General features: G+C 33.2%; 6 protein-coding genes across 11 annotated transcripts; 3 read left to right on the top strand and 3 right to left on the bottom strand.

The window, feature by feature from the left end:
• The first annotated feature begins 60681 nt into the window (after positions 1-60681).
• LOC118203094 (uncharacterized) lies at positions 60682-228374 on the top strand. 4 transcript variants are annotated; one of them, XM_085816730.1, is made up of 9 exons: positions 91142-91260; positions 135553-135733; positions 143980-146456; positions 169798-170058; positions 181721-181936; positions 196629-196745; positions 212867-213085; positions 214421-214645; positions 221903-228374. In XM_085816730.1, the coding sequence occupies exons 3-9, from the start codon at positions 145269-145271 to the stop codon at positions 221936-221938; spliced, it is 2262 nt and encodes a 753-aa protein (XP_085672856.1). In that variant the 5' UTR covers positions 91142-91260; positions 135553-135733; positions 143980-145268; the 3' UTR covers positions 221939-228374. The 4 variants fall into 4 exon arrangements, with proteins under 4 accessions (XP_085672858.1, XP_085672855.1, XP_085672856.1 ...); XM_085816732.1 differs by lacking the exons at positions 91142-91260; positions 135553-135733 and adding an exon at positions 60682-60812; XM_085816729.1 differs by lacking the exon at positions 135553-135733 and having other exon boundaries at positions 91114-91260.
• An 18978-nt stretch (positions 228375-247352) lies between these two features.
• Positions 247353-270642, bottom strand: LOC118203095 (uncharacterized protein CG1161). Of its 3 annotated transcripts, XR_004760509.2 has the most exons (6): positions 270486-270642; positions 268584-268693; positions 261972-262086; positions 254045-254176; positions 252379-252549; positions 249906-250042 (listed from the first exon to the last, which is right to left on the bottom strand). XR_004760509.2 is itself a non-coding variant. In XM_035375332.2 (5 exons), the coding sequence occupies exons 1-5, from the start codon at positions 270552-270554 to the stop codon at positions 249902-249904; spliced, it is 570 nt and encodes a 189-aa protein (XP_035231223.1). In that variant the 5' UTR covers positions 270555-270642; the 3' UTR covers positions 247353-249901. The 3 variants fall into 3 exon arrangements, 2 of the variants coding, with proteins under 2 accessions (XP_035231223.1, XP_035231225.1); XM_035375332.2 differs by lacking the exon at positions 252379-252549 and having other exon boundaries at positions 247353-250045; XM_035375334.2 differs by lacking the exon at positions 252379-252549 and having other exon boundaries at positions 247353-250042.
• Positions 270643-270988: 346 nt separating this feature from the next.
• LOC118193040 (methylosome protein WDR77-like) lies at positions 270989-314713 on the top strand. Its single transcript, XM_085816728.1, has 9 exons — positions 270989-271156; positions 283882-284067; positions 299022-299163; positions 307811-307863; positions 309258-309328; positions 309424-309478; positions 309561-309738; positions 310112-310189; positions 314550-314713. Exons 1-9 carry the CDS (start codon positions 271096-271098, stop codon positions 314674-314676), a joined length of 951 nt encoding a protein of 316 aa, XP_085672854.1. The 5' UTR covers positions 270989-271095; the 3' UTR covers positions 314677-314713.
• Positions 314714-396973: 82260 nt separating this feature from the next.
• LOC146997123 (DNA oxidative demethylase ALKBH2-like) lies at positions 396974-397558 on the top strand. The gene has a single exon (XM_085817812.1). The coding sequence runs from the start codon at positions 396974-396976 to the stop codon at positions 397556-397558; it is 585 nt and encodes a 194-aa protein (XP_085673938.1).
• A 74252-nt stretch (positions 397559-471810) lies between these two features.
• LOC146997122 (uncharacterized) lies at positions 471811-477759 on the bottom strand. Its single transcript, XM_085816727.1, has 2 exons — positions 474281-477759; positions 471811-474018 (listed from the first exon to the last, which is right to left on the bottom strand). The coding sequence occupies exon 2, from the start codon at positions 473673-473675 to the stop codon at positions 473067-473069; it is 609 nt and encodes a 202-aa protein (XP_085672853.1). The 5' UTR covers positions 473676-474018; positions 474281-477759; the 3' UTR covers positions 471811-473066.
• Positions 477760-484272: 6513 nt separating this feature from the next.
• LOC118179370 (uncharacterized) lies at positions 484273-519568 on the bottom strand. Its single transcript, XM_085816726.1, has 6 exons — positions 519412-519568; positions 519179-519340; positions 509981-510063; positions 506961-507105; positions 500151-500300; positions 484273-488393 (listed from the first exon to the last, which is right to left on the bottom strand). The coding sequence occupies exons 1-6, from the start codon at positions 519506-519508 to the stop codon at positions 488314-488316; spliced, it is 717 nt and encodes a 238-aa protein (XP_085672852.1). The 5' UTR covers positions 519509-519568; the 3' UTR covers positions 484273-488313.
• Between the last annotated feature and the right edge of the window lie 3705 nt (positions 519569-523273).

Genomic DNA, 523273 nt, shown 5'->3' with positions numbered 1-523273 from the left:
AGTTAAATAATGCCAAACTTGATTCTGAATCTACAGTAACAGAAATCGAGTTAAAATAGTGAAAAAGGAGATAATGCTAAATAAAATACGAAATATAGCGAATAATTACTAAGAAATTATTTTATAACTATATAAATTATATATAAACTCACAAAGAATTATTTTATAACTATATAAATAATATACCGCATTAGGAATATCATTCACTAATTATAATTATATTAATGGTTCAAATCTTCATGAAAATTAGCAACTAGATTTATTATAGATTAAATCCTTGCTGAATATAAATTATAAAAAAAATTCTGTAAAATATACCTTTCTGTTTATATTAATAAACTATATTATTAACAAAGAAAATAAATATAAAATTATCAAGAGAATGTAATATATTGAATTTAAATGGATTAGCTTGTTAAGCAATACATTTGATAATTTGAAAGGTAAATTAAAGATATTTGTAGAGTAGAATAGCAATACTGCTCAGATTTAGCAGTTTTCAAAGGAAGTGTAAAGATAAATTAAATATATTTCACCACTTAAAATGGCAACACTTCTCAGAAGAAGGCCTTTCAGTCCTGTACCTTAGTAGGATAACTTAACAATGATAAAACTGGAAAACCGCGATACGAATTCACAAACGATACTTAAAACTTAAATTCAAGATATGAGACAGTTGTTCAGTTATTTTAAGTTTAAATTTAATTAGAAAAAAAGCCATTCTTTACAAGGTGACTCTTTCTTAACTGCATTTCTTATGATAACTTGATATAAAATTCTCCATCTTCAAATGGAAATTTATTTATCTGATTTAAAAAAGTATATTAATTAATTAAAAAAGTATAAAAACACGGAATAAAAAGAGAGAGAACATGTAGCCTCTTTTAATCGTAAATAAGAGCGCCATTGCTTTAGAAAAGTCTTCAATAAATTAATTGAATTAATAAATGTTTCACTCTGCTTATTTATTTAAAATATGTTTTGTTTTAATTTCTAGTAACCAAAATAGTTTTATGTTTATTCGAAGACTTCAATAAACTTAAATTAACTTAATGGGATATAACTTCATTTGCAGCAAAACATTAGAAAACTGGTATCTGAAATGCTCTGGTCTTTTTTTATATGGGTAAAGACACACTAATTTATTACACTGCTTTAAAAATTCCTACCGTGGATTACCTCATTAATTATATTAGAGTACCATATTTTAAGCAATTAATTATGAATTTCATTAGACAAACAGTTGCTCAAACTAAGCCAGAATATTTTTTCCCTTCCATTGAAATTTTTTTTTGGATGACATTAGCTATACGTATCCCTTTTACTGAATGTACCTGCGTACGTTAATGTGTTAAACTAAAGGCGTTTGATAATATCGACTATCAAAGAGTAATAGATATTGAAACGTGACATAAGTCAGTAAATTCATTTCCGAATATTTCAGTGAAGTTTACTTGCAGACTTTAACATAAGTTTAAAAGCAAATGAACGTTTTAACAATTAGATATGTTGTTCTACAGGAATAATATATAATTAGATTAATAATAAAACTCTCTTTTTTTCCCACTGATGAAACAACTTTATTCATTTTCTTAAAGAGATTCGTTGTAACCGAAATGCATATGTAGGATTAGTAGTTACAGAAATGAAGCTTGTGACCCTTATTTTCGAACGCGCTGCATAATTATTAAAAGTAAAGTACGGGGTAAAATCTTATTAAGAAATTATAACGAAAACAATAAGGTAGTACTTTTAAAAGAAATTTACTGCTTACCTATAAAGTAGCAAATGCACATAATTTCCAGGTTGTGAAACATTTAAATTACACTTTAATCGAACATAAAGCATAAGCACCAATTATTTTACAAACATGACAATCTTTTACTAAACAGATTATTACACGTCAGTAGAAATATAACACTTCAGAAAATATTTGTTGAAAGAAGTTTCTTTGATGGTCTGAAAACAGTTCCCTTGAGATTGTTGAATAAATACAGGAATTAGACAAATCGTTGGTGCAACGAAATGAATTTTTAACAGAGATAAAATTTATCATTTAACTTCGGCAGACAGAAAAATCCTTGCTACAAAGGTAGGTATAAAAATGGTCTTTTGTTGTTTCGCACTTAATTTGTTTGTATACATTATCGTTAATAATACAATATTTAAATTTCATAAATAGTACGGTTGAGTGAGCATATTTAGACGACGGAATGTGATAGAGATTGTTCGTAAATAGGAGCTAAGGTAATCCTAAGTTCAGGCTACAAGAAAGTTCCACTTAATGCTTAATATCGTTTCTAATTTCTAAAAACAAAGTCAGGAAAGTGTATGTATATGTAGAAGGCCTGAACAAGAATGTTCAAAAGCTCCGATGTCCAATGAAATTCGGTATTTGATCCCTTCAGCTACGTGCAAGTGCGCTAGTACAGCCATTCAACTGTCTTGTGAGCTCTTTGCTGCCAATAGAACCTTCATTTTCAAGAGTTTCTATTTTCCGAAATCTGGAGAGTTTTTGTTAGAAGAATCGCTATTTGCTTCCCATTCATTCTATGACATGAGATAGCGCATTAATTATGGTGAAGAGGACATCTACTTTCGAACAACTGCAGGAGGCTGAGGTTCTCTTTAAGTGATAATTCTAAACACAGATTCTCGACGTACTTTCATCTGGAGAGCGACGGAGGTGTCATAGTTGGGCAGGCATCATGCTAAATGGTGACACACCACTTCATCATGTTAAACAGAGATCTGTGACTGTTTAGAGATGTAGAAATGATATTTTAGAACACTGTGTTTCTTTACAGGAGCACAGTTGACTTTCCGTTTCTTTTCATGGGCAAAAGTGCTTGTCTGCATAAAGTTCTACTGGTGGATGAATATCTTCAAACAGAAAGTATTCGGAGCATAGATTGATCTCTAGATCTGAACCTGATTACACATACTTCTGGGATGCACTTGAGAGGGCAAATGCAATTCCCCAACTCCCTCTGAGAGCTTTTATCATCAGCTTTCCCATTAATTGTATGAATATTGGCTGCTTAACCTGATTGTCTGTTAGAGGTGACCATACGCCTGTTAACTTCATTTTGGGGGTCATCTTGCAATGCCTGATTTGGATATTCTTGCTGTTATGATCATTAATTTCAATTATGAACGGGTACTTATATTGTTGTTGATATTAATTGCTGTCTTATATTACTTAAATATTATCAAATTTCGTAAAGTTCTGCCTAGTATGTTTTTGAGGAGTTCGAAAAAGAGTGTTCATGTTCTTAATTTTGAATACAAGGTTTTTCTTAAATTAATATCAACAAGAGAAGCCCTTCGTTAGAACCGAACTGGCCTAGGCCCAGCTAAGCTTTGCCAACAATGCATATCGCCTAGGACAAGAGATTTTAAAGTTCAAGTTAATCACTTTTCCTGATTTTGGCTGAGGCTTTCAGTTTCAAGACATATTTAAAACGTAACCATGTAAAACGGAGAAATTGACATCGTGGTGGAAGCACATTCTTCTGCTTAACCGACCGTAAAGTAATTTAGAAATGCTCGAGGACATCACCTTGCATGATGATAACAACGAAGTTCAAAACATGCACAGTTCGCCACTCAGAAGTCACTCCCGCCGACACATCCTATGCACAAATCGAGTGAAAAATAGCTCAACTTTCCTGCGGTTGATTTCTTTTGTTTTCATTTTTTTCATCTTCTTCTCCGCCCCCCTTTTTTAATTTACAATTTCTGGCAGATGTTTAACGGTCATCGAATTTGTTTGCTGTTATTCCGAAGCTATGATGTTAAATGATGTCGCTTAGTTTCATTCGAAATATTTTTGATTTATAAAAAGCTCTGTTATGTGACGAAACTGATCAATTTATTATGTAAATATTAAAATGGTATTGAAATATTGGCACGGTTGGATTATTCCATCAAGGTTTCTGGTGGAAAGCCATAACACAAAAGTTGAAAGATAATACTTAAAGAATTTATTAGAAATTATAACGTAAAAAGAATGCTATCCAGAACACTTTTTTTAAAAAAAAGTTCTTTATGTGTTATACATAAGAAAAATCTCCTCTTCATCTCTTGTTTGTTATACTGCTGTGTTTTAGTAAATCCAAGTGGCCAGGAAAGAACTTTATAAAGAATATTCTGTCCAAGAAATAACTCATTGGTTGAACTTCAGTAATTCGAAAGTTTGGTTCAGCTGAACTGAAAGTTTCTTCTGATAGAACATGTTAAAATCTAATGTTTCCTTTTTTTCGAATTGTCTTTTTTTTTTTTTTTAAATTTTATTAGGCGAAATACTCGATAATTTGAACTATTTTAGAAGAATGCTGAATTTTATTCTCAAACTATGGAGATCATACAATAGACATCCTTCCGAAAAACATTAGTTTTGGGAAATTTGTTCTGCTTTTTTCTAGGTCCTTTAGTTGTCTCCAGGCAAACGTGAAGCCGCAGTTTTGCTCAGCATGTTTTTTTGATTCCTATTTAAAAATAAGCTTTATATAAAAAAGAAATATGCTTTGTTAAAGACATGCTTTATGAACAAAATCTAAATTTCCATATTGAATAAAATACAATTAGCTTTTTACCATTATGCCTTCTTATTCTAAGTTTAAAATGTTTAATATAGTCAGTCGTCTTACGCTGACCTTTTCCTAAGGTGACTACTTGTGAAACTCTGTTTATAGAATGTAATTAAATAATGACACTGAATATCATACAGTCATTAGGTTTATATCGTAGCAGGAAATACGAAAACCATCAGAGCCTTCTTCGAGATTATAATCCACACTTTCTGATTGCTGGCTGGACGTGCTTTCAATTACACCACAAAGGCACCCGCTAAGGCAGCACAAAATTCGTTACATTTTCTTCCACTTAAAAGGCGACTGAGGAAGAGGATATCCAACCTCCAAATCTAGGTGGTGACGAATTATCGTCTGTCACACTTTAATTCATTGTTTCCTGTAAATAAATTTTGAATTTTTTTGGTGGAGGGGACCAGGAAACATGAGAAATCAGCAATGCCGTCACCTGGATTCGAACTCCGATTGTAAGCCGGACGTGCTTTTAAATGTACTGCGAAGGCATGCAGTAAGGACGGAGCAAATGCCTTACGGCAGTAGTCATGTTCTTTAAAGTCGTGACTTGTGTAGATGTTCAGACTCGTCTGGTCGTTTTGGGAGGATTCAGGATATTTTCTTTTAGAGATGATGAGATAATGTCTTTAAACACTGTTTCCGCTCTTCCACACTCTCTTGAAAGACAAAAGAAAACATATTATTGATTTTTAAAATATATTAAATAATTTTATTGCATTTCCCTTTATGTTTATTTTATGATTTCTTTCTTACTACATAACAGAGCTTTATATCAATAATCAATTAATCGCATTATTTTATTAATTTTTTAAAAAAATCAAAGGGATCTTCATTATGTTATTCAATTGCCGAAGTTTATTCGGCTATTGATCTCCAATCGACACCTTGATTATCATTAACCCCTTTAAAATTTCATCGATTCTCGGGTCAATACCGACCCTGTTGAGAACCTCTACTATAAAATAACAAACAGCTGAATGATATGATAATTATAATTATCGTGACCCTTTGAACTTTCTTTACAGGTTACTGGTAATAGCATTATGACATAATCAAAGACAACATATAAAACTGGTTGACTACGAGATTAGTCGAATCGTTGGGTTGCGGGAAGGTGTTGGTCATACCACCTGGGTTGTAAATAAACGGCAGTACAAAGTGCTGGCAACTATGATTGCTACAAAGTACACATCGACAGAATAAAGACTTCAATAGGCCAAAGTTCACAAATGTTAGACAAATCAGCTAATTATAGTATAAGCCCAAATTGCTCCATCATACCATTGACCACGATACACCTTGCTGTCGCTTTTTCCATACACCACTAGTACCTTTTACCATTTCAAGATTGTCTTAATGAAGATTACCCTCATGCCGCCATATAAGACACCTTCCATTACCTCAATATTGTTTTGAACAGAGCTGTTCCTGAGCATCAGTATTGTCGTGACCAGCATCGGTCTTTAGTGAAGATCCCTCTTCAGTCTTGAAGCAGATCACCTCATCCGCGTTTCGAGGAGATAAGGCCAAGGCTTTTAAACAGACATTACTGAACAGAGGCACATGGCTAATACTCCTGGTGTTACGGTGTGGGATGATATTTTTTACGTTTTATAATACAGGTCGTTATATTTGTCATGCCTATAAGAGCACAGGGCTATATGGGTAATATACTGCGATCAGTTGTTCTATCTTTCATGCCTTGATGCATTGAGCCTATTTTTCAACAAGATAATGCTCAACACCATACTGCTCGCATATCTCTGAAGTTGTTTGAATGCTTCCTTAGGTAGCAAGATCTTCAGATCTTTCGCCAGCTGAACATCTGTGGGATACACCAGGGCTAAAGAAAGAGAAGGGCTGGGTCATCCCTTTGAGAAGAACGATGCCGACACGAACCCCTCTTGGGGAGCATACCGGCTGTTATGTGACGTCACTGGGTTCGTCCCGTCGTCGGCTGACCAGAGCATCAGTGCGAAAGATTGAATCTTTAGTTCTTGGATTCTCTTTCTTTAATTCTGTTAGTCTCAGAGAAAGAGGTTTTTTTTTTTTTTTTTACTTGAAAGTTATAACTGATGATACTTTTAAAAGGATTTTGTATTTCGAAAGTTCTTGTAATGAGAAATCATTGAAAAAACGGTATCGTGTGCCGTTGCTACCTGTAGCAATACGTATCAAAGAAAACGAAGAAACTAGCGCGGTATTTCATAGATTTCTGTACAAAAATATTCAGTTAACGAAAGAATGGTTGCATAGGTGTCGAAGAGCGGATATTGTTAACACAAAGAGCGCTCGAATATGCAGCATTCACTTCACTGAATCTGATTATGAGGATGATATGAAAAATAGGTTGCTAGGATTACCGACAAAAAAGATACTGAAGTCAACTGCTATTCCAACTGCTTGTATTCCTGACTTAGTTATTTATCAGAATACACCAAGGCAGCAAAGGCAACAAAAAAGAAAAAATTTACAAAGTGCATTTGAAAGAATTCAGAATTTAAGTCCTAAAAAGGCATGTCTGGAACTTCAAAACGATAACAGTAATAGCTATGAGGAGCTCACTGAAAATAATATTACTCAGCAATGTTGTAACTGTTCCAACCTCCAGAAAAATGTGAATGATTTAATCACAAAATTATCAGCTCTTGAGAATAAGGTTCTTTTCATGGCAGTTCTTTTCGAAAAGGTAGAGGTGTAATTCAGAATCTGTGTGAACTTGAGAAACGTTTTCCCTCCGTGAATAAGAGTGCAATTCGTTTATTTTGCCGTTTACGAACATTTATAAGGGTTCGGCACTTGAATACGAATGCAACCCTTGTATCGCCAAGAAAAGCTGACCAGAAAGCAAATAAATGGATGAAAACTAACAGAGGATTATCGAACCAAACTATATAGGAAAAAAAATCATGTAAGTTGATTCATATTATTCCTACCAAAAATAATAATTTGAATCATTACTTTGTTTATTATTCACTTAATTTGTGACCTAATTTATGCACGTTTCAGTTAATTATTTGGACTACTATATAAAATATTATATATTATTATATACTAATTTAAACTGCTAAATTTCACTATATAAAATAAACCATGAAATTCTGCATAAACATAAATTAGTATCAGAGCATATACTTTTAAAATGTAAGAATCCATGCTATTATTCCAAAATATATAAATACTATTTTAAAATATTTAATTATTTTTTGTCTTTATTACTTATCTTTTAACGCAATACTATCTTTTAACGCAATTATTACTTATCTTTTAACGCAAAAAGAATTCTTCGTAAATGTAGAAATTTACGTATGTTATCGGTGGGTTATTATTTACATATATTTAAAAAGATGATTGTGAAAAAGAATTACTACATTTAGGGTACACTCGACCTAAAAAATTAGTTATGTTTACGCATATGTGTTAATTAAAAAATAGTTATGTTTATGCATGTTTTACTTACGTTTTACGCATATTAGAGTTTAACGTAAATCATTTCTAGTTCATATATAAATGTATGTATATTGCAATTTTCATGAGCTAAAATCTCGGCTCATATTGATTATTAAACTATTTTTCAAAGCGTTTTGATTCTGAAGCAAATGCTTAAGAAACTGAATAGCAGAACTGAACAAGCGAACCCAACTACGTCATCAGTCTCTTCTTTCGGTTTCAGCCGCGAGAAGCTGATGAACTAGCCCTTTAGCCCTGGGATACACTAAACCATCAAGTGCAGATGCCATACAATATCGAAGATCTGGAAGAACAAATGAGGAACGCCTGACAAAATTTATGTCAGAATGAGATTAAGAGTCTGTATAATTCCTTACCTCACCATATAGCAGCATGCATTGCAGCCAAGAGAGGCTTTACTTCTTTGGCGTAATCCTTATTACTTTTTGTAACATTTAAGATGCAACTCCTAACCAATAAATTATCCTAGAACTTTGAAATCATTCTATTACGTACGTAGCTTATTTTGATTTTCACAATTTTATTAAAAACCAACACATTTTTAATGCTTCTTTTAATTGTAATATTTTTACGCAATATTTCTGTAGCTAGAAAAAACATCAAATGAAAAAAAAAAAAATTATCATATGCAAAGAAAGCAGCTTATTAGCTTTCATCAGCACTTTAAAGTAGATGTTTGTTTCTTAATTCTCCAATCATCACCTAGATAAGTAAGTTTCCATATTGTTTCATAGTACTTTAACAGCACTTTTTTAATGTAAGAAATAATTATTAAAAATTTAGTTTCTTGATTTCAATTATATTTCAAAACTTTTTACGTATCAAAACAATTAATATAATTTAATAAAATAATTTGACAAATGTATTATTTGTTAAACATATTTGACTAAACATCTACGTAGCATATCTGTTTTTTTAAGGTGAAGTTTGAGAAGTTTTGTTATTTTGTTTTCCCAACCTTTGCTCTCTTCAGTTCGAAGTTCGATTATATTAGCTGGAAAAGAAATATACGAAATTAAAATTTAAAACTAGACAACAAAGGCGACATTCACATAAACATTTTCTTTTTGAAAAAGATAAATTTATTTTAGGTTCCTACGGAAATCAGTAGAAGTTTATTGAAATTTTATGCCAAACTAAGGTTGCATTTTTTTCTTATTTTAAAATTGGATCGCACATTTGCAATAAACAAAAAAATTCCCTCAAACTATGTTTTATTTCCTTTTCCGGTTTACGTTGGTATCATTTTTTTGTCGATTAGAGTGCGTTTGTTTGCGAATACAAAGCATATGATGCTAGGAAAGCATGATTTTCGTGAAGAGAATATAATATCCTTTCGAGTAGTGACCAAATTTAATTCTGAAATTCAGTGGGAATTTAAATAATGATTACTAAACATCCAACTTCAAGATCTTTTACAGAGTTTAAATTTTTCTTATGCAATATTTTAGATTTACCTTTTATGTATATGCAGGATATTTATGAAATAATGTAATTCGCTGCTTTCCGTATTTTAAATTCTACACTGGCGTGCTTCTTTTACAAATAGATTTTTAGTTTAGCTGATGTCTGAAATAATTTAAGATAGAAAACAATCATCTAAAAATAACTTAAATTATTGATTTAATTAAAAGAATGGCATGTTAAATAATGAATAGACAAATAAATAGCAGAAACAACTATATTTTCTCGACTGTTTTTTATTCTGATTTAACACTGAACGTAACTTATTTCTACATAACTCTATTTGCACTTCTAATTAGCTATCCAACATAGTAGAATTAATGACATAATGACTGAAGCAGTGGCGTACCGTAGTTGGATTAGACAGATTAGGTTAGTTTTCTAATATTTTATGTAATGACACTTTCAAGTAAAAATTTACCTAACATTCAAAAGTACTAAAAGAAATATGGTTGGAAATTCATGAGAATCGGATGCCCTCGAGTTGCATTGTTTAGCTAGTTTCCACTTGTTACCTAGATAGGCCTTCTTAACTGTCACCAAAGAAAGTCGCAAGATAGGTAGTAAGAAATATAAAATTTACCATGATTCTTATAAGGGAAATTAATTTAACTTTCAGTACTATATCTTGATCGTGTATTTAGAAATATTCTTCAGATACGTGAAATAATTCGATATGAAATATGTTGACGCCGCAATTTCGATTTCAAAATTTGGTGAGAGAAAAGCTAAGAAAAGTGGTTATTTAAATAAGGCAAAACACTCAGGGTATATCTTGCTTAAGAAGAAAGATGCCTTTGTGGAGAACTAGCTAAGGGAATCTGGTTTGTATTCTTGTTACACACGTAGAAAGTCAGTCATGCAGCCATCCTGTTCACTTTGGTTCAAACCCTGAAGGAACTACGAGCATTCAGCAGTTTTGAACCGTTGGGCCACAAATGAGGCGAAAGGCTAAGAGAAATCGAGTCAAGAGAGCGTAAGCAAGCTAACTGGGAAGCCGCTTTACGATAATATGCTTACTAGATATCAGTGTCACTATTCTACTATTTTCATTACTTATCTATCATATCCTTTACGGTATTATACTTTCAAACACGGCAAATCCACGGCAGTTAATTTTTCAGGCAGAGTCCTCCTATCTTTACTTTATCTAACACAAGTTTCTGTCTATTCTAACAGCGATTCCTAACAGTCTTTTGATTGCTTCTTTGCTTAATTTTAAGTAGTTTCTAACAGGATACTCTTTCCCCATACAACAACATCGAAGCTTACATGTAGACTTTATGAGGCTCTTAGCCATCTATTCGGCTGCGTTCCCGGAGCAGAGAGTAGATGGTTTCTGCCAGGAAGATATCACACTGTGAGGCTAAGGCCAAGTCAGTGGTCTTCCTTGGTGGCGCTCACGCACTCACTCACTTTCAAACACGAAAACATCGCAAAATAGAAACTGTTTAGAATCAAGACATAATCATAAAACGTACAGCTACCACCTATGTTCTCATTTCTGCAGACATGAAACATTATGCCTATCAGTTCAAAGTGGAATGTTACAAATTTTCAAAATGATTACAGATACACAAACTGAGAACTAATCTGGTTTGCTGCCCTTGTGCTCTTTTGAGATAGAGATTTTTTTTTATTAATTAATTATTTTTACGATATCCATCACATTAAAATTTATATTTATATCTCTACCGAGAGAGAAACCTTAGTAGTCATGTTGGTCGTGTAAAAATTTCGAGTTTACTTTGGGTAGAACCGATTGCCGTATATACGAACCACGGAGCCCTTGTACGTTTGTACTCAAGGAAACATTTTTAACCCAGAGTCATAAGATGGGCTCTTAAATTACAAGAACACAGTTTAATAATTAAACATACCTCCGGGAAAACGGGTTGTAGCGGATGATTTATAATGGATTCAAATAGATGATGAGGAAAAAGAAGTGAAATGTGCCATGTTAATCTTTAAAATTTTGGATTCGTGAGAAACAGTTATCTCAGAACTGCAGGCAGACCCAGAATTTCATATGTGAAAGATCCCGATCATTGTGACCGTAATATAACGAGAATCCAAAACAAGGCTGCAAATACCGAAATTATTGATAATCTTTTCTTCTATAAAGGCAACAAATAATAATAATGAATTACGGCTAGTTAACTCAATGAGTTTAAGTATTTTACATGAATTGCATGCCAATGTCTGGTCATATCGGAACAAGAAAAATAGCCCAGATACTAAGGGAAGATATTTATTATCCGGGGCTACAGAAATTTGTAACACAATATGTCACCTTCTGTAGCATTTGTCAGATACTTAACGATATTAATTATAGCTCTGCCGGGTACCTAAGCTACATTCCCTGATGAAATAGTAAGAATTATTAGGTTCTTACCCATGTAGTAAAAAATAAAAATAGCTAATTACTTGTTATTGCGGAGCATTTCTCGAAATGGGTAAAAATAATTCCTCTCAAATGGCCGCGTTCGAAAACTGTTGCAGATTCTATTTTAAATAATTTATAAAAATAGAGAGTTACAATTAAAGTTATCTCAGACAACGTTAAGCAGTTCTTAAGTCAAAATTTTGAGGAGATGTGTAGGGTTCTTGGTATAAAAAAAATTAAATGGTCTCTTATAGCACGCAGTCGAATACTGCAGAGTGGGTAAAGAGAAATACAGTTAAAATTATCCTCAGCTATGTAAGAAATTAACATCAACGCTGGAATAATATCAAAGCTGGAACGTGTCAATGAGTTGGCAAATACGTTAAGAACGCCAAAACACAACACAGTTGTAATGATACCGGCAGAATTATTTTTTGGCAAAACGTTGATTACGCCATCGATAAACTTTTTTTTTTTTGTTGTCGTTGTTGAAAAGAATTCAAGTTGGCAGATATTCAGTAATTAGTGAATGAGGGAAATAGTAATTCAGCTATGGTCCGTGCAAAACAAAAAAAGGTTGTGATAAGAAAAAGTTGATTTTAAAGCGGAAGATCAAGTGTTAAAATGAAGCATTCTCTTTCTTGTGCATCAGAAGCAAAAGTGAGAACATTTTATAAATTTATATTTTTATTTATTTTTGGAAAAAGGTCGGAAGCATTTAAGTTGGCAGAGATTCAGAAATTAGTGGATACATGCAACTACGTGCAATTCCGAAATGGCCCGAGCAAAATAAACATTTTATTACGATAAGAGAAGGCGTGAGTCGATTTTAAAGAGGGAAATGAGGTTTTAAAAATAAAGCTTTCACTTTGAACCAGAAGAGAAAGTAGAGAAATTCTATAATATATTCGAAGATCCCTTTTTAGTCGAGAGAATCAGAGAAAGAATTTTATACATAAGAGAAAAGAATGCTGGACCGGTAAAAGCGCTCGTGGATCAGGTAAAAAATGTTATGAGCAAGCTGACATGCTGCTCGTCAAGGGGTTGGGCGCCAGATATAGGGTTATTTCTGTGCCTAGAACTTTATCTCATTGTCCTACATATTCTTTTGGATTGGAAGCGAGTTATCGCTTAAGTCTGAAACAAAGTCTTTTTATTTAACTCGGCTGAGTTAACTCTATTTAACAGAAGGCACTACGTGTGTTTCAAATGAATCTTCTCCACTTGCGGGTATTTAAAATAACATAAACTGAAACTTTAAATTGAAGTCATGTTCTTTGAGACTACTTATAAAATAGTCTACTTAAGCTATCTCAAGCAATTAATGACGCGTTTTTAAAGCCGGCTAGCAAAATGGCTGAAGCCGAAATAAACTGACAGAGCTGGCGGTAGAACGTAACTGCAAGCGAGGCTGCCAAGAACTTTAGTTCTAAAGCATTTACACCCTCAATTTAAGCACTCTACAACTAATTTGCATTCCGGGGAGGACTATCGAAAGACGTTACAGAAAAGTTTAAAATGACAATAATTGGTTAATTAATACAAAATCCTACAAGATGAATATACATTTAGACTCACATGGAAACATATATCTTCTGTAAATTTAAAGTGAAAAAATATGCAACATAATTCCATAAAAATATTTAATGTTTTTATTAAATATATCATCAATTAAATGTAATTTTGTTTAAATCAAAATTTTTGCTTAAAAAGTCAAAATAATATTAAAATCTTAAGAACTGCGTCTGTTGTTTTCAAATGGCTTAGCTTGCTAATTAATAGAAGACATATTAAATCTGAAAGATAAATATGGTACGTTTTGCCGAATGGTAACAGACTGGAATGAAAAATGAAATAATGCATTTAAAGTGAATCAAATCAACGCAAAATCGTACTCCGTAACTGACAGCCTTTTGGGCTAACCAGCGTTCTTCTCCCTGTTATTGTACGTTTTGTTTTATTTCGAAAAATGCAGTTCTATTTTGAAGCCAAATTGTATAAATATTGAAATACAAAAGAATTCTGATAGAAACAAGAAACACGAATGCTTGTATGTAGCTTAATTATTGCGGATTGCAATAATTAAGCTACATACAAGCAAAATGAAAATAACTCTTAGGTTAGTTTCGATAACTTAAAGGTTTTAACCAGGGAAGAGGGAGGCGAAATCACAGCTATGTATGCTTCAACGAGGCTTGAAAGTCTGACAGTATGAAGAAATAGGTCTGTAACGAAAAAACAAAATCTCTTTCAGCCATGTCAAATATTTTCTGTCGCCTTCGGGTTTGTTGCCAATTTGAGTGAGATGTAATGACTATTGAAGTTTCTCTTGTCAGCTTCTCTCCTGTTCCTTGAACTCTCACTTTAGAGTGAGAATTACATCATAGTTAAGAAACTTCAATGCTAACAACTGAAAGTATTTAGAAAAGAGATTCAACTTTTAGAAACTTATGGAAAGTCCTTCTCTTTTTCATAAGATACACACCAGCTGGATGATGGGCTTATCAACGTCCCATTTGTAATAAAATAAGGGAAAAGAAACACGTTCTTTTCCTTTAGGGAAATGGGCTCTTGTGAAAAGTTGTGATAACCTAAGTTGTTCAAAATAGCATTAATTCTCAAAAATTATTTTTAATGTGAGTAATTCTAAATAATTCAGAATTTCAATTAAATTTGTGCAAGTTATTAAGGTGTTTTTACCTGAATTGAACCTGAAATTTTAATTTCTTTGTTGTAGCATTTTGGAAAGTTTCGTCAATCATCTTATTCATCTTCATCCGTTAAAAACTGAATTGATAAAAGGCCCACCAGCGGCCGAGCGGTAAAGTCGCTGAACACTGGTAGTTTGGTCCGAGGTTCGAATCCCGCGAACGGGCTGGCTGCATGGGCGTTTTCGTGGTTTTCCCCATGTGTAACGTGTATACGAGCCAGTTTCCCTTAGAAAGTCCTCCACGAAGGCATCCCTCCCCTTAGGCAGATAACCCTCGAGGCTTTGCCATAATCACACACACACTGAATTGATAAAATGTTTCGAAAATGATCTTAAACGCGTTAATTGCAAAATATTTAATTCGCTCTTTTGTAGAAATTAAACTTTGTCAATTAGTTTAAAGTAAAGGTATTAAAAGCTTCAAATAGATACCCCCTTCGAATGCATTTTGAAAATGAAATGAAAAGTAAAAATCTGAATATGAAATCGTATATCTTAAATAATTGTTTCAGATACATTGACTTCGTCTAGAGGAATTGAAAAAAAAAATTCAAAAGTTAAAAATATGTAAATAAATAAATTAACAATAAAAATAAATTAAATCTTTACCAAAACTATCCTTTTTAAAAAGTAATTTCAAATTATAAACGAATTTCAATTTCATCTTAATCTAAAATATTTACTGTTTTATTATTACATTAAAAATTAAACTCATGACACGACAAGCATATTAAGAGATGTGAACTAAAGCCCTAGTTCTAAAACAATATAATGCGCTGCAGAATATGCAAAATTTTCCATATATATTTATGCGTATTTATTGCTAAAACTGATTTTTAGAAAGTTGATTATTATTATTATTATTATTATTATTATTATTATTATTATTATTATTAAACAAACGCATTATTTTCCATCATGAAATGATTATCTTGCAAGTCAAGCAGTTTGATCAGTCCTATGATAAGCACTTTAAGCAGAATTTATGGCTCTTTTTTTCAATACTTGTGTTTTGGATGTTATCTTAAATACAGATCCTAATGAGAGAAAAAATACTTCATATAGTCGTTATAACATTTTTAACGCGTTTTTGGATTCTGAATCCAAAATGAATAAATAATATAAAATAAATATATAAAGCGTCGATAAATTATTTCACAAATTCATTTTTTAAATCAATTTTCAACTAAGTGGGTTTATGCAGAGAATGTAAATGCAGAATACATTAGAAGACTTCTGTCAGATGAAAATGTCTTATCTAAGACAACTGGAGTGAAAAAAGGACTCGAAAATTTCTTTAGAAATGTAATGATTATGAATTATCTTGGAATTAATAAAGCCCTAAATAGATTATAGTTGTTATAACCACGCTGTAAAAAATTCAAAGCTTTGTTGTCATTAAATACTGTTCAACATTGTTCCCTAAACGTCTAAGCGTAGTGTGTGAAGAAAAAGACACGTCAAGGCTGAAAGAATGTTAAATCATGATGATGGAATATTTGTTACTTATGTGCTTCATCGTGAAAATGCGGAAGCTGTGCTTAAAAGGAAAAAGAAGCTAACATAGCTTTATAGGCAAATGAAAAAGGTTTACTAAATTATTTCCCATGACTAAGATTTAAATAACCAAGTTTTTTATTTTTTTTTGTAAATTAGATTTTCTTGGCTTTCTTCGATTACGTGATACCACAGATAACTCGACATTTTATTTATAATGTTGTTGCACATTTACAGCTGTCTAATGCTCAAGAAAAAAAAATGGAATGATGAAAGAAAAAAAACTGCACATATACTGGACAGAGTCATGTGCAATTTCAAGCAACTGTAGCGGTTGCTGCATCATAAATGTTTTTTTTTCTGAACTAATAACTTTAGGCTACTAAATTCAAAAGAAAACAATTTATTATTCACTTTTAACGACATTCCTTTTTAAACAACATCATTCTACAACTATTTTCGTTTCTACCGTTGCCACTCACAGTCTGCATAAAGTTGTACAAAAGAAAAGATTATATATGATTTGTAGAAGTTACACAATAACTCACAATAATATTACCCTTTCCTGTTAGAAATCTACATAGTTATGAAATATCATTTCAAATCCTTGATGTGCATTTGTGTTTATGTTCAGAATTGAATTTTGAGCTGTTCACCATGTTATATTCCGTTCCCGCTTAATGCACGTAATGTAAATTATGACAGTGTGTTCTTTAACATTCAAAAACATTTTGGGCTGATATCAGCTGCAGATGAATGAAACTATAGATGCTAATTCAATGGGTAGCGAAATATTATTGCGTATTCAGAAATTGGTTACAATATCAATGTCTTAGAGGAATGTTATGCTAGTAATTTACTTGCTGTACATTTCAATAGAAAAGTTCACAGCAGGTTTAGGGGCTAGCGGAAAATGCTGTTTTACAACAGAAAAAGATCTGTTTTAAACAATTTAATTTCGAAACTCAAATTTCTATAAAATGACTACGCATTTTCAAAGTTTTCATAATCTTTTCGCTTATTAACAATTTCCCTATCAGCAACCTATCATTAAAATTTTTATACTTAAAAATGAATCTTATGAGCGACGTTCGTTGTTAAACTTTAAACTGACTGACTTGTACCCATTTAATTTTTTTTTTTTTTGGAATATATTCTTTACAAGTATATTACTTATAAGGCAAGGTGTTTTCAATCTATGAACGGTAAAATTACACATATCTTCCCCTGAAAATTCTAAATTTCTTTAAAACAAATCAATGAATGGTGTAAGACAAACACTTAAAGAAAAATCTTCCACAGATTGATATTCTATACATTAGTAATAAATAGTACTTGCAAATTTTAAAAGAGAATTATAAACAAGTTACAATTCTTTTGCACTGCGATATTAAAAATACTTTATTGAATTCTAAAATATCGTACTTTTACCTGATTAGTTTTACCTTTTCAGTTCTTTTCAATATACACATTTTTACTACTATATTTTTGGATTTGGATTTGGTCGATAATTGTCATGTATTGTGTTAACCAAGAAAAGAAGAAGTGATGTGAATAACTGCGCTTATTTTAAGACCAATTAAAAAGCATTACACATATTATTATTATTTTATAACAAAAATTATTTTATATAAGATATCTGACATTCTTCATGATTTTAGTTTAATTGGCAACTGAAGAATATTTTGCGGAAGTTGTATGTTTTGTGTTTTGGGCTTGAATTTCTTTTATTGCAATGAAAATTTTAATCTTTGAGCGTTTTTTTTTTCAATGAAAGAAATGGAAAAAATTATTGGACTATTCTATAAAGAAATTTCAGATTTATTTCGAGAACAGATAGATATTTAATCAAAAAGATTGATTTCAGAGATTTTTGTTGCAAAGACTGAAAAATTTCAACCTGTAAAGCGACTTTTTGTCTTTTCTTCAGTGAGCACTGGCTGTATAGAGATTCTGTGCATTATGCTATGTATAATAATGATTTATGTATTATAATGATTTATTATTATGATATAATGATGATTTATTATTATGGCTGTATGAGATTCTCAATAACACATCTGTATGAGAATTCAGTAAGGTGTATCTTAAGTAAACTAAAAAAAAAAAAAAAAAAAACATAAAAAAATATGACTATGGAATAAATTTGAGTGTGTTCACGAACTTTTAAATTAAAATTTGCATCCCTTCTTCATATTGTAGAAGATTATGAATCTTCAGCATTTTACTTAGAAGTGTAATCTGCATGATTAGAAAATGGTGATGATTCATAATCGTCCAATGCATATAATTCAGTTTGGAGTAGTGAAACGACTTTCTGAAAAAAAGGGAATTATTCCTACAGCCGTATGTGTGTGTGTGTGAGGGGGGGGGGAGAGCAAAATAAAATAAAAAATAAAAAACAAATAATCTGAAAGGTTTCAGATTTAAAATTACGTCCAAAAGGGAGTTTTTTTTAACAGTTTATGTATTACCTTTACTTATTAAATATCATGCATGGCCTTCACACTTAAACCATAAAATGCACTTTATATAGCAATATCGCAAAATAATTTTCAAATGAGCATCTTTAAAGTGAGCATCATTTTAAAATCTTAATTTCCGATACACAGTCTCGCGCGCTGGACATAAAAGTATTTTTTCTATACAAATTTGCCATTTCTCGCTTTGAAATCCTTGAGTTTGCTAATCAAAAATTCGTTAAAGTTTTACAAAATAAGAAATCAATAATAAAACAAATTCCAAATTTGGGTTTCCAAATGCCTATATTCGAGAGGAAACGTTCAATATTCAAAATTTGATGGCTCTAGGTACCGTTGTTTTATTACACTGCGAGAAACATACATACATTTATGCAGATTTTTCATTATTTAATTTCTTGAAATATAATACAGGGCGATAATATTTGGTGGCAACAATTTGAAAAGTGAAACGACGCTTTTAGTGATTCTACGCAAAATGCTAAAACGAAATTAATAGTCTTTCTGGGCAAATAATCCTTTCGGACTAAAAAAAAAAGTCTGAAAGCTTTCAGGTTTTGTGATACACAACCTCGCGCGCTGGAAATGAAATTTTTTTTTTTTTTTCCTCCCCCGTTCAGTTTTGCTATTGCTCGCTTTGAAATACTTTATTTTGTTACTCAAAAATTCGTTGAAGTGTTACAACATATGAAATCGATAATAAAACAAATTTCAAATTCCAGATTAGGGCTTTCAGAGACGCTCATATTCGGTGAAGATTACGTTATTTAAAATTTGATGGTTCTAGGTACCGTTGTTTTATCCCAATACGAGAAACATACATACATTCGTTATTTAATTTCTTTAATTATAACACAGGGCGATAATATTTGGTGGCAACAATTTGAAAAGTGAACCGACATTTAAAGTTTTCAACGAAAAATGCCACAACGCCCAAAGGGTAAATGACCAAAGCTTCTGGGCTGACGCCCTTTGTGCTAAAATGTTATGCTTTTAATTTTATTTCAAACTGATTGTAACAATTTTCAGTAACAGATAATACATACTGACCACAAAAGGAGGATTTCTAGAAAAGTAGGTAATAGAGATTTTTGAGTTCCATTTTTTGACAGATGACTTTAAAATAAGTTGCAGTTTTTCTATACAACGTTTTCGTTAATTATACAGTTTTGAAAATCTGTCACTTTGGAAAATTTTATGGTGATGATACATTAAGTATTTAATAATGACCAAAGGTACGTACTGAATATATCCCTTTAGATACTATCAAGGTTGCATAAATGATCCGTATCGCCATCTATTGACAGAAATCAAAAGTAATATAGAAAAGAGAAATTATGAAATGATCTATTTAGAAATAAAGTGAAAAAGAATTTCATATATATTCTCAAAATGTAGGATATTCAGTTTGGAGTAGTTTTGTTCTAGCTTGAGAAGATTGGAATGGCATTACTAATAAATTTCAGCGCCTGCTTATGATTTTAACTAGCTCCTTTATTATATAAAACTTTCCATGCTCACTGAGAGATGATAAAAAAAAATCAGATTTCTTTAGTTGCGTTTTCAAAACAAAAATAGATTCCTTTTATGAACGTAAGCAAATAGAAAAGAAATTATATTCAGTTATTTAAGATAAAATAATTTAAAGAATATTTGTTTACAATTTTAGTAATACAGGACATTAACAGATGGCAGCACATACGAAATATGTTTGCTGTATCGTCAAATGAAATCTAAAGCTTATTATTCTCAAAATTCTTATTCTTGAAATTAAGCAGAAAACAGCCTTAAATTTAAGCTTAAATATGAGCACATAATAAGTTAAAAAGAAAAGAGGAACTGATTAATGTTTGTTTCCTTTACTTCTTAATTACTTTGGTATTTTATTAAAAATCAATGTAGAAGAAGACAAATGTAATTAGATGAGACTGCCTAAGCAGCAGACTCTGTCATCAGGAGCAGATTATCAGCAGACTGTTTATATATGCAATCTGATTGATTTTAAATACTGAGTGAAATTGAATAAAATGTTTTTCCACTTTTGAAATAGCAGGCAGCTTATATATATATTTTTTTTAATAAGCTCAGAACATATTTCGGCAGTGTGCAGAATCGCCCACTTATTTGTTTCGCGCTTTTACAAGAGTAAGAAGAATTGGATTTTTGTCAATTTTCTTTGACTTTTTAAGTGAAAATAGGTCGATGTGTACATGGATAAAGTCAAGGGAGTACACAATACCATTTTTGTGCAATTCTGGGATGTTTTTTTAAGTGAAAATAGGTCGATGTGCACATAGATACCGAGTATCTGCAATTCTTAAAAACGAGCCAAGCAGTGGGCGATTCTGCACTTTCACACATATTTCTTTGTTTTATGATTAGTCACTTTTAAATTGTGTTTCTCCAGAAGCAGAAATTATTTAAAGACATGAACAGAAAGAGGTGGCATAATGAAACTGATCAAATTATTAGCGTTACTGTAAATCGTGTAATATCAATCAATAATATCAAATAATAAACTCTTTAATGAATTTAAATACCGCTAAATTAATTTAAAATGCAATTTATATTCGAGAATAAATGACTAAAAGACGAGAAGAAATCAAGTGTATGTTGCAGAGCAGTTTTAAATAAAAAGTTTCTACATTCTTTCAAATTTCAAATTATAATTTTGGAAAAATGAATTAAATAAGAAATTTATATTATTAATTTTAAACATTTAAAAAAATATTATAACCTTTGAACGATGTTTTACAAAACAAAAATAAGTAAAGAAAAATTCTACTTAGTTTTCATGATTTTTCTTGCAATGTTTCTGGTCGGATAAGGTTTCAAATTAAAATTTGTAATTTATGTTTATATTCATCAATTGAATAGTAACAGGTTTAATTTTATACATATATGAAATGGAATTCACTAAAAAATTTTGAAGAATGGAATTATTTTAATGACGATTCTAAGAGACTGCATTCTCTACACAGCGTTTTCTCTCAGTTTGCATTTTTTTCGAGAAATCCTTTTACTCAAAGTCCCAGTGCAGGATTTACATATAAGCTACATAAGCTATAACTTAGGCCCCCACTTTCTTGGCTCTCCTCCCCCCAAAATTAAAATATGGTATTAAAATATAATATAGCAGACTTATAAAGGGCTCCATATTTCAAATAGCTTAGGGGCTTATTAAGTCTAAATCCAGTTCTGCAAAGTCCTAAAACTTTTTCACAGATATGGAATAATTTTTTTTTTACTGCATGGTTATTAAAATATTCATAATAGAAACAAGGATGGGTTTTGCAAAATATTGAAAAGAAAAATTACAGCAAATGAAAATGTAACTGAAATTATACTTTAAAAATTTGACGTATAAACAAACATGCTTATTACTTTTTTTCAGACGATAATTTATTAATTGCAAAATCGATCCTTAAAGTTATGAAGAACATTCTAATAAGGACAATAAAAAATTTGAATAAAAACATTGGAAACTGTAGAAGAAAAAATATATTTTAATAGTTAAACATTTAAAAAAATTAAATTCGAAAAATAATTGGCGGCTAAATTAGTTTTTTTCAGTTTAAAATCATTTTCTCTAACAAAACCATTTAATTAATGTTTTTTATTTTCTTGCACGAAGTAAAAGAAGTATTCTCATCGCAAAAATTTTCGGGTATCATATTTCAACGAAAATACCCATTTTGACCGCTATCGAATGCAATTTAAGGGGACTCATACACCTTAAAACCCATAACATGTTCGAATAGGTGACTGTTGCAAGAATTGAGATAACTTATTTATTTTAAAAGCAATTACTACCAACTTTGTACAGCTGACTACATAATATAGCTGCTTTCTGAAATAGTAATCAGAAAGTTTGTGTTGCCACAAATATTTTTATAATTTAATCCGCTTTGTGACAATTTTTTTTTTCATATTTCCACATTGCGCGCACAGTTTAAAACATTCTGTTGCATAATTTAATTCCATATTTAATATATAGCTTTTATAACATTTAGAAACTACTGTGAACCTAAAATTCTAAAGATTTCATGTTAAATTTTTATTTTATTTTGAGTTGAGTTTACAAAATGTATTTTATTAAAAAAATTTGTAATGTTTTCGTCCATAAAATTTTTCAATATTAAAATATTCACCAGAATGTTGGTTCAGTTAGAAAATAGTGCCCATATAAAGAATTCCATCCTATTTCAATTATGTACCATTAGCCATTTTAAAAATATCATGCGCGCAATGTGGAAACATGGCGAAATATTTTGTCACAAAGAGCATTAAATTACAAAAATATTTGTGGCAACACAAACTTTCTGGTTACTAGTTTCGAAAGCAGATATATTATGTAGTCAGCTGTAAAAGGTTGGAAGTAATTGCTTTTAAAATAAATAAAATATACCAATTCTTGCAACAGTCACATATTCGAAGATTATGAGGGCTTTAAGATGTATGAGTCCCCTTAACGATGTTTTTTGCATGATATCTGCATGTAAGGACAGAATAAAGGACTCTTTTTCCCAAAACGGGTTGCAAAAAGGATTTAAAATGGATCCAAAAGAGATTTTTTTCGTGACGTCTGTACGTACGTATGTATGTAAGTATATGTGCATGTATGTATGAATGTATCTCTTATAAAACTCAGAAACGAGTAGCCTCAGAACGTTGAAATTTTGTATACAGGACTGCTATAACATGTAATTACGCACCTCCCTTTTTGGTTGCAATCAGCAGTTACTTGGCTTCGTGAGGTGTTTTATTTTTATTTTTTTTTATTATTATTATATGTTATTAAACTGCGCATTGTTTTGCTTTAAAAATGACTGCATTATGTTGTTCTTATCTTTCGGTTAATGTTTTTATGCCTTTAATTAATCTGCATGCAATAGTTGTAGAATTATCAACAATTTAAAACTTGTTTAAGCGCGGCTAAACCTGTTTTTTCCGATAGCAGCCATATTTGTTTATATTTGAAACTTAGCAGAATAGTGAATTAAGGCTGTTTCTGCAACTTCAGTGTCTTTTTGCGAGCGCGCCCAAAAGTAAACTTTCAGTTTCGTGCGCTGAAAATCTGCCACCTTGTTTGCTGGCCGAATTGCTTGTTTTTGCGTAGAAACTCTAATTTTAATTGTATTAATTGTTGCTTTAATTGTTTTAACTATATTTTGTGTTTTATATTTTTCAATTTTTTGATTTTTGCCTTGCTGCGAAGTGAAAACTGAATTAATTGAATGAAAAATATATCTCTAATGAAATTCGAGGATAATAAGTTTAAATGAAACGTAGCATAAAATGCGTACAATTTAATATTGTACAGCGAAGTCATGTGGTGTATATATAAGATTTTTAAATTTAAGTGCTTAGTTAAATAAAGAAACATATTTCGAAGTTTCTATTTTCGCGGTATGTTGATGATCATCTAGCTATGATTAGTGCAGATGGCAACAACTGACATGGGGTTTCATGGTTCAATTATTTCAAATTTTTACTAGATTTTTCTAATGAGTAGAAGCTTTTCTAAATTTTTGCTTGCGGTGAGAACTGAGTAAATAAAAGAAGACTTTTTGATTTTTTTTAAATACTGAAAGCAATTAAATTTTAACTCCTCGCGAGAGGGTTTATTAAGTTTTTAATGTTTTCGCTGACATGGCATTTCCCAATCCGCTCTTGGACTCACTCCTGTTGGAAAGTTTTTTTGTTTAGCCTGAAGGGACTATTACTATCGAAACGGAATTTTGCGTCGGTTCAATATAAACGGGGTATCACTTTTCAAATTGCTGTCACCGGGTGTTATCGCCCTACAGTATTTAAAAAAAAAATAATCTACATGTATGTATGTTCTCCGCCTTGTGAAAAAACGACTATGCCTAAAACCATCAAATTTGGAATAATCTAGCCCTTTACCCGAACCTAGAAGACCGAATTTTCAATTTCGAATTTATTTTATTACTTGTTTAATATTTTGTAAACCTTTAACGAATTTTTGCTTAACCAACTTAACGATTTCAAAGCGAGCAGTTTCAACCCAGTTCGAAATAAAACATTTTTATCTTCATCGCTCGAGACTGTCTATCGGAAATTATAAAAGATATGCTGTTTTTAAATATTTTCTGAATTTGCTATTGTATTGAATTTTATGTGGCATATGTGCTAAAAACGGGGCATTTAATAAATAAAGTTATAAGATATTTCTCCCGTCTTCTTAGCATGCTTTCGTGGTGTAATAGTCAGCACGCTCAACGCATATTCGAGAGGTCCGAGGTTCGAGTCTCGGCGAAGGCGTTGCTCGTTTTTCATGTCTTCTGCTTCGAAATAATCTAATGTCTCTACAGTTGTGCCCGAACTAAAAAAGAAGGTGGTGGATGAGGATTCTCCACCACCAAGATTTGGCGATTGGTTTCCCTAATCCCTAGTCGCCCTTTAAAAGGGGGAAGTATATAATCAAGTACAGTGGATGGACAAAAATATGGAAACACCTTGTGAAATGCATGTTTGAAAAGAAAGATTGATTTTAATGAAATATGTAGGTGGCGCTGGCGTTTTTGACTACTGACGCCACCTATACAACTTCGTAAATGTGCTAAACAGTTCAGTTGTTATCGGAGTACTGTTATGTGAGGTTGTCATTGCATTATGTCAGAGTTAACAGACTTCGAACGTGGGCAAATTGTTGGAGCACGTATGGTAGGTGCTTCCGTAAGCAAGGTAGCCGAGGTGTTTAGTGTTTCAAGAGGTACTGTATCGAAGATTTATTCCGCATATTTGAAAAGCGGAAAAACATCATCTGCTAAATCACAGCGCGGACGAAAGTGTGTCCTGAGTGATCGTGACAGACGATCATTAAGGGCAATTGTGACGAAAAATAAGAAGACCACAGCTGCAAAAGTTACTGCTGAAATGAATGTTGTGTTACCGAACCCTGTGAGTACCAAAACAATTAGACGGGAGCTTCATAAACAGGGAATTGGTGGCCGTGCTGCAATTGAGAAGCCACTCATCAGTGATGCTGATGCCCGTAACAGGAAAAGGTGGTGTTTAAGTCATAAAGCCTGGACTATAGAGCAGTGGAAGCGAGAAATATGGTCTGACGAGTCTTCTTTCACATTGTTTCCCACTTCTGGCCGAGTTTACGTCTGGAGAACGCCATCTCAAGCCTATAATACAGACTGCTTGTTGCCAAGAGTGAAACATGGCAGGGGTTCTGTTATGGTTTGGGCAGCCATATCGTGGTTCTCTGCTAGCCCCATGATAACTGTGTCAGGGCATATGACTGCCAAGACTTATGTGAACATTTTGGCCGATCAAGTTCATCCCATGGTACAAACTTTGTTCCCCGATGGTGATGGTGTCTTCCAAGACGACAAAGCCCCTGTTCACACAGCTCACATTGTCCAGGACTGGTTTTCTGAGCACGAGGATGAGTTGTCCCATTTCCCCTGGCCACCACAGTCACCAGAACTGAATATTATCGAACCTTTGTGATCTACATTGGAACGGAAAGTGCGTTCTCGTTATCCACCGCCAACATCGTTATCTGAACTTGCCACCGTTTTGCAGGAAGAATGGTATAATATTCCCTTGGCAAACATACAGGAACTGTATTTATCCATTCCGAGAAGACTGCAAGCTGTTTTCGATGCCAACGAGTTTCCTACACCATATTAAGCAAAGAAACATGTTTTTTTAAAGGTGTTTCCATATTTTTGTCCAACCCCTGTATTTCTCTCGCCTTCTTAGCATGCCTTCGTGGTGTAATGGTCAGCACGCTCAACGCGTAATCAAGAGCTCCCCGAGGTTCCAGTCCCGACGAAGGCGTTGCTCATTTTTCCTCGTTTCTGCTTTCAAAAAATACCTAATGTCTCTGCAACGTTTATGCATAAAAAGTTAATAATAATAGTTAAAAAAACAGAGCTTTGTAAAGCCACCTTACTAAGAAAACTAAATATTAATATCAACTGAAAGATGACTGAAAAAAATGTAAAAATATGTTCCAAAACTTGACCTTGCATCGGGAATTCCAAACGTATGCTGAAAAAAAAAAAAAAAAAAAAAAAAAAAGAAAGAGTTTTTAAAAGATTTTATAATTATGCTGTTGAATTGTATACCGCGTGTAAGTGTGAAGGGAATGATGCCTAATAATAAATCTAAAAAGACAAAAAGAAATGAGTGCAACAGCAAACTTATAAGGGAGGGAGCCCTGCAAGAGCGTAAAAACCTTAACAAATCAATTTGGGAGAAAGTTAAAATTTGAAAGCTTTAAATTGTTTTTCCTATTAATTTCTCAATTAAAATCCTAAGTAAAAGCTTCCGATTTCAATAATTTTAGCAGGAGATTTGCTTCTATCGGAAAACGTGCTTACACTACGAAAACAATGAAAGGAAACTGATTGATTAGATTACTATCTTCAAATTACTGATAATTGAATTCAATATTACATGATAGACAGTAAAGAGTTTCTTTTGATATACTCCATATGTTTACTATTATCACGGAGATAGTCTCTGTTTTTTTTTTTCTTTTTTTTTTTTTTTCATTTTTATGTGGAGCAAAGAATTAAAAAATTTCTCACAATAAGATGATTTGACAGTTCCTTATAAATCTTCTGGAATTCTTAAAAGCTGAAAGTTTGAATTACTTCTTGTCGGAAGTAATTTGAGATTACTCGAGACTAAGAACCAGGGTTAACATTTTTTTATATCCGGTTTAGATCGAGTCTGAAATTGAAGCATCGACTGTGTACTGTTGTCCAAAAATTCTTATTACCTGCAATACTTTTTGCGCAGATGCATGTGTTATATCTATATATCCCTCCAGATGATTGGCACTGATTAATAGTTTATATTTTTAGATCCAGGTTAGCAATATAGAAAACAATATTTATTGCGGGACAAAATGACACGGTTCTGTGTGAAATTTAATGAAGTTGTAGGCTTTACGGTTATTGTGAAAATTTCCACAAGCAGTACTTTTCCTAGTTGCCTTGTGAGAGAAACTAACTGCTTAATTTCAATAATTCCCTACGTTTAGATTTTTCAAATTACTTTCTAAAAATATCTATACTAAAAATGCTTTGGAAGTCATAGGTAAGTTTAAGACGTAACGCAGGGGTGTGCAAAAGCCGGTCCAGTGGTCTAATGCGGCCCTTCTACAGTAGTTGCTTAATCCGGCTCTTTATAAATTCCTGTGCAACGACGTTTTCATTTCTTTCTTATCAGATTTACCAATATCAGTAGCCCAAGTGCTCATCTGTTGTTAGAGTGTATATGCGCATATATATGAGTGACTATACAAGCGATCAATCTAAACTGGGAACTCTAGATATGCTAGAAAACAGTGCATTAGCTGAAGACTATAGTCTCGTAATTTCTAGCAGTTTTAATTTTAAAATTTAGCAATGACAAATAAATATTGCTAGAGTATAATGACTGATCAGAAAAGACAGCTTAGGGTACGAATATTTCACCTCTAAATTTTTATTTGAAAATGAAACGATGTATAAATCAGTCATTTTTTGACCCATAGGAGCAGATTCCGTGTTCGCGGTATTTGTCTTTTTTTTTCTTTGTAGAGTCTCCCTTTCTTAGGTAACATAAAATGTACGAGAAGACTATAAATGAATTTTTCTATGTCTTGTACCTGCCAAAGAGACAGGGAACGAGTGTAAAAGACCCTTTAAGTAAGATAAAAATTAACAGACGACACTACTTGGGCTTACAAAAGCCAACAATTACAGTTCAACTCAAAGATAAAGGGTGAAACAAAACAAGTAATTTAGACTAACGCCTGCACAAACAGAATAATGCGCAACCTAAGTTCTGTAACCTAAGTGTAACTTCTGGTTGTGTAACCTAAGTTCGGCGTAACAAACCTATTGGCGAGAATAGCGCAATGCCGCAGAATACTTACTACTCACAAGGAAATCAAATTACCAACGTGGCCTTCAGCAAACCGAATGCGCTTTGATTTTACATTCTTAAACCTTCCTTTAAATACTCTTTTCTTTCTACTTCATTTGAATATCACGCGAGCTAGAAATTTACATTCTGGAAGGAAAATGGAAATGCCGGGAGATAGAAAAGATGATTAACATAAAATAACTTTTTAAAAACTAAACGTAAACTCTACGACTTATAATGATAATATTTTTTTAAATTTCTACCTGGGAGGGGTTCCTTCTCAATCGGGTCATGCAAATAACGCTATTTTGCGAAATTAGCCACCCATGAAATTTCTGTTGTAGCAACTGAATGGTTTTGCGTGCCGTGTGACATGTGACTCTATTCTGCTGGGAGAACATTTCAACGTCATCAAATTAAAAGGCCATGGTTTGCAACTGAAGACAAAAAAGTGCTGTTATCATTACACTATTGACAGTTACTGTAATTTGTAATGAGTTTCCACGGTAGTTATATCACTTGCATTGTGTATTCCTCCCTCATGACTACTAAACGGAATATAATTAGCACAATATACGCTTCAGATAACATTATCAGCCTAAAGCTAAAGCAATGACGCGCGACTTAAATCCTATGTTAATACTAAGAGACCCTAATTTTCTTCCCAGTTCTCAATTATGGTTTCGTTTCACGTTAAATCACTGTTTTATAACGATCCAAATGAGGGAACATTAAATTATCTTCAAAATTCAAACTTCGAGAATTCAGTTTCCCACAACATTCAAACTGAGGTGTTAATTTTTTAACGAAAGTTTCTTTGAATCAGATATACTTCGCTTTCCAAAATAATTACTGTTGCCAAATTAAAGGATTAGATATGGGTCGTCCTCGCAGTCATATATTTGACTACTAAGTACAAATAGTCTGACTACTATTTGTACTATTTTGAGAAACTGTCTTTTCGGCTTTGAATTCCCTACACTGATGATACATTATATTCGCGCATTTTGACGGTAGCAAAAATTATTTAACCAATATTTTATCTATTATGAATTGATTGACTTTTGAAACTGAACCTGATCCATAACGAATTTTATTGACATTATTTTTCAGTATTTATCTGCAGTTTCTACTTCATTCGCCAGGCCTCAAGTGAATAAATGTGATTCTGTGAATGTTATATGATGGCCTCAGAAATGCATTTTGTGCAAGGATCCGCTGTATCATTGGCGTACATTGCTAGTGTAGTGCTTGGTATTTGTGGAATGTGGTTCTCATAAATGTTAAATAACGTGGATCTAAGGAGAGATCCTTGTGAAAGACCGGCTCGAATGGTACGGTTATTTTATGTAGGAATAACATTAGAATTCCCGATAAAGTGTTAAATTTACCATACATTTTCTTTATATTCGCCGTATCATTTCTTTCAAAATAATACTTGGCTATAACATTTAGTGGTTACATCCTTTTATTTGTGTTGCCATATTTTATATCCGTTACACTATTTCTTTGAAAATAATATATTGAGATAAGATTTGATGGCAACATAACTTTATTTGTGTTTTAGGCCTTTTGCTTATTTATTATATTCTTTGGAGTTCTACTATTTGATATCGGTTTTCCATGATAGATAATTTTCTCCCACTCTCATTGACAAAGTATTTTAAAGTTTCGTCTTACCATAAAAGAAATGCATTACGGTATTAGAAATTGCAATAATAACTTTGCCCCAATAATTTCATTCGTTTAGCACACACAAAATTGCACGGATTCACCCGAAATTCTCCTTTTAGGCCATTTTCTCATCCACCGTAATTTGTTTTGAGTCTTGAAGATCTCATGTCTGATTTTGATTGTTACTAAATTCATAGCATAACTTTTCAGTGTGGTTTAACATATATTAAGCAGAACATTAAAATAGGAACAACGAGTAAGGAACACAGTTCTTACGTTTTTCAAAAAATTTAAACATACGAGTATTTAAGCATTTATCTAATTCTAAATTTTATTTATTGTATCTATTTACGTATTTATATATTTATTTCTTGATATTTAATTTTTATTATGCAATTATCAAAATTCTAAAATTTTATTGAATTTTATATATAACAACACAGTTAGTAGATGATTCCATCAGGTGAGCATAAAAGCTGAATATCTTAAAGGCGGTGCAACTGCTCATATGATGGTAAATAAATAAATAATGCAAGATTTGATATATTGGAATGAGATTTTGGTTTTTTAACTATTTGATTTTTTTTCAAGTAATATACTAACATTTTCCATTAATATTCAATGGATATGTTATTATAATTTAATGTTTGATTAGCATTCTTTTAAGAATTTCAGCTGGCGTCTCAAACAAAATTATTTCAGTTGTATGAATACCAGCTAATATAGTTCTAAATCATTGCCTTTAATTTCTAGAGCTTTATTTCAGGTACAAAGTAGGCAGATTGTCTAGAGTTATCAGGTTCAATGTTCCGTCTAACCTTCTTCGGGAACATGCAAGGACCTGACTCGGAACAGAGAGCTTACTAAAGCTATGTTCAACAATTGTGGGAAGTAGACAGGATACACAAGAAGGGTATACAAAACCCTTTATTTTTCTCTATTTACAATAACTTCCGTACTTCGGAAATACACAGACCCGCTACTTGGGGTCAAAACGTAAAAGTATAAAAATAAAACTAACTCTAATTTAACTTTAAAATAATAAACGGGGAAGATTGGCCTTATATTAACAGGAAGCCGTATGTAGTACAGAGAACTGTGAACACTACAATACGTTTTAAAAATTATCAAGAGGATTAAAACCTCTGGCCTGGACGGCAACCAGCAACTGAGTCAAACTTCTAAGGTAAGCGGCCTGCTTCCACTAACTGCTTCCTCTCTCTCGCTTGGCAAAAAGCCACAACTTAAATACTTGGCGTTCGCCAGACAAACTTTGCATAAAATACTTTAACGCTTATAGTTCTGGCCGGAAGTAGAAAATAAGAAGTGATAGTAAAGATTTAAAATAAAATAAACGTTAGTAAATCTTAAGATCCTTACGTACTTCCCGCCAGAGTTAATTAGTTTGAAACTGAGGTCTAAAACGACCTTGTTGAAAACTTTTAGCTCTAGAATCTAACGCGAGGCCAATCTTTTACAAACATTTTTCGCTAGAAACTAGAAATTTAAAAGAAAGAAATTTGTTTTTACAATAGCAGCTCCCAGGACACACAGTTTTTTTCATCTGTACTGCATCTAAACAGGAGCTTTTATTCAAATCTGGTTCCTTCCAGAGATCTGGAAGGAAAACTAGTTTAATGAAATGTTACACAATGAAATGGCAAGTAACATGTATAATTATATTTCTCTTAACATTCTTATTTCATTCATGACTATTTTAGTTATCTCTCCCCGTGCTCTCTGACATGTGTTGTAAAAGAACACCAAACACGAATGTGTTTATGTCTATGTGTTCAACACTTCCTCCTACAATCAAAACACTAAAGTGTTAAAATTCAACATACCAAGACCTCGTAACACACCCTAATTTCAACTCTAAACCCTGAGGTACTATTCTGAAAGTGTCTAACTCTGAAGTGTAGCGTCAGAGAGCCTAACTACATCATTCAACCTTTAACACATATTCACCATGATTTAGTCTTTTTACAGTCACACGAATAAAAAAAAATTTAACATTACTTTCACTTTTACCATATCACGGTATTTCTTAACATTTAAAATAACAGTTCACATTGTATATAAGAACATATTAACATGCTGTTAATTTTATACATTTGAAAACATACATTAGTAGTACATTGTTAACTTCTATTCTTTTCAAAGCAAGTGCCAATTCTTTCTACATTGAAATAATACATTTCAAAAAGTCTTTCAGACTAAAACTTCTTTCTTGCCAGAATGTTTTAAATAATATTTATACAATAACTTTTTACAATATTTAAGTCTTTACACAACGCTATTATACATCAACTTTAGTTTTACGCGCGAGTAATTGAAAAACATAATACCAAAATCGGTAACAACTCATTTCTCGCCCTTTTGGCGATAAAGGTAGACCTCGCATGAGGTAAAACTTCTTGAAATCTGCCACTTGCAGTAAGAATGAAAGATTAACTTAAGTTTGCAAAGTAACATAAAATTTTACTTATCTTTGTGATATTCGGACATTCTTTTCTGGGCCCAGTCCTTAAAGGTAGTGCAGATAGTTGTTTGATTTATCCTTCTTCTTGTACAGGCTCGCCCTTCAGTGCCTTCCTCTAGATGCTTTCTTTTTTCTCCAGTTCTGTCACCCTTGAATACCTTCTTTTTCGCTTCTGCCTGTGGTCTTGGTCGTTTGATGGCAGCTGGTCTTGGCGGAACCGGGAAACTTCTTTCGTGTTCCTGCTTGGACCTCGTTGCTGGCCGTTCAAATTTTCCTTGTAACTTTTCCTCCGCCGCTGATGGCCCTTCCGCAGTTCGGCGACATTTGCTGCGGAGAGTCCTGTCGGATGAGTAGATCTTCCGCTTTAGAGCCGGGTTATAGTTGCCGTCATTTCTCCTGGTTCTCTTTGCATACGTCGTCCTTCTCCCTTCTTCATTCTGAGGGTGTTCGTGAACTCTCTTTTCTGGACGGTGGAACGGCTTCTTTTTCTTGCTACCTTCAATTTTTCTGCGGGGAAACTTTCTTTTCACTTGCTCCTGCCTCTTAATGGCTTGCCCTTGTACTTGTCGTTTTTCCACCTCTGGAGCTTGTGCCTGCGGTGTCTGCCGTGCCGGATCCTGCAAAAGATCTGAAAATATTTGCATTTTATTACGATTATAGTAGGGTTTGATTTGATCAATGTTTGCGGAGCAGGTTTCACCATTTCTCGCTTTTAACACTACTACAGCGTGAGTTATTTTTTCTATAACATATGGTCCTTCAAATCGTGGAAAAAATTTGGCAGTTTTATCTTCTGGTGCTGAAGAAAGTGAATGCTTAATTTTTAAAACTTCATCCCCTACTTTATAAGTTACTCCCCGTCGTTTCAAGTCATAATATAATTTCTGTTTTCTCTGTGCTACTTCAGTATTCTTCTTTGCTTCCTTAATTAGTTTTTCTATATCACCCATTTTAAATTCTGGGGCTCTTTGTTGCACATAAAATAATTTATCTAACGGCGTTATAATCTTTCTGCCTAAAAATAACTCAGCAGGAGTTTTGCCCGTTGTATCATGTTTTGCGGTCCTAAGGGCGAAAGCAAATTCATTGACATAGTTATCCCAGCTTTTATGAAAATTTTTAACATAACTACGGATAATTTTCACTATATTTCTATTGACCCGTTCCGCTATATTTGATTGCGGCCGATACGGGACCATTTTTAAATGACGTATGCCCAGTTTTTGGCACATGTCTTCAAATATATTACTTACAAATTGAGGACCATTATCCGATATAACTTTTAGGGGCGCCCCGTATTTTAAAATATATTTATTTAAAATAGAATCAGTAACTAATTTCGCGGAGGCTCGTTTTAAGGGAACAATTTCGGTCCATTTACTAAAATGATCAACCATAACAAGGAGATAGCGACTTTTATTTAACTGACTTTTTGGGAAAGGGCCCAATAAATCGATGCCAATTATTTCATTTGGAAATTCGGATTTAATACTATTTAGAAACCCGGCCGGGCGGAAATTAATATAATTAACGGCTTGACATGTTGGGCAGGACTGGACATACGCCCTTGTTAACTTTTGCAGTTCAGGAAAATAAACTGCTTCGCGTACGCGTTGGATAGTTTTTCGAATACCAGCATGAGAAGCTAAAGGGCTATCGTGGAGCTCCTGCAGGACATTTAATCTAAGACTAGCTGGGATAACAGGTCGAAATTCGTTGTTGGAATTCGTAGTTTTTGTATAGAATAATAGACCATCTATTAGTTCGTAATGGGCCGCCCTATTTCTTATCGCCACAATATCTTGGTGGCTAAAATTTTCAGGATCCTTTAAATACTCATAAATGCTTCCAAACTCAGGATCCTTATCCAGTTCGGTTATTACAGTTTCTCGGGAATTTATTGTACATGCTGTGAGCATTGCCACCTTTACAGTATTACCTTGTTCATCTATTTTAATTCTTGATAGGGCATCTGCTACGATATTTTCCTTTCCGGGGGTATGTTTGATTACCAGATTATATTCTTGTAGCTTGAGTGCCCATCTTATTAACCTTGGGGATAAGTTTTTCCCTGAGTACAATCTAGTTACCGCCGCATGATCAGAGTACACTGTTATTGGCGCCTTTCCAAAATAGACTCGGAACTTTTGCACTGCTAACAGAACTGCAAGTGCCTCTCTCTCGGTCGCGGAATAGTTTCTTTGTGTTTGATTTAAAGTTCGGCTAAAAAATGCCACGGGCTGCTGATTTTGCGAAAGTACCGCTCCTACCGCATAATCCGAAGCATCCGCTGAAATTTCTAAATTCTCATCCTTTTCAGGAAATTTCAACACAGGGGCTTGCGTTAATGCTTGTTTTAATTTTTCGAAAGCGCTATTGGCTTCGGCCGTCCACGAGAATCTTGCCTTTTTCCTTTTTAATTTTAACAATGGTTCAGCGATAGCTGCAAAATCTTTTATAAAGGACCTATAATATGAACAAAGTCATAGAAAAGAAGAGAGCTTCTTTGCCGTGTTTGGAGTCGGATACTTTTGTACAGCGATTATTTTTGATTCATCTGTCTCGATCCCTTTTTGAGATATCTTGTAACCTAAATATTTTAATTCAGGGGTTGCAAATTTGCACTTTTCGACATTAACTTTTAGACCGGCCTCATTTAATAAAGAAAACACCTGTCTTAAATCCTGTACATGTTGGTCGAGATTATCACTAGTAATAATGATATCGTCTAAATAGATAAATGTGGACTTTCCAAGAACAGGTCTTAACACAATGTCGATACATCGCTGAAATGTTGCCGGCGCCCCTGAAAGGCCGAACGGCATACGCAAAAATGCATAAGTGCCAGACTTGGTTATAAAAGCAGTCTTAGGCACGTCCTCAGGCCTAACCCCTATTTGAAAATAACCAGTCGTTAAGTCTAAAGTCGTCATATATTTGGTGGATGTTATGTTCCTTAGAATTTCTTCAATTATAGGTAACGGATATACCGGATATTTAGTTATGGAGTTTAATTTACGGTAATCGATTGCGAATCTCCACCTTTTTGGATGTGTCAAAGGATAGTCATTATATTTCTTACATAAAACCACCGGGCTAGCATAACTACTTGAGATGGGCGTTATGATCTTTTTACGTAGCATATCGGTGATATGCCATTCTATAATTTTTTCCTTATTCTTATCATACCGGTATGCTTTGTGGCGAACTGGCATTGAATCTCCGGTGTCAATACTATGGTTAGTAACCTGAGTAAATCCTGGAATATCACTAAATAACGAAGCAAATTCACTTACCACTTGTCGGATTCTTCCTTGCTCGTCATTAGGCAGATGGTCAAGGTTTAACATCGGCGGTTCAGCCTTTTCTGCACGAACTGGTTTCATTGTCAGCTTAAGGGACGCTTCATTAAAATCCAGCGTTGCTTGTGCTTCTGAAAGAAAATCTATTCCTAAGATTATATGTGCTTGCAGATTCTTTACTATAAAAAACATCACATTTACTTGTTCGTCCTTGATACGGACATATAGCGGTACTTTACCTATACACTTAAATTTTTCTCCTTGCGCCGCTAACACTGTCGTATTACCCGAATTATATATGCGGTATTTCCGAAAATACTTCCTAAAAAAATCTTCTGCCACACAGGAACACTGCGCGCCTGTATCCAGGAGTGCGGTGGCTGGGATATTATTCACCAACACTTCAATCTTCGGAAGAGTCAAATTTTTCACCATTACTGTATTTAACTTGAAGGAAGAGGGGTTTTCTTGGCCTTCGGATTTCCGAACCCTCCCGTCAGCAGAAATCCGTTTTAGTTTAAATCCTTTTTCGTTTCCGTGCTTTCCTTCTTTTTCCACTGGCCTTGAGACTTTTTTCCTGGATTGCTATTGAACTGTCGACGTTCGCCGGCTATTTTTGAATGCTCGGGTTTCCTTGCCCACTGATTCGCTTTCCTTCCGTAGCCGTGTGCTTGCGTTTGCTGTAGTCTTGGCGCACCAAATTGGTTTCGCTGTTGATATTGGCATCTTCTTTCGATGTCCGCCGTTCTTCTACTTTCAAACTGGATTGCTAGCTCAAATAACTTTTCCAGTGTAGTCGGATTTCTTAATTCAATAAAGTCTTGCACTTGGGGCAGTAACCTCGGCAAAATGACTTGAATTATCTCAGGATCCGGACGGTTTCCATACAAGAGTTTGAAGACGTGAATTTTTCTTAAAATAAAGCTTGAGAGATTTTCGATTCTTTGTTGATATATGCTGAAAAGTTCCGTTTCTAATTTCGCACGATCCCTTACGACAGGGAAGGCTTTTAGTAGGGCAGTCTTGAAATTCTCGTAAGTATAGGTGGGTCTTCCTGCTTGACCCAAGAGACTTCTGCCTATACATTTGAACCAGTTAAGCGCTTGGCCCCTCAAAGCGCTGGTAGCTAAGGTAACTTTTTGAAATTCGTGCACGGGGTAGAGCATGAAGTGGTCATCCAATTTTTCCAAAAAACTGGTTACCGGTGAGTTTCCATTAAATGTTGCTTCTGGTTTCATCGAAGCGGGCATGGTCTGGACGATGTAACCAAATCCTTCCAGGGCGGCAGCTGGCATTTCTGGATTCTGAGCCGCTTCTGCAGGCAGCACAGGTTCTTCTTGAAACTCGGCCATGGTTATTCTTCTTCGTTGGGCGCCACTATCAGGTTCAATGTTCCGTCTAACCTTCTTCGGGAGCATGCAAGGACCTGACTCGGAACAGAGAGCTTACTAAAGCTATGTTCAACAATTGTGGGAAGTAGACAGGATACACAAGAAGGGTATACAAAACCCTTTATTTTTCTCTATTTACAATAACTTCCGTACTTCGGAAATACACAGACCCGCTACTTGGGGTCAAAACGTAAAAGTATAAAAATAAAACTAACTCTAATTTAACTTTAAAATAATAAACGTGGAAGATTGGCCTTATATTAACAGGAAGCCGTATGTAGTACAGAGAACTGTGAACACTACAATACGTTTTAAAAATTATCAAGAGGATTAAAACCTCTGGCCTGGACGGCAACCAGCAACTGAGTCAAACTTCTAAGGTAAGCGGCCTGCTTCGACTAACTGCTTCCTCTCTCTCGCTTGGCAAAAAGCCACAACTTAAATATTTGGCGTTCGCCAGACAAACTTTGCATAAAATACTTTAACGCTTATAATTCTGGCCGGAAGTAGAAAATAAGAAGTGATAGTAAAGATTTAAAATAAAATAAACGTTAGTAAAACTTAAGATCCTTACAGAGTTATACAGCAAACGGAAAATTTTGGAAACATTTTTGCTTAAATCGTTATATAAATGAACATGTTTTTTTACTGAGAAAACAGTTGCTCTAGATATGATATATACAAATGTAATATGATATATACAAATGTAATATGATATATACAAGTGTAATAGTTAGTATAATATGCTTCAAATGTTTATAGAAGTTTTTTCTAAAGGTATGCATTTTAACGTTTTTGTTACGTACTTACTCCTTCGTACATGAACAAAAGTTTGTAAATTCTGTACATCATAACACGAGAACTGAATGCCTTTGATAAAACATAAAACTGCATGAGAAATAAGAAAATATCGTGTGTTTCGAGGTGAAAATAATTGCTTTAAAGATTAGCTAATAAGATTTTTTTTCTTTTAAATTCCTGACAACTCCATTATAGTTATTCAGCTGCATTATAATTCGAACAGCATCACAGAAAATATTTTAAAAATATTTCACGTTATTATTTCTTTTCTCTAAACCAAATTTAATTTTGCAACGCATTAGAAAAAAGCAAATAAATAAAAATTTTCAAAACTTGCCAAATTTTTTATTATGAAGGTTGATAGGTATGCGCTTGCCATTATAAAATGCCGTTATAAGGAGACCTTGTATCAAAAGAGACAACGTATTTAATCTTCCCTTCTCCAGGCGAATGAAATCCAATTTGCTTTTATTTCATGGGGGAACAGCAGGGCAAGTTGCTGTTCTTAACGCTGAAAGAGCTCGACAGTTCTTTATCAAAGTGGATGAGTGGTGCAGGGAGAAGCGAATGCAATCTTGTAAATGAGATTAAGCTTTTGCCACTGTCGGACGTAACCAGCGAGCAGTGCTGGCACCAAGGATATATTAAGGACTAGAAGGTATTCATACATCGACAGCATATCACATTGCAGTTCATTTAGCAAAAAATTATGAAAATAATATATAGTACTAACTTGAAAAATTAATCATCGTTTCATTTAAATTAGAAAAATCAGCTCAATAAATATATTCTAAATATAGTCTGACTTTTGGGTAATTGAAGAAACATTAATATGTAATATATGCATATTTGTGACCCTTAAAATTGCTACACTCAAGCAGTTAGGCAAAGAATATTTATTTTACAAATACAGTATAAGAAAAAGATTAAATGATAAAAATGTAAAGTAATTTCCTAGTCTCTGATAATAATATCAGCCTTTATACGTTGAGCAGGGATTAGAACAGTTGTTGGATGACCTTCTGTGATACTGAGACTTAGTTCACCTGTCGTACTGATTGGCAGACAATGCGGTGCCAGTTTCTCTATAACCATTTTTCGGTTAGTAAGAGCTCTGGAAGAACGCGTCAACTAAGAAAGGAGCCGAACATAATACTGCCGAAGAAACGTAAGACAGAGTAGGACAAATAACAGTCGAGCATTGTCCTGTTAAAAGATGGGCGACAGAGGCTCCGGAGATATGGCACAGCTACTGACATTAAAAACTCTGTAATAGAATTGTGACTGGTTAAAGTACTGGACATGTAGACTAAAGGTTGAATGGGATATGCTACCCAGAGGTACCCTATACCATCAATCCAGGTGCTAGACAACATGAAGATAAACTAAGCGAGCTTCCAGTGTTTGTTCATCTTGGTGCCTCCACATATGGATAGCTGCAATCATATTCGCTTAGCATCGGATACTATTCGATGCTAAGCGGATAGTTCTAAGGCCTTGCCAGGACTTCGAATACTGGCAAAGGTATGACTGACGCTTCAAGCTTCTTCTCTTGAAAAAATTCTAATCACTGTACAAGCTACTCTGGACCTTGTTATGCTAGGCAGACGTGTTTCTAATTACACTGTAAGGATTTTAAGTTTTACTAACTTGTATTTTATTTCAAAAGTTTGCTATCCTCTCTTATTTCCCATTTCTGGCCAGAATAAGGTCGAAAGAATTGTTTATGCTAATGAGGTTGCAAACTGTGTAAGTATTTAAGATATGGCTTTTAGGCAAGAGAGAGAGAGAGACTTCTCGCTGCCTTACTACGCGCGTGCTTTTCAGTCGGTTCATGTCTGCCTTTAAGGCCAGAACTTAGTTCTCGCTGATATTTGAAGACTTATTGTAGTCTTTTGCATTTCGCTCACTACAAACGTAGTGTTAAAAGGGCAATCTTCGCGTTACTAGTCTCCGTAAGGTATAAGTTTAGTTCTTATTTAGTTAAGTTAGTTTTACTTCTTATTTTCTACGTTTTAGATCATAAGTGCTGGTTTTTGTATCCCGAAGTGTCAGAACGTCTGTACGCTGTGAGAAATAAAGGGTAAATTTAATCCTTCGTATTGGTACTGTATCTTCTACCCACACGCACGAACATAGTTTTGAGTAAACTCCTTGTTCCTACTCAGGACTCCAGTTTTGTTTTGTAAGGCAATTAGAAGGAATAACAGTTCTGACAACACGAAGACAGGCGATGAGAAAGAAAATTCACTTCCCTTACGCTAGGCGGCCCATTGTATATGGTCCCTCTTATGTCAGCCTCACGTACAAGTCAAATTTATTGTGGTGTAATGTATATTATGTACTCGAAAATGGGCAAAATACTATTTGCCGGTGAGTTAAAACACAATATTGTCGGAAGTTGGATTGAGTTACAGCTCTTATGATGCTTGTTCAAAAATAGAATTTTTCGTCTCGAAAACACTACTTCAACACCATACTGAAAAGCTGAGAATTTTAATTCCCCGTTCAAGATAATAACAAGACCACCTACAATAATAACAGAAACAACATGTATATGCATATCGCAGAAAGTAAAGACTTAAAGATTCAGCACATAAAATTCTTCGAGGCAATTTCATGAGCACCTCAACTTCCTCCCTTCCCCCCCAAAAAAATTCAACTTAGATTTTTCTTTTTAATTTAATATTACAGAGTTTTTTTTATTATTTATTTATTTATTTATTTTTTTGTGTGTGACACTTTTCTTGTATGTCTTCAGTTAAAAATCGAAATTATCACTGCGCAGTTTTAATTTCTATGATATTGCAGAAAACATTTTTATAACAAAAGTTCATTCCAATCCTGTAACACAATTTACGAAACTTTAGTAAATTCCCTTCCCCGCAAAAAAAAAAAAAAAAAAAAAAAAAAAAAAAAAAAAAAAGGTAATATCTTTCAAATCGATAATATTCTTTAGAAAGCCGTTGCTTGTACTACTGTCCGAACAGACCAAGGGTTCTCAGCCAAGGCGGAATTTCCTCCTAAGGGGGGATTTCATAATATCAAGAAGGGAATGCAGTTCTCCTTTTATGTAGCTGTTAAGTTATAAGGTATTTCTCTAATCTTAGCATACCATCGTGGTGTAGTGGTCAGCATGCTCGGCGCGTGTTCAAGAGGTCCGGGGTTCGAGTACCGGCGAGAGCGTTGCTCATTTTTCACGTCTCCTGTTTTTCAAAAATACATAATGTCTCTACAGTGGCGCCCGAACGAAAAAAAGGCGATTTATGATGATTCTCCACCATCAGGATTTGGTGTCTGGGTTCCCTAATCCTCAGTCGCCCCTTCAAGCTCATAAGATCCCTCCAAGCTTTTGCTCTTTCCTTTATGATCTTACTGCAATCGATATTATTTCATAAATCTCTTTTGATCAAAATCTACATATTCATTCACAACTGTCGTTGATCTCTCTGAAACTTTTGTTCTGTTACATGACTATCTAACTTTTATAGTTTCAATCTCATTCGAGAAGTTAGAAACGTTATTATTGTCGCACGCTTTCTTTTTCCAGAAGTAGTAAATTCAATGTTTTAATCTTCATCTGAAGTACTTCAGGGCAAAGAAAAATGTTTGGTTCTTACAGAAAAAATAAATAATAATAATAATAAAAAAGCTGAAAGCTTTCAGATTTTATATTACGCCCAAAGGGGCGTTTTTTTAACGTTTTGTGAGTTACTTTTATGTATTAAATATCATATTCTCCGCACTTCAACCATAAAATTCATTTCAACAGCAATATCGCAAAATATTTTAAAAGAGCTTATCTTTAGAATTTCCGACGCGCTGGAGATAATTTATTACCCCATACAGTAGTGCCATTGCTTGTTTTAAAATCATCGAGTTTGTTAATGAAAAATTTGTTAAAGTTTGCAAAATATGAAACAGATAATAAAACAAATTCCAAATTTGGGCTTTCAGATGCCAATATTCGAACGAAGGACTACGTTATTCAAAATTTGATGTTTCTAGGTATCGTTGTTTTTCAAGAGTGCGCGACACATACATACATTCATGCAGATTTTTTATCATTTAAGCTCTTTAAATGCGCAGAATATGGATTAACCCTTCACAAGAACTCTAATATTTGGTGGCAACAATCTGAAAAGTGAAACGATTTTTTAACGTGGACGACGCTAAATGCCAAAACGAAATGAGGGAAAGTTTAGATATGTTTGAAACATTATAGATTATAAGTTAACACTAATTCAAGTTACCCTTTAATGTTAAAATATTTTTCAAAGAGCAGATTTAAAGTTCTCGCTCTGAACAACAGGTTAAATATCGCACAAAGAGACAAGTTCGCTGGAGAAAGCTTTATTGGAAGCAAAATTTGAGCGGCTGAATATCAGTATCGAGCGCAAATGACAATACTGCTAGCGCCAGCCTTCTAAATACTTCAGAAAGCTAACATACGGAAAGTTATAAAGCTTCATTTGGAATTGAAAAATCCGATATTTTGCCAAACTGAAATGTAGAATATTAATATGTCAGCTTTGAAATAATTGTTGTAATGGTGGAAGTTCAAAAAGATTTCGGTAACCAAAGATTAAATCTAATTTATAAGAAATTTTTCTTGTTTTTATAAAAGGCAATGTTTCAACATATAAGCAGTCTAAATTAAACACAAAATAAACACTCTATTTCTTTTTCTATGTCTGAAATCAATTTGCATTACGCTAAGTAAATTGGTGGCAGAATAATAGTCAAGCGTTTATCAGTGTAAGTTTTTTTAAGCGCTGTATATAGACATTTTTTCCATTAATGGATAAACATTTTCGTTGGAAATGACGTAACTTGATGGTACCTACTTCGATGCTAAGCTGCAGACAATTAACGGAATTCTGTTTACTTCGGATGAGAAATTTTTCATTTCATTATTAACTTTTCACCTCATTTTTATTAGACTTTTCCGTCTCTTCATGTCTCTGCTTCAGCAAATAAAAATGAGCCAAATCCAATGGCTCATTTTTATCAGTGAACAATGGTTATTTTATTGGTATGAATATTTCCATGATCAGGGCTTTCATGACACAAATAGAATGCGGAAAAAGAAATGAAGTACAAATAATATAATACTGGGCACATAGAGTACATTTTTATTTCTTTCAGAGGAAATTGAGAATAAACTAACATACCCGCTTTTATTTCGTCTTTACGTATTATTTGCAGCCTGCTAGGTTAAGGTTCTGGGATACATTCTAGGAATACGCCTGGAATTATTCTCTAAGATAAAATATTAAAGCAATTTTATAAATTTCTTTATTACTTTTATCTCACAATCTTTCACAATTTAAATTATAAAAGAATAAAAATAATAAATTAATGATCGAGTGTAATTAATGAATAATGAATTGTCAAGGACAAGGGTTTAAAAGCTCTCTGTGTCAAGGACAAGGGTTTAAAGGCTCTCTGGCGAATTAAAAAGGTATTCTACTTAAACCAGCCTTTATTTAGCCATAACTTAAATAAACACTAAAAAAAAGTGCATAATTGGTTGACTTTTTCATTTTACATGGAAAGAGACACAAATAATGAGTTAGTTCTTTAATATAGCCTTTCTTTTTATTCCAGATTTAAAATTAATGAGTAATGCTGGGGAGGAAATTTGTACTAAATCAATACTAACTTTTTTAATTTCAGATTTCTTTTTTTGTTCTTTAATTTCTAATTTCTTTCATTTTTTCTTTAATTTTTTGACGATGAAATTTTTGATACTTCGGAAATAAATATTATTAACTTAAAACTTTTTAAAATAAACTAATAAATAATGTATAAAAATAAACTAATGAAATAATGTGGAGCGAATTACAAAGTATAATATCTGAATTATTGATAATTATTTATTAATTACTCATAATTAATTTTAAGGTACATTAAGTATTAACATAAGTAATCCACGAATTTGTTTTGTCTTTCACGAAGGTGATACATCCCATCAGACATTTTTATTCCCGCTGGTTTTGATATGCTTAAATATACAATTCGTGTCGCAAATGAAATTAATTGTGCTATTTCTTAACAAAAATTAACAAAAAATATTTAAAATAAATAGAGAAATATATGTATAAATAGAAATTATGAGTAGAAATATAAGAAATGTAAAAATAGAAATTATGAAGCATAAATAAACTCCATAATTTTAAGATTTATCGAGATATTTTAAGCTGTTCTTAAAGGATAAATAATTAAGAGAAGTTTGCGATATTTACTGATAGATTTCTGATACTTGCCCAATTAAATTTAAGTTTTACACTTAGAGCGAAAAGCACAGATATTATTTTATCATATTTTACTTAAATGATTTCATTTGAGAACTTTCATTTCATAGGCGAACCTCTGCTACTTACGGAGATTACGTACGATATTAACGATAACGATACGATACAATTTATTAACATACGATAACGTTAAATATAAATGTAAGTAATGCAATCGAAGACTACACATAAAATAGGCTACTAAAGTCGGTTTAAGATAAGTATCGACGCGTATTTTAAACGTGGGCTAGCAAGATGCTAAAATGCCGAAATAAAACTTAGTGAGAGAGTAGAGTTGGCGATAGAAAATAATATCAAGACCAAGCTCTCAACTTAGAATCTCTGGCTTTAAACAGTCAAACCTTTGGCTTCAAACTAGTGGTCGCAAGTGGTCAGTGGTCGGTAAATCAGTGGTCGCTAATTTAAATTGCACACGGGCCGAATGCTCGATTTAAAAACAGTTAACGAGCCATGATTTTGTTTTAACAAACTGAAATTTTTTGCCAACAAAATAAAATGTATTTTGACTAAATTTAAAATTTCACTCACCGAATAGTTATCGAAACATATGTAAGCAATAATAATAATAATGTAAAAGAAAAAAAAATCAAGTCTTAATTATTTTTTATCTGGAATCTAAAGCTTACTATATTCAAGAAATTTTTGTTATTTTGTCATTCAAACATACCGAATACAGCTAAATATTGAATTTTAAGAGTGAGATTTATTTCAAATAATTTTAATGTGTTAATCAATCGTTAAATAACTTACTTTAAACAAAAAATAAATAAATTCTGAAAACGTTTTAAGTTTTCAGAGGAAACTTTCCAAGAGGGACAAAACTTGACAGTTAATAATGATAACCTTGCCTTTTTCTGCTATTGATTAAATTTTATCCTGGCAAATAAATACATATGTTCGTATGTAAATGATCATAAACTTAATTTCTTACTAGAGCTTATAACTGAGCGTGTATTCTGATGAGAAAGAAAAAAAACTAATCGAATCTGTATCTTTAAATCTTTTAGTATTATATCACACTATAAATTAACTAGCTCCATCTGTAGACGTTTTGCTACATGATTCTGTTTCGTTTTCAATGGTAATGAAAATAATCTAGCCTCGGATTTCAAATAACTAAAATCTTGTTATCGTTACAACACTGTATTTGCAACAAATACTTAAATATATTCGCGGGCTTCACAAAATTGCTTCGGAAGCCGTATGTGGGGCACGGGCAGAAAGTTTGAGACCACTGTAAATAGTCTGCAATCTGGTCAGGACTAATTAAAGAAGAAGTTCTAGTAAAGTTTCAGTTCATAGTAACTGGTTAATAAACAAAATCTTATATCCTGGCTGAAAAACGCTGTGACATATGCTAGGCAGTAACAAAGACAATAATAAAAATAACCTCTTTTAGTGAAAATTACTAATGCGAGTGCGTATGTTATAATAATAACAATCAAAAAAATTCTGAAAGCTTTCAGATTTTATATTACACCCAAAGGGAGTTTTTCCACTTACATACACATAGTATTTGGACATTTCGGCTAATGTTACTTTGGGTTAATAATATTTAAAAACAGCCTATCTTTAGAATTTCCGATAGACAGTCTTGGGCGCTGGAGCTAAAAATATTTTTTCCCGCATAGTATTGTCATTGTTCGCTTTGAATTAGCTGAATTTGTTAGTTACAAATTCTTTAAAGTTTTACAAAATTTGAAATAGCGAATAAAATATTTAAAAACAGCATATCCTTAGAATTTCCAATAGACAGTCTCAGGAGCTGGAGATATAAATGATTTTTTTTCCATACAGTGTTACCATTACTCGCTTTGAAATCGCTGCGTTTGTTAATCAAAAGTTGTATTCGTTAAAGTTAAAAAAATATGAAATAGATAATAAAAGAAATTCGAAATTCAAAATTCGGGCGTTCACCCGAACATGGGCGAGGGTATTGCCCATGTTCGGGTGGAGGATTACGTTATTCAATGGCTGTAGGTACCGTCGTTTTTTCACAATGCGAAAAACATAGGTACATTCATTCAGATTCTTCATTATTTAATTTCTTTAAATATAATATAGGGAGATAATATTTGCTGGCAACAATTTAAAAAGTGATTCGCCGTTTATGGTGAAACTCTGCAAAATGCCGTTTTGAGACTAATAGCCCTTCTGGGCTACCTCCCTTTTGGGCTAATAATGTTACTATAAGGTATTTTCTCCCACCTTTCTGCATGCCTCGTGAAGTAACAGTTAGCACACTCGGCGCGTGATCGAGAGGTCCAGGTTCGAGTCACGGCGAGGGTATTGCTCATTTTTCACGTCTAAGGCATCAAAAATAACTTAATGTCTCTACAACTGACGTCCGAAACAGTTTAGAACCATGGAAAACTCTACAGGCAACCTGGCTCCATCCACTTCAACGCCACCAGGATTTGTCGGTTGGATCTCCTAATCCCCAGTCACGCTTTGAAAGGGGGGATATTTTCTCCCTCCTTTCTGCACGCCTTCGTTGTGTAATAGTTAGCTTCCTGAGCGCGTATTCGAGAGGCCCAGGTTCGAGTCCTGGCGAGGGCACTGCTCATTTTTCTCGTCTCCCGCATCCAAAGTAACCTAACGTCTCTACAATACTACTACTATTAATAATAATAATAAGAAGAAGAAAAAGAAGAGCAAGATAAAATAAAGTGTTAAAATAGAATTTTAAAAGTTATCCAACTCTCAAGCAGCTGAGATTATTAATCAAAATACACAAACACACACACATATATAAAACTAAACAAGCAAAAAGTTTAAAATTAGGAAATTAAAGGGGACTCATACACCTTAAAACCCATAAGATGTTCGAATAGGTGACTGTTGCAAGAATTGGGTTAACTTATTTATTTTAAAAGCAATTACTTCCACCTTTTTACAGCTGACTACATAATATAGCTGCTTTCTGAAATAGTAATCAGAAAGTTTGTGTTGCCACAAATATTTTTATAATTTAATTCGCTTAGTGACAAAATATTTCGTCATGTTTTCACCTTGCGCGCACAGTTTAAAACATTCTGTTTCATAATTTAATTCCATACTTAATATATAGCTTTTATAACATTTGGAAACTACGGTGAACCTAAAATTCTGAAAATTTCATGTTAAATTTTTATTTTATTTGGAGTTGAGTTTATAAAATGTATTTTATTAAAAAATTTGTAATGTTTTCGTCTATAAATTTTTTCAATATTAAAATATTCATCATATTGTAGGTTCAGTTAGAAAATAGTGCCCGTATAAAGAATTCCATCCAATTTAAAGTATGTACCATTAGCCATTTTTAAAATATCATGCGCGCAAGGTGGAAACATGGCGAAATATTTTACCACAAATAAGATTAAATTACAAAAATATTTGTGGCAACACAAACTTTCTGGTTACTAGTTTCCAAAGGAGCTATATTATGTAGTCAGATGTAAAAAGTTGGAAGTAATTACTTTTAAAATAAATAAAATATCCCAATTCCTGCAACAGTCACATATTCAAAGATCATGAGGGGTTTAAGGTGTATGAGTCCCCTTAAAATTTATCCAAAAGGAATAAAAAGCAAAATCCTGCACCATAAGTATATATATTATTTAAAATGTTATAGAGAATATAAAAGAAACTATCTGATAGGAAATTCGAAGCGAAATTTAGAATGCAAATGTGCACTAGTATAACAAAAATTGGCAATTTAGATAGCTAATGTGCACTATTATAGTAATAATTAATTGGAGTATATAAACAGAAGACTCAGAATGCTGTTTAGGATTCCTCTTATTAAATTAAAAATATTTTACAGCTCGATGCGCAAAATTCTTGACCACTAAGGTCTCTCTAATTCAAGTTGTATTGCTACTTTCGTATATATATAAAGTACATGGCCCCTCACAGTACGGGTATCACGATTAAAATTACATATGAGATATTCTTTCACTTTTCTACGAGTTGTGGGCGGCGTATGCAACATTTTTACAATCTGAGAGGACCTCCTGGGTACCTTGTCAGACGCAGACGTCTCTTCGAATAGAAAGGACATTATAGTCCTTTTTCTCCTAGGTTTCTTATTTTGGCACCTCTACCAACGTTCCTTCCGCGCAACTTCATTCATTGATGCCGGCTCGTCGCATGACGACATCCCCAGCTGTTCCAAGTCTTCTAATTCCTGAAGGAATGAGCTAAGTCGACGTCATTGTCGATTAAAGTGCTTGTGAATTGCTAGACTGTTCAACGTAATTTTCAAAATATTAACAAATGTTTTAGTTTGTAGTTCAATATTTCTCAAACTTGTTAGCTTCCACATGATTGCAATTTATTGCTACCCAAAATCTAGCAGTTGCTGTGAGTGAAAGAAGAAGGAATCCTAGATGAAAATAATGTGATAATTAAGTAATTATAAGTAAACATGTACATTTCTTATTTGATAGTTTTGAATAATTTGTAATTATGAGTAAATATCAGTAATTATAAGGGAAGAAAGCGTATTTTTGAAGTTTCCTGGACTTACAAAAATTATCTCTTGATTCACACTTTGAGAATCTTACTGCAAATGATCCATATTCACTGAAGGAATGAAGACAGATAAAATTTGCTTGATACGAAAAGATTTTATAGAGTTTGACTTTCTTTGGTAGCATAAACTAGTATCAGACTCCAGATGTTAACCGAATTATCGCTGTGTTAGAAATGAACTAGAGAGTTTTGAATAAGCTAAAATAGTTTTTTTATTAAAATTAGAGCTGGAACACAAATCCACGTCTTGTGCTCACAATATCAGTCACCACAGCAGATTAACTTAAAATAAATTTCAGAATTTTAACTAAGCCTAGTAGTTAAAGACTATACAATTAACTTTAATTCAAAATTGGCTCAGAACTTCTCATCTTGGTACAGTTTAAACTGACAGCAGCTGTAACGCAAAGCCGAATAATTACAATCTTATTTGAGCTGGCAAAATTAAGTAACATACCCTCAAAAGGCAGAAACATGCTCTGTTTTACAATCTTAAAAACCTCAGCTAAAATACTAACTCATTGACATTTCTAATGAGGAAACGGAAAGGAGAAGTTATATATAAAGGCTGAAATTAAAAACAACTGTTTAATTTACATAATAGTAACCTTATAATTTCATCAAAAGTTTATGAATTGCCAAAAGATAAAGCATAAGAGATTTCCAAGGAAATAAAAAAAATATTTAAAAAAAAATTTATCTATTGACTGCAATTCAGGCAAAGGAAGATTTCCGATTGAGGAAATTTTTTGTTATTTATGGCATTTAACAGGTTGAATTTAGAAAACTCATAATACATTACAAACAGCTGTAAGTTTCAGGCGCTAGAAATTTTTTTAATAACAAATACACTTCTGTAAATAATTATTTACTTAAAATCCAATGGAAATGCATTTCATGATATGTTGTTTATCTTCTGTTATGGAACACTGGTTTTGTAATTAAGAAATACTAATATTATAAAAAAAATGCGATCTGAAAACTTAAATCAGAGGCATAGAAACATATTCTGATCTTATGACGCAATTTTTAGTTTAACACATGAAACAGTTTTCAGCTAAGTAAATGTCCTAAAACCTATTAGTTTAGAAAGTAAATCTTCTGAAATTGAAGCTGTGAAATATAAAATCTTAATCAGATATATTATATATTTTATTCAGATTGAGCTGTTCAAAGGGCGAAGTAAAATGGTTGGAAAAATTACTATAATATTATTTCATTATGAATGAATGCAATACGGAATTAATTAGGTAAAATGCGTAGACTGTGAGGCACAAATTATCATCTATAAAAGGCCGCATATCATTTTCTATCTTTAAATGTATATATATAAATAACCTCTTAAAAATTACTGAGTTATTTAAAGATAACAAAATGATTTTTAAAAGAATTAAAAATAATAGCACTTATGTCATTAACAGTTATGATTTGGGAAACCTGTATACCATCCTTCCTCTGAAGAAATCAAGTCTTATTTCAAATTACGAAATCCTTAGAAATGATTAGTTATCTTAACTGTTCAGTTATGTATATTGAAGGGTACATAGTTAAAAAACATATGTGATTCACAAGAAATCATAAACACTACCATGAAAGATACTGTAAAAATTACAAGGTGCTATACAAATGCACGAAAAAATTGATCGCCTTTGTTTAAACGCTTCAAACAGAACTTGTCAAGGGAAAAGTGTTTTAGACCTCTTAGTTGATTAATGAGTTCCGAATACACGTTTCTTTCCTCTGAACCATTTTAGACTTTATAGCGTGTTTTGAAATTTATAAGCCATAAACTAAAACGATATTTCTGTTGAGTCTCATATGCGCTCAGATCTTTTTCTGCTGCATTTACAGTCTGTTACTTTAAAATAAGCGTTTAAAGTTTTTTTCCGATCCTACTTTATTTAGGATCGTAACATGAGTCATCATCAGGGCACAGCACTTCGTTTCCCTGCCTCGGCTGAGACTATAGTTCTTAGCCAACTTTCATTCACGCGCTTTCATGAAACAAAACTTGGTAAACGGAAATGAAGTAAGAAAAAACATTTAGAGTACTCGACTATCTTTTGCAGCTGTTGTTACTATGGTTACGGGAATAAATGAGCCTAAAATGCTTACACTAAAAGCAGTGGTCTTAAAACTGTGTTACGCGGAACACCGGGGTTCCGCTACTCAAACCCGAGAGTTTCGTAAGTCAAAATACAAACTCGGAAAGAACATTATATGAAAATCATGTAAATTATAAAATGCAGGCACAGTTTAATCATTAGTATATTAAAAATGTAAGGATACATTACATTTAGTTGTAAATTAGTTTAAAACTTAACATGTGTTCATGTGTTCATATCAAAGAAGATGAGGCGTCATGCTTTGCAAAACTAAACAGTTTTCCAATTGAATTTAGATGACGGTGCATAACAGACCAGCGTTTTCAACTGAAGAAACCTATAACAGAACTATTTCTATTCCCAGAGCAGGAAATTTAGTAGCTCTGGATAAAAAAATCCGTTCAAGTGGTACGAGAAATCAGCAGACGTGTCAATGAAGAAAAGGGAGCAATTTATCGACATATTAAATCGGAAGTTAAAATCCAAATTTAAGCAAAAGCAGCACCTAAATATTTTATTATAGATTTGTAGGAGGATTACGCCATTCAAAATTCGATGGCTTTATGTACCGTTGTTTTATCACGATGCGAGAAATATACATACATTTATGCAGTATTTTCATTATTTAATTTCTTCAAGTATAATGCAGGACTCTAGCATTTGGTAGCAAAAGTTTAAAAAGTGATTCGCCGTTTATATTGATTCAACGCAAAACGAAAACAATAGTCCTTCAGGTACAAAGCCCCTTTGAGCTAAAAATTATAATACTTGTCTTTAATTTTATCTTCACATAAAGTACTTATAACATAGTATTTTACTTTAAATATTATTTTAAGACATATATTTCTAAGGTCGGGATCATTTTCCCTGAAACTATTTATAGTTCTATGGGTTCCGTGAGTCGTCAAAATTTGAAGCCTAAAGCTGCCTAAAGTAATAGTTTGGGCATAAATGCTTTTATGGCAGTAAGTATTTTTAAACTGCATAATCGTAGAGTAGTTCAGCTGATCAGTAATAGTACGGTACTAATAGTACAGTATAATTGATATCGTATATAGCAGTTATTCAATAGTATAGTTGATCAGTAATGGTACAGTAGGTCCCAAAACTGCATCCGACATTAATATTGCTGTCAAATAAGAAATATTGTAAGATGAGAAGTCAAATAAAGAAGTACGAAGTTATAAATAAAATGGACTGGGAATAAAATTTTACCATACAAAGTAAAAAAAAGGGTCAGGTTGGTTTCGAAGACCGCTTCATTTTAATAAAAGAAAGCTAAACGAAAAAAAAAAGCTGCTTCTTTATTTGTTTTTAACAAGAGCATTCAATACCATTTCTTTTTAATTCTGTAAAATATATACCAACTACTAGAATAAACTTATATTTCTGCCGCTCCGGCAAGAGAAAATACTTGCCAATTACCAGAAATGTTCTTTAGGCACAATTAAGGAAATTAGGAATAAGGAAAAGAAATAGATTACTTCATATTTTTCCCTTTTCCTTTTATTCTCACTAATTTGAATTTCATTCATTTTTTTAAAAAAAAGATCTTTAAATAAAAAGAAAATCTTGCCAAATAATACCACTAATTTCCAATTAAAATTATCTATAATGTATTCAATCCCGTCTTAAACACTTATTAAGAGGTTATTTTCGACGAACTGTTTCATTCTGGTTTGCATAACGATTCATATTTTTCAGTCATTTCTTAAGTGCTGTGGGTATTTTTCAAAGGGGAAAAAATATTCGTCCTAAGTTTTGAGGAATTTATTCACTTCAAAACAAAAAAGGATTCTGATTCTGTGAATGATTCTTTCAGGAGTTCTCATTTCCACGTTCTTTGTTTTCATGAGGAAAAAACACAATTATCGGATATTATGGGATGATTGTGTTGCTCTAAAATCTCGGGTACAAAGCAAGGTCTTTGTGGGATTATTCCGCAGTTAATCCTTAGCAGCAGCTGTCAGCTATAACACGTGATGATCGATGCTTCAAAAGTGTAATTGAATGCAATATAAACGCTTTAGCTGTAATGTAAAATTATAATTGTCAACTTCATTCAATTGAATGGCCTACGCAAGTGTTAAAACTAGTTATCGCCAACACAATGAACAACTTTGAGTTACAATAACAAGCTGAGTGATTATTTTAGATGGTAAGGCAGCGAGAATCAGAGAAATATTGTGAAATTTTCAGGACTAGTTTTGAAAAGCTGATGGTAAAGACGAATTAATATTGAGCTCATTAATTAGAACTGAAAGATTTGAATAAATGTGAAACGCGTCTAGAAAGTCTAATTCGCCAACGGAAGACTTTTTTGAATAATTTTGCTTATTTTTTTGGCAAAAGATGGAGTTTATGGCAATTCTGACTGAAAACTTTCATTTTCAGTATTATATACTGTAAACCTTCGTCTGTTTGCCTTCCACCATACTTCAAATCATGTTATTCGCCTAAATACGAGTTATTTTCACTTTATCCCTTCGTTTTCCAAGCACTTCAAGCATCCTTTTCCGAGTCGGCTCTCGATCAAGAAATAAACTACGTAAAAGCAGTTGCTATCGATAGAGGTTTCTCCTCTAAAAGTACTGATCAACGGTTACAAGGTTCTCATGTCACATATGAAAAAGCATTCTCTCCTTTTGAAAGATTATAAAAATTACGTTATTATTCCTTTCTTTTCGTCGATGAGGTACAAAACTGAACGCATTTTATAAAATTTCAATTTTCAGATCGTTTTTCCTTCTGTCAATAAAATTCCCGTTTCTATACTTAAAATCAGGATTCCTTTCCAATTTAATTTGTCAAACTAAGTTAGCATTAAAATTTAGCTAAGAGAGCTGAGGATCATGAAGCGTATGTTAGGAAAACAGAGATCCCTAAATCTTCCGTTGAGGATTTTAGCACCGCTAATAAAAAAAATCCAATATTCCAATTTTATGCAACTAAAATTATTTAAAAAAATATCTATTTTTGACGAATTAGATCTTCTAGAGGCGTTTCACAGCCATAAAAATATTTAAATTCTAGTTAACCAGCCGAATTCCAATCCGTATTTACCCTCAGATTTTAAGGAAATTCTTTCATGGCTGTTTTCATTTTTCTTCCATGAATGGCTCGACTTCCTTCTTCTCATTGTTATTGCCTGAGTACACGCTTCTCTTTCGTCATTTGCTCTTCTTCAGGTGAAGAAAAAGGTTCTACATTTAAATCTTCGAAACTAGTCCTGGAAATTTATAAATATTACTCTAATTTTTGTCGCCTCAGCAATAAATTTACTAAAAAATAATTTAAATTACAATAAATTTACTAATAACTAATTAGAACGTAAAACGTGATTAACAGCCAAAACGCTAGCGGTCGCTAGCCTGCAACCGTTCCCAAAAGTTGGCCTAAAGCCATTAACAGTTTTTCATAGTCTTTATTATTTAACCGACCAGACACATGGAATCTTTTGCGTTAAATATATAGATTCTAATTTCAACATTCTCTTACCAAACGGTCAGTGAACAACGCAGAACAAATCTGAAAAGGAATGAGCATTTGATAAGAGTAATAAAGAATTTACTAGGCATAAGGCATAAAGTGAAGTTAAGAGAATGTACCATTTAAATTTTATTCTCCAGTACTGAATTTTCATAAAACTTCTGCATAGGACGAACTATTTTCGCGGAAGGCAAAAAGAATAGAAAGGCGTAAAACTAAAACTTAGCGGAAATTAATATAATTGATATAATTGTTGTATCATGAAGCGTAAAAAAAAAACAACTACCTGCGTTTGTCTTTCATTTATTTTAAAGCTTTGAGTTTGTTCTCATGATAAACAATGTACTGCTATAATTATGCGTAGAGATCGGCAACGGAAATTTACAATATTGCAATAATTATGCGTAGAGATCGGCAACGGAAATTTATAATATTGCAATAATTATGCGTAGAGATCGGCAACGGAAATTTACAATATTGCAATAATTAATTAATATTGTAAAATAGTAACATACCGTCTAGTGAAATATCCCCCTAAAGGTGTAGTATGGAAATTTCTACTATTTAAACAGCAATTTCTCTTTAGTTCATGGTGAAAAAAAGTTCACACATTTTTTCTAAAAATTAAGTAAAACTTAGCATTTTTCTGCAGTGATCATTTAAAAAAATGTTATACAAATTTACATAATAAAATATAAGCTGAAAAAATATCCAAATCAAATGCCATTTATAGTGATAAAATACGAAAGGTCGTTACTGCAGACATAGTAAATAACACACTGCATGTGGATTCTTCCCTTTATTTTCTCACCGCATTTCAATCATGAGAACCATAAATTCATCTGACCCGCATATGTTATTCTTTCAATGTTTGTATATCTGTTTATTATGCTATCTTTTTCTATGCTCTCTCTATTCATTTTAACGCAATCCTCTCGCCTCTTCACAGAGGCGAAAGGAAAGCATTGTTGTTAATGGGAGGAATCTATGCAATCGCTTGCTCTTGACGCGGTGATATTTCGGATCTCTTCAGTAAGTTCGAAGTTTTCTTTTGGAGCGAATGGGAATAAATCGGTGACCTCTGCATCCGCGGATGGGGGGCAGATTCACTCTTCCTTCGATCCGAAAGATAGAGTGACGTCAGCGCATGCGTAACGTAAATTCCTTTCTCAATCGAGCAGCCGATGCTTCACGAAGGGTTGTCGCATATTAGTTCTTTCGCGCCCTCTCTTGTCGACGCCAAAGATGCTAGGGATGGCGCCAATTCGGAAGTTTTTAGTTATTTAGCATCAGAAGCAGTTAATTCGAACAGTGGGTCACTAGTACTGCAGTTCTCGTTTTCTCAATAAAGTGGTTAAAGTTTCTCGAATTTTATTTTTCAGAATGCGGTTTTCCAACTAGGTAGTTAAATGATTAATTATGTTAAAGCATGCGTAAATTACATACCATTGGAGACTCCGCTTTCGTGAAAGGAATTATGCGGGAAAATGCCTTCCAATTTATATTGCAATAGTCGAAAATAGCAAATCTTCCTATGAAACCAACCATCATTGTGTAAATACAAGTTAGTTATAGTTTTACCTATTGGACCCAGTGTGATATAATGCAATGCGAAAGACCGTAAAACTATGCATAAGTCTTTTATGTTATACATTTATGCAATTTTAGCAAATTTTAATTATGCTTATATGTAAAGCCGAATTTAACCAGATGCAGTATTTAAGGTGTTGATTTTCGATGCTGTTCTCATAAGCGCAAATAAATAAAGATACGCAGTATTTATTTAAAATTATTAAATTAATAAAAATTATATTAATTATAAAATTAAAATTATATTAATTTAATAAATAGAAAAGGGGGTACCTTTTTTTATTAATTTTATCACCGAAAATTGAGAGGAGGCAATATGCGAGTAATTTAATTTTCAAAGGACCTGGTTGTAGAAAGAACATAGAAAATGAAAAGTATTTATGGATAAATTACCAGTAACTATAAGAATATTGTTTATCTAAGAGAAACTTACATTCCAATAAGAATACATAATAATATTAATATTACTATATCGAAATAAGGTACTATTTCTAATTCCCATGTATCCTCAATCTTATTCGTTCTTACTGTTGTCCACTGTTATTCCTTTAGTCTTAAGTCATTTAATGCTACTGAAACTGCGGTGTGTGTCGTCCGCTACAACTTACAGGTCGTCATTTTTATCTCCTTTGTCTTCGTCATCTTTCAGTCTGTCTTGCGACTCGTGGTGATCTTCAGAACATTGAAAAGCATCCCCATTTTTTTTTCTTTCTTCCCCTCCTCTTTTTTAAGCTCTTCACTGTAACTATTCTTCACTGTTATTGCTCCATAAATCAGAGCTCATTTAAATGCACCCAAAACACACGAGCAAATGAATTAATAAAACTAAACGTGTATAAATTCACTTTAGAATTTAAGGAAGCTTGCTTTATGAACGACGTGAAGTTGAAAATTACGTAAATGCTTACAAAATTTCAAAAACTGGCTTTAAAATGCTAAGGGAAAATTGTGCGAGGGAGAGGTTGCCTTACTTCGCTTTGAATAAGTTAATCTAAAAGGTGCTGTACCTGTATTAATCATCTAACATACCAAAAATGGTAGAGCCGAGCTTGCTTACAAACGCAATTAAACACACACACACACACAAAATAAATAAATAAGAAAATAAATAAAGAGTTTTTTTTAGAATTATATATACACCATGGCTATAAAATGCATTAAAGCTACATATGCTTTTTAATCATACAATCTCATAATTTTATAAAATAGCAAGCCCTTGCCGAAGGCGGACTTGTATAGCGCGATTTTGCGTATACATGTTTTCTAAATATTTTCCCCTTAACTGTCCAACGCTAGAATTCCAATTACGATATGCAATATGCTGCAGTGTCGGCTGCATTGCTACTATCCTCTTTTAATGACCGTTTTGAAAATCCATTTATTAAAGAAGTCAAATATTACTTAGAAAAGCAAAACCTGAACTTTAAATTATTGATTGATTCCAGATAATGCTCTAAGGTACTGAACTCATGGTACTCTCATGGTACTGAAGCCCTCACAAGATTGCATACAAATGTAGAGGTTTTATTCCTTCCACAGAATATCACTTATTTAATACAACCAATGAATCAAGAAATCATTCAATACCTATTGTGTTAGGCACGTTTATATCTCTGTAAATAAAGCACTAGACGAAGGAAAGCACGGCGCACTAATGACATTGTGGAAGCCATTCAACATAAGACACTGCAGAGAAATGATTAAAAGTCGGAAGGGAACAAGTGAATTCATCAATAATGAGTGCTTGTTGGCCAGAAATTACCAGTAATTTTAAAGAATCTCCGTCGACTGAAAATGAAGCCAATGAAATCGTACAAATTGCAAAAGCAATAGGTGGGGAAGGATTTTCAGATATGGAAGACGTGGATATTAAATAATTAACCGAGAATGGGTATCGTGAAATGACAAATAAACAATTAGATGATCTTATAGCATCAGCTGACAGTGAAAGCAGTGATAGTAAAGAAGATAAAGAACCTTTAACATACTAGAAGTTAAACGAATTTGTAATTCGTATAAATTATATATGCCTTCTTGATCTGAAATAACCTTAGAAGGTTAATTTTGTAGAACACGATTTGGCCGTAAGCGCAATGTGTTAATGATGCTACCCCACGCTTTCGCCAAGGGTTTACAATGCTGTGATATTTATTAGCATATCAGAGACATCTAGAGTTTTGAGAAGAACATATCCGGAATAAAAATCGCTGCTTTTTCATCGAGAATTAAAATCAGTTGTTTACATTATGATACTAATATATAAATATAATACATAACATTATTTGCTATAAAAGAAACACAAGAAATGTACTTACTTCGTGATGGTGTCAAGATAAATTAATTCAAGTGAAAGTATTTGTTATAGGAGAAACACTGTTAAAGATAGTTGTGAAGTACCCGAATCAAAATGTTTAAAATACTCTTATTTGAATACAGATTTTAATATTTAATTTGGTAAATTAGAAGTAATGAACATGAAATATATAAATATTGATGATTATGCATAAGTCTTCAGATACGTAGATACGGTCACAGACTTCAAATACGGTCTTTACGTAGCGTTATATAAAACTATAAAAAATAAAAGTAAAAAAATAATTAACTAAGATATTCTAAAATTTTCATAAACGAATTTTAATTAAAAAATTAAAAATCACGTCAGAAAAATCTTTCAAAAAATTAATTATTTTTTAAAACTCAAATATCATATAAATACACTTTTACCCTCTTAAAATATTATTCAAGGTCTTATATCTTGAGTGCTTGGTATGATCAACGAACAAGAAACAGAAGCCTCAAGCAATACCAAGAACAAAAATTCGTATGAATAAGTTTCTAACGATAATAAGCAGGTAGCTAAATGTATAATTTTGCGATAATGGAAGATCGAATTTCGCTGAAGAAAACAGTCAAACAAACAGATGCTTTAAAAAATACTAAAATTTCCCAAGATAGTACGTTTTTATGCTTTCAGTAAAAAGAGATCCATATTATTAAAGTTTCAGAAGACTTTGTGGGATAAATAAATACATAATTACTGTACCTTCGTTATAGGCTTACCAAGAATTGCAGAAAAGGTCTAGGACTTTTCGCCTTCGGACATAGGGCCTAGGACATATTTTTCTTTACATGATAGTATTATATCTCGCCATATTATGCTCGTATTAAATTTGTTTAGTTTAATTTAGTTAGTTAGAAAATTATGTCAGTATCAAAGAGAATTGGGGCTAAACATCTGATAAAACAGAAGTTATATTATCGATTTCAAAATTATGCAGGTACAATTTTTTACAGGATTCGTCAAAATTTCTTGAAATTTTAATCGGTAGTTCAGAGAAATCACTCATGCAAGCAGGAAATTCACATTTTTATGAAATCTGAATTGAAAACGGAATTATTTTGGAATCTTGTCAGCACATTACTCTCTTAAAATTAATATGTCATGTGTAACGATGTATTTGTATAAAATTGTATACAAAAACATGGTATATATTATTCAAAAGCTTTTAATGCGAGAAATTTGCTTAATATTATTAATATTGAGAAATTAAGAAAAATATCTCTTAAATATACAATAGGTAAACAGAATTATTAAATTAAATCAATATAATACGTCAGGATATAATGCAGTTACTTTAAGGAAAAGTACATATTGACGAAAAAACGTCTCGAAGGCGAAACGGCCACGGCAAATAGTCCCATTCTCTGCATAAATATTTGCGATAAACACGAAGTCCGTCTGTCAAATGTGATTAGAAAATTAGTTGCGATACCATAAAATCTGGAATCCCTAGTGGTTCCACATTAAACAGATTGAAACTGAAAGATAGGACAATAATTATTTTTATTTATAAGGATAAAAAATTGCTTCAGACGAGAAAAAACAGAGTTTATCAATTACAATAAGTTTAAGCAGAATACATTTCTTCCTTATGCATTTAATATACCAGGTTCTTGAACTGCGAGATATTTACTTATATATGAGATCAATCTTTTCAAGCACAGCTCTTTTTTATGATCATTAGTTTTGTATATACTGGAAGATGCTTTGAAATAAAGTGCTTTCCAGCGTAGTAATACGAATAACGCTGCTTTCCTGTTATCACAGAAACATGTCCAATACTGATTACAATATCTTCCAGTCAACCTCCGCCATATTTTTTTGCATCTACTTGTTAGTAAGAGTCAGCTTAGGAAACTATTCTGGCAATATTCTAGTCAGGAGCATGAACAAATTCGGTTTTAATAAATTTTAAATGTAAGTTCGAAAGGATTTTTTTGACATTTATATTTAAGTTTCAGCTTACATAATGTGATAACTCTGAATCTGATGATAGAACACTAGCCCTCACTATACGCTCCTACTCTTTAATGAGTAAACATTTACTTTCTCTTCCAGTATCAAAAATATCCACAGAAGACCTGATTGGGTCTAGAAATTCCTTAATCAAAAGGAATAAACATCAAGAAACCTTGTTAGGTCATTTTTGGGACCATTGGAGGAGGTACAGCTTTCTTTCTTTAAGGCCCATAACCAGCTACTAAAGTACTATATGGTCACTTTAAAGTTGATGATGTTGACCCTACACATGACGACCACTTTCCTAGGAATCTGCGGCCAATAGGTAAGATAATATTAACTATCCTGGTTGTTGTTAAACATCACTTTTAGGTTGTATGATTATTGTTAACTTTGATTTTGGTGTGATTAATTTATGTTTCATATTTAGTTAATTAACGTTATACGTCGCTTAAATATGTTTAAACATTATACAATTGTTATATGCATTTTGTTGTCGCTAAATAGTGTTTAAAATGTTATGGTTTATTTAGTAATGTTTATCTATCATGCATATAGTTCATGTGAGCTCAGGGGAGTTCACAGGGAGGAGTGTTGAAAAGAAAAATAGATGGCGCTGCTTCGAAGTGATATGATGGTGTTGGTGTATTTAATTACGGCAAAGCACAATAGGGCTATCTGCCTAAGAGGAGGAATGCCTTCGTGGAGGGCTTTCTAAGGGAAACTGGCTCGTATACACGTTACACATGGAGAAAACCACGAAACACCCACGCAGCCAGTCCGTTCGCGGGATTCGAACCTCGGACCGAACTACCAGTGTTCAGCAACTTTACCGCTCGGCCGCTGGTGGGCCGAAGTGATATGAATGTAAAAAAGAGTTTTGGCATGCGAACTTTATGTAATGTAGTTACAAGAAGAGAGCCTCGTATCGATTCATTATACAGTATAATATTTGTAAAGGTTGGTCCACCTTATAGTAGGGCAAATGTAAATATGTATGTAAAACGATATAATAAATGTCAGTTATAAGGAACCAGCTGATGTTGTGTGATTTGGATGGGCTGCCTTGATGGTGCTTTTATCAACTGTTTTCGTTTTGGAGATGTGAAAGCAATTAAAAGGGAAACAGTATTTACCACATATTCAGAAAATGTTTCTGTTATCGGTCAAAAGAAACACTCTTTTGTGTTTAGTACTTCTTATTCACTGACACTATTGGCACCAGAGTAGATGTCTTCACCACCTGTATCACTATCAGCGGTATCCTACAGCATATCATCTGCACATGAATGTATATTCCACACTTCAGAAATCCTGTAACGATAGTTTCATGCTTGACACAACACCAGGCTGCCAGAATCCATTAACACACACACACTGCACACTAAGATTCCTCCTTTTGGTGTAAAACCATAATTTTCTGTACTGATCCAATTATTATAAAGTCTACGGATTAAACTTTTAAAAAGAGCGATCAACAATAACATCAAGGTGTTGTAGCATAAAAGTTAGGCCTCTTAGAACCATAGATACATCACTTTTTAACTCATTAGTTTCCCTATCACTCGAGAAGTTGTGAGACGTCGGACCAAACTAACAAGTTCTTCGCTTCAGCAACCATCGGATCTTCCAAACTGATTTTATCCAACCCAATACAACATTATCTTGCGTCCAGCCTTTTCCTAAGCACGCACAACAATAGTTGGCGGTATGTCTTTTGGTACAATCTTCCGCTTTAACACAATGTACGGTGTCAGTTTCCTTCCATTTTCGAGAACAGTTAACTGTACATCGTTGCTTCTCACTATCTGCAGGCTTGATTCTTACTGCGTATGAGCCTCTTTATGAAACTGTTCGCACAAATCAATTTGAAACACTTATCACATTGAAGGATATGGAAGAACTCAAGAACGTCACTCTACCCAGGAGAAGAAATTCTTTTGTGTTTTCCTTGTTATCTCATCTTATTAACGAAGACGATCTGCTAAAGGCTCCCTTTCAAAGGGGATAGTAGTTCCCACTCTAGTTCTAGCTGAAAAGGGGTGGAAGTGCATTCCTATTCCCCGTTTTTTTAAGTGTATATTACACTGATAATCCCCTCCAGACAGAGCGTGATCAGTTATGCCATAAATATTACCTTTTTATTTTCGTCGCATTTTGGGGGTCGGGAAACGTGAAAGAACCAATCTGTCTGGAGGGGTATAACGATTCAGACAACATTTAACCCCGACGAGTATATCTTGTTGCTGACGCCTGAGGATACCTTTTAAAGCGACGAGTCTGTCTCTGGGGAAACGGTGAAGTGGTTAATTACGCACTGCTATGTTACCACATCTTTGTATGTACTTTTTTCTAATTATTCACTTGTATAAGCTGCACTCCTAATTTTGTCTGCTGTCTTCGGAAAAAAGTACAATTTATATGCGTGAAAATGGGGGTAGTAGGTTGGTATTAATGATTTCATGCTTGGTACAATCGTATTTCGACCTGAAATTAAACTTACCCAAAATGCACATAATAACAGAAGCTTGGAAATGTTCCGTCCCAAGGCATCATCAGCCCTATAACTGACTGTAAAACTCATGTCAACCTACCCCAACAAGACGACCCTTTTACGATAAGAGCATCGCCAGCCAGGAGAAAATACTCGCAACCGAGTACTACTTTGTTGGGTGTGGGTGCTTAAATACCCCACCATGCTCATACCTTCCATATTGGATGGAACCCGCAGTTTCATGGTGAGTTCGTTAGTGTTAGCCGCTCTTTGTCCGGGAAAAGTTGCCGCCCCACCACTGCTTCGATATGGACCCTCAGAGGGGAGTTTCTCAGGAACAGCATGTCTCACGAAGTGGTCAGTTGTCAGAGGAGGGCGCTGTGAATCCGTACGATGGAGGCAGGATCTTGGAAGAGCTCTTGAATTTTCAAAGGTGTTTTCCGGAAAATCTTCATTTATTTAAGAAAATATTCGCGAATATCCTCTGCATTGTCTCGTTCTCAATGCCGGGAGTTTTCCTGTACCTGGGGGTCTTGTCTTCCTTGCAATCTTTTGCAGCACCAAGACGGAGCGTTCAGATAAGTAGAACTTCTTTTCTCTAAGCTAAATCAAATATCTGTCACTAAAGTACCTTTAAATTCATTTATTTATTATGATCATTATTATTATGCTCATTTTATTATGCTCTGGCATTAAATACTTAGTAATTGCTTTAAATCATGTGGTTCTTTTTTGGTTACCATCTCGTAAGGACGCTATCCTTATCAGTAGCCCTTATCAGTTGTATAGTCTGTTAACGCTACCCATTGGGGCCCCTTTGAGGAATTTCTCGAGAGGGAAAAAACACGATCTCGGGCCTCAATGAATTTATAGAGTTGTATTTTTTGCTACTTTAATCTATATTTCCTATCTATTTAAATTAAAAGCATATATTAATACAGTGTGCCTCAAATTGATAAAATAGCACACATATAAAAATTATGACCATTAACTTAATAAATAAATAAAATGCTTATTTAAAAAAATTAATTAATATTAAAATAAAAAAAAACTCTTGTAATTTATTTACTTATTTATTTTTGCTGATATGTTCTCGCCTTGTTTTGGATTTATGATTTTATCTGATGGTGTTTTCTGAGTATATAAATATATTGTAAACCGCAATAGATGATGTTACTTAGTTAATGTATAACTTTGCATGATATTATATATATCTTGATCTTATGTGTCTTCTATTACTGTGTCTCAAGGTAGAGGCTAATATTGATTCCCATGTTAAAAAATAAAAGTTTAAATTTAAAAATTTTTAAATTTTAGTTTCCCTGTTATAGCAAAAGTTAGCTTCTAAACTAGACTTATACTGTTATGTGACTGGACCCCCAATATTTATTATTTTATTATTAATTTTTCCCCATCTTTACATCTGTTCAGCTTTACAAAATACACTCATTACACACACCTGTAAGACTCTATTTAATGTAAATGATAACAACTTTGACTACACTCATAAACACAATCGTGTTTTTTTTAAACAAAATTCTCTTACTTCCTTTCCTTTTCTCTCTACAAGCCCTTTTTTTTAATTATAAATAATAAAAAAAATTTTTTTTCCCTCTCCATTACTTTAGGGCCATTTATTTTTTTTACTTTATTTTGTCCCATCTTTTCTTCCTGGCCTTTCGAACTTGTATAAAATATAACAAGTTCCTTTTTACTCTCCTCTGAAATACGAAATTGCCCCCCTTTCTATATACCTTTCTTTCGCACCTATGCTTGATTTTTCGCCCATCGGTGCAGAAAGACTTAGCGGGTGCAACAAAAGACATCTGTCTACTTTGTCTGTCTGTCTGTCTGTCTGTCTCACGAAGTTTATCAAGAGTTCCTAACCAACTGGCATTTTTAAACATTCGTAATATTTTCAGCTGTATATAGTGGCAGCAAAGCATCAGTAAGTTTTGCAACTTCAACGAGAGTCTATTTGTCAAGAACTGCCAGAATAAATAGCAGAAATTCTTTTCAGGTGTTTCTTAGTAGCTACAGAAAAGGAGGTACACAGACTCCCTCCTCCCTACGCCCCCCCCCGAAAAAAAGAAAAGGGCGCAGTTCTACATCTATCATTCTACTCGGTCGATTGACGAAAGTCAACTTGCGTTTTTCATGTATCGAAACTTGGATATACATATATTATTTTCGCAACTTAGAATATTAGGTGTATATTGCGTCGTTTTAACTTGCGAATTTTGACACAAAATCGGACTTTTCCTGAAATGGTATTGCCAATTCATTTTCCATATTCCGATTCTAGGACTTAAATTATGCCTAAAAGTTGAATTTTATCAAATTTTCTGAGAAATCTATTGAGTTATTCATGAATATAATTGGCTCACTTTTTTCACTTCCCGCTAAGAGTAATTCACTCGGCGAACTTCTCAGATTATGCTAACTTTTTTCTTTCATTCTGAACGTGCGAAAAAAATGTCTAGTTTCTATTTTGTTTTGGAAATATTTTTATTTTATATCATATATTTTAATAGCAATTATTTTTATATTTTTTTATCATTTTAAAGAATTTTATTTTAATTATTTGAGTTGTTCGGTAGAATTGTAGATCTTCAAATAATTATTTTTAATATTTATTCATTCGCATTGTGTGCTTTAAGCATGTTTGTTCATATAAATGTTCTTTTTTTAAGTTTGATTTTATTTATTTGAATAGCATTTCTTTCTAAATAATGCTTTGTCACTCAATAATCGTCTCGATACTTTTGAAACCTGCATTCTACATTAAAAGAACCATAAAGCATGGTTAATGCGTCTTTCAACGGTCCTTTCAGAAAAGCTATGTAAATAATGTATAATATGCAATTTAATTTAGAATGATATGCATGCAACTGATTTTCCACATTAGCATTATTGTGCCTTTGCTTTAGTAATCTCCTACTATATTTAATTTGTTGAGATACTATCCACATTTTCAAATAAATTCAGATGTTTCATTTTTTAAATCGCAAGAATCGAACAGCATAACATAAAAAGACTAAATTTTATAGAAAATAAATATATTATCTTCTTAATGCATTGAATTCTTCTTAATGGCTTATTGCTTCAAGGAAACCTTAATGCTTTATTGATTTTCTTGAAGCATTCTGCAGGTATGTCCGCAATCATCCTCCCTTTCTTATTCGTTGTATACCATACTCAAATTTGAAACAGCTTGTTTTCTGTAACATTCTTATGAATAGAGATGCCGCCAGTAGAGAAAAAGGAGAGTTCTGAGCCAGGGAGCTAAGGGAGCGGGAATTGAGGGAGCTCCCGAGAAGGAAGGCTCAGCCGTGGAAGGGAGGCTTATATGAAAATGGAGACAGGGAGCCTTATCAGGAGGTGGATGGGAGATAAGGGTAGTTGCTACGTCACAGAAAAACGATGTGTGCTTAGGTTTTATTAATTTGGTGTTTTAGGCATTGAGTAGTTATATGATAATGTATACTTATTTATATTGAGTTCTTAAAAACGTATATCAAGTAGGTGTTTTGAGTGACTGATATAGTTCATTTCCTTAAACAGATATAAAATGAAATGTTTCCTTCACAGTATAATCTCTTCCGAAGATAATTATTTTCTTACTTGTATTTATCCTATGACTGAATATCTGCAAAACTGCTACATGTCATCACAATTTAATAAGAGATTATATTTTATTGATTTATCGGAGGTGATTTCCCTTCGTTAATAAACTTTTAGCCTTTGTGTTTTTTCTTTGTATTCCAACTGTTTTACTACGTATATGATGATAATCTCCTAGTTTACCCTGAATGAGGATTATTTTCGAATTTAATGATTGAGTGATCGTATACACTCAGAATTTTACCTTATTTCTTAAATCTTCTGTTCATAATATCACATATACTTTCCGTAATCTTCATTATATTACTCATTTTTATTCTTAAATTCATTTTACCCAGAGATTTTTCAGACTTGTTAGACAATACTTTTAACTTATTTGTTATATTTTACGAGTGTAATTACTAAGCACGCGTTTTTATGTGTTATATTATTTAATGTTAGATGTAATTTTTAACTTTTTTCGTTCTTTCCAACGTTAGCGATCTTCAACATATTCTGTATTTTAACTTATTTCATACATTTTCTAATCATATAGATGACTTGTATTTAATTTTAGATGTAACATTTATAGCTAGTTTTGTACATTTTAACCTTCACACTGTTTCATATACTCTAATTTTTAACCAGTTTATATTTTCACACTATATACATGACTTTTGCTTGATTTCTCTCATTCATTTTAACCTTCAAAATTTCCAATATAGTCCTAATTTTAACATAATTCCTACATTTTCACATCATATACTTGACTTTTATTTAATTTTAGGTGTAAATTTTAATTTCTTTTCTATTTTTAACGTTTTTAGTTTCCAGCATACTCTGAGTTTTAACTAATTTGCTATATTTTCACACTACGTACATGACTTTTACTTGATTTCTCTTATACATTTTAACCTTCATAATTTCCAATATAGTCCTAATTTTAACATAATTGCTATATTTTCACATCATATACCTGACTTATTTAATTTTAGGTGTAAATTTTAACTCCTTGTCTATATTTTAACGTTTTTAGTTTTCAACATACTCTGAATTTTAACTAATTTGTTATATTTTCACATGACTTTCATTTAATTTGTAACGACTTTCATACGTTTCAACCTTCCTAATTTCAAACAGGCTCTTGAATTTAGCTTAATTCCTCTATTTTCTTACCATGTATATGAGCTTTATTTCATTTTAGATATTATTTTTAACTTGTTTTGTACACTTTATACCTTCGTAATTTTTAAAGTACTCTAATTTTGAACTTGTTTATTACATTTTCCTACCATGCGCATGAAATTTAGTTAATTTTAGATGTCATTTTTATACTTTTCTGACAATGGGTTTCTTTCTAGTTTCCAACATACTCTAAAGTTTAACTGTTTTATAATTTTTGATTGTAATTGCTCTTGTGATTTTACTATTTCAGCTAAATTAACACGCTTAAATTTCTTAAACATAGAGATAGATTTCAATTAAGCATTTAATTTTACAACCTTTAACTGTTCTTCATATCCAATTCGTTGAATAGCCCTTACTTAGTCCATAGTTTATAGTACTATTTTAATTCAGCAATTCTACAATTTATCATTCTGTAGTACGTTTACCATTACTTATCCTACTATTTTATTTCATTGTTAACTTCATTCGCATTTTCAAACTTTAACATTTCCTACGTATTCTGGTATTTCCTTTTAATTCTTAATACTCTCTATATCTGAATATATGATTTTAAGCTCTTCAGTGTTACCAATGTTCAGTTTTGAATCTTGATTCTCATTAAGCTAGTTTGATGGATTCCGAATTTTTAGAATGAAATCTCAACTTTCATCCATAATTTTAGACCTATATTCATTCTTTCATGTACTCATACAAAATTCTTTCTTATTATTTTGAACGCTCAGTACCTTTTAATTCAGTAATTTGTACTAATTGAATGCATTCTACATCACTTTAAATGTCTCGGCTATGTAAATTTTCACTTTATTACCTTTCCCTACACTAAGTACGGATATTTCTACCTTCATGAACGAATTTCATGTGAAATGGACGAACTTTGACGTTACATGTATAAAAGAAATTTCTAAGATAAACATTTACAGTATTGAATAAGAGATGAATGACCATTGATTTTACCCATTGGTTACCATTTCATCTCTTGAAAGTTTGTTTTATTGATATGCATTAATTTCTAACTCATAATGTTAACACATTTTCTTAACTTAGTCCAGTTCCAATTTAATTCACTAGACAATTTCGTACATACTCTATTTCTTAGACTAAAATATTCTTTTCGCAAATGTCAGTTTGCATTAATTTATTTACCAATTTATTTTCTTATGAACGAAATCTTGTGAGGTACTTTACACAACATATATCACTACCAATATACCTATATTTACAGAAGGAACCACAGAGAGAAAGAGTAAGAGATATTTTACCCAAATCTCCACTATAATTTCGAATATTTTAACCTTCTTCATCACAAATACAGAAATTTCTTCGTACAATACTCATCATATCAGTTAAATATTCCTTACTAATACACATTTAATGAGGAATATCCCCTTTTCAATACAAAATTACACTCAAATAAGTGTTACGTTTTCTTATAATTGTAGATATATGTTTGCATTATAGAAAATTTCTATACATTTTTTAGAACTGTAATTTGCTAAATATTACCTTTTTCTGAGCGAAAACTCCAAAGACCATCTAAATCATTCACCTTTTCCTGCAGTATTCCCACAGTACACAATAACTATCTTAGAACTATTTTCTTAATATTAAGAACTAAATATGAAATAAACATTTTTCACTGTAGAATATTTAAGGTTTTACCCAAATCAAGATATAATCTTTACTGAATTTAAGTTATTTACCCAGAATTCCCAACAAATGTTTAGAAAATGTGCGATAGAAAGCAATGTATTTACCTAAAAATGAGTCTTAATACATTTTTATTGGTTCCAGATTTACTATCAGTGGGTAAAACCTGAAGTTCATTTTATATACCCTCGTCAGTATACACAGAAAAGTCATGAACCTTTCTGTAGTACAATTAGTTCATTACATACATTTAATATTAATCTAAATAATTTTAATTAACTTTCAACTAGGATTTTTAAAAGAAAAGAATATTTATGCGATACATTATTAAATTACTCCCAAGCGTTGTTAAGGAAAATGCAATTAAATATTCACGTACGCACTAAGAAAATTCCACTCGTAACCTTACCAATACTTAAACGAAAAACCTTACCAATACTTAACGAAAACCTTACCAATACTTAAACGAAATGTAAAATCGTGTAATGCATTAATATAAAACCTGAGTAACAAATCATTTCTTATAAGCAGTATACGGTTAAAAAGAATTTTCTTATAACTTATCAACTTTTAAGAAGTAAGAGTAAGGTAATGAACCAACTTTTTAGAAATGCTCTTTTATTTTCTAAATCTACCCTTTTGTAGTAATAAGAAAATTCAGTGATACCCCTATTTTATTTTTATGTAGCATGTGCATTTCTCCTAACAGATGAAAACCCAGATATCTCACTTTTCCAAAGATTTAGCTTTAGACTTACTTTCATAGGAAAAGGAAAATAATTTTACTTAAAAAACAGGATATCTTCTACTAAAAGACCTTGAAAAATCGTGATCACGTCTGTATGTAGCACTCAGTGATTTAGTTTCAAACCAAATTTTGATATTGTTTAATCCTGCAAGCAACAATTTTCACCTTCGAGTTAAATTTTATACGACTGCAACAGATTTTTCAATTACTTTCATACTCACAGTGTGTAAAAAGACTTCTAGTTTTGAATATTTTAATTTATAATATTGAGAAATACACTGATTATTTTCAGAAAAGCCATTTCAGAATCATATTTTACCACTCTGAAACTTTTGAATAACACTTTCCACCATAATGACAACCAGATACTTCATTATGTTTTACAAAAACAGGAAATTTTTTTTCTAATTCCTCTTCTAGAGATACTAATAAATTCTGCTATATAAAGAAGATTCAATTCCTATTGTAACTCTATACACTATTTGCAAAGAGAAAATACACTCTAGATGATAACATAGCATCATATCACCCATATATTTTTAAAAATTTAGAACAATTTCAGTAAGGCAAATTCTCTACAGAGTTTTCAAACACGAATATATTTCTGAAAGAAACTACTTAACATACCGCTCATTTACCTCTAAACCATTTAAATAAAACCAGACAATTAATAAAATATTTGAATTTTCGATAAAGTTTAGTACATCTATACAGTTATTCAATTCATGAAGTACCAAATTTTGAAAATAATAGGAGTAAAAACATCACTATTTTAGAATTTAGGAAGAGATCTTCAATAATGAGAGTGAACATATACCAAACTTCATGCAAGATTTTTATCGTTTCATACCAAACATTTACCTATTTCGTAGATTCTAAGAACATAGCCCAATCCTTTTCAAAGAATATATATCATTTCACATTAATTAGAGAGTGCCATACGAGTTTAATTGCAGGTGCTTACTGAATGACGCTAAACCTTTCAAGGAAAAAATCAAATATTTTTCATCTTTCATGAAAATTTGTGAATGACAATGATATTTCATAAGAGCTAGAAGACCTAGTGCAATGAAACTGTATCAAAAATAGAAAACTATTTTCCGAAATATGAATCCCCATTGGAAATTTTAGATATTCTTATGGAAAGTTATATCCGAAGTTATATCACTTCAGTCGAACTTGAAGACCAACCAGATTTATTACATGATTTGATACATTTCTCGTATTTTTTCCGAAAATAGAAGTTTATATTTTTCATACGCAAACTATTACAACGAATTACTAACATTTTATTCCCATATTACTTATTATTTTTTAATTCACAAAACTATTGTAAGTTCCATGTTCGAAGCTCAGCATCCATAAATTTCACATAATACTACAGTTACACAGTGCAAATTATAAGAAAAGCTGGATAATCTATATTACATACAGAACATAGATTACAATACTCAAGGACTTAATTAAAGAATACATTAAACCGTTAAAAACATTAATCACATTTTATATAATTCTATGCATATTTCATGTTAATATTAAGCACATTTCACGTTGTTAGAAATGTAGCATTACGTTTTCCAAGACAATGGCCAATACATCCAACCTTAAGAAAATGAATCATCTAAAATAAGAAGGGGTAGTTTCATTATCTTAAATCGGTAAACAAGCGATTAGGGGAGTGAGGCATTGTTAAACAAGTATATGTACATATCCTGGTAGTGGTAAGTTTAACAGGCTGTCACTTTCCTATATTGGAAATTATGAAGGTTAAAATGTATAAGAGAAATCAAGTAAAAGTCATGTACGTAGTGTGAAAATATAGCAAATTAGTTAAAACTCAGAGTATGCTGGAAACTAAAAACGTTAAAAATAGAAAAGAAATTAAAATTTACACCTAAAATTAAATAAAAGTCAAGTATATGATGTGAAAATGTAGGAATTATGTTAAAATTAGGACTATATTGGAAATTTTGAAGGTTAAAATGAATGAGAGAAATCAAGCAAAAGTCATGTATATAGTGTGAAAATATAAACTGGTTAAAAATTAGAGTATATGAAACAGTGTGAAGGTTAAAATGTACAAAACTAGCTATAAATGTTACATCTAAAATTAAATACAAGTCATCTATATGATTAGAAAATGTATGAAATAAGTTAAAATACAGAATATGTTGAAGATCGCTAACGTTGGAAAGAACGAAAAAAGTTAAAAATTACATCTAACATTAAATAATATAACACATAAAAACGCGTGCTTAGTAATTACACTCGTAAAATATAACAAATAAGTTAAAAGTATTGTCTAACAAGTCTGAAAAATCTCTGGGTAAAATGAATTTAAGAATAAAAATGAGTAATATAATGAAGATTACGGAAAGTATATGTGATATTATGAACAGAAGATTTAAGAAATAAGGTAAAATTCTGAGTGTATACGATCACTCAATCATTAAATTCGAAAATAATCCTCATTCAGGGTAAACTAGGAGATTATCATCATATACGTAGTAAAACAGTTGGAATACAAAGAAAAAACACAAAGGCTAAAAGTTTATTAACGAAGGGAAATCACCTCCGATAAATCAATAAAATATAATCTCTTATTAAATTGTGATGACATGTAGCAGTTTTGCAGATATTCAGTCATAGGATAAATACAAGTAAGAAAATAATTATCTTCGGAAGAGGTTATACTGTGAAGGAAACATTTCATTTTATATCTGTTTAAAGAAATGAACTATATCAGTCACTTAAAACACCTACTTGATATACGTTTTTAAGAACTTAATATAAATAAGTACACATTATCATATAACTACTCAATGCCTAAATCACCAAATTAATAAAACCTAAGCACACGTCGTTTTTCTGTGACGTAGCAACTACTCTTATCTCCCATCCACCTCCTGATAAGGCTCCCTGTCTCCATTTTCAGATAAGCCTCCCTTCCACGGCTGAGCCTTCCTTCTCGGGAGCTCCCTCAACTCCCGCTCCCTTAGCTCCCTGGCTCAGAACTCTCCTTTCCTCTACTGCCGCCTTCCGTTTCATCAGTATCTGTTGAGAGTAAAACAGTCAAGCGATTTTTTTCATAATACCGAACAGCTTTAGAGGCTAGGCATTTTGAAGGCAAGAGATGAAAGAAAGCCTAGGTTGATCAGCGACTGAAAACATTTTTAGCTGATATACCGGGTGGCCATAATTAAACTGACAGTGCTCACAGTGTTCTGTAGCGCGATCTATTTGCGAGAATGACGCCAGATTTTGTAGGAAGATTAAACAAGACGGAAGACGAAGGATTCCGCGAAAAAACAAATTAGTTCCAAAAGTCACCGCTAGGGGAATATTTGGCGCTGTGTAATAGAAAATAGAGTGTTAACAAATGCAAATTAATACGAATAAAATTACCTTTTATTATGCATATTTTCTGATTTAGTTCAAGTGCAATATGGCAACACTTTTAAAAAAGCGTAAAATCTACATAAACACCGATAAAGTCTCGTGATCTGCAGTATCACGTACGCTGAGGAGAAGAAGAAGTTCTTTATTAAAATTTCACGTTACATCCATTCACACAGTGCCAGCTGCTTGGGTTTTAAAAGGCAATGTGTTACGTTTCAAATCAATCGGATTAAAAGTTTATGTGCAATGTCTCCTTCTTTAGTCGAGCGTGCGTTACTGGTCAAATTCTTTTACCTCAAACAGTGCAACGCGTCAGGCATTCTTCGTGCTTTTAGAACGCACAAAAAAATGTGTAAAATTAACGGTCCTGTGTCAGTTAATGGGCTAAAAGCAATGGTTGCGACCTTTGAGAAAACAGGTTCTCTGAAGGTTCAGTCAGGCAGAGGACGAAAACCTGTACCACAGGATACAATCGAAGCAGTTGCCACGGCGATTGTCGACAGAGGACCAGACAATATTGCTGCCACCTCTAGTGCTCGTGCAGTAGCTCGGAATATGGATATGCCTTACAGTACGGTATGGAAAATCTTACGAAAGATTATCAACTTCTATCCGTACAAGATAAGCCGTGTACAGGAATTAATGTACCCTGACCATGATAAGCGATTGACTTTTGGTTTCACTTTTCTTGCCAGAATGGAGATGGATGATGCTTGGCCGTGGAAAATCTTATGGGGAGACAAGGCCCACTTTTACCTGAATGGAACTATGAATACCCAGAACTGCCGCATTTGGGATGACAAATCACCACATGCAGTCACAGCAATTCCCTTACATTCACCAAAGGTAACTGTTTGGTGTGGGTTCACAGCGGAATTTATCGTAGGTCCATTCTTCTATGAGAACATTACCCCGACAGGACCGGAAACCTGTTCTGTTACCGGAGAGAAATATCGCCACATGTTGAACAGCTTTGTCAATCCGGCACTTCAGCAAAGACAATGCCTGGGAGAAATCATTTTCATGCAAGATGGAGCCCCTCCACACGTTTCTGTACGGTTTCAACAGATGCTACGACAGAAATTCACAACAGAAAGAGTCATTAGCCGCTACTTTCCAACTGCATAGCCACCTCGGTCGCCTGATCTTACCCTATGCGACTTCTGGCTATAGGGTTATCTTAAGTCCAAGGTCTATCAAGGAGTGGTCCAAGACCTGGCTACGTTGAAGGATAACATATCACGGACTGTACGGGAGATTCCTGCAGAGATGTTACTTTCTGCTTCTGCTCTTGTGCATACTGTGCACAGAATGCAATATGTGGTCCACAACAACGGCAGCCACATTGAATCTCATTTGAATGCAAAATAAAAGGTAATTTTCGTATTGATTTGCATTTGTTAACACTCTATTTCCAATTACACAGCGCCAAATATTCCCCTAGCGGTGACTTTTGGAACTAATTTGTTTTTTCGCGGAATCCTTCGTCCCCCGTCTTGTTTAATCTTCCTACAAAATGTGGCGTCATTCTCGCAAATAGATCTCGCTACAGAACACTGTGAGCACTGTCAGTTTAATTATGACCACCCGGTACATAGACGTCTTTGGATAGATTCTTCAGTTTTCAACAAATTAGGTTGAGACATCTTTGGATTCTCAATTTCTGATGTTTTCACGGTGTTTTTTTTTTTTTTTTTTTTTTTTTTTCTGTCTTTTTCACTGATACAAAGCCATTCACTGAAACGTTCAACGCACTTTACTAAGTGAACAACCTCAGAAAAATTTGGTTTAAACCTCTAGATATTTCTCACTGAACACTCCTTCGAAGTGATTTTCCGCAAACAGTGTTCTTTCTTCTAATATCCTTCTTTCAGAAATATTGGTTTTTAGTGTTGACACACAAATGTTTAATTTTTTGACAATTTTATTTGCATAAATTTTGTACTTAACATCAAATTCTTTTGAAACTTTAGTTCTTTATTTCAGGGAGACAACTTATCATTTTCTAGACATTTTAACTGGAAATTAAGCTCGAATAAAAACTCGGAGAAAAAATAGTAGAGCTAAAACATGCTTACCAAATGACAGAGTAATAAAGCATCTCTCAAACCTTTTTGGTCAACAGTGTTTATTCTGTCCCACTTAGTGATCTGATATTAATACTCTAAATCATAAAATTTTGACAGTTTTCAAGACCAGTAAAAGACATATTAAAGTTCATATTTTTTTTAAATTATCAGTAATAATATGAGGAAAATTGGATGTTTGAAGACTTTTTAGTAAGAGCGTTAATATACAATTTGTATTTCATGTATTTTACTAAAAAATGAGATATCATTAAAACCGTCAAAGTCTTCTTATAATATTCTTAACATGATTCATAATTTATAATAGTCTGAACTTTTCAGGTTCTTAAAATGAATATATTTTAATAGTTAATTTGAGACTACGTGGTGCGATGTAAATAAATCGCTCATAATATTAACTCTTTTATGCAAAAAAGGTAAATAACCAGTCCAAATATAGTTAAGTTTCAATAAGCCAAAATTGAAGGAACACTCCCCTCATGAAACAAATATTAAAAAATCGACTTCACTGTCAGTTTGGAGTAGTTTGTCTCGATATTCGCTTATTTTCGAATTTTCAGTTCCGACAATTATTCTATCAAAAATTTCGACTAACGGAAGTTCGAGTAGTCGAAATTTTAGTTTACATTTAGAGTACGGTAAAGCTACAGACAAAGTGTTTTAAAACAGTTGAAACATTGCTGAGTTATATTGATGTATATTGATGCAACTTCATGTTTTAATACTGTATAGTCATTAGGTATTTTTGATACAGGAAGAAGTGAAAAAGTGACCAACGCCCTCGCCGGGAATCAAACCATGGACCTCTGGAATACGCGTCTAGCGTGCTGACCACTACACTACGAAGGCATGCTATGAAGGCGGGAGAAATACCTTATAATACAAATACTACAGGCAACTAAAGAGAAGGCTTGTAGAAGTCAGTTTTTGGGACTGCTCTTCGAGTAGGATGACTCATTCCTTTTCTCTCTTCCATGTCAGAAAAGGAACTATCTTTTGGCCGAACACTTTAGTTTTCAGGAAGCGAAAATTATTTCAAGTAGACATATCCGGGGAACACCCGGGATGTACACATACGTATTTTCAGGAGAGAGTCGCTTCGCGAAGTGGTTATGGATGGACTAGGACTTACATTATCGTGCATTCCGGCTGAATAATGTTGAGATTAAAAATCGCGTCTGGTTCTCAGCTGTTTAAGACAGTTACTCAGCTAAACGTTAAAAATTACAGCATTGTATTGACGCCTCGGCTTGTAATATAAATCTAATGTCACTTCATCAAAATATATGTTTAACCTTCACAGGGTGAATAGTTCAGGAGATAATCTTATAAGGTATTTCTCCCACTTCCCTAGCGTGCCTTCGTGGTGTAACGGTAGCACGCTGGGCCGGTATTCCAGAGGTCCGTGGTTCGATTCCCGGCGAAGGCGGTTGCATATTTTTCATCTTTTCTGCTTCCAATTAACCTAATGACTCTACAAGTGGCGCCCGAACTAAAAGGGTTGTGGATGATGATTCTATACACCCAAGATTTGGCGACTAGGTCCCCTAAAACCCTAGTCGCCCTTTAAAAAGGGGTGTATATAAGATATTTCTTCCACTTCCCTAGCGTCCCTTCGTGGTGAAACGGTAGCACGCTGGGCCGCTATTCCAGAGGTACGTGGTTCGATTCCCGGTGAAGGCGGTTGTTAATTTTTCATCTCTCCAGTTTCCAATAATTCTAATGACTCTACGATATGACATGGATAAAAGAGTTAAAATCACTCTACTATTTGTGCCTAAGACTATAATAATAGTTTAAATACTTTCAAATCAAATAGCAAATTAGAAACTAATAATCTGATTGCTAATTTAACGGTCCCACCAGTGTTCTGAACGGTAAAAATCGCTGAACACTGGTAGTTCTGAACTGGGTTTGAATCCCGGCAAACGGGCTGTCTGCATAGGCGTTTTCGTAGCTTTCCATATGTGTAACGTATGTCCTCCACGAAGGCGTTCTTTCCCTTAGGCAGATAGCCCTAGTGTGTTTTGCCATAATAAACTAAACCAAAACTAAATCCATCGAACCTGATTGTTGAATACTGGTATATTGTCCGGTAGTCCAACTCATGCGAAGGAGCTGGCTGCATAGTATCTATGATTCTTTTCATATGCAACATGAATATGAGTGAATTTCTCTTAGTAATAAGACTTTCAAAGGCAAATAGCCTCCATATGCTTTTCCATATTTAAATATAATTAACCAACCTAAGTTATGCTTGATTTCTAAACGCAGATTTTTAAAGTAAGAAAACCAGTGTCGTTATTTTATTGGAAGGAATATGATAGATACAAAGCCAGTGGTTGAATTACCAAAACTCTCTTTCTGAGCTTAGATTGTCATTCGTTATTTAAACTCACTTAATTTGCATTTTTTTGCTGGAGTTGGCGGAAAGAGTAGAAGTGCAAGTGATAAAATTTTGATTGATATAAAATCAGCAGTATATCCACAGTGAAGAGCTACATTTTAGCCCAAAGGAGCGTTAGCCCAGAAGGTCTCGAAACTGCATTTTACCTTATCACTCTAAAAATTTGAATCAGTTTTCAAATTGTTGCCACCACATATTAGAGCCCTGTACTATATCTAAATAAATTAAATAATGAAGAATCTGCATTCATATATTGTTCTCGCATTGTGAAATAGGGACTGTACCTAAACCCATCAGATTTTGAATTACGTAATCCTCCACCCGAACATGGGCACCTGAAAGCCCGAATTTTGAATTTCGAAATTGTTTTATTATCTATTTCATATTTTGCAAAACTTCAATGAATTTTTGATTAACAAACTCAGCGATTTCAAAGTGAGCAGTGGCAATATTGTACCAAAATAAAGACATTTCTTTATCCAGCACGCTAGACTGTCTATCAAAAATTCTAAAGATATGCTGTGTTTAAATATTTTGTGATATTGCTGTTGAATTCAGTTTTATTTGGTTTAAATGCGAAGAATGTAGCATTTAATTAATTTAGGTGAAACAAAACGTTAAAAAACTCCCCTTTGGGCAGTAACGCAAAATCTGAAAGTTTTTAGATTTTTCAAAAAATGTATTAAATTATTTTACAAGAAAAAAAATTAATAAATTCTACTAGAACAGGTAATGCAAGAGAAGTAATGATAATGTGAAAATAAATGTAACAGTAATAATTATGTTTTGTATTACTGATGATTAGAATTCATATGTGGGCAAATCATAAAATGATTTTTAAAAATGTATTTATTCTAAATTCAATGTTTAGATAATAATATATTTTCGTTTGAAAAAAAGGAGGGGATTATTGATATTAGTGACCTTTTCAAATATGAAAAACAGTTCTTTTAAGAACTTTACTGTACAGTTAGTACTACGAAATATCTTTGGTCATAAAACATCTTCAGAATTATTTTTAATTATTGCCTTTGTTACACACAGAAAAGAAGATAAAAATCTTACATTCTAGTAAATTTTGCCGCTGTTAAACATTTAGGTAGTAGAAGACAGTATGTTTTATTTCTAATATTTTTGGGGTATTTTTGTATTCAGAAGTATTGAATAAATATATGTTATAGAATTTTGAAATCTGCAAATAAATTTTTCTTTGAATATAAAACAAAGTTAAGTAAAAGAGCGGATGATAAAGTGGCGAAAGCAAAAATTTGCTCTTATAAAGGGGGAAAAAAGTCTGAACTCTTGGCAAATATTGTTTATAAAGTATTTTTTTCATATGTTAATAATAAATATTTATTCGGCATTATTGATAAAAATAAAAATAAAAAATTCGAATTGAATAATCCTCAGTGAAAGTTTATTTGGGAATATAAGGTTCAAAATAACTCTTGTAATTAATTGCATGATAAAGTGAGTAAACCAATTTATGGTTATTATTGCTGATAACAAATATGCTAAATTTCAGAATGCGCCAATATATAAATTCACTTATATCTTCGGAAAGTTTAAGTAAGAAACTGATTTTTCGCGGGTATGCCTGGAAAGACATCTACTTTAAGAATGACTTTAAATATTTTACAGATTATAAAACAAAATGTTTTCCAAAAATTATTTAAAAACGCAAATTTTAATATAAATCCGAAAAAGGTTGTAAAGTTGCGCGCTTCCAACCTGCACGCAACAAAGTGGTGACTGCCGAGAACTGGAAATAGACCAAAGTCTTGAGAAGGGTTTAAATCCCTTTTATTCAACTTTAGAAATTACAAATGCGTGCTCTTGACGCTCACAAACTACGCCGATCCGGCGGTAAAATAAAAATAAGAAACTGAAAAGAGATAATAACAAGTGACTAACTACGAGGCTCTCTAAACATAACTAACCTCACCGCTTTCTAAAATACCGCTGATAATTCAGCAAACTCTGAATATTACGTTGAAAGATTAACAATTTGCCGAGGCAAGCACACAAGCCGAAACGCGTGGTTCTTCAATTTCTAACTAGCCACCTCCGCGCTCGTGAAGTAAGAATATCACACCTCGAACTCATTTCCTTTCTATTTAAATCAGAATCCTTCCGCTGATAATTTGAATCCTTGCGCGTTCTTCTAAAATTTACATACTCTGGTATTGGCAGTTCCAGGGGAAAGTAAGGCTTGACAGGAAAGATAGTTTAAACTTAAAATAAATGTTAGTTAAAATAAATATAAACCCTACAAAGTTATGAATTTTATTTGGATTAAACCTAAATTTTGCATTATGTAAGAAAAATTTAGGTACGTTTAATTTGATGTTAAGTCGATGTTATTAAATATATGAGAAATTCAATTAACATTGTGGGGGTTAACTGCTGCTGACTTAACTGCTGCTGCGATTTGTTTTCAAAAACTTGGTACTTTCGCATAATTTGAGGTGTAGAATCGAAGTAGGGAAAAAACTGGCACGCCTTTTTGAAAATGTCCTATTCTATGTGAAAATTCGGAAAAACCTTACGGGAGCTATGTTGTCACAAGGCTTGTATTTAAAATTGTAATCTTATGATAGCTATGTTTAACGAGATTGGATATTGATTATTTGCCTGTTCATTTAGAGGGACTCACGATGTATCATTATTTCGAGATCGAGGTACAAGTAACAACTACAGCTACAGGTATTCAAGAATGATATTATTGAGGTAAAGGCTAGAGTGACATAGATATCGTAATTATTCTATACATTCGACAAAACAAATCCTGGCAAACGAGAGATAAAGGACTTAATAATCTTTAGCACTGTTATTTGTTTTTCGAGAATGGTCTGGATTTCATATATACAAGTCATCCTTTTCCATTAGAAAAGTTAAAGAAAGTGACTGAAACACACTTACTAGTTACGAGGCGTCAAAACTAAGTAAAAGGAGAATGAAACCTTTTACGGACGGAGAGTTTTTCTAAGAATTATTGTTAAACGCAGCTGATGTTACTTATCCACGGAAGAAAAGTAGGATTATTTATAGGGTTCTGATATGCTTAGAAGCTTCTTTCAATGCCTTGCACATCGTATAGACTAAAAGCGAGTTATCGCTTTAGTCAGGAGCAACGACATAAAGGTCAAAAGAAAGTTTTAAAGTAAACTTTTTATTTAACTCTTTAAATCAAGAGCAGGCCTCTGCTAGGCGATAGATGAACCTTCGCTACATGGGAGTATTAAAAGTAATGTCAAATAAAGTTAATTTCAAATTTACGTAAGTAATCTGAGACTACACATACAACAAACTATCAGCACTTGTATCTCTCTTAATCTGCTTGGTAAACATGACGTGCCCTGAATATGTAATCATGAATATGTATCAAACTATGTAATATGGAGTGCAGAAGTGATGACAAGATGAGAAGGGTTTAATTATTCTTTATTTTCCACGATATTACAGGCGCTCCCGCACCTCGGGATACAAAGGCCAGCCACTTGTGGTCTGAAAGTAAAAAAATTAAGAACTATTGACTAACTAAAATTTAAATAAAAGCTAATACTTTACACAAATGATTAACACTAAGACTGGCCTTTTAAATATGTATGTAGTACGCAAACTGCGGAAAACTACAATACGTCTTTAGCTTTCAAGAGGTCTCAAATCTCTGGCCTTAAAGGCGGACAGCGAATGATTGCAAGCTCGCGTGAAGTATAGTCGTAAGAACGCTCACTCTCTCCTCATCTAAAACTCTACTCTTAACAAAAAGCCACAACTTAAATACTTCAGCGTTAGCTGTATAATTTGCACAAACAAGTTAACGCGTTTATTCTGGCCGGAAGTGGAAAATAAGAGAGGATAGTAAAGTTTTAAAATAAAAACAAGCGTTAGTAAAAACTTAAGATCCTTACAAGACTACTTAAGTTAGCTCAAGATAATTGATGGCGCATATTTAAATGACAGCTAGCAAGGTGCTAAATCCGAATCCTTCCATAGAACTTGTTGGTACCGTATGAACTTGTAGTTTTGGACGCCAGACTAAAATATGAGTTGTGTCCTGGTAGGGTTTGTAAGGAAGTTGGGCGTCAGATTTAGGACTCTGCAATACCTAGAAGCTTATCTCATTGTCCTGTAGACAATAATAGACTTGAAGCAAGTTGGATTTACTCCGAAGCAAAGTGGTAAGAAGGTTAAAATAACCTTTTCTTAAAAATATTTAATGATCAGAATGTACAACTTGTGCTACACATGAACCTCCGCTACATACGGGTGTTTAAAGTAATATAAGATGAATATAATTTAAAAATTAGGTAACGTAATCTGAGACTACACGCATAGTATACTACTTAAGTAATACTCTGAATTTTTGAACGAATAGTTAATTTGAACCCCTTCTATTTGTTCACCTGAGGCAAGTGCCTCACCCTCGTCCCGTCCCTGGCAGCAAATATTAGAAGTGATTTGGAAGACATTTTGAATTATTTGTAGTATTATTCCATTGCTCTCGATGAAAGCACTAATTTGAAAGATATTTGCCAACTTGCAGTGTTTGAGAAATATAGCCATAGCATTTGATATTGTGAAAGAATTCATACAATTGATTCCTATGAACGACCTTAGAACTGGAGCATATACTTTTGAAAGCATAATGAAATGGATTACAGAAATGATTCTTGATTTGTGGAAGGTTTCCAGAATAATCACAGAAGGAGCGCTATCAATGATTGGAAAGAAAAGGGGGTTTGTTGCATTAGGCTGCGTTCAGACGGCGGAATAAGGGGCATAGAGGCGTAGTCATAAGGCCATAAAATACGTGAATTCCGTTCGCACTTGCGAGAACGGTGTGTAAGCCGTAGCCAATGGGAGAAGCTAAATTTACGCATGCGTGATTGTGTCTACAACTTTCCCGCGCTGTTCTCCTGCTCGATTGATTTCCTGCGTTCGCTCTGCTTGTTTTGTAACAGCGAAATCTTCTGTAGAAAGCCGCTTCGTTTTAGATTGGTCGACGCTTATCCCAAACTCGGCGTAAAGTTGAAAACTTTGAACCCTATGCCACGAGCCCTAAACCAGATTTTGTGACGTAGCACAGGTTGGTTGCCTTCGCAACGGAACTCGATTTTAACCACTTATGCCCTTTACGCCCTTGTCTGAACGAAGCTTTAGGGATCATTATGTCCAAAGGGCTTTAAATTTAAGAAAATCATGGCAGTGGTTGTGAAAACAATGAATTTTACACTGTTAAGAGGATTATATCACCACCAGTTCCAAGAATTTTCAAACGATTTTGAAGGAGAATAGGACAATCTTACATATTTTTCAGTTGCCCCAGAAAATGCTAAAACGAGTATATAGAGATATTTCTATGTTTTTGGAGAGCAAGGATCAAGGTACTTCATATCCAGGATTCAGATTGGACTGTCAATTTAATTTATTTAATAGATAGCCCGACTCACGTGAGCTCCTGCTCGATTGATTTCCTGCGTTCGCTCTGCTTGTTTTGTAACAGTGAAATCTTCTGTAGAAAGCCGCTTCGTTTTAGATTGGTCGACGCTTATCCCAAACTCGGCGTAAAGTTGAAAACTTTGAACCCTATGCCACGAGCCCTAAACCAGATTTTGTGACGTAGCACAGGTTGGTTGCCTTCGCAACGGAACTCGATTTTAACCACTTATGCCCTTTACGCCCTTGTCTGAACGAAGCTTTAGGGATCATTATGTCCAAAGGGCTTTAAATTTAAGAAAATCATGGCAGTGGTTGTGAAAACAATGAATTTTACACTGTTAAGAGGATTATATCACCACCAGTTCCAAGAATTTTCAAACGATTTTGAAGGAGAATAGGACAATCTTACATATTTTTCAGTTGCCCCAGAAAATGCTAAAACGAGTATATAGAGATATTTCTATGTTTTTGGAGAGCAAGGATCAAGGTACTTCATATCCAGGATTGAGATTGGACTGTCAATTTAATTTATTTAATAGATAGCCCGACTCACGTGAGCGCTTTGAGTCTCAAACTTAAAGCAAAGAATAAGTTCGAATTTGAGGTGCTTATTCGAATTACTACTTTGTTTGTAGCAAATAATTTGAAATTTTTTGCTTATGTTTATGTTTAAATAAAATTGTATCAATTTCTTTGTTTTTCTTTAAACCTCGAGAAATGTATTTGCCTTGCATACAGTAACATGGCCTTCCTCCGAGACACTGCATAGCACTTTGGCCTTTCATCTCCAAAATGTTGCCAACCGCTGTTGTAGACTATAAAAAAAAGAGTTCTAAACATTTCATTTACCCTCATTTATATCGCAGTATTCAAATCGTCTGTTTTTTGCTGCAGCCAAAACGCAACTGCTCGAAGTATTTTCCACCGTTCTGTTTTAGGTGGCACTATTATAAGTGGAAAAAACGGCAGTTTTTAGAAATATGTCTCCCTGAGTATTGAATTAAATTTTTATGCCTCTAGCTGTTTTGTATGCGATTCCTTAAAGCACATTTGCTGATTTTGAACATCTTTTTAAAGGCGTTTTATTTGCATACCCAGAAAGAAAACAAATAAAAATTGTCTGTGTTTCTTTCAGATACTCTTTCAGATATCTGACACCAGATTTTAGCCAGATTTAACATACTCTGCGGTAAAAAACTCTAATGTTGTGTAAATAATAGAAAATCGAAAAATACGTACTTTTGCTCAGGGAACGTTCTAATACATTTCTGTTTACGAAGGCTAAAACCTGTTTAATTTAATATCTTAAATTCATCGCTAACTTTTTAAATAATAGCTTTAAAATCAAGTTAAACTGGTAATGGATTTCGAAATCTTCCATAGGAATTTATAATTAATATTATATTTTTAATTTTCAAAATTGAAAATTTAAGCAAAATAATTTTTGCCAATTAAGACAATTCCCAATTAATCGAACCAGTGCTGCTGATCGCCTTCCCGCTTAACTCACGATCGTGGTTAATCCAAAGAGAATTAAGAAAACAATGGGAAAAGGACTAACCCACATCGTAATTAATAGTAGTACTGCTTGAGAATTGCTTACATTTTCAAACTTTAAGCTGCGCAATAAGTTCATATAGTTACGAACTGAACCAATATCCAAAACAAAAAGTTGCATCGTAATAAAAAATAATAAACGTAATTAGAAATGAAGAAAATAAGTAGTATTCAAGGACAATATTTTACTAGAGCATAAACAATATCACCGAGTTCAAATTCAGCAATTATAATTTGTTTTTGTTTCGTTGTGAGAATATTTTTTTCAGTTTCGCAATAAAAAAACGTTATAGCATTTTCTTCAAAACCACGTACCGGTTAAATTTTAACTCGTTTGAAGCTTTCCTGGTTAATAGCGAGAAGCTGACAGTACAATATATTTGTTCAATGAAGGATATATTGGCTTTACTAATTTCATTTTCTATCTTTTTAATTTTTTTTATCGAAATGACTACTGCTGTGCACCTTTCATTTGCTTCAATTTTTATAGCTCAAATTTTTTTTTGTCTTCCTTGAAGTTAGCCATATGCATGGGGTCGCGTAATCTAATAAGAAGTTTTAGGTGCCTAGTATCTCTTTAACAGACATTTCTTCATATGATAATTTCTGGGTCAGTTGACGTAAATGTTTTATTAAATCACTCAGACTACCCACTATGATTTGAATTGTATCATGCAACATAAAAACTTGGACTCTAGTAAACCTTTTAAGTGTCATTTATTAGTAAGAAGGCATATCGCCTATCTAGTCCCTTTTTTCAACTGAACACTTGCAAACTACAGTAGTCTCTTGAAGAAGAGTTGGGATTGATTACATTCTAAATAGCGTCCACGCCTGTCCTAATAAAAGCTCTTAGCGTTTTAATTTCTGTCACATTAGATAATAAAAGTATGAAGCTGTTCTCTTTTAGTTATTGATATTATAAGCTTGCTTTACGATATAATACATTTTTCTCTCAGACTGTTTCTCCAAAAACTTAAAATGATTTATAACTAAAAGTGTGCATAAAAAAGATTTTATTTCAATAGAACAGGATTTAGATTTCTTTTTGCTCTGAATTTAACTTTTTCTGTACCGAAGGCCCTTTTCTGATAAATACGAATGGTTGATGCCACAGATCTTAATAAGACTATCTTTTAGCTGGTTTTCGGTATTGATACTTCACAGTATAAACTGGAAAAATGTTTGCATAGTTCTTTAAAGGAGGGGGAGATTTCTTTACTTTTATGTTACCGCTTTCTTTGTTTGCTCTTCCAACTTCGCCTTCATTTTTTTGTAGAATTTTCTCCTAAGCAGAAAAACCATTTTTACCGTTTTGTTGCTTGTGATATATTAGCATCATATTGATTTTATCAATTTGTATCTTGTAACTTGCTAGTACAGTAGAACTCAATATCTAGTTAACTGAAATGATCACAACTTAGTCAACTATACAAAACATCCGGATAATGGGATGGCTGTGTTCCTACAAAGAAAATAAAAGCTTCTTGTAATGCAAAAGAAAGCATTTATTTCTTCTTTTTTTGTCGAACTATACTCCCACAACGTTTAGATACTTAAAAATAGAAAATATTTTTATTTCTCTAAAACAAAGTGCAAATATACCTTTTACGACAGAATTAAGCTATGAAATTATTATTATTTGCCTGCATCAAAAAGTAAATGAGAGGTAACTGAGAGCAGTTATAATGTGTATTGTAAAGCGAAAATTCTTTGTGTGGAGAGAGATCTGACATAGATTCTACACGTTTGTTCAAGCTATTGGGGGACTTCTTATGGCTGCGCACTGACCTAAGGATTATACAAAGAAAAATAGTCCAGTTATAGCAAACAATTGCTTTCCGTCTATGTTTATAAGCTGCACTAGTCTCCTATGATATAAAAATGATCCAAAAATAACTAAACTTTTAATAAATTAATATTAAATTTAAGCGATGAGTATGGCATTTGACGTTTTCTTGAAGCAATTTGCAAACTAACGCGTAAAATAACATGGACCTCTTTCTGAAACGATTTTTAATATGCAAATAGTTTAGTTAAAATTCTAACCTCTAGATGACGTTATACTGCAGATGACGTAATATTTTCAACTGCAAAAGAAATTTAACTGAAAATTTAACTTAAAGATTTAACTTAAAAGTTAATACATTTAATCGACCTACTGTCACAAGCTGATCAATCTCTTTTTCTGAAATTTAGAAAATATCGTTTGTATTTTGCTCCCTTTTCTTTAACCAAAGAAAAGCAACCGTTGTAAAGAATTAATAACCAATAAAGGACTGGAGTAAATGATTAAAAATTTTGAGATAACTGATTCTTTGAGACATCTTCAACGAAAATCACCGACCTACGTCCAAAGTGCCCTTGCAGTTGCAAAAGAACAAGACACTATGTTGGCGTTTTCATGCACAGAAAAGCAAGATTTTGAGGAGTTTCAAGTTAAATTATTACTCTATCTGAGATTTCCCACGACGTAGTTAAGGCTAGAGCTCCAAAAATATCCTTACAAAATTCAAACTTTTCTCATGAATTTAATTCTTTCAGTTAGTAGAGTTTGGTGTTCTTTCGTAGCATTAACCAAGTCTTCAAATTGCTTGAAAACCAGTTATACAAACATTCCAAACTTTATAACGTTCCAATTATACTAATTCCATTATTTCCTCGTGCAAACATAGAGCGAATCATCGCTATGTCTGAAAAGAACTGTAGAGTCTTAAGAAGGTTCTAAACAAACCCTTTTATTAAATCAGAGCTGGAACATAAAGTGCAGGTCTCGTGCTTAATAAAATCAGCCAACCGCTTGGAGTGAGATAATTAAAAAGTAACAGTCAAATTTCAAATTAAAACTAAATTTAGTAGTCGAAGACTGTACTATTTATCTAACATGAAATTGGATCAATCTTTCCACTGACGTAAAAATTCAAATGTCGGCAATTATAATACAAAGCCGAAGACTACTTATAATACAAAGCCGTATATAACACTTCTAATTATAATACAAAGCCGAAGACTACCGAAGACTATCTTATCTGAGCTAGGGAAACTAATGAACTCGAGAGTTAGAACAATGCACCAAAAAACTCACCATAAATGCTCTTAAACCTGATTTGCATTCTGGTAGGGAAACGGAAGAGAAAAATGACAGTTAAGACCTAAATGATAATAACTGCTTAGATTAATATAACGGAACATTATAAAGTTTTGAATATTTGTGTAACTGGTTTTCACGCAATTTGAAGAAACTGAAAATTAGATGTCAAATGTTTTTTGAAAGAATGAAGCCCATTTAACTCTTAAATCTCCACAGTTTCAGAGTGAATTATGGAAATGTACAAGCGTTATGCAGAAGCTTCATTGCAACAGTCGAAAATTAAAATTTGGCGTGGATTCCTGTTTCATTATTGAGACAAGACACTTTTTTTTTAATAGAAAATCGATGATTTTTGTTCTAAAATTGTCAATGTTCTAGAAATTCAAATTTTGCCGACTTATTACGAAACAGCACTGCCCCTGCCTGAAAATGGTACTATAGATATGTGCAAGGTGGAGTAATACCTTAATATAGCTTCTTCTACAAGCAGCACTCATTTTAAATTTTCGGAAATAATCAAGTAATAATAATCATAAATGGCCGACTAAACTTCTGGAGCCAAAACTGATACATTTGATTATGAGGCTACCTAAACTCATAATAATACAAAATGATACTATACAGAGAACAATTAATTTGATTAGCAAAGTTGAAAAACGGCATGCATCAATGATCTGTATAAAAATGCTTTTTTTATGCTTTTCATTATATCGCATTTTGGTAGGTAGCAATCAGTATCGATGATCGCTAGATTCAGTAGTAGTTGCAATGATGAATTTTATGTTGTGGCGTAAAACAGTTGTTACGAAATAGGAGATGTTGTTAAATTATTTGCACATTAAATTCTTTAAAAAAAAAAAAAAAAAAAAAAAAAAAAAAAAAAAAAAAAAAATCCGTCATTTTATTCATTTCTGCGCAAGCGCGTTAGATAACTTGAAAAATTCTTATCAGATATAAAGTTTTTAATGAGTAAATTGCTTTTGAATTACTTTGTATATTGTTTTAAATTAAGGAATTTTTAAGAATATGTACTGTGTAAGGAAGTTACTGTTATTTTTCACAAACCAGTCATTTTATCTTTTGAATCTTTATCGTAACTCCTAGTTTCCGTTTCCCTACCAGAGTGTAAATGAGGTAGAAAGACATACTATTTAGATTGTTTAGATGGAGCATTTTTCGCCTGTTAAAGGCCACGTTGCTATTTGATATTCTGAAAAAGCATTCCAGTCTACGGCGTTATTGCATTAGATTCATACTTAAAAAATTTAAGGAATTCAAAATTCAACATCATCTTTTAACACAGATAAGTTATAAATTTATTTTTACGTTTTATTTTTACTCATTATATATATGTATACAGATAAATATATCGGAAAGATATTTCCAAAGAAATTAACTAACATTCGTGTTAAAAACATTTAGTCAACTTCAAAGAAGAAGACACAGAAAGAAATACCAATGTTTAAGATTCTTACCCATTCGATAGTTGGCGAGAAATAACTTTTGTAGGACACTTTCTGTTGATATTATAATATGGTACAGAAATAGACAAATACTGAGAGGAAGCCTTATTTATGATTAATTGGGTTTCTTTATTCCTTAACTGCCTATATGTGCATCAAACCTGTAAGATACTTCCAAAATGGATCCTTAACGTACATTAAATAATTACATATTTTTTAAGAAATGATCTTCTAATTTGCATTTTAGTATTTCCCTAGTCTTGTGGAAATTATTTAATATTCAAATTTTAAGCGCATATTTGTAACTTTCAGAATACACATAACTTACAAAAAATACATTTAGCTAAAATTACAGTGTTAAATGATGGGCAGACAGCTACGGAAGAAACCAAATTAAATTTAAAAAGCCGGGGAATAAGATTATTTGTTCAGAACTGATATAAAATTTGATACTATGGTATCTGTTTTTGTTACGATTTGATTCTACACTTCATGGAACGATATTTAATGTTTATTTATTCTTGACTGTAAAGAATTACAATTAAATCGTCCAGAAATATTAATTATAATCCCATAATATTAAATTAAATTAATAGAAAAGTTAATTTAATACGTGTGTTTAATATTATCTACATTTGTTTCTTTGGTACGATGTAAAGTTATTTTGTAGCTGGGGATGTAAAGCTGTTACTTCCCCAGTTACATCCCCAGCTGTTACATCCCATGTTTGTTAGTTGGGAATGCCGTTCTACCTTCTATAAATTTGATGTTTAACATTCTTGATATACGAAATGAAAAAAAAAATCGTTCTGAAATAATTCATTTTATATTTTTACTTGACAAGAAAATACTTAGTTTATAATTAATTAAACAAGTAATAATTAAGTTCCTCAAATACCTATTAAATAAAAAATGTAAAGAAGTTTTTATTTTACAAGCTCAGTAGTCTGTTTATATCAGTTTAAATAACTAAAAATAAACTGTTATAATAATAATACGTAGTTTTCCTATCTTTACATTTTATTTGACAGAAAGCATTATAAAAATTTACACCATCCCAAGGAAACAAATGTAGATATATTAAACATACATATTAAATTAACTTTTCTATTAATTTAATTTAATATTATTATGATGTAATTAATTGTTAAGGAAAGTTAAAGAAAAAATATAAAAACGTCTCCATTAAAGCAATTTTTACAACTATTTGAAATTACCTAACTGATTATGACCAAATGAGGAGAAAACGTACAAGGTAAAGTTTTTTACCATACACTTGAAACGATTATATAAAATCATATTTTTCAAGGCAAAACTATTTAGTTTTCTTTCCCTAAAATTTTAGTAAATAATATTATAAATTAGCCGTTAGCGATATCCTAAGTTTGAAATGCTTAGCTGAAGTTTACCGCGGCATGTTCCTTTTCAGATTTCAGAAATGCTGCCAAATAAGCAATAAAGTCGCCAATTTAGCAGTTCGATCTAGTATAGTTCAGTTCGAGGCGGCTACTGTGAATAGCAAACCAGACGCTCAGCGATGCGTTTCTGTGAGGGAGATCTTTCTGTGTCATCCCGAAAAGTCCTCTCCATCCTCCGGATGTCTCCATTCATCGCAAGATGGTGGAATCTCAACGCAGAGTAGAGGTGAGTTGTTGCCTTGACTGTAGCGAAATACCTCGGCAGCAGACTGCTTCGCTAGATATGGCTTCAATAGGAATAGAATGCACTTGCAATTGGGGGGGAGAACTCCAAAACTATGAAGATCGTTTCGGTCACTTCGGTGTCATACTCCATTTTCTTTACATGCGCAAAAGGATGCAGTAAGTGGAAAAATCCGAGAAAAAAAATTTTTTTTTCATGTTTCTCAGTTATTATTCCATGAAATGCAATGTGCTAATAACGAAAAATTTGAATTACTCAGTTTTACTGAAATATCAATTTCTGTTGACCCTGAATCTAAAGAATAATATTTACAGTACGTGTATATGTATGTATGTACATTCCTACGTCCATATAAACAGAAAAGGATCCAAAAGAGGTCAAAGGTCAATAAGTATTGTCACAATATATAATAAGAAATTCTGCTAAAATTTCTTAAATTATTTGTATTTGCTAAAAGTAGATTTAAATAGTAATTTAGTTCCGTTGATGTTCACTGAATTTTCCGAAGATTCTAAACATTTGATGGGCAGAATTGTAGAAGAGAAACATCACTATCTTTTTTCTTTCTTTGCACTACATACTTAAGAAATATCAGCGCATAATGTTATGTACAGTCATAAGTATTATGATTTACATTTCCTTTATGTATTTGTATTTACATATAGAATGTTTCAAAATTAAGAAAAGCTTTGAAAATTCTAAAAATAAATTGTCGCCGTTCCTATAATGCAATAATTATACAAATCATCTGCATAATGAAATCACGTGTAATATGCCCGGAAACGTGAATGAGAAACTTTGCGTTCTAAAACCGGTGAATAATTATAAAATGAAGAAATATACAGTAAAATAGGCATTTGTAAAAGAAAGAAAAAATAACTTCTTTTAAAAAACTGATTAAAATATAAAATTAGATTTTGATATACATTAGGGACTTATTTTTCATTTATAAAGCAATCATCAGAAAAGCATTTCATTCATTATTTTACGTATAAGTTTAATGATAACGTAGTTCATTTAATTTTCTCTTCATTAAAAAATTTTAAAAACAGCTGAATTTTTTTATATGTCTTTCAACAGAAAATTTAAGAATTTTATTTGCATCTACTAGAATATTTTGTCATTAATTTATCTTTCATTTACGTTGTTTCAGATCCTGTTTAATGCAGTTTCCTTAAAATTACATTACAATGAAACTAGAGAACTATCATGTTATACAAGTTATATTTGTTTATATTCGAAATGGTGTACACCAGTGGTCTGAAACGCAAATGCGGGATAAATGCACAATATGAAAGCTGTTAATAGGAGGAAATATCTTTTCAATAAAATGAAATGTTTTTAATAAATCAAAAACCTTTTTAAACTAAATTTTGAATTTTATTTAATAAATATTTATTAAAGCATACAAACAATACTAATAATGAAGGAAAGGAAACAATGTTAAGTTTAGACTTCCTCTCTGTCTGAAACCTAGAGACTGGTGTCTTCAAGAATTTCAGTGCGTTGCACTTTGCAATTTTAGCATGTTGATTTTTAAATATTAATTTTTAAGACTGACATTTACTTAAAATAATTCTAAAACGTTAAATTAACCACTACCTTAAAAATAAACAAGTTACGAAGCACGGGAACATGAGAATAAATAATGACAAACTATTCTCATTTTTTCTATTTACTAAATTTTTCTTCGTCTTATATAAAAAAAATTAATATTTTTATTGAAATAATTATAACCGTCTTTATTTCTTACTGCAACCTACAGCTACAACTATCTCATGGTGTTTCGATTTTAATAAATTTGTAACCTTGGATAAAAATTACTAGAAACTATCTTTATCACAAGTTGTAAATTCTCATCGATCAATCTGGTTCTTTTCTTAGACTTATTAATTTTCAACTGCGGAAAAAAGGCTTTTCGTATATAAACGTATTCCCCCAAAAAGACAGGTATTTAACTGAAGGTATTTATTTTTTGAGATATACGAAAAAAGTGAATCACATTTGTATTTTCTGTTCTTTGAATAAGATTTGTATCAACGTGTAAATTTATCAGCTCCAGTTTTAGATATTCTGGAGCATTTGTTTTAAACAGTAATAAAAAATATTATAAAATTGGGCTTCAAAACAGTAAAATCTTAAATGTTTTATTCAAATTCTTGTCACAATAATTCTAATTAATTTATGAGAACTATATTCATGGACTGTGTGAAATTGCTTCAAAGGCCACATGCAGGATATGCGAGCAGCCAGTTGGAAACCACTAGCATACATACACTCGCCTGAAACTCTTATATGCTAACACATGTAGGTTCCAAAAATCTTTTGACACATGTAGGCTTTGCGTATATAAATCACATAATTTCGTAAGGGCATTGCTTGAAGAATGATGTACATATCACTTTCCTTAAAGCATATGCCAGTTACTTCAGTTTAAAAGATGCTGCATGATTCTGATAAAGTTAAGTAGAATGGCCTAGAATTTTTAGCTACGATCTTCTCAGTTTTTCCAGGATTTTCAGCAATGTGGGAAAAATGTCAATTCCTCATATTACACATTTAAATCTATGTAAGGATTTGCGCTGCAGTCAAATAAAGGGGCATTAAAAATGATTTTCAAGAATTTATTCTGTATTACTTATAATATTTTTTTAAAATAAGACATAAATCTACATAGTTGAACGCATATCAGTATTTATGCAATATTAGATGACTTCTAATATTTTGTCTCGCTGTTACGATTCAATGACAATATTTAACATTTATCGCATTTCATGCCATTTGTTATCAGTTGGTATACTAAAAATATTAATTCTTCTTCAGATGCTAAAAATATGTAACATTTTATTTGTTATTAATAATATAAAATATATTAAATTAATGAAATATTAAATAGCTGTAGGAAACTTTCGTAAGAATTCAAGCGATGTTTTACGAATTTCAAGTAATACAATTATTTATCAAATAATTAGTTATTAAAATTACTTTTACGTTTCTCACGTTAAACTGAATTATGTTAATTAATTTATTAAAATAGCACCTCATTGAATTATATTTTTTCAGAAAAGTCAACGAGTTAATAAGCTGTTAATCATATTTAAAATTTTTAATCTACAAATAACATGAAATTACACATTAATTTGTTGAAACGAAAAAGATTTACATTAATGGGGTCGTAAGGAATTGTTACCAATCATTTAATTGTAAATGTCTACTGATATACCTAATGATAATTCATAGTAAATTGAAAATTCATCTATTAATTAATTTCTTCTAACTATTTTTTGTGAATATCATCAAAAATATGAAATCTTTTAATTATTTAAATGAAGTTTAGGGCACAAATAAAAATATTTTAATATTCTTGCATATTTTTAATATTTTAAACTTGTTATTTTTGTTATAGGTAAATGTTTTGAAATATAATTAATAACACTATTTTTATATACACTTTGGCTGCCCTATTTATATTTTAAAAATTCTTATTTGTTCTATAGGACTCAAAAATAAATGTTTCCCTCTAGAGATGAAATTATTCCTTCATGTCGAGAATTTTATGACATGTCATCAAAATAAAAGTTAGGGAATTCTTTTCTCATAAAAAGTTTTCCTGGAGAAAATTTTACTTTGCCGGAGAAAGTTGATCCTTCAGAGATGCCATGATAAGTCTGGCGGGGGAAAATTTATGTCATTCAATTTTCCATAGGAAAAATATTTTGCCTCGGGAGAAAAATTCTTAAACGTTACTGTTATTTCAAAAATTGGAATTTCCTGGAGCTTAAGGTAACACATAAATAAAAATATGGTAACTAATTCTCTTAAACTCTAACTTAAAACTTATTTCAGTATTTAATTCTATATCTATTTTGCTTAAAACGAAATAAATTGCTCGTTATTATGTTTATGTAGTAATTTCACCAATTGCCAACCATTAAAGTGGCTGAAATATAAGATGATGGTTTTTCTCTTTAAAATGCCTACTTTTTAAAACAGCATTTGTCTCGTATAAGTAACCAAGCATTTATACGGTATGTAATTCATCACTTATATTATAAATTTAAAATTAGGAAAAAATGTAAGTTTTAGATTAACAGTGCTGCAAACGAAAACAACAAGCATTTTAAAGACGACTCGCTTATGATCTCTTGACATACGGAGAAAAGTTTTAGATTCAACCAACATTTTTACCACATTTTAAATGATTTAAACTTTCCTCAAGACGTTAGATTACTTAGTTATTTTCTTTCAAAATTTTTAAACTATTATAGCTTACATTTGTTATTTTTGTAAAGCCTTTCTTAATTTTTTATACAGCAGAAGTGAGATTATTCGGGCTCTGGTTTATCGCAACTTCATGTACCTCGAATTCCTGTTATCTAACAGCTTTTTACTTCTTTTGAAACAACTTGATTTTAATTTATTTTCGTATTTGCATTTTTAGTTGACTTAAATAACACAGAAAGATAAATTAATATTTTATAGAATATTTATTGTTTAAGAATGCTGAATGTGTGTGACATATTTACTAGTTTACACAACAGAAATAATTTACTGTAAGCCAACAAGTGTACGATACACTTCAATCTCATTAAGTTCAATAATATTGTTACATGTCAATAATAGGTTATCATGTGGCATTTGGTAAATATGTAATATATAAATATCAGTAGGCGTCTCCCAGACTGCGATAGCTAAGTTTCTGGGTTCGAATCGCGGAGGAGGTATGGTTGTAATTGTCCGTCCCTTCATAGGAGGCGATGATGGCCCACCTATTAGGTGCCTCCATAATAAAGAGACCACCACATCTGGCCTTGTATAGATTAATGAACTGTGTTACACTGTAACTGTTCACAATCTGCCATGGGAAAAAAATATTAGCTGGCAAACATTTGCGTAGAGTGAGTGAGTGAGTGAGTGCACCACTATGATGGCTTCCGACCACGGACATGAACCAAACGGAATTATATACCATCACGGCGGGGAAGACTCGAGAATAACAAGGTTGAATATTATATACTAATAACAGTTTTACAAATTGTTAACTGCAAGGCACTAAGCGTTATTCTGGTTATCTGTTTTAAGTTCTGAACTTTTGAAACATTATAATATTATCCACGGTTGTTTCTGCTTAGGCAGTGTCCTGAGATTTTCTCTATTTTATCAAGGGCTATTCTGTTTTTGAGTGTGTTAGTCGTTCACATTGCCCAGGCACAGTCCGCTGGTTTCTTCAAGTGCCAGGTTCTTGTATGTACACAATGGAAGTAATAATGGTCCGTCTGCTGTTGCTTTTTTATTCAACGTTTTAATTTTTATAAATACTTCTTTTCTAAAAATATTTCTATACTTTCGTCGTTACTTTTATTTATTTCTTTTTCTTTCTTATTCATTTTTCTTTATACAAATACTTCTTTTTTAAAAATGATTAAACAAATAGTTCAGTTTAATTTTAGTTAAATAGAATGAAGTTATGTGTTTTGATTTATCTAATGATTAAGACATATAGAATCCATAACATCAAAAACATAAGGACAACTCTAAATAAATATATTAAGAGCGCATATAAAAATTAACTTGTACATGATTACAAACTTCATTTCAGTTTTAAACAGATCACCAGTCCGACAGCTTTCAAATTTATCAAGTGTGTGTGCACAAGTGTTTACTTTTGACTTGCATCTGAAATTATTTGCAAAGCCTGTCAGTGACTATAAGATTGTTATCATTTGTCTCGCCATATAATTCGAAATATCTATTATTTCGATCGAGGTAAGTCTCGAGCACAGGGACTTTAGTGTTCAGTTGTTTGTATTAGAGATTTTATGAAATAAAAACAATTTCTTTGTTTAGATTTAGTGCAATAAAAATTGAAACAAGTTTATGTTTTAGGACATACGTTAATAAAAATTAGTTTTATCATTATGTTTTGCTTCAAATAAAAATAAAAGCGTTATGGCCAAAACAACACCGACAACAACAAAAATAAAAACTTCACTAAGTGAGTACTTTGCTTAGTAACATAAAAATTTCTTTTTAGGTATGTATTCATTTTTTCCCGATAAATGGGGAAAATCAGAAAAAAAATCCCTCACTTGTATTACACAATAACCACTCGTTTTAAGTATACTGAATTTTTTTTTTTTTTTTCAAGTTTTCAAATATTCTGATGACTGAGCTCAGTAGTTTGGGTCTCAGTAGTTTGGGTAATTGAAGTTCTATTGCTGATAAACAAATAAAAAGTTCTGATGACCTACAGAACCAAATTTCTGGATTATTTGGTAATGCAAGATATGTTGCGTTTCAAACTAATTCAAAATAAAAATGACAATTCTTCTATACATATATGTCCAAACAGGTATATCGACTTCTGAATGATGATATATCTATGAATATGAATGATGATATTATTTCGCGCAAGATGTATCACATCGGATTAAATTTTGTGCTTGTATTAACTGTATCAATCAGCAGATTTTTATAGCACATTTAAACAAAACATTAATATTTTCGTAGGTCCCAAGACGAAATGAATATTATTAAAGCAAATAGTTTTAACTAGTATTAAATTTGGTATTTTATTGCATTTTTATACTTAAAATAATGTAGACAAGCTGCTCTATTTTATTTCTAACAAAAAGCATTTTATGAAGTACAAGGGTCAATTAAGCCAAATGACGCTTTTAGCAACAAGAGGTTTTTACCTGCAGTATAACTTTTCTTTGAAATGAAAATTTGAACTGCCGAGATTCTAGATGTTGCATTTATGAAATTCTTTGTGTTGTGTTACCTGAAAAGCAAATTGTTTCTTTTCTTTACCTGTGCCAGAAGTCAGCGGATTCCCCATTCCTGAGGATAAAAAATAGTTTCTATTTATAGGTTTTCCTAGGACAGCAAAAGAAGAGGTAGGATTTAACTTAGTGACATTTCAGTATAAGTTTGTCATAATCCATTCTTTATTATAAATACATCGGAATACGGTGAAATCACTCTAATTTAATAACTTTTCAATCTGTAATCAAGCATTTTAAATCTCAAATATACAGAATGTTAGTTTCTGAGGGCAAGTCTGATACCGGTTAATTGTTAACTGGAATTTAACAACGTTCAGATTGCCAACCGTGTGGTGTTGAATTTTTACTTCTAAGAAGTAGTTTGAAGAAAACGATTTATACGATGAAAATGTACTGAATATTATTATAAACCTTGAATAAAAGTTAGAATATTATTTGAAAACTGAAGCAAAATTTATTATATTGTGTGAATACCATTCAAGTCCTAAGTACAATTAAAAGAGCAATAATTCAGTATATATTACGACATTACATTTTTATTTATAATTTGAATATCGTTGAAGCTAAATTAGAATTTATAATTATTAGGAATACAACGTTATTAATTATATAATATCCGAAAAAACGTTATGTTAGAATCCATTATACTACCTGACTCTACATTATTATCAAAAGCTACTGATTATCACTCAACGATACTTTTTTCTTTGTGATATGAAATAAAAAATATCTGAATCTGACAGTATTTCAGAAACTGAATTCAAATATATAATCGAAATTTTACTATCGCAAAAGGAGTGTCTGCTACACTTTCTCATAATTTCGATGAGTGCATGCAAATTTATATTCTATACATATTATATTAAGGAAACACTAATTTAAAAGATGGACGTATACCATTTTCTCATACAGTTAGGACAATACATGCGTATATACGATAGAAATGAGTAAGCATATTGAGACCCCAATAGTCTTAATGCCTTTTCTTAATACCAGAATTTTCAAAGAAAAACGCTTCTCGTATTTATCGTGAATGATCTTCAAATTAATCAGGCAAGAAATCTACATAAGACTAGATTATTTTAATTGTATCAAAACACATGAAGAGCGCACCAGCGGCCGAGCGGTAACGTCGCTGAACACTGGTAGTTCGATCCGAGTTCGAATCCCGCGAACGGGCTGGCTGCATGAGTGTTTTCGTCATTTTCCCCATGTGTAACGTGTATAGGAGCCAGTTCCCTTAGAAAGTCCTCCACGAAGGCATCCCTTCCCTTAGGCAGATAGCCCTCGTGTGCTTTGTCGTAATTAAATACACACCAACTTATTCTAATAAACCAAACCAAACCAAAACACACGAAGGCTATCTGTCTAAGCGATGCTTTCGTGGAAGATCTTTACAGGGAAATGGCTGTTATCCGTATCGTTGGAGGAAACGTTAAATGGGAAAGCAAAAAATGTGGCTTTAAAAATGTTTCGAATTTTCTTGTTGTAACTTCTGAAAATCGTCCATTAATTTTTGGCTAACTATTTTTCATCCATTTACACAGGTAAATTTTGCAGGCATTGCCATGTATTTTCTATTTTAAAGTAAGACGATTAACGATCAGATTTCCGATCTAGAAGTAATTTGCTAATTTGGGATTCCCCACGAATACTTTTTGATTTTATATTAATATTAGGGAGTTATTTCGGAAGTCGACGAATCCTAGTCCATTTGTATACATTACTTTAACGAAATATTTCATAAATTTTAGCTTAAAGTTTAACGAAGTGATGTACGTTTTTTCAGAATCTATAAGTATTACATTGATAACATTAAGGTGATACTTATTTTAACTTAATACTTATAAGGTGATACTTATTTTGGTTACTGGTTTTTGGATGCAGTAATTTTTCTCGTTTCTGTCCTACCATCTAAAAATATTGCTATAACGATACTTAATAACAATAATTGAATCATAATTTATTCTACAGAAAGTTTTTGAGTAAAGTAAACAGTACGTGCGATATGCAACTTCTTTTCTTTTTTCCTTTTCCTTTTTTTAAACGATAGTAATAATTTTAATAATTTCAATCTTTTCACTTCAATAAAAGTCAAAATTTTCAATTAAGGATTAAATTTTCACGGAGCAATTTTTAATATATTTCATAATGACACTTGCAAAGGCTTTTGGTCATATGAGAGGAAGAAAAACACGGGAAGTATCTGCCTTGATGGAGGATCTTTTATAGAAATGAGCTCATATTCAGGTTATGCATAGAGAAAACCACGAAAAACACCTATGCAGCCATTTCGTTCTCCTGAGTGCGAACATGGTCCAAACTACAAGCATTCACCGGCCTTTACTACTCGGCCACTAATGGGACAACAAACTCCTATTTCGATCCTTAGTTAGAACTATTATTTTTAGAAGCTTCTTATCGAAGGTGGCAAACCCCAAAGTCTAGATCAGATCTGCATGTGCATTTGAACATCCTTCATTTTATTTAAAAAATGAAGGAAGAAAAGATGTTAGTTCCTGGGAGAGATGGGGAAGAAGAAGATTAATGAAGGACAATTTTTGATATCTCACCTAAGCAAACACTCATGTGCACTTAAGGAATCGTGATTTATTTCTTGGTCCGCAAGAAATTTATTCAAGCTGCAACGTCGAGGAAATATAATTTTCAATGTGCAACACAGAGATAATTCAGGCACAGTAAATCCGAAATTAAGTACAGAAAAGCAGAAATTAACGCAGGTAATATTTTATAAGAAACTGCTTACATAACCTATCTATTCACAAAGCACATTTTGGCATAAAAGACAGTTTTCCTAATTTTAATTTACATAAACATGAATTAATGGCTTATTGATATAAAAATTGTTTTGTGCTTGGATTGTTGTTATACGTGCATATAATAACCAAATCTTTATTACTTTACGTCTTTTGGTATATTTTGGACCTTGACATTTACTACCGATGAGTGCTTCTGAACTAACAAAGGTGACACCAACCGAAATTATATTACGCTGGTATAGTAATGGCATCTAATCCATCACTTTGATGTTATTCGGAGCGAAACATCGGCACTAAATGGATAGAATAACAATAACCTACCGAAAAGGCATAGTGTGTATGGTGTTAAAAGCATCTGCTGATCCAAAACTCTTTTTTATAAGAAAATGTAAAAACATTTTTAACAAAACGAAACAAAAAATAAATAGATAAAGTGAATTTTAAATTTCACTTATCGAATATTTATCCAAGTGTATAGAAACAATAATAATAATAACAAGGAAAAAATTCAAATTTATGTTTATTTTCTATCTGAAGTATAAAGGTTAGTAACCCTCAAAAAATTTCTCTTGGTTTATTTTGTAATTCAAACACATTGACAGCTAAATATAAAACTGAGATAACTCCAATTGAATTTAATAGAAGACTGAAGCGCCACCAGCTGTCGACTGGCAAATTAAATTTACTGAAATGAAAAAAGAAACTTGAGAAATTCTCTCTTATTTATGCTAGTTACAGTGCCTGATGTACAAGCATACAGTAACAAAAAAAAAAAAAAAAAAAAAAAAAAAAAAAAAAAAAAAAAAAATCTGAAATTTTTCAGATTTTAAATTACGTCCAAAGGGGCGTTTTTTTAACGTTTTGAGTGTTACCTTTATTTATTAAATATCATGTTCTTTGCACTTAAACCATAAAATTCAGTTCAAGAGCAATATCGCAAAATAATGTTAAATTAAGCATATCTTTAGAATTTCCGATATACACAGTCTCGCGAGCTGGAGATAAAAGTATTTTTTTTTCTATATAACGTTGCCATTTCTCGCTTTTAAAGCATTGAGTTTGTAAATCAAAAATTCGTTAAAGTTTTACAAAATATAAAATCTATAATAAAACAAATTCCAAATTTGGGATTTCAGATGCCCATATTCGCAGTAGGATTTCGTCATTCAAAATTCGATGGCTCTATGTACCATTGTTTTATCACAATGCGAGAAATAGACAATCATTTATGCAGATTTTTCATTATTTAATTTCTTCAAATATAATGCAGGACTCTAACATTTTGTGGCAACAGTTTGAAAAGTGAACCGACGTTTATGAGTCCGACGCAAAATGCCAAAACGAAAGCAATAGTCCTTCGGGACTGAAAAGAAAAGCTTCAACCTATTAATTTTATCTATTCCTTCAACAGCAGCCACGTATATAAATTCAGTTCATATTTTTATATCTTTAAAACTATAAGCATCATATTTGCAACGCACACACGATTAAAATGTATTCGCAGGCTGCTTAAAATTTCTTCGGTCACTGCGAGTTTGCGATTACTGTTTTAGAGCTAATAGGAGAATGGCTACTAAGTTAGTAACAGTTACAAAAATAGAGACGTGATAAAATGACTAATAATATCTTGTAAAGTAAAAACTATCAAACTAACTATCAAATTTTAAGTTAATTTGACACATTCACGGCGTAGCTTGCAAATGTTTTGTTCTACCAATTTAATGTTTCGGCATCCAAATATTTATGTTGCGTTTTTGATTATTTAAACTAAATTTTATTTATAGTTAAATAATCGAGGTTAACACTAGAACAGAGTGGAGAAAACAGTAGTTAAGGTTTAAGGAGAACTATTTATAGATGCATGTAATTTATTTTTTTTAAGTTTGATCTCCTCTATTAAAGAATATATTACAGTTATTAATTTAAAGAAAACATTTTATTGCTATTTTTCTATGGACATTTTTTGATAAGTGTTTAAAGCCTTTATAATAATGAGTATTTAATTGCTATGTAATAATAGTGATGCTTCTCCAGAATAATACAATATTTCGATACTAGGCTGAAGGCTACAAGGATTTTGGGGATACACAAAATTCTGGCGGTATTAGTCACAATACGGATTTATTCATTAGCAGCGCTATCTAAGACTAAATGTCTGATTTTCAAATTTGCGACATCCACTGCAGATACCCTGTTGACTTACCATAATGATAATCTACTTCTGATACTCCAGTGTCATTCGAAACAAATAATACCTATTTGATGTTCCTCTCTCTCTATTATGTATGGAGTTCCTTAAATAATTTTTTGTATTTTCACTGGAGAATCATCACCTTAGAAATCTTTTTAACATGTTTTGAGTAGGTTGTTACTAGTAAAGAACTGTAATGTTTAATAAGCAATGGTTATAAAATATATGCATTGCTAAGGCTCACTGAAACGGATTAGAATCCCCAAGAGTCGTTAAATAATCATTTTATTAGCTTTTATTTAATTCATTTATGATGCTTCACTACGGTCGGAATTTCGTCATTAATTTTTAACTTACTTTCTGATAAGTTATCGAAATCAAATTCTGGACATACATTTGTTTCTCGATGACAATGGAACGTGATGAAGCGATTTTTCAAAATTCAACTTATATATTTTTCCTATTAAATATTTAAACGAATTTTCGCTCTAGTCTTTTTCCACGAATAAAAAAAATCAAAATTTTATTGCTTGCATCATCAAGTAGAGCAGAAGAAAAGCTTTTAAATTAAATTTGTATGAACACTGTAAATTTGTTTCTAAATTTTTGATGAATTTTCGAACACCACTCTATTTGTTTTGACTATTTTACGTCCATGATTTTACCATTTCAACATCTAAAAAATGTGTAGGACATAAAGTTAAAAAATTTTCACAGATTATAAAATAAACATATCTTTCTCTTTTAAAACAAGAATTATAAAAAAATTGGACGTTTTTCTACATCTATTTAAAAATATGTTTTAGTCTCAATCAGAAGGGAGGATTGCAATCTTAATCATAAAAGAGGGGGGAATTCAGTTATCCGGCATCACTTCAGACATATTTCTCTCTAGGTTTTGATGCCATTACGTCATATAATTCTTATCGCTTCTATACATTAATTTTTTCATTTACTATCTCAAAATAAAAAAAATGAAGTATTGATTAGCGTTTAAAATTATTTGCAAGGAAATCTATCCAGTCATTTTAAATTTTTTCTATATCGTAAGTTTATATACATTTTGATCAGCAACTCAATTTAAAAACTGATTTTCTTAATTTTATTGTGGTGTGTAATATTATATTAGTTTATGGAACTTTATAATTCTAACATGCAAAAAAATATCTGTAATAAAATTACAAACACTTCTCTGTCTTAATAAATGATAAAAAATATTATTTAACACCTTTTAACACTTTTTTTAAAACTAACTAAGATTTTATAAGCTTCTATTTTTTTAGCTCAAAGGGTCATTATCCTAGAAGGGATATTATTCTGGAAACGGCATTTTGCATCGGTTCACTATAAATGTCAATTTCACGTTTCAAATTCTTGCCACCAAATATTATCTCTCTGTATTATATTTAAAGAAATTAAATAATGAAGAATCTTCATAAATGTATATATGTTTTTCGCATTGTGAAAACACAACGGTACCTAGAGCTATTAAATTTTGAATAACGTTGTCCCCCACCCAAACGGGGGCATCTGGAAGTCGGAATTAGTTTTATTAGTTTCATATTTTCTAAACCTTCAGCGAATGTTTGATTAACAAGCTCAAAAATTTCAAAGCGAGTAGTGGCAACATTGTACGAAAAAAAAATATTTTTATTTATAGCGTGCCAGATTCTCTATCGGATATTGTAAAGATATTGCAATCTTTGGACTTCTCCTTCTTATTTTTTTAGTATGCCTATCTTGATAGTAGTTACTTCTACACGAAAATAGTGTTGCTTCATTTTGAAATTCATTTTTCATAAATGAAGAACCCGATAGCGCAATTTGTTTAAAACTTAAGCAATTTTGTCTTGCGATACTATATTAGCCCTAAAACATGTGGTATAAATTAAGTATTTCGCTAAAATATAAGAGAACTTCAGCGAAATATCATGGTTCATTCTATAGATGACGGTGGAAGGTCAACCAGTGATATTTACCGAGATTATAGCTGAAGGCTTTATAACGGAAAAGTTAATTGTGGAGCTTGGCATTTAGCAACATTCAGTTTATGTTATAATGAGAGTTTGTCATTAATTCAGAATTTTCCAACATAATGTGTTTTTGCGACACTTCTCATTAAACTGTTACATAATAAACTGATGCTGTTGCCATCAATGTATGAAATTCGATGACAATTGCGATTAATTTGGAATCCAGTAATGAAAGATATCAGTCTCTTGTTTTTAATACAGCATCGATAAACCTTTTTTTTTTCTTTAACATGTTCCTATAATTTTCAATCCTTTATTCTTCTGAATTCTTATACGTTTTAGTTATTTTTCGTCGTGTCAGAAATTGCCAAAGCCATTTTTATAACTTTATTTTCTCCCTCCTTTTCTCATGCTTTCGTGATATAATTGAAAGCATACACAAAAAGTATTCGAGCAGTCCATGGATTGAGTCCCGGCGAGGACACTGCACATATTTAACGTTTCCTAAAAATATTTAAGAACTCTACAGTGGCGCCCGAAATAAAAAGAGTGGACGATAATTCGTCACCATCAGAATTTGGTGAGTGAGTCCCCTAATCCCCAATCGTCCTTAAAAGGGGGAGTATATAAGGTAGTTTCTTTATCCTTTCCGTATGCCTTCAAGATGTAATTGTAAGTGTACTCAAAGTGTATTCGAGAGGTCCAGGGCTCAAGCCCCGGTGAGGGCATTGCATATTTTTAACGTATTCAGCATCAAACACCCTAATGACTCTACAATCACTTGCAAGAAATCGATATCCAACGCCATTTCTATTATTATTATTAATTTTTTTTCTTTTATATTCTGAAATGATTTTGCTTTTACTTGTTCAGCATGGCAGGATTTTGCTCTCTTTTCCATCCTTAATTCTGCATTATACACATTTAACCACATTTCTTTCCTCCTTTTCCCACAACTCACTAACTGATATCATACTGGAAAAATGTCTTACAAAACAGTGAGGAATAGGAGAACTAAACAACTAAATTTCCGTTTCTCAGTGTCTTCATCGCATTACCAATGAAATGAACAGTTTGTGCCGATATTCTGGATTACGGAATTCTGGCCAAATGTAAACATGGTATACACCAGACTTGATATTGATTCAGGTTCCTAGCTGAATTTCGCTTTGTTTTTTCACCTGTGTTTCCATGCTGCTGCACTGAAGTTTGTAATTCCCTTTACTATCCATTTCGTAACTGGCAAATTGTAAACATATTTCTCATAGCTTAAACGTGTAGGTTTTAATTCTGTTTGATCAGTAATAATAGAAGATATTTAGCTTGCAAATAAATAAAGCACAGCAGAAACAATCCAAAAAAACAAAATATACGGAAATAGATGGAAAATGGATACAGGTATATAACTCTAAAGATAACAGAAATATGCAAAACATTTAATATAAAATATCTCGGATTAAAATGAAATTAAAGAAATATGAGTCATTGAAGAAACAGGCAACATTCAAAATAACACTTCGACTGCCGCGTCACATGTATTCGGGTGACGACAAAAATTCTGATCAGGCTGCGTCATCCGTATTCGGATGACAATGCTTGGAGTACTTACGATGCAAAGTAGGTATTTGAAAAATGGTTTTCATCGTTGAAAGAAACGAAAATGATCGTTGCCGACAGCTAAATTCGTTCCGTTCACTAAACTGAATTGTCTTTTATTCGGTACCAACTTTTCTTTCTTCATAAACAACCAATTCTTGTAAAATACCATCAGTAGTATCTACTACATTTTTTATCACTGCATTTATCAATATTCGAATTAGAATCATAAAATGTAATTTTGTTTATAATTATCTTTCTGAAAAATCTCTACTGTTTCTCATCGCTACTAATATCCAAATTTTTGTAAGCCTCGCAGCAGGTTTCTTCTTCACTTTTATGCTATTTACTTAAAAATTGCTCTTTCATTTTTCTTTTAGACACTGCAAAAAGTTGGGGAAACAATTTTAACATAAAAAATTTCAACCATTTGTCACTACAGAAAAAAATATTTGGGAAAGGAAAAAAAAAAAAAAAAATCGAATCTCGCAACCTTTTTTAGATATTTCGTTCTTGAGTAAAGATTTTAAAATGAATACATGTCCCAAAATGTTTCGCCAAATGAAATTCGCGAATTGAAAATCGCGCTGTTCTAAGGGCCTAACAGCGGCCGAGCAGTAAAATTGTTTAAACTCTGGTAGTTCCGACTTGGGTTCATGCCCGGCAAACGGGCTGGCTGCATGGGCGTTTTTGTGTTTTCCCCATATGTAACGTGTATATGAGTCAGTTTCTCTTAGAAAGTCCTCCACGAAGAATCCCTTCCCTTAGGTAGATAGTTCTAGTGTGTTTTGTCATAATAAACCAAACCAAACCAAATCTGGACGTTCTAAACTCCTACTATCGGAAACAATCAAAGCATTGCACTGCAGCATTCGCTACCCAAAGGAGACTTCTTACAAACTCGTGTGGCTTACAAACTCGTGTGGCAGTCAACGTTTTAGAATATAATGCGACATCATTGTGTACTATTTGGATTTCGGAAATTAGTGTAATTTTAAATTAAACAAAACAATTTGAAAATCTTTGAATAATTTGAATTTATTAGACTCTGAAAATACAGGAAAATGAATGCAAAAGTGCAGATTCATTGCAACGTTTTAATCTATTTAAAAGAATAGAGACGTTTCATGAATACATGCAATTTGTAAGCAGCAAAAGCTACTCAAAAAGTGAATCAGATTGATTTTGGAAGCATATCAATCTTATCGTGTTACCAAGATAGATGTATATGAATGTACGTCGTATTCTTCATATGATTTTATTTTGTGACATCTGTAGAAACTGCATTATAATATGGGACGCTTTTATTTTACTTCTGAGTCTTATTCATTATATTATCATCTTTACCTGAATGTCAATATTTTAAATTTAATTCCATATTATTATATTTTTATTTTCAGTTATCATACATATTATTATAAATATATTTTAAATTTAACTTCATATTATTATACGTTTTAGTCCAAAGGGGCGATTTTCCCAGAAGGACTATAAATTTCGTTTTATCATTTTGCGTTGATTCACTGTAAACGTTGATTCACCTTTCAAATTGTAGCCACCAAATATTAAAGCCTTGTGTTACATTTAATAAAAAATAAATAAGGAAGAATCTGCATAAATGTATGTATGTTTCTCTAATTATGATAAATCAACGGTAACTAGAGCCATCAAATTTTGAATAACGTACGTTTCCACCGCAACATGGGCATCTGGAAGCCCAAATTTGGAATTTGTTTTATTATCGGTATCATATTTTGTAACACTTTAACGAAGTTTTTTTAAGAAAGTCAACAATTTCAAAGCGAGCAACGGCAACACTGTACGAAAAAATAATTTTATCTCCAGCGCGCGAGACTGGGTATCGAAAATTCTATAGATATGCTCATTTTAAATAGTCGAGATTAACACTGTTTCTTTCTATTGTAACTAGTGAGACGTAAGAATTATGACAACTAAATAAGGAACTTTTTTATATAAAACAGTTCGTTTAGTGATTAACTGAAAATAAATCCTACAGTCTTTTATAATATTAAGTTTCCCAATCCAGCCCATCTGCGCAGCGTTCTTCGGAATGTAGGTATGAAAATTGTTTAAAGTTATACAGTTTAATATGGTCGTTGTGAATGTCTTCAACGTCATCAAAATGATGCCATTTTAATGCAGATTTCAAATTTATGAAAAGAAAGAAAGAGGTCTCATAGTTTTCGGCCAAATATTTGGTTACGAAGAAAGCTGAATGAATTGGCGCATCACCATGTTAACATAGCCAACCTCTCATGGCCAAAAATGGCCTTTTCAGATAACATTATGGCACGCAAACGTTCAAGATTTCATTTATGCGAAAAATGACACGGACAACTTCCACTTTATTGTTTCCGATTTATTCTAGATCACCTTCAAACACACGAAATGAGCCTTTTCATATACACGTGCCTCTGATATGTCTCATATTCAATGTTTGGCGCGATTAAAAAAAACTTAATAAAAATTCTCTGCTAGATTTTTGCGACAAAACGTTCCAGAGATGCCTTTCTTTACGAATAACTCCGCATATCTGAATACATATATTTTTATTTTGACTTCATATTATTTGAATTTCATATTACTATACATTTTTGGTGTTTTCCTATATTTTCCAACACAAACTAATAATGTAGGAGGGAGCTAAAAATGCAGTAATTCCTCACAGAAAAAAAGCCATTCTCTATACACCCTTACTGACTGTTAGCTAACATAGCGCAGCTGGACTTCGAAACCTAGCGAGGCATCGATAATTCTTAATATTAGCTGCTCCGATAGTTGTTCTACGATTTTGCTATGCTCTTTTGAGTTCACACTGGTGTTTATAATTCTCGAGCTACAAATCAGTTCTCGTTATTCAGTTGTTTTACCTTGTACTTCTTGATTTGATTAAATAAACTAATCTACCGAAAAGTAGCGGTTGCGTTTAGGTTACGATTCTCAGTGCTATAGCCTATACGATCTTATTGCTTTTTTTCGTTTCCTTGTACAAATTAAAGGAAGTATTGTAATCGTGAAAAACTGGGGATATCATATCTCAAGGGAAATATTTATTTTGACCTTTCCAAATCCATTTTGAAGATTTTTTTCCGTGACGCTTCTACGTACAACTAGAGTAAATAACTGTGCTTTCTAAAGCGGATTGTAAAATGGATTCAAAAGGGATTTTTGTGCAGACGTTTATACGTACGTACGTATGTATGTATGCGTGGATGCGTGTAACTCGCATGACTCAAAAACGATTAGTCGTAGAACATTCAAATTTTGCATGTTGGGCTGCTATAACATCTCTCTTTTTTATCGCAGTCGGCAGTACCAAACGCGTACTATTGCCCGACTTAAAAGTCCTTACCCGACCTTTATTTTTGCAATTTTTGTCGTTGTCGTATACTTTCAATTTCAGAAGTTTTTTAAATGACGAAAATATTCATGTCTGTGCAATGTCAAATTAAAAAAAATTAATGTTCGCCAAATAATGAGATTTGACTTTAATGCGTTCTCCTGGTTCTCATATCTGGAAAAGATTTATACTCATTATGAAAAAATAAGATTATAAAAAGCTTGATTCCCTTACGACAAAATTAACCGGCAATTTTTGATGAAATTTTCAATTTGCTTTGAGAGATCAGTTATTCAAGTTAGCATAATTCGAAGAACGAAGGTTGTGCAGCAAAAAATGTGTATAGTTTATAAGCCTTACAAGGAAGGCATGTGGTTTGAACACTCAGATTTGTTTTTCAATTGTAACCTAAATATAAGCCTTTAGTAATCTCCCCGCTGTCAAAATGTAAAACCTTGTATTTTCTCCTTACTAAAACAACTCATTCTAACTTTTCTGTAGAAGATATATTTCAAAATGCATCAAATTTTTACTGACTCATTTTAGTAACTTGGACATTCAAGTAAGGAAAAAAAAGTATTTATAGATTCTAAACACGAGCATCCTTACTTCATTTTTATTTTCGGGCTATAATTTTTTTTGCTATACCATTTTTAGAGCGAAGAGCAAGTTATTGTACCATAAATACATAAAAACCCACCGCCTGGGATTTCATGGACAAGCTCAACGTTGCTGGTATCAGGTCATCATTTTTATCGAACCGTTGAAAATCAAGCCAATTATTAGGTCAAAGAAGAAGTGAAAGTCATCAAATGCAAAATAAATGTTGTAAAGGGTCGAATAAAAAGTTTCCTATCAAAATTGCCGAATCTTATGGAGTGTGCCTGATGCAGCATGTGGACTTATACTGCCGTGAAGGAGAATAGTTCATGGTATTAGTTTTCTGTGCTGCTTATTCTAAATGACACGCCTCGGTTTTAGTGTACTTCGCAGGACGCTTACACTGTGACTTATACCTGAATCTATGAAACTATCGCAAGGGACACTTTTTTAGTCACAAAAAACAATGGCTGTGTTCTTTGTTAACTGGGTTTACTTAAGTAATATTATCACTGAATGTCATCAGTGTATGGATTTTTATTTTACTTCGCCGCAAAAAATTAATTTTCATCACCATTTACGATAGTTTAAGATATGAAAAATGTATCCACTTCTAGTGCTTAACACATACCGATGCCCTTCTTTGATATTTTTTATGTTCCTTGATCAATATTTTTGCTATTTTTTCCACATATTTTCAATAGCTTAGATTTCCAGTAAAAGTTGCATGCGTCTTATGCCTTGAAATTCCCAAAAATTCCTTTAAAAAAACACAAAACATTACTGCAATTTTTTTGTTTTTTGAATTTATGTTTTCTATTAGGCCTTCCACTTTTCTTTCTATTCGGATTACTTGCACGGCTTTCCAACTTCCTAAAATCACTGTTTCATTTTTCTTATATTCATTATAAAGTCCATAAATTAGACGGAATTCAAGAGAAATTTTGCCGGTATTAAGTCCTTTTACGTTCAAATATCAAATCACGGATCAGATGGCAAAGCTAGTTCCACTGCTTATTCTGGCAGTCATTAATTCGTCGTCTTATTAATTGCTAAAGGAGAGAAAACAGGACCTGATTGGCACACTTTGCACAAAAAAAGGAGTATCTCCCGTTGTACTAGGCCGATTGACAAAATTTAACTCGCGTTTTTCATATTATGAAAGTGCAACTTAGGATGTATATTAGATTTACACTGGTGTTCTATATACACTGTGTATATCAGTGTATATCAGTGTTCTATATACACTGATATACACTGTTGTTATAACATAGGTTTTTGACACAAAATCGGACTTTTTCTGAAATGACATGCCGCTTTTTTTTTTTCCATATATCGATTCGACGACTCAAATCATGCCCAAATGTTAAATTTTGTGAAAGCTGGTGAGAAACTTACCGAGAAATTAAAAAATTTATCTTGGCGCATTTTGTTTAATTTGTGCCAAGAATAATTCACTTGGAGAAATTATTAATTTATATCAACCTATTTTTCTTTCCCTTTTTTCATTGTGCACGAGAGAAGAAAAAAATGCATCGTTCTTACTTTCAAGTAAATTTACCAAAGTGCGTAAAGCACATTTGCCGTTATTATCGCTTGTAATTAAAATGTCAAATTTCAAAACGCACCACTATATAAATTTACGTATATTTTGGAAATTTTGAATAAAAACTCAAATTTCTTTCAGGTATGCTTAGAAAAACATCTATCTTAAGCTGATGGTAAAAATTTAATTCAAAAATGTTTTAAAAAAATTTACAAAAATTATTAAAAAAAAAACAAATTAAAAAAATAAATCAGAAAATATCTGCGAATTTTATTTTGATTGAAACTTAGTTTTGAATTGTGAAAAAGGGAATCAAGTAAGTTTAATCATATATACCAAATTCAATTAATGTTAAGGAGCTAAAATGTTGAGAGCTAGTTTTTTGAAAATTAGTACTATTTTTACAAAAAGTAGCACTTTGGCATCATTCGAATTGTAGAATTGAAATATGGAAAAAAATCGTATGCCGTTTCAAAAGTACAAATCAATAAAATTCAAATCAATAAAAGTCTCATTTTGTGTCAAGATACTTACCTATATTAGAACAATGTTAAGTCGGACTTTCGACTTAAGATATATATTAGATTATTTTAACATTAACGGTACTTTAACGAAATTTAAAGCTACTTTGATTTAATGCATGAAAAATGCAAGTAAATTTCGTCAATCGGCCCAGTAGAACGGGAGATATACAACAATCGCCTCCCATTTTTTTAGCTTCTTCATATGAGAAATCTGAGCAACTTCCATCAATCAATCAATCGCTTTTATTTTCTACCTGCTTTTTAAAATGCGCCTTATGTAGTGGGAAAAGTGCTATAACTTTTCTCCAATCTAATTAGAAATAGAAAATTGTCCGGAAATTTCACTTCTCTTAAAAACTATGTTATGCTTGAAATATGGTGAACAAATTACGAATCTGGTTATGTTAGAATCATTGACGGAATCAATTGGATTTAGTGATTATTTAGTTTTGGTGGAAAAAATTGCAAAATTTCTATCTACAACGATATTTATACTCTTGGACGCCATTAACCAAGCATGAATATGTCTCCTGAATATGTACATCCTATCTTAAAATCTGCATATTACAATCATTTCAGTTTTTTAATATGTAATATCTAATGTTAAACAAAAATTCTGGTTTCATTTAATAAAAGGAATTATGAAATTTAATTACAGATTCTTTTGATCTTCTTACATGAAAGAATCACCGTATCATAATAAACTGCGAGAAGCCTTGATATAAATTTAACAGCGAAAAATATATAAAAGCTTTAGTATCATTAGTTTAAAGAAAATTTTTAAAAACGTCTCGAAAATAATGGCTATTGTTGTTCTTACTAATCCAGGGTGATATTAGTAGCAGAACGAGGTCCATGAAAAGCGTAGGTTTGCATCTGTCGTTATAAGAGTATTGGAAACGTTATAGATGATAGTAAGATTATTCCTTTGGCCATATTAATTCTAATTTTGAAGGGAGACATATTCAAGAGTGAGGCCCACCAGCGGCCGAGCGGTAAAGACGCTGAACATTGGTAGTTTGATCCGAGGTTCGAATACCGCGAACGGGCTGGCTGCATGGGTATTTTCGTGGTTTTCCCCATGTGTAACGTGTATACGAGTCAGTTTTCCTTAGAAAGTCCTCCACGAAGGCATCCCTTCCCTTAGGCAGATAGCCCTCAAGGCTTTGCCCTAATTAAGTAACCTAACCTAACCTATTCAAGAGTATTTTACTTTTCTTTACATTGCAACAAAGACTCTGGAGGTTTTCAACTTGCCGTATATTTTAAGGGCCTCCTTCTCACAAAGACACTGTACACTTTACAAAATCCGAATCTTCTCTAACCATTATACGGATCAGCGCAGTATAACGATTTAAAAAATTAGTTATGAAATTAAAAGGAAACGAAATTCGTTATCATTTATTGATAAAGAAAGATTTTGAGGGTCGTTGGAACCTTTCAGGAAATCTGATAAAATAATTGCAATTTTTAAGTATTTTAATTGAAGAAAATTTAGCAATAAAGCTTCAGAAGTTCACGAACTTTTTTTTTCACTTCGTGGTTCTTGGATAAAAACTTCTCAGATCATCCACTTCAATTGAAAGTAATAAACCTCTGTAAAGTATGCTATAAATTCATATCTTTCACTCTGAATTATGCGTTTTATTGACTCTCGGAGTGAAAAAAATCTTTTTATAGCAGTTTGTTACGTGTTGTGTTTGAATAACGTTACCTCGACTTATGCCATGATTTATACTACTCTTTGTTCGTATATGATTAAAACCGTGAGAACACTGACGGAAATAAGATAGAAAATTATTTTAAGGATTAAGACAATGTAACAAGTAATAACTAACCATGCAAGCTCATAAAAGAGTCCATGTCGCTCATTATAAGTTATGTTCTAAATTATGGTAAAGTGTACAGTTTTGAAAAAAATTGTCAAGCTCTTATGATCTTTTTTAAGTGCAAAAACATTATCCGGTATTCTTCAGTGCTGCGGAAGAAGCTCACTGGAAATAGCACTTAAACCTAAAAGCATATCTAAGAGCAGTTTGAAATTATTAAATTATGAATGAATAAGGTAGGAAAAAAGACGTTTAAAAAAAACCACATATTACTGAATGCAGCGACAAGATTCAACACGCCATAGTAAGGAAATTGAGAGAAATACTTGGGCTACTTAAAAGTATTAAAATTAAGTAGAACTAAAATTTTACTCACTTTCACTAAATTTCACATATTGCTATTAAAAAGCCTCTAGTGAATACAGCAGTATCGTCATTTTGAATAATTGTGAGAAATTTCCTACGTGATCTCGTAGCGAAGCGGTTAACCTATCGATCTTACACTCTGATGTTATCATGATCGACTTCTGTTGGGAGTTAATTTAAAATACAGGTGTCCCATAAATTCGCACATATTACAAAAATCAGATTAAATTAACAAGCTTGTGTATCAGAGTCGGTTTGCACCTAGAGACTTAACATAAAAGCTTTCCGGAGAAATACAATAATTTTAATTATGATTCTACTAAAACTAGTTATCGAAATACAAATTCGTAACACTATCTTTAGATTATATGGCGATTGCCATCCATAAGTAATTTTAATCATTGTTTATTCTTACTTAATTCGGTGCTACTTTGGTAGACGGTTGCACGGATTTTTGGCGATTTACGTTGGTTGAATGGTACAAAAATTGAAGTATACAATTATAAAATAAAAGAAAAATATGTACTTACATTTTTTTGAGTGTTTAACCTGTTGTTTATTGATAAATACCACAATAAAAAATCAGAATCATAATTTAGGTAACATCTTTGAAGGAATTCGAAGATATAAATTAAATTTTAAAACGGCGCGGAAATGCACAAATTGTCAGTAACCAATCAGGGAGCTGATTACAGCTCATTAATGCACAAATATTCTATAACCAATCAGAGAGCTTATTACATCACGGCTAGAATTAAAATTATTTAAAAATTCATACATAATAAAATCATTTTTTAAAAAATGCAGAATTAAATTGTATTTTAATATTTAAGAGCCATAAATAATGTTTAAAACATTAGATTAAATTTATACATATTAAAACGAATTACTTTTAAAGTAAGGTGACGTCATTGATTACATCATCCACAACATAAAATTTCATAAAATATGATAAACAATAAAATTTTTATTTCAAATAAAAATGCAAAATTAAATTGATTTTTAATATTTAAAAGCCATAAATAATATTTTAAACACGGAATTTATGCACAATAAAACGCCCTATTTTTTAAATAAAATGACAACAAAGTATCGGTTACCATAAATAACTTATCCAGCAATGGGTTTACCATAAGTTGTATTACTCGCCAAAGGAAAATCGCCAAAATCCGTGCAACCGTCTACCAAAGCAGCACCCTTAATTCTTTGAATATTCTGCATTTATATCTATCGAAGAAGGATGAGGTGATTTCGATGTGTTCCACCTTGTATGCCACATAGCGCTGAATCAGATGAAAACAAACCATAAATGAAAACAAAAAAGCAAATGCACTGTATATATAGTTTCTCGATAATTCCGCGATATTGGAGCCTATGTCCTAATACAATCCATTTTTCTTATCTAAGTGAAAAAATAGATATAGAATATCTGCGCTAAATCCGCATAAATTTACATATACACATCATCATTAAGAATTTTGTTATTAATAGAGAAGATTATGCGAAAAAAAATTTCTTTTAGCTTAGAAGTAAAAATGTGTGCATTAAAAGGATATAAATTCCTGGGTGGATATATTTTTTTCATACAACGATCAAAGCGTTCTTGAAGTAATTTCACGAGGCTGCACATTTTAGCTGATACATTATGCTAGCTGCGCTTAATGTCGATAAGCTATTTCATTAAATTTAAGGGTACTATTTCGTTAGAAAGGCATCATTTCAAATGCGCTGCTGTTTTCTTTTTTTTTTCCTACCAATTGTTGCCCAATATAAAATTATGAAACAATAATAGAGTTCAAAAGACTAAAAAGAAATTAGTTTTATAAAAAGTAAATTTTTAAAAAAATTTCTAAAGAAAGTAATTTTTCTTTTCAATGTTTAATTCCAGAATACACAGAAATAAAAAGCAACAAAACAAAAGGAAATTCAGCCTAAACACATAGCAAAATGTTACAAATATCGTCCAATATTGCAAAAAAATTTCCCGTTTTTATGTGTAACCGGCGCCACATAAGTTCTGTCAAATACGACTCTAAATGGTGGCGAGCAGTGCCCCGCTGACGTTTATTTCTCCATTTAAAGCACTGCCCCGCAATTGCGCCAAAGTTTGGGTCACAGGTTTGGATATGGTATCCAGTTTCGGGATCTATAAACTTATAACTGTGATTAGCAGTGAAATTTTCATATCCAACATTTCCTAATTCCTCTTTTTTACATCCTTTCCAGCAATCTGAAAATATAATGCTGCCATCTGCGGTGCTTTCCCTGCATAAATCCCGAGTACACATTGTTTCGGAAGAACAGCACTTTTTTTTTTTTCTTTTTGTAAAAAGACTTTAAAGTAGCTATTCCAATCTGCTGTCGCATTATGGCTGATTTCTAACTGAAGTTAGCAAAATTCAGTCGATGTCAATTCTTGATACCACAGACAAATAAAACGAACGGTATCGAGGAAAGACTCGAGTCTTCAAACCATGTTTTTGTTCTCAATCCTGTTTTTTCCTCAGCAAGAACGTACGTAACAACACTATGCAGGAGCTTTGTTTGAGTCAAAAGTTAACTTCATCGGAGGATTTTGAGTACAAAGTCTATTGCCATGAATTATTCCTTTGCCTGAAATAATCTTATGACAGCCTTTTGGTCATTAGGTAATTGCCAAATTGTGTCATCTATCTTATTTAAAAAAAATGGCGATATATGGCAGAAAATAACGAGCGATGACATTTTAAACAAGAACTAGAAATCTCAAGCCACGATATTTCAAACGTTAAATGCTGGAGCCACTAGACTTGGCTTGTTGTTTGTATCATTGTTTTCTTCTCATTTTTTCTTCATCTTTAACTGACGCCGCTCTAACGGAATAGTACCAGCTTAAGAAATTGCTAAACTTTTCATTAGCATCAGAAACTGATCAACATTTCAAATGCGAATTCTAGTAATATATATGATGTTTGGCATTTAGTGATTCATGAAAATACCACAAACAGAAGTACTTTCATCGATTCAAAAACGTTCGCCTTCTTCAGCTGTAACTAAAACAAGTCACAAAGAACTTTTAAAGAGATCTGTACTCAAAATAAACTCTATAAGGTATTTTCTTCCTACTTCCAGCATGCCTTTGTGGTCTAACGGTAGCACACTCGGCGCGTATTCGAGATGTCCAAGTTCGAGTCCTAGCGATGGCGTTTCTCATTTTTCACATTTCCTGTTTCAAAAAATCTAATGACTGCACAAGTCTAAAGTATAAATTGTTGATTTCAAGAAAAAGAATTTTGCATGTGCGGGATTGTGTCTATAGGTCTTCAACTTACTTGTTTTTCTATAACTGAATGGCACTTATACCACTTCGGCGTAGTTAGAATATTTGGACTAAAACTCTTACACCAGTTTTCGTGGCGTAGCAAGGTCTGGTTACCTAGCATGTAATTCAGCTTGTGATTGTTAAGCTATAGTTTGAAGCGTTCCTTTTTTATACCTTCGAAATACAAACGTAGATGAAACTCCCAGTGTTACGTGCCTTCAGCCTTTCTTCCATTGAAACTTTGCTGGTTTAAACATATAACTAACAAATCGATATTTTTGATTTTAATGCATATTTCAAAGTCTTTCTTAACCATAAATTAGTAGAGCTCGATAGTTTATACCTAACAGACAACTATTTGTACAAAAACGCGTCTTTACAAGAAGGTTCCTTAAATATAAATTATTTAACGCTAAACACGATGATAAGCACAAGACTGCATGTTTAACATATTCTACAGGTTTTTTTCTGGAAGTCTTATACCATGCATAATATTTGTAATAACATAAAGAGTAAATGAACGTCTCAAAATGAAAGTTTCAAGAATAAATAAAAGTTACGAACACATTAAAAAATAAGGAAAACATTTTATGCTCGTCTGAAGTGAAAGGCTCATTAAATATTTATGTATACTAAATAAATACACTAATGCAATTAGTAATGGCTAAATTAGAAAATAGAAACTAATGCATTTATAAAAACGACCATTTCTTTCTTTTCTTCTTTTTATATTTTTTTACTTCCCAGCATTTTGCTATTTTATTACCCTTAGAAGGAAAAAGGTTTGACTTAACATCAAGAGTACCGAAACATATAATTGTACAGGAAGAAAATATAGAAAGCAATCTGCAGAAATAAAATTATTCAGAAAAGCAGTTTTTCTCAAGATAATTAAGAATTCGCAAACTTTCTCTCCAAATCCGCTATACGCAATAAACTAAGAGAAATAGAAATACTTGAAGATTTTCAATTTCCGCTTCCGTTTCGAAAGTTCAGAATGAAAAGAAAGCGCTTTAGGAAGTTTTACTCGGTCTTTTTCATCGTGTTCTTTTCTTGTAGTATCTTTTATCGTTTAAAAGCAAAATTGAGAGAGAGCTGCTGCGGAGAAAGAGATTAGATTCCAATTAAATTATTCTGTCCAAATTGAAAAAAAAATATGTAGTATTAAAACTTGTTTTAGTAACATAACAGAAAACATGTAATAGAATGATATTTAGAATTTCATATTAATTAAACCAACTGTTTTCCCTTTCAATTATCTAATTGCTTATTTTAAGATAATTAAAAGTACCAAGTTTTGTTGTTTTGAGCTCAAAGAAAATTAAGTAATTAGCAAGTTAAAAAAAGTGAACACTGTTGGAAATACATGTACAGTATATGCAAAAAAGTGAAAGGAAAATGATTAAATTTGGGCATTTAATCACAGAATTATGATCTGTAAATTCAAAGAAACAGGCACAAATGATTTTGAAAATTTTAATCTTAATTTCGAATTAAATGAAAAAACTCTTTTGATTCTTTTCAATGGCTGCAAAAGTTATCTATCTTCTTTAGATAAAAAAAAAATCTTTCGCGCATGCCGATGGTTTTTGTTTCACTCTAAATAAATGTGAAAAAAAGTAAATCTGTAAATGTCCGCGTCTTTTCATTTTATAATTAATTTAATAAATATTATCATTTACAGTTAGTCACAAGTCAATACACATAACAGTATTATCAATTATTATCCTTCGTAAATGTCGTCATCTTCATTTATGACATCGCAGTACAGTTGTTGCTATTTATTGAAAGAAAATTCATCAGATCAGAAAACGTGGAAGTTGACAGTGCGGACTGCATAATCAATTCAAATAACAGACTTTAGGGATTTTGACCAAACTTTGAAATGAATTAAAATTTACAGATTTTGATTTAGGAGGCATAATATTAAATGAAAGAATTACGAAGAAATAAAACTGCAATAAAATCATGAAAAAGTTAATACTTATTTTGGTACTATTCCGTTTTGAGGACCGTAAAAAAATTGCAGCGAAAATTTATGCGTAAAAGCGCCAAATCTAGCAAACGCGCCCATTTAACAGCACGCCAAATCTAGCGTACGCGCTGATTTCAAATTGCGTAAGTTTAGATAGTTCTATATTCCTTATGACGTCATTGAAATACTAGTTTAATTTTTAAACCCTTTTTTAATTTTTAATCCTTTTTTGATATCCTATGGAATTAACAATTTGGGAATTGCCCATGACGAAAAGTCTGCAATAGAATTTTTTCAAAGGAAAGGCATTCATTACAGAAAAGACCCACCAGCGGCCGAGCGCTAAAGACGCTGAACACTGGTAGTTCGGTCCGAGGTTCGAATCCCGCGAACGGGTTGGCTGCATGGGTGTTTTCGTGGTTTTCCCCATGTGTAACGTGTATACGAGCCAGTTTCCCTTAGAAAGTCCTCCACGAAGGCATCCCTCCCTTTAGGCAGATAGCCCTCGTGTGCTTTGCCATAATTGAATAATCCACTAATCATTATAGAAAATTATGTTTTGAATAACCAACGAGATGAAATTATGCTTTGGCGATAACTCGGTAGCGAAATAGAGATGCAAGAATCCATTCAGTTATGTTTAGCCTTTTTTTATATAAATTATAATAATAAATAGTAGTATATGAAATTAACCTTTTATCTAAATTAAAACAATAATATTTAGATAGTTATTTACTACTAGAACGCCCGGCGGTCATACGAAATGATCGCTATTCTAAATATTACAAATTGTAATTAAAATGATTTGTGCAAAGGTGTATGCTAATTTAAACTGAATTACCCAGGCGAGGACGCCCCTTTGCTTACTGCCCCACGGGGTACATCCTTCTACTTGTTTAATTGCTTAAAGTAGAGTGCAATGAAGGAAATCCCTGGCGGTACATTTCTTAAGAGCCACCGCTAGCTCAATCAATAAAGGTGATTTAAATAATGAAATGTTAATTCACATGTCAAAGATCTCCTTGTACACAACATTTCTTGTGTAGATCTTTCCATCATTTTTCAGCTCGCCTTGCAGAGGACCATCCATTATTTTTAATTTTACGTCCGTTCTTTCACGAACTCGTAAACAGGCAACATAAAGTTGACCGTGTTCAAATGCAGGCTCAGGTAAAAATATGCCAACATGCTTAAGCGTTTGGCCCTGACACTTATGGATGGTCATAGCAAAGGCGAGTTTTACAGGAAATTGTCTATGTCTCAATTAAAACGGCAACCCTGTGCCGTGGCAACTTCTGCCCATTGGCTAGTACAGTTACGCAAGCAACCAATAAACTATCGGCGACAAACAGACACTTAAGCCGCATATATATATGGGGAGAAGTAACATCATCTCCTCCAAAACGAATGGCTCCCGGGCTTAGCGAAGTACACCGTTGGATTCCGCAGGTCCGTGACACGTCATTTTGACCATTCGCATCTTCTTGGGACTTTAATTAGCCGAGATATAAAAACTAATTTTGCCCTACGTTTTTACGTACATTCTTCCCTTTCTTTCTTGGGTTTTCCCTATTAGAGGGATTTGGCTACGTGTCAAATTCTTTTTTCTCGCATATCTACGGAACGGCGCCGAATGGAAATTCGAGACGCATATCCTCGGATTCCAAAAATTTCTCCGAATCCATCTATACCATTCTCATCTTCGTACGACTTTAATCGGCCGAGATATTAATTACAAACTGCGTAAACGTTAATTTCCGCGTTCATTTTTCCGAGTGGCAACAATAAACTATCGGCGACACACACTTTAGCCGCTTATACATATAAAGAAGATGCTTCGTATTTTACATGTTTGGCTTGTGTCATCTGATACCAAGGTTGATGACGGTTCGAGTGGTGAATTTAATTTCGGCAATTTCATTTTTCCACCCACGCAGCAAATTCCTGATGCTTCATTCTTAAATGTGAAAGCTCTGTAAAACATGCACAATTTATCCATCTTTTCAAAGACCATACTTGGGTGAAGACTGTAAGCATAATTCGCATCGCAGTGGGATGCGTCAAGATTCAAATCAGCGTGCGGTGTTGATCTGGATCGAGCAGTGTGTAGTCAAATGTTTTCTAGTTTTGCCACGCGCTACTCGGCTGTTTCAAACGAACCGGCTTGAACAGGGCGTACTCGAACGTTTCCCAGTCTGGCTTCCCGTCACTCGTTTGTTTTACATGAACGGGCTTGAGCAATACGTACTCGAACTTTTTCCAGTCTTGCTTTCCTTTTCTCGTTTGTTCATGATGCCTTTTTCGTTCGTGCTTAATATATAAATCGAGTAATCGAGTTTCGTTATGGTGACATAAATGATTTCACGGCAAAAGTAATGCTTTCTGACGACATTTACTAACTCACTTTCGGAGAGCAAAGAAAATGTGTCTCACACAATAACATTCATGTTAACGTGTGCATGTTAATGAGTGGAAAATTAAATATTTTACCCTTTGTTGAACGATAACGCACTTTAAAGGGCAGTGTCAACACATATCTCTTAAATACCGGAATTTTGTTTTTGAACTTGGGACAAATCAATGTAATTGCGTTTTCTCGATTGGTAATACGTTTTTTTAACATCACTGAGTTTTCTGATTATATTTGAAACATATATATATTGCGCTTTGCAGAGTAGCAACGCAAAACTTTTAAATAGCAGGGTTTTTAATTCAAATTTCGTTGCCGACCCCACGGGCTAGTTGTGGAGAAATTTTATGTAGAAAGTGATATTCCTCTTGTTTTGGAGGTCGAGTGTGGCAAGTTTTATAAAGATCGGAATTAAACTGCAGTTTTATATAGAGGCAAGCAAACAAACAAACGTTCATTTATACTATAGAAATATTGAATTTTATTAGAAGAAGAAGGAAAATAAATAGAAATGAGGAGTATACAAGATAATTTAAAGACTAAAATAGAAGATAATGGCAAGTGGAGCTATTTAAGTTCTTTTCAAAAAGGATCTGGTATAGAAACAGAAAATTTTTTTAATATTTTTTTGTTGATGGAAGGAAAGAAACTTTTGCGAATGAATGTGATAAAGAGCAATACTTTAGCCAGAATTTGAAGCGGAGCTCATTTGCATTTGTGTTCACTGACCATCCTATCGACCGTCGCGGTATGTCACCAAGATGAATATGTATTAAGACGGTTGGTTATCCACGAAAATGGAAATGAAGAATGCGAAAGATCAATCGATTCATCTGCCGCCGCAGAAGAAAACAAAAAAGAATGGATAAAATAGAGAATGAATTCAATTATCAGAGTATAAATCATGGATATTATGTTAGTCAGAATCAATGAAAGTTTAAAACAGTTTATGCAATATTTAACTAGTTTTAGGCAGTTCTAATTACTGATACAAAATACATAATAGGCGTTGTTAATTAGGAGAAATGGAATAGGATAGCTCTTAGACTCTTCAACATAACTTCTTTACTTATTGCATGCGGCGTTTAGTTAGAATACATTCTTGCCCTAGCCGATAAGGAAAAGAAGACTGGCTGTGATATTATAAAATTTTTAATGATCCAGGGAACGTTACCTTCCATTAAGGAACATGCTCTCACAGAAAAAGTAAAATATCATTTGGCTACGTCATTTTGTTTATTTATCATAGAAGACTTGAGATATAGAAAACGCAAACTATCCTGGACGAATATAGACATTAATAAAAATGTTCACAGCTCTTTGAAATTTAGTTTTATGCACTGTTGTAAAGCTAGCTATAATTTCAGCTAAAACTCTTGTTAGAAACCATTACTTTTCATTACATTTTTCAGTTTCCACTTTCAAAATTTTGATAGTAGAAAATCAGTTTTGAAGGTTTTCTAAGAAGATTACGGAAATAAAAGTCTATTAAAACGTTTATCATATTCGGAAGAAATTATCCTTGTTTATAAAAAGGTTTATAGAAAATTTGAAAAATTCGAATTATTACCAATTATTAAAACCTGTAATATACCTGAAACGAATTCCAATGCAGTTCATTACAATAATAACAATAATAATTTTTTAAAAATAAAATAAATAAAATAAAATCAGTTCTTTTTCGGCAATCAATGTTCTTTCCGATTTCCGAACTGAGCAATTCAGATTCATCATTAACGTTAAGTTTCATGATAAAAGTTATGTGGTATTTTCTCGCTGCTTTCTGCGTGCCTGCGTAGTGTAACGATAGCACACTCGTCGCGTATTCGAGAGGGTATTGTTCATTTTTCATGTCTCATGGTTCTCAAAAAATTTTAATGACTCTACAGTGGCGCTCGAACTGAAAGGTGGTGGAAGATGATTCTTCACCACCAGGATCTGGCGACTGGGTCCGCTAATCACCAGTCGCCTTTTAATACGGGAAGTATATAAGGTCAGGAAAGAGGGTCAGATTGAACACCTAACAAGCACCGGAAGTATATAAGGTATTCTCTCGCTCCTTTCTGCATGCCTGCGTGTTGTAACGGTAGCACACGCCACGCGTATTCGAGGGTTTCAGGTTCGAGTCTTGGCGAGGGTACTGCATCGGGTCCTTCGATACGGTAGTTAGAATCACTAACTACTATCCCGTTTGGGCGGCTGTCTTATATGAATAAGGAAATACTTGGGAAAATGTCAAAAGAATTAAAAAAAATTCTGAATTGTCCTTGAAATTCTTAGTTTTTCATTTTGAAGTCTTAGCTTTCTTATGTATGACTTAAACTATCAAAACGGCGGTTTTTTGTATTACTTGAGAATAGGTGACTCTGAAGCAATGCCGGTTTTGATTGCAGAGGTGTACTTATACGCGAATTTTCTTCTGAGGAAATATACTGTAAAAGATTTTCAAATTTAAAAGAATTCGAAGCTTTCACGACAGTGAAGTCTAAAAATATCGAGATATTGTAAAAAAATTGGGCTTATCAAAAATGTTTAGAAGCATATTAATCTTAAGCCTATAATTGTTTAGAAGCATATAATCTCAGATTTATCATATATTATAGTCATCAGATATTACATTTATTACCGCACACATCCTACTACAGAAAGACGTCACTTTATATATCTAATAGTAGTATGCATAATATTTATAGTGCGCTGTTTTCCATAATCAGTGTTGATACAGGTGACGTAAGACGCTACTGGTGTTTGATGTCTCATAAAGGCCAAATTTCATACATTTTTACCTACGCACTAAAACTTTAAAATCCAAACACTTTTAGGCTGGGGATTCTGGCAATGCTGGTATTGAATCTCATCTACATAATGAGATAAATGTGGCTTTGTAAAATTTATTTACTGCTAAAATTAATTCTATATATAGATTCTAAAAATGAGAAACTTTAAAGGAATTTCTTCTTACAACAATTTTGCAGGTATGTAAAATGACTAAAAATACGAGGGCTGTAAATTAAGTAATGGCAACATAGGTATAAATCAATTTTTAATGAACTTACAAGTACAATTGCATTACATTCCTTCTATGTAATCACCAGCAAAGCTTATAACCTTTTGCCAAATGTCGGAAGCCATTGTAGACCAGTGGCAAGGTGTTGTTTGTTGATGTGAGCGACCGAGCGCCCTACTGCATGGAGTACAGATGAAACGTCATGAAATCGGTGACTTCGGAGGGGTTCCTTCAACTTCGGAAACAGATCGAAGTCTCAAGGACTCATGTCGGGTGAGTAGGGAGGGTGTTCCAGGATTTCCCTTTGCCACCATCGCAAAAGGAGAGTGACATTGTTTGCGACATGGCAACGAGCGTTGTCATGCAATACGATAGGGAGATTGTTATGCAATAAACGTGGACGTTTGCGCCGCATAGCCGGACGCAGATGGTGCTGTAGAAATCGGCAATAGTAATCTGCGTTGACAGTTTGTCCTTCAGGTACAGCACGTGTAAAAATCACACCGGCCCAGTCGTATGCCATAATCAGCATAACCTTCACCCGACAGGGTTCCTGTCAAAGTTTCTGTGAACGTGGCGAACCTTGGTGACGCCATTCATTTGATTGACGCTTTAATTCAGGCTTATAGGTTCGTGCTCATGTCTCATCAATGGCGACAATATGCTGCAGAAATGCGAATCCTTCATTGCGGTATCTCTCCAAGTGGGTGCCAGCCAGTGCATACCGGTGCCATTTCTGTACTTCGGTTAGTCGATGTGGAACCCAGAGGGAAGCAATTTTCCTCATGTTTAGAGATTTCTTCATGATGCGCCACATCGTTTGATGACTCAGACCAACTTCTAAGGTTAATTCTCGGACAGTCCATCGGCGGTCTATGGTAAGGAGACCGCTCAGGATGTCAATCTGCTCTTGAAGAATGGAGGCCGACCCGTGCGTTGCAAATCCGCAGTTTCAATCCGACCCGAACGAAATGCTTGAACCCATCGCGCTACTGTCCTATACGGTAAAGCATTTATGCCACAGGCTTCCACTAATTCTCGATAGCATTCTGTTGCATTTTTGCCACGGGCAACCTCGATTTTAAGCCACGGCCGCTGATCACCTTTTGAAAACAAGCTTTAGAGCGATGGAAACGAAACTCCTCACTTTAACGCCACACAACAACTACTCTAAGCAGATCGACTGTTTTTTTGCATTCTACACATCGATGACAGCGCCACCTCACCACTCCCATATTCTGTTTTCGCATGCCCCCCTTCTGCTAGTTTCAAGGTTAAGTTCCACTATTTAATTTACAACTCCCGTATTTATTAGAAAGTAACCTATATCATATGCATATTTCAATACATTTAATCCGTTTCCACTTAAGAATCTACTGTATTGCTACGCTATGACCCGTCTTGGAAAGTAAATCATTACTGAATGCCCAACTATCTCATAAACCTAATTATACTTTCTTTAAATGTATAATTCTCGATAGTGGTGATTGTTAAGCTGTGTAAATTTTTTCGCTTTAACGCATCCGAAATCTTAATGTTAAGTGATATAAGTTTCCTCTTTTACCTCACCATTCTGCATTTCTTTTGTCATTCCCAGATTTTTTAAATTCCAAATTATAATGGCCACATTTAATTATATCACAACGGTTATCTTCTCATCTTTAATACAATCTATAAATTTGCGTTTGAAAGGTATGATTCATGTGCCATTCGAAAAAAAATTAAGGCCAGTAGTTCAGGTATTGATTGATCGCAAATAATCACAACAAGACCACCAAATTTACCAAATAACACGCTTGTAGTCTCCGTTAGGCTGTGCGTATGCTGAATTGTTGGGTGTTCCGTGTCTATTGGTTCCGCTATCCGATATATAATAAAACGCATTTTATCTTATTTAATAATTTCTTGGTCATATTCTATTTTCTATTGCTTAATTTATTATAAGAATAAATATCTAATGCATATAACATTCTATGAGATTCAAATTATGAATTAATCATTATTTGTGGGTTTCATATATAAATCATTAATAGGTCTTTGTAGCTAAACTAGCGGTGACTTCAAATTTATATACGGATTTTCAAGTAGCTTTCGCATCCGTGTTGTTCAGAGCTCAAACGAGTTTTATTTTATGCAAACTTAGTCCATTATGTTAACAGTTTCATTCACATGATTGTGAAGATATGCATGATAAAGTATAGTGGGAATTAGTAAGAAAGAAAGCGAAAATGTCAACGGAAGAAGTATGAGTACAAAACGAATATGCAGTAAATAATAATCAAAGACGTCTTATAAATATCGAAAATTTATTTAAGAAATTTTGCTTTTATGTGAGAATATATATATGTATATGTATATATATATAACGAATGAAATTTAGAATCAATTTTTCGCGAAGACCAAAAATTGAAATTCACATAAGTAAATGTCGAGAAATCCAATAAATGTAGCATTAGAGTTCTGTAAATGCTAAAAGAAAAATTAAAATAACCATTATAAGTAAAACAAAAAATCAAATTTTTTATGTAATGTATTAATATATTTTGAATACTTACATATTATAAAATTTATATATATTGCAGAATTTTTGTCATGTTTTATATAGCATAAATATCTCCTATTAACGGAGTTGTCATAGCAGTTTAATGCATTCCGACTCCCAGTGATTTATATGTGCTTTATTCATAACTCTTAACAGCAGTAACGGATTTTTTGGTAATGACCGTGAATACTATCTGAAAGTGTTGTGAGTCGCGGTTGCTACAGGAGACGGATTTTCGTCGAACATTTACAGCTTCGTTTTTTTCGATAAGGTTGGATAAGAGACGCTTTTGAGTGTCTGAAAGGGCATTTGGCTTCAGATACCAAATAACGATTCACAGGCACACGTCGCTGCACATAAAACAAACAAAAGAATTAAAAACAACTTAAACAGCTAGAAGAATACACTTTGAAAAAATTTGTTTCTTTTATAATAATTATACAAAATCTCAGAAACTTTTAAAAGATATTAGATATTCTTTAACCCTTATTTTAAAAAATATTAAATTATAAAAGCATGGAGTTAACACTTCATTGTACACACTTCATTGTTTACATTACGCCCAAACGGAGGTTTTTTTTAACCTTTTGTGAGTTACAAAAGGATAAAAAAGGTCCTTTGGGTTATTTATTAAATATTCTTTTCACTTAAACCATAAAATTCAGTTAAACAGCAATATTGTAAAATAATTTTTTAATGTGCATATATTTAGAATTTCCGATACACAGTCTCGCGCGTTGGAGATAATTTTTTTTTTTAATCATACGGTTTTGCCATTCTTCGCTTGGAAATCGTCGAGTATTTTAATAAAGAATTCGTTGAAGTGTTACAAAATATGAAATCGATAATAAAACAAATTCCAAATTAGGTTTTCCAGTTGCCCATATTCGGTGGAACATTCGATGGCTCTAGGTACCGTTGTTTTATCACACTGCGAGAAATATACATACATTTATTCAGATTCTTCATTATTTAATTTCTTTAAATATAACACAGGGCGATAATATTTGGTGGCAACAATTTTAAAAGTGAACCGACACTTAAAGTTTTCAACGCAAAATGCCCAAAATGAAATTAATAGCCCTTCTGGGCTAACGTCCTTTGGGCTAAAAATTGTTAAAACTTTGGAAAAAATTGTAATCTAATGTATGTACTAAAATTAATATTTATCACTGAATTGAAGTTAGTTTATGAGGTCTGATGTTATGTCTGTTACTGTCAACTGCATTTTAAATCTCATGGTGAACATTCACTTTTAATGACTAATTGGGTTTAATATTAAAAGGTGCTAACCCTTTTAAGATGGCAGGCAGTTTAAGTTCATATAATTAAAATCTGCTAAGTATCAGAATTAATATTTGGTAAAACTGGAAGAATAGTAGCGAGTAAAGAAAGAGCCAAAGAGCCGTTACTTGCAGATGGATAACGCAAGACCTAATTTGACGTGACTAGATATAATAATGCAAAAGAATGTTAACTATATATTAATAAAGCGTGTTATGTTGACCAAGCCGTATGACGAAATCCTGCTTATAGCTCTCACTCATGAATCCTGACTAAAGCAAATTAATTTAAAACAAATTACCCAACAGAAAAATGAGCTTTTAAATCAGTCAGAATCTACTATCACAAAATCAAACTATGTCGGCAATCATGTCGATGTTTGCTAGCAAATGTTGAGGTCTAGACAGGCCAGAAACTAAATCAATGCTTTCACACCTCCATGGTCGCTATTGTATTTAACCAGCCATTTATCTAACTCTACTAAACATTTACCTAATTATAAAGTCAGAGAGTAAAATGAAAAATGGAAGGAAACGTTAGGGGAAAAAAAGGTTACAATAACAGCAAAGTAATAAAAAGGTTACTGCACACGATCAGATTTGAGTTTAGAATTTGATTTTACAATTAATATCTAGTCTCGTTAACGCATGCAAATTTTGAAAATCTAAAGATGTTTTATTTTTTAATTCCTCAAATTGTAAAGGGGAAGTAAGTTTCGCAAAGAATACAAAATTGATTTCTATTAAATTCAAAAGAAACTTTAGCATAATATTAAAGGCGAATTTTGTAGAGTGAAAGAATTATGTTTCGAAGATTTAATTTAATTCAATTACATAGAGAATACTTCGGAAAATGCATTTGGAAACACTAAGAAAAATCGTGAGCTTCGTAAGAACCGAAAGCCAGTGTTTGATCGAGGAGAAGCCAGAGATTTTCACGGCAGAAATAAATGAGAAAATAATAATCCGAAATTAAAATCTCGACTCTTAATATAGTAGTTTGGTATTGACGATCTTCAGCTCCCTGTTTTGAAAAGCGAATTTTGGAAATCAAATATTCTCGCCAGTAAAAATTAAATCAAATAGTAATTTGTACTCTTGTAATAATTTGTACTGCGTGTTGCTATAATAGTGTTAAAGTGCTATAAACCATATTTATGAAAGCACACGAATAGCATTAACTAAATAAACACTTCCATGTGCAGATAATAATTACAACAATTCTCTCTTCCATAGAGGGTTACCTCATAAAGGCCGCCCAACCGGTATAGTTGTTAGCGTCGCTGACTGCCGGGCCGAAGTGCCCGCGTTCGAATCCCGGAGAAGACATGGATGTTTGTAAATATATAGTGACCGTGCGGCATGGGGACACTCTAAATATGTGGCGAACCGAAAGTCCTCTCGAGACGTTGGTGTTAGAGGCAGAGGGAAGGGAGATCCTCGGACCGTTCCCACATCAAAATTGGGGGCGAACTCAGCTAAATCGGTCTGTCACCTATATGGTGCTCAAGGCTGTTGCCAACGACAGACGTATCTTGCGCTCCTTGCCACGAGGAATTTCGTGGGCTCAGATAAATGAGCAATAGTCAAAGACAAGAACCTCATAAAGAAATGTGCAAATGAAACTGCCATAACATGCGAAGAAAATCAAATTTTCTTTCCGATAAAATATGGAGTTAAAATAAAAGAGTTAATCATCAGCTATTATAGAACAAACCTGCGGGACTTTCAAGAATCAGGTTCTTATGAAATATTATTTTTAGTTGTATAATCTATATCATGTTTATCTAGATATCTTTATCATTTTTAATAAAGGTATTAAGTATATTTTGAATAAATGTTTTGAAATTAATAACCATCTCAATGGTATATCATTTTTCGTACTTAGTATTCTTAATGATATAATTTTATTTAAGATTCAATGCGACCTAAAATAACAGTTACGCAGTTAAGTTTTATCATACAGGTTGAAGGTCAAAATGAAACTTGTAAACTCACCAAGAGATTTATGACCTTGTTCTGTCATTAATTTCGATATTTTCATAGAATATACAAACAACTACTTGTTTTATATATGCTATAGATAGGATAGAAATGCATTAGATAAAGTTGCTAACATTAGTTCGTTGCGCAAATAATTCGAGGACGCAAAGTGAAATAAGAGTTACTCCTAGAATCTCTGAGAAGATGCTTTCAGTAAACAGACACAGAAGAATTTAATCCTTTCCTTATTCCATTTCTTTCTTCAGAAGAAAGAAGGTATTCCATTTAGGATTTTTTTGATCCCTCATCTTCATTTCCGCATTTGAGATCACTCGGCACAGATATCTGTAGTCTCTCTCTTTATCCTTCAAATATATCTTTCACCCTAGAATCGGAAATCCATTCTAAGTCGAGAAAAGTGAGTGAAAGGTCTTAGATTGCTTCGTATCTATCCGTGGTTATCTGTACAAGATATTTTTCGTTTTTCATCTAATAGAAAAATACAGCAAGCATAACAATTCGAATGAGACTTTTTTTGGAAATGTACCTCACTTTACAGTAACATGCATTCGTATTATTCTTCGTATACTGAAGAATTGTTTATCTTACAGGGGAAACATGTTAGACCTCCATCTTGCTCAGATTTATGAGGTATATATATGAAACTGAAAAAGGTTTAATATCGTCATTTTCTACATGTTTTTCCATCGTCGTGCTTCGTAAAACAAACTGCTGTAAATGAAAATTTGTAACAAAATTGTGGCTCATAGAAGTTGGGTAAATGGCTCAGAAATGGTTGTCTTTAGACGTAATTCATGGTACTAGACCTCCGGTTTCTCCCCACTTTTTGTGTTAATTTGCAAACATTGTCGTATTCTTCCGTCATTGTTTATGTAATGCAGGAGGTTAGCACATCTTGTTGGCAATTAGAAGACCCATGGTTCGACTCTGGCGAAAGACACAGTTGGTTTTTGCTAGTTTCCTTCTCCAAACTCTTTGGTCTCTACAGAAGAACGGATGCTGCTGTTATATTGAGAGGTTGAGCCCGAGTCTCGAGTGCGGCAGAAACGTTTTTCACTGTCTGGGTCAATATCGAATACTGGTATGGAAATCTTCTCGAAAAGAGCTGGGAGGAGACCACCCAGGGATTCCTTTCTTGGAGATGTTTCATTTAACTTTCGAATGGAGTTGGTCAAAATTATTCTGTCATCACTGTTATGAGAGATGTATGACTACTGGTAAATGTATTTAGGGTCCCCTCCATAACTATTTATGAGCAGATAGTCATAAATTACGTTGCAGTACGTAAATAATTGATAAATTAAAAAAAATATTTCATCCTGAATGGAAGCTTTCAGCATATAGAAACAAACAAATTTCGTGAATTTTCTTGCTCCATTTCTTTGTTTGCAGTATTAGAAGGAACTCTCAGGTTAAATTTATAAGAAGTAATTTGGCTAAAATATGTCTGTTTAACTTAGAAAATATTCTACCTTCTCAGTTTTTTATTCGGCTATTAGTTGAGCAGCTTTTGACTCTGATGACGAATTTTTCACCTTTATAGATCTTAATTTAAAGTTAAATAAACAAAATATAGATTAGTAAATAATAACTGAAATATTTGCTTTAAATAATGTCTAATTAGTTACACGGGGCTTGAAATAAATATAATATAAATTTCCACATCTTCCAAGTGTAGCGAATTACGTAAAATTTTATTTGGCTCTACATGGGAACTCTCACCACTATTTGTTTACCAACTATTTTTCAGCTTCATACTCTGATGTGTCTTTCTGTTGTTTAGCTCTTAACAACACTATTTTAGTCATTGGAATTTTTGCATAATTTTATAGGTTTATATTTTACATTATTCTTATAGATTAGACTTATTTAAAGTCTTAAAAATTATAAAGCTTAATAATGAGCTTACAGCTCTAACCTTAAATTCCGCTTTTCACATTTTTTATCGAAGAGCTTATCTTCTGATACAGAACGGCCATTGCAAGTAAAAGAATTTTAAAGTATGATTTGGGGCTTAATTTAACATAAAACACAAAAAACTAGAAGATTTAGTTAACTTGTGAATAGATGAAAAGTTCTTAGTTTAAACCAACTAAAAATTGCAGTTCTAAACTGTCAAAACAAAGAAGACTATGCTAAAATTGTAATTCTCTTCAAAGTTTATTTTCGCCTCAAGCCGTTCAAATTTAAGGTTATTTACCAGCGAGGAGACAATTTCCAAAGTAAACGAGCACATTCTCAAACAGGAATCATTCTCATTAGGCATCAGCATCATAATCAATAGCAAAAACACAGTATTTTAAACTTAAACCTGCAAAACTCAGATTTGCCTGAATTTCACTCGCTTTCGCTCAGATGTGGCAAATTTGAATTACAATTCTAAATTGAAGGATTTCTTCTGGTGGAAGCCGAAAAGGTATAGGATAATGCAAAACCTTAAAATTCAATCATTTTGGAGATTAACCTAACTTATGTAAACTTCAGAAGGCAAAATGTAGTTAATTCATAACTCATATGTAAATCGGTATGTGCAAATTCGGCTAACAAAACTAACTTAGCGTTGAAATAAGTGATTATGAAAAGTAACCCGACGATTAACTTTAATTTTAGTTTAAGAAGTGTAAGGAATAAAAAGTCAAGGCTCTCTTTTAATACGAAAAAATGTGTTATCATATCAACTTTCTACAGAAGAAAAGAATGTATAGATAAAGAATTAATTATGTACTTGCCTCATCTGATTTTTTTTACAGTTACAAATATCAAAGACTCCGACCCATTTATAACCTCAGGGTACTAAATTTTTGCTACCTTTATCGCATGGATATTGATTACTTTCTCAGTGAGAACCCCTTCATCCTAATGCCAGCTGAATACAAGTAAGCAGTCGTAGTAGAAAGGTTTAACAGCCTATAAGCTTGCATGGAGAAGATAACTTTTCCTATTTAATTAATGAATACATACATTTCCAATGGCTTGTAGAGAAACAGATACAGAAAATTTTAAAGAGAAGCACCCTTTCCTTTTAAAAATTTCCCTGCCCTGAAAAGGCTACCACTTGAGCTCCAATACATAATTCGTTTTCTGGAAAAAGCAACATTTATTTCGCTAAGGATTTTAAACTTCTAACTTATGAATTATTCTTCTCTTTGCGAAATTTCTGCCGTGCTTTTAGCACTGGCATTTAATTATAGCAGCTATTGAACTTAGTTTATTAGTAAATAAAAACTTAGCAAAATGAAAGCAATCACTAAGCTTTAGTCAGTAATCAAAGTCTTCTCGGTTAAATAATAGTGGATAATATTGGTAATATCTGTAAACTGTAGGATGGACAATCACACAGTAAGTCATTTATAATCAGAGCAAGTATTATTAATAGGTATTATCAAAAAAATTTCGAAATTTCTAACGTGGAGATATAAATTAATTAACTTAATTCTCACCAAATACCACCCTGCAAAATTTAAAGCAAATTTCATTTAAACAGATTTCATTCAGCTATTTATCAAGTCATCTAAATCTGTCGGGGAAAAAAAAAAGAGAAAGATTCAGTGCCGGAAATTAAGAAAATGATAAGCCAGAGTAAATCAAGAATAGAATCTGATTAAATAAATCTAAAATGAAACCTCATAAGGGTACAAAAATAAATACATTAAGCATTTGATTCTGTAGTCAAGTCTTTTTCAATCAGGCTTTCAAGGGACTCTAGTGTTCGGCAAAATAGTCATGAATAGGATAATCATGGGAAAGTTTATTATTATCTGTAATGCTTATGTAAGGGTTTCCTATTTATATCAGAAGTTCCGAAAAGGTAATTAGTTTGAAAAACACTGCAAAAGAAAGCACCCCTATTTTTTTAATCTTTAATATTTGATGTCCGCAAAACAGTAACATGCTGTTGAAAACAAAATTAATATGTAGGATCAGGGAATTGTTTTGAGCTTTATATCACTTAAATATAAGACGATATATTATTTTTATGTTACATCAGCATTTAATTAACATGTGAACTGCTTATGAGGAAACGGATAATAAAATACATGCTGTAGTAATAAAGAAAATCGTCTTAATGTCTAGATTTTTATTTTGTTCGATAGTACTGATAGTACTATACTCCAACTTATTTAAATAAAACTTTTAAGTTACCAAAAAATGCTGCTAAACACACTTTTTACTTACTTATTATATTCTTCGTCCTTAGGCACTAATGGGAGAGATGCTCCGTGGAGGAAACTGGAAAGGAAACTGAAAGGAAACTGGCTCGTATCCACTTTACACATGGACCAAAACCATGAAACGCCCATGCAGCGAAGCCCGTTCGTCGGGACTCGAGCCCCGGATCAAACTACCAGTGTTTAGCGGCTTTTGCCGCTCAGCCGCTGGTTGGTAGCAAAACGTATCTGAAAATTGATTTAAAAGATGAACGGTTTTTAAATAAATTTAAATTTATCTTCACTCGATTTCAAAATAGACCTGAGTGCCAGAATTTACCTATAATCAAAAGTATAAAAAGAACTAAAAAACTAAACTCAGTGGCACAACAGCCCCAGTGTGCCACGGCCTGCAGTGCCCCGAATTTTTTTTTTCCACCTTGGGCGCCGAAGTGCATCAGCATATGCCCTGGGCATGTGGTCAGCTTGTCCGCAGGCCTCCGGTGTTTAGTTCTCAAGCGAACTTAGTACTCATTTTATCGATCCTCTCAAAGGCCGGGGATCACACAGTAAGGTGTTCGAATAAAGTAACTGTAATAATGTTTCCGGTGTTCGATCCCCGGGCCTCGGACCTGTGGTGCAGCTGCGCAACGCGCTAGCCACTTCGCCACCGGGCGGTTAATGAAAAGTATAATAAGTATTATTTTCAGCATAAATAGATATTATAGAAAATAATAATGAATATAGAAAATTATAGAAAATAATAATAAATATAGAAAATAATAATAAATATAGAAAAATGATAAAAAATATTCTTATCATTAAGAATAATCAGAATTAATTCGAAAGCAAAGCCCATCCTTCCAGTGAATACAGCAAATTATCACATGATATAAATTGCTCCAGAAACGTTTTAGAACTTTATCATAACCATCTTTACCCAGCAAGTGAATGATTATTCAGAATACTATGCTATATTTCGAGTCAAAATTATTTCTCGTAGAAAGGACAGTAACAGTTTACTTATCACTATTCAAAAGAAAAGAAAAAAAAAAAACTATTATCTTCCAAAAAAAAAAAAAAAAAAAAAAAAGCGCTTTAAAACTTAATTTGACTTCTTTGAGAAATTATAAGTTCTAAAGTCACATCTCTTCTTACACAAGTAATTTTTTTCAGAGAAACAAAAGATTTTTGTAAATAAGCTGCTAAATAAAAAGCGCTTGGAGAAGGTTTTAGCAATGGCAGGTGATTGACTAGGATGATCCACAATTCCTTTAATGGCCGTTAAGAGCTGACAGTAATTGCGAAAACGAGCTTCAACTGAAGTTAGAAATACAAAGACCTGAAGATTTGAGGCTTTTTTTTCCCTTTTTGTCCTGGATAATTCATATTTAACTATATATATATTTATTTATTGAGAACATTTAATATGAGACCAAGGTACTATACGTTTTTTACATATTAATTACTGTTTTTATTAAAAATACATTTAATTTGGCTACAGATGCGTCAAGCTTGATTCTGTTCTGTCAGGGTATTATCTTTATTTCACTTTTTATTTAAGCTTTATAAACAAACAGAAGCTTATCTACATATATAAGACAATATACTGAAGTAAAAGGACCAAAATCATTTAGCAATTTTTAACCATTCAGAAATATTGAAAATGTAAATCAATTTAATTGACATAGGATTAAACAAAAGTTAAGCTAACGTAGCAGGAAAATTTGTTTAAAATCAATAAAATATTTAAAAATACCTTCTCAGATTTGTTTTTGTCGGTATTATGGTTCATCATTCTCTGTAAAATTATATAATATACATATGTATGAATGCTCGGCTGTGTAAAATATTTTTAATGTGTAAAATATTTTAATAAATTTTAACGAAAATATTCCCATTCGTTACTTCTCTTTTCAAAAGATACTTTAAGATTTCAGGTAATTAAAGAAATTCGGTTTGAAATCCGTATCATAATAAAATGAAACAAAGAAATGCAAGATACATTTGCAGTTACAATAGTTAAGCATAATCCGTGAGAAATACTTGATTGCAGTTGCGCTATGATTCTAAACTAATGAGTGGACTGTAGAGCAAAAGAACTGACTAATTTATTGACAGGAATTAACTACATTCAGTTCTAATACATGCTCTGGCATGTTGCTTAGCTGAATCCAGATGGCGAAATGAGAGTTTCTCTCCCTATCCAATAAGTGGCGCTATATTAACTTAACAGTAGTTTTACGCTATTATTGTAAACTAAATCAATTGTTCAAATTTAGTTCAGAAGATAAGAGGCGTAATTTATGTTCTTGTTTTCTGTGCGCAGTATGAATAGGTAAAAGCTCCCTTTAGGAAAATTTCAAAGAATACGCCGCTTCCATTGTAGGATTCTAGTTGAGTGAATGCTTAAATCAATGTTCTTCAAACCCTGCTATACCTGCAAGAGAGTTATCGCTCCAGTCTAAATTAAAATTACAGAGTCCTGAGACGGTTAAAATAAAGTTTTTTATTAAGTATATATATTAAAAAGAAGGCTCCACTTGTGCGTACAAATAATCTCCGCCACTCACTATTCAAAGTTTAAAGTTTAAATTCAAGTAATGTAGTCGAAGACTACACATAATGATCTACTTAAACTGCATTAAATATGTTAATGGCGAGATTTTAACGTCGGCTGGCGAAAGGACTAAAGCCGAAATATCCTCTGGCAGAAATGGCAACAGATCATAACTTTTGGCAAGCAAGGCTGCCAAAAGCTCTAACTCTATAACATTCAAAATTCTCAATTTAAATGCTCAAACAATTAGTTTTGGTTAGAAATGTAAAAAGAGAAATAATAGTAAACGTTTTAAATCATAATAATAAACGGTTTGGCTCCGCATATACCAAACTGAGTTCTCAGGAATGTAATCGGATTCTACAACCCGGTATAAAAAAGTGGATTTCTAATTTTTCGATGAAATTCAAAACTGGGCTTCTGCTATAAAAACTACTAGATGGTTTCATAAATGCATGCGTAGTGGGCGAAAAGTACCAAATTCTTTCCACTGAATTTACTGCTGTTGTCGAAACTTGGAGTCTTTCGGAGAAGCAGGCTAAAAGTGGCACCATCGCCAGATATGATTCCTGAAGGAGCTGGGTGTCAAATGTAGTGTTTTAGGTAAGTAGAAGCTTACGCCAATGTCCTTGAGACGCTAGTAAACTAATAAGCGAGTTATCGCTGCAGTTTGAATTCAGATAACAAAGTCCTGGAAGGTTAATTTAATTTTTTTATTAAATCTCTAAATGAAACAGAAGGCACCACTTGTGCGCACAAATAGCCTCCGCCGCTTGAGGGAATTTAAAATAACCTAAGTTGAAATTCAGATTAAAGTAACATAGTCGGAGATTACACGGAAGGGTGTATTTAAATTCAAATATGTTGACAGCGCGTTTTTAGCGCTGGCTTAACAGAATGGCTAAAGCTGGAATATTCTTTGGGGGAGTTGGCGATAGAACGTAGCTTGCAGGCGGGGCTGACAAACGTTCTAACTCTAAAACATTCAAACCCTCAGCTTAAATCTCAAACAACTCATTTGCATTCTGATGAGAACTACGGGAAGGAGAAATTATAGTCAGGAATTTAAATCGTTATAATTTGTTAATTAACATAAAATACTTTATACCTCTAGGTGCAGAGTTCTTTCTCGCTTTGCCACAATTAATTAAATAATGAAATTATTATTCGAGGTGAATCACTCGATTAATAACTTAGTTATTTCACCAGATGTGGCAAAGAACGCAACTGTTATGCTAAATTTATATTTTTCTATCAATTTATTTCATCTTTCGATAATCTTTTTTAATAACTTTTCCTCAGTTGGTAAACTTACGTAAAGGACTTTCTATTTGTCTTTTAAACTTCTTTTACACATGTCAGAAAAGCGCTGTTTAACTAAAATCACGGGCTTGAAGTATTTTACTACATAGGCTAGTTAAGTAAGCTGATGTTTTCCATAGCTGCTCATTTTGTTTCCTATTAAGAAGAGTATTTTCTATCGATAGGTAAATAAATATTTTTGGATGACTCCGTTTAAAAGTTTTCCAGTCCTTATATGAGAATTTTTATATTTTGATTTTGAAGATTTTAAAATGAATTAATTTTGGCTTATAATTTGAATTTATTACATTTATTATATTACGCACTTCCGTAGCAACGCGTTTTCGTTGCTTTCCCGATTAGCCAAATAATTATTTTATGGAGTGTATAATGAGTTCCATCAGTTTCGTTGTTAATGCCTAGTTTACCAATTCAAACCTGGCTGGAATTTCTAGATATAGTGCAATGTATGCCAATTAATTGTTTCTTTCAGATTTGTAATAAACGTAAGAATTCTCTTCCCAATATCATATGCCATCTGCAGTACGATTTGAATGTTTTTGCGAGGCGCATGTGAAGTAGCGCAAAAAAAAAGAATTTTTAAATTATTATTTATGGAAAGAATAAACCAAGTTTTTTTTCATATTTTACACTTTTGAACATTTCCTGAAAATAACTTCATTCCTTTTCACCTTTCAAATGCATGAATGAGCAGCTTACGAATAACTTGAAAGGTAAAATTTCTAATCATAACTTTCTTTATTAGATGCTTATCCTAATTTCAATTTCCGATGAGAATACGTCACAGCTTACTAAGTTTGCTACACATTTCTTGACCAAAAGTTTTAAATATGAAATTCATTAAACCTAAACCAAAGTGTCTTATTTTTGCTCACATTTTGAGGACTAACCTAAATTCTCAGTTATGAGTATTAAAGGATAACTTTCAAAATATCAAAAAATAGAATCGTCTTATTTATTATAAAATTATATTGTTTTAATTTTTATTGCTAATTTATTTTTTTCGTTGGCAGATTAACCACCTCATGTAATCCCGCCTATCTTTTATGTGATACGAGCTAGGATAATTTTATTGCACTGTTTTGTACAGTTATTCTTCATTTTAGCAAATATTACAGTTGCAGTGTTACTGTCTGTTAACTATTTTCATTAAATGCCACACTTCTGTTACGAAATTCAGAACTAGAATACTACAGTGGTTAAAATGATTCGAATAATTGCAGCTTTTTCTTTAAAGCTCAATGTTTTCATTATTTCTTTTTAAATCTCGAACGGAATTAATTTCCTTCTACAGTCTGCAGCTTCAAAAATTGATTTAATCGAAACTGAAAAAACGAATGCGTTCAAACGCGAAAACTTTCAAAATTTCTGATATGAAATATATTTTTACTGGAAGTTCTCTTAGTGCTTTAATTATCGATAACTCTGGACGATTTAATAATTTATTCATAATCTGTCATTAATTTTTGAAAGCTTCTTATTCTCTAAGTCACGTTCTCATAAAGATCTTGGGCAAGCTTTGGAATTTAATTGTAACTTGCGGTAATGGCAGGAAATATAATTTATGTATTTTTATGTCGTCTTTTTCCATCTGTGTGCCAGTTCATGCTTCTCTTTCTAAATGTGTGTGCTATTTCCTGCTTCCCTCAAGTAAATTAATTTCGTTGTTTTTAATAAGCATTCTTAAACTATCTCGAATTTACCAACAGATATCAAAGTTCTGGTTAAGAGCAACTTTTGGTTAACAGTTTTGGCAGAACATATCGAAGCCAATTTTGGTATTTCGAGAATTTCTTGTAGTAAGAGAAAAAGTTGTTTTCTGACGAACTTCTTTACTTTCAGTTAAGAAGTCAAAATTTAACCAAATGCATTATAATTTAATTTTATTAAAAATGTTAAATTTCATATTGCTGCACCATGTTCTTTACTTTCTGTTGCTTGATGGAAAAGCAACAAAAATTTGGATAAAAATGTATATGGTTCTGTAATGCCATTTCTTTAAAAATGCAAAACCAAAGAAAAACACGAGGGACAACAAATAATGCTTACGGTTTTATTATCTCGTTTCTTCTAGTTGTTCTTTTGGCTATTAACTATTTTCACATAAAAACAAATTTTCATTTATTACATTTTTACATGTAATGAAACCATTTTTCCAGCGTGTTTTTAATATCAGTTTCTTTGCATGATCTTAATTATGCGATTTTATCGATCAATTTTATTAGCGTGTCAGTATTACCTAAGTATAAAAGAAGGCTTGCGCTAGAAGTTGTACTTCTTGAAAGAATAGCAGTGTCTTTTAATAACAGTCACTAGACGAGGACATAAAACAGATTACACATGAACACGTAACGCAATAGGAGACAAGATTTTTCCCGAGAGAAAAAGTATTTCAGTTCTCGTGAATTGCTCTCTAGGAGGGAGGTGGTAATGATTCAGTACCCCGGATGAGAAATGGTCCACCCTGACCGATGAAACGATCAATGCTGAGAACCGTAACCTCCGACGATTTCCGCCACCAACGACCATCCGATCAGGAAATAGCTCTGGTATTAATACATCGAAATACATCGAATACTTATATCACTCTTTTGGATGAAAACTAAATCATCGAAGTATCTCTGAAATTTGAGTAAAGTAAATAACAAACGGGATTAAGCGTCTGTCATTTAATTCACTTAATTAAGGAGAACTTAAACTAAGCCAAAGCCTCAGACGTGACAAAATTTTACTAAGCTTTACTTGGTCAAATATAGCAGTTTGTTACAAATGCCACTTTTTTATGATTATTTTAATAAAGGAAAGTTAGAATTAAATTATTAAACTTTAAATATATTTCAAATGTGTTTCTTCGCATAATGTATAGTTAAAAATTAATTAAAGAGTTTTTTATTCATAAATTTAAACTTTAGGTATTTGCCAAAATGTGTGAGATATTTTTAAATACACAAAAATACATCAGAAGAAATAAGTTAATTTGTAAATTTTTTATTATTTTGTTAACAATTCGCTCTTTTGTATCTTCTTATTTTCTTGTTCTACTTTCGCTTCAATTGCTTAATTCAGAATTATAAAAAAGAGAATTTAAAGATGATGTGAAAACCTACTAGTAGTATTAATTCATTCAGACAGAAACAGAGAACATGCTCTCAGAATTTATGTCTGCAGGAGACGGTGGTACTTTTTCACCTGTCATTACATAATTTCGCTGAAAAGTTTACCTTTGAATTAGAAGAATTAAAATTGAATTTTACTTACCTTTCACTCAGAAGTAATCGTCTAGATTTTAGCTCATCTCTAGAGTAAATCAAATTATTCTCTTTCCTTCACCACTTGCAAATCGTAAATTTACATCTGTTATTACTTTGGTTTATAAAACCTGTATTGCAGCTTTAATAAATTTTACTTGGTTTATTTTATATGTGCTTGTTTAAATAATGCCTGAAGTGATAATCTTTTAAGAGATACAGTAATAGTTAAAATTTGATGAATCATGAGTTTTCTTAGATTTAGTGTTATGATAAAGGAAATAAGCATTTGTATTTGATAGCATTATATACACATTGCTTCTTCTTTTAAAAATATAAATATTTCATTTCACATAAGGAAACATATCCAATTTAGTTTTTTAGTTTGAATAAAATAGACTGAGTAGTTGTGAAATATTATACCTATAACAGACCCTTCTATACGAAAACTAGATAATTGTTTTTCAATTAGATTATGTTATACTTCAGAAATAAAGCAGAAACTGTCATTATTCTAAAAGTAGGATTCTTATGTTTTTTATTATTATTATTCATTGTAGTGTTGTTATCATTTTCTTTATTTGCTCTGAACATTGCGAATAGAATTTCTTGTTGTAAAATTTCAAGTCTTTAATTTCGATTGCCAATTAGATAACACCATATTTAACCGTTAATTTGCCGTGCTATTCCCGTTATGAAGGCTTCTTGTTATATTCTGCTTTAAAAGGAACGTGTTCAACAGTTAGTACCTAGGCTTTCTATATAAATCGAAAGCGTTGTCGGTTGTGTTAATCCGATTAGAAAAATACGTGAAGAATTCCTCCACTCCTAATCTTAATTTAATAATCTTAATTTAATAACTCAGTAATCTGCAATGATATCATTACTTGCAAACTAAAATCAGGAATCTGTAAAACAGCTGCCTCGAGAAAATCGCTTTTAAATGCTTGACACACATGGGTTTTGAGAAAATTTGAGTTAATGAAGATAACTCTCATATATCCTTCTTATGGAATATGGCATTAATGCAGTGTAAAACATTTTAAAATATTGCAAAAAAAGGAATATAAATGAACATAGCTAAAAATGCGGATTTTCGTCTTTGGCTAGAAGCGAATAATTTTTTTTGGACGCATGAGATCTCAGATCATGAAGATATCGCAATTTAGTATTAGAAAATATTTCCGTACATTGAAATAAATGATACATAAATTTAAGAACCATGACTAAATAAAAAGTAAAAAAAAAATATTTTCTAGGAAATGAAAAATTTGTCTTTGCATTTTATGATTACACTTTTTTCACCCCAATAGTTTCTCGATAAAATATTTTTAAATTTATTTCAGGAATGTAGCTGCAGAAGATGCTGAAGCTTTCTGTTTCCATGGATACGGAACGAATTTGTGAGTGGCAGTCATCAAAAATTTACGAATGCGAGTAAAATGCTCTCAATAAAACTACAAGCAAGGATTACAGTTCTCGCAAATGTTTTATGGAATGAACTTGAAGAGTCTTGAAGTAAAACGATTAGTTTTTCTGTGACAAAATGGAAAGCAATTTTTTATTATTTCAAAAGGCAACGTGTTTCGATCAATACTGTAAGGAACTATGCAGATGATTTCATCAGTTAAGAGTTTAATACAAAATTATGAAGTGGTGACATCAAAACTAGCATTTAACAGCATCTTTTGTGACATATGAGAAAGGAAAACTGTGTGACTTACAAACTCTTATAAAGTGAAATCATGTGACTTCAGAAACAAAATATTCTGAAACATGACGAATATTTTTATTATTATAAAGCAGAAAAATATCTAAATGCACATATTTATTTTTACCCCTAAATTTTAGAAAAATCTAAGATTTTTGTTTTTTCCTTCGTTTTAAAATCAAAGTTCACTGTAAAAATAAATTTTATTTTGCTTTCAATTTCATTATAAAGAAATTAAATGTAATTTAAAGAAAGGTAACCGAAAGTAGTAAATGTAAACTAATTTTAAAGAAATAATGAATTATTAATCTGATGCAATTATTTAATTTACGTAATTATAATAATGAAGCCAATCCGCCCACAGACGGCTCGAGTGAAACTATCTACGAGTATATATATTATATGCAAAATCTAAGATTTTTGTTTTTTTCCTTCCTTAAAATCAAAGTTCAGTGTAAAAGTAAATTTTATTTTACTTTAAATTTCACTATAAAGAAATTAAATGTAATTTAAAGAAAGATAACCGAAAGTAGTAAAAGTAAACTAATTTTAAAGAAAGAAGAAATTATTAATCTGGTGCAATTGTTCAATTTACGTAATTATAATAATGAAGCCAATCCGACCACAGAAGGTTCTAGTGGAACTTTCTACGAGTATATCTATTACATACTTAATTACATATTTTACTTCATTACTTTAATCTTTTGTTACTTAACCTTGCATGCTAATTTTCAATAAATAAAATTATTTAAGACATTATTTTTATTTGAATGGCAGTGGCAATGCTGTTTACCAAATGAACAAAATGCCTGCCATATTTTGTTATATTTCATAATTATAGTTTAGCTTGATAAAAATGCCGTTCAGAGAAAATCATTTGCTAAGTTATAGTAGCTTCAGCTAAAACTTAGCTTCAAAATTATAATGGAAAGCACGGGAAATGAGCATTCCCAAGACAAGACAGAATTACAAACTTCTAATATTTGCGAATCTAGTGCTAGTTATCAACTAGTACCAAACACCCCAACGCAAAAATCGTCTTGTAAAAAAGTTAAAACTCCGCGATATTTACAGAATGCATCTATTAAGTTGTTAACTCATCCAGTAGATAAGAACATCGCATGGAGTTTCTTACTGTCCGTCATATTTGCAGCCATATCTGTTTTAACGGGCTTTCCTACAGTCATTGCACTCATGTGGTTCCTAGGCATAGCTCTGGGCCTGCGAATTTTCTTTGCCGGCTGTTGTGGCTACAGACGAAGTGCTAGAATAGGGGATGTAGAAGAACAACGTCAGAACAGAAGATCCTCCTGGTTGGAACCGGAAAACTTCGTGAAGCCACCAGAAGCCCTATGGCTCCATGATTCTTCTTTCAATCTACATATTGCTCATTGTCTTTTCTTTCTAGATCCCGGCCTCAGTTCTTCAAAACTCAGAGACATGGTTCGAATGCGAGTTTTAAATAAGACCACAGAGTACGGTGAACGAGCTTTTCCTAGATTTATGCAAAAAGTGGTCCCAGTATGTAGTGGATATTGTTGGGTTGATGATGAAGAATTTTCACTGGATAATCATATTTATGATGAACAGAAAGAGATAGTTTCTACAAAGGACTTGGAAGAACACATCAGCGATCTGATGAATCAACCTTTGCCACTATCCAGACCTTTATGGGAGATCAGGCTTGTTAAAGATTTCGGTCGTTGCAAAGACACGGTTCTGATTGTAAGAATACATCAAGCCGTCAGTGATGCAATAACATTGATAGTCATATTGGGCAACTACCTTTCTGACAACCAACAATTGCTTCGACTGAAGTCCCGATTCGGATCAGCCACTTTCTTCCTTAACCTCTTTCGCGCCTTGTTTGTGGCACCTCTCACATTTCTGGGATGGCTGATTTTCAAACCAAGGGACTATAATTTCTTCAACCGTCGACACAAGCCACAGAACAGAGTGGTAGCTTGGTCACAAAACATTCGTTTTTCTAAAGTTTTGAGGATCAAACAAGTAATGCGGTGCAGCTTTAATGATGTTTTTGTTTCGGCCGTTTCTGGAGCCGTCAGAGCTTATTTCAGCAGAAGTGGTGTACGTAACCCTCCAAATGTTACGGTATGTTTAAATATTTTTGTTTTTAACTATTTAAATGTCAAAATAAATATCATTGAATGATAGCGGATAAGTTATAATTCTATTAGGAATACGAATTAATTATGCAGTAATAATTGAATGTAAGCAGCATAAATATTTTTGTGTGTGTGCATCAAATGTTTATTAATTAAAATAATATTTTAATAGGGATTCTAAGATCTATCACACTTAATTCCATAATGTGTAAGATCGAGTTCTGTATTTATAAACACACCGTGTCTATAAAAGTCCTTGCTCGGAGTTCATTTTCGCAGCCGTTGGTGGTAGACATATTCTACCAGTTACGAAAATGCTTCAAATAATGCAAAATTTTATGGTTTGCCTTTTTTAAATTTAGAAAAAAGATTGACTTAGTAAAAATTATAAATATAACGTTTTATACGGTCTCTTGGTATTTATATTTATACTTATGAAAATTTCATACTCATTAAAATAAATAAAATACAAATCGTGCAACTTCCAGACAACAAATACTGGTCGAAATATATTACTTTGAAATTTGATATCATATTCAGGGGACGTGCATAAATCGAAAAGTGAAATCTTTGTATTTGAGCTTAACTAAAAATAAAATATCAATTTAGAAAAAGGTTTCTGATATTAATAGATTTTGATGTTAACAAATTTTGCTGTCTTAGTAAATATTGATTAAAAAAAGACCAATATATATGAAAATTCCTTCTATAAAAATCATACCTACATAATTTATATTTTCATTTAAATTACAACAATGTTTAAGTTGTTTCCTTAGCCTACTGTAAAATCTTGACTAAAAATTTTAGTAACATACTTTTAGAATTGCTAATCAAAATACTATTTTCCGAATCTCGGTTTGGATTCCACTTACAAAATTTTTGCTTAAGCTCAGTTGAACAAAAAATGGTAAGTAATGCTTTATTCAACATAGCGTTTATTAATTATTAGAACAATATATCAGTGGCTTTTGAAATGTGGATCGTAAGTCACTTTTTGGTGTATCTAAAGAAGTTGAGAAACGCATTTTTTCTTGCATAATTATGTATCTGTAAGTATCTGTAAGCAATATTCGCACTTATATGTTACATACGCTTACTTATATAAAATAAAATGACTTGGAGTAAGCTGCAATGGACTGACGATGGGTCACTGCGTTATAACTTGGAGAGCATTTACTGCGTAGTTAGAAAGATGGTACTCGAAGTAGTGACTTGTAGATAGACGTGACTGAATTGAATATAATTTTTATTTCTGGACACGAACTAATTATGAGAAATATATTTTTCGTCACACAGGATCATGGGCACAATACGAACCCCAATTTTTATACAGAGTTTCACATTATAGATAACGGTGTAGTTAGTAGCACGACAAAGCAAAGGGAATGAAGTAATTTTTTGACTGCAAAAGAGCTAGAGCGAATGTGCGAAACTATCCAGTATGGAGGCTCACCAAGAGAAGGTTTTTGTTTAGATTAGAAATGTATTAGTTCTCAAAATTTTGATTTCAAGTTCTGAACTAGCTACGTCATCAGAATTACGCAAGCCGAGCAAGGTGGACTGATCTCGAACTTGCAAAGTCAAGAAAAGTTATTACTATTTTTAGAATACAGAGAGGAAATACCCAAATTAAAAATGAGGAATTAGGAGGCAATTTCTAAATTGAATTATAAAGCTGATTTACATATTTTTTATCTTACACACACACATATATATATATATACATACATACATATATATATACATAACATAATCAAAAATGGAAAGTAGTAAAATTAATTTTAGAATCCTGCAACTTGGCTGCAAATATTTAAATAATCAAAATCATGAAATGAAAATAACTCCGATTAATAGTGCAAATTTAGACAAAATTCAATAATGCAATGAATATAATTCCTATTAATAGTGCAGATTTAGCCAAACATTAGAATTTCAATGGGCAGTTATACCAAATCAACTATACAATTTAAGTACCAGTTCCAAAAATAAACAATTTTTAAAGAAATTAATAAAATGAATATGAAAAGTGAAGAATGGAAGTAAATAGATAAAGGAAAATCTGCCAGGCAATAGATAGTAGTATAGTGGTAGCAGTAAAACAAATACAATTTAAATGCAAAATTAAATGAAAATTTTAGAAACATGAAGAACTGAAAAGTCAGTGAGATAATGCTAATTCAACAGGGGTAATCAGCTTATCTCACCCTCTCCCCAATTTTTCAGACCTCGTGTTTCGTCCCTGCCATGCATAAGTAACCTTAAAAATTTTGTTTTAATCTTCATATAACAATTTACCAAAAATTAGTAAACCCATATATCCATGTCAAGAATCCTTTGACTATTATTATAAGACTGTGGAATAGTATATTCTATACCTAAATGAAGCACTGCACATGCTACTGTGTAACATAAATGTTTTTCTGCTGTCCACATCAAAAGTAATTTTTCAACACGCTCTAACATTTCAGACCTTTGTTTGGCAATCAATTTTTACCGCCTTTGAAATTCAATGGCATCTTTATTTATGATGATCGTATACATCATCTTACTCGGCATATGGTACGCAATAGCCCAACTCCCGAATACTCATGCTGTCTTCATACTTTTCAACAATTTCATTTTTCACCTCATGTTGATCCTAACAATTTTCTTCATTGCTTGACTCTTCTCATTAACTTGTCTAAGGCCCATTATTAATGATATAGTAAGAAACTCCAATCATGTGAAAGCATTAAGAAAGTTGCACGATGAATGTCAAGTGCAATTAAGATGTTTACAAACTTTTAACGTCACGGCAGGGCGTAGGGAAATACATTATGATATATGAAAGAAATTTTGATTTTACTAAAATTGCCGGAAGAAATTAATCTAGAATATAATAGAAAACGAGAATAAACTTCAGAATTCAAGATAAGTGAGCTTTTTAGCGTTTTTAAGAAAAGAAGTAGAATGTAGAGAAGCATCTGGCTTGTTAATTCATTCTAATTATAGAAACGGTAATAGTGGAGGTGGGGGAAAATCTTCGAACAAAATACGCTTCCTAAAGGGAATATGGGAAGTGCAGCTTTGTAGGGTTAAAAAACTTGGTACAGAAAATTGCCCACTGGCGATTCTGGATAGAAGGCGAGAAGCAAATCTGCAAGGATTATATCTTTGTTGTCTAAAACGTAGGCATGTTGCCAAAAGACACGTGTAGCATAAGTATCCAGCTGCATAATTATTTAAGGGGGCTCATACACCTTAAACCCCTTATGATCTTCGAATATGTGACTGTTGCAAGAATTGGGATATTTTATTTATTTTAAAAGCAATTACTTCCAAGTTTTTACAGCTGACTACATAATATAGCTGCTTTAGAAACTAGTAACTAGATAGTTTGTGTTGCCACAAATGTTTTTGTAATTTAATCCGCTTTGTGACAAAGTATTTCGTCATGTTTCCACCTTGCGCGCATGATATTTTAAAAGTGGCTAATAGTACGTACTTAAAATTTCATGGAATTCTTTATATGGGCACTATTTTCTAAGTGAACCAAAAATTTGTTGAATATTTTAGTATTAAAAAACATTTATGCACGAAAACATTACAGAATTTTTTAATAAAATATATTTTATAAACTCAACTCCAAATAAATTAAAAATTTAACACGACGTTCTTAGAATTTTAGGTTCACAGTAGTTACCAAATGTTATAAAAGCTATATATTAAATATGGAATTAAATTATGCAACAGATTGTTTTAAACTGTGCACGCAAGGTGGAAACTTGACGAAACATTTTGTCACAAAGTGGATTAAATTATAAAAATATTTGTGGCAACACAAACTTTCTGATGACTATTTCAGAAAGCAGCTATATTATGTAGTCAGCTGTAAAAAGTTGGAAGTAATATCTTTTAAAATAAATAAGTTATCCCGATTCTTGCAACAGTCACATATTCGAAGATCTTATGAATTTTAAGGTGTATGAGTCCCCTTAATTTACGATAGAGTAGTAAAGATTGAGGCCACATTCCAGAATGAGAATACGTTAACTCTAGATCTTAATTTAAATTATTCACGAAGGAAAACTATTTTACTACAAACTAGTAATGCTATTTTAAAGGAAGGAAGAATGAGAATCTTATATGATAATCCAGAGTTGCTTAGTTAAAAAGGGAATTGTGGATGCTTTAGGGGTAGAAGCAGTTCTGAAGGAAACTGTTAAAATACATGGATTTTGGAGGTGAAAATTTTTCTTCCTTTTATAACGCACAGCGTTTGAATCGGCACAACAGATTTAAGTTTGGGGTTGCATATGACACTTGAAGGCCTTGTTGCAGAAAATATCTTTGTGATATAGCAGTTCCAACTAGATGGGTAAAACGAGTGGCGCTCGCTAAAGGCTTTTGACTTTCAGATGTTAACAGGCGCCGATTGTTTGTGCTAGATTTTATATGCTATATCATTAAGATTAAGCAGGAGGTTAATTGCCACCGATAGCATTTTCGGAACTATAGTTCAATGAAGAACAATTTTTGAGCCAAACCCTTCAACGGTATGGGTAATATGACAAATGAACAAGAATGTATTTATGAGAAATTAGAAGTCTTGTGAAAGTTAGAAGCGATAGGAATCAAATTTGAAGTTGAAAGTACAGAATATAATGAAGATATTATATACATATGGCGAAAGTAATATGGTATATAAAGATGAAAGATATGAAACAAAACTTTTGTGGAAAAAAGATCGCCAGAATATAGGTTGCTAAGTTTAGACTAACTATGCTGGAAAATAAATTAAGAAACAATATAAAATTGCAGCATTAATACAAAGTGTTTCAGGAGCAGCTAAACGAAGGGATTACTAAATAATGCCGGTTTCAAATACTGAGTAATACGAGATATTACCTCACTCATCATGCAATTGTTAGAGAAGAAATCCACCATTATATTATGCAGTTAAAAAAGTTAAATCCTCATGCAAATAAAAAATTTGCATATGGTACATTCTCTAAAGATAAAAATATTATTTCTTCATGACTGCTTAGATCTAGGGGCCATCTTCTATCAGATTTGCTTAAGGTAATATTAAATTTCCACGAGTTTTTACTAGGATTTGTAGCATATATTGAGAAAGCATTTCTGCAAATAGGAATTAGAGCAGAAAACCGAAATCCTCTCAGATTCCTCTGGATTAGGAATAATAGATTATTAAGAAACTAACTGCAAATTATTTAGATTTTCAAGAATTTCCTTTTATGTTTCTCCTTTCTGTAACTAAATTACACTTAAAAAAGCACAGAATGTAAAAGTGAAGCTTGCAAAATGCTGCATGATCTTTATATTGATAATTTAATTTACGGAACAGATATTGTGGAGAAGGCTTTGACCTTTTTTTTCGGATGAGAGAGCAGAAGTCAGTGTGAATTTGCTCAAATTTGCCACCAATTCTAAAGAACTGAAATACATATGAGAAGAGAAAATTATAGACTGTCAGGCGACCTGTAACATGAATAACGTACCACTGAGTTTACCTTTTATTTTCAGAATAAAACGTTTACTACAATCACTTTGGGAAAACGGAACTGATCAGAATAAACCTTTACCTAACAATTTGCAGTCGCAGTGGAAAACGTGGTGTAGGGAAGTCAGCCATCTGTAAATTTGGCCTTTAAAAAAACGTGAGGCGAAGATTTCAGATCTAAAAAAATACAAGTGCACCTATTTGCCGATGGTAGTTTAAGAGGATATGGAGCAGTAGCTTATTTCAAAATTTAATTCAGAACAGGTGGCAAAACGAGTATCATTTTAGCGGGTGTCTGCCGAAAACATCGCGGCAAAAACATCGTGAGCGAAAACGTCGCGGGGAAGACAACGCAACGCGAAAACATCGTGACACAAAATATCGTGGGAGAAAATAAAGCAAAGAGAAAACATCACAGTTCTAAAAACATCGTGGTACAAAAAATCGTCGTCGAAAATAAACTAGTTAAAAAATTTCGCAGTTTAGAAACATCGTCGTCGAAAATATCGTGGTAAAAAATAAAGTACCTACAAATCATCGCATGACAATAACATCGCCGACATGCGTTTCTCAGGCTTTAGTAATTGTGAAAGGATACTCTCATAATGATTTGTGAGCGCAACATGAGAAAAGGATAATTTTTACTTTCATATTTTTATTAACTATTAAATATTTGCTCAAAATGTAAAATGGAAACTTAAGCATACAAAATTAATGCAAATTATAGCACTTAAAAAGAATTTTAAACTGACATAGTTAACTAACAAAGGTCGTTAATAAATTATTTTTTATAAACTTTTACTGGTAATTTTTCATAAAAATTATAATCTAAGAATAATTAGAAAAAAAAGAAGATAAGTAACTGCATGCCCTTATCTATAAAAAAATTACTAATTATGAGATTATTTTTTTCACGTTTGTTAATCTGATTCTCTTATAGTGAACATTATTTCTTTTTTGTTTAAATTTCTTGCTTTGTTTTCTATAAATTTATTAGTTATTAAAAATATGAAAGTAAGAATGATCCTTCTTTCCATCTTGCGCTCACAAATCATTATGCGAATATCCATTTACAAATATTAAAGCCTGAAAAACGCACTTCTGCGATGTTATCCTCATGCGATGATTTGTAGTACTTTATTTTTTACAACGATATTTTCGACGACGATGTTTTTAAACTGCGGAACTTTTTGAACCGCTTTATTTTCGACGACGATATTTTGTACCACGATGTTTTAGAACTGCGATGTTTTCTCATTGCCTTATTTTCTCCCACGATGTTTTGTGCCACGAAGTTTTCTCCCACGATGTTTTGTGCCACGAAGTTTTCTCCTATGATGTTTTGTGTTATTTTCTCCGCGACGTTTTCGACCGCGATATTTTCGGCGAAGTATCGATTAGCGCAAATAAAGCAAATTACAGTCCCATAACTGATGTTTCTGGAGCTCAAATAGCAAGCTAGATTAGGGATTAGCATAATGTCCATATTGACATTTCTTAAAACTAGTGATATATTTATTTGGACTGATTCGCAAACATGCTTATACTGGACCAGGGCCTGTGCTTGAGACTCGGGTTGTAGAGATAGAACAAAAGTCGGACCCTCAAAAATGGAATTTTTATGTGTGATGAAAATCCAGCCGATAAGATTACACTCGGATGTAAAACATATACTTTTCTGCCGGATAATCTGTAGTGGAACGCACCTAGCTGGCTTCAAGAATCTCAAAACCAAAAATTCCAGATATCAAATGTTGAACATCGGACATTGAAAATGAAAGGCGGTTAAATATCATGCAGATGTGTTGTGAAGTTAAGTCAGAGCGCTAACCGCTATTTGACTTAAATAAATATACTAGTATGCACAAGGTTATTCGAGTAACAGCATGCATAAAGAGGTTTGTTCACAATATCAAAAGATAAAAGGATTCTTGATAGAACAAGAATTAACAAAGACCGAAATGTTACGGGTTAAATATGTTTCAGAAACCGAGTTCCGAAAGGAATTTATAGAATTATTTCACGAAAAAGCTGTGAATAGTTTTTCTCGATTGATTGGTCTGGAAACCTTGAATTTTGGAAGAAAATGGAGGGGTGTTTAAGAAGACGTCTGCAGAATTCATGCTTAACTGCTAGTCAGAAACACCCCCGGATACTTCTTAAAAAGCATCGCTTTGCGAAATAGTAATTATATGAGAACCTTACAACGTGTTGCGTTCCGGTCTTTCTGACAGGCTCGTACAAATTAGTAATTCGATAATAAAAGATCCCCAGAACGTTAAAAGGTTTTTGAACATTTGTTATAAATGCAAAAGATTCAAGGAATGGCAAGAAACTCGAATAACAGATCCACTGCCTCTTGACAAAATTAAAGAAGTGTGATCTTTTGAAGTTACGGGAGTTAACATCGCAGAACCGCCATATGTGAAAGGTATAAGTGAAAAGTAATACATTTCCATTTTCTCATATGCCATTCATTTAGAAATGGTTTTGGACTTTATAAGTTAGAAGTATCTCCTTGCCTTTAGACGTTCCATTGGGAGACGCAGATTATATAAAATTGTATACAGGGACAATAGAAAGGCTTTTTAAAAGAGACGGTCTCCGAAGATTATGGAATTCAGTTATGGATGATCAGGTATGGATTTTTACGGTAGAAACGGTATCAGGTTTAAATATATAAGTAGAAAAGGCTACTTGGCGAGGAAGATTTTAGGAGACAATAGTAAAGATAAAAATTTTATTTGAGGAAAGTTCAAGAAAAGCTTTATTATCGTATGAAGAACAATAAATTTTAATAACGGAAACTGGAGCCAACGTTAATTCTCAGCTGATAACTTTTATCTCTAATGATCCTTCTGAACACTATCCTCTAACCTCTTTTCGCTTTTCAATAGGTAAGCGACTGACATCTATGCCTGATCTAGCTGCTGCGTCTAAGAATGAAAATGGATTCTATTCAATGTAGATGGTTGTTATCGCTCACCAGATGTTTTAGAACTGTATCGAGTGAGGTTTTGTGCGCTTTGGCGGGTATGCCACCCCTCTCGGTCATTTATAAATATTATTTTGATAAAGCTTTATTTCGTACAAATAATATTGATTTTATCTCTTATAATGATGAATTATTTTACTCTTGTTCTTTTAATAAGTTTAATTCTTATCTTATTCATCCCACAGAGCGCTTTATACTCCCTTACATTTATTATTTTACAGATTTCTGTGAATTCGAGATCTATACAGATGGCTCTGGTCTTAATGAGGGGGAAGGGCTCGGGTTTCACCTTTATTTTTATGGTGTTGAAATGTATTCTGAAAACATTCGACTTGAAATATATAATTATGTTTTTCAAGCTGAGCTCACTGCCCTCCATTATGCTTTAAATGGATTAAAAAAATTTTCCACCAGGACACACATTTTATTTATTTTCAGATTCTATGTCATCGTTAGATGCTCTTAACTCTTATAATTCTTCCAACTGTCCAGTTCACGATATCAAAAATCTTTATTTACAGTTAAGGTCTAAGTTTTCTGTTATTTTGAGTTGGATAAAGGCTCATGCGGGTTTTGAAGGCAATGAGAGGTCTGATGTCCTCGTCAAAGAGGCCGCTCAGGTGTTGGGTCGGAGACCGCCTGTGTTCAAGGATCTAAAAGAATTGCATGTCGTATAATCGAGAGATATTACATGAATAAATAGTATGAATGTTGGTATAACTCTGATCGAAAAATTAAATACTTTTATTATCTTGATTGAAGTAAATATAATAAATGCTTTTCGTCCAATGATATCAATGCAAACCAATTTCTAACCGGTCACGGGAAATCCCCATCCTATCTCTCCAGATTTAAATTACAGTCAAATAACCTATGTACTACTTGTGGAGTAATCGGCGACGCGCAGCAATTCATCGAAAACTGTAGTCTAATTACAAATTTAAGGATTCAACAGAAAATAAACTCAAATTTAAGGATTCAACAGAAAATAAACTATAATGATCCTTTCGCAGATTACAAGCGTTTCAAATTCTTTTGCAGATTAGTTATGAAACTCGTCAATGGTGAGCGACTAGCGGTGGGGTGTCGCTTTAATAACAAATTAATCTCCTGGTGGTGCTCTACGTCTTTTGTCTATATCATTTATTTTGATGTGTGTTTATATGTTGTGCTATTATTTTCCTGATCCTTATTTAATTATTAACTTGCAGTTTTCTGAGTTAGTTTTTATTATTTCTTCTACTCTATTTCTTTGTGTCGTTTTAGAGGCAGCCCTAAAATAATGTTTTATAGTTGTATACAGTTTCACCGTTTGAATTTTTATGGATTTTTGATTGTGAAGAATTGCTTATCTTTTGTGATTTTGTATTCTTTTCATTTTACTAGATTTTTTTACTCGGGCTCTGGGCTTTGGTCTCTCGGGGGCTGGTTAGTTGTTTGGGGTGCTTCGGATCGCTGGTTGCGGTTGTTGGTGCTTGGAAGTGGGTGGAGTCCTATGGTCATTGAAGTGTTCTTCGGACAATTAGGTAGGCCGGCTTCGCCCAAATTATGGTACCTAGGTAGATATACCTAGCTATATCTACTGAAAACATTAGCTGCAGCAGAAATGCCATCTTGAAAAGGTATTTATATCCTGTCTACATTTGTAAAGCAGAGAAGATTATATAAATTCTTCTTTCCATCTGTAAATCTTGTATATAGGTTTCCTTCCTTACTCTGTTATTGCATTACTTTACATTCATTAATAAAGGACCAGTAACCCATTCAGTGACTACGTTATTTGTTAATTCTACAAATCTTGAATTTTTAGCAATAACCATTGGGACTCATTTCTCCAAAATTTCACTTTCTTGCTCTTCACTGTGTAACATTTTAAGCAAATTAAAGTTTTTAAAAATAAATATTGTTACTTCTTCCCCCTTTATTTGGAACTTACTATACCACTTTAAATTTCCGTAAATAAAACTCCATTCTCCTGATTCTCAGTTCTGTTCTTCAAAGGTGGAAACCTTTTTAATGCGGCCTGCTTAAATACCTTACAGGTACAACTTACAGGAACTAACAAGCCTGTGCAGTACCTTACAGGAACTAACAAGCTAGTCTAACCAAATCTAACCTTTTCTAACTTATATCAATTTAATATCTGTGATTTTTAATACAAAAGTCATTTTAACGATCTTTTGAAATTCCGACAGTGACTACAGCCAAAAATGCATTTCCAGTTCCTCTAAAACTTTACAGCACACACCTGTGCCTTCAAAACTCACATCTGACTTTACATCGTTCTAAATTCATCACTTGATTTACCAAATCCTTCTGATGAATCACTAATCGACCTGGGATCAAATCACGTCAGAGCGAGCGCTAGTGTGAGGCTTCGCTATCTCTTTATGCCATTTTTTCTTATCTTCTACACAGTACTTCTAACACACTATCCACATTAAAAATTTAGTCTTCGCACAACACTAATTTTAAATTTTTAACAAGCATCTAACCAAATATCTTAATAGTTTACTTCGGAAGCCACTGCAATTTCTGAAGCATCAAAGTTAATTGGAATCTTCTCGTCCTCAGACATAGCGGTTGACCATAAGAATTTATGTCAAATTATTGGGGAGTTATCGTCAGTATAGGTGTTTGAATACTAATCCGCGAGATAAGACTCATAAACTACACTTAAGGTGAAACACAAAACTTTATTATCTACGGCTTGAGGATAATAAAATTTGTTCTTTTGTTGTGACTTATTTCACTTGTGTGACAATAACATCAGAACAATTCCACGAAATTCATCGTGGCAAGGAGTACAAGATTGCGCCTGTCGTTGGCAATAGCCTTGAGCACTATATAGGTGACAGTGCAACTTCTTTCTGCTCCGCCCCCAATTTTGAAGGAAATAATCCAGGTGGGGGCGACGGTCCGAGGGTCTCCCACACCTCTTTCCCTATCACCAACTTCTGGCATGAACGAACTTTCGGCTCGCCCTATATTTAGAGTGCCCCCATGCCACACTATACATTTACAAACATTAGTGCCTTCTCCGCGATTTAAACGCGGCCCTTCGGTCGCTAACCACTGTCCCGGTTGGGGCCAACCGGAACAGTGATTGGGTGGCAGGAAAATACACTTAAAAGTAGGAAACTATTGAGGAACAAACAAAACTACTAAGTTAGCTAGAAAGAGTTTTCGGTTTTTTAGTGTGAAATAAAACTCAATTTGTTTTTCCTATATAAAAATTAATTTTAATCGTTCAAATATCTTCCATTCTTTTCAATGAGCTTTTGACATCTTTCTAGTAACTTCGTGATTCCCCGCTGACAGAACTTCTGGTTTTTAATCAGAGAAAAAAAAGCTCAACCAAGTTCGATTTGAGGTCATCATTATTACTGATATTTTCATCATTTAAGAAGTTTTGTAAACTTCAAAATGAATGACAGTCCAATGGTGCAATGTCGGGGCTATTCACTTCCCAATCAAGCTCCAGTAACTTCGTACATATTGCTAAAGATGTGTGAGACCTCGCACTGCCGTGGTGGAAAGTGCGATTTAATTTTTTATATGATTTGTGCTGATTCGTCAGGCTTGGACCATAATTTTTTTTCGATAAATGTTATTATAGATCACCTATTTTTCATCACCAGTGATAATTCATTTGAAGAAAAGGTCGACTGCAATGCGCATCGCAAATATTGATTCGTTGTGTTAAGTGAATTTCTTTCAATTCATGTGAAATTTAAATCTTGAACTTCTAACCAGTCCAAGACATCTTACGTGATTTTTAATTGTTGTGTGTGATACACATAACCTTTTTACAATCTGTCTCAGAGTTATATAATGATTTGATTCAGTCATGGCTTTAAATTTGTCATCATCAACTTCAGAAGGTTGCTCAGAACGTACGTCATTTTCAAGCGAAAAATATCTAGAATGAAATTTTTTAAACCAATTCTGACACAGGTATTCTGTTAAGCAATGAACACCATAAACTTTGCATACCTCTTGGTGAACCTCAGCCGTTTTCTTGTCTTTATGAAAATAAAAATGTAAAATGTGTCAAAAATGTTTATTTTTGCACGACATATTAAAATTGACGGTAAACTAAGAGTTGTAAACAAAAAATATGGAATTTGCTCCTATAGTAATCTAAAAGTGTCAGCTGCCAAATCTAAAAAGAGAAAAAAATTATAAGATAGATAGAAGAATAACAAAACTAATATAATTATATCTATTTATGCAATACAAAATTACTTTCTTGCCAATTCAATACTTGACTATTTGTCTATTTTAACAGCTACTTCTGGTATGCTAAAGTTAAGACGCGATAATAACAAAAAACCTACTCAGATTTACAACACACTTTGGGCCGAAGCAGGGACTTCACAGTTTCAAATAATACCACTTGCTGTAAAAGTTGCATAAACCTCTAATCTGAGCGAGTAGCGTGACGAGACAAGGTATACAGGAAAGAAATTAACGTAAAGATATCTGACTGAGTAAAACTTAAATCTTAGGTACCATACCCTTACATAAAATTTATTAATTTTAAAAATCTTGCTGCATATTTTTGAAATAATGGCTGCACCTTATATATGCTCATATACTCATTAAGGAAATTTTTATAGCCTCATTTTGTCATTTGAGAGAAAATAAGGTCTCAGTCCCCTTAATTTTTCAGATTGAGATTTAATAGACAACTTGAGTACATGTAAAAATAGATAGATGTTTGTAGTTTTATCAGACTGATAGAAATAATTAAGAGCGAAAAAAGTTTTCTGTTGCCTAAACATTTATCAGTATGTAGTGTTCCTCCCTTTTATTCTACTAAACTAAGTGTTGAGGAGCCTAGTGAACTACTAAGCGAAAAATCGCTTAAGTCCAAGAAGAGAAACGTAAATTCAAGAAGGGTTAATTTCCCTTTATTTGCTCGAACTAAAGATATACAGTTGGCCCCTTTCTCAGGCTACACAACAAAGCCTCCACTTAGACTTAAGCTCAAAATCTAAGAAATAAGAACTAACTAATGACTAACTAAAGAGATTTAGCTGAAGCTAACTCAATTCTAAACTAGTTGGCCCGTAACATTAATTAGGGAAGCTATCAAAAGGCACGTAATACAGCCGAGCGTAGTAACAGTTAGAGAGACGTAGCCGAAAGGCAAGCGCGCGCTATTCAGGAATCCTCTCTCTCTCGAAGTCAGTGGAGCTTTGACTTAAATACTTTCCCCTTCTCATTTGCGTTTAACGTGATTCTAAAAACCCATTGTGGTAAGGAACTATAAGCTGAAGCTATAAGAGATAGGAAAGGTTCATAAACTTAAAATAACTGTTATAAAATTAGAATATATCTTGCAAGAAAACTAATAAACAATAACTAATATAAGTAAAACCCGAATAAATTCATTACAGTTTAATATCAAGATGACTTTATGAGTGATGATAACTTTATGAGTTAAAACTGTGATAATAGTAGTTTTTTTTTTAATTTTCAGTTTTTTAAAAGGAAATGGAAAAATATTCCCAAGAAAATGGTTCTTAAGAAAAATATTCACAAAAAAGGTTCACAAATTGGTTAATTATGTAATGGTGGTATTGTACTATGTTCTAAATGTCATAGCATTAATACAGTGTTAATAATGGTAGCGAAGAAAACAGAACTCAAGCATAGTCTTAAAAGTCATGAGCAAATTTATAATAAAGACTCCTCGGTTTAAGGACAAAAGTTGCAGCTATGATTAGCTGCAACGAAAGCGGAAATTTAATATGCGCAGTTTTCTTTTAAGAAACTTATCGCTTTTTCCGCAAATGTCAATTTCAGTATTCGATTATAATATCAATCAATTACGGCACGTTGCCTATAATAACAATCAATAATATTTTTAAGCGTATTATAAAATCAATAATATTTAGTTATTTTTTAATGGTTTATTAATTATTTGCATGAAAGAGAAAGTTAGTACATAAATTTGGGTTTACGTCGGAGCAATTCTTTTTCAGACTAATGTGAACAATTTGAATACATGCCGCGTTGCAATAAATTGGTTAGTCTTTGTTTTTCTTCTTTGGAAATATCAAGCTTCGCACATATTATAAGGTATTTCTCCCGCCTTAGCGTGCCTTCGTAGTGTAGTGGATCTGCACAATGGGCCGGTATTTCAGAGGTCCGTGGTTCGATTCCCAGCGAAGGCATTGTTAATTTTTCATCTCTTCGGCTTCCAAAAAATCCTAATGTTTCTACAATATATTTAAGTTACAAACCTATGTCTTAAATCCACCTTAGGAGACTCAGATGTTATGCACACGTGTAGTCAGGCACCCGGGCATAAGCCACATCCTGTGTCTAACATCGTATGGAATGGCATAACTTCACTAATATAACGTGGCAAAAAGTCACGAGCGGGGATAGAACCGGCGATCTAGAAGTCCGAGAATTTCTTCTGTGCTCGTGTTAAAAGTCGTGCAAAATGTTTAGCCCACTCGGCTGTAGCCCGCTTGGCACCTTAGGACTGATTATTTAGATTATGAGGCTAAACACACAAAATCACAATGGCTATCTGCTTAAGGGATACCTTCAGGAACAGTTTAAACGACAGCTTGCTTGCATCAACTTATAGACATGAGGCAAAATCAGGAAAATTGTTATGTACTCAATCTGATTGTCGGGAACTAAATCCAAATCGAATTACCAGTGCCCCACAGCACTGTAACAACTTTTAACGTTCCACAGCTCATGGAATGTTTAACTTAATCTTGCCCCATGTTATATGTTTTTGGCCTTAACAATATGTGTCACCTTGTATTTATTTTAGCAGTGGGATTACTTTTATGGTATACTACATCTTTTCTATTCATTAAGTACACTATTTAACACGTCCTTTAATTTTCCAGTTACATTTCCGTTTTCCTCGCAGAACAGCGACGAAACTTCTCTTTACACCCTTTAAGAACCACTGTTCTGAAGACTCGTAATAAAATCACTAATCGTCCCAATTAGGTAAAAATAAAACATTTATTTATTAATTACTTGTATGAGGTTTCCCTACTAGGAGCCACTGCAGCAATGTGATTACCTATAACCTTATTCCAAATTTTATGGAATTCTTAACACGATAATTTCCTGCGATTTATAGGCGATCTGTCATTGATCCACGGATTTAACTCACCTTTATTAATATTATTCATGCGCTTGCGAGGGTAAGAGAAGGAGCGCAGAATTTCCATTCCGATTAGCATTTGAAAGGAGAATGAAGAGCGATTACTGCGCACAAGAACTCGAATTTCATCACGGTTTGCTATGAATTGCTTGCTTGAATTGACGTGCTTGACTCTATATTTCTAATGCTTTGTTTGTGATGTGGGAATTTTAAATGAGAGGGGAATAGAATTATCATTCTTATCAATAGCATCCAACATCCAAATACTGCTTTGGCTCTAAAGATCCTTTTATTGCAGATTTAAATGAAAGGTCGTTTTACCTTATAATGGCAGAATGTAAAATGATTGCTTCTAAATATCTTGATTTCGAAATCATGATGTAAATGTATATTTCGATTACCTTTGATCTTCATTTGATCATATTTTTAGAAGATAAAAGGGCTTTTTATTTTATAAAATAGAGTATTTGGAAAAGTGTTTCTGGGCTATGTTTTATTAATCCATTAGAGCACATTACGAATTGCAGATCGTTTAACAATTTTGCGAAAACGAAATGCAAAACCAACTAACAAAATTAATGTTTTTCAATTCTATCAGTATCATATGCGTATTATAAATTCCATATCATATTCACAAATGAGCTTTTGCTGTAGCCTGACATCTACTGAATTTACTACATATCGTGTCGCATCATTGTAGAAGTAAATAAGATACAAGCATGCCTTTTAACCCTGTAAATGGATAATTTCCAGCCGTCGACCTGATTCATAGCGGCTAATTTTCTAGCGGACGTGTTGATTGTTTCATCTATTGTTTCAAAAGTATATGATCTATGCTAAAATGTATAACGGAATGAAGCAATACGGACCACAAGTTTGGAAAACAGTTTTAACAACATTTAAAGAAAAACGCACACTGATACATACAATAACGAGTGATCTCTGTATCTATGAACCATACATGTAATTTGTATACAAGATATGAAGCAGGGTTGAATAATAGCATCTAATAATTGTTTTAAGTGTGTAGAATTTTGAAATAGGGTACAGCACACAGGTAGGTTACTTCACAAGCTGCACACCAATAAAAAGATTCTTTCCGTCTTCCCTTCTTTGAAAACACAACACATTTTCTTGTTGGCTTCTCCTTTGTGGTATTTAGCAGAAAATTTGTGAAGTGTCTGCCTAAAAGGGAAGTTTTTTTTTTGTGACTTCTATGACCGACTAGTTAATATACCTTGGAAAGGAAAACTTATGTCTAATTGCTCACCAACTAAGATCGAGAATTTCTTCTTGTATTTCTCTTCATTTCGTTTTTTTTTTCCTTCATAAAACTATAGCGTTGAGGGACATCATCTCACGTGGTTAAATTAAGAACATTTTTACGAGTACATCTGGTTACAGCATGACTATTGTTGTTGTTATTATTATAAGCACATCTACACTCCTGCTCATAAAATAAGGAACAACGGCAAAACACGGTATAAAACGAAAACTGTTCAATCGATATGCGTGAAACTGTTTCAAGAGATTGATATGGCATTACTAGACTGCATAGTTAACAATAAAGCAAAGACATACAAAAACACATGTACACATCGCAAAAGACCGGATGGGTCGGAAAAATGTGCAGTGGAAACCTCACGCTAATAACGGGTATGATATTTTCTAACTGAAATGTACGCTTGACAACGACGAGGCAAGCTGGTAATAGTGTCATTGATAGCTTGTTGTAGCAGTAGCGTCCATTCCTGTAGTAATGCATTTCCGAGTTCATGGAGGGTATCTGGCGGCACACTGAGACCTGCTATCCGTCGTCCCAACATGTCCCACACATGCTGTATGGTATTCAGGTCCGGTGATTTAGCAGACTTGCAATGGTTTCACACCGTTCCAGATAACTCAGCACCACTCGATCTCTACCCAGATGGGCGTTATTGTCCATAAATATCATGTCTGTAGGCATCGTAAAGATAAAAAGACGCACAAGAGGTTGTAGAATTTCGTCGTGGTATGGGACGGCTGTGACGGAACCGTCAAGAATCATGTAGAGGTCGGTGCCGCCGTTCGGTGCTATCTCAACCCATACAAGTAAGCATTCTTCTCTGTAATCGTCTCTTTCGACGATGTTTGGCGCCCGATAGCGTGTCCTTGGCTCTCGCCATATTACTGCCCTTCGGTAATGGCTCTAAATGTTAAATCGAGACTCATCCGTAAAGACTACATGGTCCCACTGCTCTGGTATTCAACTGCGATGTTCACGAGCCCTATTCAACCGGCCTCTGACTTTCGGACACAAACCACAGGTCGTAATGCATACAGTCCACCTTCATACAATCGACGTGATACATTTGGTTGGGATATGAGCCATCCTGCAGCAGCAGAGAGGTGCGACGCCAGCTCTTGTGCTGTTAGTTATCTAGGGCGTCTTGATCATAGCAACAGGAAATAACCGTTTGCCGTAGTGATAATCCTCTGGTCCACGTCTTCTGCGGGGGTTTTGATACCTTTGGGTACAATTACACATCTTGTTGATGACACTATGATGCACATTCAGCTCTCTCGCAACAGCAGATTGTCTTGCACCAGTCTGCAACATCCCGACAAACCCTCAACTCATTGCATCGTGCAAATGGTACCTTACGCTGGTGTGCAAAAATTAAGGACGAGACGATTTTTTCAATATAACTTTGTACAAAAGCTTTCCAAATCAACACATTTAATACCGTAAGATCCCCAATACGTAAGGACATGAGTAATGTAAGCAACACTTACTAAAAGAGAAATCAGAGGGATAAAAAGAAGCTTTATTGAAAAAGTAGCATGGAGCGCAATGCGACTGAAGGCCGAAACATCCCTGTAATGGGTGTCCAGCAAGAAACATCCGGTCTTTAATAGGGGATATGATCTCCCCTGACTGCTAGGCAGGTTTCACAGCGTCTGCCCATGCTGAGAATGAGGGTGTCAATGGTTGTTGAGGCATTGCTGCCCTTCGTCTTGCAGCGCCAATCGAAGCTCCGGAATCGTTACTGGTGGTAAGGTACGAGCTGCCAAACGTCTGCCTAGAAATTCCCATACATGCTCGATGGGATTGAGATCCGGAGATCGTAACGGCCAATCCATACGTTCAATATCCTCACTCTCTAAGAACTGTTCGGCAGCTACTGTGCGATGACATGGTGCATTGTCGTCCATGAAAAGGAACTGCGGACCCATAGCGCCTCTAAAAAGACGCACATATGGAAGAAGAATCTCGTTACAATAACGGGTCCCGTTGACTGAACCTGCGTCGAAGTTGTGAAGGTCTGTACAACTATCAAGCATGATGCCTCCCCAAACGAGAACACCGCCACCTCCATACCTGTCCCTTTCAATGATGTTCGAGTGATAATTGCGGATTCCCCGCTCTCTCCAGATGAGTATGCGATGAGAATCTCTACTCAGACTGAATGTGCTCTCATCTGTAAAGAGTACTCGTCCCCATTCATTGTCTCTCCAATTCCGGTGTGTTGTGTAGCGAATTTAATTTAATTAAGTGATTCATAAAAATCAAAATTTTAATTTGTAATTATTTAAAATTTGAGCTTGTTTACGCGAACTGCGTCGTCAATCTTGTACACGCAAACAATGGATATGTGATTTTTTTTCACGTAATAAACTCAGTTTTTCATGTCAAAAATTAATTTCATTTCTTAGTATTTAATATCATTAGTTGCAGAATAATTAGCTCTTTAATTTGACATAACTTTCTTTTTTCTAACTTTAATTGCATTTCAGTTATGAGCTTTAATTAGTAAATGTTTCTTCGTTTGCTTGTGATTTAGTTAAAGGGGGATGAAATGCCCTCTTTCCGGTTGAAAAGTCACTTCTTGCGAGTTTCAGCGTTCTTTCGTTGCGACCCTTGCAGGGTTGTTGAAATTCCTAATTTTTCTCTGCCACAGGTGGTGTTTATTTGGCGAGGGTTTGGCGACATAGAATTTCCGTTGAGGTTTCAAAGTAGTGGATTTGGCGAGTTTGATAACATGAGGGTATGCTGTTGTTGCAACTATTTCAACTTTTGGCGAAGAGTGGGTTGTGCCAACTTGGCAGTCCGGCGTCCTCCCTTTTAACGGGATGTTTTGAGGGACAAGGTGACTTTTTTTGCACTTTTGACTTACCATCGGACGCTGTACTCGCCGGCAGATGATTTTTTCGGAAGATGCATTTTTCCACCTTTGGATCTACGGGCTTCTTGCCCTTGAGTTTTGAACGAGGGACTTAGTTTTATGCATCATGTCCTCGACCAAATTATAATCTCATCAGTTTTTTTTTGTGTTTGAATATTTAAGTTACTCAAAAGATAAATAATATAGAAAAATGCAACGAAAGGTGATGCCTGGTATTTGTGCCGTTAAGAAGAAAATTTCAGTTTCTCCTCCACGAATCATCTGAATGAATGATGAATCTTCATCTGTCTCGATGTTTCTACCACGCCTTTAAGAATTATTTTCCACTATGCAAGAAATTCCTTCACTGCTAGCTCCGGGGTCACTACAACAGAATGCATCACTTGGCTTGAGTCTACTCCTCGTTGCGTCTACGACCTGTGAGGATGGATTCGTCGATTCCACTAACCGATTTCCTGATGTAACTTCAGAATTCTTCTCTTTGCTGAACGACTCGTAACTTCAATATTGGATTGTAAATCAACTAGCATAAGGACTTGGAACCTCCATAGTGCATCCTAAATCAACTAGAAACTTCTCGGCTCCATTGAAAATTCATCTACATATGAACTCTTCTCCCTTTCCTCCACGCTTGGCAGCCGTCCTCCTTGGCATCAATGATAATTCTTTTCCATATGAGGGTTTTCTCCTCCTCCTATTCACTTGCCTCCTGTGATTACTCAGATAAGTTTTTTTTTCTTTTATTTGTTAGTCTGATGTTAAAAAATTCTGCAGTTAATAGTGATTGAAATAACTTAATTAGTTGAATTAAAATATTGTAGTTGAGTAAATTAACCTAATACTAATGAAATCATTTTGTTTGTCAATAAATTAAATTATTAGATTGGCTAAGGAAATATATCCTTATTTAAATTATTTAATTGAAACAGTGAACGTAACTTAGATTGGTTAAGGAAATATATTCTTCATTAAATTATTTAATTGAACTTGTGAATTTCTTTCATGGTGAGGATTGATTGGTAAAGGTGTCATTATTTGAGCTTCTTTGCTCCTCTTAGGGACTAAATTGCTTGTAGGATGTAATAGCCTGATTTTAATTAACATTTTACCCGGTTAAATCATTCTTTTTGAAAATAGAAAGTTACTATGTGCAATAACCTGAATTACTTTGGTATTGATTATTCTGTGTGAAATGCTTCTTTTTTTTTTTTTTTTTTTTGGAAAGTGTAACTTGTTAATTATTCTTTTTTTTCTCCCCGGGGAGGGTATTGTTAATTTATTCAAAGTTTTATCTGATTATGTTTACCTGAATGTAATAGAAATAATAGTTTGATATTATTGAGTCTAAGATAAAAGTAATATTACTCTGTAGGGGTATGCATTTGTAGAAAACAATATTTTACAGTTCAGCTTGAATATAATTTGCTTACTAAGTTAATTATGCGTTGTGTAATCATCAATATGTTACAGTTCTGATCGAATATAAATTGCTTTCAAATTAATGGATTAAGTAATTCTTGAAGGATTTAATAAATAGGCTCACTTTTCTAGATCAGTCAATGTTTATTTATTTTTTGTGTGTGTGTGTGTGTGTGTGCTCATGATATTCACCAGTCTTTACTCAAATGGATTTTAGGGTTAATCCGGAATAAACACAACGCAAAATTTTCAACTTTATTGTTACTAGTACTTTTCTGTGGTAAGAGTATTCTGATGTTATGGTCAATTTGTAGGGTACCTTTTGGTAACGTAGGAAAATTTAGAAGGTAAAAATTCAAAAACACCATAACAGGTGTTCCCGGCACCACAGAGAACGCCTTCTCCGATGGGCAGGCGTTAGAGGTACACACCGTACAGAGCGTCGTGCAAACAGACCACCACCGTGCAGTCTTCTGGCCACGGTAAAACGCAATATCGGCCGTCCAGTCGCCTGTGTCGTGTGTCTAGCGATTTCTCCCGCTGTCTGCCGCCTATTTCTTCTGGCCTGTAAGGCAATATACCGGTCATCTGCGGGTGTGGTTCCTCGTGGACGACCACTACTAAACCCCCGGCTAGCTGTTCCTGTAGTTTGAAATTGTCTCCAAAGTCGTGATACGATTCTGTGAGCAATTCCGAACTCTGCAGCCACACTTGTCACACTGCGGCCTTCCTCCAACTTCCCAATGATTCGATCTCCGGTAAAAGCATCCAGATGTCGTCTAACAGATTGATTATTCGCCATTTCTCGCTGAGGCAGCAACTCGGTGTGATTTTAACTGCTATACGGCGTGCAATCTCTTTGCCAGAAATACTGATCTTACACCGACAACATGCTTTATACTACTCAGACACTCCTCCATTACGTCTACCTGCATATCTGCGCATGTGCTACCGTACATCGCCTTACTTAATTTCCTGATTGGTCTTTCTTTCCGCTCTGCCTCTTCGTTCAGCTGATATGCTAATTTTTCGACTTCGTCCTTAATTTTTGCACACCAGTGTAGACTCATGCTTTCCTCTTTGGCTACCCCAGATTACACGGAACTGTCGCTGCTTGCGAACTGAAGCATAGCCTAGGCATGTCCCTTTTTAAGGCGTTGTGGTGTGACTGCGGAATCGCGTTTTATGGCAATTTTTGTTTCCTATCTGCATTCGGCGACGCAATTTTTGCCTCATATGAAAATTATATTCTTAAATTCCCCTTTTACATTCGTACCTTTCCTTTTAAGGTGCATTGCTTATTTTTGAGCACAAGTGTAATTATATAAAACTCCTTATAAATAAAAGTTCAAGTCAGTAAGACTTTTTTGAACTAATCGAAATTAAAAATGTATAAGACGTGATACGTATTAGAATCGGAAATTTTTTGCTCGTGATAGGAACATGAGCCTTTTGTTTTGTCCAACATATTTTTGTGAGATAAATAATAAGAAAACATATCATTATCCAAGGTAGATCTAATAGTTATATGTGTAATAGCTTCCAAAGGAATAACTTAGTTTGTACTACTTAGCTAAATTAAGCAGACTAAGCAGCTTTTTTATATTTTAAAAATGGAAATTACTCAAGACAAAAACAAATGGCACAAACATATTTGGAAATATCTTCAAACGAACCTCTTTAGTATAAGAGGTTCGTTTGTTTGAGTTCCCTGCTCATAAAAAATCAGATAAATCTAAGCTATCTCTTATTGTAACAGAATCATTAAACTTTGAATTATATTTACAAAATATAAGCAGATATTTAAATACCGTCATTAGATTCGCTTTCAGTTCTTCTAAATACAATCATTAGAATTTTTTTTCTAATGACTTCTAAATAATAGTCTCTTTAAATTCGCTCATGTGGCTACTTTTTGTTTGGTTCGTTCCCTTTCTAACAATTACGTCATGTTTCAATAATACTTTAGAAAAAGTTTAGTTTAAAAGGAAATCTAATATTTTTTATGCGAGCATTACGGTAGGTAGAATTAGTTTTGGTAGAATGCAATAAATAAGATTTGTTGATTATAGAATCAATTTGTGTATATTTCAGTTAAGCATACCGGTGGATTTACGTCATGAGACGAGTAATGCCACTGCTATTCCTACGATGGGATGTAGGTTCTCCCAGGTCCACGTTCGTCTTCCATCAAACACGGAAGGCGCCATTCCCCGCCTGTGGGACGTGAGGCGCCGCATGGAGGAGCTCAAAACTTCCCCAGACACCGTAGTCATGTATGGAGCCATTTATTGTTTACTACCAATCCTGCCCGAGGTTATTGCCCAATGGATCATCAAAACAGTTCTCAGAAAGGTAAGACGTACGAAAGCCTTACAGGTAGTTCGTTAATAAATTAATCAGTGCAAACTGTGAGAAAATCAGCTAACTGAAGGAAAACCTCTCTGAATTAAACATGGGAAAACACAAAAAAAATTCTATTCTGTCACTGAGGATCAAACTTGAGTCAAACTTTTAGTGTTTCGCTGCTGTATCTGGTGGTTACTTTGGGGTCAAATCTTTAGTGGGAAAAGTTTCGTTTAATTCTATTCTCTCTTTTTCACACATTTTATTGTTTTGATTCTTTAGTTAACAATTATTTTATGTTGTAATAATGCTTTCTGAAGTAAGTGGTATTTAAGGAGAAATATTTCTTCTCGAATCATTCCAAATAATTTATTAACCGACCCTTCAAAGCAAGCTGAAAACGCCAACAAATATCCTTAATTTCAGAATTTAATATCTCGGTCAATTTTTGTAATGTGGAAGTCAAACTTGTTATTTTTTTTTATAAAGAACGTAAAACATTACACATTCTTAAATAAGGTAAACCTTTTTCATAAAGATTAGGAAATTAGTCAAATTAATCAAGGTGTAAGAAATTATCTGATTCTCCCATGTATGCTCTTGAGTTGTAAGTGATCAGCACATCCAGCTAGCTTAGACTATAAGTTAAATATAGTTTACCGTGCTTTTCGTTTCTAAAAATTTAATATTCTTTACAATGGCGTTTGAAATAAAACAGAAGTGAACAAAATATGGATTTAGTCGACAGAGATCACATGATTTTCTTTTAAAATATGGTTTTGCAGGATATGATGTCATACTATTTCATATTTCTCTAATACTGATTTTGTTACTTATTTATTAATCTTCCTTTCCTCCTTCCTAGAAAGAATTATTTGCAAAACATTAGACTTTTAGCAGAAATGTTAGGCTATTTTATTAAATCCTTATTCTTTTCCTATCCGTCTTTCTTTCCTTTAAAAAATAGATTCTGAATTTAGTGCTCATTGAATTTTGTTTGTTAGTCCAAAAATTTCCTTGCTGATTCATTATGGGAAGCAACAGATTTTCGGAGCTGATCGGGGCTTTAAATAGTTCGCAATGAAATCTGTCTCCTTATTCTTATTTTTTTGTTTCACTTTATAAAGTTCTTAGCATTTTATTTAAACAGTAATTTGACTAATTTTATCTTAGTACGTATATGTAATATTATACTTTAAGGACTCTAATATTCTATTATCCTCTGATGCATTTGTTATAAAAGTTTGAAAGTTTTGCAGCTTAGGAATTAAATTATTTGGCTTCTTTTAAAGCAAGAACGTAAAAAATATTAAATAAGCAATTTTACAGAACTTTTTTAATCAGTCGCTTGGGCAGTCACCTTTTCATCTGCGTTATGCGTAACTCATAAGATTGGATGTATACTAGACCAACGGCTAAACGGGAAAGCGCATGGTTGGAAGAATATAAATTTTCATTATATTTTGATTCTCCCAGTTCATAATGTTGCGTGCGTACGGGTTCGTTATGAAATGAATGCACAAGTCCGATGAAAAATGAACAAAAATTTATTATTATCACAACAAAAATGCTTAAATTTTCTCAAATTATCATTATCTCAAATTATCAGTATTACAATATCTCACAGTAGTTATCTTTTAACTACTCAAATGTCCAATAGAACGTAATTCAAAACAGCTAAAGAACGCTAATCCGCGAATTCGCTACAATCAACAACAGTAGTTTTCTAAACAACAACAAACTAAGCAACTACTACAAACTGAGATGTTTTCCTCCTTTTATAAGATTTTAAAATCACGCGCTAGAATTTTCCAGCACTTTCTCGAAATCAAAAAGAGATATTTATTTATTTAACGCACGCGCTCTTGTATTTTTAATTTTTCCGGCTTAGCTTTCTTTTAATATTCGTCACGCGCTGCATTGCGCGAGAAATAAAACCATTTAATTTATAATTGAACTAACATTAGCTTTTTAAATACCAAATTCGTAACACTGCCCCCTTCCCAAGGACTGCACGTCCCGGGCAGTACAATCCCTGGACAGGAAGCTAAACTTACAACTGTGGCATAAATGCAACTGAGGCATAAACATTACATTACAATATCAAACAATATAAACAATAAATGCAATAACTAACTTAAATCAAATGCTATTAAATACTAAATACAAAACAAATACTAAATACAAATCAAATACTAAATACAAATCAAATACTAAATGCAAATCAAATACTAAATACAAATCAAATCAAATACACATTTATAAACAAAAAGGACCATGGTCTGATACTATTTACAATTATTTACATTACGTACTATGGCCATAGTAATGAGCTAACCTGTCGTAATGAACGACTTTAGGTTTAGAGTTCGAAGACTTACGAATCCGAACCACGACGTCATTCAGTCTTTTTAGGACTGTATACGGGCCATCCCAAGGTGACTGTAATTTCGGACAAAGTCCTTTCCGTCGAGTCGGATTCCACAACCACACCTTGTCTCCTTCGTGGAACTGATGTTCAGTAGCTCTTGTGTCGTAGCGGGTCTTCATCTTCTCCGTCGCCAAGTTGACTCGCTCTCGTGCAAAGTTGTGCATCACTTCAAACCGGGTCTGGAGATCTTGAATATATTCCTCAGACGATGAAGGAGCATCCGGAGGGCGGCCAAACAATAGATCACAAGGCAGACGAAGGTCACGACCGAAGAGCATCTGTGATGGAGAATAGCCGGTAGTCTCGTGGACAGCACTGCGGTAAGCCAGTAAAAAGAGTGGTAATTTCTTGTCCCAGTCCTGTTGGTTTCTGGAAACCACTAATGAGAGGTTATTAAGGATGGTTCGATTGAACCTCTCTACCATGCCGTCCGACTGGGGATGCAATGGCATCGTTTGAGTTTTGTCAATGCCGAGTAGTTTGCATAGTTCTTTGATTACTGCCGAGGCAAAATTCCTTTCCTGATCGGAATGTAACTGAAGAGGCACTCCGAACCTGGAAATCCAGTGCTGTATCATTACCTCAGTTACTGTGACAGCCTCTTGATCAGGAATAGGATAAGCTTCAGGCCACTTGGTGAAGTAATCAATGACAACGAGTATGTATTTGTTGCCATCAGCAGTTCGTGGCAGAGGTCCCAGGATGTCAAAGGCGATACGTTCAAAAGGCGCCCCTACGTTGTAACGTTGCAGCTTGCCTCGGCTGCGTCTCCTCGGTCCTTTCCGACCTGCACAGGCATCGCAAGATCGGCACCACTTTTGCACGTCATCCTTTGCATTATTCCAGTAAAAGCGCTCACGAACTCTCTGCAAGGTCTTCATTATTCCAAAGTGACCTCCAGTAGGGGTGCTATGGACATCAGGAATGCGGGATCTAGGAAGTATAAGTTGCCATCGGAACGTCTTCCCATCATCCGATTCGAATTTCCGGTATAAGACGCCGTTTCGAATGTGAAGTGAATCCCAGAGTGCCCAATATTGTTTGGTTGTAGGACTACAGATAGAAATGTCCTGCCAGGTAGGTTTTCTGTTTGATGACTCCATTAAATCAATTATGGGTTTAATGTCGCGGTCTTCCAGCTGGTCTTTCCTGACTTCATCATCACTCCACGGTTCTCGATCAGCCGATGTTGATGTTGTAATTTGTCTTGCGACCGGAGTCAGCAGCTCGTATTTCGCTTCCACCCTGGAACAATATCGGCAGCTTTCTTGGCAAGTCTTCTAGACAGGGCGTCGGCGTTTCCGTGTGATGATCCCTTACGATGACGGATAGTGATGTCATATTCTTGGAGTCTCTGTATCCACCTGGCTATTTGACCCTCAGGATTCTTGAAATTTAAAAGCCAGGTCAATGATGCATGATCGGTGCGGAGCAGGAATTTTCTGCCGTATAGATAGTGATGGAACTGTTCTACAGCTTTGACTATGGCGAGCAACTCTTTCCTGGTGACACAATAATTCCTCTCCGGTTTAGACAGGCACTTGCTCCAGTATGCCACTACACGTTCTTGGCCGTCTATTTCTTGGGACAAAACAGCACCAACACTTTCATTACTCGCGTCGGTGTCGAGAATAAATGGTCGGTCAAGCTGAGGATACGTCAGGATTGGAGCAGATGTTAAAGCCTCCTTTAAGTTGTTAAATGCATCCTCGCATTCTTTTGTCCACAAGAACTTCTGGTTGCTCTCTGTCAGCTTGTGTAGGGGTCTTGCGATGGAAGAAAAGTCCTTCACGAATTTCCTATAGTAGGTGCAAAGCCCTAGGAAGCTTCTCAGCTGATGGACATTTTCGGGACGTTTCCAGGATTTAACGGCTGATACCTTTTCAGGATCCGTGCGCACACCTTCTGCAGAGATGACATGTCCCAGGTAAGTCACTTCCTTTCGGAACAATTTGCATTTAGCGGGACTCAGCTTCAGATTGGCTTCTTTCAGTTTCTGAAGCACCTTCCTAAGATTTTCTAAATGTTCTTCAAAACTCTTTCCGACGATGATGATGTCGTCCAGGTATATGAGGCAGGCTTCGTAGGAAAGGCCTTTAAAAACAGTTTCCATAAGACGTTCGAATGTTGGCGGCGCATTGCACAGTCCAAACGGCATCACCTTGAATTGCCAAAGCCCTTGTCCCGTAGTAAATGCCGTCTTTTCTCGGTCTTCAGGCTGTATTTCTACCTGCCAATACCCACTCTTTAAATCAAGTGTTGAGAACCACTTGCTTCCAGAAAGAGTGTCTAGAATGTCGTCAATTCTAGGAAGAGGGTAACTGTCTTTCTTCGTAACCTCATTCAACCGGCGATAGTCGACGCAAAATCTTGTTGAGCCGTCTTTCTTTCTGACTAGGACGATGGGAGATGCCCATGGACTTACTGAAGGCTCGATGACATCGCTTTCTTCCATATCTTTTAACAGTGTTCGCACCTCTTTCTGTTTAGCAAACGGTAGACGTCTTGGATGTTGCTTGATCGGGGGATGATCGCCGGTATCTATTCTATGTTGTGTCAAACTAGTTCGACCCACGTCAGAAGACGAGCGGGAGAAAACAACTTGAAGATCTTTAATGACGCGATCGGCAGCATTTCTCTCTTTATCGTTTAATTGCGCATTCTGCAATAACTCCGATGTAATGCTCTCTGAGGACACGGATTCTTGAATATCTTTCTTTCAACGCTGGTTACTGGAGATCATGCTGCAACCACTTCACCTTTCTTAATAATTCTCCCCTTCTCAGTTACATTGGCGACTCTCCCCGGGTCGGTTATAGATATTACAATATCTATAACCGTTCTGGATAGGTCGACGAGTGTTGAGGCTACTAGTACTCCTTTTGGGCTATTACAGTTATTGGGATATTCTATGATGCCGTAGCGGAAATTTCAGTTTTCGGCTATGGATCCAGGAAGTAAAATTTCTGTTCTTGCCGGTATTGTGATATTGTCTTGTGCTATGATTTTATGGACAGATTTAACTTCATCATTGTCTCCAAATAACGCTATGTCCTCAGATGTAGAATGCAATTCGTTATTTTTAAAGTCCAAGGAAAAATTGTATTTCCTTAGAAAGTCCAATCCGAGTATGCAAGAATCAGTGATCTCTGCTACATATGCCGTGTGATGGTAAGCGGCACTTCCAAACGTGATGTTAGCATTTACTTTTCTATCGATGTTGATCTTCTCACCGGACACAGTCTGTAGGGTAACGCAGGGCAGCGTCCAGATAAGTTTGCTTCCCAGTTGTTGAGCCAAATCTTTTCGGATGATGGTAACGTTGGCTCCTGTATCTATCGTCATATTGCAGGGAACTCCATTAATATGTCCTATTATGAAAAGTCCATTACTGCCGCCTCTCACTGCAGAAATCTGAAGCGCTTTAAACTGGGGCTTTTCATGATCTGGCAACCTCCGCCCCGCGAGATGGCCACTAATTAGTTTCCCTGCTGTTTGTTAGGAGCTGTCTTAGCATCCGTGCCCTGGGGTGTTCTGCAGTTTCGTCGTATGTGTCCTTCAGCACCGCAGTTCCAGCACTTTACGGTCGGTTTCTTGTCACCAATATTCTGTCTCAAGGCGTTCAGTTGTCTAGTTAAATCGTCTAGACGAGCAGTGACTTGATCCCTGGCTCCTGGACTTGAGCAGCTCTGACTGGATGGCGGTCTCGACGGGTGGCTTGCTGGGCTGCCTCAAATTTCATGGCATACACTAATGCGCTTTTCAGATCTTTAACATTCGCCATTCGCAGTGCTTTCTGTATTTCAGGGTCCCGAATGCCATCGATGAAATATTGCAGGGACAGGATTTCCCTTGTTTCTGTCGGGCACTCCGAAAAGGCGTGATGTGACAGCCTTTCAACATCCGTGGCGAGCTCCTGAAGCGTTTCGGTGAGCTTCTGTTGACGAGATTTTAATTGGAGCGTAGTCTTTTAAACATTTCTCGCCGAAGCGCAGCTCCAAAACGCCGGATAGAGCTTCGAAATCTAGCCTTTGATTTTCGGGAAGCGTCTTCAGGATATCCGCTGCGTCTGCTCTCAGAGAAGCGGCGAGATGACAGGCCTTAGCTTGGGAATCCCATCCATTCGCATCCGCAACGATAGAAAATTGTGTCCTATACACCTGCCAGGAGGTCTTCCCATCATATGTAGATAGTTTCAGAACGGAGCGAGCAGGCATCGATAAAAATTTGAAACCTTCAGAATTGTTTCCTACCATCGCTATGCACTTCTTTAGGCTGTCAACTTCTTTGGCGACGGCAGCAGAAACCCTATCATTAATTTGTTGTTCGACGGCAGAAACTCTTTCTTCAATTTGTTGTTGGAAGGCCGAAACTCTTCCTTCGACTCGTTGCTCCACAGCCGACACTCTATCTTCTATTTCATCTTTGACAGAAGAAAACTTTTCTTCAATTTGCCCGACTTTATTTTCGACAGCTCCTATTCTGTCTTCCATAGCCTCAAATTTACTTTCTATTACGCAGGTTATTTCTCTTTTCATTTCGTCTTGACCTGCTTCAATCTTTTCTTGTACAGCTTTTATGTCTTCTTTAAAAGTTACTTGACCAGCTTCCAACTTTTCGTGAACTGCTTCCATTTCCTTTTTAACGGATCTCATCTCTCCTTTAACGGAATCTTGGCCCAATTTCATTTCTTCCTTAACGGATTCCTGGCCCAATTTCATTTCTTCCTTAAATGCAGCAAAGGCTGATATCAGCTGTCTTAACTGCTCTTCCATCGCTCTTGTGATTGGCATTCAAACCCCACTCCTGACACCAAAAATTGTTGCGTGCGTACGGGTTCGTTATGAAATGAATGCACAAGTCCGATGAAAAATGAACAAAAATTTATTATTATCACAACAAAAATGCTTAAATTTTCTCAAATTATCATGCAGTATTACAATATCTCACAGTAGTTATCGTTTAACTACTCAAATGTCCAATAGAACGTAATTCAAAACAGCTAAAGAACGCTAATCCGCGAATTCGCTACAATCAACAACAGTAGTTTTCTAAACAACAACAAACTAAGCAACTACTACAAACTGAGATGTTTTCCTCCTTTTATAAGATTTTAAAATCACGCGCTAGAATTTTCCAGCACTTTCTCGAAATCAAAAAGAGATATTTATTTATTTAACGCACGCGCTCTTGTATTTTTAATTTTTCCGGCTTAGCTTTCTTTTAATATTCGTCCCGCGCTGCACTGCGCGAGAAATAAAACCATTTAATTTATAATTGAACTAACATTAGCTTTTTAAATACCAAATTCGTAACAATAACTTTGGTGTTTTCCCAGATTGTTAGTGAGCACTGATTCAATAATCGTTGTAGAAGAATTTCTGTTCACTCTATTACAACTCACTGCAAATAAGTTGCAAGTTTGCACGATTTTAAAAAGGTTAGGTTAGGTTAATGTAATTATGGCAAAGCCTTGAGGGCTATCTGCCTAAGGGGAGGGATGCCTTCGTGGAGTACTTTCTAAGGGAAACTAACTCGTATACACGTTACACATGGGGAAAACCACGAAAACACCCATGCAGTCAGCCCGTTCGCGGGATTCGAACCTCGAACCGAACTACCAGTGTTCAGCGACTTTACCGCTCGGCCGCTGGTGGGCCCTGATTTTTAAAAAGATCGTCAAAGTACAAATTAAAAGCGTACAAACGATATATTAAATATTGCACATAATATACGATACATAACTTTTGCTCTACCCTCGATCTGGTCACGATTCTCCTGGGACAGTTGAAACTTCAACGTAAGCTCCAGAGTCGTGAAAGTAAAAGGAACATTTTAATTTCCTTTTAAAAAATAACGAATAGCAATCAAAAACGCAGAACACGTGAACGAGAGAGAAATGTTCCAGAACTATTGATTCGAGTCATAAAAAAATAAAGTTTCCAGAATAATGGTCCAGTGACGAAGTAAAGTTAAAAGAATAAAGTTTTAAGGTATTTGCTCCCTCCTTTCTAAATACGTTCGTGGAATAACCACAGCAAACTCGGTCCATATTCGACAGGTCCAGGGTCAAGTTCCGGCGAGGACATTGCTCATGTTTCGTGTTTCCTACTTCAAAAATCTGAATGCCTCTGCAGTGATGCCCGAGCAAAAAAAAGTGGTGGATGATGATTTTTCACCACTAGGATCAGGCAAATGGGTCCCCTAATCCCCAGTTACCCTTTAAAAGTGGTAGTAGATAAGGTATTTTCTCCCTTCTTTCCGCATGCCTTCGTGGTGTAACGGTAGCACACTCGGCGCGTATTCGAGAGGTCCAGGTTCGAGTGCCGGTTAGGGGCATTGTACATTTTTCCCATCTTCTGCTTCAAAATAACCTAATAACTCTACAAAGTCATTACCTACTTGTAATAACGAAATCGACAAATTGTGCACTTGATAGTTCACTTTAGCCATTGATAATGTTTGAATGTCATTTTGATAATGTTCTCACTTTCTCTCCAATTGGTAGGTAACAGGGGACAAATAAACCAAATTCTAATTTCATCCTATTACAGGAAGCACTAACATCTGACTTACTCATTAGAGTTCAAAACGTTCTTTAAAACAAAAAATTCTCTTCGTTATTCTTGCAGTTATGGTTATAAATTTTAAATCTTTCATTCAATATTTTCAGTAGTTTGGTAAATCTTGATAACGCTCTTTTGAGCATTAACGCGGTATGTTAAGTGATAATAGTCGTTCACAATACACAAAGTAAATTTGTAATAAAAATGATCTCGTGACATAACATTACAAACCTAACATTTCAGTTCAGTTAAAATATTATTTGAATTTCCTTGAAATATGAAGATATATATTTCAAAAAATAACCATACAAACATTACCTATTGGATCAGTTAAAGAATAATTGTAATTTAGCTCTAGAAAAGGAATAAGCAATAATACCTCAGAGAAAAATCTGAAAGGTTTAAGATTTTAAATTACGGCCAAAAGAACTTTTTTTTAACATTGTGTGTGTTACCTTTATTTATTAACAGGTTTTTCGCACTTAAACCATAAAATTCAGTTCAAGAGCAATATCGCAAAATAATTTTAAATTGAGCATACACAGTCTCATGCACTGGAGATAAAAATGTTTTTCTGTACAACGTTGCCATTGCTCGCTTTGAAATCCTTGAGTTTGTTAATCAAAAATTCGTTAAAGTTTTACAAAATATGAAATCGATAATAAAACAAATTCCAAATTTCGGCTTCCAAATGCCAATATTCGCAGTAGGATTACGTCATTCAAAATTGGATAGCCCTAGGTACCGTTGTTTTATATCACAATGCCAGAAACACACATACATTTATGCAGATTCTTCATTATTTAATTTCTTTAAATATAATACAGGGCGATAATATTTGGTGGCAACAGTTTATAAAAGTGAAGCTGACATTCAGAGTGATTCAACGCAAAATCACAAAACGAAAATAACAGTCCTTCAGAGACAAAGCCCCTTTGGACTAAAAAGTCGTCTTTGAAAGTAAGGCAAGTAAATGATGTGTACGGTTAGTGCAACGTCTTCTAGGGTTTAGCCCAGTTCGCTATACTTCAGAACAGAGATACTGAAATTCGTTTTTTGAATATATTAGGCTAAAATGTCAAAACTCTTTACTTTATAAGTAAGAGAGAAGATAGAGTTCATTATTGTGTTCAGCTAACATTAAACTTCTTCAGTTTAATAGAACTGAATGAGGCTTGGATTATTTATACGATTATGGCAAATCATTTGCATGAAGGAAAGAATGGCTTTTCGGAAGATCTTTTAAGTGTACATTATACATGGAGAAAATCACATAAACTCCCATGCAACAATTCCATTTGCCAGCATTTGAATACGGGTCAAACTACAAGTACCCAGTGGTCTTATCCGCTCAAAGTCCGGCTGGTAGGCAGAACATAATAAAAATAATGAGACTGTAGGACATTTATTCGTTTACATTGCGAGCAAGTACACTGCAGTACTATTAATAACATAACTGTTCATCAAGAGATCACAGTTTCACAATTTGTTTTAAAGGATTTGAATTGCAAATAGTCACTGTACTAGCTGCGCAGCTTCATGTATGGGCGCAAATCTGAGCTAAAATTTATCTCAACTAGAACTTTTATTCTCTGTAATTAGTCTTTATGTGAATCTAGTTTGTTGATTTATATGTATTTTTTTTTTAATTTTCTGGGACATCTTGGGTATTGGGTTGAAACATAAGTAATGTTTTTTTTAGTTTAAAAATTTTTATTTTAACAAGGCAAAAATCAATAAATTAGTCAATAATATACGAGTTTTTGAACTTTCTCCATACACCCAAGATGTCGAACTATAGTCATTTGGCTACAACCCATTCGTTTGGCTGATTCTCGAGTGATTTCACGCGTGTTTTCCTGCAGAAGTTGATTCAAACGCTCTTCATCAAACTCATTTGGTCGTCCGGAACGAGCAGCGTCTTCGACGTCGAAATTTCAATTTTTGAGTTTGGCAAACTAATTTCTTGCAGTTCGTTCAGGCATTGCACTTTCTCCATACACTTCATAAATCTCTCGGACAGCTGCAGCATTGGCGCCTCGATTAAATGCAAAAAGGTGTCGAAAATGCTTCTTTTTGTTGACTTGACACTCCATTTTAATAATCTGAAAAGTAACAAAAATTAGCTCAGACAAAAACATCAAATGCGCCATCTTGTAGACGGGAAAGATTCTCTTTCGATTAACACAAAACATTACGCCAATACATTTTATGTTTACCGCGTAATTTTAGACACAACACAAACGGCCAGTACTTATGCTTCAATCCAATATATTTCTGCTGTGGTTTTCTATTTCCGTTTTATAAAGCAGAATTGTTTCTATCGAACTCTTTATAATTAAAAACTTTTATGTGTAATAAGTCAGAGAAAGTGAATTTTGAGTTAAAAGATGAAATAGCATTGAATAAAGAGAAATATCCTGTATCTTTTTCTCTTACCTAAAATGGGATCTAATTTCCACTCCATTAGCGATTATCATTAGAGGTTAAAAAGCAGTCTTTCTGAATTAGGATACGTTCATAAGTTTTGAAAACGTTTCATTCATTATTATCACGTTTTATTAAAGTAAATTATCACTGTTCTTAAATTTATTAAAAATTACGACCTAGGATGATTTTAAACCCATTCAACTAATAGATATTCAAATATCTATTTGACATTTCTCATTTTCAGGCTACAGTGGTTTTAGCCAACGTTCCTGGGCCAGAAGAGATTTTGACTCTAGGGTCAAAGAGACTAAGAAAGATCACTTTCTGGATGTCTCCTACAACCGAAATTCCAGTAGTATTCTCCGTCATATCGTATGCTGGAACTATACAACTCTCTGTATCAGCTGATAAAACGGTGGTTGCACAACCGCAGCTGCTCGTGAATGAATTTGTGTTGGAGGTAAGGATCAATTTGTTGCTCGTAATCAAGTAATTGTAACTTAATTACGTGATTAATTAAATATTTGATTTCATTACTTCGTTGGAACTACGGAAGAAGAAATATGTTCAGTAATCCGAAATATTGTTTAAAAGATTTCAAACTAAATCATGAAATCTCCTTCCGGTTAAATAATAAATGTTAAAAAAGGAAAACTTACCATTAGAACACTTATTCAGTTTATTCTCAAAGAGAAATATTTGCAGAAATAATTATATAAGCTTTCATATTTATTTTATTTAAATAGATCATGACATAGCTGAGGTTAAAGACAGAATTTTATCCTATATTTTGTAAACGCATTTTAAACGCCTCACTGATATATGCAATCAATCATACGTGCTTTTGAAATGCTAAAATTTAATAACTGAAGATGAAATTTAATGTTTTTATTATAAAGAACTTATAAAATCCAAAGTGATATATTTAACAAATTAGTATGTTAAAATGTAGCTATAGTCTGTAATGATATTTTATTTTGATTTATATGAAATGAAAAAGAACAGCTTGGAAATTATTTTACTAAAAATGCATAATGTTTCTTAAACACCATCCTCAAACCAATCCAGCTAATATTTTTTATGTAAACCATATAATTAATGAAAAAAATGTACGTATTTATAAATTCAGTTAAATAATACGAAATGTTGGTACTGCAGATACCTGAATTTCGAAGTTTTAAAGGAAAATGCTGACCGAATGCGAATTCTGTTTGATAGAATTTTCAGATACTCCAGTGTGTTACCAAAGAAACGATGCCTAATAATGATGTATAATGAAACGCACAACGAAACAAAATGTGAAAAATCAGTTTGATAGTTACCATCACTGTTTTAAGTATAGTTATTACGTTATTAGGCCAGAAAGAGCTATCCTTATTTTCAGAGCAAACATAATAACCCTGTTCATTGCAAGTGAAACATTGCAAATAAAATGTTGATTTTTTAAAAGAATTCTCCTCTGTTTCTTTCGAAACATTAACTTTAAGTAAATTGTAATTTATTAGATGTCAATAATTGTATTCTTTTAATTAGAAATGGAAAAGAAGCTTATATGATTTCCACAGAATTCTGTTTGCACGGAGTCTTCTAGATCGTTTGTACTGATAATAACATACTAATTCAAGTCTCCAGACGTTCCGGAGAGAATCATAACTCCTCGATTATCAGATAATTCTGAAATTACGACCCCTTTGTGAGCCATTACAGGGGCGGTCCCCAAGCAACCGTCCCTGTATAATCTTTCATAATGGAATATGGTTAAATAATTCTCTCCCTTTGAGATGAGGTATTGCACAATTAACTTTTCATCAGAGCTATTATGAGACTAGATAATGGATTCCAAGAAAGGATCAAAATTGTAACCTGAGTTAAAACATTAAGTTTGTGTTAAAATATCATTTTCTGTTGGTTGTGTTTCAGCAAAGCTTCTTTCTTAGAATTATAAATCCCAACAATTCCTATTAAAATTTGCATGTCATGCATCAATAAAGTTTTCTTTAGTACTCGTACATTCCAATTTACAGTGCTACCAGTTTGTAGTACTTTTCAAGTATTAAGTCATAATTTGAAGAATCAGACTGAAAGTGAATTAGTTTTTTATATAAAAAATTTAAACCGAAATTTACTTTTAATATATAAAAAGTTTAGTTGAGCGTTTAGTGGAATATTATTTTTTTGTTCTTCATTCACCGGCAAACACTGATCAATCATGCTGAAAGAAAATTTTTCAGCATTTTTTTAAGTGCTTTTTGAGGTAAAAGTGCAAATTATTTCTACTGAAAAGCAATCAAACTTAAGAACTTAAAAACATGCTTTTCCAAACATTCATCAATTTCTTCCTCTCTCTTGAAACTTCCGCCAAGTTTGTAGAGACATTAGGTATTTTTTTTCGAAGCAGGAAAGATGAAAAATTAGCAAATGCCTTCGCCGGGAATCGAACCATGGACCTCTGGGATACCGGCCCAGCGCGCAGAACCACTACACCACGAAGGCACGTTAGGAAAGTGGAAGAAATACCTTTAAGTTTACCAAAGTTTAAAATGTCTTCTTGTTCGGTCCTTTCCACCTTAAACATTTGGGATACTGCGATATTTTTCAAACGGGTTTAGTAACGCTACTCACCTTAAATAATTGTTATTCCCTCAGTGTCTAATGCTAAGTTACGATGTAAAAGCTTTAATGTTTATATTTTACTGGTTAAAGTAAAATATACTATCGCTGCATATTTTATAATCAAGATATCATAGTGGAAAGATGATGAATGGAAATTTTGGCATTTTTCTTGAAATACCCATTGCTACATAGAACTTTCTATACATAGTTGTGGCTAGAGAAGCCTAAAAGCTTGCATTTTCTATAATCTTTTCTCTGTCGATCTGTCAAGAAAAAATGAGCTGTAATGCATTAGATATGTGAGCGGATCAGGCTGATTCGCTTCTAAATTCTAAGGGATGACATTTGGTCATTCTAAGGAATGACTACTCTGAAACATTTGTACTGGTTGAAGAGGAGGAAAATTGTCAAATGCTCCCGCAAGCATTGCTGCCTGTAAAACTGTTACACAATAAAGAAAACCAGTTAAAGACTATATTTTATTTAAATTCCTACTATTAGCTTACACTCTCCCTATATCTTGTTCAAATTTTCAATCGTTAATAAATTACTTTTTATTCATCCACACAAGTTCAAATACATTTTTTTAAACTTGTAGTGGATGTTAGTACAGTAAGAGTGTCGGTCGATCAGGTCGAGAACATGGGCAGTATAAGCTTTAGAACGTGAATTAAGTTTCTGTGATTATTTATACAATTGTTTTAATTCGTTGTTGTATGCAATTATATTTTAACGTTTAAAACAATTAGGTATTAATAATTTATTAAAAATTCTATTTCATGTTTAGAAAGATTTTAAATTTAATTATCGAGTGAAATGGCATTTTGATGCTTAGTAGAATTCTGATATTGTAGATTAACTGCGTAATTTTATTCGAATGTACTTTACACGAATTTAAGTGTTTAAAATTTAGCTTAGAATCTGCATTTTATCACGAGTAGAATAAACTACACATTTTATACATAACCGTAAAATCAGTTTTGTCATTAGTGATATCCCTGAGAAAATAACAGTTATATTCAGGCGATATACCAAAGCCGCATATTTTTACTTAACAGTATTCTAACTGGATTATACCTTTTTAAAATTAATAACTTTACTGGATTATACTTTTTAAAATTAATAACTGAAATAACCAAAAATTGGAAGAACGTTTAGACCTTCTTATAAGATAAATTGAAAACTTTTCAATCTAATACTACTAATCAAGGATATTTTCAATGGAGGATTACTTTATTAGCAGTTTTATTCCTATGTGTTACCAATAAATGAGCAAAATGTTCAAGAAGAATCATAATTCTGTAAATGATGGAAGGCAGAGTGTTGGTTCCTGCTTTGACAAGCATATTTTGCTTATTTTTTTACTTTTTTTCATGTCACTGAAGATGTAAGCCATTAGGAAGGAAACACATTTCCATTAGTCTTCGTCATTAGCTCTTAATCCTCAATATCTCTGAAAGCCCCATCAGACGAACAGTTTACCATACATTTGTATGATTAATTGCGGAAGAATAATGCTTTCCAATTCTTCCTCTGCCGTTCTCGCCTTTCGACAAATGAGAGTGATGCTCCTACTCTTAATTACTCAACAGGTTAAAGTATTTGCATCAAGCGGTGTAAAGTTAATTTAATGTCATTTATAAGCTGTTTCTTATTTTAGAAGTTCAGCAATTAATAATATTAAATTTTTATTTTTTATTCCAGCCATATTTCATTGTTTCAAATGGCCGTACGACTGTAACTTAAAGCAGTGGTTCTCAACCTTTCAACTAACGCGTACCATCTGAACAAAAACTGAAAAACTTTAGTACTGCCACTACATTTTACAATTTCTCAATAGAAATATTAAAAAATATATATATATTTTTTTCATTTTCATAACCTGTTGGTTGCTTGTCATAAAAATAATGCAATTAAAAATTGGTTGCCATTTTAATTATCAATATTTAAGTTGTAAAAATTTAATTCTAAAATTTAGTGCGAAATTTGGGCTTGTATAAGAGAGATAAATTTGTGTCTAGTCTTATTTCACTTAGTTTTAACCGTAAATTAGGATCCATTTTTAATTTCTGTAATTATTTTACAAATATAACATGGAAGAAAATCCTTATTCACACAAATAGGTTGTGCAAAAAGGAAATAAAAATTTAATAGCTTTATTTCAAATGCCTTTAAATTCTCTTTTACAGTTCAGCCAAAAATTAACATTTGCGTTATTTTTGCAATCTTCAGTTCGAGTTCTATCACAGGAAATTTATATTCATTGTTATTTTTCTTTACGAGATAAAATTTCAGGTACATTTGAAAAAAATGGATTTCTAATTCAATTTTCCTTTTCGTAACCATCGGGAAAATATGTGTTGAAATTATTTATCTATGAAAAACAATGATTTTTTAATGTCGGATACTAATTCTTCTTCTATTTTCAAATTATATTCGGTTAGGAAACTTTTCTAAAAGTGGTAGAAAGCTTAAAATATTGTTATCCAATTCTTTGATTATTAGCTCGAGTTTTTTATCATTCCATTTATTTTATCTCTGATAGTAAACAATTTACCACTTTGCATTTGTAATCCTAAATTTAATTCATTTAACTTTCCCCAAATATCAGCTAAATATGCTAAAAGCACTAACCATAATTAACTAAATAAACATTTTTGCAATTCAACTTTTGAACCACAAAGAAAAATTTGAATTTCAGATCAAAATTGTCAATTTGGAAAATTTCACTTGTAGTTGCTCTATCATGAAGAGATTCACAAAATAAATATTCTTCTGCAATTCATTTATCTTCTTCGAAACATATGTAAACTAATAATTGAGCAAAGTTTGTTATATCAGTACTTTCATTTAATTGCAATACGAAATACTCGCTGTGTTTTAGTTTTTGAATAAGTGTCTTTTTTATGGACTTTGCCATTTTATGAATTTGTCGACTTATTGTATCATTTGATAACGGAATGTTATTAAATTCATTAACCTCTTTTTCGTTGAATAATGTTAAAACGATATCCTTAGTTGCTGGTAATATAAAGTTTTATCCAATAGAATGAGCCTGCCTAATCTTTGAAATCCGTAGACTTAACTTAGGTAACTAGCTTCCAAAGCTATTTTACTTGAAATAACAAAACTTTTCATTACTTGTTTACTATATTTGAACTCCGATAATTTCCTTTAAAAATATTATTCAGATTTATCCTTTAAATTGACATGCTTAGATTCAAGATGTCTTTTAAGATATGATGGTTTTATACTTTGATTGGATAATAACTCATCGCAAACAACACATTGAGGCTTAGGGTCCATTTCATCTCCATCCTAAGTAAATTCAAATGATTAATAATTTTCATTATATTTTCCATAAACAATTGATTTTGCGCTTTTCAGTATTCATACTGCTAGCAGATTGTCCTGGACCCATCATAACTTTTCCGAGGATTCAATCCTAGTCATTTTTCCATTTTGAAAATCTAGGTGTATTTTATAATTTTTTCACAAACATTTAAATGCACAATATATTACTAGTTTTTCAAAAACAAACGATGATATTCTCAAATCGCGTAGAAAGTAAGGAATACAAACTAACAAGAAGACAAAGTACCTCCTCTTAGAGGCAGGAAATCTACGTAAAAAATGATTCTAATTTAAAATAGTAATATGAGCCCGTAAATGGTGGCGACATAAATTGTAGACATGCTACTATATCGATCAACTTTTAAAGAACTTATGAGATACTATTATCTTTTTATAGTAATTTATTTTCATTTCCTATTATCCATCCATTTCTATTTCTCCTTTTTGAAAACCTCTTTTATGACAAAATTTGTTCTGTCATAGTTAAAAGAATATTTATGAAAATAAAAACGGATTATTTTGATAAAGTCTATGAGAGGCTATTGACCTTAACAAAGCTGAGATCGCATAAATTTACGAGTGTTAGAGAAAAAAATTAAGCAGAATGTTGGGGCATTTAATTTTTGAGTTTAATAGTTAAAAATACTTTGTTTCTTTGCATGTACCACCTATTTTCTCTTGCGTACCACCGGTTGAGAATCGCTGACATAACGCAATCACCAGCAATGGTCAATACCTATCAGCCATTTAGCCGTCTCAGCATCGAGAACTTTGGTCATGATGCACCAGAGGGAGCAACAGAATTACACCCTTGAGGAAGAGAAAGTTATGCTCAGATTTTGATTCCCTCGGGCAACGGATCAAGTACTTCCATATCTCTTCCTCTACCACTAAACGTCTCGAGAGAATATTCTGTATTCGCCAGTACTGTAAGTGCTCTCATGCCTCGCAAACAGTAGGTACTTACAAACACCCAAGCTTTCTCTGGGATTCGAATCCGAACTCGAAGATAGAGCAGCCGACATCGCTAACTGATGTTCCCTAACTATTCCAGAGCTATTTCAAAAGCAACTTTAAAGCATTTTCCCCTCCTTTTTTAAACAACTAATTTTTTATAAAGAGTTATCTGTATAAAGAGAAGGTAAATTTAATGAATTTATGACAAAAAACTGATATCTGAATTAATTATATTCAGCGATCCAAGCGAAGAGAGTGATAAACATTCAAAATATTGGCATAAAATTTTGGGAAATTTTTTAGGAAAGTACTAAATAACCCTGGAACCTTCAGAAATTCATCAAGTTGGACACTTTAGATTATCGAATTATTTTAGGTTGTAAGGATCTTAAGTTTTACTAACGTTTATTTTATTTTAAATCTTTACTATCACTTCTTATTTTCTACTTCCGGCCAGAATTATAAGCGTTAAGGATTTTATGCAAAGTTTGTCTGGCGAACGCCAAGTATTTAAGTGTGGCCTTTTTGCCAAGCGAAAGAGAGGAAGCAGTGAGTTCGAAGTAGGCCGCTTACCTTAGAAGTTACGCAGTTGCTATTTGCCTTCCAGGCCAGAGGTTTTAATCCTCTTGATAAATTAAACGTATTGTAGTGTTCACAGTCTCTGTGCTACATACGCTTCCTGTTATTATAAGGCCAATCTTACACGTGTATTATTCTAAAGTTAAATTAGAGTTTAGTTTTATTTTGATATCTTTTACGTTAGACCCCGAGTGGAGGGTCATTGTATTCCGAAGTACGGAAGTCATTGTATATAAAGAAAAATAAAGGGTTTTGTATACCCTTCGTCTGTATCCTGTCTACTTACTACAATTAGTGAACATAGCTTTAGTAAGCTCTCTGTTCTTAGTCAGGTCCTTGTATGTTTCCGAAGAAGGTTAGAAGAAACATTGAACCTGATAGTGGCGCCCAACGAAGAAGAATAACCATGGCCGAGTTTCAAGAAGAACCTGTGCTGCCTGCAGAAACGGCTCAGAATCCAGAAATGCCAGCTGCCGCTCTGGAAGGATTTGGGTACATCGTCCAGACCATGCGCGCTTCGATGAAACCAGAAGCAACATTTAATGGAAACTCACCGGTAACCAGTTTTTTGGAAAAATTGGATGACCACTTCATGCTCTACCCCGTGCACGAGTTTCAAAAAGTTACCTTAGCTACCAGCGCTTTGAGGGGCCAAGCGCTTAACTGGTTCAAATGTATCGGCAGAAGTCTCTTGGGTCAAGCAGGAAGTCCCACCTATACTTATGAAAATTTCAAGACTGCCCTACTAAAAGCCTTCCCTGTTGTAAGGGATCGTGCGAAATTAGAAACGGAACTTTTTAGTATATATCAACAAAGAATCGAAAACCTTTCGAGCTTTATTTTAAGAAAAATTCACGTTTTCAAGCTCTTGTATGGAAACCGTCCGGATCCTGAAATAATTCAAGTGATTTTGCCGAGGTTACTACCCCAAGTGCAAGACTTTATTGAATTGAGAAATCCGACTACACTGGAAAAATTATTTGAGCTAGCAATCCAGTTTGAAAGTAGAAGAACGGCGGACGTCGAAAGAAGACGCCAATATCAACAGCGAAACCAATTTGGTACGCCAAGACTACAGCAAACTCAAGCATACGGCTACGGAGAAAAAGCGAATCAGTGGGCAAGGAAACACGAGCATTCAAAAACAGCCGGCGAACGTCGACAGTTCAATAGCAACCCAGGAAAAAAGTCTCAAGGCCAGGGGAAAAAGAAGGAAAGCACGGAAAGGAAAAATAATTTAAGCTAAAACGGATTTCTGCTGACGAGAGGGTGCGGAAATCCGAAGGCCACGAAAACCCCTCTTCCTACAAGATAAATACAGTAATGGTGAAAAATTTGACTCTTCCGAAGATTGAAGTCTTGGTGAATAATATCCCGGCCACCGCACTCCTGGATACCGGCGCGCAGTGTTCCTGTGTGGCAGAAGTCTTTTTTAGAAAGTATTTTCGCAAATACCGCATATATAATGCGGATAATACGACAGTATTAGCGGCGCAAGGAGAAGAATGTAAGTGCGTAGGTAAAGTACCTTTATATATCCGTATCAAGGACGAACAAGTAAAGGTGATGTTTTTTATAGTAAAGAATTTGCAAGCACATTTAATCCTAGGAATAGACTTTCTTTCAGACGCACAAGCTACACTGGATTTTAATGAAGCGTCCCTTAGGCTGACAATGAAACCAGTGCGTGTAGAAAAGGTTGAACCGCCAAGGTTAAATCTTGACCACATGCCTAATGACGAGCAAGATAGAATCCGACAAGTGGTAAGTGAATTTGCTTCCTTATTTAGTGATATTCCAGGATTTACTCAGGTTACTAACCATAGTATTGACACCGGAGATGCATTGCCAGTTCGTCAAAAACCATACCGGTATGATAAGAATAAGGAAAAAATTATAGAATGGCATATTACCGATATGCTACATAAAAAGATCATAACGCCCATCTCAAGTAGTTATGCTAGCCCGGTGGTTTTATGTAAGAAAAATAATGATTATTCTTTGGAGCATCCAAAAAGGTGGAGATTCGCTATTGATTACCGTAAATTAAATTCCATAACGAAATATCCGGTATATCCGTTACCGATCATAGAAGAAATTTTAAGGAACATAAAATCAACCAAATTTATGACGACTTTAGACTTAACGAATGGTTATTTTCAAATAGGGGTGAGGCCTGAGGACGTGCCTAAGACTGCTTTTATAACCAAGTCTGTCACTTATGCATTTTTGCGTATGCCGTTTGGCCTTTCAGGGGCCCCGGCAACATTTCAGCGATGCATGGACATTGTGTTAAGACCTGTTCTTGGAAAGTCCACATTTATCTGTTTAGACGATATCATTATTACTAGTGATAATCTAGACCAACATGTACAGGATTTAAGACAAGTGTTTTCTTTATTAAATGAGTCCGGTCTAAAAGTTAATGTCGAAAAGTGCAAATTTGCAGCCCCTGAATTAAAATATTTAGGTTACAAAATATCTCAAAAAGGGATCGAGACAGATGAATCAAAAATAATCGCTGTACAAAAGTATCCGACTCCAAACACGGCAAAGAAGCTCTCTTCTTTTCTAGGACTTTGTTCATATTATAGGTCCTTTATAAAAGATTTTGCGGCTATCGCTGAGCCATTGTTAAAATTAAAAAGGAAAAAGGCAAGATTCTCGTGGACGGCTGAAGCCAATAGTGCTTTCGAAAAATTAAAACAAGCATTAACGCAAGCCCCTGTGTTAAAATTTCCTGAAAAGGATGAAAATTTAGAAATTTCAGCGGATGCTTCGGATTATGCGGTAGGAGCGGTACTTTCGCAAAATCAGCAGCCCGTGGCATTTTTTAGCCGAACTTTAAATCAAACACAAAGAAACTATTCCGCGACCGAGAGAGAGGCACTTGCAGTTCTGTTAGCAGTGCAAAAGTTCCGAGTCTATTTTGGAAAGGCGCCAATAACAGTGTACTCTGATCATGCGGCGGTAACTAGATTGTACTCAGGGAAAAATTTATCCCCAAGGTTAATAAGATGGGCACTCAAGCTGCAAGAATATAATCTGGTAATCAAGCATACCCCCGGAAAGGAAAATATCGTAGCAGATGCCCTATCACGAATTAAATTAGACGAACAGGGTAATACCGTAAAAGTTGCAATGCTTACAGCGTGTACAATAAATTCCCGAGAAACTGTAATAACAGAACTGGGTAAGGATCCTGAGTTTGGAAGTATTTATGAGTATTTGAAGGATCCTGAAATTTTAGCCACCAAGATATTGTGGCGATAAGAAATAGGGCGGCCCATTACGAACTAATAGATGGTCTATTATTCTACACAAAAACTACGAATTCCAACAACGAATTTCGACCTGTTATCCCAGCTAGTCTTAGATTAAATATCCTGCATGAGCTCCATGACAGCCCTTTAGCTTCTCATGCTGGTATTCGAAAAACTATCCAACGCGTACGCGAGGCAGTCTACTTTCCTGAACTGCAAAAGTTAACAAGGGCGTATGTCCAGTCCTGGCCAACATGTCAAGCAGTTAATTATATTAATTTCCGCCCGGCCGGGTTTCTAAATAGTATTAAATCCGAATTTCCAAATGAAATAATTGGCATCGATTTATTGGGCCCTTTCCCAAAAAGTCAGTTAAATAAAAGTCGCTATCTCCTTGTTATGGTTGATCATTTTAGTAAATGGACCGAAATTGTTCCCTTAAAACGAGCCTCCGCGAAATTAGTTACTGATTCTATTTTAAATAAATATATTTTAAAATACGGGGCGCCCCTAAAAGTTATATCGGATAATGGTCCTCAATTTGTAAGTAATATATTTGAAGACATGTGCCAAAAACTGGGCATACGTCATTTAAAAATGGTCCCGTATCGGCCGCAATCAAATATAGCGGAACGGGTCAACAGAAATATAGTGAAAATTATCCGTAGTTATGTTAAAAATTTTCATAAAAGCTGGGATAACTATGTCAATGAATTTGCTTTCGCCCTTAGGACCGCAAAACATGATACAACGGGCAAAACTCCTGCTGAGTTATTTCTAGGCAGAAAGATTATAACACCGTTAGATAAACTATTTTATGTGCAACAAAGAGCCCCAGAATTTAAAATGGGTGATATAGAAAAACTAATAAAAGAAGCAAAAAAGAATACGGAAGTAGCACAAAAGAAAACAGAAATTATATTATGACTTGAAACGACGGGGAGTAACTTATAAAGTAGGGGATGAAGTACTAAAAATTAAGCATTCACTTTCTTCAGCACCAGAAGATAAAACTGCCAAATTTTTTCCACGATTTGAAGGACCATATGTTATAGAAAAAATAACTCACGCTGTTGTAGTGTTAAAAGCCAGAAATGGTGAAACCTGTTCCGCAAACATTGATCAAATCAAGCCCTACTTCGATCGTAATAAAATGCAAATCTTTTCAGATCTTTTGCAGGATCCGGCACGGCAGACACCGCAGGTACAAGTTCCAGAAGTGAAAAAACGACAAGTACAAGGGCAAGCCAATGAGAGACAGAAGCAAGTGAAAAGAAAATTGCCCCGCGGAAAAATGGAAGGTAACAAGAAAAAGGAGCCGTTCCACCGTCCGGAAAACAGAGTTCACGAACACCCCCAGAATGAAGAAGAGAGAAGGACGACGTATGTGAAGAGGACCAGGAGAAAGGACGGCAACTATAACCCGGCTTTAAAACGGAAGATCGACTCATCCGACAGAACTCTCCGCAGCAAAAGTCGCCGAACTGCGGAAGGGCCATCAGCGGCGGAGGAAAAAGTACAAGAAAAATTTGAACGGCCAACAACGAGGTCCAAGCAGGATCACGACAGAAGTTTCCCGGTTCCGCCAAGACCAGCTGCCATCAAACGGCAAAGACCACAAGCAGAGGAGAAAAGGAAAGTATTCAAAGGTGGCCGTACTGGTGAGAAAAGGAAGCTTCCAGAGGAAAGCACTGAAGGGCGAGCCCGTACAAGAAGGAGGATAAGCCAGGCTAATATCTGCAGTACCTTTAAAGACTGGGCCCAGAAAAGGATGTCCGAATATTACAAAGATAAGTAAAATTTTATGTTACTTTGCAAATGTAAGTTAATCTTTCATTCTTACTGCAAGTGGCAGATTTCAAGAAGTTTTACCTCATGCGAGGTCTACCTTTATCGCCAAAAGGGCGAGAAATGAGTTGTGACCGATTTTCGTATTATGTTTTTAAATTACTCGTGCGTAAAACTAAAGTTGATGTATAATAGCGTTGTGTAAAGACTTAAATATTGTAAAAAGCTATTGTATAAATTTTATTTAAAACATTCTAGCAAGAAAGAAGTTTTAGTCTGAAAGACTTTTTGAAATGTAGTATTATTTCAATGTAGAAAGAATTGGCACTTGCTTTGAAAAGAATAGAAGTTAACAATGTACTACTAATGTATGTTTTCAAATGTGTAAAATTAATGGCATGTTGATATGTTCTTATATACATGTGAACTGTTATTTTAAATGTTAAGAAATACCGTGATATGGTAAAAGTGAAAGTAATGTTAAAAATTTGTTACTCGTGTGACTGTAAAGATTAAATCATGGCGAATATGTGGTAAAGGTTGAATGATGTAGTTAGGCTCTCTGACGCTACACTTTAGAGTTAGCCACTTTTAGAATAGTACCTCAGGGTTTAGAGTTGAAATTAGGGTGTGTTAAGAGGTCTCGTTATGTTGAATTTTAACACGTTAGTGTTTTGATTGTAGGAGGAAGTGTGGCACACGTTAGTGTTTTGATTGTAGGAGGAAGTGTGGCACACGTTAGTGTTTTGATTGTAGGAGGAAGTGTTGAACACATAGACAGAAACACATTCGTGTTTGGTGTTTTTACAACACATGTCAGAGAGCACGGGGAGAGATAATTAAAATAGTCATGAATGAAATAAGAATGTTAAGAAAAGTATATTCTATATGTTATTTGCAATGTCATTCTGTAACATTTCATTAAACTAGTTTTCCTTCCAGATCTCTGGAAGGAACCAGAATTGAATAAAGCTCCTGTTTTGATGCAGTACAGATGAAAAAGAAAAAAGATTGTTGTATATTCCGGGAGCTGCTATTGTAACAAATTTCTTTCTTTTAAAATTTTCTAGTTTCTAGCTAAGTTATGATTGTAAAAGGTTGGCCTCGCGTTATATTCTAGAGCTAAAAGTTTTCAACAAGTTCGTTTTAGACCTCAGTTTCAAACTAATTAACTCTGGCGGGAAGTATGTAAGGATCTTAAGTTTTACTAACGTTTATTTTATTTTAAATCTTTACTATCACTTCTTATTTTCTACTTCCGGCCAGAATTATAAGCGTTAAGGATTTTATGCAAAGTTTGTCTGGCGAACGCCAAGTATTTAAGTGTGGCCTTTTTGCCAAGCGAAAGAGAGGAAGCAGTGAGTTCGAAGCAGGCCGCTTACCTTAGAAGTTACGCAGTTGCTATTTGCCTTCCAGGCCAGAGGTTTTAATCCTCTTGATAAATTAAACGTATTGTAGTGTTCACAGTCTCTGTGCTACATACGCTTCCTGTTATTATAAGGCCAATCTTACACGTGTATTATTCTAAAGTTAAATTAGAGTTTAGTTTTATTTTGATATCTTTTACGTTAGACCCCGAGTGGAGGGTCATTGTATTCCGAAGTACGGAAGTCATTGTATATAAAGAAAAATAAAGGGTTTTGTATACCCTTCGTCTGTATCCTGTCTACTTACTACAATTAGTGAACATAGCTTTAGTAAGCTCTCTGTTCTTAGTCAGGTCCTTGTATGTTTCCGAAGAAGGTTAGAAGAAACATTGAACCTGATAAAGTCATTGACAGCAAGTTCATTGCAACATAGCGAGTTTAAGAGGATGTCTAAAATAGCAGACAGATATCAGCAATCTGTTAATCAAAGAAATGGTAAATTATCCCAAAAGATTATATACGTAATGTAGGTTAGCCTGATATTAAAAATATTCATAAAAAATAATAAACGAAAGCTTTCAGATTTTATTTTAAGCCAAAATGGGCTTTTTTTTTTTTTTTTTTTTCGTTTCGAGAGCATTTGGGCTAACGCTACATTGGGCTAAAAATATTTAAAAACAGCCTATCTTTTTAATTTCCGATAGACAACCTCGCGCACTGGAGATAAAAATATTTTATTCCCTACAGTGTTGCCACTGTTCGCATTGAAATTCTTAAGTTTTTTAATCAAAAATGAGTTAAAGATTTACAAAATGAGAAATAGGCCATAAAATAAATTCCAAATTTCAAATTTGGAATTTCAGGTGGAGGACTTTGTTATTCAAAATTTGATGACTATTAAGTACCGTTGTTTTTTTCACAATGCATTACACTCAATTTCAGTTGCATTTAGTCTTCGACATGAAGAAAGCATTAATTGGGGTATCGCTCGTAAAGTTAGAATTTTTGTTTATACATACGTTCCGTTTTGTGTCAGGAAAAACTAGACATAAAACTTTTCTGATGTTTATGTAAATATGTGAATACCGCAAGCAAATGTTTAAAAAATAGAATATTTTCATTATATTGATTATGTCAGGACTATGTTGTTATGGTAAGACGTTGTATTCTTCATATTTGCCGAACAAACTTTTATTGTGTTATTCTGATTTCATCATATTTGATATTTCAGATCAGTCGATTGTCCCATTTGTTGGCAAGAAGAAGAATACCCGGAGAGCACAGAAGAAGGAGTCATTTTACGGAGGAAAGGCGGCTCGCTGAAATCATTAACCCACCCGATGGAGAGGTTTGTTTTCTCATTTGCTGTCAGTAACTTAGTTCCCTTTACATACAAATAGTATGCATTTGAAACTGACGACTGTTTGTCCGTGGCGAAGTGTGTCTGAAAAAGCAGCAGCAATTATTTTAGAGGATGCCTTCTTTTTATACTAATGCTTTCGTATACCTGTCATTTCTTTCATCAACAGAATGCATATGACTGCGAATTTAAATATAATATGAAATTATAATATAAAGGAAGAGATGTGTCGGAAATTTGATCATCCTTTGCGACGTCCATTTCTATGTTGGTCTGGACTTTGACAAGCGATTCTGAAGCAGTTAGAAGCTAGGAGTAGTAGCTAGTAGTAGCTAGAAGGCGCGGTAGCTGGAACTGGACTATATAGATAATTAAATTATCATTTGTTCCACATATATCTAAATCTTTGAATTTTTGGATCCGTAAGTAGCGGTATCTTTGTTAAATTTTAGTCTACAAGACGTAATTTTTAAAAAATTTTTAATTTAAACTTTACATTTTGTCTGGGTTTTGAGAATTTATAAATATATTAAGTGCATAATTTAGAATTCTAATAAGGTTAAAAAGCGTTTGTGAAGTAGCTAATTAGGTTAGTTACTAGATTAAAAAACGAGTTAGCGCTCCCATCTAAATCAAATGATAAAATCTCACTAATGTTAAAATGACTTTTTTTTTTTTTTTTTTTTTTTTTTTTTTTTTTTTGAACTTTTGAAATTAACAGACTATAACTCCGCTGCCTGCGAATATATTATATAAGATGAAGTTAAGTTCAGTAATGTTATTGGAGATTACACAAGGTGATTTGCTGAAGTAATTAACGCGGTGTTTTTTCCGTTGGCTAGAAAAACGGCTTAAATCGGAATAATTTTGTCAGAACTGATCAGAGTAGATAATTACACGCGATAGTGCCAGAACCTCTAAAGACGAATTCAAATCCTCAAGCAACTAATTTGCATTATGAGACTACGGGACGGACTACGTTATAAGATATATCTCCCTCTTTCCAAGCGTGCCTCCGTGGTGTAGTGGTTCTGCACACTGGGCCGGTATTCCAGAGGTCCGTGGTTCGATTCCCGGCGAAGGCGGTTGCATATTTTTTATCTTTCTTGCATCCAATTAACCTAATGTCTCTATAGTGGCGCACGAACTAAAAGGGTTGTGAATGATGATTCTCCAGACCGAAGATTTGGCGACCCTTGAAACCCTAGTCGCCCTTTAAAAAGGGGAGTATATAAGGTATATCTCCCGCTTTCGTAGCGTGCCTTCGTGTTGTAGTGGTTCTGCAAAATGGGCTGGTATTTCAGAGGTCCGCGGTTCGATTCCAGGCGAAGGCAGTTGCATATTTTTCATCTTTCTTCCTTTCAATTAACCTAATAACTCTACAACGTTATAGAAAAGTTTCGAATCATAATAATTGCTTAATAAAATCCTACAACAATGCAAAAATATTAATTGGTTATAAGATATAAAAAGCAAAATCTTGTTCTTAGAGTTGACAATGTGATTGAATATTTGTCACCAGTTTTCAGTTTCTTGACCAGACATGGAAATTTGAACGTGGAATTTTGAGCAGCGGGTTTACTGAATTTACTTTCAAATTCAATTTTTTCACGGCATAATTTTAAAAAATATCGCAGCCGAAACATTAGTTATATAACAACCATAGAAGAAGCATCAGTGTAGGCTATCAATATGCGCATCCTTCGTACTGCATCATACGAAATGAGTTATTCTTGTTGATTACTAAAATAAGGTATTTGCTCTTCAGTTACAACCCAGTTGCACTCTAAAGTTTAGGTTTCATATATCCTAACATGCTGTCAAAAACTAATTTAAAAATGCTATATTGTATGATGACTGCAAAAAACTTCATATACATCAAGTTTACCAAAAGCGAGTAAATGTATATTTTTTATTCTTTACATGCATTTTCAATTACTTTTCAGTAGAAAATGTTTTAAAATTATTATTCAACAATTAAAATAGAGAACAGAAGCTATTTTGGATACAAATGTTATTAATTAGTATTTTTTAATAAAGACTTCAAGTCGTACAACTGCAGGATGCTTCATAAATGACACAATCCTAAAATGAAGAAAACAGAATTAGACTAACAGGCGAAGTTTATCAAGTGTAGATGATAGTGTGTATTCCGAATAACTTGTAAAAGAATACGCCGTATGAACAAAACCGAATGATAAGAACTGGTAGTTTCATCCGGGTTCAGATCCCAGACAACGGGCAAGTTTGCATGGGTGTCTTTGTGGCTTCCCTTACGTGTGACGTGAATTCCAGCTAGTTGCCAGTAGAAAGTGCTCCACGCAGTAACCCCAGTACTTGCATATTATCGCAACCACCTTAGCGCAGTATGAGGAATTTTACGAAAAAAAAGAGAAAAAATATTATATATATTGTAAAAAAAATTATATTCTAATTGTATTGTAATTCTTATTGTAAAAGGATATGTATTACATACATAAATATTAGTACGTACGTATTCCACGTTTCAACTATATATTTATTCCAAAAGGCAATCAGAAAACCTAGTTTCAAACTGGCTTTTGTTTTCGTTGTGGTGGAAATTTCGTAGCGATCCCTTTGAGAAAGAATTCGAGGCATTGTACTTTAAGCGATTTGGGGATAAAATAATGTATTTCTGCAAACTTTCACCTCTCTTTCTTCTATTATGGAAAAATCTTGCAAGCACACATTTTAAAATCAAATTTAAAACAGAAAATAATGATAATTTTTCTGTAAAGGCTGTTGGAACTTGAAATAAAAACAATTCACATGAAAATGGCGTTGTTTGAAATGGATATTTGAAATGCACAGGGGTTGCCTGAATAATTGTTATGCGCGTTACCAGTCGAATGACAGTACTGGTGGTTCTGAAGCTTTACCGATTTCTACTAAGATGGTTGCGATAATACGTAAGTACTGGTTTCCCTCCAGATAGGCTGATAAATCACTTTGCTTTTCTATAATTGATTTTGATAACAGATTGTAGTGACTGTAATAATAGACTATGGGCTATGATATTTTTCAGAAATTAAATATCGTTTATTGCGGGGTCTTACTTCATATGTTTGTAGGGTTTATATTTATTTTAACTAACATTTATTTTAAGTTTAAACTATCTTTCCTGTCAAGCCTTACTTTCCCCTGGAACTGCCAATGCCAGAGTATGTAAATTTTAGTAGAACGCGCAAGGATTCAAATTATCAGCGGAAGTATTCTGATTTAAATAGAAAAGAAACGAGTTCGAGGGTGTGATATTCTTACTTCACGAGCGCGGAGGTAGTTGGCCAGAAATTAAAGAACCCCGCGTTTCGGCCTGTGTGCTTGCCTGGAAGTAGTGTTAATCGTTCAAGTGATCTTCAAGTTTGCTGAATTAGCAGCGGTATTGTAAAACGCGGTGAGTTAGTTACTTTTAGAGAGCCTCGTAGTTAGAGTCTTGTCTTTAGTTTCTTTTCAGGTTATTATTTTTATTTGACCGCCGAGTTGGCGCAGTTTGTGAGCGTCAAGAGCACGCACTTGTAATTTATTACGTTGAATAAAAAGGGACTTAAACCCTTAACAAGACTCTGTCTTTTATCCAGTTTTCACAGTCACCTCTTGGTTGCGTGCAAGTTGGAGGCGCGCAACGCTACATTGGCGCCCGAACACTTATCGAACTGAAATGGCCGAAAATTGGATGGAAACCGCTGGACAACACCAAGAAATGACAAGCCAATTGGAAGGATTTGGATACCTGGTCCAGACTTTGAGAGCGTCAATCAAGCCCAACGTCAATTTCGACGGAAAAAATTCGGTGGCGATATTTCTAGAAGGCCTAGAAAATCACTTTCAGCTCTACCCTGTGCCGGAAAGACAAAAAAGTTGCCATCGCCACATCCGCACTAAGAGGACAGGCCGCGCTATGGTGGAAAAATATAGGCAAATATTTATTAGGGGAATTTGGAAGCCAGACATATACATTTGAAAATTTCAAAAAATCGTTAGTAAAGGCCTTCCCCACAGTGAAAGATCGTGCAAGGCTGGAAGCCGAACTATATAGTTTCTATCAACGGGATATAGCAGAATTGACGGACTTTATTCTACGAAAAATTAATCTGACGGATATGCTGTATGGGAAGAAACCCGATGCGGAGATTATTGAAATAATCTTACCAAGATTGTTACCCGCTGTTCAAGACTACTTTGAAATTAGAAACCCAAGCACATTGCAGGAGCTCTTCGAATTGGCGGTGAAGTTTCAAAATCGCAGAATAGCGGAAAAAGCCAGAGGAGCAACGTATTCTCAAAGTACCCGAAGGAAATCTTCAAATGAGGAAACCAGAAATGGAAATCGCTCTTATGGGGAAAGAGCTATTAAGCTAACTCATCGAAACTCGAAGGTCAAGACCCCAAAAGAAAATTCGAAAATAAACATCCGCGTACCCAGAAGGCACAGATTGAAAGGAAAGCTTTAAACGAGTAGAGGGGCCCGTGAAAGGGAGGGTCCAGACCCCGGAAGTTTTAAAAAAACCCTCAAATAGACATTTAAATACGGTCATCGTAAAAAACTCACAGCTACCAATTATACAAGTCCTGGTTGGCGATGTACTAGTAGAAGCCCTCATCGATATAGGAGCAGAAGGAAATTTTATGAGTGAAAATTTCTTCAAAAAGAATTTTTATAGTGTACGATTATTTAAAACCAAAAATACGGAAATTATAGCGGCGCGAGGAAAAACATGTCACTGCATCGGGAAATTATCATTAAACTTACAGGTAAAAGAGGAAAGCCTCAAAGTATTAATTTTTATAGTGAAAAATCTGCAAAATCCTCTTATTTTAGGTATGGAGTTTTTAAGGGCCGCGAGGGCCAAATTGAATTTTCAAGACAATTCCGTGGTGCTGGAGATGGACCAGAGGGTGGTGGAACCTGTGGAGACACCGCAAGTGGACCTTAGCCATCTGAATGACCATGAAAGGCAAGCAATACAGCAAGTGGTGAGAAATTTTTCTAACTTATTTTCAGAAAAACCAGGAAATTGTCAAATAGTCACGCATAAGATTCAATTAAATGCCGATAAACCTTGTAGGACTAAACCTTATCGGTACGACAAACAAAAAGACGTAATCATCGAAGAACATATTCAGGAGATGTTAAAGAATAAAATAATAACGCCCATAAATAGTGAGTACGCGAGTCCAGTCGTACTATGTAGGAAAAAGAACGAGTTTCCTCCTTCGGATAAAAGGGCTTGGAGGTTTGCTATTGATTACAGAAAACTAAATAGTATTACTAAATTTCCAGTTTACCCTTTGCCGGTTATAGACGAGATCATTAGACAGATCAAATTGACAAGATACATGTCTACTTTGGACTTAACGTCTGGCTACTATCAAATAGCTATGAGACCCGAAGACATACATAAAACCGCGTTTATAACAAAATCGGGCACTTATGCATTTTTACGCATGCCCTTTGGGTTGTGTGGGGCCCATCAACATTCCAGAGAGCTATGGACAATGTTCTAAAGCCTGTCCTAGGAAAATCAACTTTAATTTATCTATATGATATAATTATAACGAGTAGTACGTTGGAACAACACATTAATGATCTAGAACAAGTTTCTAAATTATTAAAAGAGGCCGGTCTTACAATTAACGCTTCAAAATGCAAGTTCGCAACTAAAGAAATTAAATATCTCGGTTATAAAATTTCGCAAAAGGGTATAGAAACGCAAGATTCAAAAATAAAAGCTATCAAGAATTTCCCACCGCCCAACACCGCCAAGAAACTTTCTTCTTTCCTTGGGTTATGTTCTTACTATCGATCTTTCATAAAAGATTTCGCTAATATTCTTGAACCACTCTTAGTAATCAAAAGAAAAAGGGGTAAATTTACGTGGACAGCGGAAGCAAACACAGCATTTGAAAGATTAAAAGAAGCGCTCATTAATGCCCCTGTTTTAAAATTCCCGGAGGGGGACGAAAACCTGGAAATAGCAGCAGATGCGTCAGACTATGCGGTGGGTGCGGTTCTTATGCAAAATAACCATCCTCTGGCATTTTTTAGTAAAACATTGAATCAGACACAAAGGAATTATACAGCTACAGAAAGAGAAACATTAGCCGTATTAATGGCTGTACACAAATTTCGAGTTTATTTCGGCAAAGCGCCAGTAACAGTCTTTTCGGATCATGCAGCTGTTGGTAGACTTTACTCGGAGAAAAACCTAACGCCCAGGTTAATAAGATGGGCTTTAAAACTCCAAGAATATAATATCAGAATATAATATAAACCGGGTAAGGAAAACGATGTAGCTGACGCACTTTCTCGTATAAAACTGGACGATGAAGGAAATGAACTTAAATGCGCTGTGTTGACTTCAAAAATTTTAGATTCTAGAGATACGATTATTACTGAATTGAAAGCTGGTCCTGAATTTGGAAATATCTATGCATATTTGAAAGACCCCGAAAGCTTTGAGCAGTCATCCCAGCCTCGCTTCGATTAAGCATTTTGAAGGAATTACACGACGCGAAAACAGCGGGCCATTTAGGTGTCAGAAAGACTTTAAAAAGGGTACGCGAGGCGGTATATTTCCCGCAATTATACAAAATAGTAACGGCGTATGTCAGGTCCTGCAATCAATGTCAATTAATAAATGATATTAATTACAGCCCGGCCGGGTACTTAAATAGCATTCGCGCTACATTTCCGAATGAAATTTTAGGCATAGATCTTCTTGGTCCCTTTTCCCAGAGCGAGTTAAATAAAAATCGTTTTCTTTTAGTAATAGTAGATCATTTTTCAAAATGGACAAAATTGTTCCACTTAAACGCGCGTCAGCCAAAACAGTCGCAGATGCATTCTTACACAGATACATTTTAAAATACGGTGCACCGATAAAAGTCATTAGCGATAACGGAAAACAATTCATTAGTCAAATATTTGAAAACATATGCAATGGACTTGGCATACGCCATATCAAAATGGTTCCGTATAGACCACAGGCAAACATAGCAGAAAGAGTGAATAAAAACATAGTAAAAATAATTCGCAGACGTGAGCACACATCACAAGCGCTGGGATGGCTACATAAATGAATTAGCTTATGCTTTAAGAACGGCAAATCACGATACTACGGGAAAAACCCCAGCAGAATTATTTTTAGGCAGAAAGTTAATTACGCCTTTAGATAAATTATTCTTTGTGCAACAAAGAGAGCAAGAGTTTAAACAGAAAGAGGTGCAAAAACTGATTGATCAGGCGCTTAAAAGCTCGGATACGGCAAGAAATAGGCAGAAAGTATATTATGATAGAAAACGCCGTGAAGCAGATTTTAAAGTTGGGGATAAAGTATTGAAGCGGAAATTTTCTTTATCAAGTGCCCCAGACAATTTTACGGCAAAGCTAGCTCCAAAATTTGAAAGTCCCTATGTAATTCAGGAAATCAAAGAAGTAGTATTATATCTTAAGAACGAGAGAGGGGAGATCTGTAAAGCAAGTCCCGACCAGGTGAAAAAATACTATAATCCAAATGATTTTGAAATCCTTAAAAGTTTCTTGCAGGACTCAAGTCTAAACGAAGTAGAAGGTCCAGAAATAACAACAACTATTCCACCATCCAAGAAGCAGATAACTGAAGAGAGACCTAGCCCTTCTACAACCCGGACGTCGGTATCAAAAAGAAAAAATAACTTTCAAACTCCAGGGTTTAAGAAAAACAAGAATACAGATGCACCGCGTAAAGAAACCGTGGTAAAGAGCAAAACACCACCTACAACGGATCGCAGGAGAAATTATACATCAAGGAGAACGCGCACACGGCCACAGAGTCAGGTGCCAGCAAGGCCGCCGTTCCGGAAACTGAAACGGCAACAGGAGGAACAATAATACCAGGAACAGAAGAAATTCAAGAAGGACTCCAGACCGGAGGACGTCAAGACCAGCCGTCCCATGGAAAAACGGAAATTCCAACAACCAGACGATTACTCCGCCAAGAGACCAGCATGCAGAGGACGCAAAAGAAAAACTCACGTGGACTACACTCGGAGGTCAGTAAGGAGAAGATTGACGTCTATGAAACCAATAACTTGGGAACAATATTGTCAAAAAAGAATGACGGAGTTTCAAGCATCGAAAACTCAAAGATAAGTTAAAACCTTCTATAATTTTTTTTTTCTTTTGTTCCGAAATGTTATGTATAAGTACGAAGTTCTATGTTTTGACGAAAGTCAATATGTCTCGGTTGAGACTTAGGTTTGTTTTACTTTATTTAGCTAAGGCAAAAGTATTATTTTCTTTAAGTATAAAAGTTAAGAACAAGCATTTTCTGTTGGTCGAAAGACTAATTCTGTTATGTTAAAGCCAAAATTTGGCCGAAGATAAAAATAACTTCGTATTCTTGTATTAATAAGAATTTTAGTTTCAGTGCCGCCAGGTTGGCGAAGAACGAGTAAAGTAAAAATTTATTTCTCTTATTCATTTTATGGTAAATTGTAAAAATCACATGTATTAAAATTTTGTGAATGTACGTAAATACTTGAATGTTATGTAAAAGTAGAATTTAGTCTAGAAGCATAAAATTTTAGATGCTAAAAGTAAAATACTGAAAAGGAATGAATTCAAAATTTAAGTATTAAACTGTAGATAAAATCATGCTTTAGAGCGAAAGCCTGCATGTTTAAAGATGAATGAGGGGGAAGTTAGAATGAATGTGTTTTGTAGGGTTCTCCACCTACACTTGAATTTTTAAGAATATTAAAGTAGCTCATCGAGTTGTAGAATGTCGAGTAAGGTGTGTCTATTTGGTCGTTGAATTCTAACAAATCATGGTGGTTAGGGGAAGTGTTGTAAGACTAAAACACGAATATTCCCGTTTGACACCACACATGGTGGAGAGCCAGGGTAAAGTTAAATTAATGCTTGAAAAATTGAATGAATGTGCATTAAGCAATAACTAAGAAAAACGAATCGTTTAAAAACAAAAATTTATTGCGTCAAGAAAGTGTAAATTATAATGTATTTAGAAAGATACTGATACTTATTCCTTCCAGATGCTGTAAGGAAAGACCAAGATTGATTGATGAAGTCCAGGAAAAGTTGCTGTAAGAAGAGAGAGTTATAACTATCAACAGAATTTTAGTATACAATTTGTTACATAAGATTTTTTTTTTTTTTTTGTGTGTGTAAACGAGGTTCTCGACGGTTAGTTCAGAATTAGAGAAACTTACAACAGGTCGTTTGTAGGACCTGCTTCCAAGTTTTCCAAATTCTGGCAGCGGCAAATGTAGGGTTTATATTTATTTTAACTAACATTTATTTTAAGTTTAAACTATCTTTCCTGTCAAGCCTTACTTTCCCCTGGAACTGCCAATGCCAGAGTATGTAAATTTTAGTAGAACGCGCAAGGATTCAAATTATCAGCGGAAGTATTCTGATTTAAATAGAAAAGAAACGAGTTCGAGGGTGTGATATTCTTACTTCACGAGCGCGGAGGTAGTTGGCCAGAAATTAAAGAACCCCGCGTTTCGGCCTGTGTGCTTGCCTGGAAGTAGTGTTAATCGTTCAAGTGATCTTCAAGTTTGCTGAATTAGCAGCGGTATTGTAAAACGCGGTGAGTTAGTTACTTTTAGAGAGCCTCGTAGTTAGAGTCTTGTCTTTAGTTTCTTTTCAGGTTATTATTTTTATTTGACCGCCGAGTTGGCGCAGTTTGTGAGCGTCAAGAGCACGCACTTGTAATTTATTACGTTGAATAAAAAGGGACTTAAACCCTTAGCAAGACTCTGTCTTTTATCCAGTTTTCACAGTCACCTCTTGGTTGCGTGCAAGTTGGAGGCGCGCAACGCTACATGTTAATTCTATGAATGTTTGGAACATCAATTTTGGACGAAATTTCTTCTTTCGTCAGTCTGCAGTGAATTACCAATAGCAAAGTAATAATTAATAAATTTTGCGATATTTAGAGTGTGAGGATAAGAAGTTATACCTAATCCCATTTACTGCACCTCTGGAGGTGAAAGAAACAGAATGTTTTTAAGAAGATGGTACAACTTTTCATACAGCAAAAGAAATTACGTTAGTGTTACACGAAATTTTCACTGATCGCTTCATTCAAAAAATTGTTGCTGTTAAATATCAGCAGACCTTATTCCTCCATTTTTTTAAAATTTGAAACAATTAAATAAAAGGTATAATCATACAGTTTATATAAAATAATGAAAAAAAATGTATAATCATACAGTAAATGGAAAGCACAAATAGGTGGCTGCAACTGATCCGAAAATTACGAACTTGTACTTGGGTTGTAACTGTTTTCAACATTTAATTGCAAACTTTCCCTAGATTTTTTCCTTCTATAAGTGAGAGAATATATAACTACTCCAATTCATTTCTCTTTTATGTAATATACTACGTAGAGTTGCATTTTACATGGAATAACCTGCATTAGCTGTTGCGCCTTTATCTACAGTATTATTTATGAGCCCGAATGTTTTATCTCGAGTATCATATAATGAAAGAAAAAGATAAAGAAAATTGTTAAAAAATCTTACAAAGTCAGCTACGTCATCTACTCATTAAAAATTAGCGAATGAATAATTCTTCTCCAACATTTTCCTAATGATCCAGGCTTTTGTGCTGCTGGATGATATCCAGAAGGCAATTTTCGTAATTGCGGAGAACTCATTAAATCCTATCAATGGAAACTTTCCAGACACTGAATCATGTAAATTGGTTCTTTCTCAACAAGTGCTCTCATTATGACTCTCTGTTCCGACGCGCTCTAAATTTATACAATTTTTATATTTTTTGATAAAATGCTCTCTTTAATGGCCTGCAGGCGACTTTGACTCCAATTACAATTATAGTTAAGTAATTTTATAAGATACTCAATAATTATACATATTACCGCTAAATAAATCAGCGATTGAGATATACGAGCATAACATTCATTTTCCTCGTATAACATTCATTTTTCCTTTACTAAAGAGAATGTTCGATATTTTTTAATTTTAATACAAAAATTTGGCCTTCCCTAATATATATTTCCAAGAGTAATAATTAAATAAAATAGCTAAATAATTTTAAATACAGATAGTGTAAATAATAGTTCTTATTCTGTCAGAAAATGTATACTTTCCAAAAAGACATCTTTCCTAGTTATTATTTTACCTTAAAATTAGCATTTTAAAGTTTAAAATTTCCTGAAACTAGTATTTTAAATTTAATATCAAGTCTATGAATGATGAAAGATTAAATCCTTTGATATGAAACTTCAGCATTTTAACAAATGCAAATTATCTTAAGAAAATCAAGTGACTTTTCAAAAACTGCCCATATTTGGTAAATTAAGTTAGAAATTTCGAAAATAAAGTTCTTTATTTGGGAAGTTAATTTTCGATCTATTCAACTACGTAATGATCAAAATTCGGAAATGATTAGTTTAAACAAGTATTTATGAGAAAAATTCGGCGTAAATTAAAAAGGCAATTACCTCAAATTTTGAAAACATTCTTTTAGATTATTGTCTTTTCATTAAAAATACATATATGCGAAAAATTTCAGAGTTGTCGAAGAAGATCAAAAATTAATTTCACGATTCAATCTAAGCAGCGAAACCAAGTAAAATAAAACCGTATAAAAAATTTTATAAATATAATTGTTCTTGGATGCTTCCACTTATAATTGTTCTTAGATGCAGTGTGGCTGTTGTTGTTGTCTTGTCCAGATTACATAGAACAGTAGTTGCTACAGCCTACACCGAAGAGAGTTTGGACTTCTATTTTCTGCCCCAATTTTGAGGGAGAGCACCATGGGGGGGATCCGGGAGTCTTCCACCCCTTTCCTCGCCCACCAATCCACACCAGAAGATTTCGGTCCGCCGCATATTCAGAGTGCCTCCATGCCGCACCGACACTGTAAATTTACAAACATTCATGTAAAACCGACACTGTAAATTTACAAACATCTTACCCGGGATTCCTCGCCCACCAATCCACACCAGAAGATTTCGGTCCGCCGCATATTCAGAGTGCCTCCATGCCGCATCGACACTGTAAATTTACAAACATTCATGTAAAACCGACACTGTAAATTTACAAACATCTTACCCGGGATTCGAACTCGGGCCCTTCGGTACCGTAGTAGGCGCCTCTAACCACTATACCGTCTGGGCGACTGCAGTGTGGCTCATCTCATACTACGAAGTCTCATTTATCCGATTTATCACTGCATTTGCATACTTTTGGTTAAACATATATCATTCTGCATTCAGAGATCAGATTTCTTCTCTCATTTTGAGTACACTTATATACATATATGTAATAAGTATTTCATAGAATTCCATCACAAAATTAATTTCAATTCTCTCATAAACACTTCAGTACAGTAATTTCATATTGCGACAGAATATTATTTTACATCTTAACGTACATGCTGTTGTTGCCATATATAGTAATGTTGCGTGCGTACGGGTTCGTTATAAATTGAATGCACAAGTCCGATGAAAAGTGAATAAAAATTTATTATTATCACAACAAATAAAACAAAATGCTTAAATTTCCTCAGATATTCGCGCAATATTGCAATATCTCACACTAGTTAAGTTTTTTAAACATTTGAAACGTTCAACTGAATTCAAAGAAGAGAAACGTAGAGAAAGCTAATCCGATCTCGCTGCGAATTTGCTACAGTAAACAACAACAGTTTTCTAAACACCTGAATTGAGGTGTTTTTCCTTTAGCTTTGATAAGCTTTATAACTTCTCATATTTTCTCGACCCTTCTGGATATCAAAAGAGTACAATTACGTGATCGACTGCTGCAGCCTATTCTGAGATTTAGCGGGATGACGATTACATTCATCAGTAGAAAATGCTGATGAGACAAAGTGTTCAAGTTTTATCAAAATGATACTTTTGATCGTGTTAAGAAAGGTCAATTAATGCATTTTCTTAACATCGAAACATTTGTAGTCCTACGTGTTTGTACAAATTTATATAATTTCTTATTTATTGTATCATCTTTGTAATAAACTATTTTCTAAAAGTTATGGAACAAAAAAGTTTCCGGTACTGTATTGCATTAATGAAAGAAGGATTGCTTTTTATAAAAAATATGCCTGACTGAAAATTATACACAAAGCCCAAAGAAATAGTTTGCCAGATTTCTCAAGATGATGGGCAGTTGGCTGAATGCAAATAGGCCTGTCACAGGCTAATGTAACAAGGTGACTGCCTAGCCACACTATTACCATTTTCAAACTATGGAATTTCTCAGCGAAAACGACAAGTTCCAGTCCTTCTATCAGTGACAACTCCTCCTAGGACAACTTTCCGTTTCTTTCTGTTTGAAGACATCGAATCTCGACATTACCTCAATTTATTGCTGATAATTATATAGCCATCGGAAGAAATCTATCCTTCTACTGTCAGAAAACTGAACATTCACGAGGTTATTTCGAAGAACACGTTCCTCTCGCTCCTACATGCAGAACTCCTTAAATGAGGTAGAAAAGGGAGCCTGTCATGCGGAGCAGGGTGTAGTGTCCCTCACTACTCTTCATAGATAGCTTTCTATACCTGATTCGTGTTACGATTTACAGAGAGTAAGGAATACTATACAACGAGGAAAACATAGTTTAATGGAACATTTTCCGAGACGGCAGTGTCTTCATTTTAATAAGTATCAGTTTCATCTGTAAGACTGCCCTGCATGGGATCCTGCTGACTCCATCACAATTCACTTGCACGGGAACGACATGTTCGATTCTTATATAAGATTAGTTGACTCCTTTTTGATTTAATGGCTGATAACGCTTGATTTCCCAGAGGCCCCGGAAGGGCAGTATTATCCATTAAAAACAGACAGGAAAGACTCAGAGAATAGACTGGAAAGCTCTATAATCAGATCATAAATCGATTGAGCATATATCGGGCCATGTCAGAAGAAAAGTAGATGCTTTTTCTTTCCAAGATCCTGAAATGAGCTCAAAGGAAGATTTCGGCATTTCACCCCCTCCCGACAGCAGTATTTGATAATTTATTCGATTGCATGAGGAAGAGGTGCCAAGCTTACGTCTACGCCACAGGAAGGTATATTCCATATTAAAACTGCACTTATCCTTCATTTGCGCAACAAAATTTGATTGATGACTTGATTTTTGATAATATTGTTTTCTAGAGAACAAGAAGTTTAACTTTTGTAACATGCAATAAATCATTGCATCATCATATTTGCGCCTTTTCTCATATTTCTATCTCGTTTGCTTTAAATATTCTAGCTCAAAAATGAACTATATTCTTCTTGAGTTTTAGAAGCTAGTATGTATAAATCTGCGTTTCTATGCTTTTTCCGTGGATTTCATAAGAACATCTTCAATAGCTACATCTCAAAGTTATAAGTCTAGCAAGCGAAGTCGAAACCAAGTAAATGCAGCAAGAAACTAATAAAAGATAATATCAAATAATATGTAAATAATGGAAGAACATTAACCGAAGTAACTGGTTTATATGCATACATTATGGCGGCACTACATTAGTTACAGACCGAAAGGGAGATAGTAATTTATCTTTTTTTCTGCGAACTTTATTTCACTAGAATCCTAACATGGATATATTCTAAAATGAAACAGATGATATTCTAAGAAGGAAATAGATCAAGTAAAGAAGTTCAGAATTCTCTGATTTTTGTTAGCACTGATATATATTGGTAAAAGATAACAGATCTAGGAACTATTAAAAAGCAACAAAAATGGGCTCTCAAGAAAAAAGATAGAACATTCTTTTGAATTATAATATTTATAGTTCCTATTCCGACACAGACAATATTATTAGACAGATTTTTTTTAATCTACGCCTTTAAGTATTCCTATGGCTATTTATGTTTCAAACAGTAGAAGTGTCAATAATTGTTAATTAGCGTTTCAAAAGTAAATTACTCCGTTTTTATTCTTCTTACTCTTTAAGCTATAGCTTTAAAATAGAGTTTATTTTATATGAAGAAGTAACTTTAATTTAATTTAGTTTAGATGCTTAATTTATTTACGCAATTTAACGTTGTTTAATTAAGACACAATAACACGCCGAACAAATACCAATTCAGAAGTCAAACAACAAAAATCAGCGTTAATTCACAAAATTTTCACAGGACTAGTTTCGATGGTTTTACCGAACCATCATCTTCAGCTGCAAAACCGCAAATCACCGAGTGAGTGATTTGCGGTTTTGCAGCCGAACCATCATCTTCAGCTGCAAAACCGCAAATCACCGAGTGAGTGATTTGCGGTTTTGCAGCTGAAGATGATGGTTCGGTAAAACCATCGAAACTAGTCCTGTGAAAATTTTGTGAATTAACGCTGATTTTTGTTGTTTGACTTCTGAATTGGTAACGTTGTTTAATTAAAATATTATAGTATCACACAATACAAAATATTAAGGAATTAACTTTAAAATCGTTGAAAGTTGAAATTCTCAAAGAATTTCAAACTTTGAACTTTTCTTTCGTACTAAAGATATTTTAATCAAGGTGGAATACCAGACTACCTTCTGTCTTTTATTATTTTTCTTTGTATTTCGGATAGAGTATTTAACAGTCTCTGTGTATGAATATTAATAATAGTTCATACTACTAATAAAATAATAAATTATTAATGGGTTTTATTTTTTTATTAGTGTACTGTAAGTTTAATATTTAAAACTATCACTAATAATGCTAAATTTATTTATTTGGTATTCTAATTATTAACATATTACTTGCTATTAAATATTAATACGCCTCCAAGGTGCAGGATATTTTATTTCTAAGACATTCCTAATAAAAGAATATACTTTGAAATAAATAGTTCGTCTCTTCAGACTTTTTTATTGATGATTTGACCGAGTGAGTGAAATACATTATGTACTTCCATCTGAGTAGCAGAAAGTTGTTGAAATGACGGTGAAATATATGCATACTCATATTCTTTTCCAGTAAATTATTTTTCTTCTCTTTGCTTATTCGCAGATCACTTCGTTTAATCCTATGAATCCTAGGTATCCTACGAATGTCTTCATAATTAAAATATTATGTCTCTTATTAGATACCCATCAGCAATTTTAAACTTTATTTTTCAGCTCCAACAGAAACTACATTCCGTGCAAGAAGAGATTCACGATGTCACTCAACAATTAAATAAGATGTCTGGAGAAGGAAACGTGTCTAGCAATGCTCAAAAGGCTTCAGAACACAAAATGCTACAGAGGCTGGATGAATTGAAGGAAGAATTCTCAGAACTTATGAGAGAGCTGAGACGCCGAAAATCGTTGGCAGACGGAAGAGTTGTCGATAACCAGGTAAAATATTCATATGACATTTGTAAAAACAAAAATTAAAATGCGATTTTTAACTCGCCATCATTTTCGCTTGGAGAAGATTGCGCTAATTTTCATGCTAACATGAACTTTGAATTAGGCCAAATTATATGTAGAAGGGAGATATTAAAATAAAATAAATATCTTTTTTCTAATATAATATGCGAGATAGAATAGAAGTGATTTCGTTATTTTTTAAAACAGGACATACTGCCTTTAATGCAGATGTATCATATCTTCAATAACATTTAAATTCTGCAAGAAAAAATTATCCTCTGATCATATAATAATCGCCTTTTCCATTATTTTATGTATATTAACTTATTGCAGAGAAATACCTTCTTCATAAACTTACTTGTAAAACTTTTGCAATTATATCCAAAAAACTTCCAAATTAGAAATCATTATACTGTGAATGGCTACTGCTTTCTCACTATACTTGAAAGATTATTACTGCAGGCTTCTTTTCTTCTGGCATCAGTCAAGGATGCAACAACTTCAGCTTTTTGTTTTTTGTTGTTGTTGTTGACATCATATTCTTCAACAAGCCTATGAGCCCTCATACAAAGATATCTCAAACTGATAAAATATTTAAAATACAGTTGCTTACTATGAAATTTTTAGGTTTAATTGCGAAATTATGGTCACTGTTTGATTCTTCTTATGTATTATATGAAGTAATGATTAATTTGCAAAAGATTTAGAAAATTGAGAATAATTATGAAGCTGTAGTGAATGAAAGTAGATTCAGCTATAACTTAACAGGAATTCAGGAGTTAATAGTGAATATAGCAGAATCAAAAGTTATTATTAATTGCTCTCATTTTCTCCCTTTGTTAAAAGTGATGTTTTTTTTATTACTTACTTCAGAGACGATTTGTTTTTAATTGCTATGTATATTGCATATTAAATTACATTCATTTAGCACAGTTGCTTTTACAACTGTTGGAAAAATTTATCTTTCTCTTTGCTATTAGTTACGCTGCTTGAAAAGTAATATCATTTATATATGCTTTTAGTCATAAATTAACACTCTCTTCAAACAGCGAACGGTAGTTTGAAACATGGATGGGGTAATTAAACAAGACATACAGAACTCAGTAAAATTTAAATGATATTTATTTAAAAAATATCAGCTTCCGCATTTGAGCTGTTATAATTGTAAGAACAAAAGTTGTTTCTCGTACGAAATTTCTTCTCAAGTGGTTTTACGTGGAATTAAAATTAAAATCACCTAGCGTACAAAATAAAATAATGCATATTAAAAATAGCTTTAGTTTAATGTCCTATATCTTAAAGAATTTCTTTGAATTACAGGACGAGGACATGGATGGAGAACTGAGGCGGCCACGGCGATTGACCTTGTCTGCTGCTGGGCGCAGGCCGAGCCTGAACACGATGCTTGCCCTGGCGTCGACAACGCGTCCGCTTGCCACCCCTACTACAATCCATCATAGTTTTGTGGCATCTACACCAAATCTACAGTCTGCGGGTTCTCCGACATCTTCTCAACAGAGACCGACTTTCCTTCAAGTAGCTCAGGTAAAAGATCATATTATCACTTGTTTTAATGCTATTTTAGTTGTTGAAGTATCAAAACTCAAGAATCATGAATGATATAATGGGAATATACTATTATTTTTCAGAAGCTTGGGATGGTGGTAAGACTTCTACGCAATCCCACTCGAATTTATATAGATACACTCCAATACGTGATTTTGAATATGACGTACCTTTCTTCGCCTATCACCTAATTCTAGTACCTAACATTAATGTTAATACCAGTAGACGTAATGCTGCTTAGTAAGATACTTAACAAGAATTTTTACTAGACCTAAAAATATATTATTAAAAGAGCTAAAAATATTTTCTCTCTAATTGCGGAATAATATTGATCTTTATAATTTTTCAACTTTTTATCTTTAGTTAACATTTATTGTCTACCATTTTCGTTCCCTTTTGATTCACTCTTTACATATATTCATAGGTTTACATAGGGGTCAGAGGTACTTAAGTGTGCTAGAAACATTTAAAATAAAGGTCAAAATGAAACTTAAAAAAAAAAAGAAGACTTATAGCCACATTTCACTAATTTCAGCCAAGCTCTATAACTGATATAGATTGCGCATATACACACAGCTCTATAACTGATTCATTGTTAATTAAGAGATGCCGAGAGTTTTGAGATGTAATTACTATGGAAGAAAATATTGAGTTCCATATTTACGTTATGCAAGGTGAAAAATGCCAAAAATATTAATGTAAACAACCCACTATATTGTATACAATCAATCGCAAAACGTAACTACGGTGCTCTACAATTAACTGCCATGCGGTCACAGAAAAGCTAGAATACCATGTGAACTTCTTAACTCTTTGCTTATTAAATCGCTATGAAAGAGTGATTCTTAAACACATTTCCCACTGATTTCAAATATTCCATCGCTTAGAGTATCTGAGTAATCGTACGAATTAACACTAAATATGAAGATATTAGTTTCACATTACAAAAACTGAGGGTGATATGAAATATTTAATTTCGGTTTTATAATCAGCAGGCAAAAAAACATACTATAAGACTCAGCAAAAATTATACATTTAACAAAATCATTAAGAATCAACAAAAATTATACATTTAGCAAAATCATAAAAAATCAACAAAAACAGTACATTTAACAAAATCACTTTTTTTCTATTTTTTTGTATAATTATTCTCCTAAAGTTTTCTTAAGAAGAATTCTGTAAGAAGGCGAGAATCAATACTTCATTTACAATGCACATCGGTTGGAAGACCACTTGTTAATATTAAATTACATCGCAATTATACATAAATGGTGTAAAATAACTGCTAATGATGTAGAATCTTCTCGTCATTCATAAGCTTTCGATAATAATTGGATGCCGCTAAATATGACTACGCTATATAAAAAAGAACAAACTGATTTCTGCAAATGAGGAACTATTTTACTGAAAGAAGTAAATTTTGAGAAGATTAAATACGCGATTAAACATAAGCCTATTTAAAGTACGTATATACTTACAGATTAAATTGATTCAGCTTGGATAATGCGAGGGTTTAAATTTCAGCTTACTGGATAGGAATGAATTTAATGAAGTGCCAATTTAACGAAAGTTATTTAACTTCTAAAAAAGTAACTTAATTATAACTAATTAGCGAGATGAAGTAATTAATAAAGGCACATTAAAAATAATTAATGTTCAGTAGATTCGATATGCATGTATTATTTATTATGAGTTATTAAATTATTACTAATGTTGTAATGTTTCTAACTAACTTATCTATGCTCAACTTAGTATAAACCTTGTTGAACTATGTAATGACTTATCGCTGAGTCCAAGTGTATAAATGAAAAGTCCAGAGAAGGGGTAAACTCACCCTTAATTAGATCAAACTAAAAACACAGATGACCCGGGCTTACAGAAAACCTTCCACTTGGGCCTTAACTCAAGATAAGAAAATAAGAAACTAATCTAATTTTTAAACTAATTTTACTAACCTGAAAAACTAAACCGATTTTAGCAGAAGATTAGTTATCTAACGTAGTTGGCCCTTAATTAAATTTACTGGCGAATATCAGCAAGCACGTACAATACGGCCGAGCATAGTTACCTTTAACCCCTTAACTGCCGCGGGCGTATATATACGCCTTGCTCAGTCGATTTGTTAACTGCCCCCCAGATGCGCCCAGATGCGCAGCCGATGCGTTAACTTTGCGAATAATTTTAGGTGTAGCAGCGCAAAGCAAATGATAGCAGTTTGGAAGGACGTATATATACGCCTGGGGCAGTTAACGCATCGGCTGAGCAAGGCGTATATATACGCCCGCGGCAGTTAAGGGGTTAAACAAAGAAGAAGCTTGAAGGCAAACACGCGGCCACTAAGAACTCCTCAGCTCTTCTGCTAAAGAAAGCGAAACCTTCATTTAAATATTCTTTTTCTACTTTATTCACATGCAATGCGACACTAAAAACTTATTCTGGTAGGGAATAATAGATGGGAAACGAGTAAAGCATGCATAAAAATTAAAATAACTGTTAGAAACTTAACATAACCTCTGTACTGTATTTAACTATTTTTACTATTTTGCCTATATCTCTACATATAATAAAAGAAAGAGTCTGTCTGTATGTCAGTGTGTGTGTGTCTTTCGTTCGCGCTTCGCGTAAGCTAATAGACCCACAGCTACGAAATTTGGTACATAGGTGCATCTAGACAAGAGCCAGTGCACCACGAAGCGATTTTTTCGAAATTCGAATTAGAATTTTTTTTATTTTATGTTTTGTGACGAAATAGCGTCATTTTGAGACATAATGGACTATAGGAGAGCGAGATTTTACTCTGCGCACTCCATTTTCACATCGTCATGAAACGTAGGCACTTAGCTATTTTATGAACTTAAAATAAATTTCGTGTTTCAGTAAATCGATAAAATACAAATTTATTTAACAAAGGGAGCTTAACACCTTTCCAACGGGATTTTTTCTAAAAAAGTTTATTTTTCTTTCATTTTTGGACACGTTAAACTGTCATCCTTACGATTGCTTTTACAAAAGGAATTTTGGAAAAATGATAATACTTTGTATTTAAAAAAAAAAAAATTTAAATCAAACTTCCAAGTACACTTCTCACATCTTTAAAAATGTGATTTTGGGAACAATTTTCCTGTCTTATTGTTGTTGATAGATTTTTTGATGAAATCGCATCATTTAGAATAGTTTCATTCTTTTAGAAATATGAGTTTGGCAACAATTTTTCATCGTATTTCTTATGTCACTGTTTTTAAGAGACTGGCATATTTCATTGTCATTTATATATATATACATATAATACATTTTTATTGATTTTTTTTTTTTTGATAAAGTTGTTCTGTAGAGTATAATTCTGCGCGGAATGTTATGTTTTTTTTGAGTTGCTTTCATGTTTTTTTTTTTTTTTTTTTTTTTTTTTTTTTTTTTTTTTGCATATTTCACTGTTTGTAAGATATTGAAAAGTTTTGCATAATTTTTTTTCTTTAACAGAAAGTTTGTTAATTTTTCTATTAGGATAAATTATATTTGTATTAAGGGATATAGTTTATTTCATTGTAATTTTTTCTCTTCAAAATATAAGATAAAATATCATTAATTATACTTTGCTTTTCAGAATTTTTACTCTACGCAGTTTTTAAATTTAACGTTTGGTGTTTCCTTCAACCATTTTTCCGGTACATTTAAAAGCCAGACGAAGGCTGGCAGCAAAGCTGCTAGTTCAGAAATAAAATATAATCCAAATCTTGCATTTCTAACAAAACGTTAAATATGTGCAAGAATGTTTTACTAAAAATCTAAATAATGTATTAGAATAATAAATAATTTCGTAACTTGCTAGAAGAACAGCGTTCATATAATAAGTTACAGCCTAACTTTCTCCCACACAAACTAACTCACTTTAGAATACCTGACCTAATTTTTGCTGTCACACTAATTTTAGACTGTACTAGAATGTCAAACAATACCTGAGAGTAAAATACATATAAACGTTTGCATAACAACGCGTATAATTCAGAGAATTTTAAAATGACAAAAAGATAACTACTGCAGCTACAAATGTATTTTTAAATATTTAAACTGAAAAAAGACTTTCCATTCCCTATACTATTGAAATTATTTTGTTCCTTTTAACTGAAAATTTTACTTTACTGAATTCCAACTTCATGTGCTCACAGCGGCCTTACTTCTGTGAGCTTATTATGGCTCAAGCTAAGGCCAATTAAATACAATTATTAATACATCAATAAAAAATTAAGTAATTTAACCATCTTTAGCTTCTAATTGCTATCCTTAACACTAACACCTAACCAGCAAAGAAGTCATTCATCAAACCTTCTACATTCTACAACATTTAAAAAAGCGCATAATTCCTAGCGTTAGAGGGTAATCTTAAGGGGACTCATACACCATAAGATGTTCGAATAGGTGACTGTTGCAAGAATTGAGATAACTTATTGATTTTAAAAGCAATTACTACCAACGTTTTACAGCTGACTACATAATATAGCTGCTTTCTGAAATAGTAATCAGAAAGTTTGTGTTGCCACAAATATTTTTATAATTTAATCCGCTTTGTGACAACATTTTTCGTCATGTTTCCACCTTGAGCGCACAGTTTAAAACATTCTGTTTCATAATTTAATTCCATATTTAATATATAGCTTTTATAACATTTGGAAACTACTGTGAACCTAAAATTCTAAAAATTTCCTGTTAAATTTTTATTTTATTTTGAGTTGAGTATATAAAATGTATTTTATTTGAAAAATTTTGAATGTTTCCGCCCATAAAATTTTTCAGTATTAAAATATTCATCAGATTGTTGGTTCAGTTAGAAAGTAGTGCCCATATAAAGAATTCCATCCAATTTCAAGTATGTACCATTAACCATTTTAAAAATATCATGCGCGCAAGGTGGAAACACGGCGAAATATTTTGTCACAAAGAAGATTAAATTACAAACATATTTGTGGCAACACACACTTTCTGGTTACCAGTTTCCACAGCAGCTATATTATGTAGTCAGCTGTAAAAAGTTGGAAGTAATTGCTTTTAAAATAAATAAAATAACCCAATTCTTGCAACAGTCACCTAGTCGAAGATCATGAAGGGTTTAAGGTGTATGAGTCCCCTTAATGCTTGCGGACGACCATTAAATATTGGCCATGGAAGGTAAGTAGGCATTACATATATACGCTGTTTAAGTTCTATTTAAAACTTAAAATACAGTCTGTAAAGGTTGACGAATAACAGGAAGGACAGAAAAGAGTTAACATAAAAATGACAAACGAATCTTACAACTTTACTTCCGAATTAATTCAATTTATAGTGAATATATTACTGCGTTTTTTCAAACGCAGTTATTTAAAAAAAACATTCATTTGCGTTATTTTTTCCCTGAATTTTTTCTGGCCATTTTTTATTTCTTTCTTCGAAAACTCAAGTAACCGAATTGAGCAACACCTTTACTCGGACTAAAACAAATTTAGTATTCGTTTAGTAAACTTTACATTATTCGGACTAAAAAAAATTAAGTGCATTTGTATGTTTGTATTGTGATAAAAACCAAACAGCTTCTACAGGAATCTTAAGCGAAAAAGATATTGGAATTCTGCTTTTGATGAAGAACTCTCCTCTTTAAAATTTTCCGTGGTATAATTGGACAGTTTACCACTTCATTTCTAGATAGTTCAAGGTACAGTTGAATGAATTCAATTTTAAGATACCTTTATTATAATTTTGCTTATTATATGACAGGTGACAATGAACGGGAATGCTTGACTTTTACCTTTACTTGGCCAACTTTATCAGGTAGAGTCCCACATTAATCTCTACCAAGACTTGATTTAGAAATAGACTTAGGATATGAACTGGTTACACAATCATGTATTTATTATTAGTCCAAAGGGATTTGAATCCCGAAGGACTATTAGTTTCGTTTTGGCATTTTGCGTCGGACTCATAAATGTCGGTTCACTTTTCAAACTGTTGCCACAAAATGTTAGAGTCCTGCATTATATTTGAAGAAATTAAATAATGAAAAATCTGCATAAATGTATGTATATTTCTCGTATTGTGATAAAACAACGGTACATAGAGTCATCGAATTTTGAATAACGTAATCCTCCAACGAATATGAGCATGTGGAAGACCAAATTTGAAATTTGAAATTTGTTTTATGATCGATTTCCTATTTTTTAAAATTTTGACGAATTTTTGATTAACAAACTCAAGGATTTCAAAGCGAGCAATGGCAACGTTGTGCAGAAAAAACATTTTTATCTCCAGCGCGTGAGTCTCTGTATCGGAAATTCTAAAGATATGCTGGTTTTAAAACTATTTTGCGATATTGCTGTTGCACTGGATCTTATGGTTTAAGTGCGAGGAACATGATATTTAATAAAGAAAGGTAACACACAAAATGTTAAAAAACGCCCCTTTGGACGTAATTTAAAATCTGAAACATTTCAGATTTTTTTTATTGATGTTTAATGTAACTTTAAAAAATGTTTCCCATGAAAGCTATTGAAAGTGCTGCGCAAGATACTATAACTTCATGATCAGCATGAGTTTAAGCATCATTCATTGAGATAATGCTTAATGATTTTCAGAAGCACTACACGATGCATGCAACAATATAAAAAATAAGATTTGTGTTTTGCATAAAACTTTAACGTAGATGAACTAAAATTATATTTTATATTCGGAGAAATAAAATATTGACTTTTTATTTCTAATTAAAAGTTAAAATTGTAGGATCGGTACTTACTGTCTAGGAGTATGATGTCTGTGAATTTACTTCAGAGGTGGCTGTCTAGGGGCTAATAACATAGTCCGATTTACAAATAACTTGAATATTTAATGGAAACATGAATAGCTGTTGTTACAAACTATAAAATTATTATATGCGTAGAAGGAAAAAGAGATTATTTACAGATGAAGCGAAGTAACATCTTTCAGCCGCATCATCGTCTTAATGGCGAAATCGTCTGTATTCTCTCATCGGAAAGAAAAAAAAAGAGTTCTATCTCATAGATTTCTGCGTCGTCCGATTATTGTAGACGATGCCATCCGACAAAATTAAATAATATTCACTATATTACCTCAGGTTAAAAACTTAAATGAGACAGTATTCATTATTATTTCAGGTAAAACGCTAACTAATAACATACAGTATACAAGCACTCTTCATATAATTTCTTATTGTTGATTAATAATTCTTATGCAACTTATCTTTTTCATTTTTAGGAACGATTTGGAAGGAGAAAATCTGATTTCAATTGATTTTTCACCTTTCAGAGAAGCACGGATAGCATTATGGGCAGAAATGATCGACCAATATTGTACTATTCCATTTTTCTGCAACCTAATTATCAATTTCCTACTTGTGCTGTGAATGGAACAGAAAGAAGCTTCAAAAATAATGTACAAATCCTCCATTTTCCTTGGAATATTTAAACTTAGCGAATTCCATATGAAAAATTCTGCATGGTTTTATATTCCAGTTGGAAATGCATTCTCAAGATCACTGGAAATATCACTGAAAACAATTTTATGAAGGTTTTGAAGAATTTAATTGTGAAAATTTTGTAATTAGCTTAATTTACATACTTTGGTTGCTTTAACTGTGGTTTTTGCAATCTGAAAATTTCCCCTATTATTAGTTATTAACTTCCAGCATTATTAATGTTAGCCAGTACATTTTCCCACATAGATTCAGCTGATGCTTTGTCTGTCAATATTGCTTTTCTAAATGCTATGATTTCGAAAAATTTCCTTCTTTTTAAATATAATTAGATAATTTTAATATTTTCACACTTTTTTTGTTTGTGAATGTGTGTGTGGGCAAAGTTTTATTGGAGAGTGTTGACTGTACGACATTGTCTCATATGATTCACCTAAAATGCTTCATATAACTGCACTGCAAAACCCAGAAAATTTTTATAATTGTTATAGCATAATATGCATACAGTTTTTCAAAAGAACTATTAACTTCGTTATTTAATCCATTATGCCAAAGTACGCGATGGCATGTGCCTAAAGTGAAAGATCCTTCGTGCAGGATATTTGTTTCCAAGTTAGTAACTAATTAATAGAAAAACATTCCTTTGTCCAAAAATAAATGTGTTATAAGAATAAAGGGAAATTTAACAGTTTTAATTGATTACAGTAGCTATTTATCAACCACTTGATGCTAAACGCACTTTTTACAGATCAGATTTAAAATAAATACACTTAAAAACTGAGTATGTATATCACCATGTTTTTACGTATTGTTTTTAAAGAGGATATTCAAATAAAAGGACATTTATTATACTTTTTTGACGGTATTGAAAAGATACAAGGAATTAATTATTTAGTAATTAGGACCAAATTTTTCTTGCCCATGAATAAAATTTAGATCTAAGAAAAATGAAGAACTGCATTTAATTTTCCTTAATGCATACTCATAAATTTGCTGGCTTTTTAACTCATACTTTAAAGCCTTGTCCTCACGTGATATCTCACGAATGGAAAAAAGTCGTCCATCTGAAAGCCGTTTAAAGCAATACTTCTGACATAAAATTTTGCTTCCATTTTAAACATTTTGCTTGTGCAAGTCAGTATTTTTTGCTATAAAGTAGTGATATCTAAATATAGGAATATTTACGCATCTTTTATATGATTCCGTGATAGTCCGTAACCTATACGAGCCATCAAAGTCTGCCAAGACCATCCCTTGCAAGACTCTGTAGAATATACTGAACTGGAGTTAAAAGTTATACGTTAGGCATCATGATAATAGTAATTAAAATCTCAAATTATTATGTCCAAGGTAACGATGTTGAATTAAGTGTGCCATCAGTCGAGATGGTTGGGAATTTCAGCATTAATGTTTTCTTGAAATGTTTCATGATTATAACGTATATTCCTTTACCGAATGTAGATCGTAAGATTGTGATTTTTTTGCAGATAAACTTTTCCATTACTATACTTAAAAGTTATTTGTCATCCTAGCTAGCATTAACACTTTCTGTTTTGGTGGCTATTTCCACAAATATCTGTAAACTTTATAAAATCATCTTTATATCTATCGGTTTTGTTACGGTTTCTTAATATAACTTGAAATTTTCCCAATATTTATTTATTTTAATTTATAAAGTGAACTCTGAATAAAAGTTTTGCATTTTAATTTTTTATTCAATAATGTATTTTCATTTTAACAGTTATTGATATAACTTTATGAAAACACCAAGATTAAGAGTGATAGATTAAGATTGACTGAGTGATAACTATCCTTGAAAATTTTATCGAAGCTACATGTTTTCAAAATTTTGTGTATGTACGCTGGTGGACAATTGCTAAGGACGGATCGCAAATGGCTATATAGTGTGTAAAAAAGTAAATGTAAGTTTGATGCTAAGTGAAATAAAATAATGCCAAAATGCTAGGACATAACCACAGCGATAATTTATCGTGCTATGAAATCCAGAAGGCTTTGAATGGACAAAATGATCGATTTAGTCTGAATACGTTAAAATGAAAAAAAAAAAAAAAAAAAAAAAAATGCAGTTGCCATCCGCAAACATTCTGACATAAGATGTCAGTATGAGATTTGGCCACCACGGAAGGAGGTGCAAGATTCCACACGTCGTGTCATGCTTTGAACAACATTATCGAGCAGCTGTTAGGATAATTTACCCTATTTCTCTGTTAGTGCAAGGATGAGGATGTCCTTGTTTATTGGACGGCACCTGTCGACCAGCAAGACTCCCCCTCCCCAAAGCATCTCAAACATTTTCAATGAGTAAGATCTATGAAACCTCCTAAACTTAATCACAAAAAGGCAAGCACATGAGGATATTTTACTAGCTAGTAAAGCATTGATATGGATGCATGTAAAGCAACAGTTGATGACGAGTAATGAAGGGCTATTTTGTCTATAAATCTTGTTTTGGTCTTCGCTTTACATTACACATATAGCAGTACTTAGCAAAGCCTCGCTTCGATCAGTTTGGATTCACTATAATGCGGTTTTGAAAATTCTAAAATAAACTAAATTTTAATTGAATCAAATGAAAATAATTTTTAATTAGCACACAAAATTACTTTTTAATGATTCTTTCCAATTTATAGAGTCCACTCTTTTTGTGCGGTTAATTTTGCGATGTCAAAGTTATGCAACATTCACTTTTTTTCTGGGGTTCACTGTATGTACATATAACTATGCTCGGGACGTTCATTGAGCTCTGAAGGAGAAAATACGCTGCTTTAAATTTATTTTCGGCAGAGTTACAGCGTCGAAAATATAGGCGAAATATGGTATAAATCAACAGCAAACAGTATGCTGGCAGTAAGGAAACACATCCTGTATTGTTCCGATGATTGCATTGGTTTTCAAGGGATTGGTTGTTGTATGAAATAATTGCATTGTTTGTACAAAACATATCACATCATGATCTGCAAATGTTTTCAGTTTTTGCTGAAGTCACTAATAACGTAATGGAAAACTTACAGCAGTTTGGTTTGAATGAGTTGGATTCCGTCAACTAATTGAGTGCATTAAATGGAACACTAATGAATTAAATAACCAAACAATTTTTAACATATATGGACAACGGTCTTAGGACTTAGACGACAATGGTGTTGAAAATGAACCGATTAAAACTCTACAATGCGATCCATGTGTAAAAGTCAATAGTCAAAAAAATTTAAATAGTTACTGAAATAAAAATTCCATGCTTAATATTAGTCCGCCTGGATACCACACCTTTAAAATATATATATATATATATAAACTCATGAAATTTCAAGAACCTATCCCAAAATGCAGGGATCCACGAAGGATCTTCAATTGTGGGCATCTTACCGTATAGCAATTGAAAAAAAAAAAAAAAAAAAAAAAAAAAAAAAAAGGTGCTTTACGCCGCAGCTATTTGGGCATACCCAATGAACGCACGTAAATGAAGAACATTGACTTCGATCCAACGATCATTCTTCCTCCAAAAAGCAGAAGGCTTTCGTATAACACCAACTGCTGCCTTATGTGTACTAACAGTAATGCTCTTACTGCACATTCGAGTAGAAGAAAAAGCTTACTCATGTAGTTTCTTGATAAATCAGTACATAACGGGACACGACCCTTTTTTCTCATACAATATTGTTCGAAATTTAAACGAAACAGATTTATGCATATGTGGGGAAAGAAATGACCCCTAGCGTTATATATTTAACTATGAAATCACAAAAGAAAACCATTGCAAAACCAGGCAGCCCATCATACCCTGAGTATGAAGTAATAAAAAAAAATCTCGAAAACTGTGACGCAGCTTATAGCATATGACAGAAGAGAAATATGCCAAAAATTATGAAATGGAATATTTTATACATGCACTCAATATGATTCGCTAGGAAACGAATAAAATATATATACCTATAAACAACGAAATATAAATAGACACCAAAGCATTATCAAAATACCAACTGGTATTGTTGTTGTTTCAGAACAGTAATGCGACGGAGCAAAAATCTATAAATCCATAGGCAAAGTTCTGGTTTTCTACCCTGTTCCTGTGTTGAAAGGTGTGCATGAGAAATAATAGTTGAACAATAATAAAAATTATTGAACTGTTGGAAACATTGTCAAAGCATATAATGAACAGAAACTTTTAACAAGTTGCTGGAATCTGTTAAACTCTTGCTAGCAAATTGCGGAATCAATTAATTCTTAAAATACAGTAATATGTCGCATAGTCCGGATAATCGTTTCCTTCATTATACCCGATTGTTTGAAATCGAACTAATCAAGAAACTAAATATATAACAAAATAATAATTGGTTTAAAAAGAAACTTTTTTGTATTAAATAATACATGATTAATATTCAAATGTCATTGTTAAAAATAATTTTAAAATCTGCATGTTTCTCGTAATTAATTTTTTATTCTTTAAAATTTTCAGTATCTGTGACTGCACATATTTCTTCTTTGTAATTTTCACCTCTTACATTTCTTGGTCGCAACGAATTCCATTGTTTATTCGTTCGGCGAATTTAAGGCTATGTTTTGTAATAGGATCAGCATCCATCCGCTTGTCCATCAGATAAATAGAATCAGATAAGCCTTACTGATAAGACTTAGTAAAATAAATAAAAATTCCATCTGCTTAGCAATGCTGATAAATTAGTCTATGCCAAACTCAAATCTTGGTTTAACTAATTACGATTGTACATCTAAATATAATTTAGTTTGTTTTAACTGTATACAACTTATATTATCAATTATTTAATGTCTTCTGTTTTCTGCCCTATATTGCCTTAATTTATAAGAGTTATTCAGGTGGCTGTGTAATAGAAATCCTTATGGTGTGTCTACAGTGCTCTGAACAACAAGCGAATAACAAATGAATAAGCAAAACGGAACTGTCTTTTGTATAAGTTTGGTAATAAAGAGGAATATTAAAATACCTGGCATAAGAGGATGGCGTTAAATCCAAGGACATGGAATATAGCTGTTGAACACTTACTGTGCAGTCAAAACTTTACTTAATCACTTCCCCTGATCAAATTAGATTTGCTGAAATCCAAAATAAATAAAATAAAATAACAAGTTGATTAATCAAAAACAACGCTTTATTGAAAAATCCGATAGAATATTTAAAATACCTGGTAGATGAAGAAATCAATATAAAAAACAGTATAAATTCAATATTTGAGATTTCTGTAACTCCTGCCACAACACACGCACACACACACACAAAAATAAATAAATAAATAAATAAATAAATTCTGTTGTTAAGAGTATCAGAGCCATATCCTGTCATACTCAGTCTAGTCAATTATGAGAATAGTGGATTTTGTATTTTTCTGTAAAACAGGCTCGAGTATCATAAGAACTTAAAAAACATTGAATACCTTGACGAATACTAAAAAATACTTGATATTATGATAATGCCAAATGAGTAGAAATAAAATATAGTATCTTAAAATGTGTTAATAACAAAAACTTGGCAATAAAATAATAATGAAACTTTTTCATTTGATTGTGAACAATACCCTAGCTTCTTCTTTGATTGATAAGCTTAAGGATTTAAAGCAAATCGATTTTATTTCAATAATATAAATTTACGACATTCATTTTTTCGTGTAAAGATGCATTTGCGTGTGCATCATTTTTTTAAAATTCTTTCTCAATATAATACAATGCGCATTCCGCTTTGAAAACGTTTATGGTAAAAGGAGTATGAATTGCAAGCAGCTATGAATCACCTGTATTGTGTATAACAGCAGGAAATATTTGCTTTGCATACAATGGATCAAGGAGTGAAAAATTACATTTTGAGATTAATACTCAGCAACACCTAATGTAAATTCAGCAGAAGAAAAAAAAAAAAAAAAAAAAAAAAAAATCAGTTTTTTCCGTAATGTTACAAAAAACTTTCAAGAGTCAAGTTTGCTTCTAACTTTTTCTTTGCATTGTAATATGTACAGCTTTTTGTATGTTATTTACTTAGCATCTGCGTACTTTGCAAAATGTATTCATTAATGATGCTTTCAAAAGCCCAATAAATGGGACCATGTAATCTACATTTTTGAGTAACACTAGTTAAGCAGAGAAATCACCAGTATTGCAAGTTTATACAAGGTATATATATATACATATATATAAATATAAATAAGACATATATTATGTAAAAATATATTGTATCATCACTTTAAATAAATAAAAATGTCATAAAACTTAGATGTGTTGAATTTAAGATAATTACATGCATACAGGATACAGACTGGTATAAATCTGAGTTATATGAACATAAAGGAAAATACTGTATCCAGCTTCTGTGAGCAATAAATACAGAAAAGTTAGTCATCTATAAAGCATAAAATAGCCCGTTTTTTCAGACTAAAATGGGCGAAACTATTTCGAAGGACATATTTTCTGAATAACCAAGTTCCGTCCCCCCCCCCAATAAAAATAAAAATAGGCTTGTATGCTTTACTTTAACCTCAGACTGCTTCATCTGCTTCCATCAGAATATTTAAATAAGAGGAATTTTGAATAAACTAAGAATCTATGTTATGGTACCCCTCACAGTTTGGCGGAACAGGTTAAGTAAAGTGACCATATATCTCTCCTGCTTCGAAATAATCTAATGTCTCTACAGTGACGCCCGAAATAAAAGTGTGGTGGATGATGATTCTCCACACCCAGAAGTTGGCGATTGGGTCCCCTAAACCTGACTCGCCCTTTAAAAGGGGAAGTATATAAGGTATTTCTCCCGCCTTCTTAGCATGCCTTCCCGGTGTAGTATTCAGCACACTGGGCGCGTGTTCCAGAGGTCCGTGCTTCGATTCCCAGGGAGCGCGTTGCTCATTTTTCATCACTCCTGCTTTAAAAAAGTACCTAATGTCTCTGCAAGCTATCTCAAAAATCAGGATTGTGAAGGTATAAAACCTTTATTTCTGGAACAACGGAATTATACGAAATCAAAATCACCAAAGAAACATCTTCAACACACTTGTCCTGTCATTACAATTCGTTAGGAACATTGCCGGATTTACGTATAAGCTACACAAGCTGTACCTTATAGCCTCCACTTTCTTGGTACCCCTCCAAAAAATTAAAATATAGTATAAATAGTATTAAAATACATTATAACAGACTTATAAAGTGCCCCATATCTCAAATAGCTTAAGGCCTTATCAAGTCTAAATCTGGCTCTGGTTAGGAACTAGTTTCCACGAGGCAAGCAGTTATCTTCAGAAGTGAAAACACCTGTTTGTGACTGGCTGACTGACTGAATTTATGTATTCCAGAATACCACAAAAGTGCAGTGTCTCTAGATCATTGAATCTAAGGCTGTAAGGTGCATCACATAAATCTATCCGTACTTAGGAACCCAGAGGCAATGAGAGAGTAGGCAAGGGGGGATCGAGCATCACACGGTCAGAAAGCAACGATCATGGACATGAATTGCTGAAGTGTTTGTGTTATCATCAGCTAGAGCATAAAGGAAGTACCAAATACGGGTCATCATAATACAGTACAAACATAAATATATATAAAGATAATTACAATATATACAACAAAGCAGTGAGAGTGTACATAAATATTACGTGGGGAAGTTGGAGTCACGTGTGAGGTGAGCCGCGAATGGTCTAATATTACTATCTTCCTCGAGAACAACATAGTTGAACGTATTCAAGCTGTTTAAATAGTAACAGTTGAAAGCCTTAGTAAAGAAGTTTCTGTTCATTTTACGTAGGAGCTCTTCGATAGTTTCCAGCTTTAAATCTCTATGTAACGTAGTGTTGCTCACATAATAGTGAGCGTTAGTAATAGTATGTAAAACAGAATTTTGGATAAGTTGCAGCCTGTGAATGTGCCTTTTTGTGGCGGCACTCCAGGCGAGGCATAGGTGATTACAGTTCTTATATTCATTATATACATGAGCCGTTTTCTCTTTAGGTCCAGGCTCGAATATTCATTGAGGAGCGGCCTGAGACTATTAATGACACCAAATGCCTTTTCTCTAACGTTATTAACATGGTCCTTCCAAGTTAGCCTATCATTCAGGATAACCTTTAAGTACTTTGCGTGCTTAACTTGAGGCACTTCTTCTCCAAATAGAGTAAGTTTGCTTCTAACAGTCTTTTGCGTGCGCTTTCTCCTTATTATTAACAGCTGAAATTTAGTGGGGTTTATTGAGATCCGCCGCTGTTTGCACCAGTTTTCGATACTTGACATAATACTCTGTAGTTTCTAGGGAAATCAGCTACATAAAGTAAACATAAAATTGGTCCCAAAATTGATCCCTGTGGAACTCTAGCATTCATAACTTTGGTGCTAGAATTGTCATTGCCGATGGAGACAGTGAACATCCTATTCGTGATAAAAGACACAATGAGCTGGATGAGCTTCCTGTCGAGATGGTATCCTATTAGCTTATAAATTAGCCCCTCACGCCAGACGCGATCGAAAGCTTTCGCCACGTCCAGCATGAGGATAGCAACGTTGAGACGATTGTGTAGAGCTTCTCCGCAATATTCAATCTGATGAGTTGCCTAGTAGTAGGAAGCTTGCTGCGAAATCCGAACTGCTCTGGCGGGAGCACTTCCAAGAGCGGCTTCAGTCTGTTGAAAATTATTCTCTCGTATATTTTTCCAAGACCTGAGAGTAGACTAATGGGCCTATGCCCCTGAGGTCTGGTGGTATCCTTCCCAGGCTTCGGGAGCAGAATGATCTTCGCATGATTCCATATGTCAGGAAAATAACTAATACTTAGGCATGCGTTTATAATGCTGGTAAACTTGACAATAGCATTCAAAGGGAAGTTCTTGATGGCAACATTATTTATAGCATTATGTTCCGGAGCCTTTTTAGCCTGTAGTTTTTTAATTAGATGTTTAGTTTCGAAGGGAGTAGCAAAGTCAGGTATTTTTCTCGCTGTCGGTACATTAAGCCAGTCCTTGATGCTATAGCAGATATCGTACACGAAATTAAGATCTCTTGGAGTCTTATTTGGCTGAAACTGCTCTTCCAGGTGATTAGCCAGTACTTGTGCTTTATCTTTGTTAGTAATGGCTATGGAGTTGTCAGTGAAAATTGTCCTATTACTACTAGGCTTTCGCTTCAAATCCCATGAAGAGCCATCATTTGGGTCTAAATTAATGATTTTCTCATCCCACATCTCATTCCTATATTCATCTATTTGCTTTTTAATTAGCTTATTTAATTTATTAAGTTCTCTTTTTACCTGGGGGCTCCAGGTAAGGTGCCATCGTTTTCTTAATCCGTTCCGCTTCTTAATGAGCTCACGTATTCTATTAGGAAGTCTGTTATCATAATTGTCTTTAGTAATATAACGGGAGGATTTGTCAATAGCATTTTTAATTTCCTGAGTAAAAATATCAATAGTCCTGTCAATGCTCTTTTTTGTGCTCAATCCATCAATAATAGGCGGTTTTTATTGAAGAAATTCTTGAAACAGATTCCAGTTAGTGATTTTAAAGCATTCTGAGTTAACTTCTTTTGTAGTGCCGAGAGTAACTAAGACTATAATATTATCCGAGGTGAGCTCCTGTTTGACATCCATAGTCATGGGAATAGAGGTATTGGTAAGCAGAATGTCTAGCATATCTACTCTCTGTAGATTGCTCGTCCGATATGTGTACTCATCAGGGACATTTATTGCAACTGGATGCTGCATCAGAAAAATCATAGAGAATTTTGCCGTTTGTATTACCCTGTTTGTTCGTTGCAGACGCTCTTTTATACTCATGCACAATGAAATGTCCGACCTTGCGACGTTAAGGCTTGATTGGAAAGAACATTCCGAAATCACGGGGAAACTCAAAGTCAAACTACCAACATGCACATAAAAATGAGGATTCGCTGTCTTTCCAGCACCTACTCAGCAGGATAAGTTTTTAGAAATGGGGGGGGGGGGTTCCTTCGAAACAGTCCTGCTCAATCAAGCGGAGCACTTGTTACTATCACCCACACATAATACAATGATCTAGAGTCCTTCTGCTTAATAACCTTGAAGCAAAAATATAAAATTAAACATTCCTAACTCCAGCTAATTAATAATTTCAATTAACACCTAGAAATTAAGAATTAATTAAGACTGCAAAATTTGCTTTGTCTTAATGGTATTTTCGAAATATTAACAGTACACATTTTGCGATAAGTCCTACCTTCATAGAATTACAACTGTTAAGAATTTAACACTCTACGAATATATTTACTTATAACCCTAAATACTGTACGCAATACAATACCAGTGCTTAAAAATTCGTTAAAATAACTAAGTATGTTGATTTCTCAAAATGATTTAGTTTATCATTCCCCGCTAACCCTGTGGCGCTAAGTGCATCCGCATTTTTATCTACAGTTCCTCGTCTAAGGTTTGATCGTGTAGTCGAACGATTAGGTACATACAAGCCACTTAAGCAACGTCTGATATGCACCAGAATGATAACTTAGCCATGCAAGTGGTCGCTGATCCGTTTAGATTACAAAAGGTGGGCCATCGAGGTAAAACCTTTATTTTTAAAAAACATATATTATTCCCGCACACTCTTGTTCAGTCGTACTTCATTTCTTCTCCGCAGGACTAAATGTCATATTAAAATAAAACACAGGATGCTCTTCACCATTGGTGCTTTCTGCTAGGACATCCCCAGAAGTCATGTCTCATGTGTCACATTGCACTACAAATTCTTTCTCAGAATCAGGCGTATGAAGCACTGGTTGACTCATTAACTTCACTAATTCCGTGAATGCTTTTTCACAGTTTCCGTCCCAGAGAATTTCTTCCTTCTTAGACTTTCGAGGTGTTTGTTAGAGGAGCAGTTATATTGGAGAAACCTTTCAAACAGCGGCTATAGTAGCCGGTGAGACTTAAGCACACACGCATTTAATCCAGTTTTATGGTTCCATTTATCATCAGTTTATCGTTTACATTATCATCAATTTTATCATTTGAAGTAAATAGTATATTGCTAATATTTTCCTTGAATAGACAAGCTGAGATCGTTTATTCTCTCAAAAATATCTGAAATTACAAAAATATTTGAAAATGTTCAGATAACCATAAACTATTTTGAAAAAGAGAAGCAAGTAGGCGCCCCTTAAATTTTATAAAGAACATGCTGCTGAAAACCCAATTTAAAAAATTTACATTATTGTTATATTATATATGAAAGATTCAATTATATGTATTCTGGTGTGTAAAATAATTAAATTCACCTATTTACTAAATTTATGTTCATAATTCGGCACTTACGTATTAACGCAACCACCTTGGAGAAGTCGGACGCTTTTGAAAAGATGATTTAATGAATTTTTAACATTCCAACTTACAATGGACATGATTGCTAGAGTCTAGTGAATTCTACAAATTTGACAACTTCTACAAAGGTGGTTGCGATAATACCTAAGTACTCATAATGCGCTTGTATTTATAAACTGTAGAAATTTACGAAAACGTTTATTTTCAGTCTCAGTGGGATAATACAAGGCGATGAATCAAGCCTCTAATGAAGGCATGTGTTTAATTTATAAATCAATTTGAAATTTTATTGCTTTTTTATCGCGTTTTTGTAAAATGTTACAGATATTTTAATTTGCTTGGTTTACTGAAGATCTACACTGGTGTGCAAAAATTAAGGACGAAGTCGAAAAATTAGCATATCAACTGAACGAAGAGGCAGAGCGGACAGAAAGACCAATCAGGAGATTAAGTAAGATGATGTACGGTAGCACATGCGCAGATATGCAGGGATATGGGAGAGTGTCTGAGTAGTATAAAGCATGTTGTCGGTGTAAGATCAGTATTTCTGGTAAAGAAATTGCACGCCGTATAGCAGTTAAAATCACACCGAGTTGCTGCCTCAGCGAGAAATGGCGAATAATCAATCTGTTAGGCGACATCTGGATGCTTTTACCCGAGGTCGAATCATTGGGAAGTTGTAGGAAGGCCGCAGTGTGACAAGTGTGGCTGTAGAGTTCGGAATTGCTCACAGCATCGTTTCACGACTTCGGAGACAATTTCAAACTACAGGAACAGCTTTCCGGGGGTTTAGTAGTGGTCGTCCACGAGGAACCACACCCGCAGATGACCGGTGTATTGCCTTACAGGCCAGAAGAAACAAGCGGCAGACAGCGGGAGAAATCGCTAGACATACGACACAGGCGATTGGATGACCGATATCGCGTTTTACCGTGGCCAGAAGACTGCACGGTGGTGGTCTGTTTCCCCGACGCCCTGTACGGTGTGTACCTCTAACGCCTGCCCATCGGAGAAGGCGTTCTCTGTGGTGCCGGGAACACCGGAATTAAGGAGACAATGAATGGGGACGAGAAGTCTTTACAGATAAGAGCAGATTCAGTCTGAGTAGCGATTCTCATCGCATACTCATCTGGAGAGAGCGGGGAAGCCGCAATCATCCCTCGAACATCATTGAAAGGGACAGGTATGGAGGTGGCGGTGTTTTCGTTTGGGGAGTCATCATGCTTGGTAGTCGTACAGACCTTCACATCTTCGACGCAGGTTCAGTCAACGGGACCCGTTATTGTAACGAGATTCTTCTTCCATATGTGCGTCTTTTTAGAGGCGCTATGGGCCCGCAGTTCCTTTTCATGGACGACAATGCACCATGTCATCGCACAGTAGCTGCCGAACAGCTCTTAGAGAGTGAGGATATTGAACGTATGGATTGGCCGGCACGATCTCCGGATCTCAATCCCATCGAGCTGTATAGGATTTTCTAGGCAGACGCTTGGCAGCTCGTACCTTACCACCAGTAACGATTCCGGAGCTTCGATTGACGCTGCAAGACGAATGGGCAGCAATGCCTTAACAACTCATTGACACCCTCATTCTCAGCATGGGCAGACGCTGTGAAACCTGCCTAGCAGTCAGGGGAGATCATATCCCCTATTAAAGACCGAATGTTTCTTGCTGGACACCCATCACAGGGATGTTTCGGCCTTCAGTCGCATTGCGCTCCATGATACTTTTTCATTAAAGCTTCTTTTTATCCCTCTGATTTCTCTCATAGTAAGTGTTGCTTACATTACTCATGTCCTTACGTATTGGGGATCTTACGGTATTAAATGTGTTGATTTGGAAAGCTTTTGTACAAAGTTATATTGAAAAAACCGTCTCGTCCTTAATTTTTGCACACCAGTGTATTCTTTATCTCTTGTAAGCAAAATTCTCTAAACTTGTTCTCATATTACTTTCAGGGCTTAATTTTTTAAATTAAAGTGCTGGAATTTTATACAGCGCTGTCAAAAACGAGAACGAAAGTTAACCAATAAAATAATGGATAAAGCAATAAAAATGAAAAATGAAATAAAATAATGAAAATGAAAGTTGAAAGATTAAAAAAAAGTTGAAATAATTAAGTAAAATAATTGAGCAAATGAAAGGTAATTTACGTTTGTAAATACAAAACATGATACAGAGGATAAAAGCTAGGTTTTGACTAGCTTCGAATGACATTAATAAATATTTTTAACTAACAGTCATGCATTTCTTAAGATACTGATTTTCTTTATTTGAAGATTTTAAATGCCATTTGAAATTCTCTTTTGGTTTACTGACGTACGAAGTATGTTTGGTTCCAAAATGCCTTTGAAATGTTGATGGTTTCATATTCTCCATAGCCAAAATGTTGCTGCAAATTAGAGGCTGCTCAGTACTATCACAGTTGTTGAAAGCAAAGCCAGACTGGAAAAAAATGTCTCACCATATTTTCTTTTTCGCATTCCAGATGCTTCTTTTTGATTATTAGATCTGTTAGAGATAGAAATTTGCATTTCTCCCGTTCGCGGTTGCGCTGAGCAGAAAAGGCGAACTATATAGTTCTGCGGATGGTTCCTGCCGAGGAGGAGACGAAGAGAGACCAAAGGATAGTCTGTCTTCCCGATTCTGGAGGGTCCTGATGTCTGACCTCCCTGCTACGTAACTGATGATGTTTGCCGACGTGGCCAGCCGCCGTGATTCTCTTAAACGTGGTTCAGAAACGTGATGCAAGGAACCGTACTAAGAAACAGTTCATTGGAAATAAGAATTTACTCAAGCATTCCGGATTATCTATCTATAGCGCCATGTACCTTATGAAAAGGACTGTTAAGCAGGATCATATCACATTGTACCAATCTAGTACATTTAGTACGTTATCCATCGTATAAGTTCATTAACGTGTCGAATCCTGACACGATACGTTCATCTATGTTGTTAAATCTTAAGGATAGAAGACACTGATTAAATTTTATGTTTAATTTTTCAGCTTGGTGCATTTTTTTACTTCTAGAGCAGAGAACCGTGGTTCACACCCACCACTACTCAGAACTCTGAAGGTTCTTCAAAGAACACCAAATCTTCAAATACAACAAGATCTTTCTTAAAGAGACTTTGTAGCATTGTTATATGCGTAATTGCATTTGTTGTTCATGTCCAGCCATTTATTCATGAGTAAAAAAATTATTGTATCCTTAAACATAAAAAAACATCTTTCATAATAACTATTCAAATAAATACTAATATTTATTAGGTAAAACAGCAAAATTCAGCATTATATTGTTCTTGCGGAATATTAAGCAGAACAGCTGAACCCTACTGGAAAAGCGTTATTACTACTTGTTACAGCAGCACTGCCTTTTTTTCCAGCATGGCAGTATGGCACAGAAAATTATGAATTTTCCATTTGCGGCATATTTTGATTCTTAAATAAATTGTGTAATTAAATTGTAATGCAATGCCGACATCATGATGCACTTAATGGTATTCTTCAATATGGAAGCATAATTTACAGCTCAACTTAGCCAATATTACGACTTTACGCTGTATAGAAAATGCAATATAATTGCGGCTAATGTTTCTCTAGATTCATGTTATCTGAACTAATTTTTTAACCTCAGCATTTCGCGTTACAACCCCATATAATGCTAATTCGTGTCTGACTCCAAAGATACAACTCTTTGGAAAACAAATGTTTCCTTATTCAAGATGAACAGCCTTGATCTGCTACAGTATCATTGTCCACATGGTGATGGACATAGAAAAAATAACAGAGTATAAAACATATTTAAGCCATAACATTTCGGCTTTGGCTTAGTTCTTGTTCTGTCAAAAATATTTTTATTTTTTTTTTCAGAATTCGGTTTGATAATGTAAACAAACCTCTTTATCCATGCTGTTACTCGAATAACCCTATGTAGGCTGCTATAATTATTCAAGTCTAATGCGGCTCGCGTTATGATTTATTGATACAATCTATATATAGTCAAAGTAAATCAATAAATAGTCAAAGAAAGTCAATATATAGTCATAGATTTGACTATACATAGTTATGACTATACAGTCAAATCATAACAGATATATCTGTTTGATATTTAATCGTCTTTCATTTTCAATGCGCTCGCATAGTTCCGACTTTTAAGATTTGATGTCTGCAATATGGTTTCTAAGAGTCCTGAAGGAGGTTGGGTTCATTCCACCACAGCATATCCGACACATTAGAATGTGCTTTACACGCTCGCGTAATCTGATTGGCGGGATTTTCTTTCCCTGGACAAAAATTCTATTATTGATGTTCTTAATTTTGTTGGATCGCTACAATACGATTGGAAGCGGATTGTTTCCAGCCTCGAGGGCATAGCCGTGGATCTAGTACAAGAGTATTTGCGAATAAGTTCAAAGAAATATATCACTGGGTTTAAATAATGTAAATGCGGACACTATATAATTTCCTAATTTGCTTTCAGAGGCTCGTATCGTGGAACTGTGATTCGCTTAATTGGCGCTAATCGAGACTTCCAACTTGTTCTGAATCTGATTTTGAAGTAATAATAAGAGATAGTAATTGCTACATAAGAGTTTATGAAGTGCATAATCTCTTATGTAGCAAATATGTCTACTTGTATTTCTTTATATCTAAAATTTTCACAGAAGATTCTCTCGATAGCCAAATCTTGTAGGTGGTTGATTTCTATAAACCACTCCTTCCATTACGCCAGCGGCCGAGCGGTAAAGTCGCTGAACACTGGTAGTTCGGTCCGAGGTCCTAATCCCGCGAACGGGCTGGCTGCATGGGTGTTTTTGTGGTTTTCCCTATGTGTAACGTGTATACGAGCCAGTTTTCCTTAGAAAGTCCTCCACGAAAGGCATCCCTCCCCTTTGGCAGATAGCCCTAGTGTGCTTTGCCGTAATTAAATACACCACACCACTCCATTACGCCAGCAAATCATTAGGCGAAGGTTTATACCAACAAATTTCCCTTTCCCAAAGTGACTGTAATAAAAGTTTCATTCAGATTGCAAAAGGTACAGTCAAACCGACGGAGGGAAGACTGCCACACGTACTTCAAACGGTACGTTTCGTAGCTTGGATATCTCAAAAGCGCTAGATTTCCCTTAAAACTCTGGATGACAGGATATCTTCTGCGCAGTCTTGTACCAGTACCAAAACCCTCAATGGTATGTCGTTGAAGTTACAGGCCGGCTGACAGTCAATGATTTTCTGTGTCCATATGTTTTTCAGTTCTTCAGCACTCATAGCAAATTTGAATAACTTTATTCCGACTCCCATCATTATTTTTCGCGCATCAAAAGACAAAGACGAAGTCTTCTCCACAGTGTCTGTTTCTTAAATTAAATCATCAACATAAAGATTATGCAGCGTCTGGTAAACTTTATTTATTTTTACTTTTCGTGTATTTCTTTTAACATAATCTAATATTTGAGGAAAGAAGAAATGGGCTGTATGAGACCCTCAAGTGGAACTTTTTCAAATCTAAATAATTTGAAGTCATTTTCTTAATAATATACTTGGTCATACCTAAACAACTGAAATCTGAGGAACTTTCAGTCTTCTGTATTAACTTCTACCTGCAGAAAGGCTTTCTCAATATGCTCTACAAATCCAGCTTTAAATTTGAGGAAATTTTTAATATCTTTGGGAAATTTGGTAGAAGATTAATTCGGATCAAGGCAGACATTAAAGGATACGCAGTTTTTATTTTTATATTGTGCATCGTAGACAATACGTAATTTGGTGGGGGAAATTTTTTCTCTTTAATTACTGCACATTGAGGTAGGTAATAACTCGAATTACTCAGTACCTGAATCTAGCTTTCTTCTACTTCTTCGTATTGTTGTTCCCTTAACACTTCGTCATAACGTTAGAATAATTCTAGTTTATTATTATTATTATTTCATCTTAGTGAATGTAATTTAGCGACTTCATGATTACTACCTACATTCTGATTATCTTTTTTCTTTATATAGCGTGTTATTTTCGAACAAATGCATAATTTCCACACTGCATTGTTCATTTTACTTCAAATTTGATTCCTATGGCTTCTGTCTTCCATAAGGCTGTTAATTGCTCAGATATACATTCTCATAATATCTACACATACCGTTGAAGAGCATGGCTGAAAAAAAAGGTTGTTCCTATATATAAGAATCCGAATCAGTAGCAATTAATCTTCATCTTAATCTTATCGATTTAGCATAAAAAATCTCTCACAAATAATTAGCACATATTAAATTACTAACATCTGAATGTATTCTAACATCTGTTAGATAAAAGCCTTGGCGAGTGCCACTCATTATACCTACCTTATTGGAACTGCTATTTGCCCATTTAATGATTATCTTTGTAAGAAGAGCTTCCAGTGTAATATGCAACTCCAGCTGAAAATTTTTTCTGTAGATTCAAAGAAACTGCGGTGTAAAACGAAGATGAATTTTCAACCCCAAATCCTTATATTTTAACAGTTTCCTTCCGAACTACTTCTTGTGCAAAGCATGTGCAATTTCTTTTTTAACAAAACAAAGCTGGATTATCATATAAAAAAATTCTCACTAGTTCTTGTTTTCTTCCTGCCTTTAAAACAGCACTACTATGTAGTAACTGTATTTTTTAGTGATTAATTTAAATTAGAAACTGAAGTTGATGTATTCTCAGAGTCGGGTGTGTCTTCACTCTTTCTTAACTACTTTAATCGCAAAGTAAATAATTATGTGGCTATTTACATATCTGACAGGTGTCTGCGCGAACATAGTTTGGTAACATGCCTACATTCCAAGCAACGAAAACATAATCTTTGCAATTTTGCTTTCTATGGGAAACGGCCGATCGACAAGTTTCTACATCACGTATTTTAAGCCTACAGAAAAAAATACAGCGTTCTTGAACTTAATATTTTCAGACGGCTGCAGTTTCCATATTCCGTTTAGAAAAGGCAATCTTGATCGAAGACTTTCTTCAGACTCCGCTATTAACATTTCTGTAATTACACTGCTGGCCATTAAAATTGCAAACAGATACTAAAAAGATATTTATTGCATGGAATCAGTATGGTATGAAGACAAAGTGATTAGATTTGTAAGCATTTTATAAGTGCGAAATTAATAGAAACAGCTACCATTCCTGGCAGCTAAAACGGCCCTTACGCCATTAGGCATGCAGTCAGACTGGGCTTGGATTACAGAAATGGGCAACTCATTCCATGCTGCTTTAAGTCTATACCACACTTCATCAACCGTATTAGCTGGAGAGGCGTGGTGGGCCAATCTCTCAGCAACCCATGACCAGATGTTTTCAATGAGTGACAGATCTGGAGACCGTGCAGGCCAGGGCATCAGTTGAATGCCCTGCGTATCGAGGAAGGTCAGAACACGATGTGCAACATGTGGTCTTGCATTATCTTGTTGGAACATGGCGTCTGAGGGCCTCAAAGTTAGGGCCCAACGACTGGATGTAAGATGTCAGAAATATACCCGTCTGCGTTCAAATTACCGTTGATCCGAAATAGAGACGTCCGTGTTGTGTACCCAGTTGGCTGCCCAAATCACCACACAAATTGCAGGGCCAGCAGGCGAAGTGCGGTCTCCTTCACTCCAGACACGTATACGGCCATCGGAATACTGCACGTAGAACCGGGACTAGTTCGAAAAAGTGACATTGTGTCACTTATGTACCCTGCTTTGTCATTTAGTGCACCATATTCCGTTTAAAAAAGGCAATCTTGATCGAAGGCTTTCTTCCGACTCCACTATTAACGTTTCTATAATTACACTGCTGGCCGTACAAATTTTCTCTCTATGCTGCATTATCCAGGGAATCCGAAGTAATGGTCCCCCTGCTGATAGATAGTCCACACTGCTGCAAACGTCGACGCACATTACGAGCTGACACTCGGCATGCTGTAAACATGACCATATCCTGGCTAATGGTCCGTGATATGGTCGTACGGTTTTGCAGGGCTGACCTCACAAGATGTCTTTCTTTTCTGGCGTTAGTCATGGGAGGGCTTTGAGATCCTGCATGCCGTTCAGTATGACTCTCAGCAATCCATTCATTCCATATTCACACGACAGTGGCTGGATGTCAACCGGCGGTATCACAGAACGATAACCTACACTTTCGATAGGCAACGATCCTGCCTCTATCGAATTTCCAAAACTTGCTGGTAAGCATTTCCTCTTCTTATTCGAGGCATAACACGATATTTTGTGCTAACTCCAACCTTATACAGCACTTTCCGGAATAAGAAATCCACAACACAGCTTTTCTTTTATCTAGTGCTTCAGATGTCATTCTTCCCTCCTGTGTCGTCTAAATGCGCTGAAATACTAAATCATTTGCATATCCGAACTTCTTCCTTTCATGTGATTTTGACGTTTGTCAGATCATTCCTTCCTAGTGTTGCAATTCTAATGGCCAGCAGTGTAGAATTAACAGGTTAGATGCTTCTCTACATTCGACCTTTTTTTCTTAAAAACATTAAAATTTCTCTTATGTTTAAGTCTGAACTTTATTTGCGTTTTCTGTTGTATCCTAGGTTCATTTTTTCACGCCATTTTTTTAAAATCAAAGGACATAATATATTCCCATACACATTTGTGGTGATATTTTGAGGTTTTAAACTTTTTAACTGCACTTGAAATTCATCAGGCATCTTTCTTAATGTTTTTACATTATTGAAGTTTCTTACTAGCACGATAGCTAACAGTTTATTTATATATGAGAACTTATGAGAAGGTTGGTTCGACCAAAGCGCTTTTTAAGAAAAACTATAAAAGCTTCTACCCTTTTTATTGCAGTCATTTAAGTACACAAAAGATTTCTTTATCGTGATAACATTTTTCAATTTTTATCCGATAAATACTTCTCTTAAAGAATTCTGCAGGGCGTTTTGCCATATATCGAGGAGAAAGACGATGCACATTGTTTTTTAACCTTTTCAAAACCCTTTTTTAACCTTTAAGATTCAAATCAGCATTAATAACTTTGTTTACAGTTGATACTAAGCATTTAATGATTTTGCAAGTGTCCTTTGACTCAGCGGATTTTCTTTTAACATTAAAGCTGTCACATTCGATGATTACACAATTGATTACACATTGATTACACAATGAACATTCGAAACATTTCGATTTTCCCTTGGATACGTATTTAAGAACAATTTTTTCCACTTGAATCCAAATTTGGACTTTTCCCGTTGTTGACAACATCACCTATCGTAGTTTTAGATATCGAAAAACCATGGCTTTCACAACCTTTTTTTAATAACTAGATATGAATGATTTTCATCGGAAGAACACAAACATAACCTTTCATCCAAAACAAAACTGCCAAGTAGCAAACGATAATTTATACTTTCAAAAATATAGCTGCTGTTAAAAAAAAATTCCAAGCAGATTTTTTTCTGTCTTTTTACAGCAAAGCAAAATCGTCTAAAAAACGTGCGAACAGCGTCTCTACTGTTTATGTAAACAGCTTTCATTCCTTGAACTTCTCACTTATAGCTTTGAACTTGTTGTCTCACGTTTTTGTAAGATAGAAAAATAAGTAAATCAGCTTTATAATTTAATTTAGTAATAGCCTCTTAATTCTTCATTTTTAATTTGGATGGTTCCTCTCTGTATTCTAAAAGTAATAATAACTTTTCTGAACTGCATTTCTAGATTAATCTATGTCACGTGGCTTCTGTAACACTAATTACGTAGCTAATTCGGAACTTGAACTCAAAATTTTAAGTGAAACTTTTTTAACATTAACAAAAACCTTTTGAAGAGACTTTACTGCGCAGTTAAAAAGGTGACACCTGAAGGAGAGACTTGTAAACAGACGTGGCTGAACTGAACATTGCTGGACACAAACTATTGAAACATATTTTTCATCACACACGAATATGGGTGCAATATGCACCCCCCCAATTTTATACAGAGTATCATATTTTATATAAAGGCCCAGTTAGCAGCACGACAAAGCAAAGGGAGCAAAGTTGTATCTTGGCTGCAAGAGAGCTGAAGCTAAAATGTGCAATTATCCAATATGGAGGCTTGCCAAGAGAAGGTTTAAGTTAGAAAGGTTTCAGTTCTCTTGAGTTAGGATTAAAATTAGCTATGTCACCAGCGTTACACAGGACATACGAGTTGGACTGATCTAGAAATGACGCACCCAGAAGAGTCATTATGATTTTTAAGAGAGGGAAAATTAAGGGAGGTTACCGCTAGTGTAAATTATAATTCTCATTTACATGTTTTTTATATCACACACATATTGTTATGTCATTGTTGTCATAAAAAACTTACGATTATAAAATAAGATTTAAAGTATTGATTTAAAACAGCAGAGCTCTCACGCTTATGGTTACAGTGAAAAAATTTCAAATGGCAACATCCAATTTTTTCCTGTGCAAATAAGGTCAGCAACTCCAGAGCAACCTTGAGATAAGGAATATCATGTTGACTTTGTGAATTTTTTCCCCTTATCTGATATGAGTAAGTTAACAGGTGGCCACTGCAGATATTATAGATGGATAAGGGCATTTCTCTTTAACTGGAAATGCAAATTGCAAGAACTGTGCTCACTGGGCTGATGAAAATCCTCATGATGTGACACCAGCGTCTTTATGCAAAGTTTAAGTGAATATGTGGTGTGGCATAGCAAGTACATTCATTCTCCGTCTGTAATTCTTTGAAAAGGTCACTTCTACAGGTATGAAAATGTGCTTCATCACAGGTGTTAAATTTACAACAATGTTGCAGAATTATGTAATTCCAGAATTGTGGCAGCGAAATGTGATATGTCATTAATCATGCAAGATGGTGCTCCTCCACATGTTCAGCAAGTGTTGCAACAGCATTGTGGAGATATCTCCACAGTGCTGATGCAACTGTGGAGATAGCAATATAGTATATCCACTGTAAATTTGCAGTTTCATGGCCATCGCAATCCCCCAACCTCACTCCCATGGATTTCTGTTTCGGGGATTACCTGAAATTTACAATATACACATGAAATCCATGAGATTTGTCAGCAATGAAAGATACCATAAAAAGTGGCTATACAGATTCCTTTTGTAATGTTATATTTGTCATTGTTGTCAACAACCTCCTGCATGCAATGGGTTATTGTCTACGAGAACGAGCAAGTTGAAAACTTCTAATAAAAAAACTTTCCTTCAACTCTTGTGTCGTCATTTGTCCTTTATAATGCTTTTTTAAATGTTTTGCGTTGGCAATTTTCATTAGATGCATATTGTTGCAACGTCATTTATGTTTTTTTTTAAATGTGCTGATCCATTTTTACAGAGAAAAAGGTCCACGTTGCCATTCAAAACTTTCCATTCCCCCCCCTGTAACCATAATCATGAGAGCTCTACTAATAAAATCATCTGTACTGCCCTGTTTAAAGCTATTGATGCATGATAAATACTAGATACTTACAGTACAAACTCTGCAATCCTGTCATACTAGTTGCACCAGCTCTCATCTGTGACGATAGTTTGCAGAGAGGTTGAATATTGGTTAATGAAATCTTCAGGAGCATGCATTTGTGTTTCCTTCGGCTTGTCGGAAAACAAGTGCAGCAATGAGTTCAGCTCCACAGATGAGGGCAGAAATAGATCCTGTGCTTACCCAAATATTGGTACTAACACTATCCTTGTTGATTTTCAATTCCTCTCATATCCATCATAAAGACAGTTTGCGATTGTTTAAGAGCATCTGTTGCAGCCGCTCAATATTGTCAGACGTCACACTTGTTGATGGTTGACCTGAACATGCTTCATCATCCATGGTTTCCTTCCTCTCTCAAAAACGTTTAAACCAGTTGTACACCTGGACCAACACTGCATGCATTTTTGTGGCGGTTTTCCCCAATTTGTAGCAAAATTTCATGTCTACCTGTTGCTCCATTCAAATATGACACATGCTTTCAAACATACATTGTTTGACTGCCTATGTGGCAGACTATTCTGCCTTGGTTTCTTGCCACGTATTGTCTCTCCATTTGTCTCTAATTGCACATGCAAAAAGATGCATTTTAAACTCATGTTAATCACGAGATATCCATCCATTCACCAAACGTTTAAGAAGCACCTTGTATGTTTCAGGGTCACCACTCAAACAGGAGAATTGAATTCCCTGACCTTTCCAGGTGTGTTTCAAGAAAATTCCAGGCTATCTGCATTGGCTGTGCTAAGGATAAATTAATTATAGCACCAATTGAAAACACAAAAATTTGCCGCATTACTATTATAACTATAATAGGAGTTGTTTTCTCAACTGAGGACTGACATTAAAATCTGCCCAATTGGGATTAAAAAATGTCTTTCTGCAGACATTTTGCAGCTAAAGGAAGAAAGAAATCTATTTAATGGTGTTTTAAATTCAAGTATTTTATATTTATTTAGCGGCATACATATGTAAAACATATATGCACCAAATTTTGTGATGGTAGACATCACACTGACACAATTAGTTTCACAAGTATGCCAGAGAAAATTACCTGAAATTTGAAAGTATTATAAACAAATAATTAAAATAAAGTTAATTACTTAAGGATCAAAAACTGAATTGCAAAAATAGATGGTATTTTGGTATAGATATATTAAATGGTTAGACTAGACAACTGTTATTTATTTTACTGCAAAATAACAAATAAAGCATTTATGAAAAAAAGAAAAAGTTTCAGCTCTATAACTAACTGTTTGAATGATTCTCACGTGATACATGATTTGCCAAGAAAGTGATTGCTTACAATGTTGGCATGAAAGTCCCTTTTTTGTGGATCACACTTTGACATTTCCTGACTTTTACTAAAATATTTAAATTCCCTGACTTTTCCCGGTTTTCTAAGTAGCTTGGCAACCCTGATGTTTTGATTAGTTTTAAAGTTACCGGCCTGTACTGACAGGAATAATAATTGCTCGCTTCAAATAAATGTTTTACTGTGTGTCTGAATTAAGCATCATACTTGGGTCACTTATTCATGATTACTGTTGAACTGCTATTAGATAGAACCCTCTCCGAGAAGGTCTGAAAAGAATCCAACAAACTAAACATATAACACAACGGAATAAAATTAAATTGATTCTGCAATATTTTATTTTAAAGAATTTTCTCAGATTTTTTCCTCACAATATATTTAAAAAAGTGAGAGCTCTTTTTCATTTTTATATGTGCCAACACTGAAACATGAAAAACCAGGTTTTCACATTGGGCAACCACGCGACGTCAAAAGGACTCCAAACTGACAAATTTGATTTATAGTCTCTCTATAAAGCATCATTCAAAAAGCTAGTTATTGCATGTAAGAGTGACCATTATTTCATTTCACAAATTCTCAAAACTACTATGCAGTAAGAACCTGATATAATTTAAAATAATTCAGAATATAGTAGAATGTCCAATGTCCAGATACGAGCCAGTTTCCCTTAGAAAGTCCCCCATGAAGGCATCCCTCCCCTTAGGCAGATAGTCCTTGAGGGTTTGCCATAATTAAATAACCTAACCTAACCAATGTCTAGACTTCGGTAATTTAGGATTTTAGTTCATAACATGTAGAAATGATAAAATCAAAAATATAAAATAATTGTTTATGAAATAATGATGCATTTGGAACCTCAAGGGAATCAAAATTAACTAAAAATTTCAATATTTATTTGTTTTATTTAACTTTTCTTTTAATGTAGTTGTTTTAGCTGCTTCTTTTTAAGTCATGGCAATCAATGGTGACAATATTCATTTCATGGATCAGTCAATTTTTATTTACATGTTTTTTCTCAATTGCAAGTTTGTGAAAACAAAATTAAACTTTCTGCTCGAGTTTCCTTATTTTTAGGAAATCTCACTGCAGCTCTAACACAGCAAAAACTAAATATCATATTATTCACTCAGTCACGTTGATAATAGCATAACTACAAAGTTTACTTTATTAGAATTCAACACACTACTAAAGATACAAAATCTCAGATTTTGCATACATAGCTATATACATATACCACAAAGTCACTTCTTGCATAGAAATAAATAGGAACACTATGTACAGAAAATGCCCTGATCCCAATCTTCTTTTTATCATATAGTTAAGGAAAGAATAAGAAAAATAATAAAGGTATGCCATAAATTCTCAATTACTTACTCTAACAAACAACAAACATATTAAAAACAATTGCAATTCACCACATAAAATTGCAGCAGCTGCTGGGCTTTCTTCCCAGAGATATTAAAAAAAATGCAACGGTTACTAAAACATTTTAAATTATATTGACAAATCAGATCATAAACATTTCTATCTACACAATTTTCAATAAAAGCAGCATACAATGATAGTTTTAATCAATATTATTACGACACAATAATTAATAGAAAATATATACAATTTATATTTACAATTTTGCCAAGAATTGATATTAAATTCCAATTTTTGTTTTTTTGGTGTAATGACTAGTATAACAAGTAATTTGATGCATTTATAAATTGAAAATACTACATAAAAACCAAGAAATGAAAATTAAATAAAATCAGAGCTCAAATCTTAAAATTTAGAGTACACAATAATATAATAATAAAAGAAAAAACAAAGAATGCCAATTTTATTCATTCTTTTAACACAAAATTATGATACAAGTATAGTCATTTCCATTTTTTTTTTTTAAATTTTCATCCCTTTAAAATATTTAAGAATTTTACAATTAGCCCCTGTGTGAAATAACTCTTTCAGCTGAAATGAAGTATTTGAAAACAAATACACGTATACTCAGAGGTTCCTTATTTCACTAAAATTTATAGCCAATAATAGAGCTTAGACAAAACAGTAGTGAATATTAAGGCAACATCAAATAAAGAGTTAGTACCATCACGAAAATCAATTTGACATATAACCACATTATCTATCTTTGAAAAAAAAAAAAAAAAAAAAAAATTGTTCAGTAGGTTTAAGAAAAGTTTTTAAATAAAAAACATATAAATTTCATAAACAAAACAGACACTTAAAAAGGAATATAAATGCAAATGACATAATATAATGTTTTGTAGCATGTTTAGGAAGCACAATCAAGATCTTTCAACATTTTGTAGAATTAATTTAAGAAAATGAGTTATAAAAACAATATTTTCAATGATTTACTCATTCTTTTGCTCCTTGACAATAAGATAAAAAAATATAATTATGCTATGTCAAATATACAAAGAAAATAAAAAATAGCTGTATGAAAATGCTTGTATTATCACATAAAAACATAATATTAATCTCAGGATTTTAGTTCTTAATATTACATTTTACAAGCCATAACAGAAATAAAGAATAACTACATTATAATTGTTTTAAAAATAACATTAGCCTAAAGTTTTTGCAAACAAGGTAAACATGCTAAATAATAAATACTACTTTGAAAAAATTATTTATTAAAATAATGATACAAGGCAAAGTACAAGACAAATATTAACACGAGCAGAGGCAAATTTTATAACTAGAATAATTTTAAAACAGGACTTGAGTAGGACTAAGAACCGTTATAGACACAATCAAATTCATAACATAAAAGATGCATTTTACAAGACTCTATAGAAGGCACTTTAACCAGAAAAAAACCACAATAATTCCTTTAAAAAAAAAAAAAAAAAAAAAAAGAGTAAATTTTACAGACAATGAAGCTTTATCATCAACTGAAATAAAACACTTACAACAAACTTTATATTGTGAAGCAAGCTGGTGCAACATATAATGTGCTAAAAGAGATTTAGTTTTTCAAAAAGGAACTGAGGAAACTTTACAGATTACTGACGTTTAATTTAATTTCCTTAAAATGAGCTTATATTTACTAATACAGAATTTTGCTTTATGTTTTAAGCACATGTGTTTTAAGCAGTTTCCTATGTTCAATACCTGACAGAGAAATGTTTTGCTGCAGAGAGGTTGAAACATATTACTCAAAAGGAATATCTTCCACTTTTAGACGCTAGTATAATGCAATTTTAGATCCTAATTATCATGCATTCAACCACACAAAGAAAAATGGGAAAATATAACTATCCAGAAATACATTTCATATGAACATAAATTTTATAAGTATATATCTTTAAATACAACAGAATTATCAGTCACTAGCTGAATTATGCTTTAAAAAGGGACCATATGTTCAAATGAGTTTCATTCTAATCAAGTGAAGAAAACAGCAAATAAACCATATTTTAAGTACACCAAGAGGAAAAAAAAACTTTTTTCATAAAAAATATGAGCATATAATTAATAATAGAAATGAACTACTTAATAATAAAAGAATAATACTTACATTAATTATAAAACCCATGATGTATATGGTATGTAATGTATCACCAATTTAATAAAGACACCAAATACAAAGCATTTTAAGAAAAGCCCTATATACATATGTATTAAATATTTTCACTTTTCATGTATAAAACTGTGATAGTATTAATAAAATAGAGGTCTTTTAATTCAGCATAGTATGACGATCATAAATATTCCGTCTTTGTTCTTGTACTTGTCTTTTCCATCTGTCTTGTTGTTGCCCAACACGATTTAGAACATTAGTGCTACCTACTCTAGGCCTTGGCATAGGTATCGCTTCACTCTGCTTAAACAAAACAATTTACACTATAATAAAAAGTGATATCTGATAAATATTTTAATAAAATCAACTATAATTTGAAAATGATTGTAAGATAAGTATTCAAGTAAACTCCCAATACTGAAGAAAATGGCAAATGAAACTCCTTAAAATGCACCAATTTTTTACTTCATTTTTTAATAATAACAGCTTTACTTTTTTATAACATTTTTTTATTTTTTGCAATTCATTTTTTTATAACAACGATACATAACTTTGGAATCATTATTTTTTAAACTGTGCTAATAATAGGCCTATGGGGCTAAATATTGAAATACGAGTTCATTCTGACTTAAACATGTTAATGTTTGTATTTTTACCAGTTAAAGATAAGGCTCTGTCAATAGTTAGGCTGTCTTTAAAACAGCATTATATTTTCCTTGCAATCATATGAAAGTTATTTCTCATTCTTATCACTTTACTGAAGAAACAAGTCTTCATTCAAAATTTTTGCCTTAAAAAAGTATACTTCATTTTGTATTCAAATAAAATTTCTGTCTCATTACTGAACAGATTATTCACATCCAGGAATGGCCATTTTTAGAGTTATAATTTTTCAAAATGTGCTAGTTGTAGACCTGTGTTGACCAATACTGAAACACATTCATTCCAAGTTAAATGACTTCATGCTTTAGTTAAGTCCCCACATATGCATACAAATGTTAATTTTTTATGTTGAACACTGTCTGGCCATTAAAACATTATTGTGGCTATGGAATTAGTTAGACTTTTGTTGATACCATTTATTTTTCATTTTCTGCTTCTTGTGGAATACAGCATAGACATAATTTACCACAAAAAGATTATGTGAAATATTAAAAAAAAAAAAAAAAATAATAACTAAGGATATTAATTACTCAAATATACAGATAAAAACACTAATCAGTTCACCAAAACTGTAAAGCAAAACTTAGATATTATCAAGAAATAAAGATAATATTAGATGATATATGGAGATAATAATATCACTAAATTTTCTGTCTAAGAAACAACGTTCAATTGCAATGAATCCTGCAAATCAGGAAAAATTACTCATCTGTTGTGTTTTAGTTAAAAACATGTGTGTTGTGTGTTTTTGTTCATATTAATTAACAAAAAGCATGTATTGATTTCATAACATATGTATGCGTGCAGTGTTTGTTATCGGCAAGGTATGGAACGCCTGGCATTTTTAAGCAAAGTATGAAATACGGGAATTATTACAATATTTTCTCTGAACACTGTATATAATACCTAGGCATTCTAAAGAGTGATAAATGCTATTTAAGCAAAGTATGAAAAAAGTTCATATAAAGCTATTATTTAAAAGCCACACATTCCTCAAAAATGCACATTATAGTTTGACCGTCTCAAACGCAACTTTGTCCGGCATTCCACCAAAACACATAGACTCATCCAAAAGTGGTGTTATTACTTGCTGCGATGCAAAAGGTCACGTGAAAGTTTTCTCTTCTCCGGAAAGAGTGAACTTATATGCTCGAGGTAAAGAAAGTCCCCCATCCTTTCACTCTATTTTGAGAATAATTCGGTCCAAATGGCACATGCGTGTTTGTGCTCATGATCGCGGCTGAGATGGTAGAAGAATATTTTGAAAATATTATGAAAGAGTGCTATTAAAAAAACTTATCTCAAAATGCAAAATGAAAAATTATACAAAATAAAATTTCTGCCTTTCTTAAAGGGAAAAAAATGCTCACATAAAAAAGGAGATATTAAAATTAACCTACTTATGAAAATATGGTAGGTATGAATGACACTATACTACTTTTTTCACGCAAAGACATTTCATGTGTTGGTACTTTGTTTTACACATACACTTCATGAATCCTTGGCTGCTTCCACTGGACTGAGCAATTGCAACTGACTGCAGAGGAATTTTGTGCTCAGTAATACCTTTAATTCTAAGCAAGTTCTTGGGACATGAAGTGAATTGTGATTTCAGATATAGTCGTTTAAAAATTTTAGAGTAAAGTGTTTTCCATTCGTGGCAAACAGAAAGGGCACAAAATCTCCAGTTGTCCCCAGGTGCTGAAAACCCTAGCTACGCCTCTGTATGAGAAGGACAATAATTTTGAAAGATGAATCAGGAAAGTTCAAAATTTTAAAGCATAGCATTTATATTAAAAAATGTTGTAATAATGGCCTACCAGATACAAGCAGAGATACAATAATCAGTACATAACTAAATTAGTATTATATTACAAATTTTCCAAATTCTGGTAATGCAATGAATTCTGATACATTAAATCAAGATTTTCAATACTAGAAGACATTTTGATACATTATATTTGTATGCATACTCATTATCTTCTTCAGTGCAATATCTGTCATTCTGCAATATATATATGTTTTTACTTTACAAAATGATAATTTGGCATCAAACAGATATTATCTTCTTTATGCTGCTTAAGAAAATGATCTGTTTCTAAATTCCAGAAATCCACCAAACATTCAGTGTACCTGGACCTGACCTGAAATTGTGGGAGGTAAAGTTGAAAGTTTTCGTTTGGATTCAGAAATAAGATTACTTTACATAAGCACAACTTTAGGTAAATTCAAATGATGGGCAAAATTAAAATTTATTTACTGGATGAACACAAAAATTTTGTGCCTATTTTTTATAATTGCAAGGGATCACTGGTATTTATTTCACAGCCATAAAAGCATATTGATGGCTACATAGGAATATGATAAGTCATTTTCTTAACAGATATGAGTAAAGTTAATATATACATGAGTTGATGTTTATCAAAATGCAGAAGGAAAAGTTACATTTGTGCCATGTTATATTATATGAGTTTAAGGAAAAGCGAGCATTGGGAGCCACAACAGAAAATAATTCAGATGTATAATCAGGAAAATGCTTCTGCACTTAGCATGATAAAGGATCGGTTTGGCAGATTTCATTACGATGATATTTAACTTGGATGATAAACCTCATTTTCTGTAGGAACTGAAATTAATCAGCAGGACTCTAAAGACAATTGAAAGTGAACCCATTTCAAGAACATACGATGAAAAAGAAGCTGACAATAAGCAGATGAGAATAGAAAATCCATAATAAGAATTACCTTTCATCTAATGAAGATATATTGCTTTCTGTTTTATGAAACTGCAAAAGAATTATTTTCTTCAAGCTTCTCTCACCAAAAGAAATAATTATGGCAAACATATGTTTTGAGAAATTCATTAAGCTTGTGCAAAATTCACCGAAAATATCTCAAAAGGATACCATTATCTATCATAAAAATGCTAGTCTGCCTGTTAAATAAGTGATGCTGTACAAACTAAAGAATTAAAACGAAAAAGCCTCCAATAGCTTTTGTACTTTCCAGACCTTCCTACATTACATTTTTACTTGTACCAGTTTCTGCAAAACAAATCTTGAATCTGTGAAAGCATGACTGCAAATATTGTGAATACATCAAATATAGAGAAGCCCGCTTTCTTTTAGATGTCAGAATTTGTGTTTTATTTTCAGATCAGGTAAGAAAATTTTGCTATCATCCAATAAATATACATATTAATTCAATAAATGTAACAGACGTCTCTGGATAATGAGAAAATAGTTGACTGATTTGATATTTGTGAAATTTCAGAAAATTCTCCGAAAATCATAAAAGAATCACAGACATTTGCACCGTCATATAGTTATGATATACACAGATATAATGTTCTTTATTTCTTTACTATTCTTGAAGTTTTATGGATCCTCTCTTCTATTACTATTTTAATGATTTCTTAGCCAGACTATTCATTCAAAATTATTATAAAATTATGGTTACTCTTAAAATAATCTTGTTTGTCCAGAAAATTAGAAATTACAATATATGCACAGTATTTTAAGACTACTAGAAGATTATTATAAAATCTGTAGTAATTTTGAAGGAATATTTTAATAAGCTAAATTACAGCCATACAACACTACTGAAAATATATGAAAAAGAGGTTGTGGGGGAAACTCACCAGAGTTACTTCTTCATTTGTATGCTCTTGATAAGCAGTTCTGCGTTTATTTAGCAATGGATCCAAACACATGAGAAATAGCATGTACACTGTCAGCAACGAAATTACCCAGATGATAATGATAACCACAACCTGCATGATTCACAAAAGTGAGAAAAGAGTTTCAGTAGAAATAAATAATAATAAATTTAAAAAATAAAAGCTTATCAATTAGTTAAGTAGTAATAATAATAAATTAAATAGATACATTATGCAACATTTTAATAAAATGATGCTCAGATAAATGTCTTGCATTCTTGAATTAGTACTTAAAAGAGAAAACTTTTCATTTGATAGACATAAATGTGATTCTGACAGCTGATTAAGTTAATTTATCACAGCAATATGAAAGAATCAAAATGAGCACACAGCAAAATGAGAGTTATTTGCTAGATCTAAGCATTTTTTAAATTACTAAACAGTTAAGAAATGGGGCGACTAATTAATTGTTCACAACCAAATACATTTCTAAGGAAGTACTTCACAGAGACTGTTATATATATATTTATTTATATTTATATATAAAATAAATAAATAAATAAAAAAAAAAAAGATGGAGCCAATGATGATGCATGTCATGAAACCATAGCCCATAATGACTTGTAACCATTGTTACTGCTTCTCTATGCAACACAGGGAGTTAGTCTTTGCTTATATTTGATAACTGTGGGATTAACATCTCAGTGCAATGATTAATGTACATAAAATGGATACACAGAATCTATTGTGGATTATCAACTTTTTTTAATACCTATGTGACATATTCCTTAAATGCATCTGATGAAGCAATTGTTATTTACTGGGATATAATTGCAGCACACAGTCAAAGATCTGCAGTACAGTTGAATTTGGAGACTGGAGATCCTTGTAATTCCACATGGCTAACACTGCTTTATTGATAATGTCACCTATGACAAAATTGAACCAATCATAGTCAGTCACTGCAATTCTGATAGAAAATTTTCAGATTTCTCAAAATGACACTTGAAAGTTGCAAGCATATTTCATCTGCTTTAGTGTATGAAACTGTCCTAAAACTAAAACTAATGATTTCCCATCATCTGAAACAATTTTACCAATGCCTAATTAAGCAAACTCTAAATAAATCATCAGCAAAAATTTGAAATTTCATTAAGTGTACAGCTTTTTTTTAAAGAACACCTTATTTGCATATCAATCTTTCCTATGGTGCAGAGCCACATGAGTGAAATTTAGTAAGCACAGGTTGGGTGGTAAAAATTCTGGATAAATGACGTGAACTTTCGGTGCATCCTGCATATGCCTTATTTTATTTAAAATTTATATTTTTAGGGTCACATAAGGTAATTTGTCAAAAATCAACAACATCCAATCATTTAACCAGTTTGCCGTTAGGAAAATTGCAAACATTTCGTGCCATTTTTCACGTCCAAAGGTAAACTTTGTGTCTAAAAGAGTATTTCTTTCCCCCCTTTCACCAGCTATGAAAACCTATTTAGAAGTTCTGTTTAAATCAGATTGAACTGATGACCCCCTAAAGAGCAACATAAAACACAAAGACTGGTGTAGTCCTCCAGTGAAACGGTGCTTTGGTACACCAGGGTACCTGGGCCGAAGGCCCTACCCCTTGTAGAATAATTTAGGAAGTTCTAAAGTTGATACAAAAAGAACCTGGTGATGATCTTGAAAATACTAACATGTGAGACATTAAGCTTCGAAGATGGATTAGAAATAGGAATGCTGTATAGGACACTAAACTAAAAATAACTGCAGGTCAGTTAACCGACGAGCTGGTGAGCTACAATAATAAACCGGTGACAGCTAGGTAAATCATGAAAGTAAGGGAGGATGTGACTTACTCAGAACGCTGTTCAATTTTCTTCTTCCGCAATTCTCATGATTTAAACTCGAACTTCCATTTTCGAGTTTTATTGAAATCACGAAATCTTTGCACCCAAACCCCACTTCCACTTTCTGCACTTAAATCCAAATCTATTGCAATCTATCACAATGTAAATGCAATTTTTAATTGCCAAGTAAAAGCTTTATTTAAAGTAAAAATAAGTGCATTAGATAGTATTGCCTATTTAAAATGTTCTTGAATTTTGTTTTGTTATTTTCTTGATGACCTGTAACAAAAATAATGATCAAATTATTTCCTCTATATTTTTATATATTTAAATTAAAAAAATTAATTTCTTTATGTGATAAAAAGATCTTTCTTTAGCTTAGATATTTAAGGTTTTTATTAAAAATTGCAATTTTTAATTTACAGTTTTTTTTTTTTTTTTTAACTTGTACTTTTTCTACAGCAAGGAAAGTTTTAATTATATGAAGTGCCTATTTCAAAGAGTAAGAAAGTAGTTAGCATTTTTAGCGGTTCTTATCGACTAGATTACTAGAGGAGTGCCCATTCTTTTGAATAATAGACTGAAAACTCAACAATGTTCATAATACAATTAAGCAGCAAATTTTTTTATCATTTTTAATTTTTAAAATTATAATTGTTGCCGTTATCTTTATAATGCCATTAATATTCCCTTTTCCTTATTCTAACCTCATAAAAGTAAATAACTTCAAGAATTATATCCAAGACTATATATATCTCACATTATAGCTTATACAGTCAAAAGTCGTTAATTCGGACACCCATAATCCGGAACTCAAAGCTACAAATTTTCTGCACATGCGTCGCGTTGACGAATGCACGTAAGACCTTTACCGCTGCGAATTTACGTGTGCGCGAAATACGTTTACGAATGCGCGTTTAATGTATAACAGACGGGATAAGCTAAGCTAAAATTATATAATTATCTATTTCAGTTAATGTTGCAGATTGTGTTGTTCCTTAATCTTCGAATTGGATCCGGATTATTATTTTTTGCAGACTGTTAGAGCAATTTTAAAGTAAGCTTGAACTTTCGATTATGTCAAATAGAATTTCCGATATATATTTACTAATATGTAAAGGATCTACAAAGCGAAAGTATGTTTCGAAGTCCACTAAACAAAAAGAGGAATTGCTGCAAAAAATGGATAAAAGCATATCCTTCGTTTCTCTAACCATTCCGAAATCTGTTTATCAATTTCACGCTGATCTGAAAAGGAGGGGATACACCGCAGCGTGCAATGATTTGGAAGTTGATCTGTCAGTACTATCCTTATCTTCAGAGCAGATGTTTTTATTTTATTTGGCTTATAAATGTACCTTACTAAATGTAGCATAAGTCTGTAAGTGCTAAATAAATACCGAGAAAACGTAACACTGAATAAAGAGTTGGGTATAAATGAGATATATCTGACTATATATATATATATATATAGTCAAGAATAGATAGAATATATGTATTCAAGAATTATTATTAATTTGATAAGGCTACCCTCATAAAAACTTTTCAGTATCCTTAAAACTTGATTAGATGAACTAAAATACTTATCTAAATTTATTTCTTACGGTTTTGGTATAAGTACGTTAAAAATATGAAGCACTCGCATTATAGCTTATATATTTTAAATGATATAATTATGTATAGCATCGAGTTTTCCCCCCTTTTTTTAAATTAAGTATTGTTTCAAATACTAAATTTTAATTGTTAGCATAAGTCTGTAAGTGTTAAATAAATACCGAGAAAACGTAACACTGAATAAAGAGTAGGGTATAAATGAGATATATCTGCTTTGATTGCTTATTATAATTCTACTTATTTTCTAACCGTTATAGCCATTTTCCCTCCTTATTCATTTCAGCTCAAAAAATTTCCTTTACCAGAGGCTAGAGTAAAAATTTTAAGAAATTCTCTCGGACCTCTTATTCACACAGACATATATAAATCATATGATCTCTCACATGAATCATAATTCCCAGAGTAATATTTTATGTCACAATCGCATTCCAGTTATTCTACTCTCAAATATACTAGTTCTGTCATACTTTCAACTTGAGGATCTTCACAGGAACTTCTTATGCATTTTACCATACAGCATATATATATAATTAAACTTGCCTTATGCTACAGTACATTTTTTTTCCTGTCATTATATCAATACTGTCCTCTTAGCTTTGTTTGAAATAATGTTCAAAAAATGACATTCTCATTTTAGATAATACTTTCGCATTAAAAAATAATAACTTGCTTATATCACAAAAAGTATTATTTATTAAAATTATTCTTTTGCATGATACACCTCAAAGCATGGGACTGCACATAAAACTACGTCACATAAAAACGAGTTTCTTTTCTTATTCTCTTATTGTCACTGTTCTTACGGCAAGAAATAAAACACCATAAAACCATAAATTCAGTTCAAGAACAATATTGCAAAATAATTTTAAAATGAGCTATCTTTAGAATTTCTGATACAGTCTCGCATGCTGGAGATAAAAATGTCTTTTTTTGTACAACATTGCCATTACTCGCTTTGAAAGCCTTTAGTTTGTTAATAAAAAATTTACAAAATATGAAATCTATAACAAAACAAATTCCAAATTTGGGCTTCCAGATGCCCATACTCGCAGAAGCATCACATTATTCAAAATTGGATGGATCTAGGTACCGTTGTTTTATCACAATGCGAGAAACATACATACATTTATGCAGATTCTTCATTATTTAATTTCTTTAAATATAATACAGGGTGATAGTATTTGGTACAGTGAAAACAACACCTTTAGTGAATCAAAACAAAATTAATAGTCCTTCTGAGCAAACTGCTCCTTTAGACTAATAAACATTAATAGTAAAGTTTTGAAAAATGAAACGTAACTTCAAAAATTTCAGTTCAACAGTGTCATTCATAATTGGTACAACATAGTCATAATGAAATTTAAAGCAAGTAATATTTCCATCTGTGTAGGTAAAGTGCTAAAACAAAATGCATATATTAGGTATAATATTTCAATGCCATTCATAGTTCAGAGAATAATATACAGATCATATCCTCAAGGAATCATTAGGATTTCAAAAGATAGCATTTAAAGCTTTCAAATCCCTTTGTTTGTTAATAGAAAGTTAGAAACTGTTGTGAATCTCATAAGATATGTTGAGGAGATAGCTACTTGACGAAAGTGTCCCCATCCTTTACTTTCCTGAAACAACCCCGCTGTGACCCTAATGTGACACTGCTGAGAAGATAAGTAAACCCATCAAATCACCCCTTTTCATTTTCGACTCATTCGGGGGGGGGGGGGGGTTGGAAAAAGACGCTGCGACGTTATGTATCTCGGGGGTTACGTTCTCGCCCAAATTTCACCCCAACGAGAGTCTGCCAACACTCACAGATGACTATGCGTTTCTTGCGAACGTATCTCTCTTGGGGCAAACGGTGAACTGGCTAAACAATTATCAAAGGTAATGTTTCTAATTTTGGTAGCTGTCTTTAGGTATCATATAATAAAATGTTTTATTTCAACATAAAATATCCACAGAATTTGAATTTCAGTATTTTTTTAATACAAATAAAGCAAGCACTAATTTTTTTATGGCAAAGTGTGAGAAAAGACTAAATTATATAAAACTGTCTGAACTTCATTAATGGGGGAGATAAATGGATTAATTTTTGGTTGTTAAAAATGCAGCTGATATGTAAAATCTAGAAAACAAATGTTTTGTGGCATATATAAGCAATATTTATCACTTTATCACACTGTCAACAGATCACCATCTTTATAAATCTATCATTCTATAAAAATACAATGAATATATACTGCTAACCACCCAAAATTCAACACAATCCAAACAAAATATAAATTATACAGAGTTGATTGCTATTACATTACAACCCCATTCAACTAATGAAACATTAATAAATTAGTACATTACACAGCTACCATGGCTAGCAATAATTGTTACGGCATGCTTTAGCATTGCCAAACAGAGGCTTTGAATTTGCACTTGGCACACTCAGTCCATGCTGTTTTTACATGTTGGCATAGTGACATATGCTGTACCACTCATTTGTCAGTCACTGACTAGGTATGCTTGACAGGTAATATACCAGAAGAATGAGAGGATGAAAGCAGCAGTGCAACCTTATAAGTAACGAACTGTTGAAGACTGTGTTGCATGTGGTTGCACAATGTCCTGCCAAAATTTGGCTACAGATAAGGGAGGGCAACAGGGTTCAAATGAGAGAAATAGTACTGGCTGTTGAGTTTGATGGCAATGCACATACTAGACAAATTTGGGAGTAAAATCAAATAGTGCTCCCAAACCAAAAATCCAGATGATTGACCAATACAGTGATGCATAATGATGGATGCATAAGGGTAAAAAAAGTCTGTCACTACAGTGCCACCAAACACAGATATGCTCATTGTAGAGTCCTAAGAATGTAGATTTGTCGGAAAAGACACTGTCACCTATTTCACTGCAGTCTAATATGTCTGTGGTGGTGTAAAATCAACAGTAATCACAACAATGGGCGCCTTGCAAAGCTACCTCTTCCCTGCAGACAACATCCAATGCTATGTTTGACACAGGATTGTTGCATAACTGACCATAATTCTCATACCAATGTTTCTGACACTACTGTGCAATTCTTCATTGCCATGGGCATAAGATGTCTGCATTCTCGTTTGGTGGTATGATGAAGCTGGTGCAATCATTCTCATTGGTTGTTCCTGCACCAAATGATTTCATATTCATATATTTATGGCTTAATTTGATCCATCAAAAGCAATGATTTTTCGAAAGAATAATCTGCATTTTCCCTTGGCCAAAATTCTTGTTCTGTCAAATTCAGAAACTCACTTGAAACCTGCTGTTTCTTTGCCAACAAGACATACTGAAATTTGCAAATTAAAGATGAAAAAAAGACAATACCAGTATTTAAAACATTTCAGATTCCTCTCTTATTATAATGCTTCTACATAGTGTTACTGGCACACATGACGTGCATATGCTTAGTAAGCTAATCATTTGCATTTCTTATATCCTCTCAGGGTAAACTGCATAATTTTTTCTCTTCATGGCCTTTTTCTGTTATCTCTCTGTAAGAAAGCAAATTATTCTATGCAGTTTCCTTTTAAGTGTTTTCTTAGTAGGTCTTTAATGGAGAGTAATGGGAAGGACAGACTAATATTAAACATGTTATATATATATATATATATATGACAGTCAGGTTAGGTTAATTGACTTTGACAAAGCTCAAGAGGGCTGGCTATCTGCTTAAGGAGATGGATGCATTCATGATGGACTTTCTAAGTGAAATAGGCCTGCGTTCACATTACACAGGGAAAAAACTGTGAAAATCAATCAAGCAGCCTGAACATTCACTATCTATATATAAAAAACTTTGAATTCATGAAGTTTAAGTTGAAAATTGAATCCAGAATCTGACAGCAAGCATGGATTATATGTTGCAATTGTAATTAAGAAAGCTATTTTGCAGTAAAGGCTTTAAAAAGCATGATAATGTTTTTAAACCCACAAGGTTACAAAAGGTAAATCAAGTACAAATAGTATAAAAATACCATTTTCAAGTCTAATATACTCTTGTAAACTGTTTCAATACAGTAAAATATCAACTGAAATAATTTGTAGTTGGATTTTAAAGAAAGTTTTTCAGTGTCAAAAATCTTAGCAAAGCAAAATGTATAAAAATCTAGCCTTTTTGTTTTCCAAAAATTAACTAGCAAACTTGAGGAGAGATGGAGGGAAGACTTCAAAATTAAATCTAACATAATTGAGCTTATACATTATAAAGCAAACAATTCACAGTTTTTTTATATTGCTCACAGTTTTGAAAAAATGTTATATTTATTTATTAAATGAAGTTTAGAAGCAACTAGAAAGCAGTTCAGAAAATTAGTGACTGTGAAACTACCTCAAGTGATCTTCATTAGGATAACCCTTTCCTTCAAACCAAAATACTTAATTTATTCAAGTACATAAGACATTAATTAACTTACAAATATTGTTGTGGTATTCCGTCTTTCATACCGACATTCACATCGAGGGCAAAATTCTTTTTCCTTAGCTCTGAGATATTCATCAGCTTGTGGCATAACAACACCCTCACATTTGCTACAAATACAAAAATTAAGCAGTTAACAAGAATTCAGTAAAGTTAATTACATATCATTTAGTTATTTTCACTGATGCACTTGAAGAAAGTACTGTACTCAAACCTTCATTTATAAAAGTTACAGCTTATTCCTGTTTTTTCTAGCAACTGTTATTCGGCATGTTAGGTTTACTTTAATATCATTTAGATCAAAAGAAGAATAAGAAATATTTACTATAATAAAAATAACTCTGGATTTTTAATGTTACTGCTGATTTTCTAAAAATGTTGATAAAAATGAAATCATAAAGCATCCATATTTAAGATTTATTGTAAAAATGAATAAGGAACATCTTTTAGGAAAACACAGTTCTATCTCTTCTGAGGTATGTTTTGGATGATGCAGTGCTACTTGGTACCAAATGTAACTATTGATGTGAAATCTAACAACAGACAGAAATGGCTACCCCGAGGAAAAAATTACTATTTTTTTAAATCCAAAATTTATACAGAAAACAAAGACTACACAGGAAAAAAAAAAAAAAAAAATCACAAATAAGAATGCATATAATTATTCGAATTCATAAATATACAGTGATTCCCATATGCAGTAGGCAAAATTCCATTAATGTGAATTTTTGGTACTAGAAGAAAATAAATTGAAGAGTCAGAAAAGGAATGTGAAGACTTCTGAACCAGCATTTTCTCTGTACATCTTTCATCTTACAGCATGATCTTTTGTTACAGCTTCAATTCAGTGTTTTGATCCTAGTAAAGTACAATATTATTTTGTGGTTTTTGGAACAAATTTTTTTCAATATGGAAGTTACCTTTATTTTGGAAGAATTTAAATGCAGCTGTTCAAAGATCTGGAACTGTTAAATTAAGCAATCCATACTAATCCTTTTTCTTTTAAAAGTACATTAAAAAAAAATTCAGAGCGAAAATTACTAGATCATTGTTCATTCCTCCAGCTAATTCTCAATGAAAACACTGCATATTTACTTAGGATGAAAAATAAAGTTTATAATATTTGGCACTTTAATGCACAATAATGACCAATACTGAAAAGTAGCTATATTGAATATACAGCAGTTAAAGATTAGAATAAAATCTATATTCCATTAAAAATAAATGAATGAATTCTAAGCTATTATCAGAAAGTGAAGCTAATAACAACACAAAACATAAAGCTATTACTATTTTATCACATGCAAATACAATCTGTTTTTCAGTATACTGCATTTGGGATACAATTTGAAGCCCTGTATAAGAAAGCAGCTATCAAGTGAATACATAAAAAAATGTTACATTCTTCTATACATGCTATTTTAACTGTTACATTGGCAACAATGTTAATACTTCAGAAAGCAGAATGAGACCTTATGTTATATATAGTTCAATTCTTAACATACAAATGTGACAAATATTATTACTGTTATGCAGAAATTCTGGTCTCGGGGGGGGGTTCTAATTGTGCATTCTTTGAGAGGAAATTAGTTGGCAAAATATGGCATTGGGATGCAAAGTTGGCATCGGAAATTCTAGTTAAGAAAAAGGATAGGATCTATTCACTGTCTGTGTGTGTTCTAGTGACAGTGAAACTGTTTTCACTTTCCTCAATGAGAACCTGGTCACTGGATGGTCTGCCGGAAGTGGCGTTTTCACAAAGACTTCTTTCAACGGCATGTATGGAAAGGTTATGATTGTTTATATTGAAGGCAGTCTTTGTAAAATAAGTCTTAAACAAAGATAGGTGCCATTCTTTGTTATGCGTTACCTGATCTGTGATGCAAACAGAATATATAGACAAAAGTATTGTTCACGGTAGCACACGTTTTGTTGGGATGTGATGTTTTTACAGTTTTTCCCAGGATGAGGAAAAGTGCCCTGACGTTTCGCACGCTGTTGATAAAGAAGGATGTGCGACGCCTACTTTAATTTTTATGGAGTTATAATTGGCTGGGATAAGGTCGTGGCACCAATTAATTTGAAACGGGGCACGGTTACATCAGGCATTTCTGTGCAATTAATAATTAGGCAAGAAGTTAAAAAAAGGAGATTTGGTTGAAATGGTAGGGTCAGAGTTTTCATCAGCCACTTGTTCTGAGTTGGATGTTTTCTTCAGCAACCAGGTGGATACGAAGTTAGCAAAAATAAAGAAGAGAAATGAAAGAAAAGTTAGATTTTATATATGGACTTTCTTGCAAATTTTAAGCTTTTGGTAGATTTTAAAAATCGCAAGTTGATTGATGGCAGTACAATGTTAGCAGTTAATGGAACTCCTTGTTTTCAAAATAAAAATAATATTCCAATTTTGAATGCCATATGTGATCAATACAAAAATATTATTAATGTTTTACTGTATTTGCTAAAAAACTGAAAGTAGTTAATAATAAAATTAAAAATCATAACATCAAAACCAGAGGTTTAGCCGTTCACCGCTAAAGATGGAAATTATCGATGGAATAACTCGAAGCTAAAAAGGAGTTTCAATTGATGCTCTAAATGGGCTTATGTAGACCGCCCAAGAGCAAATGGTCAAGCCCATTACTTCTTGCTATGAAGAAATCAGATGACTAGAGATTATTTTGAGCATTAAACATCCTCATGATTCCTGATACCCTCTTCCCTTTTTAACAGATCACAGTTACATTTTAGCAGGAACAACAATTTCCTCATTAGAGTGTACCAACAAATTCCAGTTACGAGGAAGATATACCAAAAACAACATTTTTCACATCCTTTGGCTTATTTGAGTTTTATCAGCAACATGTATAATGAGTCCTTGAGAGACTAAACGAATATGGTCTGTGTGAGGCACAGTACTATAGCAGATTCGGATACAAAGTCTCAGAATTTCTTGGAACCAAAGTCTTTCACTAGTTTAAGAAAATTTTCAGGTATGCTGAATTTTTATCATAGATTAATATCAAACTGTACAAATCTGCAACTATCTTTAACAACATTGTTCAAAGGTATCAAAAGGAACTGCCGAAAACAAATAACCTGGATTTGCAATTTGGATGGAAGAAACAAGGGACACCTTCTCAGTTTTTAGAAGATACACCAATTAACTCGCCCATCTAAGGCCAACCAATTTAACTCACCCATCTGAAGAGGCCAAAATATCATTAACAAGTGATGCCTCCGATATTGGAGTTGTTTTATATTAGACTATGGACAATGAAACACAACCCTTGAGTTTTTTTTTCCCAAACTCTGATATCAACACAACGAAAATATGCTGCCTATGACAAAGAACTGTTTGCCATCTATACAGCAGTGAAGCACATCAAATATGTCTTAGAGAGTCAATCTTTTACAATATACAGTGATCACAAATCAATAATATTTGCTTTCCAACAAGATTTGGAAAAAGCTTTGCCACAGCAAGCTAAACAATTGTCATACCTTGGCCAGTTCTCAAATGATATCTAATTCATCCAAGGAACGAAAATACTTTCCCATTTATACACTATTTCTGTAACATTTGCAATAGACTTGCAAACTATAGCAGATTCGGAAGAAGATGAAGATTTGGAGATACTGAGAAGCAACTCAATCTTACAAATACTGCAATATTTCTAGAAATTATAGTCGTCTATACATACCTGCAAAATTTCGGTAGAAAATATCTTCATCAATTTATAACTTATTTCATCCTGGAATAACATCCACAATAAAATTGATAGCAAAACATTTCCTATGACCCAACATGAATAAAGACTAACAACTATGGTCTAGAGCATGTTTACGATACCAAGGATCTAAAGTCCACAGAAATACACAATCAGCTTGGGGAGAATTCTGTACTCCTCACAGATTCCAGCATTTTAACACAGTTTGGTTAATCCATTACTTATTTGCAAATAATTCAAATATCTCATATCATCGATTCTTATACATGATGGATTGAATTGGTACCATTAGAAGACAGCAGAATCCATTTCTAAAGCTCATAACTAGTTTTCATGCTCTGAAATATCTAATCATATAATATCTGACTAAGATCGGCAATTTGATAATCAACTTTTTCAAACTCATCTGCAAAACTTGCATGCAGATTCATCTTAGCATTACCAGAAACTTTCTTTTCAATAGTACCTCACATCAAATAGTTTGAATTTTCTAAAAACCTTCAGAAAATAACAGATATAAAGTAAAGACCCATCACAACCTATGGAAATAGAACAGTCTTTGTTTCTAAACAACTTTCCAACTGTTCTCACATTATTTCTATACAACAACATTAACAATTCTTCATTACAGCCTGTCTATCTCGGACCATATCCTGTAAGAGCAAGAAAGTATAAGTATTTCGATCCTGAAATCCAGAAAAAAGTTAAAAGAATTTCAATTGACAGATTAAAACCATGTTTTCTAATGAAAGAAACAAATATGAGCCTATCCAAGAATCACATTCTGAGAAAACAGACCTTTTCAATGCACCTTAACTCAAGGAGACTAAAGAAAATTCAGAGACTTAGCATAAAACCAAGACTAATAGCAACAGAACAGATTTTGTTTCTCAACAACTTTCCAACTATTCTCACATATACCTGCACAACAACATCAACAATTCTTCATTACAACCTGTCTTATCTTGGAGCATATCTTGTAAGAGCAAGAAAGTATAAATATTTTGATACTGAAATCCAGGGAAAAGTTAAAAGAGTTTTAATTAACAGACTAAAACGATGTTTTCTAATGAAAGAAACAGATACTCCTTTCTAAGAATAACATTCTGAGAACAGACCTTAGTGAAACACCTGAACTCAAGGAGACTGAAGAAAATTCAAAGCTTAGCATGAAACCAAGACTACCAGAACTGGCAGACATATAAAGTTTCTCAGTCACTTAAAAGATTATCTTCCATAATTGCTGTCACTGGGAAAGGGATATGTAATGTTGCTTTGGTCACATTAAGCTTTTGATTAAGTAAAAGAGGAGTGGCAACTTTGAGCCACCACGAAATCCAAGGATCAATGGCTGATTTTCTATTCATGAGATTCGATATGAATAAATGTAAATAAACATTAATCTTATCAGAAGCAGAGAAAAGGTGTTAGCATATCCTTACATACTAGATACTTCACAGATACTTACATAACATTTCAGCAAATAACAATTTAAAATTTTGAAACAGAAACTTTAAATTAACTAATCAAAACAAAGCTTAAATCATTCTGAATCCAATTTTCATCCTGAACATTCTCTTTAGCAACTTGCTAATGCCACCTACTCTTTCTTTCTTCAAATATATTTCAAAAATATAAAAGGTTTGGATGTAATTCTTCAAGCTACTTACAGCTATGCTTACTGAACCAATTTTTCAAGAATGCATCAAAATTATTCATCTACAATAAAAGCACTGTTTTGTCTATAAATATAGAACTGCTCTAGCTCTCCAAATCTTCATCTAACTATTTATATGTACATACGGTCAAAAGTCATTAATTCGGACACCCATAATCCAGAATGATCTATAATCCGGACCTCAAAGCTAAAATCTTTCTGCGCATGCGCATAGGCGTTTACGCGTGCGCACAAGACCTTTACGACTGCGCATATGCATGTGCGCAAGCGCAGAATACGTTTTTGCGTGCGCGTTTAATGTATAACGGATGGTATAAGCTAAAATTATCTAATTATCTATTTCAGTTAATGTTGATGATTGCGTTGTTCCTTAATCTTCGAATTGGATCCGGCTTATTATTTTTTGCAGACTGAAACAGCAATTTTATAAAAGTAAGCTTGAACTTTCGATTATATCAAATAGAATTTCCGAAGCTGGAGCTCCCAAAGGATCTACGAAACAAAACTATGTTTCGATGTCCATCAAACAAAAGTGGAATTGCTACAAAAAAATGGATAAAGGCATATCCTTTGTTTATCTAACCATTCCGAAATCTGTTTATCAATTTCACGCTGCTCTGCGCGGGGGATGGGGAACATCGCGGCGCGCAATGAACTGGAAGTTGATCTGTCAGCACTATCATTATCTTCAGGGCAGATGTTTTTATTTTATTCGGCTTATAATTCCTTACTAAATGTAGTATTTAATCTCGATGTACTCCGTCTTTGATATGATTTAAATCAAATTCCTCGTCATTATAAATATCATGAATACAAATCAAATAGTTTTCTGGTTGCAATTTTCTAATTTCGACTATGCGTAATGTATGCTTTACGCATGCGTGCATTGAAAGAAATGTTTAATAAAGTAAACAAATAAATATTAAGCTTTTTTTTTTGTAAATTTTGATACCCTTTAGATCATGATTGCTCATTATTTTATAAATTACGGTTTCATATTTTTAATTTTATAATTTCTGCATGCCATCTTACCAGATTTAAACTGATGATCTATAATCCGGAAAAATCGATAATCCGGAATCGCCGAAGTCCCGACTAGACCGGATTAAAGACTTTTGACTATATAATGCACCAAACTACACTAAATCTGACTATAAAGCATTCGAATACATATAATAATTGTAAAAAAAAATCAAACCATTGAGAAGGAACAACATTAGCAATATAAAGCTTCCTTTCAGTTTTGTTACCCTTCACAACTTCAGGACTGGGGCAGATGCATTTACATCTTACATCTTCATATTGAGCCTTAAAGAAACAGAGTAAAATATTAATTTCTTTTTACTTTGCAAAAACCTAAAATAGCAAGGAAGAGAAAACTACTTTACATAATTTAACCCTTTAGCTGATCATCAAGCGATCTCCACGGGCAACTCAAATGTAGCAAAATTTGCTCCTCACACGGGCATATGTTTTTCTTCCTTTATTGAGGATAGCATCCCGTTTAACCATTGAAATAAATTATATACGGTATTAGGCGTTTAGTTTACATTTTGGTAAACAGATATCGTTATTAGTCCACTCAATTGCGGCATTTGAAGGCACATGGTATTAGCGCTCAAACTTCACTTTTTATTGCTTTTTTCTTACAGAAAAGGCTGCTAGAAAATGTTCAACGATTATCTTGATTATTTAATTAAATTATTGAATTCTTAATTAGATTTATTGATTATTAATTAGATTTACTGAATCTGGTGCAAAAACCGTTAAGTTGGACTTTGCCTCGAACCCTGTTTTGAACTCTATCATACTAAACTGCATTTCTAAGGTATTTTTTCCTTAGCGCTTTATATTTTCTTAAATTTTATACATTTTACTTTTTTATATTATGCAATAAATAGAAATTGACTGTAAATTGACTTAAATTTATTTAATTTTTTTTTTTTTTTTTTTTTTTTTTTTGTGTGTGTGATAACATCCGAAATTGGTTTTTCTGGCAACTTAGTTTCTCATGATAAAAATGTATATGAAAAATATTTTCTAGAAAGAAAAAGTGCATTTTTCAGTTCTCCAATATATACAGATTTAAATTATGGAGGAAGAAAAAAAAAATTGGGAGCTATTTTGGTCCACAAATTGAGCAGTCAGAAGGTTAATAAATATAATATGACTGCCATACAAATAACACATTTCATTCAAATTACTAACGTTCCACAGAAAGCTTAAATTTATAAAATTAATATTATATCTTTATATTGCTGATGCATATGCTTTATAAATAAAAAATAAATACAATGCAAATGTGTAGGAAACATGACCTTAAAGTAAATATGTAAAATGCTTCTAATACAGAAGGAGGAGGGAACTTTTCTTTAGTTTATATGATTCGCATTTAAGGATGCATTATAAATCTGTAGCATGAAAAGGGTCAGAACTAGCATTAATTAAGCAAAACATCCCTCTGCATGATTGCTTAGCTGGTACTTAATGATGATAAAGTATGAGCTAAAGGTAAAATGGGGAAAGAAATTACGCAAAGCAATTTGATATAAAAATAAATAGCAACATAAATAGGACTTATTAAAAAAATCGACATAGCTTCTCCTTGACGGACTTGTATAAATTTTTATTAAATTTATTAAATTATTTACATTTTTTAAAAATCCATTCTTTTATTTTTTTTGGTGCTTCTGACGTGAAACTCCAAATGAAAAATGCTTAATCAGACAGTCCATGTAAACGTTAAAAATATGCATTTAATACATGTTAACATCAACTCGCATGATTTTATACCACATCATTACATAGATAACTTCTTCAGAAATTGCAAAAATTTTGCCTCAAATCAAAAATCAAAAGTTTTTTTTTTCCTAGTATATTCCTGATTTTGAAGATCAATGCAATACTGTTCCCATTTTCAAGCTCTGAAGATTAAAAACAGTCTGCAAAACATTATACAAAATACGGAACTATTATTGTTGTCAATTTTTAAACGGATAGCATGCTAGTTCAAAAAACTGCAGGTGATTTTAACAAAAACATCGTCTATTGCACAATTTACAAAACATTAACATCTGGCAAGAGAAAAAAAATTACTTACATTAGCTATATCGAATAAAACTAGTATTATGAATAATGATAAGAAAGTAGCAATAGAATTAAAAGCCATTGTTTAATATAAAATTATTCAAATTAATACACATCAACACAAAGTTTGATAGACTCCCATACCCATACTGAATAAGTTGAGAGGTTATTATGTAATCCAAATAGTGCATTAAAAATGTAGTGCAAATAGAGAGAAATTCCTAGAAGAAAGTAAAAAAATATATAAAAATTAATGCATTTAAGATTTTATGTACACGTATTATGAAAACTTTATTGAGATTTTTTATTACATAAATTTTAAAAAATTAATCAGCTATTGGGAAATCACTATTTTTAAATTGCCGTCTTTTATCTAGCTGGAATAACTAAACATTTATTCTCCAAATCGTACTGATGAATATTACGCTGAGAATTATTTTGATTTTCAATTAGCAGTGACATTTAATGAAGTTCCGAAACGGGAATCTGACAGCTCGTTGGTCATCCAATCAATGCATTAGGCTTGAACGCAGCGCCGTAACAAAAACAAATTAGTCACGCTGAATGTGTGATTCATTTTGTTTTTCTGTTATTTCGCAGTGTAAATTGTAGTTGTAGATAAAATGACCTCAGCTATACCTGCAGTTGTGGAAAACCATTTAGATGCTATCAGTTGTGCTTCTGGTAAAGTATTAACTGTTCCCTGATGCAGATAATAAATGTGATATTTTTCATTGTATAAATATATACAATGAAAAATATCACATTTATTATCTGCATCATAAATATATAGTGAGGCATGTTTTTTTAAACATTTAATTCAAATTTTGTTTTGAAATTGATATTTTATTATTCTGTCTGAATAACAGTTCTTAAATATATACACTGGTGTGCAAAAATTAAGGACGATACGGTTTTTTCAAAATAACATTGTGCAAAAGCTTTCCAAATCAACACAAATAATACCACAAGACGTAAGAACATGGGTAATCTAAGCAAAACCGTTCCAAAAAGGAAATCAAAAGAATAAAAAGGAACTTTATTGAAAAAGTTGCATGGAGCGCAATGTGACCGAAGGCCGAAACATCCATGTGACAGGTGTCCAGTAAGGAACATCAAGCCTTTATTACAGAATATGATCTCCCCTGACTGCTGGGCAGGTTTAATATTGTTTATCCATGCTGAGTATGAGGTTGTCAATGAGTTGTTGTGGCACTGTTGCCTATTTCACTCGTAGCGCCAATCGCAAATCGGGAATCGTTACGTTCTGCCACGTATCTCCATAGAAAGCCCTGTACATGCTGGATGGGCTTTAGGTCTGGAGACCTTGCTGACCAGTCCATGTGTTCAATAGCCTCACTCTCCAACAGCTCTTTGGCAGCAACTGTGCGATGAGGTGCAGCATTATTGTCCATGAAGAGGGACTGAGGACCCAAAGCACCTCTGAAAAGAGGCACGTAAGGAAGGAGAACCTCGTTACAACAACGGCCCCGGTGATTGAACCTTCTTGGAAGATGTGAAGGTCGGTACGGCTAGCAAGCATTATGCCTCCCCAAATGAGAAATCCGCGACCTCCGAACCAGTCCCATTTGATGATGTTAGAGGGGTTATTGCGAGTTCCCTGCTCTCTCCAGATGTGTGTGCATCTAGAATCGCTACTCAGACTAAATCTGCTCACATCTGTAAAGAGTACTCGATCCCACTGATTATCTGTCCAATTGTGGTGTTACCTGCACCACAGAAAATGCCTATTCCGATATAGGCGTTAATGACATACGCCGTACAGGTCGTCATGCAAACAGACCACCATTGTGCAGCCTCCTGGCCATGGTAAAACACGATATCGGTTGTTCAATCGCCTGTTCCATGTGTCTTGAAATTTCTCCCTCCGACTGCCACCTGTTCCTCTTTGCCTGTAGGGGAATAAACCAGTCATGTGCTGCCGTGGTTGCTCGTGAACAACCACTGTTGATCTCTTGGATAGCTGTTCCAGTAGTCTGAAATGCTCTCCAAATTCGTGAAAGATTGCTGTGTGCAATCCCAAACTTCATAGCCACACTTGTTACTTTTCGACATGCATCAGTCTTTCCAATAATTCGACCTCGGGTAAAATCATCCAGATGTCATCTAACAGATTGATTGTTCAACATTTCACACTGAGGCATCAACTCGACGTCGTTTAAACTGATATACGCCATGCAATAGCTTCCCAGAAATGCTGGGCTCACACCTCCAGCAATCTTTATATTCATTCCTTCGACACTCCCCCATTATGTCTAGCTGCAAAAATGTGCATGTGCTACCATACCTGACCCTAGTTAATCTCCTGATTCATCTTTCAGTCTGATTTTCTTCTTTGTTTTGCTGATAAGCTAATTTTTTAATTTCGTCCTTAATTTTTGCACACCAGTGTATATAAAGATAGATATGATTACTTTTTAATTTGATTTTTTTTCTTTATGTACATTTAATCGTTTGATAGAAATTATTAGCAACCTGCATTTGGAATTGTAGTTCAGCTTTTTCCGAAGATGTAGCCCTATTCAAAACTATTAAGTATAAATTAATTCAGAAAAATTCTATTGGTTAATCTTTGGATTATGGTAACTTGGAGATTTTTTGGCGACCAACCCTGCTACAGCAACCTGCTAGTTTTTTTCTGGATGCCATTTTGTTTTCACGAAGTAAGGGCATTTTTTTTTAACTCAACATTTTTTTCCAACAATCTGCTAGCTGAATTACGCTTATGCTCGAACCTTTATGGAACAAAAGTGCTTAATCATGACGAAGATAAGGTGCAAAATTGGGAGAAAGTGCAGAATCGCCCACTGCTTGCCGCGTTTTTAAGAATTGCATATACACTGTATAATCCATGTATACGTCGACCTATTTTCACCTAAAAAAACATCCCAGAATTGCACAAAAATGGCATTGTGCACACTCTTGACTTTATCCATGTACACTGCTTAAGTCCTAGCTAGTAACCTTTATCGCCTTACCAAAATGTCGCCAAACTACCTGTTACCATATTCGAAAGATTAGCGTTTCTATTATATTAATACTCATTGACGTAGTTAATGCATTCGGCGCTCGCGACGGTCCCTAAGTTTGCCACCTCCTTGATATATCAAAAGATAACTAAAAAAAAAAAAAAAAAGGTTGATCTTTACAATATGGTAACTGGTAGTTTGGCAACATTTTGGAGGCGATAAAGGTTACTACCTGGCACTTTGGTAATAATGTGAGCAGTACTCAGTTCCGATTACGCATTATTTTGTGTGAGGGAAATGAGAGATCATGGGATATGTCATGTGATATTAATGGACGAATTACGGTTCTTTAATCGGAAAAGGGGGGAAATCGGGAAAAAATCTGGAAATTTTGTATTTGGCTTTATTCTGTGTTGTGTGAAACAGTGTTCGTGAATTTTTGGATCCCATGGCCGTAACTAAAGTGAATTCGAAATGGGTATTTATGTACGTATTAATTTAATGTATGTGCTCATTTATATTTTAAGTAGTGTTTTTGAATTTAATTATATTTTAATTAAATGATAGTTATTTTGTGAATTTTATGTTTGTAGGAATTTGGTATACGTTTAAGTTGAAGTAAACATTCATGGAAATAATTTAAATATTTGATAGTAAGTATTTGTAATGGTTGCGGTATGAATTCGTTGGTGACATGTATAATGTAATAGATGATTTAGAGGTAAAAGTTTTTGGATATTTTATTTATTTTATATGTGGAAATGTTCATATTTGGAAAGGGTAAATACTTTTTTGCGATCAGGTAATTTCATATATGTTCTTTTTACCGGGTTTAAAGATTGAGAAAATTGTCATGTATTTTCGTGAAATTTTTCTAATTTATGAGAAAAAAGCAGTGTACATGGATATAGTGAAGAGTGTGCGCAATGCCATTTTTGTGCAATTCTGGGATGTTTTATTAAGTAAAGATAAGTCGGCGTGTACATGGTTTATGTGTATGTGTTATTTTGAAAAACACGTAAGGAGTATGGTATTGTGCACTTTTTTCCAATTTTGCAGTGCATATTTGTCATGATTAAGCAGTTTTGTTAGATAAAATTTCTAGCATAAGTGTAATTCGGCTAGTAGATTGTTGGAAGAAGTGTTCAGTAGATAAAAAGAAAAGAAACATGTCTTTACTTCGTGAAGACAAAATGGCGGCGAGAAAAAAAATAGAGGGTTGCTGTAGGAGAGTTGGTCGCCAAATTTTCGCTAAAAAAACGCCAAGTTACCATAATGTAAAGATCAACCAAAAAAAAAAAAAATGCCAAAATGACATATAGAAAATGAATTAAAGCTTCAGATTTAACATATTGAATGCTTAACATCTACTTTTATTTTTGATGAAAAACTTTAATTCTGATATTGTTTTCATGTTCAAGTACATTATTGTTTTCCTTGCGTTTTTTGTTACCAAAACCACTAATGAAATTATAGAGGTCTACTTGATTGTCCCATTTGCATTTGTATAGAGAGTACAGAAATACTTCTTAAATGCAGAATAAACATTTCTAATACTTTGATATTTCATAAATGATTTTTGTTTAGAATACTCTTCTCACAACTTACAACAGTGACAGTAGTTGTGAGAAAAGTTTGCGAAGTATTACAATATTTGAAACATTGTTCTGGAGATTGTATTTTAGAATTTACTATAAAAATTCAAAAGGACTGCCATTTCACATTACTGTTTCATTTTTGTTAGCAAAAATGGAAATAAAAGAACTCTGAAATACTTATCTCTTAAATAGGAATTCTCCTTTATTAATGTCATCATAATTCAGTTGATATTTGTAATTTTCATTTAAAAGTTTCGGTGGAATAAAACGGGTATAACAAGCATATGTAGCATATGAAATATATTGATTTCTTTAAGTATTTTGCCTACAGTTAACTCTGTATGGCGTTTAAACATCTCATTATTCTTCGTCTGCCTGAATGAAAAAAAAAAATGTCTAAAATAACATTTCATGTGAAAAGTGCAGTGCATAAAAATGTGCTGTCTGGGCAGATCTTCCCTCTCTAGCTGTGCCACTGTGATAATACTACAGTCAAAAGTCGTTAATCCGGACTCGTCGGGACTTCGGCGATTCCGGATTATAGATCATCAGTTTAAATCTCGTAAGATGGCATGCAGAAATTCTAAAATTAAAAATATGAAACTGTAATTTATGAAATAAAGAACAATTATGATCTAAAGGGTATCAAAATTTACAAAAAAAAAAAAGCTTAATATTTATTTGTTTACTTTATTAAACATTTCTCTCAGTGTAAGTTGTTTAAGTTGCTTCATTTTATGTGATAATACTTTCTCTTTAATTCTATAAAAAGACATAATTTCTTGTTCAGTTACAAATTTCCGCTGTTCAAGTCTCGTTAATTGCTGTGCCGAGAATACCGACTAACTTGTCAATCGAAATTTTTTTCGTTTTCACTAACCTCTCTGTCACATTCTTCATGTCTTTATCCATTTTTTGCAGTAATTTCACTTTTTGTTTGTTGGACATCGAAACATACTTTCATTTTGTAGATCCTTTGGAAGTTCCAGCATCGGAAATTCTATTTGACATAATCGAAAGTTCAAGTTTACTTTTATAAAATTGCTCTTACAGTCTGCAAAAAATAATAAGCGGGATCCAATTCGAAGATTAAGGAACAACGCAATCATTAACATTAACTGAAATAGATAATTAGATCATTTTAGCTTACACCGTCCGTTATACATTAAACGCGCAGGCGAAAACGTATTCTGCACTTGCGCACACGCATATGCGCAGTAGTCAAGGTCTTACGCGCACGCGTAAAATGCCTGTGCGCATGTGCCAACGCGGCGCATGGGCAGAAAGTTTTTAGCTTTGAGGTCCGGATTATAGATCATTTCGGATTATGGGTGTCCAAATTAACGACTTTTGACTGTAGTAAAAAACTGTGGTATAGTATTACAGTGCTGTAAACTATAGTATGGTATTGCCATACTATTTTATGAATTTACTGTCCCTAGTACTATTTAAGAAATCTGCTTTTATTATTTTCTTATTGAAAATATGAATTATATTCAAAATAAACTTTGAAATTCTAACTTGAGATTTATTATATCTGTATAATTAACATAACGTGTTTTGAGGCGTGTAAGTACTTGTACATCAAGAAAGATTTCATTGAAAATTAAGCTCATTAGTGCCTGAGTGGTTAATGTTGCCAAGTTGAGCTCAGCCCATGCTCAAATCCTGGTGAAGAGGCTGGCTGTATAGTCACTTTCATGGTTTTTCTTAGAAAGTCTTCTTAGAAAACATCCTTTTCTGTAGGTGGTGAAATGAAGTTCATCCTTGGCATTGAGCCCTTGTCTGCCTTGCCATAATCCAATTTTTTTTTTTTTTGTGTGTGTGTGTGTGTGTGTGTATGTGTGTGTGTAGGGGCACAGTTTGCTGTAATATATACCTCCGTCATAAGCTTTATGGCATTTGACTTTATTTTTATATGAGCCATACAATTCCTTGGCCATTTAAACTAAAGAATGGAAGCTGATGTTAGAATGATCTGATGGATAATCTTAACTTCCTTTCCTGAACTGAGATAAACACCATTTTCAGTAGCTGTTGACACTCTCTGTTTTATTTGATTTTAAATTTCATTCGTCCTGATTTTCCAGTTTATTTAGGCTGTTAATATTTCTGTGATATTTCTGCACAATAATTCTGCTGGCAGTAGATCAGAATACTTTCCTAGCAACAGAAGTTTCTGTAAATTTTGGATTATATTTCAGAGTCCCCCTTGGCGATATTTTAGCACCATTCCTGTCTACGTCCAACGCCCTTCCAAGTAAAATGGCATCCAAAACATAATGCAATAAAATGTAATTAAAACAAAAAGTATATGATGTCAATAAACTGAATTTTAAATCAAACAAGGAAATAGCATAAGAATGGAGTAGACTCCCACAATCTTGACATAAAGTGGACTGAGAAACTGTTGAGTTTCCCAGAATCCGAGTTTTACGGAATAGGGAGTGGGTTTTGCAGGACTCTTTATATTTAACTGTAAATTAATCTAGAAATTTGTGTCCTTCACTATGGGTCATCATTTTAGCTTTTCTGCTGTCTTCAATCTCATTGTTTTCTGATTCTTTGTCATTTTTATCCACATTGTCAACTATTTCTGTATGTTCTAAAATTTCACAATTTTCATCTTGTCCCATCCATTCTTCAACATCACCATTGCTAACTTCTATGCAGCCTGGAATTTTCTGAAGTCCACACCCTTTCTCTACTGCTTGGGCAAGAGATGGAAGATGTTCACATCAATATTTTTTCTTCATTGCCTCCAAAACGTCCTGGTCCATCGACTGACACACTGAAGTTACGTTAGGAGGGAGAAACATGGCTCTTATATCGTCTCATACATGCATCTGTTCTGCATCAGGATAGGATGAGGCATTTTCTAGAATGAGAATTGCCTTCCTTAGTAGATTTTTTTATTTTAAAAATTTTTCCTCCAATGTAACAAACTGCTCATGAAACCAATAATTAAATATTGCTTCATTCATGCGTTTGACTGACTCCAATACCAAACTAGAAGTTCATAGTTGGTTTTGGTCTCATTAGTGTACTTTTTAAATTTTTTAAATACCTGGGATTTGCCTATAAGCTCTTTGAGCTTATGGCTGCCTGTTGTATTGCTGCATGCCAAGATTGTGGCTCTCTCCTTGCTTCTTTTGTAGCCAGGTGCCGATTTTTCTTCCCTGGATGCCAGCGTTTTCGAAGATAGCATTCAAAAATTCAAACCAGTCTTTTCACAATTATATAAATTTGAACTCCAAATAAACCCTCCTCTTCAGTTAATTTGTGGAAATTATCCTTGAATATTGCCGCATTTTCCAAGTTAGTAGGTTTTCCCCGCAAAAGTTTAACTGCCTGATGACATAATGCTTTTTCCATCTGTTAAGCTAGCCAGCACTAGCAAAAAAATCCAGGCTCTTCTTCTTGAAGTTCATAAAATTTTAGGACCTTTCTGTTGTAAAATTGATCCTGAATTGGGTTCCCTATTCCCTTTTCTGCCTGAACAACAAATAAAATGCCTCACACATTTTTTCATATTCACCAACTTTCATACATTTTTCTTTCCTTTAAATTATCTGTGCATGCTCTTTTCACACACCAAGACTCAATTTTGGACCTTTTCCTTTTTCCACCCTGTCAAACTAATCTGTCCAGCACCTAAATCCATGGTAATTTTGTTTGCACTTTTTCATTTGTCCAGCCTCTTTAAGGCATTTAGTTTCATTTCCATTATCACGTTACTTTGTTTTCTTTTCGAACAACATTTTCATTTTACAGAATATCAAAAGTTCCCAAAAATATGCCTGGATGTGAACTGAGGAATGATGCCCGCAATCAACTGGTGTGAGTTAAGTTTGCAATAAAATGCAGTCATAAAACTTCAGACAAGTCTTCTAACATTTTGCAACAATAGAAAGGAAAGTGAACCTGCGACCAGCCATTGCCTGACTTCCTCATATCCTCGAAAGAAGCAAACAGCATTGCTAAGTACAGTACAAAGTCCGTAATCCGGACGTCCATTATCCGGAATGACCTATAATCCGGACCTCAAAGCCACAAACTTAAGCATGCGCGTCCGCTACGTATGCGTGTAAAGCCAGTAAAGTGTTTACCCATGCGTGCTTCCGATAGTGAAGAAAGTTACATTGAAAGAAATGTTTAATAAAGTAAGCAAATAAATATTACTTTTTTTTTTTTTTTTTTGTTGTTGTTAATTTTGATATTCTTTAGATCATAATTGCTCTTTATTTCATAAATTATGGCTTCATATTTTGATTTGTATAATTTCTACAGGCCATCTTATGAGATTTAAGTTGATGATCTATAATCCGGAAAAAACCCTAATCCAGAATCGCCGAAGTTCCGACGAGTCCGGATTACGGACTTTGTATTGTATTGCAACATATCTTGAAATTTGTTAGGCAATTCCAAAAATTAATGGCACAATGCGAAAATGGCAAAAATTACAGAAAAGGAACACTAAAATCTTTGAACAAAACAGGAAAGACATATGCATAAATAATAGTCTTTAAAAAGTTGTCGAGTGATACGGAATGTCAAGATATCGGGAGTCAAGTTTGCGGGACTCTACTGTATGTGTTATCGAATCTACACATAGAAAAACTAAATGTGGCGACTCTGTAAACATGTGTTGTACTCGCCAACCACGCGCCGTTATCACTAACTGTAACCGAAGGTGATTTCGGCGACACACAGTCACGTCTCGTCGGTGCGGTTGGTCGCTCGTTTTCCTCCAACGTGATTGTCTATCGACTGTAGTAATTAAGTATTAATATTGTGATGTGATTAAATGTTTTTGTTATCAAAAATTGGCTCTTATGGCATGTTATGAATTCATCCTTAAAAGCACTGGCAAATTCCAATACACATAGTTTGTTATTGCACACAGCCGCAACCACGTGCAACAGTAAATATCAACTCATCTTATTTAAAAATTTCTACTTCTTTGCTATGTGTGCCACACAGAATTCCTTAACAGCATCCAAAAACTATTTAAAATTATCTAAACTAGAATATCTATACTTCCGTTGCCACAAAAATTCACAAAAGTAAAAATGAAAAATATTCTGTGGATTGTCGATAGCAGTTTTTTCAAAAATCCCTTTTAATTACACCCCGCATACCTTCCATAGTGTTGATATGTGCTCTGATTTCCAAATCCTTAAATCTTGCTGTGTAATTTAATGAGAGGTGAACGAAGCCATTTAAATCTTCATTTACACACCAGTCAATCGATGTTTTTTTTTTTTTTCAATCATTCCAAAGTGTACAGAAACTTCAGGTCAATCAATAACACCAGCAGGCATTTTACAGTGTAAAGCACAAAATAAGCAATGTACTTCTTAACCAGCAACAAACACATATAAAAGCCTTTACAAATATTTTCCCATCAATCAAAAATCATTGCAATCACAGATTACTACCAATCATGTCATAACAGGTTTCGATAGCATTCAACTACTCAGGTTACCATAAATGGAACAACAACTTGCCAATAATGCAAGGGGTACCTTAAAATATATACTAAATATATGTTTCTTTACTTTTATAGTATTCCCCGCTAATTATAACCAGGACTGGGCATTTTGCCATCTGATCTGTTCCTATGGGTTCTAAATTCTGCTGCCTGGTGAATATGAGAGAAATCAATCAATCAAATTAGGAAAGCAAGAAACATTTTTGCACACTGGCCAGAACAGATGTGTTATGTGCACAACTGAGGTGGCACATAAATGCTTTTATGTGATATCATTTTCTTCCATACTCTTTTTGCCCATTTACTTTTTTGCAGCATCAAAAAATACCCATGTGTCTTTTGGCAGAAATCCAGCCATGTTTGCTGTAACAAAATGCTAGTTCTTGGGAGAAAAAATAAAGATACTCCCCTTTCAGTAAATCTCAGATTTTTATTATTATACTTGAGCAGATTTATAGAACAGGATTAAATTCTAAACATTTAAAATATTACCATTGCAAGAAAACAGTTCTTTTAATCTTGGTAACAAAATAATTTTTAGTACAAAGGGGCTTTGTCCCTGAAGGACTATTGTTTTTGGTTTGCGATTTTGTGTTGGTTCACTATAAATGTCTGGTTCACTTTTCAAACTGTTGCTACCAAATGTTAGAGTCCTGCATTATATTTGAAGAAATTAAATAATGAAAAATCTGCATAAATGTATGTATATTTCTTGCATATTGATAAAACAATGGTATACAGTCATCGAATTTTGAATGACGTAATCCTGCTGCAAATATGGGCATGTGGAAGCCCAAATTTGAAATTTGTTTTATTATCAATTTCATATTTTGTAAAACTTTAACAAATTTTTTATTAACAAACTCGAGGATTTTAAAGCGAGTAATGGCAACGTTGTATAGAAAAATTTTTATCTCCAGCGCGCGAGACTCTGTATCGGAAATTCTAAAGATATGCTGAACTTAAAACTATTTTGCAATATTGCTCTTGAACTGAATTTTATGGTTTAAGTGTGAAGAACGTGATATTTAATAAATAAAGGTAACAGACAAAATGTTAAAAAACACCCCTTTGGACCCAATTTAAAATCTGAAAGCTTTCGAATTTTTTTTAATAACTTTATTATTGCTAAAAATTGATAAGATTTAATAGAAGATGGGGAGAAAATAAATTATACTGATGGCTACTATTTGACAGCATATTTTTTACTGAATGATAAAAATTTCTATTTGCATAACTACACTGGTTATCATAAATTAAGGAAAAATCACGATTACTGAAAAAGTTACGTGTAGAATTTTATGAAACTTACCCACAATATACAACACATAGTAAGGTATGAAATAACATAAAAAGAAATTACAAGACATTTATGGTAGTATAGAAATTAGCACATGTACAAAATGAACAAATCGAAGATGTCGGTTTGTTATAGTAAAAGTACCTTCAATATGAAATATAATCGTCTCTAGAAGCAATACAGCATATTCAGCGATGTGTGATGCTTTCAATTATGCAGTCTATCAGTTCTATAGGAAGCAAGAGCCATTGATCTTGCAAAGCAGTTGCAAGTGCGTTAAGGGTCTAAGGGGGCAGATTGGGAGCAGCTAAACGTCTCCCTAAAGCATCCCAAACATGCTCGATAGGATTCAAGTCTGAGGATCGAGCTGGCCACTCCATGCACATAATTGTTTCCTGTTAAAGATAATTATAAACGATGCGAGCCCTGTGTAGTCTTGCATTGTCGTCCTGTAACAGGAAAGCATCACCTATTTCCCCGGAATATGGGCGTACATAAGCATCAAGGATGTCATCTCTATAAGCATGAGCATTCACGGTTCCCCTTGGAAAAATATGTAGGTCTGTGTGTCCACCCAAAGAAATGCCACCCCAAACACAGACACTGCCTCTTCCATCTGCATCTCTTTCACGGATGTTTGACAGATGATAACGGGTTCCAAGTTCTCTCCATATCAAATAATGCCTACTATCGCATTCTAGACTAAACCTGGACTCATCTGTAAAGAGAACCGCACTCCATTGCTCAGGCATCCAGTGGACATGTTGTCGTGCCCACTGTAAATGGTCCCTCCTGTGGTGTGACTTGAGCAGCACGCAAATGGTTGTTCGCCTCGCATACAGACCACCTTTGTGAAGCCTTCTACAAACAGTTGACATTGACACCAACCTTCCGGTGGGTGCAGCAAGGGATGATATAAGAAGAGTCGCAGTAGCGGTTCTATTCCTGTGTGCACATAATGTCAAATATCTGTCATCAGCGCTTGTCGTAGCAGTTGGCCGTCCTTGGCTGAACCTCCTAGGTGCCGAATCTGTGATTTGAAATTGCCTCCAAAGTCTGTAAACCACAGAAGGACTCGCATTTAGCCACTTCTGTTTGACTTTGTCCTGCCTCTAGTCTCCCAATGGCTTTCTATCGTAGTTCTGCAGGCAAATGATGCCTGGAGATCATTGTTACGAATTGGCTATCTCAGATTTCTGATGTCACTATCACAGTGAAATATGTGGGCTTGCTCTCAAACATGGACTTTTATACTCCTCGCAGATGACGTATTCAGAGTGCAGTGCCACTAATTTGCATATTGGAGTTTTACTCAGCTACTCTTATTTGGCAACATATTCAAATTTTACACGGTTTGGCTTATTTTTGAGGGAGTTATCGCTATTTTTGTGATTTTTCCTTAATTTATGATAACCAGTGTATAAATGCATCACATTAAGAAATATTTTTATTAATATAAGAAAGATCTTGAAATAAATTTTAACTTTATAGTCATTATGTTTTTTTTTTTTTTTTTTTTTTTTTTTTTTTATGTGGAAGACATTAAAAATGAGCACTACCCTCACTGGAACTTGAACCTGGACCTCTCGAATACGTACCGAGTGTGTTACTGTAACACCCCAAAGGCAAGCTTTAAAGAGGGAGAAACTACCTTATATACTTCCCCTTTTAAAGGATGATTGTGGATTAGGGGACCCAGTCGCCAAATCCTGGTGGTGACTAATTGTTTTCCACCACCTTTTAGTTCAGGTGACACTGTAGAGTCATTAGGTTTCTTTTTTGAAGGAGATGTAAAAAAATGAGCAATCCCTCACCAGGATTCGAACACGGGCCTCTCGAATACACACCGAGTGTATTCACACCGAATGCACACCATGAAGGCATGTGTCTGAAGTTATAGCCTGTTATAACCTGTTTTTATATTTTTTAGCAATATTTATTATTTTTAGTTCTGCAAACTTTCAGACTATTGTTATAATTAATCATAACTGTATTTTAGTCTTAATTTCATTATTTTTTCCTTGCAGATGGCAGAATTATAATAGCGTCATCTAATCTTACTGGTCGCTACTGGAATGGCTCTCTGTGGTGTTTTCCAAATGTTCACGATGCTCCCGATGTAGAAAAGTGTTTAACTGGTATTGAAGTAGCTTCAGGCATTTGCGATCTTGTCCATTTTAATGAAAACAAAGTTGCCCTTGGCTTAGATTCAGGTCTCTTTTTTTTTATTATTATTCTCAAATATTGAAATTTGAATTTTCATTGGACATTACTTATTACCCTAAAAGGACTACAGTCAAAAGTCGTTAATTCGGACACCCATAATTCAGAATGATCTATTATCCGGACCTCAAAGCTAAAAACTTTCTGTGCATGCGCCGCGTTGACACATGCGCACAGGCGTTTACGCGTGCGCATAAGACCTCTTACGACTGCGCGTTTGCGTGTGCGCAAGCGCAGAATACGTTTTCGCGTGCGCGTTTTATGTATAATGGACGGTGTAAGCTAAAATTATCTAATTATCTATTTCAGTTAATGTTGATGATTGTGTTGTTCCTTAATTTTCGAATTGGATCCGGCTTATTATTTTTTGCAGACTGTAAGAGCAATACTATAAAAGTAAACTTGAACTTTCGATTATGTCAAATAGAATTTTGGATTCTGGAGCTCCCAAAAGATCGTACAAAACGAAAGTATGTTTCGATGTCCATCAAACAAAATGTGGAATTGCTGCAAAAAATGGATAAAGACATGAAGAATGTGACAGAGAGGTTAGTGAAAACGAAAAAATTTCGATTGACAAGTTAGTCGGTATTCTCGGCACAGCAATTAACGGGACTTGAACAGCGGATTTTTGTAAGTGAACAAAAAATTATATCTGTTTATAGAATTATAGAGAAAGTATTATCACATAAAACGAAGCAACGCAACTTAAACAACTTACATTGAAAGAAATGTTTAATAAAGTAAACAAATAAATATTAAGCTTTTTTTGTAAATTTTGATACCCTTTAGATCATAATTGTTCTTTATTTCATAAATTACGGTTTTATATTTTTAATTTTAGAATTTCTGCATGCCATCTTACGCGATTTAAACTGATGATCTATAATCCGGAAAAATCGATAATCCGGAATCGCCGAAGTCCCGACGAGTCCGGATTAACGACTTTTGACTGTATTAGTCTTAAAGCGTGATTTTGCATTGATTCACATTAAATATGTCATCCACTGCATATGTGTCGCTTCACTTTTTGTTAAAGTCTGTTGCCATTTAGCAAAATGCAAGATATTTATTTTTATTTAATATTTATTATATATGTTATTTTATTTATATATCAGCAAAGTGCAAGATATTTATAAAATTTATCTATTCTTGATTTTTGTTAATCAATAATAAATAGATTAATTTATATTTAAATTTAATCTATCTAACAAAGCTATTTAAAAGTAATAGATGCAGTTCTTAAGAATATTATTTTTAAATATTCAATCCGATTTAATTAAAAATTATTTAATTCATTATGTGTTTAAGTAAAAACATTAGATATTTTTATAGGATTATGTTATATAATTTTCACCTTTTAAATGTGCAGAAAATATATAATGTACCTTTGTTAGTCTAACCGTACAGTTATCTAGTATCCTGTAAAATGTTGTGCTGTTTCATCTGAGCCATATCTATTGATAATCTCTATTGATCAACCACGTTAAATTTAAAAAAGAGCAGTTTTGAGGGACCATTAAAAATTTGATCTCATTTTTATGAAAATAGCTTTGAAAAATTTATTTGCATTTAATTTTTTTAAATTTAATTTAAGATTAAATTTTAGTCTCTACCATGTTTCGGCACCTCTTATGAAATGCTTGTCAAAATGTAGATATATATCACATGTCATAAAAACTGTGTTCTAGGCAGTTGTTTTCTCTTTTTAAGTGTATGTGTTCAAAGGGAAAAAGTAATATATTTAAATCTAAAAATTTAGTTTAAAAAATAGTAACCTTATCTAATTACCTATAGAATCTAGGTCATCCGTTCTGTTATAAATATACTTTTTGTAGAAAAGATGAACTTTTTTTTAACAGTTTTCAGAGATTCATCTGTTTTTATTAAATTTTTTATAACTATTATTAAATAATAAAGAATATATATTTATGCATGTTCCTCACATTATGGAAAAGCAGCAGCACATATAGCCACCAAATTTTTAACACGCAGGCCTTCTCCAGATCATATGCACCTCAAAGCCTGAATTTTGAATTTTTTATTTATTTTGCATTTTGTGTGAATTTAATGAACATTTGATTCAAAACTCAGTATGAAAGCTTTACCGTGCTCATATTTGTCTGTATGTAACTGATGGCTGTGGTGTTTTGATCAAATCGAGTAAGATGTTTTAAATTGTCGATATTTTAAATGGAAGTAAAATATTCATTTATTATTGGGAAATTTGTCTCTATGTCCTGTCATTTAGCTATATATAAGAAGCATGTTGTCACTTGGCAAAATGCGATATATTTGTCTCTTGAATTTAATTGATTGTGAAAAAACAGCAAGACCTAGGACCCTTCAAATTATAAACACATGTAATCTTTCACCTGAACATGTGCTCCTTGAAGCTTGAATTTTTTATCAGTTTAATAATTTAAGCAAATTTAAGAAACTTTTGTTTAAAAACTTAGCAGTCTAAAAGCTTTGTGTAGCCATTTGGCAAAATGTAAGACACCTGTGTTACAAATTAAATTGGAAAACTGTGATATAGATGTATGTTACCACTCAGCAAAATTAAATAAATATATTTGTCTTTTGAATTTAGGCAACAAATTTGGTCATCTAAAAGAAATGTGTTGTCACTGCATGAATTAAAATATTTTTTATTTTCCAGTCAGGAACTAATCGATAAAGTTTAAGATAATAATTAATTTTGCTTTCAAATTTATTGTTATTAATTAACAAACTAAGCTAACTTAAAAGCAATAAATGCGGACTTATTTCAGTTATTATTAATTTCTAGTGTGAAATTACATTAGCTGTATTAATCAAAATCATTATGAGGTTTTTATTATAACTTTTATATAATTATTTAATATAAGTGGTTAGTGGCAGTAGAGGTTTTGCTATTTATGAGATTTTTGAAACCAGTAACTTTGTTATCTTTGTTATGTGTCAAGCTTGATTGACAATCTTAATAGCTGTTTTGCGACTGCTACTTAGTAACTCTGGTAGCAGTCTGACTGTATTTTTTAAGATCATTTTTACTTTTAGTAGGTATGCTTACAAACTGTCACATGCAGTATAACTTCAGAGCAGGAAAAAAATAATTCATTAATTAATATTTATTTGCTGTAATTGGATCTGGAATTCATCATCTATAAGACTAGTTTTGTACCTTAACCACTGCTTTGTTGACATATAGAAAGAAATGATTTGTTACTATGTTATGCATCATAGATTATGGATATGATTGTAGCGAAAAAATTGGGATGCAGATATTTGTTGGCAAGTTGTCGTTTTCAGTGCTTACCGTAGCTCCCACTTGTGAATAACCAACAAGAACCAAACCTTTAACTCAGGTACATATTGTAATCATGCAAAAGTGTACATAATATTAAACAAAATTCACTATTTAACTTAAAAAATAAATGGACACATGTTTGTTATAAATCCATTTGAATCACATTGAAAATAGTTTTGAAGTTGATGTAAAGAAGTATAATCCTGCTTTCAACAGAATTTATAGCTTATTGAGTATTTATTATAAACACTAAAATAACTGCATTATCTGGAGCCATATATCTCGATGTTGCCAATGCATTACACACTGATAAAAACAGACGTGTGCTGCACCTGTCCCTGCGTTATCATGTAAATACATTTTGTCAACATTGTGGGTTGCCACATAACTATTTTGGTGACATAATGCTCTTATTTTTTTGCAACTTTTCGGCAGGTGTGCAGATAATTAAAAGTATCCAAAATTCAGATATCTGAACTTCAGTTTCAGACCATTATAAAGGTGATACTTCAGTTCATCTATTAAGTATATGATATAAGGTTTATTGAATTTGAAAATGTGTTTTGAAATATTGCCATATTTAATGATTTTTCCAAGTTTTTTTAATTTTACAAATGTATCTTATATCTAACTGAAATTGAGAAATGCTTTAAAATTAACTCATCTGCTTATAAGAAAGTTCACTGTGCATTTGGATTAAGATTAATTTTTACTTCATTGAAAGGGTTAGCATCTTTACTTTGTGATTCAAGGCAGTTTTTATTTTCCAATATTGACTATTTTCATCTTTTATGATAGAATGCTTTTAGTGTGCAGTCTGTATTTTGGAACAATTACTGCCTTTTTGCCTGCTTTTAATGAATAATTTCAGGTGATACCTTTTGAAAAACTGAAGTTATTTTCTTTTCATCTAATTATAGTAGCAAGTATCATTAAAAGTCAAGTTTTTCATGACCCTGAGGTATTAATTCAAGAGCTGTAGCTGAAAATCTATGAAAATACAACTAGCATCAGAAATAGGATCTTAATAAACATCACATGTTATGAAATTAAAGTATAGTTTGAAGTATTTACAGATGGGATCATCATGTGTAAGAAATAAGTGGTTGTTTCTTTCACATATGTAAAATGAAAAAGGAAGAGATTTTATCACTAATTTTTATTTAAAAAATTTTGGTGTTGAAACAAGACAAAAAAAAATTTGGATGCTTTGGGAAAAAAAAAAAAAAAAAAATACTGATTGTTCAAGAAAATTTAATCCAGAAATTAAAAATTGAAAAGACATTGAAAATAAAAGTAAAAATGCAGATATGAGGAGAGTTTTTAATCAAGACTGCAACTTTTAATGAAAAATTAGGCTGAAGGGGAAAAATAATAAAATTTGGTGTTTCATCTACTGGAATGTTTCATTTCTTCTGTCCTAGTATAAGTTGCAGCAATATGATTGAAAAATATCATGGAATATGTACAGAAATTTGATACAGTAGCATTGACAAATGAGTGAGCCTCCATAATTAAAACATTTCAATTGCATTGTTTTCTAAACTCTTTGCATTGTTCTTAATATGCTTTCCATTAAAGAAAGAGGAGACATTAATATTTTAATAACTATCTGAAATTGGAATCAAAGTGAAAAATCTTAAAGGATTACCACAAAGCTGCAAGTGTAAAAAATTACTGAATCTGTCCAAGAACTCCTATAGGCAGAAATAACATGTTTTCTCTGCTGGTTTTGTCCATGGCCAGAGAACTTCAAAGTTTGCAGTATTTCAGTGATGTCTCAGGAATGCTGAGTTTTAATGAACATTTTAAATCTCTTTTTATTCCAGACTTTATTTTCTGCATTATTTCCCATATAAATTACTTACACGGGTTTCTCTATAAAGTATTTAAAATTTCATTTGAGTTATTTATAGATCTGTGAGTATAAGCATGAACTGTATAATGACTGTTTCTTTAAATTATTAATACAGCATAATCATAATGTTGAATTAGTGGCAATTGTAAGGTTGTTTTAAAACTGCTTAAGAGTTAAATTTGAATGGTTTTGAAAATATGCCATCTCTGTCTTATTTAAAATGAGATTGGTGCATAATTCCATACTCTGATAATCAGTTAGATGTAAGGCATTTCTTCCTGTGTATAATATTGCTTTTGTGATTTATGTAGAGGTTATATCAAATGGTTATTTCATATTGACTGCTTATTCATCAATTGTTTATAATGATATGACTTTATATGAGGCCTACCAGAAAATTCTGTCCATTTGGGAAATGACAGAAAATAATAAATTTTTCATAGCTTTAATAATATTTATTGTGTAATATAATTCCTGCCATTACTTATGCCTCTTGCCAGTGTGATGGTAATTTGTAAATACCATTTTTGAAAAATGTCTTGTCCTTAGAGGTGAAAAACTCAATTGGTGCTTGACTGATATTTGCTTCAGTTTTGAATTTTTCTTCTTCAGAAAATTTTGCAAGGAGAGAAATAAGTGATAATCGAAGGGTGCTAGGTCTGGGGAGTATGGTGCATGGGGCAGAATTTTTCAGGCTAGCGGTATGATTTTTCTGACAAGTCACCACAACAGCATGTGGTCTAGCATTATTGTGATACAGCTATGTGCTTTCTATTGAACACTAGCCCCTTCGCGCCAACTGTCATGTCTACGTGCCAGCAACGAACACACTCACTTTCCGGCCGACACGCAGGCGTACCAGAGCGTTTTCCCGTTCAGCTCCGACTGTCACGTATTTGTGCCAGTATCCTGGAACATTTTAAAAACTATCATTTCTGCCACAAGATGGCACTGTTTGTCCATATGGTTTCAGATACATGTACATTAGACCTTCTACTCGAAATGAGATAAGCATGACTCATGTACACGTGTTTTTGATTATATAAACAAAAGGGGAAATAAATGTTTCCGAATGGCGTGATTTACAACGTTTCTTTAAATTCGCACGTGGTAGTTTATTGTAAGTAGAGAAGTTTTATTTTCGCTAAAGCGTTGGGTATTTCGGTTTACAGTTAAGTTTTTAGAAAATAATTAGATCTTGTTAGACGTGAATTCTTTCTGTTTTTACCATTGCAATGTCGAAGCGTCGAAAATGTTTAACAAAGCATGAAATAGCAGAAATGATGCAAAATATTTCAGATATTGATTCTGAAATTCTGATATTGATTCTGAAAGATTAACTGAAAGACATTTTCCAAAACTTTGTTCAGAAGAGACTGATAAGAAAATGAGACGACGATGCTTCATTTGATCACATTCCCGGAAAAATCCTCCAAAACGGCAAATGAGTTATTACGAGTGCAAGGAATGTAACGTAGGACTGTGTGTAGATCCCTGTTTTCAAATTTTTCATACGAAAAGATAATTTTAAGTAATATATTTAGTTTTCAGATGTATAATGTTAAAAGTCATAAAATGGTGAGTAATGAAAATAAAATGTGTAAAATATGCATTTAAACAAGAAGTAAGGTAATTAAAGTATATATAAAAATATCTATAAATCATAAGCTGTTTAAATACTCTATAGAGCATTATTAAACAATGCGTTGATACTTCGGAAATTTCATGGATTTAGGCTTAATAGCAAAAAAGCCCCCGGCTCTGGACAGACGCTCGCGTAAGACACTGCGGGCCTCTGCAATAAGCGTGCGTTTGTGCTACCCGGTGCGAAGGGGGCTAGTAAAGGCTTCATGCCTAACTACTCTGTCAATGATTCCTTCCTTGATTGATTCTTTATTTAGATTGAGAATTCATTGTTAGAAGTTTCTTTTGATGTGATGTACTACAAATGCAGTGTACCACAGATTACCATGGGAAAAAAAATCGTAGCTACATAGTAAAATTTTAATTCAGAGTTTTAAAATGCGTTGAAGTTAATGGTGTCAAATCTGCCAATAGACAATTTGGTATTCAGACTACTTTGATTTGTTGCTGAAGGAAACAAAAAGATACACTCCAAAAAACAAATTCAGAGCACAGTGTGTTTGGGGGATTAAAAACTAAAAAAAATCCAGAAAATTCAGAAATTGATAGGGAAGTACTGAATTATGTGACAGAGCAAAGAAACAGTGGCCCAGCTGAGTTGCCTGAAATGATACAAATAAAAATGAGTGATGAAATGAAAAAATGTAATATTACAGCCAATATTTATAAAATTTATTTGGGGCCAATATTTATTTAGGGTAAAGGAAATTATAACAATAATGTATAAGATGGCTTGCTGCTTTGTAAATAGTTAAAATTGGTGTAAATAATACTCATTTAGCATTTTTAAGGCAAAAATGGTTGTCCATATATATGTTTGCTTCCCAGTTTCATTTTAATGAATAAACTTCTCTGTGTGTAAACTACAGTTAGCCAGACCCACGCTGACAATAGGTGCAAGGTCGTGTGGTGCACGGCGTCAGCTAGTCAAAAAGGCGCTGGACATTCATTAAAACAAGCAATTCGTCTTGCTGTCTGTCTGAACAGGAAAATTCTTGTCTTATTTGAAAGCTCCTCCGGGTGTCAACTGAGGTAAAACTTGGGATACTACTGATTTGGGGATCTGTACTTAGGCAGTCTCGGCAACGGATGTTTAAAATCAGTCTGCACAGGATTTGAGTCATCGCTAGCGATGGCTGTTTCAAGCTTGGCAGGGACCATATGGTGTTCTCGTCCATTCCGTTGGTTGTGGTTAAGCTATATAGTCAGATATTCATAGTTGTCCGAGGTGAAACACCCCGTCTGTGGAGTTGGCGAATTCAGCGAGCCTTTAAACTGCTTGAAGTTTCCAGTGGGTGCCTGGAGTCTCAAAACTGCATATTCATATCCTTCCTTGGTTTCCTCCTGGAGGTGCCTAAAGATGACATCTGTATACCATGACATAGTGTTAGCAGGCTGGATTGGTGGCCCGTTCTGTCTGACAGTGTTTAAGTGGCTTTGTTCTGCTGTCCGAATTTGGGTCCTCTGTTGATGGCAGATGTTTTTACCGTCCCTCCAGAACGGAGACGTGGAATATGAGTTGCTAAGCATTCCTGTTGACTCTGCTTAGTCTTAGCTTGTCGGCTTGATCGATAGGTTAGTGACCTCTTGGATTGCCTATAGGGGTTGGAGCGTTTAACTGTGTTGGCGGCCAGGGTTTTCGCTAAGAAAGTACAAATTTCCCAAAACTACTAGGAGAACAAATTGTTTTTTTGATTTTAATGCAAAAACTTTCCTGGTATTTCATACCTGGATTTGTTTTCTTTTAATATATTTCCTTAATTCCGTTGACATATTTTAATATGCATGTATATATATGTTCTTACAGATATCACAATAAATATTCTAGGCCGTATATATACGGCCTTGCCGTTTAGAGGGTTAAGTAAGCCTCGAGCTTGCCAGGTCTGAGTGCCCCTTCCTCCTAGCGCACTATCCTATTTGACCGAAAGTTATAACCAGGGCAGGAGTTCGTCTCTGGTGTTCTCTTCTGTCTTTTTTGAACATGAAAATACGTGATGCCAATGCGTATGAAAGGGTAGACACATTTGACAGTTTGCTTAATCCTTATATTTTGTCTGCTGTTGAAATAGTTGTAATTTGTGTGACACTTATCTTTTTTGTGATTGCTTGTTGTTATTGTTTTTCTACAGAAAAAAGGTAAGTGCAGTTACATATTATGTTAAACTTAGGTTAACTTTTGAAATCGGAAAAGCATTGATTTGAACTTAATTATTCGAAAACTGTTTACCTCTCATGTTTGAGCCATTGTTGTATTCGCCATGTAAATTACTAGTATTGAAACCATTTTTCTCCAGAGTCTTTAATAAGAATATTGTTTGCCCTTCATCAATTGTATCTGCTGAAACACAAAATGCTAAAATCCATTCTTCAATACTCATGTCTGTCTGCTTTTGATGGCTGGCATCAGGTGTACAATCAAGTAAAATAGAAAAATACTTTGCTTGTTTGACCTTACCTTAAATAATTTGCTTTATCTTATCCCCTAATAAGCTAATTGTTACATTTTGAATTTTATCTTTAAGGTAATGAAGTATATTTTGTTTAGTTTGAATTTTATTAATATATACAGACATGATTAAAAAATTATTATTTATTCTGAATAACTTGTTACTGGAACAACGGAAGGCTTAGTTTTATTTGGATAAAAGCTGAATGGCACAGATAATTCTTTCAATAACATCGCACCAATGCTTAGTCTTTTTTTTTAATATATTTTTAAATTCCGAATCAACAGGTTTATTCTTTTGTAATCGTTCTAAGAAATCAGAAAAGGTAGATTTCAGAAATGCATTTTATTTTTTTCATGAAATTTTAAGTGCTCATTTAAGTGGTTCCAGTCGCTAAATTCAGAACTACTCAGTTTTACGTTGCTGAAACTTAAAAATTTTGCAACAAAAACAATGAACAGAATTTTTTTCAGCAGAATTTAGCAACTAAGCCTTTTTAACTCTTTCTTTGTTGATGACGTTGATGGACAACTAATGCTAGTAGCGTCAGCTTGGGTATTCTCTGGGTTTGGGAAAAAATAAGTAATTTTAAAGTTTTGGTTTATATTAAGTCTTCCTCTCGCTTTCTTTTTCTTCATTGCATTCTGATACTCAGACAGTTTTTTCTGTTTTTGTTCCGACATCTGGAGGAAGATGAAAATAAAAAAAGAGCAAGTAAAAACAAAAGTAAAAATCAGAACTATTGCATAAAACACTTCTTAAAAACACTCAGAAAGTCACTGTTTGAAATATTTTACCTGACTTGTGAAAAACTGAGTATATCTTAAACCATTGCTAAGAAAATATATGAACTATTAGATCAGTACCAAACAATTAAGGAGGTGGGAGTATTCTTTTGTTTATTAAAGTTGTAAGGTATTTCTCCCATCTTCCTAGCGTGCCTATGTGGTGTAGTGGCCAGCACACTGAGCCGGTATTTCAGAAGTTCATGGTTCGATTCCCGGCAAAGGCGTTGCTAATTTTTCATCTTGCCTGCTTAAAAAAAAAGTACACTGTCTCTACAGTGGTGCCAAACTAAAAGGGTGTAAGGGTGTTGGATGATGATTCTCCGCGCCCAGGATTTGGTAATCGGGATCCCTAAAAAACCCCAGTTGCCCTTTAAAAGGGGCAGTATATAAAGTATTTCTCCCGCCTTTCTAGCGTGCCTTCATTGTATAGTGGTTAGCACACTGAGCCGGTATTTCAGAAGTCAGCGGTCCGATTCCGGGCGAAGGCGGTTGCTAATTTTTCATTTTGCCTGCTTCGAAAAATCCTAATGTCTCTATGAAGTAAATAAATCAAATTTAAAGTATGTATTTAAGACGTAATGAAGTAACAAAACATTTTCCTTTGGTTTTCCATATAAGCTAAAAATCCGAAAATGGCCAGTTTTTGATTTCTGAATACCTTGTATATTTTTACTTCTTCAAATCTCAAATAGATATATTTTAAATTCAGTGGTACTCCGTAAATATATCAATCCTTTCTTCTCAAAAAATAATAATTTTTTAGCTTAATAAACAAATGGTTCATGTAAAAAAAAAAAGAGTAATTAATTATGCTCAAATCGTTGCTTTTCTGAATTAAAAAGCTAACTTAAGTTTGACATAATATGTAATTGCACTTACCTTTTTATGTAGAATACAAATAACAAGCAGTCACGAAAAAAATCGCAAAAAAGATAAATGTTTCACAAATTACTACCATTGCAACAGTAGGCACAAAATAAGGACTAAGCAATTTGTCGATTGCATCCCCGGCGGCGGCCTGTACTCTTATATACGCATCGGCATCACGTATTTTCGTTCACATATATTTACAAGATAAGTTCAACTTATGTCAAAAACAGCAAAAACCATTAACTGATACAAGTCAAAGCGATATAAATAGTATAGATATTATGCATGAACTGCAGTTTTTGCAAACTTTTCGAGGAAATGTAGCATTGTCGGTTGAAACTCTAAGTTATGTTGTCAACAACATAGCGATGTGCTAAAAGAATTTTGGATGTCTTCCTAGATATGAGCCCTACAGCATTTTTTGTGCCCTTTGTAATCACAGTTTGAACCTTGTCGTAAACTACACTGCGAATAATAATTTATTCAGTGCAAACATATTAAATATCTAAATGAATTTGTTTTTAATTAAAATAATAAATAGTGTTCAGCAAATAATACTCACTTGTCTGACTTATATTCAGCCTGAGTCCATGGAATTCCTTGAGGCAAAGAGCACAAGATAGCCTGTCATTAGCACCAGCCTTGAGCACCTTACAAGTAATAGTGCGATTTATCTCAGTTTCACCCCCAATTTTGATGGAGAGTATACTGGGGGATGGGTCCAAGTGTGTCCCACCCCTCTTCCCCTACCACCAACCTTTTCGAGAGGACTTTCGCCTCGCATATTTAGAGTGCCCCCCCATGCCGCACTGACACTATACATTTACAAACATCCATGCCTTCGGTTGGGTGGCTTTTTATAACATAAATGTATGTATAATTCTTCAATAAATATGTTTGAGTGTGGGGTTTTAACAAAGCACAAAATGTTTGCATATTTAGACAAAAGATAAAACGTAATTTTTTTGCTTTTAGTCCAAAGGGGCTTTGTCCCTGAAGGACTATTGTTTTCTTTTTGTGCTGAATCACTCTAAATGTCCGTTTCACATTTCAAACTGTTGCCACCAAATGTTAGAGTCCTACATTATATTTGAAGAAATTAAAAATGAAAAATCTGCATAAATGTATGTATATTTCTCGCATTATAATAAAACAACAGTACATAGAGCCATCAAATTTTGAATGACATAATCCTACTGCGAATATGGGCATGTGGAAGCCCAAATTTGCAATTTGTTTCATTATCAATTTCATATTTTGTAAAACCTTTAACGAATTTTTGAGTAACAAACTCAATGATTTGAAAGCGCGCAATGGCAACAATCTATGGGAAGAAACCTTTTTATCTCCAGCGCGCAGAAATGTGTATTGGAAATTCTAAACATAGGCTCATTTTAAAATTATTTTGCGACATAGCTATTGAAGTGAATTTTATGGTTTAAGTGTGAAGAACAGGATATTTAATAAATAAATGTAACACATAAAACATTAAAAAAAGTCCCTTTAAATGTAATTTAAAATTTGAAACCTTTCAGTTTTTTATATTTTTTTCATATTTTGTTAATAATGCTTCATTTTAAATACTAACCATAAGCCCTTTTTTAATATCATCACTGCATAAAGGCACTCACTAGACATTTGCACGACGGTGCAGATTAGGCTTGGTGCTGGCCTGCAGTTATTAGATTTAGAAGTTTTCTGACTGAAATTTACTCACTTCATATCTTTCTTCTTCCCTTTCCGGTAAAAATATATTTATGGATACCCCTTGACAAAAATTGGCGATTTTTTGGGGGTACATTGATACCGAGTTTGTGCAATTATTTGACTTGTTATTTTGGCCGCTACACAAAGCCAAAATAACAAGACAAAGAATTGCACAAACTCAGCATCCATGTACACATCGACCTATTTTCACTTAAAAAAAACATCAGAGAATTGCACAAAATAGGCATTATGCACTTCTTTGACTTTGTCCATGTCCACACAAAACTATATTCACTTAAAAAGTCAAGAAGCAGCCAACAAAAAATGTATAATCTCAATAAACTACATTTAAAATCAAACAATGAAATAACATAAAAAAGGAAATTCATCTTTGTACTACACAAAGGAAATATCCATTTACCTTATTTATGAATTAACATGCCTTCAGTCATCCTTAACAGCTTCCAAAAACTTCCTAAAATTATCTGAACTAGAATCTGTATACTGGCGTAGCCACATAAATTAACAAAATAAGAGTAAAAAATATCCTCCGTAGTGACGTTCGACCGTATGCATTTCCAATGTTCGATCATATGCATTAACTTCCTACAAACAGGACACCTAATAATGGCTACTAAGTAAATCTTCTTTTGAACACCAGTCAAGTAATGCTCTTTTCCCCTTTCTTTCCAAATCATACAGAAGCTTCAAATTAATCTTACCACATTCAGCTATTTTACCATCTAAACCACAAAACAAGCAATATACTTCCTAACCTTCCTTCCACACTACAAGCATGCAATCGATTACGTCATAATAGGGTTTCTATAACATTCAACCACTCAGGCTACCATAAAAAAAAAAAAAAAAAAAAAAAAAAAAAAAAACTTGGCGATAAATGAAACAACTTCGCGATAATACAAGTGGTACACTTCTTTCCACTCTAAGCCCCTTATATTTTATATAATTTCCAATTTTCTTTTGCAGTTTAACAAAAATATTTTGGCAGTAAAGTCCTTGATTGCTGTATCGCAGCAAATTAATTTCTTATTTAAGTTATCAGCTGAGAAATACATTTTTTAACTAACTACTTAGGCTGTCTCCATTTTTTTATATTTTCCTATTGTTATTATGCTATTATAGCCTTGATTAGTTTTACTATCATTTATCTTATTTTTCAAATTATCTAAAATTGAAAATTTGTATTTTCATGGCTAACATTGTTCAAATAATTGAATAACTAAATTGATACTGATATCTTTGATTAATATTGAATCTTTGATAATCTTTGATTATATTTAATTGATATCTTTTCTTTATTTCATCTGAAAAATAAAAAATCTATTAGAGAACACTTTTCAAAATTTAGTTTCTAAGTTAAAATACAAAAACTGCTTAGAAAATTTCCTTATGAGTTTATTAAACATATACTGTGAAAGAGTGTAAAGAAGTTCGAGGCATCACTCTGCAATTAATGAAATGAATTATCAATCAACATTTAAGACCAAAAGTTTCATACATATGGAGAATTATTTGTAATGTATATACATATTTTATAATTTAATTGGGTACTTATCCTGAAAATCAATTATTAAAGATACTCCTGAACAGATCTCAGTTTCTTTTTGAACTAGTGGAAATGAAAGAATATATTCCGATAATTGCTCTCTGAGTAATTAATTTTACGGCAAAATACCGTGTTTCTGTAAAAATTTTATTACCAGTTTCTTTCACTGCAAGCAAATCCCACAAGCATATCATTTAAAATTGATTTCAAAGCAAAAAATATCATGGATTTGTTTATAAAAACTGTTCTAACTGAATTTTAAAAAAAGAAAAAGAAGATATTGCATGTTAAAAACTGAAGAATTATTGAATTGAATGCAACATTGAAATTGAATTTTATGATGGATAACTTCATTTGATATACACAATAGTGTGAATAGCAGAATTGAATTTAAACTTTATACTGGATAATTTCATTTGATACAATTGCACTTGCGAGTAGGAATTTGCTGAAGATGGAAATTTTTAGTTTCCATTCATTTGTAATTTTTAATCATTTAGTTACATAAACAGCATAATAGAAAACATGCACTTGTGAGTAAAAACTTATAATAGGAAACATGCACTTATGAGTACAAACTTGCTGAAGATGAAAATATTTAGTTTCCATTTATTTGTATTTTTTATCATTTAGTGATATAAATAGAAAACATGCACTTGTGAGTAGAAACTTGCTGAGGATGTAAATTTTTAGTTTCCTTTCATTTGTATTTTTATCATTTAGTAACATAAATAGTATAATAGAAAACATCTGTTTTTTTTCATATAGGTTCACTTGATGTATATAAATTAGATTCAGAACCGCCACTTTTTACATGGACGTTTGGAGCTTGTGAACATGATGATTTTATCTCATCCCTCAGTTTAAATTCCAATAAATCAAGTCTAATAACTGCTGGAGCTGACCATTGGTAAATATTTTTGTTCTATTAATGTAAAGGAAAAGTTTAATTTTGTATTTTTAAAATATAGAATGATTAGGAGATTTAATATTGTTAAGAAATGAGAATTATAATTTTAAATGAATTGAATATTTTGAATTTTTTAGTATCCCTATCTTAATGTATTTAGCTATTTTCAATTCTAAAAAAAAGTTTTATTTTTGTACCAATTGTATACCTGGTAACAATGCTAATTAATATTATTAATCATTATTAACAGCCAAATTGGTAAAATTTCTTACCCCCTCCATAATCTGCAATTTCTGGTTTAATCCCCGTAGAGCTCAAAAATCACTATTTTTTTTTTTTAATTTAATGTTTTTTTTTTTTTTTTTTTTTTTTTCCAAAAACAATTTTTTAAAAACTTTTGTAAGATAATTTGTACCATCCTAAGCATGTTCCTCGGACAAATTAATTTTTTATTACAAATTTTAAAGATATATGTTAATTTAAATATAGAAAAGGTTTTATGGTGATTCAACTTTGGCATAGGAATTAAAGGAATAATTATTCCATTGGCATTTTTCCACTTTATGTTGTTCCGGTTCTTTTTATTAGCGTATACTTTTCTTTCGGTTTACTTTTTCAAAAAAGAAAAAAAAATATGGGTTGATAGTATTATATTAATTTTTTTTTAAAATTTAAAATTAGGTATCACAAATAAATTTTGAGAAAAGGTGCTAAATGTTTTGAGAAGGACTTGCGGACAAGCATATTGATTGATTTGTTTATTTCCTTGAGATTTAAATATTGTTATAAAAAAATTAGAACTGAAGTTTCAGAGCATTCTTTGGAAAATGCATCTAGCTGGATATCTTTTTACACTAAATATTTTTCCTAGAACAAAATGTTATTAACATTAATAATCTCTTTTGAGCTGAAAAATTTGTTATATTGAAAAAAAAATTATGTTTGTATTTTAATACCATTTAACTTTGGACTTTGACTGATGGTGCCGGACAAAAATATCATAATCAAAAATCAAATATCAAATAATTCACATTCAAAATCTATTTCATAATATTCATATATCATTTCGACATTCTTATAAATATTCGTATGGTAAATCTATCAATCAATCAAATCAATCAATCGTATATCATATCTATCAATCAATCGTATAGTGGTATAGTACAATTTAACTTTTAGGTTTGCGTTGTGAGTAACCTATGTAAAGGGAAAATCAATAACTCCAAATTCAAGTAAACTCCATGTTTCTTAAAAGCCTCCCGGCTCAAACAAATGGAGGGACATGACAGACCACAGAAACTACACTAAATTAAACAAATGAAACATAAAATACATATCAAGCACATTTATTAATTTCTAGAATATTCAAACATATGATAACTAGGTAAACTGATCAGTCCCCTACAAATTAACCTTAAGATGTAAATTAACATATATATCATTTTAAATCTTATACTCATGTTAGGTGTACTAAATTTTTTTTAACATTACATAACTCACAATTTAGGCGGTTGTACCGTATATTAATATAGTATCATTACTCGGTTACAATTTAAATACAAAAGACAGAAAAAAAAATCACTCACAGGGTGAAGTTCATACATTCAACTCCTATGCCATCATCGACTGATTAATATGGACTGCTGATAGTTCAACAGATCGTCCTACTCATTGCGTTGACCATTCGAAGAGATCGAGAATGCCATCATCGACGGATTAATAGGGAGTTTTACAGAGTTCAACAGATCGTCCAGCGTCCAAAGTTTACTCGAGCACCACATTATTCCTGCTGTCCTTTATTCACAAAATCATCGTTAATGGAGGCAGACAGTTCTTGCGAATTTTAAAGATGACTTGGTTGCAACACCATTGAAGCTGTCCTTACAATAAATAAATTCCAGAGCATGGAATGATGAAAAAAAAAATTGACGCAGCTGGCACAGGCAGAATAAACAGCAATGCACACCTTAGAAGGGTCCTACACGAGTCTCTTTCATTCTGGAAGCCCCGAAACTCACCATAAGCGTAGAGCACCTTTGGAACAAAATCTAATTAGAAAGTCAAAGCCGGTAAAAACAGGAATACCGCATCAGGATGTCAGGATCACCAAGAGAATCTGCCGAACAATTCTTGGGATAAGAGAAATCGAAATTCTTCTGCTGAGCTCTAAGCTTTATGCCAACGCAAATTCACGCCAGCTAAAAGCCGAGAGAAAAATCATACCCTCTGCCGGCTGTTCACGCGGCTCGCGAGAAGCAAGACCCGAAGGGTCAAGCCCCCGCTTTTTCTCCTCTTACTCTTCTTGAAAATCAGAATCAGAAAAAATGAACTCTAGCCTGGTGCAAGCACCCAGGAAAACTCGGTTTCTCCGCCTCTGTGAGTTCATAGGCTTTCAAAAAAATCATAAAATTAAATCTTACCAATCCCGGAATTTTAAGTTATCTAAATTGAGAAAATGACACACCCATGACGAATCAAACACCAGAAAATCTGACAATGAAATCCGAAAAACATCTGCACTCATAACGTGAGAAAAAAAATAGACCCCCCAACTAACAAGTGAAACTAAGCTTTTACGAAAATCCAATTACCAGCCACCCCCACTGTCTTGAAGTAATAAAACTGCAAACTTACAAAGCGACAGGAAAGCAACTTCCGTTTCACACGCATGAGCTAAAAGGGCGACATTGTTAGTGAAACGGCCATAAACCAGATGTGTGTCCTCGCAACCGTCTCTCGCCTTTGTTACAAATCCTATTCAAGAACAACAAGTTAAACAACACCTTAAGAGCCTAAGAATACTTCTTTTTCCAGATTAAAATACACATGAATACAAATAAAAATATTAGAATAATAATGACTTAAAACACATATTAATAATTGAAATTCTCGACATAACATATTGTGTCACAATATAATCGGACACTTATTGTTATGTCAAATAAAAAAAAGCCATGCTTAGAATCTTTCACTCTCTCTATATATGAGTGTCCATTTGTTTGTAATTCATACAGTTTTGTTCCAATCTTAATGAAATTTTATAACTTGACCTTCAAAGCAAGAAGAAAGTCACTGTCCACATGAGATTTCAGAAAGCCACCCTACAGAGTTTACTGTGCAAATTTAATGACCTTTTAATTAAAATCTCAGCGGTTTAAAAACTTTGCGCTGCCGTTCTGCATAAAATATTTCTAATTTAATCAGAAACTCAGCAATATAAAATACCGTATTTACGCGAATCTAATGCGCATCGTTTTTGGCCAAATGTAGTACTCAAAATTGGGGTGCGCATTAGATTCGAGTGCAAAGTTCGCCGATGACGTCAGCAGTTCGCCAATGACGTCAACAGAATTTAAATCGTAACAATGGATTACTGTATTTCTCGACTACATTTACCGTTACATTTATCGTTGACACATTATTGCATACTGCAGAGTACGTAGTCACGAAATGGAAGGCAAGCAGAGAAGAATGTCATATGACGCTACTTTCAAACGTAAAGTAATTCTTTATCCTGAAAGAAATGGCAATAGAAAGGCTGGGAGAGAGTTTAACGTAGCTGAGAGCAATGTTCGCTTGTGGCGGCAACAGAAATTGCACTGTTTGCAACTAAAACTAGTAGAAAGAAATTCACTGGCCCTCGCAAAGGAAGACACCCTAAAATTGAAGAAAACGTTTTGGAATTTGTACGTGAAAGGAGGAAGAATGGACAACCTGTGACTAGCGACACTGTAAGAAATAAAGCAAAAGAGGAGGCTGAAGTTCTTGGAATACCGAAACGAGAGTTTAAAGCTAGCCGTCGATGGGTGGATCGGTTTATGAAGCGGATGGGCTTATTTCTAAGACGCCGTACAACAATATGCCAAAAGCTTCCTGCAGATTTTGAGGGAAAACTACTAACATTTTAGCGGTATGTCATCACACTTCGGAAGGAAAAGAATTTTTCAATGGGGCAAATTGGCAACGCTGACGAGACGCCAATTTGGTTTGATATGCCTCGTAACTACACCATTACGGAGAAGGGGACTAAAAAAGTTATCATCAAAATAGTGAATAAAGACGTTTACTATTAATCACTGATTGTAGAAACTGTTAGCTAGATAGAAATGTTACCATTTATTTCATGTTCATACTTTACGATATGTACCGTATATATGGTAGTGGTAATTAACAATGATTGTTTCATATAACAATAGCCCACTAATAGGTTAATTCTATGTTCTGTTACTTTATATATAAATCCATTGTTGTATAAAATATGGTATCTAAATTTAAATAAAATTATCATACCATTGATTGATAGTTTATATACAAATCCATTGTTGTATAAAATAAGATTCAATAAATTCCTCATACCATTGATGCGCATTACATTCGCCGACAAACAATTTTTTTATTATTTAAAGTTTTAAAATGTCGATGCGCATTAGATTCGCATAAATACGGTAGGTATGCTGCCACTTGAGAAAATGCTCTCTATTTGTCTACAAATTTAATAAACAAACCTAGCGATTTAAAAGTGTGTCTCCACTGCCTGAATTAATTTTTTAAAATTTTCTACACAGCATTGTCGTTTAGTAAAGCATAAGGTGATTTAATTTTTCTTTCAAATTTATTCTGATGTTATGTAACAAATTAGGTGATTTAAAAGCAATATGATAAAATTTTGCACATTTGTACTTCAAAATAGCAGGAAAGTCACTTTGTACATAAGATTTCGAAAAATCAAACTTTAGGATGCTCACTGAGGGTGTTTATATTAAATCACAGAATCTTTAAATGCTGCATATCTTAAGAATCCCTAACAGAGTGTTAAATGCTGCAATAGATTTTTCTATATATAATCACTATACCTATCTATATATATAAAGAATAGTGTCCTTTATTTGTAATTCATACAAATTTAAAGTTTATTCCAATCTTGATGAAATTATGCACATTTGACCTTTGAAATTAGAGGAAGGTCACTGTATGTATAAGATTTCGAAGAAGTACCTCACGGGGTCTACACTTTTTATGTACAGAGATTTTGTGTGAATTTAATAAATCCTTGATTAAAAACTCAGTGATTTAAAAGCTTTGTGCTGCAAAATGCAAGATATTTAATATAAAATTAGCAAAGTAACAACCTTGTGTTTGTCTTGTATGTTTCAAATTTATTCAAAAAGCTTGGTGACATAAAAGAAGTGTCTCATGTGTTGCCACTGCACAAATTAAAATATTTTATAGCATTGTGCTGTCTTTTAGCAAAGAGTAATATATTTAATCTTTCATTTATCTTTATTCTCTTATTAAATAATTGTTAGGCATTGAAAGTGATATAGCAAAATAGTGCATCATGGAGAACACTGAATGTGACCAACTAACAGATGATTTAATGTGGCTTTCCTTAGACTTAACAGGATAGATGAACAATGTATGTTAACCTATGACATTACAAAAAATTTAAAAAAAAAAAAAAAAAAAAAAAAAGATATAAACAGCTATTGACTTGATCATGATAACTGCTGCATCATGTCTATCATGTCGACTTGGCATTACATCGTGCTGTCAGACATTTGACTAGAAGTCAGTGCATTTTCACATAGTAGATATTGGCCAGAATTTGAATCTTGTACTCTGCTGGACTCCTACTGCGATTCATATCTTCAACAGCTAAATGCACATCAGCATTAACACTGCTTCACGATGAAGAGTTACAGCCTTAGCCACAAGAATAGCCACATCAGTCTGATTTTTTTTAGGTATTAAATGCAGTTGCACTTGTTTTCTTTTCCAGCACTGCACAGTTGCAAAGAAGAATGCAAATTTCCCAACAATAACAAACCAAGCAATTTAGGGGCAATAAATGCAGATTCATTTCTATTATCATTAAATATTAGCTGAACTTGTGAAAATCATCTGTATACGTAAAGAAGAGTGTCTGTTTGTTTGTGTGTGTATAATTCAAATAAATATACAATTTCATTCCAATTTTCATAAAATTTTGTACACTTGACATTCAAAACAAGAGGCAGGTTATCTGCATAAGATTTTGAAAAACCATCCCGCATGGTTCACACTCAGGGCATTGCACTCATGTCACCAATATTACATTCACACTGCGATTGTTGTGTTCCTGGTGTCAATGAAAGCCTAACATGATATTCTGCTAGGAATTTAAAATTGTTTTTTTACAAAAAATAAATGTTAATATTTCTGCAAAGTTTCAATTTTGAATACTTCTCGTCCATCTTAGGTTCATGTCACTGCTTTTGCTAAGAGTTCTTTCTAAAACGTGATGGTGTCTCATTAATTTGCACTTTATAACCATGTAGAACCTTTAAAGCAGAATTTAAATGTGCTTTTTATCTTTATATATATATATATATATATATATATATATATATTTCAAAAATTGAAGAAATTGTGTGAAGTTAATGGTGGTTTTCAGAGGGATGGGGAAAGACATGACCAATAACAGTACTTATGTATTATCATATTGGCTGGCCAAGTAGCAAGATTTAGCACTAAATATGGATGACCATTTCCTTTAGGATTCAGCAGTAATGATTGCCGACTATTGCTGAAATTCTTGCCAGTGGTCGATGGGATGATACGTAAATAACCTGATAATTAAGCAAGAGTCAGTTATTTCTAAAACCTTTACTTGATGCAGTGTTGTTTCTGTAGGACAATGCAAACCTTTAAAGTAGAATTTAAGTACTGTAGCAATATTTCATGAATAGTTTGAAAAAACAATTTCCTACCCCCAAATGAAGCCTATTCATGCTGTGTAAAGCCTGAGTAAAGCCAAGTACTTCAGATAGTTTTATAATATATTGCCAGGTTACTTGAAGTTTTTAAAATACTAAGTTTCTCGACATGAGCGTAATTAGATTATTTATCATTTCTGGCCTAATTTTTCTGTACTCATCTTGTGTTGCTAATTTTAATTGTAATTTAAAAGTTATGTTTTGTTTATGAATTTCGTATTCAGTTTCTAGCAAAATATGCTCAAAAGTTTAAATCTAGAAGTGTTTTGAGAGTTAAGCCCAGTTTAGTTTTTTTAAGAGCTGGCTGACATCAATCAGCCTGTCAGATTCTGACATAAAGAGGAATCTGAGAATGTAAACACTCACTTTAAACATTCAGAATTGGAGTTAAAGATGACTTACACTATGCTGAAAATTTAGTTTTTCACACTGTGTTGAAAACATAATTTTAACTTAAGAAAAATGTTATTCATTTCATGCAGTAAATGATAAATTTTCCTTTAGAACAGTTTTTGTAAAATGTATATTACTCACAGTATTATATATTGTTGGGAGAAAAAACAAATGTTACATATTGTTATAAACAAACGTGTAGTATACAAATTCATTTTTCTAATTCTTTGCTTAATCTCAATAAAATTTAACAAACTGAAAACAGTTATCACTTGTTATTCAGTTACAATATAGTTATGCTGCTTTGCATAACTATATTGTAACTGACTATCACAAAGCCCATGAACAGTAAATCATACATATCAGTATTATATAATTTTTCTTATTATAAATTATTTATATAATTTTTCTTATTAATTAAATTATATAATTTTTCTTAACAATTATATTTTTGCTGATGTGACAATATCGACATAATTTGCATACAGTACAAAGTCTTTAATCTGGACTCGTCTGGACTTTGGCGATTACGGATTAGGGGTTTTTCCGGATTATAGATCATCAATTTAAATCTGGTAAAATGGCATGCAGAAATTATAAAATTAAAAATATGAAACCGTAATTTATGAAATAAAAAGCAATTATGATCTAAGTGTATCAAAATTTACAAAAAAAAAAAAAAAAAAAAAAAAAAAAAAAAAAAAAAAAAGCTTAATATTTATATGTTTACTTTGTTAAACATTTCTTTCAACGTAAGTTGTTTACGTTGCTTCATTTTTTGTGCTAATACTTTCTCTTTAATTTTATAAACAGACATAATTTCTTGTTCAGTTCCACTGTTCAAGTCCTGTAATTGCTGTGTCGAGAATACTGAATTAGAATTGAAATAGAAATTTTTTCATTTTCAATAACCTCTCTCTGTCACTTTCTTCACTATCGGAAGCGGTACATCGAGACATGCTTTCGTTTTGTAGATCATTTGGCAGCTCCAGAATCGGAAACTCTTTTTGACATAATCGAAAGTTCAAGCTTTTTATAAAATTGCTCTAACAGTCTGCAAAAAATAATAAGCCGGATCCAATTAGAAGATTAAGGAACAATGCAATCTGCAACATTAACTAAAATAGATAATTTTAGCATAGCTTATACTGTCCGTTATACATTAAATGTGCATGCGTGATGCATGCGCAGAAAGTTTGTAGCCTTGAGGTCCAGATTATAGATCATTCTGGGTTATGGACGTCCGGATTAAAGACTTTGTACTGTATATATTTTTAAGTGGGGGAGAGGGTGAAAGACTGAAATTATTCTTTGTCTTCAAAAGTTGATGTTTACTAATTATAAAGATGTTTGTAAATCACATTAGAAAGAATTTAATATTGTTTAAAAATGTGTTTAATGAAAGTTATTCAAAAAATTCCATGTTAAGTTATTGCATTTTATTATACATTAAATGTTTAATTTAGTAATTTTGGTTTAATAATAATATTTCAATGTAGTGTAAAAATTTGGGATGTAGAGACGTGGTCCACATACGCAACATACAGACCAGGTAAGAAATATTTACTTAATAGAGAATATTTTTAATTTTTGAAACAGTTATATAAGACAAAATATGATCATTGATGAATTTAATTAGTGTTGAAAATTAAAAGCCAGATATTTACAAACAGTAGTTTGAAATTCTTGTAATTTTCCTTGTAACCCTTTGTTATGTTCACATCCATCCTGCAGGAATGTAAACCAAAAAGGTGAACTTCTAAAGGGTGTCTTGTAACCTAACAACACACACGGTTCTGCATGTTTAATAGTTTATTCCTCCCCTTTTGTGGACATATTGAACCAAATCTTGTGGATGTCCATGATTAAGCAGATCTAAATTGCTGTACTGTGGCTCATTCTCACTAATTTTATTGGCATTTTGAAAATGTTATTTTAGAATGTTAATTCAAGTGAAACTGTGTCAATTTTCTTTTTTAGAAATTTCTTGTGCTTTATCTTTTTGAATAAAACATCCCATATGATCTGTAATTAGTGGAGGTCAATTTTTATTCTTTTGGTTTTGAGTTCAAATCCCTCACTGAATATGGATGTTTTTAATTTTATGGTGGGGGCATTAAAATCTGTTCATTTGGAGTTCCTCTGGTGAGGCTGGTTGTAAAAAAAATTATATAAGGTTCTTGAATTTCATCCATATGAGTGCTGTCAGATTTTTTGTGTATTATATTTAATAATGTTCATAATATGAAAAGGATATATTTATTTTTTAATGAATATGCTATCTGTACTGTTAACTTCCATTGATATTTCTAAAGTGGAACAGATGTTCCAAAATCATTTTGATTTTAAATGTCTGCTTTTCATTTAACACTCTTACTTCTTCTTCTCACACTTCAACATTCTTACTTCTTTATTACTACTTATTCAACATACTTCTTATTGCTTAGTTATGAATTTAAATACCATCTTGCAAGATAATTTTAGCAATACAAAACTGAAAAGTTAACTTTTCATAACTTTAATAGTTTAGTATATATAATAGAAATTATGGCTGAATATTTGGCACTAAGTAGTTATCAATCATAAGATTACAAGTTATTACAGTATAAGTGTAGATTAGTTATAAGTGTACACTGTATTAAAAAAATCCTTTTTTAATGTAATCTTCTATTTGTTTCTTTTTTCTATCCATGTAATATAGTCACTCAAAAAAGTGCTTCATCATTGAAAATTATTTATTATTAATTCAGAAGGCATGTTATTTTCTTTACACTGCAAAATTATATTAAGTCATGGCAGTATTTCAGTTTCTCATAATTTTATATTGAATGCCAAAGTAGGTTTTCCCAATAGTAAATTTTATATATGCATTTCAAGATAAACTAGTTTAATGATTAAAATAATGTGCTATGTTCTTATCACATCATCTAAAATGTGTGTACACAGTTCATGCAGGAATAATCTGGCAGGTGTCCAACTCTACAGAAGATCCTCATCTTTTTGTAACTTGTGGGCAGGTATGTCTTTTTATTACCTCTTTTTGCTTATTCTGTTGTTGTTGTTGTTGTTTTTTAAATTTATATACATATGTATTTTTTAATAATACCTACAGGATGCAAAAATTTTATTGTTTGACACACGCCTGCCAAAGCCAGCTACCCTAATAGGTATGTCATTTTTTTTCTTTGTATTTTTACTCCATTCACTCATATTATGTTTGTAATTCAATGTATTTTATTTTGGTTACAGATAATAACCCATTGAAAGGTGAAGTAACCTCTGTAGCCTGGAAACCATGTAGTGCTAATTTATTTGCTGCTGGAGATGAAAGTGGCCAAGTAGTGATTAAAGACATAAGGACAAATAACTCTTTGTGTTCCTTCCATTCACATAAAAGACGGATATTCAGGCTTTTATTTTCTTGCAGGTAATTATCCAGCATTATATTAAAACTGTAGTGTACTTTAATCAGACTATTATGGATAAGCTGTATTACAGTATGTGAAATAATGTTATAGGAGTTTTTATAATAGACATAACCTGCTCCGTATTTTTAAAATAGTATCGTATCATGACTATACAGTGCAGTATAACCTTTTGGATTTCCAAAATTTCAAAACCAAATGTTAATTTTTTTTTTTTTTTACAATGTTTGAAAAAGTAGATACTTAAAATAATGTATTAAATTTCTTAAAGGAATTATTTATGCTTGGTACACAGTAGATATAACTTGCATATAATTTAATGGTAGATCACATGTTTATAATATATTATAATACATTTTTACATATTCCTTGCAGTGGTTCCTGGCTTGCATCATGTGCAGATGATACAGCTGTTTGCCTAATGGATGTAGAGAAAGAAAATCCTGATTTAATGTAAGGAATTTTTATTTATATGCTGTGGGTCCTTGATTGTCAATTAGTCTCAAAGCCATACCATAAAAAAATTCGAAAATAAATATTCAGCTCAGAAATTAACATTAGGATTTTAGAGCAGATGAATCTTATGAGTAAATTAATAGTACACTACAACTGCAAATCTAATCATATGCTATAAATAAACGTGCATTTTTAATGTTGTTCTGCATTGAAACACATTAGGGAGTATTTGAAAGTATGTTATTCTAAAAATGGTTTATTTTTAAAATTCATCAGTTTTTAAGATTGTAAAATATTATTTGTGATATTCACAAAGCCATTTAAAATGTTTTAGGGAAGGCAGTACATTATAATCAAAATTAAAATAATCTCTCACTTCATTAACACTGTATTACTTCATTAGTTTGGAATACTTCATTGTCTTAATTATTATTTCCAAGATGTTTTAGTTATACTACTGAGGAAAATATGTGTATACATTTAGATTACTGATAAAATATTTAAAGTATCTGATTTATTTTATATATTAAGTACTTACATTATAGTTGTTGCTTGAGAAGTAAATTGATGCAGTTCATAGTACAGTACAAAGTCTTTAATCCGGAATGATCTATAATCTGGACCTCAAAGCTACAAACTTTCTGCGCAAATGCATAATGCATGTGCGTTTAATGTATAATGGATGGTATAAGCTAGGTTAAAATTATCTAATTATCTATTTCAGTTAATGTTGAAGATTGCGTTGTTCCTTAATCTTTTAATTGGATCCGGCTTATTATTTTTTGCAGACTGTTAGAGCAATTTTATAAAAAGTAAGCTTGAACTTTAGATTATGTCAAAAAGAGTTTCCGATTCTGGAGCTGCCAAATGATCTACAAAGCAAAAGCATGTTTCGATGTCAATCAAACAAAAGTGGAATTGCTGCAAAAAATGGATAAAGGCATGAAGAAAGTGACAGAGAGGTTAGTGAAAACGAAAATTTTCGATTGATAAGTTAGTCGGTATTCTCGACACAGCAATTACAGGACTTGAACAGTGGAACTATGTAACTGAACAAGAAATTATGTCTGTTTATAGAATTAAAGAGAAAATATTAGCACATAAAGTGAAGCAACTTAAACAACTTACATTGAAAGAAATGTTTAATAAAGTAAACAAATAAATATTAAGCTTTTTTTGTGTGAAATTTGATGCCTTCTAGATCATAATTGCTTTTTATTTCATAAATTACGGTTTCATATTTTTAATTTTATAATTTCTGCATTTCATCTTACCAGATTTAAATTGATGATCTATAATTCGGAAAAACCCCTAATCTGGAATCGCCAAAGTCCCAACGAGTCCAGATTAAAGACTTTGTACTGTACTGATTTCTATAGATTTAACTCCATAGCACTAAATTAAAAAATATGGAAACTGAACAAAATTAAATGACCACAGTTTATTAAAAAAAATATTTCTTCAAATAAACTCACATCTAAAATTAATGTTACACCTGTCGAAACACAAATTTCTGTCTCTTCAATAAACTTTAATGATTTATATGGAGCAGTAGGGGACTTGTGAAAACCCTTTATTAAATTTGTATCTAACCCGTTGTTCTTTTTGTGTGGAATTAGAAAATATAACCATTGAATATATACATACATGTATAATGAATGCTTTAAATTTGTATACATTTTGTGAACAAATTTTTTTAAGTCGTTTTTAATAGTGCTAAAGAAAACGGTGAGCTGCAAAAGATTTTCTTAAAGAATTTTTTTTTTTTTTTAAATTCTAATTTAGCACTGCATAGTTCCTTAATTCCAATTATTAGAAAATTCAATAAGTATTAATGAATAATTTTGAAATATTTTTTGATAAATTACAGTAAACTTCCCTTTGACAGGAGTAATATCAGGAATGACATCCACAATTAATGTAAAATCATGGTTAATCAGGACATAGTTAAAACAAAACATGAGAAAGAGAAGCAATCAATATTATAATTAACAGAAAATTAATATTAAGAACTTCCCCAAACAGTTTAAAATAGAGAATTTAGTTAATGTAAATAATCAGCATGAGAGTTGTTGTTAATATGAATACAAGCTAACTTCTTAAAAATTCCTGCATAAAGTCATTTCTTTCCTTAGACAGTCTAAATAAATAAATCTTTGCAATTGGTTTCATATGGAATGAAAACAAAAGTTGATATTATAGTGGTTTTCAACCTTTTTGGCCCTGATGCACCCTTTTAAGCAGTGCTAGATAATCATCCCCCATCCTTTCCAAAATTAAAAAATATATATACACATTTATGTAAATTTACGTTTTTAATGTGTGTCATAAATTAAACAAGAAACAGTGTAGTAAATACTCATAAAAGTAGTGTTTCACATTCATAAACTAAAATAGCAAGTAAATAAAAAGCTGGGTGTAAGACAAATCTTTAATTATCTAAGAGTGGAAAACTTTTTATATTTTTTTAGTGCAAAACTTGAAAGTTGTACTTGCTGAAACTTGGAGTTTTAGCTTATGTTCTGTGGTCAGTACTGTTTGATAATTATTCATGTATGATTATCAAATAGTATGAAAAATTAACAATTACTTTTTAATAAGTATGAGAAATACATCATTGTAGTGGTTACCATAGTGGGAAATTAAAATATACGTAGCGTATTCGGAAACTAAGTACCGTTTCATTCTAGCACCGTCGCAGCGCTGTGGTAGGCGTCCCGCGCATGCGCACTAGTCTTTCTTGTTCACTGACTTTCAATTGTCGCCATTTTGGTTGCTCTATGTTGTGTTTTCAGTTTGCTGTGCACATTCAAAATGTTTAAGACAATTAATTCTCCCGCTGACTGCGAGATTCGTGCCATGATTAAATTTTTGAATGCGAGGAATGTTAAACCAGCCGAAATTTATCGTCAAGTGACAGAAGTTTACGGTGAATACGCAATAAGTGATGGAATGGTGAGAAAGTGGGTAAGAATGTTTAATACAGGTCGAACAAATGTCCACGCCGAGGCTCGGAGTGGTCGGCCTTCTGTTGTTACCGATGATTTAGTAAGGAAAGTTGATGAAGCAATTCATGAGAACAGATGCTTCACAATGACAACTCTTTCAGAGGCATTATTTCCACAAATTTCACATACTGTTTTGTTCGAAATTGTGTCTGACTGTTTGAATTATCGCAAACTGTGTTCCCGATGGGTTCCAAAAATGCTCACTGATGTTCACAAAACAAAGCGACTTGGTAGTGCCCTGACATTTCTCACACGGTACAGTGATGAGGGAGAAAAAATTTTAAACCAAATTGTGACAGGTGATGAAACCTGGGTGTGTCATTTCACACCAGAATCAAAACAACAATCGATGGAGTGGAGACACACTCATTCTCTGAAAAAACAAAAGTTCAAAGTGACAATGTCATCACAAAAAATCATGTGCACTGTCTTCTTAGATAGGAAAGGCGTTTTGCTTACTGAATTTCTTCCCAGAAGTGAAACCATTAATGAGGCATGATATTGTGAGACTTTAACAAAACTAAGGTGTGCCATTCAAAACAAACGAAGAGGAATGCTCAGTAAAGGAATTGTGTTGCTCCATGACAATGCTCGGCCCCATTTTGCTGGTGTCACTCAATCGTTAATTTGACAGTTTCATTGGGAGCAGTTCGATCACCCGCCGTACAGCCCGACTTGTTCCTGCACATGAAGTGCGAGCTTGGTGGCAAGCGGTTTTTTGGATCTGACAATGACACGAAAAATGCTGTGGAGTCGTGGTTATCGAAACTGGCGGGAAGTTTCTTTGACGATGGTATACAAAAACTGGTCACCGGCTATGACAAGTGTTTGATCATTGGTGGAAACTATGTTGAAAAATAGTTTAAGACATGTATTTTCATGTAAAAATAAAATTGGATTCAAAAAAATTGTTTTACTTTTTTTTTTTTTTTTTTTTTTTTTCAAAACGGTACTGAGTTTCCGAATACGTCTCGTACATGAGGGCACAAAGTATATTTTGAACAAAAGTAAGACATTTAAGGTTAAAGAATATTATGAATATCACATAAAAAATATTGTATTTCATCCAAAAACAAGCTTTTCTTTGTTTACAAAACACATTGGAAGTAAAGGTAATTTTTAAAGATTAAAAAATATGAAATTTCAAGGTGTTAACATCTCTAAAGTTTTTGATTGAGGTTTATTTTGGATATTTTAAAATCAGCAGTTTTTGTATTTAATTATATATTTGTTTTCAGTAAATTTACATTATATTTTGTATATTAAAAAAAATTGTTCATCTCTTTGTGTAGTCATTTCTTATGTATTCAGTTATTTATTTATATTTTTTTTTTCCTTCTCCCTTACAGATACAGAGATGACAGCCATCAAGATTTTATTCGTGGCATGACTTGGTCACCAGAAAATCATTTAATTACATGTGGATGGGATAAAAAAGTTATAAAGCATGTATTTGATATAAATGTTTCATGTTGATAGATCTCTAATAAATATTTTAAATGTTTTCTTCAAATGCTACTGTTTTTCCGAAGAATACATAATTTAATTTGATCCTCAATGTGGTTTATAAGATATTTCCTTTTCATAAGCTTATTCTGCTGAGATTTTATATGCCGTTTTAATAAGCTGACAGATGCTACATAAGAATTTATTTATAGCTCTGAAATATTTGGACTAAAGAAAATTTTTGTATGAAATATAAGAAAAAAAATTAAAGTGGAACCTCATTAATCATTACATTAAATAAAATTTTAGATCAAATTTTATAACCTGAATCATGCATCATTTTTATAAAATACATGTTAACTGTTCATATTAGTATATAATATAAAATAAAAAATATTTTTTTTAATTAAATCATTACATTGAAAATAAAACTGTACTTTACCCATCATAAGCCAGTTATTAAATCTGAAGACGCAGATAATCTTTTTTAATTCTCTTTCACTATGAAATTCAGTAACATCTGATCTTTGTAATCTTCTATATCAGTGTGATACCTGAATAAAGGGGGGGATCTACAAAACAATTATCAGCATTCATGAAAAACAATATACAGTAGAACTCCAATTATCCGAATCAATTGGGACCGGACTCCATTTGGATAATTGGATTTTTTCCAAAGAAAGGGTCTACGTACACTTTAATTAATTACTATATGTTGAAAATGAGAGAAAAACAACTATTTTTAAAGAAAGAGAGGTTTTAATTAATTAAAATGAAAAGGTAATGCTTTTATATATTATATAGCATACTCTACAGTACTTATGTTATAAGTGCTGAAAGTCATTGCTTGCTGAAAACCTCGGTCAGGGTAAGCTGTTTGACTGTCTTCATCCATTTTCAGAAAGCCAAGTCACTCATTAGCTTGACAGTAAGAAGTTGCATGTGGTCACACACTGGCTGACGCTCCTTTCACTTCAGCACAGTTTCAAGGCAAGCAAACGCTTCACTAGATCAGAGTTTCTTAAATTGTGGGTTGCCACAAATTTTAGCAGTTTTATGTCTATGACTTACTATAATAATTTTACAACTACCAAATACTTTTACACAATGTATCTGAAAATAAAGATAAGACAATACAGACAAAGGAGAAAACAAAAACATTTCGTCGCATTCTTTTTATAAACAATCATTTTACTTGCTTTGCACATGGCGCTGTCATTTTGTCTGTTACTTATTTAAAATTTTCACATTGTTCTATAACTTAAAATTAGAAATTAAAGTTAACAACCTAAAACTGCAATAGTATATTACAGTAAAAGTGAAAAAAATGACATTTCACGGGATTTCGGATTTGCACAATGCTAAATTTTCATAAATTTTATGGTGTCCTGGGGTTGGGAAAATATCTCGGTGATAAAAAGGGAGTCACAACTGAAAAATGTTTAAGAAGCCCTGCACTAGATGATGATTCCGTGTTTGCTTCAACTTCAACATTAAGATCATCTTCTCTCACACTTTCAATAAGTTCACCATAATTGAGAATTTGAAATCCGCAGGGTCTGAAGAATCACACACCATCCATTCTGCTGTATCCTCAGCACTAATGTATGAACATCCTGGAATTTTCAAAAGAATGTTTCTTAATTCCTCAAGTGACACATTATCCTCGTCTTCTCGTGTCTCTTTTCTTGAGCTTCTTTTTCCTTTTTTCTTCAATTCATTCTGAAAGCGATTCGGATAGTCGTAGTTCAAATAATTGGAGTTGTACTGTACTTAAAAAGTTCATCAAATGTCAATAAATTTATCAGTTTACTTTCCAATCTCCTTTCTTAAAAGATGATATTCAGAATAATTACAATGGATTAAGAATGTTATGTTTTAGTTTAGAAATATTCCATTATAACTCTTTTAGTTAAAAATTATAATAAGATTTTGCTGGATGATTTTTCTCACCTTATTCATTGCAGTCTGTTTTATTGTACTAAAATAATTCAGCAGATATTGTAGAAATACCTGGAGGAAATACTACTTTATAGTAACAAAAGAATGAGATAAGGTTATAAAAGGTGTGCAAAAGGAAAAGGTTGGGAACAGCTGCTCTGTGTAAATAAATGGCTCGTAAACTTGCAAAACTGTAGTGAGAAATATCTTCTTGTGAAGTTGTTCACTTGCATAAAGATATGTTTATCCATTGGCTGGAGGAATTATATCCCTAATTATTCTGTCTTAATTTAAAGTGCATCGGGTTTAATATGAGCTACAGCATTATCCAGTAATATTGGTTAACATTGTTTCTAAACTTTAAGATTTCAATTTTCTATCTGGCAAATTCTTGTTAATTTTATCTCTGCCATGGAAATAACAGAATACAACAGGTTGTCCATAATGTTTATTTTGTACACTTTTTTGCAAAAAAATCAGAGCACTAAGAAGGACTTTATGCATTTGTGATGAAATTTGTTATGCAAAAACATCTTGATCAAACATGCAAATGATAAAAGTTTCAAGGCAAATGAACAGGAATTTCGAACTTAACGCACATTTCTAGTGCGCAATTTGCAAAGTATAAAACCAGTAACAGAGGCAGAAAATTTACCTTTATTTGTTGCTGATATTGTAATTCCTGATGCAAAAGCAAAGTTTAAAGTTGTAAAATTAAACATTTAGCAGCAGTAGCAATAGAAGCTCCCTAAGGTTTATGTGCTGTGCAGACATTGAAGACAAAAAAAAAGTTTTTAAAACTTAGCCAATTTATTAACAATATATAAAAATAAAAACACAATGAATAAATTTAAACAATATCAGAAACTTAAAAATTATAATATAACCATTATCAAAAATTTAATGTATTAAATAATATTTTACCTGACCTCCCAAAATACTGGCATTCAATACGCGAGAAAACATATCCTAAACAGAAATTATGCGGTTTTAATGAAATTAGCTACACTATCAATAAGTCCATGCTTAATGGTCAAGAAGGCACCTGAAAATTAAATTAAATCCTTGAGAGCACTTAAAACCGGCCTAACGCCGCTCACTGTAGTTAAACACGAGGAATCACAGCTTAGAAAAACATCGCCGCTATCTTGTGTTGAATGCCGCCTTTATGAAGAACATGGATGCTGCCCACGGCAGTCACTCACATCGTAGCCTCTTTTGAGAATCCAGGAAAAGTCATCTTGTAGACTGGAACCACGGAACTTATCACCGGAAAAGTAATCTTGTTGACTGGAACCACGAACTTATCCAGGAAAAGTCATCTTGTAGACTGAAACCACAGCACTTATCACCGGACTGCACGCATCGCAAGACATCTTCCAATAGGGGCTGGAAACTGCACACCAAGGAGCCAAGAAAACAAGAAATAGAAGTGATGAGCCAATCTGATCCGATCCGAACAAGTATGGCTGGAGTAGCGTGCAAAGCGCGCTGTTTCCAGCTCATGAGGAGAGCCAGTAGGCACATGACGGTAGGAAGTCTGACGTGGTAGGAGTTAAGAGAATGAGGTGAGGCAGAAGGGGGGCGAGCAAGATGCCGCAAGCCTAGGAATTAGGCCAGACAAGAAGACGCGCCGCAGACAGCTGTGCAAGGTAAAGCAATAATGATTTTTTAAGATAAAATACTGTGAAAGTATACTACATGACAGAACGAGTTTGTAAGAATACAAACTCTCAAAGGCATACATTTGCAAATATAGAGTTACAGTGACAAAAATGCAGTTTGGAAGATCAGAACTCATGTAGAAGTTTCGATAAAATAATAAGAAAAGTATTCATAAAAGCTATATACAATATGTAAAACTATATACAGGAATGTTCTACTTTATGTAGGAAAGTTCAGATCTCTGGCTAGGTGGGCTGCCAGCAGTCGTAACTCTTTATCTTCCGGTAGTGGAATGTAGTCAAATACATGTAATTTTGTCATGTGAGGGCATGTAACTGCTTTCTGGAAAAAGCTGGAGTTTAGGCGATGAAGATGCTCTATGACAGTTTCAATTTTCAAATCTTTGTGTAAAGTCCTATTAGATACAAAATAATGCGCATTCGTGAAGGTCGCAGCAACTTGTTCTGTGTAATTTGTAAATTAGATATGTCCCTGTCTCTAACTGATGCCCACGCAGGGGAAGCATACATGAAGATTGGCCGTATAACAGAGATGTATAAGTGCCGTTTTCTTCTTAAGTCCAGTTGAGAGTGCTCATTAATAAGTGGGTTGAGACTGAATGACTCCTAGTGTTTTTCCCCTGACATGAGTCAGGTGATCCTTCCAGGAAAATTTATCATTAATAATAACGCCAAGGTAATTCGCCTTGCGCACTCTAGGAACTTCTGTATTAAATAGTTTAAGCTTTTCCGTGATTTCAGTGGCAGAGTTCTTCTTTCGGATAATGAGCAGCTTGGATTTATCTGCGTTAATTGAAATACGCCATTTGGTACACCAAAATTCTATTTGCGGCATGATTTGTTGAAGTTTCCTGACAGCTTGATTAGGACACATAGATTTTACAGCAAGCGCCGTATCATCTGCATAACATCCAATGAAGTAATTGTAGTTAAAGCCTGTTTTAGGGAAGTCAGTCACAAAGAAAAGATATAAAATCGGACCTAAAATTGACCCTTGCGGGACGCCGGCATGAATTCTTTTCACTTCAGATATCTCATTTCCAATAGAAACATGAAAACTTCTGCCTTTCAGGAATGAATAGATGAGACACGTTAAAGTTTTGGTGAAGCCAAGGGAACGGAGCTTGAAAATTAGACCTTTGTGCCAGATGCGGTCAAAAGCTTTGGCCATGTCTAGCATGAGTAAAGCCACATTTTGTCTGTTATGTAATGCACTGCCGGTGAACTCAGAAAGTCTGACCAATTGTTTCGTGGTGGAAAGCGTTTTTCGGAAATCAAACTGTTCTTCTGGTAGTTTCTCTTAAGTATGGATGGATTCTGTGATAAATGATGCGTTCAAAAATTTTCCCCAAAACGGGAAGCAAACTGATAGGTCTAAATCCTTCTGGGCGAGTGGTAACCTTGCCGGCTTTAGGTAAGACAATCATTTTGGCTCTTTCCCAGGCAAGCGGAAAGTATCTGATAGTTAAGCAAGCATTTAAAATACTGGCATATCTTGCAATACAATTTTTCGGTAAGTTCTTGATCGCTAGATTGGTTATTGCATCAGAGCCCGGAGCCTTCCTGTTTTTTAGTTTTAGTATGATTTCTTGGATTTCATGTGGAGAGGTGAGTTCCAGATTGTCTTCTAAGTCCTCCTGTGAGGTAAACCAGTCATTAATGCAGTATCTTACATCATAAGCGAAGTCTATGTCACAAGGACTCTCGTTCGGTTTAAACTGATTTTCGAAATGTTCTGCAAAGGCGTTTGCTTTTTCTTTATTAGTGAGAGCCACGCAATTATTAAAGTGAAGTGGTTTGTTCGCTACAGCCTTTCCATTTAGATTTCTGACAAATGACCAGAAAGCATTGTCTGGTTCATTAAAATTCATCATTTTCTAGTCCCAAAGGTCATTTCTGAGCTGAAGAAGTGATTGCTTGATGTCACGATTCAGTCTATTAATTTCCGTTTTAGTACTTGGGTTCCATGTTCGATTCCAGGCTTTCCTTAATCTATTTCTTTCTCTGATTTTATCTTTGATGTGGGGGGGGGAGTCTGCCAGATGTCTGTTTAATGGGAATGCTCTTGGTGGCAGTATTGACTGCATTAATGATACTATTAATAAACAGGTGCACAGCTAAGTCTATGTCCTGCTTGGTTCATAAAGCTGTGTTCAGGAAAGTGCTATTACTTAAGATTAGATTATACTGCTTCCAGTCTGTGAACTTTTTCTCCTGCGTCATTTTGTCTTTTAGGATTCCAAGTGTGGCCATTACAGGTAAATGATCCGAGCTTAGATCATCAACAACTTCAAGATATACTGGAATTGAAGCGGAGGTAAGTAGTAGATCAAGAATGTCCCCTCTGTTCGGGTCGTGTGCAAGATAAGTGTATTCCTCAGGCGCAAAGAAACAAACAGGTTCGTTGTTTATAAATTCAAAGAGTTGTTCTCCATTTGGGTTTGTTTTACGACAGTTCCATTCCTCATGTTTCGCATTAAAATCACCTGCTAATATAAGAGGAAGATTTGTGAATAATATGTCTTTTAATAATTCAGCTCCTAAAGGATATCTGGGTGGGTTATAGAAGGCTGTGAAATATGTGTTTCCATAACCTGGAAGAAACATGGAGACAGTGACATATTCTTGCCCATTATTTCTGTACTGCTTAATCATGCATGATTGGAGAGAGTTCTTTACGTATATCGCTACCCCATCACCACGGTGACTAAGTCTATCTGTGCGATAGCATCTGAAATTCATTATGTTAATACTAATACCAGGATTTGCATGTGTCTCTGTTACCATAGCAATGTCAAAATCATTGTTTTGAATAAAGTCGGTGAGTTCCAATAATTTTCCATGAATGCTACAAGCATTCCATATCATCACATTTAAAGGCGCTTTTAAATTTCTATTTTTCCCTATTGTTAGAAGATTTGGAGGGAATGTTTTCTTGACTGATTTGCGATAACTGTTTGACCTGTTGAGTAAGTTGGAAGCCTGCGCTATCTGGTTTTCCTTTATCAGGACAATCTCTAGAGAAATTATCCTTAGCACATCGGACACATTTTGGAGAATACTTGCAGCCTTCCTGAGTATGATTAAAACCTTGACATCGGAAGCACTGCAAGGGCCCCTGACGTCCTTTATACTCTTGGATTTTAATTTTCATATCACAAAGAAATTGCTCATGATAAATCTTCTTTGAGTCTTCCGACTTAGGCAACGTGATAATGAACAGAGGTAGTTTTGTGACAATACCCTCCCTTCGGTGGGTCATCTGTTTAACATCCTCTACTTTGTAGTGTAATTCTACCAGGTCTCTTTTAATATCTTCAATTGGAGTTCTGTAATTTAGTCCTCTCACTACAACTTTTAAGTTGCGCTCTTCTGGCAGTTTAAAGGAGTGATGTTCAACTCCTAGATCATTTAAGATTTTTACCATACCCCTGTAATCATCGGGGGATTCTGCAATAACTTTAATTCCATCTGGAATTTGCAGACCAAAAAATTTAAATTTATTTCTGTGAAAAACTTTACTAATTTCTCCCCAGTTCAAATCAGTCACCCTGAGAGTAATGGGTGGGATTTTAGTACGAGATGAATTTACACTATTATTTGAGGTTTTAGCAATATTTGTAGTGTCATTTTGAACACTATCTGCGTCATTTGTGTCCATATCATGATTATCTATATGAGTTTTGTTAATTTGCTCTGTGATTTTCGTAACTGAGCTATCTGTGCTTGATTGTGCATTTTTATCTGAAGCAGTGGTGACATTGGACGTGATAACTTGACTATCACTTATCGTTTGCTTTTTATACTGCAATCTGTGATTTCTAGTCCTTACAGTTTGATCTCCTCTACGCCTGTTTTGTGTTTCGTCTTCTGAACTAGTTTCTTGATCAAGCGTTTTTTCATTATCTGAGTTTAAGTGTGAGAAATCATTAACCTTGATTGGGCTTCTGCCCCTATCATTATCCTCTAAAGTTTGACTCGTATTTCTAATATCCACTAAGGTATTAGTGTTTTCGTTAGTGTTTCCTTTTTCATGATTAATTTGCTCATTAAACACTTTCAACATATCAACAAGACTATGCAAGAATGTGTAAAGTTTGCCTTCTGTGTCAGTGAATTCTCCATTTTGCTCTTTGACATGATCGAGCTCGCTAATCTGCGCTTTCACTGCACCTAGCACTGCATCCATCTTCGAATCGAAAATCAAAAACCTGCGCCCTGAACATAGTCCAACACCCCGGAATTAGGCCCACTCGATGGTGTCCTAACAGGCGGATGTGTTGGCGAAAATTCCCGCAAGGCCCCTGACAATCACCTGAAGCGAAAGCTTGGGGGTAACTATGCGGGAATAAGCAATCCAAAATCCAGACAAATCACCGAGTCTTAAAGTTAGAATAACCTGGAAAAGACGAAATTAATTACTTACTAAAAATGAATTTAATAAGCAATCATATCGGGAAAATCAATCATCAAAACCAGCAATTAATGGCGTGTGATAAGACAATTATAGGCAATCGCAAGTGATGAGCCAGAGCGATGCGAGATACTTATACGTGAAGTAGACATGACGTCATCTCACGGCAACCAATCAGCTATCGACACGACTCGGCTTTCCAGATGACGTAACATCAAGTTTCGTTTTTGCATCTTAATTAGGCTGAAACAGTCCGTTCTTAATACCAACAGTGGCAGTGAAAAACGAAGTAGAAGTAACTACTATATCCCTTTAAAATAAGAACTAAACTAGATAAATATTTCAAGGAGGAGAGATGATGCAGAAAAAGGGTTACAATAGGTCATATTTTCCAACAAATGCCCCCACATCATCATCTCCGACCTGAAATAAAACTGAACGCCAAAATCTTTACAAAATTCAGAACAAAAATAAATAAATATCACAACACCATTCAATTCAGAAGAAAAATTTTCCTTTGGGAACATCTTATCCTATTTTTCAAAATTTTACCATAACAAGAAAGTCCAACATGTTACAAAACAATACAAAGACATATGTATGATCATACATTCAATACATTTACCCAGGGCCCTGGTCAATCATACAACATTTTACACTATACAGTTTTACATTATTTAATACTCATCATAATATGACTTATAACATATTATTTTCAACTAAACAAAACTCTTAATTTAAAATTAAATACACACAAAAACAAGTTTGACAAGAAAATTGCTCCACAAAATCTTATCAAGTTATGCTTAGTCAGCGGTTTTGTCATGGGATCAGCCAGATTATCTTTACTTGGAACATATTTTAGATCAAAAATTTCCCTGTTCAATAGATCACGAATGAAAAATAGTTTTACATCTATATGTTTTGTCCTTGAGTTTTTAGTGGGTGATTTTGTAAAACATATAGCAGCCATGTTATCCGCAAACAATATTGCATTTGAAACATAGTTACTTGCAATCTTAAACTGAATGCATTCATTCAAAATGTTTTTAAACCAAACTAATTCTTTTGCTGATTCAGTCATGGAGATAAATTCAGCCTCCATAGTAGTCAAACTACCTCCCCTTTCTTTAAATGTACGCCAAGATACAGGTGATTCTTCCAACAAAGCTATTTGTCCACCAATATACACCATATCATCCCTGCTTGAAGCAAAATCCGAATCTGAATATACTATATTGAGCTTCAGTTCCTTGCATACCAGTTTAAGTTTGTGATGTCTGGTATTGGAAACATATCCTAAAAGTTTTAAGTAATCCTTCCCAGTGAAACTTACCAGGATTGCTTTGAAACTGAGAAAATATATTAACAGCATAGGCTATATCCGGACAAGTACGATTGCAAAGAAACGAGAGACATCCCAAAACATTTCTATAAGGATAATTCATCATTTCAGTCGTTTCTTCTTGTGTACTGAGACTTTGAATATTTCACACCTTTAACTATTGGAAGGGAAGTAATTTGTATGTTAAAAGACTTGAATCGATCAACTATGTCTTCTATATATAATTGCTGATGAATCAAAACACTATTGTTCTCATATTCAAATTCCACACCCAAAAGCTTCCTTGTTTTACCCAAAATTTTCAAATCAAAATGTGAATTCAGGACTTTTAATATCCTTTTAGCCTGAACTTCACTTTTTCCAAACACCACAATATCATCAATATAAACCAACAGAATGACAAAATCTTTAAAATGATAGACACAATTACACCACTCAAACTTGGTAAACCTTAGGTTAGATAATGTTCTATCCATCTCGTAGTACCATAATCCCCCACCCTGATGCAGACCATACAAGGCTCTATCTAAACGACATACAAAAGTTTTTATCTCGCTCTACAAAACCCTGAGGTTGGGACATGTAAATTTCCTCTGATAAAGGAGCGTAGAGATAGGCACTTTTTACATCGCACTGTATATTTGCCCATCCAAGGTGTGCAACTAAAAGAGAGAAAAAGAGCCTTATTACTGAAAAGTTGACTACAGGCGAGTAGGTTTCATCATAGGGGTATCGTATTTAATTTGCCGATAACCCTGAGCCACTAAACGAGCTTTAAAACGAACAATGTTTCCAAATTCGTCCCGTTTAATGTTGAAAATCCACCTGCAACCTAGTGGAGTCTCGTCTTTAGGAAGTGGAACAAGATGCCATACCTTATGCTTTCACATGTTGGCCATTTCCTCTTCCATTGCTTCTATCCATTTATGCTTTTCTGTGGATTTCATTGCCTGGTTATAAGTGTTTGGAATTGAAACCTCTAGTCAGCTATCTTGGGTATATGACGTTGAAGGAGTGCCAGTTGGGTCGATTTCACCACTATAAGTATTGCTTCCCTTGAAATCAAACAAGGTAGGATCGTACTGAATATTATGCTCAGTGCAATACCTTTTTACGTCATTTGATGATCATAGTCTTTGATTAGACCCCCTCTCAAAATAGTACACATCCGTACGAGTGCCGTCTGGCCTTGGAACAGGTTTACAAAGCCAAGTTACCTGTCTCAACGTAGATTGAGTGTCAGTGCTAGGTATAGAAGAGGGTACACTGGTATCGATTCTTTCCTCTATTTCAGGAAAATAGCCAACTGGAGTATCAGTAGATTGGAACTCGACCCTCTCTTCAGATTCCAAATCAGGAAGGGTGCTCAGGCAGCTCATTGGAATGCAGAGAAGTGGCAGCTCCACTGCCACTTCTCTGCATTCCAATTAACTCTTTAAAAGTAGCATTTAGGGTTTTTACTACCCTTTGTTCATTTTCCAACCAAATCTTGTACCCTTTTGTTCGTACACTGTATCCAATCAATCGGCCCTTCGTTGCCTTTTTATCAAGCTTAGAATTTCTTTTAGCCTTTGGAATTCCCACATAAGCAATCGTTCCAAATGCCTTAAGGTGACGTACTGATGGTTTTCGCTTAGTATACAATTCGAATGGGGTTCTATCTTGGCCCTTATGACAAATTCTATTAAATGAATATGCAAAATACATCACTGCATCTGACCAAAACTCAGGACTCGTTCCACTATCATGTAAAATTGTACGTATATTGTTGAGAGCTGTCTGATTGAATCTCTCACAAACTCCATTTTGTTCCGGAGTATATACGTCTGTAAATTCGTGCTTTACACCATTTTTATTACAATATGACCTGAATTGTTCATTGTCATATTCTCGTCCATTATTAGTCCTAAAGTATTTCAACTTAAGGTTCAGAGATCTTTCAGTACGTGCTATATGCCTTTCAAATACTTCAAACACCTGACTTTTCTCTACAATGGGGTACACTACCACATAACGAGAATATTCGTCAATAAAGGAAACGAAATAACGTTCACTATTCCTACCTGGAATGTTAAGAGTTCCCCATACATCAGAAAAAGCCCTTTCAAGCAGCCTCTTCACTCGAATACCTTCTAAAGGTCTATAGGAGATTCACCTTTGCTTATTGATTTGGCAATGTTCACAAAACAAATTAGGTGAGTTCTTTAACACAGGAAGACCTCGAACTGAATGTCTCTTACTAGTCCTGACAATAACACCATAATTTATATGACCAAACCGACCATGCCATAATTCACTGTTGTTATGCTGAACTATGGATGCCTCAAATTTCACAGATTTGCCCCCCTTTTTCACTATTTTCGGGAATACATGATAGTTACTTCCTATCAACTTAGCCTTGAACATAGTTTCATTTTCATCATTAGTAACTTTAATTTGCCTCTTTTTACCATAAAATCTTGCTCCATTGATATCCACCTTAGGTCCAGATATTAAATTTCGTCTCAGTTCAGGTGAGTATAAAACATCTTTAAACAAAATAATTTTATTCCCAAATTTCAATTTAACAGTACCCTTCCCATGAATTGGAAAAGTTACCCCATCAACAGCTACTAGCATATTCTCATTCTTCACAGGAGAAAAGGTATCGTACAATTCACGATTTTTACAAAAATGATGAGATGCAGCAGTATAAAAAATCCAACTATCATCATTTTCCTCCAAATTGTTAACATTAGCTTGAGCTATAAAATGGGACTGAGAATGGGAATTATTTTTACCTTTACACAACTTGGGTTTATTCTTACACTTAGGGGATGTTTTATTACTACTAGATACAGCTGAGGAAACAGAAGAAGCAGGCGAGGGTGAACTGGAAAAATTACCTTCCATTCTACAGTATTTTTGAATATGACCTGGAGGGCCACATTTATAACACTTGACCTTTAATCTGCTTAAATTTAGGTTCAAAGTGAGTACTTTGAACATCTATAGTCTTATTGAAATTTTCCCTATCTATCTCCCTTAAATTAAGATGCGTTTCCTCTGCTAGTATTTCCAGTTCAACTTTTTTAAATATGAACTTTTCATCTGGCCACCCCAAAACATTCTGAACTACTTGATCATATTTTTTCTGGAAGAAACCTAAGAAACTGAAAACTTACGTATACATCTCTTACAGCCTGATTAATATCAGCCAATTGTTCAGTTACCCGTTTTAATCTAGAAGAAAAGAAACTAATACTTTCATTTGGCTTAATATTAAAATTTAAGAACTCTGAAAACAACGACATATGTCTAGATCGATAATCTGGTTGGAAATATTAAGTTTCTATATTCAGGGCTTACAGTTTGTCAAAAAAGTATTTGAACACCGGTACCCATCTTGAAAACGCAAAAATCACTAAAAGCTGTTTAACTTACCAAGTGAGTGTAATTTGCTTCTTATTCGTTAATGTTTCAATATTTAAAAACTTTTTAAAAGTTAAACTAAAAGACAAAATAACAACACAAAATTTCCGTAAAAAAACAGTTTTATTGAGTTCCAATAAATAAGAAGATATACATACATTTTTTTTTCATTAAATATGATTCTCAATGACGAAAGTCTAAAATCAATGAATTATATTAAATATATAACACAATGCTAAACTAAAGATGAGGAAAATGACATAAATTCTTCCCACATTTTTTCTTCTTCAGGATTTGTTTCCGTAAAAAAAGGTACTTGTACAACGGTCTGTGATAACTGTGATGACGAGTTATAAGAATTAATGTCCATCATCAAAAAGTCCCAGTCATCAGACAATGAATTTGTTTGAACATCACTTGTTGTATTGTCGTTTACCTCTCTATGTAATAAGGCCTCCTGGGTTTCTGTAATTAATGAAGGTTGCGAAAAAGAAGCTTCTTGTACAACGGTATACTCTAATTGAGATGACGAGTTGTACGATTTAATATCCATATTATAATCGCTTAGAGAACCCGTCAAAAAGTTCCAATCTTCCACAGGTTTCATTGAAATTAATGCAGAGTCCCCCGATGTAACAGTTTGAGACTGAACGTCATTATAACTAGTTGTGGAATTGTCGCTTACCCCTGCTTGTAATGAGGTGCATTGGGTTTGTTTTAAACATAAAGTCTGCTGAAAAGAAGATTCTTGTACCTGTACTAGTTGTGGTGATGAGTAGTTGAACGCTTCAACGTTTGTATAACTATAATCATTTAAAGAACTCATAATAAAGTTCCAGTCATTAGTCGTTTCGGTTGAAACTAATGCACAGTCACTTGGTGTAATATTTTCAGTCTGAACACTACTAAAACTTGTGGTAGGATTAATACTTACCTCTACTTGCAATGAGGTATCTTGGTTTTCGATTTCAGAGTCCGTATAATTAGACGGGGTACCTTTTTACCATGTTTGTTCGTCTAAATTAAGTATTATGGTACTGTTAATGGGTGCTATAAAATTTTCCGGTACCAAAATAGTAGTTGATGTTTCAGTACAGGCTGGTTTCTTGACAACAGCAGGAGGGGGTGGAAGTGGCTGTTTAAATACTTCTTCTACCATCTTTTCTCCTTCTTCCGCCCTCTTGTTGTTCCCCGTTTCCTCATCTGATAAATACTGGTAAAATTCGGATTCTGCCTTATCAAATAATTTTGCAATTTTCGCTTTTGATTCCGCTTTCTCACTTTTCCTCTTTTTGGGGATCGAGGTTGACGTCCACTTTGCCACTTCGTCTAAATAGGGAGTTGCAGGTGGTTTCTCATAGGGGTCGATAGGCTGATCCTTTGAGAGTTCAAATTTCGTATAACTTCGTGGGTTTTTGAATTTTATGTTCAGCTTCTTTTTTATCTGTACTGCTAAAGCAGCAGCACACCTGTCCACCGCGAACAATGTTTTCTGCGTAGTCAAAATCGTATATGCCATATCTGATGGGATAAGGTACAGCCTATTCGGTTGAAAAATGTACCTTTTAAATTTAAGTTCGTCTACAGGTCTAAACATTCTCTCTAACATAGAGGAATTGTTGGGAGAAGGGCAAAGTTTCATAATATACCATAGGTGCTGCAGACGTTTGATAAATATGTACTTCTCCCTTTCCCGTTCTTCTAAGTCCAAAAGTAAAGTAACTTTTGGTTAGAAACATATTGTTCCACCTGAAGCTCGTCCTGGTGTCCGTATATTTCTTTTCTGCACTCGAGGATTTCACAGGTAGACGAAGTTTCTGATCGATTTTGTTCCATTTATAAGGATCACACTCACGAGCTAATCTTGAATCGAGCATAGTCCGTTCAATATTTTGCAAAATTAATTGAGTGGTATTAATTGGCTTGTAGTACAATTTTCTCTTATCCATGGGTATATGAGGTATAAATGCGCAGCAGTAATCTTTAAAATAATCATCATTAAAGCTGGACAGTCGTTTAAACTCGTCAACGGACTCGATACATTTGGAAGGAAACACATCGCATAACTTGTCCATAATGGCTTTCAATATGTAGCTAGTCAAAGAAGCTCAGCAGGCAATGACTCGTAACGCTTTCTATCCTCCCGTTTTATACCGTATTTCCAATTTCCTGTTTTGAAGCTCTTTCTCAGAAATCGAACTGTATTTTTAGTTTCCTGTTTTCAAGCTCCTTCTCCCATTTCCTGTGTTAAAAGATACTTATCAAACATGAAGAAAAATGGCTTAAACTTGACCGTTTAGCAATTAAACATGTTGTATTGTTTTATTTTTTTAGGGGGGGAATCGGAAAAGTTGAAAAGAAATTTTCATCTTGAGGAAAAATTTCTGAGTCTAAAAACTTTAAAAAATATTGGCACCGTGACAACAGAAAATTAGAGGAGAGTATAATAATATTCCCTTCTTTATTATTAATTAAATTTTTTTATTTTTTTTCCAAAGTACTGAGAGGAAATAAAAGAATTCTTATTGTAATCTCATGTCATTAATCCATTGTTTTACTCCTAATTGTCGATCATTTAGTTGATTAGGCCGGTCCAATAGATATTCCTTAAGATAACGAAAAAAGACGACGACACCTTGTAAAGCACAATAATTGTTCAATCCTAAATGTTTCAGGCAAGAATATGAATCTGAAGCTAAATTACTCTAACATACATTAATGGACATTAATGATAATGAATTCTCAACATCCCGATCAATTATTTTTTGTAAAAGATTAGCTTTTCAAAATTCTGGACAATAAATTTTACTATAACCTGCCGTTAAAGAAACGAGAAAGGATTGTAACGCTTTGTAAGGGAGATGGCCCTCATTCCACGAAAATCCGCGTGTAGAATCGGCTAGGTGGAGATAGGTAGAAACAAAACGTCGTCTTATGGAAGGTGTTAAATCACTCCATGCTTTTGGCGATTTAACGTATACAACTCCTCTGGCATTATCACTCGAGATATATGCAAGTTCCTTAATTATATACACTCCTAACATATCATGGTAATTTTCATCATTATATTGGACCAAATCAAAACCTTCTATGTTAAGAACAAGGAAGGAATTCATAACAATAAGTTGAGCAGACTGAATACCAATAAAAAAATCCTTTATAAAGCGATAATTTGTATACCATACATTATTTTTTTTTCTTTGCAAATGTCATTACTGTAAATTAATCTAAAAAAAAAAAAAAAACCTCCTTCCTTTATGCATATTAATTTGATGTCTACACTTTTTGACCTTGGGGTTCTAAAAATAGATTTCCATTCCAAAGCAAGTAAAAAGTTTAGACATCAAATTATAAAAAGAAAAAAAAAGAAGAGTTTTTTTTTTTTTTTTTTTTTTTTTCCCTGAGAAAAATTTTTCCAGCCGATTTTTTACTTTACCATTTTTTACATTGTTGACCTTTTTTTTACATTGTTTACCATTTTGTTTACTTGTTTACCGTTCAGATATTTTCCCTCAAAAAAGCTTTCTTTTCTACTCTTCTAAAGGGAACCTCCTTACCTAACCGAGATTATCTCGATTCGTCTCGGGGATTCATTTTTTTCCCAAGATAACTACCATTGGGTCTTTTGCTTTTCATGCCAAAACCTTTACAAAAATACATTCATTTATTTAAAGAGATAAGATACTGATAAATATTTCTTAATTCCAAGGTTGGGTGAAAAAGGAACCCATTTTTTTATCTCCTTATCAAACTCTCCAGAACTTTGAATAGGGAAATGAGGAGAAAATTTTTTTATCCTTTCGCCAATCCACAGGAGAATAGGAATCCTTTTTGCGTTTTCACCATTTTGGGGGACGTAGTAGACCTCCAAATGAATTAGGAAGGAGATGAGAATTGACTTATTTTGTTCCTTAGGATGGTCAGAGCTGAAAGAGATTGCTTACATCTATGTTTTGATCTCATAATGATATATTTCGGGAAAAAACTAAATACACATATAATACTATTCAAAGAACGCTTATTTGTTCATATAGGTAGGCAGTATCCAACAGTTCCGGAAAATTTTGGAATTTACAATCTGATTCAGTTTCCATAATAGTAAAATAGGGTTCTCCAGTCACTCTATCTTCATTTATTTGAAGCGGTCTGCTTAACACGTCGTTTAGCCAGTTTGAGAACAAAATTGCGTCTTGGCCCAACTTCTCTAGGAGGCTCTTCAATTTTGGATACATCAGGAACCTCGTATTTCTTAATATTCTCGTTTGGTACAAGATGGATTCAGGGGTATTTCCTGTATCTCTGAATGGAAGCGTTTCATTCGAGATAAATTCGTTTAAGACTGATTCTCCTCTGTTACTCATAAATAGTCTTTTGAGGCAGTTTGAAATGTCTAAAGCTTTAAACCATAAACATCTTTCTATAATGAAGATTGTCACGGGTATATTCTCGAACCTGAAGGGTAAAATTATCGATTTTCTAGTACAGTTATCCTCCATGGCAGGACTAAACTCCTGAGTAAATGTAGAACCAAACAGCCCTAGCAGGGGGAAATATTTATGAAAGGAGGAAAAATGAGCCTGCCTATACATTGGATCAAAACATGGCTACAAGCAATCTGTTACCTCAAAAAAAAAAAAAAAAAAAAAGTGTAGACATCAAATTATAAAGGGGGAAAGGAAGAGTTTTTTTTTTTTTTTTTTTTTTTTTTTTAGAGATTTATGTATTCAAGGTCCTTTGCTTTTTAAATAATGGGTATATCTAACCACCTTCTGCAAAGCACAATGATGAAATCCTTTTGTAGGATTAGGGCAAGATACCGATTCAATTTCATCATATTTTTTAATTTCTTCTTTCGATCCTCAAATATTATAAACGGGTCTCCCAAGCCATTTTTCCAAGAATAAGCGTTTTCCTTCCCCTCGACAATAAATTGGGAATTGTTTAAATGTCCTACTCAACATGTTTAAAATAAATTGTAAATGGCAATAAGGTATTTCTCCTTCGTACCAAGATAAACCGTGATAGTAATTACTTGCCCAAACGGCCGTTTTCTTTTCTTGGTCATTCATATAATACCATGGAAAAGGAGGTTTAAAAACAAATATTCCTCGAAACGTTCCATTTAAACTACTATATGCTAATTCTTTCACTACGAATTGCATCTTGGAATTGTAAAAACCTTCGAAATCAAGCACAAGGTAAGACATTCTCCTTGATGAAGAATCCATCTTTCTTTACTTTTTAGCTAATTACTATATGCTAATTCTTTCACTACGAATTGAATCATGGAATTTTAAAAATCTTCGAAATTAAGCACAAGGTAAGACATTCTCCTTGAAAAGTGGTTCTATGAAAAGATATCCCGTTGCGAATTTGATTTCTAGAAACTGATAACAAGAACTGGGCGTGGTAAAGTAACCTCAATTTTTATTTTTGGCTTGTTATGAATACTATTCTAGGGTATCATTTCCTCTGATAATATCATTTCAGCGCATATAAAAGGAGGTGGTCTGTTAGAGCTCCTCACTACTTGCTCGAGTTGTTAAGGAGTGAACTCTTGAGATTTTTCTTAACTGGCTGTTGGTAAGTGCTTCTTTTTATTTTGAATTATTTGTAAAAAATTCCTAAAGTTAATAATTTTTAAATAATAATAATTCCTAAATTTAATAACAATTTCTTTCTTAATTTTGAATTATTTGTAAAAGTTCTCAAATTTAATAATAATTTCTTAAAGTTAATAATAATTCTTAAATTTAATAATAATTTGTAAAAGTTCTTAAAGTTAAAAATAATTCTTAAATTTAATAATAATTTCATTTAATAATAATTTCTTAAAATATTCTTTCTCCCCCCCCTCTAGGTTCCTTATCCACGCTAAAACATAATGTCCAGTCATTGTCATTCGTTCATAGTACTAACTTTAGAAGGTTTTCAGCATAAGGCTCCTAACAGTGTTTACAAGTACAGTTTGAAAGAACTAGGCTATGTTTCCTGTGATTTAAAACACACAGGGTCCCTTGTAGTTGGTCCTCCCTTTAGTTGGGATAAATTATCCCCAAAAGATAAGAAAACAAACGAATGGCTAACGCGAATGCGTCACGGAATTCATTGGAATGATGGAAATATTCCCTACAATAACTTAAAAAACATCTTGCAAAATTTAACAAAACATTTTCAGTATATATATGTAAAAGGTAGCGAACTTAAATTTAAAAGGTACATTTTTCAACCGAATAGGCTGTACCTTATCCCATCAGATATGGCATATACGATTTTGACTACGCAGAAAACATTGTTCGCGGTGGACAGGTGTGCTGCTGCTTTAGCAGTACAGATAAAAAAGAAGCTGAACATAAAATTCAAAAACCCACGAAGTTATACGAAATTTGAACTCTCAAAGGATCAGCCTATCGACCCCTATGAGAAACCACCTGCAACTCCCTATTTAGACGAAGTGGCAAAGTGGACGTCAACCTCGATCCCCAAAAAGAGGAAAAGTGAGAAAGCGGAATCAAAAGCGAAAATTGCAAAATTATTTGATAAGGCAGAATCCGAATTTTACCAGTATTTATCAGATGAGGAAACGGGGAGCAACAAGAGGGCGGAAGAAGGAGAAATGATGGTAGAAGAAGTATTTAAACAGCCACTTCCACCCCCTCCTGCTGTTGTAAAGAAACCAGCCTGTACTGAAACATCAACTACTATTTTGGTAGCGGAAAATTTTATAGCACCCATTAACAGTACCATAATACTTAATTTAGACGAACAAACATGGTAAAAAGGTACCCCGTCTAATTATACGGACTCTGAAATCCAAAACCAAGATACCTCATTGCAAGTAGAGGTAAGTATTAATCCTACCACAAGTTTTAGTAGTGTTCAGACTGAAAATATTACACCAAGTGACTGTGCATTAGTTTCAACCGAAACGACTAATGACTGGAACTTTATTATGAGTTCTTTAAATGATTATAGTTATACAAACTTTGAAGCGTTCAACTACTCATCACCACAACTAGTACAGGTACAAGAATCTTCTTTTCAGCAGACTTTATGTTTAAAACAAACCCAATGCACCTCATTACAAGCAGGGGTAAGCGACAATTCCACAACTAGTTATAATGACGTTCAGTCTCAAACTGTTACATCGGGGGACTCTGCATTAATTTCAATGAAACCTGTGGAAGACTGGAACTTTTTGACGGGTTCTTTAAGCGATTATAATATGGATATTAAATCGTACAACTCATCATCTCAATTAGAGTATACCGTTGTACAAGGAGCTTCTTTTTCGCAACCTTCATTAATTACAGAAACCCAGGAGGCCTTATTACATGGAGAGGTAAACGACAATACAACAAGTGATGTTCAAACAAATTCATTGTCTGATGACTGGGACTTTTTGATGATGGACATTAATTCTTATAACTCGTCATCACAGTTATCACAGACCGTTGTACAAGTACCTTCTTTTACGGAAACAAATCCTGAAGAAGAAAAAATGTGGGAAGAATTTATGTCATTTTCCTCATCTTTAGTTTAGCATTGTGTTATATATTTAATATAATTCATTGATTTTAGACTTTCGTCATTGAGAATCATATTTAATGAAAAAAATGTATGTATATCTTCTTATTTATTGGAACTCAATAAAACTTTTTTTTTACGGAAATTTTGTGTTGTTATTTTGTCTTTTTGTTTAACTTTTAAAAAGTTTTTAAATATTGAAACATTAACGAATAAGAAGGAAATTACACTCACTTGGTAAGTTAAACAGCTTTTAGTGATTTTTGCGTTTTCAAGTTGGGTACCGGTGTTCAAATACTTTTTTGACAGACTGTCTTTTTTATACTATTATAACTGTAAAATGGGAAAAGTTATGAGTTTTGCAGTTGGTTGTAATATTTTATTCTTTTTCTCACGCTGCGATAAAGTTCTACCTGCTATTCTGTGAGTTTTTCGGCACTTTTTCAAGTTCCAGGAAAAATTTCTATAAATAGGTAAGATTTATATATTTTTGAAACCAGATATTTCTTAATTACCATAGAAGAGTTTCCATCTACCTCTGCAGATTATTAGTTTTTGAATGACCAAATTTCTGTGACTTTCACATTTTGATAATGTACATTTTAAATTTAAGATGGATTGATTTAGAAAAATGATGATATTTTGAAACAAAAAGACAGAGAATTAAAGTGGTTTAAATAATAATTTTTATTTTACATATTTATACATCTTGTGTCAAGAATGTTTTAGATAATTTTTGGCCACGGCTACTCCAGAGAGATGACTGTTTCTTCTATTAACACGACATGCTCTTAATGTTCCAGAGGATTCCTTGAAGAAATGTTAGGTCTTTTGAATGCTCAATTGGGGGGGGGTAGGTTCACCTGTCGAAGAAGAGTACTTGGCACTTCTGAATGATGTTAGAGTTGCGGGGTTAATTCAAATGGCATGAAAGGTATTACACATGTCCAAAGTATCGAAAGGTAGTGGATATACAGTCTAATAAGAGAAGGCGGTCTGGTAATTGCCCAAGAACTATTCGCAATGCTCTAAGTTCCAATAGCCGACGATTTTTTTTATTTTTTAACTGAAACTTTTCCTGGAGCTACATCCTTAGATTTTACAGTACAAACTTCCAGTTCTTTCAAATTTTGATATTTTATATTGAATAGATTAGGTAATGCCCCGAATGCAAAACTTATATGCATTACATCAACCGCAAATAAAGTATCTTTCTTCTGTACCGAAAGAATATAGCGTGTACCTGGTAAAACGTTGTAAACAGACTTGCTTCGTAATAGATATTTTTTACACTGAAATTTGTTTTCATTTACTTCAACTGTTGCATAAAAAATAGGTTCATTGTGCGTTTGAATAATATGACATTCTTGATTGGAGACATATTGAGGTTGTATGGCAAACGGAACATCCTTAATGAAAAACATGTTATGCATTTTAACTCCAAATTCGCTAAGGTAAGGTTCTTTCCAGTAAGCAAGATGTGGTTTATAGAATCCATTGTCATTCAAAAAATCTCTGATTTCTTCTCCATTCGCATCTTCCAATCGATATTGCATATTCCACACTATAGAAACATTTAGCTTGTAATCTTCCATATAATCGATATTTATGAAAGGTAATTGAACCCAAGTTAGTGGATTATAAGTTTCATGTACAGACCCTTTAAATATGAACCATTTCTTCTTATCGGTTAGTGAGGCTTCAGGTTGAAATATGGAATCCATTCGCTCATTAAAATCACAGCGATAAAATTTTTCCAGCATGCGGCATTGAAGGTTTGTCATTTCATCCACAGCAAACATTGTATCCGGCATAATGACTGATATCATATACATAGTGTCCGAAGGAATTGTGTGAATGGATAAAGGCTTAATTTGATAACTCCGGGTCTTGTATTCATCTTGAGAATCTACAACGACAGTTGTGAAAAGTATAGGATCCTCGTATGTTTGAATAATATGACAATGATCTTTTGGAACCTTTTTCACTATTAATTTAAAAGGGGTTCCTAGAATATAAAATATATTACGGAAACGAAATCCAAAAGTTTCTATGCTTCCTTCAGACCATAGAGGACTGTTGAGATTTTGTAAGTGAAATGCTGAAGTCCATGCCAATAAAGCTTCCCTCAAACATGCTTGAATCTGATCCATATCTGACGAAAGTATGAAGAACCACTGATATGGATCGTCTACCTTATGCACCATATCTTCGTATGCGATATTCCATGTCATTGTATCCCAGTTAATCGCCATACTGTCCGAGGTAAATTGCAAACGTAGTCAGAATAATTTTCTCCTGCGTAGAAACTAGTTAGTGGCGGCTTTTTATCTCTCTCGAGTTACCATAAAAATTTCCTAAAAAAATTTCCTAAAAAAATTTCCTAAAAAAAATTTCCTAAAAAAATTTCCTAAAAAAATTTAAAAATTTTCCTTAAAAAAAAAAAAACAACTTCACTTTTTATTAGGAAACGGTGCGAATGAAAGTCATGGAGTCTCCTGTACAAATGGGTTCGTCCGAAAGAAGGAATGAACTGCAACTAACTCCGTCTTCACCTCTTCATAATGAAAGTGGGACACCATCCTCACCTCTTCATAATGAAAGTGGGACACCATCCTCACCTCTTCATAATGAAAGTGGGACACCATCCTCACCTCTTCATAATGAAAGTGGGACACCATCCTCACCTATTCATAATGAAATTGGGACACCATCCTCAACTCTTCCTGAACTAAGTTGGTCACTGCCCTCAACTGTTCGTGTAGAAGACTCACCCTCGATTGTTTATGCAAATGAATGGAATTCACCGTCACCTGATCATGCAAATGAATGGAGTTCACCCTCACCTGTTCATGCAAATGAATGGAGTTCACCCTCAACTGTCATGCAAATGAATGGAGTTCACCCTCACCTGTTCATGCAAATGAATGGAATTCACCGTCACCTCATCATTTGGACAGTTGGGATCCATATTCACCTGTTCATTCGGAAACATCACAGGAGCAATTTCCAACAAACTCCCAGGAGGAACCTTGTACATCCCAACAGCCTGCTTCATTTCCTAATCGTGGTAGAAAACGAAGTGGAGAAGAAGATACTAATACCAGCAAAAGAAGATTTGATAACCTTACATATCGACTAAAAAACTTGAATACAAATTCTTACCCTGAAACTTTTAAAACGTTCCATTCAAGCTCTTTGCATATTCATCATCATCCTAGAATCGTAGGGGCATTAGCTATGTCTTCTAAAGGATATACTTTAACTAATGGAGTGGTATTTATATCCAGAGACTTTAGACGGAAAGGGAAATGGATAAATACATTAAATCATGATATACAGAAATTGAGGATTAAGAGACTGTACACGTCAGATGTAAAAACGCGAGAGAGAATTGAAAAATGTATTGTTATACATACCTTATATACGAATTGTGATGAATAATACTAGAAACAATTTTTGTTATTATTGCCGTGAAAAAGATTGTCACCGATCTAAAGCTGTGAATACTTTTCAAAGTTTAGTTACCTATCGTGTTGATAGACTTAAACACTGAATCATTTTCTGTAACGTTTTTTCCCTATAGTACTAAAAAATCACTAAAATATTTTTTGTGTTTTTCATTTAATCTGGTACTTTTACATTGAACATATCATTTTAACCTAATTGCAAGTTTTAATGAGAATAGGAAAAAGTGCAAATACTCAAAAATACGTTTTAAATACGGTAGCGAAACTTGTATATTAAAAACTGTAATTATTTAATGGACTTTTTTTGTACAAGTCGAGTTTTTAAATGATAAATCTAAAACTTATACTAGAGTATAATAGAAGAAAAGGTATACCATGGAATAAATAAATTATTAAATATGTTCATGATATGTTTTGGAAAAAAAAACTAAATACACATATATATTATTTAAAATATTTTTATTTTCATATAAAAGGAGGATAAAAGATGATAAAAGATGATAAAAGATAATAATAATAATAATAATAATAATAATAATAATAATAATAATAATAATAATAATAATAATAATAATAATAATATTAATAATAATAATAATAATAAGAGACATTAAAAAATAATCTTTTTCTCAATACATCCTTAAGAGGATCCATTCAGCTTTTTAAAAAATTTGAAGGAGGATACAATTTTTTTCCGATCACCATCCCGAATCTCTGAAGTAGAAATACATACGAAGTTCTGCTATATCTCTGATAAAGACACACGAACTTAGAGACTCGGGTCGCTCAAAGCTCATCTTGAGCACAGTTAGTCCGTCTATATGTTTGCCGACATCTTCAAGCGGATAATTCAAGCAATGGAGGATGACATCATAAGCATTCGCGCTTAATTTCTCCGTTGTGTATAAGGCTTGTGGCAAATCGAACCATATACTGTTGGAATAGACGTTTTCGTCTGTAGAAAGATCCTTCTACTGAAGCAATTTAGGATACTCGGGTTTGAGGAGGTCCAGCATTTCAGTGTAAAGCCATTTGCCATGTTCCTTTATCTGTATCAGCTCGGAAAGAGATAGAGCACTGAAATAAATTCTGATGTTGGAGATGTATACCTCAAATCTGGTACCGTCATAAAATGCAAGGTGGTAGCGCATGACTCTGCTCGGGAGAAAAGATCACCAGCTCTAATAAAACCGAAAACGACGAATCCCTTTTATACCTCTCGTTTTGGAATAGTGCCAAGTCACATGAAGCAATCTATTTACAGATCGTGACCGTGACATACTTTCTTCCCGATCCTCGCACGTTTTCTGAAATAATGAGTTCAACAGCGTTTCAACACGGGTTTATGTTTATTCATTACTGTTCTATAATCTGACGTCTAACCTTTTTTCCTGGAATTGGAATATAAGTTCTATAAATCATGATAGTTCACCAGTTTTCAATAATACATAAGCTCTCCTGACCTCTTTCTTTTTGTTTATTTATTAATTTAATGTCTACACATTTTTTACTTTGGAATCACAATCTATTTTTAGTTAGTTGAGAGTTGAAAGAACATATCCATTGTACACCCCCTTTCCATTATTCAACAAGACCCTATATGAAAAAACGAATATACAATGGTAAATAATAATTATTTGTACTTTCATAAACACCCGCACATTCTGTATGCTCCGGACAGTTTGTAAAAATAGCCTCGGTAGTCAAACCACCTGTATTTGTAAATTCTACAGCATTCGTTTGCATGCAAAGATGATGGTGTGTAGCATATGATAAAAAGCTTCTCAAATATTCCATAGTTTTAAAATGTCCGACCAAAATGGTTCTGTTACTCTGTATATTGTTTTGTAACATGACCATATTGAATGCTTCGATCATATCTGTATCTGTTGCTGCTGGTCTTACATCAATGAGTATGAACAAAACATTCATTTTTGGAATATACATACTAATTGTCTCTACGCAACCATTAATTTCGTACTTGCTGTAACACTGCTGATTGTTTTTTTCACAGCGTAAATATACATGACCGTTTGCCAGTGACATGAATCCAGGTATTGATTCAAATGCCTTTCGAGTAAAAAGTAAAACATCACTTTTCATAAAACACGGATCACTCGAAACATCTCCTTCTCCATTGTGCAAGTACATTATTTGTAATAAATTTAAAGGTTTGTAAGCATTATGTAAAAATTCAAATCGCGGTACTATAATATTGTCTGTGGCTCGAAGTCGATTCAATTCCTTCAAGATACAATCGTTCGGTTTTGGTAATGCTGGTGGCTTGTACTGATCCAAAATATACAAATCAGTGGGTTTGGTTACCCGTGAAAATGCAACATATTGATGAAATCTGCTCATGGAAGTTTTTAAACTAACCGCAACTGTTTTCAAAGTTGCTCCTTGAGATTTATGAATAGTCATAGCTTCGGCCACTATAATTGGTAGTTGGCTACGAAAAACCGACACTTTGCGAGTCGAGGCTTTATCAATATGTTTCGAAATGCGGTCAATGGGTGTCCATTCGAAAGGAATATTTCTTTTTTCCGTGTACTGCCGAAATTTATTTCTAAGTATCCAACTGTATCTGTAGTAAATTGAATCCACACTCGTCTTACACTCTGATCCTCTGGTTCCATTTCAATGTATTGTAAAATTCCAACAATTCCATTTATTAATCCATCACTCATATCAATTGTACAGGTCAACATGTATCTGGCTGCCGGTTTAAGGTCAAGAGTCCATTCAAGATTAGCCGTCTCATGTCGTTTCAATCGCAATAGTTTATTTAGCCGGCTAGTAATTTTTTTGGCTTATCAGAGAGCACGGTATCATATGCGTTGCATTGAATCATCTGGGATGGTAACATGGAAAGACGTTTAGCATTATAATCGTCTACTTCCTTGTTAGAATAGCATAAAATAACAGATTCGCGAGGTAAGCATTCAAATGGTCTTTCCCTGGATGCTAAAAATTGAACATGTTCCGGTTGTAAGGGTCCATTTGCCAAATCATCCAGTAACTCCAAATATTCTTTCTCATTTTTCTGTCTCATTATTTCATCGAGTTCATAAAACTGTGTATTGCTACACCACCACAAATCAGAAGAAAACATGTAAGCATCCTTAACGGGCGGTAATTGACGTAAATCCCCAAATTTGATGACATGTAAATTCCCGTAGCGTTTATTTTTAACTCCTCGAATTTCTCGTAAACGCCGATTCAGTCGAGAAAGTAATTTCAGCCCCAACATTGAAATTTCATCAATAATTATCACACGTAAATGAGCATACATTTCAGTGTATTTCTTTCGAGTTTCTTCTCTCATCCGTCTTATACATTTTGATTCATTCAGTTGTAACCCGAGTGCATGATGAAGAGTATCTCCTGTAATGTGTAATGCTCCTTTACCAGTAGGGGCTAATTTAATGACAGAGTTTTCTTTAGAAAAAGAAGGTAGTCGGATGAGAGTCTGGTATAAAACTTGGATCAAAACAGATTTGCCAGTGCCTGCAGCTCCTTGTACAAATATATCTAGAGGTTCACAATTATCATCACAGCGACGAAAGTAATATAGCATGTGCATTAGGAAATCAAATTGTCCAGAGTTACACTGACGAACGAGGGATTGATATTTTTCTTCGGGATATTTCTCCATTATTTGGAATTCAGAAACATCATCTTCAATGAATGGTTCGTCCTGGTACGCATTCAAATACTTTTCAAATTTTAAAGACAAGTCTAAAGGCTCACAGCAAATTGGATTCTTCTCTATATTGGAAGTTTTAGTTGCAGATTTTGATGATTTTTTTTGTCGTCGACGTTCCTGTAGACGTTCAAGCTCTCGTTTTCGATTTTCAGGAAATGACCGCCATCTTCTTTTAGCTTCACAGCGTTTACGTTTTTTCAAGTTGGCCTGCTGTTGCTTTTCAAGCGTTGTGAAATTATCATCATCTTTAAAGTGAGATTTTTGTTTAGGCATAGTAAATAATGATACTGGCTGCAAAAAGAGAGAAGAAAATAGTTACGAGATGTTGCTTCTTTAGCAGCACAAAGAACACTAACTATAGTACAAGGCAATATAAATATATAACCATAAAAAAATACTCTTATCAATTCCTTTTACTCTTCATCCTGAATCTCTCTCAGTAAGATAAAAAATAATTTCAACTCATAACTACTAAAAAAAAAAAAAAAAAAAAAAAAAAAAACTCTTCCTTTTTTCTTTATTAATTTGATGTCTACACTTTTTGACCTTGGGTTCCTAAAAGTGTTGACATCAAATTAATAAAGAAAAAGGAAGAGGTTTTTTTTTTTTTTTTTTTTTTTTTTTTAGTAGTTATGAGTTGAAAGAAAATTTTCTTTCGAGTGTTCTTCTCACCCTTATCTCGTTATTCTACAGTATAAATATTTCCTTATACACCCTTTTCTTTAACACAAGACATTTTCAACTATTTGTACGTGTCTGTTACCAGTAGTAGCCGTCTTTGAAAAGAAAATGAGTCGAAGCAAAATTATTGAAACTCGGCATGTTATTCATCACCTTTTTAGCTTTAGTGCTCATAGATCTTCTGATATTCTTACCGACGATTATTTAAACGTTTTTCTTAAACTGGTCGAGAGTGTGTTGCGATCAGATTCCCGCCTGGATGTGTATCAACTCATTGTAGAGTGCCGGAAAGCTGAATCACCTGGTAAATTTATAGAAAAGCTCGGTATTGAAATATTTGAAATCAATCATCCGGATTATTGGTGCTGGGATTGGAAAACGGTTGCAGCTTTTGTTGTATCCATTTCAGAGATGGTGCAACTTGAACCTCAGTGGTTTGATGAACTTGAAGAAGCAACTATCAAATTTTTGCAAGATCGATTGGGTATTCGTGATTGGACAAGTTTCATATCTCCAAAATTAAATTACCAGGATAATGTTGGATATATTATGACTCCTCAGATAAAGGCCTGTGTGACTTCATTTGAGAACGCATGTTTCGGGGTATGTTTAGTCAGTATGATGAGCGTATTGGTTGGACTAAAATATTTATTTTTTAAGTAACTCTTTTATTATTACTGTGTTTCGAAAATATTCCTTAAATGACTGAATGAATTTTATCAACACATCTTCATAATTATTGTAAAAAGCAGGCTGATACATTGTGAGGGTAAGACTGAACGCTGCAAGCAAGAAAAGTATTGTACATACGAATGTTACAAAAGCAAATATTGTTAATATTATGATAACTGGATAAAATATATTATTTTTTGTCATTTTTTTTGCTCTTTTGAGAAATAAAAGATATTTTTCCCGTCATAGATTATTATATTTTATTCTGCAAATGTTATAAGGAACACTTTAATTTATATTTTCTTTAGTGGCAAATTTTTGAAATGGTAATTTGTTTTAGAAAGAAGAACAAATTAATATGATCAAGAAAAAATATGAGTTCCGTTTATAGGATAGATGAATCTGGGAAAGAACGATATCCCATTGATCCAAACAGACCAAACCATGAATTATATCTTGTAGACAATGAAGGAAGACCTATTTTTGCTAGAGAACAAAATGGAAATCAATATTATGCTCGCGAATATCGTGGGCACGAATACGTTCCAGATCCAAGAAGGTACGCTCAATTAATATCGGGACGAGAAATTTATCCTAAATTTAATAATGGGACAGAATACCCACTGTATTCATTAGATACATCGTTACATGTTTATGCTCTTGATAGTATGGAAGAAGAAATTTATCCAAAAAATTCGGTTGGAGAAGAATATTGTTTAATGGATAGGGAAAACGGGGAGTGGAACAGTAATTATTATCGATATGCACGAGATGAAGTTGGAAATGAATACTATCCTAAAGATGGAGATGAAAGAAGAGAAATTTTATGTACTTTCCTAAACTATGCCAAAAAGGTCAGCGGTGATGAATTTTATCCAAAAACTTGGCCATAATGAAGAATCAAGAGCGTATATAGAAACGATCATGGAATATAGTATCTGGTGCGTCAAGTGTCGTGAAAAGACAAACACGTGTGAAGTTAAGCATCGTATGTCTAAAAACCAACGTCCTATGGCCACTGGTAAATGCGTAAACTGTTGAACCCAGAAACAACAATTTATTAAAATGTCATCAGTGGAAGAAGAAAAGAGTTGTATAAATTGAGAGGATTGTTTTAAGTTTTCCATGAAAAATTTTTTCAACTCTCACATTTCCAAAACTCACTCAGCAAAAAAAAAAAAAAAAAAAAAAAAAAAAAAACCTCTTCCTTTTTCCTTATTTATATATATTATATATAATGAAGTCAACACTTTTTACTTGGGAGTGGAAATCTATTTTTAGAAACCCAAGGTTCAAAAAGTTTAGACATCCAATTAAATATAAAAAAAGGAAGAGTGTTTTTTTTTTTTTTTTTTTTTTTTTTTTTTTTTTAAAGAGAGTTTAGTTGAGAAGACTCTGAGATAAATTCGGCTATAATATGAAACAGTAGATTAAGTGTAAGTATTGTTGACTCCTCCTCATATTACCAATTTTCTAAGATTTTTAACATGGAATCTTTTATCGTCCTCAATTTTCAAGGTTTTGATTTAATTCAGCAGAAACATAATTATGACGAGGATACAGTGGGAGATTATATTATTAAAGAATTGGCATACGTATCTAGTGATCATGCTCGAGGTGTTATCTATGTCAAACCACCCAAACCCTGGATAAACTTATCACCTTCCATGAGACGTAGTTTCGTTTTCAATCAGCTGCATCTAGCAGAAACAACGCACGGATTTACTTGGAATGAAGGTCAACTTCCTTATACACATTTAGAATCCTTTCTCGTTTCTCTAACAGCTGGGTATAATAAAATTTACTGTCCTTTACCCTGGAAAGCAAAATTGTTAGAGAAAATAATTAAACGTGACATTGAAATGGAAGACCCATGGACGGATCAAGATCAAGAAGAAGACTGGTTAACATTATGTTTACCACCTTCCCCTTGTCTCAAACATTTAGGCTCTAATAAATATTGTGCTTTTCAAAGTGCAATTGCCTATTATCGTTACATTAAGGAATATATAATGGATGAACAGTCCAACCGATGGGCTTTTCTTTCAAAAAACAAGGATAACGAAACTTGGACTTGTAATGAATCCACTGAAATATGTAATCGGCAAGAAGATGTAAATGATTATTGGTCTTAAAAAAATGAAATGTTAAAAACTGTATTTGTCTGTTTAAAAATAAATAATTATTCTATTAATAAAAAGTTTTTTTTTTTTTTTTTTTTTTTTAGGGAAAAAAATGATAATCGTAACAGGAAATTCACGCTCAGAATAGAGTCGTCACGTGATTCGTTGCGTCATATCTCTGGATGTATATAAAAGAGAGACCTCTGCACGATTCATTATATCTATCGCACTGTCGCTCTGAACAACTGTCCGTCATGTTTTACATATTCAAGTATAATCAATTTCTCAGCGTTCGAGTCTATGTGGAGGGGGGATCGCTTTTCTGGAATGCCAGCGACCTGATGAAATTATTGCCTTCAGATAGCCCTTGCACAATGGACTTATTAAGTGTCTTCTTCCTCGAGCCAGAATTTCGTCGCTTGAAGGACTTGAAATGTTTCCAAGGAGAAACATCAATGTCTTGGGGAAGTATGGATAGTATTCTCCTAACAACTCAACAAGCTCTCCATGTAGCCAAGACGGCTCCAAATAATTGTATGCTATTACCTTGGATGTATGGTATGTTGACTCAAGAATTATATCAAGAAATTGCTGATGGAGAAATTGTACTCTATTTAAAGTATCCAGGGGAACCGTCAAACACACATCCCGGTTCTTTGTTCATCAACGATTTGGGAGTTGTGAATATACCACCCCATCCCTCAGAAGAGGAAGCGGTTAAAATTAGTTCTCTTACTCAAGAAATGGCCACACAAACTGACCCTTTTAAGCTTACTGTGTGGTATCCTTGAAGAAAGAAAATGAATTAGTAAAGGAAAATAAACCTCCTCATATTTTCCTTTTATTTAAACAACTATTGTCACCTCTTCTCTAATAAATGACAGAGAAACTGAGGAGGCAAAAAAAATGGGCCTGGAAAGTAAAGGTGCATGGGGAAAGAATTATTCTTTCCAAATGTACTTTTCCTTTCCAGGCCCATTTTTGTTTGGTCACTTCTTCTAACCAACCTTGGAGAAAAGAAGAAAGGAGAATTATGTATAAATGGATTAAGTTTCATATGTCTAGTGTATAAATGGATATAAGTTTCATATGTCTAGTGTATAAATGGATATAAGTTTCATAAGTCTAGTGTATAAATGGATATAAGTTTCATATGTCTAGTGTATAAATGGATATAAGTTTCATATGTTCAATCATGAAATTATATACATAAAATATTTTGTAAAATAAAAAACGAAAATTTTTTTCAAAAAAACACATCTTTAGAATTTCTGACTCGTGCGCTGGAAATTAAAAATACCTCACCCCCCTTATAGTGTTACCATGGCTAGTTTTGAAATTGGTCAGTTTCTTAATTCACAAAAAATCGTTAAAGTGTAACAAAATATGAAATCGATAATAAAACAAATTTTAAACTAAGAAATTCCATATACCCATATTCTATGGGAAGATTATATTTCAAATTTTGATGGCTCTAGGTACTGTTTTTTTACCATAATTCGGGAAATATGTATACACATACGTGGAGATTCTTCATTATTTAATTTCTCTGAATGTAATACGGGGCGATAATATTTGGTGGTAACAAAAGGAGATGAACTTACCTAGACAGTAGGAAATAAAATGAATATTGGTTATTTGCTGGCAGGAAACAAATTCCTAAATTTGTACAGAGTGGGTATGGTAGAGTTTCTTTCAGAGCTTACTACTCCTTCTTAAAAAACTCTTCCTTTTTATTATTAATTTGATGTCTACAATTTTTTTTAATGCAAGGTCAAAACCTGTAGACATCAAATTATTAAAAAAAAAGGGTTTTTTTTTTTTTTTTTTTTTTTTTTTTTTGAGCTGAGTGAGAAGAAAACGTTCTTGCGATACCTTTTTTTTGTACACGTTAAAAAAGGTTCAGGAAAAAAAAATGACAGTATTCAGGAATCAACATGGCACCTACTCCAAACTATCAAACTTTCATTTCGGACCGTTTACAATTCTATAGAGGTCTACAAAAATTGAATTGTGTGGCACAATTTTATCCTGATTTAATACAACTCATTTTAATTCCTTCTCAACAGGAAAATTATCATGATTATCTAGAAGAAGGTATTTGGCATCTATCGACTTGCCCAAAATTAAATAACAATGGAGATACCCCATGTCATTGTGATTCGGCTATAAGAAAACCTGAGGATTGGATTCTTACTAAATTTTCCTCAAGTGAAAAAGAGGATCCTCGCTATGAAATATTCCAAGACCACTGGAATTTCTTATGCGAAATCGATAAATTTCAAACTTTTTACGAATCTCTGTATCAACTGGGTCAGTATAATATTGGTATTAAATAGTTGATAGGAAAAGAATGGCATTTATCATGTTGCCTAAAAGTTTTATTAAAAGACGAAAAAGCACCGAAAAGATGTTATTGTGAAAGTATTTTAAAATGCCCCAATTTTCTTATCAATGTTATAATTCAATGCCGTGACGACGAGAAAATGAAGAATAATTATCAACCTTGGTTAGACTGGGAAAAGGAATGTGATTGTCATTATGACTTTCTTCTGAAATTACGGTCGTTTTACTTGAACAAGGATGGATACCCACGTCATGATGTAAAGGTATATGAACAAGAGGTGGAGCAGGCAGAAAACAAAAATTTTTTCTGTACATTACATGAAGATTTTTGAAAACCAAGTTTACCAAGTTATTGGAAATGAATTTTTTTGTTTTTAATTTGCATCATTTCAAATGGGGAAAAGAACAGAATCTTTTACGTATCCGAATCACGATGAGCCATTTCTAGTTGCTTTTCAGGTTTTTCGGGTCGTAATGGCCCAGAGAAAGGGACCCATACAGTTGTCAGCCGAATCTTGTAATGTAAGGACCGTTTCTCCATCCTTTATCATCTTGAACAAGGGTTCATTAAAGATTCGTCGCATCCATGGATAAAGCGTGCCATTATGAATCAATTTCTTGGCAAGAGAGACAGCCTCATTGGATGTGAGAACAATTTGGTTCGGATTTCCCCATTGTTTCGAATAGTTGTAGAATTCTCCCAGCCGAATAAATTGTTTTGTGTCTGGAAAGAACTTTTTCAGAACCCTCATGGTATGACGACTTTTGCAGGGTACCAGTCTCAATAAATCTTTAGCATTCCAACATAGATATCCCATTTCCTTATAGGTACGAACATAGTAATGACTGCCGTATTTAATTTTTAACATGATGGTCTCTGAATCAAATCGCTCGCAATCCGTTTATATATAGAAAATCCTCCTGAAAAAAAAAGAAAATTCATTTACTTTTACTTCAACGCCGATGAGAGGGGGGTTGTTGAAATATATAATATGTATCAATCATCATTTGTATTCATTCAATTTTATTGACATAATTTAAAAATTCAATACAAAATATTATAATGCAATATACCTTATGTAAAACAATTCAATATAAATAATAATACTTTAACACTTTGAATCAAAATTCTAGAACGTCCTCGTCAATAGATCAGATTTGCAATAAAGACGTGTGAAGTTTGGCAGTTTGTAGAAAAAATCAGATTACATAATATGTGTTGATGAAAGTAAACTGATCTACAGATTTGCCAGTATTGAAGAATTGGAACAACTACAAAAAAGAAACGTTCATAGGATGTAAAATAATTGTCCATGTTATACTCTACCAATTACATATATACTCTACCAATTCAGCTAAAGAAAATAGTCTATACTCAATACACCCGTCATACCTTATGTACTTCCTAGCTACAGCTTTCTTTACTTTATGCCTTCTAAAAAGCGTCTGACTGAAAATGGTGTGCATTCAATTATTTATAGAAGTGGTTATGTAATAGGCTAGAGACTTCGAGAAGGTACTGGTGAGGGGGGAGGAGAGCTAAATGACGGAGAGTTACTTAGATCGTAACTATAATAGAAGGTTTACATCTGCATGTTACTACAGTCCTATATACAAAAATTCAACGTTCTGAGGTAATTCGTCATTTAAGTTATGCGAGATACATACATGGTAAAAGCAGACATCACGATTATAATATTTCGTACAGAAAAGTAATAATATGTTATAAATTACAATAAAAACATACCATAAAATCTAATGGAACTAAACAGACTTACCAAATGATATGGATTACAATAGCTAACTAAATAAATTTATATTTTTTTCCGGTTAAACCCAATCCTATATATCGTGATGGTTCACCAGTTCCATTCTAAAAATCTTCACAATTGATCCAGTTGGAAAAATTGTTTAAACTCACAAAAAAAAAAAAAAAAAAAAAAAAAACTCTTCCTTTTTCTTTATTAATTTGATGTCTACACTTTTTGACTTTGGAATGGAGGAACCCAAATTCAAAAAGTGTAGACATCAAATTAATAAAGAAAAAAAGTAGAGTTTTTTTTTTTTTTTTTTCAGGTTAAGAGTTGAGAGATACTTTCTCCATCCCGCGCTCTATACTTTTAACATACCAATTCTTGGAAATTGTTTCATGCAAGCACATAATAAAAAATATTCATTTTTTTCAGTGGTTAAACTATCACGCCATTTCTTCAACTAGATGCTGATACAAATTCTTAAATTTAAAATTGTAATATTCGGGTAACATTTTTAAGCCGTCATTTTCATCCATTTCATCAACCGCGTAGATGGTGCCTACCCATTCTGTTGAAAGAATATATGTTCTTTGAGAAGGAACCCAGTAAACTGAATGAGGTAATAATTTATATTTCTTGAACGAATAAAAATTTGGATGCTTTACCTTTTCATTGTACACGTTACAACAGATAGTAGCATAAAAAGCGGTTTGTCGCACGTTTGAATAATATGACATTTTCCGTAGGGTACATTCTTTGAATAGGTAGCAAAAGGGACTTTCATCACATAAAACATATTATGTATAACTATTCCAAAGTCCCGAACACGAGCATCCTTCCAGTAACAAAGATTAGTATTTAAACCATGCTTGTATGATGAGAAATAATCACAAATTTCTTTATCCGTCTTCAAATGATAATTTGTAGTCCATATTATTTCTACATTAGAGATATATTTATCCATGTAAGGAAATTTGAATAAATACTGCCAACTTTTCCAATTGTTTAATAAATACACAGGTTCTTTACATATGAACCATTTCTTTTCCCCGTATAGTTCATATAGCCTAGAATTCACATACTCATATTTAAAGTCTTTAAATAGCTTTGGTAATATGTTTGCAAAGCTATTTATTACTACATCCACAGCAAACACAGTTTCTTTTCGATAGACCGAGATGGAATACCAAATGTTTTGTGGAAGGTTGTACACAGAAAAGGGTTCAAGTTCAATTCTTCGACCTTGGTATTTATCTGGATACTTGACATTAGCGATTGTTATAAATACGGGATCCCAGTGCGTCTGAATAATATGACAGTACCCTTCAGGAACAATTTGCATGTGACTAATAAATGGAACTTTGAGAATATAAAACATATTTTCCAAGTAAAGTCCAAAGTTTTCAGTCCGTGGAACTACTTTGAAAATATTATTGAGATCTATAACTTCTTTCGTTTCACACTTCTTAAATGTCCATGTTTCGTCTGTAATGGATTCATCTTTGGAACCATATTTTATAAACCATGCTAGCTTGTGATTAGAGAAAAAGTCCTGAATATGGGATTGGATAGTCGACAAACGTCGCCATTCCATTGGATGGTACGTGTACTTAAAGTCCCTTTGCCATTCGGACCACTTTGAATTTTTCTTTGATGTTTTGAATGAAATATCATAGTTGATAGCATCCTCCTCGTCAGAAGATGACATTGCTCTGCTATTTTGAAGTTTTGTAGATGAAGATTAATTCTTGCATTTAAGTCTAATGAAACGAGTTCTGTATTGGAAAAAAAGTAATAATGATTAAAAAAAAAAACTACCTTTCCTCTCTATTAATTTGATGTCTACATTATTTGAATTTGGGTTTCTCCATTCCGAAGTGAAAAGTGTAGACATCAAATTAATAAAGGAAAAAAGGTAGAGGTTTTTTTTTTTTTTTTTTTTTTTTTTTTTTTTTTTTTTAAGACAATCTTAACAAACTTGCTTTCATCAAGAAGCCACCTCGACAAGTTTCCCCACCCTATATAAATATAAAAAAAAAGGGACATATTTTTACATGTATATGAAGAATAATCAGAATAGAGCCTTTTTCTTTGTATCTGTGGAACTCATTTTTTTTCTATAATGATTTCTGAAGGAGATGACAAAACGTCTCATCAAATTCTTATCTCTGACCGTTTACAATTTTACAGGGGGCTACAAAAAATTGAGTGTTTCGCACGATTTCATCCCGATATATTACAACCCTCTTCTTGTCAAGAAAAGGAAAAGTGGCATTATTCCTTTTTAAAAACTCCTACTCAAACCCTCTATGATTCAAGGATTCGACGACCTGAAGAATGGATTCCTAAATTATCAGCTCCTTCCGAAACTTTTAATGGTCATTGGAAATTTGTACGCGAACTCGATAAATTTGAAACCTGGTACGAGTCACTTTATCGTATGGCTATCTATAACATTGGTATTAAATAAGTCAACTCGTGGTGGCATTTAGCATCCTGTAAAGTGGTTTTAGTGGAAGGAATTAGTAAGTGTGTACCAGAAAGGTGTGATTGTCAATGGATTTTGGAAGATCCTACTGAATTGATCGATATTATGACGCGTCAAACTCACGACATTCATTGTCGATATAAACAAGAAACGCCATGGTATGAATGTGACTGTATTATGGATAATAGATTACGTAGGCGTTATTTGAACAGGGATAGACGTCCACGTCGCCATTATACGGAATTGAGAGAAATTGGTTGGAAAATATAAAAAAAACAAATTGTCTCCACATCTGTAAAAATGTCATCTCAAGCTATCTTATGTTTAAAAAACTTCTGTCTTAAAAAAAAAAAAAAAAAAAATTGTCTCTACATCTGTAAAAATGTCATCTCAAGCTATCTTATGTTTAAAAAACTTCTGTCTTAAAAAAAAAAAAAAAACTTTTTGTTTATTAATTTAATGTCAACCTATGGGTGTGTATATAAAGAAGAGAACTCGGCATACGCGTATTCTACTTACCAAATATATTTACTCTCGATAGGATGTACTTTAAATTCCAATACAATGACTTTTACACGGTCCGTGTGTACACTGATCAAGGGCGTATTTTCTGGAACGCTTTAGATTTGGTTAAACTGTTACCTTGTGAAAGCTCACGCACGCCAGATGTACTAAGTGCATTCTTTATCAAGAAAGAGTTTACGCATCTCAAAGAACTAAATTGCTTTAACGGTCATCCCTGTTCAACCTGGGGGTCGAAAGACAGCTTAGTTTTGACATGCGAGCAAGCACTATACCTAGCTCAACATGCGTTTAACAACGATCAGCTTCTACCATGGATATGCAGAATGTTATATCAACCCTTGATTCAAATATTTAAAAACGGAGAAACAATCATTAAATTATTATATCCAGACGACATACCGCTCTTTTCTCCATTTACTATATGTGACTTGGGAGTAGATCATATACCTCCACATCCTTAGAAAAATAAAACATCTCTTCAAACTCAAGAGACGGCAAGTCAAACTAATCTGGAGGAGCGTACTGATGCAAGCACTCAAACCGATCCATATTCTGTTACTCTAATAATGAAGGACTGTGTCCTTTTTTAAATATAAAGAACAAAAAATACCCCCCTCTCTCCATCTCAATTTTTTTTGAAAGATAAAATATATCTCTCTTCCTACTTTTTAATTTAGAGAAATAGGGGGGAATGAGGTATAATCAATTTTAGTAATATAATAAATTTGAAAACAAGATGTATTTCTTGAACATCTACCTTGCCAAAACATCTAATTTGTACGGAATATTAAATTATACGCATTTTTTCTTAAATCGAGTGCTAGGTTCACTTAACAGCGTTACCTTTCATTTATTATTTTAATTACTCAGAATGTGCCAGATTTATTCAGTCAAAAGTCGTTAATCCGGACGCCCATAATCCAGAATGATCTATAAATCGACGAATCTGGACTAGACTTTTGACTATATCATCTGAAGAGTTATTGAATCGTTGCCACATGTGTTATTTCAATAGAAAAAAATCTAAACAAAATGTAGAAAAGATGATTAGAATAGCTAACGAAACAATTTCTATTTTGTGTTAAACCCAATCCTATAAATTGTGATGCCTCACCAGTTTTCAGTATTACGCAAAAATTCTAAAAATCTTCAAAACTAATTCAGTTGGAATAAAAAAAAAAAAAAAAAAAAAAAAAAAAAACGAGAAATATACATACATTTATGCAGATTTTTCATTATTTAATTTCTTCAAATATAATGCAGGACTCTAACATTTTGTGGCAACAGTTTGAAAAGTGAACCGACATTTATGAGTCCGACGCAAAATGCCAAAACGAAACTAATAGTCCTTCGGGATTCAAATCCCTTTGGAAAAAAAAAAAAAAAATTAATTGAGAAAAATTTTACAAACGATCCAAAGCTGTCTAAATGATCCGCTTTATAAAAGCCAATATTTGTAAAACATTTTGAACATTTCGTATTACAATCCCAAGATGAAGGTTTCTTCAACATACTACTTGGCAGAAGATACTTTACCGTTACATACTATTGATAATGCTTCGGAATGGATTGATTTATTAAACAATGAGTCTCATCTTGAAGGAAACTTTACACCTTTCGTGTTCTTCTTCACTAAACAGGACGGATGTCGTCATTTTCATCTAGAAACAAACATGGAGAAATGGAAACAATACTTTAATTGGATTCAAAATTGCAATGAACCGTACACGATGAGTTTGGGGATGTACTCAAAGAATATTTTCACTACCATGTGCTCCGATAATTTATTTTGTTTAAAACTTCGATATGTCGACAGCTCGAATTATCATATTATTCAAACGACTCATGCGCCATTGTGTTTTACATTGGTACAAGAATCTCATTCAACTGATATAAACTTGAGAGATTTTCTACTGGAACCCCGCACAGTCTATCTAGTGAAACCGAAAAGTATCTATCTTTTATTTGCTCCGAAACATACAACGTTTGCCGTAGATGTAGTTCCGTTAGATGTAGCCGAAGAATTGTGGAGAGAGAAAGGAATTAAATTTTATGATCCTACAGAGAACCTGATCAACAAACACATGGTTCATGGTACATTATCCAGGCCTCGACGGGAAGCTGCTAAAATGGCGAGAGAGAAACTTTCTGAATTGTACGAAAAGGAAGATTTACCCACAGAAACCTATCAGGGTAAGATAAGAAAACATAAAATAAAAAGAAACAAAGAGAATACTGGTCATTCATTACCGAGGTGTAGTCAACGTGAAGCTGCTAAAAATGCGATAAAGAGAATTCGAAAAAATTTTATTTGAGTTTCAGAAAACTTTCTTCTCAGCTGCTATCAAGAATGGTAAAAAAAAAAAAAAAAAAAAAAAAAAAAAAAAAAAAAAAAAAACCTCTCTTCCTTTTATTTTTATTAATTTGATGTCTACACTTTTCAGACTTTGGTCAATTAGAAAAGTGTAGATATCAAATTAAGAAAAAAGGAAGAGTTTTTTTTTTTTTTTTTTTTTTTTTTACTAAATACTTTTTAAATATAAAATTGATATACATTTTCAGTCATTCAACTTTAGGTATCGTTTATACTGCTATTATTTTAACTATTTTAACCATTTGCTTCCTATTTTTTGAATATAATAATGGATTCCATCTCTAAACCTAAAACGGCGGTTGTTGAATTTAGATTTAATTCCATCCCGTTAACGTTGTATATCATACACGGAAATTTATATTTTAAAGTTACAGATATCTTAAGATGTCTTGGTAATTGCATTGCTAAGAAAAGTTTCATGACTAATTTTTTATCTTATGAACACTTTTTAACTCCGGCTCATATACCCGAAGATTCATTGAAAATTATCTCTACCAAAACTAGACTTTTACGTAATACTCCATTTTTGGGTTATTTGGAGCTGTGCGAACTTTTAAAAAGAATTGAATTTAAATGTGGTGCACACCCATTTTCAAAATGGTTACAGAAAATGCACAATGGACCTCTTGTGATATGTAAGGACTCTTTAAGTGGACAAGTTTATTATTACCCGTTTGAGTATTGCAATGAGTCTCTTCACGTCGACAAGTCGGACATCAAATGTACGTTTTTGACCGAAATTTGTGAACATGTTTCGGCTTCTGCTACGTCAAATACGGACGAAAATTTTCCTATTTTGAAGAAACCTCTTGAAACCAATACATGTCCGAGTGAACAGTCTGTGACCGAAGTTCATGAACATGGTTCGGCTTCTGCTACTTCAAATACGGAGGAAAATTTTCCTATTTTGAAGAAACCTCTTAAAACCAATACACGTCCAAGTGACCAGTCTGTGACCGAAGTTCATGAACATGGTTTGGCTTCTGCTACTTCAAATACGGACGAAAATTTTCCTATCTTGAAGAAACTTCTTGAAACCAATGCACGTCCGAGTGAACAGTCTATGCATTGTATACCCACTTCAACATCTACTTTGTAGTTTCCATGTGAAATGTATTTTGTATGATTTAAGTAATAATATGAAATTTAAATTTTCATTGTCACCCTTTTACTCAGAAAATGATAAAATAAATAAATAAATATATTTTATTTCCATGATTATTCATTATTGTTGGTGTTCTTGGAATTACTCTGATGAACTGTTTTGAAATCTTGCAACATTTTATCAATAGGTAAAATGAGTTCTTTCATAATTCCCATGTACTCATCTATAAGTGCAGGTACATCATTTAAAGATCCTGTTGGACATTGTTTTGTTTGCATAGTATAATCCCTTAAATTTGTGCAGTGAAGCCTCTTATTATCAGAAATATTATGAGAAGATTTCTCCTTGTTGCATTCCACGGCCATTTTTAATCGTCTTGGATTTGCAGGGTCGTTCATACCATGCAAATCAATAATTTTAAAAGAATCAACAGGATCTATAGTTATTTCTAATTGACAAGTGTCATTATCAGTTTGAGAGCAAGCTAAAGAAACAACCATGGGTTCCATTGTATATACTTGATTTTGTAAAATGTTCCACCTGATCTCATGCATAAAATAACTTTTTTTGGGGGGGGGGGTAATTATTCATTCCCTTCTCAAAAAGTACAAGCCCTTACCTATATAAACTTCTCTTCCCTGCTGTGCTTATATACATATTGAGGGAAAAAATGAGTAATAATTGTACCAATGATTGTCTTGCTGCTGATCAAGTGCAGAAAAACTTGTTGTTTTACGATGGTCCAGTCTACAAGGAAGATTTTCCTATGGAACCTGTCATTCTGATGCAAAGCCTTATTCAACATTATTGGAAACTGGGACGAGCAATTTTTTATTCTGACAGTTGGGAGGAAAAACTCAATTTTCGTGCCCAATTTTTGTCTGAAGCAACTATTGAACATTTTGGAATATGCTTCCAGAAATTTGTGTTTGTTTTCAAGGTTCCTTTTGTGTGGAAATTTCAAACAGTTCCTGCAGATACGTACCATATTCTACAAACGCATGATCGGCCTGTACGATTGACGACGATTGAGCAAGGTTCAAATATTTATCATATTCGATATCATAAATTACGACCGTATTCAATTTATGCCATTCCCTCAGAAAGTCTATATGAAATAATGATCTTTGAAAAGGAAACGATATTTTCGTTAGAAGAAGTGAAGGAATATTTACCATCGATACATTCATTTTCATTAGATACATTGGAATCGTGTTTGGAAATGGAAAAATATTATTCTTTCGTTTGATATGTTTTTATGAAGGGGTTATTAAAAGAGTAAAATTGTAGTAATAATATTTATCACTTTGTGTGTGTTTTAATCCTTATAATTTGAGATTGACGTATAAATGTATATACAACTTGAATTAGGTTATTTTGGTGAATAATTTTTCGCAACTATTGCGTTTATCTCTTTAAATCCCCAAAGTGTAAGTAAAAACATGCTCATGGAATTCTTTTGAAATATCACTAAAGGATCTGCTATTTATAGATTAATATTTTTAAACTACTCTCACATCCTGCTTACCAAGAAATTCCGGTATCTTATCTCTCTACAGTCCACACCCACTCCTACTGGTGACCGTATAAATATTAGGAGAGATTCAGTTGAGCTCATTCAATTGCCTACTGTCTGACTGTGAAGCAAAGCTCTTTTGGGAATGATGGAAGTTGTATCTCCTGTGCCTGAATCGGATAATTTTGAGAATGATGGACTGCGTGTCGGAACGTTCGACACCGTCACCGACACCCTCTCTTGCATCGACTCTCTTTATACCACAAGAACAGACAACTCCACCACCATCGGATCCTCACCTTAATACTTATCCGGTATTGTATTGTTTTTTTACCAATCAATCTATGCGAGAGAATCCTTGGGAAATGCGTTATGAAGAAGACATGTGTATACCTGATGCATATAGACAACGACATTTTAACTCGACGAATGATCCTACTGTTCATTCTATTCTGAAGAGTGATTCAGTGCATGAACATCATAGACCTGTAGGTGCTCTGGGTATGACGTCTAAAGGATATACTTTGACGAATGGATTAGAATATTTTACGAGAGACTTTATCATTGTAGGACAACCGTGGATAAAGCAACTAAATCAGGATTTAGAAAGATTGCATATTGAAAGACTATATGTGATAGACGAGAAAACACGATTCCGAATTGAAAAATACCTTCAAGTACCTCATCTACGAGTAGCACATAGCAGCGGTCAATGAATGACTGGTTGTCATTATTGCTATGATGAAAACTGTCATAGATGGAAAGCTATAAACTGTTTCCAGTATTTAGTTAATTATCGGGTAGATCAAATTGAACATTGATTTTTCATCTCATGAGAATGTACAAATAGTATTTCTTATTATGTAAAATGGAACATGTATCTTATTGTTAATAAAAAGATATTAATATTTATTTTAAATGTCTTTTTTACACCAATTAAAGTTTAATAAATTTATAATTAATGGTAGAATGTTTATTCCTAAACAAAAATGAAGTTTAATACTTTCCCCTCGTCCTTTTTACACCAATCAAAACCAACTAAAGTTTTTTATAATTAATGGTAGAATGTTTATTCCTAAACAAAAATGAAGTTTAATACTTTCCCTCGTCTTTTTTTGCAACAATTAAAGTTTAATATAATTTTTATAATTAATGGTAGAATGTTTATTCCTAAACAAAAATGAAGTTTAATACTTTACTCTCACCTAAGTTAAAAATACTAATTTGGTATGTTTATTACTTTATTCTTTAGGGAGAGATAAATGAAGTTTAATACCTTTTCTTGTTAGGTTACACCCCCCTCTTACCTAAGTTCAAAAATACTAATGCTGAATGTTTATTACTTTATTCTTTAGGGAGAGATAAATGAAATTTAATACCTTTTCTTGTTAGGTTACACCCCCCTCTTACCTAAGTTAAAAAATACCAATGCTGAATGTTTATTACTTTATTACTTTATTCTTTAGGAAGAGAGAAATAATTTTTCCCTCACCTAAGTGAATCATGATATATTAAAAAAAAAAAAAAAAAAAAAAAAAAACTTTCTTTTTAATCTATAACTTGATGTCTACATTATATGAATTTGAATTGGAAATATATTAAAAACTGAAAGTCGGATTTTTTTTTATTGTTAAAGGTTGAGAATACTGAGTCTTAGTAATACATAAGAGTTCTTCAGCTATAAGCATTTTGAAGAGTTCTCTCAACTATTATTATTGTAATCAGGACTCAGAGTTAGGATTAAATAAGAATGGCTGAAGAATTTACTAGACCCTTGGAACCCATGATGTTTTCCTTGAAAGATCGACTCAAGTGCGTGATGGAGGAAGCAGTGTTGGAAGAATTGAGCCGATCTAATAATTTTACGACCAGAGCAACTGTTCATCTAAGAGTTTTGAAAAGAATTGCAGATATGATGATGTTACCATGGACCATGATTCAAGATTTGAAACCTCTTGTGCCTGTTCATCGCTATTGTTTAAATACAATTTATAATTTATGGTATCGCCTACAACAATCGGTTACCAATAGAGTGATAGTGACACCTGAAGAATTGAATACGGTTGAGAAATTTTTATCTAGAGATTATTCTAGATCGGCCGATTTAATTAAATTTGTTACCATTTTATTAAAGCGAGTTCAGCAAGATAGAAATGCGTGGATAGAGCTGCATAAAATATTTGCCGTGGACGGAATGTCCGGAACCGACATTCGAAAATATGTTTCCAATTTACAGTATGGAGGGGACGAAGAAATATTATTAAACGAACAAGAAGCTCAAGATTTTAAAGCTGTTCACGTTCGAGGTATTCGATGTTTGTATAATGAAGTATATAAGAAACTTCAATTAGAAAATCAGTCAAACATCGTGGATATTATTAGTCGAGCTGTGGAATGTCTCTGGACAAATGAAGAAAATGAATGGACCATGAAGTACCTTCGACACATTGGATATGAAACCGCATCGTCATCACCAGGTGATATACTCAATAATATCATCTCTTGGAAACGAAAAGAACAATATCAGTATCAATACCAACAACAACAATTGCAAGAGAAAAAGAATCAGAAGGAAAGTAATCAGGAAAAGAATAAAAAAAGAAAAATAAAAAATGATGAATCAAAAACAAAGAGGGTAAGAAAGAGTAAAATGTCAGATTCACCATCACCTTCGAATGACTATTTTGATCCTTCAGTTTTAAATTTACAACCTATGCATTCTGACCAAGAAAAGGATACAGTCTATCAACCTAGACCTGTAGAGGAAGTTGAGGACATGGAAGTTCAAAATAGTGGTAACGAGGAAACGAGTGCAAGTGAAAGTAGTTGTGATGAGTCATAAAAAAAAAAAAAAAAAAAAAAAAAAAAAAAAAAAAAAAAAACCCTCTTTCTTTTTGTTCTATAATTTGATGTCTACATTTTTTAATTTTTGAACTTGGAAATAAAATCCTTAGTGACTTCCTAGATTTTTTTTTTTAACCCATGGATATATATATCACAGTATAGTTAGCATTATTATTTTACTTTTATAGCGGTAAATCAAGTGGCTTCTCACTCCACTGAGAATGACTCTTAAGCGAAACAAATACTCAACTTCGTACGGGCTTATAGTTAAAACGTCTTCAGGCTTGCGTGGTAAAGTTGTCATTATACATCGTAAAATGCCCTACTGCCTTCAAAATTTTTTAATTCAAAAATTTAAAAAGAAGCAGATTCAGTTGCCATTAGATTCCATGATTGTGAGTAAGTATCAAAAGGAATTTGAATATGACAAGTATCCTACTTTGGATCCTGTTCAACAAAGAGATTATAATCGATATTTATCTGGATTATCGTACGAAGATGAACTGGATTATCCGCATGGACAAATGGATAATCGGATAAGGCAGAGAATTAAAAGTCAAAGTTACGAAAATAATCGTTTTTGGTGTTTTATGACTGCTTACCAAGAATTTGAAGAAGAATCTGGGTATCGGTTTTCATTTCGGAAATCTGATGTTGCCAATTATCCACTAATTCGTCTCGATTTTGTAGGATTAGATGGATGCACCTACACCCAATATTACTTTATTGTGGAAAATGTAAAAAACCTTAGGCGTAACACATATTTTGATAATTATTCCCCAACGCAATCAGAGACCGCTCGCACTTTAGCCATTAAACGAAATGATGGAAATATTGATGATCGAATTGTATATCGAGGGAATCTTATGAAAGTACAAGACGTCTTTAAACAACTTACACTTCAACAGCATATTAAACGGGACTATAAAAATGTTGTACTTTTTTTTGAAAGTGGGAATTGGAAAAGTAGGACCAAAAGGAAAGAACAGAGTATAAAGAATTCGGGACTTATACCACATTGGATATTTGAATATTCAAACGGTGGATATTACAAATTAACTGAAACGGTAGAAAACGAGACTCAAATATAATAATAATAATAATAATAATAATAATAATAATAATAATAATAATAATAATAATAATAATAATAATAATAAAAACTACTACTTTTGGTTTAATAATTTGTTGTCTATACTTTTTGGTGCTTGGAATTCTAATAGATTCCATTTCCAAGATGAAAACTGTAGACATCAAATTACAAAACAAAAAGATTTTTTTTTAAATCTTTATTCTGCCTTATATATAATATAGGTTTGTGTAATTGTTAAGAAGATCCCTAGGTTTCCATATCAATTTTCAAACACCAAGAAAAGAATCGTTATGGATCCCGCTTCTATGTTATTTGCTGAAGTAGAGAACTCTCGGCCTGACATTTATCAGGAAATTCTTCAAATTATTAAACCGCATCGTTTGGAATCTGTTATCCGTATTTTTAGAAATCATCTTAGGCAACAAGTGGACGATTTAAATATTTTCAATATTCATCGATCGAATATTCCGAAATTTCTTTTGCGATTTGTTCGAGTGATTCGAAAACATTTTCCAACGCCAGGTGATGCTTATGGTATCTTGCTCACTTGTCGTATTACCAAGAATGATACGCAAAATACTTTAGATAGTCGACATTTACGGGATTCAATGGCTTTATTACCACATTCCTTCAACATAGAAAGGGCACTGCTTTATGAACTCAGTTTATATTCAATACAATCCCAAGTTTTGGAAATTGCGAATCGACGCAAGTATTCAACCATATTTGTAAGAAATTATACATGTGACAAACTATTTGAGTTATTTCATTGTGATATTTGCCTTCTGGATATTGGTAATCCTTTCAATAAAGGTAGAGATAAATGGGGACATTATAAGTATTTGAATACATTGAGATTTATTATGACAGAAGCTCGTGTACCTGGCTTTATTAAAATATTATATACATCATATAAAGATTTACTTTATATGCTGCGCTACTTGGATATCCGATGTATCATAGCTTTCACAGATGTTAAATACATTTTTCAAAAGTGTGGTGTCGCATGTTATTTTTTTAATTTTACTTGGTTAGTACGACTTCAGTTATTCGAAGGTTCGGATACAACAACTATGGAGAAGATGCAAAGAGATATCTTAAACATTTGTAAATATCAATGTCGATCTGGTATTCCTCTGCCTTTAAACAGAGATGGACTTGCAAAGAATTCAGAACGATCACCTCTTGAAGTATTGAGTTTTGAAGCACCGAAAAAAAATTATGTTCGTTTGAGTACTACGAACAGCGATGATAAACCTTATCCTGTACAGACTTCGGCTGATAAAATATTTTTTGGTCAACAGTTTAATGAAGGAACCGGATACTCGTTCGCTCTTCTTCCACAAACTTGAAAGATAGCTTTCAATTGCTGAGATGTATTTCCAGTAAATCGATCTGGACGGGGTTTAATTGGAATACATTTTCCATTTTCCATGCGACATTCGTAAACCTTAGCATTCTCAAAAGAAAATGGTAAATTTGATACTACAGCAGCTATTCGTTCATTTTTGGGTAACAAAAAATAACCTTCCATGTAGGCGAGATCTACTGTATGGTGGGTTTTCATTTTATATATGCAATCATTTTGAATATCGTGGAAAATTAGTCCGTCTGTTTGACCTGTTTTAGAATAAGGTAACTCTTCTATAGTTTTTGTGTACCTTTGAAAATCATATCCATTAGGTAGTCTTAGGTTAGGTAAAAACTGAGTCAAAATTTTACCGGAATTATCAACAGCTGGTGATCCACGAACCTGGTACACGTCGAGCAAAATAACTTTTGTTTTCTTTTCAGCTGCAAAGACAATTCCATCACCCAGTGTTGTGTTAAGCCAAATTCGACGACTGTTTCCTTCCCACATTTCACAAATATAATTAGCATAACTATATATCAATCCAAACGTTCCGTCGTGCTTGTGAGCAACTAAAAAATGATCCCCTTGAGGAACTTCAGCAATAGGTTTAACGGGTTTTCTTTTGCATGGTGTTAATGTGTAAGGAGGAACAGGTCGATTTCTAAAGAGATTATAAATGAATGCATAGGGTTGTAGTAAATCGTGTACAGGTGGTAAGTTAGAAGGTGAGAGTAATTTGCGTTGTCGTTTGCGGAATGTTCCCACTTCGAATTCAAACACTAAACCACATTCTTGGATATGTGGTTTTCGATACCCGTATATTTTGACAGCAGAATTTTCAAATGATATTTCTCGTCTATACTCTGAAAGAAACGGATTTTGATAAAATCCAGCAGCGTCTACAAATTCTGCATGAGTAGAAGAGGACCATTCCTTAAAAGAAATCTCTTTTGATTCAACAAATTTAAACCACAAGTCACTGTGATATACTGCCACACTCGCAAGACGTTCTTTGATTTCCCATTTACCGTTTCGAAACCTAAAGTGCGGTGAAGCGTATTGTATCTGATAACACTCCTGCTTAGAGATTGAAATCGGTGAATTTTTAATTAATTCATCTAAAATGGGATTAAAATCATCACATAAAACGACAATTCGAAACTCATATTCGAACATATTTCTCAACTTCCTTGAATGCTTGTAGAATCCACTCAACCAGCTAACGAATAAGGTATGTACGAAATAGAAAAGAACGAAGATGAAATAATAGTGAACTTTAAATAAACTGCCTAGTAATGACAACAATATTGTTGGAGTAACCGACAATATAAGATGTGAAAATAAAAGATTCTTACTTAAAAAAAAAAAAAAAAAAGAAAAAAAAAAGAAAAAACCTTCCTTTTTCTTTGATTATTTGATGTCTACATTTTGTTTTATTCTTAGAAATTGATGTCTTAAGTTTTGCATTTTTTACTTAACTTATCGATCTAATATTTCTTTTACAGTTTGAGCTATTCGAAGACATTTTCGTCACATTGCCAAAAAATGAGACACAAAGCACCTTGGAGTGTCTATACTTGTAATATCCCATTTCTTTATCAACACATTCCTTTAACATTAATTATTTAATCTAAAATGGGATTAAAATCATCACGTAAAGCGACAATTCGAAACTCATATTGGAACATATTTCTCAGCTTCCTTGAATGCTTGTAGAACCCACTCAAACCGGTAACGAATAAGGTATATTAATGCACCAAAATAGAAAAAAAGAATAAAACAGATAAAATAATGCTGAATTTTGAAAACACTACCCAATAATGAAATCAGAATTGTTGGGGCAGCAGATACTAGAAGCAGATGTGTACCAAAGACCTGCTTTCCAGATTTTTCCTTTGGTTTCTGATCTTCGAAATGATTCAAGTTATCGTCCAATTGAAAATTGTTTTCGAGGAACTTAAAATGGGATTCGTTCATTCTGTTATAGTCTACTTTCTTTAAAAAAAACTTTTTTGCATTATAATTTGATGTCTATACTTTTTGACTTTGGAATGTAGGAACCCAAATTCAAAAAATTGTAGAATTGTAGACATCAAATTATGAAACAAAAAGGAAGAGTTTTTTTTTTTTCTAATGAACTACTGCTTTCCGTTTTGCTCCACGGTATGTATAATCATTCATTTCAAATGTATATTTAACCCCTCTTTCTACTAATATTGTTATACGTTTACCAGTTCTCATGAAGGTTTTCAATTCTGCATGCATGAATCCTTTCCATCTTATTGTATTCAATACCATGCAACATAATTTTTCGGGGTTATCTAGCTCCCAAAATACAATATTTAGTAGGAGACAAAATATTTTTCTTTGATTTATGAATAATTGTTCAAAATTTACATATTGACAATCTTCAGCATCCATGATCCATCGGGAAGTTTCCTTAACTGCTACATCGGCTTGACTGTACGTATAATCTACATATTCACCTCCTCTTTCCGGATACTTTTGCAAAATTCTAACAGCCGGACAATTAGTTGATTCATATTCGTGTAATTGTCTAGTCTTGCGTGTAATAGAATATTTTTTAGGATCAATACGGCATTTGAAGTAGGCTTCATTCAGTGTTTCAACCCAAAGGATCCAACCTTCACTGGGATCACCTTTCTCGCGACCTGAATCAAATATTTTGACTACACTTGATAAAAATGAATTGGACATGTATTGAACCAAATCATTAATCTTCTTTTGAAAACCTTTTGTATGCAATTGATTATTTAAAGTTTGATAAATGTATCTTTTCTTGAACAAAACTAATAAACGTTTCATTCTTTGCTCAAATTTAATTTCGACATGGGGAAGATTTAAATATTGGTTTACCGAGTTACAATTATCAACAGGCCAACGATGTACCATTAAACTATCGGTGTCGGCATAACACACATTATAACCTAAACGGCGCATATAATGATAAGAACCTAATAATTGGTAACGAGCCAAAGTAACAATTGAAATGGCTATAACTAGATAAGCTAAAGGTGAATCTTTAGATGCCATAATTCCGTATAAGGAATTGATTAAAATTTTAATACAGAACTGAGCATTATAATGAATTACATTACGAGTTTGTTTCCATAGCTTTTGATGATTTTTACGAGAATCCAAAAAATGTTGAACAAGTCTTGGTAAAAATGCATCTACCTTTTGATTGATAAGGATAACAAATTGATCTCGATCGGGATCGAAAGATGGATATTTAAAAAATAGAGGTGATGAAGCTAACCAGTCTCCTGATTCTTGAAAATCGTTCTCGGTATGATTTCGGTATGGTATTGCTGTAAACATATCCCGATACACAGATGCTAAATTCAAATATTCATTTCGAGTCATAATAGTACATGTACTATAGCATAAATTGGCACTTAATAAAGCACATGGATACATGCTTGTGAAATCCATAACGGAAATGTCTTCGTAGTACTTTTCAGGGACACAATAATTAAGAGCACCTTGGTATGTGTTTTGCTGTTTTCCCACAAACATGGATTTGTATTTAAAACCGTCCGTTTGATTTTTTAAAAAATGTACATTAATGAAGTAACCCAGGATTGTTCCATAAGTCTTGAAGAGTTCTAAAAGAAACCGGGAATTTCCATAGTGTAAGGCATGCATAGTATCCATTGCTGTAAAGTTGGCTCGTTCAATTAGAAACTGGAGAGACATTTCCTTAATAAATAAACGATACACTAATTCAGAGTCACGAAGACAATATTCCAAATACTCTATGAATGTTCCAAATTGATCTTCGCAAATCGATTTTGATGGCTTCAAAATATTATAACACTCACTGCGATCTTGACTTAACATGAGGGATCGAGTTACTTTCCCGGATATATACCAAGCATGAATACCTTGTGATTTGACAGGTACCTTACCAATTCCTTCCAATTTAATTTTAGCTACGTCGTCCAACTTGAAACTAGGTAAGTCATAACTCGAAAATATACGAATATAGTGGTACATATCAATAACCATTTTGTTTTGAAAAGTTGTAATGATTGAATCACCGATAGTTTGAGATGAGTATTGATGAAGAATATTGTCCATACCGAGCCATAATAAACGAGCAAATATGCAGGGAAAATCAAAATTGTTAATATTATATCCTGTTAATACATGACAATCTTGAATTAGTGCATGAAAGTCATTCAGGAGTTTAATTTCCGAATCGTATTCTATCCCATTAAATAAACGGCTGCCTTTTTCACTGGAAGGATTAAGATATAGTATATATTTCTTTGGATTTTCTACATCTTTCTGGCACCATTTGACCACGCTAATCATAACAATTCGATCAGCGGGATCCATTCCGTTGGGAATTCGGTCTTCACCTGACATTGGAACAGTTTCCAAGTCAAAAGAAGCTAGTTTCCAATTGGGTTGTTTCGTTAAATCTGATAGTAGGTGAAATGATTCCATCAAGGTGGTTTCTTTCATGTTAACATCATACCATTTGTAATAAAAGGAAGTTGTGTCAAATCGAGAACAAAAACCTAAGTAAACCCGCACTAACCAATCCGCATTATCGTAGTAGGCAATTTTATATTTGTCAAAAAAGTTACCAACATCTTCTATAGGGGCAGACGCATAAACTTTATAGAATGGTTTACCTTGAAGTTCTAATTTCTTATTATTTTTTAGTTTCTCATCAAAATACGGTAATACTTTTCTAAAATGTTTTATCAATGGGCCGAGTGGCTCATAACGTATATTAGTTTGAGGAAAATATTTTTGAAGCTGAATGACGACATTTTGAATATGATTAGTGCAAACTCCAAACCATTCTTCATAATCTCGATTCAAATAATGTATTTCACCTGTTTCATTTAAGCAGGTTATACGAATTGTTTTAAAATTGCCAAGTTTCCTTCTCGGGTTTGCAATATGGGTTGGTAAAAGATCCCAGTGAATGCTGAATAATTTTACCATGATTATTCATAAGAAATGTAAATAGTAAAATTTCGGATGGATTCGGTTTGTTATATACTAATAAACATATTGCTTTAAAAAAAAAAAAAACTCTTTTTATTTATTTGATGTCTACAGTTTTTGACCTTGCATTTCTAAAAATAGATCTCCATTCGAAAGTCAAAAAGTGTTGACATCAAATTATAATAAATAGAAAAAAAGGAAGGTTTTTTTTTTTAATGTATTGAGCTTATTTTTAATTTTGGGTACTTTGGTCTTATGCAACTCTACGTAATTAAAAGCTACATTGCTGCTTGATATATTTTTTGTAAATCTTAAAACGGATTGATTTTTTGGGCAATAAATGGGAAAAAGCTGTACTGAGTTTTCTGTCATACAGTCCCTTCTTGCAGTGAGTACATTTTCGGAAACATGGGAATATTCCAAAACACAGGGCGTTGCTGGATCTCCTGGTACTTTATGATTAAAAGGGCCACAGTCACACACTTTATTTTCAGGATCCCATCCCAAACCTGGTACATTTAATAAATCTTGGAGGCAATAATCTACTGAACACATGAATGGAAAAGCATTTATCATTTGATTACCACGTTTATCTAAAGAATTACATTGACACTGGTATCTTAATGTTCCATCTTCTATAGTTTCATAACAATCATGAATTATTCCATCGGACGGTTTATTTGTTCGTCTATCAATCAAAACATTAAGTTGATTATTTTGAGCTTGAGGATTTTTACAAGCCACTTGATGATTACCATGCCATATAGCTTTGTTCGAGGAGCACAAAACCAACCATTTACCGCAAATACAGGGATGGTCGTTTTTTGATTACAAGTGACTATACCCTTTGGAATGCAATAAGTTCCTGGTTCCATTTTTTGATCCCACATAATCACTTCTTCGTTTTCCGAAATGGTTATTTTTTCATAAGCTAAGGAAGAAACAGCACATATTTTGGAACAATCGCAGTCGGGCTCCGTACATTTATAACTACGAAAAGGACAAAAAGGAACTTCTGCATGAGGTACATTTAGAAATTGATCATATGTTGTAGAATTTGAAAATATTAAATGGGGTTTGTAAAATAAATTAAAGATGGTCACGGCGAAAAGCAATATTAATGTTAAACCGATGAAGTGGGTGTTCATTATGATTGGACTCTTCTTATTACTTTGCAGTCTGCAACCTGTACCCATTTGTAAAAATCAATATTATATTTTGGTTCGAAAATTTTCCGATGACATGGCCATTATTCAAATATTTCCACAAAATGTTTATGTTCTAGTGGATCGAGGAATTTGTTATCTTTACGAAAAATTGGGTAATAACAGCAATGTCCAAGAAACCTATATTCCAGCTATACGACTCGATACTTTAATGAAACATCAAAGTTTTCATTATAAGTATATTTTAAAATGGATCAACCACTATTCAATTTTTATATTTTCTTACCCAGATCATTTAACGAATATTATAGACATATTAAACTTTAGGCACTCCAAGTCCTTTTGATGTTGATGCTATCGCTGATTTAATAACGGACTGACGAACTGGGTTTTTATGTTGAGCATATGAAATAAACCATTCAGCTTTTTCCCATATGTCTGTGAGCTTTTGAACTTGAGCTTCGGTCATTTTGTCCTCCAGAACTTTCAGTAGGGGTCCTGGTTGTAGATTTTTTTCAGTACTTAAACCCTGATGTATAATTCTCTTAAGAATAAAAGTATTATAAAGTCGACGTTTTCCTAAAATATTCAGTTCGGACATGTCGGATATATCCATACTTGGATGATATATAGAAAAGCTACATTTCTTTTTATCAGAGTAATCATATTTTATTGTTATAATGTTATGCCAATCATGTTCAGACATTTTTAAGAACAATCGAATTCGTTGCATTTGACGAAAGTGTCTTCGAGTTTGCCGATACATATCCATGTCTTGCGACTTTATTTAGATAACAGAAATGTCGATAGAGATTAGGAGTATAACAAACGATACCAGGAAAAGAATTTTTAAGTATATTTATAATCTTTTTGTAATTTTTCACTTGGTACATACCAATTATACGTATATTAGTAATTTCCAAATAAAGAAGCAATAGTTCAATTCCTTCACGGCAACACAGACTTTTATATGTCAGGATAACTTGAAACGGATAAAGAGAAAATATAGAAACGCTCGATGGTAAGTAAGGTGCCTTGGAATCTGGAAAGGGGACAACAAGCACTGATTTTGCTTTGGAAACCAGTTGATTCAATAAAGGCGTTTTACAATGAAAGTTCACGAAATGTGGAATTTGACTATACACAGACAGTAGCTCCAACCATAGATTAATGAATTGTTTAACTTGAGATTTTTTATCATAGTGTCGGAAGATTTTAAAGAAATGCTCTGCAATGTCAGGTTTGACCCTACCCAAGTCAAACATCTTTAGTATCTGTTTCTCTGTTAAACTGTTTAGAAATCTTTAAAAATTTATTTTACATAAAGTAAATGATAAAACTTTTATCTACTACTATCTATTTATTTAGTAAATGATAAAACCTTTATCTACTGCGAAAGTAATATACCTAAAATTGTACATTGCCCTCCTGGTAAAAAGTATTTTGAATCGATAGGTAAATGTGCCTCAGATATATGCCATGGATTTCCAGATGGTACAAAAAGATCTTTACCTATCATTGAAATGGGAAATTTCCTTTACTCACCCGGTTATGCTATTTGTAAAAATGGAATAATACATGAGAAAAGAAAATGTTCTAGTTATTGGGATGAGTATGAATCGAAAGGTGATGCCTTACTTCATTTACCTATGGTGTTTAATATAAATACTGGAGTTTGTGAGGTACCAGTATTTTGCGAAAATGTGAAACCAAAATCAGGTAATGTCATCGTTCCAGCTCACGAGTTTACTAAACATTTACGCAATTGGTCTAATGCAGAAAAATTTGATCGTGCTGTAGGTTATCAATGTGATCCTCTAAGAAGACGAACCATACTTAAACCCGGTTATCGTGTTTCAGAAAACTTTACTATTCAATCGGCTTGTGATGAAACTCATAATAAAATTGTAATTGGAGACTCTATGGAAAGGTATTTTGATTGTTCTTTAAATTCCATTGTTCCTTGCCCATCAGGAATGTTCTTTGACGGTACAGATTGTCGAAAAAAATTACAAAATGCCTTTCGTTTTAAAGATATGGATATGTTTCAATTTAATAACATGTCAAATCTTGTGAATTGGATAAAGCCTTGGACCGTGCTACCTAATAAATCTCGTGTATCTTGTGATGAGGGAGAGGTATATATAAAAGGATTTAATATATGTGCTGACCCAGATTGTAGACCTTATTCGTTTCTGAAACAATTTAAGTTTGGAATTCATTTGCCAAATTCTTCCCATGTGTGTGTGTTTAAAGATGGTAAAATCAAAAAACGACATATAACACGTAAAAAGGGGTTTGGATTCAAATTTTGGTCACAGCGATTGGTTAAAAGTAAAAGGTATGATGTTCCAGAAACATGTCATGAAGGACGTAGAATAAGATCGTGTAATTTTATAGCAGATTCTGTATTATATGCAACATGTAATTCCCATCAACCTTTCGTGTTTTGCCCTTCATCTTCGACAGCTGGTATTGAAAAGACACCTCATGGCTATCACGTATGTGTACCGAAGGAAAATACTCACATAGGTATGTTGAATGCTAATTCAACATTGAAATTACCAGTTGAAGGATTGTGTCATATTGTTCCTGAGCATGGAGCTCGATTTAGTATAGATGGTAAAGAAGCAGTGTTTGATACCACTGTTCATCCAGACGGCATTCCTGTCCATACGGCAAAAGAAATATGGATAGAACGGGACATGATATTATATTTTTCAAGACTTGTAACACATCCTGGTTCAGCCTATTGGAAAGATAATGTACTTAATTCGTTACCAGACTATGAGCACTTTTTACTCCTTAATGAAGAGACTACAGATGAGCCTGTTGCCATAGATGAATATACTGTATCATCTGATTCATTAATACAAATGAATGTACCAGGCTGAATCAACAATAAAGAAAACAAAAGAAAGTATGGATCGTTATTTGGGGCAAGGCATTTTGTTTTATTCTACTATTTATATTAGTGTGATATTAGTTACTGTCACTCTTTTAACTAATCGATTTATATATTTACTTTTAATGGTTTTAACCTTTGGATTAGCAGCTTATATGAGCTATTTAACCATTAATGATTCAACCCATCTCAAGAATACAGGACAGTGGATTGAAGAATGGGCGAAGAAACTGTATCAAAAAGTATACAATAATTAAGAAAATGATAACTTCTACTTTCTATGCGGAAATGTGGAATTGATCATATCACAGAATGATTTCTAAAAAAAAAAAAAAAAAAAAAAAAAAAAAAAAAAAAACTCTTTCCTTTTTAATTATAATTTGATGTCTACACTTTTTGATTTTGGAATGGAAATCTATTTTTGGAACACAGGGTCAAAAAGTGTAGACATCAAATTATAATTAAAAAGGAAAAAGTTTTTTTTTTTTTTTTTTTTTTTTTTTTTTTAATAATTGTGTTATAGTAGAATACAAAAAGAAAAAATATTACGCCACAGATATAATGAAGATATTCTACAAAAAGTACTGTTATCCCAATTAAGGTTAATACTACAATTGTAAAAAATAACCAACCCTTCTCTGAAGGTAGATGCTGGTAGGAATCGTTTTATAAAAATGAAATCCTAGTCTGGGGTCGGTCGGTTGTTGGTAAAGTATACCATGCATTTAAATATTCTTGAACCTTTGTGGCAAAGTAAATGTATTGATCACTAGCATCTTCTTGCAATAAATCCCATAACATATCTGGAGTGATTTCCTGTTCATGTTTCGTTTCAGATTGAAAAAAATTAACGTATAATCGCCAATCAATACTTTTTACCATTTTAGCATTTAAGACATTACTGAATCCGAATGGATCAAAAATATCTAAAATCAAAGATATTATACCAATACCGCTAAGAATATTAGATGTTATAGACAGACCCGTCGATGCAATTTTTGAAGTGGTAGATAATGCATTTATATGAGTTTTTAATACAGCTTGCATCAAAGCCGATTTAATTGATAATACTCCAAGTGTACGACTTCCTGCTTTTGATAAAAGTTTTGGAATTCGCTTTTCAAGAATACCTTGAACTACATCCATGCTTAGATCAACACCAAAATCAATAGCCAAATCTTTTACAATTTCATTCAAGTCAATTTCTTGATCCTTAAAATTATAAAGATTAGACGTAATATCTGCTGGGGATCTTTCGGATCGTTTGCTAGGCCATTCTTGGATATATTTTGGTATGGGAGGTAAAGGAGATAATGAATATTCTTGAACACTTAGAGATGCAACAGATCTATAAATACTACTTCCTAGGAAAAATTCTCCAATATCTTGCCCCGTTGTGGTATAACAATCATTTCAATTAAAATTCATACCGTACGATTTACAATATATATCGTTCAAGCGTAAATGTCCATCTACGAGATCAAGTCCTTTATGAAAACGATGCTTAGATTCCATTCCAAATACGTTTTCGGGTAAGAGAGCAATCAGTTTTTTCATAATATTCATTGCTAAACATTTTCCGTTTCGATAATCTGTATCAACGTTACTTAGTGTAGTGTATAGTTGGTGACAGGAGGGTTGACAAGCTAAACTGAATGTTCTACCAAGTCGAATCCATCGTACAGCCTCCTCGGGTTGACAAAGTTGTAAATTTTCTTTGAAAGGAAAGCAGGCAATTAGTTCACAACCCTTTTTCGTAAAAACTAAGCTTTCGACCACGTGACATTTCTCAGGGTCTAATGTTTTCGGTATATAATAATCTCGTTTAGAATCTGCTTTTCTTACTTGAATAGCGGTATGTTGAAAAATATGCTTATATTCACTTTCTAAAAATTTATTATACATGTAAAGTTTTGTTTCTTCCATTGCATACTTAATGGCGTGATCGAGATCATAGCGTGTTATCATATAATCTGTATTTTCAGTTGGCTGGAAATTATCCCACTTCATCTTGAGAAAGAACACTTTCAATAGTTGGACCTTTTTTTTCACCAGAAACAACAATATGTTTTAAACAGAAAACGGGAATTGAGTTCAAATGAAACTGTGTGCAATCACAAGGTAAACGCGTTCGTTGAAAACAATTATCGACTGGAGAAAGACATCGCTGTAGTGATTTTTGTTTATCGATATAAGTTTTAAATTTATAAAATCTGGACTTGGTAAACCAACAAATTATTGTTGTCATTTCTTCTAAATTGATATGTGGGTTAATCCTGTAAGCAGGATAACCTACAACTGTAGTAGAATTGCGAACTATTATGCTGGTTCCATTCACTGCTATTCCATCTGGAGTTTGACATGCACAATATGTAGTTTTTGCGATGAAAGCATAGTCAGGAGGAGCAACCCTAGTTATAGGCACGAGTCCTTCTTCTACGTAAGCAGTGGTAGGTATAATTTCTCCTTCTGGAACATAAAGGAGTAAAGCAGCCATGTGGGAAAATATAAAGTTTAACTCGGCACTCGATAAATGATCCTTGGTAAATCCAATGAATTTGGGGAGTTAGTAGTTTAAATTTTATAGTACTTGTTGATGAAAGGTAATACGAAGCAATGAAATGGATAAGATGTTGTCGGTTGAAAAACACTTGAGGATTTCTTAGTCGAATATGTAGCGTCTTGATAGTCATCATTCATCATTAGGGGGGGGGGGTGACCGAAAGACTAATGTCTTAAATAGTTTCATCCCTAAAAAAAAAAAAAAAAACTTTGGGATTACATCTGCATTACAAGTGCAAAACGTTCTAAACATTTCATTTTACACATAAATACCAGTTATAGTACTATTTAAATTTCATTTTTTTTAAGTTTCAATAATTTAGTCGTAAATCAATCATTTATTTATACTGATAGCAAAATATTAAACGTGATTTGTTTTACAGAGGCGTATACAATATATTTAGACATTCGTTTCCTATATTTTGGTTTCTTTTTTGCTTAGGAAATATGTCATTAGTAACTATTGTATTTTGTTTTTGCATAATAAAAACAAAAAAAGGAGTGGTTTTTTTTTTTTTTTTTTTTTTTTTTACTATACGTTATTTTTTCTTCGTAAGATAATAATAGCTCGCCTTGGTTTCAAATCTCTCCTTGTAGGATGTCTTCGTGAACAGTGGCTTAATAAATATCTACAAGCCTTATTTGGAATTTTATTATTTTTTATAGTTGCACCACCTCACAAAAGGTGTGGAAAAGTTATGGAATTCTCGTGTCACAAAAGTTATGGAATTTCTATCGTACTTATGAATTAACTTATTCCCATTTAATGAAAGACTTCTACTTCTACGGCGGTTCATTTGCGGTGAAATACTTCTACTACGGCTTCTACTTCTAGATGTAATTCTTCTACGAGGACTCATTTGTGGTGAACGACTTCTACTACGGCTTCTACTTCTTGAGGTAATTCTTCGAGGTGTAGGAATTTTTTTCAAAATTTTCTTGTTCCTGCTGGTCGCGGGCTAGGACTTCTGCTACGATTTCTTGCATTAAATCTACTATTAGCATTTGGTCGTGGGGAAGGACTTCTGCTACGATCTCTTACATAAAATCTACTACCACCTGGTCGTGGTGAAGGACTTCTGCTACGATCTCTTACATAAAATCTACTACCACCTGGTCGTGGTGAAGGACTTCTGCTTCTGTTACGATTTCTTGAAGGACTTCTGATAGGACTTATAGGTCTTTCTGGTATTATATTACCATAAATATCTTCTAAAGGAAAGTTTAAATAGCTTGGATTATATGAGTATTCAGTTTCATGTACCACTGCTGGTATTCTTTGAGATGGGTCTGAAATATCGCTAAAATTCATCTTTATTTCAGTAAATATATTGATCCTACCAAATGATCCAAATTATATTTTGTACTTGCTTGATAAGCTTCGAGAGCCGTTTTAAAAGAAACATATTCCAAATGCCCAAATTGAAATTTTTTAATTTTAAAATTACGATCCACGGTCCCTAATTTATAAAACGGAGTGATAGATAAAAGACGCGTTAATTGTATTACATTCCCATTGGAAAATTCTCTACAAAATAAATTATCAATACATTTTTGAGTAAATAGCTTAAAGAGTTTAGCAGAATTTTTATCTTTAAAGCAGACTTGCCATCGTTCAATTTTATCCAATTGTGTTAGCATGTAATCAAATGCATTCCAAAATGAAAGCATCATTGACATTCCAGACGAAAGATGAGTTAAATCGATGAGTATATAAGATTTAGTTTCTAATGGAGTAGGGATGGGTATTCCCGGTACGATATAACGGTCATTCGCTTGAGGATCTGGACCAATCGAAATAATTGGAGTAAAATCGATAAATGTCTTGGCGGAATTGATATTGTCTATTTGAACTGAACTTTCTTCCAAGGCAAGTAGTCGTTTTGTAGCTTCCATTTGTTTAAATATGTCATCTAAATGAAAATAGGATACAAAAGAGCAAGTATTGTGCCGGTCTACAACAAGAAGATGACTACTTAAAACGAGAAGATGATTTGTCGTTTTTATTTCATAATCTAGAATGGCATTAGGAACAGGCTCTATGTAAATAAGCAAATCACATTTGTTCTTGCTAACTTCTTCAGGAATTACGATTCGAATATTGGAAGACGAAGGAGTAGGAAATGTATAATACTTGCAAACAATAAAAATATTTAATTCGAATAGTTTCTTTGAGATGTAGTCATACGATACATTTGGATATCGACCTAAATTTCCGTAAACTACAGTTTTCTTTTGACTAAGGATATATTCGAATAAATCTTCTAAATTATTCATAGTTCTTTTTTTTTCTTGTTCTAAATAAAGCAAGTATCATGGACTCGGAAAGAATTGTCAAGCAAACCATTGCTGGTCTTTCATGGTTTCTTAGAAATACTTTTGGTACTTCAGTGGCGGATCAATTTGATAGAGAAATTAATGATTGGCCAACTACCTGGGATCGAGTACGAGAATGGTTAAAAAATACACCAATCTCCAACAAAAATGATTGTATTCTTTCATTTTCTAAAACTCTTCCTCAGTATGAATTATTTCAAGCATCTTTAAAAAATTCTCTTGCCATACACGATGAATTTTGGAGTACCGTTTTTCAGAATTTAAAAATTGCAAAGCATCTTTTATAAAAAAGTAGAGAGCATGAATGTGTCGCAACTAGAGCCTTTTGGTATTTTTACATTGGCTGGTGGGTTATTGTATTCTATCGGTATCTTAACTGTGAATACAGATGATCATTTTAAATTTCATTTCACAGTTTTAACCATGGTTATTTTCATGGCTTTACTTGCTATCACTTCTTTCAAATATTTAAAATACCGATATCACTGTGAGAAGATGGATGATATTATTGCTGCCTTAAAAATCGAATAAACATTTTCTCACTCCCATTTGAAAAAACGGCTGTGTCTCCTGCTTCAAAGCCTAGCAAATCAAAAAAACCCAAAGGTGAAGGAATGCATTCTTCAACTGCTAATTGTTGACGAACACACGTAAAAGTTTGTAATAAAATTATAAAAAGACGAAATGAAATATCTATTTTATGAGACACAGTTCGACCTTGAGCGAATTCAACTTTAAGTTCGAGTGAATGCTGTGTTCGATTTTGAATAAATATGTCTTTAATAGGTTCCACAGTACGTTGATATAGTATAGCTCTAAATTCCATTTTCAGATTTGTTGTTAAAAAGAAAGAAACAATGAATAATGTTAATGAATTATATACAATGACCCCAGAAGAAAAAGTGAATTACCTCAGCGCAAAAGATGATATCTTTCGCAAACTATTTACAGAATATGTGGAGTTTACCAATTTATTACCGGATGAGCAACAACGAGTTGAAAGTATATATGAGCAATATTTTCCAAATTCCCAGGAAAGTTTAGAAATATTTGTAGAAAACTGGCGACGACGTCAGATCAGGCTCAAATCTTCGCAAGAAGGAACTGAAGATGAAGAGGAAGATTTAGCTATTCCTTCCACTTCAACAACCACAAATGGAAGAGGACCTTGTCCGGGTTTAGTGTTTGATCCACAATCGAAACGAAATGTCAGTCCAAAAGTATTAAAACCTGTTAAACCTAATAAACGTAAAGACGAGTTTGATGTTTTTAAATTTATTATAAATAGCGAGCGCAATCACCAAGTTCATCAATTAAATATTGAACCTAATGCAAACGAAGCTCATTTAGATATGTCTTACGATCAGAGACGAAACTTGGATAATCGAGCTGATCAAGCTTTGAGAAAAATAGACAGAATGATTACCATTTTGAACCAGACGTGTAATTATAAGATACTAGAAGTGCAAAGTGAAAGAAGAATAACGTAAAAAAAAAAAAATGTAGACATGAAATGAATAAGTTTTTTTTTTTAAGTCTACACATTTTGACCTTGGGTTTTTGACCTTGGTTGTTTGACCTTGGTTTTTTTACCTTGGGTTTTTGACCTTGGTTTTTTTACCTTGGGTTTTTGACCTTGGTTTTTTGACCTTGGTTTTTTTACCTTGGGTTTTTGACCTTGGTTTTTTTTACCTCGGTTTTTTGACCTTGGGTTTTTGACCTTGGGTTTCAAAGATCGAATTAAATTTCCACACCAAATTCTATAAAGTGTAGACATCAAATTATAATGAAAAAAAGTTTTTTTTTTTTTTCTTTTTTTTTTTTTTTTGAAGCGACGACGTAGATTTCAAGTTGTTTTGCTCAGTCAGTAGATGTACTTCATTTCTTTAAGAAAACCCCTCCTCCTAGCATTAGAGCTATAGTATGTAGTATTATGTTCCCATAAAACATCCAATTGCGTTGATTAAAATGGTCTGCACCAGTTCTAGCTGTTGCATCACTATAAATAGCCGTTGCTAAGTATCCAAAGTTGAGTAATGATACAAATACAATAACTAATAACACAATAATCATAACGGCCTTTGTATCCATATTTTTTGGTCTAGAATGAATAGCTTTGCTTTATTCTCGTTAATTTTAAACGTACAATAGTAATCCAACCAAGAGAATATTAATAACATTCACAATGGTTGGAGATATCAACAGTATTTTATTGTTGGACCAAAATTCGAGAGCTGTAGTTCCTTTCGCAACCACTTTGTTTTTATCAATAGAATCATATTTGAAATCAATACTGGTGTAGGACAGGCGATATATTATAAAAGCGAAAATGATTAATGTTGCCACTAAGCAACTCAAGATCGTGATAGCAATGGTTGAACGGAGATTAAACCCAAACATTGTTTTTCTAAATTGTTTTACTTTATTCTGAGTTCCTGATACACTTCTCGATGCCACTGAAAAATATTTAAATGAAAAGGAATGGTTCGTCCAGTGTAGTAGACAAGGAGATTTCGATACATTAAATATTGGAAAATGTATAATACAAATAACAGAATGAGATGAATGACAATCATGACTTTAAAAATATCAAGTTATGGAATCAACTCTTTATAGTTCCCCTTGGATAACTTATAAAGACAATTTTTTACGCAGTCAACTTGTATTAATATATCCCAAAAATGTAATTTTTACAGCTCAATTGTTAACCACACATTTAAATTATGCTACTAGTAACATATACCCCACATTTCCTTTTGCGGAAAAATTTAATGTCCAGTCTTTGAATACAATTGATTGGAAAAACACTGTTATTATGATTGATCGATACACTAATCTTATCATGGCTCCAGAACCTGTGAAGAAACTTGTTAATTTGGATAAACGATTACGGTATCGTGAAGCAGCTCAGACTATTTTTGATGGATTTAGATTTTTTCCTGAAATATTTGATATTTTTCAATTTCGTTGGGTCGTATATTTTATTTTTATTGTGTGGTTGATCGAATTAAAGTTATCACATCACATGAAGTATCGGTAAGATTCTTGAAATATTTACAAAGTTTCTGAAATGATTCGTCATCAAAAACCTGTTGAGCTGCCGCCCACGTGTCTTCAGAACCTGTCACTTTGCTATTTATATAACAACTATGAGCTTCTTTATACATTTCAATAGAAAATGTTTGATTCAAAAGACCTGTTAAAAGAGTATTACGATCAAATTTATCGAAAACAACATTCTTTAAATACTTTTGAGCAAAATGCCGTTGACGGTAATAATCTATCATCCACAGATATGTCATCCAAAATTGAATAACAAGTTCTTGATCGACAAATGGGACTAATTCAAATCGGAGATTGGATTGGATAATAGACAAGAATTCAGCTATGATGACGGGGGCACTCACTTCTTCTTTATCAATGTCGTTACCACTTAAACTCAATGCATCGTGAATTTTAAACACATTACAAGATGTAATACCAACAAGACAAGGAATAAAATCATTTCCAAATAAAAAACTGACCATAATTAGTCGATCTAATGGATATGGTAAATACTGCGATACCAAATGAGAAAGATTATAGAACCGTTTTTGATTATATATTTGAATGGATTCATATTCTGTAAGAGTCATAAAAGATAGTATAAATACGTCACTTACGATCATTGGATGTCGGTACTGTAAAACAGCAGCTAGTTGAAATAATTTATGTTCTCCTTCACCTTCAACATTACAACCCGAAATGATGAATTCCATACGGGATGGAAAATTTTTTTCAAACATGTCTCGCTGAAATTGTCTTGAGTTCAATGATTTGCAAAAATATTGTTGTACACGAGTCGACAGTAGATTATTACCAAACAAGGCCATTCGGTACATGTTTTTACTCCCTTCGGTAAATCCAGCCTGACGTCTTTTTCGTTGAGTAGGCCATTTCATAGGAACACCGATTCCGTCAAAAGATATCACAATAGGAAAAGGTTTATCCGTATTTATTTGAGCTTGTTTCGTATTGAAGAGAAAGGAGAGATTTTTAAAAATTTCTTGTTGAACAAATTGAGAAACTTCAGCTATGAACTTGGATTCATCATTTTCGAACGAATATTCAATGGCAATATAGAGTAAACTTTGGGCATCTATAAGAATAGAATCGAAAGAATGTGGTACCTTTCGATTAGATAACTCATGTATGTCAGAAATGAGACAATCTATTAAACGAGTAAAGTTTGAAATTCCCATTTCTAAATCATTTGTGAACCTGAAAATGCAATGTGCGTAAAGATATTTATTACACAGTTTATAATAATAATAATAATAATAATAATAATAATAAAATCCTTTTTTATTATTAATTTGATGTCTACACTTTTTGAATTTGGAGTTGAAATCTATTTTGGGAATCCAATGTTAAAAAGTGTAGACATCAAATTAATAATAAAAAAGGAAGAGTTTTTTTTAATAAAAAAATTATTTATCATTTTTAAAAGCATTCTCTCCTACAAACTCATATTCAGGAGTGGCTGGTTTGTTTACAGAATTATTTGTGGCAATAGACATCAAAATACTCGTAACGTATTTACTGACTGCATACATTTGTTGAGTAAATCTATTGTATAAAGGATTTGGGACTTTGAGTGGTTCCTTTTTGGCTAATTATTCATCTTGAATTAAATAGGACACACAATGTAATTCAGTGGATACATTGGTATCTTCCTCTTGTAATGTTTCTTGGAAAACGGCAAATGCTCGACTAAGATCGTTATTTGATACTAATTGAGTTAGATAAGGGGAAATTATTTTATCATGAATGACTTTACCCACGATTCCATTTAACACGTCAAAAATTGAATTAAACGCCATTAATTTTTTTATTTGAATTTCAGAATGAACACATGTTTTAGCAATACTGTACATTTTTAAAAATCCTTCATATCCTTCTGGTATTTCAGTGGTCGAATCAAGCACATGTTTACTCATAGGTAGTTTTTCAATAACTTTTTTCAAATAAGAAACTAAATACTTTTCTCTAGCTTCTTCGAGTTCCTTATTAACTTGCTGACTAGGATCAGTATGTTTGTTTTGAAGTTCTAATAAAAGCGATACGTCAGATTCCTTAATCCGTTTAGATGTAGGTTCTTCTACCTCCTCTTCCATTTCACTATCTTCGTAAGCTCGTTTCATAGTCAAAACCGTTTTTGTTTCTTCCTTTTTTTTCAATTTTCAAACTGATTTTTTTCTAAAGCTTTACTCCATTCCCCATGAATATCGGGCACCACATCAGGATCAAAAGCAACTATATATGTATCGACAAAAGGTGTGTGTGCAAACGTTACATGCCCTACACCTTTTTTGTTCAGTTTCATTTGTAATCCATTGATTGGATCGTAGGAGTTGAGGATAAGCTTTATAAATTAGATGGAATGGATTTAAAACGTAATGTCCTTGATAAATTTCCGGTACTCGTGAATCATAACCTGTAAACTTGCAAGCTGGAAACTTGCATAAAAGTGTGTAAGTATTATTATGTTGTCTAAACCTTTTATCGAGATGTAGCTCAATATTTTGACATCTTTCCATTTGTTTATATTTAATAACATGTTCGTTACACGTTTCAATGTGAAGAAGAAAATCCTCGTAACAGGATCGTGTATGTACTGTATAATCGAGATGTTCAAATACATACTGCATGTAATCAAAAGGCCAAGTTTCTTCGATTTGGAGTTTTTTAGAATTCGATCCTGCCAGATAGTAGTTTAAGGGATAAACCACATTTTTTGGATCTAAATTATCAAATTCAATAAAAGCAACGGGGGAATAATCAAACATGTAAAAGTATGCAAACAGTTTGACATCGTCAAGAGGTGTATCCGGTTCTTGTATAAAAATATTAGCACATGCATTATAACCAAATTTATTTTTTAAATAATAGGGATGATTGAGTTTAATGCCAATGTTTCCATACTTTGGATCACAGACGCAGCCCCGTTCATTATCATAATGTGTATGGTTTAGTGGTTTTCCCGTGAAAGCGTCAAAGGAACAGGGTCGTTTTAGACAATGCTTACCACTAAAGGATGAAATGTACTCTGGTGTAAAAACACTTTTAGCAGTTTCTAAATCCATTTCATCCTCTTCACAAGGTCCCACGATAAATTCCATTTTTTCATGAGCCGTCATTTTTCATGAGCCCAGTGGGACCAAACAGAATGCTTTGAACCGGCTTGTATCCAAAATCACAAATACATTTTCCCTCTTTCATAGGATATACATCTAAACTTTCTAATTGTCCATGGGGTCCACAAGTAATATCAACATCACAGTTGTATCCTTGGAATTTTTGGGTAACGAGATGTGGATATTTACAAACACATGTTACATACTTTAATCCATTTTGTTTAATAAGTACCCATTCACCTGTTGCAATATTACAATGTCCGTTTTCATGTACTTTAGGAATACATTCGCCCTGGAAACATAACTGGTCATCTCCACAATATGTTGAATCGACACAGGATTGATACATTGTACTATGGACGATATCTTTTTGAGGAATAAATTTCCAAGTAAAGGTGTCTGATATGTTTTCCCACCTTCAATAAATGTATAATCCGATTAGGCAGACGTATAAGACAAGTAACAGGATCCAAATATGTAACATTCTTGGATTAATAAATGTCAATATGCTCCAATTTGTCTCCTAATGAATGATGAACAATACCTGCATTTTCACGTGCTGCACCCCATCCTTCTAAAATTTGAATCAGTTTCCATTTCGTTTGAATATTTTTAATAGATAGTAAGAGGTTTCGAATGCTAAAAATCATCGCTTCTTTCTTTTTGATTTATTATTTTGATCTTCAAATTCAAAGTCGGAAGGAAAAATAAAATTATTACTTTCCGTACTCCCCTCGTCTTCCGAGGTTTCCATTTCATCATTTTCTCCAGGTAGCATACCAGAATTATCATTTGCAATTACATCCGCCTGTTTATTCTCGTCATTAGTTATAGAACTTGTATTTAAATTTTCTCCTGATGTTTTCTTCGCGGATGTGTCCGCATAACCCTCACCACCCTCGTTTACGCCAACTTGGAGAGTATTCAAATTTCCCTTTTTAGCGTCAGTTCTTTTTGGGTTGGTTTCATGTAACTTAACACACTGCTTTAAAAGATCTTTGTAAAACCCACAACATGTAATAAAATCTTTAGAATCTGTTGCCTTTAAATAGTCGAGATATTTAAACCAATCATGCATAACGCGATCTTTATGATGATGCAATATGCACTTTACAATATGTTTCGTGACTTCATTGCTATTAATGCCTCCAAGAGATTCGTTTAATCCTTTATGAATTAGTCTTTTATCTGGAGTAAGATAAGGAAGATGATCGACTTGGTTACTTGCCATTTTTGCATATAATCGACAGCGGCGATTCGAAATTAAATGACGGCGATATGCCTTCATTGAATCCATTCAAATACTTTTCTTTTCATGCCATTTACAACAAGACTGCTAAAATTTGGTTCATGGCTCGTACCCGACTTAAAGCTGTATATACGAGATGCATATCTTTGCATTGATCAAAAATGAATATAATACCATTTTCGTCAATTGTTTCTCCTTGAAATTTGTGCACGGTTCCTGCAAACCCTAAAACGATAGGAATTACTCCCGTATACTGACTACGAAAAACTAAAACAGAGTTATTATTTTCTATGTGTCGACAAACAGCAGCATCTCTATTTGCATCGTACGATAGAAACATGAGAAATGTTCCGTTGGGTACACTACTACATCCATTTTCAGTAACGTAAATCAAACAATTGGGCTTTATATCAACATATTTATCATGTATAATATTGTTTTCCCATATTTTATATAAACGTATCACTGAACCTTTCATTTGGCGTAAATAAAAATTATTGTAATGTTCCACCGTGGAGTTTTTATACGCTAAAACTCGTGAACATTGTTGTAATAAGTTAATATTTATACTTTCTACAACATGATATGTCCGTTGAACATATTCAAGCACAGCTTCTCCATCCATCATATCGATTCGGGATCGCAATTCTTGCATAATAATTTGATAATCTTCCGTAAATCGTTTATTTTCAGTCATATTTATACGTTGAATCTCAATATTGGGAAACTATACTTGAAATACGTTATATTGAGACGTGACAGGTCGGAGTTGTCGACTGTCACCCATGGCCACAATAAGAGTCGGAGTAGATTGATTAAAAAAATGTTGAATAATCCAGTAAGTTAACCAAAAGGGAATCATACCAGTTTCATCTATAACGACGATATCTACGTTTTTGTAACAACAATTCATTTCTGTCATCAGAACCGAACTCTCTTTCAAGCAAAACTGAATATATTTTTCGATATCATCTTGCATAGTAACTGCCAATCGCTTTTCTAAATCACCAAGTACAGACCTTGGACCCCAAGCTAATCGCATTGTCGAATGTATAGTTTTTCCACCAATTCTGTTGGCAATAAGAGCTGTAGGAGCCATTTTAATAATCTGAATATTCTTTACTAAAAAATTTAATGTTTTGACCACAGTATGTGTTTTACCAGAACCTGGTGCTCCCGAAACGAGAATAAACATTGGTCATCGATGAATAAACCATTCATTATGTAAGTTGACAAAGGTTTGTTGACTAGAGGATAATGTTTCAATATGCTTCTGAAATCCAATTAAATCTATAATGAATTTACCGATTTCTTCATTCATATTAGTGTTTGTATTATTACTGTGGATGAATATTTGATAATGACAGAATATGATAGTGCAGAATTCATAGTCTATAACTTCAAAAAAAAAAAAAAAAAAAAAAAACTCCCTTTTGTCTATTAATTTGATGTCTACACTTTTTGACCTGGGTTTCTGAAAAAATGTTCATTACAAAGTTAAAAAGTGTTGACGTCAAATTACAGAACAAAAGGAGGTTTTTTTTTTTTTTTTTTGTAACATACTAATCATCCTTCTTCAACTTTTTAAAGTACGTTGGTATTCCTACGTTAACCTTTCCTTTCTCATTAGCATCATCTTCGTCATTAGGAAAAGTTATAGATGGATATTCCTGATTTGGATTAAAAGGTATTGGCATTTCAATATCCATTTCTAACCCACCAGAAGAAAGAGTCGATTCTTTAAATAAAATCATTTCTCGAACTATACCACCAATCTTATAGGAATTTTCTCTAAATGTATATCTACTTGTAATCTGAAGGTTGAGTATACCCACAAATGATAAGCTATTACCAAAAATGTTTTCAATCGACGCTTTAAACAAATGCTTGATAGATTCACCATTAAAAATACGAGTTTTTCTAATATACCATTGTTCAGAGTGATTATAAGTTTGAAGAATTGACTGGTACTTCTCTGCCGCTTCCTTACATGCAAAACAATAAGCAGGATCACAAAGTTCAACAAAAAAGCGACAGTTTTCCGAAAACTTTTGTTGATGGGTTTCCTTCATGCTCGTCGTGCAATCTGCATACGATTAGGTGGACATGCCCCCGTTCTCAAATTTTGCTCTTTTGTATACACGGAACGACATCCTGTATTAGTGGATGTAGGTGCCCTTAATGCGGAAAAGAGAGAAAGAATCGGTCATCGAGAATACACCAATGATAAAAAATGGCATCGGTTCTTGAAACGACGAACTACTCAAGAAGTTATCCGTTATCTGAAACTTGTGCATCCCGATTTTTTTAAAAAGAAATGTAGTGCTCGTAGCACATGTATTTTATCTGAAAATTTAATCTTTAATGATTTGACACACCAACTCATTTGTAAGAACCGAAAATCTAATCTTGTCACAGTGTTGGAAAAATTTGAAAGTTTAATGCCACATGAAAATATTCGTCAACTTGTAAAACAATGGATACGGCCTTTGCAGATGAATGAAGGATGAAAAAAGAAAAGTTAAGAATGGAGTACAAGAAACTTGTTCTTCGTTTATTGGAAAATCAAAAATATCCCATTTTGTTGGATTATGTTGTGATGGATATTTATTACAAGAAAATTCTACCATATGAAGGTACTGTAAAGACATTTAATGCTGAACATGTGCAACCTGAAACAGTCTATTTTCAAGAAAATGAACCCTTTAAGCTCGGGTTTATTGCTTCGACTCAAGGCAATAAAGCCTTTTTCTACCGCCAAATGGATCCTGAACACTTTGACCCAAATCATTATACAGGAGGTTGTCTTCGTATTAAGTTATCCAGATCTCTAATCAATGAATTATTTAGACTCGTAAAACATTCGAGGAAGAAATTTATATTTTTCTAACCTATCTCAATTTTGACGTACCTGCTATCCGATCTTTGCTAAACATATCATTTGAAAACAGTACTCGTTTTTTACCCCAATCTATTCAAATGTGGGTTCACAATTATACAGTTTCCGACATAACGCATCGGGACCTAGAATTGGAATATTTTGGTCCAACTTCCTCTTCTTTATTAGAAACACGAATGATTCGAGGAAAATTATCTCAGTGTTCTTCTGAAAATGTATTACTTTCCCTCCGAGATGATTTAGCTTGGAAAAAACATACAATTTGGTCAACATTACCAGCTTTTGTATACCATTATCATCCTTATAACCTTCATTATTCAGTTCGTTGGAAAGCTCTAGTACCATTGGCCTATAATCCTCTCGAAAATCCAATTATTTGTTAATTTAATAGTCCAAAGTCAATAAGTATTCATCCTGTTCACTACCGTCGCGTACAAAGTTTATATAGCGCTTTGTTCTAGGATCTTTGTAACGGCATACCTGACGTATTCCTCGACAAATATTTCCAGGCAAATTTAAATTTCCATCACTCTTCTTCGAGAGTGGTTTAATGACAAGTGCTGACTCATTATGTTTTAGATTTTGAATAAACCCAGGATCATAACCAATTCGAGCCTTAAGTTTGGATCGATGTCTCTTAGATCTACGAGAAGTTCTTGTACTACGAGATGTACTTGTGCTCCATGAAGGACTTGTGCTTCGTGAAGAACTCCTGCTTCGTGAAGAACTCCTGCTTCGTGAAGGACTTCTGCTTCGTGAAGGACTTCTGCTTCGTGAAGGACTTCTGCTTCGTGAAGGACTTCTGCTTCGTGAAGGACTTCTGCTACGAGAACTACTGCTACGAGAACTACTGACTTGCCTTTCTCTTCGACTCATAGGTATCAAGACATTATCGATAAAGCGGTCAATGTATTGTTCAACAGCTGCATTTTGTTCAATGGCTATGTTCCAATATCTTTTAGGAATATTGTTAAAATATTTTTCTTTCAATGCTTTAAGATCTGACCGTGATAAATTGGGAAAATACGTATTCAAATGTGACAAAGAAAATAAAGCATTTCCCAAAGTACATGTACCAGTTAATTCAGAACGTCTAACATTTCGTTTCAACTCTCTATTCAGGACATCTTTTACATAATCAATCGGAACGTTCGAAGGGTATAACATTTCTTTATCTTCCCCAGACTAATTGTCCATAAAAGTAGATTCGAAAGAAAACTGATTCACGAACGTGTTGATGTGTATCGTAATAAGCATGATCATACATATCAAACACATCTAAATGGGCCAAAGCGTGTAGAGTAAATATGAATAAGAGTTGCCATGTCGTCTGATTACGAAAAGATCGCGAAGGATCAGTACTTCCATATTCGTCATAATACGATGTCAGATTAATAGTACCTCGACTTTCATCCACTAGCATTTCATTATTTTTAGAAAAATTTCCACAATAAGCACGATGAATTTTTCGAAACTCAAATAAAATGAATATAACATAAACAGGAATTTTACCATCGTCCGTTTCCATTTCACTCATATACAAGTGAAGGATTTCTTTTGGTCCTACTGGTTCATCACAATAATACATGCACATTTCATAGCGATCAAGACGCCTAATAGGATTTTCTAGGATTCGATTTAAAATAGGTACCCATCGTTCAAATACAAAATGAAATTTTTTGAGATCTAATGAATCCCATTCATCAACAACATTATAACAAGTCGTCCATGCATCTCGCCAAGCATTAAGTTTAGATTGGAGAACTGTATTACGACAAGGTCTGCGTTCTTCGTGTCGATCAACGCGTCTTTCCATAATTTATTGCTTTGTTATCATGAAGAAAGATATCAGAAGACAAAATGATTGAAACTGTTGGTGTTATATATATTGTTTTAGGATTATTAATATTGTTTTTCCCAACCTCGTCCAAATATACATCAGAATCACTGCAATTTGAACAAATACCCCTCAAGGACTGTACCAGGGCAAAAGTTTGGTGTGTTGACAGTTGTGACTTTTTATGTACTAATACTACAGAAACCAAATGTATTGGAGGTATCTGTGTTCCCAAAACAAATTCTGTAACGAATTCATGTCACACGGAGTTTGGTGGCGTTATGGTTCTCACGGAAAAGAATGGTGTACATCAATGGTCATGTTTGTGCACTGATCCAACATTTTATAGCGGTCCTGACTGTGGACAATTAGCAGCAGACGTTTGTCAAGATGGTGTATTTATGTATAAAGGTTTCAATCAATATTTATGTATTTGTCATTATTCACATATAACAAGGAAAACCTCAATGCGTGCATAGAAATTTGGCAAAATTTATTAAAAATTAATATCACATTTTTTTATAAAAAAAAAAAAAAAAAAAAATTCTTGCAGACGATTAAAATAAATAATGGCTTCTTGAAAAGCGCAATATTTTGTTTGACTTAAAGGTTTAAAATAAAACAATGCAAACGTATCAGTAAAGGGCGTAGTGTCGATTCTGGAAACCGTTTGTTATCAGCAAAAAATGTAGACATCAAAATAATAAATAAAAAAAGAAGTTTTTTTTTTTTTTTTTTTTTTTTTTTTAAATATATAACAATGAAACAATTTTTAAACAACTTTTTTACTATTCTGCATCTTTTTCGCTTGTCTTTCCATCCTTACCTTTATCTACTATTACAAACTCGGGAATTTCTGATTTATATTCTTGTAAACGATGAAAATAAACCAAAGCTTCCTGAAAAGCACAATATTTTGTTCGGCCTAAATGTTTAGAACAAAATGATGTGTATGTATCTGTACAAGATACACTCGTTGAATCGCATACATTTTCCTTTGAATCAAATAAATTTTCCCTCTCTGATCGAAAATTCACTATAACTGGACGAGCGAGAATCTCAGATAAAAGATTAATCTTCCAATAATCAGGACAATAAATGGTTTTATATCCTTTAGTTAATGAAATAAGGAATGCTTGTAGTTCATCATATGGTAAATTTCCTTCGTTCCACGAAAAGCCATGCGTGCTGTCAGCTAAAGGTAAGTAAATGGAACTGAAACATTTTTGAGAAGAATAAGATAATTGTGTCCATGGTATAGGTGGTTCTACATAAATGGTTCCTTTCGACTGGTCACTTGTTATATAAGCCAGTTCTTTTATTATGTATTTGGGAAGCTCATTGTTGCAAGACATATGCAACTCTTTGAGAGTTTTTTCATTTTCGATTTCAAAACCTTCGTAATTAAGAATAATATACGATTCCATACTTTTGCTATATATATCTTGATTATTAAAAAAACTTAAATTTGAATACATCATTTTTAGACAAAACATTTTTATGTATTCTTTCGGTAAGATGTAATTTTCATGGATCTCTTAATCATAGTATAAGAAGGATTTAAATTTCGATTAGGAAAAATGTAATTCAATTTTCGTTTTAATTGGGACAGATATGTCATACGTGTTTTGGGGAAAATGGGACCACCTGGAATTGACGCTAAATATTCGTACAGGCACCGATTTTTTATATCCAATACATTATGCGATGCTAATTTCTTTTCCGCATAATGCCGCCTTTGATGCGTTTCATTCAGGAAACCCAAAATTTCATTACTTTTCAAATCGGTTTCCAGAACTAAAAGAATCCATAAAGCTAATTCATCATATTCAAACCATGGTAAAACTATTCTTCTCAATCGTTTTAAATCTTCTAAAGTGAGAAATTGTTGATTTTTGGTAAAATTAGTTGTTTTTTTGGGAAGACTTTGAATAGACAACAAGCGGCGGAGAACAGTTATTCGTACATTGGCTTGAAGAAATGGTTTATTTCGTTTCGTAATTAAATATTCGCGATATTTTTCTAATGTTTCATTTGTATTATAAGGAAAATCATGTGCATATATATTATACCAAGTAAAGTATTCGTTATAATAAAATTCATAAATGATCTGAGACTTTTCAGAAACACTACATTCTTTGAAAGGCTGTTTGTCCATTAAATTGGCAGTTTCGTTTTTGTTCCATAAATCATCTTCATTAGAAACCTGGCATTGTATTATTTTTTTAGTACCTGTTGCTCGTGAATTGTGTCGTTTTCTTATTCGATTCCCATCTTTAACTCCATTTAATGATTTGCATTTTTGAAGGTACTGATGCCTAAGTAATTTCGATATATTTTTTTCGTCACAACTTAATTTAGGTCTTGGCATTTTCTTATTTTTTTAATATCACCTCATATTAAAAAAATTAATAGTTACAGAGCGAGAGGAAGTTCCATAAATTTGTAAAGAAAATGGGTACAAACACCTTTCGTTGTAAAATTAGAGAACTTTTGGAGACCACTTTTCGCTAATTTTACAACGAAAGGTATTTGTACCTATATTCTTTACAATTTATGGAAGTGATTTTAGAGGCTCCATAAATTGTAAAGAAAATGGGTACAAACACCCTTCGTTGTAAAATTAGAGAAATTTGGAGGACATTTTCTCTAATTTTACAACGAAAGGTGTTCGGACCTAATTTCTTTACAATTTATGGAACAGATTAATACACTGTAATGAGACAAAAAAATAAAAGTGAAAAATTATATTTTTATTAATTCACACCTGGGACAGGATTTTTATTATTATTATTATTACTTTCTTCCACGATACTAGAGATTTTGTTGAAACGTAAATCACACTTGAAAAATCGAGCATCTTCCCTACACAAATAAGCAGACTTCGGTAAGAGTATTTGATCCTCATTTAACATTCTGTCACTATGTTCCATTAATTTTTCTTCAAAACAGGCAGCGATTCCATTACCTCTCATTCCATTCATAACCTCCATATTTCCCAATCTCATACCTCCTCCTCGTGATCTTTCTTTAACTGCTTGACCAAGAATTAAATCTAAAATGCAATCATTTTTCTTGGGTGCATAAATATGTTCAGAGCTCCAGTAAGCAATAGGAAAATAAAATGTCTTGGCGTAAAACGCTTTAGCTCCCGGTATAAGTTCTCCATCACTGTTATGCACTGTATGAGCATCTTTTCCCTCCCCAAAGCTGAGACCTTCACGAATCTGACCTGGTGTCATACGGAACAAACTATAAGGATTAACAAGCAGGTCCGGTATAACATTATTATCAAACATTGGCATGGTATCTACTTTACGCATAACTCCTTTTTGGCCGTGGAAACTACATAATTTATCACCTCTACTCGAACGATGACTTGTTTATACACAGATTGATAACCGATTGGTAGTTATGTCATATCTGAGAATTTTAAATGGAGGTTTAGTAAAATAGAGTTTTACTTCTCGGGGAGTAGAATAAACTACTTTCACGTGAATAGACTGAGGTACAACTTCAATTTTATAAGAAGATTCTTCCATTGTATGACATACTAGAGTACCAAGAAATTCATCATCTTCTGTGGCATCTCCCTGAATTGGATAAAAAACCATTTGAACCTTTTCGGAATTTGGAATATCCCACTTGAAGCGAATTGTGTAAAAACGGAAACATTCAAATACTCTAATAAATTTATTGACAATAATACAATCTTCCTGATTATTACCCATAAAACTCATGTATGCGACAATCACTCGAGGTACACGAAGTACGAAATGCTGAGAAAATGCATCGACAGGGTGACAGACTTCTTCGTGTTTGGGTGTCAAAACCGAATAAGCTGATATTGTTTCCATAAAGTACTGGCAGTAAGAATTGTCAGTAGCAAGTACAGCATTTTTCAAAGCATTAAATGCCAAAATATTTTTGGGGAAGGCATTATGATGAAAAAATGGATTTAGATCAACCTGATAACCAGTAAGATAATCATAACCTCGAGCTTCAATTAATTCTTCTTTAGTCTGGAAACCAAATAACTTTTGAGCCCAAAACATTTCGTCTCGAGGTGTCACCCAATATTTATCCGTTAGCTTTTTAAACAGGAGACCCGTTTTGTATCGAATATAAATAAAATTCGATTCCTGATAACATTCTATAAATACGAAACGGGTTTTAAGTTTAGTAAGGGAGATACGGTGAAAACAGTTCTCGGTGATTGGAATGCACGCTTCATTTATATCCACACAATAATTGTCAGAGGAATATTCTAATTGTAAAAAATCATACAATTCTTGACCTGGTCTATTTCGAGCTACTGGATCCATTTCATAACAAGTTGAAACATAAGTATCGCGAGCCATTATATTAGTCCTTCCGACATTTTTCGTTTCAAAAGTTCCAAGAAGACATAAAAATCCAACATAACTGGAATGGAAAGCCATGGCGGCACTACTAATTTTTACTTTATTGGAGATTTGCCGAATAATGAGATGTGAAAGGTAGGGATTGAGAGGATAAGTTTGTAAATTGACATCACGATAGCATCCTGTATTTTTTTCGACATATATTTCTCCATTTTGTCCAAGTTCACGATGATTTTCCCTCGGTGTTGATACCATTTTCGGAGCGGAACCTGATTCTTTGAAGTAAAGAGTTTTTCGGGATAAAACATGGAGTAAGCATCCTGTTTCAATTGATTTAATAACCATTGCCGATTTTGATTTCACAATTGACCAATTACCTTCTCGTAGAGGTAAATAGAGATATTTAATGAACAATTTTACAAACAAGTGTCCGGGACTAACAATAATTTTATTGGCCAAATGATCGATATCGAACTTTCCTTCCTGATAGAGCTTAGTCATATAAATTTCCTGATCGATCGGATATGGACAATGGCTAAAAAAGTCTTGGATATCAGTTGATTCCTTTCCATCATTGAGAAGTACGACTAGATCCCCTCGACGATGCAGATAGGTTGGTTTACCTGATTGCCGACGACCTCTACGACGTGTTCCAATTTCTTCTATTTTGTAAACATCATCCATATATAAACTTAGTTCTTTACCGCGATCGTCAGCATCATATGTATAACAACGTACGATGCTATTTTGCTTAATAACGTGGGTATTAGTAGGGTCATTAGTAAAGAAATATGGTACCTGTTTGAGACATCCGTTAATAACAAAAAACATCACAGCAATATCGGGTGGTTCGAACGGTTCATCGTCCTTTAGATGACAAATATTGACAAGTTTTTTTAAAGTTTCCAGCGTAAATGTTCGATATCCTCTTTTACGAATTCCGATATCTAATTTGGATCCAATCATGACAGGAAAGATAGATCGAAGGTACCGTGTCTTTGATGTAGAGCCAATAGAACACTTCACAGAACAAGCATATATCGTTTTTTCTTGAATATGATCTCTAAAATTTTCGGGTCCATCATATATGAGTCGACATTTAACCCGCTCTAGAATGTGCAAAAAATGAGAAACATGCTCATCGTAATTACGAAGAAGTGGTTCAATAATTTTTTTAACGTCTAATTTCCTTTGTTGAGGCATTATTGTAAATCATGTAAGCAGTAAGACAAATCACTAACGTGATAACTAGGAGGCAATAAAGCTGAATATTATAAATAAAAGGTAAGAACATTTTATAATGTGGTCCAAAGACTGATTGGAGAAATTCCTGATATGCCATATAATATACTTATTAAAAAAAAACTGTCTTTTTTTTCATTTGATGTCTACACTTTTTCATTCTTAGACATCTAAATACATTTCTAAAGTGTAGACATCAAATTATAAAGAAAAAAGTTTTTTTTTTTTTTTTTTTTTTTTTTTTTTTTTTACGTATGCATAAAACAAAGCTAAGTTTATGTTTTGTACTTGTACTTCCGTAATTTGTTCCTTCATGGTTTTTTAATACATCCCAAGGGAATTGAAAACAAAGATGAATATTCAGAAATACGCGTCACTTTATAGTCATTTCCATGGCATGAATTTTCGAGGGTTCAGTGTTATTCAAGAAGTTATTATTTTTCCACTTGCCAATATAAAAATCCAACCTTCAGCCATACTAAAATTAATTCATTTTGATAAAGTACAATCAAACCCACAAACTAAACCCTTAGTTGGTGCTCTAAAAGCTTATTTTAAACTGGGAGACGTACCTTGTACCGTATTTATTCAGAAAGATTCCTCATGGGTTCTACTTCTAGGAAATGAGAGAATTAATTTTCCTACCCTTTACAATGATTTAAAAACAGAGGATAATCTTAAACTGTATGCTAGCCCTTTCTTTGTTCAAGAGCCTCTTATTGTTCAACAATATGTACAAAACCTTGCAAAACCCATTGAAGAAAATATATTTGCTTACAAGAACAAGATTCTCTATTTGGATGAATGGGATATTCCTTATCCGGGAGGAAGATATTTTGACGAGAATCTGAAGCCAAATGATGAAGGAAAATGGTATAGACTATGTCTGATAACTGAAAATGATGCTGCTAATGATGAACGATATGTTAATCAATTTTTAACCGAATGGAAAAATCGTCAAGGTGTTTATTTTTATCCTTTAAAAACGCAACATGCTTTTCTTACCTCTTTTTCTAAATTCTTTCCACATTTTAATCCAGAAACATCCATAACATTTCCAAGTGAATATAATAAGAGTACAGCAATTATTCAAAAACAATTTTCCCGTCAACATCCAGATTTTTTGATTCAAGATATTTTAAATACATATCAGAATAGAAAACCCAACTCTTCACTAACTAATATTGAACTTTTTATAGAGTATCCATTCCGAATCGGGTTTGAGAACTCAGGTCGTTCGTGTCGAGGAGAAGAACGATACTTTGGACTCGTTGTGAACGGTTACGAACCCACGACTATACTGTATGTGAGATGTCCGTATGATCGATACATGGAATACGATTATGTCCCTACAACGACTCAATGGATACCTGTCCTTTATCAGCCGAATATGTATCATCTGGAACGAGTGGTCATTTGCTCAACTATTGTCGGATTTCGCTATAAAGATGCATTTTTATGTTTAAGTCATGCTATGCTTGATGCAAGTCCTCAGTATCCCCAAATGAATACTGAATGTCTTTTAAATCTAATTACTGATTGGGACAATACGCAATTAAGTATTCTTGATACGTACGAGTATGATTGTAAACATGCCCTCCACCGTGTCAAATACGCTAATTTCCATCATGAATTATGGTGTCTCTCCGCGATAAAAGACGAAAAAATAACTTTACCAAAACAGTACACCAAACGACCATACCTAGTTCAATATTGGTTAGATTTTTACGCTCAAAACAAAGCACAAGCCAATCTGAATTTTGGAAATCTTAAAGTTTTTCAGTTAGCTCTATCTTTTGCTCGCCATAAAATTTGTTTTTCAACAGAACCCGTGCACGATGAAAGCGACGAGCAAGTCATTGTACCCAAAAATTCAACATCTAATATTCTTATACGACTAAATGAAGATGCCATAGACTTTTTAAATAATGTACGATTAGATATTGAAAACGTTCAACATACTACTACTTCTCAGCAACGTATAATACTGTAAAAAAAAAAAAAAAAAAAAAAAAAAAAAAAAAAAAAAAAAACTTTTTGTTTATTAATTTGATGTCTATAGTTTTTTGACTTTGGAATGGAGAAACCCAAACTCAAAAAGTGTAGAAGACATGAAATTAATAGACAAAAAGTTTTTTTTTAAAATTATTATTATTATTATTATTGAGGGCTGAAAGATTTTTCTATTTCTATCTCTGAATTTTATTTTAGTTTAGGAAGGGTCATGAACACGAAAACAATAACTGCACCAGGACTTCATCTGGATATATATGAACAGTTTTATTTAACATTTCAGGCTGATCAACTCTTTCAAGAATTTAAAAAATACAAATTTGAAAATCTTCATGTGCAGTTTAGAGGAAAATCTTACACTCCTCGACGCAAAGTATTAGGATTTGGAGATGTTCAGTATCATTTTTCTGGTACAACAATTCCTACCCATCCGTGGACACCAATGTTACTTAGAATAAAAATTGATATTCAATTAAAAACGCTAAAAACGTACAATTATGCACTTCTCAACTTTTATCCCAATGGATTGGCACAAATTTTACCTCACAAGGATGATGAAAAATGCCTTGACTTACAAAGTGACATACCAATTCTCAGTTTAGGAGCAGTAAGAGAAATGCATTTCACGAGACCTCATTTTGCACCAATAAAAGTTGTTTTAGAACACGGTTCACTCGTTCTAATGAAACCACCAACAAATCAGTTTTGGTATCATAGTATACCTGTGCAACCCAATATAATGGAAGGACGTATCAGTGTTACTTTCCGAAACATAGCTTTTCCGGAAGAAAAATAGAAATTGAATAGCAGAAAATTATGTGAAATATATAGGAAAGTCTTATATTCTCAATCTCTTATTTTAACTGAAGTAGTATTCCATTCTCCAGGCTTCTTGTTACTGTTCTTCATTATTATGAATGGAAAAAGTATAGTTTTCGGCGTGATCTAATAATGAAGGGCTACACCTGCTTTCGATGAGATACAAATCCTCAGCATCTTCATTAATGAAATTACTAGAAGAAATATACCTAGTAACATTTTCACCATCATTTAGAGCGCCAACATCATCCAGAGCTACATCACTATAAACCGACGTAATGTCCGAAGAATCATAACTATAATTACTATAAACCGACATAATGTCCGAAGAATCATAACTATAATTACTATAAACCGACATAATGTCCGATAAATCATAACTATAATTACTATAAACCGACATGTCTGAATAATCATCATGGATATATTGTCTATCATATAAAACTGATATGTCTAAAGCATCATCATCATCATCGTCGTCGTCATCGTCATCATCGTCGTCGTCATCATCATCATCATCATCATCATCATAACTATAATTACTATATTCCGACATAATGTCTAAAGAATCATCTTCAGAATTAAATCTTCCATTTGTAATCGTTTTCAGTAAATTAGCGTCAGTAACATTCTCTCTACAAAGAGGGCAGGTTAAAGATAAAGGAATCCATTTTTTAATACAATCATTATGAAAATAATGTTTACAAGGTAAAGTATAAAAATCTTCACTATCCATCTTTAAATCCTGCAAGCAAATGGAGCATTCAAAATCAGCCATTACTTTAGTTTCTCCAAGACAATGTGAGATAATTCGACAGTCTGTATCTATTAGGGATATATAAGATATGGTATTAAAAAAAAAAAACTGTCAAATTATCTTATTACATTGTCTTGTAGAAACTAAAGCAATGGCTAAGTTTGAATGCTAAAGCATTTTTTTTTTTTACATACCTTCTATATCCCTAACAGATAAAATTCTTTCCGGAGCAGCGATCAAATAATCATGTGTATTATTAGATCGCAATAAATAATCGACCGTAATCCAGTTAAGTTGAATATTAACCAGTAATGTTAAAAAGTAGAGTATTTCAATTCGAGTAATCTCACATGCAATATCACCAGCACTTGTGATATTTTCAGCCATTTTATCAATTTTTGCTATGATGGTATTATAATTCACCGGATCGGTCACTAATTCTGCATTAAACTGCAACATTAGGGGTATAGCTAATTTTTGTTCATTTAAAAAATATAAATATCCATATTTTTCTTTTTCTTGGAAAATGTACAAAATATACTCATTAACTGCTTCTAATACTTGAGGATCTTGTATTAGTTCCAGAGTAATCAAACTAGTGAAAGGTGAAAATTTATGAAACTTAATGTACCGGGAAACTACAGAATTTAATTTTGGACGATATTTTTTTACTATTAGTAAATCGACAGGCGTATTGAGTTTTTGAAGTGCAACAATATCCATACTATTTTATCCTTGATCTATCTCTCTATCAGATCTAAAAATACATCTAGATTAATTTCCAGATAAAGAGGCCCACAATAACTAAAATTAGTCCAATAAAAAGGGGTTTAATGTAGGGTAAGGAACTAATCATATTAATTGCACCTTTAACTAATGAATTTGTTGTGTCTTGACTAAAATGTGTGAGAGCTTCTCCAATGGTAGGTCGACGGCATTTCATTTCTTGCGTCGGTGTACAATCATGATATTGACAATCGCATAACCGGCAACAAGAATCTTCTTCGTCTTCATTATAGTTTTCACATACGTTAATGTTTGCTGTTAAGAAACCTGTACACGATTCTATTCCATTTACAGCCTCGGGTTGACAACAACTCAATTCTTTCATTTTACATACCATTTCCCCTCGATCGTAAAGAAAACATCCTGAATTATCAGTAATATATTGACTCACATACTGAGAACCAATAGCTACTGCTGTAACAGCACCTGCAGTGAGAGCTGTTTTTTTGCTAAACACCGTTTTAAAAGCGTTCTTAAGTGATTTATGCTTGTTTACAACATTTTCTAATTTACTGACTCGTTTCACGGGAAAATCAAATTGTTTAAATTTTTTTGCAACTGTCCCAGTCTTTGTAAGGATGCGCATCGTCCTTTTCTTATATCTGAAAAGACAAGTATTAATTTCAATAATGAGTGAATACAATTGCATATTTAGTAATAAAAAGGTTCAGTGTCCCTCAGACAATGTAACGGCGTTTCGAAACATTATATGTCTCAACCATCTCCGAGTTCCCTACGGTCTTGACATACATTATTATAGAATGGAATCGGAAACTCACACCAAGATTGTAGGTCCCTTTTTGATTGTCAAAGAAAACTTTTCATTTCCAAAAAATACAGTTATCTTACCAACAAGAGACTTTATCGATAAACATTTTCGTCCTGATGTGAATCATCCGCAGTTGGACGATCTCGCTTTCAAATTAAATCCTTGCATTGAGAATTATATTAATAATCTCTATTCTCAAGATTCACCTGACGGTAAACGTGGTGTTGTGATGGATGTTTTCGACAGACGCTTTCATTACGAGCTAATTCGTAATTTGAGTGTTTCCGATACAAGTGAAATTCATTTAGGTGTTAATGCAAATCCAGTTCAAGAAGAAATGATGATGGGGTTCAAGAATATGCTTCAACAAAAGTTATGTGGCACATCATTACATTGGTAATTCAAATGCTGCACATATATATAACAACCTTCAGATTTGTGACATGGCAAATAACGGTGAATTTGTTGCGGATGCGAAAGAGATTTCACCCTTTTATAAGTTTTTAGCTGCTCACTGTTTATTCGATTTCCATAAACTCCCTAGTGCTGAACTGATTCCGGAGACTTTAATGTGTAATGTGGCTTATAGGAAAGGAGTTGGATTCTACACCTTAGAAGATATATGCAATCCGGAACGTATAGTTATTATGGGGCAGGAAACGGGTACAGCACATATGTATCACACAAAATGTGTTTCTTATCCGAAAGAAACAGCACTAAATAAACAATTGACAAAAAGAGATTACCCAGATAACCTGACTAGGCATAACGCAATTCATTTTACTGGTGATACCTTTAAATAATTAAAAAAAAAAAAAACCTCCTTTTTTTGAGAATTTGATGTCTACACTTTTAGAAATGTATTTAGATTTATAAGAATGAAAAGTGTAGACATCAAATTAATAAACAAAAAAAGAAGAGTTTTTTTTTTTAATTATTATATAAGTTTTACTTTTTTAGATTGTACCTCGTATGAGATATCCTGTTTCATTTTAGTTTGCGCTGTCAATGCTTCAGGAATTCCAGGAATATAGTCATTAATGTTTAGGATATCGGTATCGTCTTGATCTTCATATTTCGCCTTTTTTGCTGGATTGGGTTCCTCGCTTCCTTGCCTTTTTTCAGTGGACTTCTTTTCTTTATCATCTTCTGTTAACATATCTATAAATTGTAATTCTTCCAGACACGGTACCATATTTGATGTGATAGTCGACTCAAAATCCGATTCTTCCAAATCCTTTACAACTAGCGAAGGTTCTAAAATATCAAATTCCAAAGTATTATCTAATAAAAGAGAATTTTCTTGAAATAGTATCATATCTTTACAAATACCTCCTAGTTTACAGTAGGTTTCCGTAGTTCCGTAAAAATATCGTGACGAAATATTTATGTTAAGAATACCCACAAATGTCCCATTGTTGGCAAAATCCTGTTCCACTGTTGCTCTAAACGTATTTCTAATTCGATCTCCGTCAAACAGTTTAGTTTTTAGAATGCACCATTGATTATTATGATTAAAGTAATCACTTTTACAACGTTTCCGTGCATAATTACATGCCATACAAAGAGAGGGTTTACAATTTTCAATATATAACCTGCAATTATCAGTTATAATTACATCAGGATAATCGATAGCAACAGCTTTAGTGACATCTACTAGAGGAGGGCACAAACGAGATACAAAAACAAGACTGTTTCGTTTATCATTTTTCTTATCCTTGAAGAGAGACCAATATCCCGCAACGATAATATTAAAATTGTTATGTAACCCAACAATATTTTGAATTCGAATGTATTCTTTTTGCAAGGGAGTGCTAAAAGTATTGAATTATTATAGAGAATGTAGTTAAATTATATAAATGTAATTTTTTTCTATAATGTAAAAAAAAAAAAAAACCCTCTTCCTTTTATTTTTATTAATTTGATGTCTACACTTTTCAGACTTTGGTCAATTAGAAAAGTGTAGACATCAAATTAAGAAAAAAGGAAGTTTTTTTTTTTTTTTTTTTTTTTATTGTAGTTGTACCTTTTTCGATTTTTTCAATTCTTTAATGTGCTTGTCAATATATATTTTTGTCTCATTCATACAATACTGTAAATAATCGTCTTTTGTAAAACCAGGTAATTTTTCCTCTGTAATTTCTTCCTTTTTAAGTGTAGCAAGGTCGTACATAACATAGTTATACAATATATTTAAAAAATCTTTCTCATTTGCTTTTGTGTTTACATATGTATCATTCAATTTCTTTTGAACGGTCTTAACATTTTCTTTATTAAAAATATCCCTTCCACTAAGAGCATCAAATCGCAATCGGAAATACTCTAAATATAATTGATAAAACAAATTTACTAATTTACGTTGCTCGTACGTTAGAGGCTTTATTTTAAAATAGGTTTCTTTTATAGTTTTAATTTCTTCTTTCAATTGTAAATTTTCATCCAAACATTTTTCCTTTTCCTTTTTCATTTCTGATAATGCCTGAGACGTACTCTCTAAATACGCTTCGTCTGTATCATTTTGTTTTCGTTTACAAAATTTTTTCTGTGGCTTCTCAGGAGTAATCTCGGACATTTCTATATCTGAACTTAACCCTTGCAAACATTTTTTATATTTTGCTTTATATAATTTGACTTCCTTTTTCAAAACTGAAATTGTATTATTCAGTTTTTCAATTTCCTCAGATTTATCGGGATAAGTGATAGCCGGAGTCCCTTCTTTTACTTCTGAAATTTTCAGTTGTTCGTTTAATCCCCCAAATGTTTCTAGTTGTTGGACATGGTCAATAATAGTATTAGCTAATGTTTCAAGACTAATTGGTACGTCTGTAAATCGAGTTTGGAGCATCAACATTTGATTTGTAATTTGATCTTGTAAAGTTTTATATATGTACATGAACTTTTCAATTTTGCTTATTATATTTTGAGGCCAATCATCGTTATCTTCAATGCGGTCATTGGGTAGAATTGTATTTATAAATGTAATTAATTTTACTTTTGTTTCGTTAAGATAACTATTACACTTTAAATAATTTTCTTCTAATGTTGACATTTGAGTTTTTAATTTGAATAGATCATCTCTTGTATTATCAAGTTTTGTTTGACACTCTTGTAAAGAATCCTGTTGTTCTAAAGTAACATCCATAGAATCATTTTCATTTTTACACATAGATTTACTAATATCGTTTAATTTTGATTCCATAGAGTTTAGGGAAGATTTTATCTGATTCACCTCTTCCACATGAAAAGCATTTCCTTTCTCGGACGAAATTATTTTTCGTTGAAAAGAATCGATAACACTTGTAGCCAAATTATTAATTGTAATATTGGGTAAATCATAAAAAAATCCTTTTAGTTTCTCTAACTGATCTTTTACAGTCCTTTCCAAGTCTTCTTTAGCATCTAACTGTTTCCCCATTTCAGTAATAAAACGACCTGACCAATTTTCATATCCAAAATCCTTTTTCCCTAATTTATGCTGCAGAAAATTAAAAAATGCTTTTTGAATACTACTAAATTGTATTTCGTACCGATGAGATTTAGCTTTCTCGTCTATAAGTAATTGGTTGAATCTTGAAAGTTCCTGTTGTAAATTACTATTATCAAAACGAAATTTTGACAGTAATTCTGTCAACGATTCACTGTTTTTTACTAAACCTTTAAAGTTACTTTTAAATTCACTTAAATTATTCTTCATTTCCGTAAGAGAGTCCCTATTAAACTCTAAATTCAGAATATTAGTTTTAATTTCCCTTAAGTTATTGCTAATTTCCTTAACTGATTCACTATTTAACTCTAAATTTGTAATATTAGTTTTAATTTCCTTTAAGTTATTGCTAATTTCCTTAGCAGATTCACTATTTAATTCTAAATTTGTAATATTAGTTTTAATTTCCCTTAAGTTATTGCTAATTTCCTTAACAGATTCACTATTTAACTCTAAATTTGTAATATTAGTTTTAATTTCTTTTAAGTTATTGCTAATTTCCTTAAAAGATTCACTATTTAATTCTAAATTTGCAATATTAGTTTTAATTTCCCTTAAGTTATTGCTAATTTCCTTATGAGATTCACTATTTAATTCTAAATTTGTAATATTAGTTTTAATTTCTCTTAAATTTTTCTTCATTTCTGTAAGAGAGTCAGTATTTATTTCTAAATTTGAAAGATTCGTTTTAATGTCCCTTAAATTATTCTTCAATTCTGTAAGAGATTTACTATTTATTTCTAAATTTGTAAGATTGGTTTTAATTTCCCTTAAATTATTTTTCATTTCAGTAACGTTACTATTGTTCATTATTTCATTAACTGATGTCTGAAGTTGTTGCAAACGTTGCGTTAAACTTAAGTCTTCAATACACTTGTAATCTTCTTTCACAAAGGATAAGGCAGGGGGATCTGTTTCTGTGCATTTTTGTTTTATACTTTTTACTACTTCTTCCACTAAATTATCATCAGTTAGAGAACTTTGCATAAATTTCCCAAGTATTACTAGTTGAGTTTTTATTTTGTTTTCCCAATTTTGATATTGCTGAATGTAACTTTGCATATGTTTTACAAAGTAGAATCTCCAATCTTCATTTTCTATATTTGGAATTTGATTAGGAGGCAACACATTGTATAACAATTTCAAAATTTCATTTTTTGTAAAATTAGATTCAGTTTTATGACGTTCCAATTCGTTTGCCAATTGTAAAAGTTCATTATTTTTATTTAAAAGTTCTCTTTCCAAATTGTTATATTTCTCTTGTAATTGATTTATATTAATTTTCTCTTGCTGCACAATATCGTTTTGGAAACTAGATATTTTATTTTTTATATCATTATTAATTGATTTAAATTTTTCAATTTCTTCCTGTACTTCTTTTATCGTAGTTTGTATAATTTGCAAATTAGTATTCTGAATACTCATCGGTCGATACATCTTCATTATAATTTGAAAATAAACCTGGCTTCTGTTGAGTCGTATTTATGATTAGTTCAAGTTGTTTGGTCAGTTTCTGAATTTTATTTTCGGACTCACCTTGTTTTTCTTCAAGTATTTTACAGAAGGACTTTTCCCAATCACGTTTTTCCTGGTCCACTTTTTGCAAAATATTTAATTTTTCATTTCGACATGTCTCTAACTGTGTTTGTAATTCCCGTTTTTCCTTTTCGCAATTTTCAATTTGATATTTCAATTCATCCCGCAATTGTTTTACATGAGTCTCATGCTCTATTTTACACGTTTGAAGAAATACCTCAATAGCAGTTTTTACTTCATCTAATTTTGAAATATGACTGGTCTCAATCATAAGTTGTGGTGAAGGAAGTACCTGTTGGGATGAAGTAGCCACATTACCTTCAGCAGTTTGAAGCATGTTCTGTGACGGAGCTAGTACTATTGCCTGTTGAGATGAAGTAGCCAAATTACCTTCAGCAGTTTGAAGCATGTTCTGTGATGGAGGTAGTACTATTGCCTGTTGGGATGGAATAGCCACATTACCTTCAGCAGTTTGAACCATGTGTTGTGACGGAGCTAGTACTATTGCTTGTTGGGATGGAATAGTCCCATTACTTTCAGCAGTTTGAACCATGTGCTGTGACGGAGCTAGTACTATTGCCTGTTGGGATGGAGTAGCCACATTACCTGTAGCATACGGAAGCATGAGTTGCGACGGAGGTGGTCTTAATGCCTGTTGAGATGAACTGGCAGCAGTACCTTCAGTAGGCTGAAGCATTAGTTGCGACGGAGGTTGTCCTAATGCCTGTTGGGATGAATTGTAAGCATTACCATCAGTAGCAGTAAAGGGGAAAAGCTGAGGATTGCTATAAAATAGCCTCATTTGTTCGATTGTTTGCTGCAATGCCAATAGAATTGGACTAAGATAACTCTGTTCTATTCATCCACTGCTGCAGGTGACTTTCATATTGTTGTTGAATCGTTTGCCAGTTATTCGAGAGAAAATTCGGTTGTATTTGACACATTTGCTGATTATCCCGACGATATATTTCCATTTGTTGTTGCATATTAACCTGCTCCCAATTCCTTTGCAGAGCACGATTGGTATCTTCCCGCCTTTGTAATTCTAAATTTTTGGTCTCTAATGTTACTTGCAAAGCATTATTTTGGGTTTGCAACGACTCCTTATCACATCGAATTTCACCCAATTGTCGATTTAAAGAAACAATTTTATTTTGCAGTTCGTCATTATCAGATCGGATAGTATTCAATTGCCTTTCCAAAATTTCATTTTTATTTTGCAACTGAGTTTTATCAATAACTACGGTGTTTAATTGTTTTTGTAACGACTCTATTTGATATTGTAGTTGAACATTTTTAGTATTTGCATCTTCCATTTGTTGGCGAAAATTATTAACCTGCCTCTGTAAAGATTCCTTTTGAGAATCCAGTTGTCGGTGCAATGAATCAACCTGTTTTTCAAATGCATCTCTTTCGGAGTGGCATGTATCCAATTTTTGTTGCAAGGAAACGATTCGCTTCTCTAAAGATTCCTTTTCGGTGCTAAAGCTAGCTTTCAATGATTCTTGATATTTATTCCAGGAATCGCTTTGAGATTTCATTTCCTGTTTTAAAGAAGCCACTTCCTTTTCTGTCTCATTTGTTGTGTTTTGTCGAGATGGAATATTTTCTAAGTTAACTCCGCAAACTCGAAACAAAAAATCTACAAAACTAGAACTTTGCTTGTAAAGGTGAGGATGAAGATCAATAAGAGGTCGACTCATTTCAAATGCATCAATAACATCTTCGTAAATATCTCGTTTCAGAGTATCAATTAATTTCAGAGTGAGGATACTTTGATCTCTTTCATACTTAATAATACATTTTACAAATTCTCGCAACATCTTTTTTCTTCAGCCTAATAAAATTGCTTTTATATTATTCAAATCTTGCGCAATGCGTTGATATTTCTCTTCCGAGCGGTTCGATAACCACTGTAATACTTGCTGTAAATAACGACAATTAACTTTAAAATTTGAAACGTAATTATGGAAACCTTTTTGAATCCAGGTTTCATGATTCTTGTACAAAGGTAACCAATAATTACACTGTTGTCGATTAACATCTAGAAATGATTGTTGATGAAAAGAAATAATCATGGGTGAAACATAATCAATGTTTAATGTGTCCGTCACACGAAACAGGACACCAGGTAAATTTGTCTCATCAAAAGTAATTTCGCATACGTAAAAGTCAGATGGATTATTCAATACATTTTCTTCTCGTACTTGAAAAGATCTGTCGTATGCTTTGTAAAGCTGCGATGCTAGTTGAGTGTTTGGCGGACTGCCAGTAGCATGAAAAAATTGTTGAAGCGTAATACGGTAAACAAATGGATACCACGTATACCATTTTCCCCAAACATGATGATTTCGTTTAAAAAATCTCAGCAGCATACAGTCTTGTACTTGAAGAGGTTCACGTCGTAAGCTAATCATGGTCAATTGCACGAGAGCACGAAAAGATACAGTTTTTCGAAGTACGTGCCAAAAGGTCGAAAATGGATTTTCAGTTGCACAAACAAATAACGTGTCATGCATAAAACAGTTAAACAAAATGGAATCTCTAGGAAATAGACTTCGTAGTAAATCAGCTTCTGATTTAGATGGAACGTTTATGCAGTGAGAAACAAAATGGGACGAACTAACGCAAAAGATCAACGTTTTATGAGGAAATTCATATTGATTTACCGATTGAGGATTATCAATGACAATAACACACGGTCCCTGTATAGTATCTGGAGTAAAATGGTTTAAACTTTTGATGTAAATGACTGGTCGTTTAAATCTAATTGCAATAAATTGATATTTTCTGTACACATTTCCGTAGACTTGGATACATTCTGAAGTCGCCCCAAATTTTTCAAATGCCATAAATTTTGTCCTTGTGTGTTGATTTCGGCTATATGGAATGCCCAAGAACGATTCACGTCGTCTTGAAATATATTACAGGGACGAAATTTAGGACAAACCACCCAAAATATTCTGTATACAATCACTAGACAATTTAATGGAAGAGTGATTCCAAACAGTACAATAGTAATTATGAAAATCTTTCTATAAATAACATTGAGTGGTAATAGGCATAAAAATCGACCAAATGTAATCACACCTCCACTATAAAAATCAATATAGCATAACCCATAGAGGGGGAAAATTTTTTCAGAATTTAGTACAAGTTGTTCACTAATCGGGATTTGATATTGAAAGGAAATGTAGTGATTAAAGAAATGATCCAACCAAAACCCTTGTAGAATGAGATGAATGAGGTAAATCCACTCTAAAAGTACAGTCTTCCAAAAAAGTCCATGTCCCGAACGAGTAATAGTTTCAATAATCCGCTGGCAAGCTTCTACGTTCAGTTTTTCTTCTCGTAAGCACAGTCCAATAATGTCTGATCCACAAAACCGCCACCACACGTGATAAGGAAAGTAAAACGCAAATGCTTCGAGAAGTAATAAAATGGAAATCCACTAATAATAATCGTGATACAGGTTAGTTGAAGATTTTTCTTCAGTAACTGTTGTAAATGTTCCGTTAATAAGGCAAGTTAAGTCTATTAGATCTTTGGAAATTCCCTCTTTCTGATGATGACAATTTATGCTTTCGCCAAATATTTGACGAGAAAATCCAAGTGCAAAAGAAAAAATAAAATAGTTACGAAAATACGAATGGTACACTTCGCAAAACCGACTCGAATTATGAACAGGATTATGCTTAACGCTAAACCTTAATAGGTTTAAAAGATGTAACATGATGATTGCTACTTTTCTTATTCTAATCCCAAGGTAAATAAATACATTAAAAAAAAAAAAAAAAAAAAAAAAAAAAAAAAAACCTTCCTTTTTTTTTATTAATTTGATGTCAACACTTTTTTTACCTTGGGTTTGTAAAAAGTGTTGACATCAAATTAATAATAAAAAAGGAAGAGGTGTTTTTTTTTTATTTTATTTTTTTATTTTATGTATTTATTCTCAGTGAGAGATCCAGAATGGAGAGTAAAAAAATAGTTTTTAAAGTTATTCTTTCCCTTCAACAAGAGTTAAATTTAAGAGTTCTTTGAAACCATCTTCTGACAATAAATCTGTGTGATGCATAGTGTCTAAAACATCCCTTTCGATAATAACTTGACCATCAACTAATCGACCCCAGTAATCTACATGCAAACTCTGGAGATTATATACACTTTTTGAGTAACCATAACCAGGTTCCCAAATTTTACTCGATTTTAAAAGCGCGTCAAATACAGTCAAAGCTTATCCTACAGCTTCTCTAGGTGTTAATCCCATCCAAAATGAATTTTCGGTAGTCCCAATCGAACCAAACATTTGATAAAGATGATAAAAACTGCCTTTAGCTTCAGCTTTTACTTGCGCTACAAGACAACCGTTATATCTTGGTTCTTCTATACTCTTTTGAAATTCCGGATACGTTTTCCCTCGAGCCAACGTCACAAATTCTTCAATTTCTTCTAATGTAATTGCAAATACTTTTTCCTTTTGTAAAACATGAAGGTAAAATTTTCGCATTTTATCAAAAGAATCAAAAGCAGTGCGGGATCCATATAAATCATAAATGACACGAAAGGTTCGTTTTAGTGATCTATTTGGATCTTTGTACTGTAAAAAGTCAATTTTATCATAAAATAAATGAAATACCACTAACATATCTTGACAAGGACTTAATTTAATATCTGTTGTAAAACTTCCCATCTGGTTTTCGGAATTAAGAATCATTTCACATTCAGCTTGCGACTGAATGTTGGGTATAAGATATTAATTACATTCGTCGCCATCAAAATCAGCATTCATTTGTTCAACAATTTCTAGAGGAATACCAAAACAATCATATTCCCACGTGCGGGCTACCTTTAAAGCAACAAAATTTTCTGGTTGTAAAGAAGGCATACGATTTAAAACGATCCATTTACCAAGGACCTGAAACGACTTTTGAATACGTTCTGGTAAAACAATTTCATTAGGTTTCAAAGGAGAATCTGGAACAATCATAGCTCGCATGGAAAGTACACATCGTTTACCAAACGCAATTTGACGAAAAAATGTATTTTTACCACCTGAACGTTTAAAAAGACTACCATGATTTAAAGGTGCTTCTTGAAGTTGTTTATAGAAAACATTTGATTTGGATGATGGTTGAACTTTTTTTTTTTTTTTTTTTTTTTTTTGTCATGGGAGTTCCAGTAACAAATTTCATAGCTTTCTCATAAATTAATGTAGTTTCCACTTGCCAGTAAATTGGATCAGGTAATACTAAAAATTCTTGGTTTGTTTGAATCTTCATCTTAGCAATTGATCTCTTGAGATTGGGTAAAGCAAATTCGTAACCCGGAGTTGGAATAGCCACAAATTCCACTTGATAACAAGTTGTTGGTTTATAATAAAATTGTTGACAGCACAAGGTGAAGTGACAAACATTTTGTTTTTTTGCATATGGTTCTGGAAAGAGTCCATCGAAAGACAGCGGTTCTAGACATTTGGAACAGGTATTACGTTTTTCGTGCGAATTGCGCCAAGCTTTTAAAATACAGAGAAGTTGCTCAGGAGTGAATCGAAGAGAACAATCTTCAAACTTTAAAAGAGAGATGTTGTAACTAGTCACTGACATGATGTTTGATGTTTTTCTTCAAAAAAATAAATTACTTTTTACTTTAAATTTTCATGTCTTAATCTTTTTATCCTAATATATATATATATATATATATGTCAACACATTTTACTTTGAAGTGGAAATCTATTTTTAGAAACCCAAGGTTCGAAAAGTTTAGACATCAAATTAAATATAAAAAAAGAAAGTGTTTTTTTTTTTTTTTTTTTTTTTTTTTTAAATACATAGTATTAGCGTTGTCAAAAGAACTACAGCTGGAATTTCTGTTAAGCACAAACATATACATGGAAATGTGTTTTACAACGACTCTTCTATTGAATCAATTGATTTATACACCAAAGTTCCACCAGCATCTAAACTTTGACTATACAATTTGGATAAATGTTTATACTCATCAAAATAATTCCATGGAATAAGAGGAGTACCCTTTCGTGTAGTTGCTAAGTAAGGTTGACCATTTTCGTCCTTTAATAAAAATGGTTTTTGTTGTTTTAACAAGTAATATTCGTTTCCTTCACAATCTATTGGGTAACGTTCTTTTCCATTAGCATATTTTGCAATTACTTCATTGTTCTTAAACATTAAAATAATGGACTTCTTTCTTTGCAAAGGATACTTTTCATTTCGATTAAGATCTTTTGCATAGTAATAATTTCCAAATCTGTCTTTCGCAAAAGGATTTTCATAGTTTGGATAAATTTCTCCTTTTTTCCGATGAATAGCATATCTTTCATCTCCATTTTCACTCTTGAAAAAGATTGGTTTCTTTTTTCGATATTTGTAATATTCACTTCCACGTCGTTTAGGATACATTTCCATTATTTTATTATCTTCCTTTTTTTCATTAATTATGTTTCTTCTGTGGCATGTTTTACCAGTAAGTACTGATGATTTTTGTTTCCGTGTGTTACATAATCCATCGTAATCCAATTCCACTCAGAATTTACCAGTAGAGCATAGAAATAGATGAGATGCAGACACGTTATATCAAAATGAAGTGAACCTTTTTTATAAAATTGAGCAGCTATATTTTCAATTTTATCAAATACTTGATCTCGATCCTGAACGAAAGGAAATTCTTCATAATTAATTTCCATAGTATTAAACAATTGCTGTTCGGCCCAAAAATACAATTGTCCATATTGAGGTATATTATTTAAAATGTGACGAATATGAGCTATAGCTTGCCGTTGAAAATCTTGAACAAGTCTAGATGTCACTTCATTAAAAGATTTTAAAGCATTATTAGGTACCCAATACTTAACGAGATTAGGATTTTGTCTGATAATATGCTGAATAACTCGATCAATAGGTAACTTTACGTTTTTCAAGATTTGCATATCATAATATTCCACAGACATATTTAATGGTAATTCTTGTCTTTCTTAAGATTTTTTATCACGATATTATCATAATAAATAACACTTCTTTGATGCTGTGGTATATCTGTTGATTCATCCCCAAGTTTTAAATGTTTTGTTTTGGAACAATTGTCATTTTCCTCCTCGTCTTCATGCTTTCGTTTTAGGGAAAAATCCAATTCAGCATTTTCAAACTGAATTGGTTCTATAATATCCGAAGAAGACAGAATACTATTTCCAATTGAAAATGAATTGAAATCCATTTCGCTACGTTTCAGATGGCCAAACTCTTCATTAAAACGCATAATTAATTCCGTTTCGTGGATCGAGGTATCACGTATAGTTTTCAAAAATTGTCTAATGGCTGATTTCAGTTCATTAAATGTAGTTACTGAGCCAGGAATGATTTGCACATCGGCATACTGCTTGAATTGTGTAAAAATATCTGTTGAAGATAAAAATTCTTCTTTAAATTCCAGTAAAACTTCAGGTTCAGGACGATAATGGATTGTGCCATCCTCCATTTTAATACAGTGTGAAAGATGAAGATAAATCATTAAAAAGAAACCTTTATAGGAATCCTCGATTACTGAATCATTAGTTTCTAATAAATATTTATCTTGCATAACTTGTTCTGATGTTTTTGACGGTGCATCTTTAGTAAACACTGCGTCAAATGGAATAGCTACTACTCTATCATTAAAAGCTTGAGTTGCCGTACACACTGGAAATGTATTGGTAGAAGCCATAAGTTTAGCACTGGGAATAGGTCCTACATTTTGCTCGTATAAATTACGGAAACTGGTAGTAGAATTACCTGTTATTTCTTTAACAAGGTTTTCGTTCAATTTTCCTGACATCTCTTCTACGGTAACAACACGACAACAAAATAATGAAGATGCTAGTTCCGGTTGGGCTGCTAATCCTTGACCACTAGTCGTTTGCAAGTTAACTGCACGAATACCATGACAATATCCTCCAAATACCTTGGATATCATTTGGAAGAATTTACTTTTTCCATTTCGTGTATTTCCTTTAAAAATAAAAAAATTTGCGAGCATAATTAGTCGCAATTAAAAGACTTGCCAATACATCTAAAAGGTACATGAATAAATCATAATCAAAAGATGTATATTTACACATGTGTACATAAAACTGAAGCATACTTTCGATTAGAGGATTTTTTTCATTGTAGCAATTAAATTCACGCATTTTTTCTCGAAGAGTATCCAGTAAGTCATCAGTAAGGTCAAGAAATAAACTTTTTAGATATTGTCGAAAAAATTTTCGATCTGTTAATAAATGATATGTAGCAATTAAATCACGATCATGACGAAATTTTATCAGCTCGTGTCGATTAAAATTAACTCCAAGACGTCTATCTGACATGTAAAATTCTGGGACGGTCGCTCCCACATGACCTGTCAACAGATCGAGGATACCATCATTTGTTCGAATATGCCATTTATGTCGATCCATTTGTATAACTTTACGGTCAATGTTTGTTTTGCTAAGAATAGACGAGACCACATAATTAATGTTAACCTGTTTCATAATTTCCGCAAATGGAGATATATCTTTTGCTTTGTCTGCAAACTGAGTACGAGCAAATGTTTGAATTGTAGACCAAATGGTATTAATAAGGTTTAGAATTTCTGACTGATGTGCAACTTCTTGCCAGTACTCGTGGTTAATATTCCACATATAACGTTGTGTTTTCTTGCATGAATTTCGCATAGTAATGACTAGGATTGGAAAATACCTTTCTTGAATTCGATGAATTTGTTCTACTAGTTGATCTCCAGATACAGAGTATAAAATAATACCTTTCATTTGTTTGATAATGGCTTCAAGTTTCTCTTTAAAACCGTAAACTTTAGGATCCATATTGGAACCGCAAAACAGGATAGTGTCCAGAGTAAAATCTTGGGATATAATATCCATAATTTTACTATCAATTCGTTCTATAGAATCTATTAATTCATGAGATTACAATAAGGTACGCAAATGTGAAGTTAAAGTATTGGATGATATTTGTAGATGTTGACACAATGCACAAAATACAGGTAAAAAATAATAACCATTGTTGTATTGCATAATTGTACGAAGAGGATTTGGATCTCGAAGAAAACTAGATTTGTCTAACTTGAGCGCTTGATTCACAGCTTGAAAAACATCATCTTCTGTAGCTATGGAACTTTGACTTTCCCGATACCATCGTTTAAGAGCCTGGTTATTAGATTCAAAGTCCGAAATCACAAAACCATTAAATTTGATAAAGTAAAATGCTCGTAACCAATGAATACCATCTGTTCCAAAATTCTTCCCTTTGTAAATATTCATGGGAGTTTTTAATTTGTACACAAAAGTAGCCACTTTTTCATCGTCGGGTCCAGCTTCTTCCTCTTTGCTAATAATTGTTGGATACGATATTCGATACAAAGGATCATATGGTGTAGCAATTGGCATCATATATTCAAAAATATTTGTTTGAACTTCTGTTGGTTGTAGATGGAGAAGTTTACGAAAATATGAATTTGTATTATCTTTTCGACGTTTAAATTTACTTTGAATTCCTGTAAATCGCATATTGAAAGCATTTGAATTAGTCAAATCTAAACGTAATGTTGTTTGTTCGTCAATATAAATAATTCGAATGGGTTCGTATTTATTGGTATTGGGCTTCGATGAATTGACAAGAGTTGCATTCGATAAGACATCCAATTGAAAAATAAAATTAGGTATTTCGTAATAGAATCGTGGTTGAAACTGACCACATAATCGAATATAATCATCATGAGCGATAGATACTTCTGGTAAATGGACATGAATACCACCTCTTGGACGAACTGCCACGATGATAGTGAAATGTTTAAGTGATAAAAAGTAAAATTTTAACGTTGAAATAATAACGGATTCTACATAATCATTTATAATTGATGAACTGAGAGATTCATCTGATTTTGCTGTTACATCAATATCTAGGATTAGTGAATGATAGGGCGTAGAGCAAAGATCCATCGTTAAAAAAACATTTTCCGAAGAAATTCGAGTATAAAATCGAGAAAATTGTGCGTAGTCTTTTCGTTTACAGTAAAAGATTCCTCCTGACATCTTGTAGAGAAGAAATACGTCGTTGGGTGCATCTCCAATTGAATTAATTTTTGTTAAATAATTAGGGTATTGAGACATGGCCATTAAACTTGATTACAGAAAAATAATGTAAAAAATTTTGACGGAATATTTTATAAAGGTAAACGCAAGATAAAATTTTTATATAAATTATTAAAAAAAAAAAAAAAAAAAAAAAAAAAAAAAAAAACTCTTCCTTTTCTTTTTTAATTTGATGTCATTTTTAAAATCGAGGTAAAAATAGTAGACATCAAAATATAGAACAAAAAGGAAGAGGTTTTTTTATTATTATCAATTATTTACTTTTCATAATTATGCTAATGCATAGCAGAAATAATGAAATGGCTAAAGAGCCTACTATTGAAAGTAAAATTTTAGTCCAGTTAAACAATCGTTCATCAGTAGCAGATGGATTTCCTAAATTTTTTGTAATTTTTTTCTTAATATTAATTTTTTTGTCTCCCTTTCGAGCGTCTTGAAGAAATGTTATAATATAAGGTACATATTCATACCTGGAAATTCGCTTTGACTTTATATTTGTTACATAATCTGAATTGTTTTCATCAGAGCGATACAAGTGTCCTACTATATCTTCTTTTTTAATTATAGGATCTTGTATAAATTTAGGAATCCAAGGTCTATTATTTAAATTTGGAACAATAATTAATTGATCACATGTAATTGGGTATCCGTTCACAAATACTTCTTCTTCTGTTTCATCCTCTATTTTTTCTATATATTCGTTATTATATCTATCAACTGGATAAAAATATTCACCAAATTTATTTTTGGCATACCGTTCAATTATTAATTGAGTTCTCTTTTTATCAGGATGAATAATTTCAGGATATTTTTCATTATTATGTTTGTCTTTGGCATATCGTAAACGCCCTGGTGTAAATATTAAAATGTCGTAGGATCCTTTCTCATTTACAATGTATTGCTCATTTCCATCCTTATCAATAGGAAATATCATATTCCCAGTATTATCAAGTGCATAATAGGGAGTACCATTACCTCTAATAGCAACCTGACCATTAGGTGGATAATATTCTCCATTAGCATTTTTTGCATATACTTCATCATTAAGGTTATTCTTACCAAATATGAACTTTCCAGTATTGGGATCTATTAACTTGTACAATTCATTTCCTCTTGAATCTTTCGGATAGATTGGATCACCTTGTGAATTTATTGGATATTGTAGTATTTCCTTAACCTCTTCCGGGTTACCCAAATTATTTAGAAAAAGTTTTTTTCCATCTTTTATCGGATAAATGTTATCTCCGTCTCTATTTTTAGCATAGTACAATTTACCATTTTCATCTCGAGCAAATATTTGATTACCTAATTGGTCTACAGGATATATTTCATCTCCAGCCTTGTTTTGAGCGTATATTTGTTTACCATTAATTTGTATAAAAACAGAATTGCCATTTATTTTCCCATAATATTCTTCATATTCATGTTCTTCATCATGTACAAACAAAATTTTTTTACCATAATATGGTGTCCCATCGCTTCTTTTAGCATAAAGATTAGCTGGGTCAGTAGTATTTATATATACATCATTTAAATTATTATCTTTTATTCATCTCCATCATCATTTTTAATGTAATACTGGCCAATAGACATTATGTTTCCTTTCTTATTCTAGATTACTGATCAAAATAGATTCTTGGATAATATTCATTGTTATTCTGATCCTTTGCATAAAAGTTACCATTTTTTGGAGTACGAGCAGCTACATCTCTATCTCTAATACGTATATACATTTCAAACCCATTTGGTTTTCTGGGATAAACTTCATATCCGGCTGCATTTTTGGCATAATATGGATTTCCTTCAAGATTTATAGCTGGAAATTCATCTCCATTTTGGTCTTTACCATATTGTTCATTATTATTTTCGTCAATCGGATAATATTCACCTAAGGTATTATTTCGGAAATAAATATCTTTACCTTCATTGGTTTTTTCAAAAATGGGAAGTTTTCTAATTTTATCATATGGGTACTGGAATTTATCATTTGGTAACTGAATGAATAGGGGCGTTCCATCAATCGTACGAGGTACATATTCAACAGGAAGACCACTTGCATCTAGCTTTTCAGCATAATCAGTTCATTCTTAGCAAAGTATGGTACATTATTTTCGTCTGTAGCATATGTTTGTTCTTTGGTAACGGGATTTTCAGGGTACCATTCCTTTCCTTTGCTACGAGCGTAAATTTGTTTACCACCTTCAGATGGGAAAATTGGTTGAGCGTCTTCTTTAAATGCGTAAATAGGTTGATCGTTTAAAAGGGGAACAATGTCGCGACCATTGGAATCTTTAGCATAGACAGGTTCGGATTTACCTGTAACACTGGATATTTGTTTTGCAAATATAGGATTACCATCTGGATCCCTCATATAAAATTCACTCCGGTTACGTTTTATCGCATACTTTTCGTCTCCTGTTGCCAGTTTCACATATCGTTTTTCAGACTTCATTTTTTCAGGATAATATTCCTCGTACGAATTTACGTTTCGTTTCCCACGGTTTCCATTTTGGTTATTATCAGATTCATCATCATCAGAAATTGGATGTAGATTATTTCTAGGAAAAACAGGTTCCAAATCATCAATATCCATGGGATCATGCTTTTCCCTACTATTAATTTCATTTCCTTCCTCCATTCGTTCCAAATTTTCCATTTCATTTTCTGTTATTTTTGCTACTCTAAGTAGCTTTTTCTTAGGTTCTCCTGTCGTTACTTCAGCCGATAAAGTCTTATCATGTTTTCCTTTTTCCCTTCGAACCATTTTTTAAAATTATATTAGATACTTTATTTCTGAAATTTTTAAAGAAAAAGATGTTGTTTATTGTTTTATGGTTGTTACTATTTCTATATGTAAATCATCCAGTTTATAAGGCATATATGAAAATTACTTTTCAAACACTTTACCATGATTTAACACCACTTAGTTTACGAGAACAGTTCATTAATGAACAAATTAGGTCAAGAATAGAATGGATTCATTAACGTTAGGAACACTTTTGGTGGCTGGAACATATACTTCCTTCGTAATTATTTTTTGTTTAATTTTAACTCGAAGTTGGATATTTTTGGCTTTTCTCATTGTGAATGGTGTTGTATTTTTAATTATCGCCTTTGGATATATTCGTCAAGCAACCATCTTGAACACATTCGGAGAATTACTCGGAGATTTTATTGGAGGTAAAGATGTGGGTGATTGGTATTGTCGATTCCGTCAATGGTGGTTTAAATAAATTCATTCATAGACTATTTTAACTCCCCTAAAAGCAAATGGTTCAAAGTAAAAATATACTAAAAAATTTACTAATAAAAAAGATAACAACTGCTATGGATAATCAAACTTTCAAGCAATTAAAACGTGCTTATGATCAAAAGACAATTAATCAGAATGAACTTAAAGAAAGCCAGTCAAGAGTCTCACCATTCATTGCTCATAAAATTAATGAACTCTTGTTATACGATAACAAGTCAAGAAAGTTTCCTGAAATAGGTATTGATCTAACTCGGTTCACAACTGCTTTTCGGGACACTAAATATCCTAAAGAACGACTCGATGAAGTTGTTGTAACATTTTTATTGTTTATGGCCAATTTAATGAATCAAGAGAAGTGGGGACGAACATTTCTTCGACCAGGTTCTTGGGTTGGTGAATACAGTTGGGTTCAACTGTTTAAAATGGTTACTTACTGTGTGTTCACACTCATGTACAATATTCAGTGGAAAAGTGAGTACTTTCTCTTTTTAGACGAAGCTGTTGTAGATTTAATGCAGGGTAAAGCTAGTGCTATACGAGAATTCACTTCACGAATAAAGGTTCCGAATTTTACTACAACAATTTTTCCGGCAGAAAATTATTTTAACAACATTAATTATCATAATACGCAAATATTTGGTCCATATTATTGGCGTATGTTACACTGGATTGCTGAAGCATTCTCAGTCCATGAAGCTAATAATGATATACGCTTAGCTAAATCTTTGTGGCGAGAATTTGTCACTGAAACCATGTACCGAACTCTTCGATGTGGTATATGTATTCATCATTATCTTCTCACTTTAAAAACGTATAAACAACAATTGCTGGACAGTGCCGATAACGAATTTTCTAAAATATGGTACAATCTTCACAATGAAGTGAATAAAAATTGTTTTGCTCAGGCACTACACTATAATTCAATAAACTCAGGAACAATGGACTGTATTATATCTCACTTTAATTCTCATTAATTTACATAGTTCATGGCCACTCGAAGCCACGAATGCTCTCACACGCTCTTAGCTCACAATCTCATGTCACAAAACTTCAAGAGCTCAAGACGCATGCGCCGACGCTAGTAATGAAATGCGTGCGCAGGCGCAACATACCGCCCGCCTTGACATGATGTAATCATTCAAAATTAAATCTTACAATAAAAAATTACACAGAGTGACAATACGAAATACAGGTAAATAATTGTAAACATCAAATAATAACATCAACAAAATCAAACTACTATAATAAGAAAATACAATAATTAATTACAAACATACATTTTGTTTAACTTGGCATAGGTAAAAGACAAATTTTATTAATTGATCTCTTAAAAATACCTCCTTTCGTTTTCACTGAAACTACTCTAACCTTATTGTCTTTACCTAAGAATATCTCTACGATTCTGCCAAGAGACCAGTTACATACAGGAACATTATCAGTCTTTAAAATTACCATAGTTCCAACCTTGACATTGTCTTTTTCAAAGAACCATTTAGTTCTTCCTTGCATTGCACTCAAATAGTTATTTCTCCAATACTTCCAAATTGTTTGCACTATTTTAGTCAATTTTTGCCAGCTCTTTAGTCTATTATCGTTAACGTTTAAAATATTAGGTTCTGCAATAGCCGTGATAGGTCTGCCCATCAGGAAGTGGCCTGGTGTCAAGATATCAAAATCCTCTGGTTCGGATGATAAAGGTTGCAAGGGCCTAGAATTCAAAATGCCTTCAATTTGAGCAATTACTGTAAGAAACTCCTCATAGGTTAGTTTTAAATTGCCTACTACACGTTTCAAATGAAACTTAACAGATTTGACACCTGCCTCCCAAAGACCTCCATGATTGGGAGCTCTAGGGGGAATGAACGACCAATCAATACTCTCACTCGATAAATAATTACCTAATTCATCATCTGGTTTGCTGACTAGCCTATTCAATTTCTTTAATTCTGCATTACTACCAACAAAATTGGTTGCGTTATCTGAAAATATGCGTGCACACTTGCCTCTCCTGCTGAAAAAACGCTTTAAGGTTGCAATAAATGCTTGACTAGACAGGTCTGTTACCAACTCAAGATGACAAGCTTTGGTAACAAAACAAACGAAAATGCACACATACACCTTGTTAAGGCGACCTTTTCTCTGATGTGGGTATTTTATAAAATAAGGACCAAAAAAATCAACTCCAACACAATTGAATGGAAAATTCGGACTGTCTCTTTCTTGAGGGAGTTGACCCATAAGTTGTTGACAGGGCACTGGTTTTGCTTTGAAACATACGACACACTCATGTACTATTTTTCTACAAGTGTTGCGCCCGTTTAAGGGCCAAAACCCTTGTCTAACAATAGACAGTAAGCCTTGTGGACCAATATACATGTATTTCTTATGAAACATCACAATAATTAGATTAGTCAACTTATGATTCTTTGGTAAGATTATAGGAAATTTTCTATCAAAATTCAACTTACAATTAGCTAATCTGCCTCCAACTCTTAAAATTCCATATTGATCTAAAAATGGAAAAACACTTCTTACCTTGCTATCTGGAGGTACCTTACCCTCCTTTTCAAGGCTTGAGATTTCTTTTTTAAATTCACTATCTTGAATTAGCTTAATCAGTTTAAGTTCAGCTAATTTTAATTCCAAGCTCTGAAGAGGACCTGAAACCTTATCCTTCCCCTTGCAGTTGTTTACAAACCTAAAAATAAAACTTAAAACACGAATAATTTTAGTGTAATTGTTACTTAAATTTAAGAAATCCTCAATGAAAGGGTTAGCTTTCACATTAAGAAAAATATTAGAGTCACTAAGGATTTTAAGTTCGTCTGGAAAGTCCTTCACAATGACTTCCACCGGAATCTCTCTATTTGGGTAGTCGTCGTATCTCAGGAACAGAGGGCCTTTCCACCACATATCATTTTGTAGAAGTTTACTGGGATCCAAACCTCGGGATATAAGGTCACTCGGATTATCCTTTGATGACACATGACGCCATTGATGACCATTAGTCAACTCTTGAATTGTTGCCACTCGATTTGCAACAAATGTCTTCAACTGGTAAGGCTCCTTTTGTATCCATGAAAGCACGATCATGGAGTCACTCCACAGATAAACGTTGTTCACAGAAATCTGTAATGCAGATATTACTCTAACCATCAACCTTGCAAGTAGGACTGCCGCACAAAGCTCCAGTCTCGGAATAGTAACTCGTTTAATAGGCGAGACTCTGGATTTACTCGTCACTAGCCTTGTCTTCACTTCTCCATCTCTTGAACGGCACTTGCAATATATGGTTGCTCCGTATGCTACCTCAGAGGCATCTGCAAATCCATGAAGTTCCACATAGTCTACTTCTGCAATAAGAATAAACCTTTCAATTTCTATTTTACTTAAAACTTCCAGTTCAGTAGAGAACTTCTTCCACTCATCAGCTTCCTTTTTTGGTAGTGGTTCATCCCAATTCAGCTTTAACAACCACAACCGTTGGAGGAATATTTTGGCTTTACTTATGATTGGCCCTAGTAAACCAATCGGGTCAAACAATCTTGCAATTGTGGACAATATTTGTCGTTTGGTAACAACTATGTCATTATCGAGTTTTACTCTAAAACAGAAACAGTCTCTTCTAGACCTCCAAGACACTCCAAGTGTTGTAGATTCTGCTTCATTAGGAAAGGAATAGGAGTGATCTTCTTCCGCAAGTTCAGCATGATTACTGCACCACTTGTGCAGTGTCATTCCTGCACTCTTCAGTATTGCAGTTAACTGAGATTTAAGTTCCTTAGCTGTACTCAAAGATTCCGCTCCACTAAGCACATCATCCATATAAAAGTTTTTAAGTAAGACTGGCGCAGCTAATGGAAATTTTGGACCTTCATCAATCGACAATTGTTTAAGAGTTCTCATAGCTAAGTATGGGGCACTAACTGTACCGTAAGTCACGGTATTAAGCTCGTAGATTTTCACAGGTGCATCATTTTCTTTTTTCCACAGGATTCGCTGCAAGCATCTCTGTTCAGGGTTAATTTTAATCATTCTATACATTCTTCTAATATCCGCCGTAAATGCGAATGGGTACTTTCTAAATCTAAGCATGATTGAAAAGAGATCATCTTGAATAACCCCTCCATTACGTTGTAAAGAATTTAGCGAAATTCCATTTGATGTTAAACACGATGCATTAAACACTGTTCTCAATTTAGTTGTTGTTTTTTGAGGTCGGTATATCCCATGATGTGGCATATAGTACACTACCCTAGGCTCATTTTTCTCTTCAACCTCAGTCATATGCCCTAGCTCTTCATATTCCTTTAAAAAATCCTGATACAGACTCAAATATTCAGGGTTTTTAACTAATCTTTTCCATAGTGAATTTAATCTCTCAAGCGCAACATCCTTTGAATTTCCTAAGCAAATAGGATCTTCCTTTAGTGGCATTGTTACAATGTATCTCCCTTCTTCATCCCGCTTATGAGTTTGCACATAATGTTCTTCACATATTGCTGTTTCTTTATTTTTTGGAATGGCTATTTCAACATTCTCTATTTCCCACAATTTTCTCATTGTTTGTTCTAAGTCATTAGATGTTTTCATTAACCCACAATGTACGCGGCTCTGTTCTTCTGATGTAACGCTTCCCGACACTATAAACCCGAACACGCTGTTTTGTAAAATAAGACCCGTGTTTTCATAGCGAATTTGTTCAGATTTTAATATCTCAAAGAAAACCTCAGCTCCTAAAAGCATCTCTATACATTCTGGAACATTAAAATTCTCATCAGCTAATTTTATGTTACAAAAATCCTGCATTTTAATATCAATTTTCCTTGAAGGAATCAAATCTTGCGTGATTTTTGGTACTACTAATAAGTCTAAATGCCTCACGTAACTTTTATCTTTATTGCTAATGCATGCCGAAACTCTTTTTTGAATTGTAAACAAGGAATCATTTAATCCGGAAATCGCAATGTTTACCTTCTCATAATCAAAGTTGAATTTATTCGCACAGTCTCTGCTTATAAACGATGAAGTACTGCCGCCATCAAGTAATGTTTTGACTGGATGTAGCTTACCCATACTATCACTAATAAAGCAAATAGCCATGCTCAGAAGAACACTTTTTTTTGGATCTGTTTACACTAGTCGCTGTAAGTAGAGTATTACCGCTGTTAGGCAGAAAGTCTGGCGCTAGGGGGGAAAGCACACTGGAACTACTCGCTGTTTCGTTTTTATTTTTTTCCTTCTCTTTCAATGATTTATTTTCTACTGGAAAATGCAGTGTCATGTGGTGTCTTTTCCCACAAACGAAACACGAAAACTTTGATTTGCAGTTTTTGACGGAATGGTTTAATGCTAGGCAATTAAAGCATAATTTATGACTTTTGATGATTTCAACCCGATCATTCACCGGTTGTTTCAAGAAATTTGGGCATTTTGCCAAAAAATGATTTTCCTCACAAAGAACACACTTTAATCCTTTTACATTGGCGAGGAATACCTTTGAAACATTTCTCGACGTTTTGTAATTGTTGCGAAGTTTTTGAAAACTGTCCACACTTGCGGCAAGGGACTTTCCGCGAGATGTGAAAAATAAATCTGCTTCCTTTGCCATTTGTTGAGGCGGAAACCAACTTTCAGCTTGCCTTATAGAAATATGGGCTGACGTTTCTCGATCTAATGTTTCAAACAATTTGTCTGATATTATTAACTGCTTCAGAGTTTCAAAATCAGACACTTTCCTCAATTTTAAGTAATATTCGAAATTTGTGGTTAATCGCGACACGAACTGCACATGGGACTCATTTAGGCGTTGAGCATTTTTACAATTTTCTAAAACAATTTGTGGTGTAGGTTCGAATTCTTTTAGAATAATAGCTTTTACTTTTTCATAGTCACTTAGCTCCTCATCTCTAATATACACGATAATGTTCGAAGCCCGTTCCCCTAACAAGTTTAACAATATTTCCGCTTTAGATTTCTCAGGCACATTTTTTGTCGCGAAAGCTCTTTCTAAAGACGAGAAAAAATAACTCCAGTTTTCAGGTTTACTCGGAACCTTCAATGTTAGTGTTCTTATACTTTTAATAAGAGAATCTAAGGAATCGGAACTTTCTCCTTTATTTTCATTTTGATCGTTATTAACGCTTTTGCTTTCAGCTCGCAATCGAGCAATTTCCAGTTCTGTTTTACATCTCTCTAATTTAATTTGTTCTAACTGTAATACTTTAGCTTCTTCAGATTTACGATGCTCTACTATGGAATTACCCAACTCTATTACCGAATTTGGATCGGATTTAAAAGCTTCACTACTTTTAATCGCTAAATTTAAATCTGTAACAGTTATCTTTTCACTTAATTCTATGTTCAGTTCTAAAGCTAATAGCTTTAAATCCTCTTTAAGTGCACCTTTTATCAACATTGTACTCTTAATGAAATAACACAAGATAATAAGTAATTCTTCTCAATTACTTAAACACAGTAACACAGTATATAAATACTATAAATTTTCTCAAAACTCTTACACAGTATCTCAAAATAACAAAATGGCACTTTATTCTTAAATCAAAACTGCTGACTTACTTGTTACTTGTATATAACTCATAATCCATAGATCTCTGGCCCATGACGGACCACGATGTTTTGCTCAGGCACTACACTATAATTCAATAAACTCAGGAACAATGGACTGTATTATACCTCACTTTAATTCTCATTAATTTACATAGTTCATGGCCACTCGAAGCCACGAATTCTCTCACACGCTCTTAGCTCACAATCTCATGTCACAAAACTTCAAGAGCTCAAGACGCATGCGCCGACGCTAGTAATGAAATGCGTGCGCAGGCGCAACAAAAATCTTCATAAATCTCCCTATTCCGAATCAGAATTTGAAAAAGACCGGGACTTTATGAAAGCTGCGTTAAGTCCATAATAGGAACTAATTGGACTTGGTGAAATATCGTAAGGTCTCATACGTTGAAACATGTCTACTGTAACAAGTACTCGGGCATCATGCGAAAGATTAGTATCACCAATAAAGGGTGGTCGAGGAAGTAACCACCAAACAAGTTCATAAGGAGAATTTAAAGGACCCGATGCAAGAAAAGGATATTCATGATGTCGAAATGCTTGTACAGATCGACTTGTAAAAATTCCACCGTATGATCCGAAATATCGATTAGGATGCACCAAAACGAAATTTGAAGTCTCGTCTTGCACTGAATGAGTAAAGTCTAATGTATGAAAAAATTTAATAAGCTGGTCTATATTTTCAAAATAAGGTATAGTAATATATGACATTGTGCATTTACTTTTAGCAGGCTCGATAACATTTAAATTAATTACAGAAATTCATTTATATATATATTAAAAAAAAAAAAAAAAAAAAAAAAAAAAAAAAAAAAAACCTTTTTTCCTTTATAAATTTGATGTCTACACTTTTTACTTTGGAATGGAAATCTGTAAATCTATTAGAAAATGTCAAAAGTAATTTGATGTCATAAACAAAAAGAGCTCAAGTATAGAATGAAAAGTATAGACATCTAATTATTTAGCAAAACGGAAAAAAATAACTAAGCAAGTTGACATTGCAAAATCCATGGCAAGTCTGTTTGATTTATATGAAGACCCTAATCCGCAATCCATGACTGTTAAAAATCCTGCTGAAAATCCTAACAGAAAAGACAGGTGGACAATTATTCGATATCCACGATTTGATTTATATGAAAATGATCCCGAAACAACTTATAATATTTTTGTGTATCAAAATCGGGACCGAATACTTTACTTTTTTTCCTTTGACATTGCGTGGTGTATGGGTTATGAAAATCCTCGACAGATTATCCAAACTTTAATTCCTGATAATGATAAATATTATTATTTCAATAATATTTTTATGAATAAAGATGGAATTTATCGATTATTAAAGAAAACTCAAAGTAAAGACGAAATCCGTTTTCGAGAGTGGTTCGATAATTATTTATTACAGTGTGAAAATAATAATGTAATTGATCCTTTCTCACCATGTCCAATTTGAAAAGTGTTAATAAAACGGAGATTTGTAATAAACGCTATAACAGAAAGCTTGTATCTTGGTCCAATATTCATCAGTATTATTACTATCCGTCCTATAAACAAGAGACACATGAATGGGTTCGAGAATCTTTAATGCGATCAGTTTTAGAATCAAGTATCGTTGATGCAAAAGCGGAAATGGGTTCTGTGCAAAATCTTTTACAGAAATGTAAAGAAGCAAAAGTAACTGTGGTTTTTGGCAACTTGGGTAGACAACCTACTCTATTATCGTATTACTTGGACTTGTGCTTTGGACCCAATGAAAGTGTCCACATTCTAATTGACGAACAAGACGATTGGTCTTCAACTAGATTAGACCCATCTTATGAATGCGATGGAACACATTACAATGTATTAATATGGTTAGAACCAAACTTTGGTGAATCAATAGTAAAACCTGTTTACGCCGATCGCTTAATTGTGTTTACGAGTCATTTACATTTAAATTTGACAAAATGTCGTCTCATAACTTTTCACATTGGCGATGTATATTGCAATCCTTCCTTCATTTATAACAAAATGAAACCATGGATAGAAGATAGTTCTGAAATAGATTGCGAAGACATTGTCATTTATCCTAAAATTTTTCTAACCCAGGACTTGTGGCAAGATATGGATACGGAATCCAATATTGTCATCGATGTAACAAGATGCCGGAATGTTCATGAATGTTACCTGGGTGTATTAAACTCTTTAGACGTAATTCGCAAATATACACCAAAAAGTTGGCGAGTTTTAATAACTAAAGAAATGAAAGAATCTCTATTACTCAATCTTGAAATTATTTCTAAGAAACTAAGCAAGTATACTACAAAAACATCATTCATCAGTAACGAATCAATTCATCCCTCTTCACCTTCATTGCTTAAAACAATTTACCTTCTCGATCCGTGTTTTCAACTTGGCTTGATATCGAAACCATCTTCGGAAAAGAACATATTTAAAGCTTAATACAAAAAAAAAAAAAAAAAAAAAATTGAATGTCTACTGTTTTTTACTTTGGAATGGAGAAACTCAAAAAGTGTAGACATCAAATTAATAAATAAAAAGGAGTTTTTTTTATATACATTTTTTAAGAGAACATTTTGCACAAAATCTTCCACCGCTATCAAATGAAAGTCCTTCATTTTAATTTTTAGATAAGCTGGTCCAACAAAATTAATTTTGTTTTTCATCGTTGTTGAGGAAGAAATTCCATACTTTTTCTTTAGTCGCAATAAACATATATCATCAGATAAACAGCCAGCAATAGGTCCTAATCGCATTTTATCCTTTCGAGTAAAAATTGTGAAGTATTCCACAACAACATGATGCTTACGAAAATGTTGAATAAATTGTATTAGAGACCAGGATCTCAGACCCAATGTCAATCTCAAATCTTTTTGCAAATCAAAAGATGTAGTACTCATAATAAGGATAATATATTTAATAGGATGACCAATTTTTCGATTAAATATTTCAACGTTACGCCATTGTGGAAATGTGTTTTCCATTTTTCTCCTTTCCTAAACTTAAAAAAATAAAAATAAGTAAGTAAAGAAAAAAATAATAATGCCTGCATCTGAAGGAAGTCAAAGGGTTTATAACGCGTTTGTTAAATATTACGAATTGTGGTGCGCTCAAATGCGTAAAGATAAATGTCAAGTAGAAACGCTCCAAGAATATCGTAATTATCTCACTCAGAATCGTTCTTCTAAGTATGTCACTAATGCATTAAATGCTATCCGACGAAAGTGTTTTTTACCATTACAAGAAATCGATTCACTTGAAGATGACGTAGAACCACATCAAAGAAGGAATAAACGTTTTTCACTAGAAGAGTTAAAAACAATTCGTAGTCAATGTATAGCAAACTACCAAACCGACGAATTATCTCTGATTATTTTGCTGCTTCTCGAAACAGAACTGAGAACAAAAGATTTGTTTGGATTTATTAATGAGGATCCAGAAAAGCGGAAACAATTTGCTCGCAATAGTTTACAGTACTACCATCAAAACAAGGAGCAAAATAATTTAACCATTCAGTTGTATAATTTTCTTTTAAATGCTCCTGAATGTAAACTATTTTCCAAAACTCACCACAACTATTTATCCAAATTTAAGAGGCAATTGAAAAGAAGTTTATCTGTTATGGATGGTTCATTTGAAATGTTGAAACGGTCACGCTATCTCGTTAGTACTACCAAATATGAATTGGAAAAATCCTAAAAAAAAAAAAAAAAAAAAAAAAAAAAAAAAAAAAAACCTCTTCCTTTTTCTTTATTAATTTGATGTATACAGTTTTTTTACTTTGGAACCCAAACTCAAAAAGTGTAGACATCAAATTAATAAAGAAAAAAAGGAAGTTTTTATAATAAGCAATATTATAATTTATTTTTTCGGTTTTACTTTACGATTTCCACTATCGCCATTTTGTCGCCAACGTAACCGATTTAATTTTTCTGCAGCAATACCGTTCAACACCTCTTCTGGATTATTGCACAATGTCTCAAGGTATACACTTTCCAATTTATTCATATAATGTTGACTTTTAACCAACACAATCCTTATATCTCGGTAATAATTTCCATTTTTCATTAAAACGGCTTCAGTATATTTTCGGCTTTGTTCACATAAATAATCCACAGAATCGTCAACTCGGCATTTCTGACGATAAAGTTGTAAAAACGTCAAAAACACAAGACAAGCAGAATCTGTCCCCGTCAAACAAGATAGTTCTTCTTGGTCTTCAAAAAATTCATACATGGCACGAATAGCCCGAATGTGATTATGTTTCACATTTTTAGTGTCAATCTCATTAGGGGAAATAGAAACTTTTAAGGACAAAAGATATTGTTTAAAGTCTGAGGGCCAAAATCCTTGAAATCCATCCACAGCCAACAACATGTTCAAATCTCTCGTTTTAAGAATACGTTGAGATTTATCGTTTCCTTGCCCTGGAATTGAATAATAACGAAACAAAATTCCTAAATACCGAATTAAATCTGGAGTATGAACATGGCAACCTCGTGATTGAAATTGTTCCCATGCAGATCGCTCTTCGTTCGAGAACTGATGATCGTAACTCACGAGTAATTGATTCCAAAAGTAATTTAATTGTTTGAGAATAGAAAAAGGTAAGATGTAACATTCCATTCCGTTGCACGTTTCAGGAATACAGTGCGTAAATGGAACTTGAAGAATGTCCGCAACATCACGCATAATCGATAAATGGATACTTTTACGCATTTCATGTAAACCTGAAGTTTCCTGGGACATGCTTAAGAATCGCCTTTTAACTTCTTCATCGAGAAATTGACGAAGCAATGATTTATCCTTGGTGTCCATTTTTCTACTAACTTGCTATCGTTTGTGGAAAGTTTACAGTTTTTTACTTTGGTATGGAGAAACCCAAACTCAAAAACGTGTAGACATCAAATTAACAAAGAAAAAGAAGAGGTGGGTTTTTTTTTTTTTTTAGTTTATTCTTGATGTTGTTCTTTCTGTTGTGCGATTATCATGGTTAAAAACTGTCTTACCTCTTTCTCCATATAGCCATCAGAACACATGAAAAGTTTAAACATTTCTGGAGTCCAAAAAATTTCTTCCCCAGTACTTTCAAATTTTCTCATTTTTTCTGCCACCTTTTGTATGAGTTTGTAAATTTTTTTCCCTGTAGCGACAGTTCCTTTCTCAAATCTTTTCCCATTAAATTTTAGAAAAATATAACTTGTTGCAATTAGAAATCCGATACATTCATCAATTTTAGTATCATTCTCACCATTCTCACTAGTAAATAGGATGTACGGATATGCTTGCTTAAAGGCAAAGATCTTAAGTTTATCATTTTGATCATTCCCCAAATAACTTTTCATAAGAATTTTCTCGAGTCTTGCAAACTTTTCATAAAACTCCAAAGATAATGAATCACATGCATTACCTCGTTGAATTTTTCGAACAAGATAATACAATTCTGTATTTTTGTTATAAGTAATTTGAGAAACCAATATTTTTCTGAATTGCTGATACAATTTGGTTTCTCTGAAATATACGTTTTCCCCATCCATTGAAGGATGACGTCGACACATCTTTGCTACAAACTCAAATATGAAATTAGCTATAACACCGTGATCATATTTACATATGTAGCAATAAATCATTACATGAATTAGATCAAATAATACACTAAATTGAGAATATCTATTTCGAACTTGATTTGATTGTCTCGCAGCTAAATAAAACTGATAAGCAAGATTTCCAATAGCAGCGATTTGTTCTTCTTGTCTGGGTGGTATTAATACAAAAAGTTCATCGTCGCATGCAAGTACATATGGTACAATAATATTAAAATAATGGGAGAGAATACTACGATCTTCCTCCTTGTTAAGATCTTCAATTAAAGCCTTCATATTGGTAAAAATAGCTCTACTTGCCATTTTCTCCAGGTTATCGTTTGATGGTTCAGATGAACCTCCAAACTTACTAGCGTTATCATTTTCAATTTCCGCTTGATCAATCATATTTATATATTGGTTCATGAAATCTTTCAAAGCATTATCCAATGATGTATATGATTCTTGCTGTACGTTTGTCATTTGAAATGGGGAATTTACACATGTTAAAAGTTGAACACCATTTATAAGAGTTTTTATATCTGTTTCAACATTCCGTTTAGGAACTATTCCATGAATTCCAATCAATGGAAAAGTGCACGGTACATTTTCATCATCCGCCCAACTGGTATACTCAAAAGCAAGTTTAGCTGATAAAAACGGATCACTCTGATCATTAGCTGAAGCTTTTAAAATATATTCATAAGCATTCATATAACCATCGCATTCCATACAATATAACTGTCCCTTAATGTTGGAATGCAATCTAGAAACATGTACTTTTTTCTTCTTCTCCGTTTTCAAGGTAGAAGAAGAAAAAAGAAAAAATGCCATATACGTCTTTGGAAACGCGAGGAGAAATGAATCGATTGTATTATGAGAATGGTTACACGGTCCGTCAAATTGCTCATCAGCTTTCAATTTCTCCTTCTACTGTACATTATTGGTTAAATCGTGATTCACTAGATGACCCCCATCAAACAAAGCAAAAGACGGGTCGACCTCGTATAACGAATGAAGAAACCGATCAAGAAATTTATGAAATGTCAGTTTCTGATCCCTTTTTACCAGCTACTGCTATTGGACGTCGACTCCAATTAACTTGTAGTGGAGAAACGATTCGCCAGCGCTTAAAAGAGAAAGGTTTAGTGTGTCGTATACCTGTGCGTAAAGATTATTTACGCCCGATCCATCGTCAGAAACGTTACGAATTTGCTTTACGTTATGCCGATTGGAGAACCGAAGAATGGTCTCAGGTCATTTTCTCCGATGAAAAAATTTTTAGTTCGATAGGGTATGGTCCTATTCGCGTTTGGAGACCTAGAAATGTACTCCGGTATGAAGATGAGAGATACTTTTCTTCTTCCTTGGAGGGTCGTCATCGTTCCGGTCGATTTAGTCTAGGAGTTTGGATGTGCATGTGTGGTAATTTCCCACATCAAATTCTTCGAATTGGAATTCAACATTTAAATTCAGATTATTACATTTCTAATATTTTGAATGCAATTTTGTTGAACCGTAATAATAATGATGAAGAAGAATTAAATCCCCTTTTTAACCAACACAATCTCCTCTTTATGCACGATTTATCTCCTATACATACAAGCTTGCGTGTACAGAGCTGGTTACGAGACCATCGCATACCTATGTTGGAAGATTGGCCACCAAAGGGTGCTGACTTGAACCCAGTAGAAAATGTATGGGCCGAATTAGAAAGAAGACTTGCCAATCGAATTCCAAGAAATCGGCACGAATTATGGGATATGGTCCGAGATACTTTTTATAGTCTAGAAGATACATATTTTGAAACTTTAATCGAATCAATGTCTCGGCGTATCGCTGGTGTCATTCAACATGAGGGCGGTTGGACAAAATATTAAATTTCCAGCTGCTGTAGAATAATTAGACTTTGATTAGAGAATGTTTTGATATGATAATGTAGAATCGTTAGTAGATTGGATGCTATAATAAAAAAGTTCATTTTCATCTTCGTCTTCATATTTCCATAATCGCGGATCCTGAGGAGCAAATTTTAAGCACATGGGTTTTAAAAAGGGCCAATGGAGAATCTGAAAAATAAAATCGCCTGGTTCTTTTTCTCCTTCTTCCATAAAGTTGGTTAGACTTTCATTGTATATTTCTTGTTGTACCCATTCACACTTAAAACCTATGCTTTGTCAAGAATTGTAGTTTTATCCCATACTGGATTTTTGATTTGCATTAGATCATTTTCATAAAATTTCACAATCCGGCAATAATCATCCGTGGTAATTTTTTCTTTGGCAACAGCATACTCTAATTTTCCTTTTTTAAAACGTTGAAAGCGCATATTAGCAATATATGATAAGTACGTTCAATCTTAGATAAGTATTACTCTACGTACAATCTTTATAGTATGTAGAATGATAAGTACGTTCAATCTTAGATAAGTATTACTCTACATACAATCTTTATAGTATGTAGAGGAAGGAAGTTCATATCCTTGAAAAAAAAAAAAAAAAAAAAAAAACTTAAAGCAATTTGATTGTAAAATGTGTAGACATCATATTAATAAACAAAAAAATAAGTTTTTTTTTTTTTTTTTCACAATAGATTTTTTAATGCTCTATCTTGGAATTGAATCTCTTGAGTTTTCGTCTAAGTGTCAACCAAGCTCTCATAATAATACAATTTCTGTCTTGACATTTAGTACATGGATACATTAACGGTTTGGCTCTTTCATCCAGTTCAATTTTCAAATTTTCAGGAATTTTATCCCACCCTCCAGGAGTTGTTCCAATAGCCTCGAGTAAGATATCTAAATCTTCGCTTCCAGCAACGTGTAAATTTGTAATTCTCAAACGATTTATTACATCTATACACCCGGTAAGCCAATCTTTATTGAAATGTATTGAAAGATTATTCCGATTAGGTGACCAATAAGCATATTCATGTGCCGTAACAATAACAACTCCATCGATAATAATATTTTCCTTTTTAATGTTCTTTAGGAAAGCTATAGCACCATTAATTTTCCATACATTGCCATAAGTGAAACCATGATTATTATTAAACTTAGTAGAGGTAACCCAAGGAAAGGTGGTATTCATATGATAAGGTATTGCCATATAGTTTCTCTGCATATAAGGACTATAAGTAGTAGGCGTACCATAAGGAATATACATTTGTTGCCATGGCTCACCGCCTAAAACATTATTGTAATTCTCAGCACACATATTTACCTTTTCAGCATTTCCTGTTTCTTCATGCTGTTGCTCCACAGAATCGTTGATGCTAGAAATGTTTAACTTTGTCATATTAGATGATAAATCATTGATATCTAAAGTATTTTCTCCTTCATTATCAGTATTCATCATTGAATCGGGTGAGACATTGACCGAAAATGAGCACGACGTATTTTCACAAGATGTCCAATTCGGCATAGTTGACCAATCAGTTGCAGGTTGGTGCTGAGCACTTTGAGAATCCATATGAGTTGCAGGTTGGTGCTGAGCACTTTGAGAATCCATATCAGTTACAGATTGGTCCTGAGCACTTTGAGAATCCATATCAGTTACAGATTGGTCCTGAGCACTTTGAGAATCCATATCAGTTACAGATTGGTACTGAGCACTTTGAGAATCCATACATAAAAACAGAGGAATGATGTGCAATTGAATCTTGTTTCTCAATACCTTAGCTTTTAAAGCTGTTCAGAATATATATATTTAAAAAAAATTCTCTTTTTATTATAATTGATGTCAACACTTTTTGACTTTGAATGGAAATCTATTTTTTAGAAATCTAAGTTTTTTTTTTTTTTTTTTTTTTTTTTTTTTTTTATAGACAAGTAAGAATATGAGTACGTTACAACCTGTTGATTCAACGACCACTTCTGAAGTAACAACTTCGAATGACTATTTCGATCCTTCGATATTAAATTTACAACCTGTCCATTCAACGACCACTTCTGAAGTAACAACTTCGAATGACTATTTCGATCCTTCGATATTAAATTTACAACCTGTCCATTCAACGACCACTTCTGAAGTAACAACTTCGAATGACTATTTCGATCCTTCGATATTAAATTTACAACCTGTCCATTCTGAAATGGGGAGTGCTGCTCAGGAAACTGGAATAGTAGAAGCGGAAAGAAGTAATGCAGAGAGTTAAAAAATCTTAATAATAAAAAAAAAAACTTTCTGTTTATTAATATAATGTCTACACATTTTACAATTTTTTTTTTTTTATAAAACATTATCTTGATAAAGTGTACCATCTACGGCATATAAATTGTACCATTATTTTACAAACTTCCCAGCGTTCTCAGATAAATTTAATCTTCTATTCCTTCAAAAATGGTATCCATCTAACCATGTATCAGTCGCAGAGGATATCTCTATCCTGGAATGAATGTTTGGCGCCAAATACTCTACCCTTGTACAAACTTGAAAATGCTTCAGAATGGATTTCTTTATTAAATGACGATGAGATATCAAATTGTGTTAAAAAATATCCAAATATTAAATATGTGGATATTGCGGCGTACAGTTCAGAAATTTATGGAGTTAGACATTTTAAACTAAAACCGAACATGAATGATTTTTTGAGTCATTCTTGGAAAATGGCAGAAGTTTCGGACAGACAATATACTCTAACATATGGACGTCGATGGAGAAATATTTTTAAAATTACATGTTCCGACAGCCCATTTAGTTTAAAACCTCGATTTGTTGAAAGTTCAGAGAATCACATTATTCAAACAACCAATCGGCCATTATTGTTTACTTTAGTTGTAAAGGAAAAAACGTTTGGTCCTTATTTCCATAAATGGGTATGCAGAGACTTTAAATTGGAACGCTATACCATTTACAAAGTTCCACCACATACTAAATACAATGTTATTGCGGTGGGAAAGACAACATTTGCAGTGGATATAATACCCCAAAATGTAGCACAAGATATATCTGTGGAAAGAGAAATAGAATATCACGAACCCACTGAAAACCCTTGGTATGAGGAGATGAACGGAAAGAATTATGATTGGATAAAAACGCAATATCCACAAAGTGAAATGAAAAGTTTCTCATCAATCGGGAAAAGGAAATCGCAAAGATTAACTTCCAAAGTAACTACGGAAAAGATTAGAAATATGTATTTACATTTATTTTAAGGAAAAAAAAAAACATTTCCTTTAAAAACTTTTTCTTTTTTGGTTGAGACGACAGGTTTGCAATATATAAAGAAACACTCATGTGTGTCCACTTTATAAAGCTGATACATGGGATATTCTACGATACATCAAACACCCGAATATCAGCTTATGGAATTAATATCTAAAGGGACGGCCGTTTCATTGAAGACAGTTCCTCGAATAGAAATCTTTTACATTATGCTATTTTGTTTAATTTGAAAGAGGGTGTTCGGAAACTCATTCTTTGTGGATGTGACGTTAACAAACGGGACATATTTGGTTTTACCCCCTTTATACTATGCCTGTCAGATAGGAAACCAAAATATCGTGGATTGGCTTCTTGCAAATGTACTGTTTCTCAATCCAAAAACGATTTTAAATGTCTAGCTAGCTTAGAAAAGTTATGCTATATAACTATCAGAAAACATATGGGAAATGTAGAAAAGGATGCTGTTCATCTCGGATTACCAGGCTTGCTGGTAAAACGTCTAACACTCAAAGAGTGATGGAAATAATTTTTTTGTTTAAAGAGGAAAAGGACCTTTTTTGTTCATAGTGCTATACATTACGACACTACAACGCTAGTTGTTATAAGAACCTTTCCTAAAATTCCAAGGAATAAGGAAAACTATTTTTTTCTTTCATCCTTTATTCTCTTCCAAGAGAACATGGACTTATCATTTAGAGGGTTTTCATCTTTTATTGGATCCACAGAATTTTATTTATCTTTCCGACATCATGTTAGAGGATTTTTAACAATGATATGAAATACGAATGGTATATGTATCATTGTGAAATACAGTACGGTAATAGAGTCACCTTACACGGTTTTTTTTGTTGAAAGAATTCAGTCAAAGAAATTTCTTCAAAGAGTTAATCATAATTTGTACTATTAGAATACTCTATTCTACATTAGTAGAGGGATTAGAACTTTTACTACGATCTTCGTTTACATCTTCATTAAGTTTAGAAATTGGATCAATAAAATCTTTCATAAAAGTTAAAAGTTCTCTCATTATTTCACCCACTTCATTGATCGGTACTTCCAAATTCTTTGCCAAGTCATTACTTTGATTGGGATCTATAGCGCCTAATTGACTTCGCTTACTGCTGCTGGGAGTACTCTGTTTATTATTAGTAGTAGAAGTAGAGGAGCAATTTTTCTGTTCAAGTAGAATCTTGAATCGTTTCGAGCACCTGTTAACACCATTTTCATCTTTGTAGTGAATGTAGGATTCAGTAGTTTCATATGAATCCACTGGTTGTACCGAAATTTCTACTTTAGACTTATCATTACGAATTGGAGAGCAGGTTAAAGAAAGAACGATTGGTTCCATAATAATTACTTTATTAATATTTTATGGTATATATGAGTAAAGGGTATATTACATAATAATGGATACTCCTAAAGGAAAAGAAAATCGTAATCCTTTTTCTGCTCCTCCTCCACCAATTCGACCAACTGAAATTGATGAAAGGAAACCACTAAGACCTTTTAATTACCGTACTTATTAATTTGTATTATTCCCTTTATCCTATTAATTGAGAACAAGTGAATGAATTTCCTACGTTTTTTAGTTTTCTTTAAAAGAGAATAGCGATGAAACTCCTCAGACAATGTTTATTCAGAAAGGACCTTTATTGTTTACAATACAATTATTCAATATACTACATATAATCAAAGGATATTCCGTCGGATCTTCGTAATAAAATCCTTTCATTTCTTGTATCTGTGACGCTAAAAGAGGTGTTACAACATCGACGGCAAAAGTAGTAACGCCCATAGATGTTAAAAAGTAGGTGGTATTGGTAGGAACTAAATAAATCCCTCCAGCTTTCAATTGAAAAGTTTGACAAGAGTATTTTTCCAAAGAAATACCTTCTTCATCTTCTACAGCTATGGTATAGGACAGAGCCTCGTCGATAGTTTGAATGAGATGGACCTCGTTCTCTAAAACTTGTCTCGGTTTTAAGCTAAAAAATCCATGGTGTGTTGTAATCGTAAAAACATTGTTATACCTGAATCCATAAGTTAAAATGTTGGGTGGATCTAACAATTTGACTGAGTTGAAATAGAGCTTATACTTCTGTAGTTCGGTTTCCAAATCGAAATGGTAGCATCCCCATTTTGGCGAGTATACTGCTGCAAAAGGTTTCCATAAAATGGCTGCCTCTAGTTCCGTTATTAAATTCCAGTCCGAGGGGTCATAAATTGGTTGTAAAGGGAACGTATTAAGTGCAAGTGAGTAGGTAGATGATATGTCGGATGACATTATGATGTGTGATAAATCTAAACCTCGAGAGTGGAAAAGTGTCATTATTTTACATTATTTTATAAGATTTCAAAAGTCTCATAGATGCTGGGGTTAAAAAAAACTCTTCCTTTTTTCTTAATTTGATGTCTACACTTTTCTAATTGACCAAAGTCTGAAAAGTGTAGACATCAAATTAATAAAAATAAAAGGAAGAGATTTTTTTTTTTACCATTCTTGATAGCAGCTGAGAAGAAAGTTTACTGAAACTCAAATAAAATTTTTTCGAATTCTCTTTATCGCATTTTTAGCAGCTTCACGTTGACTACACCTCGGTAATGAATGACCAGTATTCTCTTTGTTTCTTTTTATTTTATGTTTTCTTATCTTACCCTGATAGGTTTCTGTGGGTAAATCTCCCTTTTCGTACAATTCAGAAAGTTTCTCTCTCGCCATTTTAGCAGCTTCCCGTCGAGGCCTGGATAATGTACCATGAACCAATGGTTCTCTGTAGGATCATAAAGTTTAATTCCTTTCTCTCTCCACAATTCTTCGGCTACATCTAACGGAACTACATCTACGGCAAACGTTGTATGTTTCGGAGCAAATAAAAGATAGATACTCGTACTTTTCGGTTTCACTAGATAGACTGTGCGGGGTTCCAGTAGAAAATCTCTCAAGTTTATATCAGTTGAATGAGATTCTTGTACCAATGTAAAACACAATGGCGCATGAGTCGTTTGAATAATATGATAATTCGAGCTGTCGACATATCGAAGTTTTAAACAAAATAAATTATCGGAGCACATGGTAGTGAAAATATTCTTTGAGTACATTCCCAAACTCATCGTGTACGGTTCATTGCAATTTTGAATCCAATTAAAGTATTGTTTCCATTTCTCCATGTTTGTTTCTAGATGAAAATGACGACATCCGTCCTGTTTAGTGAAGAAGAACACGAAAGGTGTAAAGTTTCCTTCAAGATGAGACTCATTGTTTAATAAATCAATCCATTCCGAAGCATTATCAATAGTATGTAACGGTAAAGTATCTTCTGCCAAGTAGTATGTTGAAGAAACCTTCATCTTGGGATTGTAAAACAAAATGTTCAAAATGTTTTACAAAGATTGGCTTTTATAAAGCGGATCATTTAGACAGCTTTGGATCGTTTGTAAAATTTTTCTCAATTAAAAAAAAATTATATTTGAAGAAATTAAATAATGAAAAATCTGCATAAATGTATGTATATTTCTCTCTCTCTCTCTTTTTTTTTTTTTTATTCCAACTGAATTAGTTCTGAAGATTTTTATAATTTTTGCGTATTACTGAAAACTGGTGAGGCATCACAATTTATAGGATTGGGTTTAACACAAAATAGAAGTTGTTTCGTTAGCTATTCTAATCATCTTTTCTACATTTTGTTTAGATTTTTTTCTATTGAAATAACACATGTGGCAACGATTCAATAACTCTTCAGATGATATAGTCAAAAGTCTAATCCAGATTCGTCGATTTATAGATCATTCTCGATTATGGGCGTCCGGATTAACGACTTTTGACTGAATAAATCTGGCACATTCTGAGTTATTAAAATAATAAATGAAAGGTAACGCTGTTAAGTGAACCTAGCACTCGATTTAAGGAAAAATGCGTATAATTTAATATTCCGTACAAATTAGATGTTTTGGCAAGGTAGATGTTCAAGAAATACATCTTGTTCTCAAATTTATTATATTACTAAAATTGATTATACCTCATTCCCCCCTATTTCTCTAAATTAAAAAGTAGGAAGAGAGATATATTTTATCTTTCAAAAAAAATTGAGATGGAGAGAGGGGGGTATTTTTTGTTCCTTATATTTAAAAAAGGACACAATCCTTCATTATTAGAGTAACAGAATATGGATCGGTTTGAGTACTTGCATCAGTACGCTCCTCCAGATTAGTTTGACTTGCCGTCTCTTGAGTTTGAAGAGATGTTTTATTTTTCTAAGGATGTGGAGGTATATGATCTACTCCCAAGTCACGTATAGTAAATGGAGAAAAGAGCGGTATGTCGTCTGGATATAATAATTTAATGATTGTTTCTCCGTTTTTAAATATTTGAATCAAGGGTTGATATAACATTCTGCATATCCATGGTAGAAGCTGATCGTTGTTAAACGCATGTTGAGCTAGGTATAGTGCTTGCTCGCATGTCAAAACTAAGCTGTCTTTCGACCCCCAGGTTGAACAGGGATGACCGTTAAAGTAATTTAGTTCTTTGAGATGCGTAAACTCTTTCTTGATAAAGAATGCACTTAGTACATCTGGCGTGCGTGAGCTTTCACAAGGTAACAGTTTAACCAAATCTAAAGCGTTCCAGAAATACGCCCTTGATCAATGTACACACGGACCGTGTAAAAGTCATTGTATTGGAATTTAAAGTACATCCTATCGAGAGTAAATATATTTGGTAAGTAGAATACGCGTATGCCGAGTTCTCTTCTTTATATACACACCCATAGGTTGACATTAAATTAATAAACAAAAAGTTTTTTTTTTTTTTTTTTTTTTTTTTTTAAGACAGAAGTTTTTTAAACATAAGATAGCTTGAGATGACATTTTTACAGATGTGGAGACAATTTGTTTTTTTTATATTTTCCAACCAATTTCTCTCAATTCCGTATAATGGCGACGTGGACGTCTATCCCTGTTCAAATAACGCCTACGTAATCTATTATCCATAATACAGTCACATTCATACCATGGCGTTTCTTGTTTATATCGACAATGAATGTCGTGAGTTTGACGCGTCATAATATCGATCAATTCAGTAGGATCTTCCAAAATCCATTGACAATCACACCTTTCTGGTACACACTTACTAATTCCTTCCACTAAAACCACTTTACAGGATGCTAAATGCCACCACGAGTTGACTTATTTAATACCAATGTTATAGATAGCCATACGATAAAGTGACTCGTACCAGGTTTCAAATTTATCGAGTTCGCGTACAAATTTCCAATGACCATTAAAAGTTTCGGAAGGAGCTGATAATTTAGGAATCCATTCTTCAGGTCGTCGAATCCTTGAATCATAGAGGGTTTGAGTAGGAGTTTTTAAAAAGGAATAATGCCACTTTTCCTTTTCTTGACAAGAAGAGGGTTGTAATATATCGGGATGAAATCGTGCGAAACACTCAATTTTTTGTAGCCCCCTGTAAAATTGTAAACGGTCAGAGATAAGAATTTGATGAGACGTTTTGTCATCTCCTTCAGAAATCATTATAGAAAAAAAATGAGTTCCACAGATACAAAGAAAAAGGCTCTATTCTGATTATTCTTCATATACATGTAAAAATATGTCCCTTTTTTTTTATATTTATATAGGGTGGGGAAACTTGTCGAGGTGGCTTCTTGATGAAAGCAAGTTTGTTAAGATTGTCTTAAAAAAAAAAAAAAAAAAAAAAAAAAAAAAAAAAAAAACCTCTACCTTTTTTCCTTTATTAATTTGATGTCTACACTTTTCACTTCGGAATGGAGAAACCCAAATTCAAATAATGTAGACATCAAATTAATAGAGAGGAAAGGTAGTTTTTTTTTTTAATCATTATTACTTTTTTTCCAATACAGAACTCGTTTCATTAGACTTAAATGCAAGAATTAATCTTCATCTACAAAACTTCAAAATAGCAGAGCAATGTCATCTTCTGACGAGGAGGATGCTATCAACTATGATATTTCATTCAAAACATCAAAGAAAAATTCAAAGTGGTCCGAATGGCAAAGGGACTTTAAGTACACGTACCATCCAATGGAATGGCGACGTTTGTCGACTATCCAATCCCATATTCAGGACTTTTTCTCTAATCACAAGCTAGCATGGTTTATAAAATATGGTTCCAAAGATGAATCCATTACAGACGAAACATGGACATTTAAGAAGTGTGAAACGAAAGAAGTTATAGATCTCAATAATATTTTCAAAGTAGTTCCACGGACTGAAAACTTTGGACTTTACTTGGAAAATATGTTTTATATTCTCAAAGTTCCATTTATTAGTCACATGCAAATTGTTCCTGAAGGGTACTGTCATATTATTCAGACGCACTGGGATCCCGTATTTATAACAATCGCTAATGTCAAGTATCCAGATAAATACCAAGGTCGAAGAATTGAACTTGAACCCTTTTCTGTGTACAACCTTCCACAAAACATTTGGTATTCCATCTCGGTCTATCGAAAAGAAACTGTGTTTGCTGTGGATGTAGTAATAAATAGCTTTGCAAACATATTACCAAAGCTATTTAAAGACTTTAAATATGAGTATGTGAATTCTAGGCTATATGAACTATACGGGGAAAAGAAATGGTTCATATGTAAAGAACCTGTGTATTTATTAAACAATTGGAAAAGTTGGCAGTATTTATTCAAATTTCCTTACATGGATAAATATATCTCTAATGTAGAAATAATATGGACTACAAATTATCATTTGAAGACGGATAAAGAAATTTGTGATTATTTCTCATCATACAAGCATGGTTTAAATACTAATCTTTGTTACTGGAAGGATGCTCGTGTTCGGGACTTTGGAATAGTTATACATAATATGTTTTATGTGATGAAAGTCCCTTTTGCTACCTATTCAAAGAATGTACCCTACGGAAAATGTCATATTATTCAAACGTGCGACAAACCGCTTTTTATGCTACTATCTGTTGTAACGTGTACAATGAAAAGGTAAAGCATCCAAATTTTTATTCGTTCAAGAAATATAAATTATTACCTCATTCAGTTTACTGGGTTCCTTCTCAAAGAACATATATTCTTTCAACAGAATGTGTAGGCACCATCTACGCGGTTGATGAAATGGATGAAAATGACGGCTTAAAAATGTTACCCGAATATTACAATTTTAAATTTAAGAATTTGTATCAGCATCTAGTTGAAGAAATGGCGTGATAGTTTAACCACTGAAAAAAATGAATATTTTTTATTATGTGCTTGCATGAAACAATTTCCAAGAATTGGTATGTTAAAAGTATAGAGCGCGGGATGGAGAAAGTATCTCTCAACTCTTAACCTGAAAAAAAAAAAAAAAAAACTCTACTTTTTTTCTTTATTAATTTGATGTCTACACTTTTTGAATTTGGGTTCCTCCATTCCAAAGTCAAAAAGTGTAGACATCAAATTAATAAAGAAAAAGGAAGAGTTTTTTTTTTTTTTTTTTTGTGAGTTTAAACAATTTTTCCAACTGGATCAATTGTGAAGATTTTTAGAATGGAACTGGTGAACCATCACGATATATAGGATTGGGTTTAACCGGAAAAAAATATAAATTTATTTAGTTAGCTATTGTAATCCATATCATTTGGTAAGTCTGTTTAGTTCCATTAGATTTTATGGTATGTTTTTATTGTAATTTATAACATATTATTACTTTTCTGTACGAAATATTATAATCGTGATGTCTGCTTTTACCATGTATGTATCTCGCATAACTTAAATGACGAATTACCTCAGAACGTTGAATTTTTGTATATAGGACTGTAGTAACATGCAGATGTAAACCTTCTATTATAGTTACGATCTAAGTAACTCTCCGTCATTTAGCTCTCCTCCCCCCTCACCAGTACCTTCTCGAAGTCTCTAGCCTATTACATAACCACTTCTATAAATAATTGAATGCACACCATTTTCAGTCAGACGCTTTTTAGAAGGCATAAAGTAAAGAAAGCTGTAGCTAGGAAGTACATAAGGTATGACGGGTGTATTGACTATAGACTATTTTCTTTAGCTGAATTGGTAGAGTATATATATAATTGGTAGAGTATAACATGGACAATTATTTTACATCCTATGAACGTTTCTTTTTTGTAGTTGTTCCAATTCTTCAATACTGGCATATCTGTAGATCAGTTTACTTTCATCAACACATATTATGTAATCTGATTTTTTCTAACTGCCAAACTTCACACGTCTTTATTGCAAATCTGATCTATTGACGAGGACGTTCTAGAATTTTGATTCAAAGTGTTAAAGTATTATTATTTATATTGAATTGTTTTACATAAGGTATATTGCATTATAATATTTTGTATTGAATTTTTAAATTATGTCAATAAAATTGAATGAAGACAAATGATGATTGATACATATTATATATTTCAACAACCCCCTTCTCATCGGCGTTGAAGTAAAAGTAAATGAATTTTCTTTTTTTTTTCAGGAGGATTTTCTATATATAAACGGATTGCGAGCGATTTGATTCAGAGACCATCATGTTAAAAATTAAATATGACAGTCATTACTATGTTCGTACCTATAAGGAAATGGGATATCTATGTTGGAATGCTAAAGATTTATTGAGACTGGTACCCTGCAAAAGTCGTCATACCATGAGGGTTCTGAAAAAGTTCTTTCCAGACACAAAACAATTTATTCGGCTGGGAGAATTCTACAACTATTCGAAACAATGGGGAAATCCGAACCAAATTGTTCTCACATCCAATGAGGCTGTCTCTCTTGCCAAGAAATTCATTCATAATGGCACGCTTTATCCATGGATGCGACGAATCTTTAATGAACCCTTGTTCAAGATGATAAAGGATGGAGAAACGGTCATTACATTACAAGATTCGGCTGACAACTGTATGGGTCCCTTTCTCTGGGCCATTACGACCCGAAAAACCTGAAAAGCAACTAGAAATGGCTCATCGTGATTCGGATACGTAAAAGATTCCGTTCTTTTCCCCATTTGAAATGATGCAAATTAAAAACAAAAAAATTCATTTCCAATAACTTGGTAAACTTGGTTTTCAAAAATCTTCATGTAATGTACAGAAAAAATTTTTGTTTTCTGCCTGCTCCACCTCTTGTTCATATACCTTTACATCATGACGTGGGTATCCATCCTTGTTCAAGTAAAACGACCGTAATTTCAGAAGAAAGTCATAATGACAATCACATTCCTTTTCCCAGTCTAACCAAGGTTGATAATTATTCTTCATTTTCTCGTCGTCACGGCATTGAATTATAACATTGATAAGAAAATTGGGGCATTTTAAAATACTTTCACAATAACATCTTTTCGGTGCTTTTTCGTCTTTTAATAAAACTTTTAGGCAACATGATAAATGCCATTCTTTTCCTATCAACTATTTAATACCAATATTATACTGACCCAGTTGATACAGAGATTCGTAAAAAGTTTGAAATTTATCGATTTCGCATAAGAAATTCCAGTGGTCTTGGAATATTTCATAGCGAGGATCCTCTTTTTCACTTGAGGAAAATTTAGTAAGAATCCAATCCTCAGGTTTTCTTATAGCCGAATCACAATGACATGGGGTATCTCCATTGTTATTTAATTTTGGGCAAGTCGATAGATGCCAAATACCTTCTTCTAGATAATCATGATAATTTTCCTGTTGAGAAGGAATTAAAATGAGTTGTATTAAATCAGGATAAAATTGTGCCACACAATTCAATTTTTGTAGACCTCTATAGAATTGTAAACGGTCCGAAATGAAAGTTTGATAGTTTGGAGTAGGTGCCATGTTGATTCCTGAATACTGTCATTTTTTTTTCCTGAACCTTTTTTAACGTGTACAAAAAAAAGGTATCGCAAGAACGTTTTCTTCTCACTCAGCTCAAAAAAAAAAAAAAAAAAAAAAAAAAAAAAAACCCTTTTTTTTAATAATTTGATGTCTACAGGTTTTGACCTTGCATTAAAAAAAATTGTAGACATCAAATTAATAATAAAAAGGAAGAGTTTTTTAAGAAGGAGTAGTAAGCTCTGAAAGAAACTCTACCATACCCACTGTGACGAGGTCACATTGAATTAATTATTTACTACGTTATGGCAATATTTAGATATTTGCATCAGATTCCTTTGGTAACAGTTTTATTTTTTTCGCCAACTTGTGTTGTAAGGTGAGAAACAGATTCAGATTTCATCAGACAACTGTTGTAAGCGGAGGAAAGCATTGCATCAGCAACTGTTGTAAGCGGAAGAAAGTATTGCGTCAGACAACTAGCGTCTTCACTTCTGTTTGCCTGGGTAGCTGAAGGTATTTTGCGATTGGTTGCCTTCTGACGCTGGATCTTTTTTCATTGGCTTCCCGAAAGAGACCCAGAGCGGTACTCAATAGGGAATATTCGACTCTGCCTTTTAAACGGGCTAGATATGAGCACACCGATAACCACGTGAATAATTACCTCTCGTTCCTTAACCCCCCCCCGCCTCTAAAGTTCTTTAATGCACACGGCATTAACTCGAGGAACCTCTTTAACGTTTCTTTAACAAGAAACATCACAGTCAAATAGGCTTTAACTTACTATCATCTTTCACCTAAAATAAAACTGAAAAAGTTCCCTCTAAAACTGAAAAATATTCTTTAAATTTTAACTTCTCTCTTCTTTTAAGAAGGAACTTTCCTAGGCGCTTAACAGCGTCCTTTTTGGCTTTTAACCGCAATGACTAGCGGTCAAAAATAAAATGAAACTTCTCCCTCCCAGCTGATCACTGACTGAACCACTTTTTCGACCTGTAAACAGGTTCCCCCCTCCCCCCCACCTCGAAGAGCGCGCATCGGAATTCCCCTGCGTGCCCTTCATCTGACGTATGCCAAGAAAATGATTATCAAGGTTCAAGGAAACTTCACCTTTTATATTTCTAGTCAAAATTTTTATGGCTGCCCCTATCTAAATTATTCTGGCCCTTTTTCGGCGCAAAATTAAGACCTTCTGAGTTTTTTGCCTTTTTTTGACTCAGTGTGAAGGCTCTTACTCCAAGTCATTCGGCTTATCAAAATTTTTACCCTATTTGACAATACCCTCTTTCGGATGATTAAATTTCCTTTGAAGATGTGGAGGTAAAGGCGTAATTGCCTATGAACTCCGTAAATTGCACTTCCTTGATCCTTGATCCTTTTTTTCATTGGGCGGCAAAACTTAACTGTGGAACTTTATAAAAGGCGGTATTTTTTGTCTACCAGGAGGGAGGAGAAGGAGGAGATTGTGAAGGTGCGAGATGGAGACGCTGCATAGAGAAAGACAGTAAGAGTGGAGGTAAAAATGCAAACTTTTAGGAGTTTATCGTGCAAGCTTTCTTTAGTCTCCCAGTATGTATGAAAGAAGCGAGTTTCTTTCTCTTTGATGTTGTAGCTGCAAAATTTAAGCTAACCTCCTTTTTCCCGGGCTTGGCATTTTCGCCCGGCATCCCGATGAAGAGTACCTGCATGTGTTTGAGCTGATATACACCAAGTCTTCGAAGGGCTGTGTGGAAGAATTGATCTATCCTTTTTTGTTCTGAGTGAGGAGGCCTCATATCGTCATGTGACATACCATATTACAAAAAAAAAAAAAGGAATATCTCTTCAGTATTGTTGGTGTCCAATAAAGCAAGAATTAAATCTGTTTTCACGTGTTTGTCACTCTCTCGTCACGGCGGGCTATAGACCTGAATCTTGTCCTGGGGTAAGTTGCCACTATATTCCTGTTTATCATAACATGTGACATATACGTTTGCCACCACGACCAACGAAAATAATCATTACCACACTTGGTGCCGTGCCCAACCGTTTCGTGTGCTGTGGCAATTACATTAACGTTGCATTGAACTGTATCTATTTTAAGACTGTATTTAAAGCAGTTGTATTTATGAATGTATTTAAGATGAATATAGATTGTATTAATCACATGAATGATTCAAAGTCTAACTTAAGTCTTATGCTGCAGTTGTAAATTTGTTTGATTTTATTTTTATTTGTATTATATATATGATTTATTGTATATGCCTTTATTAGGCAAAAATTTGCATATTTATCATATGTGTCATTTCATAGAATGTTATTTTGTTTAATTGAGTATGCCTAAGACACGACAACAATCTCCTGAACAAATGGAAACTAAAACATTCACATTTAATATTGCATCATTTTCTGGTGATCCTGATACCGTTCGCTGGTTCACTGGCCAGATTAAAGAATATAAAACTCTTAATAATTGGAATGATAAAGTAGCACTATTATATCTGAAAAGTAAACTTGTTGGTGCTGCACAGCAATTCTTTGCAGAATCGCCTGCTTGTCAAAATGTGACTTCCCTAGACAAGGCTTGTGAAAAACTGATAAATTTCTTTTCGAAGGATTCTAACTCTTCATCTAATTTAATTGCTTTCCAGACCATTCAACTGTTACCTGGTGAGTCAATGAAAAGTCTTGCTCATCGCATTGAAACTTTGGCTCATGCTACATACAACCATGTTCAAAATAGCAAAGCATTGAACCAAATAAAATCTTTGCAGTTTCTAGCTGCTTTACCAATAGAACTCAAAGAAAAATTAATTAGTGAATCTACAGATAATTTTGATCAGCTTGTGAATTTAGCTCAGAAACATCATTCTAATTCGCAAAATTTGAAAATAATGCAAACACATTCCATTGCTTTGAATAGCAAAAATGATGCTATTGAGAGTTTAAAAAGTCAAGTTGAAAACCTCAGTCTTCAAATTGCATTACAGAATGAAAAATGTCAGTTTTGTAATTTAGATAAGCATCCCTTAAATCAATGTAATGCTGTTTTGTCTTTACAGACAGGTAATCCCACACATGCTCAAGATACAAATGACCACTGTGTAAATTGGATGCAAGAAACTCCCATATACCCTCCATACCCACTTCCTTGCTTATACTGTCATAAATTTGGACATTCAATGTCAGTATGTCGTGCGTATTTGGCGATGTGTAGCCCTCGTCAGAACCAGGTTAGAAGTTCGAGTAACTATGTTAGCAGTCGTCCTAATCTCACTAGACTGCAGTTCTATAGCAATAGTACGCGACAAGGTGATAACTCAAATGTTAACAGATTTCCATCTTGTGGTCGGAGACCAAATTATTATAATCAGCCAAGATACAGTACCCCTTTAAATGCAAGGGGAGTTCACAAGTAGGTGGCGATGTGACCTCTAATGTTTCAACCAAGTCACCAAAAACCAACTATCATACGAGCAAAGAATCGGAGAGTATTGAAACATATTTAAATAAGCAAATGATAATCAGTGGTAAACCCTCGAGTTCTATCAAAGAGTTTTTGCAACAATTTCATGTCAAAAGTAAAAGTAATTGTTTACCTATTGCGCATATAAATAATGTCTTTTCTGATTGTACTCTTCCTTTGATTCATGTAACATTTGGTACAAATTTGTGCACTTTATTACTTGATTCAGGAAGTTCTGTGTCATTGTTATCAAAAGCTGTGTTTGATACAATAAGATTGGATACTAAAGTTAGATTTTTATCCAGACATGTTCAAATTAAAACTATCAATTCCAATTTACATTTTTCAGCCTGTGCAGAAATATCATTTAAGATAAACAAGCAGCATTTTAAACATGCCTTTTATGTATCTGATGCTTTTCAACAAAAATTTCATGGAATTTTAGGTTATGACTTTTTATCCAAACATGATGTCTTAATATGTGCTAAAAGTGCAGTTGCAAAACTTAATAATTTTGATGTACCTCTAATTAATATGGCTAATGTAAAAAATTATAATTGTAATCCTGTACCTTCAGAATGTTATGCAATTTTGAAACACAAAATTATGTTAGATCCTGGAGAATCGACAATTGCGCACTTAAGAGTCGATAGTCCTCATGCTAACAATCAACCCGTCCTTTTTCAACCAACTGTAAGTAAACATGATATTGAATTGCATCCTGCGATCCACACTCTAAACGACAATTCCTTCATTACTGTCATCAAAAATATTGGTTCGAACAATGTTCATATAAACAAAAATCAGAAGCTAGGTCAAGTCACATCTGATATTGAATTTGCTGACACCATACCTGATTCTGTAAATTCGGATACTCCTCAAAATGAGTATTGCAATCTTATAACTCCATCAAAAGAGGTTTTAGAAATAAGGAAACAAGAATTGTTACCAACTGACTTTGATCTTAACCATCTTTCTCCTGAACAAAGGCAGTGTTTATTGGATGTGTTAATCTCTAATTATGCAGCTTTTTCCAAATCTTTAAAATCACTTGGCTGCACTGATAGGGTAACCCCACAAATTTGTTTTAGGTCTTCGAATCCCATTAGGACCCTCCCTTTTGAAATTCCTTATTCATTGCAATCCCAAGTTAAAGAGGATCTTCAGGAATTACAGGAAGCTGGTTTAATTCATCGAAATGTTGCTGAATGGGCTTGTCCCATGCTATTAGTAAAAAAGAAGCCAGATCCCAAATACCCTAATAATCCACCCAAATACCGCATGGCTCTTGATTTAAGATTGCTTAATTCTATTATTGAACATTCAACATATCCTCTTCCAAAGATTTCAACGCTTATAAACAACATCTCCACTTACAAGTACTATTCAGTACTTGACTTAAAAAATGCTTATTGGCAAATTAAACTTCCCGATCACTTGCAGGATGTGTTAACATTTACTACACCTTTTGGATCCTTTGCTAATAGAAGGCTAGTTTTTGGCTTAAAGACTGCCACCAGTACTTTTCAAGCTTTAGTGGATACGCTTATTGATGAACTAAAAATGGACGGCATCGTAGGTGTGCATGCATATCAGGATGATATTGTAATAGGTGCTTCTGACTTTGATGATATGATGACTAAGTTGACTGCAGTATTGAAAATTTTATCTAAGTATAACATAACACTGTCTCCTACAAAATGTGTCTTTTTCAAAACAGCTATAGATTATTTAGGATTTCACATCTCTCATAATTTAATTAAACCCATTTCAACTAATATTGCTAAGATCACTAACTTTCAACCACCTAAGACTGTCCGACAGGTCAGAAAATTTCTAGGCCTTTGTGGTTTCTATAGGCATCTCATACCAAATTATGCCGAACTTACTGATATTTTGACACAATTGACCAGTAAGAAGAATAAATTTAAATGGACTGATGCACATAGGGTTGCATTTGAGAAACTTCAGCATATATTCTTTTCTGAACCTTTTGTTATCTTACCACAATGGGACAAGGAATTTATACTGAATACTGATGCCAGTGGTCATGCTATTTCGGGAGTTCTATTGCAGGAGCACAACAATGAATTGCATCCTGTATCATATTATAGTCGAACATTGTCACCATCTGAAAGAAAATACCCAGCTATAAAATTGGAACTTTATGCCATTTATCGGTCTGTTACTGCTTTCAAATCATATTTATATAATCGAAAGTTTACAATTTTGACTGATAGTAAACCTCTGTTGCATTATCAAAAATCTACGTCACCTGCTGACAACACGACTAGGTGGCTTATGGAGTTAAGTGAATATACTTTTGAATTTAAGCACATTCCTGGAAAATTAAATTCTCTAGCTGATTACATGTCGCGTATGCAAGATCCTGATCATAATCAGCCAGTGTTTGTTGGCTGAAAACGCTGAAGATAACTCAGTTATTCTTCCGTTTGTTGAAACAAATCTTGAACGACCCCAAGTGAATGCCCTGGTTTCTTCTGGAGATCCTGCTCATGAAATTTCTGAGTCAACGTTTCTTGCTGAGCAAAGTTCGGATCCTTTTACTTCAGAAATTATCACAATTTTGAAAAATCCTTCCTTGCTTAATGCTACAAAGGTACATAATTTCTTCATTAATGAGTCAAGCAAGCTTCTTATGTTTATTTCAAACAAACAAAATAATGCTGAGTTAATTGTTGTTCCACAAGCATTGAAATCTAAAGTGTTAGAAATTTCCCATATATCCATTCTTGGGGTGCAAAAGACTTATGAGATTTTATCGAAACGTTACTTTTGGAAGGGCATGTATAACGACACAAAGAACTTTGTCCTCTCGTGTCATTTATGCAACAAATATAAGTCGTTCACTCCTAAGCAAGCACCATATAAAGCCATCAGAATACCTAAGTACCCAAATGACTTTATATCCATGGATATTGTCGGTCCTGTAAGGAATTGTGGCCATGTTCTTACTGTTTTAGATCATTTTTCTAAGCATCTTGCTTTATATCCACTTAAAAATCTCACTGCTGAAACTATTACAGGGCATTTATTACAATATATATCTGTACATGGACGACCGGAAATGATCTTGACTGATTTGGGCACACAATTCACTTCATTAGTGTTTGAATCAATTACAAAATCATTAGGTATTAAATTATCTCATTGTACTCCTCAGAGACCGGAATGCAATGCACAAAGTGAACGAGTTAATACTTCAATCAAAACTTCTTTACTTACCCTTCATGAAAAAGGTGTTTCATTTCAAAATGCATTGTTAATCCATCAGAATATTTACAATGGTACTATTCATCCTTCAACAGGCTATTCTCCTAATATTTTGCATTTTGTAAGAAACTTATCTTTACTTTTTGATACATTTCATCCTGATCCAAGGCCAGCTCAATTGGATAAATCCCATTATTTGTGTGATCTTCTAACGCAGCTGAAATTAACTTATGAACATGCCTATGAGACGCTTGAGCGAAAACAAGTAGAACAAAATACTCGTCAACTGAAAAATGCCAAATTAAGATCATTCAGTATTGATGATGTAGTGTATCTGAAATCTAAGGATACATTTAAACCCAGATTTTCTGGACCATTCTGTATTGTTTCAAAATCAAGTGATGTAAACTACACTATTCGAGCACTTGACAATGAGTTTGCTCAACCATTCAAAATTCACATCAATCGCCTTCGTTTAGCTCCAAAACGATTCTCTCACTTAGTTCAAAATCCACCTCCTGCTCCTCAAGTTACACATCAGTATAATCTAAGAAAAAGACAGCACGTTTAAATTTTCTTCTCATCTTAACATAGTAGTGTATTGGAGAATGTTGATATATATGAAAAGTTATTATATTATTAAGTAGTGTATTTATATCTAATTGTACCAATTTTATTCTGTTGCGCCTCTTTTGTTGAATTCTTATGATTGTGCAGGCATAATCATTAGTATTTAAGGCTTGATCACCCTTAAATATCAATTATAGATTCAACAACATTGTGCCTAACATATTTAAAATGATTAAAGGTGTTTTATTTTTCAAAATCTCTCTGTATGATGTGATTATAGTCGTCTTATAATATTTTGTCATCATAAATGCTATTTATTAAGTGTAACTAGGAGTATGTAAAAATTGCAACTTTGCTTTATCATAAAGAATGTTTTCTTATTTTATTGTAATGGTTCTTTATTCTTTAGTCACCATGAGATTTTATACGCCCTACTTTTATCTTGAAACTGTATGTTGTTATACTACATATTTATAGCATGAAACATGTTTTGCATCAAAAGTTGGTATGTGAATTTTGTTTGTTGTATAGCATGAGAAGTATTGTATGTCATGATATTCTATTATTGTGCCTTTGAGGACTCACTGTTAATGCATTTACCACCACAACTGTCTTATGTCTTGCAAGTTAACTTTGTTTACACATGATATTTCTGTGTTTGTGTATCCATATATCCTCTTAAATGCTGAATTCTGTGCAAATAGAACAGAATGTAGGTTATGAACTATATGAACAATGTTCAAATTATTTGACATCTCGACTACTTTTGTGGACTGTGTACTTTTTTTTAACGCACACTTATTATCAATTATGTGCCTAGTTCTTCAATATTTTGGACAAATTATGTGAATATGCAATGATTATATCACTTATTACTGAGTACACATGTTAGAGACTGTGCCTGAATACTCAGTACGGTAATTATGCTAAATTTATAGACTTTTTGATATTATGGACTCTAATATTTTTCATGGACTTTTAAAATGAATGCTTCCATTACTGTGCGTGATGCACAGAAGACTATCAATTGAACTTTAATCATCTGTGCCAACAGTGTAAAATTGGATTCTTTGCACAATTTTCCATATACTTTGGTGTTAAACGATAGCAATGTAACCAAGTGATCTCCATGTTTTAATATGTTAGAAATTGTATGTTTATTTATAGCACATTTGATTATGTTATTTGTCTGGCATTTGTATACTATGTACTTTTATTTATTATGTAAATAGCAATTTATGTGTAATATATGTATTTTTAACCAGCACTTTCACATGAATTGGCATGTGTTGATATGAGGCTCCCTCTTAACACTAGGAATGTTCTTCGTGTACATAGGAATTTTTTTTTTTACCTTTTTTTTTTCCGAAGGAGGGGTGGATATGTGACGAGGTCACATTGAATTAATTATTTACTATGTTATGGCAATATTTAGATATTTGCATCAGATTCCTTTGGTAACGGTTTCATTTTTTTCGCCAACTTGTGTTGTAAGGTGAGAAACAGATTTCATCAGACAACTGTTGTAAGCGGAGGAAAGCACTGCATCAGACAACTGTTGTAAGCGGAAGAAAGTATTGCGTCAGACAACTAGCGTCTTCACTTCTGTTTGCCTGGGTAGCTGAAGGTATTTTGCGATTGGTTGCCTTCTGGCGCTGGATCTTTTTTCATTGGGCGGCAAAACTTAACTGTGGAACTTTATAAAAGGCGGTATTTTTTGTCTACCAGGAGAGAGGAGAAGGAGGAGATTGTGAAGGTGCGAGATGGAGACACTGCATAGAGAAAGACAGTAAGAGTGGAGGTAAAAATGCAAACTTTTAGGAGTTTATCGTGCAAGCTTTCTTTAGTCTCCCAGTATGTATGAAAGAAGCGAGTTTCTTTCTCTTTGATGTTGTAGCTGCAAAATTTAAGCTAACCTCCTTTTTCCCGGGCTTGGCATTTTCGCCCGGCATCCCGATGAAGAGTACCTGCATGTGTTTGAGCTGATATACACCAAGTCTTCGAAGGGCTGTATGGAAGAATTGATCTATCCTTTTTTGTTCTGAGTGAGGAGGCCTCATATCGTCATGTGACATACCATATTACAAAAAAAAAAAAGGAATATCTCTTCAGTATTGTTGGTGTCCAATAAAGCAAGAATTAAATCTGTTTTCACGTGTTTGTCACTCTCTCGTCACGGCGGGCTATAGACCTGGATCTTGTCCTGGGGTAAGTTGCCACTATATTCCTGTTTATCATAACATGTGACATATACGTTTGCCACCACGACCAACGAAAATAATCATTACCACACCCACTCTGTACAAATTTAGGAATTTGTTTCCTGCCAGCAAATAACCAATATTCATTTTATTTCCTACTGTCTAGGTAAGTTCATCTCCTTTTGTTACCACCAAATATTATCGCCCCGTATTACATTCAGAGAAATTAAATAATGAAGAATCTCCACGTATGTGTATACATATTTCCCAAATTATGGTAAAAAAACAGTACCTAGAGCCATCAAAATTTGAAATATAATCTTCCCATAGAATATGGGTATATGGAATTTCTTAGTTTAAAATTTGTTTTATTATCGATTTCATATTTTGTTACAATTTAACGATTTTTTGTGAATTAAGAAACTGACCAATTTCAAAACTAGCCATGGTAACACTATAAGGGGGGGTGAGGTATTTTTAATTTCCAGCGCACGAGTCAGAAATTCTAAAGATGTGTTTTTTTGAAAAAAATTTTCGTTTTTTATTTTACAAAATATTTTATGTATATAATTTCATGATTGAACATATGAAACTTATATCCATTTATACACTAGACATGTGAAACTTATATCCATTTATACACTAGACGTATGAAACTTATATCCATTTATACACTAGACATATGAAACTTATATCCATTTATACACTAGACATATGAAACTTAATCCATAATTCTCCTTTCTTCTTTTCTCCAAGGTTGGTTAGAAGAAGTGACCAAAAAAAATGGGCCTGGAAAGGAAAAGTGCATTTGGAAAGAATAATTCTTTCCCCATGCACCTTTACTTTCCAGGCCCATTTTTTTTTGCCTCCTCAGTTTCTCTGTCATTTATTAGAGAAGAGGTGACAATAGTTGTTTAAATAAAAGGAAAATATGAGGAGGTTTATTTTCCTTTACTATTTCATTTTCTTTCTTCAAGGATACCACACAGTAAGCTTAAAAGGGTCAGTTTGTGTGGCCATTTCTTGAGTAAGAGAACTAATTTTAACCGCTTCCTCTTCTGAGGGATGGGGTGGTATATTCACAACTCCCAAATCGTTGATGAACAAAGAACCGGGATGTGTGTTTGACGGTTCCCCTGGATACTTTAAATAGAGTACAATTTCTCCATCAGCAATTTCTTGATATAATTCTTGAGTCAACATACCATACATCCAAGGTAATAGCATACAATTATTTGGAGCCGTCTTGGCTACATGGAGAGCTTGTTGAGTTGTTAGGAGAATACTATCCATACTTCCCCAAGACATTGATGTTTCTCCTTGGAAACATTTCAAGTCCTTCAAGCGACGAAATTCTGGCTCGAGGAAGAAGACACTTAATAAGTCCATTGTGCAAGGGCTATCTGAAGGCAATAATTTCATCAGGTCGCTGGCATTCCAGAAAAGCGATCCCCCCTCCACATAGACTCGAACGCTGAGAAATTGATTATACTTGAATATGTAAAACATGACGGACAGTTGTTCAGAGCGACAGTGCGATAGATATAATGAATCGTGCAGAGGTCTCTCTTTTATATACATCCAGAGATATGATGCAACGAATCACGTGACGACTCTATTCTGAGCGTGAATTTCCTGTTACGATAATCATTTTTTCCCTAAAAAAAAAAAAAAAAAAAAACTTTTTAATAATAGAATAATTATTTATTTTTAAACAGACAAATACAGTTTTTAACATTTCATTTTTTTAAGACCAATAATCATTTACATCTTCTTGCCGATTACATATTTCAGTGGATTCATTACAAGTCCAAGTTTCGTTATCCTTGTTTTTTGAAAGAAAAGCCCATCGGTTGGACTGTTCATCCATTATATATTCCTTAATGTAACGATAATAGGCAATTGCACTTTGAAAAACACAATATTTATTAGAGCCTAAATGTTTGAGACAAGGGGAAGGTGGTAAACATAATGTTAACCAGTCTTCTTCTTGATCTTGATCCGTCCATGGGTCTTCCATTTCAATGTCACGTTTAATTATTTTCTCTAACAATTTTGCTTTCCAGGGTAAAGGACAGTAAATTTTATTATACCCAGCTGTTAGAGAAACGAGAAAGGATTCTAAATGTGTATAAGGAAGTTGACCTTCATTCCAAGTAAATCCGTGCGTTGTTTCTGCTAGATGCAGCTGATTGAAAACGAAACTACGTCTCATGGAAGGTGATAAGTTTATCCAGGGTTTGGGTGGTTTGACATAGATAACACCTCGAGCATGATCACTAGATACGTATGCCAATTCTTTAATAATATAATCTCCCACTGTATCCTCGTCATAATTATGTTTCTGTTGAATTAAATCAAAACCTTGAAAATTGAGGACGATAAAAGATTCCATGTTAAAAATCTTAGAAAATTGGTAATATGAGGAGGAGTCAACAATACTTACACTTATTCTACTGTTTCATATTATAGCCGAATTTATCTCAGAGTCTTCTCAAACTCTCTTAAAAAAAAAAAAAAAAAACTCTTCCTTTTTTTATATTTAATTGGATGTCTAAACTTTTTGAACCTTGGGTTTCTAAAAATAGATTTCCACTCCCAAGTAAAAAGTGTTGACTTCATTATATATAATATATATAAATAAGGAAAAAGGAAGAGTTTTTTTTTTTTTTTTTTTTTTTTTTTTTTTTTTTTTTTTTTGCTGAGTGAGTTTTGGAAATGTGAGAGTTGAAAAAATTTTTCATGGAAAACTTAAAACAATCCTCTCAATTTATACAACTCTTTTCTTCTTCCACTGATGACATTTTAATAAATTGTTGTTTCTGGGTTCCACAGTTTACGCATTTACCAGTGGCCATAGGACGTTGGTTTTTAGACATACGATGCTTAACTTCACACGTGTTTGTCTTTTCACGACACTTGATGCACCAGATACTATATTCCATGATCGTTTCTATATACGCTCTTGATTCTTCATTATGGCCAAGTTTTTGGATAAAATTCATCACCGCTGACCTTTTTGGCATAGTTTAGGAAAGTACATAAAATTTCTCTTCTTTCATCTCCATCTTTAGGATAGTATTCATTTCCAACTTCATCTCGTGCATATCGATAATAATTACTGTTCCACTCCCCGTTTTCCCTATCCATTAAACAATATTCTTCTCCAACCGAATTTTTTGGATAAATTTCTTCTCCCATACTATCAAGAGCATAAACATGTAACGATGTATCCAATGAATACAGTGGGTATTCTGTCCCATTATTAAATTTAGGATAAATTTCTCGTCCGGATATTAATTGAGCGTACCTTCTTGGATCTGGAACGTATTCGTGCCCACGATATTCGCGAGCATAATATTGATTTCCATTTTGTTCTCTAGCAAAAATAGGTCTTCCTTCATTGTCTACAAGATATAATTCACGGTTTGGTCTGTTTGGATCAATGGGATATCGTTCTTTCCCAGATTCATCTATCCTATAAACGGAACTCATATTTTTTCTTGATCATATTAATTTGTTCTTCTTTCTAAAACAAATTACCATTTCAAAAAATTGCCACTAAAGAAAATATAAATTAAAGTGTTCCTTATAACATTTGCAGAATAAAATATAATAATCTATGACGGGAAAAATATCTTTTATTTCTCAAAAGAGCAAAAAAAATGACAAAAAATAATATATTTTATCCAGTTATCATAATATTAACAATATTTGCTTTAGTAACATTCGTATGTACAATACTTTTCTTGCTTGCAGCGTTCAGTCTTACCCTCACAATGTATCAGCCTGCTTTTTACAATAATTATGAAGATGTGTTGATAAAATTCATTCAGTCATTTAAGGAATATTTTCGAAACACAGTAATAATAAAAGAGTTACTTAAAAAATAAATATTTTAGTCCAACCAATATGCTCATCATACTGACTAAACATACCCCGAAACATGCGTTCTCAAATGAAGTCACACAGGCCTTTATCTGAGGAGTCATAATATATCCAACATTATCCTAGCAATTTAATTTTGGAGATATGAAACTTGTCCAATCACGAATACCCAATCGATCTTGCAAAAATTTGATAGTTGCTTCTTCAAGTTCATCAAACCACTGAGGTTCAAGTTGCACCATCTCTGAAATGGATACAACAAAAGCTGCAACCGTTTTCCAATCCCAGCACCAATAATCCGGATGATTGATTTCAAATATTTCAATACCGAGCTTTTCTATAAATTTACCAGGTGATTCAGCTTTCCGGCACTCTACAATGAGTTGATACACATCCAGGCGGGAATCTGATCGCAACACACTCTCGACCAGTTTAAGAAAAACGTTTAAATAATCGTCGGTAAGAATATCAGAAGATCTATGAGCACTAAAGCTAAAAAGGTGATGAATAACATGCCGAGTTTCAATAATTTTGCTTCGACTCATTTTCTTTTCAAAGACGGCTACTACTGGTAACAGACACGTACAAATAGTTGAAAATGTCTTGTGTTAAAGAAAAGGGTGTATAAGGAAATATTTATACTGTAGAATAACGAGATAAGGGTGAGAAGAACACTCGAAAGAAAATTTTCTTTCAACTCATAACTACTAAAAAAAAAAAAAAAACTCTTCCTTTTTCTTTATTAATTTGATGTCAACACTTTTAGGAACCCAAGGTCAAAAAGTGTAGACATCAAATTAATAAAGAAAAAAGGAAGAGTTTTTTTTTTTTTTTTTTTTTTTAGTAGTTATGAGTTGAAATTATTTTTTATCTTACTGAGAGAGATTCAGGATGAAGAGTAAAAGGAATTGATAAGAGTATTTTTTTATGGTTATATATTTATATTGCCTTGTACTATAGTTAGTGTTCTTTGTGCTGCTAAAGAAGCAACATCTCGTAACTATTTTCTTCTCTCTTTTTGCAGCCAGTATCATTATTTACTATGCCTAAACAAAAATCTCACTTTAAAGATGATGATAATTTCACAACGCTTGAAAAGCAACAGCAGGCCAACTTGAAAAAACGTAAACGCTGTGAAGCTAAAAGAAGATGGCGGTCATTTCCTGAAAATCGAAAACGAGAGCTTGAACGTCTACAGGAACGTCGACGACAAAAAAAATCATCAAAATCTGCAACTAAAACTTCCAATATAGAGAAGAATCCAATTTGCTGTGAGCCTTTAGACTTGTCTTTAAAATTTGAAAAGTATTTGAATGCGTACCAGGACGAACCATTCATTGAAGATGATGTTTCTGAATTCCAAATAATGGAGAAATATCCCGAAGAAAAATATCAATCCCTCGTTCGTCAGTGTAACTCTGGACAATTTGATTTCCTAATGCACATGCTATATTACTTTCGTCGCTGTGATGATAATTGTGAACCTCTAGATATATTTGTACAAGGAGCTGCAGGCACTGGCAAATCTGTTTTGATCCAAGTTTTATACCAGACTCTCATCCGACTACCTTCTTTTTCTAAAGAAAACTCTGTCATTAAATTAGCCCCTACTGGTAAAGGAGCATTACACATTACAGGAGATACTCTTCATCATGCACTCGGGTTACAACTGAATGAATCAAAATGTATAAGACGGATGAGAGAAGAAACTCGAAAGAAATACACTGAAATGTATGCTCATTTACGTGTGATAATTATTGATGAAATTTCAATGTTGGGGCTGAAATTACTTTCTCGACTGAATCGGCGTTTACGAGAAATTCGAGGAGTTAAAAATAAACGCTACGGGAATTTACATGTCATCAAATTTGGGGATTTACGTCAATTACCGCCCGTTAAGGATGCTTACATGTTTTCTTCTGATTTGTGGTGGTGTAGCAATACACAGTTTTATGAACTCGATGAAATAATGAGACAGAAAAATGAGAAAGAATATTTGGAGTTACTGGATGATTTGGCAAATGGACCCTTACAACCGGAACATGTTCAATTTTTAGCATCAAGGGAAAGACCATTTGAATGCTTACCTCGCGAATCTGTTATTTTATGCTATTCTAACAAGGAAGTAGACGATTATAATGCTAAACGTCTTTCCATGTTACCATCCCAGATGATTCAATGCAACGCATATGATACCGTGCTCTCTGATAAGCCAAAAAAATTACTAGCCGGCTAAATAAACTATTGCGATTGAAACGACATGAGACGGCTAATCTTGAATGGACTCTTGACCTTAAACCGGGAGCCAGATACATGTTGACCTGTACAATTGATATGAGTGATGGATTAATAAATGGAATTGTTGGAATTTTACAATACATTGAAATGGAACCAGAGGATCAGAGTGTAAGACGAGTTTGGATTCAATTTACTACAGATACAGTTGGATACTTAGAAATAAATTTCGGCAGTACACGGAAAAAAGAAATATTCCTTTCGAATGGACACCCATTGACCGCATTTCGAAACATATTGATAAAGCCTCGACTCGCAAAGTGTCGGTTTTTCGTAGCCAACTACCAATTATAGTGGCTGAAGCTATGACTATTCATAAATCTCAAGGAGCAACTTTGAAAACAGTTGCGGTTAGTTTAAAAACTTCCATGAGCAGATTTCATCAATATGTTGCATTTTCACGGGTAACCAAACCCACTGATTTGTATATTTTGGATCAGTACAAGCCACCAGCATTACCAAAACCGAACGATTGTATCTTGAAGGAATTGAATCGACTTCGAGCCTCAGACAATATTATAGTACCGCGATTTGAATTTTTACATAATGCTTACAAACCTTTAAATTTATTACAAATAATGTACTTGCACAATGGAGAAGGAGATGTTTCGAGTGATCCGTGTTTCATGAAAAGTGATGTTTTACTTTTTACTCGAAAGGCATTTGAATCAATACCTGGATTCATGTCACTGGCAAACGGTCATGTATATTTACGCTGTGAAAAAAACAATCAGCAGTGTTACAGCAAGTACGAAATTAATGGTTGCGTAGAGACAATTAGTATGTATATTCCAAAAATGAATGTTTTGTTTATACTCATTGATGTAAGACCAGCAGCAACAGATACAGATATGATCGAAGCATTCAATATGGTCATGTTACAAAACAATATACAGAGTAACAGAACCATTTTGGTCGGACATTTTAAAACCATGGAATATTTGAGAAGCTTTTTATCATATGCTACACACCATCATCTTTGCATGCAAACGAATGCTGTAGAATTTACAAATACAGGTGGTTTGACTACCGAGGCTATTTTTACAAACTGTCCGGAGCATACAGAATGTGCGGGTGTTTATGAAAGTACAAATAATTATTATTTATCATTGTATATTCGTTTTTTCATATAGGGTCTTGTTGAATAATGGAAAGGGGGTGTACAATGGATATGTTCTTTCAACTCTCAACTAACTAAAAATAGATTGTGATTCCAAAGTAAAAGATGTGTAGACATTAAATTAATAAATAAACAAAAAGAAAGAGGTCAGGAGAGCTTATGTATTATTGAAAACTGGTGAACTATCATGATTTATAGAACTTATATTCCAATTCCAGGAAAAAAGGTTAGACGTCAGATTATAGAACAGTAATGAATAAACATAAACCCATGTTGAAACGTTGTTGAACTCATTATTTCAGAAAACGTGCGAGGATTGGGAAGAAAGTATGTCACGGTCACGATCTCTAAATAGATTGCTTTATGTGACTTGGCACTGTTCCAAAACGAGAGGTATAAAAGGGATTCGTCGTTTTCGGTTTTATTAGAGCTGGTGATCTTTTCTCCCGAGCAGAGTCATGCGCTACCACCTTGCATTTTATGACGGTACCAGATTTGAGGTATACATCTCCAACTTCAGAATTTATTTCAGTGCTCTATCTCTTGCCGAGTTGATACAGATAAAGGAACATGGCAAATGGCTTTACACTGAAATGCTGGACCTCTTCAAACCCGAGTATCCTAAATTGCTTCAGTGGAAGGATCTTTCTACAGACGAAAACGTCTATTCCAACAGTATATGGTTCGATTTGCCACAAGCCTTATACACAACGGAGAAATTCAGCGCGAATGCTTATGATGTCATCCTCCATTGCTTGAATTATCCGCTTGAAGATGTCGGCAAACATATAGACGGACTAACAGTGCTCAAGATGAGCTTTGAGCGACCCGAGTCTCTAAGTTCGTGTGTCTTTATCAGAGATATAGCAGAACTTCGTATGTATTTCTACTTCAGAGATTCGGGATGGTGATCGGAAAAAAATTGTATCCTCCTTCAAATTTTTTAAAAAGCTGAATGGAACCTCTTAAGGATGTATTGAGAAAAAGATTATTTTTTAATGTCTCTTATTATTATTATTATTATTATTATCTTTTATCATCTTTTATCCTGCTTTTATATGAAAATAAAAATATTTTAAATAATATATATGTGTATTTAGTTTTTTTTCCAAAACATATCATGAACATATTTAATAATTTATTTATTCCATGGTATACCTTTTCTTCTATTATACTCTAGTATAAGTTTTAGATCTATCATTTAAAAACTCGACTTGTACAAAAAAGTCCATTAAATAATTACAGTTTTTAATGTACAAGTTTCGCTACCGTATTTAAAACGTATTTTTGAGTATTTGCACTTTTTCCTATTCTCATTAAAACTTGCAATTAGGTTAAAAGGATATGTTCAATGTAAAAGTACCAGATTAAATGAAAAACACAAAAAATATTTTAGTGATTTTTTAGTACTATAGGGAAAAAACGTTACAGAAAATGATTCAGTGTTTAAGTCTATCAACACGATAGGTAACTAAACTTTGAAAAGTATTCACAGCTTTAGATCGGTGACAATCTTTTTCACGGCAATAATAACAAAAATTGTTTCTAGTATTATTCATCACAATTCGTATATAAGGTATAATAATACATTTTTCAATTCTCTCTCGTGTTTTTACATCTGACGTGTACAGTCTCTTAATCCTCAATTTCTGTATATCATGATTCAATGTATTTATCCATTTCCCTTTCCGTCTAAAGTCTCTGGATATAAATACCACTCCATTAGTTAAAGTATATCCTTTAGAAGACATAGCTAATGCCCCTACGAATCTAGGATGATGATGAATATGCAAAGAGCTTGAATGGAACGTTTTAAAAGTTTCAGGGTAAGAATTTGCATTCAAGTTTTTTAGTCGATATGTAAGGTTATCAAATCTTCTTTTGCTGGTATTAGTATCTTCTTCTCCACTTCGTTTTCTACCACGATTAGGAAATGAAGCAGGCTGTTGGGATGTACAAGGTTCCTCCTGGGAGTTTGTTGGAAATTGCTCCTGTGATGTTTCCGAATGAACAGGTGAATATGGATCCCAACTGTCCAAATGATGAAGTGACGGTGAATTCCATTCATTTGCATGAACAGGTGAGGGTGAACTCCATTCATTTGCATGAACAGTTGAGGGTGAACTCCATTCATTTGCATGAACAGATGAGGGTGAACTCCATTCATTTGCATGATCAGGTGACGGTGAATTCCATTCATTTGCATAAACAATCGAGGGTGAGTCTTCTACACGAACAGTTGAGGGCAGTGACCAACTTAGTTCAGGAAGAGTTGAGGATGGTGTCCCAATTTCATTATGAAGAGGTGAGGATGGTGTCCCACTTTCATTATGAAGAGGTGAGGATGGTGTCCCACTTTCATTATGAAGAGGTGAGGATGGTGTCCCACTTTCATTATGAAGAGGTGAGGATGGTGTCCCACTTTCATTATGAAGAGGTGAGGATGGTGTCCCACTTTCATTATGAAGAGGTGAAGACGGAGTTAGTTGCAGTTCATTCCTTCTTTCGGACGAACCCATTTGTACAGGAGACTCCATGACTTTCATTCGCACCGTATCCTAATAAAAAGTAGAGTTTTTTTTTTTTTTAAGGAAAATTTTAAAATTTTTTTAGGAAATTTTTTTTAGGAAATTTTTATGGTAACTCGAGAGAGATAAAAAGCCGCCACTAACTAGTTTCTACGCAGGAGAAAATTATTCTGACTACGTTTGCAATTTACCTCGGACAGTATGGCGATTAACTGGGATACAATGACATGGAATATCGCATACGAAGATATGGTGCATAAGGTAGACGATCCATATCAGTGGTTCTTCATACTTTCGTCAGATATGGATCAAGCTTTATTGGCATGGACTTCAGCATTTCACTTACAAAATCTCAACAGTCCTCTATGGTCTGAAGGAAGCATAGAAACTTTTGGATTTCGTTTCCGTAATATATTTTATATTCTAGGAACCCCTTTTAAATTAATAGTGAAAAAGGTTCCAAAAGATCATTGTCATATTATTCAAACATACGAGGATCCTATACTTTTCACAACTGTCGTTGTAGATTCTCAAGATGAATACAAGACCCGGAGTTATCAAATTAAGCCTTTATCCATTCACACAATTCCTTCGGACACTATGTATATGATATCAGTCATTATGCCGGATACAATGTTTGCTGTGGATGAAATGACAAACCTTCAATGCCGCATGCTGGAAAAATTTTATCGCTGTTATTTTAATGAGCGAATGGATTCCATATTTCAACCTGAGGCCTCACTAACCGATAAGAAGAAATGGTTCATATTTAAAGGGTCTGTACATGAAACTTATAATCCACTAACTTGGGTTCAATTACCTTTCATAAATATCGATTATATGGAAGATTACAAGCTAAATGTTTCTATAGTGTGGAATATGCAATATCGATTGAAAGATGCGAATGGAGAAGAAATCAGAGATTTTTTGAATGACAATGGATTCTATAAACCATATCTCGCTTACTGGAAAGAAGCTTACCTTAGCGAATTTGGAGTTAAAATGCATAACATGTTTTTCATTAAGGATGTTCCGTTTGCCATACAACCTCAATATGTCTCCAATCAAGAATGTCATATTATTCAAACGCACAATGAACCTATTTTTTATGCAACAGTTGAAGTAAATGAAAACAAATTTCAGTGTAAAAAATACCTATTACGAAGCAAGTCTGTTTACAACGTTTTACCAGGTACACGCTATATTCTTTCGGTACAGAAGAAAGATACTTTATTTGCGGTTGATGTAATGCATATAAGTTTTGCATTCGGGGCATTACCTAATCTTTTCAATATAAAATATCAAAATTTGAAAGAACTGGAAGTTTGTACTGTAAAATCTAAGGATGTAGCTCCAGGAAAAGTTTCAGTTAAAAAATAAAAAAAATCGTCGGCTATTGGAACTTAGAGCATTGCGTATAGTTCTTGGGCAATTACCAGACCGCCTTCTCTTATTAGACTGTATATCCACTACCTTTCGATACTTTGGACATGTGTAATACCTTTCATGCCATTTGAATTAACCCCGCAACTCTAACATCATTCAGAAGTGCCAAGTACTCTTCTTCGACAGGTGAACCTACCCCCCCCAATTGAGCATTCAAAAGACCTAACATTTCTTCAAGGAATCCTCTGGAACATTAAGAGCATGTCGTGTTAATAGAAGAAACAGTCATCTCTCTGGAGTAGCCGTGGCCAAAAAATATCTAAAACATTCTTGACACAAGATGTATAAATATGTAAAATAAAAATTATTATTTAAAGCACTTTAATTCTCTGTCTTTTTGTTTTAAAATATCATCATTTTTCTAGATCAATCCATCTTAAATTTAAAATGTACATTATCAAAATGTGAAAGTCACAGAAATTTGGTCATTCAAAAACAAATAATCTGCAGTGGTAGATGGAAACTCTTCTATGGTAATTAAGAAATATCTGGTTTAAAAAATATATAAATCTTACCTATTTATAGAAATTTTTCCTGGAACTTGAAAAAGTGCCGAAAAACTCACAGAATAGCAGGTAGAACTTTATCGCAGCGTGAGAAAAAGAATAAAATATTACAACCAACTGCAAAACTCATAACTTTTCCCATTTTACAGTTATAATAGTATAAACAAGACAGTCTGTCAAAAAAGTATTTGAACACCGGTACCCATCTTGAAAACGCAAAAATCACTAAATGCTGTTTAACTTACCAAGTGAGTGTAATTTGCTTCTTATTCGTTAATGTTTCAATATTTAAAAACTTTTTAAAAGTTAAACAAAAAGACAAAATAACAACACAAAATTTCCGTAAAAAAACAGTTTTATTGAGTTCCAATAAATAAGAAGATATACATACATTTTTTTTCATTAAATATGATTCTCAATGACGAAAGTCTAAAATCAATGAATTATATTAAATATATAACACAATGCTAAACTAAAGATGAGGAAAATGACATAAATTCTTCCCACATTTTTTCTTCTTCAGGATTTGTTTCCGTAAAAGAAGGTACTTGTACAACGGTCTGTGATAACTGTGATGACGAGTTATAAGAATTAATGTCCATCATCAAAAAGTCCCAGTCATCAGACAATGAATTTGTTTGAACATCACTTGTTGTATTGTCGTTTACCTCTCCATGTAATAAGGCCTCCTGGGTTTCTGTAATTAATGAAGGTTGCGAAAAAGAAGCTCCTTGTACAACGGTATACTCTAATTGAGATGACGAGTTGTACGATTTAATATCCATATTATAATCGCTTAGAGAACCCATCAAAAAGTTCCAATCTTCCACAGGTTTCATTGAAATTAATGCAGAGTCCCCCGATGTAACAGTTTGAGACTGAACGTCATTATAACTAGTTGTGGAATTGTCGCTTACCCCTGCTTGTAATGAGGTGCATTGGGTTTGTTTTAAACATAAAGTCTGCTGAAAAGAAGATTCTTGTACCTGTACTAGTTGTGGTGATGAGTAGTTGAACGCTTCAACGTTTGTATTACTAGAATCATTTAAAGAACTCATAATAAAGTTCCAGTCATTAGTCGTTTCGGTTGAAACTAATGCACAGTCACTTGGTGTAATATTTTCAGTCTGAACACTACTAAAACTTGTGGTAGGATTAACCTCTACTTGCAATGAGGTATCTTGGTTTTGGATTTCAGAGTCCGTATAATTAGACGGGGTACCTTTTTCCCATGTTTGTTCGTCTAAATTAAGTATTATGGTATTGTTAATGAGTGCTATAAAATTTTCCGGTACCAAAATAGTAGTTGATGTTTCAGTACAGGCTGGTTTCTTGACAACAGCAGGAGGGGGTGGAAGTGGCTGTTTAAATACTTCTTCTACCATCTTTTCTCCTTCTTCCGCCCTCTTGTTGCTCCCCGTTTCCTCATCTGATAAATACTGGTAAAATTCAGATTCTGCCTTATCAAATAATTTTGCAATTTTCGCTTTTGATTCCGCTTTCTCACTTTTCCTCTTTTTGGGGATCGAGGTTGACGTCCACTTTGCCACTTCGTCTAAATAGGGAGTCGCAGGTGGTTTCTCATAGGGGTCGATAGGCTGATCCTTTGAGAGTTCAAATTTCGTATAACTTCGTGGGTTTTTGAATTTTATGTTCAGCTTCTTTTTTATCTGTACTGCTAAAGCAGCAGCACACCTGTCCACAGCGAACAATGTTTTCTGCGTAGTCAAAATCATATATGCCCTATCTGATGGGATAAGGTACAGCCTATTCGGTTGAAAAATGTACCTTTTAAATTTAAGTTCGTCTACAGGTCTAAACATTCTCTCTAACATAGAGGAATTGTTGGGAGAAGGATAAAGTTCATAATATACCATAGGTGCTGCAGATGTTTGATAAATATGTACTTCTCCCTTTCCCGTTCTTCTAAGTCTAAAAGTAAAGTAACTTTTGGTTAGAAACATATTGTTCCACCTGAAGCTCGTCCTGGTGTCCGTATATTTCTTTTCTGCACTCGAGGATTTCACAGGTAGACGAAGTTTCTGATCGATTTTGTTCCATTTATAAGGATCACACTCACGAGCTAATCTTGAATCGAGCATAGTCCGTTCAATATTTTGCAAAATTAATTGAGTGGTATTAATTGGCTTGTAGTACAATTTTCTCTTATCCATGGGTATATGAGGTATAAATGCGCAGCAGTAATCTTTAAAATAATCATCATTAAAGCTGGACAGTCGTTTAAACTCGTCAACGGACTCGATACATTTGGAAGGAAACACATCGCATAACTTGTCCATAATGGCTTTCAATATGTAGCTAGTCAAAGAAGCTCAGCAGGCAATGACTCGTAACGCTTTCTATCCTCCCGTTTTATACCGTATTTCCAATTTCCTGTTTTGAAGCTCTTTCTCAGAAATCGAACTGTATTTTTAGTTTCCTGTTTTCAAGCTCCTTCTCCCATTTCCTGTGTTAAAAGATACTTATCAAACATGAAGAAAAATGGCTTAAACTTGACCGTTTAGCAATTAAACATGTTGTATTGTTTTATTTTTTTAGGGGGGGAATCGGAAAAGTTGAAAAGAAATTTTCATCTTGAGGAAAAATTTCTGAGTCTAAAAACTGTAAAAAATATTGGCACCGTGACAACAGAAAATTAGAGGAGAGTATAATAATATTCCCTTCTTTATTATTAATTAAATTTTTTTATTTTTTTTCCAAAGTACTGAGAGGAAATAAAAGAATTCTTATTGTAATCTCATGTCATTAATCCATTGTTTTACTCCTAATTGTCGATCATTTAGTTGATTAGGCCGGTCCAATAGATATTCCTTAAGATAACGAAAAAAGACGACGACACCTTGTAAAGCACAATAATTGTTCAATCCTAAATGTTTCAGGCAAGAATATGAATCTGAAGCTAAATTACTCTAACATACATTAATGGACATTAATGATAATGAATTCTCAACATCCCGATCAATTATTTTTTGTAAAAGATTAGCTTTTCAAAATTCTGGACAATAAATTTTACTATAACCTGCCGTTAAAGAAACGAGAAAGGATTGTAACGCTTTGTAAGGGAGATGGCCCTCATTCCACGAAAATCCGTGTGTAGAATCGGCTAGGTGGAGGTAGGTAGAAACAAAACGTCGTCTTATGGAAGGTGTTAAATCACTCCATGCTTTTGGCGATTTAACGTATACAACTCCTCTGGCATTATCACTCGAGATATATGCAAGTTCCTTAATTATATACACTCCTAACATGTCATGGTAATTTTCATCATTATATTGGACCAAATCAAAACCTTCTATGTTAAGAACAATGAAGAAATTCATAACAATAAGTTGAGCAGACTGAATACCAATAAAAAAATCCTTTATAAAGCGATAATTTGTATACCATACATTATTTTTTTTTTCTTTGCAAATGTCATTACTGTAAATTAATCTCAAAAAAAAAAAAAAAAAAAAAAAAAAAAACCTCCTTCTTTTATGCATATTAATTTGATGTCTACACTTTTTGACCTTGGGGTTCTAAAAATAGATTTCCATTCCAAAGTAAGTAAAAAGTTTACACATCAAATTTTAAAAAGGAAAAAGGAAGAGTTTTTTTTTTTTTTTTTTTTTTTACCTGAGAAAAATTTCTCCAGCCGATTTTTTACTTTACCATTTTTTACATTGTTGACCATTTTTTTTACATTGTTTACCATTTTGTTTACCGTTCAGATATTTTCCCTCAAAAAAGCTTTCTTTTCTACTCTTCTAAAGGGAACCTCCTTACCTAACCGAGATTATCTCGATTCGTCTCGGGGATTCATTTTTTTCCCAAGATAACTACCATTGGGTCTTTTGCTTTTCAAACCTTTACAAAAATACATTCATTTATTTAAAGAGATAAGATACTGATAAATATTTCTTAATTCCAAGGTTGGGTGAAAAAGGAACCCATTTTTTTATCTCCTTATCAAACTCTCCAGAACTTTGAATAGGGAAATGAGGAGAAAATTTTTTTATCCTTTCACCAATCCACAGGAGAATAGGAATCCTTTTTGCATTTTCACCATTTTGGGGGACGTAGTAGACCTCCAAATGAATTAGGAAGGAGATGAGAATTGACTTATTTTGTTCCTTAGGATGGTCAGAGCTGAAAGAGATTGCTTACATCTATGTTTTGATCTCATAATGATATATTTCGGGAAAAAACTAAATACACATATAATACTATTCAAAGAACGCTTATTTGTTCATATAGGTAGGCAGTATCCAACAGTTCCGGAAAATTTTGGAATTTACAATCTGATTCAGTTTCCATAATAGTAAAATAGGGTTCTCCAGTCACTCTATCTTCATTTATTTGAAGCGGTCTGCTTAACACGTCGTTTAGCCAGTTTGAGAACAAAATTGCGTCTTGGCCCAACTTCTCTAGGAGGCTCTTCAATTTTGGATACATCAGGAACCTCGTATTTCTTAATATCCTCGTTTCGTACAAGATGGATTCAGGGGTATTTCCTGTATCTCTGAATGGAAGCGTTTCATTCGAGATAAATTCGTTTAAGACTGATTCTCCTCTGTTACTCATAAATAGTCTTTTGAGGCAGTTTGAAATGTCTAAAGCTTTAAACCATAAACATCTTTCTATAATGAAGATTGTCACGGGTATATTCTCGAACCTGAAGGGTAAAATTATCGATTTTCTAGTACAGTTATCCTCCATGGCAGGACTAAACTCCTGAGTAAATGTAGAACCAAACAGCCCTAGCAGGGGGAAATATTTATGAAAGGAGAAAAAATGAGTCTGCCTATACATTGGATCAAAACATGGCTACAAGCAATCTGTTACCTCAAAAAAAAAAAAAAAAAAAAAAAAAAAAAATGTAGACATAAAATTATAAAGGGGGAAAGGAAGAGTTTTTTCTTTTTATTTTTTATTTATTTTTTTTTTATAGAGATTTATGTATTCAAGGTCCTCTGCTTTTTAAATAATGGGTATATCTAACCACCTTCTGCAAAGCACAATGATGAAATCCTTTTGTAGGATTAGGGCAAAATACCGATTCAATTTCATCATATTTTTTAATTTCTTCTTTCGATCCTGAAATATTATAAACGGGTCTCCCAAGCCATTTTTCCAAGAATAAGCGTTTTCCTTCCCCTCGACAATAAATTGGGAATTGTTTAAATGTCCTACTCAACATGTTTAAAATAAATTGTAAATGCTAAACGAAAAGAAACTTTGCCTGAACTTTGCCTTTATCCTGAATCATATGATTCCTTGTATATCGTTTAATGATATTGAAAACTGTTGAATGACTCAAGTTAACTGTTTCAGCAGTTTCTCTAATAGATTTTCCACGTTCAATATGCAAATTAATAACTAATTTTCGAATTTCAGGCAAAGTTTCTTTTCGTTTAGCATTCATGGCTGCACAGAGCTAAAAAAACACAGCGAGAAATACTGCAGACAATTTTATAAATTATTGCCAATTGCTTTCGAGTAAAAATAAAAACACAAAAAATATTTTTTATTGTACTACGTAGTAGTATCTAATGGTGTCCCATCACTTATGTGAGCCATTTTTGCTCCGTTCTGAGCAATTGTATTTTTATTAAATTAATATTTTGAGAAAATGTATCTTATGTAATAATTGTTACTAAATTTAAGAATGAAACACACCCATGTAATAATTGTTACTAAATTTAAGAATGAAACACACCCACAAAAAAATTTTTACCCGTTTTTTAAATTTAAAGCACAAGTGTCCCATCACTTTTGTGAGACACTGTCGTATGAAACAGCTTAAATTCTTTATGAAATTTCATTAGTATATTTTCCGCTGATGACACAGCAGGATGTGAAATTGTATTATGTTACTATATAATGATTCAATGCAGTTGAATTGTCATAACTAAATTGCGTAATTAAAAAAATTAATTTTCTTTCGGGGATCGTATAAATTCATTTATAATTAAAATTTTCCCCCTCACAAAAAGATATACTTCTTTAATGTGTACTAAAAGTTATGGCATTAGCGTAAATTCAGAATACACGTCAGATTGCCATTCGACAGATTAGTAAAAATGAAACTCTCCATAATTTAACTCTAACACTTTTGGGAATCACAATAAACAAGTTATAAAGAGAAAAAGCTAGTTTAAAAACCTCATTTTTCGAACGCATAACAATTTTTAAGTTATAAGTGAATAGCAAATTACGCTCTGAACACGCATACATGCAACTCAGAAGTAAAAAATGTAAGAATTTGGTAAAAAAAAGAAAGAAATTGTTCTGTTTGTAGATATTTTCCCCTCACATTACAAGAATTTGAAAAGTACTAGATTCATCTGGTAAATAATACTTTCAGTATTTATTCATAATAAAAAATGAATACATTAAAAATGAAGAAAATATTGATTTACAAGATATTTGGAGTCAGGTTGAGGAGACGGTATGGTGTGTCTCGCAGTATCATTCTTGTAGAATTTTTCTTCAGGTAGATGAGGAGGTATGGTGTGTCTTGCAGTATCATTCCAGTAGAATTTTTCTTGAGGTAGATGAGGAGGTATGATGTTTCTTGCAGTATCATTCCTGTAGAATTTTTCTTCAGGTAGATGAGGAGGAGGTATGATGTGTCTTGCAGTATCATTCCAGTAGAATTTTTCTTGAGGTAGATGAGGAGGTATGATGTTTCTTGCAGTACCGTGCTCCCAGTTAGTAAATTTTGAAAGATTAGGATATGAGTTGTCCCCTGTAGTACCGTGCTCCCAGTAATTATTTTTGTTCCTTTGCGAATTGGGGGCATATATTTTATTAACGACGAAATTTCCTGCGGAAATATTCGTCCAATATTTTAAAGCTTTTTTTCCCGCACAGAAATAATATCTTTTACTACTATGAAAAGGGCATTTACTTATAGGTTGTAATAAATCACTATTTGTATAATTTGTAATGGTTACTTCATGAATTTCCCTTTTTAATGTATCCAAAAAAAACCTTTGCATTTTCGCTACCTTTTACATATATATACTGAAAATTTTTTGTTAAATTTTGCAAGATGTTTTTTAAGTTATTGTAGGGAATATTTCCATCATTCCAATGAATTCCGTGACGCATTCGCGTTAGCCATTCGTTTGTTTTCTTATCTTTTGGGGATAATTTATCCCAACTAAAGGGAAGACCAACTACAAGGGACCCTGTGTGTTTTAAATCACATGAAACATAGCCTAGTTCTTTCAAAATGTACTTGTAAACACTGTTAGGAGCCTTATGCTGAAAACCTTCTAACGTTAGTACTATGAACGAATGACAATGACTGGACATTATGTTTTAGCGTGGATAAGGAACCTAGAGGGGGGGGAAGAAAGAATATTTTAAGAAATTATTATTAAATTTAAGAATTATTTTTAACTTTAAGAACTTTTACAAATTATTATTAAATTTAAGAATTATTATTAACTTTAAGAAATTATTATTAAATTTGAGAACTTTTACAAATAATTCAAAATTAAGAAAGAAATTGTTATTAAATTTAGGAATTATTATTATTTAAAAATTATTAACTTTAGGAATTTTTTACAAATAATTCAAAATAAAAAGAAGCACTTACCAACAGCCAGTTAAGAAAAATCTCAAGAGTTCACTCCTTAACAACTCGAGCAAGTAGTGAGGAGCTCTAACAGACCACCTCCTTTTATATGCGCTGAAATGATCTTATCAGAGGAAATGATACCCTAGAATAGTATTCATAATAAGCCAAAAATAAAAATTGAGGTTACTTTACCACGCCCAGTTCTTGTTATCAGTTTCTAGAAATCAAATTCGCAACGGGATATCTTTTCATAGAACCACTTTTCAAGGAGAATGTCTTACCTTGTGCTTAATTTCGAAGATTTTTAAAATTCCACGATTCAATTCGTAGTGAAAGAATTGGCATATAGTAATTAGCTAAAAAGTAAAGAAAGATGGATTATTCATCAAGGAGAATGTCTTATCTTGTGCTTGATTTCGAAGGTTTTTACAATTCCAAGATGCAATTCGTAGTGAAAGAAATAGCATATAGTAGTTTAAATGGAACGTGTCGATGAATATTTGTTTTTAAACCTCCTTTTCCATGGTATTATATGAATGACCAAGAAAAGAAAACGCCAGTTTGAGCAAGTAATTACTGTCACGGTTTATCTTGGTACGAAGGAGAAATACCTTATTGCCATTTACAATTTATTTTAAACATGTTGAGTAGGACATTTAAACAATTCCCAATTTATTGTCGAGGGGAAGGAAAACGCTTATTCTTGGAAAAATGGCTTGGGAGACCCGTTTATAATATTTCAGGATCGAAAGAAGAAATTAAAAAATATGATGAAATTGAATCGGTATCTTGCCCTAATCCTACAAAAGGATTTCATCATTGTGCTTTGCAGAAGGTGGTTAGATATACCCATTATTTAAAAAGCAAAGGACCTTGAATACATAAATCTCTAAAAAAAAAAAAAAAAAAAAAACTCTTCCTTTCCCCCTTTATAATTTGATGTCTACACTTTTTTTTTTTTTTTTTGAGGTAACAGATTGCTTGTAGCCATGTTTTGATCCAATGTATAGGCAGACTCATTTTTTCTCCTTTCATAAATATTTCCCCCTGCTAGGGCTGTTTGGTTCTACATTTACTCAGGAGTTTAGTCCTGCCATGGAGGATAACTGTACTAGAAAATCGATAATTTTACCCTTCAGGTTCGAGAATATACCCGTGACAATCTTCATTATAGAAAGATGTTTATGGTTTAAAGCTTTAGACATTTCAAACTGCCTCAAAAGACTATTTATGAGTAACAGAGGAGAATCAGTCTTAAACGAATTTATCTCGAATGAAACGCTTCCATTCAGAGATACAGGAAATACCCCTGAATCCATCTTGTACCAAATGAGGATATTAAGAAATACGAGGTTCCTGATGTATCGAAAATTGAAGAGCCTCCTAGAGAAGTTGGGCCAAGACGCAATTTTGTTCTCAAACTGGCTAAACGACGTGTTAAGCAGACCGCTTCAAATAAATGAAGATAGAGTGACTGGAGAACCCTATTTTACTATTATGGAAACTGAATCAGATTGTAAATTCCAAAATTTTCCGGAACTGTTGGATACTGCCTATCTATATGAACAAATAAGCGTTCTTTGAATAGTATTATATGTGTATTTAGTTTTTTCCCGAAATATATCATTATGAGATCAAAACATAGATGTAAGCAATCTCTTTCAGCTCTGACCATCCTAAGGAACAAAATAAGTCAATTCTCATCTCCTTCCTAATTCATTTGGAGGTCTACTACGTCCCCCAAAATGGTGAAAATGCAAAAAGGATTCCTATTCTCCTGTGGATTGGTGAAAGGATAAAAAAATTTTCTCCTCATTTCCCTATTCAAAGTTCTGGAGAGTTTGATAAGGAGATAAAAAAATGGGTTCCTTTTTCACCCAACCTTGGAATTAAGAAATATTTATCAGTATCTTATCTCTTTAAATAAATGAATGTATTTTTGTAAAGGTTTGAAAAGCAAAAGACCCAATGGTAGTTATCTTGGGAAAAAAATGAATCCCCGAGACGAATCGAGATAATCTCGGTTAGGTAAGGAGGTTCCCTTTAGAAGAGTAGAAAAGAAAGCTTTTTTGAGGGAAAATATCTGAACGGTAAACAAAATGGTAAACAATGTAAAAAAAATGGTCAACAATGTAAAAAATGGTAAAGTAAAAAATCGGCTGGAGAAATTTTTCTCAGGTAAAAAAAAAAAAAAAAAAAAAAAAAAAAAAAAAACTCTTCCTTTTTCCTTTTTAAAATTTGATGTGTAAACTTTTTACTTACTTTGGAATGGAAATCTATTTTTAGAACCCCAAGGTCCAAAAGTGGAGACATCAAATTAATATGCATAAAGGAAGGAGGTTTTTTTATTTATTTATTTATTTTTTTTTTTTTTTATTTTTTTATTTTTAAGATTAATTTACAGTAATGACATTTGCAAAGAAAAAAAAAATAATGTATGGTATACAAATTATCGCTTTATAAAGGATTTTTTTATTGGTATTCAGTCTGCTCAACTTATTGTTATGAATTTCTTCATTGTTCTTAACATAGAAGGTTTTGATTTGGTCCAATATAATGATGAAAATTACCATGATATGTTAGGAGTGTATATAATTAAGGAACTTGCATATATCTCGAGTGATAATGCCAGAGGAGTTGTATACGTTAAATCGCCAAAAGCATGGAGTGATTTAACACCTTCCATAAGACGACGTTTTGTTTCTACCTACCTCCACCTAGCCGATTCTACACACGGATTTTCGTGGAATGAGGGCCATCTCCCTTACAAAGCGTTACAATCCTTTCTCATTTCTTTAACGGCAGGTTATAGTAAAATTTATTGTCCAGAATTTTGGAAAGCTAATCTTTTACAAAAAATAATTGATCGGGATGTTGAGAATACATTATCATTAATGTCCATTAATGTATGTCAGAGTAATTTAGCTTCAGATTCATATTCTTGCCTGAAACATTTAGGACTGAACAATTATTGTGCTTTACAAGGTGCCATCGTCTTTTTTCATTATCTTAAGGAATATCTATTGGACCGGCCTAATCAACTAAATGATCGACAATTAGGAGTAAAACAATGGATTAATGACATGAGATTACAATAAGAATTCCTTTATTTCCTCTCAGTACTTTGGAAAAAAAAATAAAAAAATTTAATTAATAAAAAAGAAGGGAATATTATTATACTCTCCTCTAATTTTCTGTTGTCACGGTGCCAATATTTTTTACAGTTTTTAGACTCAGAAATTTTTCCTCAAGATGAAAATTTCTTTTCAACTTTTCCGATTCCCCCCCTAAAAAAATAAAAGAATACAACACGTTTAATTGTTAAATGGTCAAGTTTAAGCCATTTTTCTTCATGTTTGATAAGTATCTTTTAACACAGGAAATGGGAGAAGGAGCTTGAAAACAGGAAACTAAAAATACAGTTCGATTTCTGAGAAAGAGCTTCAAAACAGGAAATTGGAAATACGGTATAAAACGGAAGGATAGAAAGCGTTACGAGTCATTGCCTGCTGAGCTTCTTTGACTAGCTACATATTGAAAGCCATTATGGACAAGTTATGCGATGTGTTTTCTTCCAAATGTATCGAGTCCGTTGACGAGTTTAAACGACTGTCCAGCTTTAATGATGATTATTTTAAAGATTACTGCTGCGCATTTATACCTCATATACCCATGGATAAGAGAAAATTGTACTACAAGCCAATTAATACCACTCAATTAATTTTGCAAAATATTGAACGGACTATGCTCGATTCAAGATTAGCTCGTGAGTGTGATCCTTATAAATGGAACAAAATCGATCAGAAACTTCGTCTACCTGAGAAATCCTCGAGTGCAGAAAAGAAATATACGGACACCAGGACGAGCTTCAGGTGGAACAATATGTTTCTAACCAAAAGTTACTTTACTTTTAGACTTAGAAGAACGGGAAAGGGAGAAGTGCATATTTATCAAACGTCTGCAGCACCTATGGTATATTATGAACTTTGTCCTTCTCCCAACAATTCCTCTATGTTAGAGAGAATGTTTAGACCTGTAGACGAACTTAAATTTAAAAGGTACATTTTTCAACCGAATAGGCTGTACCTTATCCCATCTGATAGGGCATATATGATTTTGACAACGCAGAAAACATTGTTCGCGGTGAACAGGTGTGCTGCTGCTTTAGCAGTACAGATAAAAAAGAAGCTGAACATAAAATTCAAAAACCCACGAAGTTATACGAAATTTGAACTCTCAAAGGATCAGCCTATCGACCCCTATGAGAAACCACCTGCGACTCCCTATTTAGACGAAGTGGCAAAGTGGACGTCAACCTCGATCCCCAAAAAGAGGAAAAGTGAGAAAGCGGAATCAAAAGCGAAAATTGCAAAATTATTTGATAAGGCAGAATCCGAATTTTACCAGTATTTATCAGATGAGGAAACGGGGAGCAACAAGAGGGCGGAAGAAGGAGAAAAGATGGTAGAAGAAGTATTTAAACAGCCACTTCCACCCCCTCCTGCTGTTGTCAAGAAACCAGCCTGTACTGAAACATCAACTACTATTTTGGTACCGGAAAATTTTATAGCACTCATTAACAATACCATAATACTTAATTTAGACGAACAAACATGGGAAAAAGGTACCCCGTCTAATTATACGGACTCTGAAATCCAAAACCAAGATACCTCATTGCAAGTAGAGGTTAATCCTACCACAAGTTTTAGTAGTGTTCAGACTGAAAATATTACACCAAGTGACTGTGCATTAGTTTCAACCGAAACGACTAATGACTGGAACTTTATTATGAGTTCTTTAAATGATTCTAGTAATACAAACGTTGAAGCGTTCAACTACTCATCACCACAACTAGTACAGGTACAAGAATCTTCTTTTCAGCAGACTTTATGTTTAAAACAAACCCAATGCACCTCATTACAAGCAGGGGTAAGCGACAATTTCACAACTAGTTATAATGACGTTCACTCTCAAACTGTTACATCGGGGGACTCTGCATTAATTTCAATGAAACCTGTGGAAGATTGGAACTTTTTGATGGGTTCTCTAAGCGATTATAATATGGATATTAAATCGTACAACTCGTCATCTCAATTAGAGTATACCGTTGTACAAGGAGCTTCTTTTTCGCAACCTTCATTAATTACAGAAACCCAGGAGGCCTTATTACATGGAGAGGTAAACGACAATACAACAAGTGATGTTCAAACAAATTCATTGTCTGATGACTGGGACTTTTTGATGATGGACATTAATTCTTATAACTCGTCATCACAGTTATCACAGACCGTTGTACAAGTACCTTCTTTTACGGAAACAAATCCTGAAGAAGAAAAAATGTGGGAAGAATTTATGTCATTTTCCTCATCTTTAGTTTAGCATTGTGTTATATATTTAATATAATTCATTGATTTTAGACTTTCGTCATTGAGAATCATATTTAATGAAAAAAAATGTATGTATATCTTCTTATTTATTGGAACTCAATAAAACTGTTTTTTTACGGAAATTTTGTGTTGTTATTTTGTCTTTTTGTTTAACTTTTAAAAAGTTTTTAAATATTGAAACATTAACGAATAAGAAGCAAATTACACTCACTTGGTAAGTTAAACAGCTTTTAGTGATTTTTGCGTTTTCAAGATGGGTACCGGTGTTCAAATACTTTTTTGACAGACTGTACATTCATATAAATCAAAGATAATGCCAAACGACTTCTATTTTGATAGTCAGCAACAATTTCTTTTGTAATACCCTTAACATCATTTAAATCAGGACATTTTTCAATACCTTTAACCAAAAGCCATGCATTTTTCTCATTTACGACAAACTTCATATCTTTAGACCATGTAAAATAATTACATGCATCAAGTTTAGCAATATTATGCATAACATTAACAGTAGCCATATTTGAATTTCAACAAAAACCATCCCCCAGTCTCTTAAGTCCTAAATTAATTTTAAACTTCAAAAGTCTGCACTAAAGATAACACAAGGGCTGGGCCCATAAACAAAATGATGGAAAAGCAAAGTTTAAAGTTGTAAAATTAAACATTTAGTAGCAGTAGCAATAGAAGCTCCCTAAGGTTATGTGCTGTGCAAACACTGAAGACAAAAAAGAAGTTTTTAAAACTTAACCAATTTATTAACAATATATAAAAATAAAAACACAATGAATAAATTTAAACAATATCAGAAACTTAAAAATTATAATATAACCATTATCAAAAATTTCATATATTAAATAATATTTTACCTGATCTCCAAAATACTGCCATTCAATACGCGAAAAAACATATCCTAAACAGAAATTATGCGGTTTTAATGAAATTAGCTACACTATCAATAAGTCCATGCTTAATGGTTAAGAAGGCACCTGAAAATTAAATCCTTGAGAGCACTTAAAACCGGCCTAACGCCACTCACTGTAGTTAAACACGAGGAATCACAGCTTAGAAAAACATCGGCGCTATCTTGTGTTGAATGCCGTCTTCATGAAGAACATGGATGCCGCCCACAGCATTCACTCACATCGTAGCCTCTTTTGAGAATCCAGGAAAAGTCATCTTGCAGACTGGAACCACGGAACTTATCACCGGAAAAGTAATCTTGCTGACTGGAACCACGGAACTTATCCAGGAAAAGTCATCTTGTAGACTGGAACCACGGCACTTATCACCGGACTGCACGCATCGCAAGACATCTTCCAATAGGGGCTGGAAACAGGAACTAGAAGGGATTAGCCTGGATCTTGGATCTTCACACTTTTAAGTAGTACCAGTCGTAAGACTTCTACTAATATATTTCACTTCGAATACATCATGGGGGAACTTCAGAAGTTTTAATAAAAACTTTTTTGGCAATAATCTTTGGCATAATTTCTGGAAAATTCATCATTCACTTACTTCAAATGTTCTAAATTTCAAAAAAATTTTGTAAAAAAGTTAAATCACATTAAATAAACTGTAACATATCAAATAAGAGTAAAAATTCTGGAGTAATAAAGAAGTATAAATAATAATTACAAGTCCCATTTGAAATTTATCTGGTTGGGTTGGGACCGAACCTGCAATCTCGTGGAGCAAAAAAGTTCCGAGGTCTATACCGCTCGGCTAAATCTTAATTTGGTCTCTTTAGCTCAAAATAGATCTTAAACAAACAGTTCTAGTGCCTGCAGAGCAAAATCAAGTTTCTCATTTTCGTTGGTGACTTTTGTAAATTTGTGATACAGGTCTTTTAGTTTGAAGATTAAAGATTTAAATTCATCAAGGTTTTTAACATCTGAAATTTTGGTTTTTCCGTTCTCATTTTATTTATTTCTTCTGCAACATTAGCGTAGGTTTTTTTACTAGTATCTTCTGTCTTTTGCTGTTAGGAGTTTTGTTTAATGAAATTTGGGAAATCTTCTTTTTGCGGAATTTTCTGTTTCTGGAGATAGTATTTTCTGCTGGGGTGTTCCGGGCAATCAACGCTTATAGCGGCATGAAAGCCACCACAAAGCACACATCTTGCAGGAATTTCTTTCTTTTCCTTGATAGGACATTGAAACGTTTGATGTTTATCTAAACATCTGACGCATCCCGGCTGATTATGACAAGCTCTCTGAGTGTGTCCGTAGCGTTGACAGCGGTAACATCGTACCGGGCCGGGTCTTGTAACCGACTATTCGCACTCGCATGTCATTAATGTGTGTTATATTAAAAACTTCTTTCTCCTGCGCCGTTCTTGGGGTTTCAAGGTAAAAAATCGGGAGCAATGTGGGAATTCCATTTCGCATTCTTTGAATTTGGTGAAGTTTTAAAAGACAGTGATTCCGTGTAATTTGAGGTCTTCTTTTATTTCTTCTTTGGGGTCTGTGCGGTTAAACCTTTAATGACTGTTTTTAAGTTCTTTTCTTTAGTTAGAAGGAATGTGTGGAATGGGATAGGAGCTTTTTCCAGATAATCTTGTACCGTGCGAAAGTCGTCTTCGTTAAAAAATTGCATTCTGATATTTTCTCCTTCAATTTTGGTTTCGAGCTTAGAAATTTTTAAATTTTCCTTAATGTGTTTTCGTATTTCAGGCCAGTTATTGTTTTTAATATCTGTAATTACTATCGGTGGTATCTTAGTATCTTTCGGGTGGTAGATTTTTTCGGCTTTTCAACTTGTGGAGTCATATCTATATCATCGTTGTTGGCATCGAGCATTTCTTCGTTATTTAGTGAATCGAAGCGTGAGGATGTGCTAATAGTTAGGGATGAGCCCTCCAACTCCAACTTGCTTTATTTGCCGCGATTAACCTGCGAAATTGCAGGTTGTGTTCCGGCTATCGAACTTTGGTGCTTCTAGGAGCGCTGAAGGTAAGAAAATGCCGAACGTAGTTCTCGTGGAGACAGGATAGCAGATGCAGGGGGTGTGACCAATGTCACGTGATGAGCGATAAGACATCTGGTTGGCGATGAGGTATCCAGGCATCGTACAGTTGTAAATCTGAAGTTTTACAATAGTTATACATAAAATAGTACTAAATCAGTTCATAAAAGGTGTGTGTTGCAGTCATAAATGCAGAAAATAAAATACGATTCCAAAAAGTATAATAGTATATACAGGAAAATATAAGTAATATCTTGTGGGCGTGGCTGTGTGTGTCACATGATCATCCGGTTAAGATTTCTAAACATCATTATTTACAAGTCAAATAAGTTTTTCAGAGTACTACATACTTAAAAACACAAATTATGTTGGAAAATCCTGGTTTCCACTGAGTAGAAAAGCGGCATATGGTCCTCGTGTAAAATTTCACAGTGAAATAGATTGAAAATGTCCATATGTTGGCACTCCTTAGCGGCGTCATAAAATGCTGTGTTAGTTCTTCTTAAATATTCCACTATTGTATCCATTTTTAAATCTTCATGGAGACGTTTGTTCTTCACATACGGGTGTGCATTTGTGATAATTCTTAAAAATTGGCTTCGCACAACTTGTAATTTTTGGATTTCACCCTTCGTAGCGGTAGTCCATGCTGGCGAAGCATACGTCATGATGGCGAGGGATGAGCCATCATCATCATCATCATCATCAATATTGCAGGCATATTGCTGTTTTTACGCAACGTTTCCGGCTCTTAGCACATAGGCCCGAAGGGCGCATGACGGTAGTTGGCAATGACGATTGAAAGGAGGCATCAGTAGTGCGAAGAGGGGGTGACAGCATGACGTCACAAGTTTAGAGAAACACACAGACGAAGCCCAGGACCAGGAGAGGCGAAGACAGGGTGAAAATCAGACTTGTTTTGTTGTTCATGATAGGTATATGTCATAGTAAAGTTACACAAATAAGATTATACAATACAATTTATTAGAGTAATATAAATACATGCAAATAAAAATTGAAAATGAGTACATAAATAAAATACGGCAAAATAAGTCTATATACATATTTACAGCGACGTTGCACTCGTGATAAAGTTACGTAGGGAAGTTCGAGTCTCGAGTGATAAAGGGCGCGAGTGGTCGGATACGTGCATCCTCTGCAAAGATCTGATAATCGAACACTTTGAAGTGTTTCATATGTGAGCATTTTTTTGCCTTTTCAAAGAATTTTCTATTAGCTTTATGAAGGAACTCTTCAACTCTGTCGATACGTAGGTCTCTGTGTAGGGTCTCATTCGAAACATAAAAGTGCGCATTAGTAATAATTCTGAGAAGTTTGTTTTGCGTTACTTGAAGTTTTTTCATGTCACTTTGAGTATAGGTCGCCCAGGCAGGGGAAGCGTAACAGAAAATTGGCTTGATAATTGCTGTATAGATGTGTCTTTTCCTTTTAAGATCAAGTCTGGAGTTTTTACCTATTAGCGGGAGGAGATTTTTGATAGTATAGAAGGTCTTCATTTAATATTGTGAATGTGATCTTTCCAGGTAAATCTGTGATTTAAGACTACTCCAAGATATGTAGCCTTCTTAACAAGTGGTACTTCTTCATTAAAGATATTAATTTTTCTGTCTATAGGGATTCTGGAATGTTTTTTGCCGATGATAATCAACTGGGATTTTTGTCCGTTAATCGCAATTCTCCATTTAGCGCACCATTTCTCTATGGCTGGAATTTTTTCTTGAAATTTTATCAATGCATGCTCTTGACTATGTGACTCCACGGCAAGGGCGGTGTCATCAGCATAACATCCGAGGTAAGTATTGAGGTCGGCACGGTTGGGTAAATCATAAACGTAAAAAAGATACAAAATAGGACCAAGAATAGAGCCTTGAGCTACACCGGCTTTCGGATATTTGGTCTCAGAGTGTTCATTTCCAAAATTTACAAAGAATTTGCGATTCCGTATGAAGGAGTTGATAAGTAAGATGAGGTCTCTACTGAAGTCAAGTGTGATGAGCTTGAAAATGAGCCCCTCATGCCAGACGCGGTCGAATGCTTTCGCCACGTCTAGCATGAGCAAGGCGACACTTTGATGCCTGAATAAAGCAGATCCAATGAATTCGCAAAGACGAACAAGTTGTTTTGTCGTTGAGAGATTTCTACGGAAACCAAATTATTCCTCCACTGGGAGCTTATACATATGCGGCTCAATTCTTTTATAGATGACCTGTTCGAATATCTTACCTAGTCCTGGGAGTAGACTAATTGGACGGTATCCCTCTGGTTTGGTGGCATCTTTTCCCGGCTTTGGTAGAAGAATGACTTTCGCCTTTTTCCATTTTTCGGGAAAGTAGTTGTTTTCCAGGCAGGCATTGAGAATGCTAACATATTTTGTGACCGTGTTAAGTGGCATATTTTTAATTGCAACATTCATTATTTCATCATAACCAGGTGCTTTCCGGTTTTTCAATTTTCTGATAATGTTCCTAAGCTCAATTGGGGATGTATATTCAGTGCGATTTTTGGCCCCAGGTCCTTCAAGCCAGTCTTTGATAAATTGCCTAGTATTAAATGAGAAAAATGGATCACAAGGGTCTTGATTCGGCACGAATTGTTGTTCTAAGTGCTCTGCCATAAGGGCGGCCTTTTTCTTGTATGTAAGCGCGATTCTGTTGTTACTATAAATTGGTTTATTGCAGGGGGGCTTGCGCCTAAGGTTGGATGAGCCAGAGCGACACGAGATACTTATACCTGAAGTAGACATGACGTCATCTTACGGCAACCAATCAGCTATCGACACGACTCGGCTTTCCAGATGACGTAACATCAAGTTTCGTTTTTGCATCTTAATTAGGCTGAAACAGTCCGTTCTTAATACCAACAGTGGCAGTGAAAAATGAAGTAGAAGTAACTACTATATCTCTTTAAAATAAGAACTAAACTAGATAAATATTTCAAGGAGGAGAGATGATGCAGAAAAAGGGTTACAACAAGTCATATTTTCAAACAATTCCGTAAAGAAGCAACTAAAGATGCCATTACGACGATATAAAAAACCTTACAGACAACTAAACAACTTCGAACGTGGTCGCATTTTAGGGTTGCGTGAAGCTGGGTGGTCATACCGAGCAATAGGCCGCCACCTGCAGGGTACAGACACTGCTGTGCAAAGATGTTAGTTGCTACAAGGAAATTGCCAACGAAATGAAGGCTCTGGACGGCCAAGGATCACAAATGCGAGGCAAGATAGGATGATTATTCACCAGGCTCAAACCGCCTCAACGGTATCATTGTCGGCTATTCAATGCACTAAAGCCATCCATGTGACCTCCCGTGGTACCGTCCATATCATGGCGCTTGTCTGAGACGGGGTTACACTCATAGAACCTTTGACCCCACAACGTCGGCGGAGTCATCTGGAGTGGTGTCATAGCTGATCATCAGACTGGCATCCTATAGTGTTCAATTATGAATCCCGCTTCACTCTTGAAGCAGATGACCACTGTGTTCGTGTCTGGAGAGGACGGGGCCAGCGGTCCCAATCAGCCTTTAATTTACAAAGGCATACAGCTATAACCCTTGGTGTGATGGTGTGGGGGCTATTTCTTATGACAGCAGGTCATCTTTAGTCATCCTCTGTACATCTTTAACAGCTCAATGATATGTTGATACCATCATGGCACGTCATCCTGGGGCCATTTTCCAAATAGATAATTCCAGGTAACATAGCGCTCGCATATCTCTAAACTGTCTCCGTGCGGTTGGTACTCTTCCTTGGCCACCAGAACTTTCGCTAATCAAGCATGTCTGGGACGTAGTAGATCGCCAGATTTGGGTACCACAAAATATCACAGACCTGGAGTGACAACTGATGAATGCCTGGCAAAATGACATTAGGAACCTCTACCACTCCTTGCCTTGATGAATTCAAGCATGCATTGCTGCCAGGGTCAGTTCGACCAACTAATTTGAACACTCAGTGGGTGATTGTGAGCTGTGAACAGATACTATGACCTTGATTTTTTATTCATTTTATTATGTGTATGAGCTATATACATATTTAATTTCGTCAAAAACAACCACTTCCTTCATGGTGCTTCGATTTTTTCCAAAAGAGTGTAAATATTGACAGCTATTTTTGAATATATCAATCAGTTAGACATCTTATTGCATTAAGATGGCTGTCTAAGGTGAGATTGACATTTGTTGATTTTGCCGTATCATTAATATAAATGTTAAACATCAGAGGTCTAGCAGAGAGCTCTGGGATATCACAGCATATATTGGATGGGATAGAGAAATTCAGTTTTCAGAGTTTGTATGATACTTAAAAGTTCTTTATTTCCGCCTAATTTGGCAAAAGGTCCTTAATTTTACTTATCTAACATTTCTGTTTTTACGACGGCCATTTTTAGTGTGAATTAATATTTTGGAAGATCATTTTTTGATTTCTTGACAAATAAGTATTAGATGGGTTATCATTTGAATTTTTTCCTACTTCTTAACAGGGAATGAGGCCCTACTTTTATTGAAATATTAACATTTTAAAATTCTTTTTGAGAATGATAAAATACTACATAAAAAACATTCCTTCTCCTTTTTTATTATGTGCTAAATTTGGTGATTTATCGACATTTTGACGATTTCAAGATCAATTTGTATACAAAATTTTTTATCAGGATATTTCCGAATTTTCGACGATATTTTTATAAACAATAAAATTGGTAAATAGCATTAAAATATAAAAATTTAATTTTCCCAGGTCATATTTTATAATGAATGATATTGCTTTCCACTTTGGTGACTTATTTTGATTCTGAGAAATAAATAAGAGCTATGAAACACAGTTTCCAAAATTTCTTAGCAAAAGCAAAAAAGCTACTTCAGTTATTTTAAAATTAATGTCTTTTCTCCCTCTTTCATATATTTTCATTAGTTTTTTCCCCTCGTAGTTATTTCAAAATATTCAAATGTGTATCAGTTTTTTCGTAAAAAATTCCTTTTAAATTTTTCTTTCCTGAATTTCTTATTAAAAAAAAAAAAATCTTCTGGTTTTTTGCTCTTACAGACCTGACAGGAATAAATTTAGACCTTGCACGTTGGAAGGTTTAAAAGGATTTGAAAGCAAGATAACAAAAAAATTTGACCAAATAAAAGATGTTTCCATGGTATTAATACATAATGAATATGTGTTTATAGGAAGCATTTGATGAATTTCATGTTTTATGGAACATTTTTGGAAGAACAGTGAACAGAAAGTTATTTGAATTTTCTGCTTTTGATCTCCTCTTAACTTGCCTTTATGTTTTCATCTTTTCGTTGACACAAACATGGAAAATTGCAAAAATAGTGTTGTTGTGACTTATCTCACTTATCTGACAGTAACATCAGAACAAGCCCACAAAATTTGTGTCAAGAAGTGAGAAATTGTGCCTGCCGTTAGCATGAGCCTTGAGCACTATACAGGTCATGGTACAACTTTGTTCAGTTTCATCTCAATTTTGAAGGAGACTATCCTTGGGGAGCGACAGGTCCGAGGGTCTCCCACTCTTCTTCCCCTACCACCAACCCTCTCGACAGAACTTCTAACTTGCCACATATTTAAAGCGTCCCCATGCCGCACAGACAGTATACATTTACAAACATCCATGCCCTCTCCAGGATTTGAACCCAGGTCCTTCAGTGCAGCAGTCAGAGTTGCTAACCACTCTCCTGGTCGGACGGTGCAAAAGTAGTTCTAATCTTGTCACATGGACAGGTATCTGGAGAAAGGAATTTTCCTATTAAGAAAGAAGTTGAACAGTGATACTTTAAAAGATTGATCTTCTATGTCTCTTGCGATGCACACATGTATTTTGCCACCTGTTGCAATCTCTATAGGTCATAAATTCTAAAACTTGCCTTATATCATTATTGACCTTATATCATTTCATATTTATTCCCAACACTTGTATTATTAAAGAAATAAAATTAGTATCTTCTATAGATTCTAAATACATCAATTCTTTAGAATAACAAAAATCTTCAATTTAATCTGAAATTCTAAAATGTAGAGGAAACTTATTAACTCTTTGACACACACACGATATTATTTTTATATTTTTTTAAACTGTAAACTCTAAAAATTGAATATTATGATCCTAGAAACAAATATATGAATTTAAAAAAAATCTATTCTTGTCCATTGTTCTGTGGGTGGTAGTCGCACTGTGAAGCCACCGCGCATCTAGAACCTCGAAACTTACTGAGGTAGTAGGGAGGAAAAAACATATCTTTTCTGTGCACATTTCCAATAAATGAAATTTGCGAATTTTAAAAATATGTATGTAAGAACTGCATTATATATGTAAATTTTTTACATTATTTTACAAAATAAATCACAAAAAATTAAAAAATGAACATTTATGTAATTTTTTTTTCTATAGCAGTGAAAATATAAGTACCCACATAATAAGAATATTTGGATAAATGGATTAAAAAAACTCAGTAGAGTAAGAATACAAAGAAAAACTCAGTTTTTTTTTTTTTTTTTTTTTTTTTTTTTTTTTTTATAAATTTCAAAGGACAAATTTTTTATGACACTGTTCAAAGTATGCTTTGTCTTTTTGGTACATACATAGACCCACATTGCACATTTCACACATGTATCTTGTTCTATGAAGTTTCTTCCTTGTGCTACAAAATGTACACTGCTTGGATCTAAATTTCACTGGTATATGTCCATCATTATTTAGCCTCTTTTCATTTGGCACATGATTTTTTTTTATGTTAATGGGGAGAGGATTGGTCTTTTTGGCTTTTGTAAGGATCATTTGTTTCTCATTCATATTTATTTTATTTGCATTTCATCCCAAAATATTTAGAAAATATTTTTAATTTAAATAAAACTTTTATGCAATTTCTATTTTTAATTATAGCAAAGTATATTTACATTAAATTTAAACCACACAAAATAATTTATAAAATCAAAATGCTTGGGAAGCAAATGTGTTGAGGTCAGAGAAAAATCTGTACAAACGAAAGAACGTTTTACTGGGCAAGTGCATGTATTGTTTAGTAATAAAATAATTCTGGCTTCAAAGCCTCTTATCTGTATCTGGGTAAAAATTAACATTCATATTTGAAAAGCAGCAAATGCCATTGTGAAGAGCAGTGGTTTCAAGGCATGACCACCAAGCCTGTAGAGGATATTGTGAGCATTGGGACACAATGTTTTAGTGGCTCAGTGGTCGTACCCTGAAACCACAAAGCAAATGCCATAAATAGAGATAGGTTTTTTTTATATATGCAGTTTAATTATTGCTATTTTTTAATTGTTTATGATAAAATCATGATGTGCAATGAATAACTTTTGAAATTTAAAATTGTTAAAATGTTAAATTGTTAAAATATGTCTCTTTGAAAACGGATTTTAAAACGCATCTGATTTAAAGTACCAAGACCTAAAATATGTATGATTCTGCAGTCATTTTGTGTTATGAAGAGGTAAAAGATGAGTAATCAATTGATTTTCACTCAAAATTTTCGGAAAAAGGAGAAAAAAATTCGCAAATTGGTGGTTTCAAGGTGCGACCACCGCATGTCAAAGGGGAAAAAAATTGATTACATAAAGAGAAAGAAAATAATTTTTCAAAGATATGTTGTTACAATATTAACAAATTAGGAGAAGCAGAGACTGGTGGGAAAAATTGATTTTTGTACTGAAACAAAAGATGCTAAAGAGAAGAAACCGTAAGTAAATTAGCTAAAATACCTTTAGTTTGGTCAAAACTGGTTCTGCTAATCATGCCAGAATTAGTGACATTGAAGGCAGCCATTGGCCACTAGATCATTCATTTGTGCGTGATTACCACCAAAGAGTCGTGAATTTTTTCATACTTAATTAATTGAGATTTGATTTATTTTAGTATGCCAAATAACAGGTTGATTGCCATCTATTGTAATAACAAAAGGTTTTTGCTGCTTTCTGCAGTGAGAATTATAAATATCTTGACAACAGTAGCTTATCTTAAACACTTGTGAGCCAAATTTGGCTTTCTGGCTTTTTTTTATTTTTTGAGAATTTCTTCTCATTCATCTTTTTGTCCAGCTCTTTGAGCTTATCAAAGATTGAAATATTTGCATGTAAAGGGAATCTATAATCTCATGAATTAAAGTTGGAAAAGTTGTTTATAGGTTTCGTCAAGCTGTACATAGGTGGCAGCATGTAGTGGTGCATTTGTTCACTTAAAGTGTTTTGGGATGGTCTCATACTGCAGTTTAAAGTTCATTATCATTCTGTTGGGCAGGGGAAACTTCATCCTGCGTATCATATTTTCTCATACTGTTCACTCAAAATTACCATTATTACAAAATAACAGAATTTTCTGGTTGAAAGAGACATGTTGTAGACATGTGCTATGCCACTGGAGTCTGGCATATAAATGCAAGTTCACATACAGAGACCCAACAAAAACTTTTGCTTTGTCAAAAAACTATGAATTAAATGAAAAAGTAGAAGCTACTGGACAAAGAAAGGAAGTAAAACAAAATGTGCCTTTTGGGGTGCATTTAAAACATTAAAATATTTGTAAAATTATTATTTAAATATACAAATTAAAAAAAATATTCATCCATTAAAATCATAAATTGTAATGATAATTTCTTTTACTAGGCTATCTTTCAGGGGGGAGAGATAGTGAAATATCACATCAGTAAACAAATAAAAATTCTGCCACAGTCTTCAGTGGATTTTTGGAAAAAATTATTTAATTACTAAATCGCAGAAAGAAAAAAATTTTCATTTTAAAGTATGTTAAATTATTTATTAGTAAATTAATTTTCTTAACAGCCCCAAGAGTACATCAGTGTTCAGTTCTTCTGATTTTTTTTTTTTTTTTTTTTTTTTTTTTTTTTAAGCCTAGCTTACAGCATCAAATTCTAGAACATTTTTTCCGATATCCAGCATTAAAAATGGCAGAATAAGTAGAATTCTTGTCAGTCTTTAAAAGTGTCTTGTGGAAAATCGCAGAGGTTGACTGCCAGATTTATAGCTTCCTCAAGAACTTGGGGGAAAAAAAATCAAAGCATATAGTCATAGATCTATTTACTGATTGAAGATTTTTTTAACAGAAATTAGACATCCCAAATAAAGAATAAATTCAGAATTGAAGGAAGAATGCATTTATTTCTTCACTCATATACAAGGACTGTTAATAAAAAAAGACTGAACTTTTTGCTGCTCTTGCTTTATTGGGCTGTTCTCCTTAAAACTTTGAAACCAATCATAAGCTCAGCATCTTCATGGGTTTGGTTAAGCATTTGGAATGCTTTGATGGAAGTTTTATGCAAATTGCATTGTTCCTGTAACTAACTCCTACATGTTTGCTTTTTTTTTTTTTTTTTTTTTTTTTTTTTTTTTTTTTTTCTAATCCAGTGAGCAGCTTGTGCATAACTTCACTCAACTGGAAATATTCAATAACAAACACATAAATCAGAATCTCGTAAAAGGCCATATGTTATCAAGGTATGTTGCTAGGTGCATATGGTGGCCAAAGCATGCCATCTGAAACCATTGGCACACAATTTAAAAAGTGATCTTTTTTTTAACAGTTCTCATATAAACATATAAATGATTTCATAGTAAATGTTACAAGCATCAATAAACATCTTTCACATATTTTGCACATCAAATGATATGGTGCTAGATCTTTTAATATGTAATTTCACTAAAGTAAGTATATCTTATAAGTATATTTTCCTATTAAAATTATATTCATTAAATAATCAGTGGAGTATGTTACCTATATTTTTAAATGACTAACATTTTTTTTCAAGCCTGTATCCCCTAAAGGCTGCACTTCCATTTCAATGATATTTTATCCTTTTACAATGCTTTGGTCTTTGACTTGCTGAATAAGTAAAGAATGTTTAATGATAAAAGTTTAATGAAAAGAAAACCTCTCTGATTTTGATTTATTAGTAAATAACACATAGAATATACAAAAACTATAAAATGCCCTAACTAGATTTTTAAGTGCAAAAGCAATAGATAGATAGATCCCAATTAAACATTAGGTGTCACCAATATTTTGATACAGTGATAATAAAAAGCATTCTTAATATGAAATCTCATATTTCTTTTCAGATACTTTATTGTTGAAATTTATTTGCAGATCCTGTACTAAATAATGAAACATAGATACAATATTTTAATAATACAGCACAAAGTCCGAAATCCAGACTTGTCGGAACTTCGGAGATTCCAGATTTTTTATCATCAATTTAAATCTGGTAAGCTTAAGCTGGCATACAGAAATTATACAATTAAAAATATCAGATTATAATTTATGAAATAAAGAACAATTATGATCTAAAGAATATAAAAATTTACAAAAAAAAAAAAAAGATTAATATTTAAGTTTACTTTATTAAACATTTCTTTCAATGTAAGTTGTTTTAGTTGCTTCCACAAAAAATTTAAAAAGTTCCTTTTTCTTTTTTCTTATGTCATATATAGTTGACTTTCCAATGCGACACTCCTTGCATAATTTTGAGACAGATATGCTTTTATCCATTTTTTTAAAACAACTCCCCTTTTTGTTTAAAGGTATCGAAACATGGTTTCGCTTTGTAGATCCTTTGGCAGCTCCAGAATTGGAAGCTCTTTCCGACATAATCGAAAGTTCAAGCTTAGTTTTTATAATATAATATAGCCATAATAATAACAGTCTGCAAAAAATAATAAGCTGGATTAAATTGTAAGATTAGGGAGCAGCGTAGTCTGCTACATTTACTGAAATGCCTTAGAATCAGTAAAGATAATTTTTAGCCTAGCTTAATAGCGTCCGTTGTACATTATTGGCTGTATATCACAAGATTGGCGACGAAAGCCAAGTTGTTTTCCTAAATTTTGTCTTGCTCCTATTGCGTACTGAATTAAACCTGAATTGTATTAGTTTAGTCATTTACTATACCTATGTTTATTTCTTGTGCATGCTTAAAACTAATCCAAGTCCTAAATAAATAAACTCCCACATATACTTAAGGCTCTAGGGCCGCCACTTAAATACTACCTGGTGCAGTCTCTATGGGTCCTAAATCCTTCTACGAAGCACCTTCCTAAGCTCTAAATTTTCACCGCACTGCCTAAGCTTTGGATCCCAGTGCTTTCCCTAAATCATAAAATACTTCTCATCCCTTAATTTTGCCACTCGGTGCTTCCCCAAATTCCAAAAATTTCGTCTTTCCTAAATTCTGCCGTCTGGTGCCGACATATTCTGCCGCCGCTTCTGGGTTTATGGTGAAACATATCAGTTATTCTTAATTAAAATAGCACTAAATGTAATCTTTTGGCCTATGAGTTTCATTAACAAAATCTATTTTTATCATATGCAAATAAATTTTTGTTGAATTTTTCCTTGTCAACATTTCTTAGAGAATTTAAAAATCTATAATCATAGCCAAGTGTAATGCTAGCATAAAAGGTTGCCATACTCTTGTTATTCAATTACTAATATAAAAAAAAAAATTAGACATCACTGCATGAGTTATTACTGAAGCTGTCATCTATTGATAAACATGCGGTGATGAAAGCAAAATATAATAAATAATGACTTGCCAAGTCAGCATCAGGGATATAAAATAGGTGAATGTTTTGGTTTGAGAGGTATGCCAAGCAAATACTTAGCTACGGAGCCAAATTCTTAATCTCACAAATTTATGCTTACACTTTTTCTAATGAGGTATTTTATTTAGTGCCTAAGTGAAATTAAGAATCGGAATTTTTAACTGAAAATCTCCACATGTTTTATTATGGAAGGAAAAATCAAATGTGTATGCATAAAGCATAGCAAAAAAAAAAAAAGTTTGTGGCTTTGAGGTCCGGACTGTAGATCATTCCGGATAATGAACATCTGGATTTCGGACTTTGTACTGAATATTATTTTTTCTTTTTTTTAAGCCTTGCTTGTTGCAAAGTACAGATGCAGGACAAAATAATGCGAACACCTGTGGAAAAGGTATGACTTATTTCACACCTGCAGTACAGCTGCGCCACCTGCAACAGAAGTCTGCCACCTAGTGAGCGTGAAGAGGAAGGTATCAGTCTCTCAACAGCAGTCACTTGCGTTGCATGCTTCGATCGAACTGTCTGTGAGAAACTGAAATGTCAGACCTGTCAGAGTTCCAAAGAGGAACGATAGCTGGAGCACGTTTAAGTGGAGCATCGGTTATGGAAACAGCAAACCTTGTGGGGTGGACAAGGAGTATGGTATCAGCTGTTATGACAGCGTACACGAAAGAGGGTAAGACGACATCTTCAAAGCATAACAGTGGGCGAAAGTCAAAGCTGGCTGATAGGGATAGACGGGTCTTGAAGAGTAGTCCAAAAGCACAAGTAATTGTTATCCAAGATAACATTCGAAATGAACAGTCATCTCCAGGATCCCGTTTCAACAAAAACTGTCAAAAGAGAACTTCATGCAGTGAATATTTATGGTAGAGTGGCAATTCGTAAACCCTTGGTGACAGCAAGTAATCCTTTAAAGCGATGCTGATGGTGCAGAAATCACAGCAGTGGCAAAAGGTAATATGGTCAGATAAATCGTCATTCACCCTATTTCAGACGACAGGATGTGTTTATGTCTGGAGAACGCCCAAAGAAGTGTTTCATCCTGACTGCCTCTTGCCGACTGTGAAGCAGGGGTGGCGCCATTATGGTACGGAGTGCGAAGTCTTGGCACAATCCTTGGCCACTTGTTATTCTGCATGGGAAGATCACATCCAATCACTATATAAGCATTCTAGGAGATCATGTCCATCCTTTTGTCCAGACTGTATTCCCTGGGGAATGACCGCTTTTTCAAGATGACAACACCCTTATCCACACTGCTAGGTGTATTCAAGAATGGTTCGAATACCAAGATGATACAATTGAACATATCACTTGGCCTCCTCAGTCTTTGGACGTTAATATTATTGAACATTTATGGCCATATTTAGAGTCCAAACTTAGTTCCCGATTTTCACCTCCATCCGGTCTTTCGGAATTAGACCGCTCTGCAGGAGGAATGGCTTAATATTCCTTTAAGTATTGTCCATGACCTTTACGCATCTATCCCACATCGCATTCAATCTGTACTGCAGTCAAAGGGTGGTCCAACCCCCCCTATTAATAAAGATTTTCCATTATTTCACAGGTGTTCATATTATTTTGTCCTCCATCTGTAAATACCATCAAAATATTCCTCGTAACAAAATAATTTTGTGAGCTTATTACAAAAAATAAAATGTTATAAAATGCTACAGAGAAAATATTCAAGAAACTTGCTTGAAGTTTTCAGGAAGGCGAGAAGAGGATGCATAAGAAAGAATTTTTCATAAAGACCTATTTACAGTTGTTGAACATGCTCGGGGTTCTAATGTGAGCAGAGCTTTCTTTCACAAAATTAATTTTGGATATAAAACTTTCAAACCACATACAACAGTTTGTAAGAACAAAGATGGATTAATTCTGACTGATAGGAATGATATTCTCAATCAACAGAATGGATATTTAACAACATTACCCAACAATTACAACTCAAGTTGTGAAAGTTTGACTCCAGTAATGGTAGCATGGATGATATCACTTATCTTTCATGGAAATAAATGAAGCAATACATAAATTGAAAAACTACAAATCTCCAGGCCCTCTGAATTTATTAAAAATCGTGGACCACACACTGTCAAGAAAATGCACCATTTAATAGAATTTACATGGAACAAGTAAGTAATACCAGAAGGATGGAATTTTAAGTATTGTCTGTCTTGTTTATAAAAAGGGAATCTTGGAGTGTTCTACGTGCATTTTATGGTATTGCCTAATAGTTTTTATAACAGATTAGTTGTTTATATAGCTAATATGATTGGTGATTATCAGTGTAGCTTCCCTAAAAGAGGGCTCACTGTTGAGCAAATCATGAATATAAAGCAAATAATGGAAAAGACCACAGAATTTGACATTCCATCATTTACTCACAGATTTTAAAAACTCCTCATGATTCAATTAACAAACAACGATTTATTCATTCTGTGACGGTATTTAACATCTCTGAAAAGCTTGTTAAACTTGTTTCCATTACTTTACAGACCTTACAGAAACTTGTTTCCATTACTTGAGGGTTTCATATAGCTTGGCTCTGTAATTAATATTGAGAACAACAGCTCTCCTGAAATTCATAACACTTGTTAACCAATGCTTCTTTAGACTAGAAGAGAAACACGCTAATGTGACAATCAAAATCGTAAAAACAACCTTTTATTTAGCGCAAGTATATTGAAACAATCGATTTCGAGGGCAGCTAAAGGTCCCTCCTCATCAGGAGAAAGAAATACCTAGAAAGAAGAAAACTAAAGGGGAAGAAGTCTCAGAAACACGTGGTCCTTATCAGCACTGCACATGGTTATAACCGGATTTTTAATCAGAGTTACACTGGCCGCCTACTTTTACTGAGCCAGGCTTTCTGATCAAACATGTAACACAAAGGACAAAGAATTAGCGAAGTTAAAAATAGGGAACGAGGGGCAACTGCACCTTCACGCTCAAAATCTGAACTTCGAATAATGGAAAGCAACCACAGAACGGACTTTTATACCCTCTGGTAGTACCAAACGTGAGGAGGTAACGCCATCTATCGGCAAAAATAGTAACTGAATTAAGATAGTAGAATTTTAAAGGCATTAGGAAGGACTGGATTGGACTTAAAATCATTAACTAAACATGCTAAATCTTTGTGAATATGAAAAGCCTCCAGAAAATCCAATTCACCTATGGAAAAAGCCTTTTGGGTAATTTTTGCAGACCCAAAGTCAAAATTATGGTTAAATGTCCAACTATGCTATTGAAGATTTTTTAATTTCGCCTTTTCTGACATAAGATTTATGTTCCTTGATACGAAACTTCAACGCTCTTTTTGTTTGGCCAATATATCTTAAACCACACTGACACAATATACTATAAATTCCCCAAGAATTCAAGACAGAAACGCAATCTTTTAGAATCGAAGGGTGAATTTTATTAATAGGGGAGAAACCGACTTGAAAATTGAATTTCTGGAGAATCCGTGCAACAGAAGCTAACAGAAGGATAAAATGGAAGCACGACAAGGTCATGAATATTATTTCTAACAATGGAATTTCTTTTTTGATGGGAATCTGAAAAATTTTTAACAGCTTTATCAATAATCACGGGAGAAAATCCCCGGTCAATCGCAACTGCTCTCAAATAATTAAGTTCATTGGTAAGCAAAGATTCAGAGGAACAAACTTTAAGCGCGCGGAATACATAATAGTAAAAAGAAGACATTTTTTGCTTAACAGGGTGGCATGACTTGGCATGGGGTGGTAAACAAACTGCAAAGGGTTTACGGTACACAGTAGTGCTAAAATCAGTTTCATTGCGGATTATACGAATATCAAGGAAGGGGAGGGAATTGTTGGATTCAATTTCAAGAGTGAATTGGATGGCTGGATCAATTGAATTCATAATAGAATCTCGGATAAATCCTCTTTATAACTGTCAAAAAGTACGAAAGTGTCGTCTACATACCAAATCCAAACAGCATTGTGTAATTGCCAAAAAACAAGAATTTCAATGAATGAATATTTAATAAAAAATGAAAATCTCTCAAAGAAGCACTCCCTGCCCCCTCAAAAAGAATGAAGTCAACAACCACTGAAACTGTTTTCCTAAAATGCTATCAAGCTAAAAGTCTAAAACATGTTTTAATTTCTAGAGCTTTTTTTCACTAATTCACGAAATGCTAGGACAGAATTTTGTATCAAATGACAGATCATGAATTGATAAAACTGGCTCATAAGTTGCAGAAAGAGAAACCCAACACTGTTCATCAGTAGCTTCAGTGTGACAATAAAGATGCAGATCATGATACAATCGATAATCGAATAAAAGATGTTTGACTTTTGATTGCTGAATGAATACAAGCCAAATGAAATTTGTAATACAGACAAAAAAAGACTGCATTACAAAAAACACTGCCAAAAACAATATTAAAAAGTGAAACTGCAGCTGGATTACGAAAATAAAGGAATAAGTTACTGTTTTATTAACATGATTCGACATTTCAGGAAACAGCACTTGTTACTGACATAAGCAGAAAACCTTGATGTTTGAAAGCATTCAAGAATTTACTTCTACCTTAATATAGCAATAGGCAGCCATGGATGCCAAGCAATATTTTCACATGTATTCTTTCAAAATGAAACAGCAATCGAAAAAAAAAAAAAAAGCTTTATTAATTAGATAACTGTGCAGTACACCTCTGATCTCTTCCAGAAAAACATTTGAGTCACTTCCTGCAAATACAATCTCTAACATCCAATCCAGAGTATTATAAAAGCTTCCAGAAGTTACAACAGAAAATATGTCTAAAAAATGGATAACAAATAAATTTTGTAAAAATGGAAGCACTTCAAAGAAGATAAGTAAGTCAATATATCTTCTAGAGGCCATGCATATTACAATCAAAGTGAAATTAATCTCTTAAAATTAGTTAAAAGCTGTTTTTAAAAATGTGGCTTTATGTAGAAGAATCGGAGGAATCCAAAACTAAAGCTATCCAAATCTCAGAGGAATCCAAAACAATAGCTAACACTTCAGACGAAAGAAGAAACTGGCAGCAAAACTGATATAGAAAAAAGTGATTGCATCCCAACATCAATTGAATGTAGAAAAGCACAGGAAATTCTAAGAAAAACTCTTTACCTAAAAATGTGTGGATCAGAAACATTACCAGCTGTTTTACTAAATTGAGAAAACAATCGGAAAACTATTGTTGAAGAATATGAAACAAACATATATAGAACAAATATTTCCAAGAGATAAAATTTCTTCAAGAATGTAATTATGAGAATATTTTTATAAAATTTTTTTTAATAAATTTCAAATTTATGCATAGTTTAATTTAAAAATGACATTTTCATTATTATTTTAGAATATTTTATTGAATTATTTATTACCTATTATTTTACTTGAAAAATTTTAAATTCATATCACAATTTGCAATACACAAATCACCATCAATTAAATTCAGCTGCTTAATAAACTTAAATATGTTTGGAACAGAAATTACTTTAATATGTGGCAGATACTGTAATTAGAAATGCACCAAGACATTTCTACGATTAACAAATATTTTTTCACACTATTACATTTGCATATTTATCAGAAATAATATTTTCCTACATTGCATCAATGAATCGAAACTATATTTAGGTCACAAATTAGAAAAGATTCTGAGAACTTCAGCCAGAATCTAATAAAGACATGAAATAAACTTAAGTGTAAAAAATAATGGGATTTTCAAAACAAAATTTACTATTAATTTTGATTTTTATAAATTTGAATAAATGATATAAATTTGTCTAATATATCATTTTGAATGTGTCAAAAACCTTATCAGAATTAAGAATCAGTTTCTCAGTATTTGCTTAAAATAAATATTTAGGTTCATATTTTTATAATTTCCTTAATTACAAGAAGTAAAAAAATAACGTACCTTCTCCTTTCTTACACACTTTTGTAACAAGGCCCATTTCAAATGCTTCTTTCGCACTTACACCTCTTCCAGTTAAAATTAAATCTAAAGATCGGCTTAATCCAATAAGTGCAGGCAAACGAACAGTTCCGCCATCAATTAGAGGCACTCCTAAAGTTAATGAATTTCATTGCTTGCAGAACTTTAAATAAATTCATTAAATTGACTAAATTCATTAAGGTTTTTGTCACTCATATTTCACAAAACCTTACTGCATCTATTCTTACTGGTATATGAGACATCTATACCTTATTTGCACATACTATAAAGCTGTCTGTTGACATAATTGATTTGAACAATGATTATTACCCCTTTATTGAGGACAACTGTCTGACTGTCTACGACTCAAGGCCATTTAAAAAGGTTTTCCAATTAAAATTTGGGAGAAAAAATAATAAAAACTATTTCTGTCAAAATTTGCTACAAAAGTGGACACAATGCACATGATACAGAATTAACATGTGGTCATTGCAGTCCTAGATTTAGTCTCAAGCGACTTTTTTCAATGGGTGTTAGTCAAGATCACAGTTTGTGTGCCTCTGCATTTTGCTAATCCTTAGGATGCTACTACTGTATCATTGATGACTTAGCTTTTGAACACTGGCATGCCTATGGAATGAAATGGGTTATTGTTTAGATGTCCACAATACTAGCAGAAAACACATAAGCTTTTATGAAATATGTTAAATGAGTTAGCAAGTTTCCATTTATTTAAATGCAATAAAATTTGATTTTGGTTGCACAAAATTATAATAAGAGTAAGTCTGCACATTAGTGTGGAATGAAAAGGCCTCTGCCCCCCTTTTTAGCCAATTTAAATTAACCTATGTATGGAAAACATGCTTTTTGTCACCTCACAAAGTTTGAGGTCTATATGGCATTGCCATTTTAGTCTTGAAAATTCACTCTTATTTGAACTCTCACCCCCAATACTCCCAACTGTTAATTATTTACTATGCAATAAAATGCAGCTCTTAGTTTCAATTTCCTAAATACAAATTACCCAGCATTTACAACTTTGAGACAGATGCATATTGAATTCAGAGCCTTATACTTCTGATTATTAAAATACACTCTTAGACACAAAAAAAAAAAAAAAAAAAAAAACCCGCATCGAGAAGACATAAAGCAAATTGGACACAAATTGATATGCATACAGGACGGAAAATGCAAAATTTTACATTTTGGCTGCCAATGAATCAATGGTTGTCGCTGATCTGCGCAACTGGCAGGATATTTAAGAGGAGATATTACCATTCCAGGTCATAAATTCTTCACGAATTTCATTCCGTTTACTCTGGTAGTTAATAACTATGCCTCACATACAGGTGTGCGAACAATATGCACAGATCTCAGAATTTAGAGAGGTCGTGTAGTTGGGCTTGAAGCCGGTTGGTCTTATTGGCGAATAGCTCGACATTTGAGCAGGAGCAATGCCACTATTAGACGATGCTGGCAGGAATGGGTGAACCATGGCCGCATACAGCATCAAGAAGAAAGCAGTAGGCCTAGAGAAACAACAGAACGTGAAGACTGAGTAATCGTTAGAGCGGCACTCACAGCCCCAGATGCATCATTATCATCGATTGTACGTGCAACTAGTGCTTCAGTGACTGCAAGGACACTGCAAATGGTCAAGCCCATTTGCAGTGGTGTTGGGCTCATTCGCACTGGAATGTCACTGACTGGAGTAGAATAATCTTCATTGATGAGTCCCGCTTTGAACTGAGCTCCGATGACCAGTGAAGGCAAGTCTGGAGACACCCCGGACAGCGGTGTGATACCAACCTGACTGTCTTCTGGCAGACAGGCCGACAACCAGGAGTGACGGTCTGGGGTGCCATTTCATTTCATAGCAGGACCCCTTCGGTTGTCATCTGTTGCAATCTTACAGCACAGCGGTACGCCGACGAAGTTCTAAGGCCCGTTGTGTTGCTCTTCATGTCATGCCACCCTGGTCTTACATTTCAGCAAGATAATGCCCGCCCCCACACTGCACATGTTTCTACTGCTTGCCTTAGCACTTGCCGAACATTACCTTGGCCAGCAAGGTCGCCAGATGTTTCTGTTATTGAGCACGTTTTAAGCATTATGGGCAGGGCCCTCCAACCAGCTTGGGATATTCATGATCTAATGCACCAATTGGACAGAATTTAGCACGATATCCCTCAGCAGGACATCCGCAACCTCTATCAATCGATGCCAAGCCGAATAACTGCTTGCATACGGGTCAGAGGTGGACAAATGCGTTACTCACTTTTTCACTTTGTGAAGCTCTATCACTTCAATAAATCATCCAATTTTTCTCAAACTATAATAATTTTTTCCAGCACATGTACATCACTTCTACCGATTTTCGTCCCATTCGGATGACTCCTTCTTGGTGCGCCAGTTTTTTTTTTTTTTTTTTTTTTTGTCTCAAGAGTGTATATTATATACCATTAATAACAGCTATTCTTTAATTTTTGTACCAAGATTACATTGAGTTTTTGTTCTTTCATTCCTGATCTTGCTGCGATAGATAACATTTTATGTGCCCTTTTTAATCAAAATCCACATAGCCTTTAAAGCAGAGACCTCAAATTCAAATGGCATACAGGACATATACGTAATCTGAAAGCAGCTGATGGGCCAGAATTATTTTTAATAAAATTAGAAGTCTTTTATTAATAACATAAATTTTTTAACTGGATTTTTATTTTATTTGCTAATTGTTATCTAAAATATACATAAGAAATAATAATGAAAAAATTCAAATTTATATTTATTTTCTTTCTGTATGAAATCTAAAGGTTGGTATCTGTAAGAAATTTCTATACTTCGAAGGTCTTGTAATTCAAACTTGTTGGCAGCTAAATTTTTAAAAGTTATTTAAAATAATTCTAATATGCTGAATTAATCATTAAATAACTTATGTAAGCCAGAAATAAACAAATTAAAAAACTTTCCAAATGGGACAAAAGTCTGAGAATAAATAATGACAGCCTACTTTCTTCCTTTAATTTTTTCTTCAATACATATAGAAAAAATTCCTATTAAAATATGTAAGTAATTATAAATTTCTCCATTTCTTACTGCAGCACCTCAAAGTGTTTTGATTTTTATAAAGTTTGTAACCTTGTAGAAAAATTACCAGAAATTATCTTCATTATAAACTGCAGATACCCATCAGTCAATGTCCTTTTCATGGACTTATTAATTTTCAGCTGCAAGGGATGGGACTTTTCACATATAAATATACTCCCAAATAAAATGATTATTTTTATTGGAAAAATTCATAAATGGGGGTATTTATCTTTTGACAAATACGAATAAAAGTTAAATATGTATCTGCAATTATTTGAATAAGATTTATATTACAGTTTAAATTAGTTCCATCTGTAAATTTTCTAAGGTGTTATTCACATTTGCTCTTGGTGGTGAAAATAATGTCAGATTGGTTTCCAAATCCTTAAAATCCTAAACATTTTCTTCAAATTCTTGTCATAATAATGTTAATTAATTTCTAAGAAATATAGTCACATGCCTTGTAAAATTGCAACCTACTAGTCAGAGATCACTGCTTTAAAGTAGCAATGACTGATGCAGACTCTTCTGAAACTCTGAACAGGTTTCAACGGGCCTTAGAACTTCTGAAAATAGTTTTATCACATTCCTGAGCTAAACCTTTTAGTTTCATTTTCATTAGAGAAGTTTGAAATTTTATTACAGTTGTTCGCTTTCCCCCCCTTTTTTCCCCTGAAGAATAAATTCAATGTCTTAATCTTTGTCTGCAGAACTTACAGGCAAAGAAGGATCAATGGCTTGTTCGACTTAACATAGGAAAAAGATAAGAACCTGACTCATGCCAATCCTACTATCTTGTAACTGAGCTGTTTGAATTCTTTTATCGTGGCTTTATGCTTAAGAATTTTTATAGTTTTTCAGTCGATGGTTCCAATAATTTTTCTTAATATTCTTTGATAAGTTTAAAAAAAATCTCACAAGCAAAGTGATCATCTTACTTTTATCTCACAAGCAGAGTCTTTGCATTTATACACTGAAATATCAAAAAGATTTTTCTCTCAATCTACTGTCTAAATGAGACAATTATTTTTTTCTTAATTATTAAGACTACCAACCTTTTCAGACTCTTGTTATTAAAGAGTATGTTCTATGAAATTGTCTCACTGTACAAAATATTTGTTGATCTGAAATAACAGAAGTAGAATTCTCTTCTGTTGCTTCAAGTTTTCCAAACAAAGTTTGGAGTTGTCGTGTTTATTACACTGGGTTCTTTGGATTTTATAAACAGTTTTTGAAGATTAAGCAAATAACATTTTATTATGTCCTCAGAAGTTGGTATCACATTTTCATTAAACAATTCTGGTGTCCCAAATATGAAGCATAAAACAAATTAAAACTAATTAAAATTGGGTTTGAATATAAGAAATATTATTAAAAGTAATAGCTTAAACACTCTCACACAGAAAAACAAATGAAATACAATAAGAACAAGCTTGCTTGTGAATGTTTTGCTTTGACACAGTGTTTGCTGTCAAGCACAACATGCCTGGCATGGGCCATCTGGGCCAGATAGCTTCATAAATTTATAAAGCTTCATTCAAAATTTAAAAGATGGATAGTTTGTGTTCAGAGACATAGAATATTAATATGAAAACATTGAAGTAATTGATGTAATGGTGAAACTTTGAGGAAGATTTCAGCAGCTAAAAACCAAATAGACTTTGGGACAAATTTTGCATGTTAAATATGTTTAATAAAAGAAATGTTTTGATACATAAGCGACCTAAATGTTAAAATACTCCCATTCCACTCAATGGTTCATATATCTATGCATATGCACATCCTTCTTAATTTAAGTTCATTTTTCCATCCCATCATTTAATAAATATACAATTAGTTCTGAAGTCTAGAATTCTCAGATTTTAAAATATTAGCATATGAAAGTTAAAATCACATACTTAAAAATCTATCTTAGTTTACATAATTCTATCAGATATTCCATGGATTAAAATCTAAGAAATAAAACACCATAAAAGATATATTTTGTAGAATAACTTTTTTTGCAATAAGAATTGGGAACAAAACAGATACATGCAGTTTTTCACCATACACAGCGAATAAGATGCATATACTAAATACATCTATACATATACCACACAGAATGTTTAAAAAATACATATCAAACAAATACATGCAGTTTTTAACCATACAGAGTGCCCAGCAAAAGGGTTAAGATTGCTTTGGTTTGGTTTGGTTTATTTAATTATGGCAAAGCACACTAGGGCTATCTGCCTAAGGGGAGGGATGTCTTCGTGGAGGGCTTTCTAAGGGAAACTGGCTCGTATACACGTTACACACGGGAAAAACCACGAAAACACTCATGCAGCCAGCCTGTTCGTGGGATTCGAACCTCGGACTGAACTACCAGTGTTAAGTGACTTTACCGCTCGGCTGCTGGTGGGCCTAGGGTTGGGATTGAGCATAGGTCCCGTATGCATTCTAAGGTTAATACACTGAAGTGACAAAAGTCATGGGATAGCAATATGCAAATATACAGATGGCAGTAGTATCGCGTAGAAAATGTATAAATCCGAAGTGCTTTGGCAGGGCTTTCATTTGTGTTCAAGTTATTCATGTGAAGAGGTTTTGACATAATTATGGCAGCACGACGAGAATTAACAGACTTTGAACGCGGAATGGTAGTTGGAGCTAGACGCATGGGTCATTCCATTTCGGATATCGTTAGGGAATTCAACATTCCGAGATCCACAGTGTCAAGAGTGTGCCAAGAGTATCTAATTTCAGGCATAACATCCCACCATGGACAGCGCAGTGGCCGATCACCTGCACTTAACGACCAAGACCAGCGACGTCTGCGTAGAGTTGTCAATGTTCACAGACAAGCAACACTGCATCAAATAACCGCAGAAATCAATGTGGGACGTACAAGGGATGTGTCCGATAGGACAGTGCGGCGAAATTTGTCTTCCTTGGGCTATGCCAGCAGAAGACCGACTCGAGTGCCTTTACTGACAGCACGACATCGCCTGCAGCAACTCTCGTGGGCTCGTGAGAATATCGGTTGGTCCCTAAACGAATGGAAAACCATGGCTTGGTCAGATGAGTCACAATTCAGTTGGTAAGAGCTGATGGTAGGGTTCGAGTGTGGCGCAGACCCCACGAAGCCATGGACCCAAGTTGTCAACAAGGCACTGTTCAAGCTGGTGGTGGTTCCATAATGGTCTGGGCTGTTTTTACATGGCATGGACTTGGTCCTCTGGTGCAACTGAACCAATCATTGACTGGAAATGGATACCTTCAGCTACTTGGAGATCACTTACAGCCATTCATGGACTTCACGTACTCAAACAACGATGGGATTTTTATGGATGACAATGCGCTATGTCACCAGGCCACAATTGTTCGCGATTGGTTAGAAGAACATTCTGGACAACTCCAGTGAATGATCTGGCCAGCTAGATCGCCCGACATGAATCCCATCGAACATTTATGGGACATCATCGAGAGGTCAACCCTGCACTGTCAACACTTTCATAATTATGGACGTCTATAGAGGCAGCATGGCTCCAATATTCCTGCAGGGGACTTCCAACAACTTGTTGAGTCCATGCCACATCGAGTTGCTGCACTTCGCCGGACAAAAGGAGGAATGATAAAATATTAGGAGGTATCCCATGACTTTTGTCACTTCGGTGTATAGACTAAAGGTAATTGAAAAGCATGCATTTTACATTGAAGTCTTACCAAATCTCCGGCAAAAAGCTCCTAGGATGGCTGTTTCTTCCATGATACGCAAGTCACACCATAATGCTAATTCCAGGCCCCCTGCAACAGCATAACCATTTATTGCAGCAACAACAGGTTTTGATAACTCCATTTTCGTCGGTCCCTAACAAATTTTTAATACATATTTTAGAGACTAAAAATATGTCATAACTGTATTTATTTTACAGACACTCCTCATATCAGCTCCAAACTGCATGATTTATGAACTGTACAATTTTTTAATAAATTTGACCATTTAAATTTATTAACATTTACATCAGTGGTCTCAAACAGCATGTGGGCTGAATGTACAATCTGAATGCAAATCATAAGCCATATTTTTTTTAACAAACTGAATTTTTTAAACTAAATCTGAAATTTTAGTTACCAAATATTTAGTAAAATATACAACAATAATAATGATCATGAGATAGAAAATAAATCAAATTCAAATTGAATATTATATTTTGATTCAAGAACTAATGAAATCATACCCTCAAATTTTATTCCATGGCTGCAATATAGCTTTAGGCAAACAGCTTTAGTTGTTTTGCTTAATAATTAAATCTTTCAGTCTTTTAAAGTTATGTATTATGTTCAATTTACTTTAGTTTAATGATTTTATTAGATATTTTTATACTACTAAAATTTAATCATTTCATTTTGTGAACAGATATTTATGACTGGTATTGTAATGCATATTTCATACATAATCCCTCTTTCTTAAAGTGAAATAAAAACAATACATATTTTTATAAATTTCTATTATAATATATAACATTTTGTTTTCATTGAACTTAAGCACTTATAATGCAATAATTATGAAATATGCTTGATGGATATTTCTGTTACATATATGAACTTTGTTTTCCTGTTTGTTGTCCAAATAATTTGGCTACTTTGTTTACATAATTTCATACTTTCTAAATTTTGCTTATGAGGATAGCTGAAATCCTGTCCTAAGAGAAAACAACTTCTGTTGATAACTCAGAAAACAGCATTAGAAGCAATTTGGACTATTGATAAGATGTTGCAAAACAGCATTTTTGATAGTATGCAACTTTCTTAGTTAAATGTATTTATATGTTGGTGGAAGATACTACCCAATTTTATAAATGTCATTATACTCCTATGCAGTATGATATGCTGTAAAGTAAATGCCTTGTTGCTATATACAGCATGTAAGAAATTAAGACTGATTTTTCTGGAAAGACATCTACATACCCGCAAAACAATTATGACTACTGGATTGTATTAACTACTGAATCATTAATACTCTACAATACATAAACACTATTTGCTTTAAAAAATAGTGTCATGGAAACAAGAAATAAAACATCTATTTATCAAACAATAATTATTCAAAACCCTGAAATACTTAATTGTGCAAAATTCTTACTTTATATTATTTCTTACGAACAAAAGTTCCTGTATTGCTTCAGATTAGTATAGAGATACAAATATAATATATAAAATACTTGTTTTCCTACCTTTATAATGTATACAAATAATTATATAAAGACTTTAAAATAATCATTCTGTACTTTTAGTAAACTAGTAGTTTACATCTGTGTGCAGAATTAAGAAAACTTGCACATTACGTCAAATTTCTGAAAAACTAATGGATTTAATTATTATTAATTTTAATGAAATTTGGCATGGATACGCATTTCTAACAAAGAAAGTGATATACCATTCAAAAGTCATTTTATGTATGCATGATTATCAGTAAAGCTCACACTGCAAGGATATCCAAAATCCAATTTGTGATATCGGTTTGAAAATGAGTCTAATATGAGGTATGATCTCCTCTCACAGCCAGACAAGCCACGCAGCATGACAACATACTGGACAGGAAGCAGTTGAGAAATCCCTGTGGCAGCCAATTTCACTCCTGTAGCAAGGCAGTTTTCAATCCAGGAAGATTCTTGGAAATGGCACGATAAGTGAAACTGCCCTCCCAAGAGTGCTTCAGCCATGCTCTATAAAGGTTAAGGTCAAGAGATCTGGCTGGCCAATCCATCCAGTGAATAACCTCACTTTCCAGGTAATCGTCAACCAGCCGAACCCTATGTGAATGAGTGTTGTCATCCATTAACATGAACTTAGAACCAACTGCTCTCCTGAAAAACGGAACATAGGGCTCTAAGAACTACTCACTATACCCCATAGTAGTCAGGAAGCCTGTGAGTAGGGGTGAGCAGCCATCCAACACAAGTGTAAAAGCACAACACTCCAATGAAGTCTGATTCAAGGCATACATTGATTCAAAGCACATTCTATGTGCTACAGTGAGTGAGATGCAAACAGCAGGTCTTCTGGCATACAGCCTTATCTTCTGAAGTTTTCAGGCAACTGCAGACCATGAAATTCAGGTTCCAGTGGCAGTATACAACTCATGTGAGAGCTGTGAAGCTCTAGCAGTCCTCTGTTACTATGCTGAACATCCCAAATAATGATCATCGTTCATCATTGTGGATCTCTGTCAACTTTGTCCAGGTTTTCTAAATATGGATCCAGTGCCCAGACACGGTTTCCACAAATTGCAAATGTTACTGGGGGTCCCACTGAGCTCTGAAGAAACAGCACTTTTGATTGGCTTGCCTCCAATCTACCAACAATTTTCCATCTCAATCTGGCATTATAAATTATACCCAACTCTTGCAAAACACAATGAACGTCACGAAGGATTACAAGCACACAAATCGCCAAAAACCATTCATACGCTTATATCCCTTCCATAAGCACAGCTCCACAGACATGCAAGTGTACGCTTATGCATTTGAGTTTAAATATTTGCATAATTCTTTGGTGGCATTATTAGCACCTTTGGTTCAATACTTCTCATAAAAATTAATATAATTTGCAAAATTTTTAATTTTGCACATGAGTGTAAGTAGCACTTAATTACAGTATGCTCTTAATGGCAGTATTAATATTAGAAGATCAAAATTTACATAAAAATGAAAATAAAGTTTTATAATTATGCACAGAATTACCATTGGGCCATCATGAATTGATAGCTCAGTAATATTTCCAGCAGCAATTTCTTGCAAATCATAACCTGCACAAAATGTTCCACCTAAAATAAATAAAATATCATTAATCTATCATGTGAATGTAATTTAAATGAAAAAATAATTTTAGCAAGTAAACAGTACTGTGAAAATAATTTATTGCTCTTAAATTTTGCAAAAATATCTATAATGTTTTACAATACACAATAACACGGCATACATATATGTGATAACTTGAAAAATTTTGAAGTCGCAATGTTGAAGCATAAGAGATTTAATATTTCCTTTTTATTTATGAATGACAAGCATATTTATTATAAGCCAAAAGAAATAAAATGGGTCTAATAGCAGCTGTTTTTTGAAGAACTAAATTGATACCAATGTATTTTTAAACTATAATTTTGAAGATAGTAGACAACAGCAAGTTTGCAGAAGCAAAGCTGAGGAGTAAATTTGTCATATTCCAAGCTCAAGGCTGATTGAGGCACAAGGATCTGAGATTCAGTTTACAATTTTGAATCATCTGTGCCACCAATATGAAGTAAAGGATGGAAAGAGGATGTATCCAAATTAAAACAGAGAATTAAGGGGGTATAGTAAATTAAAGTTATTATTTTGATTTACTTATTCTTTTATTTTACATATACATAGCACATAAAAATCAGAAATTGTGCATTTCTGGGGTTTTTTAAATTTTGAAAAAGTAAAGAAATTATTTTCATAACATTTTTCTTCTTTTTCTAGATGCAAGATGTGAATTTGACAAAATTCATACTTTGTTCATGGAAGCAATTTTGGAAAAAATTGTATTCAAATTCTAACAGAAAAGCAAAACATAATTATCTATAATTGCATTCTGTTTTACTACAAGAGGAGATTGTAACATATTAGAAGTGAAATACAATTGCCATCATCATTAAAAATTGTCTGATGGCACTAAAATCCAATCACCAATCAATGGTGCCAATATTTCGAAACATAGTAGTATAATGTTTATGTATAATGTAGCCAGTAATTATTAATGATTAAATTGGAAACCCCCCTGCAAAGTTTTATATAGTACAAAGTGCGAGTACATTATCAGTTTAAATCTAATAAGATGACAGGTAGGCATTGCAACATTGGGGCTTCGCTTATTGTTTAGGTCAGATAATAGAAGGCTACTTTCCAATCCAACAGAGCAGGTACAGCCACACTGGGCAACAGAGATTAGGAGTGACAAATTTTGGAATTAGAAGCACACCAAGCAGCAAAAAGTTAGGGATAGCAAAATTTATAAAATTTATTAGAGGTTTGAGCAGCAGAATTCAGGCATACCAAAATATTTAGAATTTAGGGAAGCACTGGGCAACAGAATTTAGAAACTGTAGAGAAAGCAGCAGGCAGCAGAATGTATATATCAGCTATGCCTCCCTTCCCTCCAAACCACTCAAGGGCCCAATGTGTGATCCTGACGAACATCAATGCAACACCAATCAGTATGTTATTGGCTAGGGTGAGACTTCCTAGCCATACTTGTGCAAGCCCAGTAGGTGTTTGAAAGTGACATGAAGGTATCTCGGTCAGAAGATAAGTCACATTTACAGCACATCTGCTTCCTTTTGTTGAGTATTATATTCTTCATTACCAGATTTTCATATGGTGTGGGATTTTTATTATCATTATTTTATTTCATTTATTTATTTAATCTAGCTGGCAATCCAGAGGTCTGCATATTAGATCATTTCAGATACAAGGACATCCAGATTTTGGACTTTGTACAATATTTTCTAAAACTCTGCATTATTATACGAGATTAATACATTAATAAATAGAGATAAAATACGAACTTCCTATTTTACAATAATACTGGAAAAATGTATCTAAAGAAGATAGGATTGTAATGGAATTTTTTACTAGGGCAAAATGATAGACTTTCTATCTAGCTATTATTTTCGTTCTGAGAAAGAAAGGGATGAAACATCAGAGTTTTATACAACTCTTTTCCCACCATCAATCTTTTAAAAGAACTTTTAGCTTTATGGATTTTAAATATGCTTATGCGACATAAGAATAGAGTCTCAAATTTCTATGCCTTACACAAAATAAGAAAACAAACAAACAGCATTGAAATCAATCAGTATCTGCAAAGCATTGTACAATCTGTGGAAGCCTGTATTTAAGGAAGAAGATTTATTTCATGTTAGATAATTATAAGAAAATTAGATGAACTAGATATGTTTCAAAAACCATCAGAACACAAAAATAACAGTATTTAAGTAAAACCAAAACCATATTGCCACAATCTGACAAACTTTTACAGATGAAAATGGATAACAACTTAAGTCATCATTCATTTCCAAAAATTTTCTTATTACATACATAATTTACATTCTAATTAGGTATTTACTCCAAAAATTCAATCAATAAATCTACTTACAAGGTGGTTTTTATTTCTCTAGTAGATTGGATAAGGTTTCTGATCAGAAAAATGTAAAAAACAGCAATCTTAAGTTCTTTGAGTAATAAAAAATCATTTGTGCCACTGATCTAGAGCAGAGGTTGCCAACTTCTATATGATTGACTTCTATATGATTGAAACAAATCATTTGTGCCGCTGATCTAGAGCAAAGGTTGCTAACTTCTATATGATAACAATTATTACATAACATACATTTTTGTCTTACACATGTGTTGTGATCTACCTAGCAAAACCTTGATATTTAACAAATTCAGTCTTGTGTTCTAGTAAGTGGCAATGGGGAAAGAAGTATAAAACCAACATGGTATTTTCATAATATTTCTTAACAGAAAAGTAACTACAGAAAAAATACAGATTAATTTTTATTTTATCTTTTGTCATTAATGGGAAGTTTGCATCTGCAAGCCTTCATAACTCAATCCAGACTAAACTTCATATCCAGACAAAGATAATGAATCTTTAGTATGGAAAGCAGCAAACAGGCAATGACATTTAGTCTTCATTAACTTTACATATGAAAATACTTGATAGGATCTATTTAGCTATAAGTATGTAGATCCAAAACAAGAGTAGATATATTCACTACATTTGGTGGTGTTGGGTTACTTTGGTTAATCTTTGGATTATGGTAACTTGGCGATTTATGGCGAAAATTTGGCAACCAACCCTGCTACAGCAATCTTCTACTTTTTTTTCGTCGTCATTTTGTCTTCATGAAGTAAAGACAGGTTTCTTTTTTCTTATTTACTCAACATTTTTTCCAACAATCTGCTAGCCAAAATACGCTTATGCTAGAAATTTTGTGGAAAAAAGTGCTTAATCATGACGAATATTAACTGAAAAATTGGGAGAAAGTGCAGAATCGCAAACTCCTTGCCATGTTTTTCAGAATGGCACATACACAGTAACCATGTACATGGCGACCTATTTTTACTTAAAAAAAATCATCCCAGAATTGCACAAAAATTGCATTGCGCAAACTCTCGACTTAATCCGTGTACACTGCTTTTTTCTCATAAATTAGAAAAATTTGCCCGAAAATGCAGGAAAATTTTGTGAATCTTTAAAGTCGGTAAAAAGGACATATATGAAATTACCTTATCACGAAAAAGTACAGTGTCTCACAAAAGCGATGGGACACTTGTGCTTTACAAAAAGAAACCGTAATAAAATAAATTAAAAAAACATGTAAAAATTTTTTGTGGGTGTGTTTCATACTTAAATTTAGTAACAATTATTACATAACATACTTTTTCTCAAAATATTAAAATAATAATTTAATAAAAATACAATTGTTTAGAACGGAGCAAAAAAATGGCTCACATAAGTGATGGGACACCATTAGATACTACTACGTACTACAATAAAAATAATTTTTGGAGTTTTTATTTTTACTCAAAAGCAATTAGCAATAATTTATAAAATTGTCTGCAGTCTTTCTCTCCCGTTTGTTTTGGAATTTTTGTGTTTTTTAGCTCTGTGCAGCCATGAATGCTAAACGAAAAGAAACTTTGCCTGAAATTCGAAAATTAGTTATTAATTTGCATATTGAACATGAAAAATCTATTAGAGAAACTGCTGAAACAGTTAACATGAGTCATTCAACAGTTTTCAGTATCATTAAACGATATAAAAAGAATCATATGATTCAGGATAAAAGAAGACCTGGCCGACCATCAAAGCTATCCAATGGAATAAAGCGAATTATTTTTCAAAATATTAAACAAAATCCAAGAATGAATGCTCCTAAAGTTGCTGCTGATTTACAAACATTATATGGAGTAATTGTTAATCCTGAGACTGTTAGAAGAGTAATTCGATCTGCTGGATATCACGGTAGAGCAGCCAGGAAAAAAATTCTTCATAAGTGAAAAGAATAGAAAACTCAGACTGGCTTTCACAAAATCTAACATAAATAAGAACTCTGATTACTAGAATGAAGTTATATTTGCTGATGAGAGTAAATTTAATATATTTGGTTCTGACGGTAGAATCTTGGTGTAGAGAAAACCCAGGAAAGAATTTTGCAAACAGAACTTGGTGCCAATAGTAAAACATGATGGAGGAGGAGTTATGGTATGGGGGTGTATGTTGTCCCCTGGAGTTGGTAATTTTGTTTTTATTGGCATCAGTACAAGTATATTGACATTTTAAATCAAAATTTGAAATCTTCAGCACGAAAATTGACCCTTCATAACGATTTTAAATTCTACCAGGACAATGACCCCAAGCACACTGCTTTGAACGTTAGACTCTAACTGCTGTATAACTGTCCTGAAATAATAAAAACAGCCCCACAATCTCCAGACTTAAATCCCATAGAGAATATTTGGCAAGAATTGGAATCAAGAATTCGCAAACACACCATTTCTTAAAAACAACAATTAAAATCATTGCTTCAAGAAGAATGGGGTAAAATCACTCCAGAAATCACAAAAAAATTAGTCGAATCCATCCCAATAACATCAAATCACGTTTTAAAAGTAAAAGGAAATCCAACAAAATATTAAAACATTTTTAGAAGTAAAATTTTTGGATAAATATTTGATGGAAAAGTAAGTGTCCCATCACTTATGTGAGCTATTTTTTGCTCCGTTCTAAACAATTGTATTTTTATTAAATTACTATTTTAATATTTTGAGAAAATGTATGTTATGTAATAATTGTTACTAAATTTAAGTATGAAACACACCCACAAAAAATTTTTACATGTTTTTTTAATTTATTTTACTACAGTTTCCTTTCGTAAAGCACAAGTGTCCCATCACTTTTGTGAGACACTGTATATACATTTCCAAGCATGAACATTTGCACTTTACAGACTATCACTACATCTTTGTCTTTATCGTAACTTGTTATTTACACAAATGCAACAATTTTACTGCCAAGGTATACCACAATTGTTTGTAATTAATCATTCATCGTATAAAATAAATAAAATATCCAAAAACTTTTCCCTCTAAATTATCTATTATAAACATCACCTGCGAATTTATAACGCAAACATTAAAAATGGTTGCAAATACTTAGTGTCAAATATTTAAATTATTGCCATGCATGTTTACTCCTACTGAAACATATTCCAAAATGCTACAAACATATAATTTACAAAATAAATATCATTTAATTAAAATATAATTAAATTAAAAAACACTACTTAAAATAGAAATAAACACATACATTAAATTAATAAAAATTAGATTACAATCCTAATTAGGTACTTTAAACTAATTCATTGCTAATAACAATTTTTTAATAATAGCATATTAATTTATTTATTCCTTATATTTAGAACAATGCATAAAAATACTATCCTCAAATGATTAAAAATACTAACTTAACCTAATCTTCTTCAGAATCTCAATCGTATTCTTATGTGCGCCTGTTTCAGGATCTTCAAAATGATACTTATGGTTAACAGCAAGATGCTGAAAACCTTCATCCTCCAAACAGACATATGACTTCCAGCAATCAGATATTATTATTGTACCCGGTAGAATATACTGCTTAATAAAACTTAAAAAGCAATCTTTACTTCTATCTCACACAACCTTAAAAAAACATTCATTACTACCCTTCAATCCCACTAAATACCCATTTCGAATTCACTTTACATAGGGCCATGGGATCCAAAAATTAATCAACGCTGTTTTACACAACACATAATGAAGCTAAATACAAAATGCTATAAAGTACTACAGATATTTTTCCAGATTTCCCCCCCTTTTCCGAAAAAAGAACTGTGATTCGTCCATACATGTCACATGACATATCTCATGATCTCTCATTTCTCTCAGACAACATAATCCATAATAGGAACTGGATACTTCTCACATTATTGCCAAAGTCCTAGGTAGTAACCTTTATCGCCTACCAAAATGTCGCCAAATTGCCTGTTACCATATTCCAAAGATTAGCCGTTACTTTTCCTGATTAACATATTTCAAAAAATCTTCCCAAATTTCTATAGCTTTTAAGGTTAGATCAGTTTGTAGAGTTATAATCTCATTTTCTAATATGTCTTTCATTCTTAAATATAACTTTTTGGCAGCTATCTTCTACACTTAAATCCTCTTTGAAAGGCAGACATTGTACAATAATTTATTTTCTGAAAATCGTGTACGAAATTTATGTCAAAAGCAGTATGAAACTATGTCAAAAAGCAGTATGACTTATGAAAAAGCAGTATGAACGCTGAAAAAGCAGTTGCGAAATTTACAAAAGTATTATAAAAAAAGAGGTTTTATTTATAATACTTTTGTAAATTCCACAACATATTTTTCAATGTTATAATTACAATTTTAATATTTCTGAAAATGATCAGGCATATTTGGAAAAAAATTATTCAAATTGTTTTGTTGAAGAGCTTTCACATCAGCATAATAAATTTTATTTTGGGCTGATCTTTGGAATATGGTAACTGGCAGTTTGGCGACATTTTGGAGGCAATAGAGGTTACTACCTAGGACTTTGGTAATAACGTGAGCAGCACTCAGTTCCGATTATGTATTATTTTGTGTGAGGGAAATGAGAGATCATGAGATATGTCATGCGACATTAATGGACAAATTACAGTTGTTTAATCGGAAAAGGGGGGAAATCTAGAAATTTCGGATTTAGCTATATTCTGTGTTGTGTGAAATGTGACATTAATGGACGAATTACAGTTCTTTAATCGGAAAAGGGGGTTAATTTGGAAAAGCTTCATTGTGTGTTGTGTGAAAGAGTTTTGATTAATTTTCGGATTGCATGGCGCTATGTAAAGTGAATTCTAAATTTTTAATGCTTTTATCTGATAATAATAATAAGTTGAGATTGTGTGAAAGGAAAGATATTACAGTTAAGTTTAAATGGCGGTGCAAGAAATATGGTGAAAATGGACATTTTGTGAAAAGGAGTGTAAGGAAGGATATGTGGTTTGCTGAAAGTAGTTTGAGTATAGGTGAAATTTTATTAATTTCTTATTACTTGGTGAATAGACTTCCAGTTGACTACTGGATTTAGGATTTAGAAATTAGCAGTAGTACTGCAGCCACGTAATGAAGATTAGGTAAGTTAGTATTTTTAATCATTTGAGGATATTATTTTTATGCATTGTTCTAAATGTAAGGAGTAAATAAATTAATGTGGTATTATTGGAAAATTGTTATTAGCAATGATTTAGTTTAAAGTACCTAATTAGGATTGTAATCTAATTTTTATTAATTTAATGTATGTGCTTATTTATATTTTAAGTACTGTTTTTTTAATTTAATTATATTTTAATTTAATGATCGTGATTTTGTGAGTTAAATATTTGTAGTATTTTGGAATACGTTTGAGTAGTATACGTTGAGTATTTTCATGCATTTTCGTGAAATTTTTCTAATTTATGAGAAAAAAGCAGTGTACATGGATGTAGTGAAGAGTGTGCGCAATGCCATTTTTGTGCAATTCTGGGATGTTTTTTTAAGTAAAAATAAGTCGACGTGTACATGGTTTAGTGATATTTTAATTAAATGATAGTTATTTTGTGAATTTTATGTCTGTAGGAATTTGGTATACGTTTCAGTTGAAGTAAACGTGTATGGAAATAATTTAAATATTTGGCACTAAGTATTTGTAACTATTTTTAATGTTTGCGTATAAATTCGTTAGTGACGTTTATAATATAATAGATAATTTAGAGGTAAAAGCTTTTGGATATTTTATTTATTTTATATGTGGAAATGTTCATCCTTGGAAAGGGTATGTACTTTTTCGCGATCAGGTAATTTCATATATGTGCTTTTTATTGAGTTTAAAGATTAAGACAATTTTCCTGCATTTTCGTGCAAATTTTTGTAATTTATGAGAAAATAGCAGTGTAGATGGATAAAGTTAAGAGTGTGTGCAATGCCATTTTTGTGCAATTCTGGGATGTTTTTTTTAAGTAAAAATAAGTCGACGTGTAAATGGTTTATGTGCATGTGCTATTCTGAAAAACGCGCAAGGAGTTTGCGATTCTGCACTTTTTCCCAATTTTGCAGTTAATATTTGTCATGATTAAGCAGTTTTGTTACATAAAATTTCTAGCATCAGTGTAATTCGGCTAGTAGATTGTTGGAAAAGTGTTGAGTAAATAAAAAGAAAAGAAACATGTCTTTGCAGCGAAAAAAAAAAATAGAGGGTTGCTGTAGCAGAGTTGGTCCGCAAATTTTCGCCAAAAAATCGCCATGTTACCATAATCCAAAGATCAACCTTATTTTGTATGCATTAATGTTACTGATCATTCCAATTACTGCGTTGTTTCATTCTTGAAATTTTAAATTTAAATCACTTAATACTGATGCAAAATTTATACAAAACACTCAATCAACAAGCCAAGTTTTATCATTTAAATTTACAAATTTTTGACCTAGCTCGTTGAGAAATATTTTTATTTAAGATGAAATCATTACATAAATTTATTTTAGCCACCTTACATTGGTAAGTAAAAATAATTTTGGCTCCCCTTAATCAAATTGCAACTGTAAGAGATGCCATATGAGGGATTTTCCTTGAATGGTGCTCCAAATTTATCCCCAAATCCCTCTACTACTGGGAAATTTTCTATATAAAGAATTAATAAAAGTAAGAAAAATATTATACATAAGTTCTATAATTTCATTGTCCCCTTCCTGTATGGCAAACCAAGAAACTCTATAATAAAGGTTTTATTTATAATACTGTTGCAAGCAATATTTAACTACACAACTTACCTTCCCCGTAAAGTACTGCAACAAGTGCATTTGTATCAGCTGCAAAGTTTTGAAAGGCTATTTTTAACTGATGAGCAGTTTCCATATTCACACAATTTTTCTTTAGGGGGCGGTTGATTCCAATTAAATGCAAATGTTGTCTTTTGGTGACATTGACAAAGCCTGTTAAAAAAACACCAAGTAAGAGAAATACATATTTTTATGATAAGTAAATAAAATTAACAGAATCGAACCTGATTTATAATCCGAAGAAAACAAACGGTGACAAGTGTTAAATAATTTAACATGACTACGACCAAGAATTACATACGAAACGATGCAAGTCGCCATAATTACTAAGTTGAGTAAGCAATACAGCTGGAGCAAACCGCATGTATTCGTTACTGAGTAACGGGTACATCGGTTGACTCGAAGTACCGATTCGGTACTCACAAATTCATTTCGTTACTCGCATCTCTTCGTTACTCGCATCTGTCATACGATGCGGTTTGTTCGATTACGAATGATGCGGTTTCTATGCGAATACGAATGATGCGGTTGCTGTTCGAATACGAATGATACGGTTGCGTCACAATGCGCTCATATATTTCATAGATAATTTTGAATTTTTTTGGGCATCGGGCAAACTCTTGTTTACATTATGTGTTTTAGTTGAAATACTATTTAGTTGTTGATATTTAAGAAAATGAGCAATTTTGATAGCGTGAAGCGTTATTTTGTATTTGCTTTTTACTATTGCTATTTATGTTTGTAATTTGAAAATTTAGATGATTCATCTTTTTTTTTTTTTTTTTTTTTTTTTCCTTGAGCGTGCCATAGTCAGATTTTATTGATTTTAAATATTTATATACTGCACTTAGGTATTGCTTATATAAGAATATGTAGGTTAATATAGGTTCTTTACTTCCTTGTATCCAATAAAATCGCAGTAATTATTGTAATCGAGAAAACTTTTGGGTATCATATTTTAACAGAAATATCTGTTTTTGACGATTACGGAATCCATGTGAATTATTTTTTGGGCTGATGCCTGTACGTACGAACACAATGAAAAACTCTCTCTCTCTCTCTCTCTCTTTTTTTTTTCAAAAACTTATTGTTAAATGTAATCCCATTTACTCTAAGCTGATACTTATGACTAATGATTATGAGCCTAAGTTGATACTTGAAAGGGATTTTTTTCGTGATGTATAAGTACGTATGTATGTATGTTGCATAACTCAAAAACGGTTAGTTATAGAACGTTGAAATTTTGTATATGGGTCCGTTATAACATCTAGATGTGCACCTCCCTTTTTATTGCAATCGGTAATACTACCAAACGTAAATATGTATATATATATCAAATAAATTATAATTAAATGTAAAGTACATATATATATGTCCTTATAATTAAATGTAAAGTACACACACATATATATATAAATATAAAATAAAAGCCAAGTAAGGCGAAAATAAAAGCCTTGGCTTTTATTTTATTTAATTATCATTAATAAGTTACTTGACTTTTATTTTCGCAATCATTGGTTGTAGTCAGGACTTAATTTTTAAAATTAGAAGTGCTGGAGCTCTATGGAAGGCCATCAGGAAAGATGAATAAATAAGTAAATAAAAATAAAATAACTATTACAATAATAAAATAATTAGCAACTAGAATATTAAATGATTATTATTATAATTCAATAAAAATTTAAAGACCGAAACGTAATGTAATTAATTCTTAAATTAATGATGAATAACTAAGTAATGAAATAAAATACCAGACATCGTCTTGTTTGGGGGCTGTAGCTAAAATTACAATTTAAGAACTAAGCCGAGCATTAGATAAATTTAGGCTTTTGATGAGCAAATACTGTTTATCAGAGTATAGATAGAAATTTGGTTATGTAGCCCATTCTTCTAAAACGACGTTTCGTAGCTACCTTCCACCACCAATTCCTTTTTTTTTTTTTTCCAGTTTCGGTTTATTCGGTTACAGCAAAGCACACTAGGCTATTGCCTACGGGGAGGGAGGCCTTCGTGTAGGATTTTTTAAAGGGAACTGACTCATATGCAAGTTACACACGGGAATAACAATGAAAACGCCCGGGCAGCTAGCCGTTAGCCAGGAATTGAACCCCGGACCGAACTATTAGTGCTCAGCAACTTTACCGCTCGAGCTCTGGTGGGCTCTTTTTTTTCATTCGCTGTTTGAAAAACGGGTGTTCACTTTACGATAAAGTAAGCACCCGTTTACTTCAATTAAAATGGGTTAGACGATATGACTCTTCCTACTTTATAATCTCACTTAGCTTTTGATTTCTAATATTGATTCAATGTTTTCTGTAGACAAAGTATTCTGATTAGAATAATAGATTTCAAACATTTTCAAAAGTTGTGTATCTGAATATAGTTAGGTTTTTATAACATAGGGCACATTTTATTAGTTTCACATAGTTCTAAAGCAACTGAACCACAGCATCGCTGTTTTGAAAGAAAGTAAAAATGTGAGAAATGTATAATGAACATTAATATACAGGCTTTATTAAAAGTAGTCAGCTTTTAAAACGTGACCGTCTATGCTTTTAGAGGATTTTTGGAGCTCTGTGCATTTGCTCTGGCATCTTAAAAAAATGATGTTCAATATCAACGTATGTTTATGTTCTCAAAAATACAGGTTTCTTTCAGAAAGCGACCTCTTAGAAGTCGTCAATAAATGATTCAGTATAGTTATTTTCTAACAGACTATAGAACAAATTTATTTTAACATCAATTTAAAAATGGCTGCTTGTACTAACAGTTAAGAGCAATAAGACTCTAATTTTTCTTTCGCAATTAGCTATCATGCCAGCTGAATTGTTTTCTGCATAACCTTTATTGTGTATAATTGAAATCTTTAGCTATGCATTCAACAAATATACAACAAATGTAAGACAAATCATTAAAAAAATTAAAATTTGGAACATTAATGATAATTTTTTGTTATACATAAAATATTATTAATGAATGATGAATTTATATCATATTATATATAAATCAAAATTTAAACTCCTGTTCCTTTATAATAAATTGAAGAAAAGCTATAAAGTGAATTAATTTTTAAAAACAAAACGAAAATTTAAAAAAAAATATTTTTCATATACCTAGAATCTAAAAATGACGAATACTGAATTTTACGACTCATGTGTGTATGGGTGTATTTAATTATGGCAAGGTACACTATGGCTATCTGCCTAAGGGGGGATGCCTTCGTGGAGGACTTTCTAAGGGAAACTGGCTCGTATACACGTTACACATCAAGAAAACCACGAAAACACCCATGTAGCCGGACCGTTCGCGCAATTCGAACCTCGGACCGAACTACCAGTGTTCAGCGACTTTACCGCTCGGCCGCTGGTGGGCCGTTTTACGGCTCATATAATAATAAATGCATATTCATATTGTAACAGAAATTTTGTTAGAAGTCTAGCATATGTATAGTGATTTGTGATCTTTTAAAACTGTCGTAACATGATGCATATTTATCATTATCGTGAACCAAAACAGTATGCTTTACATCCTTACAAATATACGTGATAGATTTTAATATTTATTTCTGCATATACTTACGTTTCCCAAAGACACGAAAGCAAGTCAAGCAGATTTTTGTTGTATTAAGCAGACTTAAGTTTTCTGTTAGCTAGTGTAACATAATTTCGGATGTTAGTATAACATAATTTCGGATTCTATGAGCCTTCCAGAATTATTAGCAAAATAGTGGTCTTTACAAAGTGTTTTTATAAGCAAACAGCAGATGTACACTGAGCAGTGATCAACTGATATACTTCTTAAATAATTTGGTTTAGTTGATTATGACAAAACACACTGGGGCTATGTGCCTAAAAGCAAAAATGCCTTCGTAGAGCACTTTCTTAGCAAAACTGGCTCGTATGGTACGTGGTAAGCTGGCTTGTAAGCTGGTACGGGAAAAAAACCACGAAACGCTTATGAAGCCAACCCGTTTGCTTGAGATCGAACCCAGGTCGGAACTACCAGTGTTCAGCGATTTTACCGCTCGACCGCTGGTGGGCCATTTCTTAAGTGAATAAAGGTATACTCATAGCATTATGAAATAAC

The sequence above is a fragment of the Stegodyphus dumicola genome, chromosome 5 (assembly GCF_044657685.1).
Source record: "Stegodyphus dumicola isolate Sdum_Otavi_A_Nest chromosome 5, ASM4465768v1".
Classification (NCBI taxonomy): Eukaryota; Metazoa; Arthropoda; class Arachnida; order Araneae; family Eresidae; genus Stegodyphus; species Stegodyphus dumicola.
Note: the sequence above shows the minus strand (reverse complement) of the source record. Positions and strands in the feature narration are given on the sequence as shown.

Coding starts and splice junctions, on each gene's coding strand:
- LOC118203094 (XM_085816732.1), top strand. CDS start 145,269: ATGGAAAGCACGGGAAATGAGCATTCCCAAGACAAGACAGAATTACAA. Junction 213,086..214,420: donor GAAGAGTTGTCGATAACCAG/GTAAAATATTCA, acceptor TTTGAATTACAG/GACGAGGACATGGATGGAGA. Junction 214,646..221,902: donor CTTTCCTTCAAGTAGCTCAG/GTAAAAGATCAT, acceptor TTTCATTTTTAG/GAACGATTTGGAAGGAGAAA.
- LOC118179370 (XM_085816726.1), bottom strand. CDS start 519,508: ATGGCGACTTGCATCGTTTCGTATGTAATTCTTGGTCGTAGTCATGTT. Junction 500,301..506,960: donor AGCTTTTTGCCGGAGATTTG/GTAAGACTTCAA, acceptor CATTAACTTTAG/GAGTGCCTCTAATTGATGGC. Junction 488,394..500,150: donor AGTGTGTAAGAAAGGAGAAG/GTACGTTATTTT, acceptor CTTTCTTAATAG/GAAAATTCCTTTCTCCAGAT.
- LOC118193040 (XM_085816728.1), top strand. CDS start 271,096: ATGACCTCAGCTATACCTGCAGTTGTGGAAAACCATTTAGATGCTATC. Junction 307,864..309,257: donor ATACGCAACATACAGACCAG/GTAAGAAATATT, acceptor GTGTGTACACAG/TTCATGCAGGAATAATCTGG. Junction 310,190..314,549: donor AAAGAAAATCCTGATTTAAT/GTAAGGAATTTT, acceptor TCTCCCTTACAG/ATACAGAGATGACAGCCATC.
- LOC118203095 (XM_035375332.2), bottom strand. CDS start 270,554: ATGGCTTTTAATTCTATTGCTACTTTCTTATCATTATTCATAATACTA. Junction 268,694..270,485: donor TTTTATTCGATATAGCTAAT/GTAAGTAATTTT, acceptor TGTTTCTTTAAG/GCTCAATATGAAGATGTAAG. Junction 262,087..268,583: donor AATGTTGTTCCTTCTCAATG/GTTTGATTTTTT, acceptor TTGTATTTGTAG/CAAATGTGAGGGTGTTGTTA.
- LOC146997123 (XM_085817812.1), top strand. CDS start 396,974: ATGAACACGAAAACAATAACTGCACCAGGACTTCATCTGGATATATAT.
- LOC146997122 (XM_085816727.1), bottom strand. CDS start 473,675: ATGCAAAGGTTTTTTTTGGATACATTAAAAAGGGAAATTCATGAAGTA.